This window comes from Bufo gargarizans, chromosome 2 (assembly GCF_014858855.1).
Source record: "Bufo gargarizans isolate SCDJY-AF-19 chromosome 2, ASM1485885v1, whole genome shotgun sequence".
Taxonomy (NCBI): domain Eukaryota; kingdom Metazoa; phylum Chordata; class Amphibia; order Anura; family Bufonidae; genus Bufo; species Bufo gargarizans.
This window is the reverse complement of record NC_058081.1, coordinates 173,437,761-174,014,476: the sequence shown is the minus strand read 5'-3', so window position 1 is coordinate 174,014,476 and position 576,716 is coordinate 173,437,761. Positions and strand designations below refer to the sequence as shown.

At 43.6% G+C, this 576,716-nt stretch overlaps 1 protein-coding gene across 1 annotated transcript; it reads right to left on the bottom strand.

Annotated features, from left to right (window-relative positions):
- Nucleotides 1-113,918: 113,918 nt before the first annotated feature.
- Nucleotides 113,919-515,701, bottom strand: LOC122929662 (neuronal acetylcholine receptor subunit alpha-7). The gene is made up of 10 exons (XM_044283296.1): nucleotides 515,573-515,701; nucleotides 515,228-515,367; nucleotides 239,642-239,686; nucleotides 225,767-225,876; nucleotides 180,801-180,880; nucleotides 159,494-159,661; nucleotides 144,027-144,221; nucleotides 134,609-134,695; nucleotides 131,859-131,968; nucleotides 113,919-114,446 (listed from the first exon to the last, which is right to left on the bottom strand). Exons 1-10 carry the CDS (start codon nucleotides 515,625-515,627, stop codon nucleotides 113,919-113,921), a joined length of 1,518 nt encoding a protein of 505 aa, XP_044139231.1. The 5' UTR covers nucleotides 515,628-515,701.
- Nucleotides 515,702-576,716: the final 61,015 nt, after the last annotated feature.

Sequence of the window (576,716 nt, the reverse complement as noted above, 5' to 3'; positions counted from 1 at the left end):
AATAACAAAAAAGTAAAAATGTCAGCAGCAATGAAATACCACCAAATGAAAGCTCTATTAGTAAGAAGAAAATGAGGTCAAATTAATTTGGGTGGTAAGTTGCATGACCGAGCGATAAACGGTGAAAGTAGTGTAGTGCAGAAGTGTAAAAAGTGGCCTGGTCATTAAGGGGGTTTTAGCTAGCGGGGTTGAAGTGGTTAAAGAGGATCTTTCATCTGTTTAACCCTAGTCTAATTTGGGTCTTACCTTATAGGGAAGCCCCTACTGATGTCATAACACTTTTTTTTTTCCTGTTCGTCAGCTGTTGTCCCTGTTGATTTCAACACCTTATATTCTAATTAGCCGACTTGGTTATACTAGGAAGACACTGGAGCGGTTTTCTTCTTCCTGGCTGTGAGCGGTGCGCTCTAATTGGATGCGCTCACAGCCAGGGAGAAGAGAACCGCTCCAGTCTGCCTAGTATAACCAAGTCGGCTAATTAGAATATAAGGCACCGAAATCAACGGGGAACAACAAGTCTTTAAAAAAAAAGTGCAATGACATCAGTGGGGGCGGCCCTATAAGGAAAGACCCTAATTAGACTAGGGTTAAACAGATGAAAGGTCCTCTTTAAGGAGCAGGCTATTTTTTGCAAATCTGACATGTGTCATTTTATGTGGTGATAACTTTAAAACGCTTTTACTTATCCAGGCCATTCTGAGATTGTTTTCTTGTCACATATTGTACTTCATGAAAGTGGTAAAATTTAGTAAAAAAAAGAATATTTTTATTTGTAAAAAATAAATAAAAAATTACCTAAAATTTTGAAATATTTGAAAATTAGCAAATTTCAATTTCTCTGCTTTTATAATAGATAGTAATACCTCCAAAAATAGTTATTACTTTACATTCCCCATATGTCTACTACATGTTTAGATCATTTTGTAAATGCCATTTTACTTTTTGGGGACGTTAGAAAGCTTAGAAGTTTAGAAGAAAATCTTGAAATTTTTCAGAAAATTTCCAAAACCCACTTTTTAAGGACCAGTTCAGGTGTGAAGTCACTTTGTGAGGCTTACATAATAGAAACCACCCAAAAATGACCCCATTTTAGAAACTACATCCCTAAGGTATAAGAAAACTGATTTTACAAACTTTGTTACCCTTTAGTTCCACAAGAATTAATGGAAAATGGAGATGAATATTCAGAATTTCACTTTTTTGGAAGATTTTCCATTTTAATGAATTTTTTTTTTTACTAACAAAGCAAGGGTTAACAGCCAAACAAAACTCAATATTTATGGCCCTGATTATGTAGTTTACAGAAACACCCCATATGTGGTCGTAAACTGCTGTACGGGAACACAGATTTGCGCAGAACGAAAGGAACTCCATATGGTTTTTGGAAAGCAGATTTCACTAGGATAATTTTTAGCTGCCATGTCACATTTGAAGCCCCCCTGATGCACCCCTAGAGTAGAAAATCCAAAAAAGTTACCCCATTTTAGAAACTACACCCCTCAAGGTATAAAAACTGATTTTACAAACTTTGTTAACCCTTTAGTTGTTCCACAAGAATTAATGGAAAATGGAGATGAAATTTCTGAATTTCACTTTTTTTGCAGATTTTCAATTTTAACTAACAAAGCAAGGGTTAACAGCCAAACAAAAACTCAATATGTATGGCCCTGATTCTGTAGTTTAGAGAAACACCCCATATGTGGTCGCTGTACGGGCACACGGCATTGAGCAGAAGGAAAGGAACGCCATATGGTTTTTGGAAGGCAGATTTTGCTGCAGTTTTTTTGCTGTATGCCATTAATATTGTTATTTTTTAATAGTATGGGCATTTGCACGCAGCGATGCCCATGATGTTTATTTTTTTTATTGGTTACAGCGTGCAGTCCTTCCATGTTGTTTTCAGTGCATCAGGCAGAGCCAGCATCTTGAGTTCCACTGGTAGCTCCGCCCCTTAGATGAAGCCTGGCTAAGACTCTACTTAAGCATTGAGGCTGGGCTGGTCCATGGAGGGGAGAGGGTTTCTCTTTTGGGACCCGATAGCCATGCATACTGTTGAATAAAGAATCGGAACTGGAGTTCTCTCTCACCAGCCAAAGTAGTGCAGGCTTTATTTAAAATCCACCAGCATTAGTCACTTGCTTAGCTGGTAGCAGCTTCTGCCCCCCAAACCCTACAGAAAGATAGAACAATCCATCTTCCTACTGGTGGTAATAGAACACAGCTCATATTGGTAGCCGGGACTAACAGGAGGAGAGGCTGCAGAGACTGCGCTGTCTGAGCCTGTCTATCTCTTCACAGACTACAGAGAAAGGGTAGGTGTAAATGTATGTATACAGTGTGTATGTGAGAATATATGTGTGTGCATATACAGATTGTGTGGGAATGTACAGTGAAACTATGTGTATATATATACAGTGGATATAAAAAGTCTACACACCCCTGTTAAAATGTCAGGTTTCTGTGATGTAGAAAAATGAGACAAAGATAAAACATTTCAGAACTTTTTCCACCTTTAATGTGATCTATAAACTGTACAACTCAATTGAAAAACAAACTGAAATCTTGTAGGTAGAAGGAAGAAAAAATATAAAAATAAATATGGTTGCATAAGTGTGCACATCGTTAAACTAATACTTTGTTGAAACACCTTTTGATTTTATTACAGTACTCAGTCTTTTTGGGTATGAGTCTATCAGCATGGCACATTTTGACTTGGCAAGATTTGTCCACTTTTCTTTGCAAAAACACTCCAAATCTGTGAAATTGCGAGGGCATCACCTGCGCACAGCGCTCTTCAGATGTCTAAAAATGCCCTCCTAAAAGGAATTTGGGCCCCTTTGCGCATCAAGTTAGTGGAATATGAGACTTTGTAAGGAAAAAAGAGAAAAAAAAATCATCGTTTTCCGCTAACTTGTGACAAAAAATAAAAAATTCTAGGAACTCGCCATGCCCCTCACGGAATACCTTGGGGTGTCTTCTTTCCAAAATGGGGTCACTTGTGGCGTAGTTATACTGCCCTGGCAATTTAGGGGCCCAAATGTGTGAGAAGTACCTTGCAATCAAAATGTGTAAAAAATGGCCTGCAAAATCTGAAAGGTGCACTTTGGAATATGTGCCCCTTTGCCCACCTTGGCAGCAAAAAAGTGTGACACATCTGGTATCGCCGTACTCAGGAGAAGTTGGGGAATGTGTTTTGGGGTGTCATTTTACATATACCCATGCTGGATGAGAGAAATATCTTGGCAAAAGACAACTTTTCCCATTTTTTTATACAAAGTTGGCATTTGACCAAGATATTTTTCTCACCCAGCATGGGTATATGTAAAATGACACCCCGAAACACATTCCCCAACTTCTCCTGAGTACGGCGATACCAGATGTGTGACACTTTTTTGCTGCCAAGGTGGGCAAAGGGGCACATATTCCAAAGTGCACCTTTTGGATTTCACCGGTCATTTTTTACACATTTTGATTGCAAAGTTCTTCTCACACATTTGGGCCCCTAAATTGCCAGGGCAGTATAACTACGCCACAAGTGACCCCATTTTAGAAAGAAGACACCCCAAGGTATTCCGTGAGGGGCATGGCGAGTTCCTAGAATTTTTTATTTTTTGTCGCAAGTTAGTGGAATATGAGACTTTGTAAGAAAAAAATTAATAAATAAAATCATCATCATTTTCCGCTAACTTGTGACAAAAAATAAAAAGTTCTATGAACTCACTATGCCCATCAGCGAATACCTTAGGGTGTCTACTTTCCGAAATGGGGTCATTTGTGGGGGTTTTCTACTGTTTGGGCATTGTAGAACCTCAGGAATCATGACAGGTGCTCAGAAAGTCAGAGCTGTTTCAAAAAGCGGAAATTCACATTTTTGTACCATAGTTTGTAAATGCTATAACTTTTACCCAAACCATTTTTTTTTTTGGCCCAAACATTTTTTTTTTATCAAAGACATGTAGAACAATAAATTTTGCGAAAAATTTATATATGGATGTCGTTTTTTTTTGCAAAATTTTACAGCTGAAAGTGAAAAATGTCATTTTTTTGCAAAAAAATCGTTACATTTTGATTAATAACAAAAAAAGTAAAAATGTCAGCAGCAATAAAATACCACCAAATGAAAGCTCCATTAGTGAGAAGAAAAGGAGGTAAAATTCATTTGGGTGGTAAGTTGCATGACCGAGCGATAAACGGTGAAAGGAGTGTAGTGCCGAAGTGTAAAAAGTGCTCTGGTCATGAAGGGGGTTTCACCTAGCGGGGCTGAAGTGGTTAAAGAGAACCTGCCACCTGGAAAAACCGATTTGATACATATGCAAATTAACCTGAGATGAGTCAGAGCTTGAAATATGACTCTTCTCTGGTCACACAAGTAAGATATGACTCTTTTATGTTAATTTACATAAAAGTCGGGAAGTACAAAAATGCATAACACCTATTGAATTTGTCTGCAAATTAAATGAAAAGTGCAATTTATATGTTTAGAGTAACACAATGAACATTTAGAAACGCTCAGTGAGGGTAGCATAGTAGAGGTGACAGGTTCCCTTTAATGTTGCTGTAGGCCTCTTGGTAGCCTCCCAGACCAGTTTTCTTCTCATCTTTTCATCAATTTTGGAGGGACGTCCAGTTCTTGGTAATGTCACTGTTGTGCCAAATTTTCTCCACTTGATGATGACTGTCTTCACTGTGTTCCATGGTATATCTAATGCCTTGGGAATTCTTTTGTACCCTCCTCCTGACTGATACCTTTTAACAATGAGATCCCTCTGATGCTTTGGAAGCTCTCTGTAGACCATGGCTTTTGCTGTGGGATGCAACTGTGGGATGCAAGAAAATTGACTCCTATTTAACATAATGTTGAATGTGATTGCTTAATTCTGAACACAGCTACATCCCAAGTTATAAGAGGGTGTGCACAGTTATGCAACCACATTATTTAATTTTTTTTTTTTCTTCCCTCCACCTAAAAGATTTCAGTTTGTTTTTCAATTGAGTTGTACAGTTTATAGGACACATTAAAGGTGGAGAAAGTTCGGAAATGATTTACAGCACAGAAACCTGACATTTTAACAGGGGTGTGTAGACTTTTTATATCCTCTTTCTATATATATATATATATATATATATATATATATATTGTATTTTCTGGTGTATAAGATGACTTTCTAACACTAGAAATTCTTTTCAAAAGTCGGGGGTCGTCTTATACCCCGGGTATACTCAGATCCGATGATATATTCTAACCCCAGGCGTTCCCATGGTGACGGGGATGCTTGCCTGGGGGTTAGTTCAGTGAAATCGTGAAAACTCAAATCCGATGTTATAGTTTAACCCCTGGGGGTTAGAATTTACAGGGCCCTGCAGCTCAGCGGAGTATACATTTATTAACTATAATCCGTAACTTTAACTTTAAATCAGCTCTCATCTCTTTACTAGTGGGGGGAACATGCACGTGACGTCAGTGAGTGAGCGCCGCCCACACTGCCTGTTACCGAAGTTGAGAGTAAGATACCCTAGTAAAGAGATGAGCGCTGATTTAAAAGTTAAAGTTACGGATTACAGTTAATAAATGTATACTCCTCTGAGCGTCGAAGAGGGGGATCTGTGGATGGCACTGTCATGGGGGGGATCTGTGGATGACACTGTTATGGGGAAGGGGATCTGTGGATGGCACTGTTATGGGGAGGGGATCTGTGGATGACACTGTTATGGAGAGGGGGATCTGTGGATGGCACTGTTATGGGGAGGGGGATCTGTGGATGGCACTGTTTAGGGTGATCTGTGGATGGCACTGTTATGGGGAGGGGGATCTGTGGATGGCACTGTCATGGGGGGGATCTGTGGATGACACTGTTATGGGGAGGGGGATCTGTGGATGACACTGTTATAGGGAGGGAAATCTGTGGATGACACTGTCATGGGGTGGATCTGTGGATGACAAGTATAGCATAGATCCCACCATAGCAGTGTCATCCACTAATCCCCTCCCCATAATAATGCCATCCACAGATCCGCCTCACCATGAAGTGCCATTCACAGATCCCCCTCCTCATAACCGTGCCATCCAAAGATCCCAGTCAGTTCCCTGGACTGGAGAAGATCGTCTTGAAGACAGGGAGGGCTGGGCATTCAGGGGTAGTCTTTTTCCATTTAAAACCCTATATTTTAAATGGAAAAGTTGGGGGTCGTCTTATACGCCCAGTCATCTTATACGCTGGAAAATACGGTATAGGTATATATATATATATATATATATAAGAAAGGAAAAAAGTCCAGTGGGAGCACCAACCAGAGTGTGGGTGCACGGTCCAACACAGGGCAGCAGCAAACCCCAAAATTGTACAAAGCGAAGAAGTAGGACTGCACTCCAAATGTGGTAAAAATAGCAGTGGTTTATTCACCCATAATATGGCAGGTCTTGCGACGTTTCGGCTCACAAGAGCCTTCCTCAAGCATAATAACAATGAAAGTGAGAGCATATAAAGGCATTTACAAAGTGTCCAACCCACAAAGGTGTGGTTACAATCAATTGCAATTACATACATCTGATTCAGATCAATAAAGTGCAAGTGCATAAAGTGTCGGGTGCTATACAATATATAACTCTAGGGATGCCTTCCCCTCAGCGAGAGCTAAAATGTGTACAATACTTTGTTTAGGTAAATTCACAATTATATAAGTGACATATTGAATGTGGATCACAGAAATAAGACCTTCGGTGGCGATGGGGCCCACATATACCATCGTGTTCGTTGTATGTCTTCAACCCCTCATTGCGCATGTTCACACTGACCTCATGATGTGAGTCATAGTGTAAAAGTCACACGCATGTGTACTATGCGATCGGCGCAGAGGCACCATTTTGCTTAAGGGAAAACATAGCCTACAATTCTATTCATATGACTGTTATATAAATGAGTTCATTTTATAAATACACAACCACTGTAGGGATCTCCTACAAACGCCAGCCTCTGGATCGGAATCCCGACCTTGCGAGCGAGACACCTGACCAGGAGGCCGTGAGTGACAGAGGGGAACATTTCCATGATCTCCGCCGGCACTCAAAGCCCAATTGCTGGTAATTTTAGCGGTCATGAAGGAATGATCACTCTCAAATAAACAGTCATAACATGTGATTACAAAAATGTAAATATATATCTAAAGTGACGCATAGATGTGAAGACGCTGATGTCGCATTGTCTCCAAAGGTCAAAATTCAAGGATCCACGTCCAATAGTGTGAGAATACATAAAACCTAAAAACAAAAAGAGAGGAGTAAATATTTTGATTTACAAATATATTATTACAAATATGTATTAATCTTTCACAGTTATCTTACACCAATATACCGATATAAGGAGGACACAAACACATATATGCAACTGGACTAAGAACGACCTGCAGATCTACAACACTATCACCTGAACTCGATGTTAAGACCCTTAGGGTGCAAGCTGTCAAGATCATAAATGCAGCGTAACTCTCTTTTTTTCAAGAGTGTTAAGCGGTCGCCACCTCTTCTGGGGAGCCTGACCTGATCTATGATCCAGCATCTTAGATCCCGCTCAGAGTGTGCTAGGGATCCAAAATGTCTGGATACAGGTAGATCAGTACGTTTCTTCCTTATTGAGTTTCTGTGGTTATTCAACCTAACTTTTAATTCTGTGGAAGTTTCCCCAACATATAATAGGTTACAGGGGCAGGCCAACACATATATCACGTAAGACGAGGAACAGTTCAAATGGAACTTTATGGGGTACTCCTTATTTGTGAGCGGATGTATAAAAGACTTGGCTTTGCAGATATATCGACAATTGACGCACCCGAGACACGGAAAACATCCGAGGCCCGGCTGCGCCAATGTCCGCTGCACACTGATCTTCTTTGGACCTGTATCTGCCCTAACCAAATGATCTTTAAGATTTTTATTTTTACGGTACGATAGAAGGGGAGGGAGTTTAAATTCTGGTACATCTACAATAGACCTACTTAAGATACTCCAATTATCTTTAAGGATACGACCTATCTCCAAACTACATTCAGAGTAGGTGGACCTAAATGGTATCCTTTGAGTTTTCTTGGAAATAGTTGGTATTGTTTCAATATTCGTATCTAAAATTTTATTTTTGTGTACATCTAGTAATTTACGGGGATAACCCCGATCCCTAAATTTGCCCGCCATCGTTTCCAATGTATCTAACAACTCTGTGTGGTCAGAGACAATGCGTTTCGTACGTAAAAATTGTGAATAAGGAAGGTGTTTCACTAAACTGCATGGGTGATTACTCTCATATCGTAAGATAGTGTTCCTATCGGTCGACTTTACATACAATCCTGTACCAATTGCACCATTAACCAATTTCACGTTGGTATCCAGAAATGACAATTGTGTATCGGAGTATGACATAATGTATTGAAGATCAGGATCTATGTTATTGAGGTATGTATGGAACTCACTTAATTGTGATTCCGTGCCAGACCACAGGAGGAAGACGTCATCTATGTATCGCCACCACCTAATCACATGTTGAAAGTGGTGGGATACATAGATAAAGTCCTCCTCCATGTGTCGCATGTAAATATTTGCGTACGTTGGGGCCATATTATTTTTGTTTTTAGTTTTTTTGTTTTTAGGTTTTATGTATTCTCACACTATTGGATGTGGATCCTTGAATTTTGACCTTTGGAGACAATGCGGCCCAATGTGGACATCAGCGTCTTCACATCTATGCGTCACTTTAGATATATATTTACATTTTTGTAATCACATGTTATGACTGTTTATTTGAGAGTGATCATTCCTTCATGACCGCTAAAATTACCAGCAATTGGGCTTTGAGTGCCGGCGGAGATCATGGAAATGTTCCCCTCTGTCACTCACGGCCTCCTGGTCAGGTGTCTCGCTCGCAAGGTCAGGATTCCGATCCAGAGGCTGGCGTTTGTAGGAGATCCCTACAGTGGTCGTGTATTTATAAAATGAACTCATTTATATAACAGTCATATGAATAGAATTGTAGGCTATGTTTTCCCTTAAGCAAAATGGTGCCTCTGCGCCGATCGCATAGTACGCATGCACGTGACTTTTACACTATGACTCACATCATGAGGTCAGTGTGAACATGCGCAATGAGGGGTTGAAGACATACAACGAACACGATGGTATATGTGGGCCCCATCGCCACCGAAGGTCTTATTTCTGTGATCCACATTCAATATGTCACTTATATAATTGTGAATTTACCTAAACAAAGTATTGTACACATTTTAGCTCTCGCTGAGGGGAAGGCATCCCTAGAGTTATATATTGTATAGCACCCGTCACTTTATGCACTTGCACTTTATTGATCTGAATCAGATGTATGTAATTGCAATTGATTGTAACCACACCTTTGTGGGTTGGACACTTTGTAAATGCCTTTATATGCTCTCACTTTCATTGTTATTATGCTTGAGGAAGGCTCTTGTGAGCCGAAACGTCGCAAGACCTGCCATATTATGGGTGAATAAACCACTGCTATTTTTACCACATTTGGAGTGCAGTCCTACTTCTTTGCTTTATATATACATATATATATATATAAATGTTTGTATATGTAATGGTGTGGATATAATAGAGAGATATAAAATGTTTGTCTATATATACAGTATATATATGAGTGTGTTTTTTAAATGTATGCCGCATAATGTATTCCAGTATTGTATATCATACAGTACATGGCAGCCTCTCTTATCCACCCCACTGCTGTGCTGTGTATTAGTGCTTACTTTGGAACACTTACATATGCACACATGTGGTGCCAGGATAGTCGGGTGCATGTATATGTAAGTGTGCCATAATTTTCATCTCTGCCATCTTTGTAGGTCCTGGGTCTCCACACAGCTGGGCACTTGACCACTGCAGCCAATAACTGTTTGCAACAGTGATGTATCACCCATGAAGTTTGTAAGTGGGTTATGTGCCACACAGATGACGCATCACCACTGTGGCCAGTTATTGACTGCAGCAGTCATGTGTCTATCATCAAAAGGGATGCAAAAATGTACTGTAAGTACATTAAAAAAAAAGTGTAAAATAGCCACAGGAGTGGATTTTACATGGAATTAGAAGGTTGCAAAAAAGTGTGTCTGTGGTGGTGGTGGGGGGCCCAATTCAAAAATTAGCTGTGGGACCCAGTCAGTTCCAGCTACGCCCCTGCAGAATACTATACCTGGTCTCGGCTGGGGTGAGCTTATGGCTGAGGAAGACAACGGGATGCTACTCCCCGTTGACTTCCTAAGACAGTACAGCACCGAGGCCTACTTCGGAGGAATCGGTATGTACAGTCGTGGCCAAAAGTTTTGAGAATGACACAAATATTAGTTTTCACAAAGTTTGCTGCTAAACTGCTTTCAGATCTTTGTTTCAGTTGTTTCTGTGATGTAGTGAAATATAAGTACACGCACTTCATACGCGTCAAAGGCTTTTATCGACAATTACATGACATTTATGCAAAGAGTCAGTATTTGCAGTGTTGGCCCTTCTTTTTCAGGACCTCTGCAATTCGACTGGGCATGCTCTCAATCAACTTCTGGGCCAATTCCTGACTGATAGCAACACATTCTTTCATAATCACTTCTTGGAGTTTGTCAGAATTAGTGGGTTTTTGTTTGTCCACCCGCCTCTTGAGGATTGACCACAAGTTCTCAATGGGATTAAGATCTGGGGAGTTTCCAGGCCATGGACCCAAAATGTCAACGTTTTGGTCCCCGAGCCACTTAGTTATCACTTTTGCCTTATGGCGCGGTGCTCCATCATGCTGGAAAATGCATTGTTCTTCACCAAACTGTTGTTGGATTGTTGGAAGAAGTTGCTGTTGGAGGGTGTTTTGGTACCATTTTTATTCATGGCTGTGTTTTTGGGCAAAATTGTGAGTGAGCCCACTCCCTTGGATGAGAAGCAACCCCACATATGAATGGTCTCAGGATGCTTTACTGTTGGCATGACACAGGACTGATGGTAGCGTTCACCTTTTCTTCTCCGGACAAGCCTTTTTCCTGATGCCCCAAACAATCGGAAAGAGGCTTCATCAGAGAATATGACTTTGCCCCAGTCCTCAGCAGTCCATTCACCATATTTTCTGCAGAAGATCGATCTGTCCCTGATGTTTTTTTAGGAGAGAAGTGGCTTCTTTGCTGCCCTTCTTGACACCAGGCCAGCTTTCAAATGTCTTCGCCTCACTGTGCGTGCAGATTCGCTCACACCTGCCTGCTGCCAGTGCTGAGCAAGCTCTGCACTGGTGGCACTCCGATCCCGCAGCTGAATCCGCTTTAGGAGACGATCCTGGCGCTTGCTGCACTTTCTTGGACGCCCTGAAGCCTTCTTAACAAGAATTGAACCTCTTTCCTTGGAGTTCTTGATGATCCTATAAATTGTTGATTGAGGTGCAATCTTAGTAGCCACAATATCCTTGCCTGTGAAGCCATTTATATGCAACGCAATGATGGCTGCACACGTTTCTTTGCAGGTCACCATGGTTAACAATGGAAGAACAATGATTTAAAGCATCACCCTCCTTTCAAGTCTGCCATTTTAACCCAATCAGCCTGACATAATGATCTCCAGCCTTGTGCTTGTCAACATTCTCACCTGAGTTAACAAGACGATTACTGAAAAGATCTCAGCAGGTCCTTTAATGACAGCAATGAAATGCAGTGGAAAGTTTTTGGGGGGATTAAGTTAATTTTCATGGCAAAGAAGGACTATGCAATTCATCTGATCACTCTTCATAACATTCTGGAGTATATGCAAATTGCTATTATAAAAACTTAAGCAGCAACTTTTCTAATTTCCAATATTTATGTAATTCTCAAAACTTTTGGCCACGACTGTACTTTAAACTATCTTTTGAAGTTGGGCGTCATCAAAAACAGGGACCCACATAGGGCCGACTTCAAAGCGGAGATAGCCTCTTCCGCCCGATAATCCAAGCGAACCATCCCTGACTTGCGTCCCCTTAAGAGTCCTGTCAATGGCACGGCCAACGTAGCAAAGTGGGGAACAAACCTCATGTAATAGCCCACTATTCCCAGGAATGACTTGCTGAAAAGTGGCGGGGACGCCATGCAGACCAAAGGGTAACAACTTATAGCAGTGATGGCGAACCTATGGCACGGGTGCCAGAGGCAGCACTCAGAGCCCTCTCTGTGGGCACCCGCGCCTTGGAAAAAGTCTATGGTGTACCAATATGCCTTAGACTTTTCCTGCCATTCATCAGCACAGGACGCACTATGAACAGCACAGACAGCACACTGAGTGTAGGATATTAAGCTATTATAGCTAAATGATAAAGTACATGGAAGATATATGATATTGGTATTCAGGTTAAATTGCCGTGTTGGCACTTTGCGATAAATAAGTGGTCATTTGGTTGCAGTTTGGGCACTTGGTCTCTAAAAGGTTCACCATCACTGACTTATAGTGATACAGCCCCTCAGGCGTGACAAAGGCAGTTTTCTCTTTGGCAGCCTCCGTTAAGGGCACTTGCCAGTACCTTTTTGTGAGGTCCAAAACAGAAAAGTATTGTGCTTGTCCTAACTTCTCGAGTAGCTCACCCCCCCGGGGCATGGGATACACATCAAACTTGGAAATATCATTAAGTTTACAAAAGTCGTTACAAAACCGCAACGTCCCATCCAGCTTGGGTATCAATTCTATAGGACAGGCCCACCTCAACATTAGCTGCACCTCCTCTGAGATGGCTTGTCACCGAGCTTCGGGTACCTGTTATGGTTTTAACCAGACTTTTGCCTGAGGCTCAGTAACAATGTCATGCTGGATTATGTAAGTGTGTCCAGGGAGGTCCGTGAACACATCCGTGTTCCGACTAATGAACTGTCTGGCCTCCTGAATCTGTTTAGAGGAGAGGCTGTCAGCAATTTTTACTGTGGCAGCCGCCTCTCTTGCATCAGACAGATGCCGTTACCTCTTCTCCTAGAAAACCCAGCCACGGGCTGTTTTCTGTACAGATTTCCCTATCTTTCCATGGTTTGAGTAAATTCACATGGTAAACCTGCTCCGGCTTTCGCCGCCCTGGCTAGTGTACCTTGTAGTTTACATCTCCAATTTTCTCAAGTATTTTGTAGGGCCCCTGCCACCTAGCCAGGAACTTACTGTCCACGGTCGGCCCCAGAACTAAAACCTGATCACCTGGGTTAAAGATCCGGACCCGAGCCTGCCGATTATAGACCTGATTCTGGGCTCGCTGAGCTGCCTTCATATGCTCCCTCAGAGGCAAAACTGTCTCTATTCAATCTTGCATCTGAGTAACGTATTCAATTACACTTATGTGGAGTGGGTTGTTGTTCCCACGCTTCTATGACTACGTCCAAGAGACCGTGAGGGTGTCTACCATATATCAGTTCGAAGGGCGAGAACCCAGTAGAGGCCTGGGGTACCTCTCGCACTGTGAACATGAGATAGGGCAGAAGGAGTTTCCTTCCTTCCCATCTTTAGACATTACCTTTTTCAACATATTTTTTCATGTTTGGTTAAATCGTTCTACCAGACCGTCCGTTTGCGGATGGTAAATGGACGTCTGTATTTGTTTTATGTGCAGCAACTTACAGAGTTCCCTCATCACCTTGAACATAAAAGGGGTCCCTTGTTCGGTCAGAACCTCTTTATGTAGTCCTACTCAAGAAAACATCTCCATTAACTCATTAGCTATGAGTTTGGCCGAGGTATGTTGCAGTGGCACCGCCTTCCGGGTACTGGGTGGTGTAGTCTAGAATGACTAAGATGTGCTGATGCCCTCTGGCGGACTTTGGTACTGGCCTATGAGATCCATAGCTATTCGGTCAAACGGTACCTCGATAATTGGGAAAGGCACTAGAGGACTACTTAAATGGGGCTGGGGGCTAGTTATCTGGCAGGTCGGGCAAGATTTACAAAACTCTTTCACCTCTCTGAATATGCTGGGCCAGTAAAACCGCTGTAGAATCCGATCCAGAGTTTTCTGCAGGCCCAGGTGACGCCCAAGAACGTGGGCTAGATCTAACACAAGCTTGCGATAAGCCTTGGGGACCAACTACTGTTCAATAGGCTCACTGCATAGTTGGTTTACCCGATACAACATATACTGACTCTGCACCAGGTTGTTGTGGTTCACCATCTACTATTTACTATTAACACATTTTTCCAGGCGTAGGATAGGGTTGGGTCCCGACGTTGAGCGGTACCAAAATTATTTCCTGAGACATTGAGGTCTACCAATTCAGGACCCGGGGGTAAGTCCTCCACGTCTCCCACCATCACATTTAGCCGGGTTGTCTCCCCCTCTTCCACCGAAGTGGCGGTCACCCCTACCGCTGGCCCTTCGGACTCAGGTTCCCAGGGTTCTGGCCTCCCCCCTAAGCCGGGACACTCTGCTAGGGTTACCCCTGTCTCATGGGTATCAGTCACTCTCATAGCAGGCCAACAGTGTAGGGAAGCCAGGGAAGTCTCTCACTATTATAAGTTTGTAGTGTAGATTGGTGGCGACGGCCACCTCGTGGGTCCACCTGCTGGCAACTGCCCTGCTGGCAACTGTGGATAGAGACACCATAGCGGCGGAGTAGTCTTTTAAGTCTCCATGAATACACATTACCCTGACTTTCCTGCCAGTATACTAAGCGGACCGTACCAGTGTAGCCCTCACCAGGCACACCAGACTCCCTGAGTTCAGCAACACCACCGCCAGAGTGTTTCCTACTTCCACCTGGCAAAAGTGGTTATTGTCTATAGTCTCTGGGCATGGGTGTAGGAACCCCCAAAAATCTGTGTGTGTGTGTGTGTGTGTGTGTGTGTGTGTGTGAAAAATCTCACAACAAAAAAAATATGCAAAATGAACAGTTCTTTGTTTATCAAGTCACAGAAATTAACCAAACATTTGCCATATATTTCAGTTATTCCTGGTACTTTCTCTGGCACCCCCCCTCCCCCCGCCGAAACAATAATCTCCCCTAATATATAAGTTACTTACAGTTCTGAAGACTCAGGGGTGCTGGCTGGCTTGGCCGGGCAGAAGGAGTGTGGGAGACTGTGAGGCCTTTTTCTCCAAGATACTCCGAATCAGTGCTCTGGGCAGCTGGGCTCTGGGGTGGAAGTGGGCACAATAAGAAAAACATATTTTTCATTACACCGCAGGTCAGACCACCAATCAGACCCCCAATGTTAATCAGACCTCAGCTAACAGCCCCAATAAGATCCCCAATGTTAATAAGACCTCAGATCACACCTCAGCTCAGACCCCAATATGAATGACCCCCAATCAGACCTCAGATAAGAGCCCCATGCCTCATAGCAGCCCCCAGTGCCTCTCCAGCAGCCCCCAGTACCTCTCATCAGCCCCCCAGCGCCTCTCATCAGCCAGTAATAACAGCCCCCCCAATCATGTGCCAGGAATAACAGCCCCCCTAATCATGTGCCAGTAATAACAGGGCCCCCCCAATCATGTGCCAGTAATAAAAGGGCCCCCCGCCCCCCCATTATGTGCCAGTAATAACAGGGCCCCTCCCAATCATGTGCCAGTAATAAACGCCCCCCCAATCATGTGCCAGTGATAACAGGACCCCCCGCCCCCCCATTATGTGCCAGTAATAACAGACCCCCCCATTATGTGCCAGTAATAACAGGGCCCCCACAATCATGTGCCAGTAATAACAGCCCCCCCCCCTATTATGTGCCAGTAAAACTAAGTATTGTATATATTTTTAAAAAATGAACACTTATGCTTCTTTGGAGCGATGCGCTGCAGGCCTCTTCCGGCCTGTGTCCCGACTCCAGTGCTGTACGGATCAGGCGGCGCAATGATGTCATCGCGCCGCCTACGCCAGCCTCTGATAGGCTGCCGGCCGCCTATCAGAGGAACAGGAAAGGGTCACACCTCCCTGCCCTGCTCCTCCACACAGCCTTCTGTTTGTATCGCTGTCCTGAGGATACAGACAGATTACTATGGAGATGAGCGCTTCGCTCATCTCAGTGCCTGCCCCGCCGCCGCCACACACATTGCCCCACTGCCGCTGGGGGGGATTTGACCATACATGTCCCCCCCCCCGCATTATTTCCTGGGGGGATCAGTCCCCCCCACTTCCTACGCCCATGTCTCTGGGGTACCGGAGGCACACAGCTTCCTGGCATATAATGAGTGGCGGTAGCCATAGCTAGTGTCAATGGCCTCACCCGGATGGGGACAGTCAGCCCTTACGTGGCCAGGCTCCTGGCACCGCCAGCAGACTATCGGAGCCGTGTCTGTAAGGGGGTACATCCCAGGCAGGCTTTTTTGGCAAAAGTCGCCGGGCCTAGGGTGAAGATTTCCGAGGTTTGACTGCCCCCCCTCCCAAAAGAATCCCCCTGTAGATTCCTGGTAGCCTCATAGCGTTCCACCAGGTCCACCATCTCAAGGGCATTACCAGGAGACACCTGGCCGATCCAATGCTGGAGAGGGTACGGCAAAGCCCTCCAGACAACATCAGCCAACAGATGGTCAGGCATCGCAGTGGAACTCAGCACATCAGGCTGCAGCCATTTTTGCAACAGGTGTAATAGATAATAATACTGAGGTCTCACAGGTTCAGCTGGGTTAAACTCCCACTGATGCACCCGCTGGGCCCGGACCAACACATTCACCCCCAGTCTTGCCAGAATCTCACCCTTTACTGTAATCGACCACTTGATTGTTCCAGTAAGTCGAAATACACCTGCTGGGTGTATAACATCACATGTTATAACAGCAGCTGGTTTGTTTCTTGCTGCTGCTTATTAGCCTCCCGCTGCTGCAGGTTAGCCTCCATGAGGGCTTTCACAACCGCTTCCATTTTGTTGACGGACACAGGTTGTAACCTCGCTGGTTTGATGTAAGACATACAACTGTGCCCGGAAAAACATAAATATTTCTGCCTTCACGTCAGCCTCACTGCGCTGCACGCATCCTTCACCAATTGTTGGGATTCGCTCTGGTAGGCAGGGTAAGCAGAAGCAGTACAGTGGCAACAACAAGTTTGCAAAGAAAAACTTCAGTGTTAATTCACACATCAGGCAAAAGTAAAACGACACTTTGCAGTCTTGGTGTTAGTTCACACAGTGGAAAGTCCACAGAACAAAAAATCTGCTTGTTGGCAGTTTTATCTCCAGAGGTCCACAGCAGGCTTTAGAGGGCCTGTTTCTCAGTGTGCGGCTCTCAGCTCTCCAGCACGGCACAAAGCCTCAGATCCCAAACACAGAAACTCAGCTGCTGAGCCCAGCTGCATATTTAAAGGACAGCCAGGTGCTGCCAAAACCTGGATCGGCACTTACCTGGCTGGAGACCACATGTTGGGAGGAAAATACCTGCCTTACCAGACAAAACCACTCGCTGTGTCACATAATATATATATGACTTTGCTTGAGAAAGGTTCTGTGAGAGAACCGAAAAGTCGTTGTGTGACATGTGAGAATAAAGGACACATTTTTTTCACATTTTACAGAGGAGTGCCGTGGAATTCTTCTACTTATATCTACACCCGTGATCAAGGGTTTGACACAGGCACCCGCCACAACATAGAAGGAGTGCTGCCCCATTTCCACGTTTATATATACAGTACACTCACCTAAAGAATTATTACACATACAGTGTGAGTAGACAGAGCCTCTAGGTGCTGAAAAGACGCCCCCATAGCACCTAGAGGCTCATTAGCATATCAATAAAAGTTCGTTTTTTTAGTGAAACGGATCCACACAAAGGTCTGAAAATAGCATTGTTAGGTAGATCAGACACTAGCAGATCGCTAGTGTCTGAGAGCTAATTAGGTCAAAATGAGGTGGTAGAAACCCTTTAAGGCAGTTCTGAAGGCAAAAGGGGGTCCAACACCGTATTAGTATGGTATTCCTAATAATTCTTTAGGGGAGAGTGTATATATATATATATATATATATATATAATCTATATCAGTTTTAATTGTAATATGCTAATAAAAGAAAAATAGGATAATAAGAAAGGATATTAATGGAGGAACATTTTAATATTTTGTGTTTTATTTTCCTCTGTTTTTAGAATAAAGAAGCTTTCGTTCAAAATTGCAGTTTACTTTTCACTTGATCTTACTATTACTTTAGGCAAAATCGTTCTTCACACAACCATCTCTTCTTTAATCATTATTATAACCATGGTCAATTGATTTTCATTATTAAATTGTGCCTGATTGAGGTGCTTGCTTTTAATTAAAGTGCAAACTAATTTATTTTGACGGTCCAGATACTTTTATCTACGTTTTTTGATAAATCTTTTAGGCTGAATTTTCCCAAAGCCAGGAGTGGATTGAAAAAGAAGAGAAGTCTCAGTCTTTCCTTTATACATGTCCTTATCTTACGATCTGGATTTATTGTATAATAGGCATGAGTTCAGCCTAAGTTCAGAAAGTAATATACAGTATACAGTCTTGTGTATATAATGCTGAATAAGTGAACATTCAGGTTTAATGTACATGGCAGTAATATTGATCCATATTGTACAAAGCTATTAATTAGAGATGAGCGAATCGGAGCTGACGAAGTGGAGTTCAATCCGAATTTCATAAAAAATTGGATTCGCTCCGAAGCCGAATTTCCTCACACTTCATGGTAATGAATCAATTTTTTTCCTAAAATAGCTGCTGCATGTGTGAGGAGATGGAGAAAGGAACTCTGGGAAGGTGGGATTACCCATGATGCCATGCATACAGCCAATCAGCAGCCAGCCAGCCCGGTGATGTCACAGCCCTATAAATAGCGGCAGCCATCTTAGATTCTGACATTTACCAGTGTACTTAGTGCAGGGAGAGACGTGAGCAGGCGCTAGGGACAGTCATGGGAAAGACTTGATTGTGGTGAAAAAACGATTTATAAGTGCAGGGAAAGGATAGGGAGGAATCGTTCCACAGCATTTGTATAAAACAGGGTTCAGTAGGGGAGGTTAGATTGGGTAATAGGAACAGTACTATTACACCTTGGTGCATTGACTAGGGATCCAAATTATACAGCTCTTTAATTCCAGCAAACCGTTCTTGTTATTGGGGTGCAAGTGCTGTTTGATATAGCCATTAACAGGGTTTATTGCAAGGAAATATTTCTAGAGTATGTCTTATTTTCCTTTGTGAGGTGCAGTTATATGTTGTAAAGCCCTTTTTTCCATGTATTACTTGCGAAATAAAAATATATTCGCCATTCAGCATTGCACTTATCTGTTGAAAAGCCTTTTGTGTCGTGTAAAAGTAGAAAAAAATCAGGGCCTACTTGCCGTTCAGCGGTGCAGTGATATACAGATGTAGCAGAATTAGCACTCAAGCTCTTAAATCTCTGTTTGCTGTGGGTGTGGTGAAATAAAAATATATTCGCTGTTCAGCGTTGCACTTATCTGTTGAAAAGCCTTTTGTGTTGTGTAAAAATTGAAAATAATTAGGGCCTAATTGCCGTTCAGTGGTGCAGTGATATACTCTAAAGCCCTGTTTGCTGTGTATTAGTGGCGAAAATAAAATATATTCGCCGCTCAGCGAAGTGAAGTAACATCAACACTGCAAAAATGAAGTTTTGTATTTGACATCATGTGTGAATAAACACTGAATTTTAAATTACAAACTTTTATTTTGCCTCTGTACTGCGCTTGACATAGTGGTAAGGTGGAAGCAGCATGAGGAGACCACAGAGTGGCCCAATGACAGAGTCTGGAGCTGACGGCAGCATCAGGACGAGGCCACAGAGTGGCACAATGACAGTGTGGAGGTGGCAGCAGCATCAGGAGACTACAGAGTGAACCGGTGACATAGTGTGGAGGTGGCAGCAGCATCAGAAGACCACACAGTGGCAAAGTGACATAGTGTAGAGGTGGCAGCAGCATGAGGAGACCACAGAGTGGCAAGGTGATATAGTGTAGAGGTGGCAGTAGCATCAGGAGACCACAGAGTGGCAAGGGGACATAGTGAGGAGGTGGCAGCAGCATCAGGAGACTACAGAGTGACCCGGTGACAGAGTGGGAAGGTGGGTGGCAATACCAGTACCAGCTGAAGATGGTGGGTGAAAGAAGGAGAACTTGGCATCAGATGAGTGGCATTAGGCATGTGGAAGCATCAGAATAGTAGCCAAAAGAAACTGGTCTCTTTTGTCAATGTGTTGGTGTGGCACCATGGATGATCTAGTCTGATGCATCAGGCATTAGTGGGTGGAAATCCTGGCTGATCCATGCCTGATTCATCTTGACAAAGGTCAATCTCTCCACATTTTGGGTGAACAGGCAAGTTCTTCTTGAGGTGACTATAGCCGCACTAAACACCCACTCTGATGCCACACTACTGGTCGGGCAGGACAGCTTTTCCAGGGCAAACTCAGCCAGTTGTGGCCACAAATCCAGTTTGGCTGCCCAGTAGTCCAGCGGATCTTCAATTACGGCTGGTAGGGTGCACCCCAAGTATGTTACTACCTACTGGTAGTACAGATTCTGCTCTGTGTCTAGCTGCTGGTGAGTAGTTTCTTCATTATGCGAGTGAAGAAAGCTGCTCATCAGCGACTCTAGACTCAGGCTGCTGCTGATGGAGCTGGTACTGCTCCTGCCACCCCAGTCCTCCCCAGCAGCCATGGCAGTGGAACGTGAGTGCAGAGGCCCCCCCGGTTAGACTTGCGAGAGGATGGACGATGGTGCAGATAGGCAGCAGCCAACTGACTACATAGGATGTCTCTATAGTAGTTCAGTTTCTCCTCCCTCTCAGCGGATGTAAAAAAGGCATCCTTTTGGACCAATAATGAGAGTCCAACGAGGTGGAGAGCCAGAAGTCATCCCTATGTCTAATGGTGACAATTCGGCTGTCACTACGCAAGCAAGTGAGCATGCATCGGGCCACTCCCTGCCTCCATCTCCACTGCATACTGCCACGGTGTTTCTTGGTCCTCTGCCTCGTCTTCCTCATCGTCCTGTAACTCATCTGCCTGCTCCTGCTCTTCCTCTCCTGTCACTACGTATAAAAACCTCCCATTTTGCTACACATTGCTTGCGCTCCAATGTCCTCCTCCTCTTCAAGTTCAGTCTCCACAGGGCTCATGTGGCCATGCGATGTGGACGACACATCTCCAGTCCCCTGACCAGCCAGATTTACTAGCATCTGTTCCAGGACATGAAGCAGTGTAATGGCATTGTTCATCCCGTAGTCCTGGTGACTGACAAATAACATGGCCTCCTCAAAGGGCCTGAGCAAACGGAAGGTGTCACGCATGAGCTGCCACTGGCTGACATCGAAGTTATACAGGGGAGTACTCCTGTCCGCTTGGATTATCAAGAAAACATTTATGGCCTTTCTCTGTTTGTACAGTCGGTCCAACATATGGAGGGTGGAATTCCAATGGGTGGAAACGTCGCATATCAGCCTGAGTTGGGGGATGCCGTTCTGCCACTGCAGCTCAAGGAGGGTATGCTTTGCAGTATATGAGTGGCTGAAGTGCATGTCATTTTTAGGATGTCTTGCGGATGGGTCGAAGACTTCAGGAACCGCTTGACACCCAGATTGAACACGTGTGCCATGCAGGGTGCATTGCTCAGCCCTTCTTGACGCAGCTCCGACACCATGGTTCTGATTTTGAGTTGTCGCAGAGAAAGCTAGGATTCGATTTCTTGATGAAGGACATGGAGCAGTTCTTCCCCTGTGTGACCCTTTTCCCCCACTTATACAGGACTAAAAATGCTTTAGAACATATAACTGCACTGCAAAAGGGCAAACAAGATGTAGAAATATTTCCTTGTAATAAACCCTGTTAATGGCTATAACACCCGAATAACAAGAATAGTTGGCTGAAATTACAGAGCTGTATTATGGCAATTTGGGTGCACAGTCTGCACGTCACTAATGTCCCCCTCAACAGTCTCAGGGCCAGGAGCCTGATCGCTCGCAACACCTGCTCCCATGCGACTCTCATCATCACTACTTGCCGTCTACCAGATAAAGCAGTGAATGTCTCCTCCAGAACTTGGCTGGGCAGTAGCTCTAGTCCTCGCTGAAAAGTGGAGCCGAGCCTACGGCATATAATACTTCTCGCGTTGAGGTAACAGAAAATGACAGAGGCAAGTTGAGGACAGTTGGGGCCACAGGGCCTGCTCCCAGGCCACGCTAATTAAGCATTGTGTCAGAGGAACCCACTGACTCTTGGCTGGGGGTGTCTGATGTCACTTGCGACTAAGTTGAAAACTTATTCAAGCACCGCTGGGTTGCTGGTCAAGAAACGACAGCTAGATGACATAGGAAGCTTAGTCCTCTCGCTGCGACTCCTGCTGTAACCCTCCCACCCCTTCTTCTGCTTCTACTTCTGCCTGTGACAGAAACATTTCGGCCTCTGCCCATTCTCTTTGAAGGGCCTGTCACTTGTCTGTCTGACATACTGTAAAATAAATAAATTTAATTTAATTTAAATGTAAATGAATACACTCCAAAAGAGGCTGTATCCCAAAACAGTTTCACTACTCAACAGCTAATAAACACAAAAAAATTGCAGAACGGCTAATAAAAAGTACTTATTTTTCCTATTAATAAACCCCAACAATGGCTGTATGACAATGTGAATTCACGGCAGAATGGCTTATAAGAAGTATTCTTTTTCCTATTAATGCCCCACCAAGAAAAATATAACAATCAAAATTCACAGCAGAATGTCTAATAAGATATATGTGTCTTTCCTATTAATACACCACCGCCCCCCCCCCCCCCAAAAAAAAAAAAAAATAGGACAAAGGTATATTTCCTATTAAAACACCCCGTAAATAACTAGTACAATGTAACGTCACAACAGAATGGCAATTAAGACATATTCTTTTTCTATTAATAACCCCCCAGAAAAGCATAACAATCAAAATTCACCTTAGAACGGCTAATAGGACATACAAATCTTTCCTATTAATACACCAAGTAAATGGCTGCAGTACAATGTAACTTCACCGCTGAATGGCAATTATGACATATATTTTTTCCCCATTAATACACCCCCCAAAAAAAGGTAAATAATGTAAAATCATTGCAGAACGGCTATTAGGACGTACGTATATTTCCTATTAATACACCCCCTAAATGGTTGTATCACACAGGACTTTCATCCCAATAACAAGCAAGGTTTGCTGGAATTAGTGATATATCATATAATGCAAACAACCAAAAAGCAGCAGTATAACAGAAATTTGGATCCCCAATTAGTGCAGCAAGGTGTAATAGAAACATTCCTATTACCCAGGCTGTACACTCTCCTATTGTACCCTGTTCTCCTTTTATAGTGTAGATAATGCCTCCCTATCCTTTCCCTACACCTTGAATAATCTTTCCCTGAACTTTTAAATTGATTTTTCAGCACAATAAAGTGCAGAGGCTAACTACTGATTGGCTGCATGCATGGCATTGTGGGTGATCCCTCATTCCCAGAGTTCTTTGCTACATGTCCTAACATGGGCAGCAGCCATTTTAGGAAAACAATGTGATTCGTTACCATAAGTGGGAGAAAATTCGGCTTCGGTGGGAATCAAATTTTTCCTGCAATTCGTATTGAATTCCACTTTGTCAACTTCGATTCGCTCATCTCTACTCATATCCTATAATGCCTGGTTGTGATGATGTGAACATTCCCTATGAATTCTTTTTCATTTTTGGTTGGATTGTGCTGACACCATACCCTTTTGGAGGGCAGTGCAATCTACTGTGAACCAAATTTGCTCATCCACTATCACTGTTACACCTGACCCCTGCCAATCAGCTGTAAAGTTCGTACCGTACTTTAGGATTTTTTGACCCCGAACCCGAACATTTCAGTAAAAGTTCGGGTTTGGGTTCGGTGTTCTGAGATTTCTTGGTGCTTTTTTAAAAGGCTGCAGAGCAGCCAATCAACAAGCGTTTAACTCTGTGCCCTTAGAAGCCATCACAGCCATACCTACTAATGGCATGGCTGTGATTGGCCAGTGCAGCATGTGACCCAGCCTCTATATAAGCTGGAGTCACGTAGCGCTGCACATCACTCTGCTGTTATTAGTGTAGGGAGATGATGCTGCTGCTGTGAGGGAGAGAATAGGAAAGAAACTTTAATCAGAACTGCAATTGAACTAGGCAATCTACATAGATTTAGTTGTGTGGGTGCAGTGCACAATCTTTTTATCCTGCCCTGAGCCCAGTGACAGAGAAAAATAACTTTAATCCGTCTGTTAGTTAGGTGGGCAGCGGCGGCCATTTTATGCCAGCTCAGTGCACCAGCACTGCATATGTGCTTTTGTGACATTGAAATCCAACCTTGAAATACTGCAATAATAATCTGGGTTTAAAAAAACACCCATTTTTGGCAATATCCTATATCTGGTACCTTTGTAGCATTAGTCAGTGTGCAATTTAAGCTAGAAATACAGCTATAATTTTCTGGGTTTAAAAAAAACACCCTTTTTGGGCAAAATACTAAATTTTACAGCCCTTGCTGCATCTGTACGTGTGAAATTAAATCGTTATATACTGCTGTCATATTCTGTTAGTAAAAAAAAAACACCCATTTTGAGCAAAGTACTTAATATTGCAGTCTTTGCTGTATCTGTTATTATTAAAACAAACTTGAAATACTTCAATAATTTTCTGGCTTAGAAAAAATAATCCTCCATCTTGGGCATCTGCCGCATTAATCAGTGGATGAAGAGAAGAGATGGACCTTTTTGGAGACAGCGCTGCTGCAGAAGAAGTCAGGACTCGGTGTCACGACCATGTTATGGCCGTGACTCCTTGGGAGCCGCATACAGTTGCCCGCGGTTTGGGTTGTAGTGTCAACCGCAGCTGGAGGCATAGTGTTGTTGGCCTCAAGTGCGGTTGCCGCGGACAACAGCTATGTGTGCGGTCCCCTTGGAGTTTGTGTGCGTGTATGTATGTGCAGTGTCCCAGGGGGTCAGTAGTGTAGCTTTAGGTATGCTGGGCTTTGTAGTGCAGGGTAACCCACTAACCTGGGACTCACTGTCGTCTTCAAACGGGTCAGCACTGGAACAGGCAGGTGATGAATGTCGTGACGCCAGTGCCAATTGAACGGTGGCACACCGTTTGCTGGTAGCAAGGATAACGCAGAAACCACGTGATAGCCAACCAAAACTGGAACTTTACTTGTTTTCTGTAATCATCATGCATGGACATAGTTGGAAGCGCAGTTCCATTGAAGACAGTTGGTTTACGTATGTTACAGACAGGCCGGATATAGCAAGCTGATTTGCAGAGGGTTACACACAGGACTTGCAGTACAGGCGGCTTGCACTCTATTCCTGACTGATCCTGAAACATGGAAATTATTCTCCAAGGCCTGATGCCCTAGCTCTGGCGTATCCTTGGGTCTGTCCTTATCAAGTACCTCCTCTGTTGCTTTGAGTACCTCTTGCTTTATTAGGTTTGCCTCTGTTTCGTTCTATGTCTTCAGGCTGGTTTGACTATGGCGTTCCTGCTTGACAACTAAAGACTCAGGAGGGGAACCTTCTCCTTGGATCTGGAACCCGGTTACAGGGATTACACTACCCTCTCCCAGTCTGCAGGCTCCAGGCCTGCTCTGCTCTCACAGGCCCATGGCCTGGCCTTAACTCAGACACAGTCTCATCTCCTTGTCCCTCTCCCACTCTCTCTGCTCTTCTACTCCCTGACTGGGCCTTATATACACTAGGGTTCCTTAGCTCCCTCTAGTGACTCAGAGCTGGAATAACACCCCTAGCCGGCCTGCACATGCACATTTCACAGTAACAGGGAAGTACATAGCATTACATTAGGAAGATGATTTATACCAACCTCCCCATAAATAAGGGGGAACGAGAGCACACAAGTAACCCTTCTGTAGTGACGGGCATTACAGCTCCCGTACACTACATATGCACTTTTGTATGTCTGTGTGCACTCTGTTTTATGTTTGGTGTGCACCGACATCTTTCCTACACTGTGGTTGCTCGTGGCAACGTTTGGTTGGAGTTGTACATGTGGTGGCAGTGTCCCGGCCTTCGGGCTGACTCCCAGGACATGGTTGCCGCCCATGTCGTTGCCGGCGGCCGCAGCCACAGTGTGTGCTGGATTTGGACACTTCCCCTTTATGTTGTGTGTTCCCTTCTGTGGTACTGGAAGGGTTAACTCCCTTTCTGTGTGTGTGAGTCACAGGGTGTGTCTGATTGTTGGGTGTGGCCTCTTGGCCCTATAAAGCCTCAGTTGTAGGCAGTAGCCAGAGAGGGTGCTTCAGCCATGCTGGCTGGAGACATCCTCCTGGTTACTTACCAATTGCCAGTGGGGGCCATCCTTCTGGTCATAGCAAATACAATATCTCGTTTGGTGTCTTGAAGATGTGTTTGGTTTTATGTCTGTTTATTGCACCTATGGTCCTGGGTTCCCGTGTGTAGTGTGTTGTGTGCTGAGTCCTGTTGTCTGTGGGCTGTACTTCCACATGGGTTCCAGGCTTTGTGTCTGTGGCAGGTGAGAGTTAGGTTTGTGGCAAGTACCTGCCATTGCCATAGGTTGCATTTGTTCTCCGTTCTTTGCAGCTTGGCCTGTGAGACTCCTGTTCCTCCGTATCCAGAAGGAACAGGTTGTCTTACCCTGACTCCTAGCCCAGGGACCGGTCGGAGGGTGAGTTAGGGCTCCGAGGTTCCTGAGCATGGGTCCTCCTACCTTAAACGTCGGCCCATGCAGCTAGGAGTTAGGGTCAGGTTAGGGACGCGATAGGAGGTGACCTGCTCCCTAATCCTGTGTTCCTGGCCGAGCAGCGACCATCTTCCACCATCGCACGGCTGAGGGTTTCCCCCATCCTCAGCCGTGACACTCGGTTGATAGGTAAAAAGGATCTTTATTACTAGTTTGGTCTACGCGTTTCAGGGGCGAACGGCCCCCTTCATCAGGAAAATTCATCAGGACCACTATTGTCCTGATGAAGGGGGCTGTTCACCCCTGAAACACGTAGTCCTGACTTCTTCTGCAGCAGCTCCGTCTCCAAAAAGGTCCATCTCTTCTCTTCATCCATTATTCTCCATATCCCTGAAACCGTATCCCACGGCAACGGGCAAGGACCTGGGCAGCAGCAGCAGAGACCCCCTGCAGGCTGGACGGGTTTATACCAGCATAAGTGATCCAAAGAAGTTGTAAACCCATAACAACCCAACACGGTAAGCACAATCAGTGTATTTCTGCTGTCAAACTGCAAAACGATCCTACACACGAGGCACTGCCTCCTATCTCTTTTTTACTTTTACCTATGCATTAGTCAGTGTGCAATTAAAGCTAGAAATACAGCTTTAATTTTCTGGGTTTTAAAAAACACCCTTTTTGAGCAAAATACACAATTTTAAAGCTCTTGCTGCATCTGTACATGTGAAATTCAAGCGTTATATACTGCTGTCATATTCTGTTATTCAAAAAACACCAATTTTGGGCATAATAGTTAATTTGCGGCCTTGTCTGCATCTGTCAGTGTGAAATTAAAGCGTTATATACTGCTGTCATATTCTGTTAGTAAAAAAACACCCATTTTGGGCAAAGTACTTGATATTTCAGCCTTTGCTGCATCTGTAATTGTTAAAACAAGCTTGAAATGCAGTACTTCCAAATTTTTCTGGTTTTGAAAAAACACCAATTTTTGGCAATAACCTACATCTTAGGCCTCTGCCGCATTAGTTAGTGTGCAATTTATGCTAGAAATAAAGCTTTAATTTTCTGGGTTTTGAAAAACACCCTTTTGGCCAAAATACTCAATTTTCACAGCCCTTGTTGCATCTGTACGTGTGAAATTCAAGCGTTATATACTGCTGTCATAGTCTGGTAAAAAACACACATTTAGGGCAAAAATCTTAATTTTGCTGGCTTGTCTGCACCTGTACGTGTGAGATACACCCTTTAGATAATGTTGTTCTATTCTATAAAAAAAAACCACTTATTTAAGGCAAAAAACGTAATTTGTGTCATTGTGAGATACACGCGTTAGATACTGTTGTTCTATTCTGTTATTAAAAAAACACCCATTTTGGGCAAGATCCTAAATTTAAGAAATTTAAGAAATATGAGGAGAGCGTCAAATAAGGGAAGTGGCCCAGGTCGTGGTGCTGCTGGTGGAGCTCCTGTTGCAGGGAGAGTACGTGAAACACCTTCCTCAGGTGCGAGTAGGCGACAGAACCTTTAGCGATATTTGGTCGGGCCTAATGCGGCTCTACGAATGGTGAAGCCAGAACAAGTAAAGACGATAGTAGAGTAGGGTTGATGACAGTGCCTTCAGTTCCTTCACATTGTCTCCCACCCAGTCTCCTGCTAAAAGATCAGAGTTGGCACCTGCAGCCAATGTCCACCAGTATTTCACCTCACCCCCTTGCAAATCAGCCAAGCAGTCTGAGCCCCAAGTCATGCAGCAGTCTCTTCTGCTTTTTCATGACTCTGTTAGCAGGGTTTCTCAGGGCCATCCACCTAGCCCTGCCCCAGAAGTCGAAGACATTGAGTGCACCGATGCTCAACCACTTATGTTTCAGGATGAGTACATGGGAGGACCATCGTAGCACGTCTCGGATGATGACGAAACACAGGTGCCAACTGCTGGGGCTTTCGAAAGTGTTCAGACCGACAAGGAGGGCAGGGGTGAAGATTGGGTGGAAAATAATGTGAAGGACGATGAGGTCCTCGATCCCACATGGAATCAAGGTCATGCGAGTGACCTGTGTAGTTCAGAGGAAGAGGCGGTGGTCGCACAGAGCCACCAGCACAGCAGAAGAGGGAGCAGGGTGCAAAAGCTGATTGGCCGTCCCCTAGACAGTATGCCTGCTACTGCCCACCGCAGCAAGAGACCGAACACACCAAAGCCATCTCTAGGGAGTTCCCTGGCGTGGTAGTTCTTCAGACAATGTGCTGACGACAAGACATGAGTGGTTTGCACGCTGTGGAATCAGAGCCTGAAGCGAGGCATAAACGTTCTCAACCTGAATGACCAGGCAACTAAGTGCAAAGCACGAGCTGCAGTGGAGTGGACACCTGTCACGGCTGAGGATGGGGGAAACCCTCAGCCGTGTGGTGCCAGATGATGTTGTGGCTACTCGACCATGAGAACAGGATAGGGAGCAGGTCACCTCCTCAAGCATCCCTAACCTGACCCTAACTCCTACCTGCATGGGCCGACCTTTAAGGTAGGAGGACCCATGCGCAGGAACCTCGGAGCCCTGACTTACCCTCCGCAGGTCCCTGAGCTAGGAGCTGAGTAAGACGACCTACTCCTCCTAGTTACGGAGGAGCAGGAGTCTCCATGGCCAAGCTGCTGGGACAAGGGGAACACAAACAGCTTTACGGGTATGGCAGGCGAACTAATAGTTCCACCAACCTGCCACAGCCTTGCTGACTGGATCCCTGCGCAAACAGGAATCCAGAACCGTAAGCTGCACCAAAACACATAAGAAGGTCCCAACTGAACATAACATACAACATCACACACAGCAAGACATAAACATAAGGACAATATCTTTATGACCACAGGGGTGGCTCTCAATGGCAGGTAGTATAGACAGGAGGCTGCTCCAGCCAAGCATGACTGAAGCAACCCCCAGACCTGCACTAACAGTGAGGCTTTATAGGCCAAGAAGCCACACCCCACAGTCGGACACACCCAGTGACACACACACACTGGGAAGGGAGTTAACCCTTCCAGCACCACAGAAGGGAAACACACATAAAAGGGAAAGTGTCCAAACTAAGATCACACTGTGGCTGTTGCCACAGGCAACGACATGGGTGGTAGCCGTCCTGGGAGACAACCCGAAGGCCGGGACCCTGCCACCACATGTACAACATACCAAACGTTGCCACGGGCAGCCACAGTGAAGGGAAAGTGTCAAAGTGCACACCAGAACACAAAGTGCACACCAGACATACAAACGTGCATACACACACACACACAACTCCAAGGGAACCGCACACATCACTGTTGTCCGCGGCAACCGCACTTGAGGCAAACAACAACATGCCTCAAGCTGCGGTTGAAACAACTACCCAAACCGCGGGCAACTGTATGCGGCTCCCAAGGAGTCACGACCATAACCGTGGCCGTGACAACACCTCAAAAACCAAGAAAGGTCTCTGCCTCCTCCTGCTTCCTCTTCTGCTGCAGTCTCGGCCTCTTCATCCACCTCTGGAGTGACAGTGCCACCTGCCACCCCGCAAAGAGAGGATCTGCCAGCAACACCACCACCTGGGTCACCAAGCATCTCCACAATGTCCCAAGGAAGCGTTCAGCTCTCCATCTCCCAAACACTGGAGCGGAAGAGGAAGTACCCCCTACCAACCCGCGATCCTGGCACTGAATGCCAGCATTTCAAAATTACTGGCATTTGAAATGCTGTAATTCTGTCTGGTGGAGATATAGAGCTTTAAAAGCCTTATAGCGGTGGCTGTCCCACAGTACATCGTGCCCAGCCGCCACTACTTTTCCAGGCGTGCCATCCCTTCCCTGCACAACCAAGTGGGGGACAAAATCAGGTGTGCACTGCGCAATGCCATCTGTGGCAAGGTGCACCTTACTACGGATACGTGGACCAGTAAGCACGGTCAGGGACGTTATATCTCCCTAACAGCACACTGGGTAAATGCAGTGGCGGCTGGGCCTGAGGCGGATAGCAGTTTGGCGCATGTCCTTCCACCACCGAGGATTGCAGGATGCTTCAGTTTGCCTCCTGTTGCTTCCTCCTCCAACTCCGCTTCCTCATCCGGTCAGCGTAACACCTTCACCACCAACTTCAGCACAGCCAGGGGTAAATGACAGCAGGCAGTTTTAAAACTTATCTGTTTGGGGGACAAACCCCACACCGTGCAGGAGCTGTGGATGGGCCTTGAACAACAGACCGATGAGTGGTTGGTGCCAGTGAGCCTCAAGCCCGGCCTGCTGGTGTGTGATAATGGGCAAAATCTCATAGCAGTTCTGGGACTAGCCAGTGTGAGGCACATCCCTTGCCTGGCGCATGTGCTGTATTTGGTGGTGCAGAGATTCCTTAAAAATTACCCCGATATGTCAGAGCTGCTGCATAAAGTGCGGGCAGTCTATGCGCGCTTTCAGCATTTTCAGACTGCTGCTGCTCGCCTGTCAGTGCTGCAGCGTAACTTCGGCCTTCCCGCTCACCGCCTCAAATGCGACGTGCCCACAAGGTGGAACTCCCCCTTGCACGTGCTGGCCAGACTGTGCGAGCAGCGGCAGGCGATAGTGGAGTTTTAGCTGCAGCATGCATGGGTGAGACACTCTGCGGAAAAGCACCACTTCACCATCAATGACTGGGCCTCCATGCGAAACCTGTTTTCCGTGTTGCGTTGTTTCGAGTACTCCACAAACATGGCCAGTGCCGATAACGCCATTCTCAGCGTTACTATCCCACTTCTATGCCTTCTTGAAAAAACACTGCTGGCGATGATGGAAGAGGATGTGGCACAGGAGGAGGAGGAGGAAGAGGGATCATTTCATAAGGTTTCCGGCAGTCATTCGCAAGTGGCTCCGAGGGTGGGTTCCTGCACCCACAAACGCCAGGTACACAATTGTCCAGCCATGGCACAGTTCTGGAAGATGACAAGGTGGAGGATGAGGAGGAGGAGATGGAGGAGGAGGAACCATGTTCACAGCATGGCCATGTTCACAGCTCATGGCCATCAGTGGTGCCTGGCTGGGGGGAAACAGAGGACACAGACGATACACCTCCCACAGAGAACAGCTTGTCGTTGCCTCTGGGCAGTCTGGCACACATGAGCAATTACATGCTGTAGTGTCTCCGCAATGACCGCCGAGTTGCCCACATTCTAACTTGTGCTGATTACTGGGTGGCCATGCTGCTGGATCCCCGTTACAAGACAAGGTACCGTCCTTAATTCCCTCACTGGAGCGTGATCGTAAGATGCTCGAGTACAAGCGCACACTGGTAGACGCGCTGCTGGTGGCATTCCCACCTGACAGTTGGGGCACAGGGGAAGCACAAGGCGAAGGCAGAGGAGGAGGAAGAGGTCGCCAACACAGCTAAGGCAGCGCCAGCACCTCAGAAGGCTGGGTTAGCATGGCCGAAATGTGGAAAAGCTTTGTCAGCTAGCCACAACAACCAGTACCACCAGCTGATATGCAACGTTCATTAACCACCTCAGCCCCCCTAGCTTAAACCTCCTTAATGACCAAACCACTTTTTACAATCCTGCACTACACTACTTTAATGGTTTATTGCTCATACAACTTACCACCCAAATGAATTTTACCTCCTTTTCTTCTCACTAATAGAGCTTTTATTTGGTGGTATTTCATTGCTGCTGACATTTTTACTTTTTTTTATATTAATCAAAATTGACCGAAATTGTTGCAAAAACATTTTTCACTTTCTGTTGTAAAATTTTTCAAATACAACTACATTTCTATATAAAATTTTCTCTAAATGTATTGTTCTACATGTCTTTGATAAAAAAAAAAATGCAATAAGTGTATATTTATTGGTTTGGGTAAAAGTTATAGTGTTTACAAACTATGATGCAAAAAAATTAATTTACGCACTTTGACTTTCTGAGCACCTGTCATGTTTCCTGAGGTTCTACAATGCCCAGACAGTAGAAACACCCCACAAATGACCCCATTTCGGAAAGTAGACACCCTAAGGTATTCGCTGATGGGCATAGTGAGTTCATGGAAGTTTTTTTTTTTTGTCACAAGTTAGCGGAAATTGAATTTTTTTTTCCCACTAACTTGTGACAATTTATTTTTTTTTTTACATGAACTCACCATACCCCTCACAGAATACCTTGGGGTGTCTTCTTTCTAAAATGGGGTCACTTGTGGGGTATTTACACTGCCCTTGCATTTTAGGGTCTCTAAAGCGTGAGAAGTAGTTTGGAATCCAAATGCGTAAAAATGCCCTGTGAAATCCTAAAAGTACTCATTGGAATTTGGGCCCCTTTGTGCACCTAGGCTGCAAAAAAGTGTTACACATTTGGTATCGCCGTACTCACAAGAAGTAGGGCAATGTGCTTTGGGGTGTATTTTTACATATACCCATGCTGAGTGAGAGAAATATCTCTGTAAAAGACAATTTTTCCCATTTTTTTAATACAATGTTGTCATTTTACAGAGATATTTCTCTCACCCAGCATGGGTATATGTAAAATACACCCCAAAACACATTGATTTACTTATCCTGAGTTTGGCGATACCATGTGTGACTGTTGAGGAAGGGTTGAGACGTATGCATGTATGTCCATGCATGCCTGCAAACACGTGCAGGCATGTATGGTATACATGCATACTTGTATCACCACGTCAGGGGAAGATGTGTGCAGATGTGCCCAGCATCTGCTCACATCTGCCCATGGTGACCCCCCCAGGGGCTCATTGTGGTCCCTGGGGGAAATATGTGCCCCCTTAGTGCGTTACGTATATACCTTGATGTGAATATGTATATAGATATATATATATAATATGGGGTGTGTATGTGTATATATATATCTATGTACATGTATGGCCCCACGTTCACATAATCCCCCTTAAGATGTGTCTCCCCTCCCCTCTCCACGCCAGAAACCAGATGCATCGGTGTGAATGTGCCCAAGCATTCACACAAATGCAATCTGGTTATTTACATCAGAATGACCGAAATGTCCGGTCATTCTGATGACTACAAAGGACTCAGGTTCAATAGAATCTGGGCCCTTTGTTGTAATTATCCCCAGCACGGCTGGAGATAATTACACATGATAGAAGAAGTGGAGAAACCTCCCCTCCTTCTATTATGCGCATTCCGGCAGCGAAATTAGCATCTCGCTGGCCGGAATGCAGAGCGCCACAGGTGGGAGATCTGAGGCTTCTCCCGCCTGTTGGCGCGCGCGCGCGCGGCCCCGATGCGCTCGTTCTGGAGACGCTCGGGCCGGCGCAAGTGACGTCATCTCACTGCGCCGGCCCTCGTGTCTCCAACGGTGGCGCGCGCGCGCCACCTTGTGGGCGGTGCGGCAGTGCGGGCCGCCGGACTTAAATAGCCGGCGGTCCCAGCACTAAAAGGTAGTTAAGAGCCGTGCCGCCCCTGAAGAAGAGAGAAGGAGCCGACCACCCCTAGACTGACGAGCCCCCCCTGGACAACGAGCAGGACCCTAAGTATCCATTAATCCCCCCACTATCCCACCAACGCTATAAACCCCCCACTATCCCACTAACGCAATACCCCAATTCATAACCCCTTCCATACCCCCCATTATTAACCCCTGCCATACCCTCATTCCCTCCCTGGTCATTCCCCTGGTCCATACCCTCATTCCCTTGGTTCCCCTGGTCCATACCCTCATTCCCTTGGTCCCCCTGGTAACCCTTGCCATACCCTCATTCCCTTGGTTCCCCTGGTAACCCTCCCTCATTCCCTTGGTCCCCCTGGTAACCCTTGCCATACCCTCATTCCCTTGGTTCCCCTGGTAACCCTCCCTCATTCCCTTGGTTCCCCTGGTAACCCTTGCCATACCCTCATTCCCTTGGTTATCACCCCTGCATTGGTTTGTGGTCTGCTTTACCCCAGCACGACCACCGTTAACCCTCGTCGTGCCCCCTAGGGATAGAATATTAGTCAGGTGGGTGGGCTATTATACCTGTATGTGTGTACTGTATAGTTAGGTGTGGGTGGAATTTGGGAACGTGTAGTGTAGTTAAGTATTGTATGACTAGTGCTGTATTGATACTGTATTGTGTGCGTAGTGTCAGATGTTAATAAATACTGTTACTTGTACCCTTTGTGTAGTGTGTACTTGTTAGCGGTAGTAAGTAAGGCGCATGCAGCTAGTATAGTGATCCGTGTAAGGCATAGCGAAGATATTGTGTATTTATTATATAAAGGCATAAATAGGCGGAGTCATCACTAGACGGCTCCTCCTATTTAGGAATATTAATTATCGATATTCGCATAATATTGGTGATTAATATTCCCCCTTTACATTGGCGAGTCAGGCCCACTGCTTAGATTTTTGAATCTGTGTTTGGTTTTGAGGCTAGAGGTCGGTTATTCTGTGAATTGTCAAGCAAGAGAGACGCGGTCAGCGGTCTGAACGTCTAGGAGAGACGTAGTCAGCGGTCTGAGCGTCTAGGACCTGATAATTCGGACAGATAACGCGACTCTTCCTCACAGCTCCAGGCGCAGATCAAAAATCTTTAGCAGAGAATCTATAATTGTTCTGTGAATTAATATTTTGATATTTTGCTTTACACGATTACTACATCGCTCGAGTGATTGCAAGAGAGAAGAGGATACGTCACTGGAGAAGATCCACCTTCGTTGGAGCAGCGTACAAGTCCAGCTGGTCGGGAAGAAGCGTTCCGAGAGAAAAGGGACTTCTTCCAAACAGCTACTGAGGACAAAGAGGTACGGCCCCAAGGAGAAGATGGACGCTCATCAAAAAGTGAGTATGGACTTCTCCACACTGCAACACTTAAGTAAACACAGCACTTTTAATCCCATTATACCTACTACATACAAATCCGCTGAGCTGCTATGGTCCGCCTTACTGGACCAAGCTTACGCTCATGACCGGGTTTGTATCAATAGGAGTATCTTCAATAAAACAAAAAAACGCTTCCAAATGTTAGCCAAATTGGTTCACACCTTTGAGGATACCATTTGGAAGGCAGAACACACTAACACACTCGCCAGCACAGGAAAGGCAGGGGAGGTTGCTGATAAGGCAGACTTCCACTGCAATTGTTGTGTTGACAACGTTAGAAGAATATACACACTAGAGGCTCGGTTACAAGAAGAAACCCAGTGTACAGTCGAACGGGGCAGAGAGATCTGCGTGCTAGAGTCCAGACTCTCGGATGAGGAGGGTCTCTACTCTGACATGGACAGAGAGCTGCTCCGGCTGTACACTGAGAATAATCAGTACAGGAACAGTGCGGCATCTACGGATGCCCTAATTGTTCAAATGAGGGAGGACCTGGCTGCAAAGGCGCAAAGTATTGAGCATTTGCAGAGGGCAATCTCCAATTGGTCTAGGCCTGGTACTAACAGCATGGTACCCACGAAACAGGTTTGCGTTTCGGGAACGGCACAGGGGGAGACGGCGGCAACAGCGCCAAAGTCTTCAGCGGATAACACATCCGCAATGGTGGACCGGTCGCTACGATTCACCTCGACGCCCGGGGAGACTAGTAGTAGCGGCCGTGCCCATGAACAGGACAACAGTTGGGAAGAGGAAAGTAGATGGCCAAACTCCTCTTCCAATCCTCCAACACGTCCGGAGAAACAGGAAGGAGTTTATCTTAACCATTCCAGTATGGAAAGGATAAACTTCCTGTTACGGATTTGCAAAGAGATCCCAAAATACGATCCCAATGTAGATCCGTTCACTTCATGCGATATTTTTGAGGGTCACTGTAATAAATATTCAGTGGCTCCAGAATATCGTATGGAGTTGTTAAAATTGTGGTTACCGACACACCTTAACCAAAGGTATGAGGTAACGGGGAGGACACAACCCACGAATGGCCAGTTTCATGATAAGGAGGAACGCCTCTCCATACTCACGAGACTGGCCACGGGTCATTGGGATGTCACTCCAGAGGTCCTGTCAAAATTCAAGCCTACCATCCATGATGAACCTTTGTCATTATGTAGTAGGTTTGAAGCGATGTACAGGAGGGTTACTAAGGATCAGGGTATTGGGATTCCACAAGGCATGGTTCGCATGTTTGTGGAAAAGTTCCCATACCTGGATACTGCAATCCGGCTGAGTGCAGCTAGGGAGCCATCCCTCACGGATGCGGCTATGACTATTGAACAGTGTAGACAGGATATACTGTACAATAAGAAGTCCGTTAAAGTGAGGGAACGTGCGCCTGTATACGTTAGATCACAAGATGAACGGATACAGCGCACAAGGTCTGCATCAACCGTTCGCCCCACGGCCCCGCCATGGGAAAAACCAGGAAACATTCGGTGTTTTCTGTGTTTACGATACGGGCACATTCAAAGGAATTGTCCACAAAATAACTGGACCAACCCAGAAAAGACTGGCAATAACAATGGTTTTAGAATGAAACCTAATATTGCCAAGTCAGTGGGAGAACGTGTTGATAAAAATCTGGGACATTCACCAGGCCAATCACCAAAACGCGTGGCTGCCGTGAATGTCCCAGGGGGTGTGGAATCAAAGGATTCCACACCAAATACTCAGGGTGAAAGGACACAAGTGGCAGTATGTACCGCACAGGTACCTACTGGGAATCTGGTGGACATCGACTGAAGGTTAGGGGTCCCTCAAGAATTGGCACCAGTATGTCCCATCATATTGGATTCTTCAGGGAGACCCCACATAAAAGCCAAAATAAAAGAACGGGAAACTAAAATCATGCTCGACACAGGTGCGGAAATTTCCATCACTAATGTCAAGCACGATTTGCACCCCAACAGCCCCCAATGTGTGGTGATCGGATTTGATCACCAACAAGGGGGGGTAACGGCCCACAGAATTGAAGATGTAATCGTCCAGATTACCGGGTGCACCACCCTCAGGATACCCATGTGGTATTACCCCGGTTCTGACAACATTATCGGAACCGATGTAATGACACAAAATGGGTGGATCCTGGATCTGGCAAATTGCATAGTCTGGAAAGGTCCCAGGCGAGCTAAAGTGTTTGTCATTCGACGGCATTGCCTGGGACCACCTTTGCAGACAGTAGAAGAGTCTACTGACATGCTCAAACACAAATGGCCGGAGGTCTCACACAATATAGACCTGGAGCTTATTGTGTATGAACATCCCGAACTGTGGGCCCAGGGAAAAAACGATTGTGGCAGACTGATTGGTGTTCAGGTGGACATTCAGGGTCCGGACCCTCCACCACAACGCCAATACCGATTTCCACCAGAGGCCACCCATTCAATTATGGACACCATCCAGGAATTGAAGACCAGGGGTGTAGTTATTGAGGGCAACTCAAAATGCAATAATGCCCTCTGGCCAGTCAAGAAAAAGGACACCAGTGCATGGAGGCTCACCATAGACCTCCGGATCCTCAATAAATACACCCCAACGTCAGCGCCAGTGGTGGCCCAGACTCCCGACATCATGGCCAGAATAAGCGGCAAAAGCCGCGTATTCTCGACCTTGGATGTGGCCAACGGGTTCTTCTCCATCGAACTCACTGAGTCATGCCGGTACAAATTTGCCTTTACGGTGGGGGACAAACAGTACATGTTTGCTGTACTGCCCCAGGGGTTTCATAGCAGCCCCACGTATTTCCATCAAGCATTGGCGGCCGTACTGAGTGTGTTCTCACGGCCAGAATGCCTTCTACAATACGTGGATGACCTGCTCTTGCATACAGAAACCATGGAGGAACATTTGGTTCTGTTGAGAGAGCTGCTGGGACTCCTGGCAAAGTCAGGACTCAAGCTGAGTCCACATAAGGCAAATTTGGCCCAAGCAGAGGTAACCTTCCTTGGAGTCCAAATTTCATTTGGAACCAAAGGTATCATGACAGCCCGCGTGGAAGCCATGGTGAAGTTACCCAGACCCGGCGCTCTTCAGGATTTGAGAAAATTCCTGGGAGTGGCCAACTTCATGAGGGAATTCATAGAGGATTTCGCTGCCAAAGCAAAACCTCTCTATGAACTCCTTCGCGGGGAAGAACCCTCGATCAAAGGTTGGTCTGATGCGCAGGAAGAAGCCTTTTCAACTTTGAAAAAGGATCTCTCCTCGGCACCTGTGTTGGCCACCCCACTTCCAGATGGGGAAATGGCCATACAGGCGCATGCAGGGATGGAGTCTATCGCAGCGGTCCTGCTTCAGAAAGCAGGGTATGAGACCAGACCGCTGGGATATTTCTCCAGGCTGCTTTCACCCGTCGAACGAGGGTTCGATGAATGTGCCAAACAACTGGCAGCCATACACTATGCCGTCAAGACCACCGAGCATATTGTAGGCTTCCGACCCCTCACCTTGCAGACTCCACATTCTCCTTTAGCCCTCTTGCTCCGTGATACTCTACCTGGAGTCTCCCAACAGAGATTCGGGAGATGGATCATGGATCTCAGTGGCCGGAATCTGCAGGTGGACCACAAGGCCAAGTATGTTCTGTCTCAGTTACTAAATCTAACTGGAACCGAACATGACTGTGGTCAACCAGAACAGGACGACTCTCCACAGATGTTCAGAACCGACAGGCGTCCAGATGACAGAATCATCTTTGTTGATGGCTCTCGATTCTATATGGAGGGGGAATATGTCACAGGGTTTGCGGTGCTGGATGAGACCACTGGTACCCAGAGTCTTGTCAGGTTACCGGGTCACATGTCAGCACAGCGGGCAGAGCTAGAGGCGGTGAAAGAAGCTCTGCTGCTTCAACCTCCAGGGAAACGAACTATATATAGCGACAGCTCATATGTAGTTCGCTCCCTCACCCTGCATCTTGACATATGGAAGAGAAGAGGATTTGTGGACAGTCAAAACAAACCTCTGGCTCATGTGTCGGTCCTGAAAGAACTGTGGGAGTGGGGCATGGCACACATGACGGAAGCAGCCATTATCAAAATCCCGGCGCATCAAAAAGGCGATGAACCTTTGATAATGGGCAACAATAAGGCAGACGAACTGGCTAAACTAGCGGCAGTGTCTGGTACCCTCCGAGATCCAGGCATGGGGCCACTACCAACTCACCGGATTGCAACACGTATCCATCTGAGTGATGACCCGGTGTCATTTGAAGAGGAACAAACCAAGGATCCTTTTCTAATGACACATATCAAAGCACCACAACATCCATGGTCGGTACAACAAGGGATCTTGTGTTACGATACCGGTACTCAGCAACTCCCTCTTCCGGTGGTCCCGCAGCATCTGCAAGCAGAACTGACGCGATTGAACCACCAACTATTTGGACACCTCGGCCGGAATAAACTTTTGCCTCTCCTGAGGGACAAATTGTACTGGCCAGGGATGTCCAATTCAGTAGAGGAGGTTACTCAACAGTGCCTGGTGTGTGCTCAAGTAAACCCAAGGGCTTCCGCCCTGAAACCGGTGTTACAGCGAGTTCCACCTGCTGATGGTCCATGGTCCGCAATACAAATTGATTTTATTGGACCCTTACCGACCGGAAGTCGTAACTACCGTTACGCACTGGTTATAGTGGATGTCTTCTCAAAATAAGTAGAAGCCATCCCCACGGTCAATGATACGGCTACCACCACCGCCCACGTTCTCTGGGAGCAAGTTCTGTCACGATGGGGGATCCCCAGAGTGATAAAATCAGACAGAGGGACCCATTTCACGGGTAAGGTAATGAAAGCGCTTTGTGATCTCTTAGACATAAAACAAAGGTTTCATGTGCCTTACCACCCTCAGTCTGCGGGCATCGTGGAGCGGATGAACCGGACCATCAAAACCCGGCTTTCCAAGGCGCTGCTGGAGAAGTTCCTCTTGGGTAACCTATCTTCCAGCCGTGCTTATGGGTATTCGAGCTACCGAAGCCTCCAGTACCGGTATCTCCCCGTACGAACTGATGACAGGACGCAAAATGCCCCTATGTCTACCCAACGAACCCCAAGTATCGGAGCCCATGAAGGACGCCATCGCCAGAGACATGTTTCTTCAACAGGTTCAACAGAACCTGAAGGAGCTACTGCCTCACGCAGCAATACGGTTACACAAACCGTACCTACAGGGGGAAACGCCAATGCCCGCTGTAGGAGGAATGGTGATGGTGAAAGTCTTCCGTCGGGCTGGCCCATGGGACGCAAACTGGGAAGGACCATACAAGGTCCTTGAAGTAATGGGAGACACCATGCTGAGGGTACAAAGGCCAATCACCAACAAAAAGAAATCCCGTAGACGGCAGGAACTCTTGTGGATCCACATCGACCAAGCCAAAGCCACCCGGGCTTCCCCAACTCAATAATGCCTGAGTTGGGTGAAGGGGGGGGTAATAAGGCTTGGTGAGTCGATGGCGAATCCACTCCACTTATCACACTCCATCTATTACAGAACACAAGAGGGAGACACGCCATGAGACCACTTGGCCAGGGAAGAGCTAGGCGTCCTCTGAACGGGATACGTCTCCAGCTTGTGACACTGGTGGTAAGCATGTTGACGGCAGGATCGGCCTCTTCAGGGGAGGGCCTGGGGACTAACATTGATATGGCCAACATATCACTCAGTGGACCCGGCCTTTTAATGGTGGAATGTTTGGAGGGCAAAATCCGGAAACCATACGGGAACTTTACCTTTACATCAGGTCAGTGGTATCTGTATGGTTTCCAGAGAGAGGGTTTTGCCAACGGTGTAATTCAGCATTATACCCCGGTGGAGAATGTGTCTGCCATTCAACATGACTTACACGCCCTCTGTCTCAAGGAATTTGCACATTTTCGGGACTCAGACCCTACACCTATCAAATCCTTAAGATGGGTGTCTAGGGACCCACACTTGCACCCATATCAGCAGGTGGGAGCCAACACTACCACAGTGTTGTGCACCAAAGAGGGTATCCTGAGTCCTGAAGATGTCACTGGGGCAGAATACAGCGGTTGGCACATCCTGAAGGCTACCTTCTTGGGGAAGGATAGCCGGGACAGGTTAAGGGTTAGGACATATTTTGATAGACCCATTCCAGTAAAAGGCACCCTGAAGGCGTATTGCATGTTGAGGGATTCCCAGATGATTATCACCAGGGAATCCAGTTATGTCCAGGGACATGTGTCCACTGATCATTTACGAACCAATATAATGATGTTAAAATTAAACTGCAGTGACTCTGGTCAGGCCATCTGGAATGACCAGAGTGGTCCAGTAAAACTGGAAGGTTTATATCGAGCCACAGTTTTAAAAGTACGGACTGATGCCAAGGACCCTAGGTATGTTCAGTTAAAGGGATCTCCATCCATACGGTCTTTCATGATTACGATCATGAGAGACAACTGTGTTCCTGAGGTGACAGGATACTATTTTGCCACCTATGCCCACTGGGAACAAGAAACCCAGATGGTGATGTTGGACACCAATCCCTGGAGATGGGACTTGGTGTGCAACGGGGTAGATACCCCCACGGTGGATGTATGGATGGATGGTACCCCTATGAATGAAGAATACCGAGGTAGGTATGTGTCTTCCGATTGGAAAGACCCCAGGGGCAGAGACATTAACTTTGACATCAATATAGATGGTTCGTTCAAGTGGCCTTTTTGTGAGGCAGTAGACGAAGGGTGCTGGACCTTTACTCAGTGGGCCTATCTGTCTCAAACCAAACCTGTAGGGAAGCTAGTGCTGCAGGCTGGAGAAAACGATCAGTGGTACCCGTTCAAAGGAAGGGGACAGATCTGTGCAACAATAGTGAGGGTCCCCTACGATACAGAAGGTCTCCAACCGGTAAAACCACATTCAAACTCTTGCACCGCCCATATCCATCAATTGGCAGATCCTGTAGCTCCTCAACTGTCATCCCCCTGGAAGATCATCACGGATGCCAAATTCATTCTGTTTACCTGGAGAATCTCCGTAGATGACTTTCGAGTGGACCATTGGGATCACAGGTGTGAGGAGTTTGTTAGGAACCAAATTGACATGGTAAGAGGTTGGGTAGAGGCGGGGCAAGAGGTAAGAAAAGACGACTCCCGACGTAGGAAGAACAGGGGGAGGAGAGATCTGGTGGCTATGGGACTTGGCGGAGGTGCTTTGGGAGTAGGCGCGCTGAACACTATGGATATGGAAGTCCTGAGAAGTAAGCTTGGAGAGGTTGCGCGACATGCCGGGGAAGGATTCAAGACCCAGCTTGATGTAAACCACGTCTTGGAGGGTTTACAGCATTCGCACATTGATGCCACTACCTCTCTATCTTCTGCTATACGTGAGAAATTTAGGAGGTTAGTTGTGGGTCTCTTGGAGGAGCAGGATCGGGCTCAGCTTGCTCTGGCGTGTACGCAGGTCCAAAGCGAACTCTCGGACAACCTTAAACATATTGTCTCAGCGTTACACAACGGCCACTTCCCATTCAACCTCCGCCAGCGAATAAGCCCACTAATCTCTCCTTTTGCCATCAACCATACTAACTGGTGGGTGATTCAATGGCATGGATGTCAAAATTTAACTTGTACTGCTTCGTCCTTGGCATCTGTGTCCGGTCACCTCAGACAGGGATACGGTGTCCTTAATCTAGGTACAATGATCAACAACCGAACGATACTTCATCCCCAGCTCCCCTCGAGCGTTCTAACTTATGAAGAAGGCCATCCTTTTTTGTTTGACATAGAGGGATGTTGGTTGAGAGAGGATGCCATCCTATGTCAGGGTGATCAGGATCGGGTACTTCGACACCAGTGTTGGAACACCGAGGGGACCTGCGAGATGAAGGTCAACTCCATACCCTCATCCCCTTTAAAATACTTGGGACAAGGATATTGGTGTTGGTACCAAGGGAGCAATGGGTCGTATACAATTTATGGATTTAATTGTACCGAACGAGGAATACTCCTCCCCGGAACGTACTGTACCCTTAGCCCCGTTCTAGGTCTGGATGTCGCAGAGCAGCAAGGAAGAACCCCAATTACCCCGGAGAGAAGACTCGACATTCGCCCCGATGTTCCCGTGAGACTTCAGAAGATCCCCCTAGGCTTCGGCACAGAACTTAAACGGCTCCTTTTGGACTTTAGCCAAGAGGAAGAAATCTTACAACATCTTCGGGAGGCAGAGGAACAGGCCACCATCCAACTTACCCATGACCGGACGAAAATTATTGCGGTTGCCTCAGCATTAGACAAAGACTCAAAGATCTCGTGGTGGGAGAGTCTTTTTGGATACAGTCCTAAGGCGACCTCGTTCTTCAACTTACTGATACACCCAGTGATCGTGCTTCTGGTTCTGGTCGGATTCATGTACATAGGACTGTGGTGGATGTACCGGAGGGTCAAGAGACTAACGGACCAACTAAACCAGACAGCACTTCACGAACACAATCGCCGGAGGCTCAGGACTTAATTCACCAATTCCTGAAGCCAAGAAGGGTCCTAGGAATAGGAGGACAATTGTGTGGGGAGAGGTTCAGGGTGGAAAATTATCCTGAGACCTCATAGTGTTTTATATAAATGTCTTTTGGGTTTAGGGGGGGTGGCAGAGAAAGGGGAACTGTGTAAAGTGTTTTGTGTGAATGGGGATAAGATCAGGACACGATAGGGACAGACGTCCGTTGTTTGACCTTTGCCACCTTGAACCCTGGAACGGTGAAGCTCTTAAAGGGAAGGGCTGGATGTGTAGTGTGGTGGAGGTAGTTCTCCGCAGTTAGAATTTGGGTACTGTGACATCACCGCTTAAAGGTCTGGCCTGCCTTGTAAAGACCTACTAATCTGTCCCTGAGAGAACTGCACCCACCCAGATGGAACTAAAGATATTGGACCAAAGTCGTACTTGAAAGTTGGCACAGTAAGAGACTAGGTCGGTGAAGGTGAACCCGCTCCAGATTCCGTGGGGGCGGGCCAGACCTGAAGAAACGGCAGCATGCCGAGAGAATGTGTGTCTATCCCAACAGCAGGGGTGACTAACACCGGAAGATGGTTATCTGTAAGGAAGACCAGTCAAAACACGCAAGAGTCAAGCCAGTTAAAGTACGTCAGTAGGCAAAAGATGTCAAAGTTCTAAAGAAATAGATGGTGTGCCCGGTGGATGGAGGAGTAGGTTACGGAGAGCGGCAGGTCGGAGGCGGGAGGGGTGATGTCTAAGTACTTAAGAATTCGGACACTACAGCCCTTCCTGAACTGTCACCAAGGATGGGGTTGAGGAGGGGCAAACGGGTCTCAACCCTTTTTCCCTAGTTATTGTCATATTTCCGACAACAGGGGGATTGTTGAGGAAGGGTTGAGACGTATGCATGTATGTCCATGCATGCCTGCAAACACGTGCAGGCATGTATGGTATACATGCATACTTGTACCACCACGTCAGGGGAAGATGTGTGCAGATGTGCCCAGCATCTGCTCACATCTGCCCATGGTGACCCCCCAGGGGCTCATTGTGGTCCCTGGGGGAAATATGTGCCCCCTTAGTGCGTTACTGTATATACCTTGATGTGAATATGTATATAGATATATATATATAATATGGGGTGTGTATGTGTATATATATATCTATGTACATGTATGGCCCCACGTTCACATAATCCCCCTTAAGATGTGTCTCCCCTCCCCTCTCCACGCCAGAAACCAGATGCATCGGTGTGAATGTGCCCAAGCATTCACACAAATGCAATCTGGTTATTTACATCAGAATGACCGAAATGTCCGGTCATTCTGATGACTACAAAGGACTCAGGTTCAATAGAATCTGAGCCCTTTGTTGTAATTATCCCCAGCACGGCTGGAGATAATTACACATGATAGAAGAAGTGGAGAAACCTCTCCTCCTTCTATTATGCGCATTCCGGCAGCGAAATTAGCATCTCGCTGGCCGGAATGCAGAGCGCCACAGGTGGGAGATCTAAGGCTTCTCCCGCCTGTTGGCGCGCGCGCGGCCCCGATACGCTCGTTCTGGAGACGCTCGGGCCGGCGCAAGTGACGTCATCTCACTGCGCCGGCCCTCGTGTCTCCAACGGTGGCGCGCGCGCGCCACCTTGTGGGCGGTGCGGCAGTGCGGGCCGCCGGACTTAAATAGCCGGCGGTCCCAGCACTAGGGAGTTAAGAGCCGTGCCGCCCCTGAACAAGAGAGAAGGAGCCGACCACCCCTAGACTGACGAGCCCCCCCCTGGACAACGAGCAGGACCCTAAGTATCAATTCCACTATCCATATACCCCCCCACTATCCCATTAACGCAATACCCCCTTTCATAACCCCTTCCATACCCCCCATTATTAACCCCTGCCATACCCTCTTTCCCTCCCTGGGCATTCCCTTAGCATACCCTCATTCCCTTGGTTCCCCTGGTCCATACCCTCATTCCATACCCTCATTCCCTTGGTTCCCCTGGTAACCCTCCCTCATTCCCTTGGTTCCCCTGGTAACCCTTGCCATACCCTCATTCCCTTGGTTCCCCTGGTAACCCTCCCTCATTCCCTTGGTTCCCCTGGTAACCCTTGCCATACCCTCATTCCCTTGGTTATCACCCCTGCATTGGTTTGTGGTCTGCTTTACCCCAGCACGACCACCGTTAACCCTCGTCGTGCCCCCTAGGGATAGAATATTAGTCAGGTGGGTGGGCTATACCTGTATGTGTGTACTGTATAGTTAGGTGTGGGTGGAATTTGGGAACGTGTAGTGTAGTTAAGTATTGTATGACTAGTGCTGTATTGATACTGTATTGTGTGCGTAGTGTCAGATGTTAATAAATACTGTTACTTGTACCCTTTGTGTAGTGTGTACTTGTTAGCGGTAGTAAGTAAGGCGCATGCAGCTAGTATAGTGATCCGTGTAAGGCATAGCGAAGATATTGTGTATTTATTATATAAAGGCATAAATAGGCGGAGTCATCACTAGACGGCTCCTCCTATTTAGGAATATTAATTATCGATATTCGCATAATATTGGTGATTAATATTCCCCCTTTACAGTGACACTTTTCTGCAGCCTAGGTGCACAAAGGGGCCAAACTCCAATGAGTACCTTTTAGGAGGGCATTTTTAGACATTAGGATTCCAGACTTCTTCTCACGCTTTAGGGCCCCTAAAATGCCAGGGAAGTATAAATACCCCACATGTGACCCCATTTTGGAACGAAGACACCCCAAGGAAATCCATGAGGGGCATGGCGAGTTCATAGAAAAAAAATTTGGGACACAAGTTAGCAGAAATTTTTTTTTCTCTCACAAAGTCTCCCTTTCTGATAACTTGGGACAAAAAGTTCAATCATTCATGGACTCATTATGCCCGTCAGCGAATACCTTGGGGTGTCTTCTTTCCAAAATGGGGTCATTTGTGGGGTGTTTGTACTGCCCTGGCATTTGAGGGTCTCCACAATCATTACATGTATGGCCAGCATTAGGAGTTTCTGCTATTCTCCATATCTTGAGCATACGGGTAATGAGATATATTTTTTTTTTTCGTTCAGCCTCCGGGCTGAAAGAAAAAATGAACGGCACAGATTTCTTCATTCGCATCGATCAATATGGATGAAAAAAATCTCTGCCAAAAAAATTGCAAAAAAAAAGGAGGGGAATGGCGTCTGCCAGGACATAGGAGCTCCGCCCAATATCCAAACCCACTCAGCTTGTATGCCCTGGTAAACCCGATTTCTCCATTCACATCAATCGATGTGGATGAATAAATCATTGCCGGAATAATTTTTATTAATTTTTTTTATATACAAAGTGTTTGCCAAAGCATATGAACACCGCCCCTCAGCTCATAAGCCTCGGCAAACGTATCTTTTTTACAGCAGAGGAGAAATCTCGTCTTGCAGCGCCACATCAGTGCTGCAGCTGGTTGATCGCTTGGTCCACCTAGAAGGTAAAAAAAAAAAAAAAAAACAGGCAGCAAACAACGCAATACATTTATTAACATAAACTTTATATAACATTTGAAACAGTACATTAACTTTTATAAACTTTATTGAACTTTTGGAACATTAACTTTTTTGCTTACCTGTGATTTTTTTTATTTTTTTTACCTTTATAGGACAAACCTCTCCTTCCCCATGGGACAATGTGCAAAGCGCAAATCGCCCAGAGATGTGGCAAAGTACATTATGCACTTTGTCCCAGGTGAAAGGAGATGTTTGCAGCAGCTCTGTGTGAAAGGGCCCTAAGACCCCTGTGTGCTTGTCCTGTGTCACGCAATCCCTATACTAAGTGTACCTGTGTGTGGTACTTCTGGAAACACTCCCCTAAGCATAGGGCAGGGTGGTCAGGGCAGTCAGGACAGAAATAGCGGGTGTCACGCCTTTTTCCACTCCTGCTACAGACATGACATCTTTTTCGGGGTGACGCTTGGTTTGAGGTACCAGCAACGACATTGGGGAAATGTCGCTCGTGTAGACGGCTCACTACACTGGTGATTGGGGCCACGGAACCTCCTGGATACAGGAGGTTTTCGATGATCTCTTCCTGAAATTTGAGGAAGGATCGTGCTCTCCCAGCCTTACTGTAGAGAACAAAACTATTGTACATAGCCAATTGAATTAGGTATACAGACACCTTCTTATACCAGCGTCTGGTCCTGCGGGAGAGTAAAAAAGGAGCCAACATCTGGTCATTGAAGTCCACCCCTCCCATGAGCAAATTATAGTTGTGGACCGAGAGGGGCTTTTCAATGACACTGGTTGCCCGTTCAATTTGGATTGTCGTCTCTGCGTGAATGGTTGGAGAGCATGTAAACGTCACGCTTGTCTCTCCATTTCACCGCGAGCAGTTCTTCGTTACACAAGGCATCCGTCTCCCCCCTTGCAAGACGGGTGGTAATGAGCTTTTGGGGGAAGCCCCAGCGACTAGGTCGCGCGGTGCCACAGCAGCCAATCTGTTCTAGAAACAAATGCCTGAAGAGGGGCACACTTGTGTAGAAATTGTCCACATAAAGGTGGTACCCCTTGTCAAATAAGGGTGACACCAAGTCCCAGACTGTCTTTCCACTGCTCCCCAGGTAGTCAGGGCAACCGACCGGCTCCAAGGTCTGATCTTTACCCTCACAGACAGGAAATTTGTGCGTATAGCCTGTGGCCCTTTCACAGAGCTTATACAATTTCACCCCATACCGGGTGCGCTTGCTTGGGATGTATTGTTTGAAGCCAAGGCGCCCGGTAAAATGTATCAGGGACTTGTCTATGCAAATGTTTTGATCAGGGGTATACAAATCTGCAAATTTGGTCTACGAGGGGCCGAATTTTGTGGAGCCGGTCAAAAGCTGGGTGGCCTCTGGGACGAGAGGTGCTGTTATTACTAAAGTGCAGGAAACGCAGAATGGTCTCAAATCGTGTCCTGGGCATGGCAGCAGAGAACATGGGCATGTGATGAATTGGGTTCGTGGACCAATATGACCGCAATTCATGCTTTTTTGTCAGGCCCATGTTGAGGAGAAGGCCCAGAAAAGTCTTAAGTTCGGAAACTTGGACGGGTTTCCACCGGAAAGACTGGGCATAAAAGCTTCCTGGGTTGGCGGCTATAAATTGAGTGGCATACCGGTTTGTTTCTGCCACGACTAAGTCAAAGAGCTCCGCAGTGAAGAACAGCTCAAAAAACCCCAGTGCCGATCCGATCTGAGCTGTCTCAACCCGAACTCCAGACTGGGTGGTGGAAGGGGGAACTACTGGTGCGGGTGAAGATGGGGGCTGCCAATCAGGGTTTGCCAGCACCTCAGGGACTCTAGTGGCTCTACGGGCCTGTCTGTGCGGTGGCTGCAACGGGGGAACTACTGCATGTGCCACCGTACCAGCTTCAACTGCCCTTCTGGTGCTCGCCACTTCACCATGTTATACGGCAGTGCTGGTACTAGGTCCAGGATGGGCTGCGCTGCTGGTGTATGCCTCACCACATAATCCGACAGCGCCAGCCCCACTCTGCTGCCCTTGAAGCGGATCCTGCGCAACCTGTGGTCTAGCAACACGGGGCCGGGTACGCCTGGTGGTATCAGGGACCTCAACCTCCTCGTCCGAACTTTGGGTCAGACTGCCACTGCTTTCTACAGGTTCATATTCTGACCCGCTGGATTCGTCAGATGAAGGTTCCCATTCCTCATCCGACTGGGTCAGAAGCCTGTAGGCCTCTTCAGAAGAATACCCCTTCCTTGCCATTTGGTCAACTAAATTTAGGGGGTATTCCCTGAGACTACCCAAGAAAAAAAGCAAGCCTGTGCAGTGATAAAAAATAAAAAATAATTTTGTCACTGCGGCAGGGCAGGCGTGGGTGAACGCACGTGTGGGCGAGCCGGTCAAAAGCTGGGTGGGCAAACACTGCGTTTTAGGTGAAGGGCGAGCTAAGGTGACACTAATACTATTATTGATCTGACTGTGATCAGTTCTGATCACTTACAGATACTATAAAGTACCAATGCTGATTAGCGATACGCTAATCAGCGAATCAGTGATTGCGGTGGGCTGGGCGCTAACTGAAGCTAACTACCTACCAAAGGGGTTTAAACTAACCTAAACCTAACAGTTAATACTGGTGAAAAAAAAATATTTGACAGTTTACACTGATCACTATTTTCCCTTTCACTAGTGATTGACAGGGGTGATCAAGGGGTTAATTGGGGTCATGGGGGAGTGATCTGGGGCTAAATATGTAGTGCTTGGTGTACTCACTGTGATCTGTGCTCTCTGCTGGGACCAACCGACGAAAAGGACCCAGCAGAGAGAACAGAAGCCATTTAACACATTATATTTATAAATATAATGTGTTATATGGCTTGTGGTTCATTATTTTAAAAGTCACCAACCTGCCAGAGCTGATCATTGGCTGGCAGGCTGGTTACCAACTCCTTGTGCGCCTTTTACCGACCCGCACTGAGCATGTGCGGGCCAAGTATGTGCGTAATCTCGCATCTCACGAGATGACGCATTGATGCGTCAAGGAGGAATAAGCCGACCGCCCGCAGGACACATCCCTGCGTTAGGCGGTCGGGAGGTGGTTAAAATGAACCAGGCATGGATCCCACAGGACTTGTCCGTACCTTGTGCAGAATAGACATGTATACCCGCCTTAACCAGCTATTGTTATACTACAGCGCAATTGCTCATTCTTTTATTTTGGAGTGTACCCTAATTAAAAATTAAAATTAAAAATTAAAACCAAAAACCAGTGTTGGCTACCTCGTCCTCCTCCACTGCTGCTTCCACCTACACCGCTACGTCCACCGCCTCCTCAAACTCCTACTCCATATGTACCTCCACCTCATAAATCAAGTTTTTTTTTGTTTGTACTTATTTTATTTAATGTCATTTCACTAATTTGTCTGTTAAATTTTCGGGTAAAATTCACAAATTTTTGGGTGTGATATACCACTGCTATACCTAGTAAACATGTAAAAAAAAAATCACTGATTTGTCTGTTACATTTTCGGGTGAAATTCACCAATTTTGGGGTGTGATATACCACTGCTCTACCTAGTAGACAGGTAAAAAAAATCACTAATTTGTCTGTTACATTTTCGGGTGAAATTCGGCAATTTTTGGGTGTGATATACCACTGCTCTACCTAGTAGACAGGTAAAAAAAAAATCACTAATTTGCCTGTAACATTTTTTGGGTGTGATATACCACTGCTCTACCTAGTAGACAGGTTAAAAAAAAACACTAATTTGTCTGTTACATTTTCGGGTGAAATTCACCAATTTTTGGGTGTGAAATACCCCTGCTCTACCTAGCTGACAGCTTAATAAATTTCACAAATTTGTCTGTTACATTTTGGGTGACATTTTACAATTTTTGCTGTGAATAAACCCTAGCTCTGCATAGGTGACAGGGACCGAAATTTTAAAAATAATCTGTTCCATTGGTGGGTCACATTAACCCATTTCTGGCGATGAAAAAACCCTGCTCTGCATAGGTGACAGGGACTTAAATTTCAAAAATTAGTCTTTAATTGGTACTTCCATTCGATCCTTCTGCTTAAATAACTTGTCCCACATTTCCGCTTCATCCCATTGCAGCCATTGACCTCCCGTGGATGAGTTCTCCCTTTCTCATGCTCCCTCTCTGACGTGGAACCCTGAATCACCGTTAACCGTGATCAACATGGTAGGCTCAGAAAAGAACTTCGAAAGTTGATAGAGAAGATATCCAAATGGATGGTGGACGTCACAGGGACTTGCGATCAGGCAGAAGGGGCCTCTCCTGGCTAACGATTCCAAATCCAAAATACTCCTGTGACATTCCCCATATTTTTTTATTAATCATTCCAATAACAGGGCATCTTAAGAGTTCTGTATTGTTATTTATTGTCACTACCTCCCCGAGTCGGAAGTGGGTAATTGCCGCACCTCCCCCCTCCCCTTTCCTTCTATTCTTCAGTTTTAATAGCTTATCCCACATTTCCGCTCGATCACAATAAAATTTTATCCATTGATCTCCCTTGGATGTTGTCTCTCTTTCTCATGCTCCCTCTCCGGCGTGGAATCCTGATTCGCCACTATCCGTGATCCACATAGAAGGGGCATAAAAGAACATCGAAAGTTGATAGAGAAGATATCCAATTGGATCGTGAACATTAAGGGGACGTGCGACATGGTGGGGCAGTATGTTTGCACACACCTACACAAACCGACTGATGGTTCTGCCCCCTGCCACTTCTGGGTCTCCAAATTGGGCACATGGCCTGAGCTTGCCCTTTACGCCTTGGAGGTGCTGGCCTGCCCTGCAGCCAGTGTATTGTCTGAACGTGTGTTAATATGACTGGAGGGGGTTATCACAGGTTATATTTCCCAATGTTTTGGGGTGTACCCTAATTTAAAAAAATAAAAGTTAATTTAAAACCCAAAAAGCAGTGTAGGCTACCTCCTCCTCCTCCACTGCCACTTCAACCTACACCGCCACATGTACCGCCTCCTCAACCTCCTACTCCATATGGACCTGGTCCTCCTAGATCAAGATTATTATTTTTTATTTTTACGTATTTTATGTTATTTAAAGTCATTCACCTATCCAGATTTATTTTTTATACTTAAGGGTACTTTCACATTTGTGTTTTTCTTTTCCGGCATAGAGTTCGGTTCTAGGGGCTCTATACCGGAAAATAACTGATCAGTTTTATCCCCATGCATACTGAATGGAGAGCAATCAGTTCAGGATGCATCAGAATCTCTTCAGTTTAGTCTTTTTGACTGATCAGGACAGAGAAAAAAAACTCACCATGCTACGGTTTTATTTCCGGCCAAAAAAACCGAACACTTCCCTTGCATTTTTTTCCATAGGAATGTAAACTGCCTGTCAAAAAAAAAAAGTTGCCACCTGGATTTAACTAAGCAAATAGTTATGAGCCTCCTATTGGATAATTACTGCATGGGCGATTATCTTTCAGCTGGCAACAACTTATTTAACCCCAACTGGTGCAATGAGTTGCTTCTAATTTCTTAAACAACCATGTCGAAAGACACATCTCGTGGTTGTGGAAAAGATGTTAGTCTGTTTGAGAAGGGTCAAATCATTGGCAAGCAGAGAAAATATCTAAGGAGATTGCAGAAACTACTAATTGGGTTAAGAACTGCCCAACGCATTATTAAAAACTGGAAGGATAGTGGGGACCCATCGTATTCGAGGAATAAATGTGGCAGGAAAAAAATTCTGAATGATCGTGATCGGCGATCACGTAAACGTTTGGTGAAATTAAATCGAAGAAAAACAACAGTAGAACTCAGGGCTATGTTTAATAGTGAAAGTAAGAGCATTTGCTCACCACAATACGATGGGAACTCAAGGGATTGGGACTGAACAGCTGTGTAGTTGTAATAAAACCACTAATCAGTGAGGCAAACCAGAAAAAAAGGCTTCAATTTGTTAGGGAGCATACAGATTGGACTCTGGAGCAATGGAAGAAGGCCATGTGGTCTAATGAGTCAAGATTTACCCTGTTCCAGACTGATGGGAGCATCAGGGTAAGAAGAGAGGCAAATGAAGTGATGCACCCATCATGCCTAGTGCCTACTGTACAAGCCTGTGGGGGCAGTGCTATGATCTGGGGTTGCTGCAGTTGGTCAGGTCTAGGTTCAGCAACAGTATGTCCAAGAATGAGGTCAGCTGACTACCTGAACATACTGAATGACCAGGTTATTCCATCAATGGATGTGTTCTTCCCTGATGGCACGGGCATATTTCAAGATGACAATGCCAGGATTCATCGGGCTCAAATTGTGAAAGAGTGGTTCAGGGAGCATGAGACATTTTCACACATGGATTGGCCACCACAGAGTCCAGACCTTAACCCCAAGATCTTGGTAAAAAAGATATGCAACACTGGATGGAAATAAATCTTGTGACATTGCAGACGGTTATCGAAACAATGCCACAGCGAATGCGCGGCATAATCAAAGCTAAAGCTGGTCCAACAAAATATTAGAGTGTGTGACTTTTTTTTTTTTGTGGCGACTTTTTCTTTGGACAGGCAGTGTATTCAAAATACCGGAATACCAGATCTGTCCTTTTGCGCAGACCGAAAAAAGGTGAATAAAATTAATGCCATATCCGTTATTCCGGACGACACCTGGACAGGATCCTGATCAGTCCTACAAATGCAATCAGTTGGCATACGTTTTGCCAGCGATGGAACTGCTTGCCGGATCACTCTGCCACAAGTGTGAAAGTAGCCTAAGGAAATCCCAGAAGCCACTGTAGTCTCCGTAGTCATTTCATGCAACAATCAGAAAACAGGATATGTTTCGGACCGTCCCAGCCTTTTTTGATTGATAAATGAATGATGTACATTCAGCATTATATGCAAATCACAATCAATTACGTTATCAGTTAAAAAAAAACTGGGACAGGTTGAAATGCCTTCTGTTTTCAGTTTGATGCATGAAATAAATTAAAGTTTACGGAGACTACAGCGGCTGATGGGATTTCCTTTAGCCATCAGATGTAAGGCAGCTATCCTAAAAGTCAATGTTCGACCTTTTAAATAGGCCTTGATACTGTAATTTGGATAATAAAAAAGCCAGCACCTCATCTGCAGACAGCTGATTCGGGGTGATTGCCCTCATCAGTGCACAGTGCAGAGCAGAGATTATCGGCTTAACGGGGTGAAAGGCCTAGGTCAGGATTCAAGTCATGTCTCGCAGCTTTTTTAAAGGGTCAAACATTGACTTATAGGATAGCTGTCTTACATCTGGTGGCATCAGAGGCAGAGCTTGCTAAGAGCTTATTTGCATACTCTTTTTACCTGTAGTTTAAAAGTTTTGACTATCAGCTTTTGTTGTAAATGGCCACAAAACTATATCAGTGCTGTGCTATCCTTAATTATTTAAAGTATAACTGTCATATATATTTTTTTGGAGTATTGGATTGTGGTGATTAATATCTCCTTGGTGGCCCTATTTCAACTTTCACTGTGTATTCAATTACCCCTTAATTCCTCATTTTTGTTCCCTGTACTGCCTACTTTTACCTGTGCGTAAAATCAGGTTGCTATGCAGGATCCGTCTATGTGTTGAAGGACAGAAGACGCAGAAGCAGGCTGCGTGCAAGGTCAGATTACTGACAGCCATGGACTGTAAGTAAATTATTAAAGCCAGGTCCTCCCCAGCAGCTTATAACAGTGCCTGGGCTGTGTGCACTTCTCCCTGTCCCTGCGCTTGGCAGACGCTCCCACACTCGGCAGAGCTGGAGAATACAGAGTTGAAGCAGCGCAGACCAGGGAAGGGAGATCTGCCGTCTGCTCAGTGTATAAATGAAAGCAACATGTGGTAAGAGGACCCCTTTGTGCTGCAGGAGATTAACCCTTTAGGGGGAGGGCTCTGGTTACTGACACTTTTGGGGGGCTATTGTTACTGGCTAGTGAGGGCAGGCGGGATTAGCCTCAGGGTGAGGGCAGTGGCGGCCATCTTAACTGAAAAGTAAAATTGCAGTTTTATGCAGACTGGTTGCTAAGGGCTGAATCTTATCAAATATGGGGTAAGTCAGTATTATAGTAACTGATTCTGGAATATCATGTTATTAGTAACTACATATATAAAAATTGAAATTAGGGTCTAAGTGTGACAATTATCCTTTAAATGGCATGGCAGCAGAAGAAATAAGTACAATAAGATGGTTTTCCTATGACTAATAACATAGCACTTGATCTTTAAAAAATAATTGTCTGTCTGCCTGTGAGATTCAAACTCAGAGTCTAGCATATAGACTAATTATTTCCACATTTTACTCAAGTGTAAGTACAAACCGGATTCCAAAAAAGTTGGGACACTAAACAAATTGTGAATAAAAACTGAATGCAATGATGTGGAGATGGCAAATGTCAATATTTTATTTGTAATAGAATGTAGATGACAGATCAAACGTTTAATCCGAGTAAATGTATCATTTTAAAGGAAAAATACATTGATTCAAATTTTCACGGTGTCAACAAATCCCCAAAAAGTTGGGACAAGTAGCAATAAGAGGCTGGAAAAAGTAAATTTGAGCATAACGAAGAGCTGGAAGACCAATTAACACTAATTAGGTCAATTGGTAACATGATTGGGTATAAAAAGAGCTTCTCAGAGTGGCAGTGTCTCTCAGAAACCAAGATGGGTAGAGGATCACCAATTCCCACAATGTTGCGCAGAAAGATAGTGGAGCAATATCAGAAAGGTGTTAACCTGCGAAAAATTGCAAACACTTTGCATCTATCATCATCAACTGTGCATAACATCATCCGAAGATTCAGAGAATCTGGAACAATCTCTGTGCGTAAGGGTCAAGGCCGTAAAACCATACTGGATGTCCGTGATCTCCGGGCCCTTAAACGACACTGCACCACAAACAGGAATGCTACTGTAAAGGAAATCACAAAATGGGCTCAGGAATACTTCCAGAAACCATTGTCAGTGAACACAATCCACCGTGCCATCCGCCGTTGCCAGCTGAAACTCTACAGTGCAAAGAAGAAGCCATTTCTAAGCAAGATCCACAAGCTCAGGCGTTTTCACTGGGCCAGGGATCATTTAAAATGGAGTGTGGCAAAATGAAAGACTGTTCTGTGGTCAGACGAGTCACGATTCGAAGTTCTTTTTGGAAATCTGGGACGCCATGTCATCCGGACCAAAGAGGACAAGGACAACCCAAGTTGTTATCAACGCCCAGTTCAGAAGCCTGCATCTCTGATGGTATGGGGTTGCATGAGTGCGTGTGGAATGGGCAGCTTGCATGTATGGAAAGGCACCATCAATGCAGAAAAATATATTCAGGTTCTAGAACAACATATCCTCCCATCCAGACGTCATCTCTTTCAGGGAAGACCCTGCATTTTTCAACAAGATAATGCCAGACCACATTCTGCATCAATCACAACATCATGGCTGCGTAGGAGAAGGATCCGGGTACTGAGATGGCCAGTCTGCAGTCCAGATCTTTCACCTATAGAGAACATTTGGCGCATCATAAAGAGGAAGGTGCAACAAAGAAGGCCCAAGACGATTGAACAGTTAGAGGCCTGTATTAGACAAGAATGGGAGAACATTCCTATTTCTAAACTTGAGAAACTGGTCTCCTCGGTCCCCAGACGTCTGTTGAGTGTTGTAAGAAGAAGGGGAGATGCCACACAGTGGTGAAAATGGCCTTGTCCCAACTTTTGGGGATTTGTTGACACCATGAAATTCTGATTCAACATATTTTTCCCTTAAAATGGTACATTTTCTCAGTTTAAACTTTTGTTCCGTGATTTATGTTCTATTCTGAATAAAATATTAGAAGTTGGCACCTCCACATCATTGCATTCAGTTTTTATTCACGATTTGCATAGTGTCCCAACTTTTTTGGAATCCGGTTTGTATTAGCTGGACAGTGTGACATCTTATTTCATAAAAATAATGATATCTTTATTTTTAATTTGAGTCAGTGCGCATAGGTAATAATTAATGTGTGTGTTTTTTTTTTTCTTTCATTGCATTGTGGGCAGTCTAAGGCACGCCTGTGCAATATTCATGCTGTCTGATCAGCACCTCGATATGTCAAACCTGTGAGGTGGGATGGATTATCTTGGCAAAGGAGAAGTGCTCACTAACACAGATTTAGACAGAGTAATGGGTCTTTTGTGTATGTAGAAAATGTTTTAGATCTTTGAGTTCAGCTCATGCAAAATAGGAGCAAGACCGAAAGTGTTGCGTTTATATTTTTGTTCAGTGTATATTGAAGTCTGCGTCAACAATGACTAATAGAAAAAAATATGCAGAGTGTAACATGGGATGATAAGAGCTAACCATGATAGGTACAGAAAGACAATTTTTGAACATGGCCCCCCAGCTACTTCTTTGCCACACCCTTCTCCTGTGCAACCCCTACTCTTGTGGCTATTCAAAATTGCTCTCTCAGATCAGGCATGGCAGCCGTTCCATCTGCTTCCTAAAAGTACATAATCTGTCATGTCACTGTATATACTGTCACTGTACTGTATATATTATCATTGACAATAAAATCTTTTAGTCCTACTCCTGATGGGCATCCTTTGAGTTTGGGCTACTCCCCTGCAACTGTAGATGGTGTTTTAAATCTCAATGGGAAAAACCTCTAGACATTTCAAGTTTTTCTTTCCATTTTGCAAAATATAGTAAAACAAGTGTGCAACATTATTTTTACAATTTTAGTGTTTTAAATGTCTGAGTGAAAACATGTGACATACTAGCCCAAAATCTGTGGCAGGGCATCTCCAAACAGTTCAAGTTTTTCAAAAATGTTTCCTAAAATATAGCAAAACAAGTGTGCAACATGTGTGTTTTGCAATCCAGATGGTACTGTTTTAAATCTCTGAAACAATGTAAAATACTAGTCCAAATTCAGTGTCAGGGCATCTCCAGACATTTAAAGTTTTTGTTTTGTGTATTTTGCAATATTTAGGGTAGGATTTTAAATCTCTGAGTAAAAACATGTGAAATACTAGATCGAAATCTGTGTCAGGGCATCTCCAGACAGTTAAATTATTTTTGTTTTCCGAAAAATAGCCATACTAGTGTGCAAAGTGTGTTTTACAATCCAAGGGTAGCATTTTAAATCTCTGAGTAAGAACACATGAAAAACTAGTCTGACGTCAGGACATCTCCAGTTCAAGTTTTTCTTTTTTGTTTTGCAAAATATAGCAATACAAGTGTCTTAAAGTTTTACAATCCAGAGGGTAAATTTTAAAATTTTTGAGTGAAAACACGTGACATACTAGTCCAAAATCTGTGTCAGGGAATCTCCAAACAGTTCAAGGTTTTTGTTTTTTTTGCAAAATATAACAAGTGTGCAACGAGTGTGTTTTACAATTTTACAATCTAGAGAGTAGCGTTTAAAATCTCTGAGTAAAAACTAGACCAAAATCTGTATCAGGGTATCTCCAGACAGTTCAAGTGTTGATATGGGAGTGAAATATAGCAATACAAATGTGCAAACGTGTGTTTTACAATCCAGAGGTTAGCATTTTACATTTCTGAGTAAAACACCTGAAAAACTAGTCCAAAATCTGTGACAGTGTATCTCCAGACAGTTCCAGTTCTGTTTTTTGTTTTGTGAAATATAGCAATACAAGTGTGCAAAGTATGTTTTAAGATTTTATAATCCCTGAATGAAAATACGTGAAATACTAGTCCAGTGTTGATGTGAGTGTGTGTAGGGGGGATAATCTCATAATAGGTTGACAACTTGTGTTTTACACTAGAGAAAGTTTGTTTCTGATTCTGCATATTTGAACACACATAAGACATTAGGCCCAAATCTGTTGTGCCGATACTGCATTATTTTCAAAATAAATTGTCAGTAGCAGTTTCTTCTGTGTGTTTGTGGACAGGAAAGAACATTTCATTGCATTTCTCTGTCTTTAAGTTTCAGAAAACAGACTTGCAAACTGTTCCATACTTTGTGTGACTATGTATATTAGGCTGAAAAGTGTCAGGAATACAGAAAGGTTCCAAACATAAGACCCAGGGCAAAGCCTTGTCTTCCCTGAGCCAGAACATAGGTAGATGACATTGTGGATTGGATGCATCACTCCTCGTCTAAATCACAGCAGGATGACGTGGAGGTGACTTCTGAGTCTGACACTATGACTTGGAGCCAAGGGTCACGGTATTCCTTCTGCTCCTTCTCCCTACAGCCCCAGAGAAGGATTTCACTGGAGTCCTCTCTGTTTTTACTGCCCCTTTCTAGAGGGATGCCTTCATTTTTCCTAAGAAGTGGCAAGAAAACCCCACCACGCCCGACAGCAGATAGAAGAAAGTATCCCTGTTGACAACTTGTGTGAGAGCAGTCAGTGTTTGGACTGAACTGAGAAGGAGGTTCAGGAAAAGATGTGGGACCCCATGCATAGCTGTAGTGATAATAGTGGCACCCATAACCACAGTATTGGCAGTGGGGGCTGCCATAGGGGCAGTCAGGAAAAATACAGAGCAGAGAATTGGGAGGAAGCCAAGGAGCCTGCCATGATATATAACAGTCTGATAAAACTGATAGGGAGGGTGAGGCCTCCAATGATGAGTGTACAGTATGTTGGACAGGACCTGGGAGCCGGGGTCGGTGTGCAGAAGAGGAAGAGGCAAGATTAGAGGAGCAGGGTGGTGGCAGCAATAAAGAACAGAGGCAACATAACTCCCAAAGAACTGCCAGGGCCATGTTTTCTTCGGGATCTAGTGATGGTGACTCTGTGGGTGCATTCTGCACAAAACGTGCCAGAGCTAAGCCAAGTTCAGCTGCCTCTAGCGCTGCACAAGTATGTCTCATCTGGCAGCTTTTCTCCATGCTTCCAGGAGACAGAAGAATTGCCGTGTGCAAGAGGTGCAGTCAGCTACCCTAAGAAGAGTTTCCTCCTTCTTCAGGTCTCCCTTGCAGCAGCTAGGCCATATCCATGGGCAGTACAGTGTCTCACATTGTCATCCTCACTTTCTGCCTCTCCCACTCATTCTTTCATCAGCCATCGACATCGAAATGCCTGGCCAACTTTACACAATCCTCTAATGCATAAGCTTAATTCCCGCCTGGCCAAGTTGCTGATGGTGCAGTCACCGCCATACCATTCAGCAGAGTTTGCTGCATTTAAGTAGCTAATGGCGTGCACTTAGCCTCCCTCGAAGATACCTAGCTGCCATTATTTATCCCAAAAAACCATCCATGTCTTGTACTCTCATGTGGCAGAGAGCGTGGGCCACTCTTTCCTATTCTCGCTGTGTGGCAAGGTGTACATCATGGTGGACACCTGGAGCAGCTGTTCTCGGCATGAACAGTACATGTCTTTCACAGCCCACTTGGTCAATGTTTTTTGTGGTAGCGGCGGGGCAGCACCTAATCAACAAATCCAGGTTCTTTTGACCTCCCACGTTTGTGATGGCCTGGCTTCCACACCAGGCACTTATCTGCTCCCTCCAACCCCTTCCAAACAGACTACTACCACCAGCATGTCCGAAATGGTGGTCCCTCTCCACCCCCGCAGAGTCACCCACCTCCTGACACCATAAGCAGCAGCATTGTCAGCAGCAGCCAGTTGAGTGTCCTCAATATGATGAAGCAGTTTTTTTACATGCTACTCAACATGCTGAGACCTCCCGCCTCAACGCCCAGGTTCAGGCTTACCTACACTCTGGCCTGTCTCTGGCACATACCCTGTTACCTGACTCCATGAACTTCTGGAAAGGTAGTCTAAAACAGTAGCCCGAATTGGCACAGTATGATTTCTATCTTCTTTCTTGCCATTGTTGCTGTCTGTTTGCCTGCCTTCCTACCTACCATCATGTTGCTTACCTACTATCATGTTCTGCATAGCTGATGCTGCCTCCATCATGCCATGCTGCTGCCTGCCTACCATTAGTTTCTTTTCTGTTACTGCTGCCTGCCACTGCCACCATCATGTCAGTGCTGCTGCTTACCTGCCAATGCCTCAGCTGCTACTCCTCACTGCTAATCCCCTACCTACTACCACTACTGCTACCACTACTAGTACTAATACTACCAACCATAGACAGATGATCTACTGCCTTGTATGTTCCATGCTACACTGCTTCTGTTACAACTACTATTGTGGCCACATGCATCTAATACCCTACTCTTTCCAAATACACACTATACTACTGCTGCTTCCAATTAAAAGGGAGAGTTTTTATAGGCTTCTTCAGAACAAGACACTTTTTCTTCTGACAATTGACCCTTTTGTGTGTAGCATGGGCAGGCATTCTGACCCCATCAAGGCATAATTTTTGGAGGCTTGAGCCCCCAACAATCCAGGGCAATTGGAACCACTTTGGTTTGGCCTAAATTCATTCGATTTGGGTCACACATCTCTAGTGTATATGATGGAATTCTTTACAAAACAGACTTGCTGCTGGACTCTATAGATCTAAAATGCATTCAGAAAGATGTACAAAAAAAAAAGAAATCATTCTGCACTCAATACCCCATAATGAATAATGTTAAAACAGATTTCTTTTTTTTATTGAAATGGAAAACTTATTGCAGTGACATAAGAATTTCAGACCCTTTATTCAAGAAGCACATTTGACAGCGATTATAGCCTCCAGTCTTGGGTTCTTGCGTATGATACTACAAGGTTTACACCTGATTTGGCAGATTTTCTGTTATTCTTCTATGCAGGTTGGTTTGGGATTGGGGACTATCAATGGATTGCCATTTTCTCTCTAGAGATGTTTGATTGGGTTCAAGTAGGGGCTCTGAGTGGCCACTCAATGACATTCACAGAGTTGTGCCTAAGCCATTTCTATATTGTCTTGGTTGTGTGCTTAGGGTTAATGTCTTGTTGGTAGATGAACCTTCAGCCCAGTCTAAGGTCCAGAGCATCAGGTTTTTATTAAGAATATCTCTGTACATTGCACCATTCAGCTTTCCCTCAACCCTGACCAGTATGAAAACTACCCCTACGCAATAAAAAAAAACTGGTCGATTTTAAAAAATGACCCAGTGTTGGGACTTGTGATTCCTGAGCAACCGACAGTCATTTATAAAAAGGCTCCCAACTTACAAAATAAATTGGTACACAGCGCCAATCGTGTTGAAAATAAACACGAGAATAAAAAAACAAGAAATAGCTTTAATTGGTGTGGTTTTTGCATTCCATGCAAGAACAGAAAAAGAACAGAGAAACTACAAAAGAATATGTCAATCAAAAGTACCAACAAAGATAAACAACTAGAAGTAGTGGGTGAAATGACATGTCATAGTAAAGGGGTTGTATATGTACTGGAGTGCCCTTGTGGCCTCCAGTATGTTGGACGGACTATTAGACCTCTAAAAGTCTGTGTACAGGAACACATAAGAAACATAAAAAAAGGTATCGGCTCATTATAAAAAATACCACCCAAAAAATCCAGAAGGTCTAAAGTTTATGGGAGTAGAATCCGTACAAAATCATTGGAGGGGAGGCAGTCTTTTGGAAAAAATTAACAAACAAGAAACCAAGTGGATATACGAATTAGGTACACTACAGCCGGGAGGTCTAAACGTTGATTTTGACCTACAAGCTGTATTGAATTAGAGTAAAAAACAATATATATATAAAAAAGCATGCCCATGTGAATGGGGACTTAATAGCATCCGTTTTCTTTCCCCTGGGGATGAGGAGATTCCAGTATAGGGTTAACAGCAGGATAGGAAAACATTGTGGAGGAACACATCTGACTCCTGATTAATTGCAATGGACAAATAAGAAGGAGGGGGAGGGTGAAATCAAGTGTGCCCCTGACGAAGCTCTAGGAGTGAAACCCGGGTCGGGCAGAAGCAGCAGGCGCTGGGAATTTTATGCGTTTTAACAATTGTCTTTTAAGAGAGTTGTCTTGTAAGTACGGACAAATAAAAAGTTTTAAACAAATATATACAGAGCTTCACTATTGCAGAAGCCATTCTTGTCCACAGAAAATTTGCAGGAATCTGAAGAAAAGGAATACAGATTTGTCTGGGGTATACACCATTTGAGTCCGTGTGGAGATCTAACCAGATTGCATAGAAACGTGGCTGTTCCGACAGAACAAGAACAACCTACCACGGAGGGATTACATTCACGCCCTGTTTTTTCGCATTGTGTGAGTATAACCAGTGCAATGCAGGTTACTGTTACATACGGACTCACACTATTATAATTCCATTGGTTGCAGGATATCTATTTGAGGGATATTTGCAGCCCTCGGCTCTCTCTGCAAACGAGGAAGTAAGAAAGATTAAGAACTTGCATACTGACCTGGACCAGAAGCGCGGCCCAAACCCCATATATTGTACCCCTACAGCATGATGCTGCCAACACCATGCTTCACCGTAGGGATGGTGTTGGGCAGGTGATGAGCAGTGCCAGGTTCCTTCAGACTTGACAATTAGAATTGAGGCCAAAAAGTTCAATCTTGGTTTCATCAGAGCTGGGAATCTTATTAGAAGGGATGGCTGATTTTGAACCAAAATTTGACATAACCACTCCAACCAGTAGGAGCATCGTGCATAGTGGCTCAGTGGTGCCTTTCATTGTGGGGTCCTTAGTTCCAATCTGACCGAGGACAACATCTGCATGGAGTTTGTATGTTCTCCTCGTGTTTGCATGGGTTCATCTGAGTACTCCAGTTTCCTGGAGTCACAGATATACCAAGACATACAGTTGCAAGAAAAAGTATGTGAACCCTTTGGAATGATATGGATTTCTGCACAAATTGGTCATAAAATGTGATCTGATCTTCATCTAAGTCACAACAATAGACAATCACAGTCTGCTTAAACTAATAACACACAAAGAATTAAATGTTACCATGTTTTTATTAAACACACCATGTAAACATTCACAGTGCAGGTGGAAAAATTATATGAACCCCCTACACTAATTACATCTCCAAGAGCTAATTGGAGTGAGGAGTCAGCCAACTGGAGTCCAATCAATAAGATGAGATTGGAGGTGTTGGTTACAGTTGCTGTACACTATAAAAAACACACACCAGTTCTGGGTTTGCTTTTCAAAAGAAGCATTGCCTGATGTGAATGATGCCTCACACAAAATAGCTCTCAGAAGACCTACGATTAAGAATTATTGACTTGCATAAAGCTGGAAAAGGTTATAAAAGTATCTCCAAAAGCCTTGCTGTTCATCAGTCCACGGTAAGACAAATTATCTATAAATGGAGAAAGTTCAACACTGCTGCTACTCTTCCTAGGAGTGGCCATCCTGTAAAGATGACTGCAAGAGCACAACGCAGACTGCTCAATGAGGTGGAGAAGAATCCTAGAGTGTCAGCTAAAGACTTACAAAAGTCTCTGGCATATGCTAACATCCCTGTTAGCAAATCTACGATATGTAAAACACTAAACAAGAATGGATGTCATGAGAGCATACCACAGAGGAAGCCAATGCTGTTCAAAAAAACATTGCTGCACTTTTACAGTTTCACAAGAGCACCTGGATGTTCCACAGCAGTACTGGCAAAACATTCTGTGGACAGATGAAACCAAAGTTGAGTTGTTTGGAAGAAACACACAACACTATGTGTGGAGAAAAAGAGGCACAGCACACCAACATCAAAACCTCATCCCAACTGTGAAGTATGGTGGTGGGGGTATCATGGTTTGGGACTGCTTTTCTGTGTCAGGGCCTGGATGGATTGCTATCATTGAAGGAAAAATGAATTCCCAAGTTTATCAAGACATTTTGCAGGAGAACCTAAGGCCATCTGTCCACCAGCTGAAGCTCAACAGAAGATGGGTGTTTCAACAGGACAACGACCCAAAGCATAGAAGTAAATCAACACCAGAATGGCTTAAACAGAAGAAATTACGCCTACTGGAGTGGCCCAGTTAGAGTCCTGACCTCAACTCGATTGAGATGCTGTGGCATGACCTCAAGAAAGCGATTCACACCAGACATCCCAAAAATATTGCTGAACTGAAACAGTTCTGTAAAGAGGAATGGTCAAGAATTACTCCTGACCATTGTGCACGTCTGATCTGCAACTACAGGAAACGTTTGGTTGAAGTTATTGCTGCCAAAGGAGGTTCAATCAGTTATTAAATCCAAGGGTTCACATACTTTTTCCACCTGCACTGTGAATGTTTACATGGTGTGTTCAATAAAAACATGGTAACATTTAATTCTTTGTGTGTTATTAGTTTAAGCAGACTGTGATTGTCTATTGTTGTGACTTAGATAAAGATCAGATCACATTTTATGACCAATTTGTGCAGAAATCCATATCATTCCAAAGGGTTCACATACTTTTTCTTGCAACTGTATGGATGTTCCACATCCTACAGTGAATCTTTAAGACTGGCATGTTTACCTTGTGGATCAATAGGAGTCTGTGTTGTTTCTGGTGCTGGCCATACCCTTAACCTCCAGGTGTTACTTTTGTGGTCATTTAGCTTTCCCTATTTATAGTTGTTTCTCCCAGAATGCTGTGCAGTTTACAGCTTCAGTTGGACCTGTGGATAGCTGGTGTTTGGATTTTGTCTGAGTTCCTGGTGCTGCTATAGCTTCTTGGAAGTTAAGTGTTACCTTTCTCTTTGTATTTTGGCTTTTCTGTGTGTTGCATTTCTTTGTTGTTTTGTATTAGGGAGACTCCCGTTCATCTTTCCTTTTAGATGAATAGGTTGTTTCATTCCTGTCATTAGTGCCAGGGTCCTTTAGTGCTTGATAGGACTTTAGGTATTCCTGTATATGATCTCACCTACCTCTGGGGTCTGTTCGTGCTGGTAGTCAGTCAGGGCTTTGATTAGTGTTTTCACTAGGAGGTGTCCATCTTCCTTCCCTAGTTTTCAGGCCTTATTTACTTTCCCCTTTTCCTCCTATGTTCGATGGGGGGGTTTCCCTCTGACACTAGAGCATGGGTGTCAAACATGCGGCCCGTGGGCCACATGCGGCCCGCAATGAATATCTTTGCGGCCCGGCAGTCTAGTATCTCTGAACATGAGCGCGCTGCTATCGGCGCGCTCATGTTCTCTCAGCAGCACAGGGAGAAGGAAGCTGTCCTCCCTCCCCCTGTGCTGCTGCCACCAATGAGAAGAGAAGGGGGGGAGGAGGGGCGGGCGCACTGTGCCACCAATGAGGAGAGAGGGGCGGAGGAGGGGCAGGCGCACTGAGCCACCAATGATAGGACTATTCCCATTTCCCACACAGAGCGGCGCCCAGCGATGTCTCAGCACTCACCATTAGTCCTGGGCGCCGCTCCGTTCGCCCGCAGTGCCCCATTACTGTCTCCTCTCCTGCTCCACATGCTGCTGATTACTATCGGAACGATGGGAGGAGACATCAGCTTCACTAGTGGGCGTTCCTTCTCCCTGCGCTGCGATTGGACAGCGCTACAGCCAGGAAGAGGGAACGCCCACTAGTGAAGCTGATGTCTCATCCCATCGCTCCGATAGTAATCAGTAGCATGTGGAGCAGGAGAGGAGACAGTAATGGAGCACTGCAGGCGAACGGAGTGGCGCCCAGGACTAATGGTGAGTGCTGAGACATCGCTGGGCGCCGCTCTGTGTGGCCTGATAGTGAAAGTCAGTCTTTAACACAATACAGGAGGCGGGTGCCGGCAGCAGAATCGCATTGCCGGCACCCTGCCGCTGACAGGGAGCTGCGATCAGAGGCAGTTAACCCCTTAGGTGCCGCACATGAGGGGTTAACTGCTGATCTGCCAGTACCAGCCTCCTGTATAAAGGGGTAATTTATCATTGGTGGTGCAGTGTGCCCCCCCCCCTCAACCCCCCATCCCATTAAAATCATTGGTGGCACAGTGCGCCAGCCCCTCTCAACCCCCCCAGTATTAAAATCATTGGTGGCAGTGGCCACAGCGACCTCTCCCCTCCCCCTCATTGGTGGTGCAGTGGCAGCTTCTGATCGGAGCCCCAGCTGTGTAAGCCTGGGGCTCCGATCAGTTACCATGGCAGCCAGGACGCTACAGAAGCCATGGTTGCCATGGTAACATCCCTGATGCTGTGTGCACAAGGCACAGAGCAGCAGGGACAGTGTGAAGTCCTATTCACCCTGATAGATCTGAATAGGACAAGGGATGAAAGATCCCAGGTTCTCGCCCCTAAGGCTACTTTCACACTTGCGTTCAGAGCGGATCCGTCTGAGACGGATCCGCTCATATAATGCAGACGGTGGATCCGTTCAGAACGGATCCGTCTGCATTATATTGTAAAATTTTTTTTTTTTTTTTTATGTGGCCCACATAAACTTAAATTTTGTTTTTTTGGCCCATGTTAGCCTTTGAGTTTGACATGCTTGCACTAGAGCATGACACTTACATTGTGCTCCATTATGCAAGCCTGTCAATGCTATATACATAAGTGAGTAAAATAAAAAAATACCAGTATATTAGAGGACTCAACAGTATTTTGCAGTGTATTTTCTCCACCCATTGTTTTGGAGTCTTTTTTAGGTTTACCACTGATACATCAACAGCAAGACTCCAGGCAGAAGACTAATGTTTCAGTCCTAAGTCTCAAAAAAAGAAAGAACTGTGGGATACAGAGAGGTAGAGCTAAACAAAAGCAAAAACAATCTTTTGGGGTTCAGATGAGGATTATCAATCTACCAGACTTCATCCTTATAGACCCTGAAAAGGGTCTACTGTGCAAGGGGATATGTTTCTCCCAAAGGATAAAACTAATGAATTAAAATTATTAGATTATAATACACACTTCAAAAAAGCTTATATTATGCATTACATACAAAACCTTTCCTAAAATGTATATGCACCTGTGCAATACGGCATTCTCTGCTATTAGGCCTCTTGCACACGACCTTATGGCTTTTTCTGTGTTTTGCGGTCCGTTTTAAACAGATCAGTTTTTGCCGTTCCGTTTTTCCATTTGGTTTCCGGATCGGAAACGGAAGCATGGCATATACAGTATACAGTAAATACATAGAAAAATTAGGCTGGGCATAACATTTTTAATAGATGGTTCTGCAAAAACAGAACAGATACAGAAGACATACAGATGCATTCTGCATCCGTTTTTTTTTTTTTTACAGCCCCATTGACTTGAATGGAGCCATGGAACGTGATTTTCTGGCAAAAATAGGACATGTTCTATCTTTGAACGGAAATACGGAAACAGTATGCATACGGAGAACATTCCGTTTTATTTGCAGACCCATTTAAAATGAATAGTTCCGTATACGGACTGTATACGGAATGCAAAAAACTGAACGTAAACAGAAAAAAAAAAGTTTGTGTGCAAGAGGCCTTAGACAGTAGTATTTGCCTAGTGTAGAAACAGGCTAACCAATCATATGATATTACCAACTTACATGCGCTTCTTTCATTGGGTGGGTAGTGGATCAAGTGACTGATTATGTGTCCTTAAAGTGGTGACCAACGTCCGGACAATAGCTGCATCACACTGTGAAATACATGCACGTAATGCACTGTGCAGTGTTTGATTAATCCTTACAAAAATAGCACTTCAATCACTGATCTCATCCCCAAGCATTCTATGCAGATATTGATTATTTTTACCAAATCAGGCACTCCGATCATACATTACAACTCTCAGCACCCTGTGCAGTTACCGATCTCCTACTGAAGCACAGGCACACTCAATCAAGCTGCATTCCCTTGGTGACCCGATGCAGCTTACTTACCTCAACTGCTAATACTTGACTTAATTATAACAGAATAAAGGAGCATTTTACATATTTATTGTACTGATTCTCTACATTTTAATGGCTATATTCTAAATTATAATGGCAAACTTTTATGTTTTAACTACTGACCTAATTTTATGCCAACCCCATCGGCTGTATATTAGATTAGAACCAGTTTGAAGCACCGTGTGTATATGTTTGCTCTGTACACCCTATGGTTATGTCTGTGACTTTGTTCTTGATCTAAAGAAAGAGAAGTCCCCAAAATGCTTTATTTGGACATTTTAAATAAACATTTTTTAACAGGAAATAAAACTTTATTGGTAAACCCTGGTGCCAGGGTCTTTTATCTTCACCTTTGGTAGCTGTATATGAAGATCATGCTGTGGGATCTATGCATCTTGTCAGACCAAACACATTTATTACCCCTGGACTTCATACTTTATAAGTGTTCTATTGATTACCAGATCAAACATCAATACAAAATATGTTAACCGAATAATTACAGCAAAGAACAGCTAAAATATAAGTTCTGTAATAACCTTGAATCTACATATATGAGTGTATTTTTTAATAACTGATTAGCAACTCAACACTAGGGGTGGCATGACCGAGTCATGTGTGTAGAGCCTTACAATGACACACAGTGCACCTAGAATGTCATACTATGGAGCTGCAAGTGCACTGGATGGCACTGCATTATTGAGGTATTTTAGAAACAATGCTTCTAGGGGACAATATCTTTGTAAGGGTTTTTTCACACTTGCGGCAGAGGATACCGGCAGGCAGTTCTGTCGCTGGAACTGCCTGCCGGATCCAGCAATCCGGACGCAAACGGATGGCATTTGTCAGACGGACTCGGATGCGGATCTGTCTGACAAATGCATTGAAATACCGGATCCGTCTCTCTGGTGTCATCTGAAAAAACGGATCCAGTATTTTTTTCCCCCACAGATTTAAAGGTCTGCGCATGCAAGGACCGGAAGAACGGATCCGGCACTAATGCATTTCAATTGAAATGAATGCTAGATCTGGCAAGTGTTGGCCAGAGAGAAAAATACAGCATGCTGCGGGGACTGAACTGATGCATCCTGATGCATACTTAACAAAATGCTCTCCATTCAGAATGCATTAGGATAAAACTGATCCATTTTGTTTCCGGTATTGAGCCCCTAGGATGGAACTCAATACCGGAACAGAAAAACGCTAGTGTGAAAGTACCCTAATACAGCATTAGCTAAGACATTTACTAAATATGCTGCACCAGAATTATGGCAGAAAATGTGCCAAAAAGAATGGCATTTTGATTTATGCCAAATATATCAACAGTTTTCTCCAGAATTTTCACCATAAAGAATGCATCACTCCAGAAATTAGTTATAAATGTCAACATGGGCCAGGCTATCAAATTGACACATTTATCATATTCTTATTAGCAGAAATGGCTCAAATTGTTGCGGACAATTAAGCCAGCTTATATGGTGATGCAACTTTTTGTGAAAAGGTTGATTTATGAAAAGAAAACCAACTCGCTGTGGGAGCAAGTGATAGGTAAGTATTAAAAAAGGATGCATTTATTTTTATCTAATATAAATGAGATAAACAACAGTTTTTTGTCAGTAAACTGACATTAAACAAAAACAAAACAATAACAAATACATCCCGAGTCTGGGACAAAAGTCGCAATTTACCAGTGGAAATGTTGCAAATATGCTTCAAAAGTCCCAAATATGTCTCAAAGGTCGCAAGTGTGGTCTGGCAGGGAGTGGCTGAAATGGTGCATTTCTGTTTAAAAAAGTAGCATTATAGTGCTATTGCCTTTAAAATGTTGCAAAACAAGAGAAATAGGAGAATAACCAAGTTTATATTTAAAAAAGTCACAATTTAAAAGCAGTGTGCCCCTTTTGATATATGAGGTGAAACAAATCACCATTTTTGATTTGTAATGTTAGTATTTTTTGGGTGAAAATTTCACCATTATTGGTAAATTCCCCCCAGGATTTTTTTTTCTGTAAGCTCTTTTTTTTTTTATTACACAATTTTTACCCATAAACTTCTACAGGTGCCCTATTACACCGCCATACAACTTAGATCTTGCATAGAGTTGTATAATGGTCATATGCATGAGGCTGTAATGGTCAATACAGAATGTTGTCTTATTTGTCTATAATAATTTCTACGTTCAGTAAAATGTATTCTTATTAATAAACCGCATGGTAGAGTAAAGGATGCACTTTCAGCCATCATCTAAATTGCAGGTGACACATGTAAGCAGCTTTTGCTACGTTCCAATGAAAAGCTGCAGAACAGACCTTGATGGCTTTGTGGGATTTAAGGGCAGGTGCAAAAGATTACAGAAATCCATTACGTATATGTACTATGGTCTCTATACAAATGTAGCACATTGGGTTCTCAAAGTACATCTGGAACATATGCCAAGTGAGACACTTATAGCAGAACATATGAAGCAACGTAAATGCTTAATTTACCAATTATATCAACCTTCAAAACGCGACAAGTACCAGATGTGATGGGGAAAAATACTTAATCACCTAATTTATGCTTTATGTCTGATATAAAACAGCAAAAATGTGCCTTCTTTCATGCAAGCAATGGTTGAAAATAAAGCAAGTGCTCCCCTGCTCTACAGTTTTCCATTAACTCATACAGTCAGGTCCATAAATATTGGGACATCAACACAATTCTAAGATTTTTGGCTCTATACACCACCACAATGGATTTGAAATGAAACAAACAAGCTTTAATTTGAGGGTATTTACATCCAAATCAGGGGAACGGTGTAGGAATTACAACAGTTTGCATATGTGCCTCCCACTTGTTAAGGGACCAAAGGTATTGGGGCAATTGGCTTCTCAGCTGTTCCATGGCCAGGTGTGTGCGATTCCTTCATTATCCCAATTATAATGAGCAGATAAAAGGTCCAGAGTTCATTTCAAGTGTGCTATTTGCATTTGGAATCTGTTGCTGTCCACTCTCAAGATGAGATCCAAAGAGCTGTCACTAGAGAAGACTTCACCAGAGTGAATACAGAGGGTTCACCACAAGATGTAAACCATTGGTGAGCCTCAAAAACAGGAAGGCCAGATTAGAGTTTGCCAAACGACATCTAAAAAAGCCTCATTGGGGCACGGGAGCGCATAGTTCCCTGCCCCGCCGCCGAACACCGCAATAGGCTTCAGGCTGCATTACTAAGTGCATATGAGATATTCAGGAGACTAACTTAGGCCTCTTTCACACTTGCGTTGTCCGGATCCGGCGTGTACTCCACTTGCCGGAATTACACGCCGGATCCGAAAAATAGTAGTAGTGGGGAGCAGGAGAGCGGTATAATTACAGTCCGTGCGGGGCGCTCCAGAATGACGTCAGAGCGCCCCATGCGCATGGATGACGTGCCATGCGATCATGTGATCCATGCGCTTGGGGTGCCCTGACGTCACTCTGGAGCGCCCCGGGAGCCGCACGGACGGTAAGTATGCTGCTTCCCCGCTCCACACTACACTTTACCATGGCTGCCAGGACTTTAGCGTCCCGGCAGCTATGGTAACCATTCAGAAAAAGCTAAACGTCGGATCCGGCAATGCGCCGAAACGACGTTTAGCTTAAGGCCGGATCCGGATCAATGCCTTTCAATGGGCATTTATTCCGGATCCGGCCTTGCGGCAAGTGTTCAGGATTTTTGGCCGGAGCAAAAAGCGCAGCATGCTGCGGTATTTTCTCCGGCCAAAAAACGTTCCGGTCCGGAACTGAAGACATCCTGATGCATCCTGAACGGATTTATCCCCATTCAGAATGCATTAGGATAAAACTGATCAGGATTCTTCCGGTATAGAGCCCTGACGACGGAACTCTATGCTGGAAGAAAAGAACGCAAGTGTGAAAGAGCCCTTAGACTAACTTAGAGCTTTTCCACTGTAGAAAAACTTCAGCTGTGTTTTTGGTGGATACTCAGACACTGTGCTTCAAAACAGGTAAGGAATTTGTTAGAAAGGTTCTTGCTTTTGTCTGATTGCAAATGAGCATAGGTGATAAAGGTGTTAAATTTGTTGTTGGGGGAGGAGATTTTGTGGGAGTGTGTGTATATATAGCAACATAGTATTAGCTTGCCTAATTATAGCTTGCTGCATTCTCAAGTGCTGCATTACTAAGTGCATCTGAGATATTCAGGAGACTAACTTAGACTAACTTAGAGATTTTCCACTGTAGAAGAACTTCAGCTGTGTTTTTGGTGGATACTCAGACACTGTGCTTCAAAACAGGTAAGGAATTTGTTAGAAAGGTTCTTGCTTTTGTCTGATTGCAAATGAGCATAGGTGATAAAGGTATTAAATTTGTTGTTGGGGGAGGAGATTTTGTGGGAGTGTGTGTATATATAGCAACATAGTATTAGCTTGCCTAATTATAGCTTGCTGCATTCTCAAGTGCTGCATTACTAAGTGCATCTGAGATATTCAGGAGACTAACTTAGACTAACTTAGAGATTTTCCACTGTAGAAGAACTTCAGCTGTGTTTTTGGTGGATACTCAGACACTGTGCTTCAAAACAGGTAAGGAATTTGTTAGAAAGGTTCATGCTTTTGTCTGATTGCAAATGAGCATAGGTGATAAAGGTGTTAAATTTGTTGTTGGGGAGGAGATTTTGTGGGAGTGTGTGTATATATAGCAACATAGTATTAGCTTGCCTAATTATAGCTTGCTGCATTACTAAGTGCATCTGAGATATTCAGGAGATACTCAGGAGGTAATCTGGAGGTGGATACAATCTAAAAAAGTAAGATTTGTTTGTTTAAAATCTTTGCCCTCTTTAAAATGGCAGACCTGGTTCAGTGCAGGAATTGTTGTGCCTTTATTTCAGGTTCCACTCTTCGGAGGTTTGGATGCTGTCTGATCTGTAGACAGCTCTCCATAATGCAGCAGGAAATAGAATTTTTGAAATCTGATATTTGTAAATTAACTGTTAAACAAACTCAGGCTGGGAATGTTGCAATGCCACTGCCACAGAGGCCCCCTAGAAATGGAATATGGGTTACTGGAGGTTCTGGGAGACTGAGAGTTGTTGATAGAAGACATGTCCCACAGTCTGTGGCTCTCCATAATTCATTTGCAGCACTTTCAGAGCGCAAGAACAACATGGAGGATGGCTCAGGCACAGTGGGTGACGAACAATTATCTCCCATGCCTATAGTATGCAAGACTGTAGCCAAAAACAAAAAGGATAAGATGAGGACTGATAGTAAGCAGCTGTTTGTGGGAGATTCTATTATAAGAGGAGTGAAGTTTGAGGAAAATGGTTTTGTGAGATGTCTCCCTGGTGCTACCGCTAGCAGGGATAGATGACGTATCCTTAATATTGTTAGGCAAGCAAAGCAGGAAAGGGAGGTGGATTTTATTGTCCATCTTAGGACAAATGATCTGGCTTGCAATCAGCTTTCAAAGGTGAAGGAAGCTTTTCACAAACTTGGAAATAATATACGGGTGGTTGCATCAACTGTTTCATTCTCTGCAGTTTTGCCTGTGCAAAACCTTTAGCATTACAGGAAGATGCGCATTAAGGAATTCAATGTATGGCTTGGTGAATGATGTCTGAACCTAGGGTTTGGCTTTGTGTCTCATGTTAGCTCCCGTTGGAATGGAAAAGAACTGTACAAGAAAGATGGTTTGCATCTTTCTCTCAAGGGAACGAATGTCCTCAGTGAACAGTTCAAAGTATTTGCTAAGGAGCATTTAAACTAGCAAAAGAGTGATAATCCAGCAGTCCGACTGACCCCCGGAACAATGCCAGAAGATGCCAGTAGCACATAGGTTAAGAAATGACAAGCTCAGAGTATTGTCTACAAATGCTCGCAGTTTAAGGAATAAGATCAATGAACTTGAGTCTATAATGGCATCTGAGAATATAGATTTAGAGGCTGTTACTGAGACATGGTTCAATGGGAGTAATGACTGAGATATAACAATACCAGGGTTTTCTCTATATAGGAAAGGCAGAGAAGGCAAGAAAGGGGAGGGGTAGCCCTGTATGTGAAAGATAGCATAAAATCTAATTTAATACAAGTTAGCGAGACCAATTTAGAGTCAGTTTGGGTTACCTTGCAGCTTGATAATCATAAGGTAACTTGTGCAGGTGTGATATATAGACCACCTAGCCAAGTCAAAGAATTAGATGATCTACTAGTTGAGGAAATAGCAAAAATGACATTGAAAGGGGAAGTTATCATTATGGGAGACTTTAATCTTCCTGATGTAAACTGGAAAACCAAAATAGCTAGTTCTGCCAGGAGTACAGATATTCTAAATTCCCTACTGCGATTATCTCTACAGCAAGTAGTTGAGGAGCCAACCCGGAAGGAGGGCATTTTAGATTTAGTATTCACAAATGGGAATTTGGTATCTGATATTACTGTAGGGGATCTAGTGATCACCAGTCAGTGTGGTTTACTATAAGTACAGTAACTGAGTCACACCACACAAAAACAAAAGTTTTAGCTTTTAGAAAAACTGACTTTTCTAAAATTAGATTAGTGGTATACAAGTCCCTATTAGATTGGAACAGTTTCAATGGAGTCCAGGAGAAATGGGACTACTTAAAAGTGGCACTATCAAAGGCAACAGATAATTGCATTAGGCTTGTCAGTAAAAGCAAAAAAAGGAAGAGACCACTGTGGTACTCAGCAGAAGTGGGCAAAATCATAAAAAAAAAAAAAAAGATAGCATTAAGTAATTATAAATAAAAAAAAACGAGGATGACAGGCAAATTTGTAAGATTTGGCAGAGAGAGGCCAAACAAGTTATAAGAGCTTCTAAAGCACAGGCAGAAGAGAAATTAGGTCAGTCAGTGACAGGTAGAAGAGAAATTAGCTCAGTCAGTGAAACAAGGTGATAAGACATTCTTCAGATACATAAATGAAAAAAGGAAACTAAAACACGGAATAACCAAATTAAAAACAAAAGAAGGAAGGTATATGGAAAAAGATAAAGAACTAGCTGACTGCCTCAATGAATACTTCTGTTCAGTTTTTACAAAGGAAAATGAAGGAAAAAGACCTCAGTTAGGAAGGAAGACTAATTGATGCATGTGTCTTTACAGTGGAAGAGGTTCTAAGTCAGTTGTCTAAAATGCATACAAATAAGTCACAGGGGCCTGATGGGATACACCCAAAGCTATTAAAAGAGCTTAGCGGTGAACTAGCAAAACCATTAACAGATTTATTTAACCAATCACTGGTAACATAATCATCCCAGAAGATTGGAAATTAGCAAATGTTGTGCTCATTCACAAGAAAGGTAGTGGGGAGGAATCGGGCAACTATAGGCCAGTAAGCCTGACATCGATAGTGGGGAAATTAATGAAAACCATACTTAAGGAGAGGATTGTGGAACATCTAAAATCCAAAGGATTGAAAGATGAAAAACAGCATAGGTATACTTCAGGGAGATCATGTCAAACTAATCTCATAGATTTTTTTGATTGGGTGACTAAAATAATAGATGGCGAAGGTGCAGTAGATATTGCTTATCTAGACTTTAGTAAGGCTTTTGATACTGTCCCACATAGAAGGCTTATCAATAAATTGCAGTCTTTGTGCTTGGACTCCCATATTGTTGAATGGGTTTGGCAGTGGCTGAGGAACAGACAACAGAGGGTTGTAGTCAATGGAGTATATTCAGACCATGGTCTTGTTACCAGTGGGGTACCTCAGGGATCTGTTCTGGGACCCATATTTTTTAATATCTTTATCAGCGAAATTGCAGTAGGTCTCGATGGTAAGGTGTGTCTTTTTGCTGAAGACACAAAGATTTGTAACAGGGTTGATGTTCCTGAAAGGATACACCAAATGTAAAAGGATTTAGGAAAACTAGAGGAATGGTAAAAAAAAATCTGGCAACGAAAATGTAATGTTGATAAGTGCAAGATAATGCACCTGGGGTGTAAAAACCCAAGAGCAGAATATAAAATCAGTGATACAGTCCTAACCTCAGTATCTGAGGAAAGGGATTTAAGGGTCATTATTTCAGAAGACTTACAGGTAGGCAGACAATGTCATAGAGCAGCAGGAAATGCTAGCAGAATGCTTGGGTGTATAGGGAGAGGCATTACCAGTAGAAAGAGGGAGGTGCTCATGCTGCTCTACAGTGCACTAGTGAGACCTCATTTGGAGTATTGTGCTCAGTACTGGAGACCATATATCCAGAAGGATATTGATACTTTGGAGAGAGTTCAGAGAAGAGCTACTAAACTAGTACATGGATTGCGGGATAAAACTTACCAGGAAAGATTAAAGGACCTTAACATATATAGCTTGGAAGAAAGACGAGACAGAGGGGATATTATAGAAGCTTTTAAATACATAAAGGGAATCAACAAGGTAAAAGAGGAGAGAATATTTAAAAGAAGAAAAACTGCTACAAGAGGACATAGTTTTAAATTAGAGGGGCAAAGGTTTAAGAGTAATATCAGGAAGTATTACTTTACTGAGAGAGTAGCGGATGCATGGAATAGCCTTTCTGCAGAAGTGGTAGCTGCAAATACAGTGAAGGAGTTTAAGCATGCATAGGATAGGCATAAGGCCATCCTTCATATAAGATAGGGCCAAGGGCTATTCATAGTATTCAGTATATTGGGCAGACTAGATGGGCCAAACGGTTCTTATCTGCCGACACATTCTATGTTTCTATGTCTCTATGTTTCTAGTAGGCCTGAGGCCTATGCGGTAGTGAAATCCCGTCGCAGGCGTGCGTGAGGATGTCATTGCGCGCGCCTCTGCCGGGACGCAGCACAGTGAAGTGTACACGCCTGCCATGGCACGCCTGGACATAAGTGAGTATTTAGCTTTCAATTTTTTTACTTTTTTTAATTTTTTTTATTTTATGTGCCAACTCTGGGGGACGTGGGGGGGACAGTACATTGGGGGAAATTGCTGTATGGGGGCAAATTACTATGTGGAAAAAATATTATGGTGGGATACTGTGTGGGGGGAAATTATTATGGGAGGGATTACTATGTGGGGGCAAATTACTATATGGGGCAATGTGGGGAAAACTACTGTGGGGGGGACAATGTGGGAGAAATTACTGTGTGGGGGAAATTACTGTATGGGGGCAATGTGGGGAAAACTACTGTATCAGAGCAGTGTGGGGCAAATTACTATATGGGGCAGTGTGGGGGAAACTACTGTGTGGGGGCAGTGTGGGGGCAGTGTGGGGGAAACTACTGTGTGGGGGAAATTACTGTATAGGGCAGTGTGTGGGGGAAATTACTGTGTGGGGGAAATTACGATATGGGGCAGTGTGGGGAAAACTACTGTGTGGGGGAAATTACTGTATGGGGCAATGTGGGGGAAGCTACTGTATACGGGCAGTGTGGGGGAAACTACAGTGTGAGGCAGTGTAGGGCAGTGTGAGGGGAAACCACTGTAGGGGAAACCACTGTAGGGGCAGTGTGGGGGGAAACTACTGTATTGGGCAGTGTGTTGAAATTACTGTATTGGGGCAGTGTGGGGGAAATTACTGTATGGGGAAATTACTGTATGGGGGCATTGTGTGTCACAACCAGACAGCTGAGAAGCTCTGACAGAGGCCTTTCAGAACCTCCTCCTTGAGTTTCTGTGTTGTGGTATTCAGCTCTTCCTCTCGTTAGCCTCTCTCAGCTGTCATGTGTTGGACTAATTGCTTCCCTTTAAATTCCTCCCCAGAATGCTTTTATGGGTGGCCTATACTTCTTCCTGGAGTGTGTGTGCATGCTGACCTTGTTCTCCTGCCTGCTACAAAGCTAAGTGTTGTACCTTTATCTGTTATTTTCTGTTTGCTGGATCCCAGGTGACCCTGACTCCCTCCATATCTTGTGTAGGGAGCCGGTGGTCGTGCCCCCTCACTATTGTAGGGTGCTCAGGGCTTTATAGTCAAGGTTCGTGGATATGCAAACCTCCACCATTAGGATCTTTGCATAGGCTGAGCAGCCAGGGAAAGTGCCAGGTCTTCTGCAGGGGTCTCCCTTGGTTCCTTAGCTTTCGGATCCAGCGAGTCATTTATACATGTTGCTTTGCCTTGTTTCCTGTACACCGTCCGTGACATTATAGGCCGCCATAACCGTCTCAAGCATGGATCCGGTTTCACTTTTGGCTGAACGCTTCCAGGGTCTTTCATTGGAGGTAGCTGATCTCAGTAAGACTTTTTCTCAGCTTCAAGTGACCGGTTCAGCTTGCGTTCATGGAGTTTGTTCTGAGCCTAAGATCTCGCTCCCGGATACGTTCTCCGGGGGTAGTGAGAATTTTGTGCGTTTTAGAGAGGCTTGCAAACTCCATTTTCGCCTTCTTCCCCACTCCTCTGGTGATGAGGAACGGAGGGTGGGGATCATTATATCGCTGCTCAGAGGTAACGCTCAGTCCTGGGCCTTTTCTCTGCCGGAGGGGGCACGGCCTCTCCGTTCAGTGGATGAATTCTTTTTAGCCCTGGGTCAGATATATGATGATCCGGATCGTATTGCTCTGGCTGAGTCTAAACTGCGTCTGTTGTGCCAGGGTAGACAATCCGCAGAGATATACTGCTCAGAGAGATGGGCAGTTGATACTGGTTGGAATGATGCTGCACTCTGAAGTCAATTTTGCCATGGTCTTTCAGAGGGATTGAAAGATGCATTTGCCTTTCATGAGAGGCCTATTTCTTTGGACTCTGCTATGTCTCAGGCCGTTCGTATTGACAGGCATCTTAGAGAGAGAGGAGAGATGTCCTCTTCCTGTCATACTCAGTCCCAGGACAGTGCAGCGGTCCCATTCTGTGCGCAGGGGTCTCGGTCGCCGTCAGCCCCTTCTGAGCAGGAGCCCATGCAGCTGGGGTTGATTGCTTCTGACAATAGAAGATTCAGCTCGCATGGGAGGGTTTGTTTTTGTTGTGGAGGTATAAATCATTTGGCAAATGTTTGTCCCTCTAGGAGATTCAGGCAGTTTTCTGGGAGTAATAAAGAAACAAACAGGAAAAAATCTTTTAAAAATGTTCCGTCTGTTACTATTGGCAGGGTTGAGGCGGAAATTGAAGGTTTTCCATTTGCTTGTAGTTCCCGTTTTGTCCTGCCGGCTAGGGTGGCGCTAGAGAGCAAGAACATTTTTTGTGAGATTTTTGTGGATAGTGGAGCAGCGGTCAATCTCATTGATAATCAATTTGCGATAACTCATGGTTTCCAGGTGCGCACTTTGGGAAAGGATATTCCTGTTTTTGCTATCGATTCCGCTCCACTTTCTCAGAAATCATTAAAGGGCATAGTTCACAATATCCGTTTAATTGTGAGTGATGCTCATGTTGAGGATGTGTCATGTTTCGTCCTTAGCGGTTTACCTACCCCTTTGGTGTTGGGGCTGCCCTGGCTCACTAAGCATAACCCCACCATTGATTGGCAAGCGAGGCAAATAAATGGTTGGAGTGACTTTTGCAGAGAGAATTGCCTCATGACATCTGTTTCTGAGGTTGCTACTAAGACTGTACCATCTTTTCTCTCTGAATTTTCGGATGTCTTCTCTGAGAGTGGAGTTCAGGATTTGCCTCCGCACAGGGAGTATGATTGCCCTATTAATCTCATCCCAGACGCCAAGCTGCCTAAATCTCGTTTATACAATCTTTCCCAACCTGAGAGGATCGCTATGCGTGCTTATATCTCTGACAGTCTGAGAAAGGGACACATACGACCCTCGAAGTCACCTGTTGCCGCTGGTTTTTTCTTTGTTAAGAAAAAAGATGGTTCTTTAACCCCTTAAGGACCGAGGACGTACCGGTACGCCCTATTTCCCGAGTCCTTAAGGACCGAGGACGTACCGGTACGTCCTGACTTAAAATCTGCATTCCGGCGCCGCGGGGGTTAATTGGAACGGGACGCCGGCTGAAATCATTCAGCCGGCATCCCGTAACAATGCAGGGGGGGGTCATTTGACCCCCCCGTGTCGGCGATCGCAGCAAACCGCAGGTCAATTCAGACCTGCGGTTTGCTGCGCTTTTTGCAGTTTCTGATCAGGGACCGCGGGGATCAGAAACTTCAGAGTGCCTAAAATCAATATTGCGCACCCCCCCTGCACCCCTGCATGATTTGATGGCGGCGGGTGGTGCAGGGGGGGTGTCGCAGGCAGTGGGGGCATTGCGGGAGGCGGGCGGTGCGGCAGGCGGGATCGCGATCCCCCGCCCGCCTCCCATTGCATAATCGTTGGCGTCTAGTGGGTTATACCAGGGTGCCAGCACATTGCTGGCACCCTGGTATAAACGGCTGACATCGGTGATGCGATGTCAGCCGTTTAACCCTTTCCATGCAGCGGTCCGTACGGACCGCTGTATGGAAAAGGTTAACAGCGCAAGGAGCTCCCTCCCTCTCCGATCAGGGGGCTGCTGTGCCTTTGCAGCCCCCCGATGGGAGAGGGAGAGAGCCCCCAGAGAGCCCCCCGAAGCCCCGTCCTCACCCTTCCCCGTCTGCGAAGTTGTGACAGACGGGGAAGGTTCCCATGGCAACAGGACGCCTGCTCAGGCGTCCTGCTGTCCATGGTGCTGAACAGATCTGTGCTGAAAGCATAGATCTGTTCAGTGTAAGTAAAATACAGTGCAGAAACCTATATAGGTTCTGTACTGTATTTTACAGACATCAGACCCACTGGATCTTCAAGAACCAAGTGGGTCTGGGTCCAATTTTTTTTTAAAAAAAGTGAAAAAAGTTAAGATAAAATAAAAAAACATTTATCACTGAATAAAAATAAAAATAAAAAAATACACTACACATATTAGGTATCGCCGCGTCCGTAACGACCTGATCTATAAAACGGTCATGTTACTTTCCCCGCACGGTGAACGCCATAAAAATAAAAAAATAAAAACTTTGAGAAAATTGAAATTTTGCCCACCTTACTTCCCAAAAAAGGTAATAAAAGTGATCAAAAAAGTCGCATGTACGCCAAAATAGTACCAATAAAACCGTCATCTCATCCCGCAAAAAATGAGACCCTACTCAAGATAATCGCCCAAAAACTGAAAAAACTATGGCTCTTAGACTATGGAAACACTAAAACATGATTTTTTTTGTTTCAAAAATAAAATAATTGTGTAAAACTTTTATAAATAAAAATAAAGTATACATATTAGGTATCGCCGCGTCCGTATCGACCGGCTCTATAAAATTATCACATGACCTAACCCCTCAGGTGACCACCGTAAAAAAAAGAAAAAAAAAAGTGTAAAAAAAGCAATTTTTTGCCATCTTACGTCACAAAAAGTGTAATAGCAAGCGATCAAAAAGTCATATGCACCCCAAAATAGTGCCAATCAAACAGTCATCTCATCCCGCAAAAAATTAGACCCTACTCAAGATAATCGCCCAAAAACTGTAAAAACTATGGCTCTTAGACTATGGAGACACTAAACAATTTTTGGGTTTTAAAAATGAAGTTATTGTATAAAACTTACATAAATAAAAAAAATTGTATACATATTAGGTATCGCCGCGTCCGCAACAACCTGCTCTATAAAATTACCACATGATCTAACCTGTCAGATGAATGTTGTAAATAACAAAAAAAAAAAACGTGCCAAAAAAGCTATTTCTTGTTACCTTGCCGCACAAAAAGTGTAATATAGAGCAACCAAAAATCATATGTACCCTAAACTAGTACCAACAATACTGCCACCCTATTCCGTACTTTCTAAAATGGGGTCACTTTTTTGGAGTTTCTACTCTAGGGGTGCATCAGGGGGGCTTCAAATGGGACATGGTGTCAAAAAAACTGTCCAGCAAAATCTGCCGTCCAAAAACCGTATGGCATTCCTTTCCTTCTGCGCCCTGCCGTGTGCCCGTACAGCAGTTTACGACCACATATGGGGTGTTTCTGTAAACTACAGAATCAGGGCCATAAATAATGAGTTTTGTTTGGCTGTTAACCCTTGCTTTGTAACTGGAAAAAAAATATTAAAATGGAAAATCTGCCAAAAAAGTGAAATTTTGAAATTGTATCTCTATTTTCCATTAAATCTTGTGCAACACCTAAAGGGTTGACAAAGTTTGTAAAATCAGTTTTGAATACCTTGAGGGGTGTAGTTTCTTAGATGGGGTCACTTTTTTGGAGTTTCTACTCTAGGGGTGCATCAGGGGGGCTTCAAATGGGACATGGTGTCAAAAAAACTGTCCAGCAAAATCTGCCTTCCAAAAACCGTATGGCATTCCTTTCCTTCTGCGCCCTGCCGTGTGCCCGTACAGCAGTTTACGACCACATATGGGGTGTTTCTGTAAACTACAGAATCAGGGCCATAAATAATGAGTTTTGTTTGGCTGTTAACCCTTGCTTTGTAACTGGAAAAAAAAAATTAAAATGGAAAATCTGCCAAAAAAGTGAAATTTTGAAATTGTATCTCTATTTTCCATTAAATCTTGTGCAACACCTAAAGGGTTGACAAAGTTTGTAAAATCAGTTTTGAATACCTTGAGGGGTGTAGTTTCTTAGATGGGGTCACTTTTTTGGAGTTTCTACTCTAGGGGTGCATCAGGGGGGGTTCAAATGGGACATGGTGTCAAAAAAACTGTCCAGCAAAATCTGGCTTCCAAAAACCATACGGCACACCTTTCACTCTACGCCCCGCTGTGTGGCCATACAGTAGTTTACGGCCACATTTGGGGTGTTTCTGTAAACAGCAGAGTCAGGGCAATAAAGATACAGTCTTGTTTGGCTGTTAACCCTTGCTTTGTTAGTGGAAAAAATGGGTTAAAATGGAAAATTAGGCAAAAAAATTAAATTCTCAAATTTCATCCCAATTTGCCAATAACTCTTGTGCAACACCTAAAGGGTTAACGAAGTTTGTAAAATCAGTTTTGAATACCTTGAGGGGTGTAGTTTCTTAGATGGGGTCACTTTATGGAGTTTCTACTCTAGGGGTGCATCAGGGGGCTTCAAATGGGACATGGTGTCAAAAAAACTGTCCAGCAAAATCTGGCTTCCAAAAACCATACGGCGCACCTTTCACTCTACGCCCCGCTGTGTGGCCGTACAGTAGTTTACGGACACATATTGGGTGTTTCTGTAAACAGCAGAGTCAGGGCAATAAAGATACAGTATTGTTTGGCTGTTAACCCTTGCTTTGTTAGTGGAAAAAATGGGTTAAAATGGAAAATTAGGCAAAAAAATTAAATTCTCAAATTTCATCCCAATTTGCCAATAACTCTTGTGCAACACCTAAAGGGTTAACGGAGTTTGTAAAATCAGTTTTAAATACCTTGAGGGGTGTAGTTTATAGAATGGGGTCATTTTTGGGCGGTTTCTATTATGTAAGCCTCGCAAAGTGACTTCAGAGCTGTAGTGGTCCCTAAAAATTGGGTTTTTGTAAATTTCTGAAAAATTTCAAGATTTGCTTCTAAACTTCTAAGCCTTGTAACATCCCCAAAAAATAAAATATCATTCCCAAAATAATTCAAACATGAAGTAGACATATGGGGAATGTTAAGTCATCACAATTTTTGGGGGTATTACTATGTATTACAGAAGTAGAGAAACTGAAACTTTGAAATTTGCTAATTTTTCCAAATTTTTGGTAAATTAGGTATTTTATTATGCAAAAAAATTAATTTTTTTGACTTTATTTTACCAGTGTCATGAAGTACAATATGTGACGAAAAAACAATCTCAGAATGGCCTGGATAAGTCAAAGTGTTTTAAAGTTATCAGCACTTAAAGTGACACTGGTCAGATTTGCAAAAAATGGCCTGGTCCTTAAGGTGAAAATGAGCCCGGTCCTTAAGGGGTTAAGACCTTGTCTGGATTTCAGGGAGCTGAACAATATCACAATTCGTGACCCTTATCCGCTTCCTCTGATCCCGGACCTGTTTAACCAGGTTGTTGGGGCTAAAGTCTTTTCCAAATTAGATCTAAGAGGGGCATACAACCTGGTCAGGGTCAGAGAAGGGGACGAATGGAAGACGGCCTTCAATACCCCTGAGGGCCATGTTGAGAATTTGGTTATGCCTTTTGGTTTGATGAATGCCCCAGCCGTTTTTCAGCATTTCGTGAACAGCATTTTTTATCATTTGATGGGAAAATTTGTATTGGTGTATTTGGATGACATTTTGATTTTTTCTCCCGATTTCAAAACTCATAAGGAACATTTACGTCAGGTCTTGCTCATCCTGCGGGAGAATAAATTATATGCGAAACTGGAAAAATGTGTGTTTGCGGTTCCAGAAATTCAATTTCTGGGGTTTCTTCTCTCCGCTTCTGGTTTTCGCATGGACCCCGAGAAGGTCCGCGCTGTGCTTGAGTGGGAGCTTCCTGAGAATCAGAAGGCGCTGATGCGTTTTTTGGGCTTTGCCAATTATTACAGGAAGTTCATTTTGAATTATTCTTCTATTGTTAAACCACTCACTGATATGACCAGAAAGAGGGTAGATTTTTCTTCTTGGTCAGTAGAGGCGCGTAAGGCTTTTTCTGATATCAAGGAGAGTTTTGCTTCCGCTCCCATCTTGGTGCAACCTGATGTATCTTTACCCTTCATAGTTGAGGTTGATGCTTCTGAGGTGGGTGTGGGGGCGGTCTTGTCTCAGGGTTCCTCTCCTGCCAATTGGCGACCGTGTGCCTTTTTCTCAAGAAAACTCTCCTCCGCAGAGAGAAATTACGATGTGGGAGATAGGGAATTGTTGGCCATCAAGTTGGCTTTTGAGGAATGGCGCCATTGGCTAGAGGGAGCCAGACACCCTATTACCGTATTTACTGACCATAAAAATCTGTCCTACTTGGAGTCAGCCAAGCGTCTGAACCCGAGACAGGCCAGATGGTCTTTGTTCTTTTCTAGGTTTAATTTTGTTGTCACGTTCCGCCCTGGAGTTAAGAATGTGAAGGCAGATGCCCTGTCACGTTGTTTTCCGGGAGGCGGGAATTTTGAAGACCCGGGTCCCATTTTGGCTGAAGGTGTGGTGGTCTCTGCTCTTTTTCCTGAATTGGAGGCAGAGGTGCAGGCAGCCCAGTCAGAGGCTCCTGATCTTTGTCCTCCTGGGAGGTTGTTTGTGCCTCTCGCTTTAAGACACAAGATTTTTAATGAACACCACGATACGGTCCTTGCTGGGCACCCGGGGGTAAGAGCCACACTGGATCTCATCGCTCGGAGATTCTGGTGGCCTGCGCTTCGTAAGTCGGTTGAGGGTTTTGTGGCAGCCTGCGAGACTTGCGCTCGTGCCAAAGTCCCTCATTCACGGCCATCAGGTCCTCTCCTTCCCTTACCCATTCCTTCCCGTCCTTGGACACATCTGTCCATGGACTTCATAACGGACCTGCCTCGTTCCTCGGGGAAGACTGTGATTCTGGTGGTGGTGGACCGTTTTAGCAAAATGGTGCATTTCATCCATTTTCCTGGTTTGCCCAATGCTAAGACGCTGGCGCAGGCATTTATTGATCACATTGTCAAATTGCACGGTATTCCTTCAGACATAGTCTCTGATAGGGGCACGCAGTTTGTTTCCAGATTCTGGAAGGCTTTCTGTTCTCGCTTGGGGGTTCAGTTGTCATTCTCTTCTGCTTTCCACCCGCAGTCGAATGGCCAGACAGAGCGCGTCAATCAGAATCTGGAGACATATCTGCGCTGTTTTGTGGCGGAGAATCAAGAGGATTGGTGTTCTTTTTTGTCCCTTGCTGAGTTTTCTTTAAATAACCGTCGTCAGGAGTCCTCTGATAAGTCACCATTTTTTGGTGCATATGGGTTTCATCCGCAGTTTGGGACTTTCTCGGGAGAGGGGTCTTCTGGTTTACCTGATGAGGACAGATTCTCCTCGTCTTTGTCATCTATTTGGCAAAAGATTCAGGATAATCTAAAGAGCATGAGTGAGAGATATAAGCGTGTGGCAGATAAGAGACGTGTGCTTGGTCCGGACCTGAATGTTGGTGATCTGGTGTGGTTGTCTACCAAGAATATCAAATTGAAGGTTCCCTCCTGGAAGTTGGGTCCTAGGTTTATTGGGCCTTACAAAATCCTGTCTGTCATCAATCCTGTTGCATACCGTCTTGATCTTCCTCAGACTTGGAAGATCCATAATGTTTTTCATAAGTCCTTATTGAAACCTTATGTTCAACCCATTGTACCCTCGCCTTTGCCTCCTCCTCTGATTATGGTTGATGGGAATCTTGAATTTCAGGTCTCTAGGATTGTGGATTGTCGTCTTGTCCGCGGTTCTCTTCAGTACCTTGTTCATTGGGAGGGGTATGGTCCTGAGGAGAGGATGTGGGTCCCAGTGACGGACATTAAGGCCTCTCGTCTCATCAGGGCTTTCCATAGGTCCCATCCTGAGAAGGTGGGTTCTGAGTGTCCGGAGTCTACTCGTAGAGGGAGGGGTACTGTCACAACCAGACAGCTGAGAAGCTCTGACAGAGGCCTTTCAGAACCTCCTCCTTGAGTTTCTGTGTTGTGGTATTCAGCTCCTCCTCTCGTTAGCCTCTCTCAGCTGTCATGTGTTGGACTAATTGCTTCCCTTTAAATTCCTCCCCAGAATGCTTTTCTGGGCGGCCTATACTTCTTCCTGGAGTGTGTGTGCATGCTGACCTTGTTCTCCTGCCTGCTACAAAGCTAAGTGTTGTACCTTTATCTGTTATTTTCTGTTTGCTGGATCCCAGGTGACCCTGACTCCCTCCGTATCTTGTGTAGGGAGCCGGTGGTCGTGCCCCCTCACTATTGTAGGGTGCTCAGGGCTTTATAGTCAAGGTTCGTGGATATGCAAACCTCCACCATTAGGATCTTTGCATAGGCTGAGCAGCCAGGGAAAGTGCCAGGTCTTCTGCAGGGGTCTCCCTTGGTTCCTTAGCTTTCGGATCCAGCGAGTCATTTATACATGTTGCTTTGCCTTGTTTCCTGTACACCGTCCGTGACACTGTGGGGGAAATTATTGTATGGGGTAATGTGGGGGAAACTACTGTAGGGGGTAGTGTGGGGGGAATTACTGTGTGGTACAAATTGCTATATGGGGCAGTGTGGGGGAAACTATTATGTGGGGGAAACTAATGTGTGGGGACAGTGTGGGGGAAATTATTGTACGGGGGCAGTGTTTGGGGAAAATACTGTGTGGGGCAAATTACTATATGGGGCAGTGTGGGGGAAACAACTGTGTGGGGGCAGTGTGGGGGAAATTACTGTATGGGGCAGTGTGGGAAGAACTAATGTATAGGAGCAGTGTGGGGGAAACTACAGTGTGGGGACAGTGTGGGGGGAAACTACAGTGTGGGGACAGTGTGGGGGGAAACTACTGTTTGGGGCAGTGTGGGGGGAAACTACTGTATGGGGGAAATGTAGGGGAAATTGCTGTATAGGGCAGTGTAGGGGAAATTACTGTATGGGGGCAGTGTAGGGGAAAATAATGTAGGGGGCAGTGTGGAGGAAACTACAGTATGGGGGCAGTGTGGGGAAATTACTGTGTGGGAGGGAAAATTACTATGGGGGATTACTATGGGAGCAGTGTGGGGGAAATTACAATATGGAGGCAGCATAGGGGGCGTTGCTATTTGGGAGGCATTATACAGATATTATTACCTGGAGCACAATATAGGGTGTTATTATTACTGGGGGCACTCTAGGGCACATTATAACTGCTGTGGACACTTTAGAGACATTTGGGGTAATTTATCAAACTGGTGTAAAGTAGAACTGGCTTAGTTGCCCATAGCAGCCAATCATATTCCACCTTTCCTGTGTGGGGACAGTGTGGGGGAAATTACTGTATGGGGCAGTGTGGGGGAAATTACTGTGTGGGCCAAATTACTATATGGGTCAGTGTGGGGGAAACTACTGTGTTGGGGAAGTGTGGGGGAAATTACTGTATGGCGCAGTGTGGGGGAAGCTACTGTATAGGTGCACTGTGGGGTAAACTACAGTGTGGGAGCAGTGTGGGGGGAAACTACTGTATTGGGGCAGTGTGGGGGAAACTACTGTATGGGGGCAGTGTGGGGAAATGACTGTATTGGGGCAGTGTGGGGGAAATTACTGTGTGGGGGAAATTACTATATGGGGCAGTGTGGGGGAAACTACTGTATAGGGCAGTGTGGTGGGAATTACTGTATAGGGCAGTGTGGGGGAAACTACAGTATAAGGGCAGTGTGGGACAGTGTGGGGGGGAAACTACTGTATGGGGGCAGTGTGGGGGGAAAGTACTGTATGGGGGCAGCATGGGGGGCGTTGCTATTTGTGAGACGCTATACAGGTATTATTACCTGGAGCACAATATAGTGTGTTATTATTACTGGGGGCACTCTAGGGGACATTTTAACTGCTGTGGACACTATAGGGACATTTGGGGTAATTTATCAAACTGGTGTAAAGTAGAACTGGCTTAGTTGCCCATAGCAGCCAATCAGATCCCACCTTTCCTTTTTGACAGCTCTTTTGGAAATCCAGTTGTACTTTACACCGGTTTGAAAAATTACCACAATTATGTCTACTAAGGTCACTATTTTTTCAGCAGTATAGTACCTGGGGAATTGGGGGGCACAACAGGCACAGTATTGGGGGTGGCAGCAGGATGACATTGTCTGGACAATAGGAAGGGGAGGTTGATGGAAAAACTGAGAAATCTAACATTTCTGTGTTACAATCTCTGTAGAGACTAGATGCAGGTGAAATAATTTGTCATGGTGGTCTAATGGAGGAGAAGAGGAAAGAGAAGGTCTACATGACAGCAGATGTCCCTGGATGGAAGAGGTATGTAGTCAAGTATTGGGAGAGGGGGTGCCAGAGAAAGGACCTGCCCTGGATCCCAAACACCCTAGGCACGCCACTGGGCGTAGCTATAGGGGGTGCAGAGGTAAGCAGTCGTTACCAGGCCCAGGAGTCTGAGGGGGCCCAAAGACCCTTGTGCCGCATGAGAAGACTCCAGCATTATAGAAAATGCATGCTGGTCAAGTTACACCTCTGGATGGAGGGAAGGAGTTAGGGCAAGAATTTGGCAGGAGGGTTGGGTGTGCTGTTTTAAGTTTTGCCTCATGCAGCACAAAGGCTATGTGCTTCCCTGTTAGTGATGAATGAATATCGGCCGGGCGATTCGCAAACGCGCATTCGCAATCAAATGTTCGGAAACCACGTGTTCGCGGTAAGCCCAATTCACTTTAATGGCAGACGAACCTGAAAAACCTTCAGGTCATGTTTGCAGCCAGCAAACACTTGCTAGAAGTACACAAATAGTCCCACAACATGGACAGTGATATACCAGAGGGGGGTCATTGGTAAAAATTCCCACAAAAAATATGTTTTTTAATCAGGGGCCATTTTTATGCGTCTTAAAGAGAATTTCTCAACAATGTGCCCTGCTGGAGCCTAGAAATGTTTTATTTCCTATTGGTTTGATGTATACAAATATGCAGCACTCCACGTTTTTTGATCCCTGAAGAGTCCATAAAAAAAATGCATACGTTAACATAATTTTTTTTTCTACCATGGAACTGTATGGTGAACGGACACCACTGTATGGCATCAGTCTGAGGCATCTGTTAACGCATACATTTTTTGTATGCATTAAATGCATAGCAAAAATAGGATGTGAACCCAGCCCTAGTGTCAGAATAAGCACCAGTACACAGTGGAGTGGGGACGCCGCCATGTACTGACAGAGCGCTACCTGTTCCTGGTGGTCAAGGACGAGGACTGTGTTTCCCAAGGCTAATTTTCTACTGGGAAATATAGGGCACAGTATAATACACTTGAATCTATATCATATAAAGATATTAGCCCTACCACTGAATAATAAAACAATAATACAATTAGGTGGTCATTTATTATATAGAAATACGTCTTAGCTAGGTGTATTTCTGACACAGATTGTGGCGCATAAGTCCTTAGCACTAGGGATGAGCGAACCCGAACTGTATAGTTCGGGTTCGTACCGAATTTTGGGGTGTCCGTGACACAGACTCGAACATTTTCGTAAAAGTCCAGGTTCGGGTTCGGTGTTCGGCGCTTTCTTGGCGCTTTTTGAAAGGCTGCAAAGCAGCCAATCAACAAGCGTCATACTACTTGCCCCAAGAGGCCATCACAGCCATGCCTACTATTGGCATGGCTGTGATTGGCCAGTGCAGCATGTGACCCAGCCTCTATTTAAGCTAGAGTCACGTAGCGCCGCACATCACTCTGCTCTGATCAGTGTAGGGAGAGGATGCAGCTGCTGCTGTTAGGGCGAGATTAGGCAGGGCAGGGATTTACTCAGCAAAAACACTTAATGAAGTGATCGATCTACAGCTGTGGATCATTCAACTGCTGCTATTTAATTGCTCACTGTTTTTTTGTCACTTTTTTCTGGGGTGATCGGCGGCCATTATGTGTCTTGTGGTGCGCCAGCACAAGCTGCCACCAAATACATTTAACCATCAATAGTGTGTTTTTTTTTTTTGCTATATCCTACATAAGGTGCTTGGCTGTGCTTGCTATTTTATTGAGGGGTGAAGTACAATTGCAAAAGTAGCAGTACCCAAAATCTGGTGTTTCAACTGTGGCTAGCCAATTGTAATACTGTCTGCTGTCTGGCAAAGGAAATATTTTTGTTCTGGGTTGAAATACAATTCCCAACTTAGCAATTCCCTAAATCAGTGGTTTCTGCTGTATCAGGCCAACTTTAAATCTATCCATAAAAGGGTATATTAGATTGAAGGTGCGGATAGGGTCATCCTCAATAACTTCACATGCTACGGTGCATTTCCAAGTCGAATTCTGTCCGTAAACGTATACCTGTCATCCAGGGCCTAAATACTAGGCCTACAAATTATATTCAGCTAAATCTGTCGTTACTGCTGTGCCTGTATTAGTGTAATACGGTACCTAAATAGATAGCCAGATAGTGTTAGGTGTCTGTAAAAAAAGGCCTGAATTTGAATTCAATACATTGGGCCAAATAATTTTTTTCTTATTGTGGTGAACGGTAACAATGAGGAAAACATCTAGTAAGGGACGCGGACGCGGACATGGTCGTGGTGGTGTTAGTGGACCCTCTGGTGCTGGGAGAAGACGTGGCCATTCTGCCACAGCCACACGTCCTAGTGAACCAACTACCTCAGGTCCCAGTAGCCACCAGAATTTACAGCGATATTTGGTGGGGCCCAATGCCATTCTAAGGATGGTAAGGCCTGAGCAGGTACAGGCATTAGTCAATTGGGTGGACAGTGGATCCAGCACGTTCACATTATCTCCCACCCAGTCTTCTGCAGAAAGCGCACAGATGGCGCCTGAAAACCAACCCCATCAGTCTGTCACATCACCCCCATGCATATCAGGGAAACTGTCTGAGCCTCAAGTTATGCAGCAGTCTCTTATGCTGTTTGAAGACTCTGCTGGCAGGGTTTCCCAAGGGCATCCACCTAGCCCTTCCCCAGCGGTGAAAGACATAGAATGCACTGACGCACAACCACTTATGTTTCCTGATGATGAGGACATGGGAATACCACCTCAGCACGTCTCTGATGATGACGAAACACAGGTGCCAACTGCTGCGTCTTTCTGCAGTGTGCAGACTGAACAGGAGGTCAGGGAGGAAGACTGGGTGGAAGACGATGCAGGGGACCATGAGTTCCTAGACCCCACATGGAGAGAAGGTCGTGCCACTGACTTTCACAGTTCGGAGGAAGAGGCAGTGGTGAGACCGAGCCAACAGCTTAGCAAAAGAGGGGGCAAAAGCAGAACACCCGCCGCCAAGAGACTCCGCCTGCTACTGACCGCCGCCATCTGGGACCGAGCACCCCAAAGGCAGCTTCAAGGAGTTCCCTGGCATGGCACTTCTTCAAACAATGTGCTGACGACAAGATCCGAGTGGTTTGCACGCTGTGCCATCAGAGCCTGAAGCGAGGCATTAACGTTCTGAACCTTAGCACAACCTGCATGACCAGGCACCTGCATGCAAAGCATGAACTGCAGTGGAGTAAACACCTTAAAAACAAGGAACTCACTCAGGCTCCCCCTTCTACCTCTTCTGCTGCTGCCGCCTCGGCCTCTTCTGCTGCTGCCGCCTCGGCCTCTTCCTCCGCCTCTGGAGGAACGTTGGCACCTGCCGCCCATCAAACAGGGGATGTACCACCAACACCACCACCTCCGTCACCAAGCATCTCAACCATGTCACACGGCAGCGTTCAGCTCTCCATCTCGCAAACATTTGAGAGAAAGCGTAAATTCCCACCTAGCCACCCTCGATCCCTGGCCCTGAATGCCATCATTTCTAAACTACTGGCCTATGAAATGCTGTCATTCAGGCTGGTGGACATAGACAGCTCATGTTGCTTGCTGTCCCACAGTATGTTGTTCCCAGCCGCCTAGACTTCTCCAAGAGAGCCGTGCCTTTCCTGCACAACCAAGTATCCGATAAAATCAAGTGTGCACTGCGCAACGCCATCTGTGGCAAGGTCCACCTAACCACAGATATGTGGACCAGTAAGCACGGCCAGGGACGCTATATCTCCCTAACTGCACACTGGGTAAATGTAGTGGCGGCTGGGCCCCAGGCGGAGAGCTGTTTGGTGCACGTCCTTCCGCCGCCAAGGATCGCAGGGCTTCTCCTCCTCTTCTTCCACCTGCTCATCCAGTCAGCCACACACCTTCACCAGCAACTTCAGCACAGCCCGGGGTAAACGTCAGCAGGCCATTCTGAAACTCATATGTTTGGGGGACAGGCCCCACACCGCACAGGAGTTGTGGCGGGGTATAGAACAACAGACCGACGAGTGGTTGCTGGCGGTGAGCCTCAAGCCCGGCCTGGTGGTGTGCGATAATGGGCGAAATCTCGTTGCAGCTCTGGGACTAGCCGGTTTGATGCACATCCCTTGCCTGGCGCATGTGCTGAATTTGGTGGTGCAGAAGTTCATTCACAACTACCCCAACATGTCAGAGCTGCTGCATAAAGTGCGGGCCGTCTGTTCGCGCTTCCGGCGTTCACATCCCGCCGCTGCTCACCCGTCTGCGCTACAGCGTAACTTCGGCCTTCCCGCTCACCGCCTTTTATGCGACGTGACCACCAGGTGGAACTCCACCTTGCACATGACTGTGCGAGCAGCAGCAGGCCATAGTGGAGTTTCAGCTGCAGCACGCACGGGTCAGTCACACTGCGGAACAGCACCACTTCACCACCAATGACTGGGCCTCCATGCGAGACCTGTGTGCCCTGTTGCGCTGTTTCGAGTACTCCACCAACATGGCCAGTGGCGATGACGCTGTTATCAGCGTTACAATACCACTTCTATGTCTCCTTGAGAAAACACTTAGGGCGATGATGGAGAAGGAGGAGGAGGAAGAGGGGTCATTTTTAGCACTTTCAGGCCAGTCTCTTAGAAGTGACTCAGAGGGAGGTTTTTTGCAACAGCAGAGGCCAGGTACAAATGTGGCCAGCCAGGGCCCACTACTGGAGGACGAGGAGGACGAGGATGAGGAGGAGGTGGAGGAGGATGAGGATGAAGCATGTTCACAGCGGGGTGGCACCCAACGCAGCTCGGGCCCATCACTGGTGCGTGCCTGGGGGGAAACGCAGGACGATGACGATACACCTCCCACAGAGGACATCTTGTCCTTATCTCTAGGCAGGCTGGCACACATGAGCGACTACATGCTGCAGTGCCTGCGCAACGACAGCAGACTTGCCCACATTTTAACATGTGCAGACTACTGGGTTGTCACCCTGCTGGATCCACGGTACAAAGACAATGTGCCCACCTTACTTCCTGCACTGGAGCGTGATAGGAAGATGCGCGAGTACAAGCGCACGTTGGTAGACGCGCTACTGAGAGCATTCCCAAATGTCACAGGGGAACAAGTGGAAGCCCAAGGCCAAGGCAGAGGAGGAGCAAGAGGTCGCCAACGCAGCTGTGTCACAGCCAGCTCCTCTGAGGGCAGAGTTAGCATGGCAGAGATGTGGAAAAGTTTTGTCAACACGCCACAGCTAACTTCACCACCACTTGATACGGAACGTGTTAGCAGGAGGCAACATTTCACTAACATGGTGGAACAGTACGTGTGCACACCCCTCCACGTACTGACTGATGGTTCGGACCCATTCAACTTCTGGGTCTCCAAATTGTCCACGTGGCCAGAGCTAGCCTTTTATGCCTTTTTTTTGTCTGAACGTGTATTTAGCACGGCAGGGGGTGTCATTACAGACAAACGCAGCCGTCTGTCTACAGCCAATGTGGACAAGCTGACGTTCATAAAAATGAACCAGGCATGGATCCCACAGGACCTGTCCATCCCTTGTGCAGATTAGACATTTATAACTACCTCTCCTTAACCATATATTATTGTACTCCAGGGCACTTACTCATTCAATCCTCTTTTTATTTTCATTTTACCATTATATTGCGGGGCAACCCAAAGTTGAATGGGACCTTTCTCCTCTGTCTGGGTGCCGGGGCCTAAAAGTATCTGACAGTGGCCTGTTCCAGTGTTGGGTGACATGAAGCCTGATTCTCTGCTATGACATGAAGCCTGAATCTCTGCTATGGGACCTCTCTCCTCTGTCTGGGTGCCGGGGCCTAAAAATATCTGACAGTGGCCTGTTCCAGTGTTGGGTGACATGAAGCATGATTCTCTGCTATGACATGAAGCCTGAATCTCTGCTATGGGACCTCTCTCCTCTGTCTGGGTGCCGGGGCCTAAATATCTGACAATGGCCTGTTCCAGTGGTGGGTGACGTGAAGCCTGATTCTCTGCTATGACATGAAGCCTGATTCTCTGCCATGAGACCTCTCTCCAATTGATATTGGTTAATTTTAATGTATTTTATTTTTATTCATTTCCCTGTCCACATTTGTTTGCAGGGGATTTACCTACATTTAGCTGCCTTTTTCAGCCCTCTAGCCCTTTCCTGGGATATTTTACAGCCTTTTTAGTGCCGAAAAGTTCGGGTCCCCATTGACTTCAATGGGGTTCGGTTTCGGGGCGAAGTTCGGGTCGAGTTCGGATCCCGAACCCGAACATTTCCGGGAAGTTTGGCCGAACTTCTCGAACCCGAACATCCAGGTGTTCGCTCAACTCTACTTAGCACCGCAATCTGCATATTTTTCCTGCTCATGCCATGTCTAAAAAAGGATGGCGTGAGAACTGTAAGGGATACAGTTATGGCCATCCAGTTATTGGATACCACCGCCATACATTGACCGGATAACACCTCTTTACAGTGACCGGATAACACAGCCATACCGTGACCGGATAAAAGGGTATAAGAAGGCATAGTACAGGGAATGACTAAGGGCACTGCACAGTGTGTGGTAAGAGGGCACAATGCAAGGTATAAGGGAGCACAGTGCGGGGTGAGGGGCACAGTATGGGGTGGGGGCACAGTCACATGACCCTGTGACATTAGAAGGTCCTTATGGTGAATGTGGTTCATATGCCACCATAATGAGAGGCAGAGGATTGAGACAGGGGTGTGATTATGTGTCACGGTCCCTCAGGTGACTGATGTCAGGAGATCAGGCAAACTGGCTGAGCATGCAGGAATCTAACAGCCTCCTTAATTTCTCTTGATTCAGTATTGAAAGGGTTAATGACCACTTCCCTTTTCTCAGCTGTTGCTCAGTGTTTATCACTTCTACCCTTTATAGTCTGACCCGACCTTCTGACTATGCGGTAGATAGCTATCTTTTGGGTTTGGCTGAGCTAGTGTGAGGTCGTCTCTGGTGTTCCTACTCGTCCATCTCTGCATATGTTAAGTGTGTGTTTGTTTGTGTTTGTATATTCCCTGTTGTTTGTATCTGGGCCTGAGACAGAGACTTCCTTTCGTCCATCTGGGGAGGAATGGGTTGTCTATGGTCCTAACAATATTCCAGGGCCTTATAGGGAATAAAAGGCCTAGGTATCCTGCATATGAATATTCCTACCCTCAAGGTCTATTCATATTGATAGGTAGTTGGGGCCTGGATCAGGGTTGTTTATGATGTGTCCGGTTTTTTTCCTAGTTTCGAGGCCCAGTTACTGTTCCCCTTCCCTCCTCTGTTCAGTGTGGAAGTTTTCCCCCACACTGATCATGACATTATGTGGCTTGAGATAAAAAAAATTTAACTGTTGGCCAGTACAGGCCCCAAAAATTAGGCAATAGGCATTCACCTGACAGCAAAGAACTTTGGATTATGTGGCTGGAGGTACATTAGGCGGTCACAGGATAAAGACGTAACTGTCGGCCAGTACAGGCCCCAAAAATTTGCCAGTAGGTATTCAGCTGAAAGCAAAGAACTTTGGATTCTGTGGCTAGAGGTACATTAGGCGGTCACAGGATAAATATGTAACTGTCGGCCAGTTCAGGCCCCAAATATTAGGCAATAGTAATTCACCTGACAGCAAAGAACTTTGGATTATGTGGCTGGAGGTATGTTAGGCGATCACAGGATAAAATGTAACTGTCGGCCAGTACAGGCCACAAAAATTAGACAAAAGGCATTCACCTGACAGCAAATAACTTTGGATTCTGTGGCTGGAGGTACTTTAGGTGATCATAGGATAAATATATAATTGTCGGCCAGTACAGGCCCCAAATATTAGGCAATAGGCATTCACCTGACAGCAAAGAACTTTGGATTCTTTGGCTGGAGGTACATTAGGCATTCACAGGATAAAAATTTAACTGTCGGCCAGTACAGGCCCCTAAAATGAGGCATTCACCTGACATAAAAGGCCTTTTATGCCGCTGTATATACATAAGGCAAGGACCATTCTTTGATCTGGGTGGTGGCGGATATGTGTGGGCTGGCATGAGGAAATTTAATTACACATGGTCATCACTGGTGTTGAATTCCTCCGAGATCCATGCCTCGTGAGCTAGGCAAGTACGCTTATCGGTCATGATCCCACCTTGCTGCGCTGAACGTACTTTCGGACAGGACACTCGACGATTGGAAAGCCAAGAGTTCCATGGCAAATTGTGCCAGCTCTGGCCACAGGTCAAGCCTGCACACCCAGTAGTAAAGGGGTTCCTCGCTTCTCAGAGCGTCCACATCAGCCGTTAACCCTATGTAGTCGGACATTTGTCTTTCTAGGCGTTCTTTGAGCCTGGATCCGGAGGGCGGCTGTCAATAAATTGGTTGCAAGAATGATCTCATATCCGAAGTGACCAACACATTTCAGGCTTTTTGCAGGCGCGGTAGGATTGGTACCCGCACCTGTTTCACTGTGAGTGGAAATTCCTCTGCCAGTGCCTGCAACAGCAGAATGCAGCATATCTCACAGCAAGGCCTGGAAATGCTGCATTCTGACAGCTCTCTGTGATGCTGGTAACATGTCCGACATTTTGTGTTTGTACTGGGGGTCTAAGTACGTTGCCCCCCCAGTACAGGTCCTTGACCTTTATGCTTTTTATACGGGGTCCCTCATCAAACACTGGAGCATGAAGGCCCCCATTTGCACTATTGGAAGCGGTGGAGTGCCCTGGCTCCTGCTCATCGCCCAGGAGAATGTCCTCCTCGGTCTCCTCCCCCCAGCCACGGACAACACCAGGGATCCCCGAAAAGTTTAAAGCCTGCTCTTCTTGCTCCTCCTCCCTCCAGCCACCATCCTCCTCTGACTCCTCTTCAGACTCCTGCTGACTTGTCTCAGATAGAGTAGCTCCCCTGGGAATATATTCAGCATTGCAACTTCCTCATCTTCCAGCTCCTGCTCCTCAACGGCTTGATCAAAGACACAATGCAATGCACGCTCCAGAAAGACGTAAGGTACGATGTCACTGATGGTGCCCTGGCTGCGACTGACCAGTTTGGTGATCTTATCAAATGGCCGCAGAAGTCTGCATGCATCGTGCATGAGCAGCCACTGGCACGGTGAAGAAAAAAAATTACTCACCAGAACCTGTCCTGCCGCAAAGTTTGTACAGGTAGTCGTTAATGGCATGTTTCTGCTGGAGCAGTCTAGCTAGCATATACAAGGTGGAGTTTCAGAGCACCGGGCAGTCACAAATCAGACGTCTGACGGGAAATTGGTGTCACCGCTGAACATCAGCAAGGCGAGCCATGGCCGTGTAAGATCTTCTAAAATGGACAGAGATTTTCCTGGTCTGCCGCAAGACGTCCTGGACCCCAGAGTATTCAGCAACAAATCGCTGCACGACTAAGTTCAGGACGTGTGCCATGCACGGCACGTGTGTCATTTTGTCGTGTTTCAGCACGCTCAGCAGATTAGCACCGTTGTCACACACCACTTTACCAACTGTCAAATTGAGCAGGGTTAGCCACTAATCGGCCTGTGACCGCAGAGTTGAAAGGAGTGCAGGACCCCAGGGTATTCGGCAACAAATCGCAGCACGACTAAGTTCAGGACGTGTGCCATGCACGGCACGTGTGTCCTGGAATCCAGGGTATTCGGCAACAAATCGCTGCATGACTAAGTTCAGGACGTGTGCCATGCACGGCACATGTGTCATTTTGTCCTGTTTAAGCACGCTCAGCAGATTGGCACCGTTGTCACACACCACTTTACTAACTGTCAAATTGAGCGGGGTTAGTCACTGATCGGCCTGTGACCGCAGAGCTGAAAGGAGTGCAGGACTGGTGTGGCTCTTGGCTTCCAGGCACAACAGTCGCAGCACAGCATGGCAACGTCTCACCTGGCAAGTCTAATAGGTTCTGGGTAGCTTGTTGCTGCCACAAGCCATAATACAGCCGCATTCGTGTGGACTGAGACATGGGGGCAAAGATAGGTATTGAGACTTATGTAATTTAATGCATTACTTTATTTGGATTTATTCTCCCTTCTGAATTTGTTGATTATATTGTAAGCCATTGATAAGAGGTGGGCTTGAGTTTGGGTGTGCGGCAACAGACACAGCCCAACGCAGGGATCACCACCAGTGAATCTGAGCTTATTGCTAATAGGTCCCCTGATGAGTTGGACTGATGTCCAACGAAACGCGTTGGGACATTTAGAAGGACCAAACGAAGTACACGTTTTATGACTAGAAGATTGACCTACTGGTAACAGGGCTCCCGACCACAGTGTGACAAAGCTGGGCAGTCTCCATTGCTGCTCAGGGACAGGGAGGGCCTAACAGGTTTCACGGACAACTGTGGGAATTGATGTGGATGGTGCCAGACACCCTATATTCATTGTAGGGAGAGACTAGTTGTCAGAGACCCAGTACTAGTCTCCCCTATGCCTAGTTCCTGGTTACCACTAGTGTATATCACATATATTTAGGGATTTAATTGCACACTATTAAAAGTTATGTTTTAAAAGGTATCTATTGGGATTATACTTGTGGACATTTATGGTACCATACTCTTCATCAAGCAGTGACCAATGCGCAATTTGATCATGTTATAAGCGGAGCTTGTGGAGTGCAGCAGAAGAGGCGATAGCAGTGGAAAAGGAGGAGTCAGCCGAGGAGGAGACGGAGGATGGAGTAGGTGGAGGAGAAGAGGCAGGTAACACCAAATCCACACGGGTGCCACGGGTTGCATGATTGACAGCCGTCAGAAGGTTCACCCAGTGGGCAGTAAAAGTTATGCACCTTCCCTGCCAGTGTTTGCTAGACTACGTGTCTGTGGTCAGATGTATGTTGGCACTGACAATGTGTGCCAGAGATATATTAACTTGCCGCTAAACGTGACCATATAGTTCAGGGATGCCCTTCTGTGAGAAATATTTCCTTCCGGGGACCTTCCATTGCGGTGTGCCAATGGCCACAAATTTTCTAAAGGCCTCCAAGTCCAAAAATGTATATGGCAGTAGTTGGCGGGATAGCAGTTCCGACAAGCCAGCGGTTAGCTGGGCAAGAGGATTATCCAGCGTCATAATTTTTTTACGCTCAAACATTTGGGCCACGGAAGCTTGCCTTGTGCCAGATAAACGCGACAATGGCACGGTGGAAGATGGAGTGGAGGACAAATGGGAGTAGAGAGGAGAAGAAGAGGCAGGACATGGAGCCCCGGGAGTGTGGCTATGTGGGTTCTGATGGCATTGCTCCCACTGGGCTCGGTGATGGAAAGTAGGGGCCTTCTTAAGATTTATAGCAATAGCACCGCTCAGGAAACAGGAATATGGTACCCCATAATCAGTATTTTGTGGAAGCAGGTGTATTGCAGCCCTCAATCTGTATTTGGTAGAAGAAGGTATATAGCAATAGCATCCCTCAATCAGTATTTAGTGGAAGAAGGTATATGGCACCCCTCAATCAGTATTTGGCAAAAACAGGTATATGGCACCCCTCAATCATTATTTTGTGGAAGCAGGTGTATTGCAGCGCTTAATCAGTATTTGGTGGAAGAAGGTATATAGCAATAGCAACCCTCAAATCAGAATTTAGTGGAAGAAGGTATATGGTACCCCTCAATCAGTATTTGGCGGAAACAGGTATATAACACCCCTCAATCAGTATTTTGCGGAAACAGGTATATGGCACCCCTCAATCAGTATTTTGTGGAAACAGGTATATAACACCCCTCAATCAGTATTTGGCGGAAACAGGTATATGGCACCCCTCAATCAGTATTTTGTGGAAGCAGGTGTATCGCAGCCCTTAATCAGTATTTGGGGAAGAAGGTATATAGCAATAGCACCCCTCAATCTGTAATTAGTGGAAGAAGGTATTTGGCACCCTCAATCAGTATTTGGCAGAAACAGGTATATAGCACCCCTCAATCAGTATTTTGTGGAAGCAGGTGTATCGCAGCCCTCAATCAGTATTTGGTGGAAGAAGGTATATAGCAATAGCACCCCTCAATCAGGATTTTGTGAAAGAAGGTATATAGCACCCCTTAATCAGTATTTGGTGGAAACTGGTATATAGCACCCCTCAATCAGGATTTTGTGGAAACAGGTATATGGCACCCCTCAATCAGTATTTTGTGGAAATAGGTGTATCGCAGCCCTCAATCAGTATTTGGTGGAAGAAAGTATATAGCAAAAGCACCCCTCAATCAGTATTTTGTGGAAAAAGGTATATGGCACCGTTCAATCAGTATTTGGCGGAAACAGGTATATATCACATCTTAATCAGTATTTGATGGAAACTGGTATATAGCACCTCTCAATCAGTATTTTGCGGAAACAAGTATATAGCACCCCTCAATCAGGATTTTGTGGAAGAAGGTATATCACAGCCCTCAAGCAGTTTTATTTTGGGGCAACAGGTATATCACACCCGTTGCAATTAGTTACTCCAATAGCATTTGTCCCTCTATCTAGCTGTGGTATCTCAGCAGAACCGCACACAACTGTTGCACAATAAAAATACACTATAATATAATTTCTATGTTAGAAAGTATAAGTATATCACACCCCTCTATATCACACCAAATCGATAGCTCACCTATACCAATCCTTAAAAGGACTTTTGTGGCCCTATTAGCTAGCGTTTGGTGTCCCTAACTGTCCTTGCTCCAAAATGCAACCTCTCCCTACACAACATCCCCCAGAAGAAGGTATTCCAGCCGAAATGCGAGTCGGAGTACATGGCTCGCCTGAGTTTGGACTGTTTCTCATTATATGGGTATGTCATTTCATAGTGTAAGGCTACTCTTTGCTCTGCAAACCAATGTCTTTGTAATATAATTTAGTTACTCTTGGATTGGTTGCAGGGTCGATCTCTGTAAATTTTTGATTCTATCTATTTAGATACAGTTATTTTGGTGATCGATTCCTGTGTATATGTATCTGTATGTGCATATGTACCCATACATGGCTCTATTCTTAGGGCACTGGCAGTAATCTCATTTGCCCTTAAGGTGATATGTACATATATGTTCACGCATCTCTATGGGACCTGGTTTTGTATCTCTATTTCTATAATGGATGTATATATGCACATATGCACTTTTTTGCTGTGATTGAGTCATTAGTCTTTTTTTACAAGTGTTTTTGTTTGTCCAGCTGCTATACACGTGTATGTCCCAACTTGATGCACTGGCAACCTTTTTTCCAGAGATACATACGTGTATACCAGTAAAATTGTGGATACTTGCGATATAAAAAACTTTTTACATATGAAATAGGTCCTATGTGCGTGTATATATGTGTACAAGTTTGGAGATATGCATTTGCACTTTTTCTGGTGTTAGCCTCACTGCCCTCTTTTTCTAATTGTAATCAATTATGTTATGTCTCCTCAGGTGTAGTCCACCTTTTTATCTGATGTGATACATCACATATAAATGAACTTTTTTATGTATTGTCTAATAAAGTATATGTATATTTTGCTACTATACCCGTCTAGTCTCAGTTTATCCTTTGTTCGTGTATGCTTATGTACACTGAGTGGGTATGTCACTATAGGGTTTTTTCCATCAGATAGGATCACTAAATGTGAACACAAATCTGTGTGCATTCTGTGACTGTTGTATTCTAATTACCTCTCCCTACACTGGCAAAACACATAATCTAAAATGGCTGCCAGATCGGGTTCTGTTATAGGGTTGGGGGGGTGTCCATGTGCTGAAACGTCTCAATTGGCTGTCCTGTCCCACCTGATGGATGTGTCATGGGTCAAAGTTCAGCACTATGCAAAAAAATATGGCATGTACGAGCATCGCCATATGTTCCCATGTTTGGCAAATTGCGAACAAGAAAAGTTCGCCGCGAAACGACCGCCGGGCGAACAGTAAGGCCATCTCTATTCCCTGTCCCTGGCCACAAAGCACTGAGGAAAGGGGGGCCCAAGCTGAACTTTTGTACCAGGGCCCATGAGCCTATAGCTAAGCTTCTGCCTCAGGTAGCTGGGCTGAATGCAACTCTATCCCTATCTCTACACTTTCATATATCATTCTTTATATGCAAGGAAAGATTATACAACATTTAAAGACATGTTGATGAAAAAAAATACAATACTGAGGTTTAGGTCTCCAAAAAAAAAAAAGATAAATAATATGCCATTTGTAGACGTATTTGTGATAATTTATTTACATCGAATGTTACATATGAGAATTATAAGAGTTACATAAAGAAATCATTGTGTGATGTGTACAGTTATAACAATGACACAGGCCAATGACTTTGTCTGTAGAATGTTTAATCTTCACGGAAAGACAGTCCTTGTAACACAATAGCGTCCTTAATACTTCACAGTCTCATTGTACATCTGACAACACTTATGGGAAAAGGAAGATATTCATGTAAAACATTTCAAGAATTTCTGATCCTTTTTTAAAAATCTTAAAAAATATTTTTCTCAAAGCTATTGCTTACGTGATTTTTGGCAATATAGTTTAAAACTACTAGAAAGGTCACTTACAATGGGAGGCAGTCATTATCTACAATATCATTCTGCAACCCAATATACCATTTATCTCTCCAAATAATAAATACATTTCCCTAAAGTTATACCTAAGCCCGCCATCACCCAATTGCCTATGATACTGCACATTGTGATTCTTTCATGCTGTAGAGAACCATAAAACTCAAAGGTATAAATATAAGTGCTACTTTAGTGTGTACTCTACTGACTCAGTATACTTTATCTGTACGTATGGTAACAAACTTATCTACTTTTTAAACCAGCACATGGATTTGTAAACCTTTGTAATTGCATGTAATTAAAAATGTAGTATAGCTACTAAGTTATTCAATAAAATGCATCTGTATAGCACCACCTACAGTCTGTTCTTTTCCTTATTTTTTTCGGTGTTCCGGGATTAAATATTGATGTCTTGAGGTTATCAATACCTGATTGGTGGGGGTCTGACAACTGGCACTCCCATTGATCAGCTGTTTAAAGGATAGGTCACCTAGGATAGGTCATCAATATTGTTCTACCTGAAAACCCCTTTAAAATATACTGAGGCAATAGAGCACATGCTAAAGTAGCACCAATATTTAGTTCAGCAATTATTAGTATAGGAAATGGCTTTGTCTAATGTTGATAATGGCACTGCTATCCTCCTATGTGACACAGGGCTCTGTTGGTTCCCAGCTAAGACATAAGGGCTTGGTTGTGAATTAAATCACTGTAAGGGTCTATTCACACATCTGCAATTTTTTTCCTGATCCGTTCCGGATTTTGCGGACCCATTAATTTTCAATGGGGCCGGAACAGATGCTAAAGTCACGTCCATAAATATTGGGACATCAACACAATTCTAAGATTTATGTCTCTACACACCACCACAATGGATTTGAAATGAAACAAACAAGATGTGCTTTAAATGCAGACTGTCAGCTTCAATTTGAGGGTATTTACACCCAAACCAGGTGAACGGTGTAGGAATTACAACAGTTTGCATGTGTGCCTCCCACTTGTTAAGGGACCAAAAGTAATGCAACAATTGGCTTCTCAGCTGTTCCAAGGCCAGGTGTGTGTTATTCCCTCATTATCCCAATTACAAAGAGCAGATAAAAGGTCCAGAGTTCATTTCAAGTGTGCTATTTGCATTTGGAATCTGTTGCTGTCAACTATCAAGATGAGATCCAAAGAGCTGTCACTATCAGTGAAGCAAGCCATCATTAGGCTGAAAAAACAAAACTAACCCATGAGAGAGATAGCAAAAACATCAGACGTGGTCAAAACAACTTTTTGGAACATTCTTAAAGAGAAGGAATGCACCGTTGAGCTCAGCAACACCAAAAGACCCAGAAGACCACGGAAAACAACTGTGGTGGATGACCAAAGAATTCTTTGCCTGGTGAAGAAAACACCCTTCACAACAGTTGGCCAGATCAAGAACACTCTCCAGGAGGTAGGCGTATGTGTGTCAAAATCAACAATCAAGAGATGACTTCACCAGAGTGAATACAGAGGGATCACCACAAGATGTAAACCATTGGTGAGCCTCAAAAACAGGAAGGCCAGATTAGAGTTTGCCAAACGACATCTAAAAAAGCATTCACAGTTCTGGAACAACATCCTATGGACAGATGAGACCAAGATCAACTTGTACCAAAGTGATGGGAAGAGAAGAGTATGGAGAAGGAAAGGAACTGCTCATGATCCTAAGCATACCACCTCATCAGTGAAGCATGGTGGTGGTAGTCTCATGTCATGGGCATGTATGGCTGCCATTGGAACTGGTTCTCTTGTATTTATTGATGATGTGACGGCTGACAAAAGCAGCAGGATGAATTCTGAAGTGTTTCGGGCAATATTATCTGCTCATATTCAGCCAAATGCTTCAGAACTTATTGGACGGGGCTTCACAGTGCAGATGGACAGTGACCCAAAGCATACTGCAAAAGCAACCAAAGAGTTTTTTAGTGGAATGTTATCCAATCCGAGTATGCATTTCACTTTCTGTCTTCAGCAGGAACTGAAGACAGTTGCAGTAGAGGCCTGGCAGAGCATCATTAGGAATGAAACGCAGCATCTGGTGATGTCTATGCGTTCAGACTTCAGGCTGTAATTGATTTGCAACCGTTCCAGACTTCAGGCTGTAATTGATTTGCAACCAAGTATTACAAAGTGAAAGTTTGATTTATGATTATTATTCTGTCCCATTACTTTCGGTCCCTTAACAAGTCGGAGGCACATATGCAAACTGTTGTAATTCCTACACCGTTCACCTGATTTGGATGTAAATACCCTAAAATTAAAGCTGACAGTCTGCAGTTAAAGAACATCTTGGTCGTTTCATTTCAAATCCATTGTGGTGGTGTATAGAGGCAAAAAAGTTAGAAATGTGTCGATGCCCAATATTTATGGACCTGACTGTACGTGCTGTCCGCATCCGCATTTCCGGATCAGCACTTCCGGATCCGCAATTCAGTTCCCGAAAAAAAAAAAGAACATGTCCTATTCTCCTATTCTTGTCCGCAACTGCGGACAAGAAAAGGCATTTTCCATTATAGTGCCAGCGATGTGCGGTCCGCGAAATGCAGAATGCACATTGCCGGTGTTCGTGTTTTGCGGATCCGCAATTTGAGTATCTGCAAAACACTTACGGACGTGTGAATGGACCCTTACTATGTCACTACTTACAAACATGAAAATCATTTAGCTACACAGATTATAGGTTTGTGTCTTAATAGTTCTGTACAGGTCCTTCTCAAAAAATTAGCATATTGTGATAAAGTTCATTATTTTCTGTAATGTACTGATAAACATTAGACTTTCATATATTTTAGATTCATTACACACCAACTGAAGTAGTTCAAGCCTTTTATTGTTTTAATATTGATGATTTTGGCATACAGCTCATGAAAACCCAAATTTCCTATCTCAAAAAATTAGCATATTTCATCCGACCAATAAAAGAAAAGTGTTTTTAATACAAAAAAAGTCAACCTTCAAATAATTATGTTCAGTTATGCACTCAATACTTGGTCGGGAATCCTTTTGCAGAAATGACTGCTTCAATGCGGCGTGGAATGGAGGCAATCAGCCTGTGGCACTGCTGAGGTGTTATGGAGGCCCAGGATGCTTAGATAGCGGCCTTAAGCTCATCCAGAGTGTTGGGTCTTGCGTCTCTCAACTTTCTCTTCCCAATATCCCACAGATTCTCTATGGGGTTCAGGTCAGGAGAGTTGGCAGGCCAATTGAGCACAGTAATACCATGGTCAGTAAACCATTTACCAGTGGTTTTGGCACTGTGAGCAGGTGCCAGGTCGTGCTGAAAAATGAAATCTTCATCTCCATAAAGCTTTTCAGCAGATGAAAGCATGAAGTGCTCCAAAATCTCCTGATAGCTAGCTGCATTGACCCTGCCCTTGATAAAACACAGTGGACCAACACCAGCAGCTGACATGGCACCCCAGACCATCACTGACTGTGGGTACTTGACACTGGACTTCAGGCATTTTGGCATTTCCCTCTCCCCAGTCTTCCTCCAGACTCTGGCACCTTGATTTCCGAATGACATGCAACAGTCCAGTGCTGCTTCTCTGTAGCCCAGGTCAGGCGCTTCTGCCGCTGTTTTTGGTTCAAAAGTGGCTTGACCTGGGGAATGCGGCACCTGTAGCCCATTTCCTGCACACGCCTGTACACGGTGGCTCTGGATGTTTCAACTCCAGACTCAGTCCACTGCTTCCGCAGGTCCCCCAAGGTCTGGAATCGTCCTTCTCCACAATCTTCCTCAGGGTCCGGTCACCTCTTCTCGTTGTGCAGCGTTTTCTGCCACACTTTTTCCTTCCCACAGACTTCCCACTGAGGTGCCTTGATACAGCACTCTGGGAACAGCCTATTCGTTCAGAAATTTATTTCTGTGTCTTACCCTCTTGCTTGAGGGTGTCGATGATGGCCTTCTGGACAGCAGTCAGGTCGGCAGTCTTACCCATGATTGCGGTTTTGAGTAATGAACCAGGCTGGGAGTTTTCAAAAGCCTCAGGAATCTTTTGCAGGTGTTTAGAGTTAATTAGTTGATTCAGATGATTAGGTTAATAGCTCGTTTAGAGAACCTTTTCATGATATGCTAATTTTTTTAGATAGGAATTTTGGGTTTTCATGAGCTGTATGCCAAAATCATCAATATTAAAACAATAAAAGGCTTGAACTACTTCAGTTGGTGTGTAATGAATCTAAAATATATGAAAGTCTAATGTTTATCAGTACATTACAGAAAATAATGAACTATATCACAATATGCTAGTTTTTTGAGAAGGACCTGTACATGTATTGCTTTAGGAACATGGTGAATTTACAATTTAAAAATGGTAACGCGACAGATAATATAAATGTTCGGGCTTCATTTATCCAAAATGAGTACGGTAAGGCTGTGTTTGTTACTCGGAGCAACCTTGCGGGTCCAATTATTTTTTTTTTTAGCTGCTCTGAAAAACATTTAAAACTAAACTCTAATTCATTGTCATGAACAACAAAAACAGTCTTAGGCTGAGTTCACACGGGCATGACGGATTTGTTCAGGATGCGTCCCGGGTGTACTGCGGCAAACCCGTGCGAGTAGGTACCCAATTGCAGTCAGTTTTGACTGCGATTGCGTTCCGTTATTCAGTTTCTATCGCGCGGGTGCAATGCGTTTTGCACGTGCGTGATAAAAACCTAAATGTGGTACCCAGACCTGAACTTCTTCACTGAAGTTCAGGTTTGGGTTCGGTGGTGTGTAGATGTAATTATTTTCCCTTATAACATCGTTATAAGGGAAAATAATAGCATTCTTTAATACAGAATGCTTAGTAGAAGGTCAATTGAGGGTTAAAAAATAAAATAAAATAAATTAACTCACCTCCTCCAATTGATAGCGTAGCTGCCGGTCTCCTGTTCTTTCTTCAGGACCTGTCAAAGGACCTGTGGTGACGTCACTGAGATCATCACATGGTCCATTCACATGGTGCAATCACATGGTCCATCACAACGGTGATGGACCATGTGATTGTACCATGTGATGTGACGTCACTACAGGTCCTTTAGCCGGCAGCTCATGATTAAAGAAGTAAGAAGAGATCGGCAACTACGCGATCAAGAGGAGGAGGTGCGTTAATTTTTATTTATTTTTATAACCCTCAACTGACCTTCTACTAAGCATTCTCTATTAACGAATACTTTTATTTTGCCTTAAAACCATGTTAAAAGGGAAAATAATACAGTGAATAGACTGTCATCTTAGAAACCATGCGTGAAAATCGCACTGCATCCGCACTTGCTTGCGGATGCTTGCAATTTTCACTCAGCCCCATTTACTTCTATGGGGCCTGCGTTGCATGATAAACGCACTATATAGAGCATGCTGCGATTTTCACGCAACGCACAAGTGATGCGTAAAAATCACCGCTCATGTGCACAGCCCCTTAGAAATGAATGGGTTTGGATTTAGTGCGGGTGCAATGCGTTCAACTCACGCATTGCACCCGCGCGGAAAACTCGCCCGTGTGAAAGGGGCCTATGACACTTTGGATAAATGAGGACAAAAAAAGTATTTATTTTGCACTAAATGTAGCTAGTTATATAAACAATGGGTGCTTTTATTTTTAATGCCATGGGATCCTCCAGGGGCTTGAATACATGTCAATGATTGTAGCCAGGGCAACAAGAATGAAAAATGTTATATTACTGGAAGATAGAAAAAAAGTTTTATATTACAAAATGGTTTCATTTTCTATTTCAGATTTAGTAAGGCCTCTTTCATACATCAGTAAATAATGGACGTGTGCTGTCCGTGATTTCCATGGACAGCACTCTTACCCATTGACTTTACTGTGCATAATCACACATGGTTGGTGGTGACACCACAAAAGTACGCCCTTTATTTTTCCATGTTTATGGCTCAATCATGCACATTAAAGTTTATGGGACAATGAAAAATATGGACACAACACCAATGTCATCTGTGTTTGGTCTGTTGTTTTCACGGACCGTTGCTAGGAGATGCTCTGGAAATTTGTTTTCAGCAGTGATGGTCAGTTCGCAGTGTTCGCCAGCGAACACATGCGGGCTGCCATCTTTAATAAGGTAGACTCACCCATCCGGCGATGCACAGGTAAGCCTATACCTGTGCCTGTGCCAGTCTGAAATCAAATGCAGTCACCGGGAGCAGGCAGTTCCAAGAACAGCGGCCGGGGGCCTTCATCGTGCTGTTCTCTGAACTGCCTGCTCCCGGTGACTGCATTTGATTTCAGACCGACTCCCGGCACAGGCACAGGTAAGGGCTTACCTATGCATCGCCGGACGGGTGAGTCTACTTTACTAAAGATGGCAGCCTGCATGTGTTCGCTGGCGAACACTGTGAACTGACCATCACTGGTTTTTCAGCCTACTGTTTTTTGGTGCACCTTTTGGTGCAAAAAGTGAGGGAGAGTGAGTCTATCTGTGCTAAAAAAAATTGTAAAAAATGTTCCAAAATTACAATTGATCTTGTTAACTCCAAATTGTTCACATACCAATGTCAATATTGTTCACATACCAATGTCAATATTCACTCCATAAAGAAGGTTTTTTTCACGCCAAAATAGAAATCTGCTAACAAAAGTGGGCTTGGTTAATAAAGTGGTGTTAGTATCATTATTTTATGAATATGGTGCAAATATAAACAACATAAGCATATCCCAAACAATCATAAACTCATTAAAAGTTGACCACTGTAAGCAAAACTGAGACTTTTTGTAAAAAAGAAAGTTACAGGTTTCTGCAGAGTTGGTCAAATTTAGTACTTTCTGCTTTTCTCCCATAATTTAACTTAAAAATATTGCAATTGTTTGAAAATGACACCACTTCCATCAAAATGTTGCAAATCTGCACTGTCTCATTTTAGTTATGGCACAAATTGCACCAAAATTGATTGCTCTCCCTCAGGCCTCCAGCACACGAACGTCTGATGCCGTGCTGCGGCACACAAATTGCGAGCCGCAATGCACGAACATCAACGGTGGGGCAGCGGATCGCGGACCCATTGACTTTAATGGGTCTGCGATCCGCCCCTTCCGAAAAAGATAGTACATGTTTTATCTTTTTGCGGATCGGAAGTACGGGACGAAACCCCACAGAAGCACTCCGTAGTACTTCCGTGGGTTTCCGTTCCGTGCTTTCGTTCCGCACCATTCCGCATCTCCGGATTTACAGACCCATTAAAGTGAATGGGTCCGCATCCATAATGCGGAATGGCCATGGAACGGCGCCCGTGTATTGCGAATCCGCAAATGCTATCCTCAATACGGCAATGGGCAGCACATTTTCTTCATGACATTTTTCACCCTGATGCTGGGTTTTGAAAAGAAGTAAGGACAAAAAAGCCACCTAATGAACAAAAACACCAGTAGCAATTTTTTTTTTCCATAGATCTTCAGCCAACATCTGGAGCTACTAGCATTTTTACTGAAACAATGTAAAAGACTCTAACGACTCTAAAAACTGTGAGTGGATGCACTATAAAGCACTTCCATTGATGTGAACCAATGTATGTGCACTGATAAAAAAAAAAGTTTATTTCTACCTGTAACACATTTCCATCTGTAATTTAGTAGTGATGATATTTCGCAAATATTTTGTAGAATATTCAGCAAATATTCGCGAATTCGAATATTTGTTATAATCTACAATTTTTTTTACTTGAAAAATCGACAAGGTAATGATCGCGTAATATGCAAATTTTCGTAATGCGAATTTTTCGTAATGCGAAATTTTATCACAAAATTTTTCAATTCCCAAGCAAAAACATGATTCCTCCCTGTTTCTTGCTTGTGGGCCATTGACTTATAGCAGTATATTGAATATATTTGTTTTTTCGAATATTCGTAATATTCTAAAACAAGAATATATAGCAACATAGCGAATATTCGAAAAAAGCTAATGTAGCGCAATTTAGCTAATATAGTGCTATAATTTTTTTTATAGTTGTAATTTTTTTCCAATCTGAGTTTCAGATGAGAAAAAAATTACAACTATTAGACAAAGAAGATTATGGCACTATATTATCTAAATTGCTATATATTCTTGTTTTAGAATATTCTGAATATTCAAAAAGACTAATATATTTGTTTTTCTAATATTCGTAATATTCTAAAACAAGAATTTGTAGCAATATAGCGAATATTCGAAAAAAATAACTATTATAGAGCAATTTAGCTAACATAGTGCTATACTTTTTTTTTCAATTGTTGATTTTTTTTTCCAATCTGAACTTCAGATGAGAAAAAAATTATAACTATATTGCTATATATTCTTGTTTTAGAATATTCAGAATATTCGAAAAAACAAATATATTCAATATAGTGCTATATATTTGTTTTTTTAATATTCATCATTTTCCCATTTAAAGTCATGATTCCTCCCTGCTTCTTGCTTGTGGGCCAATGAGTCATTGGCCCACACGCAAGAAGCAGGGAGGAATCATGTTTTTACTCGGCAATTGAATAATTTGCGATAAAAATTCACATTTACGGAAATTTGCATTATGAAAATTTGCACAAAAAAGATCTTGAATATTCGAAATTACGAATATATATCACTATAAGTATAGTAAGTACCTATATTCGCGATAAAAATTTGCAATTTGAATATTCGTGATCAACACTATAATTTAGGAACATTAAAGGGCACATTTATTAAGACTGGCGTTTTAGATGGATCCGTCCCAGTTATGAAGAGGCACAGACCTCTTCATAACTTTGGAGCATTCAGTGCCAGTTAAGAGCTTCCAAGCTATTTTTAACCTGGCGTATTCCAGCTTAGTAAATGCCCCCCTAAGTTCACATGCAGCAGATTTTATATAAAGAATATGTAAATTAATTCCAAACATGGGTGGGGTTACTTCTTTTTCTTGTGAATGGATTTTCCGAAACCTATTTCGAATATATGGAATAATCACAAAAGTTTCTGCAAACAATGGCTTTACCCTAAGAGTTTGTGGTGTACTAATGCAGACAATCCCTTTGGATACTGATAATGTACCTGTAGGCATCTGAGTAAATATGTGCCATATATACAGTAAAAAAAAAAATACGCTTGCTTTTACCAAAAATATTGCCTTCCTCTTGTAAGTGACTTTTTCCAAACTCTTTCTAAATTTGCTAATAATTTTCTACATACAAAAATAAAATCATACTCTTTATTCTTGGCCAATTCCACTGTTCATCATAACAATATACAATATGATTTAGAAATAACTGTATATATAACACTGTGCTCGAGTGGTAGGGAATCAGGAAAATGCAACTCTGATACTGTTGAGTATTTAGAGTATTTAGAGTACATACTGTACACTATAATCAAGATTTCCACCTTAACTTTATATATCTATATCTATATATATATACATATACATATATATATATATATATATATATATATATATATATATATATTAGCAACCAGATAGAATAAAGTCACATACCCTGTATAGGCAATTAAATAATATTCAATTAATAAAAATAAAAAATGATATTTCAAAGTCAGAGTCCGTTGGCACCAATGCATGTTCCCAATGTGAGCATAGGATATTTATTTCAGCATTGATTGTATATAAAAGGTTCAATCTGGTGGACAACACGGCTCCATTTAAAAAAAAAAAAACTGTTAGGCAAAATCTTTAGACACTGCTTCTACAAAATTTGGAGCAGACATTAAAATTCCAATAGTACAAATAATGGTAAAGATAGAAAAAGCCATAAGACACAACCGGTCTACCACAGATGCTGCAAATTTCCACTCATTACATATAGATTCATCTTCATCTTGGTCTCTGAACCTGTTAGCAATGTATCGCAGCTCTTCCAAAATCTTGCCGAGGTCATGTTCCCCTTCTGTATGCCGTGGGTGGTGGAGCAGGTTTTCATCATGTGTCGGGGAACAGGCCATCCTCCCACATATTACTCCAGAATCAGTAGTAGGTGTGCAATGGATGCCTTCCAAACCGCGAAAGCCAATATATAGCATATTTCCATTACTTGACTGCTGACCACTTACAGTATTAACTTCAACACTGGCCATGCTACAACGCCGTTGCTTATTATTATTATGCTGACAAACCGGTCTGACCTTATCTTCACCTGGTCTCTTCATTCTGAGGAACCATGCACACCAGTTTAATAAAATAATTCTTGTCTAAGAAACAAAGAAATAAAAACAAGATAAAAACTAATTAATTGCAAGTTTTGACTTGAAGAATTCAGGAACAGACTATGATATTCTTGCCTTAAAGAGGACCTTTCACCGGTCCTGACATTACAATATAAGTACCTGGCAGTGGAGGGCATATTGAGGAGATGTGATATCACTTATTTTTTTCTGATAGGCTGCTCCATTCCCCTGCTGTGCCCCACATTCTGGTTTTTCACCCCGTATGCTAATCCATTCCATCAGTACAGGAAGGAGGAGAAGAAGGCCGTATTTCTCAGGGGGTGTCTCCTTCTCCCTGGCTGTGAGCTGGTCAATCGCAGCAGAGCACGTCACAGCCAGGAAGAAGGTGAGTTTTTTTTTCTCCCTGGCTGTGACGCTCTTCTTTGCCATTGGCCAGCTCACAGTCAGGGAACCAGCATCTGCATAATACATATAAATAAGAGTGCAGGTGCATGCTACCTTGTCTGCAACACAATACATAGAACTACAAGTAGCAGCACACTGCTTAATGCAAAAAAGGAAAAAATAAACTGGTGCTGGTTTAATTTTCCCCTTTTATTTTGGTGTACCATTGGGGAGTGGCGTTCCCTGTGAACCATGCACTCCCACCTATCTACCTGGTGCTTTTAATCAGCAGCATTACATAGCTGGATCCTACTTTGCTAAGATTGTAGGCTGAAAGCGCATGAGAGGCTTATGTTAGACTAGGTCCTGTCTGTTTGAAGCCACCTTGTCGCAGGTAGATGGACCCGCCATATTTTTGACCAATAATATGCATAGAGAGCTTCTACTTTTTCTTACAGTAAGTATAGCAGTTATGCAGTTTACCTTTTTTTTCACGAATTCACTGTTTACCTATGTCTGGGGGCATTAAGCGGTGTGCTGCTACTTGTAGTTCTATGTATGCACCTGCTCTCTTATTTCTAAGCAGAGAATAGGTCATCAGAATAAAAGTCTCATAAAAACCATTTAATGACAATATCAGAATGCTCTTTGTATAAATCGCATGAATTTAGTGATTGATTCCCTTTAGGCAATGTACTCATTCTTCAAAATATTTATGCAAGTTAGAAAATAAACTTTTGAACTACTATTTTATCTTGAAAACACAAGGAGAAATAGACCTTGAGACTGTGGAAAAGTTTAATGACGTCAAGGTTTGCAGTTAGCAAGCTTCATCCATAGCCACATTACTGATGGCACTGTTAAGATGGAGCATCTCATTATTCAGTTTTAACATCTCTTGATTTCTGAACTCATAAGCTAAGCTTCTGTTGCAGTGAATGTTAAGATTTTAGCAAAAAGCAAATGATGGAGGCAATCTGTAAAGTCTTTCAAGCTGGAATCCAGCTTTTGTGAAAAATGAATTCAGAGATGTAGAGACAAAAAAAAACTGCTGTTCTATTAGCATGAAGCATAACAACTGCAATGCTTTGTAGCGGTTTGGGAAGGATCAATGGGTAGATCAGAGTGACTGACAATCATAAGATTTGTGGTGATATATGTAATTTTATGCCACATTAACATTTCTAGTTGAATAAGATTTTCAGTTTTGGCTGTAGCATTTTTCAGAGTTTGGGCTTTGTATTACTCAATTTAGAATGTTAATTTTAAGGAAGCAAATCACATTACTAGGACATCATTGTATTATACCATATACAAATCAAAAGATAATCTTGCTAGCATATAGATATGGGTTTTTTACCTCCCTGTTCATGACTTTTATATCTCTTCCAGTTCTCATTATGACCACACACATACTGTGTAGTTTAAATCTAAGTGCTCATTCACATAGCGGAATTTTGGCGTGGACAGGACACCACGGCAAAATTCTGGCAGTGTCCAAGTGGCATCTGCCTCTCATTGTTTTCAGTGGTAGGCAGTGATGCAGTTCACGGGCCTGCAGTTTAAATCTGCGACTATGCCACAAAAGGACATGTTACTTCTTGGTGCTGTTTGCAAACGGCCACCTCTTGAAGCCATGGTGGCTGTCCACTGAGCAGAGCTAAGCCGCGAGCAGGTATGTGGTATCTAAAGAGAACAGCCAAGGCACAAACAGCATCAACATCTGCTGAATGAACAAGGAACAACTGTGAATCTGAATTTCACTTGACTTGTATGTGGGAGACATTCTACAAATAAACTGCATACAAAAACCTTGTACTTTAAGATGTATGATACAATGTTTCCCAGCATCACCCCCTGGTTAAAACTGTACAGCAATGTCCTTACTGTAAAATACCAAAATACAGGGTGGGGAGGGGAGGGAGGGAAATAGGGTTGGGGAGAAATTGTATCCTTTTTTTTTCTACTTTTAATGTTTTGATATATTAATTAATAAAGATAATTAAATTAAAAAAAAAATACCAAAATACATAGTGAATACATACATCTATAATCGTTCTCTAGCCACATACTCCATGAAAAGCAGAAGAACTCGGATTGGGTCTCTGAACAATGACTAAGAGCATTCAGGCAATAATTTAAAAACATACAATACAAACGTAACACACTGTTCATCAAAATAACATAATATAATAGCAGAATAACTGTTATAATCTTATGCTAAACATTTTCTCCAATTGGACAACTCTATAATTTAATTTGTCGCATTGAATAGTATCTGATCATTGAACAAAGTGGAATAATAATAAAACAGGAACATGCACTTTTTAACACACTTCTTTGCCATAATTTATATACTGCAGTATTTTTTCCATGCATAAACTGTTCTTTTTAGATTGGGCACAGTTTTACTATCATGTACTAAAAAGCGCATCGAGAAATCCAAACACTCAATCGTGCTATAGTGTCGGTTTATTGGCAGATAAGTAGACATCCTTAGGGTTTTTCTGGTAAATTTTCAACTATATGGTTCAAAATAGAAAGAATTGAAGGGGTTGACCACTTTATGACTACTGTTGACCAATGTGTATGCAAGATGATCATATGGCACGTATATGGTGCATAATAATATGGTCTTTGTGGATATTATGTGCCGTTTTATATATTTCGTAAACCATGTCCCTCATGTTGGGCAAATTTGTGCTGTCCTCATAGAGGTCATGTCCATAAGATGGGCACTGAGGTTCATGAGGCAATACACATTACTCAGTCTCCTCCATTCACACACTGCACCTCATAAACTCCCAACAGCACAACTACAGATGGCAAGTGTGGTGTATTTGAATAGAGGGGGCCAAGTGTTGTGTCTTTTTGCCTGGTCATATGACCCGCAGTCATTTTATGGACAGGAGCTCTGTATGGACAGCACAAGACTTGACCAACAAGGGGACATGCCTTATGAAATATAGAAAATGACACAGAATACCAATGAAAACTATATTAGTAATGGCCAAATAGTCATCTTACATACACACTGCTCAACCATAGCCAGAAAGTGGCCAATCTCTTTCAGCTTAAAGGGCTTTTCCGAGAATGCTATGGTCTTTAACCATGTACTGTACATTGTCTACATACTTTTTTTTTTTTCAATTTGGACTCTCCTGACCTGTTTTCACCATGTAAACCAATCATTCTGGTTTATATTCTGTATGTATAACTTTCTTATGCTGTATCCAACCAAACCCATGATGCACTGTGCCACGGCTCCAGCACAAGCCTAACCACACCCAGCTAGTTTATAACTTCTCCAACCAAGCTAGTTACATAGACACTCCCCTATCACTGTCCCTGTTTGGTGTGGCCCGCCTTCTCCCTTTTGCCACCCCACTGCCTCTTCCAGCCTGTTGCTGTGCAGCAGATCCCTCCCCCTCTGTACTGCTGTCCTCGCTCGGCTTTCCACCTTCCCAGGTTGGGTCAGTGACTTCATCGTCCACCACCTTCTCTTCCACTTCCTCAAGCTGCTCATCCCCCTGACTAACCATTACCTCATTGATTGACAACTGTGTCTCATCCTCTTCATCAACCTCTTTTGAGACAGTAATTTCTCAACATCTTGAGACTGTTATTGACAACTGTGTCTCATCATCATCCCCCTCATTAAACAGTAATTGCCGTTCCCCACCGTCATCTTCTTGTGATTGTGGATGCTCAAGAGTTTGAGAATCAGGGCACAAGATCTGCCCCTCTTCAAGCGTGCTTGGCGAGCGGGCCAAATCAAGGAATGGCGCTGAAAAGAGCTCCTCAGAATATCTGAGTGTGGGATTACTTGTTTGCCCACACTCTCCATGGTGGGAGGAAGGAGGATCAGGGTGAGGATTGGGTTGAGCAGACTCTTGGCTACTGACTATACTTTGTGAAAGACATGGTGGTGCTTAACCGACTGGAAGCATTATCTGCTGCAATCCAACCGGTCCCACTGCTCTGACTTCAAGAGTGGTGTCCTGCGCCGCCCTAAAAACTGGGACATGAAGCTAGGTATCGTGGATGATTGTTTTTCTTGTGCAGCAGGTACAGTTTCTTGTACCTGCTTGCATCATCAGCATCACAGCCACTGCCCCGTCCCTTTCAGCTCGCCTTGTTCATATTAAATGTTATACAATTGCAAGAAAAAGTATGTGAACCCTTTGGAATAATATGGATTTCTGCACAAATTGGTCATAAAATGTGATCTGATCTTCAGCTAAGTCACAACAATAGACAATCACAGTCTGCCTAAACTAATAACACACAAAGTATTAAATGTTACCATGTTTTTATTGAACAATAGGAATGAGGTGTCAGCCAACTGAAGTCCAATCAATAAGATGAGACTGGAGATGTTGGTTACAGCTGCCCAGCGCTATAAAAAAACACACACCAGTTCTGGGTTCTGCTTTTCACAAGAAGCACTGCCTGATGTGAATGATGCCTCGCACAAAAGAGCTCTCAGAATACCTACGATTAAGAATTGTTGAATTGCATAAAGCTGGAAAGGGTTATAAAAGTATCTCCAAAGCCTTGCTGTTCATCAGTCCACGGTAAGACAAATTGTCTATAAATGGAGAAAGTTCAGCACGGCTTCTACTCTCCCTAGGAGTGGCCGTCCTGTAAAGATGGTTGCAAGAGCACAGTGCAGACTGCTCAATGAGGTGAAGAAGAATCCTAGAGTGTCAGCTAAAGACTTACAAAAGTCTCTGGCATATGCTAACATCCCTGTTAGCGAATCTACGATCCGTAAAACACTAAACAAGAATGGATTTCATGGGATTTTACCACAGAGGAAGCCACTGCTGTCCAAAAAAACATTGCTGCACGTCTACAGTTTGCACAAGAGCAGCTGGATGTTCCACAGCAGTACTGGCAAAATATTCTGTGGACAGATGAAACCAAAGTTGAGTTGTTTGGAAGAAACACACAACACTATGTGTGGAGAAAAAGAGGCACAGCACACCAACATCAAAACCTCATCCCAACTGTGAAGTATGGTGGTGGGGCTGCTTTGCTTCGTCAGGGCCTAGTTTATCAAGACATTTTGCAGGAGAACTTAAGGCCATCTGTCCACCAGCTGAAGCTCAACAGAAGATGGGTGTTGCAACAGGACAACGACCCAAAGCATAGAAGTAAATCAACAACAGAATGGCTTAAACAGAAGAAAATACACCTTTTTGAGTGGCCCAGTCAGAGTCCTGACCTCAACCAGATTGAGATGCTGTGACATGACCTCAAGAAAGTGATTCACACCAGACATCCCAAGAATATTGCTGAACTGAAACTGTTCTGTAAAGAGGAATGGTTAAGAATTACTCCTGACCAATGTGCGCATCTGATCTGCAACTACAGGAAACATTTGGTTGAAGTTATTGCTGCCAAAGGAGGTTCAACAAGTTATTAAATCCAAGGGTTCACATAATTTTTCAACCTGCACTGTGAATGTTTACATGGTGTGTTCAATAAAAACATGGTAACATTAAATTCTTTGTGTGTTATTAGTTTAAGCAGACTGTGATTGTCTATTGTTGTGACTTAGATGAAGATCAGATCACATTTTATGACCAATTTGTGCAGAAATCCATATCATTCCAAAGGGTTCACATACTTTTTCTTGCAACTGTATATGAGTGGAAGTCTGTCATACGTACAGTAGCATAGGATTTGGAAGTGTAAGCGCAAAGATATTTAAAAAGATATTTAGGATGTGGAAACGTCACACAGGAGATATCCCGCAGATAATGTCAATGCTGTCACCAGCGGCTAATAAAAAATTACAGGGAATGTCACAGGTATATGGGATGAGGAAACGTTATACAGGAGAGGTACCAAAAATAGATATTGCTGCCACACACAATAGTCCTTAGACTTTTGGGCCTGTAAAGATTTAGCTATTTAGCGCTGGCTGCACTGAAAATATAGATTGATGCTGCCACACACAATAGTCCTTATAAGGACTTTTGCGTCTCTGAAAAGTTTTGGTCGTAAAAATATTCTTTAATCACTCCCTACACTGTCTGTCCCTTCCTCAGCACAGCTCTCCCTGACTAAGACTATATAGCACCCGATGACACGTTCCGGCCAGCCAATCACTGTAATGCCAGCAGCCAACATGGCTACAGCATTATAGTGAAGGCAGTACCCACCTGCACATTTATTGGCTGCATAGCAGCCAAGAAACGTGCGGGGCAGAGACTCGAGCATTGCGCTCGAGCACATGCAGTATTTGACCGAATACCGCCACGTGCCAAGCATCGAGATGCTCGAGCCGAACTGGTGTTCGGCCGAGCATGCTCAATCACCACTAGTGTTTACCATTGCCTCCACTGAAAAAATACTTTCCCTTGCCCCTTCCCATTAGGAAAAACCTTGTGTTAAATAATTGCAAATTATCAATTTTATTACTTTTAATTAAAATACCATCCTCTAATCCAGTGTTTCCCAACCAGTGTGCCTCCAGGTGTTGCAAAACTACAACTCCCAGCATACCCGGACAGCCTTTGGCTGTGCGGGCATGCTGGGAGTTGTAGTTTTGCAACACCTGGAGGCACACTGGTTGGGAAACACTGCTCTAATCCACATTAAACCAGAGGAGATGGTGGAGACTGAATAGAGATTATGACCTTTTATGTGTGCAGTTCTCTCCAGTAAAATCTATAGTAATAATCAAAATGGCTGGGGGTATGCTAGAAATATATATGGAAGGAATAATTCATAATATATGTATGTATTTCACTTTGACAGACATAGCTTTATTGACATGAAACAATCTTTGCAACGTGCTGCCCCCCAGGGCTGATCGTGTCCCAGGTTTATCAGAATGCCAAGTGGTGTGGTGCAGCCCTAATAGTCTCTGTGTGTGTCACGGTGCTCCTACATGGATACCGTCGCTCCCCAGGGAGATTAAAGGGGAGAATAATGATGAAGGTGGAGAAATAGTCGAGTCCAGACTTTTATAAAGTTCAACAGCTTTACATGAATAAACTTTCATCCAGACAATATTCAGGCTTTTTCTTGGTTCCAGCAGGTTTGAGCCTAAACTGCCAGGCAAACTTGAGTATTCTGTTTTATCTCTCTTTCTGTTGTGCTAAACTCGGCTTTAGTCTGGCAGCTGTACTTTAGGACTGTTCTGGTACCTCTGGAGTGTGCTACCTTTGGATGTTGACCACCCTCACAAAATTATGTTTGTAAATCGATAAGGAGTCATGGTGCTCTATGAGCTGCTTCGCTGTGGAGAGACTCCTGCTGCAGGAGGAGGACCTCCCCTAGCTGCTATATCTTCACACATCTGCCTTCAACTCTTTAATCACTAAGACTGACTAAACTTCCCTTGGTAGGAAGCAGGACTAGCCCATCTCTGCCCAAAAGGGGGAGAATGGAATAGTAAGTTCCATTCTATCTAAAGAACCAAGCATATTACATGTACAAAACAGTTTCATAGCAACATTGTCAATACACAGTGACAAAGGACCTGGAATCCATACATAGGTGACATTGTTGTTAGCAATTAAAGACAGTAGCAGGGCAAAGGAATGGTAATACCACTCTGGGTGTAGGAAGGTACAAGGTACCTGGCCTCGGTGAAGTAGGAGCCAGTAGTTCAGGTGTGTCAGTGGCAGTAGGTGGTTGATATTTCATTTAATTCGTATAGCTGTGAATAGCTGATCCGGGACGGCTCTTACTGGCAGTAGTCATAGTGCTGGGTGGGTAACTACTTCCTATGTTCCAGGCCGGGTCTTGACTGGCCTAGAAAAAACAACCAGCACTGTCAGATGTGAGTGATTACCTCTCTCTGACAGCGGAGCTCTGTGGAGTGCTGTGTTGGATCAAAGTCTGAGAAGGAGACAACTGTTGCTTTGCTTTCACCGCTAAAGGGCTGCTGCTGTGTTCTTATCTGATGGCTACCATTGGGGCAGACCCCTACAGTAGTATGTTACATATATTGAGCAGAAAAGGGATCAATATGGTAAAGGCCTATATACAGATCACATTACAGACTTGTATATAAAAATATTGCTGATCGGATTGACAGATTTCTGGGTGGGGCTGGGGAAGACCCGGCAGTCATGGTACACATTGGCACAATGACAAAGTCAGTGGGAGAAGGAAGGTCCTTAAAAACAATTTTAGGGAACTAGGTAAGAAGCTCAAGTCCAGGACCTCCAAGGTAGTGTTTTCAGAAATACTACCAGTGCCACAAGCATCACCAGAGAAACAACGGGAGCTTAGGGAGTTAAATAAGTGGCTCAGAAGCTGGTGCAGGAAGGAAGGGTTTGGGTTCATGAAGAACTGGGCCGACTTCTTGGTCGGTTACAGACTCTACAGTAGGGATAGGCTGCACCTTAATGGGGAGGGTGCAACTGCCCTGCGGGAAAAAATTGTTAGACAGCTGGAGGAGCTTTTAAACTAGGATCTGGGGGGGCATACTAATAAGGGGCATAACTATAAATTTATGAAAAATAGAACTGCTGGTAACAAGAACCTGTTACATACAAAGATAAACCAAAGTAACAAAAAAATTCTGTATATTCACTTTACAGGTAATAGTAATTTAAAATGTATTTTCACAAATGCCAAAAGTCTAGCTAGAAAAATGGGGGAGCTGGAGGCTATGGTACTAGAAGAACACATACATGTAGTTGGTGTGGCTGAGACATGGTTTAGGAAAGACCGGGTCAATAGAAAAGGTGGTGGTGTGTGCCTGTATGTGAGGAGTGTTCTGAAGACAAGTGTGAAAGAGGCAATTGTGTGTACGAAGTGTGAGGATGTGGAAACCTTATGGGTGGAAGTTCAAAGGGATATAAACACTGAAAAATGAATACTTGGTGTAATATATAGACCCCCTAACATCACAGAAGAGATAGAAACCCATCTGTATAACCAAACAGAGCGGGCGGCACAGGCTGGTACAGTGGTCAAAATGGGAGATTTTAACTTCGAAGATATTGACTGGGGTCATCGTTCTGCAAAGGGGAGAAAATTCCTCAACTTGATGCAGGACCACTTTATGGGCCAGTTTATAGACGCTCCCACTAGGGGCGATGCTCTGTTGGATCTGGTAATTTCTAATGATGCAGAGCTTGTTGGTAATGTTACTGTTTGAAAAAACAGTAGGTAATAGTGACCGCAATATAATTATATTCCCCCTAAACGATAAAAAACAAACTCTGTCAGGCAGAGCAAAGACACTGAAATTTTAAAAAGGCTAATTTCCCTGGGTTGAGGGCAGCATTTCAGGGCATAGACTGGGAGCAGCTACTGTCACATAATAATACTGAGGATAAATGGGGGAGCTTCAAATCCACTTTAGGTAACAAGTATAAACAGCTAAAATTAAACCCCCCATAGCTTACAGCTACTGTAAAAAGGGCAATAAAAGACAAAAAGACGGCATTTAAAAAATACAATTCTGAGTGGTCAGCTGTAGTGTTTGAAGATTACAAAGGGCTTAATAAAATCTGCAAAAAGGAGATAAAATTAGCAAAGATACAAACAGCAGATAACAAAAGAAAGCAAAACAAATCCCGAAAGGTTTTTTAAATATATAAATGCTAATAAACCTAGGTCTGAGCAGGTAGGTCCCCTAAATAATAGTAAAGGGGGGGGGGGGTAGTCACTGAAGATAAGGAAAAGGCAGAGTTCCTAAATTGTTTTTTTTTAGCTCTGTATAAACAAAAGAAGAGAAAGGAGCTAATATCTGTGCTGGTGGGGCTGTTAGTACTTCCAGTGATATACTCAATTGGCTAACTGCATATATGGTCCAGGAGAAGTTAAATAGGGTAAATGTGAACAAAGCTCCGGGTCCAGATGGATTACACCCAAGAGTGCTTAAAGAGCTCAGTTCAGTCATTGCTGTGCCCCTTTTTATAATTTTTAAAGATTCTCTAGGTACTGGTACAGTGCCAAGTGATTGGCGCAAGGTAAACATGGTGCCCATATTCAAAAAAGGATCAAGGTCCTCCACAGGTAATTATAGACCAGTTAGTTTAACTTCTGTTTTGTAAAAAATGTTTGAAGGACTCTTAAGGGACTATATACAGGAGTATGTGACTGTAAATAATATTATAAGTGATAACCAGTATGGGTTTACCAAGGACAGAAGTTGTCAGACTAACTTGATTTGTTTTTATGAGGAAGTGAGTAGTAGCCTGGACAGAGGGATGGCTGCGGATGTAGTGTTTCTGGATTTTGCAAAGGCTTTTGATACTGTCCCTCATAGACGCTTAATATAATAATAATTGGATTAAAAACTGGCTAAAGGACCGTGTCCAGAGAGTTGTGTTCAATGATTCCTATTCAGAATGGTCAGAATGGGTTAGGTTATAAGTAGTGTACCCTAAGGTTCAATGCTGGGCCCTTTATTATTTAACTAGCTGAAGGACCCAGCTTCGCTCGGGTATATTTAATCAATTTAATTTAATGTTTGTGTGGGTCATTAAAAGATATCAACACTATCCACTATAACAGTGACATCTACAGCACCCCTCCCCAAAACAGTGACCTCCACAGCCCCCCACCTCTTAACACTGACCTCCCCACAGTACCCCATCCCTTAAAATTGGACCTCCACAGCAGCCCACCCCCTTAACTTTGACCTTTATGGCAGCCTTCACCTTTAACAGTGACTTTCACAGCATACCACCCCCTTGACAGTGACCTCAACAGACGGAAATAGATTTTTACCTTCATTATTTCAATCCCCTTTGGCTCAGGAGTGGGAGGGGCGTGGCCTAACCAGATCTGGGCATGGCTTATTGGGACCTAGAAGTTCATCTTTAACTTAATTTTTTCAATCTCAGTCGGCTTAGGAGTGGGAGGTCGCGTAGTCTAACCAGATCAGGGGCGTTGCTTAGTGGGACCTGGGGGTGAGGTTTTAAGTCTTTTGAGGGTTAATACATTGTGGCAGGGGGAGTGTCTTGGCTCCTTCCTGCAAGAATGCTTACTGGCTAATTTGCATACCAAATAAACTGGATTTTCAGAGGATAAAATCATCTATTTCTGGAACAAAGGAACATCTTGAAATAAGGTACTAAGTGCTATTAGGCCATAGCTTTACTTCAATAGCAAATATCTTGGTGACAGATTTCCTTTAAAGCTATCCTACAGTAGTGAAGATAAATGGCTGGGTTGTTATGGAAACCTGGAGTAAAACTGTGTATGTGGAGGCTGGAGGACCTGTGAGCTTACATTGGCTGATAAGGGTCATGTAACCAAGCTTCTATTGGCTAATGCATTTTTTGGGAATATCTCAAGAACGGTGCGTCCTAGAGAGCTGAGAAAAGTTATAGCTCTTGGAACGAGACCATGAAAAAAAGGAAGAAAAATGCTTGGTCATAAAGGCCCAAACAGGCTTGGTCACTAAGGGGTTAATAGTACCATTTCTATTTTTTTAGATGACACTAAGCTATGTAGTACTGTACAGTCTATGGAAGATGTCCATAAACTACAAGCTGACTTGAACACTCTGAGTGATTGGGCATCAACTTGGCAAATGAGGTTCAATGTGGACAAATGTAAAGTTATGCATCTTGGTAGTAATAATCTCTGTGTATCATATGTCCTAGGGGATGTAACACTGGGAGAGTCACTTATAGAGAAGGATTTGGGTGTCCTTGTAGATGGTAGATTAAATTACAGCATACAATGTCAATCAGCTGCTTCTAAGGCCACCAGGATATTGTCATGCATTAAATGAGGCATGGACTTGCGGGGCAGGCATGTAATATTACCATTTTACAAAGCGTTGGTGCGGCCTCATCTATAATATGCAGTTCAGTTCTGGGCATGAGTCCATAGAAAGGATGCACTGCAGCTGGAAAAAGTACAGAGGAGAGCGACTAAACTGATAAGGGGCATGGGGCGTCTTAGTTATGAAGAAAGATTCAAATAATTGAATGTATTTAGTTTTGAGAAGAGACGTCTAAGGGGGAACATGATTAACCTATACAAATATATAAATGGGCCATGCAAAAAAATACTGTGAAAAGCTGTTCCATGTAAAATGCGCTCAAAAGACAATTGGAGAGAAAAAAGTTCAGTCTCCGGAAGCGTCAAAGCTTATTTTCTGTAAGAACTGTAAAGCTGTGGAATAGACTATATCAGGACGTGGTCACAGCAGGAACACTAGACAGTTTCAAAAAGGGTTTAGATGAATTCTCAAAAGTAAAAAACATTAATGCTTATGAAAATATGTAGAAATCTGAGTCTCAATTCCTTTTGGGATTCGTATCCCCACCTATCTCTTGGTTGAACTTGATGGACGTACAGTACAGACCAAAAGTTTGGACACGCCTTCTCATTCAAAGAGTTTTCTTTATTTTCATGACTATGAAAATTGTAGATTCACACTGAAGGCATCAAAACTATGAATTATATACATAAAAAAAGTGTGAAACAACTGAAAATATGTCATATTCTAGGTTCTTCAAAGTAGCCACCTTTTGCTTTGATTACTGCTTTTCACACTCTTGGCATTCTCTTGATGAGCTTCAAGAGGTAGTCACCTGAAATGGTTTTCACTTCACAGGTGTGCCCTGTCAGATTTAATAAGTCGGATTTCTTGCCTTATAAATGGGGTTGGGACCATCAGTTGCATTGTGGAGAAGTAAGGTGGATACACAGCTGATAGTCCTACTGAATAAACTGTTAGAATTTGTATTATGGCAAGAAAAAAGCAGCTAAGTAAAGAAAAACGAGTAGTCATCATTACTTTAAGAAATGAAGGTCAGCCAGTCCGAAAAATTGGGAAAACTTTGAAAGTGTCCCCAAGTGCAGTCACAAAAACCATCAAGCGCTACAAAGAAACTGGCTCACATGCGGACCGCCCCAGGAAAGGAAGACCAAGAGTCACCTCTGCTGCAGAGGATAAGTTCATCCGAGTCACCAGCCTCAGAAATCGCAGGTTAACAGCAGCTCAGATTAGAGACCAGGTCAATGGCACGCAGAGTTCTAGCAGCAGACACATCTCTAGAACAACTGTTAAGAGGAGACTGTGTGAATAAGGCCTTCATGGTAGAATATCTGCTAGGAAACCACTGCTAAGGACAGGCAACAAGCAGAAGAGACTTGTTTGGGCTAAAGAACACACGGAATGGACATTAGACCAGTGGAAATTTGTGCTTTGGTCTGATGAGTCCAAATTTGAGATCTTTGGTTCCAACCACCGTGTCTTTGTGCGACTCTACATGTCTGGTTCCCACCGTAAAGCATGGAGGAGGTGTGATGGTGTGGGGGTGCTATGCTGGTGACACTGTTGGGGATTTATTCAAAATTGAAGGCATACTGAACCAGCATGGCTACCACAGCATCTTGCATCGGCATGCTATTCCATCCGGTTTGCGTTTAGTTGGACCATCATTTATTTTTCAACGGAACAATGACCCCAAACACACCTCCAGGCTGTGTAAGGGCCATTTGACCATGAAGGAGAGTGATGGAGTGCTGCGCCAGATGACCTGGCCTCCACAGTCACCGGATCTGAACCCAATCGAGATGGTTTGGGGTGAGCTGGACCGCAGAGTGAAGGCAAAAGGACCAACAAGTGCTAAGCATCTCTGGGAACTCCTTCAAGACTGTTGGAAGACCATTTCAGGTGACTACCTCTTGAAGCTCATCAAGAGAATGCCAAGAGTGTGCAAAGCAGTAATTAAAGCAAAAGGTGGCTACTTTGAAGAACCTAGAATATGACATATTTTCAGTTGTTTCACACTTTTTTGTTATGTATATAGTTCCACATGTGTTAATTCATAGTTTTGATGCCTTCAGTGTGAATCTACAATTTTCATAGTCATAAAAATAAAGAAAACTCTTTGAATGAGAAGGCGTGTCCAAACTTTTGGTCTGTACTGTATATTATATAACATGGTGAAAGCCTAACTTTAATTTGAATCAGGAAAATCTGTTCGCTGTGAGAAATCAAGTGTTATTCTTAAGTTTTCTTTTGTTTAATTATTAATTATATCTATATCCTTTAGGTTATTTTGTCTTTTTGATTGCATATAATTGATTATTATTCTTATATTGTCACCAATTTTATATAGTCTTATATTTTATTTATTTTTATTGCACTGAAATATTATTAGATATATATGTTGTACACAGCTGTCTTCCTTTTAGCGTCAACTTAGCACAGATACTGAGCTCTCATTAGCTTTTGTTTTATTTGTGTAAATAAGTCGGAATCTCCTATATTTTAGATTCTAGCTTGTTTTTCCATAGATAAATTAAACTATTTTTCAGAGCAGTATAAATATTCTGACAGGTATTACATCTTCAGCAGAACAATGGAGATTCAGAAGATATTTTCCACCCAGTTTCCACCCACAAATCAATATACAGACAAATTTTTGTCCAATACTAGTATTTAATCCTCTTCTCTTGCCTTCAAATACCAAATTTATAAAGTAAAACTGTTATAAGCATGGCATATGAAAGATAACGGGGTATGGAACAAAACTAATTTTTTTCCTTTTTATTACCTACATAATAGCGTAGAGGACATACTACAAGCTTCCTTTAGTTTTTTTTGTTTTCCTTCCAGTTGTTTTTATTTTTTATTTTTTTATTTTTTTTACTCCCAGCCTTCCCAAAGCAATACTGTAATTTTTTTATATTTTCCCATTCACATAGCCGTCTGACAACTTGTTTTACTTTCTAATGGCAACATTTCCGAATACATTTAATGTAGTGGGAAGAAGCAAAAAAAATCAAAATGGGGTGAAATTATAAACAAAAATTTTATGAGTTTATGAGTTTTGTTTTTACGGCGTTCACTGTGTGGTAAAACTGACCGGTTACTGTTATTCTCTGGGTCAATATGATTACAACAATGTGTTAATACTGGACATTTTTTTTTATTTCTTACACCATATTCTAACCCCATAACTTTTTTTTTTTTATGTCTGCAGAGCTGTTTGAGGACAAATTTTTTGAAGGGAGATCTGTACTATGCAAATTTTATACCCTTTTTAGGTGTGTATACATTTTTAATTACTTTTTATTCAATTTATTTGTGGCAGGTGAAGCGGCCAAAAACTGGTGAATCAGCTATTTCAATTTTTTTTTCCATTTCGTCGTTTGCCATATGGAATAAATATTTTTATACAGTATGGGTGTTTTTGCACACAGCACAGCCCATGATGTTTAATTGTTTATGTACTTATATTTTATCTTTGGGAAAAGCCGGCGATTGTAATTTTTTTTATTTTTTATTCTTTAATATTTTTGAAAACTTTTTTTTGCTTACTTTTTAATAGTTCCCATAGGGAACTATAACAAGCAATTGTTATATTGCTTGTCTCGTAGACTCCAATGCATTAGCATTAGAGTCTATGGTGATTACACTCTGTTTTTATGGAGCCCTGCCAAAGGCACGGGCTTTATAGGAACTAATGTGCGGCAGGCTCATATCACTGAGGAATGCAAAGGCTGCTGCACACACCATCCGGCTCCACTGATCCCTCATAGGGGAAGCCGGTACATGGCTGGGAGGGTGCACTCCTGGTCTTTAACCTCCCAGACCCTATGGTCACATTTGACTATGGCATCTGAGGAGCATGTATGCAATCAACGTTATTGTCGATTGCATACATTAGTCCTGGGTGCCTGCTATTTTAACAACAGACACATGGTGGCTAACTCCCCACCGCTGATGTAATTTAATTAATTTAATTACAAATTCATAGGGTTCATGTACGAAACAAAACTAACTGGCTAATATGCAACTGAAACACTAGGGGTCAGGGCCCTGCTCGCAAGAGCTTACAATCAATGAAATTTCTGAAATCTTGTAGATATCAGCTTCTAGTTTTGTAATTAAAATTATTTATTAATAGATCCAATATATGTAAATGAATATAAGGCAATTAGCACGTGTTCTCACGAAACAACTGCATAACAGATCCAAATACATGGTGCTTATTTCCATACTGTAAAACAGAAGCATCTGCTCACAATTCTGGTGTTTGTAGTATATTTTGTTGCAAAGCTGACAATATGTATATGTAAATGTTTTCATACATGAACAGAATGCGGGATACTCCAAATTATACTGTACTAGTTAAAATTATCCTGTGCATGCTGATTTTCCATCTTGTTTGTAAGCAAATGATTTTTAATTGCACTTGCAACCACATGAGCTTTAAGAATACTGTAACCCCATGCTGCATCTTACAATTACTTTGAAACGAGGAAATTTGAAGGCACATCAGGAAGAAAAGTGTTTCCAGTGGATTTACAAATATGCTTGATTTAGATAGTGAAAGTCTTTTCCTAATACTACTATTTCAAAATACCTTCTAGCAGGGAAACAAGGTCTCTACTGTCGATCCTACCCCTTTCTTCTTTACCAAACTGTAGCATCACAAAAAAAGCATACATTATAATGAGAGATGAGCAAATTTCATATTTTGAAATTCATTCACGCTTCATTTGGTAGCAAAATCAGAATTGCGTTATGGATTCAGTTACCGCGGACCATAACGCAATTCTATGACGGAATGCATAACGGAATGCCTTTAGAGGCATTCCGTTATTCATTCCATCATAATAGAAGTCTATGGGATGCAAAACGGATCCGTCCTGTTTCCATTCTGCACGGGAGTCCTCTAAACGCATTCTGTTATGCATTTCGTCATAGAATTGCGTTATGGTCCGCGGTAACTGAATCCATAACGCAATTCTGCTCTTACCACCAAACGAAGTGTGAACGAGTTTCATAACACGAAATTTGCTCATCTCTAATTATAATCCTCAGTGGAGGACCAGCAGTATCTTTGTCCTACTGGTACTCCATTTGATAGAGAGTAACATTTCCATGTCATAACAAGAACAGAATGATCAGTGTCACCCACTTGTGGTAGTCCTGCTGCAAGACAAGCTGACCACACTTATTTTGGTACAAAATTTGTTCTTTGAGGACTGTAGAAGATTACAATGAGAAATTAATATCTGCACAAGGGTTTCATTAATAGATGTCTAAAGGCATGCCAAAGTATTTTACTTTTTTTATTCATAAATTTAACATACCCATTTTGGCATTTTTCCTCCATGTGGGTCATGATGATGATACTGCAGGACAATCACTGTCACAACCACAGAGAGACCCACGATTATCATAGTACTGGCAAAGTACTGTGCTGTAAAGCAGAACATAAAAATGGAAGACCACAATTAGTAAATATGCTTAGATAGGCAAATTTATTTGATCTTATGTTATAAAGTCATATTTAGATGACTAGGGCTGTATAGCTTTAGGAAAAATGTAAAAAGTCAAAAATATATATTAGTTTTCATTGTATAGGCTTTTCTCATCTGTTAGTATGTAGATCTAAATGTTTATGAATTCTGGAGCTTCTTGAGCCCTGACTAGAAAACATTTACAAGACCTGTTACTTTTACAACAGGAAAGGTAAACTGATTTCAAAATGCTCAATGACGCTATGCAAAGCAGTAAACTTATCTAAGCCAAATTATAGCAATGGACCAGAGTTCTTTAGCTGCCCCTACATCAAGCTTCTTAGAGCTTCTTTAGAAATGTTAGGAATCACCTCTCTATGCTTTTAAAGTTGTTGTTTGACCAACATGGAAAATTCAATACAGACGGGGGAATGATGTGAAGTGAAAATCTTAAAAATCACCTGTCTCACCTCTTGAAAATCCTGTAATTCCAGCACTGTAGCCCCTGCACCTACTGAATCAGAAATTTTGATGTGCCATTCCCATTCATGTGTCCACCGCAGCCAATTCTCAGTGGTCACCTGTACAAGAACAGCAAGTGAATGTTGAGCCTCTATGACACATTACTGCTAAGATCAGTGATTGGCTATAGCAGTCATGTCAATGGCAACATAAGTCTTCACTTGCGGTGCACCAAAGACTGAAGACCATAGGGATGATTGTCGAGGCACTTGAAAATACTTTCAAAAGGCAGATGTTGGTTTATTATTATTTATTTATTTTTATCACATCCTCCTCCTGTAATTAATTTTTCATTTTGGTCAGTCAACTCCTTCAAGTAATCTAACTTTATATGTGTACAGTACAACATGGAGTTCTAGCTATAAATGATAGACGTATTTTAGGAAAAAGGTTTTACATAAAAACATACTAGGCATTTCTTCTGTATTTCCACCATTGAAATTTTTGGGGAAAAGGTCACATTTTACATGGACATGTCTTCTTATTGCAGCATACCCTCAAGGCCAGTTTCAGACAGCCATAATGCTGCCACATTTTTTGCATCCACACTAGGACTGCAGTATTCAGACCTCAGCTGTTTTACTAAACTAAGTCCAAGTATTACAGGAGCTATATGTATTGTAAGGGATCGTCTATTTTCAGGGGGTAACACTCACTGATATCTCGCCAGACAATGGATTTTCATGTCCAAAGTGTGCATTTATTTTGGCACTCTTCTCAAACTGGATGGGGTGAGATTCCCACACCACCAACACTTAAAACACAAATAAACTCCTACCTGTCTAGGCACTACCTAATTAAAATACATCCCTACCTCACTCGTAGAGCACAGTTCACACATGAACATCATATGCTGCTTCCCTCAGCCAACATCAATCCATCAGCCTCCAGGCTGTGGCAATTGTAGTACCTTTTTGGGGGATTGTGGACCAGTAGTCCTCCCGACTCTGACCTAGTGATCCTCTTTCCACAGGCGTCACTGCATCCCCCAAACTTCAGGCTATACCCTAGCCTTGTGGCCCCTCAGCCTTGCTAGCTGAGAACACACACCCAGAGCCTCAGCAGGACTGTGCTTCACAAACACTATTTCTCTCCCTCCTCAGACTTACTCACTGTGAGGTGCTTATGTGGGCCTGATTACAGCAGGCCTCACCTGCGATCCCCTCAGGTGAAAGGAAAACATGCCCTTGAATGAGGGGGGTGGATTAGGAGGTCCCACTGCTAAACCTATCATCCCAATCCAATAAAATCCAGCCCTGTATAAATAAAGAAAATAGCTTCAGCAACTAGGTTTGCTGAAGCCAGTGCCATCTTCCTGGACTTTACTTATCTCACCTAGATGAGATATACACCCCTTCCACGGCTTCACCGTACACAACACTGTTCACATTGCCACAGTATTTATTTTACACATTTTATGTATCGCTACTATATTCCACAACGCTTTACAGACATTAGCATCAACCTGTCCTCAATAGGGATCACAATCTAAGGGCCCTAAGGTATTCAAAAGGTATACGCCTGCAAGGTATGCAAAAATGTGGCAGCATTACAGCTGTCTGAAAACAGCCTAGGACAACAGTGCAAGGTGCAAATGGGTATTTCACAAATCCCAGTCACTAACAGTACAGCAGTCTTATAAATATACCATAACAGCAAAATACAAGTGTAAAGGCTTTACAAGGCTAGATCATCGGGAACGAGTATTCATACGAACATAACATTCTTCCTCGCTAATCTGCCAACAATCAGACAATGTAGAGCCATCTTCAGTGCCCTGTGTTAATCCAATCATATGCTGCTGTTAACGGTTGCATATCTCAATATGCAAAACGTCACATCATTACTGAATTGTTCTAGTTTTCCTAGAGACATCATAAAATGCACAATACTTTCTTTTAATCTGTACTTTGCTGAATGAATACAGAAACACAATACTGAGCTATCATTTAATTGTCAAATGATTTGAATAAAATAATCTCTGCTCAGGGATTCATGAAAAGCTCAATATTGTTTCCCTTTCCAGTCTACACCTATCATGTATCTGTCTGACTGTTTACATACAAAAATTATATTACCTATTAATGGAACCGAATCAGATGTGGCTGGCATTATCTCTGCCACCAGCAGCATAAATACAGTAAGAGATAAAAGTACAGTTATACCTAAAACAAAAAGAGAAAGTATGAGAAAAGAAGCAATAGAAAGAAACAAACATAATATTACCATGTGTTTTTCTCTTTTATAATTTTTTTTGTTGGTCCATATAGACTAGAGTACCAGAATAAAACTTCAAAAAAAGCGTATCCTAAAACAATAAATATTACATTAACCACTTAATATTACACTGGTAGATAGTTGGCCAGATCATCACTGACAAGAATGAGCCGGACTGAGGGCGCAGCTTAGGGGGAGGCGAACATGACAGGGGGTGGTTTAAGGAGACCCCTCCCCGTGGGTAGTTAGGGATTAGAGGGTTTGATTTAGGTGGGGGGGAGCCAGAGGGGTTAAAAGGGGGAGCGAGGCCAGTTAGAGGGGCCATTTTGCGCTTACTGACCGCCATCCAGTCGCATCATGGAGCAGATCATCTCCCAGCTCAGAGCAGCGGCGGCCGAGAAGGGTGAAGACTGACTTCAAGGTCGGGTCCAGGAGCTGCTACAGGGGGTGGCAGAGGCTCCCGCGGTGTCTGTGCCTCGGGCGTCCCGGCCACGGCGGTCCCTACCGCCGGCGCGCCTCAGCCCTGATATGGCGCCCCCTAGAGCTCAGCGCCGAAGAAGGAGCCCCTCAAGGGACCCTCCACGCCTGGAGCTGACGGTACCTGTGCCTCCCCATATGCCCAGGCGTGGGAGGAATCCTACTCAGCAGCGGAGCTCTGCTGCAGGCTGTGCCAGGCCTGCCTGGCGTGACGGTCGGCGCATGGAGACGGGACCCGGTACGGCAGGCCCAGTCCATGGAGCGGGGACTGGGGCCTCTCAGCGTGGGAGCGGTACAGAACATGGCTGCAGGCCACGTGGGAGGAGGCAGCAGGCTTCCGGCGGTGACATCCAGGAGAGCAGAGGGGGAGGGGCCTGGCCTCCTTGAAGAGATTGCCAGCAGCAGTGGATCCACGGACGATGCAGGGGTGCGACACCTGGAGGAAGATGCCCCTGGAGGATCAGCGCAGAGATCAGCTCATCTGGATGCAGGACCTGCGGCTGGTGGGGTCACAGCACCCACGCAGCCAGGTGAGACGCCTTGGGGACTATTAGTACAGTTGGGGGCTAGTTTAGCAGTGGCTGGGTGTGGGGGTGGGGGGGGCCCGCCTTGATTTGAGCAGAGGTTTAGGGCAGTTGCTGGGGGGTTTGGCGGGTTTGGCGGGTCTGGCGGCCAGTTGGGGGGCGGGCGGCCTGTCACCGCTGCCGGCTTGGGGGGCGAGGGGGGGTCCTAGCGGGGTATAGAGCTGGGGGGGCCGTACCGGAAATGCGGGCTACCAGCGTGTCAGTGCAGACTCAGGTCGGCGGAGCGGGGGAAAGCGGAGGAGGCGCGGTTAGATGACCGGGCAAAAGGTGAGGTGTATGTTTGTTTTGAGGGGCCGCTGGGGGAGCATCTCAAATAGGAGGTGAGGGATAGGATTTGGGGGAATATGTGGATATTTTTTCCCTGCTCCCTTTTGAGAAGTTTATAATCTTGATAGGGCGAGGAAGGATGATGGGAAAAAAGAAGAGGAGGAAAAGCGGAGACATCGGTTAATACCGCGCACGTTCGCGAACTGGTTGCAGGCGTTTGCGATCCTGGCCAGTGTTATAGGGGAGAAAGAGCCGAAATGTTGTTCCTCTCTTTTTTGTTATCTGGACGCGATCGGGGAGGCCCATCGAGTGTATGGGGGGTTGGCTTGGCTGCGCTACGATGAGCAGTTCAGGCAGCGCAAGGCGGTGCGTCAGGGGATCCGGTGGGACCACAAAGATATTGCTTTGTGGTTGAAAGTAACGGCACCAGTTAGAGTGGGATAGTCCTTTCGGGGGGAAGTGGGGGGAGGAGGCCAGTCTGGCTTTGCGACAGCATCCGCAAAGGGGCTGTGCTTCCTGTTCAATGAGGGGGGATGCAAGTTCGGGGCAAAGTGCAAGTTTAAGAACGAGTGCTCAACTTGCGGGGGGGCTCATGGAGCAGCGAGATGTTTTAAAGGGGGGAAGCAAGGGGGGGGGAATAGTTCTGGAAAAGGGGGAGATGCCGGTGCGTCTAGCAAGGATGGTTCCGTACCTCGATAGGTATCCGGATAGGGAAGCGGCAGAGTGGTTAAAAGACGGGTTTGCGTCAGGTTTTCGGATTCCGTTCGTTCCGACCAATGCTGTTTTGGTTAAAAAGAATTTGCGGTCGGCTATGGAAAAATTGGAAAAAGAAGTTAGGTTAGGCAGGATGGCGGGCCCGTTTTTGGAGCCACCTTTAGCGGCATTACGTTTGTCGCCCTTGGGGGTGGTTCCAAAGAAGGAGGTCAATAAATTCTGGCTGATTCACAATTTGTCCTTCCCTAGGGGAACGTCGGTCAATGATGGTATCGACCTGGCGATGTGTTCCGTGGTCTATACGTCGTTTGACGCGGCAGTGGCATTTGTGAAGCGGTGTGGATGGGGAGCGCTGATGGCGAAGACCGACATTGAGGCGGCATTTAGACTTTTGCCAGTACATCCCGATAGCCTGCATCTGTTGGGGTGTTTTTGGAACGTTTTTTTTTTTTCGTGGACCGTTGTTTGCCGATAGGGTGCTCCTTATCGTGCGCATACTTTGAAACGTTTAGTTCTTTTTTAGAATGGGCGGTTCGGGACGCATCGGGGTGTGAATCAGTCATCCACTATTTGGACGATTTCCTTTGTGTGGGTCCGGCCCAGTCTCGGGTTTGTTCAGTTTTGTTGCACACAATGTTTGCATTGTTTGAGGCGTTTGGGGTTCCATTGGCGGGGGAGTAGACGGTGGGTCCGGCTACGGAATTGAGCTTCTTAGGGATAGTAATCGACTCTGGGAGGATGGAGTGCAGACTGCCATTGGACAAGTTGGAGGACCTTAGACAGGAAGTGGCGAGGGCGGGGAGGTTGTCAAAAATCAAATTGAGGGAACTGCAGTCTCTCCTGGGGAAGCTCAATTTTGCATGCCGGATTATGCCTATGGGGAGGATTTTCTGTAGGAGGCTGGCGGGGGCCACGGGGGTGGTTCAGGCGCCTCATCATTTTGTTAGGTTGGGTCAGGAGTTGAAGGCTGATCTGAAGGTTTGGGGTATGTTTTTGGAACGGTATAATGGGCAATCCTTGTTCATGGATGATGTTAGCTCGTTTGATTTCGAATTGTTTTCTGATGCGGTGGGGGGTTGCGGGTATGGAGTTTATTTGGGAGGCCAGTGGTGCGCGGGGCGGTGGCCGGACAGTTGGGTCAGTAAGGGATGGGTGCGCAATTTAGCGTTATTGGAGCTGTTTCTGATTGTGGTGGCAGTGATGTTGTGGGGGACAAGTTTTGGAACAAGACGGTTCGGTTCCACTGTGACAATTTGGGGGTGGTGCAAGCAATTAACAGTTAATTCACCGTTGGTAGTGCGGCTTCTACAGAAGCTGGTGCTGGAATGCCTGCTACTTAACGCATGGGTTGTGGCGGTGCATGTGCCCGGGGTGAATAACTGTATTGCTGACGCCCTCTCTCGTTCACAGTGGGACCGTTTCCGGCAGCTGGCTCCTGGTGCAGCGGAGGTGGGTCTGGCATGTCCAGCGGGGATTTGGGAAGTCCTGGAGCCGCAGTTATGGGCTTGATTCGGTCATCTTTGGCGCCTGAGACGTGGGACAAGTATGCAGGAGCTTGGCGTGGTTGGGAAGAGTGGAAGGTGAGGTTGGGGGATCAGAAGGATTTGGAAGTTCCCCTCTTGTTGTTTATTGGGCACTGCAGGGAGGAAGGATGGTCTGTCACCAAGATGAATGGTTGGATCGCGGGATTGGCTTTTGGGTTTCGTTTACGGGGCATGGTCACTGAACGCGGCCAAGATGACGGTGGCAGACTCTTTGTGCTCAAACAGATAAGGCGACTATGTTTTTTGTTTTGTTAGTTTTTTTACCCCATTTAAGGTAAAATCGATTCATTACTACAAAGCACGAGGAAAGTCTAATTTTCACTGAAATTTTAATTCTCTCAAGACTAAGAATAGGTAATCAGGAACATCCGGCTCTCTGCATCTTGCTGATTTTTCTAGGACATGGAGACTTTAAAGTAATTGGAAGAAGTAATCCAGCAAAAGATGAGTTCGGTCATCTTTAAGACCTGGCCCCCCCTAATGGGTGCAGATTGGGTGGTATTGGTTGGCAGTAGAGATGAGCGAATTTCATATTTTGAAATTCGTTCACTCTTCATTAGGCGGTTAAATCAGAATTGCGTTATGGATTCCGTTACCACGGACCATCACGCAATTCTATGCCGGAATGCATAACAGAGAAATTCGCTCATCTAGTTGGCACGCTGGCACCGGAATAATAAAAGCTTCCGTCTTATTGGTATTGAATTACATTACGGCTGATGTAGGAATAAGTAAATGTAGGAATAAATAAATACTGATGCAGCATAAGTCTCCCTGCACTCTCCTTCTCCAATATTCTTCTATTAATCATTTTCAGCAACACTCTCCCTGTGCCACGTGTCCTGCCTCCTTTAAGGGCGTAGTCTAAGTGAACCCCTTGATTCTTCACAGTACCCCAAATGGTGGGGATAAACTTTCCTGAGGGAAACACCAGGTCACTAGCTCCTGAGGAGGATAGGCACACGAGGCAGCTGGTCCAGAAGGACCAGGTGGTACTAGGGAAACGTACCAGTAGTACAGGCGGAGTCGTTACCAGGAGCAACAGTGCAGGACAGAAGGATGATGCAGTGGCGTAGTCAGACAGGCGAAATGTTAGGGCAGGAGGCACAGGTACAGGTCAGGCAATCAGGTTTAGAAACAGGAGAGTCAAGACTAGCAGGCAGGGTTCATATGAGTAGCAGAATCCAATAACACAAATATGAGTCAGAAACACAAGTGGTTATTAGGAGCCTTAGCAGAGCACAAGGACCTTGACATTGAGGCATCTGGGCAGGGGGGCTGAGCCACTGATATATGCGCAGGAGGGCTAGGATTGGTCAGCGAGGTCATATGACCTAACACATAAAGCCCAGGAAGTGATGCGTGCCGGCCATCAAGGAAGTGCTGCAGAAAACAAACAAGCATGCTGTGGCCAGGGGTGAGAGCAAACTGTGGAGCGGATCCCAGAACCACAGTACCCACGAAGACAGAGCCCAGGACTGCAGCTGTGAATGGGAAGCACTGGCCACAGATCTCCGCTGAGCGTGGTGCTCGGGACCGTGGTGGTAAGCAGGGGAACAGTGGTGCACAGCAGCTGCTGTTATAGTAACACCCCCCACCCATTTACGCCTCCTTTTCTTGAGTCCACGACAAGACAGAACCCCTTTTATCAGGTCCGGAGCATGAATATTCTCTTCCGGCTCCCAAGACCAAAGCCCTTCCAGTCCACAAGATAGTAGGTCTTCTTGCCACACTTCTTGATGTCCAGAATGTCTTTGACATCAAATGTCTCTTTAGAATCTTCATATTCCGGAGTTGGAGTAGAAGGAGCCGTCGAGAAGTGATTAAGGACTACTGGTTTTAGTAAGGACATGTGGAAGGCATTGAGAATACGCAGAGAGAGAGAGGAGGACAATTATATGTCCTCCTCAAGATTTCAAAGGGTCCAAGGAACCTAGGAGCGAATTTGAAACTGGGAGCCCTAAGCAGATGTTTTTAGAGGCGAGCCATAATTTCTCTCTAGACGAGAACTGAGGTGGTTTTCTTCTTCTCCTGTCTGCATTTGTTTTCATGCGGGTCACCACTTTGTTGATGAAGTTCTTGGTGTCACGCCAAATCTTCAAAAACTCCCTAAAAGAGGAATCCGCAGAAGATCTATGAACAGGGAGAGGAGTATGAGGGTGTTGTGCCTAAATAACAAAGAATCCAGAGGATCCAGTAGACTCACTAGTGTGGTTGTTATAGGATAACTCAGCCCAAGGTAGCAATTGTCCCCAGTTATCGTGTTGGGCTGAAACAAAATGTCAGAGATAGTTCTCCAATATTTGATTGACCCACTCTACTTGCCCGTTGGTCTGGGGATTATAATTGGAAGAGAAGCCAGCAAAGAGCTCTCCAGAGTATAGAGGTAAACTGGACTCCACAATCGTAAACAATATGCCAAGGTAGACCATGCAAGTGGAATATGTGTCTCACAAACAGTTTAGCAAGTTCAGCAGTCGAGGGCAGTCCAGCCAAAGGAACAAAGTGCGCCATCTTAGAGAAGCGGTCCACGACCACCCAAATAGCTGTACATCCAGCAGAAGAGCGGAGATCTGTAACAAAGTCCATAGCAATGTGTTGCCACGGGGCATCAGGAAGAGGTAACAACAGCCCGGGTGGTTTGGTCCTGGAGGCTTTATTCTGAGCACAGACGGTGCAGGCAGACATATAATCACACACATCCTTAGACAGTGTGGGCAACCAGTAGTGGCGAGACAAAAGTTCTGTGGTCTTGCGGATTCCTGGGTGATCAGTCAGTTTAGAGTTGTGGCCCCAAGCTAGAATACGTTTTCTCTTGGCAGATGGCACTAATGTCTTCCCGGGACGGATGTCATTTACCAGGACAGGGGCCTCTGTGAACAAGCGAACAGGATCTACAATGTACTGGGGCTCCTCCTGCTGGTCGGAGACATCAAATGACCGAGACAGAGCATCCGCCTTGATGTTCTTCTCGGCCATGCATAAGTCTCCCTGCACTCTCCTTCTCCAATATTCTTCTATTAATCATTTTCAGCAACACTCTCACTGTCACAACCAGCGTGTGTGAACCTACTGTGCCACGTGTCCTACCTCCTCTAAGGGCTTTGTCTAAGTAAACCCCTTGATTTTTCACAGAACCCCTGAAGGTGGGAATAAACTTTCCTGAGGGAAACACCAGGTTGCTACCTCTTGAGGAGGATATGCACACGAGGCAGCTGGTCCAGGCAGACCAGCAGGTACCAGGGAAAGGTACCATAAGTACAGGCGAAGTCAGACAGGCGGAGTCGTTACCAGGAGCAACAGTGCAGGACTGAAAGGTTAGGCAGGGGCGTAGTCAGACAGGTGAAAGGGCAGGGCACAGGTACAGTTCAGGCAATCAGGATCAGCAACAGGAGAGTCAAGGCTAGCAGGCAGGGATCAGATGGGTAGCAGAATCCAATAACACAAATACGAGTCAGGAACACAGGAACACAAGTGGTTATCAGGAGCCTTAGCACAGCACAAGGACCTTGACACTGAGGAATCTGGGCAGGGGGCTGAACCACTTATATATGCACAGGAGGGCTAGGATTAATCAGCGAGGTCATATGACATAACCCATAAAGCCCAGTTAGTGACGCGTGCCGATCGTTAAGGAAGTGCTTCAGAAAACAAACAGCAAGCATGCTGTGGCCAGGGCTGAGAGGAAACTGTGGAGAGGATCCCAGAACCACTGCACCCACACAGACAGAGGCTAGGACTGAAGCGGTGAATGGGAAGCACTGGCCACAAATCAACGCTGAGCGCGGCACCCGGGACTGCGGTGGTAAGCAGGGGAACATCTCGGCGCACAGCAGACGCTGTTACACTAACTCATGAGCTCCCTAAGCTCAGTTCACAGGACAATGGCGGAGACCGCACGTAATGAGGGTTTTATAGGGCTGTGAAATCACAGGATATGGATATTAGCATTAGCATTGTAGTATATGAAAAATACACTATGGGGCACATTTAATAAGACCAGCGTTTTAGACATCGGTCTTTATAAGCCCTGTAGCTGGTGGTGGATCGCCGAAGTTATGTAAAGGCGCAGTCCTCTACATAACTTTGGCGTATCCTGTGTCGATTCTAAATGTAAGACAGCTTCCTTGCTGCCCTACATTTAGACCATTTTCTATGCCTAAACCAGGTGTAGAAACTAATGAATGAGACGGGCCTGCCAGTCCATCCCCTTCCCCGCCCACGTCATGCCCACTTTTTTAGACCCTGGCATGATCGGGGAATGGCATGACAGAATCTGCGCCAGATAGACTCCACAAAAGTGGACCCCCTATGTTCCTATAGAGCCCTGTCACAGTGATCTCTCTGAGTACGGATAGTCAAAGTTATCCGGCTGAAAACTCCTCATTTTGGGGTGGGGCTTCCTATGACTTTAGCCAGATCTCTAGGACAGGTCCCTTACTAATTGCAGTTAATGGGGGCCTTAGTAAAGGAGGGAGGGGGTCTGACCTGACCTCTGCCTGCCTCTTGCATTTATCAATAAACTCCTCTGTCTAGACATTAGTATACCGGTTATGTTGTTTCCATCCTGTATGTAAATAATTGCTAGCCCTACGCTACCTGGCTATGAGTGACCCAGGCCTCCTCTTGGAGTGGGCCTCATAGAAGCTATGTCTCTGAAGGCTCGCTACATTTGTATTTATCAATGACCATAATAATTAGATTAAAGAGATATTTCAGGATTTTAATTTTGATCGGTTTCGGTTCCACATTCCACCCCCAGCGATCAATTGTTCTCCAGTAGCTCTGGTGCCAGAACCAGAAAGCTCTGATCACTGTGTAGGGGATGGAGCTGGTTACTGCAGCATTGCTTCCATTCACTTTACTGCGAGCAGAGATGCCATGACCAGCAACTTCTATTACACAGTTTTTGGAGCTTTGTACGTAGTTCTGGCGCCGATGCCTCTAAACTCTGGGGGTGAGGAGTGTCTGACTCCCTCCACTCAGGTCTTGAGTATAGGCCATCAATATAAAAATCCTGGAATGCCTATTTAATATTGAATTATGTTTTTTTTACACACGTACCTATCCTGAAGGTCTACAGTATATGTATATATTGGATATATGGAGCATGTCCATACACTTACTGTATTAACATGCCTGTGTAAACAGACGTCTTAGCTTCTCAAGAACCCAATCAGTGAAGTGAATATATTACAAACTTTTACTAATCATTGCATTCAGCAGAATGAGAGCAATTTGCTTAATGTACACAGCACATCTAATATTAGCGACATTTCATTCTGGGAGAATAAAAAATGCCTACTTCTGCTTCAATTCCTAATAATTCTCTTTTACTCAAATCTAAGAATTTCATAGCAAGAACCTGGCTGCCCTGCAGAGCTCATAAAACATCTGCAAAATGCTTTTCAGTATAAAATATATCCCTATATAGAGTGCAAACTGCCTGCAATGTAACTGATGTGTATGTAAGAATAAATGTTGGTTTAAGAAAAGATTCAGCTCTCATATATGAAAGATGCCTTGCAATGGAACGTCCTGAATAATAAAACCTGTGACTACTGCATCCTGCTGCATAATAACTATGCTTTCTGTATAATTACCAAAATGTATTCGCTAATCTAGATTTCAAATGTTGATACTTTGCAGGTCCTATGAAAGTCAATGCTGTTTTCCAGTAACTGCTTGTTTACCAAGTGAGATTTTCTCTCCTGAGTCTGCCGGAAGAAGGAACACGAGCAAGGCAAGTGCTGATATCAGAACACAGGGAATAAGAAGGTTCAATCCATAATATAACGTCCTTCGCCTCAATGTAATAGTAAATGTCACATCTGGATAGGGCTCTTTACAGCATCCATAAAAACTCTCGCTCCGTTTTCCTGGAACTCCTGGAAAGAAAATATATTTCTTTGTCACTCCACTAATTATTAATAAGTATATTCATATATAGATGTATATGACTTTTTGTAGATTAATAATAACTTTGACGATGTAAGATTTTCTAGAGAGGAAGTAGGCTATGAAGTCCTTTTAACTAAAGCTAGAAATAATTTACCTAAAAATTTAAGCAGTTTGTTACACAGGACAGACATAGCAGTAACGAAGCTTACCTTCAGCCATGGAAAAAATTCAGTTCACTGCCCTAACCCTGTATATAAAATACCCTGGCCAAAAAAAGGCATGGCTTCTTGGCATCCCTCACCTGGACAGGCATTCTCAACCAATGTAGGAGATAAAATATTTAAAAGAACCTGTCCAGTTGAACATGGTGCCTGGTCTGCAGGCAGCTCGTTATAGAGCAGGGACAGCTGAGCAGATTGATGTATACAATAAGAAGTGGACTGGGAACCTAAAATGGCCCTGGAAAAAAAAAAAAGTAGCCCCATGTTTTAACTGGATCCAAATTGACTGAAAAGAAAAATATTCTTAAAGAAAATATTTAAGTTGGAATACCATTGAACGACACATGTGCAATGTTATCAGTGATAATAGCATGTTTTTTTTCCCAGCAGTGGTTTTCATCTGCATTCCTTTTTAGCATTTCATTTACAGTATTTTTCAGACTATAAGACACACTTTTTTTACCCTCCCAAAATGTGTCTTATAGTTTGAAGCTACCTTTTCCAGGGTCTCAAACATGCAACCCACAATCTGCCCTCTACACACCTGTTAAAACATCACCACACTACAGCTATTAAAGGGGTTGTCTCACATCAGCAAATGGCATTTATCATGTAGAGAAAGTTAACACTAATGTATTGTTATTATTCATATTGCTTCCTTTGCTGTCTAAATTCATTTTTCCATAACATTACACACTGCTCATTTCCATGGTTATGACCACCTTGCAACCCATCACCAGTGGCTGTGCTTGCACACTATAGGAAAAAGCAGTGGCCTATATGTGTGCTACCACTGTCCTGACCACCAGAAAAGCTGGCAATTTCTCTGTCACCGCCAGATCTCTGAGAAGTTCTGATAGACCTTCTTCAGTACCTCCTGCATGATGTTCTATTGTTTTGGTTTCATTTTGACATCTCTTCTCCCTATCCCAGCTGTTATCTATTAGCAGTGATTGCCTCCCTTTATATCCCTTTCCCATACTGCCTCACTTTGCGGTTTATACAACTTCCTGGATTGTGCTCACTGCTAGAGGTTTGCTACTGCTGCTTTCTCAGATAAGTCTTTCCCTTTATTTGTGTTTTCCTGTTGGCTTGATTCTAGGTGACCCTGACTCCCTCCGTATTAAGTGCAGGGAGCCGGTAGTCATGTCCCCTCACTATTATAGGGTTTTCAGGTGTCACTCAGTCTAGGTACGTGGACATGCAACTTTCTATCACAGAGATCTTTGCATGGGCTAAGCAGTCAGGGAGAGCTATAGGGATTTAATAGGGCTCACCCTTTTGTTCCTTAGTTTGGGATCAAGTCAGTTGGATTTTTATTTGTTACTTCTTGTTTTCTGCAACAACATCCGTGACATTATAAACCGCCAAAACAGTCTTAAGCATGAATCCGGTTTCAGCCTGGATTGACCGCATGCAGGGTCTTTCACTGGAGGTAGCAGATCTCCAGAAAACTGTCTCTCAGTTTGAGGTGACCATTTCTGCTTGCGTTCATGGAGTTTGTTCTGAGCCTAAAATCTCGCTTCCGGATACGTTCTCCGGGGGTAGTGAGAATTTTATTCGTTTTAGAGAGGCTTGCAAACTCCATTTTCGCCTACTTCCCCATTCCTCTGGTGATGAGGAGCGGAGGGTGGGGATAATCATCTTGCTACTTTTCGCTGCCGGTGGGGGCACGGCCCCTCCATTCAGTGGATGAATTTTTTTAGCCCTGGGTCAGATATATGATGATCCGGATCGTATTGCTCTGGCTGAATCTAAACTGCGTCTTTTATGCCAGGGTAAACAGTCTGCAGAGATATACTGTTCAGAATTTCAGAGATGGGCAGCTGATACTGGTTGGAATGATGCTGCACTCCGAAGTCAATATTACCATGGTCTTTCAGAGGGATTGAAAGATGCATTTGCCTTTCATAAGAGACCTACCTCCTTGGAGTCTGCCATGTCTCGGGCTGTTTGTATTGACAGGCGTCTTAGAGAGAGAGGAGAGATCACTCCTTCCTGTCATACTCAGTCCAAGGACAGTGGGACAGTCTCATTCAGTGCGCAGGAGCCTCAGTCTCTCTCAATCCTCTCTGAGCAGGAGCCCATGCAGCTGGGTTTGCTTGCCTCTAACAATAGAGGATTCAGCTCTCAGAAGAGGGTTTGTTTCTGTTGTGGAGGTATAAATCATTTGGCAAATGTTTGTCCCTCTAGAAGATTCAGGGAGTTTTTTTAGGGTAATAAAGAAACTAAAAGAAAAAAGTCCTCTAAAAACATTCCATCTGTTACTATTGGCAAGGTTGATGCGGAAATTGAAGGTTTCCTACCTCCCAGGGTGGCGCTAGAGAGCAAGAATATTGTTTGTGAGATTTTTTTAGATAGTGAAGCAGCTGTCAATCTCATTGATAATCAATTTGTTATAACACATGGTTTCCAGGTATGCACTTTGGGAAAGGAAATACCTGTTTTTGCTATTGATTCCGCTCCACTTTCTCAAAAATGGTTAAAGGGCATAGTTCCAAATATCCGTTTGACTGTGGGTAATGCTCATGATGAGGATGTGTCATGTTTCATCCTAAACGGATTACCTACTCCTCTAGTGTTGGGGCTACTCTGGCTCACTAAACATAACCCCACCATTGATTGGCAAGCGAGGCAAATAAATGGTTGGAGTGACTTCTGCAGAAGGAATTGCCTCTCGACGTCTCTTTCAGAGGTTTCTACTAAGACTGTACCATCTTTTCTCTCTGAATTTTCGGATGTGTTTTCTGAGAGTGGTGTTCAGGAGCTGCCCCCTCACCGGGAGTATGATTGCCCTATTATTCTCATCCCAGGCGCTAAGCTACCTAAATCTTGTTTATACAATTTCTCCCAACCTGAAAGGGTCGGTATGCGTAATATCTCTGAGAGCCTGAGAAAGGGACACATACGACCTTCGAAGTCACCTGTTGTCGCTGGGTTTTTTTTTGTCAAGAAAAAAGATGGTTCTTTAGGACCGTGTCTGGATTTCAGGAAGCTGAACAATATCACTGTCATGGAACCATGAACCAGACGTACAACAAGAGATAAGTGGGAATAAGAAGGCTTTATTGAAAATCAAGCTGTAAGCAAAAGTCCAAACGGATGGCTAAACCGAAGCAGGGTCTTGCGTAGCCAGAGGTCAGGAACCAGAAGGGTAGTCAGACGAAGCCAGGATCAGGAACCAGCGGGGTAGTCAGACGAGGCCAGGATCAGGAACCAGAAGCAGCAGCAGTCTTAGAAGCATGTGAACACAGGAGGACCAAGCAAGGAACTGAAGCCACAGACCTCCTATATATATGAGCTAGGCATCCAGCTCCTCCCAGTGGGAAGGAGAAGCCGCAGGGTGGGAGGCTACAAGAAACCCAGAAACCAAGATGGCCGCCAGCACATGTCAAACGAAGGAGAACAGCAAGAAGGTAAGACCATGACAATCACAATTCGTGACCCATATCCGCTTCCTCTGATCCCGGATCTCTTTAATCAGATTGTTGGGGCTAAAGTTTTTTCCAAGTTCGTTTTGAGAGGGGCATACAACCTGGACAGGGCCAGAGAAGGGGACGAATGGAAGACGGCCTTCAATACCACTGAGGGTCATTTTGAGAATTTGGTTATGCATTTTGGTTTGATGAATGCTCCAGCCGTCTTCCAACATTTTGTGAACAGTATTTTTTATCATTTAATGGGGAAATTTGTACTAGTGTATCTAGATGACATTTAGATTTTTTCTCCTGATTTCAAAACTCATAGGGACCACCTACGTCAGGTCTTGCTCATTTGTGCGCTAAACTGGAAAAATGTGTGTTTGCAGTTCCAGAAATTCAATTTCTGGGTTTTCTCCTCTCCGCTTCTGGTTTTCGCATGGACCCCCAGAAGGTTCGCGCTGTGCTTGATTGGGAGCTTCCTGAGACTCAGAAGGCGCTAATGCGCTTTTTGGGTTTTGCCAATTATTACAGGAAGTTAATTTTAAATTATTCCTCTGTTGTTAAGCCACTCACTGATATGACTAGAAAGGGGGTAGATTTTTCCTCCTGGTCAGTAGAGGTGCGTAAGGCCTTTTCTAGTATCAAAGAGAGTTTTGCTTCCGCTCCCATCTTAGTACAACCTGATGTCTCTCTGCCCTTCATTGTTGAGGTGGACGCTTCTGAGGTGGGTGTGGGTGCGGTCTTGTCACAGGGTCCCTCTCCTGCCAAATGGCGTCCGTGTGCCTTTTTCTCGAAGAAACTCTCCTCCGCAGAGAGAAATTACGATGCGGGAGATAGGGAGTTGTTGGACATCAAGTTAGCTTTTGAGGAATGGCGCCATTGGTTAGAGGGACCAGACACCCTATTACCGTGCTTACTGACCATAAGAATCTGGCCTACTTGGAGTCAGCCAAGACAGGCCAGATGGTATTTGTTCTTTTCAAGGTTTAATTTTGTCGTCACGTTCCGCCCTGGGGTTAAGAATGTGAAGGCGGATGCCCTGCCACGTTGTTTTCCGGGAGTGGGGAACTTTGAAGACCCGGGTCCCATTTTGGCTGAAGGGGTGTTAGTCTCTGCTCTTTATCCTGAATTCGAGGCAGGGGTTCTGGCAGCCCAGGCAGAGGCTCCTAATCTTTGTCCTCTTGGGAGGTTGTTTGTGCCTTTCGCTTTACGACACAAGGTTTTTAACCACTTCAGCCCCGCTAGCTGAAACCCCCTTCATGACCAGAGCACTTTTTACACTTCGGCACTACACTACTTTCACCGTTTATCGCTCGGTCATGCAACTTACCACCCAAATGAATTTTACCTCCTTTTCTTCTCACTAATGGAGCTTTCATTTGGTGGTATTTTATTGCTGCTGACATTTTTACTTTTTTTGTTATTAATCAAAATGTAACGATTTTTTTGCAAAAAAATGACATTTTTCACTTTCAGCTGTAAAATTTTGCAAAAAAAACGACATCCATATATAATTTTTTTGCCAAATTTATTGTTCTACATGTCTTTGATAAAAAAAAAATTGTTTGGGCAAAAAAAAAAAATGGTTTGGGTAAAAGTTATAGCGTTTACAAACTATGGTACAAAAATGTGAATTTCCGCTTTTTGAAACAGCTCTGATTTTCTGAGCACCTGTCATGATTCCTGAGGTTCTACAATGCCCAAACAGTAGAAAAACCCCACAAATGACCCCATTTCGGAAAGTAGACACCCTAAGGTATTCGCTGATGGGCATAGGGAGTTCATAGAACTTTTTATTTTTTGTCACAAGTTAGCGGAAAATGATGATGATTTTTATTTTATTTTTTTTTCTTACAAAGTCTCATATTCCACTTACTGGCGACAAGTTAGTGGAATATGAGACTTTGTAAGGAAAAAAGAGAAAAAAAAAATCATTATTTTCCGCTAACTTGTGACAAAAAATAAAAAATTCTAGGAAATCACCATGCCCCTCACAGAATACCTTGGGGTGTCTTCTTTCCAAAATGGGGTCACTTGTGGCATAGTTATACTGCCCTGGCAATTTAGGGGCCCTAATGTGTGAGAAGAACTTTGCAATCAAAATGTGTAAAAAATGACCGGTGAAATCCGAAAGGTGCATTTTTTTATACAAAGTTGGCATTTGACCAAGATATTTTTCTTACCCAGCATGGGTATATGTAAAATGACACCCCAAAACACATTCCCCAACTTCTCCTGAGTACGGCGATACCAGATGTGTGACACTTTATTGCAGCCTAGGTGGGCAAAGGGGCTCATATTCCAAAGTGCACCTTTCGGGTTTTGCCGGTCATTTTTTACACATTTTGATTGCAAGGTACTTCTCACACATTTGAGCCCCTAAATTGCCAGGGCAGTATAACTACGCCACAAGTGACCCCATTTTGGAAAGAAGACACCCCAAGGTATTCCGTGAGGGGCACTGCGAGTTCCTAGATTTTTTTTTTTTGTCACAAGTTAGCGGAAAATAATGATTTTTTTTTTTTCTCTTTTTTCCTTACAAAGTCTCATATTCCACTAACTTGCGACAAAAAATTAAAAAATCTAGGAACTCGCCATGCCCCTCACGGAATACCTTGGGGTGTCTTCTTTCCAAAATGGGGTCACTTGTAGTGTAGTTATACTGCCCTGGCAATTTAGGGGCCCATATGTGTGAGAAGTACTTTGCGATCAAAATCTGTAAAAAATAACCAGTGAAATCTGAAAGGTGCACTTTGGAATATGCGCCCCTTTGTCCACCTTGGCATCAAAAAAGTGTCACACATCTGGTATCGCCGTACTCAGGAGAAGTTGGGGAATGTGTTTTGGGGTGTCATTTTACATATACCCATGCTGGGTGAGAGAAATATCTTGGCAAAAGACAACTTTTCCCATTTTTTTATACAAAGTTGGCATTTGACCAAGATATTTTTCTCACCCAGCATGGGTATATGTAAAATGACACCCCAAAACACATTCCCCAACTTCTCCTGAGTACGGCGATACCAGATGTGTCACACTTTTTTGCTGCCTAGGTGGGCAAAGGGGCACATATTCCAAAGTGCACCTTTTGGGTTTCGCAGGCCATTTTTTACACATTTTGATTGCAAGGTACTTCTCACACATTTGGGCCCCTAAATTGCCAGGGCAGTATAACTACGCCACAAGTGACCCAATTTTGGAAAGAAGACACCCCAAGGTATTCCGTGAGGGGCATGGCGAGTTCCTAGAATTTTTTTTTTTTTGTCACAAGTTAGCGGAAAATGATGATTTTTTTTTTTCTCTTTTTTCCTTACAAAGTCTCATATTCCACTAACTTGCGACAAAAAATTAAAAAATCTAGGAACTCGCCATGCCCCTCACGGAATTCCTTGGGGTGTCTTCTTTCCAAAATGGGGTCACTTGTGGTGTAGTTATACTGCCCTGGCAATTTATGGGCCCATATGTGTGAGAAGTACTTTGCAATCAAAATCTGTAAAAAATAACCAGTGAAATCCGAAAGGTGCACTTTGGAATATGCGCCCCTTTGTCCACCTTGGCATCAAAAAAGTGTCACACATCTGGTATCGCCGTACTCAGGAGAAGTTGGGGAATGTGTTTTGGGGTGTCATTTTACATATACTCATGCTGGGTGAGAGAAATATCTTGGCAAAAGACAACTTTTCCCATTTTTTTATACAAAGTTGGCATTTGACCAAGATATTTTTCTCACCCAGCATGGGTATATGTAAAATGACACCCCAAAACACATTCCCCAACTTCTCCTGAGTACGGCGATACCAGATGTGTCACACTTTTTTGCTGCCTAGGTGGGCAAAGGGGCACATATTCCAAAGTGCACCTTTTGGGTTTCGCAGGCCATTTTTTACACATTTTGATTGCAAGGTACTTCTCACACATTTGGGCCCCTAAATTGCCAGGGCAGTATAACTACGCCACAAGTGACCCAATTTTGGAAAGAAGACACCCCAAGGTATTCCGTGAGGGGCATGGCGAGTTCCTAGAATTTATTTATTTTTGTCACAAGTTAGCGGAAAATGATGATTTTTTTTTTTTCTCTTTTTTCCTTACAAAGTCTCATATTCCACTAACTTGTGACAAAAAAAAAAAAATTCTAGGAACTCGCCATGCCCCTCACGGAATACCTTGGGGTGTCTTCTTTCCAAAATGGGGTCACTTGTGGCGTAGTTATACTGCCCTGGCAATTTAGGGGCCCATATGTGTGAGAAGTACTTTGCAATCAAAATGTGTAAAAAATGGCCTGCGAAATCCGAAAGGTGCACTTTGGAATATGTGCCCCTTTGCCCACCTTGGCATCAAAAAAGTGGCACACATCTGGTATCGCCGTACTCAGGAGAAGTTTGGGAATGTGTTTTGGGGTATCATTTTACATATACCCATGCTGGGTGAGAGAAATATCTTGGCAAAAGACAACTTTTCCCATTTTTTTATACAAAGTTGGCATTTGACCAAGATATTTATCTCACCCAGCATGGGTATATGTAAAATGACACCCCAAAACACATTCCCCAACTTCTCCTGAGTACGGCGATACCAGATGTGTCACACTTTTTTGCAGCCTAGATGCGCAAAGGTGCCCAAATTCCTTTTAGGAGGGCATTTTTAGACATTTGGATCCCAGACTTCTTCTCACGCTTTAGGGCCCCTAAAAAGCCAGGGCAGTATAAATACCCCACATGTGACCCCACTTTGGAAAGAAGACACCCCAAGGTATCCAATGAGGGGCCTGGCAAGTTCATAGAATTTTTTTTTTTTTCGCATAAGTTAGCGGAAATTGATTTTTTTTTGTTTTTTCTCACAAAGTCTCACTTTCCGCTAACTTGGGACAAAAATTAAAATCTTTCATGGACTCAATATGCCCCTCAGCAAATACCTTGGGGTGTCTTCTTTCCAAAATGGGGTCAGTTGTGGGGTGTTTGTACTGCCCTGGCATTTGAGGGTCTCCGCAATCATTACATGTATGGTCAGCATTAGGAGTTTCTGCTATTCTCCTTATATTGAGCATACAGGTAATGAGATTTTTTTTTTCCGTTCAGCCTCTGGGCTGAAAGAAAAAAGTGAACGGCACAGATTTCTTCATTCGCATCGATCAATGTGGATGAAAAAATCTCTGCCCAAAAAAAAAAAAATGGAGGGGAAAGGCGTCTGCCAGGACATAGGAGCTCCGCCCTACATCCATACCCACTTAGCTTGTATGCCCTGGCAAACCAGATTTCTCCATTCGCATCAATCGATGTGGATGAATAAATCATTGCCGGGATTTTTTTTTTTTATATATATATATATACAAAGTGTTTGCCAAAGCATAGGAACGCCGCCTCCTCCTCAGCTCGTATGCCTCGGCAAACGTATCTGTCACTGCAGAGGAGAAAATCCCGTCTTGCAGCGCCACATACACCGACTTGCGTGTAATCTGACAGCAGCGCAATGCTTCTGTCAGAATGCACATCGGTGCTGCAGCTAGTAGATCGGTTGGTCCACCTGAAAGGTAAAAAAAAAAAAAAAAAAAAAAAAAAAAAACCAGGCCACAACGCAATAATTTTATTAACTTTGGAACAGAACATGTAAACTTTAACTTTTTGAACTAAACATTAACGTGTTTGCTTACTGGTGTTTTTTTTTTTTTTTTTTTACCTTTATAGAACAAACCTCTCCTTCCCCATGGGTCAATGTGCAAAGCGCAAATCGCCCAAAGATGTGGCGAAGTGCGTTATGCACTTTGTCCCATGTGAAAGGAGACGTTTGCAGCAGCTGTGTGAGTGAATGGGCCCTAATAGCCCTGTGTGCCTGTCCTGGTGAGATGATCCCTATGCTAATAGTGTACCTGTGAGTGGTACTTCCGGAAACACTCTCCAAAGCATAGGGCAGGGTGGTCAGGACAGTCAGGACAGAAATAGCGGGTGTCACGCCTTATTCCACTCCTGCTACAGACACGACATTTTTTTCGGGGTGGCGGTCGGTTTGAGGTACCAGGAACGACACTGGGGAAATGTCGCTCGTGTAGACGGCTAACTACACTGGTGGATGGGGCCACGGAACCTCCTGGGTACAGGAGGTTCGCGATGATCTCTTCCTGAAATTTGAGGAAGGATCCAGTTCTCCCAGCCTTACTGTAAAGAACAAAACTATTGTACAGAGCCAATTGAATTAAATATACAGACACCTTCTTATACCAGCGTCTGGTTCTGCGGGACACTAAATACAGAGCCAACATCTGGTCATTGAAGTCCACCCCTCCCATGTGGAGGTTATAGTCATGGACTTTTCAATGACACGGGTTGCTCGCTCAATTTGGATTGTCGTGTCTGCGTGAATGGAGGAGAGCATGTAAACGCCACGCTTGTCTCTCCATTTCACCGCGAGCAGTTCTTCGTTACACAGTGCGGCTCTCTGCCCCCTTGCAAGACGGGTGGTAACGAGCCGTTGGGGGAAGCCCGCGCGACTAGTTCGCGCGGTACCACAGGCGCCAATCCGTTCTAGAAACAAATGCCTAAAGAGGGCCACACTTGTGTAAAAATTGTCCACATAAAGATGGTACCCCTTGTCGAATAAGGGTGACACCAAGTCCCAAACTGTCTTCCCACTGCTCCCCAGGTAGTCAGGGCAACCGACCGGCTCCAGGGTCTGATCTTTTCCCTCATAGATCCGAAATTTGTGGGTATAGCCTGTGGCCCTTTCACAGAGCTTATACAATTTGACCCCATACCGGGCGCGCTTGCTTGGGATGTATTGTTTGAAGCCCGGTAAAATGTATCAGGGACTCGTCTATGCAGATGTTTTGCTCAGGGGTATACAAATCTGCAAATTTCAGGTTGAAATGGTCTATGAGGGGCCGAATTTTGTGGAGCCGGTCAAAAGCAGGATGGCCTCTGGGACGGGAGGTGCTGTTATCACTAAAGTGCAGGAAACGCAGGATGGTCTCAAATCGTGTCCTGGACATAGCAGCAGAGAACATGGGCATGTGATGAATCGGGTTCGTGGACCAATATGACCGCAATTCATGCTTTTTTGTCAGGCCCATGTTGAGGAGGAGGCCCAGAAAAGTTTTAATTTCGGAAACTTGGACTGGTTTCCACCGGAAAGACTGGGCATAAGAGCTTCCCGGGTTAGCGGTTATAAATTGTGTGGCATATCTGTTTGTTTCGGCCACAACTAAGTCTAAGAGCTCCGCAGTCAAGAGCAGCTCAAAAAATCCCAGGGCCGAACCGATCTGAGCTGTCTCAACCCGAACTCCAGACTGGGCAGTGAAAGGGAAAACTACAGGTGCGGCTGAAGTTGGGGACTGCCAATCAGGGTTTGCCAGCACCTCTGGGATTCTAGGGGCTCTATGGGCACGTCTTTGCGGTGGCTGCGACGGGGTCACTACTGCACGTGCCACCGTACCAGCTTCAACTGCCCTTCTGGTGCTCGCTACTTCACCAGGTTGTACGGCAGTGCTGGTACTAGGTCCAGGAAGGGCTGGGCTGCTGGTGTATGCCTCACCACGTAATCCGACAGCACCAGCCCCACTCTGCTGCTCTTGAAGCGGATCCAGTGCAACCTGCGGTCTAGCGACACAGGGCCGGGTACGCCTGCTGCTATCAGGGACCTCAACCTCCTCATCCGAACTTTGGGTCAGAGAGCCACTGCTTTCTACAGGTTCGTATTCTGACCCGCTGGATTCATCAGATGAGGGTTCCCACTCCTCATCCGACTGGGTCAGAAGCCTGTAGGCCTCTTCAGAAGAATACCCCCTGTTAGACATTTGGGCAACTAAATTTAGGGGTATTCCCTGAGACTACCCAAGAAAAAAAAAGCAAGCCTGTCTTACAAAGGGGAGGCTAGCGAAGTACCGGAGGCCGCTGCGGTTGATAAAAAATATCAAAACTGATTTTTTTATCGCCGCAGTGCGTGTAAAGTGAATGTGCAGTGATCAAAAAATAATAATTTTTTTGTCACTGCGGTGGGGCGGGCGTGGGCGAACGCACGTGTGGGCGACCGATCAGGCCTGATCGGGCAAACACTGCGTTTTGGGTGGAGGGCGAACTAAAGTGACACTAGTACTATTATAGATCTGACCGTGATCAGTTTTGATCACTTTCAGATACTATAAAAGTACAAATGCTGATTAGCGATACGCTAATCAGCGAATAACGGACTGCGGTGCGGTGGGCTGGGCGCTAACTGATCGCTAAACTACCTAACCAAGGGACCTAAACTATACCTAAAACCTAACGGTCAATACCAGTGAAAAAAAAAAGTGACAGTTTGCACTGATCAATTTTTTCCTTTTCACTAGTGATTGACAGGGGCAAGAAGGGGTGATCAAAGGGTTAATTGGGTGCTGGGAGGTGATCTGGGGGCTAAGTGTAGTGTAGTGGGTACTCACAGTGATGTGTGCTCCTCTGCTCCTCTCCTGGAACCAACCGACCAAAAGAAGGAGCAGAGGAGCACAGCAGCCATATAACCACATCATATTTACTAATATGTGGGGTTAAATGGCTGCTGATTGGATTTTTTGAAAATCATCAACCTGCCAGCCAATGATCGTGGCCGGCAGGTTGATGACAAACTTCTTCTTTGAATTTTGCCGGCCCGCGATGCAATCCTGCGTACGGCGGTCGTGAGGAGGTTAAGGAGCACCACGATATTGTCCTTGCTGGGCACCCGGGGGGTAGAGCCACAGTGGATCTCATTGTCGGAGATTCTGGTGGCCGGCGCTTCGTAAGTCGGTAGAGGGGTTTTGTTGCAGCCTGCGAGACCTGCGCTCGTGCCCATTCCTTCCCGTCCTTGGACACATCTGTCCATGGACTTCATTACGACCTGCCTTGTTCCTCGGGGTAGACTGTGATTCTGGTGGTGGTGGACCGTTTTAGCAAAATGGCGCATTTAATTCCTTTTCCTGGGTTGCTCAATGCTAAAACGCTGGCACAGGCATTTATTGATCACATTGTCAAATTGCATGGTATTCCTCCAGACATAGTTTTATGATAGGGGCACGCAGTTTGTTTCCAGATTCTGTTCAGGCTTTCTGTTCTCGCTTGGGGGTTTGGTTCTCATTTTCTTCTGCTTTTCACCCGCAGTCGAATGGCCAGACAGAGCGCGTCAATCAGAATCTGGAGACATATCTGCGATGTTTTGTGGCGGAGAATCAGGGGGATTGGTGTTCTTTTTTGTTCCTTGCTGAGTTTGCTTTAAATAACCGTCGTCAGGAGTCCTCTGATAAGTCACCATTTTTTGGTGCATATGGGTTTCATCCGCAGTTTGGGACATTCTCTGGAGAGGGTTCTTCTGGTTTACCTACCGTCTTGATCTTCCTCAAACTTGGAGGATCCATAATGTTTTTCACAAGTCCCTATTAAAACCTTATGTCCAACCCACTGTACCCTCCTCTTTGCCTCCGCCTCCAATTCTCCGATTGTGGTTGATGGTAATCTTGAATTTCAGGTCTTTAGGATTGTGGACTCTCGTATTATCCGGGGTTCTCTTCAGTACCTCGTTCATTGGGAGGGTTATGGTCCTGAGGAGAGGATGTGTGTTCCAGTGGCGGACATTAAGGCCACTCATCTTATCAGGGCGTTCCATAGGTCCCATCCTGAGAAGGTGAGCTCTGAGTGTTCGGAGTCCACTCGTAGAAGTAGGGGTACTGTCACCGTCAGATCTCTGAGAAGTTCTGATAGATGTTCTTCAGTACCTCCTGCGTGATGTTCTTTTGTTTTGGCATCTCTTCTCCTTCTCCCAGCTGTCATCTATTAGCAATGATTGCCTCCCTTTATATCCCTTCCCATACTGCCTCACTTTGCGGTTTATACAACTTCCTGGATTGTGCTCACTGCTAGAGGTTTGTTACTGCTGCTTTCTCAGATAAGTCTTTCCCTTTATTTGTGTTTTCCTGTTGGCTTGATTCTAGGTGACCCTGACTCCCTCCGTATTAAGTGCAGGGACCCGGTGGTCGTGTCCCCTCACTATTATAGGGTTTTCAGGTGTCACTCAGTCTAGGTACGTGGACATGGAACTTTCTATCACAGAGATCTTTGCATGGGCTGAGCAGTCAGGGAGAGCTATAGGGCTTTAATAGGGCTCACCCTTTTGTTCCTTAGTTTGGGATCAAGTCAGTCGGATTTTTATTTGTTACTTCTTGTTTTCTGCAACACCATCCGTGACATTCTCCTTCTGCAAGCATGGCCACTGCTGCTGCATTACCGGGGTGGTCATAACCATGGAAATGAGCAGTGTATAATTTAATGGAAAAATGTATCCAGCCACATGGAAACGGGCAGTGTATAATGTGATGGAAAAATTAATCTAGCCAGCAAAGGAGGCGATATACAGTAGATAATCACAATATTAGTAAATGCCTTGTATTAACTTTCTCTACATGATAAATGCTATTTGCTGAAGTAAGCCAACTCCTTTAACTATCTGGCAGTGGGAGCGGCGGAGTCTTCTCCAAATGAAGAGGGGTTGGATTGAGTCAAATGACTTTAGCTCACCGACAGACAGCATGCTAGCTGACAAAAAGAGTGATGTCAGGTTCCCAGAAGAGCCATGTGTGACTGTGAGACAGGAGTGATTTGAAGCTGGGGTCTTTCCCTCCTCTCCCAGATTGCTGTGTATGGGGAGCATTATGTCCGCTTTACTTACTCTAGAAACATAGTTTTACTAAAGGAGCGTAAATTTCTGCTCTAGTGTATGTGTACCCTTTCTAAATAATCCCAATAGCAACTACAGATTATTTGGTGGGAACTAAAAAGTGTTGCAGATACTGATCAAAGCCAAATGGCTACATGCAGCCAGTGGGGTGACACAGCAATTGTACTCTTATTAGGCCTTTAGAAATGGACCTGGGGTCTCAAAATGATACAGCTGCAAAGTGTTCCTTTCTTATCATACCTTATCATATCCTATGTGCTGACAGCCTCCCCCACCACAGCTGTCCCCATCCACTGCCAGCAGACATGACCAAAAGTTCCTAGACAAAGAAGACCCAGAAACTGAACAAACAGCACCAGACTATAATGTCCCAGATGCTTTAGGGGGACAACAAATGCTGCGCTGACTGCAAGACTAAGCCCCGGTGATGTATGCAGACAGACTGATCACCCAATTAGGGCCCATTTCTGCACCCCAGTTTCCTATGTAATGTGTTGATGCTATTTGTGATCATTGGCTGCCAATTCAGCGATTCATAGATTAGCCCTGGTAAAATGTGACACAATGCCTGTCATACAAATGTGCATTATATGCATCGTATTTTAATAGCATAAGCTACATGCAAGGAAACAAGTGTTATATTCTATTAAGGCACAACAACTAACCCCTCATGGCAGACTTATTAACTTTTACATTGTTGAAATATTGTTCTTTTGTTGTATTAATTATTTACCGCACCATGTGGTTAAAAAAAAATAATAATTTCCTCCAACTAAAATCTAAGTACACCTTATGTTACAGTGCTTATTATAGTAAATATAGGTAAATATGTGAGTTTTCTATCATTTAGCTTGTGCTATTAGAACTACACAAATAGCAGTATACAATGTGATAGATAAGGACAACACATAGCAATATGGAGATACTCCCTCATTCAAAACTTACCAACAAGATCCCATTCTCCATTAGAGATATACTCAGAAATGTCTGCTTCTAGCAGCTGTAGGTCCAGGGACCAACCACCATAAGTCCAAGATCCAAACTTTAGTTTACATTTTTGAATATCAAAAGGGAACCAACGAACGTCTATGTAGCATGAGCTCTTGAATATTCCTAAGAACAGATAAAAGTAAAGATAATATTAGATACTCTATCAGGTTTTACTTATAGACTATTATAATTATGATTCTGCGTAATTTAACCATTCCATAAAAAAAGAACATTTGATGCATTGTCCAACTAATGATTTTGTTAGATCCTATTGCATTTTATGTCTATTCATATTTAACAATACATTAAAAAGGAGTTAAAGTTTAACAGGGTAAAAAAATAAGTTTCTTCTGGCGACAGGAGATAAAAGGAAGAGACAGGAAGTTACAAACCATAGGGAGCCAAACAGATTGAATTCATACACAGACTATAATTTTAGAGAAATCATTTGGCCCATGAAGGAGAGGAAATTGATAAAACAAAATATGATTTTTCATTTTAGACATTTTTTTAAACATATTTTTGTCATAATTTTTGTAAAAAAAAGTACACAGAGTTATGCCTTGTCACTGCTTAAGGACTTATGCTAAACTAGTGCCCTCCATAGTGGCAGGGGAGGTTTATTATTTATCAAACTAGAAACAATTACTATTGAGGATGAAAACAGAAGGATGTAATAAGTAAGGGGTGTTCCATATCACTAAAAGTATCATAAAACATAACTTTTATTAGATATACTAAAGGGGTTTATACTATTAACCCCTTAGTGACCACCCATACGTGTTTTTACGGCGGTCACTAAGGGGCCTTAGGCTGGGCTGCCGCGTTTTTACGGCGGCCCGGTCTAAGCGCTGCACGGATCCCCCGTGCAGCGGGGAGCGCGGACCTGGCTCTCACATGAGAGCCGGGACCCTGCTCTAACAGCCCGGACCGGGCTGTTTAACCCTTTACATGCCAGGCGCAATGGCGCCTGCTGCATGTAAACTGGTGACAGAGGGAGCGGACTCCCTCTGTCTTCCATCAGCATCCCGAAAATAAGATCGCGGGGTGCTGATGTGTTCAGAAGCTTACCTCACTTCCGATCAGGGCCCCGAGCCTGTCTTCAGTTCTCTCCAGCAGGCTGTGCCTCTCTGGCGCAGCCTGCTGGTCAATGTTTGAAATGCATTGCTATTGAAATCAAAATACTGTATATTATAGTCCCCTTGTGGGACTTTTAAGTAGTAAAAAAAATAGAAAAAAAATATACATTTATTAAATAAAAAAATTGCCATAAAATAAAAAATATGCTTTTTTTACATTGAAAATACGCTTTTCAATGAAAAAAATTGCAAAAAGTTAATATCCCCCATATGTTTGGTATTGCCGCGTCCGTAATGACCCGGACTACATAAATATTACATAAATTATCCCCTATGGTGAACGCCGTAAAAAATCTAAATAAAAAAAAGACAGAATTTCTAATTTATTCTTAGTTTCCACAGAAAAAAATGTAATAACAAGCGATCAAAAAGCGCCATTTACTCCAAAATGATACCAATTAAAAATACAAGTTGTCCCTCAAAAATCAAGCCCTCACACAACTCCATAGAAAAAGAAAAAAAAAGTTATGGGTCTTGTGAAGTGGCAATGCAAAATCATTTTTTTGGTTAATAAAAGGGGTTTTATTGGAAAAAAAAGTAGTAAAACGTAAAAAAAATTATAAGTATTTAGTATCACTGTAATCGTACTGACCCAGAGAATAAAGATATTATGTTATTTGTACCGAAAAATGAACGCCATAAAATTTATAATGTAAAAACGCAGTGGCAGTATTGCTATTTTCCCCCATCTCCCTCTCAGAAAGAGTTAATAAAAGTTAATCAAAAAGTTATGTGTACCCCAAGATGGTGCCATTAAAAACTATAACTTGTACCGTAAAAAACAAGCCCTCATAAAGCTATATAGACGAAAAACTAAAAAAGTTATAGCTCTTGGAACGAGACCATGAAAAAAGGAAGAAAATTGCTTGGTCATAAAGGCCCAAACAGGCTTGGTCACTAAGGGGTTAAAACATAGGGAAGCCAGGTGAGTAAATACAAACCAAACCAAACCAAAACATAAATACTAGAAAACAAACAAATTGGGCAGGATGAGGGGGTGGTGGCAGTGTGTGTGTGGGTGGGGGGGGGGGGGGCATTATTTCTATCCCTAGTTAGCCCAACACCTCTATGGCCTGTCTCCGAAGTCACAATTTGATGGTAGGTGTACTCTGTGCTTGTACCTAACCTGAGGATCCCTGAGAAAGGTACAAGATAAGACGTCCTGAATCCTGAATCGAGAAATACCCCACACACACACCCCATCACCCTGCCATATTTTTTTGCTTTATTGTATTCATGTTTTTGTTTTGTTTGTATTTACTCACCTGGGTCCCCCATGTTTTAATAGTGTAAACACCTTTAGTATATCTAATAAAAGTATTGTTTTATGATGCTTTCAGTGATATGTATTTAAGCAGTGTCAGTGATTTTAAATGGGTATTCCAGCCTAAAGCACACTGGAGATAAATGCTAGATCATTGGGGTCTGACCACTTGAACCAACACCGATCCCAGCAGTCAGACCCCCATCAATTTATAACTTATCACTTATACAGTGCATAGGTGAGAAATGCTTTAGGAAGGAGTATCTTTTTAAGTATTTTTAAGTATTAGAACACTGACAGGTGATCTTTAAAGCATCCCTTCAGTAAAAAAAAAAAATCATACTAACCGGGGTAATGATGAGAACACTTAATTAGTGCCCTCCATTTCATCTTTTCAACTGCTGCTCTGCTAATTCCCAGTCTCCTTTTTACCATCCAAGACAGCCGCACATTTTCATCTCCAGTGTGGCCATCTTTGATGACTAAAAGGTGAGACATAGAATTGGCAGATCTGCAGCTGAAATGATGAAAACAAGGTCACCACGAAAGTCTTTTGTTCTTTCCTCAGTCAATATAAATTTTCTCTCTCTTGAACTGGAGGGTCGCTTTAACTACCAAATGCACAATGAGAAAATCTACAAAGAGCTTTTATTTTTGTCCTTTTTTCAAAAAACTTCATTATTCAGGTCACGAGTACTGTATGTACAGACAGAGAATAATAAAGGGTCAGATATGTATTTATAATACAGCCTTTTAAAGGTTACTTTTCCAGGTTACAAAAGAGAGGCACTTGTCAAAGAAAAAACACATCTCAGATTGTTAAAACAAATCAACATGTACAGGTGGAATGATTTTGTAAAATACTAAAAAAAACAATACTAATACTAAGAAAACACATTTTCCAATAGAGAATTCTACATAAAAGCAAGGGTGAAATAGTATGCAAATATTGGAAAATGGGGTTACTAGAACTGGAATTCTATAGGGCTATATGACTGTAGGATTGCAAATAAGCATTAATATAATTTGCTTAGGCCACTAAGGTATATTATGTGGAGGCCAAAAGATGGATGTACTGTAATATCGTGTTCATAACTGAACGGTTGTTATCCCTATGTGTAGTATATGTTCTCGTGTACTCTTAGTTTTCAAAAGTGACCAACCTAGAACCTAGAAAAGTGATGAGGCTTCTGCTAGTTAGAGATGTGTTGTGTATATAGTTTTTTAAGAGATTGCATTATACTGTATTGTATTGTATGTACAGTCAATTTAATAATTTTTTAAATAAATCTGGGTGCTTTTTATTTTTTCCACTTGTATTTTTGTATCATAAAGGATTTTTTTATGCATCCTTTTCATTGAACCTTTAGGTATTTTCTGGCAACCAAGTTATTTGGTTATAATAGCCACTTACTATCTTTTGGCTTTAGGGTACAGTCACACCTTCAGGTTTCTTGATGCAGATTTGAAAGCCAATACCAGGCATAAAATTAAAAACGAAAGAAGAAGTTGAATCTCTTCTCAATACTTTATCTCCTCTTATTAACCACCTCTAATTTTGATTTCCAAAACTGCATCAAAAAACCTGACTGCATGATCATACCCTTAGGGCTGTTATACACGAGCGGATGCCGTGCGTGGCATCCGCTCCGTGAAAGAGTGCCAAGACTCGATGCAGACTGCAGAGGCAGGGAGCATTAACATGACTGATAATGCTCCGTGCCTCTCTGTGATCTATTTACTGCGAAATCACAGTTGCTCCGTGCCTCTCTGTGATCTATTTACTGCGAAATCACAGTTGTCACTGTGATTTCGTAGTAAAGAGATCACAGAGAGGCACGGAGCATTATCAGTCATGTTAATGCTCCGTGCCTCTGCAGTCTGCATTGGGTCTTGGCACTCTTTCACGGAGCGGATGCTACGCACGGCATCCGCTCGTGTGAAACAGCCCTTACTGTGAAAATGGATTAGACAGAAATGGAAATCTCCATGCTAACTACATGTACCTAAAATCTGCTTGATTGTACAGTCAGTGTACCATAGAGGTTTTATATGCCAGAATGATCATCATATCCACAACTTTGATGCGGCACCGCCACACTGACAAGTTGTTTGTATGCAATTCTGAGATCAATCATAAAGACCACATTAACTGGTTGTCTCACAGAGACAGGCCATTTTTAAATTGAAGCCGAATGCAGCTGATCGCAGTAGGTCAAAGTGATTAGCTGATATGGATGGCAACACATTCCCCTCCAATGGCCACTACAAGGCATATGTAATATTTCATGTTGTGGAATCAAATAAATTGCCAAGTTTGTAATACATGAACAGGCTTGGTTAACCAAAACATGAGACACACTGTGGGATTGACTCACCACTCTACATAATAATATTTAATGCCCTGATAAAGTATTTGGAACTGGGTTATCCTCATAGTTATCCTCATGAAACCGCTTTAATAGAAAAGATTACAATTTCTTTATACCGGATATTAGACCCACTGGAAATTCAGAACAGTCACAGTAAATTTTTCAGAAAAGGAATCAAAACCTCCCGCAGCTGTGGTATAAAATCAGCTAGGGGTACTTTCACACTAGCGCTATTCTTTTCCGGTTTTGAGTTTCATCCTAGGAGCTCAATACCGGAAAAAAACTGATCAGTTTTATCCTAATGCATTCTGAATGGAGAGCAATCCGTTCAGTATGCATCAGGATGTCTTCGCTTCAGTAACTGTTACGGTATTTTCTTTGTCCAAAATTCAGGAACACTTGCCGGAATTCCGGATCCAGCATTATTTTCCATTGAAATGCATTAATGCAGAATTCGGCACCAAGTGTTCCACCAAAACGGAACCGGTTTTCCGGTCTGTGCATGCACAGACCTTTAAAAATGTAAAAAAATAAATACTGGATCCGTTTTTCCGGATGACACCGGATCCTTCTGTTGCATTGCATTTGTTAGACAGATCCGCATCCGGATCCGTCTACAAATGTTATCTGTTTTCACATGGATTTACGGCAACGGAATTGCCTGACGGATCTTCACAAAGTAAGTGTGAAAGTACCCTAACATCACTTTCATGGTGGATTTAAATAGAAAATATTCTTTCTTTTCTGTAAATGCAGCAGTGCATCAGGAGAAAGCACTATCAGACATTATTTTTTCACATCGTCGTCTCACACAGGCACCCATTACATTTCTTCCATGCTTTTCTGGTGGAAAATTATTGAAACTCAGATCTAATATACTGTTAAATTAATTTTCAGTCATTTCATTTTTCAAAATTGCAAATGTTAAATGTTTCTTAAAATTGTTTTGCTGTGGTTGTGTATATATAAGTTTTCCCCACCCAGTTGCTTAAAGGGAACCTATCATCAACTTTATGCAGCATAAATTAGTGACAGAAAGGCTGATTTCAGCGGTGTGTCATGAGCTAAAAGTAAGTAATTGCCGAGAACCAGCATCATAATAATTGCAGCCCAGGCCTTGAAAAGAGTCAAATCTACTTGAGAAGAGTCCTGGTTATTCCTAATCTCCTGCTCTCTCACCCATCTGCGGATGATTGGCAGTTCTCTCCTAGAGAGAAAGGGAGAAAACTAGGTAGAAGACTGTCAGTCATCAGCAGGTGGGCAGGAGAGCAGGAGCTCATGAATAACCAGGACTCTTCTCAGGTGGACGGCACTCTTTTCCAAGCCCAGTCTACAATGATTGTGATGTTGGTTCTCGGCAACCACTTACTTTTAACTTATAAATGACAGACCGCTGAAATCAACTCACCTGTCTCTACGTTTTTTTGCCAATAGTATGGCCAGCATAAAGTTGATGACAGGTTCCCTTTAAGGCTGATCAGGAGTGACAAGCTTAACATGAATTACTTGCATAAGATTTACTTGACCCCACAGCTACCATTATAAATATGTGAATTGTGCTACTTATTACACAGAATTGGATCTCTCAACTTGACATTTCTAGCTTTTTTTTGGCTACTGCATTTGTTCTTATAAGTTGGCAAAATATTATGTACCATTTATAGTGTTTTAATTGTATATATTTTTACCAGTGCATAACAACAGGGCTTAAAAGGAACTTTCATCATAAAAATGCGAAGTAATCTGTAGGCAGCATGTTATAAGGCAGGGTTTGCTAAGCAATTTGATATATAATTTTTGTGGGAAAAGATTCAGAATAACTTGTATTTTATTGATTGATACTTCTGCTAATTCTGGGCTTTGAAGTCAAGGAGGTGATCCTATTAGTGATTGACAGCTTTCTCTGTAGGTACAGTCGTAGAGGGAAGGCTGTCAATCACTCGTAGGACCGCCTCCTTGACTGCAAAGCCCATAATGACCACAGATATGTAGAAATGTATAAATTACATTTGCCATATTTTGTTTTCATCAGGTGGCGTTTTTTAATTGTTTTTGAAAAACAAAGCGTGCTGTAGCTCTTGGCACTTTTCCAGGCATTTTGACATCGCTTCTCTATTGGATAAAAATGGCACTTAGAAAATGTTAATAATAACACTCACTGTATGCAAAAATGCCAGGAAAAAAAAAATCACAAAAAATGCAAGTCCCAAATTCATGTGTTTAACACCATGAGTAAAAAGAATACAAATAAAGGGGGGGGGGGGACACCAAGGAATCCAAATAATCGCAATAGTTGACCCGTTCACACAATATATACACTTCAGGTATAAAAAAATTTATTAAGTTAATGTTGTATTAATTTATTTTGCTGTCCGTTTGAGAATGCAAATAATAAAGGGCTGTAACTTTTTTTAAGTTTCTAATTATTTTGCACAGTTTACCTCAAAACAAATAAAGATATTTCTCTAAAAAAATTAATAAAGTGCCACAAAAATGCCTGCAAAATTTATTTTGGTAGACCAACAAATAAAAAAGGGCCATTAAACCACCACAGGCCTGCCCATTAAAGAGGTTTTCCGAGATTTTGATACTGATGACCTATACTCAGAAGGCGCTAGGGACATTGCTAGAATAGGGATTTACAAGTGCAGGGAAAGAATATTTGGGGATCCAAATAGCCATTATGCAAGTGTTATGTTGAAAAGCCTTTAGTTGCTTATATCTTTTCAAACAAGAAAAATATATACACAGTTCACTTCTGCACTTCTGCAGTTATATGTGTTGAAAGTGTACAGAAAGAAAATAATAAACGCACTACACTGGTGCAGCTATTTGTGGCAAAAGCGTTTAGTGGCCTATTTCAGCACAGAAATAAAAAAAATATATGCACTTCAATGGTGCACTTATTTGTGGCAAAACCGTTTAGTGGCCTATTTCATTATAGAAAGAAAATCATATACACACTTCACTGATGCAGTTATTTATGGCAAAAGGGTTTAGTGGCCTATTTCAGTGTAGAAAGAAAAATATATACGCACTTCACTGGTGCATTTATTTCTGCTAAAAGCGTTTACTGGCCTGTTTCAGTACAAAAACAAAAATATATTCTCAGTTCACTTCTGCAGTTATATGTGTTGAAAGCTTACAGAAAGAAAACAATATACGCATTTAACTGGTGCACTTATTTGAGCAAAAGCATTTAGTGGAATATTTCATTATAGAAAGAAACAAAATATACGCACTTCACTGGGGCACTTATTTGTGGCAAAAGCATTTAGTGGCCTATTTCAGTACAAAAAGAAAAAAATATTTGCACTTCACTGGTGCAGTTATTTGTAGCAAAAGGGTTTAGTGGCCTATTTCATTATAGAAAGAAAAAAATATACACACTTCACTGGTGCAGTTATTTGTGGCAAAAGGGTTTACTGGCCTATTTCAGTACCGAAAGAAAAATATATACGCACTTCACTGCTGTATTTATTTCCGCTGAAAACATTTACTGGGCTATTTCAGTACAAAAAGAAATATAGATTCTCAGTTCACTTCTGCAGTTATACAGTGGGATGCGAAAGTTTGGGCAACCTTGTTTTTGGGCAATCGTCATAATTTTCCTGTATAAATCGTTGGTTGTTACGATAAAAAATGTCAGTTAAATATATCATATAGGAGACACACACAGTGATATTTGAGAAGTGAAATGAAGTTTATTGGATTTACAGAAAGTGTGCTATAATAGTTTAAACAAAATTAGGCGGGTGCATAAATTTGGGCACTGTTGTCATTTTATTGATTCCAAAACCTTTAGAACTAATTATTGGAACTCAAATTGGCTTGGTAAGCTCAGTGACCCCTGACCTATATACACAGGTGAATCCAATTATGAGAAAGAGTATTTAAGGGGGTCAATTGTAAGTTTCCCTCTTCTTCTGAAGAGTAGCAACATGGGGGTCTCAAAACAACTCTCAAATGACCTGAAGACAAAGATTGTTCACCATCATGGTTTAGGGGAAGGATACAGAAAGCTGTCTCAGAGATTCCAGCTGTCTGTTTCGACAGTTAGGAACATATTGAGGAAATGGAAGACCACAGGCTCAGTTCAAGTTAAGGCTCGAAGTGGCAGACCAAGAAAAATCTCGGATAGACAGAAGCGACGAATGGTGAGAACAGTCAGAGTCAACCCACAGACCAGCACCAAAGACCTACAACATCATCTTGCTGCAGATGGAGTCACTGTGCTTCGTTCAACCATTCAGCGCACTTTACACAAGGAGATGCTGTATGCGAGAGTGATGCAGAGGAAGCCTTTTCTCCGCCCACAGCACAAAAAGTGACGCTTGAGGTGGTCTAAAGCACATTTGGACAAGCCAGCTTCATTTTGGAATAAGGTGCTGTGTACTGATGAAGCTAAAATTGAGTTATTTGGCGATAACAAGGGGCATTATGCATGGAGGAAAAAGAACACAGTATTCCAAGAAAAACACCTGCTACCTACAGTAAAATATGGTGGTGGTTCCATCATGCTGTGGGGCTGTGTGGCCAGTGCAGGGACTGGGAATCTTGTCAAAGTTGAGGGACGCAGGGATTCCACTCAGTATCAGCAGATTCTGGAGACCAATGTCCAGGAATCTGTGACAAAGCTGAAGCTGCGCCGGGGCTGGATCTTTCAAAAAGACGACGACCCTAAACACTGCTCAAAATCCACTAAGGCATTTTTGCAGAGGAACAAGTACAACGTTCTGGAATGGCCATCTCAGTCCCCAGACCTGAATATAATTTAAAATCTGTGGTGTGACTTAAAGAGAGCTGTCCATGCTCGGAAGCCATTAAACCTGAATGAACTAAAGATGTTTTGTAAAGAGGAATGGTCCAAAATACCTTCAACCAGAATCCAGACTCTCATTGGAGCCTACAGGAAGCGTTTAGAGGCTGTAATTTCTGCAAAAGGAGGATCTACTAAATATTGATTTCATTTCTTTTTTGTGGTGCCCAACTTTATGCACCTGCCTAATTTTGTTTAAACAATTATAGCACACTTTCTGTAAATCCAATAAACTTCATTTCACTTCTCAAATATCACTGTGTGTATCTCCTATATGATATATTTAACTGACATTTTTTATCATAACAACCAACGATTTATACAGGAAAATCATGACGATTAACAAGGTTGCCCAAACTTTCGCATCCCACTGTATGTATTGGAAGCGTACAGAAAGAAAAATATATGCGCACTTCACTGGTGCAGTTATTTGTGGCAAAAGGGTTTAGTGGCCTATTTCAGTACAGAAAGAAAAATACATGCTCAGTTTACTTCTGCAGTTATATGTGTTGTAAGTGTATAAAAAGAAAAATAATATACACACTACACTGGTGCACTTATTTGTGGTTAAAGCATTTAGTGGCCTATTTTATTATAGAAAGAAAACAAATATACGCACTTCACTGGTGCAGTTATTTGTGGCAAAAGGGATTAGTGGCCTATTTCAGTACAGAAAGAAAAATATATACGCACTTTACTGATGCTTTTATTTCGGCTGAAAGCGTTTACTGGCCTATTTCAGTACAAAAAGAAAAATATATTCTCAGTTCACTTCTGCAGTTATATGTGTTGAAAGCGTACAGAAAGAAAAAATTATACGCACTTCACTGGTGCAGTTATTTGTGGCAAAAAGTGGTATGTGGTCTATTACATTACAGAAAGAAAAATACCGTATTTTTCGCTTTATAACAAAAATGGCCATGCGTCTTATAAAGCGGATATTTCGCTGGCCGCTATGCTGCAGAGCACGGCCAGTGAAGTATCAGTGTGGAGGGAGGAGGTGGGGACACTCATGGCGGGGGCCCCGTGCAGTGACTCTACTCTAATACAATAGGCCCCGCAACTGTTAAATACAATTAATCCGATCTATATCTAAATGTATACCGCACTGTTCGGTACTTACTGTAGTACCGCAAGTATAGAATTAATATGGCGCAGACCGGCAGCTCCCTCGGTCATGCGCTGCCTGCCCCGCCTGCTGCAGCTCCCTCCTCATGCGCCGCCTTCCCCGCCTGCCGCAGCTCCCTCCTCATGTGCCGCCTGCCCCACCTGCCTGTTCATTTATAAAGTGAGATAAGCAGGCAGGCGGCGCATGACCAAGGGAGCTGCGGCAGGCGGGGCAGGCGGCGCATGACCGAGGGAGCTGCCAGGCTGACCGTCTTAATGCTATACTTACGGTACTACAGTAAGTACCGAACAGTGCAGTATACATTTAGATATAGATCGGATTGAATGTATTTAACAGTTGCGGGGCCTGGTGTATTAGAGTACAGTCACTGCACCGGGCCCTGCCATGAGTGTCTCCGCCTCCTCCCTCCACACTGATGCATCTGATGGGGGATCTGTAGATGATAATTTTGGGGATCTGTGGATGACATAAGTGTCATCCACAGATCCCCCATCAGTGTAATCCACAGATTCCCCATCAGTGTAATCCACAGATCCCTCATTAGTGTCATCCACAGATCCCTCATCAGTGTCATCCACAGATCCCTCATCAGTGTCATCCACAGATCCCCCATCAGTGTCATCCACAGATCCCCCATCAGTGTCATCCACAGATCCCCCATCAGTGTCATCCACAGATCCCCCATCAGTGTCATCCACAGATCCCCCATCAGTGTCATACACAGATCCCCCATCAGTGTCATACACAGATCCCCCATCAGTGTCAAACACAGATCCTCCCATAACAGTGCATCATCCACAGTGCCCCATAACAGTGCGTCATCCACAGATCCCCCCATAACAGTGCGTCATCCACAGATCCCCCATAAAAGTACGTCATCCACAGACCCCTCATAACAGTGCAGCATCCACAGACCACCATTAGTTCAAAACCTACCAAAAGCACACCTTTGGTTCAAAATATTTTTTTCCTATTTTCCTCCTCAAAAACCTAGGTGCGTCTTATCATCAGGTGTGTCTTATAAAGAAAAAAATACGGTATATTCTCAGTTTACTTCAGCGGTTACATGTCTTGAAAGCGTTTAGTTTCCTATTTTAGTACAAAAAATATATATTCTCAGTTCACTTCGGTGGTTATATGTGTTGAAAGCATTTAGTGGCCTTGTAACAGCGACTGCTTAAAAGCATGGCTGGGAGTCAGCAGGGTGGAAGCAGTGGGAGGTCGGGAGCCAAACATGCCCGGGGTAGACGACCTGCTTCGCAGCAGCCTAGCTACCTAGGAGGCAGTGGTGCAGGGGGTTTACGGAAGTAGCGGCGGTAGTAGTAAGTCAGTGCGGTGGTTGTATGTGTTATTTTGCATTTCACTGCAAAAAGAAAAATATATTCTCATGGGTTATTTGTGTGGAACAAGTTTAGTGGCCTTGTAACAGAGACTGCTGTGCGACCGCCCTGCTTACATCCGCGGTCCCGGGCACCATTCTCTTCGATGATCGGTGGCCAGTGCTTCCCAGTCGCCTGCTGCAATCTGGGACACTCTGTGTGAGTGATGTTGCTTCTGAGGATTCCGCTCCACAGCTTCCATTCAGCCCTGGTCATAGCATAAGTTCGGCTGGTTTCATGTATCACTGCTCTAAGGGTGGTACGCATCACTCCCTGGGCTGGGCTGGGTTGGGTCAGATGACCTCGTTGATCAACCCTGGCTCTCCTACACGTACTTAAGGGGCTCAGCCCTTTTCCCAGATGCCTGTGTGTCAAGGTCCTAAGCTGTTGTTAAAGAGCTTGATAACCACTTGTGTTCCTGACCTATACTTCATCCCATGATCCCGCTTTTCGTCTGATCCCTGCCTGCTTGCTTTGCCTCTCCCATTGCGGACTAGTGTTGAGCATAAGGGGCAATTTTCGATTTTGCAAATATATGGGCGAATATTCATCATATATTCGTGAATTCGCAAATTCGCTATCTTTGCATTTTTTTCATTACTAAAATCTCAATGTAAAATTTAGTTAATGCGCATGAGCAAAAAGGAGCGTGGCTTAGCAACTGTTTTTGAACTACCCGAAGTTTGAGGCGATTGGAAAAGATGGTCGGAAGCAATTTTCGAGACAGTGAGGAAGAACTCCTGATCACTGTAAGTAATTTCACATCACACCAGTGTATTTGATTACATTTTACATGCATGTCAGACCAATAGATTTATATGCAGATAGAGTGTTATAAAATATTTGTGATTGCGAAAATCGCCACTTATGATCAAAATGTTTTTTTCGTGATACACATAACTTCACTTCTTATCACGTCTAAGTAGATATTACTGATTGGTGCACTAAGTATTGTTGTAACATCACAGCACTATGTATGTAGCATACGTATGGACATTCATAGAAATATCTCTCACATGCACATTGCACATCCATTTTCCTGCCGCACACTATATACATCCACACACACACACACACACACACACACAAACACAGTCTATAGATTAGAGCTTGTGTCCTGTTGGTCAGGACTCAGGAGAAGCTTTCTTTGTCTTACCGCCAGTATTTGCTGGTTCATTTTGAGTTACCCAGGGTGTACCACAGGGAGGCGAACCAGCTGTACACCCCATACTGTACCGTCACTTCACTAGACAGGTACATCTCTGCTCAGCTGGCCAATATCCAATTGCTCAGAACCCACACACATACAATCACAATACAATCTGATCTTATAACGGTAACATTAAATCTAATATATGCCCTTCAAAGACAAAATACTTTTTGATGTTTTGCTGAGGACATTATTTACAATACTTGTATTTAAAAAAAATTGGGATTATATGCTTGCATCTTTATCCTGCATTGCATGTTGCGGGGCTATGACCGGACCCGGGTCCACGCTGAGAAGCAGACCATTGTGCGTGATATCTGTTCCGAGCTCAAGAGGAAGTTTAAGAGCAATCACCGAGGATGGCCATATTAAAAAGATTGTCGAATTTGAAGAGGATGAATTTGGAGCGGATCAGAGAGATCTGTCACTAAAAATGCCCAGGTACAATGCTTACATTACTTTTGTATCTCTCGCCAACACTCTGTAATGTACAGTTGTGTTCAAAATAATAGCAGTCAGACATCACTAACCGGATCAATCACTGTTTTTGGTAGAAATAATATTTCTACATGAAAATAATTTATTAGCAGATGTAGTAGAGTAATAGAAACCCAATAGACCCAATAGTCATGACATGCATGCTGCTGATTCTCTGTAATTCAATCACTTATTGAAAGGGTCATGTTCAAAATAATAGCAGTGTGGAGTTCAATGAGTGAGGTCATTCATTCTTTGAAAAACAGGTGACAATTATTGCCATTATTTAGGGAAGGAAGGCAGAAAATGTACATGATGGTTACAGTGCATTTCTCTCTGAAATTACGAAGACATTGTTCAGAAGTACAGCATACCTTGATTAAAAAGTTGATTGGAGAGAGGAAAACATATAAAGAAGTGCATAAAATGATAGGCTGCTCAGCTAAAATGATTGCAAATGCTTTAAAATGGCAACCAAAACCTGAAAGACGTGGAAGAAAGTGAAAAACTACCATTCGAATGGATAGAAGAATAGCCAAAATGGCAAGGACTCAGCCAACAATCAGATCCAGGAAGATCAGAGAAGGTCTAAAGTTACCTGTAAGTACTGTTACAATTAGAAGACACCTATGTGAAGCCAAGCTATCTGCAAGAAGCCCCTGCAAATTCCCACTGTTGAAAAAAAAAGACATGTGCTGAAGAGGTTACAATTTGCCAAAGAGCACATTGACTGGCCTAAACAGACTGATGAAAGTAAGATTGTTCTTTTTGAGTCTAGTGGCCGGAGACAGTTTGTCAGATGACCCCCAAACACTGAATTCAAGCCACAGTACACTGTGAAGACAGTAAAACATGGATGCACAAGCATCATGATATGGGAATGTTTCTCATACTAGGGTGTTGGGCCTATTTATCGCATACCAGGGATCATGGATCAGTTTAAATACATCAGAATGCTTGAAGAGGTCATGCTGCCTTATGCTGAAGAGGAAATGCCCTTGAAATGGGTGTTCCAACAAGACAACAACCCCAAACACACCAGTAAACGTGCAACATCTTGGTTCCAGATTGACGTTATGTAGTGGCCAGTCTAATCCCCGGATCTTAATCCAATAAAAAAATTGTGGGGTGACATCACAAATGCAGTTTCTGAGGCAAAACCAAGAAATAGTGAAGAACCTTGGAATGTAGTCCAATCATCCTAGGCTGGAATACCTGTTCACAGGTGCCAGAAGTGGGTTGACTCCATGCAACACAGATGTACAGCAGTTCTCAGAAACAGTGGTTATACAACTAAATATTAGTTAAGTGATTCAAAGGAAAGCAAAATCTTCAAACGTATTTCAGTTTATATAGTGAATGTTTGAGTTTGTAAAAAAGAATAGAGTCTAATATTCACTTTTCTTCAATTTTTATAGAGGAACAAAACAAATTTGATATATTTTTCTTCATGTTTTGATTTGGAATAGAATGTGTAGTGTTCCCAATTTATTTGTGTGTATGGAAATAAAAGCTATTAGAAGGATTTTGAGCTTTATTCACTTTTTTAAACACACTGCTATTACAGTCCTGATCAAAAGTTTAAGACCACTTGAATAATGGCAAAAAAAACATATTTTACATTGTTGGATCTTAACAAGGTTTAAAGTAGAGCTTCAACATGCAACAAGAAGAAATGAGAGTGAAACAAAACATTTTTTGAGCTTTCAATTAATTGAAAATAACGAATAAACTGAAACAGGCTGTTTTTCAGCTGATCCAAATTTTAGGACCACATGCATTTAAAAGGCCAAATCTGTGCAAAGATGTGGATTTATTGTCATTTTCTGTCAGGTAGTCACACGTTGTGATGGCAAAGGCAAAATAACTCTCCCTTTTTTTAACGTGGTCGGGTTGTTGAACTCCATAAGCAGGGTCTCTCACAGCCATTGCTGCTGAGGTGGGACGCAGTAAGACAGTCATTTGGAATTTCTTAAATGATCCTGAGGGTTATGGAACAAAAAAGTCAAGTGGAAGACCCCAAAAAATGTAATCAGCACTGAGCCGGAGGATCCAATTGGCTGTCCGTCAAGACATTGTACGATCCTCGACCCAAATTAAGGCCCTTACTGGTGTTGACTGCAGCCCCATAACAATCAGACGGCATCTGAGACTGAAGGGCTTCAAAAACAAAAAACTTCTTCAAAGACCTTGTCTCCTTGAACGCCACAGAACTGCTCGTTTGGACTTTGCAAGAGAGCGCCAAACATGGGACATTCAAAGGTGGAAGAAAGTTTTATTCTCTGATGAGAAAAAATTTAACCTTGATGGTCCTGATGGTTTCCAACATTACTGGCATGACAAGCAGATCCCACCTGAGATGTTTTCTACGCGCCACAGTGGGGGCGCCACAATGGATGGCAAACCTACACTGACTATCTACCACTAACTATCTGGATTATATATATGAGCTAACTATATAATGTCCCTAACACCCTACACTGGAACCTATCAGCTACACTATTCACTCACTGACCTACACTATCTAACACTATCTGGATTATATATATGAGGTATCAGAAATCACAGGAATTCAGCACAGCACAAAGATCACACTCCTCTTTCTCTCACAACTGCATGAAATAGCACAAAATGGCTGTGGGGAGTTTCTCTTATATAGTAAGGGGTAGGCAACTTTCCTATTGGTTGCTAGGGAAGTTGCTAAGCTCTTGCAGCATTCTAATTGGACCAGAAGCTAGAAGCAGGGAGGGAGCATGTGTACTGTTGAAAAAAAAAAAAACGAATATTCAAATTTACGAATATATAGCGCTATATTTTAAATTTTCACGAATTGTCAAAGTGCCGATATTCGCGATTAAAATCCATGATTCGAATATTCGCGCTCAATACTATCCTCACCATCAGAGGCTCTAGCGAAGACCAGGTAGTTGCTTAGTCACACCCCTCCAGGGTACAGCCAGTCGGTAGCACAGTGGGTTCATATCTGCTGATCCGTGACAGGCCTATTTCAGTACAAAAAGAAAAATACATTTGCAGTTCACGTCGGCGGTTATTTGTGTTGAAAGCATTTAGTGGTCTATTGCAGTACAAAAAGAAAAATATATTCTCAGTTCACGTCGGCGGTTATATATTTGTTGAAAAACATGGCTGGAAGTCAGCAGGGTGGCAGCAGTGGGAGGTCGGGAGCCTAACGTGCCTGGGGAGACCACCTGCTTTGCAGCAGCCTACCTGCCTGAGAAGAAGTGGTGCAGGGGTTCGCGGAAGCAGTGGTGGTAGCAGTCAGTAAGTGCGGACTGTTAGGGCGAAAATCGCCTACTCTGCGTTGTGGCAGTTTTTTGTTAAGCCGCCAGAGGAGGTTAACATGGCCATATGTAGAATATGTAGGCTGAAGGTGAAACATGGCCAGAATGCCTATGTTGGCACCACAGCCCTGCGTCAACATATGCAGCGTCACCATATGTGGTATCCTGATGCTTCAGCTGCTACTGCCATCTCCACAGTATGTCACCTTGCCACTCTGTGGTATCCTCCTGATGCTGCTGCTGCTCCTGCCATCTCCATGCTATGTCACCTTGCCACTCTGTGGTATCCTGATGCTGCTGCTGCTACTGATACCTCCACACAATGTCACCTTGCCACTCTGTTGTATCTTGCTGCTGCTGCTGCTACCGCCATCTCCACACTATGTCACCTTGCCACTCTGTGGTATCTTGATGCTGCTGCTGCTGCTATTGCCATCTCCACACTATGTGTCACGGATGGTGTTGCAGAAAGCTGGAACTTATAAATAAACATCCGACTGGCTTGATCCCAAACTAAGGAGCATATGGGTGAGCCCTATAAAACCCCTAGAGCTCTCCCTCACTGCTATGCCCATGCAAAGGTCTTTATGGTAAACAATTGCATGAAATGCATAAAATGTGACACCTGAAAACCCTATAATAGTGAGGGGACACGACCACCGGCTCCCTGCACTTAATACGGACGGAGTCTGGGTCACCTAGAATCAAGCCAGCATGGAAACACAAATAACGGAAACAGACTTATCTTAGGAAGCAGCCTCCAGCAGTGAACACAATCCATGAAGAAGTATAAACCGCAAAGTGAGGCAGTATGGGAGGGAATATAAAGGGAGACATTTAGTGTAAATAGCTGACAGCTGGGAGAAGGAAAGGAGATGACAAAGTGAAACCATAACAAAGAACTTCATGCAGGTAGAGAAGAACATCTAACAGACCTTCTCACAGAAGTGGCGGTGACACTATGTCGCCTTGCCACTCCATGGTATCTTGATGCTGCTGCTGCTACTGCCATTGCCACACTATATCACCTTGCCATTCTTTGGTATCCTCCTGATGCTGCTGCTGCTGCTGCTCCTGCCATCTCCATGCTATGTCACCTTGCCACTCTGTGGTGTCCTGATGCTGCTGTTGCTGCTACTGCAATCTCTACACTATGTCACTTTGCCACTCTGTTGTATCTTGATGCTGCTGCTGCTGCTACTTCCATCTCCACACTATATTACCTTGCTACTCTATGGTATCTTGATGCTGCTGCTACTACCATCTCCACACTATGTCACCTTGCCACTCTGTGGTATAATGATGCTGCTACTGCTGCTACTGACATCTCCATGCTATGTCACCTTGCCACGTTGTGGTCTCCAGATGCTGCTGCTGCCATCTCCACACTATGTCACCTTGCTACTCTGTGGTATCCTCCTGATGCTACTGATGCTGCTACTGCCATCTCCACACTATGTCACCTTGCCACTCTGTGGTATCTTGATACTGCTGCTGTTGCTACTGCCATCTCCACACTATGTCAGCTTGCTACTTTGTGATCTCCTGATGCTGCTGCTGCTACTGGCATCTCCACACTATGTCACCTTTCCACTTTGTGGTATCCAGATGCTGCTGCTGCTGCCATCTCCACACTATGTCACCTTGCCACTTTGTGGTATCCTCCTGATTCTGCTGCCGCTACTGCCATCTCCACACTTGGTCACCTTGCCACTCTGTGGTATCTTGATGCTGCTACTGCCATCTCCACACTATGTCACCTTGCCACTCTGTGGTATCCTCCTGATGCTACTGATGCTGCTACTGCCTTTTCCACACTATGTCACCTTGCCACTCTGTTGTATCTTGATGCTGCTGCTACTGCCATCTCCACACTTGGTCACCTTGTCTCTCTGTGGTATTCTCCTGATGCTGATGCTGCTACTGCCATCTCCACACTATGTCACCTTGCCACTCTGTGGTATCCTGCTGCTACTGCCATCTCCACACATGGTCACCTTGCCACTCTGTGGTATCTACCTGATGCTGCTGATGCTAGCTCCACACTATGTGGTATCCTGATGCTTTTGCTGCTACTGCCATCTCCACACTTGGTCACCTTGCCACTCTGTGGTATCCTGATGCTGCTGCTGCTACTGCCATCTCCACACTATGTCACTTTGCCACTCTGTGGTATCCTGATGCTGCTGCTGCCATCTCCACACTATGTCACCTTGCCTCTCTGTTGTATCCTTTTGATGCTGCTACTGCCATCTTCACACTATGTCACCTTGCCACTCTGTGGTATCTTGATGCTGCTGCTGTTGCCACCTCCTGACTCGGTCATTGTGCCACTCAGTGGCCTCCTCATACTGCTGCCAAGTCCAGACTTTGTCAGTGTGCCATTCGGTGGCCTCCACATGCTTCTGCCACCTCCACAATCTCTCGTTGTCATGCTACTCTGTCCTCCACATGCTGCTGACACCTCCACACTTTGTCTTTGTGCCACTTTGTTGCCTCCTAATGCTGTTGCCACCTCAACAATCTCTCGTCGTCATGCTACTCTGTGGCCTCCTGATGCTGCCACCACCTCCAGACTCGGTGGCCTCCTTTATAATGCTGCTACCTCCAGACTCGGTCATTGTGCCACTCGTGGCCTCCTCCTGTTGCTGCTGCCACCTCCAGACTCTGCCATTGTGTCACTCGGTAACCTCCTCATACTGCTGCCAACTCTAGACTTGGTCAATCTACCACTTAGTGGCCTCCTCATACTGCTGCCAACTCCAGACTTGGTCATTGTGCCACTCAGTGGCCTCCTCATACTGCTGCCAACTCCAGACTCTGTCAGTGTGCTACTCTGTTGCCTCCTGATGCTGCCGTCACCATGAGACTCTGTCATTGTGCCACTCTGTGGCCTCCTCATGCTGCTGCCACCTCCACAATCTCTCGTCGTCGTGCCACTCTATGGTCTCCTCATGCTGTTTACACCTCACCACTATGTCATAGGTCCATGCTGTTCTCACCCTCCCCACTTCATGATTGGGCCACTATTTTGGCTTTTGGCCTGGCTGATATCATGATTTATTTGACCTTTCTTTTCATTTGTCAGAAGGAAGGAAAAATGAGAAGCACAACGGATCCTGTCTGTGTATCAGCGGTAAGGCCTGTATGGTCCCTTCAGACCTGGCTTATGATTTGGTAGCCAAAAGCAGGAGTGGGTACAAAACACAGAAGACATGCAAATATTCCATTAATGTGTCATCTCTGTTTTAGATCCACTCCTGTTTGTTTTGGCATTAACAATACTGATGGATTATTGAGCAAATGCTGTTTTTTGGGGGTTATTGTTCTGACGGATCAGAAGAAGGGCAAAATAATCAATGACGTCAACACAAAATTACTGCTGACACCCTCTCCACTCTGTCCGGGGGCTCTAAATCTATACGCATTTAATAGAACATGCTCTGTAGACATCTATGTGGAATCAGCTGGCGATGGTGTAAAAGGAGTGCGTTTCTTCTTGGAGCTAACATCGACCTGTAAGGCTGAGTTCATACTTGAGTTATTTAGTCAGTTTTGGCCCCATGACTGCCTTAATAAGTGAAGTCTGCAGTGTTTCTAAGAGCGACACTTGTCATCTGCATGTCATACGGACTCACAGTATTATTTCACTACCAAAACAGACTCTCTATGCGTGTTACTGCAAGGCACAGTGTTCTACACCACTATAAAGGATCTCAGCAGCCAGGCAATAGCCGTTTTTTAGCATATGTAATTCGCCGCAAATATATTCGGATAGAACCACATTTTTCCTGAAAAATTCGGCGAACCGGCGAATCGAATTTTGGAAAAATTCTCTCATCTCTAGTCATCAGTATTAAAATCTCGGAAAACCCCTTTAAGGTGTTTAAAACCAGCCGACAAAATACCGGTATATTACATGGTAATGAATGATTATATTCTAATCATATTGAGTAAAGGTTATTCCAACCAACTGTAATGCATCTATGATGAAAGGCATAAAGAGAACAAGAGACCCAGTGCAAAGTTTACAATTGCAGCTAAAGGCAATAAATGTTCACTACTGTCACATTTTGCTAAAATACAGTCATACAATATAAACGGGTAACATACAGAAGAAAAGGACACAACATGGAATAATCAAGGCAAAAAATATAAAATGTCCTCTTACCTGGTGGTAAATACTGGCAATATCCAGATGAGTTCACTAGTACATTAGTATGAAATGTAGCATCAAATCTTTCATCTGCGCTACAAAATATAACGTAAAAAGAGTGAGCAAGTGCCAACCAGTGATTATAAATCAATATATTACAAGCTGGAGCTGTCTCTTCACATCCAAGACTTGTTAAACGTGTGACTAAATAGCTTCATTCTTTACCTATAATCATTTGTCATTTACCATGTATTACCTACTGATTTCCTGTCTCTGTTGTCATTTTCAATGATGGGTGTTGTTGAGAAATGCAATTTAGTTGGATTAAGGTATTTTTCATGTACAGTGGCAAAAAGTCTTTAGCCACAGAAAGTAATTGATCTGTTTCTCATACCTGACCTTATGGACTAAAAGTTACGGTTATAATAGAATAAACTATATGAAATAAAAATGTTTCAGAGGCTTTTGTGTTAGGTTATTAGGTTTTAGAGGAGAACTTTCGCCCTACAACTCGGACAATATCTGCAGCAATACTTCAAACATCCGCAAATATCTGCAGACAAACTCAGGTGACAATATAAGACAATGTCAAGACAATACCTGCATGGATTTTAAAGAAGTATTTGCAAAACAGATATGAATGGACTCTCCTGAGGACAGGCCATCAATATTAATATTCTGGCACATCCCTTTAAGCCTCATCTATAAAGTAGAGCCATGAGCACACTGCTTGTTCAACAGCACTTAGGAAACTGTAGGTACTACTCACTGCTTCAAGGGAAGAATATCTCCCTCATACGACATCCAACAGAGGATAGCACAATGCAGTATGTGCCTGCTGGATTCATACAGAATCACACAAAATAAAAATAAATCAATGATATCTAAGGCAGATGGAGGAGTAGTAGGACCCTATACACTTCTAAGGAAGCCAGGTACAACTTGAAAGTTGTACAGACTGGTAATATGGTTCAGTGCATCAATCAAGTGGACTCCTATACTATGTACGTATAGATGTACATTACATTAATACATTAGATTGTAAGCTCTTTGTGGACAGGACTAAGGGGGGGGGGGGGTGCAACCTGCTGGAATGTTACAGCCATTTCTTGCTCAACAAATTGCTTTATTACTTTTCTCATGCAGAGGTGCATCATCAATACAATATGCTAAATCAGGCATGCTCAACCTGCGGCCCTCCAGCTGTTGTAAAACTATAACTCCCACAATGCCCTGCTGTAGGCTGATAGCTATAGGCTGTTTGGGCATACTGGGAGTTGTAGTTTTGCAACAGCTGGAGGGCTGCAGATTGAGCATGCCTGCGCTAAATGATACAATATGATACAATACATTAAATGATAAAATATGTTTGGTGACTCATGCTTAGTGGGTAAACACGTTTGAATAGCTTTGTAACACCAAATGTCTGTATATAGTAGTCTCCTACCAGGGCCCAGACCAGTAGTACCCTAGATGGTTAGGTTGTACCCAAGATGGCTGTTGGCTCTTGCATGTACCATCTGTGAATGGCTGTAACCCTACTCTCTGCCACACCTTACCTTGCCTAGACCTGTTTTACAGGGTTGCTTCAGCAAAATTAACCTTTGACTGTCAGGTGTGAATTGGCAATGTAACCTACGGGAAGATTCCCAAGGGGCCAATGGTCATTACTATGCAGTGGGTTTTTGGCGCCCGGCCTCAGGGTCACTGCAATACACATTATTCATTATAAATGCAGCACAGCAGGGCTGCCTACAGCCTGCGCTGAGTATGTGAAGAGGCCAACAGCCCTGCTGCAGAACCACATGGCGTGTTGTAGTCGCATTGTGACGACACTGAGGTTTAGTATCGCGTGGCCGTACAGTATAATTAAACTAATGAAGACCCACATTGTTTAATTAATCTGCATAGGTGAGAACTGCACAGTATTAAAAGTGCCATGTGGCTATTAACACTAAAGAGTGCGGTCTTTATTAGTTAACTAGAGCCCAGCATGGCCACACGGTAGTGTGCAGTGTCCCACATATGTGTGTAAACAGGACACTTCAAGCATCATTCTTAATATATATATATATATATATACATACATGTGTTTATTAGCATTTTATGGTATTCTCTATCATCTGGCTGGCAATTTCATTTACATCCATTTGCCCCTATGTGGTGCACATAATATATATAGGGGGGGGGGGGTCTAGCTAAGAGAGTTAGTTGGAGTTGAAGTTGGAGTGTGAAAGGAGAGAAGCAAGTTCATGGAGGAGAGAGACAAGCTAAAGTCATCATGTAGCTGTGTTCCTTTCCTCTGGGCCCTGATCAAGCCTGGAGAAGATAACTACAGAAACCAAGCACCAGGCAGTAAGTCTATACACCAAGATGCAGAGAGACTAGTGAGGGTAACAGCTAACTATAGCTTATGGACCTCATCAGCACAAGTGACCAGGAGTAGCTTTCCAAGTATCTGGACACAAATGGATAAGTGATGCGCAGAATTGTCTTTATCACTAACTAAACCTTCCGGGTAGTAGTAAAAACCAAAAACCTCCCTAGAAGAGTTTCCTGCCAAAGAATGAAGCAGATGTGTCTGCCTGCCATGAAGGGAACGCCCTTAAAGGATAACTCCTAAATAAATAGTTAATAGCATCTTTAGTGCCAGAGTGCTGTAAAGAGTGAATTTAGGATTACCACCAGGATCCTTGCCTGTAAAGTATTAGCATTAGAAGAATCACTCTATTGATAACTGCCACTACCTGATAATAGGAATACAAGTGAACCTATTATTACTTATTGAATGTAGAATAATGTGATTGGTACTCGTTCCAAATGTCCATACTCTGCAGCTGGGGAGCTGATCTCTAAATGGGTGGTCAAAAATATATTGTAGAAAGAGGAAGGAATAGAGGCTCACCCAACTGGAGGTATGGATAGGTGCTCTAGTCACGTGTTGACCTTCCCGGTCAAGAGAAGAAACAAAAATTGAATGTAGAATAATGTGCTAGTCACATTATTCTACATCCAATTTTCGTTTCTTCTCTTGACTAGGTTAATTGTACATATCATAGCCCCCTATAAGAGATCAGGGGCTGCCAGGCAGCAGACCCCCCTCCCTCCCCAGTTTTAATTTCATTGGTGGCCAGTGCGGCCCCCCCCGGCCCCCCCTCCCTCTATTGTATTAATTTCATTGGTGGCCAGTGTGCAGCCCCCCCCCTCCCTCTCATTAAGCAATGCGCCGCACAGACCTGTCACTTACCAGTAGGAGGAGCTCCCGGCCGGTCACAGACAGCGCAGCAGGTAAGTATGATGCTTCTAATATTGCTAAGCAACCATGGCAACCAGGACTGCAGTAGCGTCCTGGTTGCCACGGTTACCGATCGGAGCCCCAGCGATTAAACTGGGACTCCGATCGGAACTCTCCGCTGCCACCAATGATCGGGGGGGGGGGAGAGGGGAGGCCGCACACTGGCCACCAATGAAACTAATACAATAGAGGGAGGGAGGGGGGGCTGCACTGACTACCAATGAAATTAAAACTGGGGAGGGAGGGGGGTCTGCCCCCTGCTGCCTGGCAGCCCCTGATCTCTTACAGGGGACTATGATACGCACAATTAACCCCCCTCAGGTGCGGCACCTGAGGGGTTAATTGTGCTGATCACAGCCCCCTGTAAGAGATCGGGTGCTGCCAGGCAGCAGGGGGCAGTCATGTACACAGTTCTTAGTATATTCTAACTTAAAGCGTCCCCATCACCATGGAAACGCCTCTGTGTTAGAATATACTGTCGGATCTGAGTTTCACGATCTAACTCATATCCGACAGTATATTCTAACATAGAGGCGTTCCCATGGTGATGGGGACGCTTCAAGTTAAAATATACCATCGGATTGGAGAAAACTCAGATCCGATGGTATAATAGGGACTCCTGACTTTACATTGAAAGTCAATGGGGGACGGATCCGTTTGCAATTGCACCATATTGTGTCAACGTCAAACGGATCCGTCCCCATTGACTTGCATTGTAAGTCAGGACGGATCCGTTTGGGTCCGCACGGCCAGGCGGACACCAAAACGATTTTTTCTTCATGTCCGTGGTTCCTCCAAAAATCAAGGAAGACCCACGGAAGAAAAAATGGACCCCGTTTTTGCGGACCTTAAAAAAAAAAAAAACAATCGTGTGCATGAGGCCTTACTTCGAGTTCCCAACCCACCCATGCTGGCCACCCACAGCTGTGTTTGTACAAATATGCAGAATACCTAACACTCTCAGACACATTCCTCACACCAAAGCTGTCTCTTATAGGTGCACTTCTACCCTGTGAAACAGCGTCTCAGTGCCACAATGCTCAACATCACATCAACACAATAGCTCTTAGTACCAATGCACCTAGTGATTGACACCTCCTCTTCCTGCAAACTGGAGATGCCAGTACATAAATCACAAAAAGTGACTCAATTTTAGAAATCACATTCCTCTCAGAATTTACCAAAGGGTGTTTTGCAAAAATGAATTCACAGCAGGTGATGCAAAGTGAAAATTATAATTTTTACACAAATATGCCATTTCAGTTTCTAATATGTTGTTCCAAGCATATGACAATTTAAATACCAAGCCCTTTTATTATGTGGCCCTAATCTTTTGCCTGGACGTACAAAAGGGGTTAGGTAGAGAGATTCTGGGGGGAAATAATAAAAATAACCCCCTATAAGTGATCCCATTTTGGAAACTCTGCCCATCAAGTTATTAAGGGGTGGAGTAAGCATTTTAACACGGCAGGTATTTTTCAGAAATTAATGCGTAGCAGACAGTGCTAACATGCAAATTGTATGTTTTCCAAAGATATTGCGTTTTAGTGCCCAATATGTTGTGCCCAGCTGTTGCCATCAGAGACTCACACTGCACTACTTTAATAGACAGTTGGGTTCTACTGGGTATGCAGATACCATAAATGTGGAAATAAGATGCTGTATGGGCACATGGCAGGATTCCGAAGGGAAGGGGCAACATTTGCAGAGCACCTGAGGTACCAGTAAAGTGCACATCCCTTATACAGTACATGACCCCATTTTGGAAACTACACCACTCAATGTATTTATTAAGGAGTATTTTGACACCATAAGTATTTTGCTGAAATTATTGAGCAGGAGATGGTGTGAAATGAAAATTGCCATTTTTTCACAGATATGGCATTTCACTGCCCATTATGCTATGCCAAGCTCTTGCCATCTGAGACTCACCACACCCTTTGAATTAATATGCAGGTCTTATTGGGTACAGAAATGCCATAAATGTGAACTTAAACTGCTTCTTGGGTACGCTGCAGGGTTTAGAATGGAAAGACCACCTTTTGGCTTTTGCTGCACATACACTCACCTAAAGAATTATTAGGAACACCATACTAATACGATGTTGGACTATATTGATAGGATAGCATCTTGCAGTTGATGGAGATTTGAGGGATGCACATCCAGGGCACAAAGCTCCCGTTCCACCACATCCCAAAGATGCTCTATTGGGTTGAGATCTGGTGACTGTGGGGGTCATTTTAGTATAGTGAACTCATTGTCATGTTCAAGAAACCAATTTGAAATGATTCGAACTTTGTGACATGGTGCATTATCCTGCTGGAAGTAGCCATCAAGGATGGGTACATGGTGGTCATGAAAGGATGGACATGGTCAGAAACAATGCTCAGGTAGCCTGTGGCATTTAAACGATGGCCAATTGGCACTAAGGGGCCTAAAGTGTGCCCAGAAAACATCCCCCACACCATTACACCACCACCAGCCTGCACAGTGGTAACAAGGCATGATGGATACATGTTCTCATTCTGTTTGCGTCAAATTCGGACCATTTGAATGTCTCAACAGAAATCGAGACTCATCAGACCAGGCAACATTTTTCCAGTCTTCAACAGTCCAATTTTGGTGAGCTTGTGCAAATTGTAGCCTCTTTTTCCTATTTGTAGTGGAGATGAGTGGTACCCGGTGGGGTCTTCTGCTGTCGTAGCCCACCTTTCTTTCCCGTTCTGACATTCAGTTTGGAGTTCAGGAGATTGTCTTGACCAGGACCACAACCCTACATGCATTGAAGCAACTGCCATGTGATTGGTTGACTAGATAATCGCATTAATGAGAAATAGAACAGGTGTTCCTAATAATTCTTTAGGTGAGTGTATTTTGATGGATTGATTTATAAGCACCGCATTACTATTTAGGGGAGGACTGGGAACTTAACCCCTTAAGGACTCGGCCCTATTTCACCTTACAGATTTTTCGCAAATCTCACCAGTGTCACTTTAAGTGCTGATAACTTTAAAACGCTTTGACTTATCAAGGCCATTCTGAGAATGTTTTTTGTCACATATTGTACTTCATGACACTTGTAGCATGAAGTCAAAAAAAATCATTTTTATTTATAAAAAAACACCAAATTTAACCAAATATTTTTAAAAATTGAAAATTTCCAAGTTTCAATTTCTCAACTCCTATAATACATAGTAATACCTCCAAAAAAAGTTTGGATCATTTTGGGAATAATATTTTATTTTTTTGGGATGTTACAAGGCTTAGAAATTTAGAAGCAAATCTTGAAATTTTTCAGAAATTTTCAAAAACCCAATTTTTAGGGACCAGTTCAGGTCTGAAGTCACTTTGCGAGGCTTACATAATAGAAACCACCCAAAAATGACCCCATTCTATAAACTACCCCCCTCAAGGTATTCAAAACTGATTTTACAATGGTTGTTAACCCTTTAGGTGTTCCACAAGAATTAATGGAAAATAGAGATACAATTTCAAAATTTCACTTTTTAGGCATTTTCCATTTTAATAATTTTTTTCCAGTTACAAAGCAAGGGTTAACAGCCAAACCAAACTCAATATTTATGGCCCTGACTCTGTAGTTTACAGAAACACCCCATATGTGGTCGTAAACCGCTGTACGGGCACACAGCAGGAGTCAGAAGGAAAGGAATGCCATACGGTTTTTGGAAGGCAGATTTTGCTGGACTCGTTTTTTTGACACCATATCCCATTTGAAGCCCCCCTGATGCACCTCTAGCATAGAAACTCCATAAAAGTGACCCCATCTAAGAAACTACACCCTCAAGGTATTAAAAACTGATTTTACAAACATCGTTAACCCTTTAGGTGTTCCACAAGAATTAATGGAAAATAGAGATGAAATTTCTGAATGTCATGGAACCATGAACCAGACGTACAACAAGAGATAAGTGGAAATAAGAAGGCTTTATTGAAAGTCAAGCTGTAAGCAAAAGTCCAAACGGATGGCTAACCGAAGCAGGGTCTTGCGTAGACAGAGGTCAGGAACCAGAAGGGTAGTAGACGAAGCCTGGATCAGGAACCAGCAGGGTAGTCAGACGAAGCCAGGATCAGGAACCAACGGGGTAGTCAGACGAGGCCAGGATCAGGAACCAGAAGCAGCAGCAGTCTTAGAAGCATGTGAACACAGGAGGACCAAGCAAGGAACTGAAGCCACAGACCTCCTATATATATGAGCTAGGCATCCAGCTCCTCCCAGTGGGAAGGAGAAGCCGCAGGGTGGGAGGCTACAAGAAACCCAGAAACCAAGATGGCCGCCAGCACATGTCAAACGAAGGAGAACAGTAAGAAGGTAAGACCATGACAGTACCTCCCCCTCAAGGGCCCCTCCTCCGCGGAGTAAGGAACGGTTTCTGAGGGAAGCGTGCGTGGAAGGCTCGGAGCAAAGCAGGAGCATGGACATCTGCGGAGGGAACCCAGGAACGCTCCTCTGGACCATAACCACGCCAATGGACCAAAAACTGCAACCGACCGCGGACCAGGCGTGAGTCCAGGATATTGCTCACCTCATATTCCTCACGATTGCCCACTTGGACCGGACGGGGCCGAGGAACCGAGGAAGTGAAACGATTACACACCAATGGCTTCAACAGGGAGACATGAAACACGTTGGAGATCCGCATGCCAGGAGGAAGCGCAAGGGCATAGGCTACCGGGTTTACCCTGCGAAGCACTCGGAAGGGACCAACAAAGCGAGGCGCCAGCTTGGGAGTGGGCACTCGAAGGTTGAGGTTGCGGGTGGACAACCATACACGGTCTCCGACCTGGTAGGAAGGAGCGGGCGCTCGTCTGCGATCAGCCTGGAGTCTCTGGCGCTGCGCAGAGACCTTAAGGGACCTCTGGATCTGTACCCAAGAAGCACGTAGGACGGAAAGGTGATCCTCCACAGCCGGAATATCCTGGGGAGAGAATACCTCCGGTAACACGGCAGGTTGGAACCCATAATTGGCCATGAAGGGAGACGTCCCAGAGGAAGAGTTCACCGCCGTGTTCCTGGCAAACTCAGCCCAAGGCAGGAGGTCAACCCAATTGTCTTGGTGATCGGAGACATAGCAACGAAGGAATTGCTCCAAGGCCTGATTGGATCATTCTGCGGCCCCATTGGACTGAGGGTGGTAGGCCGAGGAGAAAGAGAGATGAATCCCCAACTGGGAGCAAAAGGCGCGCCAGAACCTGGACACAAACTGACTCCCCCGATCCGACACAATCTCCTTGGGCAAACCGTGCAACCGGAAGACCTCCCTGGCGAAAATCGTGGCCAACTCTTGTGCAGAGGGTAACTTCTTGAGAGGAACACAGTGGCACATTTTGGAAAACCGATCCACAATCATGAGAATGACCGTATGGCCTCGGGATGCAGGGAGGTCCACAATGAAATCCATCCCCAGGTGTGACCATGGGCGCTCCCCGGTGGCTATGGGTTGCAAAAGGCCCAACGGAAGGTGCCGAGGGGACTTACTCTGGGCACAAACGGAGCATGCCGCTACATATGCGGCGATGTCGGAACGTAGAGAAGGCCACCAGAACAGACGTGAAACAGCCCAGGACAGCTGATTCTTTCCAGGATGCCCCGCGGCCTTGGAGTTATGGTAGGTTCGCAAGAACCGAGTGCGCAACTCCTCAGGCACAAAACACCTGCCGTTGGGTCTCCCAGAGGGAGCACCAGATTGAGCCGCCAAAATCTGCTCACCCAGGGGAGAGGTCAGGCTGGTGCGAATGGCGGCCAGGGTCTGATTCGGAGGTATGACCGAAGTCGGAATCGTCTCCTCCCCGGACAGCTCGGAGTACTGCCGTGATAAGGCATCCGCTCTGATGTTCTTGGAACCGGGTAAGTAGGAGACCACGTAATTAAAACGTGACAAGAACAGAGCCCATCTGGCCTGACGTGGTGTCAATCTCTTGGCCTCAGAAAGGTAGGTCAGATTCTTGTGGTCCGTCAGGATGAGAACCGGAACCACCGAACCCTCGAGCAAGTGCCTCCATTCTTTAAGGGCCTGCACGATGGCCAATAACTCCCTGTCACCAATCTGATAGTTGCACTCCGCGGAAGACAGTTTCCGGGAGTAAAACCCACAAGGAAGCAGAGGACCCTCTGGTGTTCTACGCTGAGACAAAAGGGCGCCTACTCCCGTCTCAGACGCGTCCACCTCGAGGACAAAGGGCAACCCAGGGTTGGGATGCGACAGAATCGGAGCCGACACAAAGGCGGACTTTAGAGCCTCAAAAGCTCGGATGGCCTCGAGCGGCCAGACCTGGAAATTACTGCCCTTCCTGGTCAGATCCGTGAGAGGCTTGGCTAGCATAGAAAAGTCCCTGATGAACTTCCGATAATAATTGGCGAAGCCCAAAAAGCGCTGCAGGGCACGGAGACCACTGGGCTGGGGCCACTGTAAGACAGCCGAAACCTTCTCAGGATCCATGGAGAACCCCTCAGCGGAAATGATGTAACCTAAGAAGGTTACCTGGGATCGGTGAAATTCGCATTTCTCAAGCTTACCGAACAGCTTGTTCTCTCGTAACCATTGCAACACTCGTCTGACATCCAGAATGTGGGCCTCCATGGATTCAGAATATACCAAGATGTCATCCAAATAGACCACCACACACTGCTGCAACAGGTCACGGAAAACATCGTTGATGAATTCCTGGAAGACTGCGGGCGCATTGCACAACCCAAAGGGCATAACCAAGGATTCATAATGACCGGTCCTGGTGTTAAACGCGGTCTTCCACTCATCGCCCGCCTTGATCCTTACCAGGTTATATGCCGCCCTCAGGTCGAGTTTGGTAAAGACCGTGGCCCCTTTGAGGCGATCGAACAGCTCGGAAATCAAGGGTATCGGGTAAGCGTTCTTGATCGTGATGCGATTGAGACCCCTGTAATCGATGCAAGGCCTCAACTCACTGCCCTTCTTTTTCACAAAGAAAAATCCAGCCCCTGCCGGGGACGAGGATTTGCGAATGTGTCCGCGTGAAAGCGCCTTCCTCACGTACTCCTCCATGGCCTCATTCTCCGCTACCGACAGTGGATAGACTTTGCCACGAGGAGGAACGGCACCAGATTGTAACTCTATGGCACAATCGTATGGGCGGTGCGGAGGTAGGGCAACCGCGCGCACCTTATCGAATACATCCCGGTACTCTTCGTATTCAGGAGGCAACAGAGAGTCCGAGGAAGTACACAGCAACTTGACAGGCCCATGGATGCAACTAGCCCCACACTGCGGTGACCACGAGAGGATCTCGGCCGATCTCCAATCGAAAGTCGGATTATGCTTCTGGAGCCAGGGGTACCCCAAGACCACCGAGTAGTGTGGAGACGAAATCACCTGGAGACAGACCGACTCTCCGTGAACGGCACCAATGGCTATCCCCACTGGAAGGGTCTCATGAGTCACGTGTGGCGGCAGAAGGGGTCTGCCGTCTATCGCCTCAAGAGCCAGTGGGGAACCTCGAGGCTGCAGAGGAATGGAATTGGCGGCAGCGAACACACTATCAATGAACAAACCACCAGCACCAGAGTCCACCAACGCCTGGGTCGTCACCGAGCCCCCGACCCAGGAGAGGACAACAGTGATCAGTGGTTTGTCAACACGGGAAACCGGGGACGAGGAGACTCCACCCAAGATCTGCCCCCGACAGGATCTCAGGTGCGAGCGTTTCCCGGACGGTTCGGACATGCCAACCGAAAATGCCCACCGAGACCACAGTACATGCATCGGCCCTCGCGTCTCCGGAGTACCCTCTCCCCCTCGGACAGGCGAGCAAACCCCAGCTGCATGGGTTCACCCCCAGACGAGTCATCCCCAGGAGGCGTGGGAGGAGAGGGAGGCACGGGTGGGACAGCAAACGTAGGCGCCAATCTGTTAGAAGACCTCCGCAGGCTCTCCTTAAAGGAAGGTCTCTCCCTGAGTCTGGTGTCAATCAAAATCAGGAAAGAAATAAGAGACTCGAGCTCCACTGGTAGGTCCTTAGCTGCAACCTCATCCTTCAAGGCATCCGAGAGACCATGAGAGAAAGCAGTGACCAGAGCCTCATTATTCCAGCCCACCTCTGCTGCCAGGGTACGAAACTCAATGGCGTATTCAGCTACGGATCGTGAACCCTGTCTGATGGACATAAGGAGCTTCGCAGCAGAGGCAGCACGAGCCGGCACATCGAATACCTTCCGAAGAGAAGCAACAAAACCGGAAAACTCGGCAACCACCGGATTGTTGTTCTCCCATAAAGGGCTGGCCCAGGCCAAGGCCTTGTCCGAGAGCAGCGAGATCAAGAAGCCCACCTTTGATCTCTCAGTAGGAAAGGCATGTGGCAGCAACTCGAAATAAATGCCCACCTGGTTAAGGAAACCTCGGCACTGAGTTGGCTCTCCCCCAAAGCGCTGTGGAAGGGGGGCAGAACCGGTCATACCCCGAGACACCACAGGCGCAGCAACAGGTGTCGGGGTAGACTCTGGCGCAACAACCGGAGCGGCAGTAGGAGCGGGCCCAGGAGCGACAACTGACCCATCGGCAACGGAAGCGAAATGAGCCGTGCGTTCAAGCAGGGTTTGCAACGCCACAGCGAACCGACCCAACAGGTGATCCTGCTGATCAAGTCTGGCAACCAGCGTAGGTAGCGAGGATGGCCCTGTACCGTCAAAATTCATGGCTTGGTCCTAATGTCATGGAACCATGAACCAGACGTACAACAAGAGATAAGTGGAAATAAGAAGGCTTTATTGAAAGTCAAGCTGTAAGCAAAAGTCCAAACGGATGGCTAAACCGAAGCAGGGTCTTGCGTAGACAGAGGTCAGGAACCAGAAGGGTAGTAGACGAAGCCTGGATCAGGAACCAGCAGGGTAGTCAGACGAAGCCAGGATCAGGAACCAACGGGGTAGTCAGACGAGGCCAGGATCAGGAACCAGAAGCAGCAGCAGTCTTAGAAGCATGTGAACACAGGAGGACCAAGCAAGGAACTGAAGCCACAGACCTCCTATATATATGAGCTAGGCCTCCAGCTCCTCCCAGTGGGAAGGAGAAGCCGCAGGGTGGGAGGCTACAAGAAACCCAGAAACCAAGATGGCCGCCAGCACATGTCAAACGAAGGAGAACAGTAAGAAGGGTAAGACCATGACACTGAATTTCAATTTTTGGGCAAATTTTCCATTTTAATCCATTTTTCACAGTAACAAAGCAAGGGTTAACAGCCAAACAAAACTCAATATTTATGGCCGTGATTCTGTAGTCTACAGAAACACCCCATATGTGGTCGTAAACAGCTGTACGGGCACACGGCAGGGCGCAGAAGGAAAGGAATGCCATACGGTTTTTGGAAGGCAGATTTAGCTGGACTGGTTTTTTGACACCATGTCCCATTTAAAGCCGTCCTGATGCACCCCTAGAGTAGAAACTCCAAAAAAGTTGTCCCTTTTTAGAAACTACAGGATAGGGTGGCAGTATTGTAGGTACTAGTTTAAGGTACATATGATTTTTGGTTGCTCTATATTTCACTTTTTATGAGGCAAGATAACAAGAAATAGCTGTTTTGGTACTGGTTTTTATTTTTTGTTATTTACAACATTCATCTGACAGGTTAGATCATGTGATATTTTTATAGACCAGGTTGTCACGGATGTGGCGATACCTAATATGTATACTTTTTTTATTTATGTAAGTTTTACACAATGATTTCTTTTTTGAAGCAAAAATCATGTTTTAGTGTTTCCATAGTCTGAGAGCTATAATTTTTTCAGTTTTTGGGCGATTACCTTGGGTAGGATATGATTTTTACGGGATGAGATTATGGTTTTATTGGCACTATTTTGGTGTGCGTGTGACTTTTTGATCGCTTGCTATTACACTTGTTGTGATGTAAGGTGACAAAAAATGGTTTATTTAGCACAGTTTTTATTTTAAATTTTTTTACGGTGTTCATCTGAGGGGTTAGGTCATGTGATATTTTTATAGAGCCGGTCAATACAGACGCGGCGATACCTAATATGTATACGTTTTTATTTATTTATGTAAGTTTTACACAATATCATTTTGAAACCAAAAAAAAAATTCATGTTTTAGTGCAGGGATGGCCAACCTTACATACAAAAAGAGCCTAAAAAAAACCCGAATGACTACCAGGAGCCACAGGGTATACATTTACACCCAGTTACCGTATTTTTTGCCCTACAAGATGCACCTAGGTTTTAACAAAGAAAATTAAGATTAAAAAATATATATTTTTCATCTAATCTGAGGTCTGCTAAAAAAAAATTTTTTTATTGTTAATTAGCAGAGAAAAAATAAAGAATATATTTTTCATCAGACCTCAGATCAGACTCCTAAATCAGATACCCAATCCTTATCTGACCTACAATAAGATCCCCAAACCTCACCAGACTTCCAAATCAAACCCCCAAAATCAGACCCTCAATGCTTGGATCAGACAACACAAATCAGACTCCCAGTGTCAGACCCTCAGTGCTCAGATCTCCCCCACATGCTCAGAACCCCCCCCCCCTCATGCTCATATCTTCCCCCTTCTCAGATCTGCTCCCCCCATGCTCAGTGCTCAGACCTAACCAACCCATGCTCAAACAAGACCGCCATGCTCAGATCTGCCCCTATGCTGAAATCTGAAACCTCATGCTCAGATCAGACCCCCATTGCTCAGATCTGGACCCCCCCATGCTCAGATCAGACCCCCCATTGCCCAGATCAGGAGCGCCCCCCCCCCCCCATGCTCAGATCAGACCCACAGCTCTTGCTCGGTCGGGCACCTGCTACTCTGCAGGTCTGACATGCTCTCCACTGTGACCTGATGAGCGCAATGTCAGGTTATAGTGCGTGTCTCCACGTACTACGTTCTTACACTGTGTTCATCAGGACGTAGTGGAGAGTGAGCTGGAGCTGCAAAGTAGTAACAGTGCCTGATCTGAAAGAGATCTGAGCATGGGGTGGAGAGTGCTTCCTGGCTTCACAGCTAGAGCCTCACTTGAAGAAGCAAAGAGCCGCATGTGGCTCAAGAGCCACAGTTTGGCCACCCCTGTTTTAGTGTCTCCATATTCTGAGAGCCATAGTTGTTTCAGTTTTTGGGCAATTATCTTAGGTAGGGTCTCATTTTTTGCGGGATGAGATGACGGTTTGATTGGCACTATTTTGGGGTGCATATTACTTTTTGATCACTTACTATTACACTTTTTGCGATGTAAGGTGACAAAAAATGGTTTATTTAGCACAGTTTTTTATTTTTTATTTTTTACGGTGTTCATCTGAGGGGTTGGGTCATGTGATATTTTTATAGAGCCGGTCGATACGAACGCGGCGATACCAAATATGTATACCTTTTTTAATTTATTTAAGTTTTACACAATAAAAGCTTTTTTTAAACAATAAAAAATTGTGTTTTAGTGTCTCCATATTCTGAGCCATATTTTTTTTTATTTTTTGGGCGATTGTCTCAGGTAGGGGCTAATTTTTTGCAGGATGAGGTGACGTTAGATTGGTACTATTTTGGTGGGCAAACGCCATTTTGATCGCTTGCTGTTGTACTTTTTGTGATGTGAGGTGACAAAAAAAATTGTTTATTTTGCACAGTTTTTATTTTTTACGGTGTTCTTATGAGGGGTTAGGTCATGTGAGATGTTTATAGAGCCGGTCGATAAGGACGCGGATATACCTAATATGTATGCTTTTTTTTTCCCTATTTTTTACTTTGTTTGGGGAAAATTACATTTTTGTTTATTTTTACTTGAAACTTTAAAAAATTTTGGGGGGGAACTTTATTTTTTCAACTTTTTTTCACTTTATTTTTTGTCCCACTTTGGGACTTGAACTTTCGGGGGTCTAATCCTTTACAATGCATTCCAATACTTCTGTATTGGAATGCATTGGCTGTATGAGTAATACAGTGTGTATTACTCATACAGCTTCCGGCCTGTGAGATCCAGGGGGCTGGATCTCACAGGCTCGTCACCGGAAGGCAGCGCGATGCCTTCCTTAGACATCGCGCTGCCTTCCATGCCATCGGGTCCCCCCCCCACAGCCGCATGGGGACCCGATGGCACCGCCCGCGCCGCCGCAACCGCAGGTAAAAGCTGCAAACCGCAGGTCACATGACCCCCCCGGCATTGTGACAGGATGCCTGCTGAAATCATTCAGCATCCTGTTCCTATTAGCCCCCGCCGCGCCGCAATTTACTTTTAAACTTAGGACGTACTGGTACGTCCTGAGTCCTTAAGGACTCGGCAAACATGGCGTACCGGTACGTCCTAAGTCCTTAAGGGGTTAAAGTGCCTATGGAAAGAACAACTAAAAGTGGCTCCATTTTATAGTTGGATCCAAATTGACAGAAGGCAGTAATACCATATTGCGGGACATTATACCAGCCCAACACAGCTAATACCATAGTGCATAACAATATATACTGCCCCAGCAGCACAAAATACCTCCCAAAAAACTGCCTCTGTGTTGACTAGCGCCAGGTGGCACTTTCTGTCCTCCTACTGAGTTTTCGCGTGATGGCAATACAGTTGAATTCAGGAGTTAGGAGGGGATCATTATTTAACTGGCTGCTGGTCATGAGGAGGGCTCAGTTAGACCCCTAGGCATCAGCCCATCAGAAAGTATCCCTGTAGGACCTATGACCAGTCCACCTCCATTGCTATTGAACAGCATATGGGGTAGTAATACAGCCATTTTCTGAGAACCATACCATACTTTTTTTTATTTTTCTCTCGACGAAGCTCTGTGAGGGCTTTTATTTTTATAGGTCAATTTGTCATTATCATTGGTTCTGTTTTCAAGTATTTTTGATAATTTTTTATTTCAGTTTTTGGGAAGCAGGCTAAAGAAAAGGCAGCGACTCTGCCATTGTTTTTTTTGGTTTTGCAATGTATGCCATATGGAACAATGACATATTGTCTTTATTCTGCTGATCAGTATGATTACAGAGATACCAATTTTATTTTTGAAAGCCATATATATATTTATTTTTTTCTGGTGAATATCTTCTGTGAAGGTTTGATTTTTCAGGATGAGGTGATGTTTAAATTGGTATCAATTTGGGGTACATATGAATTATCTCTTGATATTATGATTTTTGGGAGGTGAGGTTTTTTGAGTTTTGGTTTTGTAGCATAAACCATTTGGAAAAAATGACATGTTATCTTTATTCTGCCGGTCAGTACGATTACAGAGATTACAATTTTATATACTTTTTTTTACATTTTACCACTTTTATACAACAAATTTTTGAAAAAACGAAATAATGTGATGGTCTTGTGTGAGGGCTCAATTTTTGTAAGATGAGGTGATGTTTAAATTGGTACCATTTGGGGGGTACATATGACTTCTTGATCTCTTGATATTAGGATTTTTGGGAGGTGAGGTGACCAAAAAAGGCTGTTCCAGCACAGTATATCTTTTTTTCTTACAGCATTCAATTGACAGCGTAGATCATGTGATATTTTACAGAGCTGGACGTTAAGGATGTGTTTCTTTTTTTTTCTTTCATTTTTTTTCTATTTTAAATGGCTTTATGGAGGAAAGGGTGCCTTTTTACTTGAACCTTTTAAAGCCCTTTACCTGCTGGAGTTATGAAAAGTTGCCGACCTCCGCATAACTTTGGCGGATCCTCAGTCGCTTCCTAGCTGTCCTAGCGGTCTATATTTAGACCATTTTCGACGCCTAAAACGGGCATAGAAAATGGTAAATGAAATGCCCAAGCCAAGTTCCCTGCCAAACGCTATTCCCCCTTTTTTAGACCTGGCATGAGAGGATAGAAGTCACAGATTGCAGTGCAAAGGACCTTTGCACCTCAATCTGCGCCAGAAGTACCCCTCATTTAGTTGTATTTCTGTTTGATAATTGACCGCCTGAGTTTTCACCCTTGCCGGCAGTTATAGTAGGGGTCTGGCTGTCAGTAACTACTGAGTTCTTGCTTCTGATTGGGCAAGCACAGCATCTATGACCACTGGATCATTCTCCCGTATTATTATGGCGCATGTCAGGAACTCATTTCCCGCCATACTTTACATGTACAATGCATGTCAGAAATGGGCTAAACTGTACATGGACCAATGAGAGTGAATATAACCTGTGTACAGTACAACCTGTGTACAAAAATGAAAGGTAAAATCTAAATGGGTGCTATGTGCAATTAATGCAGTTTTCTTTATCGGTTTTGATAAATCTCCCCAGTCTATTATTGTGAAGTACACCAAATAGATTGATTTTTTGCATAATAATTTAAACAGAATGACCCAGATGGAATATTGCAAATAATCATATGTCTTAGATTAAAAACTGTGTGTCATAATTGCAAAAAATAAAGTTGATGGGGTCTTGCAGCAAGATGTGACAGACAATGTCACATAAGCCAAGCAAGAGAGACCTTGGCAGATGTTATTAAGGAAATATGACATATAGAACATTATCTGGAAAGCTTCAAATGAAAAGGTCAGTGCTATGCCACCCCTGAAGGGCATTATCTTGCTGCTGATAATGCTACAAAAACCAAGTCTTGGAAGGCTAATTGAATACAGTAATTATCTTGATTCAGAATGACTCCATTACATGTAGGAAGGGGAAAATTAAATAGAAGCTTGAACATTGGCCTAGACTGAAAATATCTGCGATATGTTCTCACTAATTATTTGTTAGTACTAGCCTAGATGGGGTCCTAATCTCTAGGAGATACTGCCATGTTCCATCAGAGTAAATCTTCTTATTAGATTTTCAAATTACTTATAGATCTGTAATCTAGATATGTTACTAAGGAGAGAATTAAACGAAAAATATAGTCAATTTATAAGGCAGCTTTATTTTCACATAATGGCACATTTTATTGTGTGCTGAGAGGATGGATGCACTGCCAGATTGCAATAATAAAAAAACCAGAATATATGCTACTTTAGGAGCTGTCATATTTCTTATATGTAAAAAGGGGAACCATCAATATGCCTTCATCAGTACTGAAAAGGAAGAAGGCAACCGCTGTTCATAAGCTCTATTAAAGGTGTTTTTCGGAAACTATAATATTCATGGCCTATCCTTAGGCTAGACCATTAATGACAAATTGTTGGAGTATGACTCCTGGCACTGCCCTCTCCAGATCTCCAGCTGATTAAAGGGGCCACAGCCCTTCCATGTTTATAGACCTTCTGTATATTTTGTTAGAACTGTACCTAGGTAGTACATCTTACTGTAGCTCAGTGTAAAATGTGCAGAGCAGTATATTTATATATAGTTTGCTGGACCACAACTGCACCTTCAATTAGTTGATCTGAAAGGGTGCCAAGAGTTGGAACCTCACAAGTATAATACTGATGGGCTATTATATGCCATCTTACTTCTGTAACCATGAAAAATCTATATGCATATAGATATCATAGAGTGGGGCTTGTGACCCACTTTATTAGCCACTGTGAGGTTCTGCATTGGAGGACTTGGGTGCCATGTGATGCCATATTTCTGCTGTAACTACTTTGCTTGTCTAATAATTCCAAGCTCAACTGATTTTCAGCATGGATTACTTCTGTAAAAAGACTTACTGTGTTAAAACCAACCAAAATTTACTATAGGAAACTATCTTCCAACCTGGGCAATGCTATTTCACATTTGGTAGTATATTTCATTGTGTCATAGTCCTATTACATTGCTGAACAATCTGATGAAGAATGAAGCAATCAGCCAGATCAGGAATAGTTATCCAACAATGAACATTTATAGCATATACATTTGATTGGTTAAAAATGTCTGATCTGTGGGGGTCCAACTTCTAACCTATTTAATCCTCTTTTGACTATACTAAGAGATATTGAACAGCTATTTGCAATGTACCCAATGGCTGCTTTTTAAAGGGAATCTATCACCAGGTCTATGCTGTCCTATCTGAGAGTAACATGTAGTGACAGAGACCACAGGAGGGCAGGGAAAGCTTGTCGCTCCTGAATTCTAGGACTTGTGCGGCCACCGATACAGTGTGATAAAGTGACTCAGGTCATCTCTGTCTGTGTCACTACTCTTTGCTGCCTCAGATAGGTGATGGATTCCCTTTAAGCTATAGATCCTATACAATACACAAAATATTGTGGGCATTCATCATAAGAAAATAAATCTAAACATAAACTGCTCTAATATTTTAAATGAGAAATGGAGCGTAAAGTAGACAAATGTCATGTACAGAAGCAGTAGGGCAGATGAATAGTATTGTTACTGTTTATTTCACTTAAAGGGACTTTTTAGATGCCACTTGCGATATTTTGTTGCAAGACATGTGTCTACACTGCCCCCACCATGTTTTGAAAATGGGGCATGACGAGGTCTGGGACAGTTTTCTGGCATAAATGAAGACAGAAATCTACAGCAGCTTGAAGCTGACATAGATTTCTGTTTAAAGGGGTTGTCTGGGTTCAGAGTTGATCCCTGATGTAACCTCCTCTTTACTCATTTACTCTATGAGTGGAGCATTGGAGCATTTCCTTGCTCTGAAGCTCACCCTTCCCCGGTGCTCCATTGTGCAGTTCAATGTCTATTTGTTTACTGTCGGTGATGTACCAGGCTTCTCCTCACTATGCTAGGCAAAGACTTCTGCATAGCAGTGAGCCCGGTCACCGGCACAGATGTGCACTGCATAGCGCTGCCCTAGGCTGTTTTAGAGGCAGGCACTAGTTGAACCCACCTCTAAAACAGCCTAGGGCAGCATTAGACACCACCCATCTGTGCCAGTGATGTCACTGGGCTCACTGCTAGGGGGAAGTCTCTGCCTAGCATAGTGATATGAAGCCTGATATGTCACTAGCAGTAAACAAATAGACCTTGCCCTGCACGATGGAACACAGGGCAAGGGGGAGCATCAGAGCAATGAAATGCTCCAATGCTCCACTCATATAGAGTAAATGAGGAGGTTACATTCGGGATCAGTTATGGAGGATGCACCCAATTTATGAGGAGGCATGAGCCTCACCATAATGTAGGCACATCCTCCAGCAGCTCATTTCCCCCTAAATTTCTAATATGCAATATACTTGATATTACATTACTGTGTGTCAAATGACCAATGCTACATTCTCAAGCTAAAAGAACATATGGACAGGGAGGAAGGAAAACTTTTTGTTAGTACAAAAGAACTAAAATATCCCTCAACTGAAAATACATTTCTGGATATAAGGTCTTAATAAAATATATACTGTAGTGCACAGATATCTTAGAAGACCCAGATAAATCTTTGATCATAGTGTATGTTCTATTTTCTGTACTAATAATCACCAGATGTCTCTGTCAGAGAATAATTAAAACTAAATATTCTACTTAGAGAATACTGCAGAATAAGTGCATTGAGCTCTTCTAATTATCCCATGGAAATTACACATTTTGCTGATAAAAAAGTCTTAAAACACCGAAATCTTCGCATATACAGTATTAAACATCAAACGTTCACAACATAATTCTACTCCTGCAGATAACAAGTAAAAACTTATAATGACTGCTATATTGTAAAACATTATTAGATTAAATGTGGCAAATATTCATAGTTGTGAGTACTTAATTCCTCTATTTCTTCACATTTTACCATTAGACTGGGTTTAAACTTTCAAAACTTTCCAGAATATCATTTAGTTTGGTTTCACAGAAGTATAGTACAGACATATTTTAGGGTTTGTATTAGGGATGAGTGAATTGATACTAACCAATCAATTCTTCTCATCATGTGGGCTTCTTCATTTGATAGATGGATCAAAGAAAGTTTAGTGTAAAAGACACCAAACACCACACACTAGCCCCAGATCACCCCCCTGCACCCCAATTAACCCTTTGATCACCCCTTTGATCGCCCCTGTCAATCACTAGTGAAAGGAAAAAAGTGATCAGTGCAAACTGTCACATTTTTTTTTCACTGGTATTGACCGTTAGGTTTTAGGATAGTTTAGGCCCCTTGGTTAGGTAGTTTAGGGATCGGTTAGCGCCCAGCCCACCGCACCGCAGTCACTGATTCGCTGATTAGCATATCGCTAATCAGCATTTGTACTTTTATAGTATCTGGAAGTGATCAAAACTGATCACGGTCAGATCTATAATAGTATTAGTGTCACTTTAGTTCGCCCTCCACCCAAAACGCAGTGTTTGCCCGATCAGGCCTGATCGGTCGCCCACACGTGCTTTCGCCCACACCCGCCCCACCGCAGTGACAAAAAATATATATTTTTTGATCACTGCACATTCACTTTACACGCGCTGCGGCGATAAAAAATCAGTTTTGATATTTTTTATCAACTGCAGCGGCCTCCGGTACTTCGCTAGCCTCCCCTTTGTAAGACAGGCTTGCTTTTTTTCTTGGGTAGTCTCAGGGAATACCCTTAAATTTAGTTGCCCAAATGTCAAACAGGGGGTATTCTTCTGAAGAGGCCTACAGGCTTCTGACCCAGTCGGATGAGGAATGGGAACCCTCATCTGATGAATCTAGTGGGTCAGAATACGAACCTGTAGAAAGCAGTGGCTCTCTGACCCAAAGTTCGGACGAGGAGACTGAGGTCCCTGATAGCACCAGGCGTACCCGGCCCCGTGTCGCTAGACCACAGGTTGCGCAGGATCCGCTTCAAGAGCAGCAGAGTGGGGCTGGCGCTGTCGGATTACGTGGTGAGGCATACACCAGCAGCGCAGCCCTCCCTGGACCTAGTAGCAAGCACTGCCGTACAACCTGGTGAAGTGGCGAGCACCAGAAGGGCAGTTGAAGTACGAAGGCACGAGCAGTAGTGACCCCGTCGCAGCCACCGCAAAGACGGGCCCGTAGAGCCCCTAGAATCCCAGAGGTGCTGGCAAACACTGATTGTCAGTCCCCAACTTCAGCCGCACCTGTAGTTCCCCCTTTCACCGCCCAGTCTGGAGTTCGGGTTGAGACAGCTCAGATCGGTTCGGCCCTGGGATTTTTTGAGCTGTTCTTGACTGCGGCGCTCTTAGACATAGTCGTGGCCGAAACAAACAGGTATGCCACACAATTTATAACCGCCAACCCGGGAAGCTATTATGCCCAGCCTTTCCGGTGGAAACCAGTCCAAGTTTCCGAAATTAAAACTTTTCTGGGCCTTCTCCTCAACATGGGTCTAACTAAAAAGCATGAATTGCGGTCATATTGGTCCATGAACCCAATTCATCACATGCCCATGTTCTCTGCTGCTATGTCCAGGGCACGTTTTGAGGCCATCCTGCGTTTCCTGCACTTTAGCGACAACACCACCTCCCGTCCCAGAGGCCACCCAGCTTTTGACCGGTTCCACAAAATTCGGCCCCTCATAGACCATTTCAACCTGAAATTTGCAGATTTGTATACCCCTGAGCAAAACATCTGCGTAGACGAGTCCCTAATACATTTTACCGGGCGCCTTGGCTTCAAACAATACATCCCAAGCAAGCGCGCCCGGTATGGGGTCAAATTGTATAAGCTCTGTGAAAGGGCCACAGGCTATACCCACAAATTTCAGATCTATGAGCGAAAAGATCAGACCCTGGAGCCGGTCGGTTGCCCTGACTACCTGGGGAGCAGTGGGAAGACAGTCTGGGACTTGGTGTCACCCTTATTCGGCAAGGGGTACCATCTTTATGTGGACAATTTCTACACAAGTGTGGCCCTCTTTAGGCATTTGTTTCTAGAACAGATTGGCGCCTGTGGCACCGCGCAAACTAGTCGCGCGGGCTTCCCCCAACGGCTCGTTACCACCCGTCTTGCAAGGGGGCAGAGGGCTGCATTGTGTAACGAAGAACTGCTCGCGGTGAAATGGAGAGACAAGCGTGACGTTTACATGCTCTCCTCCATTCACGCAGACACGACAATACAAATTGAGCGAGCAACCCGTGTCATTGAAAAGCCCCTCTCAGTCCACGACTATAACCTTTACATGGGAGGGGTGGACTTCAATGACCAGATGTTGTCTCCGTATTTATTTTCCCGCAGAACCAGACGCTGGTATAAGAAGGTGTCTGTATATTTAATTCAATTGGCTCTGTATAATAGTTTTGTTCTCTACAGTAAGGCTGGGAGAACAGGATCCTTCCTCAAATTTCAGGAAGAGATCATCGAGAACCACCTGTGCCCAGGAGGTTCCGTGGCCCCATCCACCAGTGTAGTTAGCCGTCTACACGAGCGACATTTCCCCAATGTCGTTCCTGGTACCTCAACCCAACCGTCACCCCGAAAAAGATGTTGTGTCTGTAGCAGGAGTGGAATAAGGCGTGACACCCGCTATTTCTGTCCTGACCACCCTGCCCTATGCTTTGGAGAGTGTTTCCGGAAGTACCACACACAGGTACACCTAGCTTAGGGATCACATCTCACCAGGACAGGCACACAGGGCTATTAAGGCCCATTCACTCACAGCTGCTGCAAACGTCTCCTTTCACCTGGGACAAAGTGCATAACGCACTTCGCCACATCTTTGGGCGATTTGCGCTTTGCACATTGACCCATGGGGAAGGAGAGGTTTGTTCTATAAAGGTAAAAAAAAAAAAAACACCAGTAAGCAAAAAGGTTAATGTTTAGTTCAAAAAGTTAAAGTTTATATGTTCTGTTCCAAAGTTAATAAAATTATTGCGTTGCGGCCTGGTTTTTTATTTTTTTTTATTTTTTTATTTTCCAGGTGGACCAACCGATCGACTAGCTGCAGCACTGATGTGCATTCTGACAGAAGCATTGCGCTGCTGTCAGATTACACACAAGTCGGTGTATGCGGCGCTGCAAGACGAGATTTCTACTCTGCAGTAAAAGATACGTTTGCCAAGGCATACGAGCTGAGGAGGAGGCGGCGTTCCTATGCTTTGGCAAACACTTTGTATATAAAAAAATAAGTTAAATCCCAGCAATGATTTATTTATTCACATTGATTGATGTGAATGGAGAAATCTGGTTTGCCAGGGCATACGAGCTAAGTGGGTATGGATGTTGGGCGGAGCTCCTATGTCCTGGCAGACGCCTTTCCCCTCCTTTTTTTTTTTTTGGGCAGAGATTTTTTCATCCACATTGATCGATGCGAATGAAGAAATCTGTGCCGTTCATTTTTTTCTTTCAGCCCAGAACGGAAAAAAAAAATCTCATTACCTGTATGCTCAATATAAGGAGAATAGCAGAAACTCCTAATGCTGCCAATACATGTAATGATTGCTGAGACCCTCAAATGCCAGGGCAGTACAAACACCCCACAACTGACCCCATTTTGGAAAGAAGACCCCCCAAGGTATTTGCTGAGGGGCATATTGAGTCCATGAAAGATTTAAAATGTTGTCCTAAGTTAGCGGAAAGTGAGACTTTGTGAGAAAAAAAAAAATCAATTTCCGCTAACTTATGCCCAAAAAAAAAAATTTCTATGAACTCGCCAGGCCCCTCATTGAATACCTTGGGGTGTCTTCTTTCCAAAGTGGGGTCACATGTGGGGTATTTATACTGCCCTGGCTTTTTAGGGGCCCTAAAGCGTGAGAAGAAGTCTGGGATCCAAATGTCTAAAAATGCCCTCCTAAAAGGAATTTGGCCCGCTTTGCGCATCTAGGCAGCAAAAAAGTGTCACACATGTGGTATCGCCGTACTCAGGAGAAGCTGGGGAATGTGTTTTGGGGTGTCATTTTACATATACCCATGCTGGGTGAGATAAATATCTTGGTCAAATGCCAACTTTGTATTAAAAAAATGGGAAAAGTTGTCTTTTGCCAAGATATTTCTCTCACCCAGCATGGGTATATGTAAAACACATTCCCCAACTTCTCCTGAGTACGGCGATACCAGATGTGTGACACTTTATTGCAGCCTAGGTGGGCAAAGGGGCACACATTCCAAAGAGCACCTTTCGGATTTCGCAGGCCATTTTTTACACATTTTGATTGCAAAGTACAGTGATACCTCGGTTCACGAACGCTTCTGTTCACGAACAACTCGGTTCACGAACAGAAAAGTTCATAAAAATATGCTCCGGTTCACGAACTCCGCCTCGGTTCACGAACAGGAGCCGCGGCCATTTTAATGCTATTTCCAGGCTGTCACATGGTCGTGACTTCCTGTAGGAAGACCGTGGAGAGAAGAAGAGACACAGATAGAAGTACTGTGAGTACTCTGCAAACATTTTAAGTGATTTTTTTTATTTTTGGTGTGCTTTTTAGCACATACAGTACTGTACTTACTGTATTGTACAGTTCCCCCTGAAGTCATTATGGAGGGGGACTCTCCCTCCAAACAATAACTGCCTCCCACCTGCCTTCCTCCATGCCGGAAGTCATCTCAAGCAAGGTTAGTGTCCTCTCTTTATACATTACTATACTGTACTAATGTGCATTGTAATTTGTTTCATATTTTTGTGCTTCAAAAACCCCCCAAAAAAGGTCAGCACGGATTAACTGGATTTACATTGAACCCTATGGGAAAATGTGCCTCGGTTCACGACCAATTCGGTTCGCAACCAGAGTCAGTTCACTAATTAAGTTCGTGAACCGAGGTATCACTGTACTTCTCACACATATGGGCCCCTAAATTGCCAGGGCAGTATAACTACGCCACAAGTGACCCCATTTTGGAAAGAAGACACCCCAAGGTATTCCGTGAGGGGCATGGCGAGTTCCTAGAATTTTTTATTTTTTGTCGCAAGTTAGTGGAATATGAGACTTTGTAAGAAAAAAAAAATCATCATTTTCTGCTAACTTGTGACAAAAAATATAAAATTCTAGGAATTGTCACCAGCAATGAAATACCACCAAATGAAAGCTCTATTAGTGAGAAGAAAGGGAGGTAAAATTCATTTGGGTGGTAAGTTGCATGACCGAGCAATAAACGGTGAAAGTAGTGTAGTGCAGAAGTGTAAAAAGTGGCCTGGTCATTAAGGGGGTTTCAGCTAGCGGGGTTGAAGTGGTTAAAAAAATATATATTATTTTTTTAACTTAAAACTTAGAATTTTATTCTGTAAAACTTTTATGTCCCAATCTGGGACTTCAACTTTTGGGGGTCTGATCCCCTTTACAATGCATCACAATACTTCTGTATTGTGATGCATTGGCTGTAAGTGTATTACCAGTGTAATACACTTACAGCCTGCTTACCTGTGAGATCTTACCTGTGAGGGCTGGATCTCACAGGCTCTCCCGGAAGGCAGCCACAATACCTAAGGAAGGCATCAGGCTGCCTTCCCTGCCATAAGGTCCACGTCCACCGGATGGCCACCCCGCACATGTCTAAAGTCTGCACGTGCCGCGGTCAGCGTTGACCTCGGCCGTGCAGGGGTTAATGCGCCAGCATCGGTGATTTCACCGATCCTGGTGCATACAGCAGGGGTCCAGCTTTCAGTGACTGCTGGACCCTTGTATGGCACTGGACATTAAGTCACGTCCGTTTGCGCCATACATCTACGGCGCTGGGCAGTAAGGGGTTAAATAAATGGCACACAATAAGTGCATAATATATTAATAGCATGTTTTTCGCAATGTTGAGTCACATAAAAATCCTAGTAATTTGCTGCTAAGTGCTTAATGTATTAATTAAGCATCCCATAATGGATTTCCCATGTCATGGCTTTAATTTAAGCAGCACAAACAATTCTAGTGCATAAAGCTTGCTGGGTTGTTTCTACCCTGGGAACTGTTTGTGAATATGCTAATTATTAATAGGCCATTATGCATTTATCTTTACCAATATCCAATCCCCTCCTTCCCAATTAACATAAATATATAATTATAGCAATAATGGTCTCTCTCTCTCTCTCAATATATATATTCATACCCCTTTTTCACATTATATTTTTTCATGCTACACACACAAACTTAAATGTATTTTATTGTAATTTTATGTGACAGACCAATACAAAGTAGCAAGTACGTGTGAAGTAAAAAGAAAATGATACATGGTTTTCAAAATTGTTAATAAATAAAAAGCTGAAAAGTGTGGCATGCATTTTTATTCAGTCCCCTGTGCCCTGATATCCCTAAATAAAATCCAGTGTAACTAACCGCCTTCGAAAGTCACTTAACACACCAGACAAGTCTGGGATAAAAGTGTGGGGAAGTATAAAGTAGGGTTAGGTTATATAAAAAGTATCCCAAGCTCTGAACATCTCACAGAGCACTGTTCAATCTATCATCCAAAAATTAAAGGAGTATACCACAACTGCAAACCTACCAAGACATGGCCGCCTACCTAAACTGACAGCCCAGTAAAGGAAAGCACTAATTAGAGATGCAGCCAAGAGGCCCATTGTCACTATGGAGCAGCTGCAGAGATCCAAAGCTCAAGCGGGAGAATCTGCCCACAGGACAACTATTAGTCATGTACTCCACAAAACTTGCCTTTGTGGAAGAGTGGCAAGAAGAAATCCTTTTCGAAAGCAAGCCATAAGAAGTCCCATTTGCAGTTTGCCACAAGCCTTGTAGGGGACACAGCAAAAATGTAGAGGAAGGTGCTTTTGTCAGTTGAGACCATACATGAACTTTTGAACTTTTTGGCCTACAGTAAATGCAAAACACTATGTGCGGCAGTAAACTAACACTGCACATCACCCTAAACACACCATTTCCACTGTGAAACGAGGTGGAAGCATCATGCTGTGGAGCTGCTTTTCCAGGGAAGCTGGTTTATAGAAAGATGGATGGAGCTAAATAAAGGCAATCTTAGAGGAAAACCTGGTAGAGTCGGCAAAAGACTTGAGACTAGGGCAGAGGTTCACCTTCTAGCCCTACAACGACCATAGACATACAGCCAGAGCTATAATGGAATGGTTTAGATCAAAACATATTCATGTGTTAGAATGGCCTATTCAAAGTCTAGACCTAAATCCTATTGAGAATCTATGGCAAGACTTGAAAGTTGCTGTTCACAGAAGCTCTTCATGCAATTTGACTGAGCTTGAGCTATTTTGCAACGAAGAATGGACAAACATTTCAGTCTCTAAATGAGCAAAGCTGGTAGAGACATACCCCAAAAGACTTTTAGCTGTAATTGCAGCAAAAGGTGGTCCTACAAAATATTGACTAAGGCTAGTTTCACCCTAGTGGCAAGGAACTCCGGCAGGCTGTTCCGGCGGGTGAACAGCCTGTCGGATCCGTGCTGGCGCTAGTGCATGCGTGCCCCCGGACTACCGCCCCAAAACTATTGACTATAATTATAGTCAATGGGGCCGGAGCGGTAGTCCAGGGGCACACGTACACTAACGGCAGCACGGATCCGACAGGCTGTGCACCCAAAGGAATAGCCTGCTGGAGTTTCTTGCCACTAGAGTGAAAGAAGCCTAAGGGGGGCTAAATACAAATGCACACCACACATTCCAGATTTTTATTTATTAACCATTTTGAAAACAATGCACTTTGCACTTTAGACATACTTGCTACTTAGTGTTGGTTTATCATATAAAATCCCAATAAAATACATTTAAATTCATGGGTGTATTGTGAAAAAAAGGTGGAAAAGTTCAAGGGGTATGAATACTCAAGGCATTTAAAAGCACTGCATACACACACACACACACACACACACACAATTCATAAATATTTGCTCTGTAGTAAAGTAGAAACCAACCATATAGGATATACAGTGCCTTGCAAAAGTATTCATCCACCCACCTCCTTGACTTTTTTCATGTTTTGTTACATTACAGCCTTAAGTTCAATGTTTTGTTAATCTGAATTTTATGTGATGGATCAGAACACATTATAAGTTGGTGAAGTGAAATGAGAAAAATATATATAAAAAACTATTGTTTAGAAATAGAAAACAGAAAATTGGCATGTGCGTATTTAATCACCCCCTTTGTTAGGAAGCCCATAAAAAGCTCTGGTGCAACCAATGACCTTCAGAAGTCACATAATTAGTGAAATGATGTCCACCTGTGTGCAATCTAAGTGTCACATGATCTGTCATTACATATACACACCATTTTTGAAAGGCCCCAGAGGCTGCAACATCTAAGCGAGAGGCATCACTAACCAAACACTGCCATTAAGACCAAGGAACTCTCCAAACAAGTCAGGGACAATGTTGTTGAGACGTACAAGTCAGGGTTAGGTTATAAAAAAATATCCATCCTTGATGATCCCCAGGAGCACCAACAAATCTATCATTACCAAATGGAAAGAACATGGCACAACGGCAAACCTGCCAAGGGACAGCTGCCCACCAAAACTCACACACCGGGCAAGGAGGGCATCAATCAGAGAGGCAGCACAGAGACCTAAGGTAACCCTGGAGGAGCTGCAGAGTTCCACAGCAGAGACTGGAGTATCTGTACATAGGACGACAATAAGCCGTATGCTCCACAGAGTTGGGCTTTACGGCGGAGTGGCCAGAAGAAAGCTATTTCAGCAAAAAACAAAAAGGCATGTTGTGAGTTTGTGAAAAGGCATGTGGGTGCTTCCCAAAATGTGTGGAGGAAGGTGCTCTGGTCTGATGAGACTAAAATTGAACTTTTCAGCCATCAAAGAAAACGCTATGTCTGGAGCAAACCCAGCACATCACATTACCCAAAGAACACCATCCCCACTGTGAAATATGGTGGTGGCAGCATCATGCTGTGGGGATTTTTTTCAGCAGCCGGGACTGGGAAACTGGTCAAGGTTGAGGGAAAGATGGATGGTGCTAAATACCGGGATGTTCTTGAGCAAAACCTGTCCCACTCTGTATGTAATTTGAGGCTAGGACAGAGGTTCACTTTCCAGCAGGACAATGACCCCAAACACACTGCTAAAGTAACACTTGAGTGGTTTAAGGAGAAAGATGTAAATGTGTTGGAATGGTCTAGTCAAAGCCCAGATCTCAATCCAATAGAAAATCTGTGGTCAAACTTAAAGATTGCTGTTCACAAGCACATACCCCAGTGGTAAAATGTGGCAAGCTCATAGAGACTTCTCTAAAGCGACTTGGAGCTGTGATTGCCGCAAAAGGTGGCTCCACAAAGTATTGACTTTAGGGGGGTGAATAGTTATGCACATTGAATTTTTCTGTTATTTTGTCCTATTTGTTGTTTGCTTACTAATGAAAAACAAACATCTTCAAAGTTGTGGGCATGTTCTGTAAATTAAATGATGCAAATCCTCAAATAATCCATGTTAATTCCAGGTTGTGAGGCACCAAAACACGAAAAAAGTCAAGGGGGATGAATACTTTTGCAAGACACTGTATCCATCTATGTGGCATCCAATGAGGCATGTTATAATATGCCACAGGAACAAAAGCGTTGCAATGAGGCATGTGCTTCTGTTTCATGTCACAAGGTGTGGGAGCTTTCCTATTCTGCATTGGATTGTGGAAACATTGTTTTATGCTTCTGCGCTATTATTGCAAGTGCACCAACCAACAAGAATTAACTGAGATACGTGGCTCTCCTGAGGTGTATATCTCCATATTTATGGGTATGTAGATATGCTATATTTTTGTGGACTTTGAGGGATGTGCTTATTAGCATTTTCATATCTGTGGTTGCAGTTATACATACAGAAATTAGTGAGGTACTGTACTCCTTTTTTCTACCTCCTTTTGTACATTGCATACTCCAAACCCCACCTCCACATGTCTCATTTGTGTTAACATGCCCCCTACGATGTAGCTATTTTTCATCTGTTGTCTCATGTCTGGTTTATGTGTCATTTAATCAATAAAGGAATTATTTTTGATGATATACCGTTTAATCTCAGTTTATTCTTGTTGGTTGGTGTATTCATGTACACTGAGTGGGTTTTTACTTACTCTTTCCGGGTTTATTCAACATAGTATATTTAATTACTGTTTATGTGTATGTCTATGTTCTGTGTAACCTACTTGTAATTATTAGATGGTGCTTTTACAAAACTGTCCTCTTAAAAATTTAACAATACATCACCCTATGACATGTCAAGCAAAAAAAAAAAAATATATGATCTTGGATCTTCTGGTAATATAATGCTAAATGGTGACATAATGCTGGTACTCTCCTTGAGCTATGTTATACTTGCTACCAGTTTATATGCACTGTGTTGATAGATTCTAACTAGGACCTGCCAGATCTGTAATTTAAAATGTTTACTTTGAAACATATTTTTTACTTACTCTTTAGTAGAGTTGAGCGAACACCTGGATGTTCGGGTTCGAGAAGTTCGGCCGAACTTCCCGGAAATGTTCGGGTTCGGGATCCGAACCCGATCCGAACTTCGTCCCGAACCCGAACCCCATTGAAGTCAATGGGGACCCGAACTTTTCGGCACTAAAACGGCTGTAAAACAGCCCAGGAAAGGGCTAGAGGGCTGCAAAAGGCAGCAACATGTAGGTAAATCCCCTGCAAACAAATGTGGATAGGGAAATGATTAAAAATTAAAATTTAATAAATAAAAATTTACCAAAATCAATTGGAGAGAGGTCCCATAGCAGAGAATCTGGCTTCCCGTCACCCACCACTGGAACAGTCCATTCTCAGATATTTAGGCCCTGGCACCCAGGCAGAGGAGAGAGGTCCCGTAACAGACAATCTGGCTTCATGTCAGCAGAGAATTAGTCTGCATGTCATAGCAGAGAATGAGGCTTCACGTCAGCCACCACTGCAACAGTTCATTGGCATATATTTAGGCCCAGCACCCAGGCAGAGGAGAGAGGTCCCGTAACAGACAATCTGGCTTCATGTCAGCAGAGAATTAGTCTGCATGTCATAGCAGAGAAAAAGGCTTCACGTCAGCCACCACTGCAACAGTCCATTGGCATATATTTAGGCCCAGCACCCAGGCAGAGGAGAGAGGTCCCGTAACAGACAATCTGTCTTCATGTCAGCAGAGAATTAGTCTGCATGTCATAGCAGAGAATGAGGCTTCACGTCAGCCACCACTGCAACAGTCCATTGGCATATATTTAGGCCCAGCACCCAGGCAGAGGAGAGAGGTCCCGTAACAGACAATCTGGCTTCATGTCAGCAGAGAATCAGTCTGCATGTCATAGCAGAGAATCAGGCTTCACGTCACCCACCACTGCAACAGTCCATTGTCATAAATTTAGGCCCAGCACCCAGGCAGAGGAGAGAGGTCCCGTAACAGACAATCTGGCTTCATGTCAGCAGAGAATTAGTCTGCATGTCATAGCAGAGAATCAGGCTTCACGTCACCCAGCACTGTAAGAGTCCATTTTCATAAATTTAGGCCCAGCACCCAGGCAGAGGAGAGAGGTCCCTTAACAGACAATCTGGCTTCATGTCAGCAGAGAATCAGTCTTCATATCATAGCAGAGAATCAGGCTTCACGTCACCCACCACTGTAAGAGTCCATTTTCATAAATTTAGGCCCAGCACCCAGGCAGAGGAGAGAGGTCCCGTAACAGACAATCTGGCTTCATGTCAGCAGAGAATCAGTCTTCATGTCATAGCAGAGAATCAGGCTTCACGTCACCCACCACTGCAACAGTCCATTTTCATAAATTTAGGCCCAGCACCCAGGCAGAGGAGAGAGGTCCCGTAACAGACAATCTGGCTTCATGTCAGCAGAGAATCAGTCTGCATGTCATAGCAGAGAATCAGGCTTCACGTCACCCAGCACTGTAAGAGTCCATTTTCATAAATTTAGGCCCAGCACCCAGGCAGAGGAGAGAGGTCCCTTAACAGACAATCTGGCTTCATGTCAGCAGAGAATCAGTCTTCATATCATAGCAGAGAATCAGGCTTCACGTCACCCACCACTGTAAGAGTCCATTTTCATAAATTTAGGCCCAGCACCCAGGCAGAGGAGAGAGGTCCCGTAACAGACAATCTGGCTTCATGTCAGCAGAGAATCAGTCTTCATGTCATAGCAGAGAATCAGGCTTCACGTCACCCACCACTGCAACAGTCCATTTTCATAAATTTAGGCCCAGCACCCAGGCAGAGGAGAGAGGTCCCGTAACAGACAATCTGGCTTCATGTCAGCAGAGAATTAGTCTGCATGTCACAGCAGAGAATGAGGCTTCACGTCAGCCACCACTGCAACAGTCCATTGGCATATATTTAGGCCCAGCACCCAGGCAGAGGAGAGAGGTCCCGTAACAGACAATCTGGCTTCATGTCAGCAGAGAATTAGTCTGCATGTCATAGCAGAGAATCAGGCTTCACGTCACCCAACATTGGAACAGTCCATTGGCATATATTTAGGCCCCGGCACCCAGACAGAGGAGAGGTTCATTCAACTTTGGGTAGCCTCGCAATATAATGGTAAAATGAAAATAAAAATAGGATTGAATGAGGAAGTGACCTGGAGTCCAATAATATATGGTTAAGGGGAGGTAGTTAATGTCTAATCTGGACAAGGGACGGACAGGTCCTGTGGGATCCATGCCTGGTTCATTTTTATGAATGTCAGCTTGTCCACATTGGCTGTAGACAGGCGGCTGCGTTTGTCTGTAATGACGCCCCCTGCCGTGCTGAATACACGTTCAGACAAAACGCTGGCCGCCGGGCAGGCCAGCACCTCCAAGGCATAAAAGGCTAGCTCTGGCCACGTGGACAATTTAGAGACCCAGAAGTTGAATGGGGCCGAACCATCAGTCAGTACGTGGAGGGGTGTGCACACGTACTGTTCCACCATGTTAGTGAAATGTTGCCTCCTGCTAACACGTTGCGTATCAGGTGGTGGTGCAGTTAGCTGTGGCGTGTTGACAAAAGTTTTCCACATCTCTGCCATGCTAACCCTGCCCTCAGAGGAGCTGGCCGTGACACAGCTGCCTTGGCGACCTCTTGCTCCTCCTCTGCCTTGGCCTTGGGCTTCCACTTGTTCCCCTGTGACATTTGGGAATGCTCTCAGTAGCGCGTCTACCAACGTGCGCTTGTACTCGCGCATCTTCCTATCACGCTCCAGTGCAGGAAGTAAGGTGGGCACATTGTCTTTGTAGCGTGGATCCAGCAGGGTGGCAACCCAGTAGTCCGCATTTTGTTCTAAAATGTGGGCAACTCTGCTGTCGTTGCGCAGGCACTGCAGCATGTAGTCGCTCATGTGTGCCAGGCTGCCCAGGGGTAAGGACAAGCTGCCTCTGTGGGAGGCGTATCGTCATTGTCCGGCCTTTCCCCCCAGCCACGCACCAGTGATGGACCCGAGCTGCGTTGGGTGCCACCCCGCTGTGAGCATGCTTCATCCTCATCCTCCTCCACCTCCTCCTCATCCTCGTCCTCCTCGTCCTCCAGTAGTGGGCCCTAGCTGGCCACATTTGTACCTGGCCTCTGCTGTTGCAAAAAACCTCCCTCTGAGTCACTTTGAAGAGACTGGCCTGAAAGTGCTAAAAATGACCCCTCTTCCTCCTCCTCCTCCTCCTCCTCCTCCTGGGCCACCTCCTCTTCCATCATCGCCCTAAGTGTTTTCTCAAGGAGACATAGAAGTGGTATTGTAACGCTGATAACGGCGTCATCGCCACTGGCCTTGTTGGTGGAGTACTCGAAACAGCGCAACAGGGCACACAGGTCTCGCGTGGAGGCCCAGTCATTGGTGGTGAAGTGGTGCTGTTCTGTAGTGCGACTGACCCGTGCGTGCTGCAGCTGAAACTCCACTATGGCCTGCTGCTGCTCGCACAGTCTGTCCAGCATGTGCAAGGTGGAGTTCCACCTGGTGGGCACGTCGCATATGAGGCGGTGAGCGGGAAGGCCGAAGTTACGCTGTAGCGCAGACAGGCGAGCAGCAGCAGGATGTGAACGCTGGAAGCGCGAACAGACGGCCCGCACTTTATGCAGCAGCTCTGACATGTCGGGGTAGTTGTGAATGAACTTCTGCACCACCAAATTCAGCACATGCGCCAAGCAAGGGATGTGCGTCAAATTGGCTAGTCCCAGAGCTGCAACGAGATTTCACCCATTATCACACACCACCAGGCCGGGCTTGAGGCTCACCGGCAGCAACCACTCGTCGGTCTGTTGTTCTATACCCCGCCACAACTCCTGTGCGGTGTGGGGCCTGTCCCCCAAACATATGAGTTTCAGAATGGCCTGCTGACGTTTTCCCCGGGCTGTGCTGAAGTTGGTGGTGAAGGTGTGTGGCTGACTGGATGAGCAGGTGGAAGAAGAGGAGGAGGAAGCCGAGAAGGTGGAGGTGGCAACAGGAGGCAAAGAATGTTGCCCTGCGATCCTTGGCGGCGGAAGGACGTGCGCTAAACAGCTCTCCGCCTGGGGCCCAGCTGCCACTACATTTACCCAGTGTTCAGTTAGGGAGATATAGCGTCCCTGGCCGTGCTTACTGGTCCACGTATCTGTGGTTAGGTGGACCTTGCTACAGATGGCGTTGCGCAGTGCACACTTGATTTTATCGGATACTTGGTTGTGCAGGGAAGGCACGGCTCTCTTGGAGAAGTAGTGACGGCTGGGAAAAACATACTGTGGGACAGCAAGCGACATGAGCTGTTTGAAGCTGTCTGTGTCCACCAGCCTAAATGACAGCATTTCAGAGGCCAGTAGTTTAGAAATGCTGGCATTCAGGGCCAGGGATCGAGGGTGGCTAGGTGGGAATTTGCGCTTTCTCTCAAATGTTTGTGAGATGGAGAGCTGAACGCTGCCGTGTGACATGGTTGAGACGCTTGGTGACGGAGGTGGTGGTGGTGTTGGTGGTACATCCCCTGTTTGCTGGGGGGCAGGTGCCAACGTTCCTCCAGAGGCAGAGGAAGAGGCCGAGGCGGCAGCAGCAGAAGAGGTAGCAGGGGGAGCCTGAGTGACTTCCTTGGTTTTAAGGTGTTTACTCCACTGCAGTTCATGCTTTGCATGCAGGTGCCTGGTCATGCAGGTTGTGCTCAGGTTCAGAACATTAATGCCTCGCTTCAGGCTCTGATGGCACAGCGTGCAAACCACTCGGGTCTTGTCGTCAGCACATTGTTTGAAGAAGTGCCATGCCAGGGAACTCCTTGAAGCTGCCTTTGGGGTGCTCGGTCCCAGATGGCGGCGGTCAGTAGCAGGCGGAGTTTCTTGGCGGCGGGTGTTCTGCTTTTGCCCACTGCTCCCTCTTTTGCTACGCTGTTGGCTCGGTCTCACCACTGCCTCTTCCTCCGAACTGTGAAAGTCAGTGGCACGACCTTCATTCCATGTGGGGTCTAGGACCTCATCGTCCCCTGCATCGTCTTCCACCCAGTCTTGATCCCTGACCTCCTGTTCAGTCTGCACACTGCAGAAAGACGCAGCAGTTGGCACCTGTGTTTCGTCATCATCAGAGACGTGCTGAGGTGGTATTCCCATGTCCTCATCATCAGGAAACATAAGTGGTTGTGCGTCAGTGCATTCTATGTCTTTCACCGCTGGGGAAGGGCTAGGTGGATGCCCTTGGGAAACCCTGCCAGCGGAGTCTTCAAACAGCATAAGAGACTGCTGCATAACTTGAGGCTGAGACTGTTTCCCTGGTATGCATGGGGGCGATGTGACAGACTGATGGGCTTGGTTTTCAGGCGCCATCTGTGCGCTTTCTGCAGAAGACTGGGTGGGAGATAATGTGAACGTGCTGGATCCACTGTCGGCCACCCAATTGACTAATGCCTGTACCTGCTCAGGCCTTACCATCCTTAGAACGGCATTGGGCCCCACCATATATCGCTGTAAATTCTGGCGGCTACTGGGACCTGAGGTAGTTGGTACACTAGGACGTGTGGATGTGGCAGAACGGCCACGTCCTCTCCCAGCACCAGAGGGTCCACTAACACCACCACGACCATGTCCACGTCCGCGTCACTTACTAGATGTTTTCCTCATTGTTATGGTTCACCACAACAACAAAAATATTATTTGGCCCAATGTATTGTATTCAAATTCAGCGGGATATAAATTTGAGGCCTAGTATTTAGGCGCTGGGTGACCGGTATGGATTTAGTGACAGAATTAGACTTGGAAATGCACAGTAGCGTGTGTGTGAAGTTATTCTGAATGACCCTATGTGCACCTTGAATATTATATACCCTTTTAGGGATAGATTTCAAATAGCTCTTAAAAGCAGGAACCACTAAATTATGAAATTGCTAAATTGGGAATTGTATTTCAACCCAGAACAAAAAATGTGCTTTGACGGACACTAAATAACTTTCCCAGCCACAACAGGACAGCGGTAACGAGAGATTTAGCGGGATATAAATTTGAGGCCTAGTATTTAGGCGCTGGGTGACCGGTATGGATTTACTAACAGAATTAGACTTGGAAATGCACAGTAGCGTGTGTGTGAAGTTATTCTGAATGACCCTATGTGCACCTTGAATATTATATACCCTTTTAGGGATAGATTTCAAATAGCTCTGATATAGCAGAAACCACTAAATTATGAAATTGCTAAATTGGGAATTGTATTTCAACCCAGAACAAAAAATGTGCTTTGACGGACACTAAATAACTTTCCCAGCCACAACAGTACAGCGGTAACGAGAGATTTAGCGGGATATAAATTTGAGGCCTAGTATTTAGGCGCTGGGTGACCGGTATGGATTTAGTGACAGAATTAGACTGGGATATGGCCAAAAAATAACCACACTATTGCTGGTTAAATGCACTTGGTGACGGGCGCAGCTTGCCCCTGATGTAGTATATGGCCAAAAAATGAACAGACTATTGCTGGTTAAATGCACTTGGTGTCACAGCTTGACCAACCACACTACTGAGGGTTAAATGCACTTGGTGACGGGCGCAGCTTGCCCCTGATGTAGTATATGGCCAAAAAATGAACAGACTATTGCTGGTTAAATGCACTTGGTGACGGGCGCAGCTTGCCCCTGATTTAGTATATGGCCAAAAAATGAACAGACTATTGCTGGTTAAATGCACTTGGTGTGATAGCTTGACCAACCACACTACTGAGGGTTAAATGCACTTGGTGACGGGCGCAGCTTGCCCCTGATGTAGTATATGGCCAAAAAATAAACAGACTATTGCTGGTTAAATGCACTTGGTGTGACAGCTTCACCCTGATGTAGGCTTTAGCCAAAAAACAACCACACCATTGAGGGTTAAATGCACTTGGTGACAGGCGCAGCTTGCCCCTGATGTAGTATATGGCCAAAAAATAAACAGACTATTGCTGGTTAAATGCACTTGGTGTGACAGCTTCACCCTGATGTAGGCTTTAGCCAAAAAACAACCACACCATTGAGGGTTAAATGCACTTGGTCGCAGCTTGTGCTGGCGCACCACAAGACACAAAGTGGCCACCGATCACCCCAGAAAAATGTGACTGACAAACGGTCTGGGCAGCCTAAAAACAGTGAGCAATTGAGTATCAGCAGCTCAATGACCCACAGCTGCAGATCGATCAATAATCAAGTCCTTTGGAGGAGTTAATCTGCCTAATCTCGCCCTACTGTCACAACCGCAACCTCTCCCTACGCTAATCAGAGCAGAGTGACGGGCGGCGCTATGTGACTCCAGCTTAAATAGAGGCTGGATCACATGGTGCTCTGGCCATTCACAGCCATGCCAATAGTAGGCATGGCTGTGATGGCCTCTTGGGGAAAGTAGTATGACGCTTGTTGATTGGCTGCTTTGCAGCCTTTCAAAAAGCGCCAAGAAAGCGTCACAAAAGCGCCAAGAAAGCGACGAACACCGAACCCGAACCCGGACTTTTACGAAAATGTCCGGGTTCGGGTCCGTGTCACGGACACCCCAAAATTCGGTACGAACCCGAACTATACAGTTCGAGTTCGCTCATCCCTACTCTTTAGCTCTAAACTTCTTCATAAAATAATGCTGAGTACTTTTCTGATTGTGCGTCTAAATGGTGCAAAAAAGTTACTTAGAAATTCACGAGGTAGGTAAGCAAGTCTTTGGTGCAGTTGTTAAGGGTGCATATTTCTATGTTTTTGTGAGCTGCTCAACAGTCCAGGTAATCGCTTACAAGGGTTGGTGGGGTTGTGACTCATGGCATCACAATGATGAGCTGATTGAAAGGACCATGGTTCTATGGCAGCACCACACATTTTGTAGTGACTGTGTAGTGAATGGATCTGAGCTAAAATAACAGGTACAGTCATTATAAAATGTATTATACTATATCAGGTAAACAATGAAGGAGTGATGCCAGCAAGTCGTGTGGCCCGTCCTCACAGGTCTTCAGGGACAGGACGTGACCCAGCAGAGATATGTCACTTGGGGAAACTTCGCTGTTGATGCCAGTCATTGGCTGCAGTGGTGCATGTGACCATATCCACTTGGAAGCTACCTGATAGGGATCGGTAGATGAGTTTATAGAGGCAGGGGGCCTAGGAGCCTAGGATACAGACAGAGAAAAATGTCTGCAACAATGCCACACTCACAAATACAAAAATATTTCTATGGAATAAATAAATAAAAACTCAAGAAAACTGTGTTTGTAAGGTGTTTTCTAATTTCTTATCGGCCAGTGTGTTTCTTGTGTTTTTGTTTTTTCCTGGAGATTTAAAAAGTCATCCAAAACAACTTGTAAAAAACTCAATGTTTGTTTTTTTTCATGCTAAAATAACGCCACAAAAAAACTATTGGGGTTATTTATCAAACTGGTGTAAAGTAGAACAGGCTTAGTTGCCCATAGCAACTAATCAGATTCCACCTTTTATTGTCAACCAGTTTGATAAATGACCCCATATGTGTGAAGGAATCCCTTAAAAATGAGAAACATTAAGTATCTATAACTCTCAATCTACTTATAAAATTGTCCCTAACAAAGCATAATAAGTAGCATATTTGAGTATTAAAAAGAATTGGGACAAATAACAGTAATAAAAAAAAAACTACTTAAAATTCAGTTGTTTTCTAGTGGTTCTATTGCTTGTCAGTTCTCTTGAGATCCCTGATGAATATTTAACTTTTCACTGCTATAAAAACAGACATACTTACTTTATAAGGTATAATAAAATTTACAAACGAAAAAAAGCTGCAATGTTCTCCTTTGTCAGAAATATACAAATTAGTCTATTAAGGGAAGAACAAATGAATAAATGGTTTTAAAATTAGTCTGTTGCTAACGTTACAGGCATCACAGAGTATTGTGGAGAATGGGGATGTCATTATTATTTTACGTTTTTGACACCAATGGTTTTAATAATGTAACAGGTTGACTGATCAGCAGTGTTTTGTTATGCAAATTAGATGTGTTCCCCATGAAACTATTATTTACATCATTTTAGAATAACTCTTAGGAAAGATAAAAGAGAAGGAACCAGGTATTTATTGAAACAATCCTTTAGGACAAGAAGGCATCATCCTACAGAATAGTAAACAGATATTATCTATGATACATATCAAAACTGAATTAAATGTTATTGGGAAGCTAGAACCTAAAGTACCAGGAAAAATGTATTAGAGTTTAGATATAAATGACTTACTTTACTGTATATATATTAGAGATGAGTGAATTTCCCAAAATTTGCTTCAAGTACGTTTCAGTCAATTCAGCCATCAGATTCAATATGGTCCAAAGAAATTTGACCAGAAATGGAAGTGCCACAATTGCCCAGAAAAGTCATGTATGACATTCTGAGGTCATCTAGGATCGTATCCAACCCATTTGAAGCTCTTTAATGCCAAGACAGCATTAGTAATGACAAAGTGACAGTGTGATATATAGCTATTGGTAAACAGATGATAGCCGGTGGTAACAAACAGCCTGTTTAATAATACACTGCAATATCAGACTTTAAAAAATGTAAAAATAAATAAATAACTTCCAAAAATGATCACTTTTTGGTGGCAGATACCCCTTTTCCCCAGCTGTTCTGTTCCGCAAAATACGAAATGCACACGGACATTATCCATATTTTTTGTGGATCAATTTTTTTGCGGACCGCAAAATACATATGGTCCTGTGTATAAGCCCTTAAAATGATTTTTTTTCTTCTTGCATTGAAGAGTCACTGTAACATCTACAGATGTTGTTTTTTTTTTTTTTCCCCCAAGCTTGGAAAACTTCTTTAAAGCTTTATCCATACCATGTAACCAAAATAGGGAATCAAAATGGAGGAGATGATAATATTAAATAATGCAATATTAAATATAATATTTAGAATATTATTACCGTTAATGATGTTATAATTGTTGTAGTCCTTTTTTTAATTAATTATAATATATTGAAAGGAAAAAAAACTATCAACTAGTCAACCGTTTAAATGATTTCCTGATATTACAGCAAATAGCTTGAGCTAGTTATTAAAATAAGAAACTATGAGGAAACATACAGTGTATATTTAATATATTAATTCTGAATAAAATTCCTTCCATATATCACTGAAGTCAGAGATTATTCTTGGCCGCTATAATTTAAATGTTAAATATCATTGGCAAATTAAACCAGTGTTATGCATTCCAGCCTCCTTTCCTACAGTGCACATGGTGAAAGCAATTACTGTGAGCTTAGTATAGACTCAGGAAGCAATCCAGAGGCAAATATTCTCCTCATTGTGTTCTCATGCAGTGAGCTATGGGACTCTGCAACTTAAGAACTCGGCTCTGCGGGTTTTGAAAGGAATAATTATTTACTAAGTCTGTTTGCTCCGCCATGTATCCTGAGTTTCTGGAAGTTTTCAATTTAGAGCAAGAGTTGATCGTTTGGCTCCAAGAAACCTGGTTTATATTTCATACGCTGAAAAGTAGCCACTTGTGCATATAATAGATTCATCCATATCTCTGTGCAGATCGGAGGAGAAATAACGACTTTGCTGCTAGAGAAGCAAGTCATTGAAAGGTTCAATCATAAAACTATCACTAAACATAGTGAACTCACAGAGCATGATATTATGAAATGTGCTATTTCACAAGGAACATTATGAAGGTGGTCACATACTTTCTAAATGATAAGCTGTATATTTTCATCATGATGCTGCCTTATCTTTTTTGGCATCTAAGTGGAACGTACTGTTCTGTTTCAATACAGAAAGTTATATTAATAAAATAATGGAATTCAAGGACCAAAAATACAATGCTACACACAGTGTGTACATATAGTACACGTGTAACAATACTGTATATTTCAGAAGTCAATGCTAGTTTAAATATTCTTATTTAATGTTATTTTTTTTATGGGGATAACATGGTTTCAGAAGGTCTAAATAAGCAGTTTTATGTTTCACAAATGATGGAGAGGCATACTGTATATTGGATCGTTTTTTTGTGCTTTCCTTTTCTGGGTTTCTTTGACTTTTTTGACTAATGATAGCATACAGGAAGAAAGTAAAGAAAAGACAATTTGTGTACTGTTGAAAAAAATGTTCTCCCTTAGGCCTCTCTCACAGGAGCGATAAGGATTGTGTCAGGAGCTGTTTAGGAAAAAACTGAAGGTTTTGAATGCAAGTTCAATCAGTTTTGTCTGCGATTGCACTATTATTCTGTCCAGATTATGTCTGGATTGCATGCGTTTTTCATGAACGTGAAAAAAAAAAAAGAAGAATAACACTTAATATCTCCTTTCAAGCATCAGCGAAGAACACATTGCATTCGGATGCCTTCCTTTTTTCACACAAGCCATATTCAACTTCTATGGAGCCAGAGCTGCGCTAAAAATGCGCAATATAAAACACACGGTTAATTTTCCTGAATGCAAAGATGATGCTTGAAAAACAATGCTCATGTATTGGAATGAACGGGTCAGGATTTAGTCCAGAAGCTACGTGTTCACTTCACACATCGTATCTGCACGGAAAACCCGCTTGTATGTAAGAGCCCTTAGTCTGGGGCTGAGCAGGGATCTTGGCCGCGACACTTGTTGCACCATGAAAGATTGCTGTGTTACAGTACAACCTTCAAACCAAATAGAGTCGCAGCACAAGGCCAATAAGATATTGGGTTGCATCAAAAGGGGCATAGATGCCCGTGATGAGAACATAGTCCTACCACTTTACAAATCGCTAGTCAGACCACACATGGAGTACTGTGTACAGTTCTGGGCTCCTGTGAACAAGGCAGACATAGCAGAGCTGGATAGGGGTTCAGAGGAAGGCAACTAAAGTAATAATTGGAATGGGGCAACTACAGTACCCTGAAAGATTATCAACATTAGGGTTATTCAATTTAGAAAAAAGACAACTAAGGGGAGATCTAATTACTATGTATAAATATATCAGGGTTCAGTACAGAGATCTCTCCCATCATCTATTTATCCCCAGGACTGTGACAAGGGGACATCCTCTGCGTCTGGAGGTAAGAAGGTTTGTACAAGAGGATTCTTTACGGTAAGAGCAGTGAGACTATGGAACTCTCTGCCTGAGGAGGTGGTGATGGTGAGTACAATAAAGGAATTCAAGAGGGGCCTGGATGTATTTCTGGACTGTAATAATATTACAGGCTATAGCTACTAGAGAGGGGTCGTTGATCCAGGGAGTTATTCTGATTGCCTGATTGGAGTCGGGATAGAATTTATTCCACCTTAAGTGGGGAAAATTGGCTTCTACCTCACAGTTTTTTTTCCTCTTCCTCTGGATCAACTTGCAGGATAACAGGCCGAACTGGATGGACAGATGTCTTTTTTCGGCCTTACAGTATATACTATGTTACTATGTTACTCACAACCAGAGAATCTCAAAAAATCCAACACTGCTGGATTTTTTTTGCAATTCTGCCATTGTGGTAACTTGCGACACACAATGTGGCCCAGTGGCTGCACTCCTACACAGCAATATTTGGTTGTACGGTGTTACAGACAAGATCACCATGTAGACCCAGCCTTAGCCAGATATCGATTTCCACTAATATGGCTGCATGCTATCGAGTTCTATTGTAATAGGTGCCTCTGGTTGTGCTATTAATGAATTGGATGGAGATTACTCGGGAGCAATGGGGTTCTTCAGCTTTATACATAAAAGTCTATATGGTAGCGTTATGATTCTCTGGTTCACTATTATAATGTGCCATTCTATAGTGCCTCCTTATGGTACTGTATTCTTCCCTAGAGTTAGCAACCAAACATGCCATAAACAGTTTTCCCAACCATTCTGTATGAGTCCATGAAAAAATAATAATATTGTGCCTCAGAATGAAATTGGAGACACTAAAGAGAATTATGGAACACAAATTTCTACAGACGAAACATAATTGATCAATATAACACAAGTTGGCAATACAGTTATGTCCATTCCCTGACCAAAATAGGTCATTTTCTGTCCCCTGGGGCTAACCAATGAAGGTTCCCATTAAATGACAGCAAGCAAACTTCTGGAAAACCATGAGTAATTGAGAAAGAAAGTATTTTGGAAAATTTAACCAAATTACCCCTATAAGACTTAATTTTATATATATTTGCTGGCTTACAGTCAGGATGGTAATGTGTACATAAGACTTAAGCTTCCCAAAGCTGATACTAGATGGATGAGAGCCATTGGGGTCATCTTTAAAAAATAGTGCATATAAAAGTGCTGCCTTAGGCAAGAAATCAGATTGAAATTGTCCTTTTAAAAGTGAGGGTTAGTAAATGGAATAAGCATCTTACTGGCAGCCATAGGCAACACTTCAGCTGTTATCTTGGACTAGGTTCTGCACAACATGACCCCAAGACTCTCATGATTCAGCAAAAACCAATAATGTGACTGCCATAGTACACTGTGGTGTGCACTTCAGCTGTACACAACGAATGTCAAACAGAGATTCATTGTAGACCCGGGCACTACCTGATAATAAGCAGGAAAGCTTCAAGCAACTGTAAAATAATATTAATAAGCCGTTTTTTGCTTGTAACGCAAAAACAATAATGACAGTTAATTAAATTACTGCGCCATTATGTATAGCTAATCTCTGATTGTTAATGGGAGCAAAGAGCTTTTGTGCAAGGCAAACACATACCTGTTATATAGAAGGATGTCCGGCTTCCAAATCTGTCCATCTGGAAAGCGAACATTTTTCACTCCGGGATATTCAGACACATTCCATTGTAAATAGTAATCTGTCCAATACTGGAGCATAAAAATAAAATAAAAAAATATATTAGAAGCACTTTAATGCTCCCTCTCCCCAGGTATTTCTATAACACCCAACAAAATGTTCAGCCGTCACTCAAAAATTTTATTTTACTCCAAAGGAATAAAATGATTAAAAGAAAAGGACTTCGATACCTTTAAAACAGCCATTAGAAAGCCAGCTTTACAAGTCAGGGGCCGTGATCCAATGGCAGGAAAAAAGCTTTTAAATGGACAAAACTCCAGTATGCCTGCATGTAAGATTACATACTGCACGGAGCATACAATTGTCAAGCAGCTGATTGTTTAGAAGAGACGTACAATAACTCTGATTGCATTTCTTTTCAAGAAGCAGAGTAGAAGCGGGCTCCTTTGTTGCAAAGTATATTTTTGTGGTCAGCAAGAAACTTCAAATGTTTTCTTGCCTCTTTTAAAAACTATGAAAATTGTGTTTTGTTACTTTGGAGCAAATATGTATTTTTCCGATTGAACAGTGGATGGAAAAGTGGATATGGAAAAATGAACGCCATGAGAAGTGGAATGTAACCTTTAATGCTGCTACATTTTAGGATACAGTTAGCCTTTCTTTATATGTACTTTAATGTATGTGGCATGCAGAGCAGTACTGGTCAACTGGCTGCCAATGAGTTTGCCTAGATCACCAGCATCACTGGTCTCGGTGGAAAAATCAACCTCCATGGCCGACAGGGTTTTCCAGGATTTTTAGACTGATGATCTTATGATCTACAGCATCTGATTGGGAGAGGGAGCGGGGGTCCAACAACCCGCACCCCTGCCAATCAACTGCTCCCAAGCAAGTAACTCTAGTGCAAAAATTACACAGCTCTATCTTTTGTGCAGTGCTGATCCCTTTTGCTTCAGTGGGAGCAGTGATGCAGTAATCAGCTCCGTCCATTGCACTTTAGATAAATCTGTGTATTTCCTGCTCTGAACGGTAGTGGTACAGGGTATCAGATCCCTGCTGATAAGATATTGATGGCTAATTCTTAAAATATGCCCTCTATATGAAAATCCTGGTAAACCCCTTTAAAGTTATTATTCTTGGTGCAAAGTTTCCCCAATCTTTAATTACTTTTTCAATTTCATGGCATGTTCTAGATCATGTAATAGGCAACATGTTAGAGCATGGGGAGCTAAGCAGATGGATATATAGTTTTGTGGGGAAAGGTTCAGTATAACTTGTAGCTTATTGATTGAAATCCCTGCTCTATCTGGGCTAAGGAGTCCAGTGGGCGGTCCTAATCAGGGATTGACAGTTATGTCTGTATGCTTGCTCATACAAGGAGCTACTGCTCATTTAATGAGCATGCCAACTGGACTCCTAAGCACAGAAAGAGTAGGGATTTCATGTTTGTGCCTGAATGGGCCTGAACTTCTTGTGAAGTCTTCTCCTACTTCCTGGTGTCTAAGTGGGCAGACAGACCATGAAAAATATGTATCCTTCTTGTTGACTTGAGAATAGAGGTCATATAATATGCTTATTTCAGCTGCTCTGCTATGTGTTTTTAAGAATAAAATGTAATATAAATTTATGAAGTTTGCCTGATCACTTCTGATTCTACCGTATAGTAGATGCATAAGTGTAGGTCTTGAGGAGTGATCAACAGTGGTTGACATCTGGACAGAGAAAAACAGCTGTGTATTTTATGTACTGTAACTAGTAAGATACCATATTATTCAGCCGGTGTTCACCCATGCAGGAAGTCAAGTGGCTGTTAGGGTACAACCACACGGCACATTCATGTGGCGATCGAGTATCGCAAGGCTGTACAGGATGCATAGGCTCTAATTCAGCTAATGAAGAACACATTGTTTAGTCGGTCTGCATTGTTCATGGCTGCACAGCACCCACCTTCAATATCACATAGCCATTAGCAATAGAGACTGACTAAATAGCACAGTCTTTATTACCTTAATTAAAGCCTGCTGTGGCTCGTATAGCCATAAAGTGCTCGAATGCAGCACAGCGGAATCACGAGCGCCACATGACCACATCACTGGGTCGGCCACTTATGCCAGAAATCTACGAGAGCAAAATCCACATCAAATACACACAGATTTTACCACCTGCATCCATAAAATAAAATCCACGGCAGATGTCCACAACATAAAATCCAAACAGCATTTCTAATTATACGTTAAATAGTTGCAGAATAATTCCGCAGCTTGTGGACGAGATTTTTTGCTGCTTTGCTGATAACCATAAACAGCAGATTTCCATACACCATTTCACTGCAGAAAGTCTACAGCAGTTATGCCATGTGTGGTTGTACCCTAAATGACTAATCACTGAGCAATTGAACGTTTGTAGAGTATTAATAAAATATTAAAATTTATTAGTACACCTTAAAATATTGAACGGGAGTGATATCCTAAAGGAACTAATATTCACAATAGGGACTATCCCTTGTATAGTAATAATGCCAGGAAAAGCATTAGCTCCGACCAGTAATATATCACACCCCTTTTTCTTGTGTGGGGTGCATGGAGTGAATATATCTGCCGGACAAAAGCTTACAAGGTAGATAGACCCCTATCAATTGTGGAGCATCCAACAGGGTTCTGATGTGATGCTGCCACAAATGAATCAGCAGAAACCGAGCACTAAGAGAGGGGGGGAGGGGAAAGGAGGTAGATAGTTAATTGTTAACAGGAGAGACATGGGCCAGGGTGCTGTCTGCAGTGTGATTCAGAGCCTTATTGTATGCTCATCCTGCACAGCTACTCCAAAGTCCCCAGCTACTCCTATTTCTACCCCAACAATAACACCCTCTCACAGATAATTCAGTGCCCGGGACGGCACATCGCCTAGTACCTAGCCCATTATCTGCTCGACGCATTTCTTATAACGTATATCATCAGGAGCCGGGGCTTAGACACACAACATATAGCAGACAAACACACAGAGCTGCCCCTCTCAGTTGTGGAGGCGACAGCTTCGGCGCTAGGATGGCCGTAACGTGGGCGCCGGGAGCAGCTGTTTAAGTCACCTAGGCCACTTCCATCAAGGGCAGAGCTCATCCCTAAGGCGGCCAATCAGGGGGCTGAACGTGCGGTTGCATCACAAACCACCGCCCCTGTGCTGGGCGCCCCACTTCAGGGACGAATCATCCTAGGTGTCAAAACACCAACAATAATAAGATTAATTCATCGGCGATTCTTCTAAAGACAGGATGGCGTCAGACTACAGCAAAATATGCTGGACGCAGAGTTACATAGAGCAAGTAAAGTTATTCTCGTTTGCATTTAATCACGTTACATAGCACTGAGTCCTCTGCTGGATGCGGAGTTACATGGAGCAAGTAAAGTTATTCTCTTTTGCATTTAATCACGTTACATAGCACTGAGTCCTCTGCCTCTGCACCCACAACCAAGATTGGGCTGTCAGAAGCTATATGGCTAAATGGATGAAAAGTGGGGAGGATAAGTATGGATACAGAAGTAAGTAAGCCCTCCACATATTGCTGTTAGTGGCTTAAAAGGGGATCCCATGATGGGACATTCACCAGACAGTTGATTATAGAAGGTACTCTTAGGACCATATCAGATGAAGCAGGCAAAATAAATAAAATCATTAAGCCCCTTCGGACGCACTGTCTGTAATCGAAAGGTCCATTGTGCTTCCTTCTGTAATATTCTTTTGTCATGATCACCACCTCGCACAGATCTCCTTACTATTTCAATTCCCTGGAAATGAATAGAGTCCAGGTCATTATCAAGAATTGAGGCAATGTGACGTGCAATGGGAGTATCCGCACCCTTTCAAATGTCATTTAGATGCTCACCGATCCGTCTCCGAAATTCTCGGATTGTCTTCCCAACACACTGCATCCTGCATTTACAGGTTGCCAAGTAGACGATGCCTCGATAAATGACCTGACTGTGTATTGTTTTTGCGTGACAGTACTGGTAAAGCTGTTCCCAGTCTGAATGGCGTCACAGGCCACACAACCGCTGCAGCGAAAAGTGCCCATTGGTCTAGTCCCTAGCCAAGTAGATGCCACAGGGGATTGGTATAAGCCATGCACCAACCTGACGGGGCCCCTTAAAAAGGGACAATAGCTGAAGCTACGGCACAACTGTTCCAGGGTGGTGGACTTTTTAGCCCATTTAGCCATATAGCCTCTGACACCCCAGTCTTGGTTGTGGGTGCAGAGGACTCAGTGCTATGTAACGTGATTAAATGCAAAAGAGAATAACTTTACTTGCTCTTAGAAGAATCGCCGATGAATTCCTCTTATTATTGTTGGTGTTTTGACACCTAGGATGATTCGTCCCTGAAGTGGGGCACCCAGCACAGGGGCGGTGGTTTGTGATGCAACCGCACGTTCAGCCCCCTGATTGGCCGCCTTAGGGATGAGCTCCGCCCTTGATGGAAGTGGCCTAGGTGACTTAAACAGCTGCTCCCGGCGCCCACGTCACGGCCATCCTAGCGCCAAAGCTGTCGCCTCCACAACTGAGAGGGTCAGCTCTGTGTGTTTGTCTGCTATATATTTTGTGTATCTAAGCCCCGGCTCCTGATGATATAATTTATAAGAAACGCATCGAGCAGATAATGGGCAAACCATAGACAGAGACAAACGTTAGCTGCTAGGTACTAGGCGATGTGCCGTCCCGGGCACTGAATTATCTGTGAGAGGGTGTTATTGTTGGGGTAGAAATAGGAGTAGCTGGGGACTTTGGAGTAGCTGTGCAGGATGAGCATACAATAAGGCTCTGAATCACACTGCAGACAGCACCCTGGCCCATGTCTCTCCTGTTAACAATTAACTATCTACCTCCTTTCCCCTCCCCCCCTCTCTTAGTGCTCGGTTTCTGCTGATTCATTTGTGGCAGCATCACATCAGAACCCTGTTGGATGCTCCACAATTGATAGGGGTCTATCTACCTTGTAAGCTTTTGTCCGGCAGATATATTCACTCCATGCACCCCACACAAGAAAAAGGGGTGTGATATATTACTGGTCGGAGCTAATGCTTTTCCTGGCATTATTACTATACAAGGGATAGTCCCTATTGTGAATATTAGTTCCTTTAGGATATCACTCCCGTTCAATATTTTAAGGTATACCAATAAAGTTTAATATTTTAAGTATACTACTATACAATCGTTCAGTTGCTCAGTGATTAGTATTTTGAGGTGAACGTAATCCAAACATATTTCAATCAGTGAATTGTACCCTAAATGACACTGCAAAATACATTAAAGGTTAGCTGTCAAAAAGAAATAAAGACTGTCATTTAAAGGCGTGTGTGTAGTATTCTGAAAATGTATTAGGATGATGACCAGTTATAGTCACCAATAATCTGAGGCTTTACGGAGAGAATACCTTTGTCATACAGCATGCAATAGAGTCTGCTACACTTCTGCTGAAAAATGCACTTAGAATAAAAGTTTCTTGGTATGGAATGAGAGGAATAAAATGTGGGTGCCACATTTTACCTCTATATAATGCAGGCATGGTCGTAAAGCCTGAAAGTTCTATTACTGGAATTAAATATTGATGGCATAGGTCATCACTATCTGATCCTCATGCCAATCAGCTGTTACTGAGTAGCTATGTCACCGAAAGTCATTGCCGAAACTACACAGCTTCACCCATTCTGTAGTGGACAGAGCTGGTTACTGCAGCATTGCTCCCTTTCACTTCAATGGCTTCTTCACTTTTGGAACAGGAGCTACTAGGTAACAAGTGAGGGGTGTAACACCACCACCAATCAGATACTGATCACTTCTCTTAAAGATAGGCCAACAGTATTAAAATCCTGGAAAACTGTCGATGAGCAGGAAAAAAACAACCTTCCACCACAACTTTCCAAAAATCACTAGGTGCCTTATGCCCCATTCACACGTCAGTGTTTGATCAGTGTTATCCATCAGTGATTTTGAGCCCAAACCAGGTGCGGCTCTAAACACAGAACAGGTGCAGATCTTTCCCTTATACATTATGTCTGTGGAGGCTCCAATCCTGGCTTTGGCTCCCAATCACTGATGGAAAACACTGACGTGTGAATGAGGATTTATAAAGGAGATATTTAAAGGAGAGGAAGACGCCAAGAATAGTAAGTGGCTTATGTCATGTTACACTGGCATTATAAATGGAATGAAGTGATCAGCAAGTCAAGGTCAAGTCATTTTTCATCATCCATAGAACAATGTTATACTTCTGCTTGGAGGACATATATAGTGTCAAAGACACAATTACTTTTCAGCATTATATATTATTTATATTAAAAAAGAAGGGTTAAAGCATAAGTACATTCATAATGATATTGGATAAAAAAAAATTGTATGGAAAACATAAATTTAATAATCTGACCAAATTAATTTTCTGTTACATATACAAGAAGAAGAAGGATGTCTTGATAGTCACACCTCCGGAAACGTAATGGAAGTTTACTTACAGCTCTGAAATACTTCATAAGCTTAGAAGGGACAAGAAATTATGCTGCAAATGACCGACATTTAAGGCAATTCACATAATTTATGTCATTTGAGCATTTCTTTCTCTGTATTCCAATAAATTTGCCATCTTAAAAATGAACAATTTCTCTGATTGCTGTATTTCTATAAACCTTTATAAAAGAAGCTTGCTAGGGATCTTTAATTCAAAGCCATAAAAAGACAAAAAGGGGATTCAAAGGCGTTTATTTGCCAACAGTAACTCTTTTGTCAGCTAAACTAGCAGAAAGCAGCCTCCCAATCGCATTGCTCAGTTACTAAAGATTTTTAGGGCTCATGCACATTGAAGTCTCTAAAAATCTTTCTCGTAGACCATTAGACACTTTGGGGGGGGGGGGGGGTATATATCATAAGGAGAATATTTGAAGTCAGTTTTGCACTAATCTGTGTTGGCATTCTTTATCCCACAGTTATCAAATGTCACATGTCTGATAAATGTGTCTTATCCTTAAACCTAACACTTTTATGTAGAGAAGCTACTCCAGTTTTCCTACTCCACCCTGCTATTGTAGTGAGTTTTCAACTTTTTTTTTTTTTTGCATCTTTAAAAAAAGTCTCAATGATAAATCTGGAGTGAAGCTTATTAACATGGCTAACGACGTCCACTATTCCACAGATACTTAAAAACTGCAGTAAGTGGTGTAAAAATGCAAAAAGTCTCAAACTTCTTGGACAAGTTAGTGCAAAAAGTCACAAAAGCTTTATTTTGCGACTGTTTGAAGCCAGAATTCTGCTTTGAAGGAATGATAAATCTGCCCCTCTCTGTGATGTTGTATAGTGCCTATACTGTACTGTAAGTGGTTTGGCTGCCTTTCTTAAAATTCATACAAGCTGTTACTCAATTGCTTGAAATAGTTAAAGGGGTTGTCCACCTTCAGAGCTGAACCCGGACATATCCACACTAGGCAGTCCCCCCGATATGAGTCGCGCAGGCAAAAGGCCTTATTAGGAGATCCGGTGACGTACTGGGCTCTCCATAGGAACTGCTAGGCAGAGGCTTCCACCCAGCAGTGAGTACTTAATGGGCGGGCTTTAGCACTGCACTAGCCTGCAAAATGGCTAAGGCAGTGCTAAAGCATGCCAATCAGAGTCAATGGCAACACTGCTAGGCAGAAGCCTCTACCTAGCAGTGTAGAAAACATAAACAAAAAAGCCCTTGCCCTGTGCGATCCAGCGCAGAGCAAGGGACAGAATCAGAGCATGAAATGCTCAGATGCTCATGTCAGGGGGGACAGAGGGGTGAAAATTGGGAAATGTCCGGGTTCAGCTCTGAACCAGGAATACCCCTTTAGGCGATGCAGAGAATAGTTCTGCCATATGTTCCGAAAAAATTAAACTTTCTTCCACCTAAGGGTCTTTTTACAAAGGGCAAGTTCACCCCTGAACGAGCACTGATTAAAGATATTGAAGTTTTTGCACGGCCCGATGCAGAATGAATGAGGGATTGTTCCTCCCCTCTTAGTTTGCGTGTTGTCGGTAGCACATTCCTGTTTATACAAGGCAATGTGCTAAAAACAATGAACTTTGGTGCTGCATGAGAGATGTGATCACCTGACGAATGAGCATTTGAGAGTTTATTGGGTGATGGGGCTTTGATTGGGAACAAGGCAATTATTGGGGGCTGATGATCAGCCGGAGTAAAAGGGCCCTTACTAGTTATGTAAATACTATTCAGTATTTTCCTTCACTGATATATTTCATTTACACTGCAATGCAATCTACAGTCATGGCCAAAGGTTTTGAGAATGACACAAATATTAGTTTTCACAAAGTTTGCTGCTAAACTGCTTTTAGATCTTTGTTTCAGTTGTTTCTGTGATGTAGTGAAATATAATTACACGCACTTCATACGTTTCAAAGGCTTTTATCGACAATTACATGACATTTATGAGAAGAGTCAGTATTTGCAGTGTTGGCCCTTCTTTTTCAGGACCTCTGCAATTTGACTGGGCATGCTCTCAATCAACTTCTGGGCCAATTCCTGACTGATAGCAACCCATTCTTTCATAATCACTTCTTGGAGTTTGTCAGAATTAGTGGGTTTTTCTTTGTCCACCCGCCTCTTGAGGATTGACCACAAGTTCTCAATGGGATTAAGATCTGGGGAGTTTCCAGGCCAGGGACCCAAAATGTCAAACGGCACAATCACTTTTGCCTTATGGCACGGTGCTCCTTTCGTGCTGGAAAATGCATTGTTCTTCACCAAACTGTTGTTGGATTGTTGGAAGAAGTAGCTGTTGGAGGGTGTTTTGGTACCATTCTTTATTCATGGCTGTGTTTTGGGGCAAAATTGTGAGTGAGCCCACTCCCTTGGATCAGAAGCAACCCCACACATGAATGGTCTCAGGATGCTTTACTGTTGGCATGACACAGGACTGATGGTAGCGCTCACCTTTTCTTCTCCGGACAAGCCTTTTTCCTGATGCCCCAAACAATCGGAAAGAGGCTTCATCGGAGAATATGACTTTGCCCCAGTCCTCAGCAGTCCATTAACCATATTTTCTGCAGAAGATCAATCTGTCCATGATGTTTTTTTTGGAGAGGTGGCAGAAGGCCGTCTTCCAAAAGTCTTTGCCTCATTGTGCGTGTAGATGCGCTCACACCTGCCTGCTGCCATCCTGAGCAAGCTCTGCACTGGTGGCACTCCGATCCCGCAGCTGAATCCTCTTTAGGAGACGATCCTGGCGCTTGCTGGACTTTCTTGGACGCCCTGAAGCCTTCTTAACAAGAATTGAACCTCTTTCCTTGAAGTTCTTGATGATCCTATAAATTGTTGATTAAGGTGCAATCTTAATAGCCACAATATACTTGCCTGTGAAGCCATTTTTATGCAATGCAATGATGGCTGCACGCGTTTCTTTGCAGGTCACCATGGTTAACAATGGAAGAACAATGATTTCAAGCATCACCCTCCTTTTAACAGGTCAAGTCTGCCATTTTAACCCAATCAGCCTGACATAATGAGCTCCAGCCTTGTGCTCGTCAACATTCTCACCTGAGTTAACAAGACGATTACTGAAATGATCTCAGCAGGTCCTTTAATGACAGCAATGAAATGCAGTGGAAGTTTTTTTGGGGGGGGATTAAGTTAATTTTCATGGCAAAGAAGGACTATGCAATTCATCTGATCACTCTTCATAACATTCTGGAGTATATGCAAATTGCTATTAAAAAAAACTTAAACAGCAACTCTTCCAATTTTCAATATTTATGTAATTCTCAAAACTTTTGGCCACGACTGTACTTTCTGGAAGGTTGTCCTTCTGTAATGCCATTTTAATAACAGATATGCTATGATATTGGAACTACGTAAAGAGTCATGTGGCTCTGCAGGTGAACCTACTGTATGGATATCACCTTGACTGCCAGTAATCTGCTTACATTCCAATTTTTTTTATGTAAGTGTAATGATGCTGCTGAAGATAAGTGCTTCTCTTAAATAGATAACATGAAGTTAGGTTAGAGGCACCTTCAAATGGCTGACAGTCAAAAAGACAGCTACAGTATTTGGGTAGGTAATTTTCACCTCTTCCTCAGTTTTAATAAAAGGCCATATTGCACGAATTACCATCTATCGAGAAAAAAACGTTCATACAAACGCTCATTCCCAATAATTGGCATAAAATTGGTTTAGTGGTGCCACCTATCAGCCGATGTTTATCTGGTGATGCTTGTTAGGTGCCATCCCAAATAATTGTTTCTGCACAGCACATCATCCTGTGTAAATAGGGATCTGCTGCCCAGAAACAATGATTCTTTTTGGGGAAAAGTGATCACAGTAGTAAACGTTTAATACACCTCCCAGGTGAGTAGACAATTATTGTGAATGAACATTTCATGATTGCCTGCTCAGTTCACATGTGTAACAAGTAGAGATGTCCCGAACTATTCGCCTGCGAACAGTTCCCGGTGAATATCGCATGTTCGCGTTCGGCGCGGCGGGCGAACATATGCGATGTTCGATCCGCCTCCTATACGTCATTATTGAGCAAACTTTGACCCTGTACCTCACAGTCAGCAGACACATTCCAGCCAATAGGCATACCCTCCCTCCCAGACCCTCCCACCGCCTATCAAAAAGCAAGGACAGCATCCATCTTAGATTAATTCTGAAGCTGCAGTGTCACAAAGTTGTAATCGCAATGCGATTAATACAGGTTATATTAATCGCATTGCGATTACAACTTAGAGCTGGGTTCCTAATGGTTATATTGATAGAATATAACGAAGATTGAGAATATAGTTCTATATCCGTTGTCAATTCTAGCAATACAACCATTAGGAACTCAGATCTAAGTTGTATTCGCAATGCGAATAATGCAGGTTATATTAATTGCATTGCGAATTCAACTTCGCACTATATATATAGCGCTATATTCTCAATCTTCGTTATATACTAGCAATACAACCATTAGGAACTCAGCAGCTCTAAGTTGAATTCGCAATGCTATTACTATAACCTGCATTTATCGCATTGCGATTACAACTTTCTCAAATCCGACAGTACATTCTAGCATGGAGCCATTCCCATGGTGATGGGGACGCTCCATGAGAACGGAAGTCGGCAGAAGCTCTAAGTTGAAATCGCAATGCGATTAATTCAAGTTCTATAAATCGCATTGCGATTTCAACTTAGAACTTCTGCCGACTTGCGTGCTTATGGAGCGTCCCCATCACCATGGGAATGACTCCATGCTAGAATGTACTGTCTGATTTAAAAAAGTTGAAGTCGCAATGCGATTAATTCAAGTTTTATAAATCGCATTGCGATTTCAACTTGCCACACTCTGTGTCAACTACATAATTTTCCATGGGAGTTTTGCCATGGATCCCCCTCCGGCATGCCACAGTCCAGGTGTTAGTCCCCTTGAAACAACTTTTCCATCACTATTGTGGCCACAAAGAGTCCCTGTGGGTTTTCAAATTCGCCTTCCTATTGAAGTCTATTGCGGTTCGCCCGGTTCGCCCGTTCGCAAACATTTGCAGAAATTCGCGTTCGCCATTCACGAACGGAAAATTTTATATTCGCGACATCACTAGTAACAGGGCCATTGTGTAGATAGGTGGACACAAAGCAACAGACTAGGATTCTTTTGGCCCCCCAAAACACAAGATTTTATAGTTCTGTTCTTACAGACACAATATGTGCATGTCTATGTTTAACTGCATTGTAATATTTTTTGTTATCATTGTACACACATATACACTAAGGCCAAACAGGTTATTTATGAAATAACCTTTAAGCAATAGACCATATTGGCAAGTAATTGGCTTCAAAGATAACTCCAACTTGTGTTGTGTTCTGCAGGACCTTTAGGAGCCATTATTTTCTAGACTCACTAGAAAATCCTCTTAAAGGCTATGTAATACCTTAGGGGGCATTTTTTTATTATTACATTGTACTCATTTTGAGCTAAAAATCTTTTTTCAATTGGTCTTTATTAAAATTTTGAACCCCTGTCTTTGTGCAGCCTTGAGTTTCTCTAGTAGCAGTTTCTGAATTTTCACTGTTTCGTCAGCCAGCTCAGCTGACAGCATCATATCTCTGACCTACTAAACACTAATTATTGCACAATTCCCATCTTTCTGATAATAATGTGGCTTAAGGGTTCATGACCTTTTATTAATTTAGAGATAAGGTTTATTAGATGATCGACACAAAGTGAAAGTACCATTCACACGGCTAACAGTTAACCCTTTGTGAAAAACGGCTTTTTAATGAAGCCCAAATGAAAAAATTATTTTTTGTCCAACTTAAGTAAAATGGAATCATAAAAAAATTGCCCCCAAAAGTGTACATAGCATTTAAGGTGCTAATACACCTTCAATAGCTATTGGCCGAATGTTTGGCTGACAGCTACCATTCCTCATATCCCATGGGAAGAGAGAGAAAGCCACTGCCAGACTTTTCTGGTGGGAGCTTATCTCCAGGAAGAACTAAACAATCAGGCAAAATAATGAACTTTGACAGATTCTTCTCTCTCCCAACACCATCTGCTGAGGAAGAGTTGAGAGCTCCGTATACACATGTTGGACTGTCTCGCCATAAACTGTGGTTTCAGCCACAATACACTAATATGTATGGAGGCAGACCTTTACCTGTTTACCATTCATCTCATGGGGATCTATTGTAATATACAAGTGAAACTCGAAAAATTTGAATATCGTGCAAAGTTCATTTATTCCAGTAATGCAACTTAAAAAGTAAAACTAATACACGAGATAGACTCATAGACGCAAAGTGAATTATTTCAAACCTTTATTTGTTATAATTTGGATGATTATGGCTTACTGCTTATAAAAAAAAACAGAGTCACAATCTCAGGTACCCTTTGCTCAGGGGTATGGATTAATTAGCTGACTAGAGTGTGACACTTTGAGCCTAGAATATTGAACCTTTTCACAATATTCTAATTTTAAGTTGCATTAATGTAACTCCTTTTATGTTGCATTACTAAAATAAATGAACTTTTGCACAATATTCAAATTTTTCGAGTTTCACCTGTACATAGTATAGATAAGTAGTACTTCTGGCATTTAGACACCCATGGGGGAAAATAACAAAAAAGTAATTGGGCGATAATGCTTCTTTTTTACAGAAACATGAATAGAACCATGCCTAAAATGTCAGCGTGCAGTAGAGGTTCTGATGGTTCACAGAGCACAATTTTAGTTGGCTATGCTGCTATCTTTACAATGGTGTTATTTTAGTATATTTTCTACCATATGGCTGGCTGGTCAACATAGAACACAAGGAGAGAGTAGCAATGTGAATGCAGAAACTGTATTTTCACAAATGGGTTGCTCAGCTTCATTCAACTTTTGACCAACCTGAATTGAAATTCCCTGTGTTATGGCTGGCTAGATACACCGAACACTGAAATTCATTTTAGGAAATATTTGTCTCATCTCCATATAAATTGAATTGTTAAAGCAGATGTAATGCTTGTACAATTCTCAGTAGAAAAGATGTTACGGTGATGGGTGTATACAAATAGTCTATGTGTGAGGGCTTGTATTAAATAATGATATCTAAATATATTTTTTAAAGGTCTACTGATATACTGTAAAACTATCTTCCTTACAAACATCAGCCAAAGGATACTACCGAGGATAAATAAACCAATAAGCATGTCAGTTTTCTTTTTCATGTCAGCACATATTTGCACCAAACTTTTTATTGAATATTGAATATTCAAATATTGAAGCATTTGGTGTATGAGATGCAGAAAGTTCATTCATCTTTATATTAAATCCTGAAAGAAATAAAATATCTTACCATTTGTAGCCATATATTCGTTGTTAATACTTGATTTTTTTCATCCTAAAATGAGAATAAAAATGTGTTTAGAGAATAGTATCCCCACCATTATATTCAATTATTGTGCTGTATTTGTGTCTATATATTGATCCCAAGATAGCATTCCTTCATCCCTGCTAAGCACAGTTAGAATGCTGTATTTTTATCTCCTCAGAAGTCAGTTATTTACACAGATAGATGGCAAAAGATAGATATGTGTACTCTAAATATACAGATATATGAAATGATGTAATCTCTGGAGCAAAAAGCACTCAAATACAAAGCCCGTTGTACTGCATTACAACACAGGGCAAACAGAAGTATGGCTGTAGCAATCTTTAACTTGACACATATGTAATATATATATATATAGATAGATAGATATACATCAAGGAAAAATGGCGGCACTGGTGCAAAATCAAATGGAGTAAGGGTGCACGTCCCCAGGGGAATAGGCTTCTTACCCCAATGTATAGATCCAGAAAAACGGGCGGCACTCCAAAGATAAGAGCAAGTGAACCTTTATTCACCCAGGTGGTGCAACGTTTCGGCTCTGCACTTGAGCCTTTTTCAAGCCTTGAAAAAGGCTCAAGTGCAGAGCCGAAACGTTGCACCCCCTGGGTGAATAAAGGTTCACTTGCTCTTATCTTTGGAGTGCCGCCCATTTTTCTGGATCTATATATATATATATATATATATATATAGTACAGACCAAAAGTTTGGACACAACTTCTCATTCAAAGAGTTTTCTTTATTTTCATGACTATGAAAATTGTAGATTCACACTGAAGGCATCAAAACTATGAATTAACACATGTGGAATTATAAACATAACACAAAAGTGTGAAACAACTGAAAATATGTCATATTCTAGGTTCTTCAAAGTAGCCACCTTTTGCTTTGATTACTGCTTTGCACACTCTTGGCATTCTCTTGATGAGCTTCAAGAGGTAGTCACCTGAAATGGTCTTCACTTCACAGGTGTGCCCTGTCAGGTTTAATAAGTGGGATTTCTTGCCTTATAAATGGGGTTGGGACCATCAGTTGCGTTGTGGAGAAGTCAGGTGGATACACAGCTGATAATCCTACTGAATAGACTGAGAGTGGCAGTAGTCTCAGCAAAGCATAGTTTGCTGGGACATTTTTGTATACATTTTCTGGGCTGGATTTTACTTGGACTGCTGGCTAAGCTTGGTAAAGGGAGTTCCCAGTCCACACCCTTCCAGTATGGGTTTTCCTTTCTACCTGAGGTGATCACAGGTGAGGCCTGCTGTAATCAGGCTGGCATAAAGCGCCTCAGAGTAGGTCAGTCTGGGGAGCGAGAGCGAGACTGTTTTGTGAAGCAGAGGCTCTGTGTGTGGTCTCAGTCGGGAGGACTGGGGGGCCACAAGGCTTTGAATAGCCTGAGGTTTGGAGGACTTAGCGACACCTAGAGAATGAGGGTTGCACGCCCAGCGTCTGGAGGACTACTGGGCCACACTCCCCCAAAAGGTACTGGAGTTGCCACAGCCTTGAGGCTGCAGTATTGATGTTGGATGAGGAAGGCCGCATATAATGTCCATGTGTGAACTGAGCTCTATGAGTGAGGTAGGGACATATTATGTTTAGGTAGCGCCTAGACGGGCAGGAGTTTATTTGTGTTTTAAGTGTTGGCGGTGCGGGAACCTCACCCCACCCAGTGATGTATAACTGGACTATCCTTTATAAGAAGACTGGTAAAATAAATGCACAGTTTGGACATGAAAATCCGTTGTCTGTTGAGGTATCTGTGAGTGTGACCCCCTGAAAAGAGACGATCCCTTACAATATATATATATATATATATATATATACATATATATATATATATATATATATATATATGTATATACAGTACAGACCAAAAGTTTGGACACACCTTCTCATTCAAAGAGTTTTCTTTATTTTCATGACTATGAAAATTGTAGATTCACACTGAAGGCATCAAAACTATGAATTAACACATGTGGAATTATATACATAACAAAAAAGTGTGAAACAACTGAAAATATGTCATATTCTAGGTTCTTCAAAGTAGCCACCTTTTGCTTTGATTACTGCTTTGCACACTCTTGGCATTCTCTTGATGAGCTTCAAGAGGTAGTCACCTGAAATGGTTTTCACTTCACAGGTGTGCCCTGTCAGGTTTAATAAGTGGGATTTCTTGCCTTATAAATGGGGTTGGGACCATCAGTTGCGTTGTGGAGAAGTCAGGTGGATACACAGCTGATAATCCTACTGAATAGACTGTTAGAATTTTATTATGGCAAGAAAAAAGCAGCTAAGTAAAGAAAAACGAGTGGCCATCAATACTTTAAGAAATGAAGGTCAGTCAGTCCGAAAAATTGGGAAAACTTTGAAAGTGTCCCCAAGTGCAGTCACAAAAACCATCAAGCGCCACAAAGAAACTGGCTCACATGCGGACCGCCCAAGGAAAGGAAGACCAAGAGTCACCTCTGCTGCGGAGGATAAGTTCGTCCGAGTCACCAGCCTCAGAAATCGCAGGTTAACAGCAGCTCAGATTAGAGACCAGGTCAATGCAACACATAGTTCTAGCAGCAGACACATCTCTAGAACAACTGTTAAGAGGAGACTGTGTGAATCAGACCTTCATGGTAGAATATCTGCTAGGAAACCACTGCTAAGGACAGGCAACAAGCAGAAGAGACTTGTTTGGGCTAAAGAACACAAGGAATGGACATCAGACCAGTGGAAATCTGTGCATTGGTCTGATGAGTCCAAATTTGAGATCTTTGAACCACTGTGTCTTTGTGCGACGCAGAAAAGGTGAACGGATGGACTCTACATGCCTGGTTCCCACCGTGAAGCATGGAGGAGGAGGTGTGATGGTGTTGGGGGGGCTGTGCTGATGACACTGTTCGGGATTTATTCAAAATTGAAGGCATACTGAACCAGCATGGCTACCACAGCATCTTGCAGCGGCATGCTATTTGCGTTTAGTTGGACCATCATTTATTTTTCAACAGGACAATGACCCCAAACACACCTCCAGGCTGTGTAAGGGCTATTTGACCATGAAGGAGAGTGATGGGGTGCTGCGCCAGATGACCTGGCCTCCACAGTCACCGGACCTGAACCCAATCGAGATGGTTTGGGGTGAACTGGACCGCAGAGTGAAGGCAAAAGGGCCAACAAGTGCTAAGCATCTCTGGGAACTCCTTCAAGACTGTTGGAAGACCATTTCAGGTGACTACCTCTTGAAGCTCATCAAGAGAATGCCAAGAGTGTGCAAAGCAGTAATCAAAGCAAAAGGTGGCTACTTTGAAGAACCTAGAATATGACATATTTTCAGTTGTTTCACACTTTTTTGTTATGTATATAATTCCACATGTGTTAATTCATAGTTTTGATGCCTTCAGTGTGAATCTACAATTTTCATAGTCATGAAAATAAAGAAAACTCTTTGAATGAGAAGGTGTGTCCAAACTTTTGGTCTGTACTGTATATAGTGCTTATTACAACATGTCAAATAAATACTTCACTGTATATATATCTATATATATATATATATATATATAAAACAAAACTCCACGGCACTCCTTGAAAGATGAAAAAAATGTGCTATTTATTCACAAACATCATACAGCAACGTTTCGGTTCTCTCTCAGAACCTTTTTCAAAAGTGCAATAGTGCTACTATTTATACATGTTGTAATCAATTACAATTAATTGTTTATCCTATAAAAAACGTGCACTCCCCCTTTAAAAATGTTACAATTTATTTCTAAACCACATATCAATGTGAACAGGGACGAAAAAACGACCCAATGTGTCCAATTACAATCCATATATCATAACCGTTATTTAAACATAAAATTCATATTATCATAGTGTCCATGTAATAAAGTGCAAAGTGCATTAAAAACATAAAAAATTACCTTGCTGGGAGATCAAAGATATATTTGGTATGTTGAACGAGGAAGATAAAACTTTACTATTGAGTCACGGTGCCTCGCGCTGCATTCAGCTCATCTCCCGATACCTCATGCGCATGTGTCTACCCATACCCCTCCTACTGGGCCGTACATATCTGTTACACGTCATCCAGGGCGGAGACATCGCAACGCCAGGTATCCGTGCAGTGTCGGCCTGTCCAGCGCACACCCAAGTGTTCGAAGACTAGCCTCCACAACCTTCGCTCCTGCGTCATCTAACGTCCTCCTCCCGGGGACGCACTCTCAATCTCTGCCATTTTGACTGAGGGCAATCTTTTGGGCAAATGTATATCTTACATATCTTCCTTGTTCCATACTCTTGTATCCAGCCGATCTATAACCCAGCGCACCAGCTTCATTGTTTTACATTGTATCACTAGTTATTTTCAACAGTAGAAAAATCATATTATAACATTGTTTACATAATTGCAGTAATTTGTAACATACATTGGATTTACTTGGTACAACAATATAACCACAGAGAACCATAAGCAATACTGGACAGGGTATCGACCCACCATACCTCCAGTTACCCTAAATTCAACATTTAAGCCTTTGGGCTTCAATGTATCAAGACGAAAAATCGTTAACCTATCCCCACCCCTTTCTAACGGTTTGACATGGTCTCCAATCATAAATTTTAGTTCATTTTCCTTATGATTTTTTTCTACAAAATGCTTTGACACCGGTAGATTTTTTATTTTATTTCTAATAGATTGTCTATGATTATTTAACCTGGTTTTCATATCACATGTAGTCTCCCCTATGTAAAGCATTTTGCACAGATACCACAGTACATATATTACCCACGATGAATCACATGTGAGATAATATTTAATATCAAAAGTTTCTCCTGTGTCAGGATGTGCAAATACAGAACCCTTCTGCATAAGTTTACAGTTCACACATCCCAAACACTGGAAACTCCCCGTACGTTTCATTTAAAACATTTTTTGTCTTAACTGGCCCTTTTCTGGCACCCTTGAGTGCACTATTTTGTCTCTAATATTCCCTGCTCTTTTATAAGCCATCATGGGGGAATCTCTGAAAGCTGCTATTATAGGATAGCCGCTCCTGAGTATCCCCCAATGTTGTCTCACTATCCGTTCAATGCTAGGGCTCAACTCGTTATAAGATGACACAAAAGGTAACTAATCACTTCTCTGTTTCTGTTTAGTTGTTAACAATTCCTGTCTTGGTGTTTTTCTTGCTCTATCTGCATGTCTATGTACTAGGCTCCTAGGGTAGCCTCTGTTCACAAAGGACTGTTCCATCTTTTTCAGAGCCTGATTCATGTGGCACTGTGGTGTCCGTGCAAAATGCTTTACATAGGGGAGACTACATGTGATCTGAAAACCAGGTTAAATAATCATAGACAATCTATTAGAAATAAAAGATACCGGTGTCAAAGCATTTTGTAGAAAAAAATCGTAAGGAAAATGAACTAAAATTTATGATTGTAGACCATGTCAAACCGTTAGAAAGGGGTGGGGATAGGTTAACGATATTACAGAAAAATGAGCTTAGTTGGATTTTTCGTCTTGATACATTGAAGCCCAAAGGCTTAAATGTTGAATTTAGGGTAACTGGAGGTATGGTGGGTTGATACCCTGTCCAGTATTGCTTATGGTTCTCTGTGGTTATATTGTTGTATCAAGTGAATCCAATGTATGTTACAAATTACTGCAATTACGTAAACAATGTTATAATATGATTTTTCTACTGTTGAAAATAACTAGTGATACAATGTAAAACAATGAAGCTGGTGCGTTGGGTTATAGATCGGCTGGATACAAGAGTATGGAACAAGGAAGATATGTAAGATATAGAGTCGTGGCCAAAAGTTTTGAGAATTACATAAATATTGAAAATTGGAAGAGTTGCTGCTTAAGTTTTTATAATAGCAATTTGCATATACTCCAGAATGTTATGAAGAGTGATCAGATGAATTGCATAGTCCTTCTTTGCCATGAAAATTAACTTAATCCCCCAAAAAAGCTTCCACTGCATTTCATTGCTGTCATTAAAGGACCTGCTGAGATCATTTAAGTAATTGTTTTGTTAACTCAGGTGAGAATGTTGACGAGCACAAGGCTGGAGATCATTATGTCAGGCTGATTGGGTTCAAATGGCAGACTTGACCTGTTAAAAAGAGGGCGATGCTTGAAATCATTGTTCTTCCATTGTTAACCATGGTGACCTGCAAAGAAACGCGTGCAGCCATCATTGCATTGCATAAAATTGCTTCACAGGCAAGTATATTGAGGCTACTAAGATTGCACCTTAATCAACAATTTATAGGATCATCAAGAACTTCAAGGAAAGAGGTTCAATTCTTGTTAAGAAGGCTTCAGGGCGTCCAAGAAAGTCCAGCAAGCGCCAGGATCGTCTCCTAAAGAGGATTCAGCCGCGGGATCGGAGTGCCACCAGTGCAGAGCTTGCTCAGGATGGCAGCAGGCAGGTGTGAGCGCATCTACACGCACAATGAGGCAAAGACTTTTGGAAGACGGCCTTCTGCCACCTCTCCAAAAAAAACATCAGGGACAGATTGATCTTCTGCAGAAAATATGGTTAATGGACTGCTGAGGACTGGGGCAAAGTCATATTCTCCGATGAAGCCTCTTTCCGATTGTTTGGGGCATCAGGACACAGGTAGGTCAGTGAAGTCGCACCAAACACTACACTCCACCCCCCACCCCCCCTGTCACTTATTAACCCCTTATAAACCCCTGATCACCCCATATAAACTCCCTGATCACCCCCATGTCATTGATCACCCCCCTGTCAGGCTCCGTTCAGACGTCCGTATGATTTTTACGGATCCACAGATACATGGATCGGATCCGCAAAACACATACGGACGTCTGAATGGAGGCTTACAGGGGGGTGATCAATGACAGGCGGGTGATCACCCATATAGATTCTCTGATCACCCCCTGTCATTGATCACCCCCCTGTCATTGATCACCCCCCTGCAAGGCTCCATTCAGACGTCCGTATGATTTTTACGGATCCATGGATACATGGATCGGATCCGCAAAACACATGCGGACGTCTGAATGGAGCCTTACAGGGGGGTGATCAATGACAGGCGGGTGATCACCCATATAGATTCCCTGATCACCCCCTGTCATTGATCACCCCCCTGCAAGGCTCCATTCAGACGTCCGTATGATTTTTACGGATCCATGGATACATGGATCGGATCCGCAAAACACATGCGGACGTCTGAATGGAGCCTTACAGGGGGGTGATCAATGACAGGCGGGTGATCACCCATATAGATTCCCTGATCACCCCCTGTCATTGATCACCCCCCTGCAAGGCTCCATTCAGACGTCCGTATGATTTTTACGGATCCGTGGATACATGGATCGGATCCGCAAAATACATGCGGACGTCTGAATGGAGCCTTACAGGGGGGTGATCATCCCATATACACTCCCTGATCACCCCCTGTCATTGATCACCCCCCTGTCAGGCTCCATTCAGACGTCCGCATGTGTTTTGCGGATCCGATCCATGTATCCATGGATCCGTAAAAATCATGCGGACGTCTGAATGGAGCCTTACAGGGGGTGATCAATGACAGGGGGTGATCACCCATATACACTCCCTGATCACCCCCTGTCATTGATCACCCCCCTGTAAGGCTCCATTCAGACGTCCGCATGTGTTTTGCGGATCCGATCCATGTATCCATGGATCCGTAAAAATCATGCAGACGTCTGAATGGAGCCTTACCAGGGGGGTGATCAATGACAGGGGGTGATCACCCATATACACTCCCTGATCTCCCCCTGTCATTGATCACTCCCCTGTAAGGCTCCATTCAGACGTCCGCATGTGTTTTGCGGATCCGATCCATGTATCCATGGATCCGTAAAAATCATGCGGACGTCTGAATGGAGCCTTACAGGGGGTGATCAATGACAGGGGGTGATCACCCATATACACTCCCTGATCACCCCCTGTCATTGATCACCCCCCTGTAAGGCTCCATTCAGACGTCCGCATGTGTTTTGCGGATCCGATCCATGGATCCGTAAAAATCATGCGGACGTCTGAATGGAGCCTTACAGGGGGTGATCAATGACAGGGGGTGATCACCCATATACACTCCCTGATCACCCCCTGTCATTGATCACCCCCCTGTAAGGCTCCATTCAGACGTCTGCATGTGTTTTGCGGATCCGATCCATGTATCCATGGATCCGTAAAAATCATGCGGACGTCTGAATGGAGCCTTACCAGGGGGGTGATCAATGACAGGGGGTGATCACCCATATACACTCCCTGATCACCCCCTGTCATTGATCACCCCCCTGTAAGGCTCCATTCAGACGTCCGCATGTGTTTTGCGGATCCGATCCATGTATCCATGGATCCGTAAAAATCATGCGGCCGTCTGAATGGAGCCTTACCAGGGGGGTGATCAATGACAGGGGGTGATCACCCATATACACTCCCTGATCACCCCCTGTCATTGATCACCCCCCTGTAAGGCTCCATTCAGACGTCCGCATGTGTTTTGCGGATCCGATCCATGTATCCATGTATCCGTAAAAATCATGCGGACGTCTGAATGGAGCCTTACCAGGGGGGTGATCAATGACAGGGGGTGATCACCCATATACACTCCCTGATCACCCCCTGTCATTGATCACCCCCCTGTAAGGCTCCATTCAGACGTCCGCATGTGTTTTGCGGATCCGATCCATGTATCCATGGATCCGTAAAAATCATGCGGACGTCTGAATGGAGCCTTACCAGGGGGGTGATCAATGACAGGGGGTGATCACCCATATACACTCCCTGATCACCCCCTGTCATTGATCACCCCCTGTCATTGATCACCCCCCTGTAAGGCTCCAATCAGACGTCCGCATGTGTTTTGCGGATCCGATCCATGTATCCATGGATCCGTAAAAATCATACGGACGTCTGAATGGAGCCTGACAGGGGGGGTGATCAGTGACAGGGGGGTGATCAATGATGGAGGTGATCAGGGAGTCTATGTGGGTGATCACCCCCCTGTCATTGATCACCCCGCTGTCATTGATCACCCCCCCCCCCCCCGTAAGGCTCCATTCAGACATTTTTTTGGCTCAAGTTAGCGGAAATATATATTTTTTTTGTTTGTTTTTTCTTACTAAGTCTCATATTCCACTAACTTGTGTCAAAAAATAAAATCTCACATGAACTCACCATACCCCTCACGGAATCCAAAAGCGTAAACATTTTTAGACATTTATATTCCAGACTTCTTCTCACGCTTTAGGGCCCCTAAAAAGCCAGGGCAGTATAAATACCCCACATGTGACCCCATTTCGGAAAGAAGACACCCCAAGATATTCCGTGAGGGCATATTGAGTCCATGAAAGATTTAAATTTCTGTCCTAAGTTAGCGGAAAGTGAGACTTTGTGAGAAAAAAACAAAAAAAATCAATTTCCGCTAACTTATGCAAAAAAATAAAAATTCTATGAACTCGCCAGGCCCCTCATTGAATACCTTGGGGTGTCTTCTTTCCAAAGTGGGGTCACATGTGGGGTATTTATACTGCCCTGGCTTTTTAGGGGCCCTAAAGCGTGAGAAGAAGTCTGGGATCCAAATGTCTAAAAATGCCCTCCTAAAAGGAATTTGGGCACCTTTGCGCATCTAGGCTGCAAAAAAGTGTCACACATCTGGTATCGCCGTACTCAGGAGAAGTTGGGCAATGTGTTTTGGGGTGTCATTTTACATATACCCATGCTGGGTGAGAAAAATATCTTGGTCAAATGCCAACTTTGTATAAAAAAATGGGAAAAGTTGTCTTTTGCCAAGATATTTCTCTCACCCAGCATGGGTATATGTAAAATGACACCCAGGGCAGTATAACTACGCCACAAGTGACCCCATTTTGGAAAGAAGACACCCCAAGGTATTCCGTGAGGGGCATGGCGAGTTCCTAGAATTTTTTATTTTTTGTCACAAGTTAGCGGAAATTGATGATTTTTCTTTTTTTTCCTTTTTTCCTTACAAAGTCTCATATTCCACTAACTTGCGACAAAAAATAAAAAATTCTAGGAACTCGCCATGCCCCTCACGGAATACCTTGGGGTGTCTTCTTTCCAAAATGGGGTCACTTGTGGCGTAGTTATACTGCCCTGGCAATTTAGGGGCCCAAATGTGTGAGAAGAACTTTGCAATCAAAATGTGTAAAAAATGGCCTGCGAAATCCGAAAGGTGCACTTTGGAATATGTGCCCCTTTGCCCACCTTGGCAGCAAAAAAGTGTGACACATCTGGTATCGCTGTACTCAGGAGAAGTTGGGGAATGTGTTTTGGGGTGTCATTTTACATATACCCATGCTGGGTGAGAAAAATATCTTGGTCAAATGCCAACTTTGTATAAAGAAATGGGAAAAGTTGTCTTTTGCCAAGATATTTCTTTCACCCAGCATGGGTATATGTAAAATGACACCCCAAAACACATTCCCCAACTTCTCCTGAGTACGGCGATACCAGATGTGTGACACTTTTTTGATGCCAAGGTTGGCAAAGGGGCACATATTCCAAAGTGCACCTTTCGGATTTCGCAGGCCATTTTTTACACATTTTGATTGCAAAGTACTTCTCACACATATGGGCCCCTAAATTGCCAGGGCAGTATAACTACGCCACAAGTGACCCCATTTTGGAAAGAAGACACCCCAAGGTATTCCGTGAGGGGCATGGCGAGTTCCTAGAATTTTTTATTTTTTGTCGCAAGTTAGTGGAATATGAGACTTTGTAAGGAAAAAAGAGAAAAAAAAAAAAATCATCATTTTCCGCTAACTTGTGACAAAAATAAATAAATTCTAGGAACTCGCCATGCCCCTCACGGAATACCTTGGGGTGTCTTCTTTCCAAAATGGGGTCACTTGTGGCGTAGTTATACTGCCCTGGCAATTTAGGGGCCCAAATGTGTGAGAAGTACCTTGCAATCAAAATGTGTAAAAAATGACCGGCGAAACCCGAAAGGTGCACTTTGGAATATGTGCCCCTTTGCCCACCTTGGCAGCAAAAAAGTGTGACACATCTGGTATCGCCGTACTCAGGAGAAGTTGGGGAATGTGTTTTGGGGTGTCATTTTACATATACCCATGCTGGGTGAGAAAAATATCTTGGTCAAATGCCAACTTTGTATAAAAAAATGGGAAAAGTTGTCTTTTGCCAAGATATTTCTCTCACCCAGCATGGGTATATGTAAAATGACACCCCAAAACACATTCCCCAACTTCTCCTGAGTACGGCGATACCACATGTGTGACACTTTTTTGATGCCAAGGTGGGCAAAGGGGCACATATTCCAAAGTGCACCTTTCGGATTTCACCGGTCATTTTTTACAGATTTTGATTGCAAAGTACTTCTCACACATATGGGCCCCTAAATTGCCAGGGCAGTATAACTACGCCACAAGTGACCCCATTTTGGAAAGAAGACACCCCAAGGAATTCTGTGAGGGGCATGGTGAGTTCCTAGAATTTTTTATTTTTTGTCGCAAGTTAGTGGAATATGAGACTTTGTAAGAAAAAATAAAAAATAAAAAATCATCATCATTTTCCGCTAACTTGTGACAAAAAATAAAAAGTTCTATGAACTCACTATGCCCATCAGCGAATACCTTAGGGTGTCTACTTTCAGAAATGGGGTCATTTGTGGGGTTTTTCTACTGTTTGGGCATTGTAGAACCTCAGGAATCATGACAGGTGCTCAGAAAATCAGAGCTGTTTCAAAAAGCGGAAATTCACATTTTTGTACCATAGGTTGTAAACGCTATAACTTTTACCCAAACCATTTTTTTTTGCCCAAACATTTTTTTTTCATCAAAGACATGTAGAACAATAAATTTGGCGAAAAATTTATATATGGATGTCGTTTTTTTGGCAATATTTTACAGCTGAAAGTAAAAAATGTCATTTTTTTGCAAAAAAATCGTTACATTTTGATTAATAACAAAAAAAGTAAAAATGTCAGCAGCAATAAAATACCACCAAATGAAAGCTCCATTAGTGAGAAGAAAAGGAGGTAAAATTCATTTGGGTGGTAAGTTGCATGACCGAGCGATAAACGGTGAAAGGAGTGTAGTGCCGAAGTGTAAAAAGTGCTCTGGTCATGAAGGGGGTTTCAGCTAGCGGGGCTGAAGTGGTTAAGAGCATGCTCAGTCAAATTGCAGAGGTCCTGAAAAAGAAGGGTTAACACTGCAAATACTGCCTCTTTGCATAAATGTTATGTAATTGTCGATAAATGCCTTTGAAACGTATGAAGTGCGTGTAATTATATTTCACTACATCACAGAAACAACTGAAACAAAGATTAAAAGCAGTTTAGCAGCAAACTTTGTGAAAACTAATATTTGTGTCATTCTCAAAACTTTTGGCCGCAACTGTACATTTGCCCAAAAGATTGCCCTCAGTCAAAATGGCAGAGATCGAGAGTGCGTCCCCGGGAGGAGGACGTTAGATGACGCGGGAGCGAAGATTGTGGTGGCTAGTCCGCGAACACTTTGGTGTGCACTGGACAGGCCGACACTGCACGGATACCTGGCGTTGCGATGTCTCCGCCCTGGATGACATGTAACAGATATGTACAGCCCAGTAGGAGGGGTATGGGTAGACACATGCGCATGAGGTATCGGGAGATGCGCTGAAGGCAGCGCGAGGCACCGTGACTCAATAGGAAAGTTTTATTTTCCTCGTTCAACATACAAAATATATCCTTTATCTCCCAGCAAGGTAATTTTTTATGTTTTTAATGCACTTTGCACTTTATTACATGGACACTATGATTATATAAAATTTATGTTTAAATCACGTTTATGATATATGGATTGTAATTGGACACATTGGGGCGTTTTTTCGTCCCTGTTCACATTGATATGTGGTTTAGAAATGAATGGTAACATTTTTAAAGGGGGAGTGCACGTTTTTTATAGGATATACAATGAATTGTAATTGATTACAACATGTATAAATACTAGCACTATTGCACTTTATGTTTCACTTGGCTTGAAAAAGGTTCTGAGAGAGAACCGAAACGTTGCTGTATGACGTGTGTGAATAAATAGCAAATTTTTTTCATCTTTTAAGGAGTGCCGCAGAGTTTTGTTTATTTGTTCATCGTCCTGAATCGAGGGATTGCTGCTGGCACCCACTTCCACAAATTTTAAAGGAGTGCTGTCTGATTTTCTATGGATATATATATATATATATATATACACAGTGTGTATATATATATATATATATATATATATATATATATAGTGGGGATTCGCCCTGGTAGTTAGGACTAGCGGATGCAGTATAGAGGCAAAGTACACAGTTCTTGAATCAAACAGCGGTGTTTATTCACACATTTATGTATAACAAAATGTAGATAAAGTATATAAAAAAAATGCAGGTGGCTTGGTGTTTGTTCACACACAAGGAATGTCCATAAACAATAAAAGTCACCTTTTCTCCTGGGTGTTAATTCACACCCTGTTAGCCATTCAGCCTCATCAAGTCCATAGGCGGCCTGTTCACTTTTAGAGGGGCCTGAGTCCTCCAGCCCGGCTCAAACCTCAAATCCCAGCACAGCCCTCAGTTAACAGCACACAGACTCCTGAGCTTCACTGTCAGAAGGAGGTAAATCCCCACACCTCGCAGTGCTGGCTGGTTTTTATGCCTGGCAATACCTGGCCTGGAACATAGGGAGTAGTCACCCACCCAGTACTTTGACTACTCCCAGTAAGAGCCATCCAGGATCAGCTATAACCATGCTAAATCTTTATGTGTCAATTAGCAATAGCTGCTGCTGACACATAAAATACATACCGGCTCTTACTTCACTGAGGCCAGGAACCTCGGTGACACATACCTTCCATCCACGATGATTCCAGGTACCTTCTTGCAATATATATATATATATAGATATATATGTATAGTGACAAAGCAAGGGGTTTTGTTTGGGAAGGCAGGTATTTTCCTTCCAACATGGGCGGCTGGGATGATTTCTAGCCAGGTGAGATCAAATACTGGACCGGAGTTTAAGTGCCAGTCCAGGTTTTGGCAGCACCTGGCTGTTCTTTAAATAGGCAGCTGGGCTCAGAATCAGAGTCACTGTCTTGGGATCTGAGACATGGTGCCTTACTAGAGGGCTGAGAGTCGCATGCAGGGAAACAGGTCCCCAAGCCTGTTGTGGACGCTGAAAGAACCTGTTAGCAAGGTGACTGTTTTTGTGCTTAGGACTTTCTTTTGTGTGAACAAACACTGAACTGTTCTGTGTCTGCTTACCCTGCCTACCAGAGCGAATCCTCACAATTGGTGGAGGATGTGTGCACACGTAGTGAGGCTGGCGTAAACGCCAAAATATTTTTTCCGGGTACAGCTGGATGTCCTGGATTAAACCAGCTAAATTTAAGCCTGTGTCAGGTGACAAAATAAAGGCTGCAATAAAAGTTCTCGTGGAGGCTAATTAACACCAGCACGAAACAAACCAGCTGTTGTTACAACACGTGATGACTTTACAGACGACAGGAGCTTCCCAGAGTGTCACTGATGTCTGAAAAGCGGTCCGTGCGGCGATCCCCAAGATGACACCATCAGATGACGTGGAAACTTATCTGGTGATGTATGAGAAGGTCGCCACAAGGGAGAATCTACCCCAAGATCAGTGGGCTGAGGTCGTTGCTCTGTTCCTGACATCCGATTCCCAGTGGGTGTATTTTCTCTCCAGCAATGGATCGGTCAGGTCTCTCCAGGTAATGCTGTTGAGATGGTTGACCTGGTGGAGCGCTATGAGGCTACCCGGAATCTACAGGGGGGTTCTTTTGGGAGGGGGGTTGTCAAAACCCATAACTCTCAACCCCAGACCCGGCGATTTGAACCCACCCGGGATGTGCCCCCTGTGGGCCCAGCTCCGATAGTCTGCTGGCGGTGTCGGGAGCCTGGCCATGTCCACATCAGGTGGAACCTATGGACATGAACTATTGCTTCCGCCAGTCATTATATGCTAGGAAGCTGTGTGCAGCAGGTGCCCCAGAGAATCTAAATCATTTGGGATAGGTGGAGGTGGGAGACAACCCAGCGGAGGCTCTGTTGGACTCAAGGAGTCTGGTGACCCTGGTAAGGGCTCCCTGGTACGGACCCCTGAGTATACTGCCCAGAAAGTTGGGGTCATGGGTATTCATTGTGACTTAAAAGACTACCCCATTGCTATGGTGTTTCTATCCACGGTTGCGGGCAGGTGGACCCATAAGGTGGCTGTCGCCACCAATCTACACTACGAACTTAACTTAGGGAGAGAATTCCCGGGCTTCCCGGTACTGTGGCCTACTACGAGAGTGACTGATACTCATGTGACAGGGGTAACCTTAGAAGAGTGGCCCGGCTCATGGGGGAGACCAGAACCCTGGGAACCTGAGTCCGAAGGGCCAACAGAAGGGGTGATCCCCACTTAGGTGGAAGAGGGGGAGACAACCCCGCTAGGTGTGATGGTGGGAGACATGGAGGACTTGCCGCCGGGTCCTGAGCTGACAGACCTGAATGTCTCCGGGGATAATTTTGGTACTGCCCAACACCGGGACCCAACCCTATCCCGAGCCTGGGAAATTGAATTAATAGTAGATGGTGAACCACAACAACCAGGGGCAGAGTCGTGTTCCCCCATTTTGTGGTTCATCAGGAGACGTTGTACCGGATAAACCAGCTGCGAGGTGAATCCATTGAACAGTTGGTGGTGCCCCAGGCTTATCGCAAACTCATGTTAGAGTTATCTCATCAACATGTTCTCGGGGGTCATCTGGGAATGCAGAAGACACAGGATCGGATACTACAACGGTTTTATGGCCCAGTGTGTTTAGGGAGGTGGAAGAATTCTGTAAATCTTGCCCAACCTGCCAGGCAACTAGCCCCCAACACATTTTTCGCAGTCCCTTGGTACCTCTCCCGATCATCGAGCTGCCGTTTGAGCGAATCGCTAAGGACCTCGTAGGCCCAGTATTGAAGTCCGCTAGAGGACACCAACACATCTTCGTTGTCCTGGACTACGCCACTCGGTACCCGGAGGCGGTGCCACTGCGACATGCATCAGCGAAGCTTATAGCTAAGGAGCTAATGGAGATGTTCTCCTGAGTGGGGCTACCTATAGAGGTTCTGACTGACCAGGGGACCCCATTTATGTCCAAGGTCATGAGGGAACTCTGTAAGATGCTGCATATCAGACAGTTACGGATGTCTGTGTACCATCCGCAAACGGACAGTCTGGTAGAAAGGTTTAACAAAACTCTAAAAACTATGTTATAAAGAGTGGTGTCGAAAGATGGGAAGGATTGAGACCTTCTTCTGCCCTATCTCATGTTCGCCGTGCGAGAGGTAACCCCAGGCTTCTACTGGGTTCTTGCCCTTCGAATTGCTTTATGGCAGACATCCTCGTGGTCTGTTGAACGTGGCCAAAGAGGCGTGTGAGCAGCAACCCACTCTGCATAAATGTGTCCTGGAGTATGTTGTCAAGATGCAACAGCAGATAGAGACCATTTTACCTCTTGTCAGGGAGCATATGGAGGCCGCTCAGCGAGCCCAGAGTCGGATCTATAATTGACAGGCTCGGGTCCGGATCTTTAACCCTGGTGACCGGGTTTTGGTTCTGGTACTGACCGTGGACAGTAAGTTCCTGGCTAGATGGCAGGGGTCCTATGAGGTACTCGAGAAAGTTGGAGAGGTGAATTGCAAGCCAGGGCGGCGGAAGCCGAAACAGGTTTATCATGTTAATTTACTTTAACCTTGGAAAGATAGGGAAACCTGTACTGAAGACAGCCCACGGCCGGGTTTTCTAGGGGAAGAAGTTCTGGCTCCTATGTCTGATGCAAGGGAGGCAGTTGCCACAGTAAAAATTGCTGACAGCCTCTCCTATAAACAGGCTCAGGAGACCAGGGAGTTCGTTAGTCGGATGTGTTCTCGGACCTCCCTGGATGCTCTTCCACAATCTAACATGACATTGTCACTGAGCTTCAGGCAAAAGTCCAGTTAAAGCCATACCGGGTACCCGAGGCTCAGCGACAAGCCATCTCGGAGGAAGGGCAGCTCGTGCTGCGACTAGACGTCATCGAGGAGTCTAAAAGTCAGTAGGCCAGTCCTATAGTCTTAATACCCAAGTCGGATAGGACGTTACGGTTTTGTAACGATTTTCATAAGCTGAACAAAATATCTAAATTCGATGCATATCCCATGCCCCGGGTGGATGAGTGTCACGAGGGTGTCAAGAGCCACGCCTGACTCCGTTGTACCCGGGGTCAGGAGGTCGCAGCGGTTGGCTGCACGCTCTATGTCAGATAGGGAAGTTTCCTTATTGTAGCTTTCTGGGTTTGCTTTACAAACCCTTTTGGCTCACTCAGGGATCCGTAGCTCCTTCTCCTCAGCTGTTCCTTGTCCAGCACTCCCAATCCTCCTTATATTCCCCCCTCACACTTCTCTGGTTGCCAGATATAGAGCTTCCTGCCTACTATTTTTTTACCTACTTAGAATCCAGTATGGATCCAATTGCTGCTCTGTCCGAACAATTTCATGGCCTGTCTTTGGAGGTGGCAGGATTGAAGGCGTCGGTCCTCCAGCAACAGCAGCAATTACAACAGACCGCAAGCCCAGCGGTTGCTACTGGTAACCAGGTTGTTGCGGAACCCAAGGTCCCTCTCCCTGACAGATTTTCTGGGGGAAGGGACAAGTTTTTGACTTTTCGTGAGGCCTGTAAACTATACTTTAAACTGCGTCCTTACTCCTCTGGTAATGAAGAACAGCGGGTGGGTGTTGTTATTTCCCTGCTGCAGGGGGACCCGCAGTCCTGGGCGTTCTCTTTACCTACTGATTCCCAGGCTCTTCGGTCAGTGGATGAGTTTTTCGGGGCCTTGGGTCTCATATATGACGACCCTGACCGAGTCGCACTGGCTGAATCAAAATTACGGAGACTCCTACAAGGAGAGCGGCCGGTAGAGGAGTATTGCTCTGACTTCCGTAGGTGGGCTACGGATACCCAATGGAACGACCCGGCTCTCAGGAGTCAGTTCTGCTCTGGGTTATCCGAAAGGGTTAAGGATGCGCTTGCATTGTATGAGACCCCCTTTTCCCTTGATGCAGTTATGTCCCTTTCTATCCGTATAGATAGACGCCTTAGGGACAGGTTGAAAAAACCGGAGCCATTGGTAACCCCTCCCAAGCAGCAGTTAGTCTGTACGGACTTAGACGAGCCTATGCAGCTAGGAGGAACTACTCGTCAGGTCCGTCCTCCTGAGGTTCGCCGTAGGCGTGGTTTTTTTTTTTTTGTGGGGAGAGGGGTCATTTCATTAATATCTGTCCTTCTTTCCTCAGAAACAAAAAACCGTCTGAAAACTACTAACCCCAGGCTGTGTGGAGGATGTCAGCCGGGGGGTATACGTTTCCTCCATACGTACATCGCAATTTGTGTTGCCAGCGGTTATTGTTTTTGGTGATAAGACAGAGACTATTTCTTTCTTTCTAGACAGTGGAGCAGGGGTAAATTTGATAGATGCCCATTTTGCCCGCACTAAGGGTTTGTCTCTCTGTACACTACAGAGACCTATTCCCATATTTGCTATTGATTCTGCTCCTCTGTCTCAGAGAAATCTCACCCACATGGTTCATAATTTACACCTTCGGGTAGGGGATCACCATAACGAGATGCTCTCATGTTTTGTTCTGGAGGGGCTTCCCGCTCCGGTAGTGCTGGGTCTTCCCTGGTTGGTAGCGCACAATCCAGTGGTGGATTGGCAGGCCAGGGAGATATTGGAGTGGAGTGAGCCGTGCAGAGAAAATTGCTTAAATAGCAATTGCTTAGTCGCCTCCATAGCTACCCTACCTACATTTGTTTCGGACTTTGAGGACGTTTTTTCTGAAAAGGGTTGTCAGAAGTTACCACCTCATCGTCCTTATGATTGCCCGGTTAACCTTATTCCCGGCGCAAAATTACCCAAGACCAGGTTATATAATCTTTCAGGTCCAGAGAGACAAGCCATGAAGGATTATATCTCCGAGAGTTTGGCTAAGGGACACATCAGACCCTCTTCTTCACCCGTGGCTGCAGGGTTTTTCTTCGTGAAAAAGAAAGATGGGGGCCTGCGTCCTTGCCTAGATTTTCGTGAATTAAATCGGATAACCATCCGAGACCCATACCCTCTTCCTCTCATTCCTGACCTGTTTAACCAGATTGCGGGTGCTAGGTGGTTCTCCAAACTCGATCTTAGGGGGGCCTACAATCTGATTCGTATTAAAGAGGGGGATGAGTGGAAAACAGCTTTTAACACCCCTGAGGGGCATTATGAAAATCTAGTTATGCCTTTCGGCCTGACCAATGCTCCTGCCGTCTTTCAACATTTCGTTAATGACATTTTTAGTCATCTAATCGGCAGGTTTGTGGTAATATACCTAGATGATATCTTAATTTATTCGTCTGATCTGAGAACACATGAGGAGCATGTCAGACAAGTACTACAGGTCCTACGGACGAATGAATTATATGCTAAAATTGAAAAATGTGTTTTTGCCGTTCAGGAGATACAATTCCTAGGTTATTATTTATCTGCGTCAGGTTTCCGTATGGATCCTAGGAAGGTCCAGGCAATTTTGGATTGGGATCTCCCTGAGAACCTCAAAGCACTACAACGGTTCTTGGGCTTCGCGAATTTCTATAGGAAATTCATTAAAAATTATTCGGTGATCGTAAAACCCCTTACTGACATGACTAGGAAGGGGACTGATTTTTCTAAATGGTCTGACGCCGCTAAAGTTGCTTTTTCCTCTCTAAAAGAGAGGTTTACCTCAGCACCTGTACTAGTCCAACCTGATGTCTCTCAGCCTTTTATTGTTGAAGCCGATGCATCAGAGGTGGGAGTGGGGGCTGTACTGTCTCAGGGTCCGTCTCCTGGCAAATGGCGTCCTTGTGCTTTCTTTTCTAAAAAACTATCTGCAGCAGAACAGAACTACGATATTGGCAATAGGGAACTGTTAGCTATTAAACTTGCGTTTGAGGAGTGGCGTCACTTTTTAGAGGGGGCAGTCCACCCCGTCACTGTGTTTACGGACCACAAAAATCTGCTGTACCTCGAATCAGCTAAGCGTCTCACCCCTAGACAGGCTAGGTGGTCGCTATTTTTTACCAGGTTTAACTTTGTAATTACCTATCGTCCTGGGGTAAAGAATACCAAGGCTGATGCACTATCTCGTTGTTTCCCTGGAGGGGGTAATGTGAGTGATCCGGTACCCATTCTACAAAGAGGAGTGGTTGTCTCTGCGGTACACTCTGCTTTGGAGGGGAAGGTGTTAGAGGCCCAGGGGGACGCCCCGGTCTCTTGCCCCTCAGAGAAATTGTTTGTACCGTTGAACCTACGTCTCGAATTATTGAAGGAACATCATAATTCGGCACTTGCTGGGCACCCGGGTAGTAAAGCAACCTTAGAGCTATTGTCTCGTCGTTTTTGGTGGCCAAGGTTGCGTCAGGATGTATTGGATTTTGTGTCTTCTTGTTCTACCTGTGCGCGCGCAAAAGTTTCACATACTCGTCCTGCAGGGTCTCTATTACCACTCGTCATTCCCAATAGACCATGGACACATCTGTCTATGGATTTTATCACTGACTTACCTTTGTCTGCGGGTAAAACAGTTATTTTGGTAGTAGTGGACAGGTTTAGCAAAATGGCACACTTCATTGCGTTACCCGCACTACCTAATGCTAAAACTCTTGCTCAGGTATTCGTCAGTGAGATCGTGAAGCTTCACGGGGTCCCCTCCGATGTTGTTTCGGATCGGGGAACCCAGTTTATTTCTAAATTTTGGAAAGCTTTTTGTTCCCGTTTGGGGGTTCACTTGTCCTTTTCCTCAGCTTTCCATCCTCAGTCGAATGGACAGACTGAGCATACCAACCAAAACCTGGAGACATATCTAAGATGTTTTGTGTCTGAAAACCAAGAGTTGTGGTCGTCATATTTACCGTTAGCTGAGTTTGCCATAAATAATCGCCGTCAGGAATCCACTGGCAAGTCACCATTTCTTGGTGCATATGGTTTTCATCCCCAATTCTGTACTTTCAAAGAGGGGGGGTCTTCTGGGGTTCCCGAAGAGGAACGGTTTTCGTCATCTCTTTCATCAGTATGGCAGAAGGTGCAAGCTAACTTGAAAAATATGGGAGGTAAATACAAATGCATGGCTGATAAGAGACGGTCGCCAGGTCCGGACCTAGGAGTGAATGACTATGTGTGGTTGTCTACTAGGAATATCAAGTTGAAGGTTCCCTCTTGGAAACTGGGTCCTAGGTTTATTGGTCCTTACAAGATTGTAGCCATCATCAACCCCGTGGCTTTTCGCCTGGAGTTACCTCAGACTTTTAAAATCCATAATGTCTTTCATAAGTCGTTACTCAAAAAATATGTTCCACCTCTAGAACCGTCACCGCTGCCACCCCCTCCGGTTGTCGTGGATGGTAGTTTGGAATTTCAGATATCCAAAATTATTGATTCTCGTCGGGTCCGCCGCTCTCTCCAATATCTGGTGCACTGGAGAGGTTACGGTCCCGAGGAAAGAATGTGGGTTCCTGCGTCTGAGGTAAACGCTGACAGGCTAGTTCAGATTTTTCATGCCTCTCATCCTGAGAGACCTGGTCCTGAGTGTCCGGAGGCCCCTCGTAGAGAGGGGGGTACTGTCACGAGGGTGTCAAGAGCCACGCCTGACTCCGTTGTACCCGGGGTCAGGAGGTCGCAGCGGTTGGCTGCACGCTCTATGTCAGATAGGGAAGTTTCCTTATTGTAGCTTTCTGGGTTTGCTTTACAAACCCTTTTGGCTCACTCAGGGATCCGTAGCTCCTTCTCCTCAGCTGTTCCTTGTCCAGCACTCCCAATCCTCCTTATATTCCCCTCTCACACTTCTCTGGTTGCCAGATATAGAGCTTCCTGCCTGGACATCTATTCTGACCCACTAGGAGCTGTGTTGCTGCATTCTCTGAGTGTTGCCTTAGAACGCTACCCTCCGGATCCCTGTTGGACCTTTGTGGACAATTGTTGCCGTCCACCTGGGTGTTTGTGTTTGTCTGTGTTTGTCTGTCCTCTCCCTGGTGTTTCCCTCTTAGTGCAGTGGTGAGGACTAGCGATCCCACCGGCCCGTTCATTATCTAGGGCTCATTTCAGGGAAAGCCAGGGTTTAGGCACGTGATCGCCGCACGGGTGAGGAACCCGTCTAGGGACGTCAGGGCAGTCAGGTGCCAGCTGCAAGGTGAGTTAGGGGTCACCACCTTTCCCTCTCCCTTGGGCAGGGCTTTCCCTGTTTTCCTCCCTGTGCGTGTTGCCGGTCATTACAATGAGCTTATTGAAAGGTTAGGCCAAGCCCGGTATTTTTCTGTTTTGGACCCCACAAAAGGGTACTGGCAAGTACCCTTGATGGAGGCTGCCAAAGAGAAAACTGCCTTCATTACACCATAGGGGCTGTACCAATCTTAGTCGTTATCCTTTGGTCTGCATGACGCCCCTGCCACTTTTCAACGTCTAATGGGTATTGTGCTTCATCCACATCTGCGATACACTTCGGCTTATCTGGATGATATTGTCATTCACAGCACTGACTGGGAAATTCACCTGCCCAAAGTACAGGCCGTAGTGGACTCCCTTTGAAAGGCTGGTCTAACAGCTAACCGAAATAAATGTGCAATAGGGTTAGAGGAGACCAAATACCTAGGGTACGTCATTGGGCGCGGAGTCATTAAACCCCAAGTAAACAAAATAGAGGTGATAAGTAATTTTCCCTGACCTGTCACCACTCGGCAAGTAAAGTCATTCCTGGGAATTGTGGGCTATTATCTGAGGTTCGTTCCCCATTTTGACACTTTAGCAGCTCCATTGACAGGGCTCTTGAAGGAACGGAAGTCCGTAATAGTTCGCTAGAATGACCAGGTGGAAGAGGCTTTCTCCGCTTTGAAGTCGGCCCTGTGCGAGTCCCCGGTTTTGGTGACGCCCGACATCAAAAGAGAGTCTATAGTACAGACCGTGCTGTACTGTCTCAGGAAGTCAATGGGGAGGAGCAGCCCGTTGTCTTCCTCAGCCGTAAGTTCACTCCAGCCGAGACCCGGTACAGCATAGTGGAGAGAGAGTGCCTGGCCATCAAGTGGGCATCAAGTCTCTCCGCTATTATCTGTTGGGGAGAAAGTTCCGTCTGGTGACTGACCACTCCCCTCTCAAGTGGATGAGCCAGGCCAAAGAGAGGAATGCTCGGGTCACCAGATGGTTCTTGTCCTTGCAAAACTTTAAGTTTACAGTAGAACACAGGGAAGGCCGGTTACAGGGAAACGCGGATGCCCTGTCCCGGGGTACATTGTCTGGTGTGTGTTCACCCACCCAGGGTTGAACCAAGGGTGGGGGATATGTTACATAGCAAGGGTCTTTGTTTGGAAAGGCTGATATTTTCCTCCCAACATGCGAGGCTGGGCTGATTTCCACCTAGGTGAGATCAAATACTGGACCGGAGTTTAAGTGCCGGTCCGGGTTTTTGGCAACACCTGGCTGTCCTTTAAATAGGCAGCTGGGCTCAGAATCAGAGTCTCTGTCTTAAGATCTGAGGCATGGTGCCGTACTAGAGGGCTGAGAGCCGCATGCGGGGAAACAGGCCTCCTAATGCCTGTTGTGGACGCTGAAAGAACCTGCTAACAAGGTGACTGTTTTTGTGCTTTGGACTTTCCTTTGTGTGAACAAACACTAAGACTGTCAATGTTGCTTAGTTTTTTCTCCTATATGAATAAACACTGAAGTTTTGTTTTACAAACTGTTTTTTTGCCTCTGTTCTGCCTCCGCTTACCCTGCCTACCAGGGCAAATCCTCACTATATATATATATACAGTACAGACCAAAAGTTTGGACACACCTTCTCATTCAAAGAGTTTTCTTTATTTTCATGACTATGAAAAATGTAGAGTCACACTGAAGGCATCAAAACTATGAATTAACACATGTGGAATTATATACATAACAAAAAAGTTTGAAACAACTGAAAATATGTCATATTCTAGGTTCTTCAAAGTAGCCACCTTTTGCTTTGATTACTGCTTTGTAGAGTTGAGCAAACACATGGATGTTCGGGTTCGAGAAGTTCGGCCGAACTTCCCGGAAATGTTCGGGTTCGGGATCCGAACCCGATCCGAACTTCGTCCCGAACCCGAACCCCATTGAAGTCAATGGGGACCCGAACTTTTCGGTACTAAAAAGGCTGTAAAACAGCCCAGGAAAGGGCTAGAGGGCTGCAAAAGGCAGCAACATGTAGGTAAATCCCCTGAAAACAAATGTGGATAGGGAAATGAATTAAAATAAAAATTAAATAAATAAAAATTAACCAAAATCAATTGGAGAGAGGTCCCATAGCAGAGAATCTGGCTTCACGTCACCCACCACTAGAACAGTCCATTCTCAGATATTTAGGCCCCGGCACCAAGGCAGAGGAGAGAGGTCCCGTAACAGAGAATCTGTCTTCATGTCAGCAGAGAATCAGTCTGCATGTCATAGCAGAGAATCAGGCTTCACGTCAGCCACCACTGGAAAAGTCCATTCTCAGATATTTAGGCCCCGGCACCCAGGCAGAGGAGAGAGGTCCCGTAACAGAGAATCTGTCTTCATGTCAGCAGAGAATCAGTCTGCATGTCATAGCAGAGAATCAGGCTTCACGTCAGCCACCACTGCAACAGTCCATTGTCATAAATTGAGGCCCAGCACCCAGGCAGAGGAGAGAGGTCCCGTAACAGACAATCTGGCTTCATGTCAGCAGAGAATCAGTCTTCATATCATAGCAGAGAATCAGGCTTCACGTCACCCACCACTGTAAGAGTCCATTTTCATAAATTTAGGCCCAGCACCCAGGCAGAGGAGAGAGGTCCCGTAACAGACAATCTGGCTTCATGTCAGCAGAGAATCAGTCTTCATGTCATAGCAGAGAATCAGGCTTCACGTCAGCCACCACTGCAACAGTCCATTGTCATAAATTTAGGCCCAGCACCCAGGCAGAGGAGAGAGGTCCAGTAACAGACAATCTGGCTTCATGTCAGCAGAGAATCAGTCTTCATATCATAGCAGAGAATCAGGCTTCACGTCAGCCACCAATGCAACAGTCCATTGTCAGATATTTAGGCCCAGCACCCAGGCAGAGGAGAGAGGTCCCGTAACAGACAATCAGGCTTCACGTCAGCCACCAGTGCAACAGTCCATTGGCATATATTTAGGCCCAGCACCCAGGCAGAGGAGAGAGGTCCCGTAACAGAGAATCTGGCTTCATGTCAGCAGAGAATTAGTCTGCATGTCATAGCAGAGAATCAGGCTTCACGTCACCCAACATTGGAACAGTCCATTGGCATATATTTAGGCCCCGGCACCCAGACAGAGGAGAGGTTCATTCAAATTTGGGTAGCCTCGCAATATAATGGTAAAATGAAAATAAAAATAGGATTGAATGAGGAAGTGCCCTGGAGTACAATAATATGGTTAAGGGGAGGTAGTTAATGTCTAATCTGGACAAGGGACGGACAGGTCCTGTGGGATCTATGCCTGGTTCATTTTTATGAACGTCAGCTTGTCCACATTGGCTGTAGACAGGCGGCTGCGTTTGTCTGTAATGACACCCCCTGCCGTGCTGAATACACGTTCAGACAAAACGCTGGCCGCCGGGCAGGCCAGCACCTCCAAGGCATAAAAGGCTAGCTCTGGCCACGTGGACAATTTAGAGACCCAGTAGTTGAATGGGGCCGAACCATCAGTCAGTACGTGGAGGGGTGTGCACACATACTGTTCCACCATGTTAGTGAAATGTTGCCTCCTGCTAACACGTTGCGTATCAGGTGGTGGTGCAGTTAGCTGTGGCGTGTTGACAAAACCTTTCCACATCTCTGCCATGCTAACCCTGCCCTCAGAGGAGCTGGCCGTGACACAGCTGCCTTGGCGACCTCTTGCTCCTCCTCTGCCTTGGCCTTGGGCTTCCACTTGTTCCCCTGTGACATTTGGGAATTCTCTCAGTAGCGCGTCTACCAACGTGCGCTTGTACTCGCGCATCTTCTTATCACGCTCCAGTGCAGGAAGTAAGGTGGGCACATTGTCTTTGTAGCTTGGATCCAGCAGGGTGGCAACCCAGTAGTCCGCACACGTTAAAATGTGGGCAACTCTGCTGTCGTTGCGCAGGCACTGCAGCATGTAGTCGCTCATGTGTGCCAGGCTGCCCAGGGGTAAGGACAAGCTGTCCTCTGTGGGAGGCGTATCGTCATCGTCCTGCCTTTCCCCCCAGCCACGCACCAGTGATGGACCCGAGCTGCGTTGGGTGCCACCCCGCTGTGACCATGCTTCATCCTCATCCTCCTCCACCTCCTCCTCATCCTCGTCCTCCTCGTCCTCCAGTAGTGGGCCCTGGCTGGCCACATTTGTACCTGGCCTCTGCTGTTGCCAAAAACCTCCCTCTGAGTCATTTCGAAGAGACTGGCCTGAAAGTGCTAAAAATGACCCCTCTTCCTCCTCCTCCTCCTCCTCCTGGGCCACCTTCTCTTCCATCATCGCCCTAAGTGTTTTCTCAAGGAGACATAGAAGTGGTATTGTAACGCTGATAACGGCGTCATCGCCACTGGCCATGTTGGTGGAGTACTCGAAACAGCGCAACAGGGCACACAGGTCTCGCATGGAGGCCCAGTCATTGGTGGTGAAGTGGTGCTGTTCTTTAGTGTGACTGACCCGTGCGTGCTGCAGCTGAAACTCCACTATGGCCTGCTGCTGCTCGCACAGTCTGTCCAGCATGTGCAAGGTGGAGTTCCACCTGGTGGGCACGTCGCATATGAGGCGGTGAGCGGGAAGGCCGAAGTTACGCTGTAGCGCAGACAGGCGAGCAGCAGCAGCAGGATGTGAACGCCGGAAGCGCGAACAGACGGCCCGCACTTTATGCAGCAGCTCTGACATGTCGGGGTAGTTGTGAATGAACTTCTGCACCACCAAATTCAGCACATGCGCCAAGCAAGGGATGTGCGTCAAACTGGCTAGTCCCAGAGCTGCAACGAGATTTCGCCCATTATCACACACCACCAGGCCGGGCTTGAGGCTCACCGGCAGCAACCACTCATCGGTCTGTTGTTCTATACCCTGCCACAACTCCTGTGCGGTGTGGGGCCTGTCCCCCAAACATATGAGTTTCAGAATGGCCTGCTGACGTTTACCCCGGGCTGTGCTGAAGTTGGTGGTGAAGGTGTGTGGCTGACTAGATGAGCAGGTGGAAGAAGAGGAGGAGGAAGTCGAGTAGGAGCAGGTGGCAACAGGAGGCAAAGAATGTTGCCCTGCGATCCTTGGCGGCGGAAGGATGTGCGCCAAACAGCTCTCCGCCTGGGGCCCAGCTGCCACTACATTTACCCAGTGTGCAGTTAGGGAGATATAGCGTCCCTGGCCGTGCTTACTGGTCCACGTATCTGTGGTTAGGTGGACCTTGCCACAGATGGCGTTGCGCAGTGCACACTTGATTTTATCGGATACTTGGTTGTGCAGGGAAGGCACGGCTCTCTTGGAGAAGTAGTGCCGGCTGGGAACAACATACTGTGGGACAGCAAGCGACATGAGCTGTTTGAAGCTGTCTGTGTCCACCAGCCTAAATGACAGCATTTCATAGGCCAGTAGTTTAGAAATGCTGGCATTCAGGGCCAGGGATCGAGGGTGGCTAGGTGGGAATTTACGCTTTCTCTCAAATGTTTGTGAGATGGAGAGCTGAACGCTGCCGTGTGACATGGTTGAGATGCTTGGTGATGGAGGTGGTGGTGTTGGTGGTACATCCCCTGTTTGCTGGCTGAGACAGTTTCCCTGGTATTCATGGGGGTGATGTGACAGACTGATGGGGTTGGTTTTCAGGCGCCATCTGTGCGCTTTCTGCAGAAGACTGGGTGGGAGATAATGTGAACGTGCTGGATCCACTGTCGGCCACCCAATTGACTAATGCCTGTACCTGCTCAGGCCTTACCATCCTTAGAACGGCATTGGGCCCCACCATATATCGCTGTAAATTCTAGCGGCTACTGGGACCTGAGGTAGTTGGTACACTAGGACGTGTGGATGTGGCAGAACGGCCACGTCCTCTCCCAGCACCAGAGGGTCCACTAACACCACCACGACCATGTCCACGTCCGCGTCCCTTACTAGATGTTTTCCTCATTGTTATCGTTCACCACAACAACAAAAATATTATTTGGCCCAATGTATTGTATTCGAATTCAGCTGAATATAAATTTGAGGCCTAGTATTTAGGCGCTGGGTGATCGGTATAGATTTACTGACAGAATTAGACTTGGAAATGCACAGTAGCGTGTGTGTGAAGTTATTCTGAATGACCCTATGTGCACCTTGAATATTATATACCCTTTTAGGGATAGATTTCAAATAGCTCTAATACAGCAGAAACCACAAAATTATGAAATTGCTAAATTGGGAATTGTATTTCAACCCAGAACAAAAAATGTGCTTTGACGGACACTAAATAACTTGCCCAGCCAGAACAGTACAGCGGTAAAGACAGATTTAGCGGGATATAAATTTGAGGCCTAGTATTTAGGCGCTGGGTGACCGGTATGGATTTACTGACAGAATTAGACTTGGAAATGCACAGTAGCGTGTGTGTGAAGTTATTCTGAATGACCCTATGTGCACCTTGAATATTATATACCCTTTTAGGGATAGATTTCAAATAGCTCTGATACAGCAGAAACCACTAAATTATGAAATTGCTAAATTGGGAATTGTATTTCAACCCAGAACAAAAAATGTGCTTTGACGGACACTAAATAACTTGCCCAGCCAGAACAGTACAGCGGTAAAGACAGATTTAGCGGGATATAAATTTGAGGCCTAGTATTTAGGCGCTGGGTGACCGGTATGGATTTACTGACAGAATTAGACTTGGAAATGCACAGTAGCGTGTGTGTGAAGTTATTCTGAATGACCCTATGTGCACCTTGAATATTATATACCCTTTTAGGGATAGATTTCAAATAGCTCTGATACAGCAGAAACCACTAAATTAGGAAATTGCTAAATTGGGAATTGTTTTTCAACCCAGAACAAAAAATGTGCTTTGACGGACACTAAATAACTTGCTTAGCCAGAACAGTACAGCGGTAACGACAGATTTAGCGGGATATAAATTTGAGGCCTAGTATTTAGGCGCTGGGTGACCGGTATGGATTTACTGACAGAATTAGACTGGGATATGGCCAAAAAATAACCACACTATTGCTGGTTAAATGCACTTGGTGTGACAGCTTGACCAACCACACTACTGAGGGTTAAATGCACTTGGTGACGGGCGCAGCTTGCCCCTGATGTAGTATATGGCCAAAAAATAAACAGACTATTGCTGGTTAAATGCACTTGGTGTGACAGCTTCACCCTGATGTAGGCTTTAGCCAAAAAACAACCACACCATTGAGGGTTAAATGCACTTGGTGACAGGCGCAGCTTGCCCCTGATGTAGTATATGGCCAAAAAATAAACAGACTATTGCTGGTTAAATGCACTTGGTGTGACAGCTTCACCCTGATGTAGGCTTTAGCCAAAAAACAACCACACCATTGAGGGTTAAATGCACTTGGTGACAGGCGCAGCTTGCTCCTGATGTAGTATATGGCCAAAAAATAAACAGACTATTGCTGGTTAAATGCACTTGGTGTGACAGCTTCACCCTGATGTAGGCTTTAGCCAAAAAACAACCACACCATTGAGGGTTAAATGCACTTGGTCGCAGCTTGTGCTGGCGCACCACAAGACACAAAATGGCCGCCGATCACCCCAGAAAAAAGTGACTGACAAACGGTCTGGGCAGCCTAAAAACAGTGAGCTATTGAATTTCAGCAGCTCAATGATGCACAGCTGCAGATCGATCGATTAATCAAGTCCTTTGGAGGAGTTAATCTGCCTAATCTCACGCTACTGTCGCAGCCGCAACCTCTCCCTACGCTAATCAGAGCAGAGTGACGGGCGGCGCTATGTGACTCCAGCTTAAATAGAGGCTGGGTCACATGGTGCTCTGGCCAATCACAGCCATGCCAATAGTAGGCATGGCTGTGACGGCCTCTTGGGGCAAGTAGTATGACGCTTGTTGATTGGCTGCTTTGCTGCCTTTTTAAAAAAGCGCCAAGAAAGCATCACAAAAGCGCCAAGAAAGTGACGAACACCGAACCCGAACCCGGACTTTTACGAAAATGTCCGGGTTCGGGTCCGTGTCACGGACACCCCAAAATTCGGTACGAACCCGAACTATACAGTTCGGGTTCGCTCATCCCTACTGCTTTGCACACTCTTGGCATTCTCTTGATGAGCTTCAAAAGGTAGTCACCTGAAATGGTTTTCACTTCACAGGTGTGCCCTGTCAGGTTTAATAAGTGGGATTTCTTGCCTTATAAATGGGGTTGGGACCATCAGTTGTGTTGTGGAGAAGTCAGGTGGATACACAGCTGATAATCCTACTGAATAGACTGTTAGAATTTGTATTATGGCAAGAAAAAAGCAGCTAAGTAAAGAAAAACTAGTGGCCATCATTACTTTAAGAAATGAAGGTCAATCAGTCCGAAAAATTGGGAAAACTTTGAAAGTGTCCCCAAGTGCAGTCACAAAAACCATCAAGCGCTACAAAGAAACTGGCTCACATGCGGACCGCCCCAGGAAAGGAAGACCAAGAGTCACCTCTGCTGCGGAGGATAAGTTTGTCCGAGTCACCAGCCTCAGAAATCGCAGGTTAACAGCAGCTCAGATTAGAGACCAGGTCAATGCCACACAGAGTTCTAGCAGCAGACACATCTCTAGAACAACTGTTAAGAGGAGACTGTGTGAATCAGGTCTTCATGGTAGAATATCTGCTAGGAAACCACTGCTAAGGACAGGCAACAAGCAGAAGAGACTTGTTTGGGCTAAAGAACACAAGTAATGGACATTAGACCAGTGGAAATCTGTGTTTTGGTCTGATGAGTCAAAATTTGAGATCTTTGGTTCCAACCACCGTGTCTTTGTGCGACGCAGAAAAGGTGAACGGATGGACTCTACATGCCTGGTTCCCACCGTGAAGCATGGAGGAGGAGGTGTGATGGTGTGGGGGTGCTTTGCTGGTGACACTGTTGGGAGTTTATTCAAAATTGAAGGCATACTGAACCAGCATGGCTACCACAGCATCTTGCAGCGGCATGCTATTCCATCCGGTTTGCTTTTAGTTGGACCATCATTTATTTTTCAACAGGACAATGACCCCAAACACACCTCCAGGCTGTGTAAGGGCTATTTGACCATGAAGGAGAGTGATGGGGTGCTGCGCCAGGTGACCTGGCCTCCACAGTCACCGGACCTGAACCCAATCGAGATGGTTTGGGGTGAGATGGACTGCAGAGTGAAGGCAAAAGGGCCAACAAGTGCTAAGCATCTCTGGGAACTCCTTCAAGACTGTTGAAAGACCATTTCAGGTGACTACCTCTTGAAGCTCATCAAGGGAATGCCAAGAGTGTGCAAAGCAGTAATCAAAGCAAAAGGTGGCTACTTTGAAGAACCTAGAATATGACATATTTTCAGTTGTTTCACACTTTTTTGTTATGTATATAATTCCACATGTGTTAATTCATAGTTTTGATTCCTTCAGTGTGAATCTACAATTTTCATAGTCATGAAAATAAAGAAAACTGTTTGAATGAGAAGGTGTGTCTAAACTTTTGGTCTGTACTGTATACCACAAGTGTTGTATGTCACAATTGCTTGAGAAAGGCCCCAATTAGCAAGGCTGAAACATCTAATGGATAATTAAAAGAACCACATCAGTTTTTTTTTACGGAAACTGCTGCCTCATTCTAAAGTGTGCGTGTATATATACAGTGGGGAACAGAAGTATTTGAACACCCTGCAATTTTGCAAGTTCTCCCAATTATGGAGGGGTCTGAAATTCACATTGTAGGTGCATTCCCACTCTGAGAGATGGAATAAAAAAATTAAAAAGATCAGGAAATCACATTGTATGATTTTTTTAAGAATTTATTTGTCTTGCACTGCTGAACATAAGTATTTGAACACCTGAGAAAATCAGTTTTAATATTTGGTACAGAAGCCTTTGTTTCCAATTACAGAGGTCAAACATTTCCTGTATTTCTTGACCAGGTTTGCACACACTGCAACACGGATTTTGGCAAACTCCTTCACACAGATCTCCTCTAGATCTGTCAGGTTTCTGGGCTGTAGCTGAGCAACACTTAGTTTCAGCTCCCTCCAAAGATGTTCAATTGGATTTAGGTCTGGAGACTGGCTCAGCCACTCCAGAACCTTGATATGTTTCTTACAGAGCCACTCCTTGGTTATCCTGGCTGTGTGCTTCGGGTCATTGTCATGTTGGAAGACCCAGCCACAACCCACCTTCAATGCTCTGACTGAGGACAGGAGGTTGTTAGTCAAAATCTCACAATAAATGGCCCCATTCATCCTCTCCTTAATACAGTGCAGTCCTCCTGTCCCTTTCGCAGAATAACACCCCCAAAGCATGATGTTACCACCCCCATGCTTCACAGTAGGGATGGTGTTCTTGGGATGCAACTCATCCTTCTTTTTCCTCCAAACATGACGAGTGAAGTTTAGACCAAAAAGTTCTACTTTGGTATGATCTGACCACATGACTTTCTCCCATGCCTCCTCTGGAGCGTCCAGATGATCATTGGCAAACTTCAGACGGGCCTGGACATGTGATGACTTGAGCAGAGGAACCTTCCGTGCAATGCATTATTTGCAACCATGATGGCGTAGTGTTCTACGACCTTTAAAACTGTGGTCCCAGCTCCCTTCATGTCATTGACCAGCTCCTCCCTTGTAGCTCTGGGCTAATTCCTCACCTTTCTTATCATCAGTAATACCCCACGAGGTGAGATCTTGCATGGAGCCCCAGTCCAAGGGAAACTGACAGCCTCTTCCATTTTCTAACAATTGCTCCAACAGTTGATCTATTTTCATCAAGCTGCTTGGCACTTGCCCCATAGCCCTTTCCAGCCTTGTGGAGGTCCACAATTTTGTCTCTGGTGTCTTTTGACAGCTCTTTCGCCTTGCCCATGGTAGTAGTTGGCGTCTGACTTACTGTGGGGTGGACAGGTGTCTTTAAAGAGATCAGACAGGTGCTACTAAGTTAGATTAATGAGTGGAGTAGATGTTGACTTTTTAAAAGCACAGTAACAGGTCTTTGAGAGCCAGAATTCTTGCTGTTTCTCAGATGTTCAAATACTTATGTTCAGCAGTGCAAGACAAATAAATTCTTTAAAAATCACACAATGTGATTTCCTGATTTTTTTTAATTTTTATTCTGTCTTTAAAAATGGGAATGCACCTACAATGTGAATTTCAGACCCATCCATGATTTCTAAATGGGAGAACTTGCAAAATCACAGGGTGTTAAAATACTTCTGTTCCTCACTATATACAGTCAGGTCCATAAATATTTGAACATCAACACAATTCTAACATTTTTGGCTCTATACACCACCACAATGGCTTTGACATTAAAAACGAACAAGATGTGCTTTAACTGCAGACAGTCAGCTTTAATTTGAGGGTATTTACATCCAAATGAGGTGAACGGTGTAGAAATTACAACAGTTTGCATATGTGCCTCCCACTTGTTACGGGACCAAAAGTAATGGGACAATTGGCTTCTCAGCTGTTCTATGCCCAGGGGTGTGTTATTCCCTCATTATCCAATTTACAATTAGCAGATAAAGGTCCAGAGTTCATTTCAATCGTGCTATTTGCATTTGGAATCTGTTGCTGTCAACTCTCAAGATGAGATCCAAAGAGCTGTCACTATCAGTGAAGCAAGCCATCATTAGGCTGAAAAAAACAAAACAAACCCATCAGAGAGATAGTAAAAACATTAGGCGTGGCCAAAACAACTGTTTGGAACATTCTTAAAAAGAAGGAACGCATCGGTGAGCTCAGCAACACCAAAAGACCTCGAAGACCATTGAAAACAACTGTGGTGGTTGACTGAAGAATTAATTTCCCTGGTGAAGAAAATATCCTTCACAACAGTTGGCCATATCAAGAACACTCTCCAGGAGGTAAGTGTATGTGTGTCAAAGTCAACAATCAAGAGAAGACTTCACCAGAGTGAATACAGAGGGTTCACCACAAGATGTAAACCATTGGTGAGCCTCAAAAACAGGAAGGCCAGATTAGAGTTTGCCAAACAACATCTAAAAAAGCATTTACAGTTCTGGAACAACATCCTATGGACAGATGAGACCAAGATCAACTTGTACCAGAGTGGTGGGAAGAGAAGAATATGGAGAAGGAAAGGAACTGTTCATGATCCTAAGCATACCACCTTATCAGTGAAGCATGGTGGTGGTAGTGTCATGGTGTGGGCATGTAGGGCTGCTAATGGAATTGGTTATGTTATATTTATTGATGATATAACTGCTGACAAAAGCAGCAGGATGAATTCTGAAGTGTTTCCGGCAATATTATCTGCTCATATTCAGCCAAATGCTTCAGAACTCATTGGACGGCGCTTCACAGAGCAGATGGACAATGACCCAAAGCATATTGCAAAAGCAACCAAAAAGTTTTTTTTCGAAGGGAAATAAGTGGAATGTTATGCAATGGCCAAGTCAATCACCTGACCTGAATACGATTGAGGGCGCATTTCACTTGCTGAAGACAAAACTGAAGGGTTAATGCCCCAAGAACAAGCATGAACTGAAGACAATTGCAGTAGAGGCCTGGCAGAGCATCACCAGGGATGAAACCCAGCGTCTGGTGATGTCTATGTGTTCCAGACTTCAGGCTGTAATTGACTGCAAAGGACTTACAGCCAAGTATTAAAAAGTGAAAATTTGATTTTATGATTATTATTCTGTCCCATTACTTTTGGTCCCTTAACAAGTGGGAGGCACATATGCAAACTGTTGTAATTCCTACACCATTCACCTGATTTGGATGTAAATGCCAGAAAATTAAAGCTGACAGTCTGCAGTTAAAGCACATCTGGTTATTTTCATTTCGAATCCATTGTGGTGGTGTATAGAGCCAAAAATGTTAGAATTGTGTCGATGTCCCAATATTTATGGACCTGACTATATATATATATATATACATATATATATATATATATATATATATATATTAGGAATAAGCTCTGTAGCGGTGGGCAAAACTGGATCAGAGACTGCGATACAGATGGCACGCAACTATTAACAGTTGTGTGATGTTTGCCTCCATTACATGGCAACAATTGTACGTGCAGTGATTTTGTCATACTAATCCAATTGTCTAAAGGATTGGAAGCATAATGAGGTAAAACTCATATATTTCTGTGGATGCCTGTGAGAATTAGTTCTGTAGCGGTAGGCAGAATGAGATCAAAGGCAGTCAGTGAGAGTGACACAGAAGTCATTTCATACTGTACAGGGCTTTGCCTGTTCTTTACTTTGTTTCACACAATAAATATATGGCCTTTACATTCAGGCCCAAAAACACAAGCTGAGCGCTAACTAAGCATATAAGTTTTCCTGACTATACAAGAGGCTTACAACAAAATACTTGAACAAAATTATATAAAAGTGTTACCTCACACCAGGAGTAAATCTAGAGGCTAGCAATCACAGTACATTCTCTCCAGACAGGTTCTGTCACCTCCGATGGTTCTCTCTCTAGTGCACACCTTGCACCTTAATAGCCCCGAAATCAGCTGGACTTTGTCACAAAGAAAACTTGTACTGGCCAGGAAGAGAATGATAGGCACCACTATCAACCTGCACTTCATTCCATAAAAATCCAGGCCTGAACATAGGACGAACCAAGGCCCTTAGCAAACTACTGTAGTTTTTGCTAGAGATGCTTTCCTGGATTCCTTATATCTCATTCCTGGAATAGATATATATTTCCATGATCACTATTTCACATACAGTATGTACATATATTAGTGGTATATCCCCAAGTCCTGCCTCAAGCTTTTTAGTGGCAGTTTTCCTAAATCTTTAGCCATTCCCAATAAGTTTCATTTGCTATTTCTCCCAGCTTTCCCAAACTCCTCTGTAATAGTCTGACATTTTACTGTTACCTGACTACATTCATTGCAGCGCCATAAAGTATACACCTAATGCATCTGTACAGACATCGCAGGAAAGAAATAGGTGTCTCTGATATATAATAGAAAAGTAGGGATGAGCGAACTCGAACTGTATAGTTCGGGTTCGTACCGAATTTTGGGGTGTCCGTGACACGGACCCGAACCCGGACATTTTCGTAAAAGTCCGGGTTCGGGTTCGGTGTTCGTCGCTTTCTTCGCGCTTTTGTGACGCTTTCTTGGCGCTTTTTGAAAGGCTGCAAAGCAGCCAATCAACAAGCGTCATACTACTTGCCCCAAGAGGCCATCACAGCCATGCCTACTATTGGCATGGCTGTGATTGGCCAGAGCACCATGTGACCCAGCCTCTATTTAAGCTGGAGTCACATAGCGCCGCCCGTCACTCTGCTCTGATTAGCGTAGGGAGAGGTTGCGGCTGCGACAGTAGGGCGAGATTAGGCAGATTAACTCCTCCAAAGGACTTGATTAACTGATCGATCTGCAGCTGTGGATCATTGAGCTGCTGATCCTCAATTGCTCACTGTTTTTAGGCTGCACAGACCGTTTGTCAGTCTCATTTTTCTGGGGTGATCGGCGGCCATTTTGTGTCTTGTGGTGCGCCAGCACAGGCTGCGACCAAGTGCATTTAACCCTCAATGGTGTGGTTGTTTTTTGGCTAAAGCCTACATCAGGGTGAAGCTGTCACACCAAGTGCATTTAACCAGCAATAGTCTGTTCATTTTTTGGCCATATACAAAATCAGGGGCAAGCTGCGCCTGTCACCAAGTGCATTTAACCCTCAATGGTGTGGTTGTTTTTTGGCTAAAGCCTACATCAGGGTGAAGCTGTCACACCAAGTGCATTTAACCAGCAATAGTCTGTTCATTTTTTGGCCATATACAAAATCAGGGGCAAGCTGCGCCTGTCACCAAGTGCATTTAACCCTCAATGGTGTGGTTGTTTTTTGGCTAAAGCCTACATCAGGGTGAAGCTGTCACACCAAGTGCATTTAACCAGCAATAGTCTGTTCATTTTTTGGCCATATACAAAATCAGGGGCAAGCTGCGCCTGTCACCAAGTGCATTTAACCCTCAATGGTGTGGTTGTTTTTTGGCTAAAGCCTACATCAGGGTGAAGCTGTCACACCAAGTGCATTTAACCAGCAATAGTCTGTTCATTTTTTGGCCATATCCCAGTCTAATTCTGTCACTAAATCCATACCGGTCACCCAGCGCCTAAATACTAGGCCTCAAATTTATATCCAGCTAAATCTGTCCCTAGTGCTGTAGCTGGGCGAGTTATTTAGTGTCCGTTCAAGCACATTTCTTGTTCTGGGTTGAAATACAATTCCCAATTTAGCAATTTCATAATTTAGTGGTTCCTGCTATATCAGAGCTATTTGAAATCTATCCCAAAAAGGGTATATAATATTGAAGGTGCACATTGGGTCATTCAGAATAACTTCACACACACCCGCTACTGTGTATTTCCAAGTCTAATTCTGTCACTAAACCCATACCTGTCACCCAGCGCCTAAATACTAGGCCTCAAATTTAAATCCCTCTAAATCTCTCGTTACCCACCGCTGTACTGTTGTTGCTGGGCAAGATATTTAGTGTCCGTCAAAGCACATTTTTTGTTCTGGGTTGAAGTACAATTCCCAATTTAGCAATTTCATAATTTAGTGGTTTCTGCTATATCAGAGCTATTTGAAATCTATCCCTAAAAGGGTATATAATATTGAAGGTGCACATAGGGTCATTCAGAATAACTTCACACACACGCTTCTGTGCATTTCCAAGTCTAATTCTGTCACTAAATCCATACCGGTGACCCAGCGCCTAAATACTAGGCCTCAAATTTATATCCCGCTGAATTTGAATACAATACATTGGGCCAAATAATATATTTGTTGTTGTGGTGAACCATAACAATGAGAAAAACATCTAGTAAGGGACGCGGACGTGGACATGGTCGTGGTGGTGTTAGTGGACCCTCTGGTGCTGGGAGAGGACGTGGCCGTTCTGCCACATCCACACGTCCTAGTGTACCAACTACCTCAGGTCCCAGTAGCCGCCAGAATTTACAGCGATATATGGTGGGGCCCAATGCCGTTCTAAGGATGGTAAGGCCTGAGCAGGTACAGGCATTAGTCAATTGGGTGGCCGACAGTGGATCCAGCACGTTCACATTATCTCCCACCCAGTCTTCTGCAGAAAGCGCACAGATGGCGCCTAAAAACCAACCCCATCAGTCTGTCACATCACCCCCATGCATACCAGGGAAACTGTCTCAGCCTCAAGTTATGCAGCAGTCTCTTATGCTGTTTGAAGACTCCGCTGGCAGGGTTTCCCAAGGGCATCCACCTAGCCCTTCCCCAGCGGTGAAAGACATAGAATGCACTGACGCACAACCACTTATGTTTCCTGATGATGAGGACATGGGAATACCACCTCAGCATGTCTCTGATGATGACGAAACACAGGTGCCAACTGCTGCGTCTTTCTGCAGTGTGCAGACTGAACAGGAGGTCAGGGATCAAGACTGGGTGGAAGACGATGCAGGGGACGATGAGGTCCTAGACCCCACATGGAATGAAGGTCGTGCCACTGACTTTCACAGTTCGGAGGAAGAGGCAGTGGTGAGACCGAGCCAACAGCGTAGCAAAAGAGGGAGCAGTGGGCAAAAGCAGAACACCCGCCGCCAAGAGACTCCGCCTGCTACTGACCGCCGCCATCTGGGACCGAGCACCCCAAAGGCAGCTTCAAGGAGTTCCCTGGCATGGCACTTCTTCAAACAATGTGCTGACGACAAGACCCGAGTGGTTTGCACGCTGTGCCATCAGAGCCTGAAGCGAGGCATTAACGTTCTGAACCTGAGCACAACCTGCATGACCAGGCACCTGCATGCAAAGCATGAACTGCAGTGGAGTAAACACCTTAAAACCAAGGAAGTCACTCAGGCTCCCCCTGCTACCTCTTCTGCTGCTGCCGCCTCGGCCTATTCTGCTGCTGCCGCCTCGGCCTCTTCCTCCGCCTCTGGAGGAACGTTGGCACCTGCCGCCCAGCAAACAGGGGATGTACCACCAACACCACCACCACCACCTCCGTCACCAAGCGTCTCAACCATGTCACACGCCAGCGTTCAGCTCTCCATCTCACAAACATTTGATAGAAAGCGTAAATTCCCACCTAGCCACCCTCGATCCCTGGCCCTGAATGCCAGCATTTCTAAACTACTGGCCTATGAAATGCTGTCATTTAGGCTGGTGGACACAGACAGCTTCAAACAGCTCATGTCGCTTGCTGTCCCACAGTATGTTGTTCCCAGCCGGCACTACTTCTCCAAGAGAGCCGTGCCTTCCCTGCACAACCAAGTATCCGATAAAATCAAGTGTGCACTGCGCAACGCCATCTGTAGCAAGGTCCACCTAACCACAGATACGTGGACCAGTAAGCACGGCCAGGGACGCTATATCTCCCTAACTGCACACTGGGTAAATGTAGTGGCAGCTGGGCCCCAGGCGGAGAGCTGTTTGGCGCACGTCCTGCCGCCGCCAAGGATCGCAGGGCAACATTCTTTGCCTCCTGTTGCCACCTCCTCCTTCTCGGCTTCCTCCTCCTCTTCTTCCACCTGCTCATCCAGTCAGCCACACACCTTCACCACCAACTTCAGCACAGCCCGGGGTAAACGTCAGCAGGCCATTCTGAAACTCATATGTTTGGGGGACAGGCCCCACACCGCACAGGAGTTGTGGCGGGGTATTGAACAACAGACCGACGAGTGGTTGCTGCCGGTGAGCCTCAAGCCCGGCCTGGTGGTGTGTGATAATGGGCGAAATCTCGTTGCAGCTCTGGGACTAGCCAATTTGACGCACATCCCTTGCTTGGCGCATGTGCTGAATTTGGTGGTGCAGAAGTTCATTCACAACTACCCCGACATGTCAGAGCTGCTGCATAAAGTGCGGGCCGTCTGTTCGCGCTTCCGGCGTTCACATCCTGCCGCTGCTCGCCTGTCTGCGCTACAGCGTAACTTCGGCCTTCCCGCTCACCGCCTCATATGCGACGTGCCCACCAGGTGGAACTCCACCTTGCACATGCTGGACAGACTGTGCGAGCAGCAGCAGGCCATAGTGGAGTTTCAGCTGCAGCACGCACGGGTCAGTCGCACTACAGAACAGCACCACTTCACCACCAATGACTGGGCCTCCATGCGAGACCTGTGTGCCCTGTTGCGCTGTTTCGAGTACTCCACCAACATGGCCAGTGGCGATGACACCGTTATCAGCGTTACAATACCACTTCTATGTCTCCTTGAGAAAACACTTAGGGCGATGATGGAACAGGAGGTGGCCCAGGAGGAGGAGGAGGAGGATGAGGAAGAGGGGTCATTTTTAGCACTTTCAGGCCAGTCTCTTCGAAGTGACTCAGAGGGAGGTTTTTTGCAACAGCAGAGGCCAGGTACAAATGTGGCCAGCCAGGGCCCACTACTGGAGGACGAGGAGGACGAGGATGAGGAGGAGGTGGAGGAGGATGAGGATGAAGCATGGTCACAGCGGGGTGGCACCCAACGCAGCTCGGGTCCATCACTGGTGCGTGGCTGGGGGGAAAGGCAGGACGATGACGATACGCCTCCCACAGAGGACAGCTTGTCCTTACCCCTGGGCAGCCTGGCACACATGAGCGACTACATGCTGCAGTGCCTGCGCAACGACAGCAGAGTTGCCCACATTTTAACCTGTGCGGACTACTGGGTTGCCACCCTGCTGGATCCACGCTACAAAGACAATGTGCCCACCTTACTTCCTGCACTGGAGCGTGATAGGAAGATGCGCGAGTACAAGCGCACGTTGGTAGACGCGCTACTGAGAGCATTCCCAAATGTCACAGGGGAACAAGTGGAAGCCCAAGGCCAAGGCAGAGGAGGAGCAAGAGGTCGCCAAGGCAGCTGTGTCACGGCCAGCTCCTCTGAGGGCAGGGTTAGCATGGCAGAGATGTGGAAAACTTTTGTCAACACGCCACAGCTAACTGCACCACCACCTGATACGCAACGTGTTAGCAGGAGGCAACATTTCACTAACATGGTGGAACAGTACGTGTGCACACCCCTCCACGTACTGACTGATGGTTCGGCCCCATTCAACTTCTGGGTCTCTAAATTGTCCACGTGGCCAGAGCTAGCCTTTTATGCCTTGGAGGTGCTGGCCTGCCCGGCAGCCAGCGTTTTGTCTGAACGTGTATTCAGCACGGCAGGGGGCGTCATTACAGACAAACGCAGCCGCCTGTCTACAGCCAATGTGGACAAGCTGACGTTCATAAAAATGAACCAGGCATGGATCCCACAGGACCTGTCCGTCCCTTGTCCAGATTAGACATTAACTACCTCCCCATAACCATATATTATTGGACTCCAGGGCACTTCCTCATTCAATCCTATTTTTATTTTCATTTTACCATTATATTGCGATGCTACCCAAAGTTGAATGAACCTCTCCTCTGCCTGTGTGCTAGGCCTAAATATATGCCAATGGACTGTTGCAGTGGTGGCTGACATGAAGCCTGATTCTCTGCTATGACATGCAGACTAATTCTCTGCTGACATGAAGCCAGATTGTCTGTTACGGGACCTCTCTCCTCTGCCTGGGTGCTGGGCCTAAATTTATGACAATGGACTGTTGCAGTGGTGGCTGACGTGAAGCCTGATTCTCTGCTATGACATGCAGACTGATTCTCTGCTGACATGAAGCCAGATCGTCTGTTACGGGACCTCTCTGCTCTGCCTGTGTGCTAGGCCTAAATATATGCCAATGGACTGTTGCAGTGGTGGGTGACGTGAAGCCTCATTCTCTGCTATGACATGCAGACTGATTCTCTGCTGTCATGAAGCCAGATTGTCTGTTACGGGACCTCTCTGCTCTGCCTGTGTGCTAGGCCTAAATATATGCCAATGGACTGTTGCAGTGGTGGGTGACGTGAAGCCTCATTCTCTGCTATGACATGCAGACTGATTCTCTGCTGACATGAAGCCAGATTGTCTGTTACGGGACCTCTCTGCTCTGCCTGTGTGCTAGGCCTAAATATATGCCAATGGACTGTTGCAGTGGTGGGTGACGTGAAGCCTCATTCTCTGCTATGACATGCAGACTGATTCTCTGCTGTCATGAAGCCAGATTGTCTGTTACGGGACCTCTCTGCTCTGCCTGTGTGCTAGGCCTAAATATATGCCAATGGACTGTTGCAGTGGTGGGTGACGTGAAGCCTCATTCTCTGCTATGACATGCAGACTAATTCTCTGCTGACATGAAGACAGATTCTCTGTTACGGGACCTCTCTCCTCTGCCTGTGTGTGTGCTGGGCCTAAATATATGCCAATGGACTGTTGCAGTGGTGGCTGACGTGAAGCCTCATTCTCTGCTATGACATGCAGACTAATTCTCTGCTGACATGAAGACAGATTCTCTGTTACGGGACCTCTCTCCTCTGCCTGTGTGTGTGCTGGGCCTAAATATATGCCAATGGACTGTTGCAGTGGTGGCTGACGTGAAGCCTCATTCTCTGCTATGACATGCAGACTGATTCTCTGCTGACATGAAGCCAGATTCTCTGTTACGGGACCTCTCTCCTCTGCCTGTGTGTGTGCTGGGCCTAAATATATGCCAATGGACTGTTGCAGTGGTGGCTGACGTGAAGCCTCATTCTCTGCTATGACATGCAGACTGATTCTCTGCTGACATGAAGCCAGATTCTCTGTTACGGGACCTCTCTCCTCTGCCTGTGTGTGTGCTGGGCCTAAATATATGCCAATGGACTGTTGCAGTGGTGGCTGACGTGAAGCCTCATTCTCTGCTATGACATGCAGACTGATTCTCTGCTGACATGAAGCCAGATTCTCTGTTACGGGACCTCTCTCCTCTGCCTGTGTGCTAGGCCTAAATATATGCCAATGGACTGTTGCAGTGGTGGCTGACGTGAAGCCTCATTCTCTGCTATGACATGCAGACTAATTCTCTGCTGACATGAAGACAGATTCTCTGTTACGGGACCTCTCTCCTCTGCCTGGGTGCCGGGGCCTAAATATCTGAGAATGGACTGTTCCAGTGGTGGGTGACGGGAAGCCAGATTCTCTGCTATGGAACCTCTCTCCAATTGATTTTGGTTAATTTTTATTTATTTAATTTTTATTTTAATTAATTTCCCTATCCACATTTGTTTGCAGGGGATTTACCTACATGTTGCTGCCTTTTGCAGCCCTCTAGCCCTTTCCTGGGCTGTTTTACAGCCGTTTTAGTGCCGAAAAGTTCGGGTCCCCATTGACTTCAATGGGGTTCGGGTTCGGGACGAAGTTCGGATCGGGTTCGGATCCCGAACCCGAACATTTCCGGGATGTTCGGCCGAACTTCTCGAACCCGAACATCCAGGTGTTCGCTCAACTCTATAGAAAAGAATTAAAAAAATAATAATAATTACACCATTTTAATAACAAACACTTTTTATAGATTTACATGTAATCAATTCAATGCTTCATCACAAGAAATTGCAATATAGTGTAAGCAGGGATCGCTCTCTCTCAGGGGGTCGCAATTACAGACCTCTTCACAGACAACAGGATTTAGTATCCAAACTGATGCTATATTATGGCACTTCAGCACCCGCACAAACATAAGCATCAAAACAAACACCTGCTCGTCTGGGCTCTAACTAATACAAAGTTTGGTTCCCTGACTCACCTCTAAACAGAGCTTATACACAGGGTCCCAAGGTCCAGGCCTTAGCAGCTTCGCTCACGGAACACAAGTCCAGATAGGGAAGAAAGAGATCCGGCTACACGTAGACTCGTGGCCCATCAGCCCTCCTGGCTGAGACCACCCAGAGCCTCACTAGATCTCTGTTTCCAAGTCCTCTCTTCCCAGACTGACACACAGAGGGTTGGTTTTATCCCTCCTTTATTACAGCAGGCCTCACCTGCAATTACCTCAGGTAAAAGACAACACACGTACTGGAAGGGTGTGGACTGGCAGATTAGTGATGTGCAGCATAGGCAATATTCGTTTTCGCCATATTTTGTGAATTTTTGGCCTAATATTCGCCATAAATTCATAAATTCTAGAATTTGTGATCTCCATTCATTATTTTCTTGATTGTGAAAATCGGCAATGTAATATGAGCGTATTGCGCACGCGATACAGGTGTGGCTCACTTTTGATACATTTTTCAAGCTGCTAGAAGTTTTCTGAGACTAGAGAAAATGGTTGGCAGCAACTTTCGTGACTGTGAGGAAGAACTCCTGATCACTGTAAGTAATTTTACATTACAGCACTGGTTTTGATTACATTTCGCATGCATAGCAGAACAATAGCTTTATATGCAGATGGCGTGCTCCAATATATTCGCGATTGCACAAATCGGCACTATATATATATATATGAGCTAACTAACTATCTAATGTAATTGAATAAGGATCCAGATGACTCAGCAAAGCACAGCAATTACACTGCTGTCTCTCTCTCTCTCTCTGCAAAAAACTGCAGAAAATGGCTGCTGAGGAGTTTCCTATATAGTAAGGGGTAGGCAGCTTTCCTATTGGTTGGTAGGGACGTTGATAATCTCTGACAAAGATATTGCAGCCTTCTCATTGGCCCACAAGCAAGAAGCAGTGAGGGTACTGATGAAAAAAAAACTACAATATTCGCGATTACGAAGATATAGCACTATATTCTAGATCTTTGCGAATTCTCAAAGTGCCGATATTTGCGATAAAAAATTTGTGATTAGAATATTCGTGATCAACCCTATGGCAAATCCCACTACCAAACCTATTCACCAGTCCAAACAAAATCCAGCCCAGAACAAAATGTAGACAACACTGTCCCAGCAAACTATGCTTTGCTGAAACCCCTGCAGCTTTCTGGATTTTATTTATCTCACCCAGCTGAGGTATCTGGGTGGGATATACACACCTTCCAGCACTTATACCGTACACATCACCACAATAGGGTACTGCTTTCTCTCCTGTGGCCAAAACTCTGGTCCACTTTCTGCTACAAGCAGTGGTGTATTGATATGCTCAGTACTTCCATTCACACTCCCTTCTCTCAGTACTGGCATAGCTGTCTCATAGTAGATTAGGTGAAGGGGCCTAGACATCTTTCATTCATTCATCCCTACTTTAAAAGAGCACCTTTCAGTGGATTTGCGGCTATGAAACTGGTTGACCCGTTATATGTGCACTTGGCAGCTGGAGGCGTCTGTGTTGGTCCCATCTTCATATGTGCCCGCATTGCTGGAAAAAAAAAATGAACATGGGACCAACACAGATAGCTTCAGCTGCTAAGCACACATGCAACAAACAGGTTAAATTTATAGAATTACATAGCTATATTTCTCTCTGGGCAGTGGAGAAGGAAATGTGTGCGTGTGGAGAGGGGTATCACTGCATGCCATAGTGCTATTAGAGATGCTGAGGCTGTGTGTGAGGAACTGAGAAGTAAGACACGAGAAGTGTTTAGCAGGTGTAGACTGCAATGCACTCCTGTGAGCTTGATTGTACCATGCGATGAGCTGCTGACCCCCACAAAAAGCAAAGACAGCAGAGCTACAGAGGGTAAGCAAAGCCTAAAAGGGTGAACATCACATTGGAGAGCAGCCTTTTTAATATTAATGTAGTTAAAATAATGGTGGGCATTAGTCCAGATATAAATTCCTGCCAACTTTTTTTTTTAGACTACATCACCTAAGGGTGTGGTTATCTGATCTACAATCTGTGAATAATCATGCTCAGAAAAAACGCTTTGGTATATGTAAATTGAAAGTGTAGGTCCTGATTTTGGATTTGTGTTGTTATACTTAGTAGTTGCACATGTTTCAATGTGTTTAATTGGAAAAGAACCAGGAGTGTGTACAGTATATTATATGGCTAACCTCCAGAACCCCAGCTGTGGTGAAACTACAACTCCTAGCATGCTCCATTCATTTCTATAGCGTTCTGAGAACAGCCAAACAAGTGTACATCTTGCAAGTCGTAGTATTACCACAGCTGGAGTGCCATCACAGTCATAGAGAATTCCAAATGTCAGATACAGGTAGCATATTTATTTGATTCAACTCATGTTATGCAATTTTCGCTGTTATAACAGGATTTGCCAAATAAATTATGTTACCATCTTGAAGTCTATCCACAACAAAAATGCACCGCAATTATTAATGGATATTCACAATTATGTCGCCGATAAATCGGAGTCACAGTTGTTATAGGGACGCTAAAATAAAAATAACAAAAACAACTTTAGGCTACATGCACACGAACGTATTTTGTGACCCTTCGGGTTTTTTTTTTGCGGATAGGATGCAGACCCATTTATTTCAATGGGTCTGCAAAAAAATGCGGACAGCACACCGTGTGCTGTCCGCATCAGTATGTGCGTTCCGTAGCCCCGCCAAAAAAATAGAACATGTCCTATTCTTGTCAGTTTTGTGGACAAGGATAGGCATTGTTAAAATGGATCCGCAAAAAAACGGATGATGGATCCGCAATTTGCGGAACGCAAAACACATACGGTCTTGTGCATTTAGCCTTATTCTGTTACTTGACTTAAAACTGGGGAAACTGCACTTCTGATATTCTATAAACACACAATACGATACTTAGGAGTTATTACTGTCTGCTGATCTAGCTGAGTACATATATGTATACACAGGCACAATTGCTCCTATATATTCAACTGGGAGCGGTCTATAATACACACAGTAGATCTAGCTAGGTACCTATAATATTTGAATCTGTGGCTCCTGTAGGATATCCTAAGTGAGGAAGCGGGGTTGGGGGATAGGATGTGATTAATAACTACTAGTAAACACTGCTCTCACCCTCAATGTAATACGTTAACAACCTACTAATGTAATGCTGAACTCACTCACTACTGGCTCACATTAAAATATATCTGTCACTGCCCAGTACATATTCAAATCGTCTGCTAAAACTGACTATAGATCAACGCTGGCTTGACGCATTTCTGGTGAAACCACCTCATCAGGAGTCTAAATGTTATTAATGCCAGATTAACATAGTTATAACAGACAGGCAAACATAAAGCGAGCACGCCACATCTCACAGGTGGCAGTGCACCCGGCACTTGTGCGGCCGTGAAGAGACAGCCGAAACCAGGATGTTTTAACCAAGCGGCTCCACACACTGATGATTGGCGTGGCCAATCAGCTGAACGCTACTCGGGAGGCAGGAGCGCTGAGACACTCCCCCGGGTTGACGTCAGCTGCACCATATGAAGGCCGGCTGTGACAGGCAGGGTCTGCGTCATAACCCAGCATCCCCGGGCAAGTGCCGGGGCCCAATGCTCCTGGGGGGCCCACTGAGCTGTTATGAGCACGTCCATCAATACAGATGGGAGCTCTCACTGCTGTCACTTCACTTACGCAGTACCCCCTGGTGGGGCCCTCTGAGCTGCAGAGACTCAGACACGCCCCCTCTACACAGGACACATGCTGCCTGAGGAGAGAGACCGCAGGGCTGGAGCAGAGAGGTGTGAAGACAGTCTGTGAGTGAGTCTGCACTGTGACTGTCTCTTGTCTGTGGGACAGAAGGGGGGGACTCTTCGATCTGCTGCCACTTCATTCTATTTAGTTGTGTTACTGTTTCATTAAGCAGTTTGTCTCCATGACACCTGCCCCCCCCCCCCCCCCACCACCACATATCCTGTCCTATCTTATCCTCATGGGGACCCTGCTGTCTCCTTTCCTCCCTCATGTATCCAGAGCTCCTGTTTCACCCTCCTATCTCCTGCCACTACTTCTTGTATGAATCCCCCTACTTGCTGTGTCCACCCCTCCTGTCCATCCAGGGCCCCTGTCTCACTCCTCTGCCTCTCATTATGGTGGCATCTGAACCGCATTCACCATAAGGACCTTCTAACGTCACAGGGTCATGTGACTGTGCCCCCCACCCCGTACTGTGCCCCTTTATACCCTGCATTGTGCCCTCTTACCACACCCTGTGCAGTGCCCATAGTCATTCCCTGTACTGTGCCCTCTTATACCCTTTTATCCGGTCACTGTATGGTGGTTTTATCATTGTATGGCGGTGTTATCACTATATGGCGGTGGTATCCAATAACTGCATGGCCATAACTGTATCCCCTTCCATGCCCACACCACTTTTTTTAGACCTGGCATGAGCGGGAAAATATACAGATTGCGGTGTTAAGGACCTTTGCGCCACAATCTGTGTCAGAAATACGCCTAACATAGACGTATTTCTATATAATAAATGACCCCCTAATTGTATTATTATTCGGGGGTAGGGCTAATATCTTTATATTATATAGATTCTAGTGTATTATACTGTGCCCTGTATTTCCTGTAGAAAATGATCCTTGGGAAGCACAGTCCTCACCACTGACCACCAGGACCAGGTAGCCCTCTGTCAGTACATGGCGGCCTCCCCTCTCCGCCACACTGCTCCGCTGTGTACTGGTGCTTATTCTGACACTAGGGCTGGGTTCACATCCTATTTGTGCTATCCATTTAATGTATACCAAAAATGCGTACATTAACAGATGCCACAGACTGATGCCGTACAGTGGCGTCCGTTCACCATACAGTTCCATGGTAGAAAAAAACACATACGTTAACGTATGCATTTTTTACTTGACTCTGCAGGATACAAAAACGTGGAGTGCTGCACATTTGTATACATCAAACCGATATGAAAAACGTGATGTGAACACACATGGGGGGGAGGGGGCGTACTAAAATTTGCTGTGGGGCCCAGTCAGTTCTAGCTACATCACTGCACAGCTCCTTCTCTCCTCCAGGCCCGGCTCGCTGCTGCAGCGGGCCGCCGGAGAGAAGGAGCGCAGGGAGCTGCGGTTAGTGAATGACAGGACTGCCAGCTCCCCTGCTCCCCTGCAATGATAGGTATGTGAGGGGGCCACTGGGGTGTCATTCATCACACTGTGAGGGCCCCTTACACAGTATAATGACTCCCAGTGCCCCCAATTTAGTATAATGATCCCCATTGACCCTCCATTTAGTATAATGACCACCAGAGCCCCTATTGAATATAATGACCCCTGGTGCCCCCTCCATAAAGTATAACCCCCAGTGTGGGGCAACTGGGGGTCATTATTCTGAATGGAGGGTCACTGTGGGGTCATTATACTGTGAGGGCCCTTTACATAGTATAATGACCCCCAGTGTCCCCCATTTAGTATAATGATCTCCAATGACCCTTCATTCAGTATAATGACCCCCAGAGCCCCCTCCATACAGTATTCCCCCAGTGTGGGGGCTACTGGGGGGTCATTATTCTGAATGGGGGCGACTGGGGGTTAATATTCTGAATGCAGGGCCACAGGTGGTCATTATGCAGTGGGGGGGGTTCATTATACTGTGTGAATGGCCACTAGTAGTCATTATACTGTATAGGGGCCACTGGGGGGTCATTATACCGTGTGGGAGCCACAGGGGGACATGTCAATGTAAAAAAATGCCTCATGGGGGCCCACTGGGATTTATCGCCCAAGGGCCCACATGAACCTGGAGCCGGCCCTGGTGACAGGTACAAAACCTTCCTATTACAGGGATCTAATACGGCGGATGTATTTACATATCAGGCTATCCAACCACAGGAGATAATCCATTGCCAGAATCCCTACTAAGAGGAAAGGGGAAGACCTACAGACAATGACTTATGATGGTATAAATATATAAGTCAAAGGATGGCATGAAACGTAGATAGAGAACTGCCAAATGCAAAGTGCAACACACAATTCTCCTAAACCGGCATCAGGGTACAGAGGGCAGGGATCGGGGCATATTGGATTCCTTATAATCCACCATAAAAAGATATTAACTCTGTGTTGGCTACCCATAACTCTATAACTCTATCAATATGATTGTTGCCAGCAACAGATGTGTATCTCAGCCTCACCCAGGAGAAGGACCATTCACTAACCTAAAAAATCTTCTAAAAATCGTCCCATTGGCCACCATACACCATGTGACATCTTTTTGAAGGGGGTGACGGACCAGCTGAGGAAGCTGGAGGGACATAAGATGGGCCAAAGTAACCTTACCAGGGCTGAGATGTTAGTGCTGAGATCTCTAGAATCAGATTCCTCAATTGTAACAAAACCTTCCGACAAGGGAGGAAACATTGTGATTCTAGATTGTCAACAATACACAGATATGTGTATGAAGATCCTGAATGATCAGCTGCATGCAATTCTGTCACGGGCTCTAGAGCTTAAATTGATAAGTAGATCTGAGTTTGAATTCTTACTGCCCAAAAATTTTCAAATGGCATGCTTTTATGGCCTTCCAAAAATTCATAAGGGTTTTGTACCGCTTTAGGGAAGGGCCATTGTATCAGACACGAACAGCCTGACACACTTCATCAGTACGTACATGAACCACATCTTAAGACCATTTGTCACTGCTCTGCCTTTGTACGCCAGAGACTCCATGTATATCATCAAACGCATTGAAGGCATCCAGATGGAAGATGACATGCTATTAGCAAGCTTGGACGTAGAGGCATTATATAGTTCCATTCCTCATGACAAGGGATGTTTGTGCTCCAATTAATGTCATTTATTTTGGAACATAATACATTTCTCTTTAATAATAAGTTTTACCAGCAAATAAAGGGAATGGCCATAGGAAGCCCATGTGCCCTCACCTTTGCTAATATATATCTAGGCAGGTGGGAACATGATATTGTCACTGGAGAGGCATTTAGGGAAGAAGCAATTGTGATGTGGATCAGGTACATTAACGATGTGTTCATTCTCTGGAAGGGCGACACGAACACATTTGCATCGTATGAGACCAAACTCAATGACAATAATTTGGGTTTATTTTTTACATGGGAAACTGTCACAGCTGAGGATGGGGGAAACCCTCAGCCGTACGATGCCAGAAGATGTTAGTGGGTGCTCGGCCAAAATAACAGAATTAGGAAGCAGGTCACCTCCTAGCGCATCCCTAATCTGACCCTGACTCCTAGCTGTATGAGCCGACCTTGATGGTAGGAGGGCTAATACTCAGGAACCTCGGATCCCTACTGACCCTCCGACAGATCCCTGAGCTAGAAGCTGGGTAGACAACCTGTTCCTCCTGGATGCAGAGAAACAAGAGTCTAAAGTAGCCAAGCTACATAGAAAGGGGAACCTAAACAACTTATGGCAATGGCAGCTAAATGCAACAAGAATAACACCTACCTGCCACAGACACAAAGCCTGGAACCCATGTGCAAGTGCTGCTGTCCACACCAAACATAAACGGACACAGCACACACCACACATAACACAGGAACCCAGGACCATAAGCTGCAATAGAGAAGCATACAAAAGACACACCTTCATAATATCGTGTATAACATAAACTTATACATAAACTTAAACTTATGACCACAAGGGTGGCCCCCACTGGCAGATGGTATATAAGTAGGAGGATGACTCCAGCAGACCATGGCTGAAGTACCTCTCTGACTACTGCTCTCAGCAGAGGCTAAATAGCCCATGTAGCCACACCCACACAGACACCCAGTGTTCACACACACAGAAGGGAGTTAACCCTTCCTACACCAGGCATGGGAGAAGGCTACTGAAAATGGAGGTGTACAAACAACATCACACAAATAAACCCCGTGCACACTAAACAGGGAAAGTGCAGACAAACATAAGTTGCCAGCGGCAACCGCATGCTGTGACAGTGAGCGCCTAGCAACCGCTCAGGCCGCTCCACTGCCAACAACCTTATGTTGCTAGCAGCAACCACACGTGAGGCAACAAATCCAAAGCCCTCACCTGTGGTTGAAAACATAGACCAAAACCGCTGGCAACCGCATGCGACCAAAGAGTCACGACCATAACTATGGTCGTGACACTCCCACCCCTCAAAGCCCCCCCACCCAAGAAAAAGGGGAAAACTAGTGAGGGACCCATCAAGAGGATAGGAGAAGGGGAATCAGCGTCATACCATGCGCATCTCCCCAGGACTGCTGCCGGCCCCTGGAGCAACACACAGGAACCAGGAGCCGACTGCCAGGCTCCAGAGAAACACACAGGAACTGGAGACAGCAAAGAAACAGCCGGGGAGACCGCACTGACACTGCGTCTACTCTCCACTCACGTCCCCACTCCAGTCGCTGCCAGCAGACACTCCTAACCAGCACGCAGCCGGAACACTACCGGAATGCTGCCAGCAGACGACCAGAGATAGGAACATGGAGAGGGACGAGGGATCACCAACACGGACACGGAAGGTAAGGTGGCAGGGAATAAGCCACCAACCGCGCCGTTAACAGTGATCCTCAAAACGCTCTCCCTCCAGAGAACGCGCATGCACCCCACAACATATGGCGATGCATGCTGCACCCTCTTCCGAAGGTGTGCAACCGAACACCAAACAAATAATGGTGAAGGAATAAAAGTAAGGGGACACCAAAACAGGCAATGGTATAGGGATGGCAGAGAAATGCCACTCACCGCGCCGTCAGCGGCTAAACCCCCAAAACGCTCTCCCCCCGGAGAACGCGCATGTATGCCGGAAACGGCTGGCAATACATGCTGCACCCTCTTTCGAAGGTGTGCAAACAACATCACACAAATAAACCCCGTGCACACCAAACAGGGAAAGTGCAGACAAACATAAGTTGCCAGGGGCCACCACATGCTGTGACAGTGAGCGCCTAGCAACCGTTCAGGCCGTTCCACTGCAAACAACCTTATGTTGCCAGCGGCAACCACACCTGGGGCAACAAATCCAAAGCCCTCACCTGTGGTTGAAAACATAGACCAAAACCGCTGACAACCGCATGCGACCAAAGAGTCACGACCATAACCATGGTCGTGACAGAAACTCACCCATCAAACATAAAATTTTTGGATCTAACCATATATAAGAGAGAGGATGGTACTTTGGGCAAGAGGCTGTTTCGAAAAAAGACAGCTGCAAACAGTTACCCCTTAGACATGGTATCCCCAAGGGTCAGTATTTGAGACTGAGGCGCAACTGACCGACCATGCAGGATTTCCGTGTGGCGGACACAGATCTGCGGCAAAGATTTACACATCAGGGGTACCCTGATAGGGTTCTGAAGCAGGCATATCAACATGCCCTCAGTCAGGAGAGAGCTTTATTACTGAACCCACGAGAAAGGGATGAGTCATCGGAACAGATTAGCATCATAGAGAATTTTGGAGATATACGCAAAGAGGCTGGTACTAGTGTTGATCAAGGACCAAAGTGCTCGGGTGCTCCGGTGCTCTGGCCAAACACATCGGGATGCTCGGGTGCTCTACCGAGCACCGGAGTATAATGGAAGTCAATGGGAGAACCCAAGCATAAAACCAGGCACCCCCTGCTCTGAAGAGGGTAGGGTGCCTGGTTCATATAAAAAGGTCAAATGATGGAAACACCACTTAAATGGTTCAGGAACAGCATGGGGAGGATGTCTAGATGCATCTTGGACTCCCAGGTCACTGCTCGGAACAATGTTATCCGAGTAGGAGGGTCTGCTGCCGCTTTGGTGACTCTAGATAACCTGGGGTCGATCGCACATCCCCGTGATGGTGACGATCCATTCGGATGTCTGCCCTATCAACTTTCGATGTCATTTTCAGCCCAAATCATGTAGACCATGGGTAATGGGGGAATCATGGTTCGATTCCGGAGAGGGAGCCTGAGAAACAGCTACGGCTACCACATCCAAGCAAGGCATCATGAGCGCAAATTACCTATTAGGTATTATTAGGTGAGGGCCTGCAGGTAAGCTGACCCTGTAAAAGATTTTAGGTGTGGGCCTGCAGGTGAGCTGACCCTGTAAAAGATTTTAGGTGAAGGCCAGCTGGTGAGCTGACCCTGTAAAACATTATATGTGAGGGCCTGCTGGTGAGCTGACCCTCTAAAAAATTATATGCGTAAACATATAAGCTTCAGCACTGCCTGTTGCCGCTTCCCTACTAGTGTGCTACACTGTTTCCAACTACTGACTGATGACTGACTGGTGCTGCACGCGGATAATTTGGAGGTGGAAGTGGAGATAAAGGCAGAGGAGGAGAAAAGGGGTTTGTAGCCACTAACGTGGGTGCTGGTGGAAACTCTGATCGATGTAGGGCCCGCAATCCTTGGCATCGGTAGCACCTGTGCCATCCCAGGCTACGACTCGCTCCCGGCCTCCACAACATTCACCCAGTGTGCTGTCAGGGAAATGTAGCATCCCTGGCCGAATGCACTTGTCCATGTGTCAGTGGTTAAGTGGACCTTCCTAGTAACTGCGTTGGTCAGGGCACGTTTGTTGTACACATGTTGGTGTAAGGCGGGCACGGCACACCTTGAAAAATAGTGGCGGCTGGAGAAGCTTAACACAAGACGGCTGCCGACATTAGGCTGCGGAAGGCCTCAGTGTCCACAAGCCTAAATGGCAACATTTCCAGGGCCAGTAATTTAAAAGCTGAGCATTTAGTGCTATATCCTGTGGGTGGGTGGCTTGGTATTTTTTTGCTTGCGTTCAAAGGCTTGGGGTAAGGAAATTTGGCCGCTGCGCTGGGACACAGAAGTGGATGTGGTCGCTAATGGTGCTTGCAAAGGACCAGGTGCAGGGTAGGAGGCATCGGGGCCTGCGCCTTCGACAGGCGATTGGCCAGCATGTAACATAGGGGAAGAGGAGGCAGTGGTGTGACCCGCAGACACAGTGTCATGGATGGTGTAACAGAAAACAAGAAGTTACAAATAAGGATCCGACTGGTTTGATCCGAAACTAAGGAACAAAAGGGTGACCCCTTAAGCCCTGAAACTCTCCCTGTCTTCTCAGCCCATGCAAAGATCTCTATGATAGAAAATTACATGCCCTCGTGCCTCGACTGTATAACACCTGAACACCCTATAATAGTGAGGGGACACGACCACCGGCTCCCTACACTTAATACGGAGGGAGTCAGGGTCACCTAGGATCAAGCAAACAGGAAAACACAAATCAATAAACAGACTTATCTGTAGAAGCATCAGTTGTAGCATCCAGCATGTATACACTCCAGGAAGTTGTATAAACTGCAAAGTGATGCAGTATGGGAGGGGATTTAAAGGGATGCCATCAGTGCAAATAGATGACAGCTGAGAGAGGGAAACGATATGACAAAACGAAAGCAAAACAAAAGAACCTCAAGCAGGAGGTTCTGAAGAACGTCTGTCAGAGCTTCTCCGATGTCTGGTGGTGACACACAGATTGCGTACCCAGGCATTCGTCCCACTTATTACGGTGCTTGGATGCCATGTGGCGGATCATGCTGGTGGTGGTGAGGTTGCTAGTGTTCACGCCCCGGCTCATTTTCGTATGGCACAGGTTGCAAACTACTATTCTTTAGTCGTCCGCACTTTCCTCAAAAAAGCACAATACTGCAAAACATCTACCCCTTGGCAAGGGAGATTTCCACAAGGGGGTGCTCTGTGGAACAGTTGCTGGCCTGTTTGGTTTAGCCCGCTTTCTCCCTTTTGCCACTCCACTACCTCTTCCAGCTTGTTGCAGTGCTGCAGACGCTCCCCCTCTGTACTGCTGGCTTTCCACCTTCCCAGGTTGGGTCAGTGACCTCATCGTCCACCACCTCCTCTTCCACTTCCTCACTCTTATCATCCTCCTGATTTGTTGACCTAACCACAACATCAGTGATTGACAACTGTGTCTCATCCTCTTCATCAACCTCTTGAGACAGTAATTGCGGTTGACTCATTGTCAACTGTGTCTCATCATCATCCACCTCATTAAACACTAATTGCCGTTCCCCACCATCATGTTCTTGTGACTGGATGCTCAAGAGGTTGGGAATCAGGGCATAAAATCTCATGTCCCTCTTCAAGCATGCTTGGCGAGAGGGCCAAATCAAGTAATGGTGATGAAAAGAGGTCCTCGGAATATCCGAGTGTGGGATCACTTGTTTGGCCAGACTGGCCAGACTGTACATGGTGGGAGGAAGGAGGATCAAGGTGAGGATTGTGTTGACCATACTCCTGGCTACTGAGACTGGACTTGGTGGAAGACAGGGTGATGCTTAACCGACTTGAAGCATTATCTGCTGCAATCCGACCGACCACCTGCCCGCACTGGGCTGACTTTGTAAGCGTTGTTCTGCGCCACCCTGCAAACTGGTACATGAAGCTAGGTATTGTGGATAATTGTTTTTCTTGTGTTCTGGCAGCAGACATAATTTCTCCACGCCCAGGGCCACGGCCTCTGCGTGCAACATCAGCATCACAGTCACTTCCCTGTCCCTTACTGCTCGCCTTCTTCATTTTAAATGTGATATATGCTTGAAAGTATGTCACACGTATAATAGGGTAGGATTTGGAAGTGTATGCGCAAACAAAATTTTGATATTTGTGATGAGGAAACGTTATACAGGACAGGTACCATAGGTAATGTCACTGTTCGCAGTGTCTACGGAAAAAGTACACTGATATTTTAGGGATGCTCACACTTTAAACACGGTATGTGGCGCGGATAATTTAATTGTCCACAGCGGACACTGTCTATTGAAAAAGTACACTGGATTTCACTGATATTTTTTGGATGCGCACACTTTACACTGCAGATGTGGCATGGATAATTTAACTGTCTGCAGCGGACACCGTCTACTGAAAAAGTACACTGGATGTCACTGATATTTTAGGGCTGCGTATACATTAAACAGGAGATATTGCACGGATATCTTAACTGTCCGCAGCAGACACAGTCTATGGAAAAAGTACACTGGATGTGACTGATATTTTAGGGATGCACACACTTTAGACAGGAGATGTGGCGCAGATAATTTAACTGTCTGCAGCTAAAAATATATATTGCTGCTGTCACACACAATAGTCCTTAAAAGGACTTTTGGGTTTCTGATAAGTTTTTTGTATAAAAATCTTTCTATTACACTCCCTACACTGTCTGTCTCTTCCTATGCATAGCTCTCCCTAACATTGAGCACTCTAGGTTGCGCTACAAACATATATTGCTGCTGTCACACACAATAGTCCTTAAAAGGACTTTTGGGTTTCTGATAAGTTTTTGGTATAAAAATCTTTCTATTACACTCCCTACACTGTCTGTCTCTTCCTATGCACAGCTCTCCCTAACACTGAGCACTCTAGGTTGCGCTACAAACATATATTGCTGCTGTCACAAACAATAGTCCTTACAAGGACTTTTGGGTCTCTGAAACGTTTTTGTACAAAAAAAATATTCAATTACACTCCCTACATTCTCTGTCCCTTCCTATGCTCAGCTCTCCCTGACTACGAATGAGCCGAGCATGCATCATCAGGTGTTATATAGCACCCGATGACATGTTCCGACCAGCCAATCACTGTAATGCCAGTAGCTAACATGGCCGAGTACCGCCATGTGCCGAGCATCCTCGATCAACACTAGCTGATACTGCAATTGCATGCCATATGACGGAATGTCATTCGGAAGACACGGCCAGCCTGAGCTTCCAGGGCATTGAACTGGTCAGACCATCACCAAGAGGCGGTGATACTGACAAGCGTTTGATTCAGAAAGAGGCCCAATGGACCTTTCGCCTCAAAACAGTTGGTCCGGAGGGTCTAAATGATCACATTTCCTACAGTTGTTTTTTATGTTATATGATGCACAAGGAGCCTCAGTACCCCTGATATACCTCTGATGGGAATGCATTTAGCTGAGCATCCCAAATGAATTTTGAAGTGATGGTGGCTGATTAAGCAATTCTTTGGTACTCTTACAGGGTCCAGTACCAATTAGGAGATCACACTACTGAGGGCTTTGACATTAGGACAGTAATGTGTCAAAGGACGCTAGAGTGAGGTAGGTCCATAGCCTGACATTATACTTACCTATAGCGCTGATTCAGTCTTGGCACTGGATGGGGCATGTATTGTGTGGGCCACCATCACTTGATTACTGTGACATCCAGGTTATTAAATTACATGTATGGATGACGGCAGTGAAGTACCCATCGGGCACTCACAATTGGGTACATTTTGTGGTTGTCCCATGGTGCTTGCAATCGATCTCATTCTACGCCATCCCCACATTCTATTTTACAGTATCTCTATCTCCTGGATGAAGCTGAGATACACATCTGTTAATAGCAGCAATCATATTGATAGAGTGATGGGTAGCCAACACAGGGTTAATATCCTTTTATGGTGGATTATAAGGAATCCAATATTCCCCGATCCCTGCCCTCTGTACCCTGATGCCGGTTTAGGAGAATTGTGTGTTGCACTTTGCATTTGGCAGTTCTCGCTCTACGTTTGATGACATCCTTTGACTTATATATTTTTACCATCATAAGTCATTGTCTGTAGGTCTTTCCCTCCCCTCTTAGTAGGGATTCTGGCATTGGATTATCTCCTGTGGTTGGATCGGCTGATATGTAAATAGATCCGCCATCTTAGATCCCTGTAATAGGAAGGTTTTTGTACCTGTCACGGCCAGCCTTCATATGGTGCAGCTGACCTCAACCCGGGTGGAGTGTCTCAGTAATCCGCTCCTGCTTCCCGAGTAGCGTTCAGCTGATTGGCCGCTTGGTTAAAGCATCCTGGTTTCGGCGGCCGCTTCACGGCTGCACAAGTGCCGGGTGCACTGCCACCTGTGAGATGTGGCGTGCTCGCTTTATGTTTGCCTGTCTGTTATAACTATGTTAATCTGGCATTAATAACATTTAGATTCCTAAAGAGGTGGTTTCACCAGAAACGCATCGAGCCAGCGTTGATCTATAGTCAGTTTTAGCAGACGATTTGAATATGTACTGGGCAGTGACAGATATATTTTAATGTGAGCCAGTAGTGAGTGAGTTCAGCATTACATTAGTAGGTTGTTAACGTATTACATTGAGGGTGAGAGCAGTGTTTACTAGTAGTTATTAATCACATCCTATCCCCCAACCCCGTTTCCTCACTTAGGATATCCTACAGGAGCCACAGATTCAAATAATATAGGTACCTAGCTAGATCTACTGTGTGTATTATAGGCCGCTCCCAGTTGAATATATAGGAGCAATTGTGCCTGTGTATACATATATGTACTCAGCTAGATCAGCAGACAGTACAGTAATAGCTCCTAAGTATGGTATTGTGTGCTTATAGAATATCAGAAGTGCAGTTTCCTCAGTTTTAAGTTAAATAACAGAATAAAGTTGGTTTGTCATTTTTATTTTAGCTATCCACAACAAATCCAAATCAAAGTCAAATCTCACTTCACCCCACTATTATACCCAGGCATGACTACTTTGGCTATGCCTCCTTTTTCAGAAATTTGATTGCCTAGGCTGGATGATTGAGGTCGCTTTATTCAACATGTCCTTGTATTTAATATGATACATTGTGGTTTCCGGATTTTTTTTTTTTGTTGTAGATAGCACACAACACAATAATTCATTTTAGTCCATTGAATTAATGTCTCAATCTACTGGACATACTTGGTATTTGTTAGAGTATAAAAAATTTAACAAATATTTCAGTTTTGGTATTCAAACCATTTTAAAGGTCAGAAAACAGGAAATACAATGAATGGCAACTAATATAGTAAAAATCCAGCCTGCTTCTCTGCTTTGGACTAAATAGGAGTTTAGCAGAGACAATTAGGGTTCAGAGACTTCACCAGATGCTTGGTAGACAGTAGAAGGCAGACTCTATTCACAAATATAGGAGAAGTATGAATACTCTGTATCTTCAAATACATTAATTACTATGCTTTATATCTAGTCCTATTTTTATCCTAGTGTAGTGAGTAAAGACGACAAGAGATTATCTTCTGTTTAATTTGTTCATCCACCTCTGCATATCCACTCTGTGAACACTGAAGAGCTACTTATGGCTGAAAGCATTGCAGATTGCGTACTGCATGTCCTGACCAATGTGGGAGGAAGTGACCGCAATTACATCAATTCTGAGCGTAAAGTAACTCTTATTTACAAATAAATAATAAAAATGCTCTTTACCTTAGTGAATAGCAATTAAAGCTGATTTCACATAGATGAACACAGCTTTTGTAAACTGCAGAAAGGGGGTTGATGTTCTGCTAGCACCATGGACAGCAACACGTAATATCTTTTGTTATCGAAAGATAAATACAAATCATTTTGCTAAAGGAAAAGGTTACGCCGGTTCCACCTAGCCTTTATAACCCCCCTCCCCCCCCCCCCCACCCCAACACGCAGTTCCACTTAAAGAGCATCTCTTTGAATTGAACACTGCTGATGAGCTGCTCGAATTTTATCTAGCTGTTTATGTTTATATATTGTCACCCAACTTTCCCAGACTACTGAACAGCAATTCTGAATAGCTAAAGGGAATATTTCACCGATATTGGTATTGTTTAATTATTTAATTTTCTGTACACGATTATGAAGGTTGCTATGTTGATGGTTCATGTGCCGCTTTACAGCAGGCAAAAGAACAACAGCAAACTGTTCATTGACTTCTATGCAGGGGCGTAGCTAGCTAGCTGACGGAGTTTATATTTAACTCAACCTCTTTAAACCTGCCCTGCAATTATAATAGACATCTGTTTTACCTCTGAAGAACCACAAGTATTTTAGCCTCTGTACCTTTCATACTGCAACCACAAATACCCTATGCAGTTTTGTCATGGACACACTTGTGGACATGCCGGTCATATGCAGTATACAGGTATGTCATGGCTGCATCCTAAATATTAATGGGGTTGTTTATCAAACTGGTGTAAAGTAGAACTGGCTTAGTTTCCCATAGCAACCAATCAGATTCCACCTTTCATTTTGACAGATACTGTGGAAAATGAAAGGTGGAAACTGATTGGTTGCTATGGGCAATTAATCCAGTTCTACTTTACACCAGTTTGATAAATGATACCATAAGTCAAGGCTGCAGAAGTGGGCAGGATAAGAGAAGAGGCTGAAACGGAGGGAGATTATTCTAATAACGATCTTTAAGCCGTGATTCATTACCTACTATCATAAAACCTTGCAAATTACTCTCTTCTTTTCAAACATTTCTCCTAGGTCATGCTTCACTGTCCCTGGTATGTTATACCTTAGTCTCTATCGGTTCCTAGAATATACCCTCTTTTTCTTAGCCTATGTTAGCTAATAGTAAAATATTTTCATAATCATAAACATTTACTTATTATATCCAAATTCTTCAATATCACTACCAGAAAACAATACTGTATCTTAGCATGTGTTCATATCTAGTGAGACCTGTGATTTGTGCCTCATAGTAGGTTCCTAGCATCGCAGACTGTTTCCAAGCTAGGGCAAAAATAAGGCTTCGTGATTGTATCTAGGCCCATGCAACAGTGCAGGCCAAATAGTGGTGCATACCCAGTAGTAACAGTAATTAATGGCAAGTACAACCATATATGACACAACACCATTTATAATAGTGCTAGTCCTGTGTAATAGCCCTTAAAATACTCACTGTAGAACTATCATTTAGTGCCCTCTAAGATACAGTGGTCCCTAAAGTTGCAATATTAATTGGTTCCAGAACGACCATTGTATGTTGAAACCATTGTAAGTTGAGTAATCGGTTCCAAAGCCCCAAAATGTCATCCAAGATAAGAGAAAATGAAGATTTAAGAAAAATAAGCAGATAAAACAAGTTCTTATATATAACAGTCAGGAACAGCTGCTAATTAGCAACTAGCACAACTATTTCACCAGAGAAGTGGCCTTTAATTGGTTGGATCTGAGGCATTGTATGTTGAATCTAGTTTCAACTTATGTTGGCCCAGAAAAGACTATTGTATGCTGAAAATGTTGTATCCTGAGGCCATTGTATCTTGAGGGATCACTGTATAGGTAGCCACCTGCAAGAAGTTCATTATATAGACTTCCATTCTGCAAGAAGTGATGACAAGTATTTTAGTGGCAGTGCCCATTGAATACCATCTATCATACCAATAGTCAAGACACTTCAGAACACCTGAAAACATGTGATGCCATCCTGCAGAGATTCCAAAGGAGCACGTATACCAATATTTTATGCCCTGATAAAGTCGGCATGTAATACCCGAAGCCCACTAGTGGGTTTACATTAGCAATACTTATTTTCTTCCCGGGACCAAGTTATCCAGGACTGTCTTAAAAATTAGAGACAGTCCCCGCAAATTTGGGATAGTTGGTAGCTATGGGAATATCAAACTGATGTCAGAAAGTATCTTTCAGCAACCATTTCTAGGCACAGGGAGTTTTTTGGGAGAAACTGGATACATAAAAAATTGTGTGCAAACCAACTGATGTGAATTTTTATGACAGGTTTGTTTTTTCCATTTTTGCCTGAAAACAAAGCAAACATAGCAAAAAAAGGAAAAGGGTGGATTATGTGACATGTGATTGGTTGAATCTGTGGCCGTTTTTGGACAAGGGCTGTGTCAGAGGGAGGCATTTTTATGAAAAAATCTGTTGCGTTTTTTATTTTTTATGTATCCATTAAATGCACCAACATAGTATAAAAGAAGCCTTATGAAATCTCTATAAAAGGAAAACTGTCTTTGTTGCCAATGGGAGCAAATTGCAGCATAGTTTTCAATTGTTAAGGCCAGAATATGAAATTGCTCTGTGGTTGGTTGCTATGAGCATAGCTTTTGTTCTTTAAAGTGGTTCTCTGGGAATTCATAAATACTTAAATATTTCCTTATTGTAAATATATTCCCAAATACCTTTCATTAGTTATAATGGCTTATTTTGTCTAGGTAGCAAACATCAGGAAAAATAAAATGGCCACCGTCCTATTAATACACACAAAACCTGTCCCAATTACACAGCAGGACAAATAACGTCACAACATTGAGCTAAAGAGCTGCCTTAGCCTCCTCTCTGCTCTACTTATCAGTGATTATAAACCTGAATACAGCTGATAAGATCTTCAACTGAATCTCTGTAGGAATGGAACAGAAGCACAAAGAGGATGGACAAGAAAGACTGTGGTAACATGGAGCTGTAGCTCATTAGCTACAGTATATCCCCACCCTCCTCTCTACTTCAGTTGTCTCCTCACAGAGTCCATTTCTACAGAGATTCAGCTGGAGATCATATTAAACTGTATTCAAGATTATAATCCCTGACAAGTAGAAGAGAAGGATGAAGGAGCTCTTTAGCTCAGTGTTTTGAAGTAACTCCTGTGTGATTAGGACAGGTTTTGTTTGTACTAATGGAACGTAGGTCATTTTATTTCCCCAGATAATTTCGACCCAATCAAAACAATGAAATAATGAAAGGTATTTTGGAATATATTTAAAATAAAGTAATATTTAAGTATTTTTAGTAATTCTATTTTATGAACTCCCGGAGAACACCTTTAAAAGCAAAACCCAGAATGACGGCTGCTCTGTAAATGGTTGTTATAGGCAACAAGACCAGTTTTTTTTTAGACAGTTTTATAAATGTCCTCCTTTATATTAACATGAGGCAAATTATTTTACAACATTCTTCTAATGGAAACTGAATGCATCAAATGAAAAAAAATTCAGCTATGTGCAGCAAATAAGATGCAAAAGTTATCATGTTCTTGTAATTACCAGTTGTAGCTTCCTAGCAGAAATAGATTCTGTGTACTGATCTTCTGTTTTCAACAAATCCTATTGTAAATTTTTTGCCTACTTGATTCCACCTAATTAAAGTTAAATGCTTTTCTCCCGTGGGTTGTTTTTTTAATGAGACTAGAGAGAAGCATTTTAATTCATAATTAGCACAGAGCTGGCAGGCAGCATGTATGTGTGGTGCTGTGCTGTCCTCTGTCATTGTTGTTTGTCATTCGCTAATTGTCGTTGCGTATTCTACGACATTTACTGTGATCACTCTAAATAGAGTTGTGCCTCAGACGCCCATTGAATGTGTGTAGCAGATAGAAAAGAACTGATTATATTGCAGGGAAACTCTATTTCTTGAACAAAGCAAGTATGTGGCAATAAAGCTGAGGTTATGCAGAGGAGCTCTCACTTCATTGTACTAGTGAATGTTTGGATTTTTCTTCCTAAGTGACTTTTTTCATTGTCACTTGAAGGGAGTCCGCCACCACCAGGAAATGGACTGTAAAACCAGGCACAATGAATTGTAGGTCTAGCTCAGATGAATGTATGGATACCTTTCACTTAGTGCTCAATTGCTTTATTTTGGAGAAAAAGTGTTTTTAATCCATATGGAAATGAGCAGTTAAGTGGTTGGGCCCAAGTCACTCTTGCTCCTCATACTTCCTCTGCCAGCCTCTCCCTATATTTCTTGATTGACAGAGCTAGGTTTCTGCATAGTCATCTCGCATTTTCAGCCACATTTTTTAACATGTATTTATTTCAGATTTTTTTTTATTATCATAAAGAAAGACTATGCATGTGGAACCTGCATTCCCTGAATTTAATGGAGGCCAGTATGGCAACAAAAGAGGTATAAAATAGTATGGGCTCAGCATGCATGTGGAACCTGTATTCTCTAAATTAAATGGAGGTCAGTATGGTACCAAAGAAGGTAGTATTTAGTGTTAGGTTCCTGTCCTAAAGAGATCACCTTGTCATTGGCAGACAGGCACAGATAATTTTGTACAACATGTATTTGCCAATAATCTCACATTTATAAGGTAGCATTAGCATTAGTGCATTTTTTATCGTGAGTATGGCACTGTTGTATTTACTTAATTTGTGCTTGCAGAGTGCTGTTGCATTGTGTTTGTTTTCCTTTTGCGCAATGGCAACATGCAACTGCACATTGGGAGGTGCTGACTAACCCCCATGTTTTTCTTTGCAGTCTGCATTGGAGGTGTGGCTGACTCCATTGATCCTACACTCCTAACTAACCTTTCTGTCCAGGCTGATTTTAATTAGTCCAAGTATAAAGCTGTAGGCTGGTGTCCCTGCATTTATTGGAGGCCATTTGGCATCAGAAGAGGTAAAATATAGAGTGGGCTCAGCGTGCATATGAAACCTGCATTCCCTAAATTTAATGGAGGCCATTATGGCCCCAAAAGAGGTATAATACAGTGTGGGCTCAGCATGCATATAAAAAAACTTGCATTCCCTGAATTTAATGGAGGCCAGTATTGCACCAGTGGAGGTAGTATTTAGTACAGGTTCATGTCCTAAAGAGACCACCTTGTCGTTGGTGGATAGGCACAAATAATATTGTACAAAATGTAGTTGCCAAGAATCTCACATTTATAACGTAGAATTAGCGTTAGTACATTTTCTATAATGAGTATGGCACTCTTGTATTTACTTTATTATTGTGTTTGCAGAGTGCTGTTGCATTGTGTTTGCTTTTGCTTTTGTGCTTTCAGCCATGGCGACATGGGATGTGCTGAGTAACCTCCACTTTTTTTCTTTAAAGACTATGCCAGTCTTAATGGGAGCAGACATATAATTTATGATGAGTCATAAGCATTGTTAGAGATTAAATGCCTCCTCTGGCAGTCCATACGCCATTCTAAAATCTACTCCAGTTCATAGCTGCCATAGATTTCAGTCATCAATTACACCATTTTCTAGCATAGATGATGATAAATGTGCTGGGGCTAATAATGACTTACAATGAAGATTGCAAGAATTGCTGGCAGTTTGCAATGAAGGTCCAGGGTGTCACCAGACGGGGCAAAGGGGTCCCTGCACAGTCTGACACTGGGAACACTGTTTGAAAAATGTCAGACTGTGCAGGGACACACCGCCAACTGGTAACACCTAGCTGGACTTTCAGTGCAAACTGCTAGCAATTCATTCATAACTTCTAGAAGTAAAAATAAATGAATTGTACAATCATAAGAATGGATGCCCCAGAATTATGACATAGGGGATGAAATTAGTGCTAAAACATACATGTCATAAGAGGTGACAAGACCTCTTTAAATGACTCTAGTCTACTTTAAGGAGCGAGAGTGGTGTTAGTGCTAAATATGACAGTTTACAGTTGATCCTTGTGGATATTAGCAGCTGTCATTGAAAGTAGCTTTGCATTTTTAATTAATATGCAAACCCATATTGCTGAAACAAATAATCAGTTGCTCAATTTTCCTAATACTTTTTAATTGCAGGACATATGTCGCAAGTCTCTTCTAAAGATTAACCTCATTTTAATGATCCACTTGTGTCTAGATAATGCCATTTTTCATATTATCTGCTGATATATGACTATGACCAAGCTTTTCACCCCTGAAGCTAGCACACAGTAGTTTAGACGTCGTAAGAAGGTACATTAATCAAGTAAATGATATTAATGGAAAGCTTTCTTTGTGCCAAAAGTTAAACACATGGAAGAAAAGATCAATAAAATCAATGTTCAAGACTAGATTTATCAAGCAGACAAACAAAACAAAGTTCCAAATGTTTTTCTAGACTTCTGTATCTGTAAGCCAAACACAAACTCTAGCACAAGCACAAAATCTGCACCTTGTATCCTTGTACCGTATATCCCACATGCTGAATCTGCGTTCTGCAATTCTAAAATAGAACAGTTTGCTGTTCTTGTCTTGGCGTATGGCATGACTGCACAAAAATGTTCCTTCCTTGGCAAGAGTTCATGTATTCCTCAGCTGACAATAGCAGATTTATATAATTCATGAAAGCTCTGCTATTGTCTTCCAGGAAACTTCCTGTCTCAAGCACTTGATGTATAGTACTTATAGTACTTATTTTTCCTAAACCTGTGACCTCCACCCAAGCCTTTTCGAGTCCCCAGGCCACCTGCATGTTGCTCCCCAGCCAATGGCAACTCTAAAAGCTACTGTGTCCTAGTGGCACTAGGCATAGTAGTGCTAATACTTGGAAGTACAGTCACAACCATATCATTGACAGTTAACAACAGGGTAAGTGCAAAAAGCCATATTTTTATAAATTTATTCCAATGGTAACATCATTTAAAAGTGTCTCCCAAGCTAGGGAGCTCCACAAGGTTTGGGACCTCTGCCATATGTCATCTATCTCCCCCAAAAGAAGCTCTTTTCTGGTCAGTTGTGAGGCTAAGAAATGATACCACCACTTGATACAGATGTTATACAAATGTGTAAGCAATATGGTGGCCAGAAGCTGGGTTAGAATATTCAAGCATATTATATTTTTCTTGGCAAGAAATAAGGATTGTGGGCACAACTGGCTGAGTTTGCTATTGGCATGCTTTCCTGCCCGGTCAGTAGCATCAAAGGCGGGTGTTCAGTGTGGCGGTGGTGGGGTATAGTTTCTCCTAAGTGAACTCTCGCCTTTCCTCCCAAAATGTTGAGAGACTGTCAGAGTAGTTGAATTTTCAGGTAGAAAGTAATCAATTAAATTGGCCGATAACAAAGACACAGACAATGCTTGCTATATATAAGGAGATCTGAAAGACCCCTCCCAAATATCTTTATTAATATACATTTAAATAATAGGAGTAACTGGTAGTTTCAAGGCAGTTACAATACTCAAAATCAGACGTGGTAGATTACATAATTACACGTGATAACATATTGGCAATATCGTATGGCTTGGAAATAGGTAAAAGTTCATTTGGCTGAAACTGTACCCAAATTAATAATACAGATCATCTGGGTCCTCAATTTTAAGAAAGACAAACATTTTCTAGAATCCCTGAGAACATCTAATATATCAGGTCATCCTCCATCTTAAGCAATTGTCCTTTCCCTACAAACTTCTTTCTCAGCACATAAAGAATAATCAGGCGTGGATAAACCGGTGCCTGATGCAACAGAATATATAATTCTGCCACTAATGATCATACTGTAGTGTGCTGCCACACCAAAATATTCTGCAAAATGGGCCGTTATTTTGGCCACGTGCTGCTACATTACATTTTGTTGTTGGATTCTGCTACTATTGTGATCTGCCACCATCCTGCACTGTAAACCACTACTGTTGTGCCCCCCTCCCCACTCTCTCATGGGGCCACTACTATCACTGTTACTGCTGCTACCCTCCGTCCCCATTCTGTCATGGGGAGACTATTGTCACTGCTGCTGTCATGAGGCCACTATTGTCACTGTTACTGCCACTGCTGCTGGCCCCCATCTCCTCTCAGTTATGGGGCCACTATTGTCCCTGTTTGCATTGATATCACCGTTTATTCCATTCTTCTGATCTGTCAGTGGAACAGATTTTTTTTTTTAAAGGATCCTGTATTTTGAGCATTCGTAAACCCTCTTTCATATGGTCAGTATTTGATCAGTATTTGTAAGCCAAAAGCAGAAGTGGGTCCAAAACACAGAAGAGATGCAAATATTTCCATTACCTTTTATCTTTGTTTTAGACCCCCTCCTGTTTTTGGCTTACAAATAGTGATCAAATACTGATGCAAAATACTGACCGAATACTGACCGTGTGAAAGAGGCCATTAAAGTCCTGCATGCAGGGTTGACAGATTACTGGGAGAGGCTGGAGAAGATCCAGTGGTCATGGTCAATATCGGAACCAATGACAAAGTTAGAGGTAGGTGGAGCGTCCTTAAATGATTTTAGAGATTTAGGTCAAAAGCCAAGGGCAAGGTAATTGGACTGGGGGAAAATGAAGGGAGGGGCTAGAACAGCTTAGAAGGAAAAGTGTGGGGTACAAAATATACATAAACCTCTTAAATGTATGTATACTGATGCCAGAAGCCTGACTAATAAAACGGGGGAACTTGAAATAGTAATGTGTGAGGAGGACTATGACATAGTGGTAATAACTGAGACATGGCTGGATGATAGCTATGACTGGGCAGTTAATGTACAGGGTTAAAGTCTGTTTAGAAAGGATCGTCAAAACCGGGGAGGGGGAGGGGTCTGCCTTTATGTAAAATCCTGTCTAAAGCCCACACTCTGGGAAGAGGGACATGAACATGTGGAATCACTGTGGGTAGAAGTACATGGAGGCAAAAACAATAATAAATTACGAATAGGAGTTTATTATAAACCATCTAATATACCAGAGTCCACAGAAAATCTGCTACTAAACAAAATAGATGAGGCAGCAAATCATAATGAGGTGGTTATTATGGGGGACTTCAACTACCCAGATATAGACTGGGAAGCTAAAACTTGTCTGTCTCATAAAGGAAACAGGCTCTTGGCAATAACAAAAGACAATTAACTTTCAGAAACTGGTCCAGGACCCGAGTAGAGGGACGGCCATACTGGACTTAGTATTAACCAATAGACCTGACAGAACAACAGATATGCATGTCGATGGACACCTGGAAAATAATTACCAAGTAATAACCTTTCAATTATCATTCAAAATAGTGTTTCTTCAGGGAGGAACAAAAATACCAAGCTTCAAAAATCTAAATTCAGCCAACTAAGAGAGGCCATAGGCCTAACTAACTGGGACAAAGTCCTCAAAAATAAAAATACAGCCACAAAATGGGATATTTTTAAAAGCATCCTAAAATCAAATTGTGAGAGGTACATACCTTATGGGAATAAAAGGTTAAGGAACAAGAAAAAAACAATGTGGATAAATAGAACTGTAAAGAAAGCAATACATGACAAAAAGAAAGCATTTAAATAACTAAAACAGGAGGATAGTGAGGAAGCACTGAAAAATTATAAGGAAAAAAAATGTGAATATGTAAAGAATAAATAAAAGCAGCCAAACTAGAGACTGGGAGATTAATTGCCAAAGAGAGCAAAACTAACCCTAAAATGTTTTTCAATTATATAAATGGTAAAAAGTATAAATATGAAGGTATTGGCACTCTACAGAGTAATGAGGGGGGAGTTACAGAGAGCGATGAGGAGAAAGCAAAGCTATTAAATATTTTTTTTTATCCACTGTATTCACTGAAGAAAATAAACTTTCAGATGAAATGAAGAATGCAAAAGTTAATTCCCCAATAAAAGTGCCCTGTCTGACCCAGGAGGAAGTACAGCGGCATCATAAAAAGATTAAAATAGACAAATCGCCAGGACCAGATGGCATACACCCCCCGTATCCTAAGAGAATTAAGTAATGTCATATCCAGACCCTTATTTCTGATATTTTTGCCAATATTCAAAAAGGGTCCAAAAACAGAGCCTAGAAACTATAGGCCAGTACATTTAACATCTGTCGTGGGTAAACTGTTTGAAGGTTTTCTAAGAGATGCTATCTTGGAGTGCCTCAAGGAAAATAAGCAAATAACGCCATATCAGCATGGTTTCATGAGGGATTGTTCATGTTAAACTAATTTAATAAGTTTCTATGAGGAGGTGACTTCTAGACTTGACAGCAGTGAATCAATGGATGTCGTATATCTGGACTTCTCCAAAGCATTTGACACTGTACCGTATAAAAGGTTAGTATATAAAATGAGAATGCTTGGACTGGGAGAAAATGTCTTGTACGTGGGTAACTGGCTCCGTGATAGAAAACAGAGGGTGGTTATTAATGGTACACACTCAGATTGGGTCACTGTCACTAGTAGAGTACCTCAGGGGTCAGTATTGGGCCGTATTCTCTTCAATATATTTATAAATAATCTTGTAAAAGGCATGCACAGTAAAATATACATTTTTGCAGATGACCCTAAACTGTGTAAAGTAATTGACACGGAAGAGGACAGTATACTGCTACAGATGGATCTGGATAGATTGGAGGCTTGGGCAGATAAGTCGCTGATGAGGTTTAACACTGACAAATGTAAGTTTATGCACATGGGAAGGAATAATGCAAGTCACCCGTACTAAAGGGTAAAAATCTGGGTAACACTGACATGGAAAAGGACCTAGGAATTTTAGTGAACAGCAAACTAAGCTGTAAAAACCAGTGTCATACATATACATGTATAATGGTTCTTATCAAAAAAATAAATAAAAAATGGATGCATATAGATACTTAAAGGTCAAGTGCAAGTGAAAACCAAAGAAAATAAATTTTTTAGAGAATGACCACTTAAAACTTACTATTTATTAAATCATTTTATAAAAAACCTGAAAACGCAGGCTAACTATTAAACAACTCACAAGGTAAGTGAACAATAATCAGTGTATTTACCAGATAGCTAGTGGGCCGCCAGTGATGATAAAAGTCAAAAGGAGGGAGGGCAAGGACAAATAACAGAGGGGCACAGAAATTTCCCTTGTGTAGTCCTGTTAAGTCCTCAGCCTGGGGATGACTCCTGAAGGTGGGGCCTCCCCGTCCCCGTGCCTAACCTGACTGGCCCTAAAAAAGCCCTAATAGAAATTGGGTTATCCTACTTTACCAACGCGTTTCCCCCAAAAGGGTTCATCAGGGGGTCGTGCTGGGAAAAAAAGAGATACAGGGCCCAAAACCCTTAGATACTGCAATAGATAACAAACAATGATACATTACGTGCACCAGAGATTGGCAAGGGTAGTCAATATAAGGAACAGCTTAGGCTACTTTCACACTTGCGTTCGGGGCTCCGTCTGTGAGTTCCGTTTGAAGGCTCTCACAAGCGGCCCCGAACGGATCCGTCCAGCCCTAATGCATTCTGAGTGGATACGGATCCGCTCAGAATGCATCAGTCTGGCACCGTTTGTCCTCCGCTCCGCTCAGAAGGCGGACACCTGAACGCTGCTTGCAGCGTTCGGGTGTCCGCCTGGCTGTGCGGAGGCAAACGGATCCGTCCAGACTTACAATGTAAGGCTACTTTCACACTAGCGTTCGTCGGTCCGCTCGTGAGCTCCGTTTGAAGGAGCTCACGAGCGGACCCGAACGCCTCCGTCCAGCCCTGATGCAGTCTGAATGGATGCGGATCCGCTCAGACTGCATCAGTCTGGCGGCGTTCAGCCTCCGCTCCGCTCGCCTCCGCACGGACAGGCGGACAGCTGAACGCTGCTTGCAGCGTTCGGGTGTCCGCCTGGCCGTGCGGAGGCGTGCGGATCCGTCCAGACTTACAATGTAAGTCAATGGGAACGGATCCGCTTGAAGATGTCACCATATGGCTCAATCTTCAAGCGGATCCGTCCCCCATTGACTTTACATTGAAAGTCTGAACGGATCCGCGCAGGCTACTTGCGCACTTGCGCACTTGCGAAATTTTTTAAAGTTATTAATGCAGACGGATCCGTACTGAACGGAGCCTCCGTCTGCATTAATATGATCGGATCCGTTCAGAACGGATCCGATCAAGCGCAAGTGTGAAAGTAGCCTAAGTCAATGGGGACGGATCCGTTTGAAGTTGACACAGTATGGCTCAATTTTCAAACGGATCCGTCCCCCATTGACTTTCAATGTAAAGTCAAAACGGATCCGTTTGCACTATCATGCAAACGGTAATGCAAACGGATCCGTTCTGAACGGAGCCATCGTCTGCATTAATATGAGCGGATCCGTTCAGAACGGATCCGATCGAACGCTAGTGTGAAAGTAGCCTTAGAGATCAACAGTGGATCCCCCTGATGAGGTCATGATAAATCCACCTGCATGCAGAATACAAAATAAATAAACAGATAAGTCACCTGAAGAAAGCCGGCAGACAGAGGTCGTACTGCCCATATTCTGTTACTCACATATGATGGTCCCCTGTAGCGGACACAGCCAAGTCCCCTTAAGTGAGGAAAATTGGCTTCTACCTCACAGTTTTTTTTTTTGCCTTTCTCTGGATTAACTTGCAGGATAACAGGCTGAACTGGATGGACAAATGTCTTTTTTCAGCATTAAATAATGTTACTATGTAGGACTTTTTTTCCTTGTTAAAAAAAACTGATTTCAAACGTAAATGGACAAAATTTAAGCAAATTGAGCATAAGGCCTTTTCACACGGTCAGTATTTTGCATCAGTATTTGTAAGCCAAAATCAGGAGTGGGTCCATAACATATATTCCCATTACATTTTATCTCTGTTGTGGGCCCACTCATGGTGTTGGCTTGCAAATGCTGACCAAATAGTGATGCAAAATACTGACCAAATACTGACAGTCTGAAAGAGGTTTATGGCTGCTCAAAATACAGGACTCTTTTTGTTTTTTTGTTTTCTGTTCTTCTGACGGATCAGAAGAACAGAAAGATAAACTGTAATGTGATCACAGCCTTACTGCCACTGCTGTTACCCCCCTCTCCCCTCTGTCATGGGGCCACTATTGTCACTGTTACTGCAACTGCTGCTGCCACCCTCTCCACTCTGTCATGGGGCCTGTGGGGTTTTGCTCTGGTAGATAGGGTAAGCGGACGCAGTACAAGGGCAAAAGACAAGTTCTTAACGCAAAACTTCAGTGTTTATTCACACTTGAGGCAAATGCACAAAACAATGCATTACTTTGCAGTCTTGGTGTTTACTTCACACACAATGGAAAGTACATCTTGGTGTTACTTTATACAAATTGGAAATTTCATATAAGACAAGTCACCTTGATGTCAGTTCTGCCTCCAGCAGTCCACGGCAGGATTTAGGGGGCCTGTTTCCTCGGCCCATGGGTCTCAGCGCTCCAACCTGGCACCAAGCCTCAGATCCCAACACCGAGATCCTGCTGCTGAGCCCAGTTGCCTATTTAAGGACAGCCAACTGCTCCCAAAAACCCAGACCGGCAATTAAAATCCAGTCCAGTATTTGATCCCACCTGGCTGCAAATCAGCCCAGCAGCACACTCTGGGAGGAAAAAACCTATTTTCCAAGACCATTCCCCTCACTGTGTCACAGGCCACTACTTGAATCTTGGTGCACTGCATGGTTAAGTACATGGTGATAAATTAGACCTGATGGTAACAGCGACCTGTAATACTGACACACAGTAAATCTACAGCTAACAGAAGGGATTAAAAAGCATAAGTTTGGACTGTCACAACATGTATTAAAAGAACATTATTTTTTTCTCCACTTCCTCTTTCTTTATTTTGTTCCACTAAGGAGCCATTTGGATACAGTTCCTGTAGGGATGTGCACAGGTTTTTGGCTTTAATGAAGGGTGCTGTATGCTTTTCTTTTTGTTTAGCAAAAGGGATTAGCTATGAATCTTGCACAGTGATGTAGATGGCAATAAATGACACCTGTAATACTGATGGTACAGTACCTACAGAAAGGATTAACTATGAATGTGGGTGCACTAGAACATAATGCACATGGCGATACACTCTCCCTGCAGTTTAAGTTCCAAGACTTCACCCTGAGATTGGGACACCAAGAGGAATGAATATGATTAGGTAGAGTATACCTGAGTATACCTGGGTATACCTGAGTATACCTGATTTATCGCGATTTGTGACTAATTAATTTGGAACTAATCTAATTTCTTGTTGAATACTATGCTACTAGTTATCTGTGCCCCCAAATCTGTCCATCTGTCTATTATTTTACCCAAACAGAGAACAGCAAGCAGAATTCTTTTTCACATCTAATTCATATTTTAATAATTTATAAAGAGATATCATCCCCTGTGACTGGTGCAAATTAGGAAACAATATAAAAGTACATTATCAAAGCAAATCTGTTTCCAACTTTACAGCCTAAAGGAATTAAAGAACTGCAGTAAACAGTGGGAATTATCAAAGGGGTCAGCTAAGCTCCATTAAAACGTCACAGATCCTTTGTAACTGAATGAATTCATTCTTGCACCAAGATTTCTAGAAGGAGACGATCGGGATGGGGACCCGATCTTTTTTATTTTACCTTATAACATGGTTCTAGGGGAAAATAATAGCATTCTTAATGCAGAATGCTAAGTAAATTAGGGATGGAGGGTTTAAAAAATAATAAACAAATTTAAATCACCCCATCCACTTGGTCACGTAGCGGATCTCCTTTTCTTTTTTTCAGGACCTGGGTTAAGGACCTTTGATGACGTCACTGCGCCCATCACATGGTCCATCACATGAACAATCACATGGTCCATCACATTGTCCATCACCATGGTGATGGACCATGTGATGAGCGCAGTGACATCATCAAAGGTCCTTTACCCAGGTCCTGAAGAAAGAAGAAAGAAGAGGAGATCCGCTACGCGACGAAGTGGATGGTGTGAGTTAAATATGTCTATTATTTTTAACCCCTCAATGGACATTTTACTAAGCATTCTGTATTAAGAATGCTATTATTTTCCCTTATAACCATGTTATAAGGGAAAATAATAAAATCTACACAACACACAAACCTGAACTTCTGTGAAGAAGTCCGGGTTCGGGTCTGGGTACCAAACATGCTAAATTTTCTCACTCGCGTGCCAAATGCATTAAAACGCTTTGCACTCGCGGGGAAAAATCACGCATTTTCCCGCAACGCACCCACATCTTTTCCTGCACGTCACCCGCAATGCCCGTGCGAACCCAGCCTAATTCCTCCTTGTTGACTAAAAAATGTTTATTCACATTTGTCCGGTCTTCCTCTTAATTGTTCATTACTAACCCAACCTGCATATGCTTACTCTATAAGATGCCTTAGCCAGATACGGTATTGTTGCAGAATGTTTTCTGCAACTGAAAATCAGTACTATTCACTTGAATTAGGTTGTTTCGGCTAGAAACACGTGGATTTCTGCAATACCCATTCAGGTGAATGAAACAGATTTTTTAGTCACAGACAATTTTCTGTCACATGTGAAGACACCTTTAACCGCCTCCGGACCGCCAAACGCAGATCTGCGGTCTGGAGGCGGCAGCTCTGCGCAGAGTGACGCATATAAGCGTCATCTCGCGAGAGCCGTGACTTCCTGTGAACGCGCGCACACAGGCGCGCGCGTTCACAGGAACGGAAGGTAAGAGACAGGATCTCCAGCCTGCCAGCGGCGATCGTTCGCTGGCAGGCTGGAGATGCAATTTTTTTAACCCCTAACAGGTATATTAGATGCTGTTTTGATAACAGCGTCTAATATACCTGCTACCTGGTCCTCTGGTGGTCCCTTTGTTTGGATCGACCACCAGAGGACACAGGTAGCTGTGTAAAGTACCACAAAACACCACTACACTACACCCCCCGTCACTTATTAACCCCTTATGAACCCCTGATCACCCCATATAGACTCCCTGATCACCCCCCTGTCATTGATCACCCCCCTGTCATTGATCACCCCCCCTGTCAGGCTCCGTTCAGACGTCCGTATGATTTTTACGGATCCACGGATACATGGATCGGATCCGCAAAACACATACGGACGTCTGAATGGAGCCTTACAGGGGGGTGATCAATGACAGGCGGGTGATCACCCATATAGACTCCCTGATCACCCCCCTGTCATTTATCACCCCCCTGTAAGGCTCAATTCAGACGTCCGTATGATTTTTACAGATCCACAGATACATGGATCGGATCCGCTAAACACATACGGACGTCTCAATGGAGCCTTACAGGGGGGCGATCAATGACAGGGGGGTGATAACCTCATATACACTCCCTGATCACCCCCTGTCATTGATCACTCCCTGTCATTGATCACCACCCTGTAAGGCTCCATTCAGACGACCGTATGATTTTTGCGGATTCACGGATACATGGATCGGATCCGCAAAACACATACGGACGTCTGAATGGAGCCTTCCAGGGGGTTGATCAATGACAGGAGGGTGATCACCTCATATACACTCCCTGATCACCCCCCTGTCATTGATCACCCCCTTGTCATTGATCATCCCCCTGTAAGGCTCCATTCAGACGTCCGTATGATTTTTACGGCTCCACGGATCGGATCCGCAAAACACATACGGACGTCTGAATGGAGCCTTACAGGGGGGTGATCAATGACAGGGGGGTGATCACTCCATACAGACTCCCTGATCACCCCCCTGTCATTGATCACCCCCTGTAAGGCTCCATTTAGACATTTTTTTTGGCACAAGTTAGCAGAAATAGATATTTTATTTTTATTTTATTTTTCTTACAAAGTCTCATATTCAACTAACTTGTGTCAAAAAATAAAATCTCACATGAACTCACCATACCCCTCACGGAATCCAAATGCATAAATTTTTTTTAGACATTTATATTCCAGACTTCTTCTCACGCTTTCGGGCCCCTAAAATGCCAGGGCAGTATAAATACCCCACATGTGACCCCATTTCGGAAAGAAGACACCCCAAGGTATTCCGTGAGGGGCATATTGAGTCCATGAAAGATTGAAATTTTTGTCCCAAGTTAGCGGAAAGGGAGACTTTGTGAGAAATTAAAAAAAATAAAAATTTCCGCTAACTTGTGCCCAAAAGCTGTAAAAAATGACCGGTGAAATCCGAAAGGTGCTCTTTGGAATGTGTGCCCCTTTGCCCACCTAGGCTGCAAAAAAGTGTCACACATCTGGTATCGCCGTACTCAGGAGAAGTTGGGGAATGTGTTTTGTGGTGTCATTTTACATATACCCATGCTGGGTGAGAGAAATATCTTGGCAAAACACAACTTATCCAATTTTTTTATACAAAGTTGGCATTTGACCAAGATATTTATCTCACCCAGCATGGGTATATGCAAAATGACACCCCAAAACACATTCCCCAACTTCTCCTGAGTACGGCGATACCAGATGTGTGACACTTTTTTGCCGCCTAGGTGGGTAAAGGGGCACACATTCCAAAGAGCACCTTTCGGATTTCACAGGTCATTTTTTTACACATTTTTATTTCAAACTACTTACCACACATTAGGGCCACTAGAATACCAGGGCAGTATAACTACCCCACAAGTGACCCCATTTTGGAAAGAAGACACCCCAAGGTATTCCGTGAGGGGCATGGCGAGTTCATAGAACTTTTTATTTTTTGTCACAAGTTAGCGGAAAATGATGATTTATTTTTTATTTTATTTTTTCTTACAAAGTCTCATATTCTACTAACTTGTGACAAAAAATAAAAAATTCTAAGAACTCGCCATGCCTCTCACGGAATACCTTGGGGTGTCTTCTTTCCAAAATGGGGTCACTTGTGGGGTAGTTATACTGCCCTGGCAATTTAGGGGCCCATATGCGTGAGAAGTAGTTTGCAATCAAAATCTGTAAAAAATGACCGGTGAAATCCTAAAGGTGCTCTTTGGAATGTGTGCCCCTTTGCCCACCTAGGCTGCAAAAAAGTGTCACACATCTGGTATCGCCGTACTCAGGAGAAGTTGGGCAATGTGTTTTGGGGTGTCATTTTACATATACCCATGCTGGGTGAGATAAATATCTTGGTCAAATGCCAACTTTGTATAAAAAAAATGGGAAAAGTTGTGTTTTGCCAAGATATTTCACTCACCCAGCATGGGTATATGAAAAATGACACCCCAAAACACATTCCCAAACTTCTCCTGAGTACGGCGATACCAGATGTGTGACACTTTTTTGCCGCCTAGGTGGGCAAAGGGGCACACATTCCAAAGAGCACCTTTCGGATTTCACAGGTCATTTTTTACACATTTTGATTTCAAACTACTTACCACACATTAGGGCCCCTAGACTGCCAGGGCAGTATAACTACCCCACAAGTGACCCCATTTTGGAAAGAAGACACCCCAAGGTATTCCGTGAGGGGCATGGCGAGTTCCTATAATTTTTTATTTTTGTAAATAGTTTGTAAACGCTATAACTTTTAACCAAACCATTTTTTTTTTTTACCCAAACATTTTTTTTTATCAAAGACATGTAGAACAATAAATTTAGCAAAAAATTTATATATGGATGTCGGTTTTTTTGCAAAATTTTACAACTTAAAGTGAAAAATTTCATTTTTTTGCCAAAAAATCGTTAAATTTCGATTAATAACAAAAAAAGCAGCAATGAAATACCACCAAATGAAAGCTATATTAGTGAGAAGAAAAGGAGGTAAAATTCATTTGGGTGGTAAGTTGCATGACCGAGCAATAAACGGTGAAAGTAGTGTAGTGCAGAAGTGTAAAAAGTGGCCTGGTCATTAAGGGGGTTTTAGCTAGCGGGGTTGAAGTGGTTAATAACCAAGTGGATTTCACTCTGTCTCAGATTTTTTACTCTGTTTCAGTCTTGCATTTTTCAATATGGTTGAACCAGCACATTTCTTGCAGCTTATAGGAAATTGAGAGGAACCCTTTCCAAGATACCTTCTTGCATGGCTTACACCAGTTTTGTCAGGAGGAATGGGCCCAAATTCCAACCAACTATTGTGAGAAGCTTGTAGAAGGATATCCAAAACGTATGACCCAAGTCAAACAGTTTAAGGGCAGTGGTACCAAATATTAATGAAATGTATGTAAACTTTTGACTTTGCAGAAAGTAACAAAAATGCCTTAAACATTCTCTCTCTCATTATTCTGGCATTTGGCAAATAATAATAATAATAATTATGATAATCCTAATTGACCAAAAACAGGAAAGGTTTATTCTGATTTCATGTCAGATATTAAGAAAAACATGCATATGTGTATTTTATATAGTGTATGTAAACTTCTGGTTTCAACTGTATATCTCTATATACATATATATCAATATATACCATATATACAGTGGGATGCGAAAGTTTGGGCAACCTTGTTAATCGTCATGATTTTCCTGTATAAATCGGTGGTTGTTACGATAAAAAATGTCAGTTAAATATATCATATAGGAGACACACACAGTGATATTTGAGAAGGTCCTATTCATCGACCCTATACTGATTGGATGGCGTCCTAGAATTTTAATATAGGTTAGTTCCCCTTTCCCTTTTGTTTTTCTGATAAATAAAGTAACAGTTTTAACAGTAATATAGCGTTCCCAACGACAGTGATATAATTATATTTGAGAAGTGAAATTAAGTTTATTGGATTTACAGAAAGTGTGCTATAATTGTTTAAACAAAATTAGGCAGGTGCATAAATTTGGGCACTGTTGTCATTTTATTGATTCCAAAACCTTTAGAACTAATTATTGGAACTCAAATTGGCTTGGTAAGCTCAGTGACCCCTGACCTACATACACAGGTGAATCCAATTATAAGAAAGAGTATTTAAGGGGGTCAATTGTAAGTTTCCCTCCTCTTTTAATTTTCTCTGAAGAGTAGCAACATGGGGGTGTCAAAACAACTCTCAAATGACCTGAAGACAAAGATTGTTCACCATCATGGTTTAGGGGAAGGATACAGAAAGCTGTCTCAGAGATTTCAGCTGTCTGTTTTCACAGTTAGGAACATATTGAGAAATTGGAAGACCACAGGCTCAGTTCAAGTTAAGGCTCGAAGTGGCAGACCAAGAAAAATCTCGGATAGACAGAAGCGACGAATAGTTAGAACAGTCAGAGTCAACCCACAGACCAGCACCAAAGACCTACAACATCCTCTTGCTGCAGATGGAGTCACTGTGCATCGTTCAACCATTCGGCGCACTTTACACAAGGAGATGCTGTATGCGAGAGTGATGCAGAGGAAGCTTTTTCTCCGCCCACAGCACAAAAAGTGCTGCATGAGGTGGGCTAAAGCACATTTGGACAAGCCAGCTTTATTTTGGAATAAGGTGCTGTGAACTGATGAAACTAAAATTGAGTTATTTGGCCATAACAAGGGGCGTTATGCATGGAGGAAAAAGAACACAGCATTCCAAGAAAAACACCTGCTACCTACAGTAAAATATGGTGGTGGTTACATCATGCTGTGGGGCTGTGTGGCCAGTGCAGGGACTGGGAATCTTTTCAAAGTTGAGGGACGCATGGATTCCACTCAGTATCAGCAGATTCTGGAGACCAATGTCCAGGAATCAGTGACAAAGCTGAAGCTGCGCCTGGGCTGGATCTTTCAACAAGACAACGACCCTAAAAACTGCTCAAAATCCACTAAGGCATTTATGCAGAGGAACAAGTACAACGTTCTGGAATGGCCATCTCAGTCCCCAGACCTGAATATAATTGAAAATCTAATAGTGTGACTTTAAGAGAGCTGTCTATGGTCGGAAGCCATCAAACCTGAATGAACTAATGATGTTTTGTAAAGAGGAATGGTCCAAAATACCTTCAACCAGAATCCAGACTCTCATTGGAACCTACAGGAAGCGTTTAGAGGCTGTAATTTCTGCATAAGGAGGATCTACTAAATATTGATTTCATTTCTTTTTTGTGGTGCCCAAATTTATGCACCTGCCTAATTTTGTTTAAACAATTATAGCACACTTTCTGTAAATCCAATAAACTTCATTTCACTTCTCAAATATCACTGTGTGTGTCTCCCATATGATATATTTAACTGACTTTTTTTATCGTAACAACCACCGATTTATACAGGAAAATCATGACGATTAACAAGGTTGCCCAAACTTTCGCATCCCACTGTATATATAAATGTATATAGAGATATAGATCACTAAATATATATCTCTATATACATATATAGATTATATACACTCACCTAAAGAATTATTAGGAACACCATGCTAATACAGTGTTGGAACCCCTTTTGCCTTCAGAACTGCCTTAATTCTATGTGGCATTGAACAAGGTGCTGATAGCATTCTTTAGAAATGTTGGCCCATATTGACAGGATAGCATCTTGCAGTTGATGGAGATTTGAGGGATGCACATCCAGGGCACGAAGCTCCCGTTCCACCACATCCCAAAGATGCTCTATTGGGTTGAGATCTGGTGACTGTGGGGGCCATTTTAGTACAGTGAACTCATTGTCATGTTCAAGAAACCAATTTGAAATGATTCGAGCTTTGTGACATGGTGCATTATCCTGCTGGAAGTAGCCATTAGAGGATGGGTACATGGTGGTCATGAAGGGATGGACATGGTCAGAAACAATGCTCAGGTAGCCCGTGGCATTTAAACGATGGCCAATTGGCACTAAGGGGCCTAAAGTGTGCCCAGAAAACATCACCCACACCATTACACCACCACCACCAGCCTGCACAGTGGTAACAAGGCATGATGGATACATGTTCTCATTCTGTTTACGCCAAATTCGGACTCTACCATTTGAATGTCTCAACAGAAATCGAGACTCATCAGACCAGGCAACATTTTTCCAGTCTTCAACAGTCCAATTTTGGTGAGCTCGTGCAAATTGTAGCCTCTTTTTCCTATTTGTAGTGGAGATGAGTGAGTGGTACCCGGTGGGGTCTTCTGCTGTTGTAGCCAACCTTTCTTTCCCATTCTGACATTCAGTTTGAAGTTCAAGAGATTGTCTTGACCAGGACCACAACCCTACATGCATTGAAGCAACTGCCATGTGATTGGTTGACTAGATAATCGCATTAATGAGAAATAGAACAGGTGTCCCTAATAATTCTTTACGTGAGTGTATTTAGAAATCTAATACATAAAGCTGAGTGTATGCGTGTGTGTATGTATGTCCGCTAAACGAATCTGCACCGTCACATTTACAATCACTAAATTTGGCACACAGGTACATCAGGTGTCCGGGAAGGTTTTAGACCAGGTCTCGGCTCTCTAGGACATACCGTTCCTGAGATATTCCCCAAAAATGCCTTAGCCAATAGAAGCTTGGTCACATGACCCTTATCAGCCAATAGAAGCTCGAAGGCCGTTAGCCTCCACATACACAGTTTTACTCCAGGTTTCCATAACAACTCAGCCATTTTTCTTCACAGCTGTAGGTGATCTTTAACACCTTGCCGACCTAGGACGAGAATGCTCGTCCTAACTGGCCGGTACTTCAGGCACAGGGTTAACGCTGTACACAGGGCCCCTGCTGTATCTGCCAGCAACGGTGAAAACAATTATGCTGGCGGATTAACCCCCTGTATGCCACGTTCACGCTCCGGTACTTCAGGCACAGGGTTAAAACTGTACACAGGGCCCCTGCTGTATCTGCCAGCATCAGTGAAAACACTGATGCCAGTGAAAACACTGGTGCCAGTGAATTAACCCCCTGTATGCCGCGGCATACAGTAGGTTTGCGGCATCTTGTACATCCCGATCTGGTCCCCATGCTGCTGTGACAGGGACTCGATGGTTGCTATGGCAGCCCCGATGCCTTGAACAGGCATTGGGACTGCCAGCTATGGAAGCCCAGGAGATCCAGTCTCAGGGCTGGGCTGTTAGTGTCTTATAGTGTAAGACACTGACAGTTCAAGGACTTGACCTGCAGTTTGCGGCGATCGCCCTGTTGCGATTAACTCCCGCCAAGCCGCAATTGCGATTTAAAGTTAGGATGTACCGGTAGACATATTAGGTATCGCCGCGTCCGTATCAACTGGCTCTATAAAAATATCACATGACCTAACCCCTCAGGTAAACATTTTCAAAAAAATAAAAGAAAACCTGTGGGAAAAAAAAAATACTTTTTTTGCCACCTTGCATCACTAAAAGTGCAACACCAAGAGATCAAAAAGGCATATGCCCCTCAAAATAGTACCAATCTAACCGTCAACTCATCCCGTAAAAAATGATCCCCTACCTAAGACCACATGACCTAACCCCTCAGGTAAACACCGTAAAAAATAAAAAAATAAAAGCAGTGTCAAAAAGCAATTTTTTTGTCACCTTACATCATATAAAGTATAATAGCAAGCGATCAAAAAGTCAAACGCACCCCAAAATAGTGCCAATCTCACCCGGCAAAAATGATACCCTACCTAAGACAATCACCCAAAAAATATGGCTCTCAGACTATGGAGACACTAAAACATGATTTTTTTTTTGTTTCAAAAATGATATTATTGTGTAAAACTTAAATAAATGAAAAAAGTATACATATTCGGTATTGCCATGTCCGTAACTACCTTCTCTATAAATATATCACATGACCTAATCCCTCTGGTGAACACAGTAAAAAATAAAAATAATATCAAAAATGCAATTTTTTTGTCACCTTACATCACAAAAAGTTTAATAGCAAGCGATCAAAAAATCATAGGCAACCCCAAAATCTTACCAATCAAATCGTCATCTTATCCCAAAAAAAATTAGAACCTAACTAAGACAATCACCCAAAAATAAAAAAAACTATGGAATTTAGAATATGGAGACACTAAAACATGATTCTTTTTTGTTTAAAAAATGCTGTTATTGTGTAAAACGTGAATAAATAAAAAAGTATACATATTAGGTATCGCCGCATCCGTAAGAACCTGCTCTATAAAAATACCATAAGACCTAACCCCTCAGGTGAACACTGTAAAAAAGAACTGTGTAAATAAATGTTTTGCCACCTTACATCACAAAAAGTGTAATACCAAGCGATCAAAAAGTCCTATGCAAAAATGAGCCCCTACATAAGACATTTGCTAAAGTAGTCATATTTTGTATAGTCATGTGGTAAAGCACATGATCTAACATGAACACATGATCAGCACATGATCAGATGCATATTGTAAATAACAAAAAATTAAAACGGTGCAAAAACAGCTATTTTTTGTTACCGTGCCTCACAACAGTGTAATGTAGAGCAACCAAAAATCATATGTACCCTAAAATAGTACCAACAAAACTGCCACCTTATCCTGTAGTTTACAAAATGGGGTCTTTTTTTGGAGTTTCTACTCTAGGGGTGCATTATATGGCGTTCCTTTCCTTCTGCGCCCTGCTGTGTGCCCGTACAGCAGTTTACGACCACATATGGGGTGTTTCTGGAAACTACAGAATCAGGGCAATAAATATTGAGTTTTGTTTGGCTGTTAACCCTTGCTTTGTTACTGGAAAAAGTGGATTAAAATGGAAAATTTGCCCAAAAAGTGAAATTCTGAAATTTAGTCTCCATTTTCCATTAATTCTTGCGGAATACCTAAAGGGTTAGCAAAGATTGCAAAATCAGTTTGGAATACCTTGAAGGGTGTAATTTTTAAAATGGGGTTACTTTTTTGGAGTTTTTTCTCTAGGGGTGCATCAGGGGTCTTCAAATGTGACATAGCAGCTTAAAATTATCCCAGTGAAATCTGCCTTCTAAAAACCATATGGCGTTCCTATCCTTCTGCACCCTGCCGTGTGCCCAGTTTACAACCACATATTAGGTTTTTCTGTAAACTATAGAATCAGGGGAATAAATATTACGTTTTGTTTGGATGTTAACCCTTGCTTTGTTAGTGTAAAAAAATTGATACATTTTTGTGGAACACCTAAAGGGTTAACAAAGTTTGTAAAATCAGTTTTGAATACCTTGAGGGGTGTAGTATCTAAAATTGGGTCATTTTTGCGTGGTTTTTTACTATGTAAGCCTCACAATGTGATTTCAGACCTGTACTGGTCCCTAAAAAGTGGGTTTTTCGAAGTTTTCTGAAAAATTTCAAGATTTGCTTCTAAACTTCTAAGCCTTCTAACTTCCCCCAAAAATAAAATGTCATTCACAAAATGATCCAAACATGAAGTAGACATATGGAGAATGTAAAGTAATAACTATTTTTGAAGCTATTACTATCTATTATAAAAGTAGAGAAATTGAAATGTGGAAATTTGCTAATTTTTCAAAATTTTTGGTAAATAAATAAAAATGAAAGTTTTTGAGTCAATCTTACCACTGTCATGAAGTAGTATTGAGCGCGAATATTCGAATAATGAATATAGAGCAATTTAGCTAATATAGTGCTATAATCTTTAGTCTTAATTTCTTTTAAATCTGAAGTTCAGAAGAGAAAAAAAAGTTACAACTATTAGACAAAGAAGATTATACCACTATATTAGCTAAATTGATCGATTCTACATAATGTTTTTTGAATATTCGCTATATTGCAAAAGCAGCAGGGTGAAATCAATCTTGTAATTCGAATTCCTAAGTTTTAGCCGAAAATCGAGAATGTTATGAATGATTGCGTGTCATGTGCCCTGGTTTCGGTTTCAGTTTTGCTACCAGTTTTTGGCAATCTGCCTGTATTAAAATCGGCGATCGAAAATGGGGCGAATTTGATTTAAAAAAGAAAAAGAAGTTATTCTCACTGTAAGTAATATTGTAATACAGCACTGTATTTTATTTCATAATGCATACATTGCAGAGCAATATTTAGCAACACTCGATCTACATCTACATTATTTATATGTAGATTAAGTGTTGCTAAATATTTGTGTATGTGAATAAGAACTACACTGATACAAAATTTTTTGGAAAGATTTTTCCTCCGCCACCCGCCCCCCCCAATAGTAGATACTACTGATTGGTGCACTGAGTATTCTTGTTACTTCGCAGCACTATGTCAGTAGCATGTATGTATGGACAACAGATAAATATCTATCACATGCACATAGCACGTCCATTTTCCTGCCATGCAATATATTCCACACACTGTATACCATACATACAATATATATAGATTTAAATTTATGTCCATAAGCTTTTTTTGTCAGACCAAAAGTATTTGCTGGTTAATTTAGCGTTACCCAGGGTGCACCACGGGGAGGCGAACCAGCAGACAGGTACATCACAGCTTAGCTGGCCAATATCTGATTGCTCAGACCTCACATACATATAATCGCAATACAATCCGATCTTATATCAGTAACTTTCAATCTAATATTTTCCCTTTAAAGATTTAACAACTTTTAGCTTTTTTATAGTGGATATTTTTGGGAATATTTGTATAATAATAAAATTGTGTATCTATATGCTTTCATTTTTAGCTTTCAGCGCTTTCTTGAGCGGGGATGTCCTTGGACCAGGAAAAGGGTTGAAAAAGAGGCCATTGTACGGTCTGTCTGGGCGGAATTGAAATTAAAAAGCGGCATATAGCACGACCTCAAGGCCATTCAAAAAAAGTATTGCGACCTCAAACGCCTACACCCAGATCAGGTCGAAGATTATAGTAGGCGATTATGCCCAGGTACAATGCTTACATGAATTTGTTATCTCTCTCTACAGCACTCAGTAATGTATATATTCAGTTATGCTGCTAATCAGTACAGATGTAGTATGGTTAACACACAACCTTTTAACTCAAATTTCTTAACTCATCATGTAATCTTGAAACAAAAGCAATTTTTATAAAATATCTTAACGTATTTAATTGCATTAGGTTTACATAACACGTCTCATAAAGCATGTGTGTTAACTCTACTACATCCATATTTCATCCCTTTTCAAATGATTACTTAATACCTGGTGTGACATGTACAAAATCTTCCGGTTACATCATACATCTCTTCTCGCTGAGATTGTATATATATTGTTATACAAACACAGCGCGGTACTGATGTATGATGTCACCGGATGATTTTATACGTTTTTCACACATAAATATATATAGGTATTTTTGTTTATATCTACATAAACTGCAAACATCATTCAGTATTCCGGTCTAAGTTCCCGAGCATTACATACATCCCCCACATAATTTTCATATATATATAGTAAAGGCAAAATGGGAGGCAGCACCGATGTAAGTATGAAATAGCTGGGTGCACGCTCTGAGGGCTGAAGCTTACCCAAATATAATATGTAAAAAAGAGCAGCACTCCAACGCAGGATAAAATAAAATCCATGAAAATGTATTCACCCATGGTGTGGCAACGTTTCGGCCCTACAATTGAGCCTTTCTCAAGCTTGAAAGGATGTATGTGTGTATATATTGTGGAAAGGAGAACATTGAGGTGTTGTTTGCACCAGGAGCGTGTCACCAAGGGGCCCGGCCTTGGCGGAGTAAAAGCCCTAGTCCAGGTGTCCACTAAAGTAGTTGGGGGACACCATATAAATAGTGTAGCTGGTTCAGCTATTTCAGGGCAGGCTTTTACTGGGAACAGGCAATGTGTTGGGTGGGTGCCTGTTCCCCATGCTCCAGTCCGGGACTTAGGGCATGCTCATGTCCAGGGATCCTATTTAATCCTGCTACTGGATCTTGGGTGTGGCTCACTCTGGAGTGTCTTGTGAAGCAGAGTCCTGGTGAGGCTCTGTGTGAGTGGTCTCAGCCAGGTGGGCTGAGGGCCTTTCTCCTCTGCATAGAAAATAACCCCCCCAGAAATACATGTGGCATGTGATGCCCCCACAATTTTTCTAGAGACGTTTATAGCCATATATTTCTAGGAATTTAGAAGTAGAGATGATTGAATGAAAGGTGTCTTAACTGTTCACCTACTTCACTATAAGATCAGTACACTGGAAGTGGGGGAGGGGAAGGGAGCAGGGAAGCTACTGAGCATGTTAGCCCACCACTGAATGCAGGAGAAGGTGTACAAGAAGGATAAATGACTGCCCAGCCCCTGAAGACGCCGGTACTCGGCGAAACATGCCGGGGGCAGATTCTAAGTTACAGTTTTAGCCCAGGTAGTGAGCGTTATGGGAATGAATATAGCTAATAGGGCTTCATAATAGAAGCGTCAGTGTGAGTGCGTAGCCACAGACGCTACTCAAGACAGCACAGAATCTCAGTGAGATTAGAGCTCACCCTGAAAGTTTTAACTATAGGGTCTCATTGATATAGAAGGTTTTATGAAGTACAATAATAAAGGTGGAGTTTTAACAATCAATGTGGGGGAGACAAAAGCGTAATTTAGCTATTGAAATACAGCTTAGGCTATAATTGGTAATAGCAGGGGGCACTAACAGAATGGAAAATGCAATGTACATGAAAAAACTTAAATAAAAATATTTGTATTGCATGTATATTGTAATAATATTTCATTTTAATTGCCATATTCACTGCATAGTAAAACAGTTATGATAAGCTTTTTTATCCCAATAGTTTTTCATGTTCCTATTTGTTTTCAATTATAATTGATAATGGTTCTGTTTTATTCAAATATCTGTACATGATCAAAGCATTTCATTATATTGAATTAATGATTAAATTTAATTTCTATAATGGAATCATTACTACAATTCCAGATATAAATATATGCAAGCCCCTTTATCATGTAAAATAAATCTCACATGTTCTTTTTATACTAAAAAAGGATTGCTAATCTCTTTAATTGAATATCCGCTGCATAAAGGTCCATTTCTCTTTATTAAGCTAATTACATTGCCATAATGTATAATTAACATCCAGGAAATGATCGCAAGCTTAGTTAAAGGGACATACACTTTAAATGTTCTTACCAGCAAAAAATAATAGCATTGATTAAGAAAAGCAAAGCATTGCATTTCTTCTGGAAATAAATTGAGATCTAATTATACATACTTTTTATTGCATACCACAAAATTTCTCCATTACACATTTTCAGACAGTATGGTGGCTCAGTGGTTAGTACTGGTGCCTTGCAGCGCTGGGTTTCTAGGTTCAAATCTGACCAAGGGCAACATCTGCATTGAGTTTGTATGTTCTCCCAGTGTTTGCGTGGGTTTCCTCCCACTCTCCAAAAGACATAGTGATAGGGACCTTAGATTGTGAGCCCCATTGGGGACAGTTGGATGCTAATTGTCTGTAAAGCTCTGCAGAATATAGTAGCGCTATATAAGTGCATAAAATAAATAAATAAATTGTTCAGTTGTCCATCATTGTAAAGTTTATCCCCACTGCATTCATGGCTTCCATGTGCACTGAAAGCACATCTATCATTTTATTTTACCATAAATCTCCAGGCAAAGATAAAAATGTGTAGTGGAAAAATACCTCTCTCTCCACTTATCAGACACCTCTATCCCTCATTACCTGGCCGCAGCACTAGCTATTGCTCAGAAACTCTGCACACACTGAAAAGTCAGGACAACTATGAAGCATGCAAGTAGTTAGAACTTCTTACTGAGTAAACATATTACAGAGCAGAGCTGCAGAGGCTGCTTGAAACCAGTGCTGCCTGCACACACAAATACAAATCTCTTCTAGAGAAAAGCTATTTTACCTACTGACCAAATCAACTTCTTGTTAGTATTGCACATTCTCATACTAGGGCTTTATTGGGAGCAGCATTGCTTTTCAGGGTAAAATCATCTTTATGCAAGAGGGAGGGGTTCTATAGGTTGCAATTTTTCATGTCAAGTAGGAGCAGATGATGTATTACAATATTGAGGTGTGTAGAAGTATGTAAAGAATTGTAGCTTGAGTGCAGTGATCCTGTGTTGGAGAATATCTGAACAGGTGGTTGGGGGGGGGAGCTCAGATATACTGCTATTACTCCAGTACAAACATATATGATAGCTAAATGTTAAGTATCTAATGAAATGGCTGAAATGTAAGGTATTGTTCATAAAACAACAGCACAGAAAATAAATGTTTATGTACAGTAATTATATAATCAGGATTTCTCTTAAATGTGTTTATAAGTCTTAAATCAAGACACATTCCTGTAATAAAGTAAATTCAAAGACTCACTTGTTTGGGTGGATTCTCAATTTGAGTTAGGAAACTGATTACTGCTCTAAATGCCATAAAATGATGGCAGAGGCGTAGCAAGGGGGGAGGGGCATGTGCCCTGGCCACAGAGGGTTAACGTTGCGTCTGGGCAGGGAGGCCATCTCTGAGGGGGCACAAGGAGGACATAACTACTATGAGGGGGCACAAGGTGGGCATTACTACAGTGAGGGGGAATAATGTGGGCATTTCTGCTGTAAAGGAGGTACAAAGTGGACATAATTACTGTGAGGGAGCACATTGTGGATATTCCTACTGCAAAGGAGGCATAATGTGAATATTCATACTGTGAAGGGAACACAATGTGGGCACAACTACTTTAAAGAGGTGCAATGTGGATATTACTATTGTGAAGGGGCACAGTGTGGGCATTAGTGCTGTGTGGTAGCACTAAAGGGAAAGCAATGGCCTAGATTTACCAAACCCTGTTTGCGATTATTCTTTTTGCTCTATCACCACAGCAGCCTTGTTCTGGATCCATTGGACATCACGCTAACACGCCAGCAAAACCCTAGGTGCTATAGGACCAGTTGGTTCATTCATTTTTTACAAGGTGTATTGTTACCTCTGAGTACCCTATGACAGATTTTTATCAGGTGAGTGGGACTGGGTGAGTCTAGTTATGCACTCGGCACAGTTAGAGAAGTTGCTTAGTGTAAAAAATATTTACCACGGCTTGATACACCTCTGATGATGCCCACAGAATTTTTTTGAGCCCCAAAGATTTTCATGAAGATTAACCTCTTAAGGACACAGGGCCGTGACCGCAGGGATCAGAAACCTCAAAGTGCCTGGATTTCGAAGTTGACACCCCCCCCCCCCCTGCAGCCCTCTGTGTTTTTCTTCCTGCGGGCGAGGCGGGGGGGGGGGAGGATTGTGGGCAGTGCAGGAGGTGGGCGGGAGGCGGACGGAAGTGTGGGGGGCGGGTGCGCGATCTTCCGCCCGACCCCCGTTTATTCTCAGGATGACCGAGCAGTTGAATCAAAGTGTCTGCTCATTGCTGACACTCTGATTAAAACGGCTGACATCTGTGCAGGGACCGCTGTGTGGAAGGGGAGGGAGCTCCCTCTCACATCGGGGGGCTGCTGTGCCTTTGCAGCCCCCGGACAGGATGGGGTCACAGAGGGAGGAAGCCCCCCTCTCTCCCCTTCCCTGTCTGCTCAGTTGTGGCAGACGGGGAAGGTTCCCATGGCAACAGGACGCCTTCTCATGCATCCTGCTGTCCACAGTGCTGAACAGATCTGTGCTAAAGGCAGGAATCTGTTCAGACAAAGTGTAAATTAAATACAGTGCAGTACACTATATAGTGTACTAGTGTACTTTACTGTATTATACAGACATCAGACCCACTGGATATTCAAGAACCAAGTGGGTCTGGGTAAAAAATAAATATAAAAAAGTGAAAAAAGTAAAAATAAAAAATGCACATTTATCCCTGATTAAAAATTAAAAAAATAAAATTCCCTACATATGTTATATATCACCGCGTCCGTAACGGCCTGATCTATAAAATGGTCATGTTACATTCCCAGCAATTTTGCCCACCTTACTTCCCAAAAAAGGTAATAAAAGTGATCAAAAAAGTCGTATGTATGCCAAAATAGTAGCATTCAAACTGTCGCCTCATCCCGCAAAAAATGAGCCACTACATGAGACAATGGCCCAAAAAATAAATAAAAAATATGGCTCTAGACTATGGAGACACTAAAACAATTTTTTTTTGTTTTAAAAAATGATATTATTGTGCAAAACCTTAATTAAAAAAAAGGGTGCACATATTAGGTATTGTCATGTCTGTAAAAACATGCTCTATAAAAAATATCACATGATCTAACCCCTCAGGTGAACAGTGTAAAAATAAAAAAATAAAAATGGTGTAAAAAAAGCCACAATTTTGTCACCTTACATCACAAAAAGTGTAATAGCAAGCGATCAAAAAGGTATATGCCCCCCAAAATCATACCATTAAAACAGTCATCTTATCCTGCAAAAAATGAGACCCTAACTAAGACAATCACCCAAAAAAAAATATATATATATGGCTCTCAGTCTATGGAAACACTAAATTGATTTTTTTTAAAACATATTAGATATCCCTGCGTCCGTAACAACATGCTCTATAAAAATAGCACATGATATAATCTGTCAGATGAACGTTGTAAATAATAAAAACAGGTATTTTTGGGCAAATTTTCCATTTTAATCCATTTTTTCCCGTAACAAAGCAAGGGTTAACAGCCAAACAAAACTCAATATTTATTGCCCTGATTCTTTGGTTTACAGAAACACCCCATATGTGGTCGTAAACTGCTGCACAGGCACACGGCAGGGCGCAGAAGGAAAGGAATGCCATATGGATTTTGGAAGGCAGATTTTGCTGGACCTGTTCTTTGACACCATGTCCCATTTGAAGCCCCCCCTGATGCACCCCTAGAGTAAAAACTCCAAAAAGTAACACCATTTAAGAAAATACACCCCTCAAGGTATTCAAAACTGATTTTACAAAACTTTGTTAACCCTTTAAGTGTTCCACAAGAGTCAAGGGCAAATGAAGATGAAATTTCTGAATTTCTATTTTTTGTTACTTTGCTTCATAAAAAGTGTAATATAGAGCAACCAAAAATCATATATACCCTAAAATAGTACCAAAAAACTGCCACCTTATCCTGTAGTTTCCAAAATGGGGTCACGTTTTTGGATTTCCTACTCTAGGGGTGCATCAGGGGGCTTCAAATGGGACATGGTGTAAATAAACTAGTCCAGCGAAATCTGCCTTCCAAAAACCACAAAGCGCTCCTTTCCCTCTACGTCCTGACGTGGGGCCGTACAGTGGTGTACGACCACATATCGGGTGTTTCTGTAAACCGCAGAGTCAGGGCAATAAATATAGAGTTTTGTTTGGCTGTTAAACCTTGCTTTGTTAGTGAAAAAAATGGATTAAAATTGAAAATTTGGCAAAAAATTTAAATTTGGAAATGTTATCTCCAATAACTCTTGGGGAACATCTAAAGGGTTAATGATGTTTGTAAAATCAGTTTTGAATACGTTGAGGGGTGTAGTTTCTAGAATGGGGTCAATTTTGGGTGGTTTCTATTATGTAAGCCTCACAAAGTGACTTCAGACCTGAACTGGTCCCTAAAAAGTGGGTTTTTGAAAATTTCTGAAAATCTTAAAGATTTGCATCTAAACTTCTAAGCCTTGTAACGTCCCCAAAGAATAAAATGGCATTCCCAAAATGATCCAAACATGTAGACATATGGAGAATGTAAACTAATAACAATTTTTGGAGGTATTACTATGTATTATAGAAGTAGAGAAATTGAAACTTGGAAATTTGCTAATTTTTCCAAAATTTTGGTAAATTTGGTAATTTTTTTTATAAAATAAAAATGATTTTTTTTTTTACTCCATTTTACCAGTATTATGAAGTACAATATGTGATGAAAAACAATCTCAGAATGGCCTGGATAAGTAAAAGCGTTTTAAAGTTATCACCACATAAAGTGACACTGGTCAGATTTGCAAAAAATGGCCTGGTCCTTAAGGTGAAATAATGTCCTTAAGGGGTTAAAGGTTAATTAATCTAAAACATATTTTTCCTTTATTTCATGTAAGCTTTTTGCTAGTGTTTCTTAACCCTAAATCCTTTCCTTCTTTTATAATCTGCAGGTCTAAGTGGGCGCTGTAGCTTTACAAAGCTGTAGCAGAACTGAGGGGTGTCTAAGATAATTAAAGGCCATGGATATTGATAGCGAGGGCATTGGGTTAAAGGACAGTAGAGGTTGACAAAACAAAAATATGCAAGACAAACCAATATATGACAACATAAGGTTATTGCCTCCTGAGTAGGGATGAGCGAACTCGAACTGTATAGTTCGGGTTCGTACCGAATTTTGGGGTGTCCGTGACACGGACCCGAACCCGGACATTTTCGTAAAAGTCCGGGTTCGGGTTCGGTGTTCGTCGCTTTCTTGGCGCTTTTGTGACGCTTTCTTGGCGCTTTTTGAAAGGCTGCAAAGCAGCCAATCAACAAGCGTCATACTACTTGCCCCAAGAGGCCATCACAGCCATGCCTACTATTGGCATGGCTGTGATTGGCCAGAGCACCATGTGACCCAGCCTCTATTTAAGCTGGAGTCACATAGCGCCGCCCGTCACTCTGCTCTGATTAGCGTAGGGAGAGGTTGCGGCTGCGACAGTAGGGCGAGATTAGGCAGATTAACTCCTCCAAAGGACTTGATTAACTGATCGATCTGCAGCTGTGCATCATTGAGCTGCTGATCCTCAATTGCTCACTGTTTTTAGGCTGCCCAGACCGTTTGTCAGTCACATTTTTCTGGGGTGATCGGCGGCCATTTTGTGTCTTGTGGTGCGCCAGCACAAGCTGCGACCAAGTGCATTTAACCCTCAATGGTGTGGTTGTTTTTTGGCTAAAGCCTACATCAGGGTGAAGCTGTCACACCAAGTGCATTTAACCAGCAATAGTCTGTTCATTTTTTGGCCATATACAAAATCAGGGGCAAGCTGCGCCTGTCACCAAGTGCATTTAACCCTCAATGGTGTGGTTGTTTTTTGGCTAAAGCCTACATCAGGGTGAAGCTGTCACACCAAGTGCATTTAACCAGCAATAGTCTGTTCATTTTTTGGCCATATACAAAATCAGGGGCAAGCTGCGCCTGTCACCAAGTGCATTTAACCCTCAATGGTGTGGTTGTTTTTTGGCTAAAGCCTACATCAGGGTGAAGCTGTCACACCAAGTGCATTTAACCAGCAATAGTCTGTTCATTTTTTGGCCATATACAAAATCAGGGGCAAGCTGCGCCTGTCACCAAGTGCATTTAACCCTCAATGGTGTGGTTGTTTTTTGGCTAAAGCCTACATCAGGGTGAAGCTGTCACACCAAGTGCATTTAACCAGCAATAGTCTGTTCATTTTTTGGCCATATACAAAATCAGGGGCAAGCTGCGCCTGTCACCAAGTGCATTTAACCCTCAATGGTGTGGTTGTTTTCTGGCTAAAGCCTACATCAGGGTGAAGCTGTCACACCAAGTGCATTTAACCAGCAATAGTCTGTTTATTTTTTGGCCATATACTACATCAGGGGCAAGCTGCGCCCGTTACCAAGTGCATTTAACCCTCAGTAGTGTGGTTGGTCAAGCTGTGACACCAAGTGCATTTAACCAGCAATAGTCTGTTCATTTTTTGGCCATATACTACATCAGGGGCAAGCTGCGCCCGTCACCAAGTGCATTTAACCAGCAATAGTGTGGTTATTTTTTGGCCATATCCCAGTCTAATTCTGTCACTAAATCCATACCGGTCACCCAGCGCCTAAATACTAGGCCTCAAATTTATATCCCGCTAAATCTCTCGTTACCGCTGTCCTGTTGTAGCTGGGAAAGTTATTTAGTGTCCGTCAAAGCACATTTTTTGTTCTGGGTTGAAGTACAATTCCCAATTTAGCAATTTCATAATTTAGTGGTTTCTGCTATATCAGAGCTATTTGAAATCTATCCCTAAAAGGGTATATAATATTCAAGGTGCACATTGGGTCATTCAGAATAACTTCACACACACCCGCTACTGTGTATTTTCAAGTCTAATTCTGTCACTAAACCCATACCTGTCACCCAGCGCCTAAATACTAGGCCTCAAATTTATATCCTGCTAAATCTCTCGTTACCGCTGTCCTGTTGTAGCTGGGAAAGTTATTTAGTGTCCGTCAAAGCACATTTTTTGTTCTGGGTTGAAGTACAATTCCCAATTTAGCAATTTCATAATTTAGTGGTTCCTGCTATATCAGAGCTATTTGAAATCTATCCCAAAAAGGGTATATAATATTCAAGGTGCACATAGGGTCATTCAGAATAACTTCACACACACCCTCTACTGTGTATTTCCAAGTCTAATTCTGTCACTAAACCCATACCTGTCACCCAGCGCCTAAATACTAGGCCTCAAATTTATATCCTGCTAAATCTCTCGTTACCGCTGTACTGTTGTTGCTGGGCAAGATATTTAGTGTCCGTCAAAGCACATTTTTTGTTCTGGGTTGAAATACAATTCCCAATTTAGCAATTTCATAATTTAGTGGTTCCTGCTATATCAGAGCTATTTGAAATCTATCCCAAAAAGGGTATATAATATTCAAGGTGCACATAGGGTCATTCAGAATAACTTCACACACACGCTTCTGTGCATTTCCAAGTCTAATTCTGTCACTAAATCCATACCGGTCACCCAGCGCCTAAATACTAGGCCTCAAATTTATATCCCGCTGAATTTGAATACAATACATTGGGCCAAATAATATATTTGTTGTTGTGGTGAACCATAACAATGAGAAAAACATCTAGTAAGGGACGCGGACGTGGACATGGTCGTGGTGGTGTTAGTGGACCCTCTGGTGCTGGGAGAGGACGTGGCCGTTCTGCCACATCCACACGTCCTAGTGTACCAACTACCTCAGGTCCCAGTAGCCGCCAGAATTTACAGCGATATATGGTGGGGCCCAATGCCGTTCTAAGGATGGTAAGGCCTGAGCAGGTACAGGCATTAGTCAATTGGGTGGCCGACAGTGGATCCAGCACGTTCACATTATCTCCCACCCAGTCTTCTGCAGAAAGCGCACAGATGGCGCCTGAAAACCAACCCCATCAGTCTGTCACATCACCCCCATGCATACCAGGGAAACTGTCTCAGCCTCAAGTTATGCAGCAGTCTCTTATGCTGTTTGAAGACTCCGCTGGCAGGGTTTCCCAAGGGCATCCACCTAGCCCTTCCCCAGCGGTGAAAGACATAGAATGCACTGACGCACAACCACTTATGTTTCCTGATGATGAGGACATGGGAATACCACCTCAGCATGTCTCTGATGATGACGAAACACAGGTGCCAACTGCTGCGTCTTTCTGCAGTGTGCAGACTGAACAGGAGGTCAGGGATCAAGACTGGGTGGAAGACGATGCAGGGGACGATGAGGTCCTAGACCCCACATGGAATGAAGGTCGTGCCACTGACTTTCACAGTTCGGAGGAAGAGGCAGTGGTGAGACCGAGCCAACAGCGTAGCAAAAGAGGGAGCAGTGGGCAAAAGCAGAACACCCGCCGCCAAGAGACTCCGCCTGCTACTGACCGCCGCCATCTGGGACCGAGCACCCCAAAGGCAGCTTCAAGGAGTTCCCTGGCATGGCACTTCTTCAAACAATGTGCTGACGACAAGACCCGAGTGGTTTGCACGCTGTGCCATCAGAGCCTGAAGCGAGGCATTAACGTTCTGAACCTGAGCACAACCTGCATGACCAGGCACCTGCATGCAAAGCATGAACTGCAGTGGAGTAAACACCTTAAAACCAAGGAAGTCACTCAGGCTCCCCCTGCTACCTCTTCTGCTGCTGCCGCCTCGGCCTATTCTGCTGCTGCCGCCTCGGCCTCTTCCTCCGCCTCTGGAGGAACGTTGGCACCTGCCGCCCAGCAAACAGGGGATGTACCACCAACACCACCACCACCACCTCCGTCACCAAGCGTCTCAACCATGTCACACGCCAGCGTTCAGCTCTCCATCTCACAAACATTTGATAGAAAGCGTAAATTCCCACCTAGCCACCCTCGATCCCTGGCCCTGAATGCCAGCATTTCTAAACTACTGGCCTATGAAATGCTGTCATTTAGGCTGGTGGACACAGACAGCTTCAAACAGCTCATGTCGCTTGCTGTCCCACAGTATGTTGTTCCCAGCCGGCACTACTTCTCCAAGAGAGCCGTGCCTTCCCTGCACAACCAAGTATCCGATAAAATCAAGTGTGCACTGCGCAACGCCATCTGTAGCAAGGTCCACCTAACCACAGATACGTGGACCAGTAAGCACGGCCAGGGACGCTATATCTCCCTAACTGCACACTGGGTAAATGTAGTGGCAGCTGGGCCCCAGGCGGAGAGCTGTTTGGCGCACGTCCTTCCGCCGCCAAGGATCGCAGGGCAACATTCTTTGCCTCCTGTTGCCACCTCCTCCTTCTCGGCTTCCTCCTCCTCTTCTTCCACCTGCTCATCCAGTCAGCCACACACCTTCACCACCAACTTCAGCACAGCCCGGGGTAAACGTCAGCAGGCCATTCTGAAACTCATATGTTTGGGGGACAGGCCCCACACCGCACAGGAGTTGTGGCGGGGTATTGAACAACAGACCGACGAGTGGTTGCTGCCGGTGAGCCTCAAGCCCGGCCTGGTGGTGTGTGATAATGGGCGAAATCTCGTTGCAGCTCTGGGACTAGCCAATTTGACGCACATCCCTTGCTTGGCGCATGTGCTGAATTTGGTGGTGCAGAAGTTCATTCACAACTACCCCGACATGTCAGAGCTGCTGCATAAAGTGCGGGCCGTCTGTTCGCGCTTCCGGCGTTCACATCCTGCTGCTGCTCGCCTGTCTGCGCTACAGCGTAACTTCGGCCTTCCCGCTCACCGCCTCATATGCGACGTGCCCACCAGGTGGAACTCCACCTTGCACATGCTGGACAGACTGTGCGAGCAGCAGCAGGCCATAGTGGAGTTTCAGCTGCAGCACGCACGGGTCAGTCGCACTACAGAACAGCACCACTTCACCACCAATGACTGGGCCTCCATGCGAGACCTGTGTGCCCTGTTGCGCTGTTTCGAGTACTCCACCAACATGGCCAGTGGCGATGACACCGTTATCAGCGTTACAATACCACTTCTATGTCTCCTTGAGAAAACACTTAGGGCGATGATGGAAGAGGAGGTGGCCCAGGAGGAGGAGGAGGAGGAGGAAGAGGGGTCATTTTTAGCACTTTCAGGCCAGTCTCTTCGAAGTGACTCAGAGGGAGGTTTTTGGCAACAGCAGAGGCCAGGTACAAATGTGGCCAGCCAGGGCCCACTACTGGAGGACGAGGAGGACGAGGATGAGGAGGAGGTGGAGGAGGATGAGGATGAAGCATGGTCACAGCGGGGTGGCACCCAACGCAGCTCGGGTCCATCACTGGTGCGTGGCTGGGGGGAAAGGCAGGACGATGACGATACGCCTCCCACAGAGGACAGCTTGTCCTTACCCCTGGGCAGCCTGGCACACATGAGCGACTACATGCTGCAGTGCCTGCGCAACGACAGCAGAGTTGCCCACATTTTAACCTGTGCGGACTACTGGGTTGCCACCCTGCTGGATCCACGCTACAAAGACAATGTGCCCACCTTACTTCCTGCACTGGAGCGTGATAGGAAGATGCGCGAGTACAAGCGCACGTTGGTAGACGCGCTACTGAGAGCATTCCCAAATGTCACAGGGGAACAAGTGGAAGCCCAAGGCCAAGGCAGAGGAGGAGCAAGAGGTCGCCAAGGCAGCTGTGTCACGGCCAGCTCCTCTGAGGGCAGGGTTAGCATGGCAGAGATGTGGAAAACTTTTGTCAACACGCCACAGCTAACTGCACCACCACCTGATACGCAACGTGTTAGCAGGAGGCAACATTTCACTAACATGGTGGAACAGTACGTGTGCACACCCCTCCACGTACTGACTGATGGTTCGGCCCCATTCAACTTCTGGGTCTCTAAATTGTCCACGTGGCCAGAGCTAGCCTTTTATGCCTTGGAGGTGCTGGCCTGCCCGGCAGCCAGCGTTTTGTCTGAACGTGTATTCAGCACGGCAGGGGGCGTCATTACAGACAAACGCAGCCGCCTGTCTACAGCCAATGTGGACAAGCTGACGTTCATAAAAATGAACCAGGCATGGATCCCACAGGACCTGTCCGTCCCTTGTCCAGATTAGACATTAACTACCTCCCCATAACCATATATTATTGGACTCCAGGGCACTTCCTCATTCAATCCTATTTTTATTTTCATTTTACCATTATATTGCAAGGCTACCCAAAGTTGAATGAACCTCTCCTCTGCCTGTGTGCTAGGCCTAAATATATGCCAATGGATTGTTGCAGTGGTGGCTGACGTGAAGCCTCATTCTCTGCTATGACATGCAGACTGATTCTCTGGTGACATGAAGCCAGATTGTCTGTTACGGGACCTCTCTCCTCTGCCTGGGTGCTGGGCCTGAATTTATGACAATGGACTGTTGCAGTGGTGGCTGACGTGAAGCCTGATTCTCTGCTATGACATGCAGACTGATTCTCTGCTGACATGAAGCCAGATCCTCTGTTACGGGACCTCTCTCCTCTGCCTGGGTGCTGGGCCTAAATTTATGAAAATGGACTGTTGCAGTGGTGGGTGACGTGAAGCCTCATTCTCTGCTATGACATGCAGACTGATTCTCTGCTGACATGAAGCCAGATTGTCTGTTACGGGACCTCTCTCCTCTGCCTGGGTGCTGGGCCTAAATATCTGACAATGGACTGTTGCATTGGTGGCTGACGTGAAGCCTGATTCTCTGCTATGATATGAAGACTGATTCTCTGCTGACATGAAGCCAGATTGTCTGTTACGGGACCTCTCTCCTCTGCCTGTGTGCTAGGCCTAAATATATGCCAATGGATTGTTGCAGTGGTGGCTGACGTGAAGCCTGATTCTCTGCTATGACATGCAGACTGATTCTCTGGTGACATGAAGCCAGATCCTCTGTTACGGGACCTCTCTCCTCTGCCTGGGTGCTGGGCCTAAATTTATGAAAATGGACTGTTGCAGTGGTGGGTGACGTGAAGCCTGATTCTCTGCTATGACATGCAGACTGATTCTCTGGTGACATGAAGCCAGATCCTCTGTTACGGGACCTCTCTCCTCTGCCTGGGTGCTGGGCCTAAATTTATGAAAATGGACTGTTGCAGTGGTGGGTGACGTGAAGCCTCATTCTCTGCTATGACATGCAGACTGATTCTCTGCTGACATGAAGCCAGATCGTCTGTTACGGGACCTCTCTCCTCTGCCTGGGTGCTGGGCCTAAATTTATGAAAATGGACTCTTACAGTGGTGGGTGACGTGAAGCCTGATTCTCTGCTATGACATGAAGACTGATTCTCTGCTGACATGAAGCCAGATCCTCTGTTACGGGACCTCTCTCCTCTGCCTGGGTGCTGGGCCTAAATATCTGACAATGGACTGTTGCATTGGTGGCTGACGTGAAGCCTGATTCTCTGCTATGATATGAAGACTGATTCTCTGCTGACATGAAGCCAGATTGTCTGTTACGGGACCTCTCTCCTCTGCCTGTGTGCTAGGCCTAAATATATGCCAATGGATTGTTGCAGTGGTGGCTGACGTGAAGCCTGATTCTCTGCTATGACATGCAGACTGATTCTCTGGTGACATGAAGCCAGATCCTCTGTTACGGGACCTCTCTCCTCTGCCTGGGTGCTGGGCCTAAATTTATGAAAATGGACTGTTGCAGTGGTGGGTGACGTGAAGCCTGATTCTCTGCTATGACATGCAGACTGATTCTCTGGTGACATGAAGCCAGATCCTCTGTTACGGGACCTCTCTCCTCTGCCTGGGTGCTGGGCCTAAATTTATGAAAATGGACTGTTGCAGTGGTGGGTGACGTGAAGCCTCATTCTCTGCTATGACATGCAGACTGATTCTCTGCTGACATGAAGCCAGATTGTCTGTTACGGGACCTCTCTCCTCTGCCTGGGTGCTGGGCCTGAATTTATGACAATGGACTGTTGCAGTGGTGGCTGACGTGAAGCCTGATTCTCTGCTATGATATGAAGACTGATTCTCTGCTGACATGAAGCCAGATTGTCTGTTACGGGACCTCTCTCCTCTGCCTGGGTGCCGGGGCCTAAATATCTGAGAATGGACTGTTCCAGTGGTGGGTAACGGGAAGCCAGATTCTCTGCTATGATATGAAGACTGATTCTCTGCTGACATGAAGCCAGATTGTCTGTTACGGGACCTCTCTCCTCTGCCTGGGTGCTGGGCCTAAATTTATGAAAATGGACTCTTACAGTGGTGGGTGACGTGAAGCCTGATTCTCTGCTATGACATGAAGACTGATTCTCTGCTGACATGAAGCCAGATTGTCTGTTACGGGACCTCTCTCCTCTGCCTGGGTGCCGGGGCCTAAATATCTGAGAATGGACTGTTCCAGTGGTGGGTGACGGGAAGCCAGATTCTCTGCTATGGAACCTCTCTCCAATTGATTTTGGTTAATTTTTATTTATTTAATTTTTATTTTAATTAATTTCCCTATCCACATTTGTTTGCAGGGGATTTACCTACATGTTGCTGCCTTTTGCAGCCCTCTAGCCCTTTCCTGGGCTGTTTTACAGCCGTTTTAGTGCCGAAAAGTTCGGGTCCCCATTGACTTCAATGGGGTTCGGGTTCGGGACGAAGTTCGGATCGGGTTCGGATCCCGAACCCGAACATTTCCGGGATGTTCGGCCGAACTTCTCGAACCCGAACATCCAGGTGTTCGCTCAACTCTACTCCTGAGGAAGCTGTAGGCATGGAGAAAGTCGAATCAAGGCAATCTGCTTGGCCCATCCCCTTGGGTGAGTTGACTATGTTTGTCACTTTGAGTGGGGAAATAAATTACTGACATTATGTCTTATATAGTTTGAGTATTGACTTGTTCAATTCTATTTCTATTTGGAACAAGCCGTTTCATCGTGGGACTATCAGCAAGCATCAATCTACAGTAATGGGGGAAAAAACTCACAAAGTTTGCTGCTTCAGTTTTTATGGTGGCAATTTGCATTATTTCTAGATTGTTATGAAAGGTGAAAATATGAATTACAGTTAATTGTAAAGTCATTCCTCTTAAGTCATTCCACTTAATCACAAAAAAAAATATTCCAATGCGTGTTCAGCTTGCAGCAAAATGACCTGCTAACGTGATTTCAGTGATCTTGTTAGCACATGAGAAAGTGTTAACGGGGACAAGGCGGCACTCTGTAATGTTAATTGAATTAGAAGAGCAGACTGGTTGTGGTAAAAGAGGCTGGTGCTTGAAATCATTGCCTTCTTCTGTTAACCATGGTTACCTCCAAGGACATGCATGCAGTCATCATTGCATTGCATCAAACGGGCTTCACAGGCAAGGACATTGTTGCTTGTAAGATTGTACCTAAATCTACCATTTATCGGATCATCAAGAAATTCAAAGAGAAAGGTTAATTTGCTGTGAAGAAGGCTTCAGGGAGTCCAAGAAGGTTCAGCAAGTGCAAAGACAGTCTACTAAAGAGGATTCAGCTATGGGATTGGGTCACCACAGTGCAGAGCTTGCTCAGGAATGACAGCATTCAGGTGAGAGTGCATCTGCACACACAGTGAGGAGGATTGCCTGTTATCAAAAAGGGCAGCAAAGGAGCCTGTCACGCACGTGTGTGGGAAGAAAACACCACACCAAGCATAGGAGGGAAAGGGGATACCGGAATAAGGTCTGGAAACTAGGGAAGGAAGATGGACACCTCCTAGAGAAAACCCTAACTCCAGTCCTGACAGACTACCAGTATGAACAGGCTCCAAAAGTAGGCAAGTTCATACACCGGATACCTAGAATCCTATCTCACCCTATAGGACCCTGGAACTAATGTCAAGACTGAGTCTACCTGTTCCTCCAAAGGGAAGGATGAACAGGAGTCTCCCTCAGGCCTAATGACAAACAATAGGGAAAGGAAACACACACATATATATAAACAAAATACAAAAGGGAAAGGAAACACTTATCTTCAATGAAGCTTTGGTAGCACCAGGAACTCAGCAGAGAACCAAACACAAGCTAACCACAAGTCCAACAGAATCTATAAACCGCATAGCATAGTGGGAGAAACAACAATAAATAGAGAAGGTTAAATTACCAAAATAGCCACACCTGGGGAAAGAAGGTGTGGCAAGCACCAGAAACAACACAGACATCATTTGATCCAAAAGGAAAACATGTTAGAAAAAACCACGTGTTGCCAGTCTCACACATTTCCTGCCACCTGTCACGGGAACATCTGTAGGTCTCGGTACGGTCGTGACAGCACCCTTAGTTCTATGGGTGACCTCCAGGCACCCAGGACCAACCTTATCCGGATGAGACCTGTGCAAGGCTTTCACCAAACGATTGGCATTCACATCAGATGCCGATACCCACATCCTCTGCTCTGGTCCATAACCCTTCCAGTGAACAAGATACTGAAGAGATCTACAAAGAACTCAAGAGTCAATAGTCTTGGCGATCTGGAATTCCAAACTGCTGCCCATCATGACAGGAGAGGGTGGCAGGGGGACGACTACAAAGGTTCAACATATCTCTTCAACAAAGATTTGTGAAACACATAATGAATTTTCAGAGTCTGAGGAAGTTCAAGACGAAAGGCTACAGGATTAATAATGGCAGTGATCTTATATGGACCAATAAACCTTGGACCCAACTTCCAAGAAGGAACCTTCAACTTAATATTTCTTGTGGACAGCCACATAAAATCACCCACACTTAGGTCTGGAGCATTCATACGTTTCCTGTCAGCCACACGTTTATACTTGTTGCCCATAGTCATCAAATTATTTAGAATTTTCCGCAATATAGAAGATAATGATGACGAAAAATGTTCCTCAGCGATACCGGAAGTATCCGAACCAGAGAATGTGCCAAATTGCAGGTGAAACCCGACTTATCAGTGGACCTCTGTCTATGATTATTTTTGGTAAAATCTGCCAAAGACAAAACAAGGACCATTTCTCCTGGTTCTTAGAGACAAAACATTAACATTAAGTAAGGGTATATGCTGTAACTTCAGAGTGTAGGTGAGGATATGACAGTCTCTTCTAGGGCAGCCGAACAACCGGATTCCAACAGTGGATGATCTTTGCCAAAAATGACCCTTCTGTGGATATTAGAGTTTGGAGCACATAGTGAAGATCCATTAACTTTCCATATATCAACAAGATTTTATTATACTCACAAAAGTATAAAATCAACAGGAATTCAGCAGGTCATCCGTATTCACAAAATTGCCCGACCCAGATTTTTGCCAAAATAGCTTCATCAGGGGCGAATGTTACACCCACTTCTGGGTCACCCCTCTTTCCCACCCCTCTTCAATATAAAATACATATATCTTAAAAACTTTTATACAATTAAAACAACCATATTTCTGTTAGTTATACTTAAATTAAATCAGCATTCAATATCAGTAATGATTAAAAGTCTTTCTCCTGCATATGATGATTTCAGATTGCCTGTATTACATATATTAAATCTCTGCAGTATAGCAACCCTAATCTTTTAAAAAAGACTTTCAAATCTCCGTTATTTTTAAATAATGTAACCGGAGTCATTATATCTTCTCTCCATAATACATAATTTATCCTTCCTACCTACAGCTCGTAACCCAAAAAATCTCTATCCTTAACATTACGCTGTTTAGCATTACCCACTATCATTCAGCCAATCACATTGCACTCGCATCTTCTAGTAAATGGTCACCTAACTTACCTATAAAAGCTGAGAGATGACAGGAGTATTCTGCTCTCATTCAGTAAGTATTGTGAAAATGAAATGAGCAATTTCCTATATATACATTTCTACTATTTCTATTTTTATACACATTCATAGTAAACACCATAATCAACACATCTCAAATTGCATCATGTACAAGCATGTATTATGTACAATAAACTTGTTATTTTGCAATTGCAAATCTTGATGTCTACCAGGTATTTAGAAGATATTATGCACTGCATAATGGCATTTTAACGAATATCAAGCAACTTACATTTCAGGAAAAAAATATCAAATAAAACAAACATTACTGGTTTTGAGTTTCATTTACTTCCACAGTTTACAGGGAATCCAAACTATGAAATCTTCTCTTTTTAACAATGATGTGTAAATGAGGCATCTTGAAGGCTAAACATGCCATTATTACCCTTTTATGAGTGAAATCCGTGTTCTCTTAGGCTTGCATATAAATGCCTCTCAGGCAGTTAGCACACAGAAAAGGTTACGTCTATTTTTTTAAACTGAAATTACCATGTTAGTTTAATTGTATGCAAGTTTTGCTCTGCATGCATCGGTAATAAGATGTCAAAGACTTTAAATTATTGCTCCGCCAGCTAGGACTGCTTTTCGTAAAGGCCAAATTTGCACGAGAGGCCAGGCTTCTCTTCTGCTCTATTGTCTGAAGTCTATCATGACCATTATCTCCTGAACATTGTGTAATAGTTTTATTACTAAGGATAAGTACCATATCAATATTTCTGAGACAACATAATAAGAGGCACAGGTATACGTTTCTAAATTCATTTTGTCTCAGACAAACTACTCTAAGGCCTCTTTCACACGGGCGTCATGCATTTGGGCCAGATAAGATGCAGATGCAATGCACGATTTTTCCGCGCAAGTGAAAAACATTTTAATGTGTTTTGCATGCGCGTGAGAAAAATCGGCATGTTTGGTACCCAAACTCGAACGTCTTCAGAGAAGTTCGGGTTTGGGTTAGGTGTTGTGTAGATTTGATTATTTTCCCTTATAACATGGTTATAAGGGAAAATAATAGCATTCGTAATACAGAATGTTCAGTAAAATAGGGCTGGAGGGGTTGAAAAAAATTCAAAAAAGAATTTAACTCACCTTAATCTACTTGTTCGCACAGCCGGCATCTCTTCTTTCTTCTTCTTTGCTGTGCAGGAGGAAAAGGACCTGTGGTGACGTCACTGCGCTCATCACATGGTCCGTCACATAAGCCATGGTGATTGATCATGTGACGGACCATGTGATGAGCGCAGTGACATCACCACAGGTGATTAAGACAGAAGAGAAGCCGGGCTGCGCAAACAAGCGGATGAGGTGAGTTAAATTATTATGAATTTTTTTTTAACCCCTCCAGGCCATTCTGTATTAAGAATGCTATTATTTTCCTTTATAACCATGTTATAAGGGAAAATAATAATGATCGGGTCCCCATCCCAATCATCTCCTAGCAACCATGCGTGAAAATTGCACCACATCCGCATTTGCTTGCGGATGCTTGCGATTTTCACGTAGCCCCATTCACTTCTATGGGGCCTGCGTTGTATGAAAAACGCACAATATAAAGCATGCTGTGATTTTCACGCAACGCACAAGTGATGCATGAAAATCACTGCTCCTGTGCACAGCCCCATAGAAATGAATGGGTCTGGATTCAGTGCGGGTGCAATGCGTTCAACTCACGCATTGCACCCACGTGGAAATCTCGCCCATGTGAAAGAGGCCTAAGTGTGAATTCACATGTGGCAGATCTGTTGCAGAAATGTCTCTGATTCATTCGAATAATTGGCTTGTTTGGGCAGCAACCACATGGATGTATGCAAGACCCATTCAGATGAATGGGACAGTCCTAGAAATCTCAGTAACAAATCTTACGCATCTAAATAGACCTGCAGCTCTCTAGCTGTTGTAAAACTACAATTCCCACCATGTCCTGCTGTAGGCTGATAGTTGTAGATAGTCTGGACATGATGGGAGTTGTAGTTTTGCAACAGCTGGAGAGCCGCAGGATGGCCATCCCTGAAATAGATCCTTACTGTTCGCAAGAAAAAATGGAATAAGAGAAGGCTTGGTGGGAGCATGTTGCATAGTTACATAGTGAGTCCAAAAAAAGAAAAAACATAGAGACAGATTTACTAAGCCTATAGATGGTGCAAATGTAGACTGGATGTCTAGACCTACAGCAGATTTATCACAGTGGCTCAGGCTGGATGATAAATCTGGTGCATGGACAGACACTTTGGGGGAGATTTATCAAAACTGGTATTTTCTATGCCGGTCTTGATATCCCCTGTGCTGCTGGAAAAGCCGCCTAATTTATGGCAAGATGCGGGCCTTCTCATATATTATATGCATCGTCCGGCAGCTCTAAACTGTCATAGATTTCAGTTTTAATTTACACCAGAAAACTGACGTAAGGCTACTTTCACACTAGCGGCAGGACGAATCTGCCGCTAGTGCACGGCCACGGCAGTGCACGGCGAGAGGCCGCCGGACTAAAAAGTCGGACATGCAGTACTTTTTGTCCAGCGGCCTCTCGCCGTGCACTGCCATGCTGCCATGCTGCCATGCTCCGTAGCTCCGCCTCCATCCCCATTATAGTCAATGGGGACGGAGCGGCGGTCCGTCGGCACAGCGAAATAGCGGCAGGACGGATCCGACAGGGTGAACAGCCTGTCGGATCCGTCCTGCCGCTAGTGTGAAAGTACCCTAAATTAAGATAAATGTGCTGGGCCTGATGGTCCCACCTCCTCCTCACCCTTTTCACATCCCTCTTTTTGGAAAGTGGTGAGGGCAGAGTAAAAATGCCTCTTGTGACAATATTTTGCTGCAAAGGAGTTTAAAAAGTTGCAAGCACTGTGCTTTGAACTATTTTTCACACCAGAAAATAATGACAGATAATAAATCTCCTTCTTTGTCTAACTTTATACCAACCATTCGTTGGCTTAAGCTACTTTCACACTAGCGTTCGATCGGATCCGTTCTGAACGGATCCGATCATAATAATGCAGACGGAGGCTCCGTTCAGAACGGATCCGTCTGCATTATTTTAGCATATAAAAGCTAAAGTGTGAAAATAGCCTCGTACGGATCCGTCCAGACTTTCAATGTAAAGTCAATGGGGGACGGATCCGCCTGAAGATTGAGCCATATTGTGGTATCTTCAAACGGATCCGTCCCCATTGACTTACATTGTAAGTCTGGACGGATCCGCACGGATCCGCACGGCCAGGCGGACACCCGAACGCTGCAAGCAGCGTTCAGCTGTCCGCCTGTCCGTGCGGAGGCGAGCGGAGCGGAGGCTGAACGCCGCCAGACTGATGCAGTCTGAGTGGATCCGCTCCATTCAGACTGCATCAGGGCTGGACGGCTGCGTTCGGGTCCGCTCGTGAGCCCCTTCAAACGGAGCTTACGAGCGGACCGACGAACGCTAGTGTGAAAGTAGCCTTAGTTTGAGATATTAGAATTGTGGTGCAATTTTGGTGAAAAAAAAAGTTGCATCTTAGGCCACACCCCTTTCTCACTAAGCTAAGTCCCCTTATCAAGCTAAGCGTCTAAGTGCACTCACATTAGCAAATGTGGGCCTCAGTGTTACCATTATAATGGGTGCTCACCGCTCCAATATGTTACTTGATCAGGGCAACATTCCACACTAAAGAACTCCAGCTTCCTAGGGTATGTTTTCAATTGCAGTGATGTAGTGGCACCTGGAATCAGATGACTGTCGGTGCCCAAAAGTCTAACTGACATATAAAAAGACAATACTGTTACTAACTGCACATGGTAGCGAGGGGCTCTGTTCCACATTTTGTATTTGGGCCCAGGAGCTTCAAATAAGAGCTCATGCATACGACCATTGTTTTTTTTTTGCTAACCGTAAGGCTGGGTTCACACCTGAGCGTTTTACAGTGCGTCCCCACGCGCTGTAAAACGCGCAACAGGCAAGAACCAATGATTCCCTATGGGAATGGTTCTCACCTGAGCGTTTTACAGCGCGTACGATCGCGCTGTAAAACGCCCGACGCCCCAAGAAGTACATGAGCTTCTTTGGGGCGTCTTGTCGCGCGTTCCCGTACATAGACTTCAGCGTCAGGGTTCACACCTGGGCGTTCGCTTGTCTCTGTATGCGCGATTGCAAACGCCCGTACAATCGCGCATACAGAGCGCTCCATCGCGAACACTCAGGTGTGAACCCAGCGTAAATTAAAAATGGATACCGGTCGTGTGCATTGCATATTTTGAAGAACAGAACAGCTGGCCCCTAATAGAACAGTCCTAGTTGTTCTATTTTTTTGTGGAACAGACATACGGAAACGGAATGCACACAGTCATTTCCGTTTTTTTAGGCCCCATTGAAGTGATGGTTCTGCATATGGGCCACCAAAAAACAAAAACAAAACAGAATGGACATGGAAAAAATATATGTTTGTGCGCATGAGCCCTAACACCTTGTTCCATCCATCTACATGTTTGTAAAGATCCCTGCACATGCTGCAGAAATTGTCTCGTTCAGATTTATAGAATAGGTTTTGATTCTCAACATTTTCTGGCCCAAATCTGGCACCGCCAGACTTCTGATTGACTGTAATGGGATCCGGTGGTGATCCAGCTGCCTCTCCACCATTTCGGCAAGACAAAAACTTCTCTTTTTCACTCCTGATTTTGGCTTAAAAAACTGCATGCAGAAACCTGACCACATGGTAGTGCCCTTAGGCCTCATGTACACGGCTGTATGCGGGCACCTGCAGTGTCTTCCCTACATCACGGATGGGTCCGCAATCCAGAGCTGCGGTGCGGAACGGAGGCACGGGACGTAAGTACGGGACGAAATGGGAAGCACACGTTTGTGCGCAGGAGGCCTACCTCTCACGTCACTCACGGCTCTGAGAACAAGTCACGAGTAGAACAGAGCCATACACCAGTGCGATGTGATGCACCGCTGTGCAAAAAAAAGCCCTCCCCAAAACCTTAAAGGGAATGTCTCCCATTCTGACGTCAGTAGACCCTTACAGACAAGAGGAGCTAGTCTCTACCCTAGTAACAGCATGCGGGCAGAGTACTTGGCGGCAGCAGTAGATGAAACCAGCACAGCCAGCCACTGACTACTTGTACCAGCTGTTGTATTGCTGCAGCCAAGCGGTTCTGGAGCTGTTCAGTCTCATGCATAGAAATACACATGAGACGCATTTAAAAGTATACAAAATGCATCTGCAGGCGGTAATGATTCCTGTAGAGATGTTATTGCAACCTCTGCCTAAGTCCTTCTCTTGTTCTTTCTATTGCATCTGATGTATATGCAGCCAGAACATTACGGCTGCTACGGTAGGTTAGAGACATTATTTTTTTTTCTTATTTAAAATCAATATAAGTATATATTTCCACAAGCTATAACATTAAATTAAACAACTAAGTGCAGTAATGTCAGGGATGCAATACATTTCCACACATATGGCTTACCGCTTATTACTAACATCAATATTTCTTTATCTAACTGCATTAACTACTGAAAAATAGCAAAATTCAGGAGTACATGAGAAGCAATATGAATTACGCTTGATTGTTGAGGGCCACTATAAAGGTTTTTGCACTGGGGCCCAGTATCTGTAATGCACATGTTGATCATAATAGGAATTTGTATACTGGAGGCTTGAGGACACGTTATCTAAAGTTCAGCATTCAGAGGTGCAGGCCCTGTCATAAATTAGAGGGGTTGTGCAGTGGCATAATATTGCTGACCTATTCTAAGGAAATGTCATCAATATCAGCAGGGGCGGATTGGCCATAGACCCTACAGGGAAATTTCCCAGTGGGCCAATAACCAGGGGGCCACCCAAGTTCTCCTGATGGCCTCCTGAACACAACTGTATTACAATCGTCAGGACGGTGATACATTTAAAGGGACACTGACAGGCCGTTAGAGCATATAAAGTGAGATATAGTCTTCTATTGGTCTTAATATGCTAAATTAAACTATACCATTATCACCCGTCGCTGCCTTTCCTTTACTTATAAAAAGTGTTTTTATCAATATGCTAATTACCTTACTTTGTGCCCAAGGGGCTGTCCCTCATTCAGTTGTGTGCCCAGCCACACCCCAACTGCCGTCTCCTAGTGCCGCCCAGCTCATTAGTATTCACTGCACTGCGCAGGCTTTTTTTTTCTCCCGACGCAGTGAAATCCCGCGCATGCTCAGTACTATCTTCTACTCGAGCTGGAGGATGCCGGGGACCTTATCCGGCGCAGGCACGGAGAGACAAGATTTCGCTGCGAAGGGAGAAAAAAAAGCCTGCGCAGTGCAGTGAATACTAATGAGCTGGGCGGCACTAGGAGACGGCAGTTGGGGCGCGGCTGGGCACACAACTGAATGAGGGACAGCCCCTTGAGCACAAAGTAAGGTAATTAGCATATTGATAAAAACACTTTTTATAAGTAAAGGAAAGGCAGCGAGGGGTGATAATGGTATAGTTTAATTAAGCATATTAAGACCAATAGAAGAATATATGTCACTTTATCTGCTCTAACGGCCTGGCAGTTTCCCTTTAAATACTGTGTGGAGAGGGCAGCAGTATTTTGTGCTGCACTGTGGTATCTGGTTCTGCTGGGGCAGTACTTGCTGCACAATGGTATTGCAGGCCCAGTCTACTTGTGTTGTCCCTGCCTACTTATGTTACCCTGTCTTCTATCAATTTAGCCCTGCCTAACAACATAGGGATTAGACACACTTTCAGTTTTTTTTTCCAGGGCCACTTTAGGTTGCCAATCCGTTCCTGAATATCAGATTGTCAGCGGTCGACTTCCTACACCCCTGCCTATCAGTGGTGTTGGTGCAAGCATTGCTTCCTCCTCAAAGTTTGCCTGCATGCCATCATCTCTGTAGCAGCAGGGCAGTGTAATTGCAGCTTTTTCTCCTGTTCATTTGAATGGGATGCAGCAGTTGTAATTACACGGCACTTCTGCTGCAAAGGAGATGGCGCACAGGCAAACTTTGAAGTGGAAGCAGTGCTCGCCAAATAATAAAACTGACATTTAAAAAGGAATATGGTTAGATCGGCATTCTGATTTATTTTTTTGTTATGCCATTCAGCAGGATAAATATTTTGATATTTTAATAGTATGGGCATTTTGAGGCACGATTAGGCCTATGACATTTATTTTTCTATTGTTTATTTATATCTTGCGGGAAGCGTGAGTGATTTGAACTATTATATTCTTTATATTTTTTTAAACATTTTTTAGGTTCCCAAGGGCCAAACAACATGCAGTTGTCAGATTGCTATTTCTGTTTAGCAATGAAATAAAATAAATTGCTAAATAACAAAAAAAATCAATATTCCAATGTAGTGCTAGTGCTGTCTTCTGCAGGCCTATATTGGAATATACCTGTGAAAGGCTTGGTAGTTTCCAGTAGGCTCAGGCCTTTCATAATTTATGAACAGCTTCCCTGATTGCCTCATTAGGGAGCCATTCCAGGCCCAGACGAAGAGCACTTCTGGGTTTTCAGCTCTGAAATGTATCTGAGGGGTTAGATGACTGGGATTGACGTTATTGCAGATGGTGCCCCTGTGCTTGCGAGTGGGTGACATTTTTCAAGACCGTATATATATATATATATATATTTTTTTATATATATATATATATATATATATACACACTCACAGATATATATCATATTTTTCTATATAAGATGCACTTAAGTGGGGTGGGAGAATGGCTGTCCTTCTAAAAAAGCAAATACTAATGAGCACTTCGATCATGGAAGCACTCATTAGTACAGTGAATATGGTGAATACAGCAGTCCTGGTGTTGGGTTTATCTCTACTACCTGGTCTTCTGCCGATGCCGTGATCTGCTATGTCCTGACTGTGTACAATGTTAGGACTCAATGCTGTCGAAAGTCAGGTCACAGTGCAGCACTGCAGGAAGAGTGCTCCGGATATCCCAAGTGGCAGTGCTGTCCTGAGCAGGAGAGGTAAGTCATTTTATTAATTTTTTGTCTGATCTGAGTTCAGATTAACATTGAGGGTCTGATCTGAGGTCTGAATAACATTGGGGGTCAAATCTGAGGTCTGATCAACATGGGGCAGCTGATTTAGGGGTCTTATGAAGATTAGGGGTCTGATCTAAGGTCTGATTAAGACTAGAGGTCTGATTAACATTGGGGGGGGCTGATCTGAGACCGGATGAAGATAAGGAGTCTGATCTAAGGTCTGATTAAGACTGTGGGTCTGATCTGAGGGCTGATGAAGATTGAAGGTCTGAAAAAGATTGGGGGTCCGATTTGAGGTCTGATAAAAGATATGTTTTTTTCTTATTTTCCTCCTCTACACCTAGGTGCATCTTATGGTCCAGTGTATGGTTATCCGGAAATCGTCAAACTGGCCACTAGGTCTAATATTAGGTCATGATATCCAGCTCTGTGAAGGTAACCTTTCATTAGCCATCATCATTATCACCACAGGCAGAATTGCAATGAAAAGTAACCTCTATATAGATACCACAGGATTGACCATGCACAATAGGTGATATCACAGCTTATCAACTCCCTCATGACTTTTGCACAGGTCACAGAGTGTGCCTTAAAACTCATACCTAGAATTAAATGGAATAAGCTCATATCCATTGAGTCTATGGCCCATGTAGCTGCTCTCAAAGGACAAGTCTTAACAAATTTTAGGCCTAGTGGCCAGTTTTAAAACTGCAGGATTGTCTATATTTTTTCTAAATGTAGATAATGAATTGGAAATTTAAAAAAAATCCAAAAATATGTTTAGCATAAAAACTTGATTTAAACAGTAGCTTATTTTCTGATGACACAATCCCTTCAAGCAAGGCTGTTGCTGTGCTAAAAGTTCAAACAAAGAGAAAGTTTATTGCTAGGACAGGAAGTAGACTTCAAAAAATTATATTGTGAATATCACCTACCTATTTTTTCATACAAAAAATACACATGAGTAATGTTGATGGTAGTGTCCCTTAAAATAGGTCATTTTTCATTGAAAATAATAAAAAAATATTTCTTAACGTCACATATGATTCATTTATTTGTGAAATCTTGTACATAGAGAGGCAATTTATTTACAGCCTACATAATGTCAAGTGATGTGATTAAATTAATAGTGCCACTCACTGTTATATAGTAGATAGACAGAAATAACAGCATTGTTTGAGCCCAAAATAATTAGGCGATCAAGCTGAGCAATGCTAACAAATCAAACCGAATTTAATTATCAGCTACATGGACTTATTTGTAAACACATCCAACGTTGAATCACACAAGCTTATTTTATTCACAGCATATACTCTTAAAATCATCAAATGAAAGGTTTCAACTCGAAAATTAGTTGGAGAACAGGATTGTCATTAGTTTTTGTGTGTTTCACTTGAATACAATAAATGAAAGGATTCTAAGACTCCCACGAACTTCATATAAAAGTTATAAAAGTTAGCCTTTTGGCAGAGTCAAAGGCGTAATATGAAACTCCAAGGACCCAGTGCAAAATCTACAGAACCCCCACCTACCATGTGTCATATACAGTATAATACTAATGTCATAGTAAGTGGTAGAGGGGGCATTGTGCCACTGTAACTCTTTAATATGATGTACATTTACAGAATAGATTGTCTTAATGTTTTTTATGTATACCATGTATTTTTTATTTATTTTTTCCTTACTAATGGACACTGCTTTAGCATATGTTTCACTAGTGATAGTCTATGGCACATTAGTTGCATGGCTTGGAAGAATTTCTTAGTATATAGTAATGTATACAGTCACATGAGATGGTCACAGAAATTAATGGAAGCCATAAAAATCTGTCTGTATTGCGCTTCCACGGAAATAGCCATTCTTTTCCGCCTGGAACAGAAGAAGGATTTCAGCACTGGGCCTCATGGCAATCGCGTAGTCTGCCTCCATGGTACATCCACATGGTGCATATACACTGCAGATTTGTCACTGCAGATGTGCATGTGGAAAGCCCACAATATTTTATAGTACAGGTAAAGTTGATGAAATCTCAGCCACATGCTTAAAAAAAAAAAAATATGCATCAAAACTTGAGGTGCAGATGTTAAAGGCTATGGACACCTTCTGGGCAATTTTTTCTTACAATCCCAGTTTACTCATTTTTTTATAATGATAGTCAATAGTTCTCCGACTTTGACACGAAATTTCCTGGATACCAAATGTCAGCCCACTGTTTGCAGAGGGTATATTCAGCTACAGAAAAACTGTATCACAATGTGAATGCTCTAGGCTAGTTGTAAGGGCTCATGCACACAAACGTATTTTCTTTCCGTGTCCATTTCTTTTTTTTTGCCATGTGCTGAACCATTCATTTCAATGGGTCCGCAAAAAAAAAAAAGAAGTTACTCCGTATGCATTCCGTTTCCCTATGTCCATATTTCCGTTCAGCAAAAGAATAGAACATGTCCTATTATTTCCCGCATCATGGACAAGGATAGTACTGTTCTATTAGGGGCCAGCTGTTCCGTTATGCAAAAAACGGAATGCACACGGATGTCATCTGTATTTTTTTGCGGACCGTAAAATCTATACGGTGGTGTACATGAGCCCTAAGGCTGGGTTCACACTTGAGCGTTGCGCAAACGCGCGTTTTACGCGCGTTTTTGACGCGCATTTTTATGCGCGTTTTTGTAATAGTAAACGCGCGTTTGACGCGCGTTTGTGTGATTCACTACAGTGTCCTATGGCCACAAACGCCCCAAAAGTCGCTCATGTACTTTTTGGAGCGTCGGGCGTTTTACAGCGCGATCGTACGCGCTGTAAAACGCCCAAGTGCGAACCATTCCCATAGGGAATCATTGGTTTCTCCTTGTTGAGCGTTTTACAGCGCGTAGGAACGCGCTGTAAAACGCTCAGGTGTGAACCCAGCCTAACACTGTGCATTCCAAGTGTAGCATAGGATTGTGTCTCTCCCTAACAAACACCTCAGCAAAGGAATGGTTAATAAAACAATTAAAGGTGCAGTTTTAGTGCACCTTCATAAACCTTTCTGAGACTTCAGCCATCAATGCTGAAAGCATTATATGTGACTACTTGTAAATATATACAGTTTGAATGAATGGCATCCATATGAGGTGCACTGAACAAGATAAATTTAGCAATAAATTGTGCATTCAGCCATGCTCGAAATGATGCTCTAACACCCTCATCTCCGCACTTTGATTTATCAACTTTTTTCCCCCTCAACCTACAAAGTGGTTGAAATCAATCAGCTGCATAGGCATCTAAAAATAATCAGACAAGTATATGCAGGGGAAAATATCATTGCCTCTGACACTGATGGCTGCCAATATACAAAGAGAGTGAAATATTTAATAATACATCTTTCCAATGCCAAATCAGTGCAGAGGTAATTCAGCTATCACAAATGATTGATTTCTAAATATTTAATCCACAAAAATTCCTTAAGATAATTTCAGTTATGGAACTAAGTAAAACTTTTTATTAACTTTGCTAATGTTTTGTCCACATCGAATTTAAAAGGAATGGGGCACATTAACTATAGTGTCTGCACCTGTTTTTAGGCGTAAAAATTCTGTTTTAGGCTAGATTCACATGACCGTATGTGTGTATAGCGGCCCGCAAATTGCGGATCCGCAAAAAAAAATATGACATTCGTATGGCATCCGATTTTCTTTCAGATCCATTGTAGAAATGCCTATTCTTGTCCGCAAAAACGGACAAGAATAGGACTTGTTCTATTTATTTGCGGGGTTACAGATTAAACATACGGATGGGGATAGCACATGGTGGACTGTCCAGATTTTTTGCATACCAATTGAAATAAATGGGTCCACATCCTATCTGCAAAAAAAAATGGAACGCACATGGAAACAAAATAAATTCGTATGAATGTAGCCTTAGACAGTCTTATTTTTTTAGTCACATTTTTGGAGGCATTTGAACCTCATTCACCTAATTCTGAAGTCTTTGCACTTATTTTACTACCTATTTATAGTAAGTGCACATGTTTTTGCGCGTTTTTTAGTCTCAGACCAGTCTACTTTCTACTCCACTTCAAGGCTATTGTACTTTTCTTTGTCTATTTTGAGTGGTGAGTTGCACCGCACTTTGTCTAAGAAGTAGCACTTTCATGTAAATGGCACCCCCTGCTCTGAAGAGAGGTGAGGGTGTCTGGTACATAGGAAAAGGTCAGAAATTGATGGAAACACCACTGAAGTGGATGTCTGGATGCATCTTGGACTCACAGGTCGCAGCTGGGAACGATGTTGTCCGAGTAGTACGCCACTTTTACAGACAATAATAAGCACAAAACAGACAAAATCGATTTTAGAGGAAAAATTGTTAGGAAACATTCTTTCCTGTATATTTACTTGTATATAAAGTGAAAGTGCTGCCAAAAATTACAAGGAAGAGGCACTCCGATACAACCTGTATATCACATAAAGGAGGGCCTCATTCACATTGTGGTACAATTGTTCAGGTAGTGGGACTCCTACACTCAAAGCGTATGCACTAAGTGAAAGGGCTGCCAAAAATTACAAGGAACTGGCACTCCAGTACACCCTTTATTACATATAAAGGAGGGCAACATACACACCCTTGAAAAATTATGATTGATGGGCTGCTGGTGACCCTCAAAAAGATTACGAGCAAGGGCCTGCTGGTGACCCTCTAAAACATTAGGGGCGAGGGCCTGCTGCTGATCTGACCATCTAAAACATTACGGGTGAGGGTCTGCTGCTGATCTGACCATCTAAAAAATTAGGGATGAGTGTCTGCTGCTGATCTGACCATCTAAAACATTAGGGGTAAGGGTATACTGCTCAGCTGACCATCGAAAACATTAGGGGCAAGGGCCTGTTGCTGATCTGACCATCTAAAGAATTAGGGGTAAGAGTCTGCTGCTGAGTGACCATCTAAAAAATAAGGGGTGAGGGTCTGCTGCTGATCTGACCTTCTAAAACATTAGGGGTGAGGATCTGCTGCTGATATGACCTTCTAAAACATTAGGGGTGAAGGTCTACTGCTCGGCTAACCATTAAAAAAATGGGGGGGTTCTGCTGCTGCTGATATGATGGAGGAGAAGGAGGAGGGCGAGAAAAGGAGGATTGAACCATATACCCTTTTTGTGGTGGAAGGGGTGCATGGGAATGCAGAGTATTCAGTACACCATAAAAGCCACATTTAGGCCTCTTTCACACGGGCGTCATGTTTTTTGCCCGGATAAGAGCCGAGTGCGTTGCTGGAAAATGCGCAATTTTCCCACGAGAGTGCAAAACATTGTCATGCGTTTTGCACTCTCGTGAGAAAAAACGCGCATGTTTGGTACCCAAACCCGAACTTCTTCACAGAAGTTCGGGCTTGGGATTGATGTTCTGAAGATTGTATTATTTTCCCTTATAACATGGTTATAAAGGAAAATAATAGTTTTCTGACTACAGAATGCATAGTATAATAGTGCTGGAAGGGTTAAAAAAATAAAAAAGTTAACTCACCTTATCCTCTTGTTCGCGTAATTCGTTGCCGGTCTGTTCTTTGCTAGCTGTGGGCTTGGGCTGAATGACCTGTGGTGACGTCAGATCACATGCTCCAATCACATGGTCCATCACCATGGTGATGGAGCATGTGATCTGACATCATCAAAGGTCCTTTAGCCCAAGCCCACAGCTAGCAAAGAACAGACTGGGAACGAACTACACAAACAAGAGGATAAGGTGAGTTAACTTTTTTATTTTTTTAACCCTTCCAGCACTATTATACTATGTATTCTGTAGTCAGAATGCTATTATTTTCCCTTATAACCATGTTATAAGGGGAAATAATACAGTGAATAGACTGTCACCTAGAACCCATGCGTGAAAATCGCACCTCGTCCGCACTTGCTTGCGGATGCTTGCGATTTTCACGCAGCCCCATTCACTTCTATGGGGCCTGCGTTGCGTGAAAAACGCACAAAATAGAGCATGCTGCGATTTTCACGCAACGCATAAGTGATGCGTGAAAATCACTGCTCATGTGAACAGCCCCATAGAAATGAATGGGTCAGGATTCAGTGCGGGTGCAATGCGTTCAACTCACGCATCGCACCCACGCGGAATACTCGCTCGTGTGAAAGGGGCCTTAAAGTGCCTTTCTGTTCAGCCGCTTTCCTCTAGTGGAGTAGAGAAGTCAGGGGCAATCCAGGCCTTGTCCATTTTGATAAGAGTCAACCTGTCAGCATTTTCAGTTGACAGTCCAATGCGCTTATCAGTTATTATGCCCCCAGCAGCACTAAATACCCGCTCTGACAAAAAAACGCTGGCGGCAGGGCAGGCCAGCACCTCCAAGGTGTAGAGCACCAGTTCATGCCAGGTGTCAAGCTTGCAGATATAAATAGATAAAATATCCCAGGGCGCAAGAATCCAGTCCAGATAGTAATAGTAAATAGAAACGTATTTATTGCAGAAGTACAACGCGTTTCGGGGAGTAGTTCCCCTTCATCAGGTACATAACACTGCATATGAAATCACATAAACACACAGCATTTAAATACACTAAAAAAAAACGCCAAAATGGAAAAGTGGGTGGGGCTAAGAAAAGGGGGCGTGGCTTGTGGCGAGGAGTCCCCAGCCAATGTGCATAGATAAAAAAGTTCAATAGTTGCTGATATAAAATATATATAATGATAACAATGCAGAGGCACCAACAATGCTGGTGAAGCCAGAAACGTGGGGGTGTATTGCTCCGATCAGTTTATCTGCCTCTGATCCAGGAGCGCTCGTATTGAAGGGGGAGGTCACATGATTGGAACCCGGTCACGTGATCGTGGCTTGCTGGCAGCAGATAGTATCCTGGTTGCTGGGTAACCAGGACGCTTAGTGGCCACACTGATGTATTGCGGAAACGAGCGCAGCGAGGATGACAGGGGAGGGAGGTGGAGTCGGTGTTGCAGGGTCAAGCTTGGACACCCAATAGTTGTAAAGCACAGAGGGATAGAGGATGCTGACACGGTCTGCTACAAACTCCTTCGCCATCATCCAAAACTTTTATCTCCTTTTGCCACTAGGCTGTGCATCAGGGTGAGGGTGCTGGCGGGGTGTCATGAAATTGTCCCAGGCCTTGGAGAGTGTTGCCTTGCTTCTGTTGGAACTGCTGTGTGTTCCCCTCATCTCCCCTCCTCGGTTGCGCAAGGAATTACGTACTCTGCATCCAGCATTGTCAGCTGGAAATTAATGGAGCAATTTTTCCACAAGGACCTTATTGTATCGCACCATTTTGCTAGTCCTCTCCACCACAGGAATGAGAGATGAGAAGCTATCTTTGTATCAGGGGTCGAGAAGGGTGAACAACCAGTAATCGGTGTTGGCCAAAAAGCGTATAACGAGAGGGTTACGGGAAAGGCAGCATAACATAAAGTCACCCATGTGTGCCAAAGTCCCAACAGACAAGACTTCGCTGTCCTCATCAGGAGGATGACTCTCAATCTTCTCATCCTCTTCCTCCTCTTCGGCCCATCCACGCAGAACAGATGGAATAAACCTGCTATGGGTGCTACCCTCTGTAGCGGAGGCAACCGTCTCCTGCTCCTCCTCATCATCATCATCCAATTCACGCTGAGAAGACTAATGGAGGGTGGTCTGGCTATCACCCTGTGTACTTTCTTTCCTCATTTCCACCTCTTCCACATGCAAAGCATCCTACCTTCATTGTGAGCAGCAAGCGTTTTAGTAGACACAGAAGTGGGATGGTGATGCTGATAATAGTGGCATCGCTGCTCACCATCTGTGTTGATTCTTTAAAGTTGCGTAAAACCTCAAAGCGGTCAGACATCCATGCCCACTCATTGCTTGTGAAGAGCGGAAGCTGACTGGAAAGGCGACGACCATGTTGCAGCTTGTATTCCATTATTGCCCTCTGCTGCTCAGAAAGCCTGGCCAACATGTGGAACGTGGAGTTTCATCGCGTGCTCATGTCGCACAACATTCAGTGAGCTGGCAATTGCAAGCGCTGCTGCAGCGTTGCCAGACCAGGCGGCAGATGTAGATGATTTTCGGAAATGGGCACACACTAGGCGCACCAGTAGCTCAGGCAAATTGGGGTAGGTTTTGAGAAACCGCTGAACCACTAAGTTGAACACATGGGCTAGGTGTGGTATGTGTGTAAGCTTGCCGAGCTCCAAAGCCGCCACCAAGTTACTGCCATTATCAGACACAACCATGCCTGGTTGTAGGTTGAGTGGCGAAAGCCAGAGCTCAGCAGCCACAGCTGAGACACCTGCCACAGCTCTGCAGCAGTGTGCTGCTTGTCACCTAAGCAAACTAGTTTCAGCACGGCCTGTTGACGCTTCCCCACTGCAGTGCTACATTGCTTCCAGCTACTGACTGATAGCTGACTGGTGCTGCAAGATGAGAATTCAGACGTGGAAGTGGAGGAGGAGGTAGAGGAAGAGAAGGGGGGGTTGCAGCCAGTAATGTAGGTGGTGGCGGAAATCCTGATGGAAGTAGGGCCCGCAATCCTTGGCATCCGTACCACCTGTGCTATCCTAGGGTACGACTCACTCCTGTCTTCCACAACGTTCACCCAGTGCGCCGTCAGGGAAATGCAGCATCCCCGGCCACAAGTACTTGTATAGGCCGTTAAGTGGAACTTCTCAATAACTGCGTTGGTCAGGGCACAGGTGATGTTACGGGAAACATTCTGGTGTAAGGCGGGATGGCACACCATGAAAAATAGTGGTGGCTGGGGACTGAGTAACGAGGGACAGCCACTGCCTACAGTCTGCAGAAAGCCTCAGTGTCCACAAGCCTAAATGGCAACATCTGGGTATTTGCACTTTTGTTCAAAGGCCTGGGGTATGGGTATCTGTACGCTGCACTGGGACACAGAAGTGGATGTGGTAGATGATGGTGCTCGCGAAGGTCCAGGTGCAGGGTGTGAAGCATCCGGGCCTGTGTCTTGGACAGGGAATTGGGCAGCACGTAACACAGGGGAAGAGGAGGCAGTGGTGTTACCCGCTGACACTGATTGTGGACCCAGGCGTTCAGCCCACCTATTAGGGTGTTTTGATGCCATGTGGCGGATCATGCTGGTGGTGGTGAGGTTGCTAATGTTCACGACCCTGCTCATTTTGGTATGGCACAGGTTGCAAATGACTCTTTTATCGTCCACACTTTCCTCATAAAAGCGGCAGACTGCAGAACACCTACCCCTTGGCAAGGGAGATTGTCACAAGGGGGTGCTCCGGGGAACAGTTGAAGGGCCTGTTTGGCGTGGCCCGCCTTCTCCCTTTTGCCACCCCACTGCCTCTTCCAGCCTGTTGTGGTGCTGTGGATCCCTCCCCCTCTGTACTGCTGTCATCGCTCGGCTTGCCACCTTCCTAGGTTGGGTCAATGATTCATCATCCACCACCTCCTCTTCCATTTCCTCACTCTGGTCATCCTCCTGACTTGTTGACCTAACAAGAACCTCACTTATTGACAACTGTGTCTCATCCTCATCATGAACCTCTTGAGACACTAATTGCGGTTGACTTATTGGCAACTGTGTCTCATCAACATCATCCACCTCGTGAAACACTAACTGCCGTTCCCCACCGTCATCTTTTTCTGACTGTGCATGCTCAAGAGTTTGGGAATCAGTGCACAAGATCTCCTCATGTCCCTCTTCAAGTGGGCTCGGCGAGAGGGCCAAAGAAGGAATGGCAATGAAAAGAGCTCCTCAGAATATCGAAGTGTGGGATCACTTGTTTGCCAAGACTCTCCATGGTGGGAGGAAGGAGGATCAGGGTGAGGATTCTGTTGACCAGACTCTTGGCTACTGAGACTACCTGTGGAAGGCAGGGTGGTGCTTAACCGACTGGAAGCATTATCTGCTGCAATCCAACCGACTACCTGGTCGCACTGGTGTGACGTTGAGAGTGATGTCCTGCACTGCCCTGCAAACTGGGATATGAAGCTAGGTATCGTGGATGAGTGTGTTTCTTGTGCTCTGGCAGCAGCAGGCACAGTTTCACCATGCACAGGGCCATGGCCTCTGCATGCACCATCAGCAGCACGGCCACTTTCCTGTCCCTTACTGCTCGCCTTCAGCATATTAAATGGTATGTATGGAAAATTTCTTGGAAATAGCTCACTGGCCACACAATCACGGAAGGTGCACAATCTGATGAATTCACCCTTCAATTTTGGTAACTGTCAATAGAAGATTGGCACACTCATACATACGGAGCCACGCGGAATCTAAACAATTTATTACAACTATGTCTGGTTAAAATACAGTAAAAATGCACATATGGTAAAATATCAAAGTAAAAATGAATTAAACAGTGGATTCGATTGCTCCCAATATTACTCTGGTTTTCTTATTGCGGATACTGATATACTGTATGCAGGTATTTACAAAAGATTACAATGCCCTGGGTATTTCTTTAATATATCCTACTCTGCTGGTATGCAGGCGGCTATAATTGCACATATATGTAACTACTATCTTGACAGTCGTGTTGTTTCTATATCTGATTATTGTGTATCACAATAGTTAAGATAGGAATACACCCAATTGCAGATATCTGTTGTATCTCAGCAGCGAACCAACAGCACACAAGTATGTCCCACTACTTGTCAATGCAGTCCATGTGCTTACCAAATGCTCTATATTTAGTTTACATAAGAATCTTCACAAAACTTCACAAAATTTTGCATATACTTTCGTGTAGGTTTTCATTCTGAAAAAAAAAAAACGGCATGAAAAAATTGCATAAAACAATCGCATTGTTTTATGCGATTTTTTTCATGCTGTTTTTTTTTTTCGAATGAAAACCTACACGAAAGTATATGTGAAATTTTGTGAAATTTGTGAAATCCACTGTTTAATTCATTTTTACTTTGATATTTTACCATATGTGCATTTTTACTGTATTTTAACCAGACATAGTTGTAATAAATTGTTTAGATTCCGTGTGGCTCCGCATGTATGAGCCACACGGTTACTAAACAGTTACTTAAATGGTATATATGCTTGCAAGTATGTCACACGTACAGTAGCGCAGGTTTTGTAAGTGTATGCGCAAATAAATTAGACTTAATGTCACTGATATTTAGGATAGGCAAACGTTATACAGGAAATATAGCGCAGGTAATGTCGCTGTCACCAGCGGCGAAAAGATTTAACTGAATGTCACTGATTGGATAATATATGGAAGGTCATTTTCATATATATATATATATATATATATATATATTGTACAGGGTGGGCCATTTATGTGGATACACCTTAATAAAATGGGAATGGTTGGTGATATTAACTTCCTGTGAGGGGGGAAACTTTTCAAGATGGGTGGTGACCATGGCGGCCATTTTGAAGTCGGCCATTTGGAATCCAATTTTGTTTTTTCCATAGGAAGAGGGTAATGTGACACATCAAACTTATTGGGAATTTCACAAGAAAAACAATGGTGTGCTTGGTTTTAACGTAACATTATTCTTTCATGAGTTATTTACAAGTTTCTCGTTGTTTACAGCCATGTCGCCGAGGTTAACACGTGCGGAGCGGATAGAAATTGTGTTGATGTCTGGTGAACGCAGTAACAGGGTCATTGCAGCAGATTTCAATGCAAGACAGCCTACGAGACCACCCATCTCCCATGCTACAGTTAGCAAACTGCTTGCTAAGTTTCGTGACACTGGTTCAGTGTTGGATTTGCCAAAATGTGGACGCGTGAAATCTGTCACTAATGAAGAAACATCAGTGGCTGTCCTAGCTTCATCAGCAAGAGCCCACAGCGTAGCACTCGCCACATGTCACTGGAGAGTGGCATTAGTCGAACATCCCTTCGGTGGATATTAGCTACTCACAAATGGCACCCTTACAAACTCCAGCTACTGCAGCATCTCAATGAGGATGATCCAGATCGGCGCACTTAATTTGCAGAATGGGCAAAACAAAAATTGGAACAGGACCCTCAGTTTACGCAGAAGATTTTGTTCAGTGATGAGACAAACTTTTATGTGAATGGTGAAGTTAAGAAACAAAACCACCGCTATTGGTCTGACACTAACCCACATTGGATAGATCCCTCCAAGACTGTTGGAACCAAAAAATTGATGGTATGGTGTGGTATATGGGGTAAAAAGATAGTGGGACCATTGTTAATCAATGGAAACCTCAAGGCAACTGGATATGCGAAATTGCTACATGATGATGTGTTTCCCTCTTTATGCACTGCGTCTGTGGATGGCACTATTATGGGGTGGGGGGGGTCTGTGGATGGCACTGTTATAGGATAGGAGGGTCTGTGGATGACACAGTTAAGGGGTGGGGGGGTCTGTGGATGGCACTGTTATGGTGTGGGGGGTCTGTGGATGGCACTGTTATGGGGTGGGGGGGTCTGTGGATGGTGCTGTTAAGGTGGGGGGCTGTGGATGGCACTGTTATGGGGTGGGGGGTCTGTGGAAGGCACTGTTATTGGATGGGGGCTCTGTGGATGCCATCCACAGATCCCCCATAACAGTGCCATCCACAGATCCTCCACCCCATAACAGTGCCATCCCCAGATCCCCCATTAACAGTGCCATCCACAGATCCCCCATTAACAGTGCCATCCCCATCTGGGGGGTTTCTTTGCTGGGCTGGACTTTCCACCCCCTTTTCTCTGAGAAAAAAAGCCCTGCTTGTAAGATGAGCGAGTTAGGGACACAGTCAATAGTGTTTGGTGCAAATATTCTAATTGAGAATTTTAATAGCAAATATCGCCACTTCGAGAATTCGTGAATATTTAGAATATGGTGCTATATATTCGTATTCTCGAATATTCTAGATTTTTTTTTTAATCAGTAACCTCCCTTCTTGCTTGTGGGCCAATGAGAAGGCTGCAATGTCTTTGTCTGAGCTTAGCAACATCCCTAGCAACCAATAGGAAAGTTGCCTACCCCTTACTATATAAGAACCTCCCCAGCAGCCATTTTCTACAGTTTTATGGAGTTCTGAGAGAGACAGCAGTGTCATTGCTGTGCTCTGTGCTTTACTGTTTAATTACATTAGATAGTTAGTTAGTTAGCATATATATATATATATATATATATATATATTACAGATAATTAGTGAGAGATAGTCAGTGTAGGTTATATCCTGATATAGTGTAGCTGATAGGCTCCAGTGCAGGGTGTTAGGTAGTGTGACAATACTTAGTGCACCAATCAGAAATATGTAGTCAGACCTGCTAAAATGTGAAGTTGCACGTATTGTGCAAAAATATAAAATTCTCGAATTAACGAATATATGACTAATATTCTCCCAAATATTCGCGAAATATCGCTAATTCGAATACTACCCCTGCCGCTCATCACTAACAGTCAATAGCTATTTTTATTATCTTTTTTGGTTAGCTCACTTTTTTATTTTTAACTCCTTAAGGACACAGCCTTATTTCACCTTAAAGACCAGGCATTTTTTTGCAAATCTGACCAGTGTCACTTTAAGTGGTGATAACTTTAAGACGCATTTACTTATCCAGGCCATTCTGAGATAGTTTTTTCGTCACATATTGTACTTTTTGACACTGGTAAAATTACCCAAAATTTTGAAAAAATAGTAAATTTCCAAGTTTCAATTTCTCTACTTCTATAATACATAGTAATACCTCCAAAAATAGTTATTACTTTACATTCCCCATATGTCTACTTCATGTTTTGATCATTTTGGGAATGACATTTTAGTTTTTGGGGATGTTACATGGCTTTGAAGTTTAGAAGCAAATCAAAGTCTGAAGTCACTTTGTGAGGCTTACATAATAGAAACCACCCAAAGATGACCCTATTCTAGAAACTACACCCCTCACGGTATTTAAAACTGATTTTACAAACGTCGTTAACTCTTTAGGTGTTCCACAAGAGTTATTGGCAAATGGGAATTAAATTTGAGAATTTCAATTTTTGGGCAAATTTTCCATTTTAATCCATTTTTTCCAGTAACAAAGCAAGGGTTAACAGCCAAACAAAATGCTATATTTATTGCCCTGATTCTGCAGTTTTCAGAAACACCCCATATGTGGCCGTAAACTACCGTACGGGCACACAGTAGGGCGTAGAGGGAAAGGTGCGCCGTGTGGTTTTTGGAAGGCAGATTTTGCTGGACTGGTATATTTACACCATGTCCCATTTGAAGCCCCCCTGATGCACTCCTAGAGTAGAAACGCCATAAAAGAGACCCCATCTAAGAAATGACACCCCTCAAGTTATTCAAAACTGATTTTACAAACTTTGTTAACTCTTTAGGTGTTGCACAAGAGTTATTGGCAAATGGGGATAAAATTTGAACATGTCCCATTTGAAGCCCCCCTGATGCACCCCTAGAGTAGAAACTCCATAAAAGTGACCCCATTTTGGAAACTAGGGGATAAGGTGGAAGTTTTGTTTGGACTATTTTTAGGGTACATATGATTTTTGGTTTATCTATATTACATTTTTGTGTGGCAAGGCTACCAGAAATAGAAATTCTGAAATTTCATCTCCATTTGCCAATAACTCTTGTGGAACACCTAAAGGGTTAACGACATTTAAAATCAGTTTTGGATACCTTAAGGGGTGTAGTTTCTTAGATGCGGTCGCCTTCATGGAGTTTTTACTCTAGGGGAGCATCGGGGGTCTTCAACTGGGACATGGTGCCAAAAAAAAAAGCCATCAAAATCTGCCTTCCAGAAACCACATGGCGCACCTTTCCTTCTGCGCCCTGCCGTTTGGTCATCCAGCAGTTTATGACCACATATGGGGTGTTTCTGTAAATTGCGGTATGAGGGTAATAAATATTAAGTTTTGTTTGGATGTTAACCCTTACTTTGTTATTGGAAAAAACTGATTAAAATGGAAAATTTGCCAAAATATAGCTTTTTTGGCACAGTTTTTATATTTATTTTTTACCGTGTTCATCTGAGGGGTTAGGGGGGGGGGGTTTATAGAAAAGAGTCTTACGGATGCGGCGATACCTAATATGTCTACTTTTTTAAATTTATTTATGTTTTACATTTTTTATATTATCTTTTTATAAACAAAAAATAAACATTTTAGTGTCTCCATAGTCTGAGTCATTTTTTTTTTTTTTTTAGCCGATTATCTTAGGTAGGGGCTCATTTTTTGCAGGATGAGAGGATGGTTTTATTGGCACTATTTTGGGGGGCATATGACTTTTTAATTGCTTGCTATTACAATTTTTGTGATGTAAGGTGACAAAAAAAATCTTTTTTTTTTTTTTGCACCGTTTTAGTTTTATTTTTTTTACAGTGTTCATCTGAGGGGTTGAGGGGTATTTTTAAAGAGCAGATTATTACGGACGCAGCGATTCCTAATATGTCTACTTTTTATTTATTTATTTTAGTTTTACTAATATTTTAGAGAAAAAAAATTGTTTTAGTGTCTCAAGTCTGAGAACCAGTTTTTTTATCCGATTGTCAGTGGCTAAATTAGGATATAAATTTAGTACTCCATGGAAGTGTGGTACTCCCTGAAGCAACCGTCAATGCAGAGGTCCGGATGATCGGGGCATGTGTCACACTGAGTAGTTGTGTCCTTCCATATCCCCCTCCTGCGACACACTCGGCACTTTTTTTGGGTCCGTCCCTTCTTTCCAGTATGGGGGACCACACCTGGAAAGTGTTGGCCAGGGACGATCCGGGCACCTCCAGTTCCCGAGGTACTCCGGCCTGCTCTTTCACGGTCAGAAAAGATCAGGTCCTTGAGGACTGCCTCATAGAACTGAAGGAATTTCCCATGTGTTGCCAGCGCTTCGGGACAGTACAAAAGAGTTGTACAAGGCAACCTGCACCAAGTAGATCGCAACTTTTTTGTACAATGCCCAGGTTTTGCTCATGGCATTTTATGGCTTGAGGACTTGATCAGAGAGATCAACTCCTCCCATATACCGATTGTAGTCGACGATACAATCGGGCTTGAGGACCGTTACCGTGGTACCTCGCACAGGGACAGGGGTGATGACGTTACCATGAATTGTGAACAGTACAAGGACATCCCTCTTGTCCTTATATCTGACCAGCAACAGGTTTTCACTGGTAAGGGCATGGGTCTCACCCCTGGGGATAGGTACCTGGAGGGGGTGGGCAGGGAGGCCGCTTTGATTTTTCCGCATGGTCCCACAAGTAGACTTGGATCTGGCGGCGAGGGACTGGAACAAGGGGATACTAGTATAAAAGTTATCCACGTACAGGTGATAACTTTTATCTAGCAGTGGGGGCATAAGGTCCCACACTCGTTTCCCACTAACACCCAGAGTAGGGGGACATTCTGAGGGTTGAATACGGGAATCTCGCCCCTCGTACACATAAAACTTGTAAGTGTACCCTGAGGTACTCTCACAAAGTTTGTACAGCTTTTAGCCATACCTCGCCTGCTTTGAGGGAACATGAGTCTCCCCTTGAACGCAATGAGAGACTCATCAACCGCTACCTCCATTCCAGGTACATAGGCCTGTACAAATTTGGCCCCAAAGTGATCGATGACCGGCCTGATTTAGACAGGCAGTCATAGGCAGGATCACCTTGGGGGGGACATGCTGCATTATCTGAATAATGCAGGCATTTCCGGATGGCCTCAAACCGGGTACGTGTCATGGCCATACTGTAAAGTGGGGTCTGGTAGAGGACGTCCCCACTCCAGTAATGCCTGACACTAGGTTTCTTGATTAGGCCCATGTGCAGCACGAGGCCCCAAAATGTCCTCATCTCGCTGCACTGACCAGGGTCCAGCCACCGGGCCTAGCCAATAACGAACCCGGGCGTTGAGCAACAAACTGTTGGGCGTACAGGCTTGTTTGCTCCACCATTAGATTTACAAAGTGATCACTGAAAAAAAGACTAAAATAGTCGTATTCAGTGAAGCTCACTGTGGAAATCTGGATTCCTGGTTGGCCTACAAAATCAGGAATCACAGGCTCAAATCGCTCTGGGGTACACCAGACAAGTTCACCGGCAGGGGGCTCCAGTGGATTTAACTGGTGGGCTGGAAAACTAGTACGAGCCCCAGAGCTGCTCGTACTAGAATGGGCCACAGGGTCCCTAGCATGGCGGTCCCCTTGTTCCACCTGGCGGCGTCTCCGCCGCCTTGGGGGCCCATCAGCATCACTAGATGATGAGGAGGACGCAGATGACAACAGGAAAGTGGGGTCATCCTCGTCCTCACTAGGACTCTCGGACTCAGAAGCAAGCTGGGCGTATGCCTCCTCGGCCGAGAACATCCGGCGTGCCATAGGGGAGTGTGTGTCTGCGTGTGTGCGTGCGTGTAAATCTTTATTCGGTGTGCGTGTCTGTGGGGACACGGGTGTTCTCGAACTCACCTTAAATCTAACAGACAAAAATAAAAAGACTAACTAAAAAAAGGGCAAAAAATGTTAAAAAAATAAATACAAATAAATCGCTGATCAACCGTTCGAAGTTGGGGTGTGCGATGCGCTAACAGTGGCCGGACGCTAAGAGTGCCGGCCACAGTCAGCGTACATACAAAAATAAAGTTGTGGGGGGGCAGGGGTGCAAGCTGCAGCACCCCTGGGGGGTCTAGGGTCACACAGCTGTGCTGTGGACCCCAGACACCTGATTTAGGGTGATACAATCACAAACTGTTTTTTTTTTCTTACTTCCACTAACTTTCCCTTTATATCCCTGCCTAACCCAACCTTTTCCTAGCCTTTCCCTAAGTACCCGATGCTAGGGCACAGATGGGGTGATGCCTGGACAGATGGGGGTGCTGAGATCCGACGACGTGCAACCTCCCGCCCCTGCAGCGAACCAATAGGAGGCGATCCTGAGAAGTGATGTCACATCACCTTTCAGGATCGCAGGATGATGATTGGTGGTGTATTATCACACCACCGACCACTATCCTGTTCAGGGTTATCGGGTCCTCAGAGACCCGAATAACCCAGAAACGCCGCAAACCGCAGGTCTGAATTGACCTGCGGTTTGCTGCGATCGCATACACGGGGGGAGTCACAGGACCCCCCGACGCATTGGCCCCAGGTGCCTGCTCAATAATTTGAGCAGGCACTAGGTTCTGATCACCACCCGTCGTGCGGCGGTGATCGGAAATACACAGGGCGTAAAAAAAGAAATACACAGGGCTAATAAAAGTTATATTTTAACATAGACAAATATATCTGGGTAAAGCTAGGTAGTTGGCCTATTTAGACTGTTTTGTGAGTATCAGCTCACTTGCGCCACATTGTCATGCGTAAACTAGTAACATAGTAACATAGTTTAAAAGGCTGAAAAAATGCATCTGTCCATACAGTTCGGCCTGTTATCCTACAAGTTGATCCAGTGGAAAGCAAAAAAAAACTGTGAGGTAGAAGCCAATTTTTCCCACTTAAGGGGAAATTAATTCCTTCCCGACTCCAATCAGGCAATCAGAATAACTCCCTGGATCAAGGACCCCTCTCTAGTTGTTATAGCCTGTAATATTAATGCACTCCAGAAATACATCCAGGCCCCTCTTTAACTCACCATCACCACGTGCTCAGGCAGAGAGTTCCATAGTCTCACTGCTCTTACCGTTAAGAATCCTCTTCTATGTTTGTGTACAAACCTTCTCTCCAGACGCAGAGGATGTCCCCTCATCACAGTCCTGGGGATAAATAGATGATGGGAGAGATCTCTGTTCTGACCCCTGATATATTTATACATAGTAATTAGATCTCCCCTCAGTCGTCTTTTTTCTAAAGTGAATAACCCAAATTTTGATAATCTATCAGGGTACTGTAGTCCACCCATTCTAGTTATTACTTTAGTTGCCATCCTCTGAACCGTGTCCAGCTCTGCTATGTCTGCCTTGTTCAAAGGAGCACAGAACCGTACACAGTACTCCATGTGTGGTCTGACTAGTGTTTGTAAAGTGGTAAGACTATGTTTTCATCACGGGCATCTATGCCCCTTTTGATGCAACCCATTATCTTATTGACCTTGGCAGCAGCTGCCTGACACTGGTTTCTACAGCTTAGGCCTCATGCACACGACCACTGTTCTGGTCCACATCCGAGCCACAGTTTTTGCGGCTCGGGTGCGGACCCATTTACTACAATGGGGCTGCAAAAGATGCGGACAGCACTCCGTGTGCTGTCCGCATCCGTTGCTCTGTTCCATGGCCCCACAAAAAGAATATGTCCTACTCTTCTCCGTTTTGAGGACAAGAATAGGCATTTCTACAATGGGCAGCCTGTTCTGCGGAAGGCACACGGGCGGCTTCCGTGTTTTGCAGATCTGCAAAAAACAGAACGGTCATGTGCATGAGGCCTTAGTTTGCTGTTCACTAAAATTCCTAGGTCCTTTTCTATGTCAGTGTTAACCAGTGTTTTACCATTTAGTATGCACGGGTGACTTGCATTATTCCTTCCCATCTGCATATCCTTACATTTGTCAGTGTTAATCCTTATCTGCCACTTATCTGCCCAAGCCTCCAATCTATCCGGATCCATCTCCTTACACAGTTTAGCGTCATCTGCAAAAATGTTACTGTGCAAGCCTTCTACAAGATCATTAATAAATATATTGAAGAGAATAGACCCCTAAGATACTCCACTAGTGAGAGTGACCCAATCTGAGTGTGTACCGTTAATAACCACCCTCTGTTTTCTATTACTGAGCCAGTTATTTACCCACATACAGACATTTTCTCCCAGTCCAAGCATTCTTATTTTATATACTAAACTTTTATGTGGTACAGTGTCAAATGCTTTGGAGAAGTCCAGATATAAGACATCCATTGATTTGCCACTGTCAATTCTAGAACTTACCTCCTCATGGAAAATTATTAAATTAGCTTGACATGACCGATCCCTCATGAAGCCATGCTGATATGGCGTTATTTGCTTATTTTCATTGACGTACTCCAAGATAGCATCTCTTAGAAAACCTTCAAACAGTTTACCCACGACAGATGTTAAACTTACCGGCCTATAGTTTCTGGGCTCTGTTTTTGGACCATTTTTAAATATTGGCACCACATTTGCTATGCACCAATTCTGTGGAACACTCCCTGTCAGTATAGAGTCATTCAATATCAGAAATAAGGGTCTGGCTATGACATTACTTAATTCTCTTTGGATATGGGGGTATATGCCATCCGGTCCTGGCAATTTGTCTATTTTAATCTTTTTAAGATGCCGCTGTACTTCCTCCTGGGTCAGACAGGGCACTTTTAATGGGGAATTAACTTTTACATTCTGCATTTCATCTGACAGTTTATTCTCTTCAGTGAATACAGTGGATAAAAAAATATTCAATAGCTTTGCTTTCTCCTCATCGCTCTCTTCAACTACCCCCTCATTGCTCCGTAAAGGGCCAACACCTTGAGATCTATACTTTTTACCATTTATGTAACTAAACATTTTAGGGTTAGTTTTGCTCTCTTTGGCAATTAATCTCTCTGTCTCTAGTTTGGCTGATTTTATTTGTTTTTTGCAGATTATTTTTTTTTCCTTTTTTTCAGTGCTTCCTCGCTACCCTCCTTGTTTTATTGATTTCAATGCTTTCTTTTTGTTATTTATTGCTTTCTTTACAGTTCTATTTATCCACATTGTTTTTTTTCTTGTTCACAATTGGATTTTAGGATGCTTATAAAATTATCCCATTTTGTGGCTGTATTTTTATTTTTGAGGACTCTGTCCCAGTTAGTTCGGCCTATGGCCTCCCTTAGTTGGCTAAATTTAGCTTTTTTGAAGTTTGGTATTTTTGTTCCTCCCTGAAGAAACACACTTTTGAATGACAATTGGAAGGTTATTACTTTATGGTCACTATTTTGACCAATCTTAGTAAATATGAACCTGTCACACTGATAAAGAACCACTAGAGGTCAGACTAATGCCAATACGCCTAGTTTAATTTATGAAGTTCTGTGAGGCTTTTGATAAATAAATGGCATAAGAAAGACAGGTGAAGCGAATATACCTGTCTAATTTAAAGCCTAAAAACAGGCTAGCTTGATATATGTGCCCCAATCTGTCACCAAGAAAATTCACAGGTAAACAAGACACAATAGAGCAGATTTACTATAGAAAATGTGCCAGTTTTTTTGTGCATTTTGCACCAAAAAGCATGGCATGCATGCAGTGGCATACATAGAGAAGTAAGAGTCCCCAAAGCAAGGATCAAACCAGGTCCCCCTCACAGGACAGAAGGGTTTCTGCGTAAACCCTTTTCAAAGAACATTGGGACATTTTTTCACTGCCTCATTTGCTAAAAGTCTTTCCTCTAGAGCAGGGGTGCACAACCTGCGGCCCGGGGGCCACATGCAGCCCTCGATACCATTCTGTGCGGCCCCCAAACATATGGTAAAAAAGACATGTAGGGTAGGTCTTATGGCTTTTTACATGTATCTTTCATGTATTCTCCTATTAGATGGGAGTCCTAGACGGTAACGAGACATTTATAGTATATACTGTATGTTCAATATGCCAAAAATACAGTATTTCAGTTGGTAATACCCCTTTTAAGTTTTAATTTCGGCCCTTAGAATTGGTTCAGGGTGACAATGTGGCCCCCAACCAGAAAAGGTTGTGCACCCCTGCTCTAGAGGGTGTAGTCCTGGCCAAGTTTTTACCTCCATGAGAAGAGGAGATAATCCCAACTAAGACTAGGCCTCCTCTTGCCCTGGGCCCCATAGGAGTCGCATGGTCTGCTGCTATGGTAGTTACGCCCCTGCATGCATGCTGTGCATAACACTTACCAACTGTTTTACACACTCTTCTAAGTTTCTTACACCTCATCTGATAATGGGACGTAGCTTCTTGAGAAAGGGGGCATGCCCTAAATTTTTTATGAAAACTATGCTAATTTACAGCTGGCATAAACTTAGACTAGACAGCTATTTTTTGTGCACTGATAAGTTTTTGGTACACAGACAGAATTCTGGTGCACGGACAAATTTTTGGTGCATGGATAGAATTCTAGCATAAATCTAGCACAGGATTTATGATACTTCAAATTTATAAAGGTCCATGCACCAGATTTGTGAATTTCACTAATATTAAGACTGATTCGTATTCTACGTTCGCACAACAGTGAAAAACAGATGTGTGACAGCAGTTTATTTTAATGGCCATCACACATCCATTTTAAGATCAATGGTATTTTTTGACTGCCAGTGAAAAACAGACATAAAAAAAATAGTACATGTTCTATTTTGTCCATTTCATGGACTAGCAGCCTAAATTCTGTTGAAGAGGGCCATTCTTAACATCCATTTCTCAGAAAGGTATCAGTGAAAAAAGTGTGACTGTAGCCTTAGATATTGTAAAGCGCAACACACAGGCTACATTCACACAAAAAAATGGCCATGAAAAACGAACACAGTCAGTTTTCATGGCTATTTTGTAACCATTTTTTTCATCCGTTTTCTAGCTGTCTGGCCATTTTAATAAATGTTTTGCATCTGTTTTTAACAACCATTAAAAAAATTGTTTTATTGCCTTTTGTGTTTAAATCCAAACTCCTGGAGTGTACATAATATCCCCTATAGTGGCCCTCAATATTAGTAATGCCCCCCATAGTGGCCCCCAGCTTTAATATTGTCCCTCATACTGGCCCTCAGCAGTAATAATGTCCTACAGAGTAACCCTCAGCATGAATAAAATGCAAAGTTTTTAATAATAAACATCTAAACCACTTTCAACACTTAAGCAGAAGGAGAGGAGGCTCACATCATGATGACATCACCCCGCTGACAGCACCAGGCCTTTTCAGCATCCTGTGAAGAGGGAATGTTCCAGTGTCCCAGCGTGTGTAAGGCCATTTTTCACTATTGTACCCGTTTTTGAAATCCATTATATGGGTGCACCCCTACCTAAGCTTCTGATTTCAATGAAGTTCCCCTGCCCGTGAAAATGTGCAAAATAGGACATGTCCAGTTTTTTTGACGGCTGCTATTCACTGACATTAAAAAAACGCCCCATTGTATAAGCTAATATGACATATTTAAACTAGTAATTCACTGTAAAATGGGAAATTTAAAGGCTAATTTATTTAGGTCTGTCATGTTCCACCACAATCTTCATGTGTTGTTGTGATCAGTTTTTTTATATCAAAAATAGAAATGGACTCAAAGAAAGAAAAGTATAATATTTCCTACATAATTCTACTTGGCTTGGCCTATGACATTGGCTTCAAAAACTTAAAAATTCTGCATGAAAACATCTAAGTAAAGCTATAAATGCACGGTAACAGCATCGGCTGTTAACATTTTACATAGTGGATTTGATTTTGAAGATTTAAAACCATCTTGGTATAGTTTAACATGATATTCCTACTACAATGTATTGTGATATAATGCTGCTTTCTTCTGTCACTGCTGTTTTTAGTTTTGATTTTATTTGCCTACTATTTTACCATAAAAGAAATAATGAGCTACACTTTTACTTCTTTCCAAAAGTTTTTCACACAGTCAATCTTTCTTAACAAGCAAAGTTACTTGAACAATGCCGATTAGCAGTAATGGCATCCAATAAAATATCCAGTACCCTATAAATAATTTTTTTTCCTTTATTTAATATATGGAAATAGGTAGAGAACTATTTGTAACCGCTTACATGTTTTAAGCACATACTAGCATAAAAAGTAAGGCCTCTTTTACACATCAGTAAATCACAGATATGTGGTGTCCGTGGACTTCAGTTTAAAGGGACACTGACAGGCCCAATAACCATAATTAGCTGTACATATCCATGCACAGGTCTTCTAATGTGCATTAAAAACATATCCCCCCTGTCCACATTATGAATACAGTTAACTTACGTTTTATAACTTGAACTAATCGCTGTTCTTTCTGCCCAAGGGGCGGGGTTTCAGCTTCTCTTGCGCCCAGCCAGCATCAGCCCAACCACCGTTTTTGAAGCGCCGCCCAGCTCATCAATATTCACTTAGCTGGGCGGCTTCTGCAGTCCCCGACCTTCCGAGATCCGGCGCATGCCCAATAGAAAGCTATGGGCATGTGCCCGGCACCCATAGCTTTCTATTGGGCATGCGCCGGATCTCGGAAGGTCGGGGACTGCAGAAGCCGCCCAGCTAAGTGAATATTGATGAGCTGGGCGGCGCTTCAAAAATGGCGGTTGGACTGATGCTGGCTGGGCGCAAGAGAATCTGAAACCCCGCCCCTTGGGCAGAAAGAACAGCAATTAGTTCAAGTTATAAAACGTAAGTTAACTGTATTCATAATGTGGACAGGGGGGATACTTATATGTTTTTAATGCACATTAGAAGACCTGTGCATGGATATGTACAGCTAATTATGGTTATTGGGCCTGTCAGTGTCCCTTTAAGCAGACTGTGATTGTCTATTGTTGTGACTTAGATGAAGATCAGATCACATTTTATGACCAATTTGTGCAGAAATCCATATAATTCCATATAATTCCAAGGGTTCACATACTTTTTCTTGCAACTAACTGTATGTTTAAAATAACTAAAAATATAAAATTGGATTAAAAAACCTAATGATTTTAGACAGCTGACTTAGAACCTCTTCCTCTGTAAAGACACATGCATCAAAAGATTCATTAGTCTTCTTTCCTAACTGAGGTCCTTTTCTTTCATTTTCGTTTGCAAAAACTGAACAGAAGTATTCATTGAGGCAGTCAGCTAGTTCTTTATGTTCTTATGTACCACAGTATCTCTTCCTTTTTTTTGCTTTTACTGACAAGCCTAATGCAATTTTCTGTTGCCTTCAATAGTGCCACTTTTAAGTAGTCCCATTTCTCCTGGACTCCAATGAAACTGTTCCAATCTGATAGGGACTCATATACCACTAATCTAATTTTAGAAAAGTCAGTTTTTCTAAAATATAAAACTTTTGTTTTTGTGTGGTGTGACTCAGTCACTGTACGGAGTAAACCACCCTGACTGGTGATCACTAGATCCCAAGCTTTCCCCTACAGTAATATCAGATACTAGAGTTGAGCGAACACCTGGATGTTCGGGTTCGAGAAGTTCGGCCGAACTTCCCGGAAATGTTCGGGTTCGGGATCCGAACCCGATCCGAACTTCGTCCCGAACCCGAACCCCATTAAAGTCAATGGGGACCCGAACTTTTCGGTACTAAAAAGGCTGTAAAACAGCCCAGGAAAGGGCTAGAGGGCTGCAAAAGGCAGCAACATGTAGGTAAATCCCCTGCAAACAAATGTGGATAGGGAAATGAATTAAAATAAAAATTAAATAAATAAAAATTAACCAAAATCAATTGGAGAGAGGTCCCATAGCAGAGAATCTGGCTTCACGTCACCCACCACTGTAACAGTCCATTTTCATAAATTTAGGCCAAGCACCCAGGCAGAGGAGAGAGGTCCCGTAACAGACAATCTGGCTTCATGTCAGCAGAGAATCAGTCTTCATATCATAGCAGAGAATCAGGCTTTACGTCACCCACCACTGTAAGAGTCCAATTTCATAAATTTAGGCCCAGCACCCAGGCAGAGGAGAGAGGTCCCGTAACAGACAATCTGGCTTCGTGTCAGCAGAGAATCAGTCTTCATATCATAGCAGAGAATCAGGCTTCACGTCAGCCACCAATGCAACAGTCCATTGTCAGATATTTAGGCCCAGCACCCAGGCAGAGGAGAGAGGTCCCGTAACAGACAATCAGGCTTCACGTCAGCCACCAGTGCAACAGTCCAATGGCATATATTTAGGCCCAGCACCCAGGCAGAGGAGAGAGGTCCCTTAACACAGAATCTGGCTTCATGTCAGCAGAGAATCAGTCTGCATGTCATAGCAGAGAATCAGGCTTCACGTCAGCCACCACTGCAACAGTCCATTTTCATAAATTTAGGCCAAGCACCCAGGCAGAGGAGAGAGGTCCCGTAACAGACAATCTGGCTTCATGTCAGCAGAGAATCAGTCTTCATATCATAGCAGAGAATCAGGCTTCACGTCAGCCACCACTGCAACAGTCCATTTTCATAAATTTAGGCCCAGCACCCAGGCAGAGGAGAGAGGTCCCGTAACAGAGAATCTGGCTTCATGTCAGCAGAGAATCAGTCTGCATGTCATAGCAGAGAATCAGGCTTCACGTCAGCCACCACTGCAACAGTCCATTTTCATAAATTTAGGCCAAGCACCCAGGCAGAGGAGAGAGGTCCCGTAACAGACAATCTGGCTTCATGTCAGCAGAGAATCAGTCTTCATATCATAGCAGAGAATCAGGCTTCACGTCACCCACCACTGTAAGAGTCCATTTTCATAAATTTAGGCCCAGCACCCAGGCAGAGGAGAGAGGTCCCGTAACAGACAATCTGGCTTCATGTCAGCAGAGAATCAGTCTTCATGTCATAGCAGAGAATCAGGCTTCACGTCAGCCACCACTGCAACAGTCCATTGTCATAAATTAAGGCCCAGCACCCAGGCAGAGGAGAGAGGTCCCGTAACAGAGAATCTGGCTTCATGTCAGCAGAGAATCAGTCTTCATATCATAGCAGAGAATCAGGCTTCACGTCAGCCACCAATGCAACAGTCCATTGTCAGATATTTAGGCCCAGCACCCAGGCAGAGGAGAGAGGTCCCGTAACAGACAATCAGGCTTCACGTCAGCCACCAGTGCAACAGTCCATTGGCATATATTTAGGCCCAGCACCCAGGCAGAGGAGAGAGGTCCCTTAACAAGGAATCTGGCTTCATGTCAGCAGAGAATCAGTCTGCATGTCATAGCAGAGAATCAGGCTTCACGTCAGCCACCACTGCAACAGTCCATTGTCATAAGTTTAGGCCCAGCACCCAGGCAGAGGAGAGAGGTCTCGTAACAGACAATCTGGCTTCATGTCAGCAGAGAATCAGTCTTCATATCATAGCAGAGAATCAGGCTTCACGTCAGCCACCAATGCAACAGTCTATTGTCAGATATTTAGGCCCAGCACCCAGGCAGAGGAGAGAGGTCCCGTAACAGACAATCAGGCTTCACGTCAGCCACCAGTTCAACAGTCCATTGGCATATATTTAGGCCCAGCACCCAGGCAGAGGAGAGAGGTCCCTTAACAGAGAATCTGGCTTCATGTCAGCAGAGAATCAGTCTGCATGTCATAGCAGAGAATCAGGCTTCACGTCAGCCACCACTGCAACAGTCCATTTTCATAAATTTAGGCCAAGCACCCAGGCAGAGGAGAGAGGTCCCGTAACAGACAATCTGGCTTCATGTCAGCAGAGAATCAGTCTTCATATCATAGAGAATCAGGCTTCACGTCACCCACCACTGTAAGAGTCCATTTTCATAAATTTAGGCCCAGCACCCAGGCAGAGGAGAGAGGTCCCGTAACAGACAATCTGGCTTCATGTCAGCAGAGAATCAGTCTTCATGTCATAGCAGAGAATCAGGCTTCACGTCAGCCACCACTGCAACAGTCCATTGTCATAAATTTAGGCCCAGCACCCAGGCAGAGGAGAGAGGTCCCGTAACAGAGAATCTGGCTTCATATCAGCAGAGAATCAGTCTTCATATCATAGCAGAGAATCAGGCTTCACGTCAGCCACCAATGCAAGAGTCCATTGTCAGATATTTAGGCCCAGCACCCAGGCAGAGGAGAGAGGTCCCGTAACAGACAATCAGGCTTCACGTCAGCAGAGAATCAGTCTTCATATCATAGCAGAGAATCAGGCTTCACGTCACCCACCACTGTAAGAGTCCATTTTCATAAATTTAGGCCCAGCACCCAGGCAGAGGAGAGAGGTCCCGTAACAGACAATCTGGCTTCATGTCAGCAGAGAATCAGTCTTCATGTCATAGCAGAGAATCAGGCTTCACGTCAGCCACCACTGCAACAGTCCATTGTCATAAATTTAGGCCCAGCACCCAGGCAGAGGAGAGAGGTCCCGTAACAGACAATCAGGCTTCACGTCAGCAGAGAATCAGTCTTCATATCATAGCAGAGAATCAGGCTTCACGTAACCCACCACTGTAAGAGTCCATTTTCATAAATTTAGGCCCAGCACCCAGGCAGAGGAGAGAGGTCCCGTAACAGACAATCTGGCTTCATGTCAGCAGAGAATCAGTCTTCATATCATAGCAGAGAATCAGGCTTCACGTCAGCCACCAATGCAACAGTCCATTGTCAGATATTTAGGCCCAGCACCCAGGCAGAGGAGAGAGGTCCCGTAACAGACAATCAGGCTTCACGTCAGCCACCAGTGCAACAGTCCATTGGCATATATTTAGGCCCAGCACCCAGGCAGAGGAGAGAGGTCCCTTAACAGAGAATCTGGCTTCATGTCAGCAGAGAATCAGTCTGCATGTCATAGCAGAGAATCAGGCTTCACGTCAGCCACCACTGCAACAGTCCATTGTCATAAATTTAGGCCCAGCACCCAGACAGAGGAGAGAGGTCCCGTAACAGACAATCTGGCTTCATGTCAGCAGAGAATCAGTCTTCATATCATAGCAGAGAATCAGGCTTCACGTCAGCCACCAATGCAACAGTCCATTGTCAGATATTTAGGCCCAGCACCCAGGCAGAGGAGAGAGGTCCCGTAACAGACAATCAGGCTATACGTCAGCCACCAGTGCAACAGTCCATTGGCATATATTTAGGCCCAGCACCCAGGCAGAGGAGAGAGGTCCCTTAACAGAGAATCTGGCTTCATGTCAGCAGAGAATCAGTCTGCATGTCATAGCAGAGAATCAGGCTTCACGTCACCCACCACTGTAAGAGTCCATTTTCATAAATTTAGGCCCAGCACCCAGGCAGAGGAGAGAGGTCCCGTAACAGAGAATCTGGCTTCATGTCAGCAGAGAATTAGTCTGCATGTCATAGCAGAGAATCAGGCTTCACGTCACCCAACATTGGAACAGTCCATTGGCATATATTTAGGCCCCGGCACCCAGACAGAGGAGAGGTTCATTCAAATTTGGGTAGCCTCGCAATATAATGGTAAAATGAAAATAAAAATAGGATTGAATGAGGAAGTGCCCTGGAGTACAATAATATGGTTAAGGGGAGGTAGTTAATGTCTAATCTGGACAAGGGACGGACAGGTCCTGTGGGATCTATGCCTGGTTCATTTTTATGAACGTCAGCTTGTCCACATTGGCTGTAGACAGGCGGCTGCGTTTGTCTGTAATGACACCCCCTGCCGTGCTGAATACACGTTCAGACAAAACGCTGGCCGCCGGGCAGGCCATGCACCTCCAAGGCATAAAAGGCTAGCTCTGGCCACGTGGACAATTTAGAGACCCAGTAGTTGAATGGGGCCGAACCATCAGTCAGTACGTGGAGGGGTGTGCACACGTACTGTTCCACCATGTTAGTGAAATGTTGCCTCCTGCTAACACGTTGCGTATCAGGTGGTGGTGCAGTTAGCTGTGGCGTGTTGACAAAACTTTTCCACATCTCTGCCATGCTAACCCTGCCCTCAGAGGAGCTGGCCGTGACACAGCTGCCTTGGCGACCTCTTGCTCCTCCTCTGCCTTGGCCTTGGGCTTCCACTTGTTCCCCTGTGACATTTGGGAATTCTCTCAGTAGCGCGTCTACCAACGTGCGCTTGTACTCGCGCATCTTCCTATCACGCTCCAGTGCAGGAAGTAAGGTGGGCACATTGTCTTTGTAGTGTGGATCCAGCAGGGTGGCAACCCAGTAGTCCGCACACGTTAAAATGTGGGCAACTCTGCTGTCGTTGCGCAGGCACTGCAGCATGTAGTCGCTCATGTGTGCCAGGCTGCCCTGGGGTAAGGACAAGCTGTCCTCTGTGGGAGGCGTATCGTCATCGTCCTGCCTTTCCCCCCAGCCACGCACCAGTGATGGACCCGAGCTGCGTTGGGTGCCACCCCGCTGTGACCATGCTTCATCCTCATCCTCCTCCACCTCCTCCTCATCCTCGTCCTCCAGTAGTGGGCCCTGGCTGGCCACATTTGTACCTGGCCTCTGCTGTTGCCAAAAACCTCCCTCTGAGTCACTTCGAAGAGAATGGCCTGAAAGTGCTAAAAATGACCCCTCTTCCTCCTCCTCCTCCTCCTCCTCCTGGGCCACCTCCTCTTCCATCATCGCCCTAAGTGTTTTCTCAAGGAGACATAGAAGTGGTATTGTAACGCTGATAACGGCGTCATCGCCACTGGCCATGTTGGTGGAGTACTCGAAACAGCGCAACAGGGCACACAGGTCTCACATGGAGGCCCAGTCATTGGTGGTGAAGTGGTGCTGTTCTGTAGTGCGACTGACCCGTGCGTGCTGCAGCTGAAACTCCACTATGGCCTGCTGCTGCTCGCACAGTCTGTCCAGCATGTGCAAGGTGGAGTTCCACCTGGTGGGCACGTCGCATATGAGGCGGTGAGCGGGAAGGCCGAAGTTACGCTGTAGCGCAGACAGGCGAGCAGCAGCAGGATGTGAACGCCGGAAGCGCGAACAGACGGCCCGCACTTTATGCAGCAGCTCTGACATGTCGGGGTAGTTGTGAATGAACTTCTGCACCACCAGAGCTGGCTAGTCCCAGAGCTGCAACGAGATTTCGCCCATTATCACACACCACCAGGCCGGGCTTGAGGCTCACCGGCAGCAACCACTCGTCGGTCTGTTGTTCTATATCCTGCCACAACTCCTGTGCGGTGTGGGGCCTGTCCCCCAAACATTTGAGTTTCAGAATGGCCTGCTGACGTTTACCCCGGGCTGTGCTGAAGTTGGTGGTGAAGGTGTGTGGCTGACTAGATGAGCAGGTGGAAGAAGAGGAGGAGGAAGTCGAGTAGGAGGAGGTGGCAACAGGAGGCAAAGAATGTTGCCCTGCGATCCTTGGCGGCGGAAGGACGTGCGCCAAACAGCTCTCCGCCTGGGGCCCAGCTGCCACTACATTTACCCAGTGTGCAGTTATCTGTGGTTAGGTGGACCTTGCCACAGATGGCGTTGCGCAGTGCACACTTGATTTTATCGGATACTTGGTTGTGCAGGGAAGGCACGGCTCTCTTGGAGAAGTAGTGCCGGCTGGGAACAACATGCTGTGGGACAGCAAGCGACATGAGCTGTTTGAAGCTGTCTGTGTCCACCAGCCTAAATGACAGCATTTCATAGGCCAGTAGTTTAGAAATGCTGGCATTCAGGGCCAGGGATCGAGGGTGGCTAGGTGGGAATTTACGCTTTCTCTCAAATGTTTGTGAGATGGAGAGCTGAACGCTGCCGTGTGACATGGTTGAGACGCTTGGTGACGGAGGTGGTGGTGGTGGTGTTGGTGGTACATCCCCTGTTTGCTGGGCGGCAGGTGCCAACGTTCCTCCAGAGGTGGAGGAAGAGGCCGAGGCGGCAGCAGCAGAAGAGGTAGCAGGGGGAGCCTGAGTGACTTCCTTGGTTTTAAGGTGTTTACTCCACTGCAGTTCATGCTTTGCATGCAGGTGCCTGGTCATGCAGGTTGTGCTCAGATTCAGAACGTTAATGCCTCGCTTCAGGCTCTGATGGCACAGCGTGTAAACCACTCGGGTCTTGTCGTCAGCACATTGTTTGAAGAAGTGCCATGCCAGGGAACTCCTTGAAGCTGCCTTTGGGGTGCTCGGTCCCAGATGGCGGCGGTCAGTAGCAGGCGGAGTCTCTTGGCGGCGGGTGTTCTGCTTTTGCCCACTGCTCCCTCTTTTGCTACGCTGTTGGCTCGGTCTCACCACTGCCTCTTCCTCCGAACTGTGAAAGTCAGTGGCACGACCTTCATTCCATGTGGGGTCTAGGACCTCATCGTCCCCTGCATCATCTTCCACCCAGTCTTGATCCCTGACCTCCTGTTCAGTCTGCACACTGCAGAAAGACGCAGCAGTTGGCACCTGTGTTTCGTCATCATCAGAGACATGATGAGGTGGTATTCCCATGTCCTCATCATCAGGAAACATAAGTGGTTGTGCGTCAGTGCATTCTATGTCTTTCACCGCTGGGGAAGGGCTAGGTGGATGCCCTTGGGAAACCCTGCCAGCGGAGTCTTCAAACAGCATAAGAGACTGCTTCATAACTTGAGGCTCAGACAGTTTCCCTGGTATGCATGGGGGTGATGTGACAGACTGATGGGGTTGGTTTTCAGGCGCCATCTGTGCGCTTTCTGCAGAAGACTGGGTGGGAGATAATGTGAACGTGCTGGATCCACTGTCGGCCACCCAATTGACTAATGCCTGTACCTGCTCAGGCCTTACCATCCTTAGAACGGCATTGGGCCCTACCATATATCGCTGTAAATTCTGGCGGCTACTGGGACCTGAGGTAGTTGGTACACTAGGACGTTTGGATGTGGCAGAACGGCCACGTCCTCTCCCAGCACCAGAGGGTCCACTAACACCACCACAACCATGTCCACGTCCGCGTCCCTTACTAGATGTTTTCCTCATTGTTATCGTTCACCACAACAACAAAAATATTATTTGGCCCAATGTATTGTATTCAAATTCAGCTGAATATAAATTTGAGGCCTAGTATTTAGGCGCTGGGTGACCGGTATAGATTTACTGACTGAATTAGACTTGGAAATGCACAGTAGCGTGTGTGTGAAGTTATTCTGAATGACCCTATGTGCACCTTGAATATTATATACCCTTTTAGGGATAGATTTCAAATAGCTCTGATATAGCAGAAACCACTAAATTATGAAATTGCAAAATTGGGAAATGTATTTCAACCCAGAACAAAAAATGTGCTTTGACGGACACTAAATAACTTGCCCAGCCAGAACAGTACAGCAGTAAAGACAGATTTAGCGGGATATAAATTTGAGGCCTAGTATTTAGGCGCTGGGTGACCGGTATGGATTTACTGACAGAATTAGACTTGGAAATGCACAGTAGCGTGTGTGTGAAGTTATTCTGAATGACCCTATGTGCACCTTGAATATTATATACCCTTTTAGGGATAGATTTCAAATAGCTCTGATACAGCAGAAACCACTAAATTATGAAATTGCTAAATTGGGAAATGTATTTCAACCCAGAACAAAAAATGTGCTTTGACGGACACTAAATAACTTGCCCAGCCAGAACAGTACAGCGGTAAAGACAGATTTAGCGGGATATAAATTTGAGGCCTAGTATTTAGGCGCTGGGTGACCGGTATGGATTTACTGACAGAATTAGACTGGGATATGGCCAAAAAATAACCACACTGTTGCTGGTTAAATGCACTTGGTGTGACAGCTTGACCAACCACACTACTGAGGGTTAAATGCACTTGATGACGGGCGCAGCTTGCCCCTGATGTAGTATATGGCCAAAAAATAAACAGACTATTGCTGGTTAAATGCACTTGGTGTGACAGCTTCACCCTGATGTAGGCTTTAGCCAAAAAACAACCACACCATTGAGGGTTAAATGCACTTGGTGACAGGCGCAGCTTGCCCCTGATGTAGTATATGGCCAAAAAATAAACAGACTATTGCTGGTTAAATGCACTTGGTGTGACAGCTTCACCCTGATGTAGGCTTTAGCCAAAAAACAACCACACCATTGAGGGTTAAATGCACTTGGTGACAGGCGCAGCTTGCCCCTGATGTAGTATATGGCCAAAAAATAAACAGACTATTGCTGGTTAAATGCACTTGGTGTGACAGCTTCACCCTAATGTAGGCTTTAGCCAAAAAACAACCACACCATTGAGGGTTAAATATACTTGGTCGCAGCTTGTGCTGGCGCACCACAAGACACAAAATGGCCGCCGATCACCCCAGAAAAAAGTGACTGACAAACGGTCTGAAAACAGTGAGCAATTGAATTTCAGCAGCTCAATGATGCACAGCTGCAGATCGATCGATTAATCAAGTCCTTTGGAGGAGTTAATCTGCCTAATCTCGCCCTACTGTCGCAGCCGCAACCTCTCCCTACGCTAATCAGAGCAGAGTGACGGGCGGCGCTATGTGACTCCAGCTTAAATAGAGGCTGGGTCACATGGTGCTCTGGCCAATCACAGCCATGCCAATAGTAGGCATGGCTGTGACGGCCTCTTGGGGCAAGTAGTATGACGCTTGTTGATTGGCTGCTTTTTAGCCTTTCAAAAAGCTCCAAGAAAGCGTCACAAAAGCGCCAAGAAAGCGACGAACACCGAACCCGGACTTTTACGAAAATGTCCGGGTTCGGGTCCGTGTCACGGACACCCCAAAATTCGGTACGAACCCGAACTATACAGTTCGAGTTCGCTCATCCCTATCAGATACCAAATTCCCATTTGTGAATACTAAATCTAAAATGTCCTCCTTCCGGGTTGGCTCCTCCACTACTTGCTGTAGAGATAATCCCAGTAGGGAATTTAGAATATCTGTATTCCTGGCAGAACTAGCTATTTTGGTTCTCCAGTTTACATCAGGAAGATTAAAGTCTCCCATAATGATAACTTCCCTCTTCAATGTCATTTTAGTTATTTCCTCAACTAGTAGATTATCTAATTCTTTGACTTGGCTAGGTGATCTATATATTACACCTACACGAGTTACCTTATGATTATCAAGCTGCAAGGTAACCCAAACTGACTCTAAATTGTTCTCGGTAACTTGTATCAAATTAGATTTTATGCTATCTTTCACATACAGGGCCACCCCTCTCCCCTCCTTGCCTTCTCTGTCTTGCCTGTATAGAGAGAACCCTGGTATTGTTATATCTCAGTCATTACTCCCATTGAACCATGTCTCAGTAACAGCCACTACATCTATATTCTCAGATGCCATTATAGTCTCAAGTTCATTGATCTTATTCCGTTAACTGCGAGCATTTGTAGACAATAATCTGAGCTTGTCATTTCTTAACCTTTGTGCTACTGGCATCTTCTGGCATTGTTCCAGGGGGCAGTTGGACTGCTGGATTATCACTCTTTTGCCCCCTTTTCCTAGTTTAAATGCTCCTTAGCAAATACTTGGAACTGTTCACCGAGGACATTCGTTCCCTTGAGAGAAAGATGCAAACCATCTTTCTTGTACAGTTCTTTTCCATTCCAATAAGAGCCAACATGAGACAATAACATCCACCTCCCTTTCCTGCTTTGCTTGCCTAACAATATTAAGGCTCTGTCGTCTATCCCTGCTAGCGGTAGCACCAGGGAGACATCTCACAACACCATTCTCCTCAAACTTCACACCTCTCATAATGGAATCGCTCACCAACAGCTGCTTACTATCAGTCCTTACCTTCTACTTTTTGTCTTTGGCTGCAGTCTTTCTCTAATACTTTAGGCATGGGAGATGATTGTTCCTCACCCACTGTGATTGAGCCATCCTCCATGTTGCTCTTGCACTCTGAAAGTGCTGCAAATGAATTATGGAGAGCCACAGACTGTGGGACATCTCTTCTATCCACAACTCTCAGTCTACCAGAACCTGCAGTAGTTGTTTGTTTAACGGTTAATTTACAAATCTCATATTTCAAAAAGGCAATTTCCTGCTGCATTATGGAGAGCTGTCTACAGATCAGACAGTATCCAAACATCCAAAGAGTGGAACCTGAAATAAAAGCACAACAATTCCTGCACAGAACCAGGTCTGCCATTGTAAAGAGGGGAAAGATTTTAAACAAACAAATCTTTCTTTTTTAGATTGTATCTGTCATGGAACCATGAACCAGACGTACAACAAGAGATAAGTGGAAATAAGAAGGCTTTATTGAAAATCAAGCTGTAAGGCAAAAGTCCAAACGGATGGCTAAACCGAAGAAGGGTCTTGCGAAGCCAGAGATCAGGAACCAGAAGGGTAGTCAGACGAAGCCTGGATCAGGAACCAGCAGGGTAGTCAGACAAAGCCTGGATCAGGAACCAGCAGGGTAGTCAGACGAAGCCAGGATCAGGAACCAGAAGCAGCAGCAGTCTTAGAAGCATGTGAACACAGGAGGACCAAGCAAGGAACTGAAGCCACATTCCTCCTATATATATGAGCTAGGCATCCAGCTCCTCCCAGTGGGAAGGAGAAGCCGCAGGGTGGGAGGCTACAAGAAACCCAGAAACCAAGATGGCCGCCAGCACATGTCAAACGAAGGAGAACAGCAGAAGGTAAGACCATGACAGTACCTCCCCCTCAAGGGCCCCTCCTCCGCGGAGTAAAGAACGGTTTCTGAGGGAAGCGTGCGTGGAAGGCTCAGAGCAAGGCAGGAGCATGGACATCTGCGGAGGGAACCCAGGAACGCTCCTCTGGACCATAACCACGCCAATGGACCAAAAACTGCACCCGGCCGCGGACCAGGCGTGAGTCCAGGATATTGCTCACCTCATACTCCTCACGGTTGCCCACTTGGACCGGACGAGGCCGAGGAACCGAGGAAGTGAAACGATTACACACCAGTGGCTTCAACAGGGAGACATGAAACACATTGGAGATCCGCATGCCAGGAGGAAGCGCAAGGGCATAGGCTACCGGGTTTACCCTGCGAAGCACTCGGAAGGGACCAACAAAGCGAGGCGCTAGCTTGGGAGTGGGCACTCGAAGGTTGAGGTTGCGGGTGGACAACCATACGCGGTCTCCGACCTGGTAGGAAGGAGCGGGCGCTCGTCTGCGATCAGCCTGGAGTCTCTGGCGCTGCGCAGAGACCTCAAGGGACCTCTGGATCTGTACCCAAGAAGCACGTAGGACGGAAAGGTGATCCTCCACAGCCGGAATATCCTGGGGAGAGAATACCTCCGGTAACACGGCAGGTTGGAACCCATAATTGGCCATGAAGGGAGACGTCCCAGAGGAAGAGTTCACCGCCGTGTTCCTGGCAAACTCAGCCCAAGGCAGGAGGTCAACCCAATTGTCTTGGTGATCGGAGACATAGCAACGAAGGAATTGCTCCAAGGCCTGATTGGATCGTTCTGCGGCCCCATTGGACTGAGGGTGGTAGGCCGAGGAGAAAGAGAGATGAATCCCCAACTGGGAGCAAAAGGCGCGCCAGAACCTGGACACAAACTGACTCCCCCGATCCGACACAATCTCCTTGGGCAAACCGTGCAACCGGAAGACCTCCCTGGCAAAAATCGAGGCCAACTCTTGTGCAGAGGGTAACTTCTTGAGAGGAACACAGTGGCACATTTTGGAAAACCGATCCACAATCATGAGAATGACCGTATGGCCTCGGGATGCAGGGAGGTCCACAATGAAATCCATCCCCAGGTGTGACCATGGACGCTCCCCGGTGGCTATGGGTTGCAAAAGGCCCAACGGAAGGTGCCGAGGGGACTTACTCTGGGCACAAACGGAGCATGCCGCTACATATGCGGCGATGTCGGAACGTAGAGAAGGCCACCAGAACAGACGTGAAACAGCCCAGGACAGCTGATTCTTTCCAGGATGCCCCGCGGCCTTGGAGTTATGGTAGGTTCGCAACAACCGAGTGCGCAACTCCTCAGGCACAAAACATCTGCCGTTGGGTCTCCCAGAGGGAGCACCAGATTGAGCCGCCAAAATCTGCTCACCCAGGGGAGAGGTCAGGCTGGTGCGAATGGCGGCCAGGATCTGATTCGGAGGTATGACCGAAGTCGGAATCGACTCCTCCCCGGACAGCTCGGAGTACTGCCGTGATAAGGCATCCGCTCTGATGTTCTTGGAACCGGGTAGGTAGGAGACCACGTAATTAAAACGTGACAAGAACAGAGCCCATCTGGCCTGACGTGGTGTCAATCTCTTGGCCTCAGAGAGGTAGGTCAGATTCTTGTGGTCCGTCAGGATGAGAACCGGAACCACCGAGCCCTCGAGCAAGTGCCTCCATTCTTTAAGGGCCTGCACGATGGCCAATAACTCCCTGTCACCAATCTGATAGTTGCACTCCGCGGAAGACAGTTTCCGGGAGTAAAACCCACAAGGAAGCAGAGGACCCTCTGGTGTTCTACGCTGAGACAGAAGGGCGCCTACTCCCGTCTCAGACGCGTCCACCTCGAGGACAAAAGGCAACCCAGGGTTGGGATGCGACAGAATCGGAGCCGACACAAAGGCTGGACTTTAGAGCCTCAAAAGCTCGGATGGCCTCGAGCGGCCAGACCTGGGGATTACTGCCCTTCCTGGTCAGATCCGTGAGAGGCTTGGCTAGCATGGAAAAGTCCCTGATGAACTTCCGATAATAATTGGCGAAGCCCAAAAAGCGCTGCAGGGCACGAAGACCACTGGGCTGGGGCCACTGTAAGACAGCCGAAACCTTCTCAGGATCCATGGAGAACCCCTCAGCGGAAATGATGTAACCTAAGAAGGTTACCTGGGATCGGTGAAATTCGCATTTCTCAAGCTTACCGAACAGCTTGTTCTCTCGTAACCGTTGCAACACTCGTCTGACATCCAGAATGTGGGCCTCCATGGATTCAGAATATACCAAGATGTCATCCAAATAGACCACCACACACTGCTGCAACAGGTCACGGAAAACATCGTTGATGAATTCCTGGAAGACTGCGGGCGCATTGCACAACCCAAAGGGCATAACCAAGGATTCATAATGACCAGTCCTGGTGTTAAACGCGGTCTTCCACTCATCGCCCGCCTTGATCCTTACCAGGTTATATGCCGCCCTCAGGTCGAGTTTGGTAAAGACCGTGGCCCCTTTGAGGCGATCGAACAGCTCGGAAATCAAGGGTATCGGGTAAGCGTTCTTGATCGTGATGCGATTGAGACCCCTGTAATCGATGCAAGGCCTCAACTCACCGCCCTTCTTTTTCACAAAGAAAAATCCAGCCCCTGCCGGGGACGAGGATTTGCGAATGTGTCCGCGTGAAAGCGCCTCCCTCACGTACTCCTCCATGGCCTCATTCTCCGCTACCGACAGTGGATAGACTTTGCCACGAGGAGGAACGGCACCAGATTGTAACTCTATGGCACAATCGTATGGGCGGTGCGGAGGTAGGGCAACCGCACTCACCTTATCGAATACATCCCGGTACTCCTCGTATTCAGGAGGCAACAGAGAGTCCGAGGAAGTACACAGCAACTTGACAGGCCCATGGATGCAACTAGCCCCACACTGCGGTGACCACGAGAGGATCTCGGCCGATCTCCAATCGAAAGTCGGATTATGCTTCTGGAGCCAGGGGTACCCCAAGACCACCGAGTAGTGTGGAGACGAAATCACCTGGAGACAGACCGACTCTCTGTGAACGGCACCAATGGTCTGCCGTCTATCGCCTCAAGAGCCAGTGGGGAACCTCGAGGCTGCAGAGGAATGGAATTGGCGGCAGCGAACACACTATCAATGAACAAACCACCAGCACCAGAGTCCACCAACGCCTGGGTCGTCACCGAGCCCCCGACCCAGGAGAGGACAACAGTAATCAGTGGTTTGTCAACACGGGAAACCGGGGACGAGGAGACTCCACCCAAGATCTGCCTCCGACAGGATCTCAGGTGCGAGCGTTTCCCGGACGGTTCGGGCATGCCAACCGAAAATGCCCACCGAGACCACAGTACATGCATCGGCCCTCGCGTCTCCGGAGTACCCTCTCCCCCTCGGACAGGCAAGCAAACCCCAGCTGCATGGGTTCACCCCCAGACAAGTCATCCCCAGGAGGCGTGGGAGGAGAGGGAGGCACGGGTGGGACAGCAAACGTAGGCGCCAATCTGTTAGAAGACCTCCGCAGGCTCTCCTTAAAGGAAGGTCTCTCCCTGAGTCTGGTGTCAATCAAAATCAGGAAAGAAATAAGAGACTCGAGCTCCACTGGTAGGTCCTTAGCTGCAACCTCATCCTTCAAAGCATCCGAGAGACCATGAGAGAAAGCAGCGACCAGAGCCTCATTATTCCAGCCCACCTCTGCTGCCAGGGTACGAAACTCAATGGCGTATTCAGCTACGGATCGTGAACCCTGTCTGATGGACATAAGGAGCTTCGCAGCAGAGGCAGCACGAGCCGGCACATCGAATACCTTCCGAAGAGAAGCAACAAAACCGGAAAACTCGGCAACCACCGGATTGTTGTTCTCCCATAAAGGGCTGGCCCAGGCCAAGGCCTTGTCCGAGAGCAGAGAGATCAAGAAGCCCACCTTTGATCTCTCAGTAGGAAAGGCATGTGGCAGCAACTCGATATAAATGCCCACCTGGTTAAGGAAACCTCGGCACTGAGTTGGCTCTCCCCCAAAGCGCTGTGGAAGGGGGGCAGAACCGGTCATACCCCGAAACACCGCAGGCGCAGCAACAGGTGTCGGGGTAGACTCTGGCGCAACAACCGGAGCGGCAGTAGGAGCGGGCCCAGGAGCGACAACCGACCCATCGGCAACGGAAGCTAAATGAGCCGTGCGTTCAAGCAGGGTTTGCAACGCCACAGCGAACCGACCCAACAGGTGATCCTGCTGATCAAGTCTGGCAACCAGCGTAGGTAGCGAGGATGGCCCTGTACCGTCAGAATTCATGGCTTGGTCCTAATGTCATGGAACCATGAACCAGACGTACAACAAGAGATAAGTGGAAATAAGAAGGCTTTATTGAAAATCAAGCTGTAAGGCAAAAGTCCAAACGGATGGCTAAACCGAAGAAGGGTCTTGCGAAGCCAGAGATCAGGAACCAGAAGGGTAGTCAGACGAAGCCTGGATCAGGAACCAGCAGGGTAGTCAGACGAAGCCTGGATCAGGAACCAGCAGGGTAGTCAGACGAAGCCAGGATCAGGAACCAGAAGCAGCAGCAGTCTTAGAAGCATGTGAACACAGGAGGACCAAGCAAGGAACTGAAGCCACAGACCTCCTATATATGAGCTAGGCATCCAGCTCCTCCCAGTGGGAAGGAGAAGCCGCAGGGTGGGAGGCTACAAGAAACCCAGAAACCAAGATGGCCGCCAGCACATGTCAAACGAAGGAGAACAGCAGAAGGTAAGACCATGACAGTATCCACCTCCAGATTACCTCCTGATTATCTCCTGAATATCTCTAATGCAAAATCAGCACTTGGAAAATTCAGCAAGCTATATTTAGGCAAGCTAATACTATGTTGCTATATATACACACACTCCCACATATATATACACACGCTCCACCCCAACAGCAATTTAACACCTTACTCGCCTATGCTCATTTGCAATCAGGCAATAGTGATAACCTTTCCCCATTTTCTGCAACAATCATTAGGAGGAGCTTGTAGCATACAGATTTTTACAGCTACCTGTGAGTTCAATTCCAGATGTAACAATTAATATGCAGTGCACACCACCTATCAGTGGCTGTATAAAGTAATTACTGTATTATTAAAGAAAATTTGTCAGTAGCCAGGCTTTGTGTACCTTTACTGGGCAAACCTTTTTGCTAATAAACTCTTAGAGAAGTTATTAACACAGAGGTTCACTTACTTTTTCTCACTGCACTGTGAATGTTGACTCAAAAAAAATGGGAATTATGTAATTGTGTGTATTATTAGTTTACTTGGATTGTGTATGTCTTTAAATGTGACTTAGATAACAGGCCACATCATTAGTGATCACTGCAGAAATCTTGGTGATTCCAAAAGGTTCACTTACTTTTTCTTGTACCAGTAGAGCCCATTCTGAGTTTGCGTATGGAATCCTATGGTATCTGCTGGCTCTGAATGTAGGATAGATCTATGTACATATATCTACAGTATTCACTCATAGAGTTGCCTGCATAAATATACATAAAAAAATTCCCAAACCACTTCCTGCAGCCCTAGACAATGTATTATGGTACTTAACTACTATTTAATCTATTGTGCAGTATTACTTTTAACTTTACTTACATCACAGTAATGTTCCTTTTCAGGGTTTGCACCTGGGATTTCCATTACTTTTTAATATTTATATAAATCCACATAAAGTCATTTATAGTCTACACACTGCACTTATTAGCACAAGTTATTCACACTAGATTAATTATTCATCCAAAATTTTTACTGACTGACTTGCTTTAATACACTGAAAAAACTGTTTCCCGGTATTCCCAGTTCTCCTACAATGAAGGATGGAATGCTTAGACTTGAGTTAACAGCATGCCAGTTAATGCAACCTACAATTCAGACAAATTTTCTGTCAGCATTGTTGAAATATTTCTTGTCACCTTGGATGATGTGCAGTGGAAAAAAGTTTCTTCTAGTTGTTGTCAGAGCCTGGTAGACTGATATGAAAGATGACTGCTGACGGTTGTGGACAAACCAGATATTAAAGTTGCCATAAGCATAAGAACAAAGTTGGCAGAACCTGCTGATTTTGGCAGGGCTGTCCAACCATTTATTGTGTATCTGATGTTCATCCTGTCTTCATTTAGCCAAAGTTGGGGAGAAAAAATGAATTTCAACATACCACATGCTTTGTTCTCAATAGAGATAAGCTACCAACGGAGGTATCTAGAAGCAGTTATTGAAATTTAAAAACAGGCACTCACCATCTAACAGTTTAAAATAATTTTTAAATTTATTAGGAAATACAATAAAATTTACCCCTACAATATTCTGTGATTAAAATATTTGCAATATTCGGCGATAATAATTATTCTGCTATTATTTTACTTCGAATTTCAACTCTTTGCAGACAAATACAAATTACAGTTATATATCCCTCCCCTAATTCAACATCAACATAAATATAAAACACAAAGTGGAAGGTCCAAGTTAAGATAAAGTAGAATCTAGAATAATATAAGTGATATGGATATGTTCCTCTCTGTTTCTGTTCTTTTACTTTGTGATTGATGTTAAAATGCCAATTCGAATTGCCGGATGATATATTATATTGAATGGCAATTGATAAATTCTCTAAAAATGTTGGGACAAACAGTATGGATTGAATTTTATAAGAAAAAGGAAAAAACGCATCATTAGGTAAAAAAAACGCATCAAAAACGCAGAAAAACCGCTGGTGCGTTTTTTAAAAAAATGTTAAAAAATGTTTGTATTTTTTTGTAAAACTGTTGTATTTGATGCTTCTTTTCATTGTTATCTCATATCCCTTCCACATTTTGATATAATGCAAATATAAAATATAGAATACAAATTGGAAAGCTGAAGTTAAGATAAAGCAGAATTTAGAAGAATATAAGAGATTTGGATATTCTTTTTCTAGTTGTTGCACCCTTACTTTGCTAAAAAAAAATACCAACTAAAATAGTTGGAAGATATATTATAACGAATGGCAATTGATAAATTCTCTAAAAATGTTGGGGCAAACAATATGGATTGAATTGCATAAAAAAAAGCACCATTAGGTAAAAAACGCATAAAAAACGCTGAGAAACCGCAGGTGCGTTTTTTGGTGAAACTGTTTTATTTGATGCTCCCCTTCATGGTTTTAGACTTATTTTTATATTTTTACAAGTTTTTAAATAGAAGTTGATATATACATATATACAAAAGGAGTATATTGTATGGATTATATATATACATGGTACTGATTTTAAGAACAGGCCCTATGTATATTTTTATTAAATGGAAAATGTATTTTTAGATGTAAGAGATATGACCCTTGAACTTCTGTATTGTTATAAAATTTCTCCAGATGGAGTAAAAATCTCACGGTAACAGGTGAGGGATAGATTTTCAGTGATTGGATGGTAATCATTGGATTCCAGACCATGTCTTAGGTGGGATAGAAGGATATTGACTATATAAGAAGGGGGTAGTTGCATTTGAAAATAAAGCCACTGCCACGGCCGCGTCTGGCCGTGTTTGGATCTACAACTACCCATCTAAGACCACCATAAAGTGACTATACTTTATATTCTGATTAGGACTCTATATAGGACTCTGGGCCTTTAAGAGCACTGATCACTTTACACTCGAACCAGAGTGAAACCAGCATCTGATTTGAGCTGATATGCTATAGCTGCTATCCTGCGGCGAAGATTTCTAAAAACATCTCCTGAGAGAGACATCGATATCTACACTTTACAGAGCTGGAAAATTTGAGTGGCGGTGAACAACAAGTGATACATCGAAACACAGCAATTATCGCAGGAGTACAGAAACCTATAAAGAGACCCAGTCTGCAGAGCAGTGAACGGAGGGAACAGGTAAGAGGCTGTACAAGGGGGACGCCCCAGATGTCAGCCTTACTCTAAATACCTGACCTCCTAAACGATTTATCTGCTTATATTGAATTTTATACAACAAATTTGCAAACATTTTATTTGTCACAATTAATTCCCAAGACAGTCACATAACATCAGTGACAATTATTGGGAAGGACTAACTATCACCTTATACTATTGTATTATTTATGCATCATTAGGTTAAGAGGTATATTATATGTACACATAGGATTATTTGATCACGGATATATTTAAACACTTTGTTGAATATTTGTTATATTGACTTATTCACATTGCACATTCCATTTATGTAACTGTAATTTTTATTTGTCTGCAAAGAGTTGAAATTCGAAGTAAAATAATCGCACAATAATTATTATGGCCGAATATTGCAAATATTTTAATCACAGAATATTGTAGGGGTAATATTTTTGTATTATATAATAAATGTAAAAATTATTTTAAACTGTTAGATGGTGAGTGCCTGTTTTTAAACTTATATACTGTCTTTATAACTAGATGATTAGGTGAATCAAAAAGCAGAGCACCTTAACCATACTTTGGATTTGGGTGAGCCACAGTATATTTGTTATACAGTTATTGAATGTGTATGTCCTAATTTAGAGTCAGAATGCCAATCTGGCATATCTTTTATTTTTTATACATTATGACAAGTCAGTAATTTTTTTTTAAGTTGCATCAACTTTATCTTTATATACTGTTGAAAAAAATGTACACAAACGTTTTCTAACTTTTTCACATTGCTGTGGTTTTGAGTTTTAGGTGGCTTTGGTGTCCTTTGATGGCTTCTGTTAGAACCTGGAAAAGTATTGCTCCTGGCTGTCAGTACTGTAAGCAAATTATTGGCAGCAATGGCTAGCAAACACATTAAAGCAGCACAGCTACAAAGTATGAACCATTTAAAATGGCAATATACAGAGACATTTGGAATTTATGTTAAAAGTGTTATGTACGAGCAGTATGTCACTATCTACAAAGATACAGAACTCGTCAGGCACCTAAAAGTTGAAGTAATGCATTTCTACTGTTGACATTTTAGGGGCTCAAATCAAATTTCAATTTATAAACTTTTTCTAGATATAAAGACCTTGCAGCAGGACAGGATTTTCTAATGTGGCAAACAGTAATGTAGCCAATACAGTGCCCATGAGGCTTATAGACTAAAAGGCCCTTTACATTAGCCGACAATTGAAAAGATCATTGCTAACCAGCGTTACTTAGCGTTGATCTGTCGGTGTAAAAGCACTGCCGATTACCTGATGAATAAGCGTTCACAAAAGATTCTGCTGTGTAAACATGATCTACTGCCGGGAAACAAAAAGATAGTATGGGGAAGAGCAATGGCATTAGTGATTGCTCCTCCCCATACTTTGGAGGATTTGGAGAAAATCATGCATTGGTCTCCTCCTCTAGTGATCTGCAGATTGCTGGGAAGGAAAGCTTCCTTCCTGACAATCTGCTAGATCGTCGTTACATGTAAAGGGACCATAAGTTTTAAGGGCACATGAATAATATGTTTCTCTTGCTGTCTCTCTCCAACAATTCTGCTTTTAAAAAGCCCACAAAAGTTAATGCACTTCTGTTGTTCTACTGTTATGTACATCACCAGGCAGATCTGTGACTTTTAAAGAACTGCATTTCCCATGAAATAACAATTCTAGACCATTGTTTCTTAGAACTTTGCATATGCTAAGGTGCTTTGCAGGTGCTATTTCATTGTTATTTTTCCTTGGAATATATGCAAAAATAGACAAGTAGGTGTCATTCCCCTTGTCAATGTGCTGTGTCACTACACAGCATGCCTTTGTCTATCCAGTTCTTATGGCATAAGGATGTGCAGAGATATATCCTATTGACTAGGTTAATTTATTTATACATTTTTAGAGGGAATACAAAGGAACATCACAAAACAGAGAAAAGGCATCAGTATTGTTATCTAACAGACAATACAAGTATTTACTAAAGCAAACATGTCAAATCTGACAGCTGCTCTTTAAATCCAACTCCATTCAATCTTTTTATTTCATCTATTCTCATTGTCGCTGTCTGCACCAACACAACTCTGTTCATCTACTAGGCTAGGTGTGAAGGGTACCACCTCTCGTGCCCGCTTGACGTAAACTAAGCTCACGAGATACGGTATGGTCACTGTTTAGTTACCAAGGCGTGATGTTACACCCTCCTGTTAGAGCTGGTAAGGTCAGTCTTGGTACAGTTTTATCAGATTCCTCCTGTCGACACGGGCACGGAGAGGCAAAAAGCTGAGAGAGCCTTTTCACTGCCCCAGTGAAAGAGCGCGTTCTCAGCCCGGAAAGACTGCCACCAGTTCCTTGTTTGATATAAGCCCGGTCCACTAACAGGATTATATAGGGTAAGAAACCAACCTGCAGTAGCGTATTACAAGGCTGAAACACGGACGTGGGGATTCGTTATCGAGATACCAGACAGCACAAGATTAAATTATATATTTAATCGCTTTAAGGGCTCACTAGACAATACACTATACACACAAGGATATATACAGTGGTCTGAGGTTACAAATACAAGTGGTATGGTACAAACAGGATTAAATAGAGCAAAAGTCAGTTTACCAGATGGATGAGTCATTTTGGGTTGTGATCAGTCCTTTGCTGTAGTCACATGGAGGGCAGTGATGTCAGCAGGTTGCAGGTCCCTTTAAACAGATGGCAGAATGTGACCCTCCTTCAGAGAAAAGACACGCCCACTTGCTGGCACAAGCCTTTTAACCTGTAGCCGGCCCCTTCCCTCCCGGCCTCAGGGAGGGTTCCACTCCCCATCTGGGTTGGCAGTGAATGACCCACAAAACCCTTTAGGGTTCATAGCTTCAGACCAGAAGGTCACAGGGAGATGGTTCTGGGACCAACAGACCCGCCTGGGTTCCAGCTACAAGTAGAGACCAAACCTGGCACCGGTATGTGGTTTCTGTGGGGAGATATGTATATCTCCCCTCCCTGGCATACCACCGCCAGACTATAACCACGGGCCTGTTCATTGTGGCCACAGGGACACAAATATGTATACGGTTTGTGCTTGTGATGGCCGGGGCAATTCACAATTCCTTATGAACCGCCAGTTCCATGCTGTCTGCTAAATTTGATTGAACTGGGGAATGGCCTAGACCCCCTTCAGAGAGGTCTTTCCTGTTTCATCAGCTGGGTTCCTGGCTGGCTGAATGGAGATGAGAAATTGTAAACAAAGGTGGACTGCTAGAGGCTCTCTGCCATCTGGCTGGCTTTAAAGAAGGGTCCCCCCTGTGGAGCTCACTACCTCTGCTACCTTTCAGCAGATGGTTGGTGTGGGAATATGGCTGACAGTAAATATTAATCTATATCCCTCACACTAGGGCCTAGATTTCTTATGACTTGTGCTACAATACAATTAATTTCTGTGGGATCACCATTACTCTGTGATCCTGGCTGCAACAGTTGTCATGAGAACAGTGTTGTTGTGTATCCTTAGCCTTACCATTGGTGCTGACTGCACCTCCGCAACTCTGCTTTATCTATTACTATTGTCTCTGTCTGCACCTCCACAACTCTGCTTTATCTATTACCATTGTCTCTGCCTGCACCTCCACAACATTGCTTCATTTATTACCATTGTCGCTGCCTGCGCCTCCACAACTCTTGTCTAAGCCAGGACTCCAGGCAACCAAAGTAAGGGCTCATGCACATGAAATTATTTTCATGGAAATGACTCTGTATGCATTCCATGCCCGTATGTCCGCATGGCCGTTCCGCAACAAAAATAGAACATGTCCTATTATTGTCCACCATACGGACAAGGATAGGACTGTTCTATTAGTGTCCGGCCGTTCAGTTCTAAAAAATGCAGAATGCACATGGTCGGTATCTGTTTTGCGAATCAGCAATTTGTGGACCGAAAAACAGGCAACAGTTGTGTGCATGAACCATAAGTATGTGGGTGCAGACATCACAGAAAGGTACTGTACTTAGGCACACAAGATCTTTGGACAGATTTGTCTCTGGTGGGGTGGGTGAGGAGCTCCGATTCTGCTTTTGCTGTAGGGTCCAGTTAATAAAAAAAAGAAAAGTAAAAATAATAGATGTCTGCTGTTAATACACAAATTCTTTGAAGTACAAGGGAAATGAAAGGCTATGGCCATTTTAAAGCGTTTGCATAATGGCCTTGCCTCATTGTAGAATCATAACTGTGAAGGAACAGTTTTTTTTGTTTCCCTAATGTTTTCTTCAGTCATATTATTTTTTGTTTCAGTTGCACAGTTAGATGCATTTTTCTCACAATCAGGGGATATCTCCTTTCTATGGAATCCGCCAGGACTGCACTACAGAGACCTAATTTCCCTTACTTCCCACTATATTTGTTTTTCTTCTAAGGAGCTCAGAAAGCTGCTAAGGAGGGATAAATAAGACTTAAAGACACACAGGAGTCTTTATGTTATTCAAAAGCTGTGTAGAGGCAGTGCTTCTATCAGGCTCTGTAGCTAAGCTACTGTAGCTCTGACATGAGCCCATTTCCAGTGAATTGTCTCCGTAACTAGAGATGGATCTAACCTAACAGCAGGCAGTGGACTCCAAATTATTAGGTGGAAGTGAGACCCCTAGTGGCCATGACATTGCATTTTTTTTAGGTGGATGCAGGCAGGTTTTTTAAATTAAGTAATTTAGAAATTTGCTAACTACACTGTTCTCTATTAAATGATGCGAAAGTACAGTGACACTTTAAGCTTATTTTTATCAATATATAGTAATCCTCAATTTTCTAATATACTCGTATTAAAAGCCTTGCTCTCAATTCTTAAGTGCCACCCCCTTCTCAAGCAAATCAGTCCCATTGGATTGTACCAAGCTTTCATTTGAAATGGCCACTGATGGAGAGCCATGTGACACACCAGTCCACCAACAACCTCTCAACCGTTGAAAAACTTTCTATAAGAAAACTAGTGCATGTGTAGTGTGAAGAGGCTGATGGACAGATTTGGTCACGATATCCTCAATCAGCAGCCATTTCAAACAACAGCTTTTTGTAATTATATTAATATATTAATAAGTGTCATCTCCCTTGTCATGCAAAGCGGCCTCATTAGATTGCACCAAGCTTTTGTTTGAAATGGCTGCTAATGGAGAACATCGTGACCAAATCTGTTCATCAGTCTCTTCACACTGCACATGTACTAGTTTTCCAATGGGAAGATTTCCAATGGAGGTTGTTGGTGGACTGATCCGCCACATGATCCTCCATCAGGGGCCGTTTCAAAATGGGAGCTCCATGCTGTCCAAAGAGATTGCTTCATTTGATGAGATAGTGGAAATTAAAGGGAATCTGTCACATCATTTTCAGTTTCACCAATACACAGTAACTACAATATAACTGCAAACAGCATTGCCCCACAGAAGATTGAAAACACATTCCAAGCATACCTGTGTGTACCTTGTGTCTTTATTCCATGTTCAGGAGAAGCAGTTCTATTCTACTGAAAAACAGCTCCCATGTGCCTAGCTGGGCACTACATCGGAAAATATAGCTGTTAGAATTTTGGTTGGCAGCGAATGCGGCTGAAAGTGAAAATAAAAGCAGGTTTCACTGCTTTGTCTCCTGACTCGATTTATAACAGCTATATCTTCTGATGTAGTTGATATAATGCTGTGATTCTGATATTGTTTGAATGCATGAAATCTAGCTTTCAAACAAGACCAGAGCCATGTCTCTGCTACCAATTCCAAGATATAAGCAGCTAAAACAGCTCCTCCCTTCAGTCTGGTTTGCTTTAGGCACTTTAAACAGAAAAGCCTGTGCAGTTGGGCACTTGGGAGCTGTTGTTCAGCAGAACAAACTGCTTTTTCTTGACATGGAATAGACACAAGGTACACACAGGTATGTTTGATATGTGTTTGCAATCTTCTGTGGGGCAATGCTGTTAGTTACAGTATATTGATGAAAATGATGTGAAAGACTCCTTTTAAGAAAGTAAGAGATTGTCACAGAAAGATTAGTATTTTGCATTTACACTGAACAAAAATATAAACGCAACACTTTAGGTTTTGCTCCCATTTTGCATTAGCTGAACTCAAAGATCTGAAACATTTTCTATATACACAAAAGACCCATTACTCTCAAATATTGTTCATAAATCTGTCTAAATCTGTGTTAGTGAGCACTTCTCCTTTGCCGAGATAATCCATCCCACCTCACAGGTGTGGCATATCAAGGTGCTACTTAGACAGCATGAATATTGCACAGGTGTGCCTTAGACTGCCCACAATAAAAGAGCACTCTGAAATGTGCAGTTTGATCACACAACACAATGCCACAGAGGTTGCAACTTTTGAGGGAAGCTGAAAACATCCCAGTTCTTGCATGGCCAGCATACTCACTAGACATGTCACCCATTGAGCATGTTTGGAATGCTCTGGATCAACAGCGTGTTCCAGTTCCTGCCAATATTCTGCAACTTTGCACAGCTATTGAAGAGGAGTGGACCAACATTCCATAGGCCACAATCAACAACCTGATCAACTCTATGAGACAGAGATGTGTTGCACTGCGTGAGGCATGTCGTGCCTTTTCATAGATAAATGCATTGATATCCAATTCATTCTAGTCAAGATGAATGTTCATTACCTTTAAGAGCCATGTTCGACTATAGTTACAATTTTGTATGTCTTGAGAAGGCCAAAGTAAGGTCACACGAAGGTTTCTACTTTTTAGTGTTATTCTTCTCATGAATGTACCAGTCTGAGAAGAGGCCTTCTTATCTACTTTAAAATTTATGACAGGGAGGTAAAGATAAGCTCTATGCAGCTGGTGATAATTACCTATACAATTAGGCATTTATTGATGAAGCAAAATATATAATATGTATGTATTCATTTAATGAGCCTTAGTCCTTAGCATAAGACAATCAGTAGAACATATAATATATATTATATTGTTATATGTTATGAAGACATGTATCCAGTATATTATATATATTTCTCATTAGGAGAATCTTTGTCTCTAAAAGAGTGTCTGTGAAGATGTGTGTTTTGTAACAATTATTCACCTCTTTGGTATGAGAGGAGGTACTGATATCTCTGAGAAAACAAAGCCAGTGAAGTTATTTACGATACACAAATAAACAGTGTGAGAAACAGTCAGAAGAGACGCCTAGAGGTCTGTCTCTAATTGCTACAAGTGTCAAATCTAATCCCTATAGCCTTGAATTAAAGCTTTTAAGGTCAATTGTATATTATACCTTTATTCAGACTTACAGAAGTTAACCCTTTATACTAGGATGCAAATAGCTTACACAGCAGTGCCACCTAGGTATGAGTAGGTGACATTACAACAGTAGCAAAAGTGCATTCTGGGTAAGGTTATGATGTCATTTCTTATCAATAGTCACGCCCATCCGACAATGATTGGAAAGCTCCAAATTAGGAAGGTGTGTCTAACTGATAAGTTTGTGATCATAAACCATACACAGGGGGGAGAAAAGGGGAGACACACAAGAAAGAGGAGAGGAGAGAGGAGAAGTTGAGCTCTCTAGAGGGGTCTTTCAGGATGAAAGCCATGGTGAGATGTGCTATGATGGACCACCCAGCTTTCCTAGGAGCAGAAGTGAGATTTCTACTAGGACTTGGTAAGAGACACAGAAAATTATATTTCATTTTATTAAGACTAATTTGATAGTGTGGGTGAAATTATACCATCTAGATTGGCGAATAAATACATGAATTAATTGATCATCTCCATATTGAGATGTAGTTTTAGGATATTGTGAGGCTTCATTCTACCTGCAGAAGAATCAAGACTCATAATCTAGCAAAGCATTAAATAATTGCTTAGATATATATATATATATTGATAGAACATTCTTCGCTAAGCTAGGTGATGGATTCCCATAGGAAAGACATATTTCAAAGTCCTTCCCATTTAAGATATGATCTAGCAATGATCCTAGATCCCTGTTATTTGTCTTAATAATCTTACCAAAGTCATATGTGTGAAAAAATAGTCCAGGATGGGGCGGAAGGATACAGTTATCTCTTCTAAGTTATATCCTTGATTGGATTTGCCCAGCCTGAAGTCATGCGATGTGTAGTTGGTTAGAGGGGGGTAGAATGTATTTAGCATTCCATATTGATGTCTAGGATTAGACATGACCGTCCTAATATCATGAGGCTTTCTCTGAACTAAAGTAATATATATAACTTATGTTCCTACTTTGATATCCCAACCTAATAATAGCTTAGTTATAATGTGACAAGTTATTTCCGCTCACATGTATTGATAAGCTTGTAATGCTCTATATTAACGCTATATATATTCATTTGCATGTATCATTGTGTTTATTTACTTATATATGTTTATAATCTTGTAACCAATAAATCTGCATATTTTTATAAACCTGTGTATTATTGTATAATGCAGAACTACATGTTTTATCATTAACGTCATCTCACGTCAAAAAGAACTTATTTATCTGAGGAAATAGTCGGACTCAGATGTGAATTATATCCATTCGGTTGTCTACAATTCACCAGGTCATGATTTTTAGAATTTTTAACAAATGTTATAAAATAAAAAAGTTTATGGTTAATTATTTTTATGACCATAATTAATAATTCTTAATTGAATTATTACCACCCGACAGGCAAATGGTGGCCACACCAGATACTGACTGGTTTTCTGACCCCCCCAGTAAGGCAAAACTGTGCACATTTCAGAGTGTACTTTCATTATTTAGCTCATGCAAAATTGGAGCAAAACCAAAAGTGTTGCGTTTATATTTTTGTTCAGTGTAGTTACCCTTACTACCAGTGGCGTACCTCTAATAGAGGCAGACCACGCAACTGCTATGGGGCCTGCAGGGGAAGGGGGCATGGCTATGGAGGAAATGCCCTGCCCCCTGCAGTGTATTATGTGTGTTTACATATATGTACATGTTCCTGTGTAGCGTACTGTATTCTGCACATATGTATGTGTGCGATATATGTATGTGTAATTGTCTATGGTTACTTTCACACTTATGCTAGCAGGGTCCATCAGGCTCTACCCCTGATGGATCTGTGCTAACGCTAGCCCATGTGTGCCGCCGGAAGTCCACTTCAGCCCCATTCATTATAAGCATTCTGCAGTTTTTTTCCGCCCACCTCTTGGTATGCTTGCCATGCTGCGGTCGCATCTTGCGCCCGTCTCCATTATAGTTAATGGGCCCGGAGTGGACTTCCGGCGGCACACGTGGGGTAGCGTTAGTACGAATCTGGCAGACTATTCCCCCACCGGAACAGCCTGCCGGACCCTGTTATAGTACAAGTGTGAAAGTAGCCTACACATCTACAGTATAACTGAGTAAATGTATATGTGTGTTCTATATGTACTGTATATATTATTGATGTATATTTATATATAGTATGTGTAATACATGTATGCTTGTATAATGTATGTGTATATACAGTATATACATATATATATATATATATATATATATATATTGTGGGGTTTCGCACAGTATAGAGGCAACAACAAGTTATTTGGATCAAACAATACAGTGTTTTATTCACAATTTAGGCAAGTGACAAAACAAGCAGTCAAAATCAAGCAAAAAGTCACTTTGCGGTGTTGGTGGTAATTCACACCATGCGGCAATTCTGCCTCAAAGAGTCCATAGCATTGACCATAGCAGCACCAACCAGTTTTCACGCCAAACAGGTAGAAAGTCTTTATCCAGACACAAGGCTCCCAGATCCCAACACAGAGACCTGGCTTCTGAGCCCAGTTGCCTATTTAAGGAAAGCCAGGTGCTGGCAAAACCCAGACCGGCACTTAAAATCCGGTCTGTATTTGACCTCACCTGGCTGTAAATCAGCCCAGCGGTACATGCTGGGAGGAAAATACCTGTTTTACCAGACCAAACCTCTCACTGTGTCACAATATATATACAGTTGCAAGAAAAAGTATGTGAACCTTTTGGAATGATATGATTTCTGCACAAATTGGTCTTAAAATCTGATCTGATTTTCATCTAAGTCACAACAATAGACAATCACAGTCTGCTTAAACTAATAAAACACAAATAATTAAATGTTACTATGTTTTTATTGAACACACCATGTAAACATTCACAGTGCAGGTGGAAAAAGTATGTGAACCTCTAGACTAATGACATCTCCAAGAGCTAATTGGAGTGAGGTGTCAGCTAACTGGAGTCCAATCAATGAGATGAGATTGGAGATCTTCGTTACAGCCCTGCCCTATAAAAAAACACACTCCAGTTCTGGGTTTGCTTTTCAAAAGAAGCATTGCCTGATGTGAATGATGCCTCGCACAAAAGAGCTCTCAGAAGACCTATGATTAAGAATGGTTGACTTGCATAAAGCTGGAAAGGGTTATAAAAGTATCTCCAAAAGCTTTGCTCATCAGTCCACGGTAAGACAAATTGTCTATAAATGGAGAAAGTTCAGCACTGCAGCTACTCTCCCTAGGAGTGGCCATCCTGTAAAGATGACTGCAAGAGCACAGCGCAGACTGCTCAATGAGGTGAAGAAGAATCCTAGAGTGTCAGCTAAAGACTTACAAAAGTCTCTGGCATATGCTAATATCCCTGTTAGCAAATCTACGATACGTAAAACACTAAACAAGAATGGATTCCATGGGAGGATACCACAGAGGAAGCCACTGCTGTCCAAAAAAACATTGCTGCACGTTTACAGTTTGCACAAGAGCACCTGGATGTTCCACAGCAGTACTAGCAAAATATTCTGTGGACAGATGAAACCAAAGTTGAGTTGTTTGAAAGAAACACACAACACTATGTGTGGAGAAAAAGAAGCACAGCACGCCAACATCAAAACCTCACCCCAACTGAGAAGTATGGTAGTGGGGGCATCATGGTTTGGGGCTGCTTTGCTGCGTCAGGGCCTGGATGGATTGCTATCATCGAAGGAAAAATGAATTCCCAAGTTTATCAAGACATTTTGCAGGAGAACTTAAGGCCATCTGTCCACCAGCTGAAGCTCAACAGAAGATGGGTGTTGCAACAGGACAACGACCTAAAGCTTAGAAGTAAATCAACAGAATGGCTTAAACAGAAGAAAATACGCCTTCTGGAGTGGCCCAGACAGAGTCCTGACCTCAACCCAATTGAGATGCTGTGGCATGACCTCAAGAAAGCGATTCACACCAGACATCCCAAGAATATTGCTGAACTGAAACAGTTCTGTAAAGAGGAATGGTCAAGAATTACTCCTGACCGTTGTGCACGTCTGACCTGCAACTATAGGAAACGTTTGGTTGAAGTTATTGCTGCCAAAGGAGGTTCAACCAGTTATTAAATCCAAGGGTTCACATACTTTTTCCACCTGCACTGTGAATGTTTACATGGTGAGTTCAATAAAAACATGGTAACATTTAATTCTTTGTGTGTTATTAGTTTAAGCAGACTGTGATTGTCTATTGTTGTGACTTAGATGAAGATCAGATCACATTTTATGACCAATTTGTGCAGAAATCCATATCATTCCAAAGGGTTCACATACTTTTTCTTACAACTGTATATATATAAATATATATATATATACATATATATATATATATATTCACTAAACAGGGCAGCACTCCTTGTATATAGCAATGCGGGTGTCAGCGTTCAACCCTTGATCCTAGGTACGCATATATGAAAAAAAAAAGTCCACGGCACTCCTCTGTAGATGGTGAAAAAAAATGTGTATTTATTCACACATATCTCACAGTGACGTTTTAGTCCTCTCACAGAACCTTTCTCAAGCGAAGCCACTTGGCTGGAGAAAGGTTCAGTGAGGGGACTGAAACGTCGCTGTGAGATATGTGTGAATAAATATACTTTTTTTTTACCATCTACAGAGGAGTGCCATGGACTTTTTGCATAAATATATATGACGTCACCGGATCGTCAGAAAAATTCTCCAGATTCAGCACAGGGCAAGGGAGAGCCTTGGAGCATGAAATGTGCATATATGAGCATAACGGATGCTTAAAATACAGGATATTTTTTTTGTTTATTTTTGGTTTCTTCTGACAAATCAGAAGAACAGAAAGCTAACAGTAATGTGAACCCGGGCTTGGATGGTAGTGCTACATAGTACATTATACCTACTAATGTCACCCCTTGTGTACATGTTGTTTCGTAAGCACCTTCCAGGTTATAAAAAACTGTAATAATGTGTAATGTAGCACCAATGTACCTACAGTTCATGGGTGAGGGAGCGGAGGGGCTGGGGTAGAAGGTTGGTGGGACCAGGGATGGGTAGTCAGAGGGGCTTAGGAAGGACCATGGGGCTAAATTCAGATTCCTGTTATGGGGCCCAATGAATTCTTTTTACGCCCCTTGCTTACTACATATTGGTTAACATAAACATAAATCAGGTGAGACCTTTAAAAAGAAAGCCAAAAGGAAGGACACAGTAAGAACATTTATAAGTATCCTGACGAGGTAACCTCCTAATCAATTTCAGCCCCAACATTCAGTAATGTTAAGTGCCCCCTGCAGCACTTCTTGCCTCAAATGTAGCTTTGAATTCATATTACTTCTTTCATCAGTGGCCTTTGAAACACTTCAATAAAACATGATGGTTTGAATGTGTATATGGTATGCGTGTTACACCTCACAGCTTCAAGGACGGCAAAGTTACCAAGGTCTTCACAAGATCCAGACTGAAATTACTTGAAATGAATATTAGCAAAACAGCATAAAATGGATATAACCCCAGATACAAAGCCCGTAAAAAGCAATGTAACGCAATGTAACAGCCAGTGTTTGTGCTTATCACCTAATGTACCTACATTAAAAAGATAAATGTTCTAAACATAAAACAATCGGGCGAGTATCAACAATAAATTTTGAAGTTTGACTCTAAAAATGATCTTCAGTATAATGCATGCTGAGTAAATAATGTCATCTATGCTGTTAGAGAAACATTAGCTCATTTCATAAGGTGGGGATAAAGGTTAGACGCGTGCTGCCCACACTCATTTCCTTCCAAACAATGAACTGAGGCTAAATACATTTTCAACACAAGGAGGGTGTTGTATGAACAGATGAGCAGCCACAATCAGCATTGAAACAAAATCCATGCAAGATCATGTTTGCTCTAGAAAATAGCATTTTCTATTTTCACATTTTTCCTGATTATCTTTGAAAAACATTTGCAATATTCCTTAAACTAGATTAGTGCAAACACAAGAAGGATTACCATGGATTACAAAATTAGACTGGAAAATGGAAAATGCAAGAAATACATATTTTAAACCAAAAAAGGCCAAAACAGCCAAAAAGTAAAATATCAACCCATGGGGACCGATACCCTGATGCAGACAGGAGTCCTTAGAGGATCTGCACTGTACTTTTATGTCACTCTGATCATGTGGGCGCTGTCACTGTGTCTGTGCGAACCGATAGCAGGACCATGTATACCGTGTTCCCAGACCTCATGGACTTCTGGGAAGCCAGCCTGGAACACTAACCGAACGTGTCTGCACTGTCTTGCCAAGCCTCCAGTGTCATCTCAGAGAGGGTTTTCAGAGCGGCAGATGGTATTGTGACACCCAAACTGACAAAGATGTCCTTTGCTATTGAACAAAACATCACTTTTATCAAAATGAATGAGGCATGGCTCCATGAGGATTTTCACACATCTCTGGCTGAGGCCAATGAATGCATCCACCCTTGCTAACGGTACCCAATTATCATGCCACTGCCTGCCTCCCTACCATCATGTTCATACCACACTGTGTGTCTGCTGCTGCTTCCGCCATCTTGACACTGCTGCTGTATGCCTGCTTATCATCGTGTTCCATACCGTATGGCTGCTGCTGCTGCTGTCATCATCATGTCTGCCTGGCTACCTACCATCATGTTCCATTCAGTATGGCTGCTGCTGCCACTACTGCAACTGCTACTACCTGCTGCTAATCCCCCTAATACCACTACATTACTGCTACACAGCTGTCAATACTACTACTGCTACTGCTAGACAGCCACGCACCCATCTACTCCCTTGTCTGTTGCCTGCTGTGCCCCTACACACACAAGGGCATGTTTCAAGCTGCTGTAGATTTCACTCTTCATTTACGCCAAAAGAGTGGCGTAAAAGAAGATGAATTTGCCATATCCGATGGCTCCACATCCCATTTCCGGGAAAGTAGGGAGGAGAGCATAGGAACGGCACTTGCACTTAGATTTAGGCTCAATGGTTTTTAAAAAGTTGCAAACACAAGGTTTGTGACTTTTTTACACCAGAAAACTGGCTAGGAGGAATGATAAATTACCTCGACTGTCTCTTAGAGCTAGCTCAACAGAACGTAATGATACCTTCACATTGATTCATCCTGGAGAAAAAGCACATTTATTCCATATGCAAATAAGCAATTAAGTGCATGTAGTGGGCCCAAGCCACCCTGTACACCCTCGCTTCCTATGCCAATCCCTCCCTGTTCTTGATTGACAGTACCAGGCAAGATAACTATGCAGGAATGAAGAAGGAAAGGGAAGTGCTGGAATTAGGAGCAAGGGAGCAACAAGTGTTTTTTTTTAAAGCTGTAATTTGTGTTTACTTTGACGATAACTGCCTTACAAAAAAGAAATGAAATAAATTATTATATAAACTGTAAACACAATGCTAAGCATAGAAACAAATCAAATCACTGGATGAGTATTGTCATAGTGCTGCCACATCAGATCTCAAAGTTATTATGATAATGGCATAGTACACATGGGACAAAAAAGGTTATATACACATGCAGCTGATTCGTTACAGACATTTCTGCAACTGTCTCAGTGTGAATAGGCTTTGAATACATCTGTGTGCTTATCACTAAAACAGGGGCAGACTGGCCATAGATCCTTCAGGGGCCGATGGCCAGGGGACCGCCAGAGCCCTCCTCACGCACACCAGTCATGGTATATAATGATCAACAATGGTGCAGTTGGCACTCCGTTGATTCAGTGGCGTGGTGCTCGTGTCCCAGATCAATCTCCCATGGACGCTATACAAAACAAGACCGGCACTCACAAATAATGATATGATGCTCCTTCCTGACTCCAGAATTTAACTGTATTTCCATCCTAGGGCAACTAGAGTAGAAGGACAGAACATGGCAGCTTGTGCTGACCACGACAGAAGGGCAGTTTTTGGTACATTTTGCTTCTGGAGCAATATTTTGTGATGCCCTGTGGCCCTGCTGGGGTGGTATAATACGCAGCAGTATGGTATTGCTGGCCCCGTCCATTTTCTTTACCCTGCCTTCTGTGAATTTGGGCTGAACTACTAAAGAGGGCCACTTTTAGTTTTTTTCAAAGGCTACTTTAAGTTCCAAGTCCGCCCCCGCAGCGAACTAACCACGTTTAGATCAATTTGAACTAGTTTTCATTTTCAGACACTTCTGCAGCAAACTAGTAATTTATATATACCCTACAATATCCTCGGCTCCATAGATTCACCCAATACATAGCTCACATCAAATGCGGAGCTAATAACACATATTAAAAAGCATTGGGACTGAAGTGAACATGTGACTTTTTTTGCAGTGTTGTAAAAAGTTGCAGACAATCTGAAGCGAAACTAATAATCACAACTAGCCGTGCCCACCTGCTTTTCAAAACTGCAGTGAGTGGTATAAAAATACAAAAAGTCGCTAAATGTTTGCACAAGTTACAGCAAAAAAAGAGCAAAGCCCTGTTCTGAGACTTTTTGAAGCTAGAATTCTGAAGTGCAGGACTTAACATTGTTAACGTCATACAGACATATCAAAAGTTTTGATCCGTGGGGGTCCAAGCACTGAGACCCCTATCGATCACTAGAAGAGGCAGAGAGAAGGAATCGCATATCATGCTCTCCGTTCTCATTGCAAGAGACGGAGTAGAGATAGGCCGATAGACTTTCTATTGAGTCCATCACACTTCCAATACTGCAGTGAGGAGAGAGAGCGCAATAGGAGAGTGCTTCACTCCTCTCCTTCTAGAGGTCGGTGGGGATCTCATCACTCAGATCCCCACCAATTTCTATGACTATAAGTTTCAGCAAAACTCAGTGACCCTGTAACCTAATACTGGGCTGTTGCTGAGAGTGCTGAGTCATTGGACTTCTGTGTTAGGCTACTTTCACAGTCACGATTTGGGGCGGATCTCACAAACGGAAAAACAAAACGTGAGTGTGAAAGTAGCCCTACGTGGTTTTCCAGTTGGTTGTTGATCAATTATGTATAATATTCATATTTTATTATGGGTTATTACATAGAGTAAGGAATGTTTGTAAGGAATAGTCCTTAACTATTTGAATGGAAAGCACAGTCCCAAAGCTGTCATACTATATAAATTCTGATGGCCTGTCCAATATCCAGCACTGGAAGAAGGACATTTGTCAGCTTGATGTGTGTATCATCAGGTTTATGTAAGGTTCCTCTTTTCTTACTCAGGGTGACAAATCTGTTCCATTCTGCTTTTGTTTGTGACATTTGTGAGGCTTGCATTGATGGAAAGTGTTGTACTATATTCCTGGGATAATCAAAATATGCACCTCTGGGCACAACAGGACAAAAGCACGATTCTGTATCTGAACTCCTGTATTTCAACAGTTTTGTCAGATATAAGCAGTGACAGCACATCCCTGTGAAACTGCAGAAATGTTATGTTTTATGGATGGCTTTAGAAGAAATAACTTTCTGCAAGTAAGTGGCTATTGCATAATTGATGAGGAACATGCTTAATCATTTTAAAAGAAGAACGCAATACAGAAGTCGTGTACATTGATTCTTTCCTGTTTAGCACGATTATTAATTTGACGTTTTGCTGCCAGCCTTCACAGATAGCAGAGCGGCATGCAACCAGGAAGGTAACATTGGAAACCGTCTCAATTATTTCTCCGTATTGCTAACGATACTCAAGGGTTCCCAGTTTCCTTGAGGCTACATGGTGAATTTATCATTAAAAAAAGGTCATAATTCTCCTAGTAGATGCATTTTTTCATATAATGTATCATTTGCAATGAAAACACATTATCATTATAATTATTATTTCGGTAGATTTGCCAGTGTACGGTACATGTGAAATAGAGGAGGATTAATGCACAACGTTTGGCTATACATTTTGAACAAGCAAATGAGTAAATAAGGAAAATGAGACAGCTACCGGATAAAGACACTGATGAAGAAGGAAGCATAATGTCATCCAAAAAAGCTTTTAATCTACTAGGGAAAGAGGAAAGTAACTGAAGAAGGGTTGGTAGAAACTGTATAAATAGTTGTGCATTTGGTGGTAAAGACAGTAACGTGTGTAGACACCTGCTATTGGTGGGTATTTGGTATTTGGGCTATTATTATAAGTATTGCATGGAAATACTATTTTGCAGAAAAAACTAAGATAAAAACATCCTGCACGATATGATATACAAATGTGCGGATGTCCCTGGCCATATTATTGAAGAAAACCACAGAAATAAGATAATAATGTAGGTAATAATAACGGCTGTAATAACGGCTTAGGTAGGTTTAGCGTAGGACCCGCCTGACCTGAGACCACCCTGGCGCTTGGTAGGCGGGCTTAGATGTGTTTTGATCAAAATATATTGACTAAGTGTCTCAGATATTATCATATCAGAGTGAGGACTTTGTCCATATATAATGCTTGCATCTACTTTACTAAGTGCATTATTATCTTATTTCTGTGGTTTTCTTCAATAATATAACCAGGGACATCCGCACATTTGTATATCATACCGTGCAGGATGTTTTTATCTTAGTTTTTTCTGTGGATTTTTTTTGTCTATGTAGTATTTGCTTGAGGGAGTGGCACCTTCAAGTGTGAATGCGCACCTATTATCTTGGGAGTAGCATTCCTCTGCACTTTTGCCCCTCCCCTATCCAATAGAGCACCTTAATTAGGTGGTACATATGGCTGTGCTTGCTCCTCCTGCCATTGGTTGCTTGATGCACATGGAGGTTACTAGGAGCAGCACACCATATGTGCGGCGTCTGCGCTCCTGAACATAGAAGCCCAACGGCTTAGGTAGGTTTAGCGTAGGACCCGCCTGACCTGAGACCACCTTGGCGTTCGGTAGGCGGGCTTAGATGTGTTTTGATCAAAATATATTGACTAAGTGTCTCAGATATTATCATATCAGAGTGAGGACTTTGTCCATATATAGTGCTTGCATCTACTTTACTAAGTGCAGTATTATCTTATTCCTGTGGTTTTCTGAAATACTATTTTGCTCTTATTACAGATCTAGCAAGCGTTAAAGTAATTCCTGGCACATTAACACACAAGCTTATCCCACTGGCTTTGCTTAAACAATGTCCAACGCTTCCAAAGCTTAGAGTTGGTATGAAGTTACCCTGTGAGCATAACCCACTCATGTTGGCGCTTGCTACACCTGTATATGATTGCAGTTGGCCTCCAAGTTTTATGGACAATGATTATCTACATCCGCCTCTGAAGATATGGTCACATATTCAGGTTTCCTGATGCAGTTTTGTATGCCAAAATCAGGATCATAAATGGAAATAAGGTATAAAAGGACAGATACAGCTTCTCCACTTTTTTTTATTCACCCCTGGTTTTGGCTTCAAAGCTGCATCAGACAACTTGGCAGTATGGACATACCCCTAGGCTATCCCCTTTGGAGCATTTTTTAAATTCACATAACTGGAGCCTTCATAGGCTAATAAGAATTGTAAGAGAGACCATTTACTAAGCCATCAACCACCAGATTTGCACTGGTGTTTTTTTTGTTAGGAGGAAGTCAAAACATCTGAATTAGGCTGAGTTCACACCAGCGTTCAGCCTTTCCGTTCTCCTGCTCCGTTATAGGAGCAGGAGAACGGAAAGGACGGATTGGGCACATAACTGAGACGAGCGGAGCCTACGGACCCCATAGACTATAATGGGGTCCATTAGGTTTACGTTCAGAAGATGATTTTGGAGCGGAGACAAAAGTACTGCATGCAGGACTTTTGTCTCCACTCCAAAATCATCTTCTGAGCGTAAACCTAACGGACCCCATTATAGTCTATGGGGTCCGTAGGCTCCGCTCGCCTCAGTTATGTTCCCAATCCGTCCTTTCCGTTCTCCTGCTCCTATAACGGAGCAGGAGAGCGGAAAGGCTGAACGCTGGTGTGAACGAGGCCTAACCAGATGTGGGTTGTTTTGGCCACCTGTATTTTTAGCCACACTTTTCGTGGTGTTTTTTCAGGCATTTTTTGCAAACAGCGAGTTTGCTCACTAGCATTTTTTAAAATTGCATTTTCCCCCTATAGAGAAGATAATGTGAAGACACCTGAAAAAAAATTACAAGAGCTACTCAATGCTATTTTTTCACGTGCTGAAAGGTTATCTATTTCTGTAGGACTTGCTGAATCTTGTAAATTATTCAAGGGTTTTCTGGGATTACTATAGTTATGTCAGATATGCTCATGTAATTGCTTACCTCATGTACATTGTCCCCTTGCTTTTTTAATTTAGACTCTTCTGACCATTTTCACCATTTAAATAAATCCCTCAGCTATGTTTACTTCCTAATTAAATCCATGATGCACTTCTCCTATCTCTGTCACAGCTCCAGTACCGCCCTTAACAATACCTTGCTAATTTACAGCTCCTCCAACCAGGGGAGCACCCAGGAATTTTGTCTAGGGGGGGTCCGAAAGGCAAAAAAATGTGGCATGGTAGTGCGCTGTGCTAATTCAATTTTTCAAAGCCCCCTTTATATTTAAAACTGCAGGGAGGGGGTGTAGTGTGTTGTGCTGATTCTTTTACTTGGCGATCCTAAAAGCTCAGCAGGAAATCAATAATTGTTTGGCCCCGCCCATTATTAAAAGCCCCTCCTACATATAATAGGCCACTCCCAACAAACACTGTACAGCTGACATAGTTGCGGCCTGTCTCTACACACCATATGGAGAGAGGGGGAGGTCTGTCCTGGCTGCACTGCCTGCTTCACATTATACAATAAACAGCAGACTACAGCCAGAAAGCTCCTCCGCTCTCCTCCCTCCCCAGACCCTGCTCAAGGCCTGTGGCCCCCCCCCCACCATCTGCCACCAGCCCGTGGACTGCTGCCCCCTTTGGCCGTCCTCACCCAGCTCTGAATCCTCCTTCTGCAAATGGCAGGGGGAGGACCCGGAGCATCTTATCTCCTACATAGCGCCTCATACCTCTTACATCCAGTGATGTCACCTTTGTTGTAGACGTTCTCTTTCCTCATCTTCTCCATTCAGACCAGACCGCCATGATGATTTTTCAGCCATCTCCCGTCTCTGCAGAGATTAACAAACAGACATTAGTTTCCCACATTTCCATCATCTTCTGAACACCCTTTCCTGCCACCCCCAATACTGTGCCCGCTGTGCCCCCAATACTATACTGCAGAAACAGTCCCCCTGGAAATACTACTACCACACAGATAGTGCCCCCTTCAACAATTATTGGCACACAGTGCTCTAAAAAAATAACTGCGCCCAGACACTAATAGTATAAAGATAATGTCCCCCAAAAATTATTGTGCTAAGCTGAAACGTGGCAGGGTGCCCCCAAAGTAACAGGGCTCCCCAAAATAGAAATAATTCTCTGCCAGAGCACACTTAGTAGTAATAATGCCCCTATAGTGCCCATACTAGTAATCATGTTCCTCATAGCCCCCCAGTATTAGCAAAGCTCCGCATAATACCTCCTAGTACTAATAATTCTCCCTACAATATGACAGTACATGAAATACCCCCGCTTAGTGCCCGCTGTTGAGCTAATGTCCCCATAATGTATGCCAGTATAAAATACCCCTATATAGTGCCCCAGTAAATGCCCTCATAGTGCTCCTCTCCCCCTTCCCCATAGTGTCCCCCATAATATGCCAGTAAAAAATGCCCCTTCTAAGTGCCACCATATGCCCCAATAGTGCTCCTCTCCCCCATAGTGCCTACCATAATGTGCCAGTAAAAAATGCCCCCTTAGTGCCACCAGATGCCATAATGCCCCCATAATGTGCCAATAAGAATAAAGGCCCCTTTAGAGCCCCCACTTCCCCTTAGTGCCCCCAAATAATGCCCCTATAGTGCCACCAGATGCCCCATAGTGCTCTTCTCCCCCATAATGTGCCAGTAAGAAGTGCCACCCAAAAAAAAGTACCACCAGATGCTCCATAGTGCTGTTCTCCCCTTTAGTGCCCCCATAGTGCCGTTCTCCCCTTTAGTGCCCCCATAGTGCCAGCTCCCCTTTAGTGCCCCCATAGTGCCGTTCTCCCCTTTAGTGCCCCATAGTGCCGTTCTCCCCTTTAGTGCCCCCATAGTGCCGTTCTCCCCTTTAGTGCCCCCATAGTGCCGTTCTCCCCTTTAGTGCCCCCATAGTGCCGTTCTCCCCTTTAGTGCCCCCATAGTGCCAGCTCCCCTTTAGTGCCCCCATAGTGCCGTTCTCCCCTTTAGTGCCCCCATAGTGCCAGCTCCCCTTCAGTGCCCCCATAGTGCCGTTCTCCCCTTTTGTGCCCCCATAGTGCTGTTCTCCCCTTTAGTGCCCCCATAGTGCCAGCTCCCCTTTAGTGCCCCCATAGTGCCCCCATAGTGCCGTTCTCCCCTTTAGTGCCCCCATAGTGCCAGCTCCCCTTTAGTGCCCCCATAGTGCCGTTCTCCCCTTTAGTGCCCCCATAGTGCCAGCTCCCCTTTAGTGCCCCCATAGTGCCGTTCTCCCCTTTAGTGCCCCCATAGTGCCGTTCTCCCCTTTAGTGCCCCCATAGTGCCAGCTCCCCTTTAGTGCCCCCATAGTGCCGTTCTCCCCTTTAGTGCCCCCATAGTGCCAGCTCCCCTTCAGTGCCCCCATAGTGCCGTTCTCCCCTTTTGTGCCCCCATAGTGCTGTTCTCCCCTTTAGTGCCCCCATAGTGCCAGCTCCCCTTTAGTGCCCCCATAGTGCCGTTCTCCCCTTTAGTGCCCCCATAGTGCCAGCTCCCCTTCAGTGCCCCCATAGTGCCGTTCTCCCCTTTTGTGCCCCCATAGTGCTGTTCTCCCCTTTAGTGCCCCCATAGTTTCCAGCTCCCCTTTAGTGCCCCCATAGTGCCGTTCTCCCCTTTAGTGCCCCCATAGTGCCAGCTCCCCTTTAGTGCCCCCATAGTGCCGTCCTCCCCTTTAGTGCCCCCATAGTGCCAGCTCTCCTTTAGTGCCCCCATAGTGCCAGCTCCCCTTTGGTGCCCCCATAGTGCCAGCTCTCCTTTAGTGCCCCCATAGTGCCAGCTCCCCTTTGGTGCCCCCATAGTGCCAGCTCCCCCCCTCCAAAAAAACAACAACAACAAAAAATACACTGATACTTACCTCCAGCAGCCTCTTCCGGTCTGTGTCCCTGCTGTGTGCTGCCCGGCTCAGGCAGCACGATGATGACGTCATCGCGCTGCTAGAGCCGGCCTCTGATAGGCTGCAGGCATTAGTGCCTGCGGCCTATCAGAAGAACAGGGGAGGGACACGCCTCTCCCTCCCCTGCTCTGCCGCAGCACAGCCATCTATATCGCTGTCCTAAGGACAGCGATATAGATGCATTAGATATGGAGATGAGCGCTTCCACAATGGAAGCGCTCATCTCCTACGGCCCCCCACCACCGCCGCCGCAAATGCCCGCAATTTACATCCAGGGCCGCGCCGCCTGTGGTGCGGCCCTGGAGGATGAAAAAATAAAATTTGGGCTGGTTGTTCTAGGGGGGGTCCAGACCCGCTGGACCCCCCCTGTAGGTGCGCCACTGCCTCCAACCCATCTAGTTACGTAGACACCCCTATCAATGCCTCTGTTGCTTCTTTGACACTCCCATAGACATAACATCACAGGAAATAAGAAAGAGCTACATGGACATGGTTGCAGCCCAGAATGTTACTGTAGTAAAGCCATATGATATGGAGCGGTGCAGCCAGCTCTTGGCAGCTATAGATGGGCACAGCATGTGGCCATTCACCAATACAAGGTCATATATGGATTGCCCCTCATGTTATACATAAATACAGTTCTGTCAGAACTCCTAACAATAGGTAACATACATACTGCAGAATACATTGCTGGCTGAAAAACACATGTGCAACACTTGCAATCTCTTCCCATTAGCATCTTCCTGTTCTTGGAGGGCACAGACACAGAATCCTCACCTGTCATGTTGCCTGGTCTATGCCCACTTGCATCTTCCTGCCCCTTCAGATGGGCACAGACACTGTTAGCTCTGTCTACCTCATGCTAGACTTTCGTGACCCCCTCACTTTCTGTCTGGGTGCCTCTATGCCCATAGGGCGAATACACATCCTCTCTAGTTCTTAAAGGGCCAGTCCACATATTAATCAGTCCTAATCAGACTTTCTTGAGTACTTAAGGCACTGTTGCCTATGAGAGAGGGCTTGAGCAAAGCCTAGTCCCTGCAAAGGTGCCATCTGATCTTCTGTGCCTGACCTCTTCCTGTTTACCATATATGTTTGTGTCTCTTCTACCCTGACTTCCGCTTGTTTATCTCACTAGCCACTTCCCTGACCACTTTCCATGACTTTTGTCCTGTTCACCAGATTGAACAAGCTCTCCCTGCTCGCTTGTTCACTGACTACAATTCTACCTGTCCCTTTTTTTTTTACATGCACTGGTGACTCTTGAAACACCTGGGTCAACTGTCCAAAAGGTCTTGGCCTGGTGGATCCCATGCAATGAAGACCAGATCCCTGTATAGAGGTTAAAAGGTGAAGACTAGGGGCTCTATGCCAAACCTGTACATTGACACAATGGGTCCACAATGTTACAATATGTATACAAAATCTGAGCTAGAACTTGCTGTACTGTATTTTCAGTCTTCTCTAGCATTAAATATTAACAGGTTATAAAGATCAGTAAAATTTCTACATAAGTAGATCTTTAAAAACACCTGAGACTATTAACAAATCCTTTTGGCAGTATTGTCATTTCTTAGGCTTATAATATTGTAAATTATTAATGAACAAGAGATTTTTATTAGCATAATTTAAATCACAGAAATGTTAAGCCAAGCTGGGTTATGAAACAAAAAGAAAAGCTGCTTGCATCAAGACTTTTAGTACTTTTCAGAGAACTTGCAAAAGATTTAAAAAAACTTAAAGCTTAGTCTGAAACTAAATTATCCTCAGATTTGCTGTATCAGGTAAAATTAACTGGCTCATCAGTTGTTAAGATGGCTATACACAATGATATAGATGTCTCACCAACAAATATATAGTCTGAGGCCAAAAGAAAGAGTCACAACACCAAATGTATGAATAATGTCAAGAATTTATATGTAAAAGGTTGCATGCTGGATTAATAATTCTTTATTAGGTTAATAAAACTTAACAGAAAAATGGCAGATTGGATGAGTAAAATATACTTTATGCTATTCAAGTCTGGTGCTGCAGCTTATTCATTTCTTTGATGTTACTTAGAAGACCTATCACCGGTCTCTAGAGAAGCTGCCCATATTTGCAAAATAGGAGACCATAATGTGGTAACGTTGTACTACTTTATATATTGTGACATGACTGTAAGATTTTATTTCCCCCCTTCAGCTCTCTCTGCTATGCCAGTGACATCACAAGGACTGGGTGAAATCTACCCCTTCCCAATTATGAGAACCATTTGGCTCATATATTCATGAATAGATGTTCTAAATATTTAAGTTATTACTTAAATATTCAAGATTATTATTACTTAATAATGGGAGTACATGGGAAAATATTGCACATCTTATGATCAGTTTAAAATAAAGTAATATGTACATATTGCAGCCAAATATCTCCTTATTAAAAATAATAATATTGCCTTAAAAGACAAAACTCAACAGGCACAGGGTAATCAAGACAAAAGTGCGATAGACACCTGAGGGAAAGTTACATCAGTAAAAATCTCATATAAGGGGAAGGGATTTCTTGACCAAGGGTAAATAGGTGGTCAAATGTATCAAGTAAATGCTAGTGCATCACAATGCATAAAAAGCTATACACAAAAACCACTCCTCATACAGAATGTCAATCTATCACATACCCATTAAATCACCTCAGGAGAACCACACACCCTAACGCACGTTTTAGCAACACCTCCATCTGAGTCAGTGAGGGAAAATGCCTGTTCTGACAGAAACCTTCCCCATCTTTCAAATATATTAGATGTTCCTGTCCAGTGATAGTCATTATCACTTAGATGTGTAAGGCTGTTATTAAGGAACAACAGTGGATATTATAAGGAAAAGGGAATAAGGAGAGAACTAAAACTCCCAGAATGTCCAGAATAATATGAGGCATCAGTGGACGTTACATGGAGAGGGGTATAAAAGGGACATAACTACAACTTCCAGCATGTTCAGACTGTTATAATGAAGCATCAGTGGACATTACTTGGAGTGGGGTATAAAAGAAGAGTACTACAACTCTCAACATGTTCAGAATGTTGTTATGGGGCACCAGTCCAAATTACATGAAGAATAATATCAGAGGAGAGAATTACTACTCCCAGCATGTCTAGACTGTTATCATGAGGCATCAACTTATAGCGGCCATGGCATCTGTGGAGTTAGACAGAAGGAGGGGGCTCCCTCTGTCTTCCAATTGGAGCCCCCATGGTGAATCATGAGGCTCTGATCAGTTGCCATGGTGGACTGGGGCCTTGTGAAGGCTCCCAGACCATTCATAGCAAACTGCCTCCTAAGCTGTGTCTGAGGCACAACTAGGCGGGCAGCCTGTCAGAATTCCATAAACTGCCATAGTATTATATTGCAGTATAAGGTAAAAGCAATCAGAAGATTGCCTGTACAAGTACCCAAAGGGAACTAAAAATTACAATAAAAAAATTGTTTAAAAAAAATCACAAATATATTAAAAATACTAATCATCCTCCTCCCAATTTTGCATATAAAATAAATAAACAAGTATAAAATAAACAGAATAGATATTGCCATGTCCAAAATATTAAAATATACTAATATTTTTCCTGCATAAAAATAACCCCTCGTATTGATATGTAAATGTTTTGTTTTGTTTTTTACGTTTTGGGTTTTGAAAGGTAGAAAGGAAAAAAACTGAAATGCAAAAACAAATAATAGTTATTCTGCTGTTTACAGTATTGAAGTACAACAATTTAGATTCCTTTCAACAAGGTGAGTGCACAATGAATTCTGGTTACATCTTTGACTCTGTTATCTCGGTTCACAGCTCAGATTTTTATATACCGTATTTTTCGCCGTATAAGACGCATTTTTTCCCCCCCAAAAGTGGGGGGAAAATAGCAGTGCGTCTTATACGGCGAATGCAGCTTATTTTGCGATTTGCGAATTTTTGCGCGAATTTTTGCGCAAATTATTTCGCGATTTTCAATAATACACCGCCGCGATGCAGGCTGGGAGGACGGGCGCTGGCAGTGTGTGAGTCATACGTCACGCGCCTGCGCCGCCCACTTTATGAATGAAGCAGGCGGCGTGGGCGCATGACGTATGACTCACGCTGCCAGCGCCTGTCCTCCCGGCCTGCCTCCTGCCTCCTCCCTCCTCTCGGCGAGCGCTTGTAGTTGTAAGTACTCCGCTCATTATGCGATTATGCACATAACTATTTACTATTAGATATACGATTATAAAATGAGCGGGGCCCGTGTAGTAGAATACAGTCACTGCACGGGCCCCGCTGTCATTATAAAGCCAGATGCCGGCCCCCAGACCTGTATTGAGGGTCATTCACTACAGGGTAGCTCTTATTGGGGTCTCTGTGTATGACACTTATGGAGGGGATCTGTGGATGACACATAGCATAAGATGCTATATATGTGTCATCCACAGATCCCCCTCATAACTGTCATACACAGAGACCCCAATAAGAGCCACCCACAGATCCCCCATAAGTGTCACCCACAGATCCCCCATAAGTGTCACCCACAGATCCCCCATAACAGTGTGTCACCCACAGATCCCCCATAACAGTGTGTCACCCACAGATCCCCCATAACAGTGCCATCCACAGACCACAATTAGTTCAAAACCCACCAAAAGCACACCTTTTGGTTCAAAATATTTTTTTTCTTATTTTCCTCCTCAAAAACCTAGGTGCGTCTTATAGGCCGGTGCGTCTTATAGGGCGAAAAATACGGTAGTTAAACTAGGTTTTCACTATGAGGGTGGGGAGGAAAAATTGTTAATGTACGCGGATGATATTTTATTATTTTTGCACAATACTGGAGACCAGTTTAATAGAGTTATAGATATAATAGATAAGTTTGGTTGTTTTTCTGGTTTAAATATTAATTGGGGGAAATCACACATGCTGATGTTGGGAGATGCACAACCACAGGGGTTTCTAAAGGTGCAGGTGTTAGGAAAACAAGAAAATTTTAAATATTTGGGGATACAAATCTCCGGAAACATAGGAGAATATGAGAAATTAAATGTACTTCCCCTAATAAAAGAACTTAGGGCCAAAATACATGTCTGGCGTAAATTACCAATTTCAATACAGGGTCGGGTAAACTTAATAAAAATGGTTTTTCTCCCCAAAATACTATATGTCCTTCAAAATGCCCCAGTCAGGTTGTCGCAGGATACCTTTAGATTGCTTGATAGGTTAATGGGAGATTTTCTTTGGAAAGGTAAGATTCCCAGAATAAAGAGAGAGATACTTCAACTCCCAGTGAGAGAAGGTGGACTTGCAGTTCCGAATTGGTTTTTCTATTATATAATTACACAATATGGTCAAATAAAGAGTAGTTTGGATGGGCTGGTGGGTAGTCAGGTAGTAAATAGACTGGGATGGAAAGAAGAATGGAACTTTTTAGAGGTGTTGGAATCGGGTACACTGGGAGGAAAAAATACAGGAAATAGAGTTTTAAACTTAATGGAATATATATGGGTGGAGATTAAAAAAATACTAGAGATTAAAGGGTTTTTGCAATATACACCTATATGGAAAAATATTAACCTTAAGGAACTGCAGGGGATTAAAATGTATATCGACTGGGAGAAAAAGGGGATGAAATACTTAAACCAGATATTTGAACAGGGTAAATTGAAAGACTTTAATACAATGGTCAGAGAGTTTGGTATACCGTATAGGGACATATACAAATACTTTCAGCTTAGGAATGCATTGAGGTTAGTTATGCAAGAGGATAAATATAAGATGGAAAGATCTGAGATATTACACAAATTTACTAATCTGGGTGAAAGAAGAGGAATAACGGCAAAAAGATATAAGATACTGATGGGGGGAAAAAAGAAACGGGTTACAATATTAGCTAGGAAAAAATGGGAGAACGAACTGGAATTTTTTACGGAAGAAAAATGGAACGATGCATTAAAGAACTATTCTCGAGTTTCAAATAGGGGTTCACATAAGATTTCACAATTTTTTGTGGTTCATAGGTTGCATAGATCCCCATGGATATTAAAAAGAATGGGCGTTAGATCCTCGGATGATTGTATAAAATGTGGGGGAGAGAGAGCTGACTTAATGCATTGCTTCTGGAGATGTCCCAGATTGTTTAGATATTGGACAGAAATAACAGATACTATATATCGAATCTTGAAGGTTCAAATATCAGAGGATCCGACGACGTGTGTTCTGGGGGCAATCGAACATCTGGGTTTAAATAGAGATATAAGTATGGTCCTTAGTAAGGTTTTATTTCAAGCTAGACTCTTAATACTCAAGAAATGGGTAGGGGTTGACCCTCCAACAGTTCGGCAGTGGAGAAAAGCAGTAGAGGACATGATTAAAGAACGGGTGATGGAGGGCCATAGTAGAAAAGGAAAAATTACAGATGAAATATGGAAGTGCTGGTTACTTCAGGGCTAAATAGATAGGGTTTTTTTTTTTTTTTTTTTTTTGCACGTCTCCCCCTCCCCCACGTCTTTGGGGGGATGGTAAATTGGAGAGTAAAAATAGTTGGGTATGTATAGGATAAGAATGGAATGTTTTTCCTTTCCTTTTTTTTCATCTTTTTCTGACGGCTATAAATAAAAAGTTGTAGATTTTATCCAATCTATAGATGGATATTTTTGAGACGATGGTAACAAAGGGATATTTGTAAAGGGGAAAAGGGGGGAGGGTGGAAGAAGGGGAAAGGAAAAATAAATATACCCATATATTGTTATTATATATAGTACCTTATATTGTTATTATAAATAGTGATGCACTTGGGCGGGGTGGGGGTTGGGGGGGTGGTAGGGGTAAAAAGTTAATTTGAATGATTATTGTACGACCCGTTGGACGGTCAGATACTGTATATTTAATGTGTTTTGTATAACAATAAAGAAATATTTAATAAAAAAAATAAAAAAAAACTAGGTTGATGGTTATGGGGATTATGTCTATGTGATTCCCAATAAGAAAACTGTCTACCTATTAAAATCAGACCAAATTATATCTAATCTGCAGGGTATATATACAATAGGGCATAAACCATAAACCAATAACTTACACTTATACGCTTTACATCTGCAGTCTTACATTAAAGTATAAGGTCTTGCTTTTAATATACATTGACTGAAACAGTTGAGACATATTATGAAAAAAATAGATATTTATGTAAGATTCATGCTTCATAGATTTGTATAGCTCAAAAAGAGTTCAATTTAGGTCTGTTTTTCATTCATCCACTTTCTCTATTTTAATAACGTATTCCATTGATTTAATATTCCATCTTGGCTCCTCTAATACGCATTTACTGCAGCATGGGCCTCACAGTGTGCAAATAAATAAATTAAAGGGGTTATCCCGTGACTAATGTAAAAAATGAAAATCAGACATCATATAGTACATGACAATCTCTTTTCTAACAAAGCTAGAACCAGCCCTGTACCTCACATGGATCCAGAGATCTCCCCATTCATTGCTCTGCTAGATTTATATCAAGCTGACAGCTCAGGGGGAGTGTCTTTTCTGCTGTAGATAAGGGGGCGTGTCCATGCTGTTCCAATCACAGCTCAGGAGGCAGTGGTAGGATGAAACTGAGCATGTGCGGCCACCTCAGTAAGCAGGTCAAAGAAATAAGAAAAAAAACAGCAGGTGGCTCTATACAGATACATTTTATTGAATAACTCAGTGGCTAGACTGAATTTTTAGTTATATGCAATTACAAAACTATTCAGATCTAGGTGCCGGTTTGAAAACTGAAAATATTTGAAATAATTATTTGTGGGACAACCACTTTAACCACTTCAACCCCCCTAGCTGAAACCCCCTTAATGACCAGGCCACTTTTTACACTTCTGCACTACACTACTTTCACCGTTTATTGCTCGGTCATGCAACTTACCACCCAAATGAATTTTACGTCCTTTTCTTCTCACTAATAGAGCTTTCATTTGGTGGTATTTCATTGCTGCTGACATTTTTACTTTTTTTGTTATTAATCGAAATTTAAAGATTTTTTTGCAAAAAAAGACATTTTTCACTTTCAGTTGTAAAATTTTGCAAAAAAAACGACATCCATATATAAATTTTTCGCTAAATTTATGTTCTACATGTCTTTGATAAAAAAAAATGTTTGGGTAAAAGTTATAGCGTTGTGAATTTCTGCTTATTGAAGCAGTTCTGACTTTCTGAGCACCGGTCATGTTTCCTGAGGTTCTACAATGCCCAGACAGTAGAAAACACCCACAAATGACCCCATTTCGGAAAGTAGACACCCTAAGGTATTCGCTGATGGGCATAGTGAGTTCATAGAACTTTTTATTTTTTGTCACAAGTTAGCGGAAAATGATAATTTTCTTTTTTTTTTCTTACAAAGTCTCATATTCCACTAACTTGTGACAAAAAATAAAAACTTCCATGAACTCACTATGCCCATCACAAAATACCTTGGGGTGTCTTCTTTCCAAAATGGGGTCACTTGTGGGGTAGTTATACTGCCCTGGCATTTTAGGGGCCCATATGCGTGAGAAGTAGTTTGCAATCAAAATCTGTAAAAAATGACCGGTGAAATCCAAAAGGTGCACTTTGGGATATGTGTGCCCCTTTGCCCACCTTGGCTGCAAAAAAGTGTCACACATCTGGTATCGCCGTACTCAGGAGAAGTTGGGGAATGTGTTTTGGGGTGTCATTTTACATATACCCATGCTGGGTGAGAGAAATATCTTGGCAAAAGACAACTTTTCCCATTTTTTTATACAAAGTTGGCATTTGACCAAGATATTTATCTCACCCAGCATGGGTATATGTAAAATGACACCCCAAAACACATTCCCCAACTTCTCCTGAGTACGGCGATACCACATGTGTGACACTTTTTTGCAGCCAAGGTGGGCAAAGGGGCACACATTCCAAAGAGCACCTTTCGGATTTCACAGGCCATTTTTTACACATTTTGATTGCAAACTATCAATCGATGTGGATGAATAAATCATTGCCGGGATTTTTTTATTTTTTTTTATATACAAAGCATAGGAACACCGCCTCCTCCTCAGCTCATATGCCTCGGCAAACGTATCTTTTACTGCAGAGGAGAAATCTCGTCTTGCAGCGCCGCATACACCGACTTGTGTGTAATCTGACAGCAGCGCAATGCTTCTGTCAGAATGCACATCAGTGCTGCAGCTAGTCGATCGGTTGGTCCACCTGGATGGAAGGTAAAAAAAAAAGAAAGAAAAAAACAGGCCGCAATGCAATAAGTTTATTAACTTTTGAACAGAACATATAAACTTTAACTTTTTGAACTGAACATTAACCTTTTTGCTTACTGGTGATTTTATTTTTATTTTTTACCTTTATAGGACAAACCTCTCCTTCCCCATGGGACAATGTGCAAAGCGCAAATCGCCCAAAGATGTGGCGAAGTGCGTTATGCACTTTGTCCCAGGTGAAAGGAGAGGTTTGCAGCAGCTCTGTGTAAATGGGCCCTAATAGCCCTGTGTGCCTGTCCTGGTGAGATGTGATCCCTATGCTAGGTGTACCTGTGTGTGGTACTTCCGGAAACACTCCCCTAAGCATAGGGCAGGGTGGTCAGGGCAGTCAGGACAGAAATAGCGGGTGTCACGCCTTATTCCACTCCTGCTACAGACACAACATCTTTTTCGGGGTGACGGTTGGGTTGAGGTACCGGCAACGACATTGGGGAAATGTTGCTCGTGTAGACGGCTAACTACACTGGTGGATGGGGCCACGGAACCTCCTGGGTACAGGAGGTTCTCGATGATCTCTTCCTGAAATTTGAGGAAGGATCCTGTTCTCCCAGCCTTACTGTAGAGAACAAAACTATTATACAGAGCCAATTGAATCAAATATACAGACACCTTCTTATACCAGCATCTGGTTCTGCGGGAAACTAAATACGGAGACAACATCTAGTCATTGAAGTCCACCCCTCCCATGTGAAGGTTATAGTCGTGGACTGAGAGGGGCTTTTCAATGACACGGGTTGCTCGCTCAATTTGGATTGTCGTGTCTGCGTGAATGGAGGAGAGCATGTAAACGTCAGTTGTTAAGATGGCTATACACAATTATATAGATGTCTCACCAACAAATATATAGTCTGAGGCCAAAAGAAAGAGTCACAACACCAAATGTATGAATAATGTCAAGAATTTATATGTAAAAGGTTGCATGCTGGATTAATAATTCTTTATTAGGTTAATAAAACAGAACAGAAAAATGGCAGATTGGATGAGTAAAATATACGTTATGCTATTCAAGTCTGGTGCTGCAGCTTATTCATTTCTTTGATGTTACTTAGAAGACCTATCACCAGTCTCTAGAGAAGCTGCCCATATTTGCAAAATAGGAGACCATAATGTGGTAACGTTGTACTACTTTATATATTGTGACATGACTGTAAGATTTTATTTCCCCCCTTCAGCTCTCTCTGCTATGCCAGTGACATCACAAGGACTGGGTGAAATCTACCCCTTCCCAATTATGAGAACCATTTGGCTCATATATTCATGAATAGATGTTCTAAATATTTAAGTTATTACTTAAATATTCAAGATTATTATTACTTAATAATGGGAGTACATGGGAAAATATTGCACATCTTATGATCAGTTTAAAATAAAGTAATATGTACATATTGCAGCCAAATATCTCCTTATTAAAAATAATAATATTGCCTTAAAAGACAAAACTCAACAGGCACAGGGTAATCAAGACAAAAGTGTGATAGACACCTGAGGGAAATTTACATAAGTAAAAATCTCATATAAGGGGAAGGGATTTCTTGACCAAGGGTAAATAGGTGGTCAAATGTATCAAGTAAATGCTAGTGCATCACAATGCATAAAAAGCTATACACAAAAACCACTCTTCATACAGAATGTCAATCTATCACATACCCATTAAATCACCTCAGGAGAACCACACACCCTAACACACGTTTCAGCAACACCTCCATCTGAGTCAGTGAGGGAAAATGCCTGTTCTGACAGAAACCTTCCCCATCTATCAAATATATTAGATGTTCCTGTCCAGTGATAGTCATTATCACTTAGATGTGTAAGGCTGTTATTAAGGAACAACAGTGGATATTATAAGGAAAAGGGAATAAGGAGAGAACTAAAACTCCCAGAATGTCCAGAAAAATGAGGCATCAGTGGACATTACATCGAGAGGGGTATAAAAGGGACATAACTACAACTTCCAGCATGTTCAGACTGTTATAATGGAGCATCAGTGGACATTACTTGGAGTGGGGTATAAAAGAAGAGTACTACAACTCTCAACATGTTCAGAATGTTGTTATGGGGCACCAGTCCAAATTACATGAAGAATAATATCAGAGGAGAGAATTACTACTCCCAGCATGTCTAGACTGTTATCATGAGGCATCAACTTATAGCGGCCATGGCATCTGTGGGGTTAGACAGAAGGAGGGGGCTCCCTCTGTCCTCCAATTGGAGCCCCCATGGTGAAATCATGAGGCTCTGATCAGTTGCCATGGTGGACTGGGGCCTTGTGAAGGCTCCCAGACCATTCATAGCAAACTGCCTCCTAAGCTGTGTCTGAGGCACAACTAGGCGGGCAGCCTGTCAGAATTCCATAAACTGCCATAGTATTATATTGCAGTATAAGGTAAAAGCAATCAGAAGATTGCCTGTACAAGTACCCAAAAGAAACTAAAAATTGCAATAAAAAAATTGTTTTAAAAAAATCACAAATATATTAAAAATACTAATCATCCTCCTCCCAATTTTGCATATAAAATAAATAAACAAGTATAAAATAAACAGAATAGATATTGCCATGTCCAAAATATTAAAATATACTAATATTTTTCCTGCATAAAAATAACCCCTCGTATTGATATGTAAATGTTTTGTTTTGTTTTTTACGTTTTGGGTTTTGAAAGGTAGAAAGGAAAAAAACAGAAATGCAAAAACAAATAGTAGTTATTCTGCTGTTTACAGTATTGAAGTACAACAATTTAGATTCCTTTCAACAAGGTGAGTGCACAATGAATTCTGGTTACATCTTTGACTCTGTTATCTCGGTTCACAGCTCAGATTTTTATATAGTTAAACTAGGTTGATGGTTATGGGGATTATGTCTATGTGATTCCCAATAAGAAAACAGTCTACCTATTAAAATCAGACCAAATTATATCTAATCTGCAGGGTATATATACAATAGGGCATAAACCATAAACCAATAACTTACACTTATACGCTTTACATCTGCAGTCTTACATTAAAGTATAAGGTCTTGCTTTTAATATACATTGACTGAAACAGTTGAGACATATTATGAAAAAAATAGATATTTATGTAAGATTCATGCTTCATAGATTTGTATAGCTCAAAAAGAGTTCAATTTAGGTCTGTTTTTCATTCATCCACTTTCTCTATTTTAATAACGTATTCCATTGATTTAATATTCCATCTTGGCTCCTCTAATATGCATTTACTGCAGCATGGGCCTCACAGTGTGCAAATAAATAAATTAAAGGGGTTATCCCGTGACTAATGTAAAAAATGAAAATCAGACATCATATAGTACATGACAATCTCTTTTCTAACAAAGCTAGAACCAGCCCTGTACCTCACATGGATCCAGAGATCTCCCCATTCATTGCTCTGCTAGATTTATATCAAGCTGACAGCTCAGGGGGAGTGTCTTTTCTGCTGTAGATAAGGGGGCGTGTCCATGCTGTTCCAATCACAGCTCAGGAGGCAGTGGTAGGATGAAACTGAGCATGTGCGGCCACCTCAGTAAGCAGGTCAAAGAAATAAGAAAAAAAACAGCAGGTGGCTCTATACAGATACATTTTATTGAATAACTCAGTGGCTAGACTGAATTTTTAGTTATATGCAATTACAAAACTATTCAGATCTAGGTGCCGGTTTGAAAACTGAAAATATTTGAAATAATTATTTGTGGGACAACCACTTTAACCACTTCAACCCCCCTAGCTGAAACCCCCTTAATGACCAGGCCACTTTTTACACTTCTGCACTACACTACTTTCACCGTTTATTGCTCGGTCATGCAACTTACCACCCAAATGAATTTTACGTCCTTTTCTTCTCACTAATAGAGCTTTCATTTGGTGGTATTTCATTGCTGCTGACATTTTTACTTTTTTTGTTATTAATCGAAATGTAACGATTTTTTTGCAAAAAAAGACATTTTTCATTTCAGTTGTAAAATTTAGCAAAAAAACGACATTCATATATAAATTTTTCGCTAAATTTATTGTTCTACATGTCTTTGATAAAAAAAATGTTTGGGCAAAAAAAAAATGGTTTGGGTAAAAGTTATAGCGTTGTGAATTTCCGCTTTTTGAAGCAGCTCTGACTTTCTGAGCACCTGTCATGTTTCCTAAGGTTCTACAATGCCCAGACAGTAGAAAACACCCACAAATGACCCCATTTCGGAAAGTAGACACCCTAAGGTATTCGCTGATGGGCATAGTGAGTTCATAGAACTTTTTATTTTTTGTCACAAGTTAGCAGAAAATGATAATTTTCTTTTTTTTTTCTTACAAAGTCTCATATTCCACTAACTTGTGACAAAAAATAAAAACTTCCATGAACTCACTATGCCCATCACAAAATACCTTGGGGTGTCTTCTTTCCAAAATGGGGTCACTTGTGGGGTAGTAATACTGCCCTGGCATTTTAGGGACCCATATGCGTGAGAAGTAGTTTGCAATCGAAATCTGTAAAAAATGACCGGTGAAATCCAAAAGGTGCACTTTGGGATATGTGTGCCCCTTTGCCCACCTTGGCTGCAAAAAAGTGTCACACATCTGGTATCGCCGTACTCAGGAGAAGTTGGGGAATGTGTTTTGGGGTGTCATTTTACATATACCCATGCTGGGTGAGAGAAATATCTTGGCAAAAGACAACTTTTCCAATTTTTTTATACAAAGTTGGCATTTGACCAAGATATTTATCTCACCCAGCATGGGTATATGTAAAATGACACCCCAAAACACATTCCCCAACTTCTCCTGAGTACGGCGATACCACATGTGTGACACTTTTTTGCAGCCAAGGTGGGCAAAGGGGCACACATTCCAAAGAGCACCTTTCGGATTTCACAGGCCATTTTTTACACATTTTGATTGCAAACTACTTCTCACACATATGGGCCCCTAAAATGCCAGGGCAGTATAACTACCCCACAAGTGACCCCATTTTGGAAAAAAGACACCCCAAGGTATTCCGTGAGGGGCATGGCGAGTTCCTAGAATTTTTTATTTTTTGTCGCAAGTTAGTGGAATATGAGACTTTGTAAGGAAAAAAATATATATCATCATTTTCCGCTAACATGTGACAAAAACTAAAAAATTCTAGGAACTCGCCATGCCCCTCACGGAATACCTTGGGGTGTCTTCTTTCCAAAATCGGGTCACTTGTGGGGTAGTTATACTGCCCTGGCATTTTAGGGGCCCATATGTGTGAGAAGTAGTTTGCAATCAAAATCTGTAAAAAATGACCGGTGAAATCCGAAAGGTGCTCTTTGGAATGTGTGCCCCTTTGCCCACCTAGGCTGCAATAAAGTGTCACACATGTGGTATCGCCGTACTCAGGGGAAGTTGGGGAATGTGTTTTGGGGTGTCATTTTACATATACCCATGCTTGGTGAGAGAAATATCTTGGCAAAAGACAACTTTTCCCATTTTTTTATACAAAGTTGGAATTTGACCAAGATATTTATCACACCCAGCATGGGTATATGTAAAATGACACCCCAAAACACATTTCCCAACTTCTCCTGAGTACGGCGATACCACATGTGTGACACTTTTTTGCAGCCAAGGTGGGCAAAGGGGCACACATTCCAAAGAGCACCTTTCGGATTTCACAGGCCATTTTTTACACATTTTGATTGCAAACTACTTCTCACACATATGGGCCCCTAAAATGCCAGGGCAGTATAACAACCCCACAAATGACCCCATTTTGGAAAGAAGACACCCCAAGGTATTCCGTGAGGGGCATGGCGAGTTCCTAAAATTTTTTATTTTTTGTCGCAAGTTAGCGGAAAATGAAGATTTTTTATTTTATTTTTTTCCTTACTAAGTCTCATATTCCACTAACTTGCTCGGGAATGTGGAAGTTGGGGAATGTGTTTTGGGTTGTCATTTTACATATACCCATGCTGGGTGAGAGAAATATCTTGGCAAAAGACAACTTTTCCCATTTTTTTATACAAAGTTGGCATTTGACCAAGATATTTATCTCACCCAGCATGGGTATATGTAAAATGACACCCCAAAACACATTCCCCAACTTCTCCTGAGTACGGCGATACCACTTGTGTGACACTTTTTTGCAGCCTAGATGCGCAAAGGTGCCCAAATTCCTTTTAGGAGGGCATTTTTAGACATTTGGATCCCAGACTTCTTCTCACGCTTTAGGGCCCCTAAAAAGCCAGGGCAGTATAAATACCCCACATGTGACCCCACTTTGGAAAGAAGACACCCCAAGGTATTCAATGAGGGGCCTGGCGAGTTCATAGCAATTTATTTATTTTTTGGCATAAGTTAGCACAAAAATTTCAATCTTTCATGGACTCAATATGCCCCTCAGCAAATACCTTGGGGTGTCTTCTTTCCATAATGGGGTCATTTGTGGGGTGTTTGTACTGCCCTGGCATTTGAGGGTCTCCGCAATCATTACATGTTTGGCCAGCATTAGGAGTTTCTGCTATTCTCCTTATATTGAGCATACAGGTAATGAGATTTTTTTTTTCTGTTCAGCCTCTGGGCTGAAAGAAAAAAATTAACGGCACAGATTTCTTCATTCGCATCGATCAATGTGGATGAAAAAATCTCTGCCCAAAAAAAAAGGAGGGGAAAGGCGTTTGCCAGGATATAGGAGCTCTGCCCAACATCCATACCCACTTAGCTCGTATGCCCTGGCAAACCAGATTTCTCCATTCACATCAATCGATGTGGATGAATAAATCATTGCCGGGATATTTTTTTTTTATATACAAAGCATAAGAACACCGCCTCCTCCTCAGCTCGTATGCCTCGGCAAACGTATCTTTTACTGCAGAGGAGAAATCTCGTCTTGCAGCGCCGCTCAATTTGGATTGTCGTGTCTGCGTGAATGGAGGAGAGCATGTAAACGTCACGCTTGTCTCTCCATTTCACCGCGAGCAGTTCTTGGTTACACAAGGCAGCCCTCTCCCCCCTTGCAAGACAGGTGGTAACGAGCCGTTGGGGGAAGCCCGGGCGACTAGGTCGCGCGGTGCCACAGCAGCCAATCTGTTCTATAAACAAATGCCTGAAGAGGTACCCCTTGCCGAATAAGGGTGACACCAAGTCCCAGATTGTCTTCCCACTGCTCCCCAGGTAGTCAGGGCAACCGACCGGCTCCAGGGTCTGATCTTTTCCCTCATAGATCCGAAATTTGGGGGTATAGCCTGTGGCCCTTTCACAGAGCTTATACAATTTGACCCCATACCGGGCGCACTTGCTTGGGAAGTATTGTTTGAAGCCAAGGCGCCCGGTAAAATGTATTAGGGACTCGTCTACGCAGATGTTTTGCTCTGGGGTATACAAATCTGCAAATTTCAGGTTGAAGTGGTCTATGAGGGGCCGAATTTTGTGGAACCGGTCAAAAGCTGGGTAGCCTCTGGGACGGGAGGTGGTGTTGTCGCTAAAGTGCAGGAAACGCAGGATGGCCTCAAATCGTGCCCTGGACATGGCAGCAGAGAACATGGGCATGTGATGAATTGGGTTCGTGGACCAATATGACCGCAATTCATGCTTTTTGGTTAGACCCATGTTGAGGAGAAGGCCCAGAAAAGTTTTAATTTCGGAAACTTGGACTGGTTTCCACCGGAAAGGCTGGGCATAATAGCTTCCCGGGTTGGCGGTTATAAATTGTGTGGCATACCGGTTTGTTTCTGCCACGACTATGTCCAAGAGCTCCGCAGTCAAGAACAGCTCAAAAAATCCCAGGGCCGAACCGATCTGAGCTGTCTCAACCCGAACTCCAGACTGGGCGGTGAAAGGGGGAACTACAGGTGCAGCTGAAGTTGGGGACTGCCAATCAGGATTTGCCAGCACCTCAGGGATTCTAGAGGGTCTACGGGCCGGTCTGTGCGGTGGCTGCGACGGGGTAACTACTGCACGTGCCACCGTACCAGCTTCAACTGCCCTTCTGGTGCTCGCCACTTCACCATGTTGTACGGCAGTGCTGGTACTAGGTCCAGGGAGGGCTGCGCTGGTGTATGCCTCACCACGTAATCCGACAGCGCCAGCCCCACTCTGCTGCCCTTGAAGCGGATCCTGCGCAACCTGTGGTCTAGCGACACGGGGCCGGGTACGCCTGGTGCTATCAGGGACCTCAACCTCCTCGTCTGAACTTTGAGTCAGACTGCCACTGCTTTCTACAAGTTCATATTCTGACCCGCTAGATTCGTCAGATGAGGGTTCCCATTCCTCATCCGACTGGGTCAGAAGCCTGTAGGCCTCTTCAGAAGAATACCCCCTGTTTGACATTTGGGCAACTAAATTTAGGGGTATTCCCTGAAACTACCCAAGAAAAAAAGCAAGCCTGTCTTACAAATGGGAGGCTAGCGAAGTACCGGAGGCCGCTGCGGTTGATAAAAAATATCAAAACTGATTTTTTTTTATCGCCGCAGCGCGTGTAAAGTGAATGTGCAGTGATCAAAAAATATATTTTTTTTGTCACTGCGGCGGGGCGGGCATGGGTGAACGCACGTTTTGGGTGGAGGGCGAACTAAGGTGACTCTAATACTATTATAGATCTGACTGTGATCAGTTTTGATCACTTACAGATACTATAAAAGTACAAAAGCTGATTAGCGATACGCTAATCAGCGAATAAGGGACTGCGGTGCGGTGGGCTGGGTGCTAACCGATCGCTAAACTACCTAACCAAGGGGCCTAAACTATCCTAAAACCTAACGGTCAATACCAGTGAATATCAGTTTACACTGATCACTTTCCTTTCACTAGTGATTGACAGGGGTGATCAAAGGGGTGATCAAAGGGTTAATTGGGGTGCAGGTGGTGATCTGGGGCTAAAGTGTACTGTTGGTGCTACTCACTGTGAAGCCTGCTCCTCTGCTGGAACCAACCGACCAAAAGGACCAGCAGAGGAGCAGGGAAGCCATATAACACATCATATTTACTAATATGATGTGTTATCTGGCTTCTCATTGGATTTTTTAAAAATCATCAGCTTGCCAGCCACGATCATTGGCTGGCAAGCTGATGACGCGACCCCCCTGGAAGAAATGCCGGCCCGCGATGCGCATGTGCGGGCCGGCTGAGCGCGTCATCTCGCGTCTCGCGAGATGACGCGTATATGCGTCACTCTGCCTGCAGCTGCCGCCTCCGGACCGCGGATCTGCGTTAGGCGGTCCGGAGGCGGTTAACTTTGCTTGACCGAAGCTGTTATTTTACATGACAGCTTCTCAATGGAGGTGATGTCATAAGAAAAATAAAAAAACAAAACTTTTTTTTGTATTTTCAATTATGGCTCTAGATGATGCATCTATATTTTCTGATGTGAAGGATGTCCATGATCACAGACTGACAACTTGACAATATTCTAAAACTTTCATAGCAAAGATCTCCAGATTTGGTGCTGGTTCTGATAGAGTCATATCAGGTGTGCTGTCTTCAGCAGGCGGCTGAGAAGAAGACTTGGAGGCTTCATCACTAAACAGCCTCTGTATCTTTTTCCGTTCTTCTGCTCTTTTTAGAAAGTCCTGTAATTTAATCCACCTGCGAGCTTTCCATTAGGCAAGGTTATCCTGCCAGGTGACTTCTTCATCATTGCAGGAACTGTTGAGGAACACAAGAGGGCGCTCCTGCATCTTGTAGCTCAGGCTGGCTGCTGTGATGGAGCTCCACTGACCTCTTGTGGCGGTTTCTGGTACTGCCTTGGTAGTGAGGCTGGTCAAAGCTGTGGTGAGCTGCTGTACATCAGGAACTCCTGGAAATAGTGGCTCTGGCAAAGGTATCGCCAGTGGTGGTGATGGCAGAGAAGAAGCACTCTCTCTGGGCAGCGGAGTGGCAACCGTCGTGATGAGGGACATCTTACGAACCTCTCTGGGTAAGACGTGCCCCAGTACTCTGAGATTGAAAGTCAGTACTAGGTTATTTATTTGCGCCACTTGTAGATTTGAGGCAGCAGGGAGTTCAGGGATCACCATGGGGACCTCCGGGTCCAAGCGTCCCACTCTGGCGGTAGTTGCAGCACTGGGCGGCGGAGTGGAAGTTCCGGCCACCTCCGCCGCACCAGTAGGTGTCCTTGGCGGAGCAGGCCTAGGCCTGTTTGAGGTATCGGGACCCACAGGGAGCGGTGCAGGGGCAGGTACGGACCGGGCCTGGGCCTCAGGGAGCGCAGCTGCTCCTACCTGATGTCGCGGCCGGGCAGCCGGTTCCGGTGCCTCCTGGTAGTCATCTGGAGCTTCAGGTGTCGTCCGCGGTGCAGGCTGGTCCAAAGCCTGGGCGACTGTATCAGTGGTGTCCTCCGCGGGAGCAGGCTCGGCATCGGCAGCCATCTTGGTTTCCGGGTTGGTGGCCATCTTTCTTGCTTCTTCTGTCATGATGAGTGCAGGAGGTAAGGGTGGAGCCCAGAGGGAGGAGTCTGCACTCCCTTGGCTCATAATGCAAAGTTCTAGGTGGGCAGTTTTAAAAGATTTCCCGCTTCTAGGGGGGTGTATTTGGCACCTTCGCGCTCTTGAGAGGGCGTTCCTGAGTTTTCCCACTTCTGGGCATGAAGAGGCAGCGCCATTTTACGAATATGGCGAATTAACCCTTTGAATGCCCTTTCTGTCACAGCAACAAGGCAATAAAGTCACTTTTCAGGGTTTTTTGCACAATCCTCAGATCTTGCAGTACTGTGAAACATGCAATTAGATCCGGTTAAACACACAATTGGATCCGGTTCTGTTGGCACACCATTGGATCCGGTTAGGGCAGGGATAGGCACACAATTCGATCCCATCCTGTTTGAGTGACTCCATTTTAATGCAGTAAGCCGGATTTGACTAATGCACACTGGCGCAATAATATGCACTGACTGGGTCAGGTGTAGGTAATAGTTAATAGTTTTTTGTTCGTGATGCCAATTTCAGCGTGCGCAGGGTACAGTCTCAGGGCCCTTTAAGGTGTTGCAACTCACATACCAGGTGAGGAATGCCAGAGGGGGATAATGTCTCTGTGTAGTGTCAACGGTGTCTCCTACTTTGGTACGGCTGGACTCCTGGATCCTGGCTCACTTGCAATAAATTTAGTGTTGCTAGTAGGAGTAATTGAGGAATAAAAGAGATCCAGACTTGAGATATAGTTCAACTCGTCTTTACTGGATGCAGCATAAATCCATACGAGATACAGCATACGTCTTTCAGGTCCCAGCAGGTATTGGCAATATGTGGCAGGGATCAATATCTCTTCTGTTTCTTATCATATGCCTGGAGAATATGGCAGGTATCTATCTTCTGCTCTGTCTATCTTCTGCTTGGTGTGGGCCTGACTAGCTGAGGAGGAATTTGGCTTCTCCTAGACTCTGGATAGGTACTCACAGCTATGCTCACAGGGAATGCTCTTCCTGGAGGACTGGAGGTGCTTCTTGCTTGTCCATCAGCTGAGGCTGATGTCTCAGGCTGAGAATGTTCTCTGGTCTCAACCGAGACAGGGTCCTGATTTGGGATCCCTAGAACTGGGAGCTCCTACTAACACAACCTTCCCCAAGCTGGGGTGGCTGGTACACTCTCTAGAACTTACTTCTCCTCCCCATGAGACAAGATGTGGGAACAGTCCACACCTCCTCAAAGAGGGGGGAGCTAATCTGGAATGTACTATTCCAGTCTAGAAACACTAAACTGTCTAAGGTCCTGCTGACATTGCTGCCACCTGCTGGTGTACATAGAAAACTACAGCAAATACATGATACAGGCCTAGCAAATATAATAACAAGAATTTATAAAGACGGACAATACAAATACACTTAACATGTGGTAGCGTGGAAAAAGAGTTTGGTAACATACTCCGGGATGTTACATATGCATTCACAAAAACCCTATTGTGGAGGAGCAGCGTTTCAGATTACAATTGTGACATAAGCTGTATTGCAACAGCTGAAATACGCTTTTTTCCCTCCACACTGATTGTTAAAACTTCACATTTACTGAGATTCTGTATACTCTTAAGTAGCGTCTGTGGCTGTGCGCTTCCACTTCGCTTGTATTAATTCGCTCGCTATCTGTATTCATACAATTACGCTCACTATGACCTAGACTACTCACCCCTTGAAGACGCCGGTTACTTGGCGAAACATGTCGGGGGCAGATTCTGACCTAGGGTTTTAGCCCAGGGAGTGAGCGTAATTGTATGAATACAGATAGCGTGCAAATTAATACAAGCGCCTGCGGAAGCGCACAGCCACAGACGCTACTCAAGAGTACACAGAATCCCAGTGAAAAACCAATAGCTTACCCTGAAAGTTTTGACATTTAGGTTCTCATTAAGTTGGTAGATTTAGGTATTAATGTTAAACAATAAATGTGAAGTTTTAACAATAAGTGTGGAGGGGGAAAAAGCTTATTTCAGCTGTTGCAATACAGCTTATGTCACAATTGTTATAAGAGAAAGAATGCATAACTAAACAAGAAATTATCAATAGCAAGACAGATATACAATGGAGTGAAAGGTCATAAGACAAAACAAGTAGTTAGTGAAAAAGAAGCCTACACCAGGATTGAGAATCGTCATAACTACACCAGGGTTGGAAACCATCATACCTTCACCAGGGTTGAGAACCTCAAAACTGCACTAGGGTTGAGAACGGTCAAACCTACAGCAGGGTTAGGAACCTCATATGTACACCAGTGTTTTGAACCGTCATATCTACATGAGGGTTGGGAACTGGCTATAAATTTACTGATAAGCCACAAAAAAATGGGTGTTCATTTTCTGAATCCACAGTTTCTGTCAGCAAAATAAATTGTCTGCAATTTTTTTTCTTGGGTTTCATGAAAATGCATCATCCTACAAAATTTATAATGCAAAAAAGCATTCATACAGCACAGGATGACAATAGGAAAATGTTCCGAACTGCCATCCGCTTATGTCTGAAACATGGGGTGTGCAATAATTCTCTTTGGGGTCTGATGTCAAGGGTCTCTAATAATTTCTTCTAGGGTCTGAAGTGTTAATTTATACAATTTGTGATCTGTTATTTCAATCATTTTGGATCTGTATTGATTTTGAAGTCTGAAGGAATCTTTTGGTTTTTGTCAGGAATATGGCTGAGGTCCGGAACAAGGACAATGTGACCCTAGAGTGAAACCACGCCGATTTTCCTACCTATTTGTAGTAGCAGCCCTAAACAGCTGAACCACAACTGGACAACGGTCCCTACACTAAATAGGTGCAGAGACGTACACGCAGACAGACAAACATAAAAAGAGGGTCGTCAGAAATAGGTCAAAACCAGATGGGCTACGCAGTACCAAAACATGAGGCAGAGAGTAGTCAGAAGACAAGCTGGGGTCAGAAACACAGAATAACAATAGCAAATAGGAACAGGTGTCAAGGATAAACACTAGTGAGCCAACTAGGATTATCACTGGCAATGGTGAATGAACAGGAGGGGATTTAAATAGAATGCCTGGATCAGAAACTGATAGGTCCAGTGGCCCGGCGCAACATAGGTCAGAAACATAACAAAACATATAAGTGAGCTGCAGGAGGAGAAACAGAGCATTGCATCCTGTTGTTAGGGATGCAGTCGTGTCACTAGGGGGCTTGGCTCAGCAGCGCGTCTCTCCCAGTGCTGCCATGCTGAAGCTGAGGATCGCACCACTGGAGCCTGGACAGGTAAGTTTATTACAGTTCTGAAGTGTGGGGCAAGTCTTAATTAAGTGTGGTGTCTAAGGTCTGTCTTAATTGACCATTACCTATTGGTGGATCTGCAATGGACTGGGGGGTTATTTTGTTTCCCCTCCCAGCGTCCGGGGTGTCCCTTACCCTTTAAGAGGTTTTTACAATATATGTCCCTCTGATAGAGCAAGTTGTCATGACGCTAGTTGCATTTCAGCAACAAGGACATGTAGTCCCCTAAGTATAGTGGTGGTGGTACCCAGATGTAGGACTGCCAGAGTGGTGTAAGGGTTGCCTAAGGTGTCCCTTGGGTGCGGCTTTAGCACTTTTCACGGTGCTCCTACCTGGATATCCTTGGATCCCAGACGTGAGTGTCCGAAGCAGTGATAAAAGGGGTGATTAACTTGGATGATAAAGGAATAATGAAGTCCAGACTTTATTAACGTTGAACACAGCTTTACTTGGCATAAACTTGCATCAATGTACAATCTTTTAACGTTATCTTGGTCATCAGCAGGTTTTGGCATTAGTTTTGGCAGGCAAACACTCTCAGCTCTGCTATCTCTGTAGTCTTTCAGCTCTGCTATGTTGGCTGGATTAAATAGGAACTTTTCCTCTTCTGCTGGAACTTAGCTTTCTGTAGTCTGTCTCTCACTGTAATCCTAGGAAAACATCTTCCTGGTTTCAAGCTTCCTTAACTTGGCTTTAGGCAATGCAAGCCCAGGAGGGCACATGCAACCATTTAGAACTCACAGACAGGGCCTGTCCGGCAGGGACGAGGCATGATTCCTCCCTTAGCAGGGGGTAAGTTAGACACACAACCTCTCCCCAAGGAGGGGAAGGTTAGACTGATCTTCACTAACTAAACTCCTCCCTCTCTAGAGAGGGCTGGAGAAGAACTTGAAGGTTCCTTTCCGGCGAAACTAACTCTGCCACTGTTGCTACGATCTGCTAGTGAACCAGGCACATTACAGTTTAACAGTTACAAAATCAGGAAATTCATAGAATGCACACAGAATGCACCATTGAAGATAGTGGGGGTGAGACAAAGGTGGTAATGCCACTCTGGGGTATTACAGATCCTGTGTTATCTGTCTGCAGCTTTATAATAGAGGTGCTACCTGGTATTGTAATCCTGTCTGTGATAATAAGATGGCTGTTGAGAAGTGATCTCTACAGAACAACGTATTGAGTACTCAACACCCTGTAAAAACTGCAATATTTTAACATTTTCTAGGGAAAAAAAATATATAAAAAATAAAAGTATGAGGCATGGATTTATAAAAATTTGGGATGATCCATTTTTTTTCTGGCAAATCTGTAATCTGTCTTAGAAATGTTTTTAAGGTGTGTTTCAGTATTAACAATGTTGTTTTTAGGGTTGCAGTCTAGGGGGGCATTCCATCATACAGCAACTCTCCAGAAGCCTACAAGTACTCTGTAAAAGTGTATAAAAAAGGATCCAGAATTAATAGAATTGAAACTCATCACATAATTCAGTAATCTCCCTAGGGTCTTATGAGTTGGCAAATACAAGCACAAATTAAGAAGTTTTTCCATAAGTCCCAGGAGTCTCACCTTTACAATCACACTTTCATGTCATATCTGGTTGATAAGCCGAAAGTCTATTGTGGGAAAAGCACTTCAATCTTTGGAAAAAGACATTCAACTCATGGGACTGAAAATGTGTTATTATTGCCAAAGGACAGGATTAAACTAAAAGTTCAAAAACACTGAAGTATTACATAGCTATTGTACACATAAGCACTAATCATACAGTATATAAAAAATAGTCAACAGACAACTGTTTTCAGCTGTAGATATGACTGCACCAATAGGGCATAGAAAGTCACAGGCTACTGTTCACAACACACTGGAGTTGGTTTGCTCTATCGGCTGGGAAATATATCTGGGACTACTGCAACTATATAACAGCTGTCCTCTTTAGCAACGCAAGTGAAAGTGTACAATTGCTTGTTTTAGACTATGTTATTGAGGGAAAGTGTGTGCCCTCCAGTGAGCATAGGAGTGAGGACAGCCACTGTGAACCACTACCACTTATAGCGATGGTACAACTACCGTGCCGCCCCCTCCCAGGGCTCCTTCTGCAGTCTAGCTGCTTTATGGATAAGAAATGTCCCTTTAAAAACAATTGGACTAGTATATTAGGATTAAGTTTAATTTTTCTCTTTCTTGCTATGTAAGAAAACAGATTATCAAAGTCAAGATAGTCATTACTAGATTAAAGCTATTGCATTGGTTTTCTGTGTCAAGAACACTACAGTCAATAATTTAGAGCTGGAATTTGCATTAGCACAAAATGACTTTTGTTATTTTTTTATTTAACATGTATTTCATGTAGGCCACATTGAAAAATGTATTTTGCTATTCATGTGCTTCCTAAATGTAAAACGAAGCAAATATTTTTAGCATTCATTGAAAATGTCCTAGGATTTTGTTGCTATAGAGTGTGTGTAACTCCTGTAACTGGCTGTGCTGCTGCTTCTCACATAGATCTGACATCACACTGTCCTCTGCTCTAAAGCCTTCCTAAGCCCTGTGTTAGAGATACTAGAAGGGAGGGGGAGGAGGCTGTACACAGCAGATCAGATAAATGAAAACTAGCAAAGACAGCAGAATCAATGGACTCTGGGAGGGACATGCTCACGTCAACAGCTGGTGTAGACCTCAGTTTCTGGCACATGGCAGGGCACAGATTAACTGCAAAAAAGGGGGTCAGTCAGCACATCCCAATTCGCAGGTGCACGCTACCATGGCTAAAAACACGGCGTTTGCAGAGGGCTGTTGCATTGTGTTTTTTTCTTCGTGTTTCTAGCCAGGGCACAGATTAAGGCATCTGCTTCTTAATAAATTAGGCGCATCTCATGCCAGTGCAAGGAGATCAAGCGTGGGTTGTGGGTGCTCTAGTCTTGATATAGCTCCCCCATTGACTTTTTCCTATATAGGATTTTCCTTGACATACACTATTCACAAAAAGTTAGTGATATTTGGCTTGTGGGTGACATTACAGGATAAACCTCAAATGCACTCTAACCTTTATACATGAATTTAATGTGACTTTCTCTAAACTTTTAATTGCATATGTCCAACTATTTAATGTTTCAGCACTTTCTTGTACAACTTGCTGTTCTCTAACAAGGAGCTTAATGGAAAATTTTAAAACAGGTGTTTGATCCATGAATCACCCAATACATTTCCTGGTTCAATTAGAATTGGCATTTAAACAGTCCTCCTCATCATCCTGTTGACATGTTGAAATTATGAGACCGAGACGACACCTAACAATTGTTCAACAGAACGTCACCATTGTGAGTCTTCAAGTCAGATGTTCCCAGACGGAAGGGGCCACTGAGCTGAGTGACAAAGAATGTCATCAGCAGGTTGCCACAGATATACAGAGAGACTGGAATAGTCACGAAAAGGCATAGAAGTGGATGTCCTTTGGCCATATCCCACACTGATGATCACTTCATTGTGAACAATATCCTGTGAAACCGGATTATGAATGCCACACAACTCCAGGCACATTTAAGGGAGGTGACAGGTACCCAAGTGTCACATCAGACCATTCAAAACCATTTACATCAGTGTGGTATGTGTGCTATATGACTTGCAAGGGTACCTGTCCACAGGCATCTTTGTCTTGCATGGACCAGGGAGGCTCATAACTCTGTACCCCAGAACCTCAATGATCTGAGGGCCGTCCTTCAAGAAGAGTGGGATGCCATGCCTCAGCAGACAATAAGTTGACTTGTGAATAGCATGAGATGTTGTCAAGCTGTAATTGATGCTTAAGGCCACATGACAAGTTATTGAGACACTGACATTTTTGTGGGGGTATACCCACCACTGTGGTGGGCTTTTGTTTCAATAAAATGTTTGAGATTACAAAATCACCATTGCTGCTTCTATTTAAATTCCCTAATTTCATGCTATAATATCACTGTAGTGTGAACTTTTTACGTTTTCTATAAATTTCACCCGAAAGCGAAATATCCCTAACTTTTTGTGAGTAGTGCATCTTAGTTTATTTCTTAAAAATATTATGCATGTGTCTCACTATTATATCTTACCTAACAAGTATTATTGAATTTTAAGCACAATAGTACTATATATTGCATTTTAAGCCTAAGGCTTGCAGTTAGCTTTAAGTATTGAATGATTTGGGATTATTTATGTATGAGGGGTATTTAAATATAACCAGGAATTTATGAGCTACACTTTATTTATTGAATACACTAAAACAACATTTGAATTACATTTCTTTCCTCTTAAATATTAAAGATTATCTTTAAAGGCTATCTACACCTTTGGGGGCAATTTTGTTTATTTTATGGCATTATACTCATTTTGAGCTAAATATCATTTTTTCAGTTGGTCTTTATTAATCAATGTTGAGACCTTTTCTCTGCGTAGCTTTGAGATTTTCTAGTAGCAGGCCCAGAATTTTCATCCTGTTCGGTCAGGCAGCTCAGCTGACGGCTCCTGATCTCTGACCTCCTAAACACTCATTATAGCTCAATTCTTATCTTGCTGAGAGATAAGGTTTATTAGATGACCAGCATAAAGTGCAAGTATGATTCACAGAGCTAGACAATTAACCCTTTGTGACAGAAGAGCTCAATATTTTTAATAAAGACAAACTGAAGAAATGATTTTTAGGAAAAAAATTGTAAAATGCAACCATAAACAATTGCCCCCGAAGGTGTACATAGCCTTTAACTATTGTTTCTACACTCCCAGCACTTATTTCAAGTTTTCTCAGCTATTCTCTAATAGTAAATCTCCAACTTTCTCAAATAAGTGCTTCAACATCAGTTTGCTTGTCTTCATTGGTTGAGGTTATTGGCCGACGAACATTTGGTTAATTTTCCACTCTTTCCCAACCCTCTCTGAATGACTTGCACCAATAATACACTTTGACTGAGGAAGACATGCATCGCCAAATTGTTACGTCTCAAATAAATCTGAGATGAAATAACCCCTTCATTTGTCAAAAATGTAATAATAATTCTCTCCACAACACTACTGTGCACCTCCTGCTTTGACATGTTGATTGCAACTGATAGGAAGGGGGGAAAAGAGCAGCTAGTACTAATGTTGACAAGTTCAAACATGCATATGTTTGTCTAATGAGTCATGTCTACCTTGCACTCTTTATAAGAACAGATCATGAAAAATCCTCTTTATAATTGAACTCCCCTCGTATTTATGTAATAGGGTGAGCCAGAAAACACTGATGGGGAAGCAGGAATCTGAATACTGAGCTGGTCAGGCGGAATGTAATCAGATGCAGACAGTGATTAATAGTTGTCTATGGAGACACATTTATTCTCTGTCTTCACCTTCATCTAATATATTCATTTAATAATAGCTTAAGTCTAGAATAAAACAGTAGAAGTGAAAAATAAAGCCATAAATTATTAGTAAAGCGAGTTGCAGCAAAGTACCCACTAGAGAAAAAAACTGCCAAAATGCCTTTTATTTTTTAACATGCCTTAAAGGGGTTATACTATGACTAGTGTTGAGCGAATTGAAGTTCACAAAGTGGACTTCGATCTGAATTTTAAGGAAAATTTGTTTAGCCGCGAAGCTGAATTTCCTCTTGCTTTGTGGTAATGAATCAATTTTCCCTAAGATGTCGGTAAAAAAAAAATAATGCTCACCTCATCCATTTGCCTGCCGCGGCCTTCTTGACTGAAGAGCCAACACGAAATCTCATGCACAGTGACTTATGATGTCACCACACTAGCCAGCGTCATGACAGTATCACGCACCGCACGAGATTTCGTGCTGGATTTTCAATTACAATCTAATTTCTAACAAAGATAGAGCCAGCCCTCTACATAGATCCAGAGATCTCTCCATTCGTTGCTCCAATTGTCCTGCTTGATTTATTTCAGACTGGCAGCTCATACAGAATGTCCTTTCTGCTGTGGCCCTTTCCCTGTAACTGTCACAGCTTCTAACAGAAGATAGTAGTGGTGGCAGTTGAAGAGATAAACTGGAAGTGTGTGACCACCTCAATGAGGTGGACAAGAAATAAGGAAAGAACCAAAAGCAGGTGAAATTATATAAATACATCTTGCTTAATAGCTCAGTGATTATACAGAATTTTTAATTACATGCATGGGTAGAACAAATTTTTCCAATAACTGTTAGCGAAAATGTGTTATTAATATACACTAAGAATGATATTGTTTCCCCATCTGGCTGAGCCCTCTATTGAGCACATGAAATGTGTCTGAAAAATGGTGCAATGTGTACAAACAAAATGGGTCCATCAGATCATAAAAAAACATGCATCCGCTAGTGTGGCTGTTCCGGCAGTAAGTGTGGAATAACTGCATTAACCAACAGATTTGGGTTTGGGCCACACCTAAGGTCGTTTTCCTGCCAGTCCTTTGGTTTTTACCATTTAAACCCTTTACAGGGTTCTGGACTTCACTGCAGTGAAACCACCAGGCTGCTAACTCCTGGAGTAGTCTCTGTATGACAGACAGTTGACCTACGGGGGGCAGAAACACTGATACAGAGCGGCGAGGGTTCAGGCAGAATCATAGTCAGCAACAGGCTGAGTTCGGGGCAGGTGGAGTATGTGTAACTAGCAAACTAAGAAACTTACTGCACAGACACATTCCTACAGGGAAAGGTGCCTTAAAGCGTAACTATCGTTTTGGTTTATTTTTCATATTAGGTATCGACACAGATGTTAAACATATTTGTAATGCACTTTATTAGGGAAAACAGGGTATAAAGAGTCTTCTTACCAAATCTCTAACAGCATTGTTAAGGAGAATCTGTCTTTAGTCTCCAGAAGAAGCCTGTGTGTAACATGCAAATGCTCACAGCCCCCTCTCGTCACTACCTTAGTCCCTGACTATGGAGATGTGACCTAACTATTACTGGTAATCACCATGCCTATCTAGCGTGTTGCACACAGGCATCTTTAGTGCTCAGTAAAACCCTGAAGACTGACTCTCCTTAATAACATTCAATTACAGCTTTGATAAAACCAAAACAGTAAGACTTTAAAGGGGCTAGCCCATGACTAATATAAAAAATGAAAATCAAACATCATATAATACATGACAATCTCTTTCTACCAAAGCTAGAACCAGCCTTCATTTTTATCAAGCTGGCAGCTCGAGGGGAGTGTCTTTACTGCTGTGGCTAAGCGGGCGTGTCCATGCTGTCCCTATCACAACTCAGGAAGCAGCTGAAGGATGAAACTGAGCATGTGCAGCCATCTCAGTGAACAGGTCAAAGAAATAAGAAAACTAAAAACTGCAGGTGGCGCTATGCAGATACATTATATTGAATAACTTGGTGGCTACGCAAAATATTTTATTACATGCAATTACAAAAGTATTCCGATCCAGGTGCTGGTTTGAAAAGTGTAGAATATTTTTCATGGGACAACCCCTTTAAGTACAGCAGGGTTGGCAGCCATTAGCTGGTGAAGATTTGGGTGCACTCCTGCTCCCTCTGGCTCTTAAAGGGCTAGTGCTGAGTGTATATACGTGCTGGACATAGGCTGGATACATAAAAGTCAATGGTTCAATGCTTTGCCACTCGACATATAAGACTATAACTCTCCCATACTTGTATTATTTTGCCATTAATGCGCTGGATGCAAGAAGGTGCTGAGTACATAAGTATGCTGAGTGTATAGTCGTGCTGGACACAGGCTGGATACACGAAAGTCAATGGTTCAATGTTTTGCCACTCCACATATCAGGTTATAACTTTCCCATACTTGTATTATTATAATATGCAATCAATCATGCGGTGCTGAATGCATCAATCAGTAAGCTGGGTGCATAGAATCAGACTGTATCACAACTGCAGGTTCGGTACTTTACCACTCCAAGCAGCTGCAGTCGTCCGCGTTGTATGTTGCTCCTGTGATCTGTAGGGACCTATGCGGCGTCCCATATGGTCAACACACCTCAACATGGCGTCCCACATGACAGAGGCGGAGCGGTTCATCACAAGTGAGAAGAGTCGTCAGCGGCCGCAAATTCCGGGCTGGAAGTGCGGCAGCTTTGTGTATTTAATCAATCAATGTTTTTTAAGTCAAGCAATAAGTTTTAGCAATAAATGTCAAATGCTTCCAATGGTCCTGGCTCACATATGGTCCCGGCTCTCATGTGCCTCACTGTTCTTATACCATAAATTTCAAATGCCTGGTACGTGGAGTGGCAAAGCATTGAACCATTGACTTTTGTGTACCCAGCCTGTGTCCAGCACGTCTATATACTCAGCATACTTATGTACTCAGCACCTTCTTGCATCCAGCGCATTGATGCCAAAATAATATAAGTATGGGAGAGTTATAGTCTTATATGTGAAGTGGCAAAGCATTGAATCATTGACTTATGTATCCAGACTGTGTCCAGCACATATATACACTCAGCATACTTATGTACTCAGCACCTTATGTACTCAGCACCTTTTTGCATGCAGCGCATTTATGTATTCAGCATATAAATCACGCGACTTGCTGATTGTTACACAACCACTTAAAGCTAAAGGAGCACTGAGTGAACAATAGCCTGGTTAGGCTCCTGGTGACATAGGACATACGTATGTCACTGATTTGGGACATATTGGATTATATTAAATTATCATATTGGACTATCCCATTTAATTTATATTTTATACTTTAGATTGTATTGTATGTGGTGAAAGGTACTAAGAACCAGTTAACAACGAGCACGTGTTTTTAGATATATATTTTTAATAAATTAGATTTTATAACATACATGTATTCCAGTGTTCCACGTAACTCCAGATGAGAGTGTGCCTGTCACATCTATATATTTCTCTATATTCATCCCCATATGGTTCTGGGTGTACCGGTAACAGTGCACCTCTGTCCACAGTATCTAACTGGTGAGACACTATAATTTTATTTTTAAATAAAAAATTATTTTTTCATGAAAATGGTTGTTCTTATCACCAATTTTCCCATGCTGTCACGGCATTTTGAAACAGCATTAACAATGGGAGATGATCAGAGGGAAATGTATTTACCCACATTTTATTGCTATGATGATCTATAGCTATCTAAGCAGTGGTTCTATTCACTGTTTTTGACTTGTTCTTAAATCCCAGCTCATAACTGAACAGCGTTTACATCACTGAGGAGAGGAAAATAAGCTACTGCCAGACACCTGCATATAGACAATAGGCCAGCAAGGAATTATATGTCCATCTGCCCAAATAGAGCACATACTCTAATGCAGGCAATTATTCATCTATCTACAGTCTATCTACACATTCTTTATTGAATTGTGCTAAATTGAAATTAATCTAAAATAATTACATTGAGTGCAATGTTTTCTTGTGTAATAACACCCTTTGAAATACAATTAACCCTTACTTATTTAAAGGGTAACTAAGAGTGAGGAATATGAATTGTTATTTAATGTCAGCCATGTTCCCACACCAGCCATCTGTCAGATAGCAGAGGTAGTGAACTCCACAAGGGGCTCTGCTTCAAAGCCCAGCCAAATGGCAGAGAACTTCTAGTAGGCCACCTACAATTTTTCACCTCCATTCCACGGATCCTGCAGGAAAGCTTCCCTGCAGGGGTCTAGGCCATTCCCCAGTTCAATGAACATTATTAGACATCATGGAACCAGCAATTCATAATTAATTATGAATCGCCTGTCCATCACAGACATAAACCAGATACATATTTGTGTCCCTGAGGCCACGATGAACAGGCCCATGATCATAGTTTGGTGGTGGGATGCCAGGGAGGGGAGATATACATATCTTCCCACAGAAACCAAATTATGGTACCATGCTTGGACTCTACTGGTAGCCGGAACCCAGGCAGATCCATTGGTCCCAGAACCACTTCCCTGCGATATTCTGGTCTGAACCCATGAGCCCTAATCGGTTTTGTGGTTCATTTGCTGCCAGCCCCATAAGAGGGGAAGTGGACTTCTCCCAGAGGTCGGGAGGGGAGGGGCAAGCTACAGATCAAAAGGTTCGTGCCCGCAAGTGGGCGTGTCTTTTCTCTGAAGTGGGTCACATCGTGCATGTGTTTAGAGGGACCTGCAAACTGCTGACATCACTGCCCCCCATGTGACTACAGCTAAGGACTCATCACAACCCAAAGGACTCATATACCTGGTGAACTGACTTTTGTTTTGCTTAACCCTGTTTGTACAATGCCATCTGTATTTAAACCTCAGACCACTGTATATATTCTTTGTGTATATTGTGTACTGTCTAGTGAGCCCCTAAGGCGATTAAATATATAATGAATTTTGTGCTGTTCTGTATCTCGATCACGAATCCCCACGTCTGTGTTTCGGCCTAGTTAGACGCTACTGTGGGTATTTCTTCAATAAGCAGATTTGCTCGGGTTCCTTAAAGCGATCACTGAGGATAAGTTGCTTGAAAAGATAGTGACCATTTAAGTCTAAAAACCACATATGCACCTCCATATGTATAGGACAAGTAGTGTTTCTTATATAAATTGACCATGGAAATAAACAAATGCATTTACTTACAAGAGGTTGATGGGTGAGTTTCAAAAGGTCAATTCTATCTGAAAGGGTTCCTTTTTTAAACTCAATATTCATAAAAAAAAAGCATTATTTTTTGAATGTGTGGTTGTTTTCCTTTTACATTTCAGCAGTATTATTCCACTGAAAATATTGTCCTTCTGTATCAACCAGCACAGAGAAATAAAACTCATATGTAGGTAGGTCATCCATTGTCTGTTTAGTGCTGCTATGAGGTGAACATGTTATTTCAAGGGCAATCCCGTTATAATAAGGTATAGAATTGGAATAACAGTATGACAGCTCTATTATTCACTTAATAGGCCTAGACAAAGATGACCACTTGTCAGTGTAACGTGATGTCATAATAGAGTCACCATCCCCTTACTTCTCTAGTCTAAGTGAATGGTTTGACTGAGAAAGTCAAGCAACGCTATTTTCCATGCTAAAATTCCAAAGCGGAAGTTAAACAGGCAGGACAGGAAGTAGAATACATGGTGAAAAACTATCCACCCATTTTTGTGGGTACATTTTTTTAATAAATGACATATTAAATATTGTGGCAATGTGAACATTGAGGTGTTGTTTCCCCAGGTTCCAGTCCGGGACTTAGGGCATGCTCATGTCCAGGGATCCTATTTAATCCTGCTACTGGATCCTGGGTGGGTCTCACTCTGGAGAGTGTGCAGACAGAGGCCTGGTGAGGCTCTGTCAGTGTGGTCTCAGCTAGGCAAGGCTGAGGGGCCACGAGGCTATGCAATAGCCTGGACTTTGGGGGACTCAGCGACACCTGGGAACAAGCATTGAAAGGTCAGAGTCGGGAGGACTGCTAGACCACAACCCCCTCCAAAGGTACTGCATTTGTTACAGCCTGAGGGCTGGTGGACTGTATGTCTGGGGTAAGCCGCACCTGGTTCCATGCGGGAACGCTATCGTATAGCCGAGTTAGGGATACGATGTTTATTATGTTTAGGTAGAGCCCAGACGGGCAGGCTTTTGTTTTATGCCATGTTGTGTATGAAGAGTGTAAAATAAATTGCACTGTTTGGACCTGAAACCCAGTAGTTATGAAGATCATTGTGAGAATGACCCCGAATAACAGGCGATCCCTTACAATTGGTGGAGGATGCGGGCAATAACAACAGCAGGTTGCTAGGGGCAACGACCTGACGGAAAAGAGCCGGTGCTGCTGAATGTTGCCAAGGAATTGCTGTGTTGCTGTGCAGTGATTCAAAGGGTCGGAAGCCTGCTTGTTCACTGGAGCTGGAGCAGGAGCAGGAGCAGAGACTGCTGGTGTTAATCTGGACTTTTTTTTTTCTGTGGTGCAAACAGTGCAGGATTTAAAGGGCCAGAAGCCCAGGGCCGGTGCAAGGATTTTTGCCAACACAAGCGAAGCTACATTTTGGCGCCCCCCCCCCCCCCCCCCCATGGCACATCGCCCCCCCCCCCGTCCGGACCTGGCCCCATCCCATGAGCACCCCCTATTGTGTCACATTCCCCCCCCCCCCGCCCCGGCCTATTGACAATAGGGGGTAATAATATGATCATGGATGGGGCCAGGGACGTCCAGGCGGGGGAATGATGTGCCATGGGGGGGGGGGGAGAAATGTGACACAATAGACTATTGTGTCACATTTCTCCCCCCCATTGCACTTAATCCCTCCCCAGCCCGGACAGCCCTGGCGCCATCCATGATCACATCGTTACCCCTTACTGTGTCACATTTTAACCCCCCCCCCCCCCCAGCCGACCCTTCCTGGCGGCCTGGCCCCATTCCCATGTCACATACTCAGAGTACTGTACAACTGTACAGACATTTACATTGTACCCCCTCCCTCCATCATGTCACGGTCACACAAACTAGCGCCAGAGCAGAGGCGCTCAGGCTTTTAGCACGGCATTCAATGATGTTTTTAAAAAAAGTAATTACAAAACAACAATCATTAATATTGGGGGGGGGGGGGCAATATTAATGATTGTTGTTTTGTAATTACTTTTTTAAAACACATAATTGAATGCCGTGCTAAAAGCCTGAGCGCCTCTGCTCTGGCACTAGACTAGCACTTATGGCCTCATTTTATGATTTTGAAATAATTTTAAATGATCATATTAATTATTATATACAATACATTCAATTCGGAACAGTTCAAACTTCAAGTGACCTACCTTAAGTCCTGAGTCCACTCCTGACCTGCCTGACTCCTGCTGCTGCTGGCTGCCAGTGCGTCTGGTGGTCTAATCTGGCTGACGGCTGTGTGTGTCTGTGTGAGTCAGACACAACACAATCAGTCAGCTCGAGCCTCGCCTATTAGTCCCTGCCATACCCGCCGGCGGCGCAGCTTACTACCAGTCAGGCCCCCATGGCAGGCTGAGCACATGTGACCGGTGTGTTGCCGTGACTCTGAGCGGCCGACACACGCAGGCTGGGGGCGGGCGCAAGGCGGCGGCGCTGCGGCACAAATTCAAGAAAGTTATAAAAAAAAAAAAGAAGGGCATTCATTTTTCCGCCCTGCGCAGGGCGCGCCCTAAGGCAGCCGCTTGGTCTGCCTTATGGTAGCGCCGGCCCTGCAGAAGCCCAGTACAAGAGACTGATCAGTGGAAATGGCTGCAAAATGGTATAGCCCGTGGGAGAATTCCTGCGATTTAGTGATTGGGCGAATCCCGCTGGCGGTCATTCTAGACTCCCACCAGCAAGTGTCTCGGGTCCTGCCTGAAATTCTGGACTTTCTGGAAAGAGGGCCAGAGACAGATATCACCGTGTCTCTGACCTTTATAACAGACTATGGCCCTGTGCAATGGGAGCTCTTAAAATGTGAGACCCTGGAAGTGGAGTTTGTGCTTGGCAAAGACTTCCCATTATTTTGGCAGCTGTGGAGCGGAGGAAATGCTGCAAATTGTGTACCTGGAGAATCCGATGAACAGCAGATATGTGCCGTTGCCAAGGGCATCCGTCGGGAAGACAAAGAGGTGGAGAGCGGTGCGGTTCTGAGGAGTGCATATCTTCCCTGCGACTGTGTCCGGAGTCCTAGAGAGGAAGTGCAGAGGTGCAGTAAAGCTGTTGCTAGGAGCAACCACAACCTTGATGAGTCCGCGGGAGAGAATGTCACTGCTTTACCAGAATGGTTGATTACAAAGGGTAAGACTGTTCCTGTTATTAACTATGTGGCAGAGCCAGTGACAGTGAGCCGGCGGCAGTTGATACCTGCTGGGCCGGTAGGTGATAAGTCACACAGAGAAAAGACTGTGTCTGGACAGGCGGATAAGCCTGCTGTGATTGCTCCCTTGCCGAAATCTACAGGGGAGAAGGTTTCTGTGTTACCTCAGTTGCCCATGACCAAAGCTAGTTTTGGGATGACAAGGATCCGGGATCCCATGCTTGCCCGGGTAAGAGGTAGCACAATATTGAAACCTGAGACTGGTAAAATAATAAAGGTGCTGGACAGTCGTGCGGATAAGGACTATCCGCTGATTTTCACTGAGCGTGAGACTCCAATGAGAACAGAGACTGATGAACTTGATGTTACAGATAAGCTTATGCATGAGGGAGTGTTGGGGTGTAATCTTCCCTTATGCTGGGAGTTGTGGAGTAATGGAGACACTTCTGCAGAGAGTGCAAAAACTCCTGTACAACTTGTACCTGTACCTTTAAGTGAACGTGTAAGGGAAAGGACCATTGAAAACAGTGATGGTACCATGTTTGCCGAAATGCATAATGGAAATGTGAAGTCATGTGAAATATGTGATGATAATGACATGCCTTTTCCTTTGCAGGCTGTGATTGGGGAAAAAGCTCCCCCTGTTGGTAAACATGTGTCTGATATAAAAGTGTTCATAGATGTTGAAGAAACACCGCTACTAGACCCCATTGTAGACAATGTGGCGGGGCTAGAGGCTGTACCACACGTACCAGAGGTGGATGTGCAGTCTCCACAGGTTTCTATGATTAATAAAATGTCCCAGGTGGGGATTGACTCAGGGGTGCCCCTAGAGGCCAGGGTTAATAATGACACGAGCAGTATAAGTGGCCTATGTGCCATGACAGTTAGCAACTCCGAGAGTGAGGCTACCATGTCAAGACCCAGCAAAACTAAAGTGGTTACTAGTAGCGACCAGGTGACAATTATATCTGACGAGACGAGAGTTCAGTCGGGTGACAGCCTAGTGTCTGAAGCTCATATCCAGACAGTTGTAGATGACCTGACAGGACAGTACAGCTACAAACTTGAATATGTTTTTGCTCGCTCTGCACAGTCCCTAGATACACTAGAGATGGGGCTAGCGGTTCTCGCAGAGCAACTGCAGGAATCTCCAGAAGAGTCTCAGAAAGAGATGAATGAACTGAAGGAACTAGAGTCACTAATAGAAGCGTAAATTCTCCAACTTCAAGAGGAACTTGCAGCTTCTGAGCGATCCAGACTTCATGCAGAGCAGGAAAGATGAGCTGGCTGATGAGGTTCTAAACAGCGCCTCAGAAAAATCTGCTCTCTTGGAGGAGAAAAGACATTTGGAAGCCAGGATGGCTCAACTTGATCAAGAGTTATATAATCGGATGGTGGACCTGGACCACCAGAGACAAACTATATCTAGATTGGAGGAGAAACAAAAGAAGTTTGACCAGCTCTTGGTTGAAGAGAAATACATATCGACTTGATATGCCGAAGAACGTGACCGAGCGGAGGCTGATGCTCGGGAGAAAGAGTCCAAGGCCCTCTCCTTGGCTAGAGCCCTTGAAGAAGTGCTTGAGGAGCGAAATAAATTAGAAAGGCTGAACAAGCAACTCGGAGCACAGATGGAAGCTCTCATGAGCTCAAAAGATGCCATCTATAAGGTGGAGAAGCCTAAGCGTGCTGATGCACAGCAGGTGGAAGAAAATGAGAAACCGGAAGAGGAAAATCCTCTGGAAGGTGCCAAGAAGTCAGAGCCTGGTAAGAGTGGGTCTGGAGATGGTGGTGCCAGGGTGCTGGCCAAGGCAGAGAAGGTGGAAAAGGTATCGGCTGAACCAGTTGATGGGGCTGATGTGGATGCAGAGGCCAAGAGTCTCATGACAGTGTGTAACTAGGACCAGGTCGCAAAAGACGTCCCCTCCGCCTACAAGGCCTTCCAAGTAGCCAGCAGCCTGCTGGGGAAGAAATATGAGGAGATGGACGACCAGTATGCAGATCCGGGCTATTACGATGGGCTGTCTCTCCTGACTCCTCCCCAAAAGGAGACCAGTGTCCTGGGTGAGCCTCTGGAGAAAACGCCAGAAGACAAGGAGTATGCTGAAGACCCCAGTGCCTCCAACCTTGATGTGAAAGGGGAGGAGGAATTAAAGCAAGGATATGATCCATGTCCCTGAATGGTGAGAAGGCTAATAAAGTAAAGGAGGACGCCAAAGATACAGAGGCCAAGGAAGCTAAGGCTGAGCTCTTGAAGTGGGAGAAATCCTTGGATGATCCAGAGATCAAGGGTAAAGCTGAAGTGGGGAGAGCCAGTGAGGAGGCAGAAGACCCTGAAACTAAGGGACCATCTGAGAAAACCACTGCTGAAAAAGAAGCAAGCAGGGGCAAGCCAGCTCTGCTGAGGGAGCTTTGCAAACACAAGAAGAAAAGGCCTAAGCGTCTGCAAGAGCCAGCGAAGTCAAACAGAGAGTCTGTCGTTTGCATAAAAATATATTCTGAAGGGAGTTCCAGAAGCCGAGATCAAAATTCTAAGAGTAAAGGAAAAATAAATGTACGATCTGCTGTTAAAATAAAGAGACAAAAAGAGGCGAGTCATAAGAAGTGTGCTCGGCTGAAGCAGCTGTGTAAGTCAAAGAGAGAGAAAGATAAAAAAAATAAAAAGAGAGGGTCTACCTGTCACATGGACATGGGAACATAGTAGACAATGTCTCTTGGGCAAGATGTCAGTGTGGGTAACAAACCAAGCACTGATGGCATGGGTCTGGCAAAATAAAGGGAAGCCTCTGACGCTGACCACATCTTCCAGGGGGAAGGTTGAGCCAGGCGATGGCAAGAAAATGCGGATGCCCTGTCACGAGCATCCAGTTGGTACATGTGTTCACCCCCACAGGCTTGAACAGAGGGGGGATATGTGGCAATGTGAACATTGAGGTGTTGTTTCCCCAGGTTCCAGTCCAGGACTTAGGGCATGCTCATGTCCAGGGATCCTATTTAATCCTGCTACTGGATCCTGGGTGGGTCTCACTCTGGAGAGTGTGCAGACAGAGGCCTGGTGAGGCTCTGTCAGTGTGGTCTCAGCTAGGCAAGACTGAGGGGCCATGAGGCTATGCAATAGCCTGGACTTTGGGGGACTCAGCGACACCCGGGAACAAGCTTTGAAAGGTCAGAGTCGGGAGGACTGCTAGACCACAACCCCCTCCAAAGGTACTGCATTTGTTACAGCGTGAGGGCTGGTGGACTGTATGTCTGGGGTAAGCCGCACCTGGTTCCATGCGGGAACGCTATCGTATAGTCGAGTTAGGGATACGATGTTTATTATGTTTAGGTAGAGCCCAGACGGGCATGCTTTTGTTTTTTGCCATGTTGTGTATGAAGAGTGTAAAATAAATTGCACTGTTTGGACCTGAAACCCAGTAGTTATGAGAATGACCCCCGAATAAGAGGCTATCCCTTACAATATTCACATATGTCTTTATTATGTGCTAAAAGTAGTAGTAGTGTTGAGCGAACTGTGTGTTTCAAGTTCGGCATACAAGGTTCGGATTGGGGTTATCTAAGAATTCCGTTATGGATTCCGCTACCACGGACCATAACTTATATGGCCCGAGGTAGTGGAATCCATAACGGAATCCTTAGATAACCTGAACCCGGACCTTGTACGCCGAACTTGAAACACTAGTAGTGTCCCTTTAAAATACATTTTCCTTTAGGAGTTAAAATTGTTCCACATAGTTTTGTAAAATGCACAGTCTTCAGCACTCAGTCCCAAAAAATAAGAACTTATTTTTGTGCTCAACACAAGAACTAGTGTTTTAATGAGGCCTACGCAAAAGGAACTCCCCAATCCTGCCATATCTGGCTGTCTCTTCCTATCAGTGGAATTAAGATCATATTAAGCCCCAGGCTCAATACATTTGCATAGACGAGTTGTTGTGCATAGCTGTATGCATAGTTCCTGAGCATTTTGGCTTATAATAGACATTGGGTCAATAATATACAAGAGATTCTAGGTGCTGACCACCTGGAGTGATATAAACATCCAACAGTTTCATGCCTGGTGTTGTAAACCCCCATAAGTTGACCATTCTAACATAAGGATTGCTTTTATCATCTAAATGGGCCTCCGAAAATGAAGGTTTCTGCACAATGGAACACAATTTCTAGGCTTTCTAATTCACAGAGAAGGTGGTAGAATCTATTTGACAGGTCTAGATATTGCGACTCATCTTATAGGGTCTCACATACTGTAGAGTCACAGTGAAATCTTAGCTGTCATCACACTAAGTCCGGAGATTACCTCTAACAGAGTTTTTTTTTTTTTTTTAAATAGGGGACAGATTAGTGTATAGCAAGAAAGGGAACTTTCTCAAACAATTCTTAGAGCAAAAAAAGACGGAAAGAAGGAGAAATATCCCGAATGCCGTGTGTAGGCAGCCTCAGACTGGCAAAAGTTTAGCAATGAATAATGCTTTATTAGCCACATCTGATAAAGAAAAGACACACTGTCATTGACTTATTGATTCAGACACAGTTGGGGGAAATTATGATCGTGAGCTAAAAGTACAGTGTAAAAAGCCTGTACTTCTCCAAAATATGTGACTTATTTTCCTATTTCTTGTCATTTTTCTAAAAAGTGGGGAGGTTCAGTGTGAGGGGCTGGACCACTAGTCTTAATAAATCCCCACCATATTATACAAACAAGCGCACATTTATTAATTTCTTTTACAGTTTGATGACAGCAGGAAGAGATGGTGGCCACGATCGCAAAATGGTGTTTCTGCCCACCAGATTATGCTATTCTTGCAATCATATTATACATTATACATTACACACTGCTACGGTTACAATCATCCTGTAATCCAGCAGCAGTGGCCGTGCTGCACACTATAGGAAAAAGCACCTCCCACAGTCCCAGCCACCAGAGACGCCAGCGCTTTTTTCTATAGTGTGCAGCAAGACCACCACTGCTGGATTACAGGGTGGTCATAACCCCTGGATACGAACAGTGTATAATGTGATGGAAAATGAATCCAGCCAGCAAAAGAGGCAATATAGACAATCACAATACATTAGGAAGTGCCTTGTATTAACTTTCTCTACATGCTAAATGCCATTTGCTGAAGTGAGACAATGCCTTTAATATGTGTGAAGGGGTTTTCTGACAGTTTTTTTTTATACTCTGAATAGGTTATCAGTAACTGATCGCTGGGGGTCCGACACCCAGGACTCCCACCAATAAACAGTTTTTTTGAGAAAGCGCCGGTGCTTGCAGTAGCGTAATGGCCTTCTCCAGCTTTTCCTAGGCCATATGATGACACCTTCCTCAGTCACGTGGCCTAGGCACAGCTCAGCCCCATTGAAGTGAATGAGGCAGAGCTGCGATACCAAACACTATCAAATATACGGCGCTGTGCTTGGTGTAATGCAGGCATTGCTGCCTTCTCAAACAGCTGATAGGATCAGATACTGATGACCTATAGGTAATCTATCAAACTGTCAGAAAGCCCCTTTAAACCTGCATCAAACATTAAATACCATCCTTTAAAGCATGGTAGTCCACTCCTCTGCAGTAGGGAGCTGAGAGATAGTACATTGATAAACTGGCAGAACATCTATGGGGATACTTTGCTTTCACAGTCAATTTGCAGATAGGGCGTCACAGTTTATGATATATCATCGGTTCATATAGGTATATGCAGCAGAAAAGTGGCATAAAGTGTATAAAAACTATGCAATGTTCAAAAATTACTTCATTACACTCCGCTTTCTGATGCTAGGAGTCGGGTTCCTACCCCATTCACACTAGAAAAAAAATACTCCAGCAATGTAGTGCTGAGGCACATATCCAGAGAGCGCACGCTTCCCTGACTTTTTACCTCTAGCGGCACCAGTTTGATAAAGGCCAAGTGAGGCCGAAACGTCACACGACTTGTACAGCCGTATCCTTTTTAAATACCCACGATCTTGCAACTACATTGCTGGAGTATTTTTTCTATTATAAAAAATATGCGAGTAATTGATTGAATAGATAGAATTCTTTAATATCGTTCTGCAACAGCTTTGACAGCAGCTTCCAAGTGATACATAACTTATGCTAAATGTATTATTGACACATGATTTTTTTTGTGAAAACTACTGATGGAGTAGAGTTAACACTCCTGTTTTCTGAGATTTCTGAGTTGTGTTATCTAATCTAAGCAAACACCTTCAATTGCTTTTCAGTTGCTTTTGTCTCAAGATAATGTGATGAGTTAAGAAATTTGAGTTAAGAGCTGGAGTGTTAACCCTGCTACATCTGTAGTAGTGTGTACAAAAGGCTTGAGGATATGCAACTGTGTCCAGTACATGGTGAGTTGTGCCTAATATATGTAAAATGAAGCGTGCACCGTTGTAATACATTTAGCAAAATTGGTGCACAATTGATATCTAGATTTGTGGAAAAATATTCAGCAAAACTTGTAATTTATACGTTTAAATCTCAGTTTTTTCTGAGCTCAGTTGTACACTGGAGAGGTGTTATCAGTGACTGATATATTCACTTACACAGAGAATGCTATTAATCACTGGAAAGACAGCCTCTGTGTACAACTGAAGACAGAACAAGCATTTGTATAAACTACAAGTTTTACTGAATCTTTCCCCACAAAACTATACATCAATCTGCTCAGCTCCTCCTGCTCTATAACATGCTGCCTGCAGACTGCACTGAGTTTCATGGTGACATGCTCTCTTTAAGCATCATTCTTACAAGACCTTTGGACAATGTGCCACTCTGTGTGTAGCTGGAAACACAAAAGGGGTTGGTGAGCACATCCCAATGCACAGGTGCACGCTGCTATGACTGGAAACATAAAACAACACAAAAACATATTATAATGCTTATGCTATGCTAAAAAAGTAGAGATTCTTGGCAAATAAATTTTGTACAAAATTATTTGAGCCCGTCTGCCACATGTCAAGGCGATCTCTGTAAGACGGTAACCTAACACTAAGTTCTACCTGTTAAGTGCCTTGACAGCGACAATGAAATTCAGGGGGTGTAGGTTCCACATGCATGCTGGGTCCCCTTTGCGTTTTATCATTTTTGGTGCCAAAATGGCCTCCATTGAATACAGGGGATGCAAGTACGAACATGCATGCCGAGTCCACTACCCACTCCATACCTCTGCTGGTGTCAGGGGCTTCCAGTGAGTGGGGAGGAGCAGGCTAAGCTTTATACTCATGCTAATTAAAATCAGCCTATGAGGCAGACAGGCTGGTCAGAAGTGCACGATACCCCCTGAATTTCATGGTCGCTGTCATGGCCCTTAACAGGTAGAACTTAGTGTTAGGTTCCCGTCTTACAGAGATCGCCTTGACGTGCAGCAGACAGACTCAAATAATTTTGTACAAAAAGTATTTGCCAAGCATCTCTACTTTATTAGCATAGCATAAGCATTATAATATGTTTTTGTACTTTATTTGGTTCGCAGAGAGCTGTTGCATTATATGTTGTGTTGTTTTATGTTTCCAGTCATAGCAGCGTGCACCTGCGCATTGGGATGTGCTCACCAACCCCTTTTGTGTTTCCCTTGTATTTTGCACTGGAGGTGTGGCTGACTCCAGTCGGTCGTGCACTCCTGACCAGCTTAGCCTGCTCCTCCCCACTCACTGAAAACCCCTGACACCAGGAGAGGTATGGAGTGGGTAGTGGAGTCGGCATGCATGTTGGTACTTGCATCCCCTGTATTCAATGGAGGCCATTTTGGTGCCAAAAATGATAAAAATCAAAAGGGACCCAGCATGCATGTGGAACCTACACCCCCTGAATTTCATGGTCACTGTCATGGCACGTAACAGGTAGAACTTAGTGTTAGGTTCCCCTCTTACAGAGATCGCCTTGACGTGCGGCAGACGGGCTGAAATAATTTTGTACAAAATGTATTTGCCAAGCATCTCTACTTTATTAGCATAGCATAAGCATTATAATATGTTTTTCACTTTATTTGGTTCGCAGAGAGCTGTTGCATTATATGTTGTGCTGTGTGTAGCTGGAGACATCTTCCTAGATAAGATATCACTTTCCTAGCCTGATATGTGTTTTGACATTTTTGTCGTTTTCACATTTTAAAATAATGCAATGCAATCATCCTAAATCTACTGCTGTGAACTGTATTTGTCACAGAAACGACTGATCGCTAGGACAGTACATTATACCACATTAGCTGCAGTAAATATAGCACATACCTTATTTGGACCGCAGCTAACTTATAGTCACTTTCAATGTGAATTGGCCTTCACAGTCATGTTTTCTACCTACCGTAGTCATTCCCTGTATGTATATTTTTGTACTATATAGGGAATTTGGTAGTCAACTGTTGCAATTTTTACATGTAGGGAAATATTCTCAGCTTTGAAGTGTCTTTAGACTCTTTTGTAGGACTCCTTTTCAGGCAAAGTGTCACCCAATATTACAAATGGGCCCCAAACACTGAACTATCGTACCAATGACAGCCACGCACTACATCACTTATATATACCTCACAGCCACTATACAAAGACCAATATTTCCTATAATACCACCATACAAAGCCCAAATAATACTGCCATACCATTATCATTATGTCATTACCATTCGATAGTGACTCAACACCACCACTCTGCTACTGAATTAAAATCATCACACAAAGACCAAGATTACTGCCATGCAGTGACCATACAGAGGTAACATAGCAGTTTTACACAGGCAGCCTGCAGACCATGTAAGTGAATACAGGGCAATGGGATCCAGTGATTCACAGGCGGTGTATGCTCTGATTGTGGTCTTTCACTTTTCCTGTCTTTTCCATAAAGCCCAGACTGCCATTAAACCTTCTTCTAGCCATGTCTACAGCTCACTGTCCAGATATGTAACATCCCAGAGTATGTCACTAAACTCTGTCTCCCTGCTACCATATGTTAGGTGTGTATGTATTATCATCTTGTGTAATCTAACACTGCTTTCTCCATTATGTGCATTTTCTATGCCTGTTTCATATAATTGCTGTGATTTCCATGTACACCAGCAGGTGGCAGCAATGTGTTTAGCATAGACTTAGACAGTTTAGCATATTTGGACTGGAATAGTACATTCCAATCCAGCCTCGGCTGAGGCAAAGATCACCCTTCCCAGCCTGAGCCATCAGCCTCAGCTGGTTGACAAGAAAAGCAGCCACCTCCAGCCTCCAGGAAGAAGCGTTCTCTGTGAGCCAAGCTGTGAGTACATATCCAAAGTCCAGGAGAAGTAAAATTCCTCCTCAGCTAGTCAGGCCCATACCAAGTAGAAGACAGACAGAGCAGAAGACAGATACCTGCCAGATCTACTAGGCATATGACAAGAAGCAGAATAGATATAAATTCCTGCCACATATTGCCAATACCTGCTGGGACCCAGGACTAAAGCTGTAACTTGTATGGATTTAAAGCTGCCATTCAGTAAAGACAAGTTGGATCATATTACCTGTTTGGATCTCATTTACTGCTACCAAAGTTCCTCAGTTACTCCAATTAACAACACTCAATTTATTGCAAGTGAGCCAGGATCCAGGAGTCCAGCCGTACCAAGGTAGGAGACACCATTGACACTACCATATCTACTACACAGAGACATTATCCCCCTCTGGCATTCCTCACCTGGTACTTGAGTTATAACATCTTAAAGGGCCCTGCTACAGTACCTGTGCAAGCTGCAATTGGCGTCACAAACTATTACACATATATACTGACCCACTGCATAGCATTCCCACTGACCCGGTGTCCTGCTCACTGCAGATATTTTTTGCATAACACAATAAAAATGCACCCCTTTGTAGCCTACTGTTGTGCCCCCTACAAAGGAATTTGTTTACGCTGGGCTGTAATGCAACGTTAATACCATCCCTTTTTGTGCCCTCTAGAAAATAAGGTGAGCATTTTTAGGTTGTCCGGGCAGACGTGGGTTATTATTACTATTTTGGGGCAGAAAGGGGTATTATTATTATTATTATTATTACTATTAATTATTATTAAAACTACCTTTCTGCCCCCAAACAATAATAGCAATCCACTTTGTAACTCCACACAATAAAAGTGCCTACCTATGTCGCCCTTTATAGGAAAATAGTGTCCCTCATTACAAAGTGTGATCCCACAGCATGTGGAGTCGCTGAAGTCTCTTATGGCCTGTGAAGTCAATGCCAAGGTGTGAGTTATGTCATTGCTCTGCCTGTAACAAGATGCCGATGTCCTGTGCATGATGATCTTGCTGTCTGTAGGCTACAGCTGCGAGAATGCAGGATGAGAGACCATATGACTCCCTATTCTACCCGAGGTTTCAAATATATCCTTCTCCTCCTGAGCAAGTATAGTAGATGCAGTTGAAAGTGGGGTTCCAGCAAAGATCTTTGACACCAGGCCAGCATTCCAGTGCCCCAGAACTCCAATGAAATCCCATGGCAATGGGGTCCCTGGACAGTTTTCCTTCCCTTAACACCAGCCCTGGCCAAAAAAGTGCAATTTGGCATTCATCAGGCTGGCATACACGGGTAGACCTTTATTTTCACTGTATAAGAACGTAAAATAGGTTTATACACGTATTTACTGTACTATTTATAGACGTGTTTTTGTACCTACAATCTGTTATATTGTTTAGATATGAAGTAGTTTCTATATTTATATTTAAACTAGCAGAAGGACCCGGCTTTGCACTGGTATATTTTATTGATGTCATTTAATGTTTGTGTGTGTAGTAAAAGATATCGACATTAAGAGTGACCTCTACAGCACCCCGCCCCATTAATCCCATTAACAGTGACCTCTATAGCACCCGCCCCATTAATCCCATTAACAGTGACCTCTACAGCACCCCGCCCCATTAATCCAATTAACAATGACCTCTACAGCACCCCGCCCCATTAATCCCATTAACAGTGACCTCTACAGCACCCCGCCCCATTAACAGTGAACTCCACAGTCCCCCACCCCTTAACACTTACACAGTGCCCTGCCACTTTAAAATGGGACCTCCACAGCAGCCCATCCCCTTAACTTTGACCTCCACAGCAGCCTGCCCCTTTAACAGTGAGTTTCACAGCACCCCACTCCCTTGACAGTGACCACACAGTACCCTGCTGCCCTAACAGTGACCCCTACAGCAGTTACCCCTTTAATAGTGGCCCCTGCCCCATTAACAGTGACCTCCACAGCAGCCTGCCCCCTTAACAGTGACCTCCACAGTGCCCGCCTCTTTAACAGTGACCTTCACAGTGCCCTCCCCTTTAACAGTGACCTCCACAGAGCCCTGCCCCTTTAATGCTAGGGCTACACGACAACATGTGTCACGCAACATTTTGTCGCAACAATTTTTATAATGATAGGCTGTGGTGTCACACTGCGACATGTGCCAAGATGGATTTTTCTGCGACTGTCACGTCTTAGTCGCAGCATGTCACATGTCACAATGCAACACCATAGACTATCATTATAAAAATTGACGCGCGACATTGGTGCGACATCAATGTCGCGTGACACATGTAGCAGTGTAGTTGTGCCCTATGTCATGTGCCCACATGTCGTCCTGTAGCCCTAGCATAAAGATGACCTACAGCATTGAAGAAGAATGATGACTGGGTTGTCTGAAACCTGAAGTAAAACTGTGTGTATGTGGAGACTAAGGGCCTGCGAGCTTCTATTGGCTGATAAGGGACATGTGACCATGTGTATGGCAGTTGGGATATGAAGAGAACAACTTGCAGGCTTGTATTGGCTAATGCAGGTCATTTTTGGGAATATCTCAAGAACAGGACATCCTAGAGAGCTGAGACCCCCACAAGATTTCTTTTCAGGTAGCAAGGGATGCGTATACCCAGTTTAGTTGAAATCGATGGTTGCGTTTTTAAATGATCGCGGAACATACATACACACACATATCTACGTCCTTCTTTATATATATATATATAGAAGATGTATCACCCCCATAAAATAGTGCATAGCTTTGCAAGTATAATTCACAAAATATCTTACAGAAATATCTTGCAGCACTAAATGCTGGGGGATTTCAGCACAAGATCAATGAGATATTTGATTGCAGCCTTAATGGAAAGGATTATAAAAACCAGTACAAGGTAAATAAAGCCATGAAGGTGTATATCTGCTTGTGCTGATTACATATATATGTTAGCTGTCTACGTTCAATCTGTATTTTGAAACTTTTTCTGAAACGTATTATATAAACTCCGATTCCAAAACAAAAACTGAATGCAATGATTTGCAAATCTCATAGACCCATATAATATTCACAATAGATCATAGAACACATATCAGATGTTCAAAGTGAGACATTTTATCATTTCATGATAACTTGATGGCAGCAACATATCTTTAAAATAAAGGTGGGGCAAGGGCAACAAAAGGCTGGAAAAGTAGGTGGTACTAATAAAAAAAACACACATGACTGGGTATAGAAAAAAGAAATGTAAGAGAGGCAGAGACCCTCAGAAGCATAGAAAAAAACTGCATCTAAAAAGTGTTGAGCAATTTCATATTTTTTTTTTCCTCAACATAAAATTGTGAAGACTGAATATTACACCACCTACAGTATAGAGCAGGAGAAGCTGAGCAGCATGATATATACAGATGAAACTCAAAAAATTAGAATATCGTGCAAAAGTCCATTTATTTCAGTAATGCAAATTAAAAGGATTTGCATTAATGCAGCTTAAAATTTGAATTTTGTGAAAAGGTTCAATATTCAAGGCTCAAAGTGTCACATTCTAGTCAGGTAATTAATCCATACCCCTGAGCAGAGGGAACCCGAGATTGTGACTTTGGGGTTCTCATAAGCTGTAAGCCATAATCATCCAAATTATAACAAATAAAGGCTTGAAATATCTCGCTTTCCATGTAATCAGTCTCTCATATGTTAGTTTCACGTTTTAAGTTTACTGAAATAAATTAACTTTGCACAATATTCTAATTTTTCTAATTTCACCTGTAGATTTGTGGGGAAAGATGCAATAAAACTTGCAATTTTATTGATTTAAATCTCTGCTCTGCTTTCTGCGCTCTAGACCAGTGACACTCAACCTGCGGTACACGTACCAGGTTAAGGGAGTAAGCAGGAGGGCCTCCCGACATTCAACTGTATCGCCGCATATCAACTGTAAGGCAGGGTTACAGTTGAATGCTGAGGCGGGGCACGGTAGCAATGTCTTCCAGCCCTGCCATTCACTCTGACAGGCTTAAGGCTGCTGCAGGCAATTTCATCACTGTGACCAGCTGAGCTCAGGCCACAGGCCGGAAGAGCCCTGTGTCCTGCACCGCATCGGAGACCGTGGCAAAGAGGTGTGCATTTGGTTTTTTTATTTTTGTTTGGCACCATGCTGTTGGGCCATTATAGGTTGGGGGGGTAATTATTATAAATGGGGTGGTACTATGGGGACATTATTAATACAGGTGGCAGTATAAGGGTGCAATTTTGTTTTTCTTATGGCACACATTATAATGGGGCATTAGTACACCAGTTTGGCTCGAGCATCGTGAAGCTTGGCACATCGCGGTGTTCGGCCGAATACCGCATGTGCTCGAGTTCTCCTCCCTGCACCTTTGTTGGCTGCTACTCAGCCAATAAACATGAAGATAAGTACTGCCATTCACTGTAATGCTGTAGCCATGTTGGCTGCTGGCATTACAGTTATTGGCTGGCCGGAAGGCGTCATCGGGTGCGGCTGCTGGCATTACAGTGATTGGCTGGCCGGAAGGCGTCATCGGGTGCTATATAGCACCCGATGACACGTGTTCGGCTCAATATTAGTCAGGGAGAGCTGGAGAGCAGAAGGGAAAGATAGTGTAGAGATTGAAATAGCAATATTTTAGTTTTTATATTTGTTACAGACCCAAAAGTTCTATTAAGGACTATTGTGTGTGGCAGCAATATATATTTTTAGCGCAAATTGCACTAAATTGCTAAAACTTGTTAGAGACCCAAAAGTCCTTTTAAGGCTACTTTCACACTAGCGTTTTTCTTTTCCGCCATAGAGTTCCATCCTAGGGGCTCAATACTGGAAAAGAACTGATCAGTTTTATCCTAATACATTCTGAATGGAGAGTAATCCGTTCAAGATGCATCAGGATGTCTTCAGTTCAGTAATTTTGACTGATCAGGCAAAAGAGAATACCGTAGCATGCTAGATAGTATTCTCTGTGTAAGTGTGTATATATAAATACAGTGGGATGCGAAAGTTTGGGCAACCTTGTTAATCTTCATGATTTTCCTGTATAAATCGTTGGTTATTACGATACAAAATGTCAGTTAAATATATCATATAGGAGACACACACAGTGATATTTGAGAAGTGAAATGACATTTATTGGATTTACAGAAAGTGTGCTATAATTGTTTAAACAAAATTAGGCAGGTGCATAAATTTGGGCACTGTTGTCATTTTATTGATTCCAAAACCTTTAGAACTAATTATTGGAACTCAAATTGGCTTGGTAAGGTCAGTGACCCCTGACCTACACACACAGGTGAATCTAATTATAAGAAAGAGTATTTAAGGGGGTCAATTGTAAGTTTCCCCCCTCTTTTAATTTTCTCTGAAGTGTAGCAACATGGGGGTCTCAAAACAACTCTCAAATGACCTGAAGACAAAGATTGTTTAGGGGAAGGATACAGAAAGCTGTCTCAGAGATTTCAGCTGTCTGTTTCCACAGTTAGGAACATATTGAGGAAATGGAAGACCACAGGCTCAGTTCAAGTTAAGGCTCGAAGTGGCAGACCAAGAAAAATCTCGGATAGACAGAAGCGACGAATGGTGAGAACAGTCAGAGTCAACCCACAGACCAGCACCAAAGACCTACAACATCATCTTGCTGCAGATGGAGTCACTGTGCATCGTTCAACCATTCGGCGCACTTTACACGAGGAGATGCTGTATGCGAGAGTGATGCAGAGGAAGCCTTTTCTCCGCCTACAGCACAAAAAGTGCCGCTTGAGGTGGGCTAAAGCACATTTGGACAAGCCAGCTTCATTTTGGAATAAGGTGCTGTGGACTGATAAAACTAAAATTGAGTTATTTGGCCATAACAAGGGGCGCTATGCATGGAGGACAAAGAACACAGCATTCCAAGAAAAACACCTGCTACCTACAGTAAAATATGGTGGTGGTTCCATCATGCTGTGGGGCTGTGTGGCCAGTGCAGGGACTGGGAATCTTGTCAAAGTTGAGGGACGCATGGATTCCACTCAGTATCAGCAGATTCTGGAGACCAATGTCCAGGAATCAGTGACAAAGCTGAAGCTGTGTCGGGGCTGGATCTTTCAACAAGACAACGACCCTAAACACTGCTCAAAATCCACTAAGGCATTTATGCAGAGGAACAAGTACAACGTTCTGGAATGGCCACCTCAGTCCCCAGACCTGAATATAATTGAAAATCTGTGGTGTGAGTTAAAGAGAGCTGTCCATGCTCGGAAGCCATCAAACCTAAATGAACTAAAGATGTTTTGTAAAGAGGAATGGTCCAAAATACCTTCAACCAGAATCCAGACTCTCATTGGAACCTACAGGAAGCGTTTAGAGGCTGTAATTTCTGCAAAAGGAGGATCTACTAAATATTGATTTTATTTCTTTTTTGTGGTGCCCAAATTTATGCACCTGCCTAATGTTGTTTAAACAATTATAGCACACTTTCTGTAAATCCAATAAACTTCATTTCACTTCTCAAATATCACTGTGTGTGTCTCCTATATGATATATTTAACTGACATTTTTTATCATAACAACCAACGATTTATACAGGAAAATCATGACGATTAATAAGGTTGCTTAAACTTTCGCATCCCACTGTAGCTGTCAGTCACTGATAGTTGTACACAGGGAGGTGTTATCAGTGATTGAGAACATTCCCTCTGTAAGTGTGTATACGGAGATAGTTGTCAGTCACCGATAGGTGTACACGGGGGAGGTGTTATCAGTGATAGCATTCTCTGTGTAAGTGTATATGCATAGATATCTGTCAGTCACTAATAGCTGTATACGGGGGAGGTGTTATTGTTTAGATCACAAGTTTTACTGAATCTTTTCCCACAAAAATATATATCAATCTGCTCAGCTTCCCCTGCTCTATAACATGCCGCCTGTAGATTGCAATGCATTTCATGGTGACAGGTTCCTAAATACCCGATACCGGCTTTTTTCTTTGTACAGATACTGTACATCATCCAGGCTGTGTTAAGCTCCACCAGTTGGCAAATGGCAATAAGACAACAACATTGTCACCAGACATATGCTTTTATTAGTATCAAGTGTACAAAAAAAATTAAGCTTTCAGTCTAAGCAAAACATAACCATTGGTTGTATCTGGACATGAATATAGAAGAAGCAGCATTTACAGTGTTAAGACACATGAGTGTTTGTATACTGAATTTTTTATAATATGTTTTATCTCGTTTTTAATCCCATAAACAGTTATCATGACAAACAAATAAAGAATACAACCCAATTAGTGTTACTGAAGCACAACACTTTGTGGTTTCCAGCAGTAATTTGCAAAAACACACATTGCTTTAATCTTTGATTGACTGTATAGTCAATACCTAGCTGACCTTGTCAATAATGATTTACATGGTCATCACATTTAAAGGGGTTGTGCAGTGGGTTAATATTGATGATCTATCCTCGGGGTTGAATGGGACAAGCAGTTGTAATTACGCTGCGCTGCCTCTACAGTTGAGATGATGCGCAGGTAATTTTGACAAGGAAGTGATGCTTGCACTACTGCTGATACCCCTTTAAACAGTTGATCGACGGGCGCCTGACAAGTCATCACTATTAATCCACTGCACAACTCCTTTAAACCATGCAATAAATTTAGATTAAAAACCATATACAGAAGACAATAGCAGCTACAATTCGTTCTACAATTTTATTATTGCATTATTTTATATACATCTATTATGTGTCATAGACCAAAAAATGGAATGCACACTGGCTGAAAAGTGAAATATATAACTTTACTGTGCTGTATCTTTGCATAGACATGTACCTTTTATTTCTCTTTTTGAACAGAGGGATACGTATGACAATTTTTGTGACATTTATTTATATTAGGGCTGGCCGACCTGCGGCTCTCCAGCTGTTGTAAAACTAGGCCCTGGCCCTGGCCCTGCTGTAGGTTGATAGCTGTAAGCAGTCTGGGCATGCTGGGAGTTCTAGTTTTGCAAAAGCTGGAGAGCCGCAGGTGGGCCATCCCTGATTTATATCAATGGGATGTTCTACTTGTTGAGCAAAAATGGAAGACCCCCTACAGTAACCTAAACTTATATATACACACCATCATCTGATACTCATATTATCTTAAAACATTTTGGAGAACTCTGCATTGTACCATTCCTGTTTTATTTTTCCTGGAAATGGTATGAATAAATTGACAACAGGATTCACCTTGTTAATGACATGTGTCCCTCACTGTCTAATCAGTCTTGACAGCCTATGGACGCATCCCATCGACGTGATGAATGGTAATGCCAGCGGAATGAAACACTGTAGATGTACCCTAGATGCTTTGTTCATGTGGAATGTACTGCAGTAAGGCCCCATTCACACATATGTGGACCACGGTCCATGAAAACCCGGCCTGCTGTCCTTCTGAGTGCACGAGCGCACGGCGTCATTGGTTGCTATGACGCCATGCGCTTTGTGTCGCCGCCGCTGTACAGCAATACACTTGTGTAGATCATACGAGTGTATTACTGTACAGCGGCGGTGGCTCGAAGCGCACGGCGTCTTAGCAACCAATGACTGCGTGCGCTCAGGCACTCAGCAGAATAGCAGGCCGGATTTTCACTGACCATGGTCCGTGAAAATCGACATATGTGTGAATGAGGCCTTACTAAGCCCTGACATGTTCTCCTATTAGCCATTGCTGGTTCAGACAACCTAAAAATCTCCAATGCAAAACTCTTAATGCCCCATCATTGAGTTCAGGAGAATGATAGCATTGTGTCAGAGGAATGGCGAACTGTGTCATAGGTTTGTCCTACTGGGTCTTAATGGGTTGTGGTGATTTAGAGAGTGCTGTAACTAAATGAATTTAGCAATCAGTGGGCATCTGAGCTCGAGAAACCATATTGATGTATCTACTGAATTGTCTCTGGTTTTGTTAAATGTAATCAGATTAATTACCACTTTAATGTTCTCCAAAGTGAAGTCAGGAGTATGTCTATAGAAGGTTCAGCGGTAGTAGTTTGCTGAAAAACAAGACACCAGTATTATAGATGGTACATGGTGGGGCAGGGTGGGTCCTGTTACTACTTTGAAGGAACACTGTCTTGGAATAATGGTCTCCAACAAAGGTCCCTATTAATTAAATGTACTAATGATTACATTTATACTGTATATTTGCAATATATGTAAAATTATATTTATGTGGTTGTTTTTTCCAGTTTGTTTTATTTCTTCTATAAAACAGGAAACATGGAGGTTTGTATGCAGTTCTTGCACTGATATTGCCTAAATGAAGCCTGAAATGAAAACAATATCCATTTTTCTTCTAAGCCTGACAGAAAGTTTATGTTTGTCAGACTGCAAATATCCAAGCCAAAATATTCCCTTTGATTTTTGCAAAATCCATTAAAATGAACAAACAGATTCTCCAAACAGTGCAAAAAAAGCAAACAACAAGTATAGAAGCTCTTAGATATTAGAGCGAGTTACTAAGATTAAAGGGTTTATTTTTCTGTTCCCGGCAAAATGAAACATTTTTTAATTAAAAGTGATGTCCCCCAAATATTGCTGAATTGTATGGCTTTTGGGGACAAGAGCGTGCACTGAATTAAAATCATAACCTTGGACAATATACTGTTCAAAATGGGTTGGTAAACAGTTGGTCATGGGTTAGTAAAAACATAAAAAGGAAAAAAATCCAATAATACATATTCCAGACAGAGAATATGAACACAAGTTAAGGCTAGGTTCACAACACGATCAGGCTATATGCTACATGCCTAGACTGTTACGGGGGGGGGGGGGGGACTGGGCAATTGCCCAGGGCCCCGATCCTCTAAATGGGCCCCCTGCTTCAGTCCAGGCAGATCATTCAACAGTCGGGACTCCAGTGTGGGGAATTTCCCGGCTTAGGAGTCCCTGCTCTGACTCATTATATGGAAATGTCCATATGTCGAGTCAGTGTTATGAACATGAAATTGGTATTCCCAAGCATAGTCACTATGCTTGGGGACACCCTGTGTATATAAGTCTAATTTAGACTCTATTTTTTAAATGTTTCTGTAGGGATTTAAACTCACAACCATCTACATTAAAGAACCTTAACCACTAGGCTATAGAGCTCAGTGCTAAGTCATTGTTGAAAAACCTCATAGAAGTTTCTCTAGAGAAACTTATAAGAGAAACTTATATGAGGTTTTTAATACAAAAGAAACTTATATGAGTTTATTCAACAATGACTTAGCATTGAGCTCTATAGCCTAGTAGTTAAAAGATATGGACACCTTTGTAAAAAAAAAAAATTGTTTTACACTAATTGATTTTGTGGAGAAAATCATTTCTCCAATTGGTTCTATTTATCCATCTTTTTTTGTTTTTGTTCTACAGCCTGCTGTGCTTCCTATGCACAGCAGGCTGCTCTTTTCTGTGTGTAATGTGCGCACAGTAGTTCTATCTGTGTAATGGACATATAGCAGAGCTGTGTGTGCAATATGTATATAGTAAACTATCTATGTAATGAGCATGTGGTACAGCTGTGTATGTAATATGTATATAGTAGTGTTAGGTGGGTGCTGTGTATGGTAGCATCAGGTGGGCGCTGTGTATGGCAGCGTCAGGTGGGCGCTGTGTATGGCAGCCTCAGGTGGGCGCTGTGTATGGCAGCCTCATGTGGGCTCTGTGTATGGCAGCCTCAGGTGGAAGCTGTGTATGGCAGCCTCAGGTGGAAGCTGTGTATGGCAGCATCAGGTGGGAGCTGTGTATGGCAGCGTCAGGTAGGCGCTGTGTATGGCATCATCGGTCTTATGGTTAGTGTATGATGTTGAATAAATGTAAAATTGTCTACATATATTTCTGCATGGGAAACTAGCAAAAAAGTGGAAAAAAAACGAACTTCTTCCTATATCTGCACATATAATTGGTTTAAAATGTATAAAAAAAAAAAAACACTAAACATATTTGGTATTGCCACATCCGTAATGGCCTGATCCATAAAAGGATCAAGTACTTTTAGCGCACGGTGAACACCATAAAAAAAAACTATGCAATTTTGCCTACCGCACTTCCCAGAAAATAGTATAAAAAGAGTCATATGTACCCCAAAATAGTAGAAATCAAACCGCAAAAAATGAGCCCCTACCTAAGACAATCGCCCAAAAAATAAAAAAGATATGGCTTTCAGAAAATGGAGACACTAAAACATATTTTTTTTGTTTTAAAAATGCTCTCATTGTGTAAAACCAAAATATATATAAAAAAAACTGACATATTAGGTATCACCGCGTCCATAACAACCTGCTCTATAAAAATATCACATGCGCTAACCCATCTGGTGAACGCCATAAGAATAAATGATAAAAACCATGCCAACACAAAAAGTGTAATACCAAGCGATCAAAAAGTCATATGTGCCCCAAAATTGTACCAATCATCCCGCTAAAAATAAACCCCTAGATAAAACAATCATCCAAAAAATAAAAAAATATTGCTTTCAGAAAATGGAGACACTATTCACTTATGACTTGATTCTAGACTTTACTTATCTATGTGTACTTGTTTTTACTAAGTATTTAAGGCAATATCTTACTAGTCTTGTTCTACGATGTCTCGTTGCCATTAGCCTTAATGTCTATGTTTGTATCTTATTACTGCAACTCAAAATTTAGTAACTGTTTACTGCTTATGTTGTTGCTCTATATACTTAAAATGATAATAAAAAGAATTTTGAAAAGAAGAGAAAATGGAGACACTAAAACATGATTTTTTTGTTTCAAAAATGTTTTTATTGTGGAAAATAAAATAGAAAAAATGCACATATTAGGCATCACTGTGTCTGTAGCAACCTGCTCTTTAAAAATAGGATGTGATCCAACCCGTCTGGTGAACGGCGTAATTAAAAAAAAAAAAAGAATATGCCCAAAAAGCCATTTTTTATCACATTACATCACAAAAAGTGTAATACCAAGCGATCAAAAATTAATATGTGCCCCAAAATGGTACCAATCAAACCATTATGTCTTACAGCAAAAAATGAGACCCTACCTAAGACAATCGCCTGAAATAATAAAAAAAATATGGCTTTCAGAAAATGGAAACACAAAACATGATTTTTTTCAAATTTTTTTTTTATTGTGTACATCCACAAAAAAATAAAAAAAAATAGACATATTAGATATTGCGGCGGCATTATGACCTGCTCTATAAAAATATCACATTATCTACTCTGTCAGGTGAACATTGTAAAAAAAACTTTATGCGGCTCGGATGCGGACCCATTCACTTAAATGGGGCCACAAAATATGCGGACAGCACTCCGTGTGCTGTTCGCATCCGTAGCTCCGTTCCGTGGCCCCGCAAAAAAAATATAACCTGTCCTATTCTTGTCCGTTTTGCTTACAAGAATAGGCAGTTATTTCAATGGCTGTCAGTGCCATTCTGCAAATTGCGGAACGCACACGGACAGCATCCGTGTTCTGCGGCTCTGCAATTTGCACACCGCAAAACACACAATGGTCGTGTGCATGTAGCCTAACAATGAGCCTGGAAGCCTGTGGCTTATTTAAAGAACAGGGTGCTTTCCCCAATCTCTGCTGGGGAAAAGCACGCCTGAAGAAGAATCCCACGCTTCCGTTTTTTTAACACTCTCAGATGCCGTGAGTGAGGGGAACTCATTGCTGTGAGAGGAAGGGGCATGTGGTGTATTCTGGGGCCATGAGGGTGAAGAACTGTGTGAGGAGCTTTATGGGGTGTAAATCTGTGAGGGAGGGCCAGAATCGACAGAATGCAACTGTGTTGTTAGTACATTATTATAAGATTTGGGGCCCCACTTTTGATTTTGCCCAGGGCCACATTTGTCTAAAACTGGCCCTGCCTAAACTATGTAATTGTATGCAACTGGAACTAATTAAAAGAAAACTACACTGTACTATACTTTTTCATGCATACAGTTGTATTGATTACACTTTTAAATGCAGCTGTAGTTTAGGTATTCCAACATATACTGGACCTGCCAAATGCATTCCATTTTTGGCTAATGATAGCTTTTGGCCATGATAGATGTATCAAATTGTTGCCAAACCTAGAGGAAAAATGATGTAAACCTGATCTGCTTTTATCTATTATGATCTGATCTACTTTGATCTACCTGATCTACAATGTAGATCTACTTTGAAATGGACATACCTGACCATATTATAGAACTGTGATGGCTAACCTCCAGCACTCTAGCTGTGGTGAAATTACAACTTCCAAGATGTACACTTGCTTGGCTCTTTTCAGAACTCCATAGAAATGAATGGAGCATGCTGGGAGTCGTAGTTTCACCACAACTGGAGTGCCGGAGGTTAGCCATCACTGTTTAGAGAATAATATAAATACCAATAAGCATATTCTGGAAATAACAAACCCCTCTGTACCGATCTGTTAATAGTTTCTTTTTATAGTATTTTTATATTTGTGTAACCATGGCTGGATGTACAGCGCCATGGAGTTAATGGTGCTTTAAAATAAATAAATAAATAATAGTGCAGGAGATAAAAATTCACTGATGTAAGCACGAACCAGCGGTTGTGAACCCAGCGTGCCACGTGACCAACCTCCTCTAAGGGCATTGTCTAAGTTCACAGAACCCCTGATGGTGGGGATAGACTTTTCCAAGGGGAAAACCAGGTCTCTACCTCTTGAGGAGGATTGGCACATGAGGCAGCTGGACCAGGGTACCAGTGCAAGGTACCATAGTTACAGTCATAGTCAGCAGGCCAAGTCCAAGTCCTAACCAGCAGCGACAGTGCAGGACCAAAGGAAGAGGCAGGGGCAAAGTCAAACAAGCAATAGGTCAGGGAAGGCGCACAGGTACAAGTCAGTAAATCTGGGTCAGTAACAGGAGAGTCAAGGCAAAGCAGGCAAAGATCAAAGAGGTAGTGGTCCAGAAGCACAAGCACAGGAGGTAAACAGGAACACAAGCACAGATAACAGGAACCTTTGCAGGACACAAGGACCTTTAATGCTCAGGCACCTGGGAAGGGGGCTGGACCATTTATATAGGTGCAGGATGGCTGGGATTGGTCACATGTGCAAAACCCTAACATCACAGGAAGTGGTGTGCTCTGGCACTTACTGAGGTGCTACAGGAAACAGGCTAGAAGGCATGCTGTGTCCAGGGCAGAACTGAAACCGCTGAACGGATTCCAGAAGGTACAGCATCTGCAGGCAAAGACAGGAGCAGTGCATGGAGAGACACCAGCAGCAGATCACTGCTGCTACCTGACTTGTAATGCAGCTGGACACAGACAATTACAGAGGCGGCCAGGGAGGGCAGTGCTCGTCGGAGCATGCACCTGGGACTGCAGTGATAAATAGGAGAATACCAGCAATCCACAACCTCATAATCGCTTCATCCATTTGAGCGCAAAGAGGCCACCGTGGCCATCTTGATTGTAGATCTCACGAGAAAACTCGTCACCACACATCGAGCAAGATTTCGCGTGGGGTTTTTAATCAAGATGGCCACGGTGGCCTCATCAAGCTCAAATAGATAAGGTAAGTATTGTATTTCTTTTTTTTTTCACCGATTAACCTCTGAAAGCCCTAATCTCAGATGCCACGATCAACAATGAACGCGGCATCTGAGGGGTTCACTGCTCACAAGAAATGCACTTCGTGATAAAGTAATTCGTCACAAAGCTTAGGCTACTTTCACACTTGCGGCAGTGTGATCCGGCGTGGCCGCCGGATCCGCCGATCTGCCACTGACTGAAAGCATTTGTGAGACTGATCCGGATCCGTCTCACAAATGCATTGCAAGGACGGATCCGTCTCTCCGCTTGTCATGCGGACTGACGGATCCGTCTTGTACATTTTTCTCATTTTTACCAATCTGCGCATGCGCATGCCGGAACGACGGATCCGGCATTCCGGTATTCTGAATGCCAGATCCGGCGCTAATACATTCCTATGGGAAAAAATGCCGGATCTGGCGTTCAGGCAAGTCTTCAGTTTTTTTCGCCAGAGAGAAAACCGTAGCATGCTACGGTTTTCTCTTTTGCCTGATCAGTCAAAACGACTGAACTGAAGACATCCTGATGCAAACTGAACGGATTACTCTCCATTCAGAATGCATGGGGATAAAACTGATCAGTTCTTTTCCGGTATAGAGCCCCTGTGACGGAACTCTATGCCGGAAAAGAAAAACGCTAGTGTGAAAGTACCCTAATCTCTTTGTTTTCTAAATTCAATCATCTCTAGGCGTTACATTCGGGAACAGAGACTCAGATGAACAAAGGAAAAAAAGTGTTTTAATTAGGTGAACCACAGCTATGTCTGTGCAAACAGTTGGATATACAGACCGCTGGTGACAGATTCCCTTCAATATGTAAGAAATTTATCGCGTACAGTAAATCCTCTTTTTGGCTTTCAATAGACAATGGGTTTTCAAGTAAAAACAGCCTAAACTATGCTGATCATGTGTCACTTCACTGCAGCTCTCCACTTCATTGAAGCTCTCTAAATCACTGCCACTCTCCACCACACTGCCACTCTCCACCACACTGCCACTCTCCACCACACTGCCACTCTCCACCACACTGCCACTCTCCACCTCACTGAAGCTCTCCACCACACTGAAGATTTCTGCTTTACTGCAGATCTCCACCACCCCCTGCCACTCTCCACCTCATTGCAGCTCTCCACCTCATTGGAGCTCTCTAAATCACTTCTACTCTCCACCACACTGCCACTCTCCACCACACTGCCACTCTCCACCTCACTGAAGCTCTCCACCTCCCTGCCACTCTCCAACTCACTGCAGCTCTCCACCTCACTGAAGCTCTCTAAATCACTGCCACTCTCCACTACACTGCCACTCTCCACTACACTGCCACTCTCCACCTCACTGCCACTCTCCACCTCACTGCCACTCTCCACCTCACTGCCACTCTCCACCTCACTGCCACTCTCCACCTCACTGCAGCTCTCTAAATCACTGCCACTCTCCACCTCACTGCCACTCTCCACCTCACTGCCACTCTCCACCTCACTGCCACTCTCCACCTCACTGCCACTCTCCACCTCACTGCAGCTTTCTAAATCACTGCAGCTTTCTAAATCACTGCCACTCTCCACCTCACTGCCATTCTCCACCACACTGCCACTCTCCACCTTACTGAAGCTCTCCACCACACTGCAGATTTCTGCTTCACTGCAGATCTCCCCCTCCCTGCCACTCTCCACCTCACTGAAGCTCTCCACCTGACTGCAGATCTTTACCTCTATGCAGATCTCCACCTCACTGCATCTCTCCTCCTCCCTGCCACTCTCCACCTCACTGAAGCTCCCCACCACACTGCATTTCTCCCCCTCCCTGCCACTCTCCACCTCACTGCAGCTCTCCAGCACACTGTAGATTTCTAGTTCACTGCAGATCTCTACCACACTGTATATCTGTACCTCACTGCAGATCTCCACCTCACTGCATCTCTCCTCCTCCCTGCCACTCTCCACCACACTGAAGATTTCTACTTTACTGCAGATCTCCACCTCCCTGCCACTCTCCACCTCATTGCAGCTCTCCACCTCATTGGAGCTCTCTAAATCCCTTCTACTCTCCACCACACTGCCACTCTCCACCTCACTGAAGCTCTCCACCTCCCTGCCACTCTCCAACTCACTGCAGCTCTCCACCTCACTGAAGCTCTCTAAATCACTGCCACTCTCCACTACACTGCCACTCTCCACCACACTGCCACTCTCCACCTTACTGAAGCTCTCCACCACACTGCAGATTTCTGCTTCACTGCAGATCTCCCCCTCCCTACCACTCTCCACCTCACTGAAGCTCTCCACCTGACTGCAGATCTCCACCTCTATGCAGATCTCCACCTCACTGCATCTCTCCTCCTCCCTGCCACTCTCCGCCTCACTGAAGCTCCCCACCACACTGCATTTCTCCTCCTCCCTGCCACTCTCCACCTCACTGCAGCTCTCCAGCACACTGTAGATTTCTAGTTCACTGCAGATCTCTACCACACTGTATATCTGTACCTCACTGCAGATCTCCACCTCACTGCATCTCTCCTCCTCCCTGCCACTCTCCACCTCACTGAAGCTCTCCACCTCACTGCAGATCTCCACCTCACTGCAGATCTCCACCTCACTGCAGATCTCCACCTCACTGCAGATCTCCACCTCACTGCAGATCTCCACCTCACTGCAGATCTCCACCCCACCTCACTGCAGATCTCCACCTCACTGCAGATCTCCACCTCACTGCAGATCTCCACCTCACTGCAGCTCTCCAGCACACTGTAGATTTCTAGTTCACTGCAGATCTCTACCACACTGTATAACTGTACCTCACTGCAGATCTCCACCTCCCTGCATCTCTCCTCCTCCCTGCCACTCTCCACCTCACTGAAGCTCTCCACCTCACTGCAGATCTCCACCTCACTGCAGATCTCCACCTCACTGCAGATCTCCTCCTCCCTGCCACTCTTCACCTCACTGAAGCTCCCCACCACACTGCATTTCTCCCCCTCCCTGCCACTCTCCACCTCACTGCAGCTCTCCAGCACACTGTAGATTTCTAGTTCACTGCAGATCTCTACCACACTGTATATCTGTACCTCACTGCAGATCTCCACCTCCCTGCATCTCTCCTCCTCCCTGCCACTCTCCACCTCACTGAAGCTCTCCACCTCACTGCAGATCTCCACCTCACTGCATCTCTCCTCCTCCCTGCCACTCTTCACCTCACTGAAGCTCCCCACCACACTGCATTTCTCCCCCTCCCTGCCACTCTCCACCTCACTGCAGCTCTCCAGCACACTGTAGATTTCTAGTTCACTGCAGATCTCTACCACACTGTATATCTGTACCTCACTGCAGATCTCCACCTCCCTGCATCTCTCCTCCTCCCTGCCACTCTCCACCTCACTGAAGCTCCCCACTTCACTGCAGATCTCCACCTCACTGCAGATCTCCACCTCACTGCAGATCTCCACCTCACTGCAGATCTCCACCTCACTGCAGATCTCCACCTCACTGCAGATCTCCACCACACTGCATTTCTCCCCCTCCCTGCCACTCTCCACCTCACTGCAGCTCTCCAGCACACTGTAGATTTCTAGTTCACTGCAGATCTCTACCACACTGTATATCTGTAGCTCACTGCAGCTCTCCTCTACTCCTCACTACACAACTCCAATGAATATTATCATGAGCTTCGGTGCATCAGACATATGGTTCTAGTTGTAAAATGTTTAATTAATTTCATGGCCTTTATAGCCTGAATATTTGACTACTTTGGTATGTTTTTATTGGAATTTCTCTACAGGATTTCTGTCCAGGATTACAATGAATATTTTTCTTTCTGTTTGAAAATTGCAGTAGACATTGGTCAACATCCCTGAAAAGGCATTTTATGACCAACAATGCCCGCCAAAATATGTTTAGCAGAAAATATAAGAACCACATTTTTTCAGCAGATAGAGACAGATTAACACAACGGAGTTCATCTAGGCAAAAGATGTCCTAGATATAGTGGGCTTACCCTACACAATTTAATCAAGCCCACTTCAACGAAAAAACGACAGCACTATTTAAAAAGAAGCAAAACATCCCTTTAGAGAAATATTGCAAACGATCTTAATTAACCATTGTACATAAAATTTCTATATTAATAGTTTATACTCAGGATAGGTCATCGATTCCTGGCCAGTGGGGTCTGACATCCGGCACCACCACGTGTCAGCTGTTTGAAGAGGCTGCAGTTCTCCTGTGAATGTTGTGGCCTCCTCCCAGCATACCAAGCACAGTGTTGCTCATTGCATAGTGGCTGTCCATGTTATTTCAGTCTAGGTCAGGGATCAGCAACCTTCGGCACTCCAGCTGTGGTGAAACTACGACTCCCAGCATGCACACTTGCTTAGCTATTTTCAGAACTCCCATAAAAGTGAATGGAGCATGCTGGGAGTCGTAGTTTCAACACATCTGGAGTGCCGAAGGTTGCTGACTGCTGGTCTAGGAGCATTCAATAGACAATCTGCTTGATGAACGTGAGTGCTCAGCGGAGAACCGTGGCCTCTTCAAACAGCTGATTGGCAATGGTGCCAGGAGTCAGATCCCCACCAATCAGACATTTATGACCAATGCTTAGGATAAGGCATCAAGATTTTAATAACCCTTTTTAATCTCATAAAAACAGTAGAGTAAATTCAATATGAAGGAAGCCAAAGCAAGCAAATAAAAAAGCTAACTCAAACGCACTGTGTGCCTGAACATACAATAATTACCAACTATCACACTAGCGTTGTTTGAATCCGGCAGGCAGGTCCGTCGCCGGAACTGCCTGCCGGATCCAGAAAAACGTGTGAAAACGGATTACATTTTAATCCTGATCAGGATTCTGATCACAATAAAAAAATGCATTAGAAAAAACGGATCTGCCATTTATGGACAGCGGCGCCGGTTCCGTCATTAATGCAAGTCAAAGGGAAAAATGGCGTTCAGTCAAGTGTTCCAGATTTTTGGCCGGAGGTAAAAATACAACATGCTACGGTTTTCTGAAAAGCCTGATCAGTAAAAAAGACTGAACTGAAGACATCCTGATGCATCCTGAACGGATTGCTCTCCATTCAGAATGCATGGGGATAAAACTGATCAGTTCTTTTCCGGTATAGACCCCCTAGGACGGAACTCAGCGCCGGAAAAGAAAAACACTAGTGTGAAAGTACCCTTACATGTACACTTTTCACACATCATTGTGATGCAATTTAATGCAAAGTCCAACATTACCAAAACCCCATGCATAACATATATGTATCCAGTGTAAGAAGTATTACACCTGCCATTTCATGCAGATCTCTGTTTCACAACCTATTAGCCAAACAGCATGACGTATTGAGCAAGATTGGTAAAATCTTTTCCCCCATTCATTAGGAGTAATCCCCATAAGTAATAGCTGCATTCATGAAGAATTCAATGCACACTGAATGAGTGTAACAATAAACCCCCATTAATGCACAGAAGCTCTTTGTAATTTTTGTATGAACAATCAAATGCATCAACGATGAACGCATGTTTTTATTACTTACCATTATCATTATGAACGCTTATCACTGTTTGGATTGGAACAATATAGGCTTCACACAAATGAGGCTTAAGAGCCATTCATTTGAACAACACTTTTCTGCTTTTGAGTTTCCTGTTGTAGGCAGAACACTGAGCAAAGCTCTTCGTGAACCATTCTAATTAGAATTACAAATGTACTCTCAGACAATTCCCAGGCAGAAAGCTAAAATGTCATTTAAAAGGGCATAAATAGGCTTGTTTATCAATTAATAGCATTTTCTGGATATTTATAATACAAGATACATTCATAACGTTGGCAAACAGGTTTCAACAAGCTCTTTTCATAGGGCATTTTTATGTATTGCAGTTAATTAAACCAGTCCTGTTACAGAGATAAATATATTACTGAAAGCAGAATTGTATAAGGCTACTTTCACACTTGCGTTCAGAGCGGATCCGTCTGCATTATATTTCAGAAAAAAAAGTGTGAAAGTTGCTCAGACGGATCCGTCCAGACTTTACAATGAAAGTCAATAGGGGACGGATCCGTTTGAAGATTGAGCCATAGTGTGTCATCTACAAACGGATCCGTCCCCATTGACTTACATTGTAAGTCTGGACGGATCCGTTTGCCTCCGCACGGCCAGGCAGACACCCGAACGCTGCAAGCAGCGATCAGGTGTCCACCTGCGGAGCGGAGGCCAAACGGTGCCAGACTGATGCATTCTGAGCGGATCCGCATCCACTCAGAATACATTGGGGCCATACGGATGCGTTCGGGGCCGCTTGTGAAAGCCTTCAAACGGAACTCACAAGCGGAGCCGCGAACGCTAGTGTGAAAATAGCCTTAGTCTGCACTAAGATCCTACAGAGTAAGGCCTCTTTCACACTACCATTTTTTTTTCCCATTTTGCGGTCCGTTTTTTGCGGACCGTATACGGAACCATTCATTTCAATGGTTCTGCAAAAAAAACGGAATGTGTTCCGTATGCATTCCATTTCCGTATTTCAGTTTTTCCATTCCATTGAAAGATAGAACATGTCCTATTATTGCTCACAAATCACGGTCCATGGCTCCATTCAAGTCAATGGGTCCGCAAAAAAAACGGAACACATACGGAAATGCATCCGTATGTCTTCTGTTTCCGTTCCGTTTTTTCTGAACCATCTATTAAAAATGTTATGCCCAGCCCAATTTTTCCTATGTAATTACTGTATACTGTATATGCCATGCGGAAAAACGGAACGGAACAACGGAACGGAAACAGAAATACAACGGAACAACGGATCCATGAAAAACGGACCACAAAACACTGAAATCGACATACTGTAGTGTGAAAGAGGCCTCAGGCCTCCTGCACACGACCGTATGTCTTTTTCAGTGTTTTGCGGTCCATTTTTCACGGTTCCGTTGTTCCGTTTTTTGTTTCCGTTTCTGTTCCATTTTTCCATATGGCATATACAGTATACAGTAATTACATAGAAAAAATTGGGCTGGACATAACATTTTCAATAGATGGTTCCGCAAAAAACGGAACGGAAACGGAAGACATACGGATGCATTTCCGTATGTGTTCCATTTTTTGCGGAACCATTGACTTGAATGGAGCCACGGAACGTGATTTGCAGGCAATAATAGGACATGTTTTATCTTTAAAGGGCTTCTGTCACCCCACTAAACCTTTATTTATTTATTTGTTTACTTATAATCCCTACACTGCGATTTATCCATACATAATCTAATCAAACATTTTGGTCCAGTAGATTTTGTTTAAAACGTGCTTTTAAAATATGCAAATTACCTTGCTACCAGCAAGTAGGACGGCTACTTGCTGGTAGCAGCCGCATCCTTCGATCCTAAAGACGCCCCCTCCGCATTGTGATTGACAGGGCCAGTGAACGGAATCGTTCTCTGCTGGCCCTGCTTGTTTGCATTCAAAATCTGGTGCCTGCGCCGCAGCCGTACCTGTCTTCAATCGGCGCAGGGGCACTGAGAGGCGGCCGCTCCATCCTCAATGTGCCTGCGACGATGACGTCACATCTACACCCGGCGCAGGCGCATTGAGGATGGAGCGGCCGAGCGAGCGGCCGCCTCTCAGTGCGCCTGCGCCGATTAAAGACAGGTACGGCCGCGGCGCAGGCGCCAGATTTTGAATACAAACAGGCAGGGCCAGCAGAGAACGATTCCGTTCACTGGCCCTGTCAATCACAATGCGGAGGGGGCGTCTTTAGGATCGAAGGATGCGGCTGCTACCAGCAAGTAGCCGCCCTACTTGCTGGTAGCAAGGTAATTTGCATATTTTAAAAGCACGTTTTAAACAAAATCTACTGAACCAAAATGATTAATTAGATTATGTATGGATAAATCGCAGTGTAGGGATTATAAGTAAGCAAAAAAAAAAGGTTTAGTGGGGTGACAGAAGCCCTTTAAACGGAAATACGGAAACGGAATGCATACGGAGTACATTCCGTTTTTTGGGCGGAACCATTGAAATGAATGATTCCGTATATGAAACGCCAGTAAACGGGGAAAAAAACGGTCATGTGCAGGAGGCATAAGGCCTAGTTCACACGAACGTTTTTTTGCGGGTGTACGGGCTGTTTTTTTGTGTTCCGTATACGGTCCGTATACGGAACCATTCATTTCAATGGTTCCGCAAAAAAAAACGAATGTTCCGTTTCCGTATTTCCGTTTTTCCATTCCGTTGAAAGATAGAGCTTGTCCTATATTTGGCCGTAAATCACGGGTCGTGCCTCCATTCAAGTCAATGGGTCCGCAAAAAAAACGGAACACATACGGAAATGCATCCGTATGTCTTCCGTTTCCGTTCCGTTTTTTCTAAATCATCTATTGAAAATGTTATGCCCAGCCTAATTTTTTCTATGTAATTACTGTATACTGTATATGCCATACGGAAAAACGGAACGGAAAAACGGAAAGGAAACGGAAACACAACGGAACTTAAAAACGGAACAACGGATCCGTGAAAAACGGACCGCAAAAAACAATAAAAGCCATACGGTCGTGTGAACTAGGCCTAAGGGTGGGTTCACACTAGCGTTAGGAATTCCACGGTTATAACGGAAAATAACAGAATCCATAAGAAGGAAGGACGGATCCGTTCTTCTGGCCATAGACTTGTATTATGACAGAAAGCAAAACAGAAGCCTTTAAAAGGCATTCCGTTTGCTTTCCGTCCTAATTGAAGTCTATGGGAATCAAAACGGATCCGTCTGGGTCCCGTTATGCAAGACGAAAAACAAAGTCCAGGACTTTGTATTCCGTCTTGCATAACGGGACCCAGACGGATTTGTTATGCTTTCCTATAGACTTAGGACGGAAAGCAAACAGAATGCCTTTTAAAGGCTTCCGTTTTGCATTCTGTCTGGGCATTCCGTTATTTTCCGTTATAACCATGTTACAACGGAAAGCCATAACAGAATCCCTAACGCTAGTGTGAACCCACCCTAAGCTTTTCTTTTTAACTTTTCTACAGGAAGATCTTTGAGAGTGTTCAAAGTCACATAAAACTACAAAACCATAAAATTTTGCCATAGGCCAGAAGAAGCATTCCGTTCACTTTTTACTGCACCAATGCAGAATACTACTGAAGATTGAACATGGGACTTGATCAGTGATGCTACATGAGTAGAAATGCATGTCCAAGACCTTTTATTCCACTATAATCAGATAATATATATGCTTATAAGCAATATTCTTCATGGACATGATGATATTTCAGATCTAATGAAGAAAAGCAATACTAATAAATAATAGGAAATAATAGTAATAATATTATGATGATTGCCCAAAACATAAATACATTGTGTTATATCATTCATAATTATGGGAAACTGCAAATGGCATTGAGACTACACATCATTCAACCTGACGCTGTGAATTGGGTTGTCACAAACTGGAAGTAATAGTTCTCATGTACATCAAATGCACCAAAGGTCATCATTGACATCACTTGTATGCAGATGTCATGTTGAACCATAGAAATAATCTGGCTCCAATAATGTTATTTAAAATTCATATGCGCAAAGGTATTGCTGAAGAAAGGTGAGACTTTAGGTACGTGATAATTGCATGGCAGATAGAGAGATTGAATTTCTTCCTCTGAAGTATAAAAAAGCTGCAGAAAATAAAAGATTAATAAAAAAAACTTATTGTAAATGAAGCAAAAAAAATAAAAAATACACAACATTCAGATGAACTGGAAAATGTGAGGTCTGGGGAACATGACTATCCAAGCAGAGTCCATGTCCCATAAAATGTATAGCTATTTTCGCAAACCTATCTCTTAGATATTGGTTATTTCTACTATACCTGCTCCTGTGCCGAGTGTGGTCCTCACTTCTGCATCTCATTCAGCGGTAATACCACCAGGCACAGCATGAATTATTCAGCAGCTGGTCCCCTTGGCTGAGCAGAACTACTCTTCAGTGTGAACTGGGCATTGTAATCAGTATTAAATATCATGTCAATGGAACTGGAAATGTTACTTAAGACAAAGCCTTTAAAAATGTGCATACACCCAAAGTAGCATAAATTCCATGTGTGCCCTTTCAATGGTTTCACTTTCTTATTTGCTGATGCAAGGCGTACATACATCTACTCTCACGGTAATCTGTCAATTGAAGGTGGATTTCAAGCACTGGTGAATATTACATGCAGCTGTGAAGTCTGAGCAGAAATACAGCGGAGGAGTGTTAGCTTTTTATTCAAAGGTTCCCATTCAAAACTTTTTTAAGTATATAATACAATATAAAAACCAAATAATGAGGCAAATTCTAAACTGGGACAAGTTAAATCTATCGTAACTTACGGTAAGTGAAATTATTGTAAATGTCTGCTCTAAAGGAGCAAAGCCTTGGCTTATAGGCTTAAAATTATATTATATATATATATATATTTGTATTATCATTGTACATCCCATCTATAGTTTTTCTTCTTTTTGGAATAATATGGAGATCCATGATGGTATAATTCTAGATATGTATTTGTAAGTTATGGTTAGTTCATATGTTCCTGTGCAGGTATAATAGTATATCTGACATTTTTCTCCTTACAAGTGAAAAATATCATTGTGTTTGAACACAATTCAGCATCATTTCCACCATGAGATTGTCATGTGGCCAAGCTACAGATAAGGTTAGCCACAGTAAGGCCTCTTGCACACAAACGTTTTTTTTTCCGTTTACTTTCCGTTTACGGACCGTATATGGAACCATTCATTTCAATGGATCCGCAAAAAAAAACGGAAGGTACTCCGTATGCCTTCCGTTTCAGTTTTTTCCGTTCCGTTCAAAGATAGAACATGTCCTATTATTGTCCGCATAACGGACAAGGATAGTACTGTTCTAACAGGGGCCAGCTGTACCGCGAAATACTGAAAAAGCCATAGGGTCGTGTTCAAATGGCTTTAGGGCTTGTTCACACAAACGTGTGCTACCAGTTTCGCTTCAATGGGTCCGAAAATCCGGAGATGAGGAACGGAAGCACGGAACGGAACACTACGGAAGCACTATGGAGTGCTTCCTGGGGTTCCGTTCTGCCCCTCCGCTCCGCAAAAAGAAAGAACATGCTCTATCTTTTTGCGAAACGGAGGGGTTGCGGACCCATTCAAGTGAATGGGTCCACGATTCCCATGCGGCTGGGCCACGGTCGGCAGCCGTGCATTGCGGACCGCAATTTGCGGTCCACAGCATGGGCACGGGCTTCCCACAGTCGTCTGAACGAGCCTTCAGGGTGACAAAATCATCTGGCATTATAAGTTAATCAAAACTCCAACCTTTATACAACTTTTATTACTTTGATAGGACCCATGGAGAATGCTGATGACAAGGAAACTATAGAATCAAAACTTACACTATATATACTATTCATATCACACATCAGTCTGAGTTAAAAGCAATACAATGTGTAGCTTTCTGACCTAAAAAAGTCACTAACCTCACCTTCGTGACTTTTTAAACGCCTTTGTGCCTAAATGTAGGCACAAGTGGCGTTTTTACACTGCCCTAGGCATTTTTTCAAAAAGGGCCATGGCAAGGGTCAGATTATCTACAGCAGCTCCAAGCCTAAAAAAGGTGCATCTATCGGCAGCGTAGCTCCACAATGCACAATTGTATTCAGTACTCAGGCTGGAACTAAGTTGGGCCATGCACTAAAGGCAATGTGTCACCGAATTTTTTTTCTGACAGTTAAAACCAGATAGCCACCCATCCTTTTTTTCTAAATTTTCTCCTTTCCTGATTGCAAATTTATTTTATTTTATTTCCACTACATGATTAAAGGTGCTGCCATCTTGCCTGAGAGCATTCAGAGAATTGCTTTACAGCAGCCACGTGGGCCACATGGACGCAATGGACAGGAGGGGATCTCATTCACCCCTATGATCTGTGATCTGTGCGAAGATCAGAAGCGAGCTGTTAAGCCTTGACAATTACCGATGTCTGAAACGAGTAGGACATTTTACTGTCTTGTTCAAGAAGTTTTTAATTTTTTTACAATAAATATTGAGTTTAAACAGAACCTGTCTCCACATAATGCAATGCAGTCTGGAAGCAGCATGCAGAAGAAGCGGAGGAGATTGATATATATTTTAGTCGGAAAAGATTCAGTAAAACTTGTAATTCATACATTTATATCTTTGCTGACATCTCTCATGCACACATATACACAATGCTATCAATCACTGATAACACCTCCCCTCTGTACGGATAGCTGCAATGATAGGACATGGAAAAAGCAAAGATATAAATGTATAAATTACAGGTTTTGCTGAATCTTTTCCCATAATATATATATATATATATATATATATATATATATATATATATTGTGGGGATTCGCTTTGGTAGGCAGGGTAAGCGGACGCAGTACAGAGGCAAAAAACAAGGTTCAAATCAAAGTTCAGTGTTTATTCACACATAGCAAGAAAACAAGCCAAAAGAAAGTGTTCAGTTTTGGTGCCTGTTCACAGTGCAAAAAGACGTCACCTGGTCAGCAGATGATTTTCACCCAGAGTCCGCAGCAGTCTTTAGTGGCCTGTTTCCCCAGCCTATAGCTCACACAAACAGATCCCTCAGTGTTTCAAACCACAGACTCCTCAGCTCCTCTGTCATGGAGGATAATTCACCACCTGAACATGCTGGCTGGGTTTTTTTTATATTCCAGCCAAAACCCGGCCTGGAACCGTGGGGAACAGCCACCCACCCTGCTCTTTGGCTGCTCCCAATAAGAACCGGCCCGGATTGGCTTTACAGCCATTCTAACAGTTGAAGTGTCAGATTGCACTACAGACCTGACACTTCAGGAAAAAACCCGGTTCTTACCTCACCGAGGCCAGGAACCTCGGTGACACGTATCTTCCGTCAAAGACGGCTCCTTGTTCCTTCTTACATACCTCCCCCCTTTGTTCAACCCTGAGGGGGTGAACACTTGCCAGACAGTGTACGCGGGATAGGGCATCCGCGTTTCCCTGTAACCTGCCTGCCCTGTGTTCCACGGAAAACTTAAAATTTTGCAAAGATAAGAACCACCTGGTGACCCGAGCATTCCTCTCTTTGGACTGGCTCATCCATTTCAAAGGGGAGTGGTCGGTCACCAGACGGAACCTTCTCCCCAAAAGGTAGTAGCGGAGAGACTCGAGTGCCCACTTGATGGCCAGGCACTCTCTCTCCACTATACTGTACCTAGTCTCGGCTGGGGTGAGCTTCCGGCTGAGGAAGACAACGGGATGCTCCTCCCCGTCAATATCTTGAGATAGTACAGCACCGAGACCTACCTCGGAGGCATCGGTCTGCACTATAAACTCCCTTTTGAAGTCGGGCGTCACCAAAACCGGGGACCCACACAGGGCCGACTTCAAAGCGGAGAAAGCCTTTTCCGCCTGCTCATTCCAGTGGACCGTCACTGACTTGCGTCCCTTCAAAAGGCCTGTCAATGGTGCGGCGACTGTAGCAAAATTGGGGACAAACCTCATATAGTACCCCACCATACCCAGGAACGACTTTACTTGCCGAGTAGAGACAGGTCGGGGCCAATTCCTAATTGCCTCAATTTTGTTCACCTGAGGTTTGATCACTCCGCGCCCAATGACATACCCCAGGTACTTGGTCTCTTCTAACCCTATCGAGCACTTTTTTGGGTTAGCGGTTAAGCCAGCCTTCCTAAGGGAGTCCACTACAGCCTGGACTTTAGGCAAGTGACTTTCCCAGTCGGTGCTATGGACAACGATATCGTCCAGGTACGCTGAAGCGTATCGACGATGTGGACGGAGTACAATATCCATTAACCTTTGAAACGTGGCAGGAGCGCCATGTAGACCAAAGGGTAATACCTTGTACTGATACAGCCCCTCTGGCGTGACGAAAGCCGTTTTTTCTTTGGCAGCCTCAGTCAAGGGTACCTGCCAGTACCCTTTGGTGAGGTCCAACACAGAAAAATACCGGGCTTGGCCCAACTTTTCAATAAGCTCATCCACTCGGGGCATGGGATACGCGTCAAACTTGGACACCTCATTAAGTTTGCGGAAGTCATTACAAAACCGCAATGTCCCGTCTGGCTTGGGTATTAATACTATCGGACTGGCCCACTCACTTTTTGACTCCTCGATGACACCCAGCTGGAGCATTAGCTGCACTTCCTCTGTGATGGCTTGTCGCCTAGCCTCGGGTACCCGGTACGGTTTTAACCGGACTTTCGCCTGAGGCTCAGTGACAATGTCATGCCGGATTACGGACGTGCACCCAGGGAGGTCTGAGAACACATCCGTATTCCGACTAATGAACTCCCTGGCTTCCTGAGCCTGTTTAGAGGAGAGGCTGTCAGCAATTTTCACTGTGACCGCCGCTTCCCCTGCTTCAGACTGAGGGGCCAAAACCGCTTCCCCTAGGAACCCTGGTCGTGGGCTGTCTTCCGTATAGGTTTCCCTTTCCTTCCACGGCTTGAGCAGATTCACATGGTACACCTGCTCCGGCTTTCGCCTCCCTGGCTGGTGTACTTTGTAATCTACTGGTCCAATTTTTTCTAGTACCTCGTAGGGCCCCTGCCACCTAGCTAGGAACTTACTATCTACCGTTGGTACCAGAACCAACACCCGATCACCCGGGTTAAAGTTTCGGACCCGAGCCTGCCGATTATAGACCCTACTCTGGGCTCGCTGCGCTGCCTCCATATGCTCCCTAACCAGAGGTAACACTGTTTCCATCCGTCCCTGCATCTGGGTGACGTACTCAACTACACTTTTGTGTGGTGTTGTTTGTTGTTCCCACGCCTCTTTGGCGACGTCTAATAAACCACGAGGGTGTCTGCCGTATAGTAGTTCGAAGGGCGAGAACCCAGTAGAGGCCTGGGGCACTTCTCGCACTGCGAACATGAGATAGGGCAGAAGAAGGTCCCAGTCCTTCCCATCCTTAGACACCGCTCTTTTCAGCATATTTTTTAACGTCTGGTTAAACCTCTCTACCAGGCCATCCGTTTGCGGATGATACACGGATGTCCGTAACTGTTTTATTTGGAGCAACTTACAGAGTTCCCTCATGACCTTGGACATAAATGGGGTCCCTTGGTCAGTTAGAACCTCCTTAGGCAGACCCACTCTAGAAAACATTTCCATTAACTCCTTAGCTATGAGTTTGGCTGACGTATGATGCAGTGGCACCGCCTCCGGGAACCGCGTGGCGTAGTCGAGGATGACCAGGATGTGCTGGTGCCCTCTAGCTGACTTCGGTACTGGGCCTACAAGATCCATAGCGATCCGCTCAAAGGGAACCTCAATAATCGGGAGAGGGACCAGAGGACTACGGAAATGTGGCTGGGGGCTGGTTATCTGGCAGGTTGGGCAAGACTTGCAAAACTCTTCTACCTCTCTGAACACACTGGGCCAGTAAAACCGCTGTAAAATCCGGTCCTGCGTTTTCTGCTGGCCCAGGTGTCCCCCAAGAACATGTTGGTGGGCTAATTTCAACACGAGCTTGCGATATGCCTGGGGCACCACCAGCTGTTCAATATTTTCACCCCGTAGTTTATTTACCCGGTACAGCATCTCCTGTTGAACCACAAAACGGGGGAACATAGATTCGGCCCCCGGTTGTTGCGGCTCACCCTCAACTACTACCACATTTTCCCAGGCTCGAGATAGAGTCGGATCCTGGTGTTGTGCTGTACCGAAATTAACCCTAGAGACATTGAGGTCTGCCAGCTCAGGACCTGGCGGCAAATCCTCTACGTCTCCCACCATCACACTTAACGGGGTTGTCTCCCCCTCTTCCACCGAAGTGGCGGTCACCCCTACTGCTGGTCCTTCTGACTCAGGTTCCCAAGGTTCTGGCCTCCCCCCTGAGTCAGGCCACTCTGCTAGGGGTACATCTGTCTCCCGGATAACTTTCGTATCCGGCCAGAGTGCCGGGAACCCAGGGAAGTCTCTCCCAATGATCAATTCATATGGTAGCTTTGTGGCGACGGCCACCTCATGCATCCACCTGCCGGCCACCATTGACAGAGAGACCAGGGCGGTGGGATACTCCTTTAAGTCCCCATGTATGCAAACAACACCGACTCTTCGGCCAGTATACTCAGCCGGCCGCACCAGGGCAGCTCTTACCAGGGACACCAGGCTCCCTGAATCCAGCAGAGCCACCGCCACAGTGCCCCCCACTTCCACCTGGCACAGGTGGCTATTGTCCATAGTCTCTGAAGTTCCTGTGGCACACAACATCCTGGCATATAATGAGTGGCGGAAGCCATAGTTGGTGTCCATGGGTTCCCCCCGATGGGGACAGTCCGCCCTTATGTGTCCAGGCTCCTGACAACGCCAGCAGACCACCGGGTTTGGGTCGGCAGGGGGTACATCCCGGGCGGGTCTAGCTGGCACCGGCCGCCGGGTCTGGGGTGGAGTTTTCCGGGGTTTGACTGGCCCCCTCCCAAAAGAACCCCCCTGTAGATTTCTGGTGGCCTCATAGCGCTCCACCAGGTCGACCATCTCCAGGGCATTATTCGGAGACACCTGGCCGATCCAGTGCTGGAGAGGGTACGGCAAAGCCCTCCAAAACACATCCGCCAACAGCCGATCCAACATAGCAGTGGGAGTCAACAGGTCCGGCTGCAGCCATTTTTGCAAACGGTGCAGCAGATCATAATATTGTGGTCTAGCGGGTTCAGCCGGGTTAAATTCCCACTGATGCACCCTCTGGGCCCGGACCAATACATTCACCCCGAGTCTCGCCAGGATCTCACCTTTTACTGTCGGGTAGTCGGCCGCCTGATCATCGGGGAGATCAAACAATACTTGCTGGGGACCGGACGCCAGGAACGGAGCAACGACCTCAGCCCACTGGTCTCGGGGTAACTTTTCCCTCACGGCCACTTTTTCGAAGACCGCCAGATAGGTCTCGACGTCATCCGAGGGGGTCATCTTCGGAATCGCCGCGCGGACAGCTTTCCGGGCATCGTGGACATTCTGGGACGCTCCTGACGCCTGCAACGCCATCACATGTTGCAATAGCAGCTGGTTATTTTCTTGTTGCTGCTTGTTAGCCTCCCGCTGCTGCAAGTTAGCCTCCACGAGGGCCTTCACGACTGCCTCCATTTTGTCAGGGGATACGGGTCGTAACCTTGCCGGCTTAATGTAGGACATGCACTTGTGCCCGGATAAACAAAAACTTTTCGGCCTTCAGGCCTGCCTCACTGCGTTTGCCCGCATCCGACACCAAATGTGGGGATTCGCTTTGGTAGGCAGGGTAAGCGGACGCAGTACAGAGGCAAAAAACAAGGTTCAAATCAAAGTTCAGTGTTTATTCACACATAGCAAGAAAACAAGCCAAAAGAAAGTGTTCAGTTTTGGTGCCTGTTCACACCACACAAAGTTCACAGTGCAAAAAGACGTCACCTGGTCAGCAGATGATTTTCACCCAGAGTCCGCAGCAGTCTTTAGTGGCCTGTTTCCCCAGCCTATGGCTCACACAAACAGATCCCTCAGTGTTTCAAACCACAGACTCCTCAGCTCCTCTGTCATGGAGGATAATTCACCACCTGAACATGCTGGCTGGGTTTTTTTTATATTCCAGCCAAAACCCGGCCTGGAACCGTGGGGAACAGCCACCCACCCTGCTCTTTGGCTGCTCCCAATAAGAACCGGCCCGGATTGGCTTTACAGCCATTCTAACAGTTGAAGTGTCAGATTGCACTACAGACCTGACACTTCAGGAAAAAACCCGGTTCTTACCTCACCGAGGCCAGGAACCTCGGTGACACGTATCTTCCGTCAAAGACGGCTCCTTGTTCCTTCTTACAATATATATATATATATATATATATATATATATACATATACTCAGCTTCTCCTGCTCTACAGCTTAGTTTATAGGGATGCCACTGACATACCTGTTTCCAATTCAGGATCCTCCCTGCACCTGCACCTGTTGTCCGGATATACACAATTACACAATTAATGTTAGACAGTTTTTCCAAGTAGAGGACAGTAAATTTGTATACATTCCAAAAAAAAAGCTTACAGGTTACCTTAGTTCTATTGAAATTGGAAATATTGTATGGATTGACGTGAAGGATAACAATCTCTGTACAGAGATGCAAACTATGTCTGTACTATAGAAGCAATGAGATATAAATAATGACTACAGTTACTGTCAACTGAACATGTCAGGGAGGAAAAAGTGGCAAACATATATTTCAGGCTCAGAAAAATGTCATTTCTCGAGGGCATGCAACCATTAGCACATCCAGTAAAGCTTAGTATTCTCTTAAGAATACGAATTTCAGACAGCATTAGTGCACTAAAAAAGACTTTGGGTCCTGCACAGATTTGTTTTCTAAACCGTTGAAAAGAAATAATTGTAAGAATCTCTATGTAGAACTTCCAACAGTAACAAAAAAAACTTTCCATTTGCCAAATACTCCAAGATTAGTAGTGAAAGAAGTGGCATCAGCCTCATTCAGAAGTGATAATGAAGTGTGAGCTGTGTATGACTGGCTGGACACATTATCTAGCTGTCGGCTGAATGCTATCCTAAGTCAAGCATACGTGTGTAATGAACGGGGAGAGGGGATAGCACCACTGCCAGACACTTATGGAAGTGTCTTATCTCCCCAAGAACAAAAGAATTGGGTAGTTGAAATCCAAGTGTCCTATTCTTATCTCGTCAAGATCTGCTGCCAGGGGAGAGTTGGCAGGCCCCCATACACATTAGATGGTTGAACGGTCCTTCCAAAATCATTGGGCTTAGGTGACATTTATTGAGATGTGAATGGCCAGCTTAGGCTGGGTTCACACCTGAGCGTTTTACAGCGCGTTCCTACGCGCTGTAAAACGCTCAACAAGGAGAAACCAATGATTCCCTATGGGAATGGTTCTCACCTGGGCGTTTTACAGCGCGTACGATCACGCTGTAAAACGCCTGACGCCCCAAGAAGTACATGAGCTTCTTTGGGGCGTCTTGTCGCGCGTTCCTGTACATAGACTTTCGGGAACGCGCGACAATATGCGTTCGCTTGTCTCTGTATGCACGATTGCAAACGCCGGTACAGTCGCGCATACAGAGCGCTCCTTTCAGAACGCTCGGGTCTGAACCCAGCGTCAAGGTTCACAATGAAATTATCTGACTTTTGCTCATTCAGTAAAACTATCCTATGCCCAGGGTTGGACTGGCCCACCAGAGCACCAGAAGATCTTCTGGGGGGGTCCAAGCTCTGACAATAGTGGACACTTAGGGAAACAGGGCCCTTAAGCTCCTATATACACAGAGAGTGGGGCATCAAAATCATTTCCTCTGGTGGGCCCAAGGGACTTCAGTCCAACACTGCCTATGCCTACTAGCATCTGACAATCCTTGTAGAACCTTTACTATTCACAAACTTTGCAGAAGTCAAATATAAGAATATATCTAATACATCTTATTAGAAAAAAATCATCCTTTTTGTCCACTTATAAGCCCCTTCTTCACCTTCCCTGTGCATCCTGCACTGATTATTCTCAATTCATTGCTAAAATCTGTCTTCAGAGATGAGATAGACTATCATATCAATATTACAGTAGGCACATTGGCTCAGTGGTTAACACTGTTGCCTTGCAGCACTGGGGTCCTGGTATCTGACAAAGGGCAACAACTGCTTGGGGTTTGTATGTTCTCCCCATGTTTGTGTGGGTTCGTTCCCTCTGGGTGTTCTGGTTTCCACACTCGGAAGACTGGGGACAGTGAGTGATGATAATGTCTATAAATACTGCTGCAGAATATAGAATAGAGCAATGCAGAGACTGGATAATAGCAGCCAACTGTACTGAATCTTTGTCAGTAATTGGTTCACACATGGTAGACCAGAGGCATGGTCTCTTAGAGTTTGAAAGCAATGGTTGTTGGGTACACTTCAAGCAAATTCAGGCCTTATATTACAAAGAACCTTTCACCATGAAAATGCAGTGCATCAGCAGGTCGCATGTTAAAGAGAAGGAGGAGATGAGCAGGTCATTATCGTTTTATGGGAAATTATTGCGTAAAACTTGCAATTTATACATTTAAAATCTCTGCACTTTCTGAGCTCAGTTGCCCCTACACACTTACGTATTTACACAGGGAAGGCTGTCAATCACTGGTAAAACCACGCACTTGGCTACTGAGCTCTGAAAGAACAGACACTTAAATGAATAAATTCCACATTTTACTGAATCATTTCACTTAAGGCTATATATCAATATGCCCAGCTCCTTCTTAGGGTGCATTCAGACGGCCGTGTTTCTGGGTCGCAAAAGATGGTGGACAGCACACCGTGTGTTGTCCCCATCTGTAGCTCCGTTCCGTGGCCCCGCAAAAAGTTTAGCGTATGTCCTATTCTTGTCCACAATCGCGGACAAGAATAGGCATTTCTATAATACGGCCGGTATCTGTGTTTTGCGGACCACAAAACACATATGGTCATTTGAATGTAGCCTTAACTTGCTGACTGCACATTGCACTGCATTTTTATGATGACAGGTTTCCATTTAAGCTGCTATAGTGTCTCCGTTGTATCTAACTTGCTTGTCCAGCGCTCTTCTCCCTTGTTCTCTTCTTCTTCCCTCGAGCTATCAGCACAATTCTGAATAGTGCCCACCTCCACCCTTGACTTGCAGTGCATCCACACAACTCTTCTGCTTGACTGCTATCTATGCTCAAGCACCATTTCCTGACAGAAACGGGCACACGCCCTGGAGTCTCTTCCCAGGTGGGTCAGACTGATACTTATCTGCATGCCCATGTTGGTGAGCCAAAGCAACAGCCCCTTATTCTTATCTTAGCCATATGGCACCTACTAAAAGACCATCTCAGCACATGATGAATTGTACCTAACCCTCACAATTCCACCCAAAAAAACATACACAATATAATAAAAATCATAATAATAAGCACTTTCCCACAACTTTACAAACTTACTGAGGGATCAGGTTTAGTGCTGCCTACAGAGGTGGGGGGAATCTACTACAGTAGATGCACACAGAGGCACGGACACACAGAGACTATGGAGCTAGGTCTAGTAGGTTTTCTGTCTCACCCTAGTGCTATACTCATAGCATAATTTCCCAATACTGCTGTATAATGTCCACCATGCTGACTCTGAGGGTGTGATACAGAGAGATAGGGGAACAAAATCTCCTTTACTCCATAAGTGCTATGAAAGGGAGACCTCGTAGTAGCTACCACTTACCCACTAGCTCTGGGAAATCAATCAATGAAATATATTGCCTGCAGACGGGAAAACTGGTGAAAAATGCAAAGCATGAGTCATATAATGAGCAGATATAGTGTCATTCCTCATGTACACCACACAGCAGCTTATTCTGAAAAGTGACGTGAAACGATAGGTACACTTTAAATCTATTAGATGTAGACATCGAGATACGAGCTCAGATGTATAAAACATTGCTGGCTTGAAGGAGTTTTCCCAATGATTCATGTAAAAAATCAAATCAGACATCATATAGTACCTGACAGTCTATTTTTAACAAAACTAGAACCAGCCCTGCACCTCACATGGATTCATAGATACGCTCATTCATTGCTACAGTTGCTCTTATAGATTTGTTTCAAGTTGTCAGCTCAGGAGATATGTCCTTTATATGTTCTCAGGGAGTGTGTCCATTCTGTGGCAGGTCTCTTCCTGTAACTATCACAGCTTTTAACAGTAGATCTGGCTGATGACAGTCGAAATATGGAAATGAGCACGTGCTTCCACCTCAGAGATGATACTGAGGTGGACAGAGAAATTAGAAAAAGAGCAAACAGCAGGGAGCACTATACAGATACATTTTACTGAATAAGGGCTCTTTCACATCTGCGTTCTTTTCTTACGGCATAGAGTTCCGTCGTCGGGGCTCTATGCCGGAAGAATACTGATCAGGATTATCCTAATGCATTCTGAATGGACAGTCCGTCCTTCAGGATGCATCAGGATGTCTTCCGTTCCGGAACGGAACGTTTTTTGGCCGCAGCAAATAGCGCAGCATGCTGTGCTTTTTGCTCCGGCCAAAAATCCGGAACACTTGCCGCAAGGCCGGATCCGTAATGAATGCCCATTGAAAGGCATTGATCCGGATCCGGCCTTAAGCTAAACGTTGTTTCGGCGCATTGCCGGATGCAACGTTTAGCTTTTTCTGAATGGTTACCATGGCTGCCGGGACGCTAAAGTCCTGGCAGCCATGGTAAAGTGTAGTGGGGAGCAGCATACTTACCGTCCGTGCGGCTCCCGGGGCGCTCCAGAGTGACGTCAGGGCGCCCCAAGCGCATGGATGACGTGATCGCATGGCACGTCATCCATGCGCATGGGGCGCTCTGATGTCATTCTGGAGCGCCCCAGGAGCCGCACGGACTGTAAGTATACCGCTCCCCCGCTCCCCCTCCTACTATGGCAACCAGGACATTAATAGCGTCCTGGGTGCCATAGTAACACTGAAAGCATTTTGAAGACGGATCCGTCTTCAAATGCTTTCAGTTCACTTGCGTTTTTCCGGATCCGGCGTGTAATTCCGGCAAGTGGAGTACACGCCGGATCCGGACAACGCAAGTGTGAAAGAGGCCTAACTCAGTGGCTATGCTAAATTGTTAGTTACATGCTATTACAAAATTATTCAGACAGGTTCTGGTTTGAAAAGTAAATTTTTTTTCATTGAAAAACCTCTTTGAACATGAAATTATCTTATGAAATGTCATAGAGAATTTTTACAAGGTCATATTGGTGTAGTCTATGATCTCATATTCCCGACATTGGTTCACACCGTTTTGGCACTGATGAGGGATTTCAGTTATTGAAAAAGTGTTGCATCTCAAGCACATTAATATATATTTGAATTTCAACTTTGGCAAAAATATTGGGGGAGATTTATCAAACTGGTGAAAAGCAGAACTGGCTTAGCTGCCCATCCACTTTCATTTTTGACAGTTTCTTTGGAACTTTACACTAGTTTGATAAATGACCCCCATTGTGTCAGATTTCCAATAGAAATTTATAAGGAGTGCCATACAGGTTCTAACATTTATATCATTTTCATTATGAAAATTAGTGGTGGTTTGAGAAGACATTTCTTTGATGACATATTCCTATGGTATTTCCCCTTTAAACAATAAAAACAAAGCTCAGGCTGACAGGATCTAATTACACATAATATATAGCAGTTGCCAAGTCTGAACACCAAACAGTGTTCAGATTACCAATGCAGAATACTATAGAACCAGATTTCGATGACACACTTCATTTAATAGCTAAAAGCGGTTATCCCATGACTAATGTAAAAAATGAAAACCAGATAATATACAGTACATGATAATCTCTTTCTAACAAAGCTAGAACCAGCCCTGTACCTCACATGGATCCAGAGGTCTCCCCATGCATTGCTCTGCTGGATTTATATCAAGCTGAAAGCTCAAGGGGAGGGTCTTTTCTTCTACAGCTAAGTGGGCGTGTCCATGCTCTCCCTATCACAGCTCAGAAGACAGTGGAAGGATGAAACTGAGCGTGTGCAGCCATCTCAGTGAGCAGGTCAAAGAAATAAGAAAAAACCCAAACAGCGGTTGGCGCTATACAGACACATTCTAGTGAATAACTCAGTGGCTATGCAAAAATTTGTACTACATGCAACTGCAAACGTATTCAGATCCATGTGCTGGTTGTAAAATTGCAGAATATTTTTTTGTGGGACAACCCCTTTAAGAAAAAAATGTAAATGTCTCAAAATATCACCAAGAAACACAACCCAGAAATGGACATGACTAGCAGAGGTTTGTGTCTGTGAGCCACTTGTTGGGTTAAATCATAATAGCTATCATAAGATACTGCAGTAAAGGATTTGTCTTTACAGTAACTTCTGAAATAACCTCTAAAGAATAAATCTGTGCCCAATGTTTTCTATATCCGTTAAGATTTAACGAATCGTCTACCCAAAATTAAGGGTCAAATAATTAATTTAATCATTGGTAGCTTACTTTTCTCTTCCTAAATTAGAATGAAATTAGAAACTCAGCCAAAAAGGAATCTACTCTCAGAAAACCACTGTTATGTCTGGATGTTTAAAGGGGTTGCCTAATATAATTAAAAAAACCTCATACAAGTTCACCCAAATTGTCTGTCTCTACACTGACAGTCCTCCTGCCATTGCTTATTTACAAACTGCAGCAGTGACGTATTGGTATGTGGCATGTGACCGCTGCTGCCAGTCACTGGCCTCAGCAGTCTACATGATGATGATTAAGTGTTTGAAATGTACCTCACCCTACTTTTCTTTTTGACACTCGCCCTGAGAGAAATTTTACCTGGAAACTGCACTGACCTCAGGGTATAAGGAGAAAAAAGGACTGACAGAGATAAGCATTTAGAGTCTAACGAACTGTATAGATCTAAATGTAGTCAGCTGCCCACAATGGTGGTTATAGGAAGCTTCTATGAACTATCACACACCTTTTGCAGTTATGGCTAACTTCCGGTACTCCAGCTATGGTGAAATCAGGACTCACAGCATGCTCCATTCATTTCTATGGCGTTCTGAGAATAGCCAAGGAAGTGTACATCTTGGGAGTTGTAATTTTACCACAACTGGAGTGCCGGAGGTTAGCCATCACAGCCTTAGAGCATGCCCTGCCTTCCAGCAGGTACCATATGTCATTGCCTTTACCATCAGGTACAGAATCCTAGTTGTTTCAAAGATGATCAGGATGTCGAAAGTAGACGATGGTCACTGGTAGAAGTGTGGTCTTATCAGAGACCTAATATAGGATACATAGGATACATAGTATACGATGGAACTGGAAATCTATCTAAAAATTCTAATCTGGAAAACGGATACTTTCTCAAAATTGTGGCCCTTTGAAGAGGTCTCACTGTATATTACAGACTATAGTACAGTATATCGGTTAGGTCACAAATTTGGCACACTCTGCATATCAATATATAGTAATTCTTACGAAATTTCACTTGTACTGAAAATATATACATTGGCTTTAACTCAGAGTATAAAGTGTTTTAGAGCGTACCTCAGGTTACCTCATTAGAGTGTACCTCAGGTTACCTTATTAGAGTGTACCTCAGGTTACCTCAGAGTGTACCTCAGGTAACCTCATTAGAGTGTACCTCAGGTTACCTCATTAGAGTGTACCTCAGGTTACCTCATTAGAGTGTACCTCAGGTTACCTCATTAGAGTGTACCTCAGGTTACCTCATTTGTACTCTGTAACTGATATTAATACATCAAAACGAGAAAAATACATTTATATGAATCAGCGTGAGGTCTATTATACCATAAAATGATTAATAAATAAACTACAATCAAAATGGCTTGAAAAAATCTTAACTCACATATTACAATGAATCACAAATAATACAGAGTCCGCAGTCAGGTAGTCAGCCACACATAAAAGGTTAAAGAACATGAGATAACATTTTCAGAGATGTATTCTTACAAACAAGAATGGTCTTTAGAAATAAGAAGCAGCTAGCTGCAATGTCAGGATCAGTATTATTCACTGTAACTTAATGAGATTTTTATACAGCTCTTAAAGTGCCGATTCACCTTTGATGGCCCTACTTCAAGAACTGGTATAATGCATAAAGGGATGGATATATCATGGGCAGTTCACCCATGTTTGGCAAAAAATGTGGCGTGCATTGGGAGGGATTTGTCAAAGATTTTACACCATTATTGTGGCGTAAAAAAAAGTTGTAGATTATTGGGCACACCATATTTGCCTGACAATCTGCAACTTTTAGAGGTTGTCATCACTAGTGCTTAGCAGGAGGGAGGATAGGGATAGCACGGCTCAACGGATTTACTATAACATGTCAGAAACTGGTGTAAGTTATGGCTCAAGTCTGCACCAGTTCCTGGCTGGCAAAAACTTGAGTTTCTGGCCCATGGAGGACCAGAGATGCAACTAATTTATTAAGAGGCATTTGATAAATCTCCTCCATTAAAGGGGTTGTCTCATCTCAGAGAATGGGGGCATATCATTTTCTATCGGGCCGCCACATATAGCCGAGCGTTGGCTCAGCTATTTTCGTCAGACCCATAGAAGTCAATGGGAGCGCCGGCCGGTCATACGCTGTGCGCTCCCATTCACTTCTATGGTGAGACTGCTTGGTGGTGGCTGGACCGGAGTCCTCCAGCCACCTATAAGACAATGGGGGCATATCCAATCGATTGTCTGAGATAAGACAACCCCTTTAAGCTTTTTATGTCTTTTAGAAGGCAAAAACCACAACTTTTCCCCACACATGCCAGTTTTTTTCTCTTTGACAGGAATCTGTCAGTAGCAGCCTCCCTATCCAACCGTTTGCATAGACACATAGCTGTGGTTCGCCTGTTTTGCTTTTGTTGATTTGAGGCTCCGTTCCTGAGTTATAGTGCAATGAGGGTGCCACCGTTGCTCTTGATGCACCCAAGCTCCACTCATTTCTTTGGTGAACCCCTCCCTCAATGCTTTGATTGACAGGGCCAGGCAGTGGCAAGGCAGTGAGGGAGGGGCTGACCCCAGAAAGGAGTGGAGTTTGGGTGTAACAAGAGCAATGGTGGCACCCTCCATTGCATCAAAGGCCTAATTTGCATATTAAGAAAAAGTATCATATGTAAGTAACAGAGCCTCAGATCAACGAAAGAAATATGGGGTCCTTTATGAAACTGTGTAAAGTAGAATTGGCTTAGTTGCCCATAGCAATTAGAAACCAATCAGATTCCACCTTTCATTTTCCAAGGGATCTGTGAAAAATGAAAGGTGGACTCTGATTGGTTGCTATGGGCAACTAAGCCAATTCTACTTTAAACCAGTTTTATAAATGGCCCCAATAGTGTTTTGATCAGGAGAACCACTGCTATGTGTCTATGCAGGCGGTTGGATAGGGAGGTTGCTGGTGACAGATTCCCTTTAAATGGGTGGAGGCAGGATGGGGAGCCTGCCATATTTACCATAATTTATTCTAGCTAAATCTATGCTAGTCCAGGCTGGTGTAGATTTCAGTGTCAGTTAGGATTGAAGATGCAGCAAAATTATTAAGAGGCCTTGTCACTTAATACATTTGTCACATCTAGAACAAGCCTGTCTAGGATCTGATTACTAAGGCCTTTCTCACATGAGCAATACGGATTGTGTCAAGACCTGTTCAGGGAAAAACTGATGGCTTTGAACGCTAGTTCAATCTGTTCTTTCTGCTAATGCAATCAGTGTGTGCGTTTTTTTTACCAGATTGTATCCGGATTGAATGCGCTTTTCACGCATGTAAAAAAACTGAAGAATAACACATTACATATCCTAGCAACCATCAGTAAAAAAAAAAAGCATTGCATCCGGATGCCTTACACTTTTCACACAAGCCCCAGTCACTTCTATGGAACCAGAGCTGCATGAAAAGCGCACAATTTACAACATGCTGGGATTTTTCCTGAATACAAAGATGATTCAGTCCAGATGCTTTGTGTTCACTACAAAGATTGCATCCGGACGGAAAACTCTCCTATGTGAAAGAGCCCCAAGGACAGGGATTGGGGGACCCATGTTCTGGATATACGTACAGGGGGAACTGAAAAAATACTCTACTGTATATGCCTCAGTCACTAAATATTCTCCTGGCAACAGGGGGGGTAATGGGTGAAAAGGTTTAATTATAAGGACTACTCTAGCTATACAGAACAAGCGCACGTCCATAGATAGGTAACATCTCTAACCACAGGGTCGGACTGGGGTTCCTTGAGCCCATCAGAGGAAATTATTCTAATAGGTTTTGATTTTATTTAAAAATAGACCATTGTGGCAATTTATTGTCTCCAAAGGCAGCCCCAATATTTTTATTTCTTTGGAGTTCTTAATAGTATCAGAGCCTAGGCCCATCGGAGGATCCTTTGGTACTCTGGTGGGCCAGTCTGAAGCTGAGAGGGTTGGAATGGTTTATCACGGTTCTGATAGATATAGACATCAGATGTCAGGTAGTCACTAGTGTAATTTGATTATAATATAATCACAGAGTATCTTCACCAGTGTAAAACGTAACCTTTACTTATGATCATTAAAACTCACCCAAACTGTGCCCATCAAAAGCAATTAACAATAAGGCTGGGAGGAACAAGGAAAGGAAAAATATCTAATTCTCACACTTGGAATGGGGTTTCTTGGGCCCTCCAGAGGAAATTATTCTCTGGGCCCAACCACCATATCAATAATAAAGTCTAATACATTTTTATTTAAAGAAATAGACCCTAGTGCCAGCTCCAAATGTTTTTTTTTCCTCCTGGACCTATGGTATCAGATCCTTGGCCAACCAGAGGATTCCCTGGTACTCTGATGGGCCAGTCCGACACTGCCTAACCAATAGGTAAGTTAAAAAAAAGTGGCAAGTGATCTTCTACACTGCCATCTACTATTTTGGGGGGAGGGGTTCCAACTTTTCCCCCAAAGATCGAGGGAAAGATTGAGCTATTGGGTTTTAACATGCCCAATCCTTTTTTTCTTAGGGTAGATACAGTAAGCTGCCACCAGATGTGTCTGGCAGCAGCTGGCTCACCTTTCACTATTCAGAACACATGCGCACTTGAACCGAGTATGCATGTGAGTTGGGTAGAATCACTGTTAAACAATCTAAAGTGTATAGCCAGATTTAGACACTAATGTTTGAGTCTCATTATCGGCTACAATGGGAGGTTCCACCGTATCTTTAAAAGCCCTCATCCACACTGGTGTATTGTCAGCCGAACAGACTGACACTCTAATGTGTATAGGGAAGATGTCAGGGGAGAGAAGAATCTCAAAATTTTATTATTTTTCCTGATCCGAACATGTACTTTATATGTATGAGGGAACAATAAGAGATCATTCTGCTGACAGCTACTGAATGTGTATATAAGGTCTATGGGTACCTTAATATGCACTGTATCTACAACATTATTCTGTAGGTTACATTACATGCACTGTACTGTGAAATAGCATATGAAAGCAGACAGAGAACACTAAGGGGTTTACAGAATTGGAAAAAAGGGGTCTGCTTTGTTTCCAGAAACAGTACCACTCCTGACCATCAGTTGTATATAGTACCAGAACTCAGACCCATTCAGTCTTAGATACAACTCGTGGACAGGAGCAGTGCTTTCTTTTTTATGCTGGACAGCTCCTTTATAATGTTATGTTGAATTGATCTCCAGTATCCTCCCTGAATCATGAGCTGTATAAGGGCTTATTTGTTTGCAAGACATACTACATTTTCCAATGGAATCATATTGAGAAACATATAAATAGTTGATTAACTTTTATTAACTTGTTTGTGGAAAAGGTAGAAAAAACAGCAATTTCACAGTTATTTATCATTCAGCATAAGTAAAAGGGTTGTTTCACTTCGGCAAATGGCATTTATCATGTACAGAAAGTTAATATAAGACACATAATAATGTATTGTGATTGTCCATATTGCCTCCTTTGCTGGCTGGATTTATTTTTCCGGTGCATTATACACAGGCCCGTTTTTTCTGGGCGCCACTCCGTTCGACCGCTGTGGCCCCCTTTGTATTCTCCCGCCTGGTATGCTAATTTTAGCATCGGAGCAATGAGGAGGAGACTGAGTCTCTGATGCTAAAATTAGCATACCAGACGGGAGAATACAACGGGGGCCACAGAGGTCGAACGGAGCGGCGCCCATAAAAAATAGTAAGTGCAGTTAGATCACTGCACTATGCCCTACATATCCTGATACTTAGTTTATAATGTCTGGACCTATGAAAAGTCCTCTTTAAGGACCCTCACCTTACATGTACGGCGCTGGTTGACGTGACTTAAGGACCTGCGCCGTTTATGTACGGCGGGCTGATCGGGTGATCAAGCGGGCGCAGCTCACTGACAGCCGGGCCCCTGTTGCATATGCTGGCATCGTTGTAAACACCTATGCCGGCGTATTAACCCCTTGTATGCCATGGTCAAAGCTGACCGCGGTATGCAGAGGGTTCGCGGAGGGTACGGGTGCCCATCGGGTCCTCGCGCTGCAATGGAGGGGAGAAGGCAAGCCCGAGGCCTTCTATAGGCATTGAGGCTTGCCTTCTATGGAAGCCTGTGAGATCCAGCCCCTTAGGCTGGGTCTCACAGGCAGACTGTCAGCATAAAAGTTGACAGCCAATGCATTACAATACAGGTTGTATTGTCATGCATTGTAGAGGGGATCAGACCCCAGAAATTGAAGTCCCAGAGTGGGACAAAAATAGAAAGTAAAAAAAAAAGTGTTTTTCAGAATAAAAAAAAATAAAAATGTCCCAAATAAAACACATAAAATTGTAAAATTAATATAAAAAAGCGTAGGCCCCCAAAATAGTACCAATCAACAAGTCACTGCATCCTGCAAAAAATGAGCCCCTACCTAAGACAATCGCCCCAAAAAATTAAATAAAATATGTCTCTCAGAATATGGGGACACTAAAATATGATTTTTTTTGTTTCAAAACTGCTTTTATTGTGTTAAAAGTGAAAAACAAAAGTAGACATATTAGGTATCGTCGTGTCCGTAAGAACCAGGTCTATTAAAATATCACATGACCTAACCCCTCAGATGAACACCGTAAAAAATAAAAACGGTGTCTAAAAAGGCATTTTTGTCACCTTACATCACAAAAAGTGTAATACCAAGTGATCAAAAAGTCATACGCACCCCAAAATATTACCCATTAAACCATCATCTCATCCCGCAAAATGAGACTCTACCTAAGACAATCGGGTAAAAAAAAATATATATGTCTCTCGGAATATGGAGACACTAAAAAATGCATTTATTGCCTAAAAAAGCATACATACTAGGTATTGCTGCATCCGTAACAACCTGCTGTATAAAAGTATTACATATCCTAACCCCTCATTTGAACACCGTAAAAAAAAATAACATTGTAAAAAAAAACATTTTTTGTCACCTTACATCCCAAAAAGTGTAATACCAAGCGATCAAAAAGTCATATGCACCCTAAAATAGTACCAATCAAACCGTCATCTCATACCAAAAAAAAAAAGAGCCCCTACATAAGACAGTCGCCCAAAAAAAATAAAATATGGCTGTCAGAATATGGAGACACTAAAAAATAATTATTTTTCAAAAATACTTTATTATGTAAAACTGAAACAAGCAACCGAAAGTCATATTTGGTATTTTTGTATCCGTAACAACCTGCTCTATAAAAATAGCACATTATCTAACCTGTCAGATGAACCTTGTAAAAAAAAAAAAAAAACTGTGTCAAGACAGCTATGTTTTGTTACCTTGCCTCACAAATAGTGTAATATTGAGCAATCAAAAATTATATGTACCTTAAAATAGTACCAGCAAAACTGCCACCTTATCCCATAGTTTTCAAAATGGGGGTCACTTTTTTGGAGTTTCTACTTTAGGGGGTCTTCAAATGTGACATGGGAACTTAAAATTATCCATATGGCGCTCCTTTCCTTCTGCGCCCTGCCGAGTGCCCATGCAGCAGTTAATGACCACATATGGGGTGTTTCTGTAAACTGAAATGTCATCTACATTTTCCCTTAATTCTTGTGGAACACCTAAAGGGTTAACAAAGGTTAAAATCAGTTTTGAATATCTTGAGGGGTGTCGTTTCTAAAATGGGGCCATTTATGGGTGGTTTCTATTATGTAAGCCCCACAAAGTGACTTCAGACCTGGACTGGTCCTTAACAATTGAGTTTTGGAAATTTTCTTTAAAATTTTAGGATTTGCTTCTAAACTTCTAAGCCTTCTAACGTCCCCAAAAAATAAAATGTCATTTACGTAATGATCCAAACATGAAGTAAACATAAGGGAAATGTAAGGTAATAACTATTTTAGGAGGTATCACTATCTGTTTTAAAAGCAGAGAAATAACAATTTCTAAAATTGCTAATTTTTCCAAATTTTAGTTAAATTTTTAATTTTTTTATAAATAAAAATGAAATATTTTGACTCAAATTTACCACTGTCATAAAGTACAATATGTGATGAGAAAACAATCTCAGAATGACATGGATAAGTAAAAGCATTTTAGAGTTCTCCCCACATAAAGTAACACATGTCAGATTTGCAAAAAATGGCCTGGTCCTTAAGGTGAAAAATGGCAGGGTCCTGAAGGCGTAAATAACGCATTTATTATGATGGCGACTAGAAAATATGTTTTTTTAATACTTCTGCAAAATACCATTTTTAATGGATAAAAAATTGTTTTTTACTCTGAATACTTTTTTAAAATAAACTTTAATATGCTTTAATTATTCTTTAATCCCTATGGGATTTAACTATTCAATCTGCTGATCACTTATGTAATGCTTTTCTATACTCAGTATACTCAAGCATCATTTTCTGTCAGTAATAAACTTGTTTGGCCCCCAGCTGCCGGTGACAAAAGGTTAAACTGCCAAACTCCTTAAAAATGCAAATGTTCTAAAATAAATAAAAGCAGAACTCGCTTCTTTAATTCCCCTCCATTACAGCAGAGGGGCTCCAGCAGCCCCTACCAGCAATGATGTGCCTTAATAACTGGTAACCACTGCAGCCAATCACTGCACCAACAATCAATCTTAATAGGCTAGTTTCACACTACCGGCACGGACCTCCGGAAGGCTGTTCTGGCGGGTGAACACCCTGTTGGATCCGTCCTGCCGCTAGTGAACACGTGTCCCCGGACTACCGCTCCGGCCCCATTGACTATAATAGGGGCAGGGTGGAGTTTCGGCGGCAGCAAGGCAGCGCACGCCAAGAGGCCGCTGGAATAAAAGTACGACATGTAGTACTTTTATTCCGGCGGCCTCTCTGCGTGCGCTGTCGTGCTGCAGCCGGAACTCCGCCCCAATTATAGTCAATGGGGTCGGAGTGGTAGTCCAGGGGCACATGTCCACTAGCGGCAGGACAGATCCGACAGGCTGTTCACCTGCCAGAACAGCCTTCCGGAGGTCCTTGCTGCTAGTGTGAAAGTACCCTTAGCACATGATCGCTGAGGCCACTGATTGACTGCAGTGTTCACATTCTGGAAGCTTGTAAATTGATTTATTTTTTGCTATTCTATAACATTTTCTGGTGTTCTTTTTTTCACATAATTGGAAAAACCCCTTTAGACAGTTATCTCCAATCCTGTTCCCAAACCTAACAAGAAGGGTGTGTTCACTTGCAGATGATTTGTTGCAGAAATTTCTGAAACTCTTCCTTTCCTCTGAATGGGATGTTCAGAAATGCATGCACATGCTGCTGAAACAACCCCAGATTTATTTGACATTTAAATGCTCACCATTTGCATAAATCAATAATTCCAGTGAATATTAGAAAATTTGTAATATATCTTACAATGAGTGAGATAAGGCAGAGTGACAGACAGAGCTGCTACTTAAAGAGAATGTGTTACCAATTTTTTTTTTCCTGCTAGTTAAAACCAGATAGCGATATCATATTTTCTGATCTGTTTTTATTTTCTGATTGCAGTTTTTTTATTTTATTTTCTGAACATGATTGTAGGAACTGTCATCTTGCAATGGTCTGGAGCTGACTCACTGATTTCTATAGGAGATTTTTCTAGGCATGCTGAGACCTGTGCAGAGGTTCGTTGGGAGCAGATAAGCTTTGACAATTACATATTGTGAATGGTGGATCCTGTAATTTAATATAAATATATATATTTATATATATATATATATATATATATATATATATATATTTTATATCTGTCATTCTAATCCTGACTCTGATGATAGGCAGATAACTGCAGTACAGACCAAGAAGTTACGCCTATTATTAGGCTTAGTGGTCAGTGCAAAAACATTGAAAATTAAAAATAACATCACGATACATTATTTAAAAATATGTTTAACATAAAGACATGTTTTAATAGGTAATTTCACCCCATTGCTGGATTCAGAGCTACACTGCTCAGCACTGCTGTATAATGACTTCAATGCTGATATTGCATCTAAGGGTGTGCCACAGAGAGAAAGATAACCAGAAATTTAATCATCTCCTCTTCTCTATATGTAGTGTATGGGAGACATCATAACAGCTAATCTCAACCCACTGGCCCACAGAAAACTGATACTTAGAGATGGAGCCTGCAGTGGTGGAAACTGGTGATACATGCAGAATACAAGGTGTTTGATAAGTTGGGTGACATTCTATTAGTACACCCTAATATGATATGAATAAATTTAAGAGAAACTGTTATATAATCATGTTTCTTCACAAAGATGCAAGCTCATTTAATAATGAGGTTTGTACTTCTAAGACTCTGGACTCCCTGATCATTCTACCTAATTACCTCCAAACCTATCGGTGGTCTGATTCTGCTGTGGTAACAGAAAATGTAGAAACGTGAATCTTTTCATTGCTGCCATAATTTCCATATAAGCTCGAGAAAAGTTTTGGTGCTTATTACTCAAGACTAGTTCTCATTGCTTCTGATTTGCAGGAGCAGTATCTGCTAAATCACAAGGACACAAGTTTCCTTATTAAAGATCAATTTCGACATCTACCAATACTCCCTGCCGCTCCAGCTCCACCATTTCGGTGGTGGTCCCCACCGGTCCTGCAGCAATGACATTATAAACATTTACATGACCAGTGCAGCCCATCACTAGTCTTAGTATCGAGGTATGCATGTACAGAGGGCAGTGTTAGAGCAGCAGAGAGATTAAACTGGTGAATTCTGGTTATATTTTTTATTTCATACCATTCCCTGCTTGTAGGCCAATTTTAAGAAATTCCCAGACGACCTGTCTTACATTGCACAAGACTTGACACTACTAACTTATTTGTAGTTAGGGTACTTTCACACTAGCGTTTTTCTTTTCTGGCATAGAGTTCCACCCTAGGGGCTCAATACCGGAAAATAATTGATCAGTTTTATCCTAATGCATTCTGAATGGAGAGCAATCCGTTCAGGATGCATCAGGATGTCTTCAGTTCCGTCTTTTTTTACAGAACACTTGCCTGAATGCCGGATCTGTCCTTCCGGTCTGCGCAAAAGGTAAAAAAAATTAATGCCGGATCCATTTTTCCGGATGACACCGGAAAGACAGATCCGGCATTTCAATGCATCTGTAAGACGGTTCAGGATACTGATCAATCTTACAAATGCCATCAGTTGGCATACGTTTTGACAGATCCGGCAGGCAGTCCCGTCGACGGAACTGCTTGCCGGATAACTCTGTTGCAAGTGTGAAAGTAGCCTTACATATATAACCTACTAATATGATGAGCTAAGTCTAGAGTGACTCCAGCAGTGGCAGGACTTGTGTACAATTCACACCTCAAAATGGTTTTCTCTCCCAATAAAAGACCAAGGAGATGTTCAACAATTGTCGAAAAGTTGTCAGAAAAAGTCATCCAACAATAAGAAATACATCTGTCTATCAAAGTCATACATGGTAAATGGTATACAGGAGCCGTGTTCGGTAATAACAATTATTATGAACGTTGTCCTCACCCGACCCCAGACCCAGAGAGCTGTATCTATCCCAAAACAGCAGATTGAGAAGAATACAGAGGTGCAACACTTACCACGTCCATGATCTGCATCAGATTCATTCCAAAGTAGACAGTGAGTGGATGAGAGTCATTAGCCACCGGCCTCTCTAAAGGATTATAGTTCTTCAGTAATTCCTTGTAGAGCTTTCTCTGGTATTCTCCTTGCAGGGACACTTCAAACCAAGAGAGAAGCATGATCAGCACGCACTCAGCACAGGGAGTCAATATACAGTAACATGGACAGTACAGTGATCTATCAAATGGCTTGTATACAGTGATCAGCTCGTCACGTACATAGCCTTGGACTGGCACACATTCACAGGGAATGGGGTGTCATGGAATAGGGTGGAATGCAGGGTGATGGTGACATCTATTTACCATGGATCAAGCAGACTGATATCATCATCCACAACTGGATCTCCCCAGCTTCCATTGTGTGAGATCAAGATGAGGAAGTCCTCAGATTCCCAGCTAAGGAGGAAAAGTTTATGATTTGATGACAATAAGCGGAGTCCTGGATGCTGGCGAATGCAGAGGATCAGCTCTCTGCCTGCATCAAGGCTCAGGCGGTGGAGGTGGTGACTACTAAAGTATCACAGCTCCTGTGTAGGAGACCTTACTGACGATGGGAATCCAGGGATTGTCTTCATATTTAGGTAGGCATCGCATCGATTTTATTGGGGGGGATCCCAGTAGTTTCCAGCTGCTGATAACTCCCCCTGGGCTTAGCCCTGGCACTTGTCAGCAAGCAATGGCTCCATTCAGATGGGCTCCACGTGAAGCTTGTGACTTGTGATCCTGTCTCAGCCTGAGCTCTGTTCATTGCATTGTATTTTATAGCTGGCGAGGAGGAGGCAGAGCAGCAGCCCAGATCTGGTGTATTAACCCATTCCCTGCCGAGCATACTACTGAGTCGTAGCCTGTACCTGACTGTAAATATCTGCTATGGTATTTTTAGAATGGTGTCATAAGTAGTAAAAAAAAAAAAAAGATTTGGAAATCAGTGCATGATGACTAGAATTTTAATGCAATGGTTAGGATACTTGTGCACGCATGTGATTATGCTAAGACATTAGGGTTTCTGCTGCAGTTAAAGCCCCACTTTTAGATCCACGGTGCTTTTAAAAATGAAGAAATGTCAATTAATGTCATTTTATTACAATTAATAACCTGGAAGTCTGCAGAAGATTTTTTTTTAATGCATGACTAAATCTTCTCCAAAGCAAAATACTTCAATTAGCCCCTGGCTCTCCACCCTGCAAGCCCTGAATCCATGTGAAAGTAATACAGCTGCAATAAGGTGCTGGCCATAGTGACATCACATTCCTTGCCTTAGTGCAGTGATCTCCAGCTGTAAGGGCATGCTGAGAATTGTAGTTTTGCAATAGCAGGAAAGCCACCGTTTATAGACCACAGCCTTAGGGGTCATGCACACGACCGTGACGTTTTTTGCGGACCGCAAATTGCGGATCCGCAAAAAAAAATGGATGCCGCCTGTGTGCCTTCCGCAATTTGCGGAACGGAACAGAAGGCCCATTATAAAGATGCCTATTCTTGTCCGCAAAATTTTTGCGGGGTCACGGAACGGAGCAACGGATGCGGACAGCACACAGAGTGCTGTCCGCATCTTTGGCGGACCCATTGAAATGAATGGTTCCGTATATGGAACGCAAAAAGCGTTTGTGTACATGAGCACTTAGTGGCAATTGGTTTCTATCACACATGAAGTGTTTGAGCCATTAGAAGTCAAAGGCATGACAGACAGATGTGATGTCACTGTGGGTGACATGTCAACAGGACCATATTGCTTACATACAGCTGATAGGTTTACAGAATGGGCTGAACCCAATTGTTAATAGTGGTTAATATCGCTAAGTAATATTACCGACTGGGCCTATTTAGCAATTCATATTTAAAAAATGTTAAAAGCATGCAATATCCAGTTTAAAATTCCAAAAATAATACATGTACAGTTTATGGCACCCAATGCCCTTTCATTATCCTCCTGATTATCCTAGTATTGATGATCCATGATGGTGGTTTCCACTACAACAGCCCCTATGAGCATACAGCAAGAAAATACAGTCTATCATAAACAGCATCTGTATTCTGCTGACAGCTCCTAAAGGGCAACGAGGGAAATTTGAAATTCCCTAAAGCCGTGCGGTTTATGATAGGACGGCTTTTTGAAGATATCATCTGCAATTAGCCGCTTATTTTGGAATACAGTACTAAGATTTGTGAAGGGCTCTATAGGCAAATGTGATCATGTCAGCTCGGTACTCTTAGTGAAGTGAGCAGTGGAAGATCACTTGTAATTCTGTGTTCTTTTTCTCCATAAGGGAAAAAGCCATAAATTATCAGTAAATCAGTGACAACCATGCAGGGTTGTCCTTAATTTACAATTACCAATCAACGGTTGTGTGTTGTGTGTGTACATTTATTTCATTTCTTGCTTTAGGTTGCGACGTACTTGCACACTTTATAGAAACTATTTAATGGAGATTTGAAATGCAGGGCACAGATTTTCATACCAAAGTTCCACCAATAAGTATAGTCCACACTCACATAATAAATCCTAAAAATACTCCATTAACAGCACCAGCAAAATGCCAGCAGAGTGCCCTCCATAAACAGTGCCAGCAGAGTGCCCTCCATAAACAGTGCCAGCAGAGTGCCCTCCATAAACAGTGCCAGCAGAGTGCCCTCCATAAACAGTGCCAGCAGAGTGCCCTCCATAAACAGTGCCAGCAGAACACCCTCCATAAACAGTGCCAGCAGAACACCCTCCATAAACAGTGCCAGCAGAGTGCCATCCATAAACAGTGCCAGCAGAATGCCCTCCACAAACAGTGCCAACAGAGCCCCCACCATAAATAGTGCCAACAGAGCCCCCTCCATAAACAGTGCCAACAGAGCGCCCTCTATAAACAGTGCCAGCAGAGTGCCCTCCATAAACAGTGCCAGCAGAGCGCCCTCCATAAACAGTGCCAGCAGAGTGCCCTCCATAAACAGTGCCAGCAGAGGGCCCTCCATAAAAAGTGCCAGCAGAACACCCTCCATAAACAGTGCCAGCAGAACACCCTCCATAAACAGTGCCAACAGAGTGCCCTCCATAAACAGTGCCAGCAGAATGTCCTCCACAAACAGTGCCAACAGAGCCCCCACCATAAATAGTGCCAACAGAGCCCCCTCAATAAACAGTGCCAACAGAGCGCCCTCCATAAACAGTGTCAACAGAGCGCCCTCCATAAACAGTGCCAGCAGAGTGCCATCCATAAACAGTGCCAGCAGAACGCCCTCCATAAAAAGTGCCAACAGAGCGCACTCCATAAACAGTGCCAGCAGAGCTCCCTCCATAAACAGCGCCAGCAGAGCGCCCTCCATAAACAGTGCCAGTAGAGCGCCCTCCATAAACAGTGCCAGCAGAGCGCCATCCATAAACAGTGCCAGCAGAGCGCCCTCCATAAACAGTGCCAGCAGAGCACCATCCATAAACAGTGCCAACAGAGCGCCCTCCATAAACAGTGCCAGTAGAGCGCCTTCCATAAACAGTGCCAGCAGAGTGCCATCCATAAACAGTGCCAGCAGAGCACCCTCCACAGTGCCAGCAGAGCACCCTCCATAAACAGTGCCAGCAGAGCACCATCCATAAACAGTGCCAACAGAGCGCCCTCCATAAACAGTGCCAACAGAAAGCCCTCCATAAACAGTGCCAGTAGAGCGCTCTCCATAAACAGTGCCAGCAGAGCGCCTTCTATAAACAGTGCCAGCAGAGTGCCTTCCATAAACAGTGCCAGCAGAGCTCCTTCCATAAACAGTGCCAGCAGAGCGCCCTCCATAAACAGTGCCAGCAGAGCTCCTTCCATAAACAGTGCCAGCAGAGCGCCCTCCATAAACAGTGCCAGGAGAGCGCCTTCCATAAACAGTGCCAGCAGAGTGCCCTCCATAAACAGTGCCAGCAGAGCACCTTCCACAATCAGTGCCAGCAGAGCGCCCTCCATAAACAATGGCAGCAGAGCACCCTCCATAAACAGTGCCAGCAGAGCGCCCTCCATAAACAGTGCCAGCAGAGCGCCCTCCATAAACAATGGCAGCAGAGCACCCTCCATAAACAGTGCCAGCAGACTGCCTTTTAAAACAGTACCACCAAAGTGTCCTCCCATAAACACCATCACAATACTGTCTCTCATAAAAAGCAGTGCCAGCAAAGAATCTCAATAAATAATACTGTCCAGAGAGTATGCCATATAAACATTGCCAGCAGACTGCCCCACGATAGACCATGCCAGGCACATATAATTAAATGATAAAATTGTGGTAGTACGCAGCTGCCACTAGGGAGAGATGACTGCATACATATTTCTAGGACTAGTGAATAGGAGCACTATCAAAGGTTTATTTCCAACGGCTGTGATTGAAATACCCTTCATATGCACAGGTCAAGGGTGACCATGGTTACGGAAATAGCAAAGAGGCCTGTGCTATGCTTTTTCTACTATAAATCCCATAGAAGTGAATGGGAGTTACAGAGTCAGTGAGGCAGAGCCAGCTACACTGTTTCCATAGCTGTGGCTTATATTCAACTCTAGAGGAGTTACAGAAACAGGGTAGCACAGCTTCCTTTCATAACCCTGGCCAACCTCAGCTGCCTCATATGATGAGTAATCTGATCTTAGCCATGAATCTTCAATACATACTGCAGTAATCCTGCCCTGGGGGTATCTGTATCTGTTGTGTTTTATATGTAATGTATTGTATTTTCATGGTTATACCATTTATCCGAGCAAGAGAAGAAATGGTTGGCAATGGTTTGCAGGAACAGGGCTAACCACCCTGTTCCTCCTCTCTTGGTAGGACAGGGATGGTCCTGCTTCCTGCCAGAAGGGGAAGTTCTAGCCTAGCTAGAAGAAGGGAAAGGAAGTTCTTGGCAGGTGGTGGGGGAGTGAGGAAGCACATGTAGAGCTTCTAGTCCCAGGAACTGTATCATATTCTCATGTGAGAAACATTCCAGAGAGGAACTCAGGAACCTAAAATTCCTCTCTTGTGAGACCAAAAGTCCGAAGAGATGAGCAAATTCATCTTCAAGAAAGCATTTGTGTGACAAGACAGCAGAGTGATTAATGAAATACAGCTTTACCGACTGCGGCACGTTGAGCTCAGACACCACCACCTCCCTAAACTATCACTAGGCCAGACAAACATTAAGTCTGTACTACAGTGGATGCCGACATCCACAAATTTTTTCTAGTGCCAACCAATTGCCATCCAAACAGCCACCATACTTCTGCACTTTGTATTGATTGGATGTGCCACAAGTTTTATTTTGCACTAAGTAAAGAGAGACTGATATCTGTTTACATCTGACCTTCTTTAAATTACTCTTTCACTGCACCAAACCCCAGGGATAAACGAATATACTGCGACACAACATCACATCAGGGCCACTACCACTTCCATCCTCTGCACCAACTCCTCAAAGGCTCACTGCTCAACTTTTTGCAAGAGACTTGCCTGCTCTACTGGAAGTGCCAAAAATGTCCCCTACATATTTCCCAAAACTTTCTGACAATGTGGACAAGTATGGTTAATGGACAGTGGTCTATTAAGATTGGCTGCGCAGTAAACATCTATAACTGCGCACCTAATCAACGTGGCAGATTAATTATATAACCAAGATTAAATATTCATGTTTGCCTGAGTATATTTCCAATAGTATGTGCAAAGTGCAATGACAAAATGTCTCTTTAGAACATATCATGCCCTCTAGATATTATTAACCCTTGTCAACCCCATACAAAAGGTCTTTTGAGTCACTGTATCAAATCTTTATTACAGTAGTTGACAACTTTGATATTTAAAAGATCTATTCCTGAAGCCTCCAGAGATAATCAAGTGTTATAACAATTCTTTTCCTATATTACAATTTTTTTCTTAAAGGTGTTGTTCACCCCTGGGGATATTTCGGTCACACCCACCAGCGTAGCTGTACCTCCGAAGGGAATCATAATTACCTGATCCCTGCCATTGGGTTCTGGCTTCTTTCGCTCCCCTGCAGATCTCGGGTCTCCCTGCATCTACATCAAATTTGATGTAGGTCACGAGGCCGCTGTAGTTAGTCATAGCGCCAATGATCCTATGACATGACTCATGGGGTACACGTCACAGCTACAACCAGTCATTGTCTGCAGCGACCATGTGGCATGCGTCAACCTAAGAGCTGCAGCAATGGCGGGGCAGTGAAGGAGCAGGGACTTAGTGGCAGGAACCAGGTAAGTATGTAGGTTGGCCACTCTGGGGGGTCTGCTCAAATGGCCCCTGCGGGTAAATAAACCCCTTTAATTCTATGTACTCTAGCATCTACTATCTGTTAGAAACCTAATATATTGTCCATCTTGAACTGCCTGGTTGAATATATTATCAGAGATAATAAAAGAAAAACTTGAAAGTAAGAAAGATACAATTGAATAAAAAATGTATATAAAAATAAAATTAAAAAAAACCAAATTAGTCTCCTAAATGCATTTTCCAGCAAATGCTACCTAACGTATAAACTGTATGTTTTGCTATTATCGTCATACTAAAGGAGTAAAGGAGACAAGTCATAGTGAAAAGTGTTACATGTCTGTTCAGCCTTCGTCCAGGGGATACAGTATATTGATTACAACTGTGAAATGTCCATATATCTGTTACGTTGCTGGGCTAAAAATCCTTCAAAGGATCCTGGGGATGTCTTGAGCTGATTTGCTGGATTATTACTAAAAAGGTTTTAAGGAAGCGAGTCCAGGAGATTTTGGCACTTATGTCTTATTAATTTGAAGACATGTCACGATAATATTAAAATGGCCCAGATTGTACATACTGCGTTTTATTTTAAATGTATCAAATTACTGGTGGATGAGTGGTTGAGTATGCATTTTCTTACTGTACAGTAATTGTACATTGTAGTAATAATATCATTCTGTTAAATTTAAATAACAGAATTATATGTTTCACACTTCTATCTGCAGGCAGAGAATTTGAACTCATCATGTGTATGCAAGTCATTTCTTACTTGGGGCAAGAAAGGACAACTGAAAAAAAAAACATAAAGAAAGTTAAAGATTGGGCTGAGCACTCAAATACTGGAATACTGCATATATAAGGTAACAAATTAATAATATTTATTCTCTGCAAGGCATACACAATAAAAGCGATAAAAAACTGACATATATAACAAATACGGACATATACGTCCTAAAATAAACTCTGCATTAAAAGAATCCAAATAAATGTGGCGATATATTGCAATATAGTATCACTTGATCCTCTCACATGAAGGGGTTAAAATATGTGAAGTAGTAGAATCAGCAAGGTTTGGTATGTATCCATCTCAGGTTTAAATGGTGAGTGTGTATACACCTCAAGTTCAGTTTGCCAGTGTTATTAACCACCTCAGCTCCCCTAGCTTAAACCCCCTTAATGACCAGACCACTTTTTACACTTCTGCACTACACTACTTTCACCGTTTATTGCTTGGTCATGCAACTTACCACCCAAATGATTTTTACCTCCTTTTCTTCTCACTAATAGAGCTTTCATTTGGTGGTATTTCATTGCTGCTGACATTTTTACTTTTTCTGTTATTAATCGAAATTTACCGAAATTTTAGCAAAAAAAAAGACATTTTTCACTTTCAGTTGTAAAATTTTTCAAAAAAACCAACATCTATATATAATTTTTTTCTCAAAATTTATTGTTCTACATGTCTTGATAAAAAAAAATGTTTGGGTAAAAAAAATGGTTTGGGTAAAAGTTATAGCGTTTACAAACTATGGTACAAAAATGTGAATTTCCGCTTTTTGAAGCAGCTCTGACTTTCTGAGCACCTGTCATGTTTCCTGAGGTTCTACAATGCCCAGACAGTAGAAAACCCCCACAAATGACCCCATTTAGGAAAGTAGACACCCTAAGGTATTCCGTATTTTTTATTTTTTGTCACAAGTTAGCGGAAAATGATGATTTTTTTTATTGATTTTTTTTCCTTACAAAGTCTCATATTCCACTAACTTGTGACAAAAAATAAAATCTTCCATGAACTCACTATGCCCATCACGAAATACCTTGGGGTGTCTTCTTTCCAAAATGGGGTCACTTGTGGGGTAGTTATACTGCCCTGGCATTTTAGGGGCCCTAATGCGTGAGAAGTAGTTTGAAATCCAAATGTGTTAAAAATGCCCTGTGAAATCCTAAAGGTGCTCTTTGGAATGTGTGCCCCTTTGCCCACCTAGGCTGCAAAAAAGTGTCACACATGTGGTATCACCGTACTCAGGAGAAGTTGGGCAATGTGTTTTGGGGTGTCATTTTACATATACCCATGCTGGGTGAGAGAAATATCTCGGCAAAAGACAACTTTTACCATTTTTTTAATACAAAGTTGGCATTTGACCAAGATATTTATCTCACCACATATCAAAACACATTGCCCAACTTCTCCTGAGTACGGCAATACCACATATGTGACACTTTTTTGCAGCCTAGATGCGCAAAGGGGCCCAAATTCCTTTTAGGAGGGCATTTTTAGACACTTGGATCCCAGACTTCTTCTCACGCTTTAGGGCCCCTAAAATGCCAGGGCAGTATAAATACCCCACATGTGACCCCATTTTGTAAAGAAGACACCCCAAGGTATTCAATGAGGGGCATGGCGAGTTCATAGAAGATTTTTTTGGGGGGCACAAGTTAGCGGAAATTTATTTTTTTGTTGTTTTTTCTCACAAAGTCTCCCTTTCCAGTTCAAATCTTGACAAAAAGTTCAATCTTTCATGGACTTAATATGCCCCCCAGCGAATACCTTGGGGTGTCTTCTTTCCGAAATGGGGTCACATGTGGGGTATTTATACTGCCCTGGCATTTTAGGGGCCCTAAAGCGTGAGAAGAAGTCTGGGATCCAAGTGTCTAAAAATGCCCTCCTAAAAGGAATTTGGGCCCCTTTGCGCATCTAGGCTGCAAAAAAGTGTCACATATGTGGTATTGCCGTACTCAGGAGAAGTTGGGCAATGTGTTTTGATATGTGGTGAGATAAATATCTTGGTCAAATGCCAACTTTGTATTAAAAAAATGGTAAAAGTTGTCTTTTGCCGAGATATTTCTCTCACCCAGCATGGGTATATGTAAAATGACACCCCAAAACACATTGCCCAACTTCTCCTGAGTACGGTGATACCACATGTGTGACACTTTTTTGCAGCCTAGGTGGGCAAAGGGGCACACATTCCAAAGAGCACCTTTAGGATTTCACAGGGCATTTTTAACACATTTGGATTTCAAACTACTTCTCACGCATTAGGGCCCCTAAAATGCCAGGGCAGTATAACTACCCCACAAGTGACCCTATTTTGGAAATAAGACACCCCAAGGTATTCCGTGAGGGGTATGGCGAGTTCCTAGAATTTTTTATTTTTTGTCACAAGTTAGCAGAAAATTATGATTTTTTTTTTCTTGCAAAGTCTCATATTCCACTAACTTGTGACAAAAAATAAAAACTTCCATGAACTCACTATGCCCATCACGAAATACCTTGGGGTGTCTTCTTTCCAAAATGGGGTCACTTGTGGGGTAGTTATACTGCCCTGGCATTTTAGGGGCCCTAATGCGTGAGAAGTAGTTTGAAATCCAAATGTGTTAAAAATGCCCTGTGAAATCCTAAAGGTGCTCTTTGGAATGTGTGCCCCTTTGCCCACCTAGGCTGCAAAAAAGTGTCACACATGTGGTATCACCGTACTCAGGAGAAGTTGGGCAATGTGTTTTGGGGTGTCATTTTACATATACCCATGCTGGGTGAGAGAAATATCTCGGCAAAAGACAACTTTTACCATTTTTTTAATACAAAGTTGGCATTTGACCAAGATATTTATCTCACCACATATCAAAACACATTGCCCAACTTCTCCTGAGTACGGCAATACCACATATGTGACACTTTTTTGCAGCCTAGATGCGCAAAGGGGCCCAAATTCCTTTTAGGAGGGCATTTTTAGACACTTGGATCCCAGACTTCTTCTCACGCTTTAGGGCCCCTAAAATGCCAGGGCAGTATAAATACCCCACATGTGACCCCATTTTGTAAAGAAGACACCCCAAGGTATTCAATGAGGGGCATGGCGAGTTCATAGAAGATTTTTTTGGGGGGCACAAGTTAGCGGAAATTTATTTTTTTGTTGTTTTTTCTCACAAAGTCTCCCTTTCCAGTTCAAATCTTGACAAAAAGTTCAATCTTTCATGGACTTAATATGCCCCCCAGCGAATACCTTGGGGTGTCTTCTTTCCGAAATGGGGTCACATGTGGGGTATTTATACTGCCCTGGCATTTTAGGGGCCCTAAAGCGTGAGATGAAGTCTGGAATATAAATGTCAAAAAAATTTACGCATTTGGATTCCGTGAGGGGTATGGTGAGTTCATGTGAGATTTTATTTTTTGACACAAGTTAGTGGAATATGAGACTTTGCAAGAAAACACATACAAACGTCTGCGGATCCGCAAAACACATACAGACGTCTGAATGGAGCCTTACAGGGGGGTGATCAATGACAGGGGGGTGATCAGGAAGTCTATATGGGGTGATCACCACCCTGTCATTGATCACCCCCCTGTAAGGCTCCATTCAGATGTCTGTATGTGTTTTGCGGATCCGCGGCATCCGTGTTTTGCGGATCCACGGATCCGCAAAACACATACGGACGTCTGAATGGAGCCTTACAGGGGGGTGATCATCCCATATAGACTCCCTGATCACCCCCCTGTCATTGATCACCCCTCTGTCATTGATCACCCCCCTGTAAGGCTCCATTCAGACGTCCGTATGTGTTTTACGGATCCGATCCATGGATCCGTGGATCCGTAAAACACATACGGACGTCTGAATGGAGCCTTACAGGGAGGTGATCATCCCATATAGACTCCCTGATCACCCCCCCTGTAAGGCTCCATTCAGACATCCTTATGTGTTTTGCGGATCCGATCCGTGGATCCGCGGATCCGTAAAAAACAAATACGGACATCTGAATGGAGCCTTACAGGGGGGTGATCAATGACAGGGGGGTACTCTATAGGTGAGCGCCTCGACCTGACGGGTGAGCAGAGGTACTTTGTTACTTTGGCTCTCCCCTTAGGTTAAGGCCCCCACCTACATCTCCAATCAATAAAACGCAAGGTTATGAAAAGAATGTCTACGAATACATCTACGAATATATACTGTATGTATACCGGTTTTTAATAAATTTTATATAATATATTGTATTTCTTGTATCTTAGCCATATTAGGACCCATTCAAAATGTTTTATGGTACATTTGAGCAGTTCTGGAGATGAAAACGCATTATATGAGAAAAACGCATTGAAAACGCATGAAAACCACATGTGCTTTTTTTTTGTTTTTTTACCAGTATCTGTTCATTTATATTTTTCCTAGATATGCACTAACATTCAATATAAGGTTATGAAAAGAACATCTATGAATATCTCTATGAATACATATGTACACATATGTACTGTTTTTTAACACACTTTTTATATAATTGATTACACTTTTTGTATCTCTGGTATATTTGGATCCATTTAAATTGTTTTATGCTACATTCAAGCAGTTCTGGTGATAAAAACACATCTTATGAGAAAAAAACACATAAAAAACGCATGTAAACCGCATGTACGTTTTTATGTTTTTCAGACAGCATTTGTTCTTTTATCTTGTTTTTAGATATGCAAGTTGAAGATTATGGTTATTTGGTTGATATTTCACAGAATATTGAACATTTTAATATAATCCATTTTACTTTTAAGATAATCCACTCCCGATTTTACTTTTAAGATAATCCACTCCTGATTTTACTTTTAAGATAATCCACTCCTGATTTTACTTTTAAGATAATCCACTCCTGATTTTACTTTTAAGATAATCCACTCCTGATTTTACTTGAAACCTGAATCCTGGTTTTCCAGCAGGTCACCACTGAGGAAGGGGTATAGTGGAAACCCCGAAAAGCGTTTGGTCAGGACCTGCTATGTTTATGGATGAGCAACTGTATATTTGCCTTTATCCACCATTTCCTTTGAAGAATTGCAGATTGAAAGATATCCCTCTGGAATCCCACCGACTCCCTGGTGTTGCCGGACACTGGCTGTACTAGACACCTTGAGATTTCTGCGAACATCTGAACGCATTACTCATCACAAACTTGGTCATTTGAGGACCATAGGAACGGGCCCGTTCACAAAGGACACTTACAGCAATAGAAGCCGTCCGGAAAGGTAAAAGGCGTTTTAGGCAGCGGGGTACAGTGGGACGCCACAAATATACCGCAAATCCTTCTGCCATATCGCCTTATAACTGTTTTACAGTTCATTATATGACCGCTTCACGTTTTACTAATCGGTCCTGGAACAGTGTGGGTATTTTCCTGCAGGTGGACAAACACACCAGTCAATTAATTAATTAATGACACTGGCAAACTGAACTTGAGGTGTATACACACTCACCATTTAAACCTGAGATAGATACATACCAAACCTTTCTGATTCTACTACTTCACGTATTTTAACCCCTCCATGTGAGAGGATCAACTGATACTATATTGCAATATATCGCCACATTTATTTGGATCCATTTAATGCAGAGTTAATTTTAGGACGTATATGTCCGCATTTGTTATGTATATCAGTTTTAGTTCGCTTTTATTGTGTATGCCTTGCAGAGAATAAATATTATTAATGTGTTACCTTATATATGCAGTATTCCAGTATTTGAGTGCTCAGCCCAATCTTTAACTTTCTTTATATATAATTGTGTTGGTTGGGTGGATCAGCGGGGCTTTGAAGCACCACTCCTTTGTTAAAGGTACAGTGAGCCACTATTACCTTTGTCTTTTCTGGGGGGAAAAAACCACGGTGGATGCTTCCAAGACTTTACAGGGATCGATTGCTGCAAAGCAACAGTTTTGGAAAATGGAATTATGATTCATATTACTTTTTTTTATTAAACTGTAAAAGTTTACTCCCCACTTCATGGCAAATTAAGAGTGGGTAGTGACTCTAAATCTAGGTGCAGAATGAAGCTGTGTCAGTCATCACTGCAACACACCTGATGAGTAACAAAAATGTATACTAAGAACCAGTTAATTTTTTTAAAGTTTTGCAGCAACATATCACTGTAAAAATGTAATATACTGTAAATAGAGAGAAATGTGGTGCGTGTCTAGACAGCCTTAGTTTATGTTATCCACAGGCTTAGTTAATAGACTTAAGTGTTTGCAAATTTCCATTATAAATCCAACCTATTTAATGTTGACTGACTGTTTTTTATGCTCATTGTATTCCTGTATCAATACATTTTGAGTAAAAATCTGTGTTTGGCACTGTTCACATTAATGCTGGGACATAAATGTTAAACTGATGCCTTTGACATAATCCCTTGATCCCATCGGTCATACATTGGGTCTCATTGTAAGAAAAAAAATGTTGCTTTAACACAGGAATCAGAAACCTTCAGCACTCTATCTGCTACGAAACTACCACTGCCAGCATGCAAACTTTCTTGGCTGTTCTTTTAACTCTCAGTACAAGTATGGAGAGATGGCGCCCACACCGAAGGAGTTCAATAGCCACCATGTGCTTGCTGTTTCACACAGCAGACAAGAGGTCTAATGTCTGTGATAGGCAATATTGTCAATTGTGGACATTTAAACCCTCAGATGCCATGGTCGAATGTGACCGCAACATCTGAAAGCACCAGACCCAGAAGTGCCCGCTTCCCAGCCAGAAAGGCTTTCCCCTGGTTGAGATCGGGGAAGGTGTTCCATAGTAGTAATAGGTTAAAGCCTGGACAAGTTTTCTAGCCTATTACTGGTAAAATCCAATGCAGGCCTGCAGGTGGTAGCACTGCATTGGAATGTACTGGTTCTTGTATTGTAAGACAATCCAATGTAAGACAATCCAATGATTACATCTTCCATTCCACTTGGGGACCTAAAAAATGTTTAACATAAAAAAAAAATATATATATATATAACAAAAAAAACTAAAAAAAATTTCAAATAACCCCTCTTCCCCCCAAATTTATCAAAAACATAAATGTCATAGTTATCATTGTGTCCAAAAATGCCTGTACTATTAGAATATCTGTCCATCTAACAGTGAATGGTATAATGGAAAAAATCTCCCCAATAAATTGAATAAAAAGTGATCGAAAAGTCATACACACCCCAAAATGGTACCAAGAAAAACTACAGATTGTCCCACAAAAAAAAAATAGTCCTGACACAACTCCATTGATGTAACTATAAAAAATGGGGGTCAGAATATGTTGATGAAAAGAAAAATCAATTTTTTCCAAAGTTTTTTTTTCACTATGAAAACACAATAAAAACTGCATAAATGTGGTATCCTGGCAATTGTAGTGACTCAGAGAATGAAGGGCATAGGTCAGTTTTACTGCATAGGGAACGGCGTAAAAACAAAACTCATAAAACTGTGTCAGAATTGCATTTTTTTCCGATTTTGGAATTTTTCTCCAGCTTGTCACTACATCATGTGCAATATTAAATGGTGCCATTAGAAAGTACAACTTGTCCCACGAATAATAAACCCTAATATGGGTTAATATGTGAATGACAAAATAAAAAAGTTATGGCTCAGGCAGACAGTAAAATACGAAAACGCAAAAACAAATAATCACTGTGTCAGAAAGGAGTTACAAATATATGAAAGATCTATTTTTAGACACATTTTGGCCAAAAAGAACCCCTTTTTGCCTTCTCTCACTAGTGTAACCCTATGCACACATTTAATATGTATGTCAAGAATCCATAATGGACCGCAGTCCAGCCAGGGAGAAGGAGACACCCATTGAGAAACCCCGGCGTCTCCTCCTCCCTGTACCAATGCTCATTAGAAACATACTGGGTGCGAAAACTTCAGGGGGGCGCAGCGGGGCAAGCAAGGGGTATTTGAAAAAATATAACAAGGATGGCAGTATCAATGGAGGGTACCTCACATGTAAAGATCCATGAAAAGTCCTCTTTAGATCTCACAGACTTTGCTGGTGCTGTACAACTCTGCAGATTTGTTGCAGTGTTTACGCCACCTGTGGCTCTACCCAGTGGCGTAGCTAGAAATGACTGGGCCCTACAGCAAATTTTTTAATGGGGCCTGCCTCCCCCAGTAATTTTTTCACAACCCCTTCATTTCATGCCGCCCCCATTCCTGTGGCTAGTAAAGATGGCTCTCTCAGACCAGGCCCGGCAGCTGTTCCATCCGTTTTCTTCACTGTATATCATTTCATTGTGTAATACTGTTGAGGGGGCCCTGAGCAAATCTTGTAGCCCTCCTTCTCCTGGATGGGCCCCTTCTGGGTGAGGGCCCCAAAGCAGCCGCTTCGCCTGCTTCCCCTATAGTTACGCCCCTGGCTCTACCCTAAAATAACTTTATTGTCTATTAACATTCAGATGTGTCACTTGTCCTAGAACAGTTTCTTAAAATTAATTACCCACATCAAATTTATCCTCACAGACATTTCTGATACTTAATTTACATTGGGAGGAAAATAGGCAGCGAAGAGAGAGCAAGGATGACTTAATTAACAAACACATTACCTGCGTTGATTTGTTTTCTGGCCTCTCTTCCTCTCATATCTGACTCAGCAAAACTAGAAGCATTTCTCCAGTCAGATCAGGGAATGTGTGTTATGCTAAGTGTCTCTTGTAATGACATATCAAAGCCTTTAATAAGTTTCCGCAATAAATTATCACCTGTATTGGGTCTAGTTGCATGAATCTAAAATAATTAAAGGTCATCTCTTAATTAACACAAAACAAGAAAAATAGAACAAGAAAACCATAAAGTTGCAATAATCTAACATTGAAAAGTCCAGAATATTTGATAATCTGACAGTTATCACTGTAATGAGGTCGCCTCTAAACTGTCTAAGGGCTCATGCACACAACTGTATGTATTTTGTGATCCGCAAATCACAGATCCGCAAAAAATACGGATGGCGTCTATGTGCATTCCGTGTTTTGTGGAACGGAACAGCTGGCCCCTAATAGAACAGTGTAGCGGAGAGCTGATATTCCACAGCCAATCTCCACCTAAGATCCCAGTGAGGCTCAGGAACAAGTATCATAAATCCATAGAGTAGTAATTCCAGCAGGCAAAATAGTCCAATAATATCCCAACAGCAATCCCAATGACTGGACGACACACAGCATCAGGAGCAGAACTAACTTTATTTGGACATGGCACACACTTTAAACCCCCCAACAGCCTTATTTACATACAATGGGGCACATAGATGACCATGGTACAAGGAAGGGTGGGGACAGACAATAGCAAGGGCTGATGGGAGATGGAGGAGGGACAGAACAGTTAGATTACTGGTCTCCCAGTGTCCCTGAGACCACACCCTGCTGGGAAAAGAATGGGACAGGAAAAATAAAGGGGGAGGGGAGGAGGCACAGAAAAGCAATGCATCCAACACAGTAAACATTACAGTTTACAATACATAGCCATACAATCAACCGAATGTCGTCCTACATGATCCAAACAGGCCAGGCTAAATACAATCCGCTACAAACAGTCCTATCCATGTCTGTAATGTGGACAATAATAGGGCATGTTCTATTTTTTTGCACAACGGAAATACGGACATGCGGAAACAGAATGCAGACGGAGTAACTTTTTTTGTGGACCCATTGAAATGAATGGTTCAGTCTACGGTCTGCATAAAAAAACTGAACGGACACAGAAAGAAAATATGTTTGTGTGCATGGGCCCTAACCACAAGTTTGAGAACCAATCTTAGCATTGCAATTCACCTCAACCTATTTTTTTCTTACCAACATATAAAAAAACATAAAAATATTTTTTATGGACAGATTGAAAAACTGTAATGAAAATAAACAACATTAGTCTATTGCTCAGAAAACAGATATAAAGACATTACAAACATTAACGGTGAAATCATAATTATTACAATCACAAAAATCTGCACAATTTCTTCTAGCTTTAAAAAAAAAACTTGTGGACATTTTCTTTTTATGGACACTCAAAAGCAATGTCCTTTTTTTCAGACTGTACAGGAATTTGTAGACATTAAAGGGGTTGTACAAGACTGGATACAAATTCTTAGGGGACTGGACATGGTGTGCCAGGAGAAAATAAACATTGTTTGTCAGTGTCCCAGTTCCAGCACCACAGATTCCGTCCCCACCTAACCATTCACAAGTATGTGCCACTGCTGAGGCCATTGATTGGCCGGCAGCAGTCACATGCACGTAGACTGCACCTCACACCCAGTGGTGTATCTTGGTTTTGTGCTGCCCTAGGCGAGACTAAACTCGGGCACCTCCCCTAATATAAATTTGACCCACCCCTTCCTTGTTAAAAAATAATGTGCAGCTAGAGTTAGTACAGTATTAATCCCTCCCTAATTCTCCCCCTCTAACCACCCAACGGGCCCCAACCCCCTTACCCCATAAAACAATTAAGTAATAGATTTTTTGTGAATTACTGTAATTTAAGTACTTACAGTTTTTGAAGACAGCAGGCTCAGGGATCAGTGCATTGGTGGCCAGGGCCTGGCCTCAGTGTTCACGGTGACCGTGTGCAGGATCCGCTCTGCACTTGGAGGAGATAAGGCTCACTCTAGCGTTGCCGGCCCGTGACTCCACCTCCGTGTGACGTCACGACGGCAACGTGAGAACGCAAAAGGCAGGGGAGGTCGGGAGAAAGTCAGGAGGGGGAGGAAGTACGTTTTTCAACTCCTTCACTATGTGGCGCCGGCGATGCCGCTTGCATAATGAAGGATCGGACAAGGGGCAAAAAATATATTTAGCATATTGTGTAACTATCACTAAGCAAACAAAGCATTTTGCCGCCCCCTTTTCAAGTGCCGCCCTAGGCAAATGCCTTGTTTGCCTTGTGATAGATACACCCCTGCTCACACCTCTGTCTGGTCCAACAAGGATGGGAAGCGCAGAAACAGGTGCCATGGCTTTGGAACTGAGACTCTCTGACAAGGTGATTTTTTTCTGGATAAATCATGTCGAGCTCCCTGAGTATGTTTGCCAAATCTTGGACTTTTGGACAACCCCTTGGTCTTGGACAGATCCTTCCTGTACACAGATGCCCAAAATTGTACACAGTATTCCATGAGCTGTTTGCCTAGTGGTTTCTATATGTTCTTATCATGAGCATGTGTATCTCTTTTAGAACATCTCATGATTGTATCTGCATCTTACAACAGTCCTGCAGACAGAATTTCTAAGGACACCCGCTCGAGATGCAACACAGTTTTGTTAGTGGGTAATCTTTATTCATATCAGCAGGCTCTGGGATAAACAGATTCAGTATTCAGAATGACTGCTTCATTTCAAGCATTAAGTCTTTTGCCTGCTCTCTATAAGCGGCATATTTTCTCTATTACCTAAAATCTGAGTTACAAAATGATTCATATCATTAAAATGTGCAGCAGCTGGAATTGCTTAAATGTGCTGTTGCTTATTTCTGTGAAGTTCTCTTCATATTTTTAGGCTTGTCTTACAGATATAGTTTTGATAAAAACAGACATACAAGGTCACAGAAGACAAAATGGAAAAGCACAAAAATTCAAAGGTACTTAAGAGAAATGTGTCCGTAAAATATAAGGGTGAAAACAAAACTGAAAAACAAAATAATGTGTTCTTTCTTTTATTCACTTGGAATCTTGGCATAACTTGGTTTTTAGCAGTGAGAGGTCAAAATGCACCAGATTTATTAAAGGTTATGCTCCCCATACACATTAAACTGTTGTCTGAACGCACTGAGAATGGCTGGTTCAGCCAACAATAGATTAATAAGTATGTATGATTTTGGAAATGGATGTTTGCTTTAATGTCTCTAATTGGGGCATAGACAACAATGAGTATTTCTAGTTAAGAAATACATTAGAAAATATTCATATAGATATGTTTACATTGGGTATATATGCATGCTAGTTTGCAATAAATAAAAATAAAAAAAATGAATAGTATACATAAAGTTAAGACTGACAGAAATTGCGGCTGGTATTGCTCATAAATTATGAAGGTTTAAAGGGGTTTTTCAAAGATTTTTATACTGATGTCCTGTCCTCTGGACCCCCTTAAATCAGCTGCTTTGAGAAGGCACCGTTGCTCCTCTTTCTCACAGATTACCAGTGCTTGGTATGACGTTCAGCCCCATTTAGTTGAATGGGGCTGTGCTGCGCCTAGGCCACGTGACACCCCTTTTAAGGTTTAGAGCAACGCTCATCATTTTTACTGAGTAATCTTTTCCAATACCAGTCCAAAACCTGGATGGACTCTTGTTACAACCTATAATGTGTATCAAGAGGATAGAGAGGGTGAGGACTCTGAGTAGTGTTGATTGTCAACAACACAAAAAGAAGAAAGAATATATTAAAGTACGGGCGTAAAGGAGTACATAGACCCAAAATGGATAAAAGGCGGATCACAATATTCTCACTACATCCAAAAAAAACTGAAGAAGACATTTCTATAGATAAAAAACTTAACAGGCTAACAGATAATACAGAATGGAAAATACAGAAAAATACAGAGAAGCACTATGCACTAATCAAACCCCCCCCCCCCCCCCCCCCCAACTGAGTAATTACAGTAATTTACACTGTCACACTAATTTCAGTTTTTAATGAAGAAATGAGGCAAAACTAATAATAATAATTAATATTATACTACAGACAGAATGCAATGGCTTCACTTTCCTTGTAAATTGCTTATAAAATCATCTTCTCCATACGTATTATACCTCAAATGGTTGTTGTTCACATCCAGTCTCAGTTTTATAATCTGCATTTAAAAGGGTTCTACAGTTTGTTTAAACTGATTATCTATCCTCTGGTTTTTAAAAATGTTTTATTGTTAACACATCAACAGTGACATTGTTACAGAGGTACAAAAGGATATTCTGTACGGAGCATACAATGCTTTCTTAATAATGTACATATATCTAGAATAAACTCGGTCCTTTACATCCATACACAACTGTGACTTATACATGAATATATTGGTCATTTTTTCTTTATTCATAGACTCTCAAATATTGTATATTTATAAACAACGAACAAGTGCATATAACACAACTGGACGAAAGAGAGGTAGATATAGCCTAATTGGGGTTTACATTATTGAAGGGCTAGGTGAGAGTCTGGTTTATTTTGGTTTAGAGGGGATTTCTGTATTTTCTCCAAGCGCCCCACGTACGTTCAAACAGATGTGAGGTGTTTGATTCCCAATGAGCTAGTTGCTCCATACGATACACCTGATCACATTTAACGAGCCATTGAGAAATTGGCGGGGGCATAGTTGTCTTCCAGTTCGCAGCTATTAGTCTCGCCGTTGCCAATAAGTGTTGATACAAGCGGCTCTCATACCGGGTGTTGTAGGGTGGGGCTAGCATGCACAGCAGGCACAACTGTGGTGTTTGTGGGATCGCTTTATTGTGCAGTTTGGGCTAGTACTTCACGCAGTGTTCCAAAAAGGGACAAGAACTGGACATATCCACCAAACATGTATAAAAGTGCCTACGTGTCGAAGACATCTCCAGCAGGTTGGGGAGGATGTAGGGAACATTTTATGCAGGGGTGTAATACCACGTGGTAAGCATTTTATAATAATTCTCCTTGAGATGGGCGCATCTGGAGACCTTGGGAGTTTGTGCCAATAAGGCTCTCACTTCCTCACCTGAGAATTATATTTTTAGGTCTTCTTCCCATTTGACAATGAATGCAGGTTTTTTTGACAAGTCCCATAACCATCTGTTCAAAGCATGTGGGGCTAGTATCACTTGGTACCTGCAGTTTTTTAAGAGCGTGCAAGGGATGGGACTTCTGAAAGTGGGTAAGGTCTGGAAAAGGCAATGCATCAGTGGTGTCTGTTTTGTTGTATATCCCATAGTGCTATTGTGTTATTCTTGCAAGCCTCAGTTAGTGATGACCTAAACTCCGGGATGAGTCCCACATGACATCTTTGACTTGCAGCAGGGAGGTTAAAGCAGGGTGTCTGCAAGACAGGTGTACCATAATTCTATGGTGTTGCGGATCATTGGGCTAGAGATGCATCTCAGAAGGTCTGTCTTATATGATTTAATCAAAGCTAGGGAGCGCAGAGGTATGTTTGTCATGGATTGTTCTATAGATATGTCTAGTCTGCCTGGCGGATCACGTAGCCATTTCTGGACTCTCAGAAATGGCTACGTGGATGACCTTGTAATAAAATTCCCAGGCCCCCACGTCTGGTTGACTTAACTACCTGGTCGTGGTATAGTCTAGGTCTGGCACCGTTCCACAGAAAGTGAGTGAGTATTTTTCCCAAATGTGCAAAGAAAGACCCTGGAAGAGGGATTGGCAATACTTGCAGGTAGTATAGTATTTTCGGGAGGAGAATTGTTTTAATGAGGGATCTACGTCCAAACCATGACGTGAATGATATATCCCATGTTTTAATAAGGGTACTAATATTATGTGGGAGATTTTTGTAGTGTAGTAAACGATGAACACCCCTGAAGTATTCTCTGCATTTGAGAATCTAAAGTAACGTTTAGCACTTAGGATTTGTTAAGGTTTACCTTAAAGTTAGAGAGGGTACCAAAATCGTCCAGCAGTGCATGGACTGCTGGAAAGGCCTCTACAGGGTTGGTGATAATTAAGAGTTGATCGTCTGCAAAGTGGCTTGGGTATGTGTTTCTTTCAGAATTTTAATTTCCTGTATCCTTTGGTCAAGCCTGAAAGCTTTTAAGAGTGGTTCCATGGATAGGACAAACAAAAGCGGGCATCCCTGCCTAGTTCCATTACTGATTTTGAATGCAGGATATAATGTGTTATTTACTAGAACTTGAGCACTAGGATCTCTGTACATTGCCATAACCGCCTTGATAAAGCCTTCAGGAATGTGGAAACATTGCATAGCTCTCTTCATGTAAGTCCAACCTATCTTATCGAATACCTTCTGAGTAGAGTTGAGCGAACACCTGGATGTTCGGGTTCGGGAAGTTCAGCCGAACTTCCCGGAAATGTTCGGGTTCGGGATCCGAAGTCAATGGGGACCCGAACTTTTTGGCACTAAAAAGGCTGTAAAATAGCACAGGAAAGGGCTAGAGGGCTGCAAAAGTCAGCAAAGTGTAGGTAAATCCCATGCAAACAAATGTAGATAGGGAAATGAATTAAAATTAAAATAAAATTAACCAATATCAATTGGAGAGAGGTCTCATTGCAGAGAATCAGGCTTCATGTCACCCACCACTGGAACAGGCCACTGTCAGATATTTAGGCCCCGGCACCCAGACAGAGGAGAGAGGTCCCATAGCAGAGAATCAGGCTTCATGTCATAGCAGAGAATCAGGCTTCAAGTCATAGCAGAGAATCAGGCTTCATGTCATAGCAGAGAATCAGGCTTCACGTCACCAAACACTGGAACAGGCCACTGTCAGATATTTTTAGGCCCCGGCACCCAGACAGAGGAGAGGTTCATTCAACTTTGGGTTGCCCCGCAATATAATGGTAAAATGAAAATAAAAAAAGGATTGAATGAGGAAGTGCCCTGGAGTACATAAATGTCTAATCTGCACAAGGGATGGACAGGTCCTGTGGGATCCATGCTTGGTTCATTTTTATGAACGTCAGCTTGTCCACATTGGCTGTAGACAGGCGGCTGCGTTTGTCTGTAATGACGCCCCCTGCCGTGCTGAATACACGTTCAGACAAAACGCTGGCCGTCGGACAGGCCAGCACCTCCAAGGCATAAAAGGCTAGCTCTGGCCACGTGGACAATTTGGAGACCCAGAAGTTGAATGGAGACGAACCATCAATCAGTACGTGGAGGGGTGTGCACACGTACTGTTCCACCATGTTAGTGAAATGTTGCCTCCTGCTAACACGTTCCGTATCAGGTGGTGGTGCAGTTAGCAAAGAATGTTGCCCTGCGATCCTTGGCGGCGGAAGGACGTGCGCCAAACAGCTCTCCGCCTACATTTACCGCCTACATTTACCCAGTGTGCAGTTAGGGAGATATAGCGTCCCTGGCCGTGCTTACTGGTCCACGTATCTGTGGTTAGGTGGACCTTGCCACAGATGGCGTTGCACAGTGCACACTTGATTTTATCGGATACTTGGTTGTGCAGGGAAGGCACGGCTCTCTTGGAGAAGTAGTGTCGGCTAGGAACAACATACTGTGGGACAGCAAGCGACGTGAGCTGTTTGAAGCTGTCTGTGTCCACCAGCCTGAATGACAGCATTTCATAGGCCAGTAGTTTAGAAATGCTGGCATTCAGGGCCAGGGATTGAGAGTGGCTAGGTGGGAATTTACGCTTTCTCTCAAATGTTTGTGAGATGGAGAGCTGAACGCTGCCGTGTGACATGGTTGAGATGCTTGGTGACAGAGGTGGTGGTGTTGGTGGTACATCCTCTGTTTGCTGGGCGGCAGGTGCCAACGTTCCTCCAGAGGCAAAGGAAGAGGCCGAGGCAGCAGCAGAAGAGGTAGCAGGGGGAGTCTGAGTGAGTTCCTTGTTTTTAAGGTGTTTACTCCACTGCAGTTCATGCTTTGCATGCAGGTGCCTGGTCATGCAGGTTGTGCTAAGGTTCAGAACGTTAATGCCTCGCTTCAGGCTCTGATGGCATAGCGTGCAAACCACTCGGGTCTTGTCATCAGCACATTGTTTGAAGAACTGCCACGCCAGGGAACTCCTTGAAGCTGCCTTTGGGGTGCTCAGTCTCAGATGGCGGCGGTCAGTAGCAGGCAGAGTCTCTTGGCGGCGGGTGTTCTGCTTTTGCCCACAGCTCCCTCTTTTGCTACGTTGTTGGCTCGGTCTCACCACTGCCTCTTCCTCCGAACTCTGAAAGTCAGTGGCACGACCTTCATTCCATGTGAGGTCTAGGACCTCATCATCCCCTGCATCGTCTTCCACCCAGTCTTCCTCCCTGACCTCCTGTTCAGTCTGCACACTGCAGAAAGACGCAGCAGTTGGCACCTATGTTTCATCATCAGAGACGTGCTGAGGTGGTATTCCCATGTCCTCATCATCAGGAAACATAAGTGGTTGTGCGTCAGTGCATTCTATGTCTTCCACCGCTGGGGAAGGGCTAGGTGGATGCTCTTGGGAAACCCTGCCAGCAGAGTCTTCAAACAGCATAAGAGACTGCTGCATAACTTGAGGCTCAGACAGTTTCCCTGATATGCATGGGGGGTGATGTGACAGACTGATGGGCTTGGTTTTCTGGTGCCATCTGTGAGCTTTCTGCAGAAGACTGGGTGGGAGATAATGTGAACGTGCTGGATCCACTGTCGGCCACCCAATTGACTAATGCCTGTACCTGCTCAGGCCTTACCATCCTTAGAACGGCATTGGGCCCCACCAAATATCGCTGTAAATTCTGGCATCTACTGGGACCTGAGGTAGTTGGTACACTAGGACATGTGGCTGTGGCAGAACGGCCATGTCCTCTCCCAGAATCGCGTCCCTTACTAGATGTTTTCCTCATTGTTACCGTTCACAACAATAAGAAAAAAATTATTTGGCCCAATGTATTGAATTCAAATTCAGGCCTTTTTTTTACAGGCACCTAACACTATCTGGCTATCTATTTAGGTACCGTATTACACTAATACAGGCACAGCAGTAACAACAGATTTGGCTGAATATAAATTGTAGGCCTAGTATTTAGGCCCTGGATGACAGGTATACGTTTACGGACAGAATTAGACTTGGAGATGCACGGTAGCGTGTGAAGTTATTGAGGATGACCCTATCAGCACCTTCAATCTAATATACCCTTTTATGGATAGTTTTAAACTTGGCCTGCTACATTTAGGGAATTGCTAATTTGGGAATTGTATTTCAACCCAGAAAAAAATATATCCTTTGCCAGACAGCAGACAGTATTACAATTGGCTAGCCACAGCTGAAACACCAGATTTAGGGTACTGCTATTTTGGCAATTGTATTTCACCCCTCAATAAAATAGTAAGCACAGCCAAGCCCCTGATATAGGATATAGCAAAAAAAACAAAAACCCTGTTGGTTAAATGTACTTGGTGGCGGCTTGTGCTGGCGCACCACAAGACACAAAATGGCCGCTGATCACCCCAGAAAAAAGTGACAGAAAAACGCTCTGGGCAGCCTAAAAACAGTGAGCATTTAAATAGCAGAGGTTGAATGATTCACAGCTGTAGATCGATCACTTCATTAAGTGTTTTGGAAGAGTAAATCCCTGCCTAATCTCGCCCTAACAGCAGCAGCTGCGTCCTCTCCCTACACTGATCAGAGCAGAGTGACGGGCGGCGCTACGTGACTCCAGCTTAAATAGAGGCTGGGTCACATGCTGCACTGGCCAATCCCAGCCATGCCAATAGTAGGCATGACTGTGATGGCCTCTTGGGGCAAGTAGTATGACGCTTGTTGATTGGCTGCTTCGCAGCCTTTCAAAAAGCGCCAAGAAAGCGCCGAACGCCGAACCCGGACTTTTACGAAAATGTTCGGGTTCGTGTCACGAACACCCCAAAATTCTGTACGAACCCGAACTATACAGTTCGGGTTCGCTCATCCCTACTTCTGAGCATCCGTGCCGAGAAGGACTAAGGGTGTGGAGGTATTATGAGCATATTGAATGATGTTGATGATCCGGCTGGTGTTCATTCTACCTTCATGACTGCTTACAAATCCTACTTGCTCCATGTGAATCAGCTGTGGGATGAGAGATTGTAACCTAAGGGCCAAGATCTTAGCCAGTAATTTCAGATCATTATTAAGTAGTGAGAATGGCAGATAGCTGGAGCAGGAGGATAGGTCTTTGCCCTCTTTGGGTATGATGGTGATTTGGGCTGTCAACATTTGTGCGTGAAGGGGTTTCCCCTCCCAAATTGAGTTACACAGCGAAAGTAGTTTAGGTAGTAATATGTTTTGGAAGGAGTCATAGTATTTCATGGGTAGGCCTTCCGGGCCTGGACTTTTATGTAAGGTAAAGTTTTTAAAGCCTTTTTCAGTTCAGCAAGTGTGAACGGGCTGATCAGTGTCTGTGCTTGTTCAGTTTTTAATTTAGGCAGGTTGAGGGAATTAAGCCATCTCTCCATTCAAATAATCCTGTCCTCCTCCTCTTGTGTAGATGTTGCGTTTCTAATATTATAGAGCTGAATATAATACTCAGTGAATCTGCTTGCTCTCTGATCAGTATGGAATAGTGTTTGAGCTGAGGAGACTGTATATTGTGTATATAGGAGTGAACTTTCCTCTTTTTCAACTGAAAGAGCATAAATTTAGAGGCTTTATCACAATGGGCATAGTAGAGAAATTTAGCTGATAGATATACCTTAGCCGTTTTCTCATTAAGTTTATTTTTTAGTTGGGATCTAAGGAGGTCTAAGTCATGAAGGACGCCTGGGGTGAGTTGTCTTTTATGTAATGACTCCAGTTCTTGAATCTGGGCTTGCAATTGTAGGATCTCCGCTTCCCTTCGCTTCATCACATACATTCCTAGTGATAAGAAATGTCCCCTCACCACTGCCTTATGTGCTTCCCTGACCACTCTTGGTGAAATATCTGCAGATTCATCAAGTGCAAAATATTCCTCAAGTTTCCCGGCTATTTGTTTTATCATATCTGAATTGTGCAAAAGTATTTAGTTAAGTCTCCATATTATATCCTTTTTAGGAGAATTAGTCAGTGAGAACTGTAAATATACGGGAGCATGGTCAGATAAGACCATCAATCTAATTGATGCACTTTTGCAGTAAGGCAGTAGTGAGGTAGACACAAAGATATAATCTAGCCTTTGGTATGATGTATGCGCCATGGAGTAATATGAAAAATCCTTATCACTGGGGTGCAATGTTCTCCATCCATCTACCAGGCCTGCCTTAGCTATGTTGTTGCGGATGTGTGCTGATTGTGACAGTGATGAAGTGACTGTGGATGTGTCCACTTCAGGGTAAAGTGCTACATTCAAATCACCACCCAGAATGATTATGCCTTCAGCAAACCTGTGAAATGATGCCAGAGCTGACCTTAAAGGGTTTCTACCACCAGAAATACTGTTATGTAAATGACTGATATAGCGATGCGCTAATGTCAGCACTACATCACAGTATGTTTCTAACAGTAGTTCCTGCAGCCGGTTTTGTTAAAAACTTACTTTTATAGATATGCTAATGAGCCTCTAGGTGCTATGTGGGCATCATTAGCACCTAGAGGGCTCCGTCCACTAACCATTTCAGCCGCCCATCGTGTCCCTCCAGCCCCGCTCCTGTTGATTGACGTGAAACTTCTCAGTATCGAGTACCAATTCCCGCGCTTGCGCCGTGCGCTTCTGCATTTTCCCGGCGCCGGCTTCCTCACTGCAGCTGCGCCAACTACGTTACAATGAGGAAGCCGGTGTAGCGTTACATTACCCTACTTCGTGAGATTTCCCTACCTCCTGACTTCCCGTCGCACTGCTAATGACGTGAGGAGGCGTTCCTGAGTTTAGATGACCGACAGTTTATGGAAAATCTCAGCAGAGTTCAGCGTCACACCGGGACACTGCGCATGCGCCGGCCGGAGTTAGCCACGCTTGCGCACTGGGCCGTAATATTTCCCTACTGAGGCTCTCCTGCGCAGTGTCCCGGTGTAAAGCTGAACTCCTGCTGAGATTTTCCATAAACTGTCGGTTTGCACATGCGCAGATCGTCAAAACTAAGGAACGCCTTCTCACGTCATTAGCAGTGCGACAGGAAGTCAGGAGGTAGGGAAATCTCACGAGGTAGGGTAGTATAACGCTACACCAGCACCAGGAGCGCGGCATTCACTCACTGCGCCTGTGCCGAATACAGAAGCGCACGGCGCAGGCGCGGGAATTGGTACTCGATACTGAGAAGTTTCACATCAATCAACAGGAGCGGGGAGGGCTGGAGGGATGCGATGGGCGGCTGAAATGGTTAGTGAACGGAGCCCTCTAGGTGCTAATGACGCCCACATAGCACCTAGAGGCTCATTAGCATATCTATAAAAGTACATTTTTAACAAACGGCTGCAGGAACTACTGTTAGAAACATACTGTTATGTAGTGCTGACATTAGCGAATCGCTAATGTCAGTCAGCTACATAACAGTACTTCTGGTGGTAGAAACCCTTTAACCATGGTGCCTGAGATGTATTTGGCGCATATATATTACCAAAGATATAAACCTATGACCCTAACACTCCTTTAATAAAAATATACCTTCCCTCGCTATCTGCGAGGGTCGAACACACCTTCAAAGGGAGCTGTCTATGAAGTGCTATGCTGACTCCTTTGGAAGCAGAGTCTGGAGTTGTGCTATGAAGCCATTGGTTATAAACAAGATGTCCCAATCGTGGCACATGCTTCGTTTGAAAGTGGGTCTCTTGCAGAAGCAGGATAGCTGCTTTTTTCTTTTTTAGCATATTGCAAATTTGACTCCTCTTGGCAGGCACGTTCATACCCCAGACATTATAGGAGCATACCTTAAGTGTGGGGTCCCCAACCCCTTGTCTGATAAATCACATAATCTCCATATACCACTCTCCATCTCAGTTGTCCCATTTACAAAGCTTGTGCCAGTATCTTGCTTCAAGTGGGAAAAGCTAACATTCTCCAACATATGGCATGTAACTGCAAAGATGCACATATAGTAAATAAAGGTAAAAGAATTAGAACCAAATATAGCTCCAGTGAGGAGCGGTAACTTCTCCTCATACATTTGGGTGAATATGATAGTCGTAGACTGACACTTAGAGGATCTTGTGGAGGGAGCGGGCAGTTAACGTAATATAGACAAATCTCTCTTAAAGAGGAGACACCCCTACATTTGATAAACAGATTTAAAACTTAAAGAAAAGAAGGAAAATAGAAAAATAAGAAAAAGAAAATCAATCTGTCTAAGTAAACTAGAGTGCTCTTTTTTGTCTCACCCCATTTGGTGTTCCTGGACGTTGGTACATATTGAAAGTCCAAAGAGTCTCTCAGTCAATCTCAAGAGCAATCTTTCTTGGCGTGAGTTTCCCAGACATTCTTTTTTGTCGTTGGGGTCTTCCTGGTCCCACCGGTGTGCAAGGAGTGACCATTGGCAAGGCTGGGAGTGCTGTTAATTCTTGGAATGGATTCCAGTCGACAATTTTAAGTCTGCAATGTCTAGGTGTTCATATAGTCGCCTTAGGTCAGCATGTGCACAGACCACCATTTTCCTTTCAGGCAAGTCGATGAGTAAGCCGAAAGGATATAGCCACCGATAGAGGATCTTACGGTCCCGCAAAATATCTAAAAGTGGTTTTAGTGCCCTTCTCTTTTTTAAGGTCATTGGGGATAAGTCCTGATAAATAGAAATGACGGAGCCTGCATAGATTACAGGCGCAGAGACCCTAGCGGCTTTCAGGATTTTTTCTTTGGTTTGAAAATTTTCTAACTTACAGATTATGTCTCTTGGTTGCTCTGGGGGACTTGATGGGGGTCTCAGCACCCGGTGTGCTCTCTCCAATGTAACATCAGCGGCTGTATCTGTGCCCAAAAGGTCTGTGAAGAAATCAATCAACAAGGGCATAATGGCGTCTGCCTGGATAGTTTCTGGAAAACCTTTTAACCTCAAGTTTAGTCTTCCACGATTGTATAAATAGTTCAGGTGGGCCTGTGTTGGTCCATATTGTGGGAGATCGCAGTATTAAAGTCCACCATGGCGGCCTGTGAGGCTTCGACTGTTTCAACGCGATCCCCGAGCTGTTTTAAATCATGCTTAAAGTCCTTGAGCTCCTGGACTAATGGGTCCAGGGCTTTAGTGAGTAATTGGCGCATAAATGCACTGTATACTGGAAGGTGTTCCGGAAAGGTAGGGGCCACCGCTTCACTACCCTCTCCCTCCTCAGAGTCCATGGCCTAGTGCTGCTGGGCAGTCTCAGAGCTCGGCGCCATCTTGCCCTGTTTTCTCGAGTGCAGCGCACTCGTCTTCTTCACAAACTGGTCCAGATCTCCTTGTGCAGCAGCCATTTTTATAGTTCCAGGTGTGTTCTTAGACTTATATTTGCTGAGTTTGCCCATCTTAGCTGATGATGTGAAGTTAAGAATGCCCGCTCCCTGTCGATCCACAGCAGATCTCACTCAGCTCTGCCTCCTCTGCACCCTCTATAGCTATGCCCCTGCCACCAGTAATGTCTGCTGGTTAACCAAGAAGGTCCTACTAGAACTATAGATTTGGATAGACAAAAGACTGATGAGTGATTATGGATACTTAAAAGCAAAAGATTCCTTAAAAAATATATCAGCAAATGCCCTTCAAAAAGGTTAAAAAAAAATTGTCAGGACACCTAAACATGATGGCCCACATTTACTAATGTGAGTGCACCTAGATTTTGGTGTAAATCTAGGTTAAAATAAATTATCTGCACCTATCCAGATAAGGAGTGTGGCTTAAATGGGTAAATAGGAGTGGCTTTGAGAGATGTAGGTGTGGCCTAATGTGTGACATTTCCCAACAAAATTGCTTCGCAATTAAGTAGTAAAATTCTGTCTCAAACTAAGCCAACCAACACTTGACACAAAGTAAGACACCAAGTGAACATCCAGCCTGAGCTTAATTGCTTCATACATTTGTTTAAAATGATATGCACCTAATTTCACCAAAAATGTGTAAAATTTTGGAGTTTACACCAGGATTAAGGCTCAGTCACAACAGTAAAGGTGGGCCACTGTGTCTAAGTAGGTATCCTTGACCAAACGACGCAAAAGTAACCAAAAGTTTACATCAGGATTCAAGCACAACAACAGTAGTCAATCTGGGCCATTGTGGGGGACCAGTCTAGAACTGATTTGCAGAAAGGCACCATGTGGCCAGATCCAGAGCATATTTAAAATAAAGTTGGTGTTATTTGTCAGAAAGATTTCATAAACGTAGAAAACGTGAGGTGTGTTTTCTTTGTGATCATGTCTAGACTTGTTACTAAATTATTTTTTGTATTTTGTATTCTTTTATCGTATTTAATTTATTTTCTTTGAAATGATTTTTTTTAACAAACTATCTATTTCTCTGTAGAACTGGAAATAAATTGTATGAATAAATTATACAGTTATACAGCACAAGTTTGCTGGTAAAAACTGTGTATGTAAAATCTGTATGTAAAGAGAAAAATCTAAAAGTTATCAGAAGAGCATGAACTTTGTAGTAAAATGAATTGCAATTTTCATATGATGATCAGATCGTCAAGCTAAAGCCAAAGGGCACTTGCTCAGCAGAACCCTGCAGTGGCAATACAAGGGAAGTGGCAGTCGGAAATGGTCCCTACACTGTAAGCAGAGCAGCTAGTCTCAACTTAACGATGCCACTCACCAGGTAGTGACACCTAGTGATTTCTTTTACCAGGTAGTCACACGTAGTGATGTCACTCACTAGGTAGTCACACCTCATGATGTCACTCACCAAGTAGTCATCAGATAGTCTCAACCTAATGATGTCACTCACCAGGTAGTGACACCTAGTGATTTAATGTGAATTCGCGAATATTTAGACTATAGTGATATATATTCATATTTTCGAATATTCTAGTTTTTTTCTTTCATCTGAACCCATCATCCCTCCCTACTAGTTGCTTGTGGGCCAATAGGAAGGCTACAATGTCTTTGTCTGAGCATAGTAACATCCCTAGCAACCAATAGGAAAGTTGCCTACCCCTTACTATATAAGAACCTCTCCAGCAGCCATTTTCTACAGTTTTTCAAAGTTCTGAGAGAGAGCAGTGACATTGCTGTGCTCTGTGCTTTCCACACTACATTAGATAGATAGTTATATAGCATATATATATATATATATATATATATATATATATATAATACAGATAGTTAGTGGGAGATAGTCAGTGTAGGCTATATCCTGATATAGTGTAGCTGTTGCAGTGCAGTGTGTTAGGTAGTGTGATAGGCTCTGCTGTCCATACATACATGCTATAGACATAGTGCTGTGATGTCACAACAATACTTAGTGCATCATTAATTGCCAATTAGCGCAATTGCGAATATATTGGAGCACTCTATCTGCATATAAAGCCATTTTAATGTTCTGCCAGTGCCAACCATTTTCTCCAGTCTCAGGAAACTTCTAACAGCTTGGAAAATGTAGCAGAAGTGACCCACACTTGTATTGCACGCACTTTACGCGAATATTACAGTGCCGGTTTTCGCAATCAAGAAAATAATCGCAAATTCTCGAATTCACAAATATATGACGAATATTCTACAAAATATTCGTGAAATATCGCAAATTCAAATATTGCCCCTGCCGCTCATCACTACTAGGGATGTCACCAATGCTTGTCAGGCTTCAGAAGAGGGGCAACAGGGGGATGTAGAAGTGGTATTACATTTCTTATTTTAATGCCTCTACTTAATATGCTCCACAGATGGCTAAGAAAGACTTTCTAGTTCTTGGACTAGACAACAGCTTTAAATAATGAAACAGGTTTGTAAATGAAAGGAAATCTGCTGACACTGTCATTAACTTGAGATTCCGGTTACCTGGCCTGAAGAATGGCAGCATGTGTTATGTAGTGTTGGCAAAGATTTCATTGTGCATGCTATCAATTAGCCACAAATTAACCACTATAATTTGTAATCTAAATTGATACATGTACTGGCACCTTCCCTGCTATCCAATTTTTATCTTCCAAGAACTCAAGAAAATAATTCTAATTATGGACATTAAATCAATAGCAAGGACACTATGCACCTAATATAATGACACACTTTTTTTTTTGTATATTTTCATGAAGAAAATTGAAGAAAAACAGTGCCTTTCTGATAAACCTAAACTTTTATTAGAGAATATTCACAATATTTTGTGCAGTTTTAGATATAATGTACAGATGAGATAATCAATTCTATGCAAATCTAACTGATTACGAAATTCCCCAAAGATTCAAATTTCAGCAAATCCGATACTTTTGTTATTTGTCCTGCGTGAATCACTCAAAACGGTGTCCAATGTTTTACAGATCAGAAGACAGAGAAGACAGCATCAACCAACAAAAATGGATAATTTTTGGACAATTTTTTTTATAAAAAAACAAAAAACTGAGGGGTACTTTGACCAGCATGCACTTTCTATAATACTGGTGTAGTCTTATGCAGCACAAGGGTCTGTGCAGTGTTACTAAACAGGTTGTTTGTTACCACCAGCTACAATTCATCTATGTTGCTGTTATTTTCACTTTACTAATGCTGTCTTGGTGGTAAACTGGTCCAACTCGGACCCAAAATGAATTCTTGAAGTTCATTCATCTCTATTAAAGTGTTATTGCTATTAACTAATAAGCAATTTTTTTTACCGTTTAGGCTACTTTCACACTAGCATTCAGAGCGGATCCGTCTCAGACGGATCCGCTCATATAATGCAGACGGTGGCTCCAGTTCAGAACTGATCCGTCTGCATTATATTGTATAAAATTTTCAAAGTGTGAAAGTAGCCCGAGCGGATCCGTCCAGACTTTTACATTGAAAGTCAATGGTGGACGGATCCGTTTGAAGATTGAGCCATAGTGTGTCATCTTCAAACGGATCCGTCCCCATTGACTTACATTGTAAGTCTGGACGGATCCGCACGCCTCCGCACGGCCAGGCGGAAACCCGAACGCTGCTTGCAGCATTCAGGTGTCCGCCTGCTGAGCGGAGGCTGAAAGCTGCCAGACTGATGCATTCTGAGCGGATCCGCGTCCACTCAGAATGCATTAGGGCTGGACGGAAGCGTTCGGGTCCGCTTGTGAGCCCCTTCAAACGTAGCTCACAAGCGGAGCCCCGAACGCTAGTGTGAAAGTAGCCTTATTAAAGTAATCCACAAATCTATGGCTAGAAACTAATGATAAAATTAGCCAATAAATTATCTCTCAGTCTGCAGTTTTGTAGAAATTTGCACAGAATATGTGTGTTAATTTCCTTCTAAACGGTCTTATTTTCAGCTGGGGACAGGCTGAGAGCTGGGATTAAACCAAGGAGATGGGACCTAACGATCTATGTGTCCCACATGGAAGAATGCTCCTGCTGCAGGGGATTATCTTACAGCCAGACACAGGATAGTGAGAAGGAGGGGAACATTACTGAGCTCCTGGGACACACAAATAAATTTCTTTTGTAGTTTTAATTGCATTATGACACAAAATGGAAGCACAGGACAAGAGGAATTGGCATGTTATTTTTATTTTCACATGATATTTTTTACATTTTCTATGTTTAGTGTTTCTTTAAATCCCTTTGCATTCCCCCTACAGATTATCTAACAGAATCCATAGAAAAAATCTAATGTGCATGATGATCTTTAGTCTAATTTCCATCTGGACATTCACTCGAAATTGCACCAATAAAAATAACCAGTAATCAAGAGGTCACTTTTCCCTGTTTCTCCCCACTGACCCCTATTTTTTCTTCGAAACTGATGATGACCCTTGAGCGCTACAAATAATTTACTCCCCGCCATTCTAGACACAGCACATTCCTGATTTCCGCTTACTTTTCAGAATGCTATCTCTTGTCCTTTCATTGTACTTAGTATTGATATACCCAAGGGTCAGTTTTTGGCCCACTTCTACTCTTTCCTTACAAGCCCACTCTTAAAAATGTTCCTCCTTAAAAATATTCATTTATGGACTGACAAATATCTAAAACCGATAGTAGACAAAAATGTATTCCTTATTTTCCCACCAAATTGAACTCTGTTCCTGATCTTTCACTTACTGCAAATGATGCTAACATTATATCAACCTCTCGGGTTTGCAGCCTTAGTGTTACCTTGAACTCCACCCCACACCCATTCCTTCACCCCACACATCCCCAATATCTGCCTGTCCAGAAAGTTCCACCTTTATTCAGATATATTCCTACCTAACTAACACTAATCTGATTTTGGTGACATCTTGGAAAATTACTTTAACTATTCTTCCCCCCATATAACACTCTAGCCACAGCCATAAAATACCAATAAAACCATTCTTGCATCTCCTTTAAACCAGTTGCTATCCTGCATCTTTTGTACCTGCTATCTGTCCAACATGTAGATATAAGCTTGTAGAACCATTTACTCCTACATACAGTCTATCTCGCGTTCTCCATCTGTTTTCTTTAAGAAACCTCAGTTACTGTACTTGTCTATGGTGAAATAGCATTCATATCTATCTTCATTAGTTGTATATAAGAAATAGAAAACATTATGAAGGGTTCACAAACATCACGTTACATGTTAATATGTGATTTATACAATTATGGTAGTGTCCCTATTAAGGGTCAGAAACTGCCGTTAAGGGGTTAACAACAAATGTTGATATTAATGAATAGAGCAGGTCACAATACAAAGTACATACAATTTCTACATCTTTTCTAGCTGGTCTTAAATAATGCCCTTTCAAGTCTGATGTTTTTAAGTTTTCAGAGAAATATGTTTCCCTTTGTGTTTGGATTTTATAAAACCAAGCAGCATAAAGGACCCATCAGTCTGTGTCTGTTTTATTATACACTGGAGCAACCCTCCACTAAGCCATTTGGCTTTCTCTTCCTTGAACAGAAATATCAAATATACATATAGTATGCTGCTTTCTGTGTAGAGGTCACAGATAACTTCTGTATATACTATATATATGAACACACTGCATCTATTATACCTTGTACCTCACATGTCACTACACTGCTGTATATACTATATATCTTAAAACACTGCATCTATTGAACCTTGTATCTCATATATCAGTACACTGTTTTATATACCATATTTTTCACCCTATAAGACACACTTTTTCCCCCCAAGAATGGGAGGAAAATGTCAGTGCATCTTATGTGGCTATCACGTCCCGGAGGACCAGGGTAGACATCCTGAGCGTCTTGCAAACAGGACACAGGCAGATACAGACCAGGGACCAACAGAGTACTTTATTACACATATAAAAAATGAACATCACAGTAATGATATGCAGTTTAGACAATAGTGGTAGAACTACCACAGAACCAAGTGCACCGGAAGGCCAGAGGCAAAACCCAGAGGGCTAAGAGCCAGTGAGCCTTGTTCTTGACAGAGCCCCTGGTGGTGGGAATGAACTTGGACAAGTGCTTACTGGTCACACCTCCAGGATGGTCCCGATACACTTGGCCACTACCTACAGAGAACCATGCTGGTGCAAGCACCAGCAGAACAGACAACAGGACTGGAACCCAACAAAACTCACAACATGGATCAGATGACAAATGGGAACCTGCACACAAGCAGATGCTTGGTCCCCTGTGGAACAGAAGCATGGCATTCTCAGGCAGAGCTGCACACAGACTACAGATTCTCCCTCCAGAGAACCCAGGAGCCCTCTCATAAGGCAGGACATACACAGGACAGGAACAGAAGCAGTAAGGCACTGCAGGCAAGACATGGAACAGACTGTATCAGACACAGTTAGAGCACTGCTAGGTTAAACATGGAACAGAGTAGATCAGAATCAGTTGGCACTGCCAGGCTGGACATAGAACAGACAGGATCAGATGCCAAGCTATCTGTAATGACCGGCAACACGCACAGGGAGGGAAAAGGGAAAGTCCTACCCAAGGGAGAGGGAAAGGTGGTGACCCCTAACTCTCCTTGCAGCTGGCACCTGACTGCCCTGACGTCCCTAGACGGGTTCCTCACCCGTGCGGCGATCACGTGCCTAAACCCTGGCTTTCCCTGAAATGAACCCTAGATAATGAACGGGCCGGTGGGATCGCTAGTCCTCACCACTGACACTAAGAGGGAAACACCAGGGAGAGGACAGACAAACACAGACAAACACAAACACCCAGGTGGACGACAACAACTGTCCACAAAGGTCCAACAGGGATCCGGAGGGTAGCGTTCTGGATCAACAGTCAGAGAACGCAGCAACACAGCTCCAGTGGGTCAGAATAGATGTCCAGGCAGGAAGCTCTATATCTGGCAACCAGAGAAGTGTGAGAGGGGAATATAAGGAGGATTGGGAGTGCTGGACAAGGAACAGCTGAGAGAAGGAGCTACGGATCCCTGAGTGAGCCAAAAGGGTTCGCAAAGCAAACCCAGAAAGCTACAATAAGGAAACATCCCTATCTTACATAGAGCGTGCAGCCAACCGCTGCGACCTCCTGACCCCGGGTACAACGGAGTCAGGCGTGGCTCTTGACACCCTCGTGACACTATCAGATGCAGCTAGAGCACTGCTAGGCTAAACATGGATCAGAGTGGATCAAGACACAGAACAGGTACAGAAGATCAGACAAGTCATGGAGAAGAATATAACATCAACAACACCATTACCAATATCAACAATGCTTTACCGGGTGACACCACATAGAAGGGCAGATGGCAAAAAAAAAACTGGGTCAGCAGCAAGGGGCTACACCCAGCAAGGCACAAGACAGAACTGAACCCAAGCCCCACAACTCACAGATAGAAATAGCTACGAAAATGAGGGCACCTGATAAGACACACCCAGGAACAAACCAGGTAATGTTAACCTCATCAGAACCAGGATTCACAAGAAGCACAGAACAAACAATACAGGCCACAGTTCACACACAAGGCCACAGCCAGCAAGCATCGTAGAACCGGCATACATGGGAACACCCACAGCCAGTACATAAAGTGCATGCAGCCAGCCTGCACGAAACTGGTGACAGGAGCCACAGAGATACAGACACGAGGAGTACACACATTCACAAGCATCGCTCACACAACACAACCAGCACGATGACCCAAGCAACCAGCATGCACAGGAGTCAGCCTGCAACCTGTACGCAAGAGGGCATACAGCCAGCCACAACTCTCACAGTGAGCTGCACCGTGACAGTGGTAATATTAATGAACTCTTCCATTATGGAAGCGTTCATTAGTACAGGTGGGAAGAGGTGAATACAGCGCTTCCTGGTCCTTGGCTACTTGCTGTGCTGTGACTGCGCACAGCATGAGGAAATCAGCGCTCTGTGACCTCACGCAGTGCGCGTTGGGTTACATCACAACACTCAGCAGGAAAAAGAAGAAGACAGCTGGTTCCTAAGAGCGGTGGTGGCATCCGGAGCAGGAGAGGTCAGTTGTTTTTTTAATTTTATTTGCTCTGATCATGGGGTTCTGATCTGAGGTCTGAGGGTCAATCACATTGGGAGTCTGATGGGAGGTCAAGGGGTTATTCACATTAGGGGTCTGATCTAAGGTCTGAATGGGGGGATCTTATTCATATTGGCGCTTTGATCTGAGGTTTGGGGGTCATTCAAATTGGGAGTCTTAGCTTAGGTTTGAATGAGGGGGGTCTTATTCATATTGAGGCTCTGATCTGAGGTCTGGGGGTGTAATTCACATTGGAGGTCTGATCTGAGGTCTGAATGGGATGTCTAATCTACAATGGGACTATAATTTAAGGTCTGATTGGGGGTCTGATCTGAGGTCTGATTGGAGGTCTTATTAATAGTGTTGAGCAAATTGAAGCATCCAAAGTGGAATTCGATCTAAAGTTTAGGAAACATTTGATTTGCAATGCGTCTGCTGCCATCTCCTACTGACACTATCTTGTGCTGTTACTGCCACTACTGTTGCCCCCCCACCACTCGGTGACTGGGCCACTATGTTGACTCCTCTCACTGTTGCAACTCTCACCACTCTGTGACTGGGCCACTATATTGACTCTTCTTGCTGTTTCCACCCTCACCACTCTGTGACTGGGCCACTATGTTGACTCCTCTGTTGCCACCCTCGACTCCTCTTGCTGTTGCCACCCTCACCAATCATTGACAGGGCCACTAGCGTCCCTGTTTGGCCTTGTTGACATCACAGTTTACTTTACGATTCTCCTGATCCATCAGAAGAACCAAAAAGTGAAAAACACAACGGATCCTGGAGCATCTATAAGGCTTCTATAACAGTCAGTATTTTGCTTTAAGATTTGATCATGATTTGGAAGCCAAAAGCAAGAGTGGGTCCAAAACACAGAAGACATGGAAATATTTCCATCTCGTGTCATTTCTGTTTTGGAACAACTACTGTTTTTTACTGTATTTACCAATACTGATCAATTACAGGCCAAATACTGACTGTGTAAAGGCGGATGCTCAAAAGAAAGCATTCGTTTTTGTGGAGGTTGTTCTTCTGATGGATCAGAAGAATGGAAAAATAAACAGTGATGTTAACACAAACTTACTGCTTACATCCTCCCCATAACTTGTATCATTGGCTAACAGAACAGGTTATCTGGCAATCTATGTGAAATCATCAGACGGTGAAAATGAGACAGCTCTTTCACTCTATAGTAGAATTGTGGGCCCCTGCATGGTTTAGTACATTATACCTAACTCTAATATTGTAAGGCTAAGTTCACACTTCAGCTGGGTTGTTACTTCCAGCAGTTACTATATGGTGAGCTAAAATCAGGAGACAATCCTACTCTCAGATAAGGTATCATGAAAATATCTTCATGTGTTCTGTTTTTGACCCATAACTGACCAAATAAATGAAGTTTGAACTAAGCCTAATACCTGCTTATCACCTGCCTGTCATACTGATGCACAGTAACTGTTTCACTACTAGAAAGGACTGGTAGTGTTGCTGAAATGCACAGTGGTGTACACCGAGATACACTCTCCCTGCAGGCTAGGATGTAGCTGATTAAGTGTGCTTCATGACAAATTAATTCAAAACGAAGCAAATTTTTTGACAAAATTTACTCATCTCTACTTATTAACATTGGTGTCTGAGCTAAGGTCTGATTGAGAGTCTTATTAAAACTGGGGGTCTGACTGGGGCTCTGAGTTGAGGTGTGATTAACATAGGGGGCCAGATTGGTTGTCTGATCTAAGGTCTAATGAAAACATTATTTTTTCTTATTCTCCTCTAAAACCTAACTGGGTCTTATAGGGCGGCAATATATATATCTGTACATACTGCATCTATTATAACTTGTACCTCACATACCTCACATATCAGTACACTGCTGGGTATGCTACATACCTGTGTCCATTTCATCTATTGTACTGTATAAAAGATGTACTGTGTCTATGTGTGTATATATACAGATGTAGCAGGGGTAACACACACACACTCAACTCAAATTTAGTTTTGATAACATGTCTCATAAAGCATCCCCGCTACATCCATATATATATATATATATATATATATATATATATATATATATATATATATATATATATAGGCAGTACGGTGGCTCAGTAGTTAGCACTGGTGCCTTGCAGCGCTGGGGTCCTGGGTTTAAATCTGACCAAGGACAACATCTGCATGGAGTTTGTATGTTCTCTCTGTTTGTCTGGGTTTACTCCGGGTTCTCCGGTTTCCTCCCACACTCCATAGACATACTCATAGGGAACTTAGATTGTGATCTCCAGACTGTAAAGGTCTGTGGAATATAGCAGCGCTATATAAGTGTGTAAAATAAATAAATAGATATGGATAGATAGTACATAAAGCAGTGTACTGATATGACAAGTACGAGGTATAATAGATGCAATGTGTACAGATGTATGTGGCCAGTTGAATAATATGGTTATTGTGTGAGGTACATGAGGTAATAGTGGTTGTAACTGTCTGTAGTACTATATATAATAATAGGGAATGGGGTGCATATGAAGAGAAAGGAGGAGGACCTCCTCTTACGACTCCATTCTAGTCTTAGTAGAGAGATCCTGCAGTTCCTCTCCATGCTGTTGGGGGTTGAAGGACCTGTGATGATGCTCTGTATAGTTCCTTTACTAGAGGTACAGGATGTGTGATGCTGAAGATGATGGTCATTACAGGTCCTGGCAGATTCTCCTGTCTAACCTGGGAACTACACCATTCTTTGTGCAGTTCTTTTACTAGATGTACAGGACCTGTGATGACATTATCACAGGTCCTTTAGCTTTCTCCAGTGATGATAGGCATACCATACTGGAGCTGGACAGTAATGAGTAATTAGGGGGTGGGACCATTTTTCACTGTGGAGCCCCTTTTCTTCATGAGCCCTATAACACATGCCTAGTCAGCTTATATTGGAGGTACGCCACTGCTGTGCATGCCAAGTCTATGTTAGGCTACTTTCACACTTTAGTGGCAGCCTTCTCCGGCAGGCTGTTCCCTGCCGGATCCGTGCTGCCGCTAGTGCACAAGTGCCGCCGGAGGTCCGATCCAGCCCCATTGACTATAATTGGGTGGGCCAGAGTTCCAGTGGCAGCACAGCAAACATGCCGAGAGGCAGGTGGAATAAAACTACAACATGTCATAGTTTTATTCCGGCCACCTTTCGTCATGTTTGCCGTGCTGCCGCCGTAGCTCCGGGCCGCCCCTATTATAGTCAATAGTGCACATGTCGATACGCCACTGCTGTGCATGTCAAGTCTATGTTAGGCTACTTTCACACTAGTGGCAGCCTTCTCCAGCAGGCTGTTCCGGCGGGTAAACACCCTGCCGGATCCGTGCTGCCGCTAGTGCACGGTTGCCGCCGGAGGTCCGCTCCAGCCCCATTCACTGTAATAGGGGCGAGCCAGAGTGCCGGTGGCAGCACAGCAAGTATGCCGAGAGGCGGCCGGAGAGGTGACCGGACTAAAACTACAAGTCGTAGTTTTAGTCCGGTCACCTCTCTGCATGTTTGCCGTGCTGACGCCGTGCAGGCTGTTCACCCGCCGGAACAGCCTGCTGGAGATGGCTGCCGCTAGTGTGAAAGTAGCCGTAGTCAAATTATTGAGGCAGGCCAATGGCCAGACCTGAGGCTTATGAAACAGTAAAACAGTGCAGTCGGCACAATGAATGAAATCATCGCAAGTGCCTGAGCCACTACAAAGGTGGTAAATTAATTTAATCACAGCTGACTGAGTCAACTCCCCAGGAACTCAGGCCACAGTGACATAGTGTTGAGGTGGCAGCAGCACGGGGCGATTTCTGTGCATGGCACGTCTGTGACTTTTATGCTTTCAACAAGTTTACGCATGTAAGTACAAGAAACCCTTTGAATATACGGTGGTAGTCAGTACTTCACTATGGCTGCATCCGTTTGATTATCTACAGGAGTGTCGACCAAAGGAGGGATACTATTGTGTGAAATCTTGTGATCCCTGCCTTCGTGTCTTTTCCATTTTAACCCCTTTCTGAGGAAGGAGGTGGTGTTTGAAAGCAGCACGATCTTCTATGATATTTAATAATCTAGAAATCGTTTATGTCCTTTCTCTGTTCATATAATCGGTCTAACATATGGAGGGTGGAATTCCAACGGGTGGTCACTTATCACCCTATGTTGGGGGATTCCGTTCTGCCGCTGCAGCTCAAGTAGGATGTGCTTTGCGGTATACGAGTGGCTGAAGTGCATGCAAAGTTTTCTGGCCATTTTCAGGATGTCTTGCAGATGGGGTGAAGACTTCAGGAACCGCTATACCACCAGATTGAACACGTGCAACCTCCTTGATGCAGCACCGACACCATGTTCTTCCTATTGTCTGTCACCATGGTTCCGATTTTGAGTTGTCGAGGGAAAAGCCAGGATTCGATTTCTTAAAGAAGGACGCGGAGCAGTTCTTCCCCTATGTGGCTCCGTTCACCCAGACAAACTAGGTGCAGAACAGCGTGACACCGCTGTGCCCTGCACATGTGGTATGCTGGAAGAGCACTCTGAATTGTCCCTGCAGTGAAGGCTGAGGACACGGTGGAGGATGAGGAGGCAGAGGTGGACATTGTTGCAGGACCAACGGCATGAGAACATGGAGGTGGAAGCTGCTTCACCTGGCCAAGTTGCTGGTGTTGCTGAGCTGCCACCTTAACACTATATCACTTTACCCAGTGGGCCGTAAAGGACATATATTGTCCTTGACCATAGTTATAGCTCCACACATCGGCACTGCCGTGTACTTTGGCAGGCACCGACAGACTCAAGGACTGGCCCACCTTCTGTTCTACGTATGTGTGCAAGGCTAGTACTGCCTTTTTCGCAAATAAATTACGGCTTGGGACTCTTCACCTTGGCTCAGCACAAGACATCAGTTCTCTGAAAGGTGCAGAGTCCACCAGTTTGAAAGGGAAGGACTGTAGCACCAGCAACTTGGACAGGAGCACATTTATCTTCTGCGCCGTTAGATGAGTGCACACATACATTTGCCTCTTGGCAATCGCTTTGGTGATCGATTGCTGATGGAATAACTGATGAGGAGAAGGAGGATGAGGAGCAGGAGCATGAGGACCAGCAGATGATGGGAAGGACAGACCACTCCCTTCGGCTGAGGTGGTGGAGCCTTGACTGCATGAAATTGGGTGCGTTCCACTGGGTGATGCAGCGGTTGCTGCGGCAGGCTGGACCACCACATCGGAGCCACGGTTTTCCCAGACCACTTTATAGTTCCACTGCATGTGTTGACACAGGGCTGTGGTGCCAACATTGGCACCCTTGCCATGCTTCACCTTCTGCCCACAAATTCTGCAGATGGCCATGTTTACCTCCTCCTGCGGCCTAACAAAAAATTGCCACACCGCTGAGTATGCCATTTTCCCCGCAACACTCTGTGCTGACTGCCTGCTACAGCTGCCTTCATGAACCCCTGCACCGCTACTTTCTGTACAAAACCTACAAAGACTGCCAGGCCGCTTATGATATATTATTACTTTATTGCAAAATTACATAAATTTACAAACATGATTAAAAGAAAGTACGGTGCAGGAGGAAAAAAAAAACGACATCACTGGAGGATAAACACAGCGGATGCATGTCCATAAATCAGTCCATCTGTATGATATATTAGAGGATAAAGTGCAAATGCAAACATGTCATATACAATCCAAGGACATAGAACAATTACCCATGTCTCCTCCAGGATGGTGCCAACCCCAAAGCCTGTTTCGGCGTACCTTCGTCTGGTTGGGGTTTGGCGCCATCCTGGAAGAGACAGAGCATGGGTAATTGTTAATACACCCCCCTAAAAAAATGTATAACAATATAAAATCAACACAGAACGGCTAAAAGGACTTATGTAGCTTTTCTATTAATACACCCCGTAAATAGCTGCATCAAACAGAACTTGCACCCCAAAAACAAGCAAGGTTTACTGGAATTACTGATGTATCATATAGTGCAAACAACCTAAAAGCAGTAGTATTAGAGCAATTTGGATCCCTAATTAGTGCAGCAAGGTATAATAGAATGGCTCCTATTACCCAGGCTGTACACTCTCCTATTAAACCCTGTTCTCCTTTTATAGTGTAGATAATGACTTTCAACTCAAAATCTCCAGCTCACCATGTATCCTTTATCCTCCGTGCACGGAACGAACCAGGTAGGTTCTCAAGATATAAACAGCAGAAAAAAGTTCCAGCACTATTGAAGATTCTGCTGCTTTGTCTTTATTTTCGGTAACAAATTACATCATGTGGACACCATCTCACACCCCCGCACATTGACGCGTTTCAAACTATACCGTAAAGCATCAGAATCTTCAATAGTGCTGGAACTTTTTTCTGCTGTGTAAATGATGATTCCCTATCCTTTCCCTACAGCTCGAATAATCTTTCTCTGAACTTGTAAATCGTTTTTTCAGCACAATTAAGTTTTTCTTAGCGCCCGCTAACGTCTCTCTCTGCACTAAGTACACTGGTAAATGGCAGAATCCAAGATGGCTGAGGCTATTTATAGGGCTGTGACATCACAGGGCTGGCTGGTTGGCTACTGATTGGCTGCATGCATGGCATTGTGGGTGATCCCTCGTTCCCAGAGTTCCTTGCTCCATGTCCTAACACTTGCAGCAGTCATTTTAGGAAAAAATGCGATTCGTTACCACAAAGCGTGAGGAAATTCAATTTGGATCAAATTCCACTTCGTCAACTTCGATTTGCTCATCTCTACTAGTGGCATAACTTTACGGCCCCCTCTTCACTGGTTCTGGCTCTATCTTTATTTTTCCGGTTGTGTCGTTAGATTTAGATTTTCATGCTCAGTACAAATTGTTAGGTAATCAGTCTCTAACATTCGCTGTTTGTACGAAAGTCACCTCATGATAGATCATCTATATGTTCCTGATGGAAAACCCCTTTAAATACAGTAAGAACTTGCACTACTGATCACTGGCCTCAGCAATCAGCTGCTGTACAATGTGCAAGTGTTACCACTGAGCCAATTGATTGGCTACAGAGGTCACAATTTTTCTTAGTGAAGAAAATCTAATATTTTCCAGATAAAAAATCGGAGCCATTTGTTGAGGCTGAATATGTTTTTTCTGAGTACCGTTCTCTAGTTATTTAAAGCTTTACTCCCTTGTACAAATTGACGGTTACTTAAATAATAACAGTATGACAGTATCGCTTCACGCTGACCTGCAGCACCTGCACATTCTGGCAGCCATCTTGATCTCCCTCCAGGAAAATGCTGAGAAAGTTCAAATAAGAAACCAATATGACTTTCTAGTAAGCTTAATGCTTTATATGATTACATTCTACTAGTAGCATGCAAATGATCTACTTACCTCCAGTGTGTCAGAGAAACATTTTTGCCAATATTTGAAAATGTCATTTATGATAATAGTAAGGTGAGGGAGAATACTGTATATTAGATGCTTTCAGGAAAGTGAATTGGTATTTTGTTCTATCATCAATGGAAATGAGTCTGAGGCTCTTGCTCAGCTAAACACTGACATCTTGTGTCCATTGGAGGAACTGCTGTTGGTTATGGATGAAATAATGTACCAAATCTGACAGCTGAATCCAAAAAGTTTATCACCCAGAACACAATTGATTATTATGGAAAAATAATAATAATAATATGATGAATATTTATCAATTCCTCAATTGTGAGTCACCTTACCAGACCTTGCAGTGCAGAACTTAACTGCTATAAATTATTTTACATATTACATTACTTTTCTATGACATTACTAAAGCTGAGTTCACACTTCAGCTATTTTGTCAGTTATTTCCATCAGTTATGAGCCAAAACCGGGAGTGAAGCCTACTAAGAGATAAGGTATAATGGAAAAATTTTAACCTGTTCTTTGTTTGTGACCCGCACCTGGTTTTGTCTCACAATAACTGATGGAAATAACTGATCACAGGCCCGTGTGCACTCCGCATTATGGATGCGTCCGCAATCACAGAGACGAATTGGTCCGCAATCCTGGAGATGCGTAACGGAAGCACAGATTGGAACCCCATGGAAGCACTACGGAGTGCTTCCGTGGTGTTTTTGGCCGTGCCTCCGCACTACAAAAAAATAGAACACGTTCTATTTTTTTTTGCGGAGCGAATGGATCATGGACACATTTAAGTTGAAATTGCGTTCCGCAATGCACGGAACGGACACACAACGTTCGTGTGCATGGGCCCTTACAGGGACAGGGATAACAAGTAGTGTTGGGTGAGCATGCTCAGCTGAGCACCCTTTTCACTGGAGTCTCTCCTCCCCACACGTTTGTTGGCTGCTACGCAGCCAATAAACATGCGGGAGAATAGTGCCACTCACTGTAATGCCGTAATTATGTGGGTTACTAGCATTACAGTGATTGGCTGGCCGGTAAGCGTAATCGGGTGCTATATAGCACCCGATGACATGTGGTTCATCTCAGACTTAGGGCGAGCTGCAGCAGAAGGGACAGATAGTGTAGGGAGAGGAATTGTGTGTTTTTTAGGGAGTTTTAAGTGTTGAAAGGTGTTAGAGACCTAACAGTCCATTTAAGGACTATTTTTTATCTGGCTGCGAAATATATTAGCGCAAAGTGCACTAAATTGTGTGCAATTGTTTGGCTGCTGGTGACAGCAGCGACATTACCTGCGCTACATCTCCTGTATAACGTTAGCAGCTGGTGACAGCAGCGACATTACCTGCGCTACATCTCCTGTATAACGTTAGCAGCTGGTGACAGCAGCGACATTACCTGCGCTACATCTCCTGTATAACGTTAGCCGCTGGTGACAGCAGCGACATTACCTGCACTACATCTCCTGTAAAACATTTGCGCATCCTAAATATCAGTGACATTCAGTTTAATTTTTTCGCCGTTGGTGACAGCGACATTACCTGCTCTACATCTACTGTATAACGTTTTTACATCCTAAATATCAGTGACATTCAGTTTAAATCTTTTGCGCATACACTTACAAAACCTGCGCTACTGTACGTGTGACATACACTCACCTAAAGAATTATTAGAAACACCTTTTCTATTTCTCATTAATGCGATTATCTAGTCAACCAATCACATTGCAGTTGCTTCAATGCATGTAGGGTTGTGGTCCTGATCAAGACAATCTCCTGAACTCCAAACTGAATGTCACAATGGGAAAGAAAGGTGATTTAAGCAATTTTGAGCGTGGCATGGTTGTTGGTGCCAGACGGGCCGGTCTGAGTATTTCACAATCTGCTCAGTTACTGGGATTTTCACGCACAACCTTTTCTAGGGTTTACAAAGAATGGTGTGAAAAGGGAAAAACATCCAGTATGCGGCAGTCCTGTGGGCGAAAATGCCTTGTTGATGCTAAAGGTCAGAGGAGAATGGGCCGACTGATTCAAGCTGATAGAAGAGCAACGTTGACTGAACTAACCACTCGTTACAACCGAGGTATGCAGCAAAGCATTTGTGAAGCCACAACACGCACAACCTTGAGGCGGATGGGCTACAACAGCAGAAGACCCCACCGGGTACCACTCATCTCCACTACAAATAGGAAAAAGAGGCTACAATTTGCACGAGCTCACCAAAATTGGACTGTTGAAGACTGGAAAAATGGTTTCTTGAACATGACAATGAGTTCACTGTACTAAAATGGCCCCCACAGTCACCAGATCTCAACCCAATAGAGCATCTTTGGGATGTGGTGGAACGGGAGCTTCGTGCCCTGGGTGTGCATCCCTCAAATCTCCATCAACTGCAAGATGCTATCCTATCAATATGGGCCAACATTTCTAAAGAATGCTATCAGCACCTTGTGGAATCAATGCCACGTAGAATCAAGGCAGTTCTGAAGGCAAAAGGGGGTCCAACACCGTATTAGTATGGTGTTCCTAATAATTCTTTAGGTGAGTACTTTCAAGCATATATACCATTTAATATGCTCAAGGCGAGCAGTAAGGGATAGGGAAGTGGCCTTGCTGCTGATGGTGCACGCAGAGGCCGTGGCCCTGGGCACGGTGGAACTGTGCCTGCTTGCCACAGCACAAAAAACACACTCATCCACAATACCTAGCTTCATGTCCCAGTTTGCAGTGCAGCACAGGACACGACTCTCGAAGTCACACTAGTGCGACCAGGTGGTCTGTTGGATTGCAGCAGATAATGCAGTTAAGCACCACCCTGTCTTCCACAAAGTCCAGTCTCAGTAGCCAAGAGTCTGGTCGACAGAATCCTCACCCTGATCCTCCTTCTCCCACCATGGAGAGTTTTGGCAAACAAGTAATCCCACAATCGGAAATTTCGAGGAGCTCTTTTCATTGCCATTCCTTGATTTGGCCCTCTCGCCAATCCCGCTTGAAGAGGGACATAAGGAGATCTTGTGCACTGATTCCCAAGCTATTGAGCATCCACAATTAGAAAAAGATGACGGTGGGGAACGGCAATTAGTGTTTCACAAGGTGGATGATGATGATGAGACACAGTTGCCAATAAGTCAACCGCAATTAGTGTCTCAAGAGGTTCATGATGAGACTGAGACACAGTTGTCAATAAGTGAGGTTCTTGTTAGGTCAACAAGTCAGGAGGATGACCAGAGTGAGGAAGTGGAAGAGGAGGTAGACGATGAAATCACTGACCCAACCTGGGAAGGTGCAAGCCGAGCGAGGACAGCAGTACAGAGGGGGAATGATCCGAGGCACCGCAACAGGCTGGAAGAGGCAGTGGGGTGGCAAAAGTGAGTAGGCGGGCCACACCAAACAGGCCTGCACCCCCTTGCTGCAATCTCCCTTGCCAAGGGGTAGGTGTTCCGCAGTCTGTCGCTTTTTTGAGGAAAGTGCAGATGATAAAAGAATTGTCATTTGCAACCTGTGCTGTACCAAAATGAGCAGGGGCGTGAACACTAGCAACCTCACCACCACCAGCATGATCCGCCACATGGCATCAAAGAACCCTACTACGTGGGCTGAACGCCTGGGTCCACAATCATTGTCTGCGGGTCACACCACTTCCTCCTCTTCCCCTGTGTTACATGCTGGCCAATCCCCTGTCCAAGATGCAGGCCCGGATGCCACCCGCCCTGCACCTGGACCTTCGCAAGCACCATCAGCTAGCACATCCACTTCTGTGTCCCAGCGAAGCGTACAGATGTTCATACCCCAGGCTTTTGAACGAAAGCACAAATACCCAGCCACCCACCCACAGGCCATAGCACTAAATGCGCACCTTTCCAAATTGCTGGCCCTGGAAATGTTGCCATTTAGGCTTGTGGACACTGAGGCTTTCTGCAGCCTGATGGCAGCGGCGGTCCCTCAATACTTAGTCCCCAGCCTCCACTATTTTTCTCGGTGTGCCATCCCCGCCTTACCCCAACATGTGTCCCGTAACATTACCCGTGCCCTGACCAATGCTGTTATTAGGAAGGTCCACTTAACGACTGGCACATGGACAAGTGCTTTTGGCCAGGGGCACTACAATTCCCTGATGGCACATTGAGTGAAGGTTGTGGAGGCCGGGAGCGAGTCGTACCCTGGGATGGCACAGGTGCTACCGACGCCAAGGATTGCGGACCCTACTTCCATCAGGATTTTCGTCACCACCTACATTAGTTTCTGCAACCCCCTCTACTCCTCTTCCACTTCCACCTCTGAATTCTCATCTTGCTGCACCAGTCAGCCACTGGAAGCAGTGTAGCACTGCAGTGGGGAAGCGGCAACAGGCTGTGCTGAAACAAATTTAGTTAGGTGACAAACAGCACACGGCAGCAGAGCTGTGGCAGGGTATAAGGGACCAGACTGAGCTGTGGCTCTCACCACTCAACGTACAACCAGGCGTGGTTGTGTCTGATAATGGCCGTAACTTGGTGGCGGCTTTGGAGCTCAGCAATCTCACACACGTACCATGCCTAGCCCACGTGTTCAACTTAGTGGTTCAGCGGTTTCTCAAAACCTACGCCAATTTGCCTGAGCTACTGGTGAAGGTGCGCCGCGTGTGTGCCCCTTTCCGAAAGTCATCTACAGCTGCCGCCAGTCTGGCAACGCTGCAGCAGCGATTGCAATTGCCAGCTCACCTATTGTTGTGCGATGTGAGCACGTGCTGGAACTCCACATTCCACATGTTGGCCAGGCTTTGTGAGCAGCAGAGGGCAGTAGTGGAATACCAGCTGCAACATGGTCATCACCTTTCCAGTCAGCTTCCGCTCTTCACATGCGACGAGCGGGCATGGATGTCTGACCTCTGTGAAGTTTAAAGAAACTTTGAGAAAAAAATCACAGATGGTGAGCAGTGATAAAGATATTATCAGTGTCACCATCCCACTTCTGTGTCTACTCAAAGGCCCTCGCCCCTAATGTTTTAGAAGGTCACCAGCAGGCCCTTGCTCCTAATGTTTTTGAGGGTCACCAGCAGGCCATCAATCATAATTTTTCAAGGGTGTGTATGACGCCCTCCTTTATGTGTAATAAAGGGCGTAATTTTTGGCAGCCCTTTCACTTAATGCATAGGCTTTATGAGTGTAGGAGTCCCACTACCTGAACAATTGTACCACAATGTGAATGAGGCCCTCCTTTATGGGATATACAGGTTGTATCGGAGTGCCTCTTCCTTGTAATTTTTGGCAGCACTTTATATACAAGTAAATATACGGGAAAGAATGTTTCCTAACAATTTTTCCTCTAAAATCGTATTTTTTTTTATCTTCGATTTGGTGCTTAATATTGTCAGTCTGTAAAAGTGGCGTACTATTCAGACAACATCGTTCCCAGAAGCGACCTACATAGGAGTCCAAAATGCATCCAGACATCGGCTTGGCTTGTCAGGATCTCATCAGGGTTCATTTCATAAGGTGTAAACTCCAAATCAAATTCTCATAGTATGCTGAATGTACTTGGGAAAAATGTGATATCAAAAAGCACTAAGGACCAGCGCCGTACATGTACAATCAGTCTGTCAGCATAAAAGCTCACAGCCAATGCATTACAATACAGGAAGTATTGTAATGCATTGCAGAGGGGATCAGACCCCAGAAGTTGAAGTCCCAGAGTGGGACAAAAATAAAAAGTAAAAAAATAAAAGTTTTTCATAATAAAAATAAAACACATAAAATTGTAAAAAAAATAAAATAAAAAATAAAAACAGACATATTTGGTATTGTTGCGACTGGCTCTCTAAAAATAATAAATTATTCACCTGAATGCCGTAGAAAAAATAAAATAAAAACTGTGCTAAAACAACCATTTTTTGGTCACGTTACATCAGAAAAAGTGTAATACCAAGCGATCAAAAAGGCGTATGCTCCCCAAAATAGTACCAAATTGTCACCTCATCCCGCAAAAATTTAGCCCCTACATAAAACAATCAGGCAAAAAAATATAAAAAATATGGCTCTCAGCATATGGAGACTTTTTTGGTTTCAAAAATGATTTTATTGTGTAAAAATGAACATACATATTAGGTATCACCACATCCGTAACAATCCCCTCAGGTGAACACCGTAAAACTGTGTCAAGAAAGCCATTTTTTGTCACCTTACATCACAAAAAGTGTAATACCAAGATCAAAAAGTCATATGCACCCTAAAATAGTACCAATCAAACCATCATCTCATACCGAAAAAAAATTATCCCCTACATAAGACAAATAAAAAAAATATGGCTTTCAGAATATTGAGACACAAAAAAATATTTTTTTTTCAAAAATGCTTTATTATGTAAAACTAAAACAAACAACCCCAAAAAGTAGTCATATTTGGTATTGTCCCGTCTGTAACAACCTGCTCTATAAAAATAGCACATGAACTAACCTGTCAGATTGTAAAATACAAAAAAAGAAAACAGTTCCAAAACAGCTATTTTTTGTCACCTTGCCTCTCAAAAAGTGCAATATAGAGCAACCAAAAATCATATGTACCCTAAAATAGTACCAACAAAACTGCCACCTTATCCCGTAGTTTCCAAAATGGGGTCACTTTTTGGGGTTTCTACTCTAGGGGTGCATCAGGGGGTCTTCAAATGTGACATGGCAACTTAAAATTATCCCAGTGAAATCTGCCTTTTAAAAACCATATAGCATTCCTTTCCTTCTACGCCCTGCTACGTGCCCGTACAGCCGTTTACAACCACATATGGGGTGTTTCTGTAAACTACAGAATCAGGGCAATAAATATTAAGTTTTGCTGTTAAGCCTTGCTTTGTTACTTTTTTCCTTTAATTCTTGTAGAACACCTAAAGGGGTAACAAAGTTTGTAAAATCAGTTTTGAATACTTTGAGGGGTGTAGTTTCAAAAATCGTGCCATTTTAGGGTGGTTTCTATTATGTAAGCCCCACAGTGACTTCATAACTGAACTGGTGCTTAAAAAATTGGGTTTTGGAAATTTTCTTAAAAATTTTAAGATTTGCTACTAAACTTCTAAGCTTTCTAACGTCCCAAAAAAAGAAAATGTAATTTACAAAATGATCCAAACATGAAGTAGACAGATGGGAAATGTAAAGTAATAACTATTTTTGGAAGTATCTCTATCTTTTTTAAATGCAGAGAAATAGAAATTTAAAAAATTGCGAATTTTTCCAATTGTTTTTTAAATTTAGTATTTTTTATTAAAAAAAAAATATATTTTGTCTCAAATTTACTCCTGTCATGAAGTGCGACGGGAAAAAGTCTCAGAATGGCTTGGATAAGCAAAAGCGTTTGAAAGTTATCACCACACAAATTGACACATCAGATTTGCAAAAAATGTATAAGCTGCCTATAAGCAGCTAGGACAGTGGATGCAAGGCTGTGCATTGGCTGCGCATGTCCATGACGCATAGTTCAGAGGGGGCTTACTTCACCTCCCCGCATCCCCTGTGAAATGGATATGTAAACTGTGCTTGAGTAGGACAGCCCTGCCAGCAGCTTATCTTCAAAATAGATATGCAGAGTGTTCTGCACCTGCAGATATTCATCTTTTAGGTGCCTGTATTTATAGGAGTTGTCCACCTTTGGGGGTCTTACCTGCTCCCTGCCTCTGGGTTTCAGATACTTTGGTGTACCACTGCCACTGATGTGCTCCAGTTCCACGTGTCAACATCCAGTTTGACGGGCATCGGTGACAGGGGTGATGTGTCTCTATTGCGTCACTTTACCCACTGACGTGACACATGGGATATACATCAGCCCCGTGGCAGTCATTGGCTGCAGCAGCAAACTCTTGTCAACTTTGTGATATTTATGGCATGGATTTACAGTATATTATGACACTTGTAGTTCCATGATGTTACCAGTAGGTGGCACCTACACTGATTTTGGGGATTGGTTAGCCATCCTTATAGGATGAATTGTTGCACGTCTGTTGTGTGGGACATGCCATAATAAAGATTTTTCTGGACCACATTTTGGATGCTGTCACAATTTTTCCTTGTATTCACAGTGAAATCGGTCAGGGTTCATCTAATGGTTTGATCTCCAGACTCTCTCTCTCTCCACTCCTGAACAATCTTCTAAACTGACTTATAGGCAAATTAAACTTTGATTTAGAAATTAATCAGCTTAAAGGATTGTTAAAGGGATTTTCCAGGATGTGGTATCTTTGTAAGTACGGCAATCTCTGTAGAATGTGGTACCTAATGCAAGATTCATAATCATCTGCTCTGGCTACATTCGGCAATCTAGCTGTCCCCAGTGTGTTAACTTTTGGCAGGGGTATGAATGAGGTGACATGTGCTACAGCCAACAACTGGTATCAGCAGTGACGTGTCCTCAGGTGGTACATATCTCACAATATACATATTTCAAGGCCAGACTGGCCCCTTCTTCAGACCAAGAGACGTGATGGTAAATGGATGGTAGCAGATGGAAAAAACAGCCTGTTTAATAACACACTGCACTCTCAAATTTGTTTAGCTTTTTTTAAATTAAAAAATGGTCCAAAAAGTATCCATTTTGGGAGGAAGATACCTGCTGGTGTTTATACACCCACGGTGGTATCAGAAGTCGCAGTGGCTTGTTTTAACAAGTGGTCAAAATATTATCCTTTTTGGGGAATAACAGATTTGGTGGGTTTTTTTACTGATCGATGATTATCTTAGAACGTGAAGAAGCAATGGCTTTTTTACAAAGCCATCAAACGATTATGCCTTTTTGCAGTACAATATGGCGCATGATGGACAAGGCAGGAGAGGTGCATTTGTGTAGAAGTAGCAGCGGCAGCAACAGCACATTATGGAGCATGATGGACAAGGCAGGAGATATGTGGCTGTGTAAGGGTAGTAGTAGCAGCTATTTTTAACAAAACAAAAATGTCCACTGTAATTACGATACTTAGAACTATGACACAGCACTCAGTAAAATGGGTGACAGCCTCCTTGAGGCAGCCTGTCTGTTATTGTGAATTGTTGTCTCACTTCAGCAAATGGCATTTATCATGTGGACAAAGTTTAAGGACATCTGTCAGCAGATTTGTACCTATAAAACTGTCTGACCTGTTGCATGTGCGCTTTGCAGCTGAAGGCATCTGTGTTGGTCCCATGTTCATATGTGCCCACATTGCTGAGAAAAATGATGTTTTAATAAATTAAAATGAGCCTCTAAGGGCACCTACACGTACAGGCTCTGCTCTCTCTGCAACTGCCCCACCCTCTCCACTTTGATTGACAGGACCAGGCAGTATAAACATAATCATGCCTGTGCAGCGTCCCACATATGTGTGTAAAAGGTACACCTTAAACATCTGCCTATGTATTTGCAATGTATGGTATTTCCTATTATCAGGCTGGCAATGTCATTACACCCATTCGCCCTTAGGTGGTGCTGGCGCCACTCTTTTATATAGCTTTGGGTGTGTCTAACTTAGAGCAGAGAGCAGAATGTAGAGTAGAGTGTATTGAAGTGTTGTAGGAGGAAAACAAGTGTATGGAGGAGAGAAACAGGCATCGTCCACCAGGTAGTCTGCTATTTCTACCCCTTGGTTCTGGCCAGGCTAAGGGAGTACAGCGAACATTTATCTACAGCAGCAACGCACAAGACAGTAAGTCTATGTCTACATATGAAGCAAGCCTAGTGAGGGTTACAGCTGAATCCAGCCTATGGACTTCACAAGCACAAGTGCCTGAGAGCAACTTTAGGAGTGCAGGGACACAAAAGGATAATTGATGTGCAGAATTGTCCTTATTCACTAGAAGCCTTCCGGGATATAGTGGAATCCTAAAAACCTGAATCCTTCAGGAGAGCATCCTGCAAATAATGTAGCAGAAGACTAATGCCTGCCACAAGGGGGAACGCCCTTATTGGATAGCTCAAGATAGGTAAAAAAACTGCATATTTAGTACCAGAGTGCTATAGTTTGGACTAATAATTACAGTCTTGCCTGTTAAGTGTCAGCCTTAAAGAGAACTCCTCAACTGACAATTGCCTAAACCTGATAAAAGGAATACTATTGAACCTATTTCTGAGTCATCACTCATGCCATACAAATGAACTGTATCTGTACTGACTACCTGAAGACAATTGATTCAATAAATGTTCAACTGTTTGATTACAACCAACTCCTCATCATTTCTACTACTACACTCAACATTTGCACCTTACGGTGCTGGCGTCATGAACACAATAGAGAGTGCCCGGAGGATTTAGTGCTGTCTTCCTCATCACTGCACGTCGGGCCAGGGAGGCTCTGCTAACCATGAGTAAATGAACTACTACCCCCATCGGCCCGCCGTGAGCCTCACGTGTTTCCCCTTCGGTCCGGCTCACTGCACCTGGCTCTGTCAATCAAAGTGCAGAGGGTGCGACAGTTGAAGAGAGAACTGAAGTTTAGGTATAATGGCAATGCCCCCATTGCTCCTAGAGGCTTATTCACATATATTAAAACATTATTTTTCTCAGCATTTTGGGCACATATGAACATGGGACCAACACAGATGCCTTCAGCAGCTAAGAGCACATGTAACAGGCCAGCCAGTTTCTTAGGTACAAATCTGCTGACCGATGCCCTTTAATACAATACACTTACTAATGTATTGTACATATAGCCTCCTTTGCTGGCTTAGTTCATTTTTCAGTAGCATTATACACTGCTCATATCCAGGGGTTACGACCATCCTACAAACCAGCAGCGGTGGCCGGTGGTCAGTATTTGTAAGCCAAAACCAGAAGTGGAACCAGCAAAGAAAAGGTATTATAGAAATAGTTGAGCCTCTTCTGTGTTTTGGACCCACTCCTGGTTTTGGCTTACAAATACTGATGAAAAATACTGACCAGATATTGACCGTGTGAAAGAAGCCCCATACTCCACTCTTGTAAAGGAATTCATCAAAGACTAAAGTAAAAACTACATCAAAACTAGACCATATGAATTTTATGGTCCACAAACCACAAATCCACAAAATACAGATAGGAGCTGTGTGCATGCTGCACTTTCCTCAGTCCTTACTATAGAAATTCCTTTCCTTGTCCACAAGGCAGGCAAGAAAAGGACATGTTCTATAATTTTCAGGACAAATCAGCACACAGATGACATCTGCATCCGAACTGCAAAAAATGCAGAGCAGACACAGACTAAAAATACGGTGTTGTGCATGAGGCCTTCTAAAAAGGCATCTAGGGTGAACTAGCTCTTGTGCTGTAGAACAATGTGGTTTTACACAGGAGAACTTTAAGAAACATCTTCCCAGCATTGTCTCTACAACGAAACCACAATTGCGACAGTGGTTGAAGGAAAGCGGATACAAAATCAATTGAGCAATAGATCTGTGCACGTGAACTTGTGTAATTAACCAGGGACAGCAGTTTAAAAACAATGCTGCGTGATTCTTCTGAAAAAAAGTCCTGTTTTTCGATCTTCTCGGCATGAAGTAAGGTCATTGCCTTTGTAAAGAGCCTTTAGCTTGTGCTTCATGATGTGTAGATTTCCATATGTGGCAGATCTGCTGCAGAGATGTTACAGCTGTATTTGTAGATTGAGTGACAACTGTAGTCCACGAGAAGGCGCTGTGCTGTACACATGGAACTCAATGTATTTCCCTGGAATGTAGGTGTAGAGCAGTAGTTAAAGGGGTTTAGGAGCCTTTTGGCCTTCACTTAAACTGTTGCTGCGTCAGGATTCTCATCTTCTTGCACCATTTTTGACACCTTGTTGTGAGCAGTCAAGGCCAGTTAGCGAGTTGACCACTTTTATTCTCTTTTGTTTGTATGATGCTTTGGCTTAACCTTTTCATCCCTATCTCATAGTTTTTTACCTTATCTGAGAACTGACATTAACCCCTTAAGGACACATGACGTATCGGTACGGCATGTTTCCCGAGTCCTTAAGGACACATGACGTACCGGTACGTCATGTGTTGTTCCGATCACTGCCGTGCGGCCGGCTGTGATCGGAACAAGGTGCCTGCTCAAATCATTGAGCAGGCACCTCGGCTAAATGCGCGATCGCAACAAACCGCAGGTCAATTCAGACCTGCGGTTTGTTGCGCTTTCTGCAGTTTCTGATCGCTGCGGTCCCTGACCGCAGCGATCAGAAACTTTAGTGTGGCGAAAATATATATTTATCACCCCCCCCCCCCTCACCTCTGAATGATTTTAGCCCGGTGGGAGGTGCAGGGGGGGTGTTGCGGGCGGTGGGGGCGGTGCGGGAGGCGGGCGGTACGGCAGGCGGGATCGCGATCCCCCGCCCGCCTCCCATTGAATAATCGTTGGTGTAGAGTGGGTATACCAGGGTGCCAGCACATTGCTGGCACCCTGGTATAAACGGCTGACATCGGTGATGCGATGTCAGCCGTTTAACCCTTTCCATACAGCGGTCCGTACGGACCGCTGTATGGAAAAAGTTAACAGTAAGAGGGAGCTCCCTCCCTCTCCGATCGGGGGGCTGCTGTGCCTTTGCAGCCCCCGATGGAGAGGGAGAGAGCCCCCAGACAGCCCCCCGCAGCCCCGTCCTTACCCTTCCCCGTCTGCGCAGTTCTGACCACTACTGAGCAGACGGGGAAGGTTCCCATGGCAACAGGACGCCTGATCAGGCGTCCTGCTGTCCCTGGTGCTGAACAGATCTGTGCTGAAAGCATAGATCTGTTCAGTGTAAGTAAAATACAGTACAGAAACCTATAGGGGTTCTGTACTGTATTTTACAGACATCAGACCCACTGGATCTTCAAGAACCAAGTGGGTCTGGGTCAAAAAAAAAAGTGAAAAAAAGGTAAAAATCAAAAAACACATTTATCACTGATTTAAAAATTAAAAAAATAAAATTCCCTACACATGTTTGGTATCGCCGCGTCCGTAACGACCTGATCTATAAAACGGTCATGTTACTTTACCCGAACGGTGAACGCCATAAAAATAAAAAATAAAAAACTATGATGAATTTGAAATTTTGTCCACCTTACTTCCCAAAAAAAGGTAATAAAAGTGATCAAAAAAGTCGCATGTACGCCAAAATTGTAAAAATCAAACCGTCATCTCATCCCGCAAAAAATGAGACCCTACTTAAGATAATCGCCCAAAAACTGAAAAAACTATGGCTCTTAGACTATGGAAACACTAAAACATCATTTTTTTGGTTTCAAAAATGAAATCATTGTGTAAAACTTACATAAATAAAAATACCGGCTCTATAAAAATATCACATGACCTAACCCCTCAGGTGACCACCGTAAAAAAATAAAAATAAAAACGGTGTAAAAAAAGCCATTTTTTGTCATCTTACGTCACAAAAAGTGTAATAGCAAGCGATCAAAAAGTCATATGCACCCCAAAATAGTGCAGACCCTACTTAAGATAATCGCCCAAAAACTGAAAAAACAATGGCTCTTAGACTATGGAGACACTAAAACATTTTTTTTGTTTTAAAAATGAAATCATTGTGTAAAACGTACATAAATAAAAAAAATTGTATACATATTAGGTATCGCCGTGTCCGTGACAACCTGCTCTATAAAATTACCACATGATCTAACCTGTCAGATGAATGTTGTAAATAACAAAAAAAAAAAAACGCTGCCAAAAAAGCTATTTCTTGTTACCTTGCCGCACAAAAAGTGTAATATAGAGCAACCAAAAATCATATGTACCCTAAACTAGTACCAACAAAACTGCCACCCTATCCCGTAGTTTCTAAAATGGGGCCACTTTTTTGGAGTTTCTACTCTAGGGGTGCATCGGGGGGCTTCAAATGGGACATGGTGTCAAAAAACCAGTCCAGCAAAATCTGCCTTCCAAAAACCGTATGGCATTCCTTTCCTTCTGCGCCCTGCCGTGTGCCCGTACAGCGGTTTACGACCACATATGGGGTGTTTCTGTAAACTACAGAATCAGGGCCATAAATAATGAGTTTTGTTTGGCTGTTAACCCTTGCTTTGTAACTGGAAAAAAAAAAAAATTGAAAATCTGCCAAAAAAGTGAAATTTTGAAATTGTATCTCTATTTTCCATTAAATCTTGTGCAACACCTAAAGGGTTAACAAAGTTTGTAAAATCAGTTTTGAATACCTTGAGGGGTGTAGTTTCTTAGATGGGGTCACTTTTATGGAGTTTATAATCTGGGGGTGCATCAGGGGGGCTTCAAATGGGACTTGGTGTCAAAAAACCGGTCCATAAAAATCAGCCCTCCAAAAAACAAACGGCGCACCTTTCCCTCTACGCCCCGCTGTGTGGCCGTACAGTAGTTTACGACCACATATGGGGTGTTTCTGTAAACAGCAGAGTCAGGGCAATAAAGATACAGTCTTGTTTGGCTGTTAACCCTTGCTTTGTTAGTGGAAAAAATGGGTTAAAATGGAAAATTAGGCAAAAAAATGAAATTCTCAAATTTCATCGCCATTTTCCAATAACTCTTGTGCAACACCTAAAGGGTTAACGACGTATGTAAAATCAGTTTTGAATACCTTGAGGGGTGTAGTTTCTTAGATGGGGTCACTTTTAGGGAGTTTCTCCTCTAGGGGTGCATCAGGGGGCTTCAAATGGGACATGGTGTAAATAAACCAGTCCATAAAAATCAGCCTTCCAAAAACCAAACGGCGCACCTTTCACTCTACGCCCCGCTGTGTGGCTGTACAGTAGTTTACGGCCACATATTGGGTATTTCTGTAAACGGCAGAGTCAGGGCAATAAAGATACAGTCTTGTTTGGCTGTTAACCCTTGCTTTGTTAGTGGAAAAAATGGGTTAAAATGAAAAATTAGACAAAAAAATAAAATTCTCAAATTTCCTCCCCATTTGCCAATAACTCTTGTGCAACACCTAAAGGGTTAACAACGTATTCAAAATCAGTTTTGAATACCTTGAGGGGTGTAGTTTCTTAGATGGGGTCATTTTTGGGTGGTTTCTATTATGTAAGCCTCGCAAAGTGACTTGAGACCTGAGCTGGTCCCTAAAATTTGAGTTTTTGTAAATTTCAGAAAAATTTCAAGATTTGCTTCTAAACTTCTAAGCCTTATAACATCCCCAAAAAATAAAATATCATTCCCAAAATAATTCAAACATGAAGTAGACATATGGGGAATGTAAAGTCATCACAATTTTTGGAGGTATTACTATGTATTACAGAAGTAGAGAAACTGGAACTTTGAAATTTGCAAATTTTTCAAAATTTTTGTTAAATTAGGTATTTTTTGGTGCAAAAAAAAAAATTTTTTTGACTTCATTTTACCAGTGTCATGAAGTACAATATGTGACGAAAAAACAATCTCAGAATGGCCTGGATAAGTCAAAGCGTTTTAAAGTTATCAGCACTTAAAGTGACACTGGTCAGATTTGCAAAAAATGGCCTGGTCCTTAAGGTGAAATAGGGCTGTGTCCTTAAGGGGTTAAAGAGGTTTTCCGAGATAACTATGTTGTTAACAGATATACTTTGCTTACCTTATGTGCATTTTACACCTGGTCTTTCTTTTTCAATTTGGACTCTCCTGACCAGTTTGCTCCATGTAAACCAATCACTCTGATTTACATCCTGTATGTAGCACTTTCTGTTGCTGTATCCAGCCAAACCCATGATATTTCTCCTTTCTCTTCCACAGCTCCAGCACCGGACCTTACAACACCCATCTAGTTTATAGCTCCTCCCACCCAGCTTATTACATAGACACTCCCCTATCACTGCTCCTAACCACACCCAGCTAGTTTATAGCTCCTCCCACCCAGCTAATTACATAGACACTCCCCTATCACTGCTCCTAACCATACCCAGCTAGTTTATAGCTCCTCCCACCCAGCTAATTACAGACACTACCCTATCACTGCTCCTAACCACACCCAGCTAGTTTATAGCTCCTCCCACCCAGCTAATTACATAGACACTCCCCTATCACTGTTCCTAACCACACCCAGCTAGTTTATAGCTCCTCCCACCCAGCTAGTTACATAGACACTCCCCTATCAATGTCCCTAATACCAAGCTAGTTTATAGCTTCTCCCAGCCCGTTACAACTCAGAAAGCCTCTT

Excerpts from the sequence above, each read along its gene's own strand:
- LOC122929662 (XM_044283296.1), bottom strand. The coding sequence starts at position 515,627 with ATGGAAGCTGGGGAGATCCAGTTGTGGATGATGATATCAGTCTGCTTG. Across the intron at positions 515,368-515,572 it reads ATCAGTCTGCTTGATCCATG|TGTCCCTGCAAGGAGAATAC; the intron begins GTAAATAGATGT and ends CTTGGTTTGAAG. Across the intron at positions 159,662-180,800 it reads TTGCCAGTATTTACCACCAG|GAATATTCAAGAGCTCATGC; the intron begins GTAAGAGGACAT and ends ATCTGTTCTTAG.